This window comes from Arvicola amphibius, chromosome X (assembly GCF_903992535.2).
Source record: "Arvicola amphibius chromosome X, mArvAmp1.2, whole genome shotgun sequence".
NCBI lineage: Eukaryota > Metazoa > Chordata > Mammalia > Rodentia > Cricetidae > Arvicola > Arvicola amphibius.
The window spans coordinates 134358771-134935486 of NC_052065.1; the positions used below are offsets into that span (position 1 = coordinate 134358771).

The 576716-nt window shown below is 38.2% G+C and overlaps 3 protein-coding genes and 1 pseudogene across 6 annotated transcripts in view; 2 read left to right on the top strand and 2 right to left on the bottom strand.

The window, feature by feature from the left end:
- Positions 1-78811: 78811 nt before the first annotated feature.
- Positions 78812-79813, bottom strand: LOC119805329 (melanoma-associated antigen 10-like). The gene has a single exon (XM_038317283.1). The coding sequence runs from the start codon at positions 79811-79813 to the stop codon at positions 78812-78814; it is 1002 nt and encodes a 333-aa protein (XP_038173211.1).
- Positions 79814-121209: 41396 nt separating this feature from the next.
- Gabra3 (gamma-aminobutyric acid type A receptor subunit alpha3) lies at positions 121210-453626 on the bottom strand. 4 transcript variants are annotated; one of them, XM_038317280.1, is made up of 11 exons: positions 453581-453626; positions 425404-425474; positions 302909-303074; positions 288145-288266; positions 242453-242520; positions 227808-228028; positions 186317-186399; positions 170199-170342; positions 160051-160203; positions 151992-152203; positions 121210-123429 (listed from the first exon to the last, which is right to left on the bottom strand). In XM_038317280.1, exons 3-11 carry the CDS (start codon positions 303046-303048, stop codon positions 123094-123096), a joined length of 1479 nt encoding a protein of 492 aa, XP_038173208.1. In that variant the 5' UTR covers positions 303049-303074; positions 425404-425474; positions 453581-453626; the 3' UTR covers positions 121210-123093. The 4 variants fall into 4 exon arrangements, with proteins under 4 accessions (XP_038173208.1, XP_038173209.1, XP_038173207.1 ...); XM_038317281.1 differs by lacking the exon at positions 453581-453626 and adding an exon at positions 393496-393571 and having other exon boundaries at positions 425404-425470; XM_038317279.1 differs by lacking the exon at positions 453581-453626 and having other exon boundaries at positions 425404-425481.
- Positions 453627-538034: 84408 nt separating this feature from the next.
- On the top strand, positions 538035-538665 carry LOC119805504 (annotated as a pseudogene).
- Positions 538666-572085: 33420 nt separating this feature from the next.
- Gabrq (gamma-aminobutyric acid type A receptor subunit theta) overlaps positions 572086-576716 on the top strand; it is a 13847-nt gene continuing 9216 nt past the window's right edge. Inside the window, 2 exon segments of the mRNA XM_038317475.1 lie at positions 572086-572234; positions 574231-574319. Of these exon segments, the coding sequence (XP_038173403.1) occupies positions 572086-572234; positions 574231-574319 (238 nt within the window).

The window sequence follows — 576716 nt, forward strand, 5'->3', positions numbered from 1 at the left end:
GGAAAAGCAAAGAACCAAATGTGGTAGAAGTAGAGTGAAGTAGGTCAAGAATATCCAAAGTCAATGTCAAGGAGGTTAGTGTAGGAAAAAGGCAAAAGATCATCAGGAATGTTTAGGCCTAGGAAAGATTTTAACTTTTTATGAGGGAAAACAACAAACCATTGTCAGATAGGACAATATCATGATCTAGCCAAGTGGTTTTTAAGTCTGCTTCATTGAAGTAATTTTATACACAAAGAAATGGACCCAGTTTAACTTTTCCTGCAGCTGCACAAATCATGTTGTAGACACGTAGTTTGAATGTTCATGATGAATAATGTTGAGTAAGTTTTAAAAATTCTATTGGAAATTCATAAATATTTATGATGTATGTGTGCAGTGTGTGTGTATGTGTGCGTGTGTACTAGGAACCAAACTCACAGCCTCCCACAGTTTAACCATATGTCCTACCACTGAACTGTATCTCTTAGCCTTATCTATATGCATTCTCTTTTGTGAAATATGTACTCAAGTTTTTGTCCATTTCTAAACTTGGGGTACATTTTTAAAAATTGCTTTTACAGATTAAAAGGTTCATTATATATTATAAACATAAGTTCTTTATCAGAGTTATATAATGAGAATATTTTATTTTAGTAGTTTACTTCCTCCCTCCCCCCGATTTGCTTACTTTTTGGTTTTTGGATTCTTGGCAGCTTCCTGTGACCCAAGCAGACATCAAACTCACAATATAGCTAAGCATGACTTTGAACTCCTGATCCTCCTGACTTTCCCTGCCACACACTGGGTTTATAGGTATGTAATGCCATACCTGGTGTTCTTCATTTTCTTAATGGTATCTTTGTAGCACAACACTTTATTATCTAACATAGTATGAAAATATTCAAACATAATAATTCAAAACAAGCACTTATATATGACTATCTGAACCCTACCACTGCTTTTTATTGCATTTAGTATATTAAATCTGTCCATCCTTCTACCAATCCATTATTTTATTTTATTTTTCTGTGCATTTCAAAGCAGAGCCTAGAGTTATTTCTCTCATAAATACTTTATTGGCTATTTCATTAACTAGAATTCAGTATTTCTTCAAATTTAAAACCTCCATACCATGAATTGTACAAATACAAAAGGTATATCCTTTGAGTTTTAATAAATGTCAAACCTAAGTAAGCCATACATATTCTTACAAAGATGCTCTGATGCTTCTCCTGATTTATAACTTTTTTGCTTAAAACCTTCATATAGACTTTATATACTATGTAGTTTTAATTTATTTTTCAAGAATGTCATATATAAGTACTGTTTACATTATTTCAGGATTCTCTCCTAAACTCCTCCTGTGCACCTCTACTCCCTCTCAGATTATGATCTCTACTTTTTAGTTTTTACTGCTTTATACATACACACATATGCATGTGTACATGCACATGAACATGGTCATACACACATATACACAACATATGCACATACACACACACATGCACATACACACAACCTGTTTAATCCATTTACTGTTGCTCAAATATATCTGCATTTAGAGTTGGCTACTTGGTGTCAATAGTATTGCTGTCAAAATAAGACATGAATAATGGCAACACAAGGAGACATGGCAATGTGGATGAGAAAACTCTCAGAAGACCCCTTCCATAATAGATAAAGAGCTATGGAAATCAATGGCTTCTGAGACAGGGAGGATTAGTCTTCTCTAAGGACATAGTTTTATTTTAAGGGAAGAGTAGTACTGGGGATTCAACCTAGGGCCTCACATGAACTAGCCAATGTTGTACCACTAAGCTATAAATTTTAGCCTTCTTCACTTTTAATTATGAGATAAGATTTCATGAAATTGTTCAGACTGGCCTTAAACTTGTTCTGAACTCCAAAAAGGCCTTAAGCTTGTCATTCTCCTTTCTTAGTCTCCCAAGGAGTTGGAATTATAGGCCTGTGTCAGCAGCCCTGGCACTTCTATTCAGCACAAAAATGCTTTTGTTGTTTTACCTTGAAAGATGTATTACCACTTTGTGTGTAGCAGTACTACTTGTTCTTATTGCCAGGTATGCTTCCATTGTATGGATAAAAGACATTTTGTTAATTCAGTCTCCTGCCAATGGAGAAAATATTCAAAACAAAAATAATTGACAAAAGAGAATATATATGTGATAAAAAGAAAAACAAATAGTTCAATATAAGTTATTAGGGAAATGCAGAAGTGAACTAAAAAGAAACAAATTCTACTAACTACACATCAGAATGCTTAAAGTAGCAATCATAGATGCAACCACATGACAGAATGGACAAAATACAAAATTATACATTGCATTTCTGCAATAACTAAAGATGTTGAAGAGTTTTATTGATCTTCCTTCTTTTCCTCACTCCCTCCCTTCCTCCTTTTCTCCTTCTTTCCTTCCTTCATGTTGTAGAAGACTGTATTTCATAGCTCTTCCTTCCTTCCTTCCTTCCTTCCTTCCTTCCTTCCTTCCTTCCTTCCTTCCTTCCTATTTGGTAGTTGTTTATGAGGGGGTATTGTGTTCATGATGGCCATGAACTTGCTGTTTAGCCAAGGATAACCTTGAATTTTTGACCCTTCTGCCTCCACCTTCTGTAGTTGGGATAAGAGGTATGCACTATTATATTTGTTTTATGCAAAATTGGGGATCAGATCCAAGGTTTCATGTATGGTAGATTAACACTCCACCAACTGAGTTATATCCATAACTAATATTGTCTTTTGTGAGTTGCTTTTTAATATAGCTTCAATTTAAAAATATAAAAAGAGGTTTTCTACTTTTAAAATGGGTTTAGGTGGCTGTTTTCATTTTTCTTATAGAGATGTGCAGTTAAAAACCAGTATGGGCTGCCTTTTCTGAATGGAAAGCAGGAGGAGTGGATCTGGAGGAAATGGGAGGTTGAGAGGGGGGACTGGGAGGAGAGAGGAGAAAGGAAAGTTTAGGAAATACATTTCTTCAAATCTATATCATATACATTTTATTAATGGTGTTTTATTTATAAACAGAAAATTAAATTTAAATTAATTTTTGCAATATTTAAATGATTTTATCTAAATAGAATTATATTACCTCCTCCATTTCTTACCTCCAGCTTATCCCAGGTACTCTCCCATGTCTCCTCCCATGACCTCCACTCTCAAGTTGATTTATAGTCTCTTTTTCTTTGATTATTACTATTACAAATATATGTATTTAGGTGTATGCACATACAGAAATACAACCTGTTGAGTCTGTTTTTGTTGTTTGTATATATATGGACAGGGCTCACCCCACATATTGGATCCCCAGTAAGGGACTCATTCCTCATTCTCCATTCCCCAGCAGTCGCTAGTTGATAGTTCTTTGTCTACAGGTAGAATCTCATGAAAATTTCCTCTTTCCACATTGGCATAATTGTTGATGTTGCCATTGTTCCAGTTTTGTATATGCAGCCATTTCTAGGAAAGACTGTTTTATAGCTGACTTACTGGTATTGTGGACCTTACAATCTTTCTGTTGCCTCTTCTGACATGTTTCCAGAGCTATAGATACAGTGGCTGTGATACAGATATATCTATTGGGTCTGGGCTCCCAAATATCTGTTGACTTTTACATTGTGTTCACTTGTGGTTTTCTGTTATGTTTCCCATTTGCTGTAAAGAGAGCCTTCTTTCACCAGGGGTGGTAGCTACACATCTCTTTGAGTATAAAGGTAAGATTTAGAACATAGTGCTTCTCTCTATCCATGTAAACCTTTTCTTTGTCTGAGTTATTAAAATTTAATTTTTACCAGCTACATACATGTATAGAGTGCATTGTTTTCATAGTTACCTCCCATTGCTATCTCTTATCACCATCAACCTCTGGCTATAGTAAAAGTCAGAAAATATAGGCCCCAAAGCTACAGAGAAACCCTATCTTGAAAAACCAAAAGAAAGAAAGAGAGAGAGAGAGAAAGAGAGAGAGAGAGAGAGAGAGAGAGAGAGAGAGAGAGAGAGAGAGAGGGAGGAAGGAAGACAGAAAGGAAGAAAGAAAGTGGGGAAGAGTGCTATGAAATACAGTCTTTCAGACACATTGGTCTGGTTTGCAGGGTCTTGACACATAGGCCAGGCAAGGCCAAAGCTTATAACAACCCTCCTGCCTCAGCTCCCAAAGTGTTTAGATAGATTACAGGCATACACTAATATACCTGGTCATTTATACAACCTTAAACTTCTCTCAGTAGTATTTTAAGTGTGGACATTTACTATTTCTAGAGGTATTGTACTTCTATGTTCTTGTTAAAAGAATATTTATTTCTAATTGCTTGTATCTAGCATAAACAAATACAATTTCTATTTATACATTGACTTTACATCATGCCATCTTATTAAATTCATTTATAAATTCTAATAGATTTTGTAGTATGTATGAGTGATAGACCTTAGAATTTTCTTTGTATAAAGTTGTCTATGAATAAAGACAATTTTCCATTTTTCTTGCAAAAATCTATTTTTTGTAGTATTTTTTGTTCCGTTTACCTGTATAATACAGACCCATATGCTGTATAAGTCAATATACTTATCTCGTTCCTGAGGTTAGGGAGGAAAGCATTCTTGTATTTTCTTAAATTGAGGATGTTACTGTCTAGCCATTACTTTCTGAAAGTTTTTATAGCAAATGAGTGCCAACTTCTTGAAAAATATTTTTTAAAGAAAGCTGTATGTCTCTCTGTTTGTATGACACATGTTTATGAGAACCCTTGGAGGCCAGAAGAAGGCATCAGATCCCCTAGAGCTAGAGCCACAGGTGATAGTGAGCCACCTGAGCTGGGAACCAAACTGTGGTCCAATAAAATAACAGCAAGCATTCTTAACTGCCTAGCTATATCTTTTGCCCCTGAAGTGCTGACTTTTGTCTATAATTATATTGAGATAGTAATGATTTTTCTTATTAATGTTTTAGTGTAGTCATACATAATGACCAATGAATTACTGGAGGCAATGGTTCCTATCTCCCAGATCTATCATCAATACCCAATAGTTCATTATCTTGCGACTATTGCACAGATGGGCACATTTTGCCCAGCAGGTAGGTTTTTGGATCATAGGACTCACAGGTAGGTAAGACCATTGATGCCACTTCCCCCAAGCAGCCTGCACAGCAATTTCCAGCACTTTGAAAGCTAGACACCAGGGATGGAGTTTAGAGCTAAGTTACAGCTTGCAACAGAGGTATGGGATATCATCAATAATGGTATAATCTTCCAGTTGTGGTAAATAACCAAGAATACTTAGAAGAGCCTTTGTAGTTTGGGGGAGATTCTAGGTGTTAACCCTGACCACCTCCTCTGGGGGAATTCTGAACCCAAGCCTTGAAGTAACTTCCTTCAATTCTTCTTTTGTATTTTTGTTTGGTCTACAAGTTCTAAGGAGACACTTCCATTGATTTGTTTTACTTTATTTTAAAACATCTTGTTAAACTGGAAACATGAATCATTGTTTTTAAAATAATTTTGCTTTGTTATAGTTTTTAAATCTGTAAATTTGTTTCTAAGTATCTGTGTATCACAAATTTGATAGTGTTCCATTATCATTTGATGTATAGTGTTATTTAGGTAACTTTTAAAAATTAGAATACAAAGTAACATGTCTGCTTAAGGCACTTGTTTTGGTTGATCCTTTCCTGGTTTGGTTGATCTAACTCCTTATTTGTTACTTTTCTATTGCTCTTATAAAACAAGGTAACTAAAACAACTTATAGAAGAAATAATTAATTTGGAGTTATGTTCCATAGGGATAAAAGTCCATCATGATAGGAGATATAACACCAGCAGCAAGCATGGAAGCAAGTGGAGGAAGCTGAGAGCTCATATATCAACCACAAACATGAAGCAGAGACTGTTGGGGGAGTCTGCTTGTTTGGCCTGGCTGCCCAGAACCAAAATTACCACAGAGAACTGTATTAATTAAAAGACTACTTGGCCCATTAGCTCTAGTTTCTTATTGACTAACTCATATTAATTTAACTCATTTCTCTTAATCTGTATATTGCCACATGGCAGTGACTTACTGGCACAAAGATTCGGCATGTCTGATTCTGGCGGCTCCATGGTGTCAGCCTCTTCTTCCCAGCATTCCGTTTAGTTTGACCCACCTAGTTTTGTTCCCCTATAGCTCTGCTATAGGCCCAAAGCAGTTCCTTTATTAACCAATGAAAGCAACACATAGACAGAAGGACCTTCTACACCAAGAGACTAAAAATGGCTTGAAGCCCATTGGTGCAGTTCCTCCGGCAAGGCTGTACAGCTTAAACCTCTAAACAGTGTTGCCAACTGGGGACCAAATGTTAAAATGTTTAAAACTCTGGGGGACATTTTTCATTCAAACCACCCCACCCCTCTTGCCCATCTTTTTGAACCTACTCCCCACTTGTTCAGGTTTGCCCCAGCATTTCTATTTCCATTTTTGGAATGGAATTTTCTAGTTCCATTTTCATATGTTCTATTGTACTTTCCACTAACTCACTAAATGACTCTCTCCTTCCCCCACCAGCTCCTTTCTAATTTACTGAGCTCTACCACACTCATTCAAATACAATTAGAATCTAGGCTGCATATATGAGATAGAACATGTGCTATTATCTTTTTTAAGACCCCAAGTCAAAAGTCATGTGCTACTATCTTTTGTGAAACTTAGTTATCTCCTCAAGTATAATATTTTCTAATTCTATCACTGTTCTTGAACATTTTATAACTTCACATTTTATGGATGAATGAAATTTATGTGTGTGTGTGCCTAAATGCCCATCAACAGATGAATGCAAGATATATACAGCATTTTAAAACTCCCTTTACAATTTACTTTTTGATTATTTAGCAACATGTTAATTTTCAAATATTTTCCAATTTGCTAAATATTTTATTACAGGTTTTAAGTTTATGAATTGCTGTTTGGGGGATATTTGTGTATGAGTTTAATATACAGGTCTTGTTTGCACAAGGTAGGCAAAATCCCAGCAAGGGTAGGGTAGGTGGGCACAAAGTACTACCACTGACTATGGGGTTATGGGCAATGAACAGCTGCTGGAAGTGGGAGAGACACAGTTCTTTAAAGATATGGCCCCTAATAGGTTAACCACACCCCAGTGGAATGCCACACATCAAAGAGTAAATGGGCAGCACAAATCACACTTGATAAGCTACTTTTCTTTTTTAAAAAAAAGGAAGACACAAAGTAGGAAAGTGGAAGTGGCTTTGGGAGGAATTGGGAAAGGAATAAATATGGTTGAAACACATTGTACAAAATTATCAAAAACTAATAAAATTGCAAAAAGAATAAAAATAATTTACTGTCTAATAAGTTGTCTTCTGATGGAACTCCACTCATACCTGTGTTTTCTTAATATCCATGTGCCTCCTTTTCTTTGATACGTTTATTCAAGTTTTTCTTTACATTGAATAATTTCTATTGATGTGTTTTCATAATGACTTTTGTTACATTTTATGTTTGATATTATAATTCCAATATTTCTTCCTTCCCTTTTTTTTCTCCATATCTTTCCATATAGCCCTCCTTGTTCTCTTTCAAATTCATGGCCTCATTTTCCCTAATTGTTTATATATATATATATATATATATATATATATATATATATATATACATATATATATATAACATGCTTAATCTTTCAGTCTGTATAATGTTACTTATATGTATGTATTGAAGGCTGACCATTTGATATTGGATGTCTGATTGCTGTGCCCTTCCCTAGAGAAAATTATTTCTTCTGCTCTCAGTATTCCATGATTGCCTGTAGTTCTTTGTGTAGGGTTGAGGCCTGGGTTTTTCCTCATCCATATTAGCATGTCTACTGCTGTCTTTGTTCAGTTCATTTTTGGGTATTCATGTTGATGAGACGTCATGGGTGTAGCTTCTAATGTTCTTAGGAGACACAATCTTACAGCAAACTCCCTGATCCTCTGGCTCTTATAATCTTTCCTCCTTTTCTTCTAAAATGATCCTTGAGTCTTAGGTACATGAGTTGTGTTGTAGATGTATTCACTGTAACTGGGCTCTACAACTCTATTTTAATTGGTTGTGGTTTTCTGTAATGGCTCCTGTCTGTTACAAAGAGAAGTTTTCTAGATGAAGGATGCTTTAGTTACTTTTCTATTGATGTGAAGAGACATGACCAAGATAACTTACAAAACAAAATATTTAACTGGGGAGCTTGTTTACAGTTTGAGATGGTAAGTCCATGGTTGCCAGAGGTTTCTGTCCAGCCTGGTCCCACAGTCCTAGAGAAACACACAGAGGTCTACATTAATTATAAACTGGTTGGCCTATTAGCTCAGGCTTCTTATTAACTCTTACATCTTAAATTAGCCCATAATTTTTGTCTGTGTTAGCCATGTGACTTGGTATCTTTTATTAGCGAGGCATTCTCATCCTGCTTCCTCTGTGTCTGAATGATGACTGCAGACTGAGTCTTTCCTCTTTCCAGAGTTCTCTTGTTCTTGTGCTCTGCCTCTCCTTCCTGCCTGGTTGCCCTACCTATACTTCCTGCCTAGCTCCTGGCCAATCAGTATTTTATTAAAACAATACAAGTGACAGGGTATAAGATCAATGTCCCATAGCAAGTCCATGGCTATCATGGTGAGGAGTTTGACAATAAGCACACAGACACAGCACTGGAGCAGTAGCTGAGAGCTTACAAACCAATCTCTAAGTTAGAGAGAGAGAGAGAGAGAGAGAGAGAGAGAGAGAGAGAGAGAGAGAGAGAGAGAGAGAGACTGGGTTTTGAAATACCAAGGCCCACCCCCAGTGATACACCTCTTCCAACTAGACAACACTTCCTAATCCTTCTTTATCAGTCGACCTAATGGTACCAAAACATATATGGGTCTAGGAGAGCAATTTTAATTCAAACTTTTAAAAGGTATGAAAATTACTCTTATCTGTCGGTATAAAGACAAATGCTTGATGTGGGAGTTTTGGTAAGATAGTCTGTGGCCCTTTGAGGGAACATTGTCAGCCCAAATGGAATGCTTTCATTTAGGCTCTATATGGATATTTATATACTGACTTAGGTGTATTATAGTTTTTTTAAAGGTAGATTATTAATAGTATCATTCCTTATGGCTTTTTCAGATAGTCTTATTGTTATTTTACCCTCCTATCTCCTTCCTTTTCATTTGTTTCCTTCTCCCATTTCCCCATCATATCACTTGTACTGTGATATTCCTCTCCTTATTGCTCCTCTGTCTCCCTAGTTCTTCAATGGCCCTTTTTACTTTCCTGATTCTTGCAGTTACTCCAAGATGTAGACTCATATCTGAAGATTTGGAGCTACCACTTAGCTTTTTTTATCTGGTTCTTGGGGCTCAAATTCAGAGTTTCGAGCTTGCACAGCAAGCATTTACCAACTAAGCTATCTTTGCAGGCGCATGTTTCTCTTCTTTGTGGACGGGATCTCTAGTGTCCCATAGAATTGCTCAGATTATGATGTCATTCTGACCTCCAGTCACTTTTTTTGTTAATCTCAGCAAACTGTTCTACTTTCTTTCAGTCTAGCCTTTAGGTAAGGACTTATGAGGGGTCTCCATGTGGGTTTCTGGTCTATCAGAATTCTTGTCAGTCTCTGTTTTCCAGTGCCCTATTGCAAGACCCCAATATCTTCATGAACCTTACCTCCATATTCTGCATTCTCAACCTATAGGAGGATGATATTCTGTTTTCATTTTAGTTTACTGTGTGTAGTGAAGAATCGTCTCTAGGCAGAGAGTTAAGTGGACCCTGAGGCTTATCTTGTGCCCTTTTCATGTCTGTTACTTGTCATGTACTTCCTGTTTTCCTAATGTCTGAACAATTTTGTCTCAAGTTTTGTCCTGTGCTATGGTTGTTAATAACTGAATTGCTGGTTATACCAGTAATTCCATAACAACTGCTTTTTGTTTTAAATGACCACTCTGACTACTATGGTAAGTGCTGACAGTGCATGAGTACAGGCAAGAGATATCTTGGACTAGGGAAACTGCAATGTAGAAATTCATCAAACTCTAGTTACATTTTAAAATTGTGAACAACTCAATTTTTTATTTTTTAAATTAGCATAGCAAGTTAACTGATTTTCTTATAGTGTTTTAATACATAGATTTTGTTTGTCCTCTCCTCTACTGACTTCTCTCCTTATCATCTCCTTGCCCATCATTTGTAGCCCTCCACCCCCAATAGTCCACTGCCACTTTCACAACATGTGCATTTTATCACCTTCTACTTCTCATTTGACGATTTATCAATGAATTATCAAGTGTAAAACTCAAGGAATAGACAAGTATAAATTTGGGGATTTTGGGTTGAGTGACTTGGACTCTGAAAGTCCCAACTGAGTGAAATCAGGAAGCTTCTGTATGGGAAATGCCATAGGAGGCAGCCACGTCTTAGCTTGTATACATTTTGAGTTTAAAATGTATACAAAACGTCCTGGTATATATGTCGAATAGGCATTTGTGTTTGTATAGAGATACAGTTTGTCAGAAAAGAATTAACTTTACTATATAGTATCTAAAACTTCACTAGCTGGGAGTTGGTCATATATAGGTGGTATTTATGTCAGGCGGCAGGAAATGAGTGTAGACACTGGAAATCAGTGCAGACACAAGAAGTGGTTCAATGACCACTTCTTGAATTCCTCCAACATCAGATGTTCAGGCTGGAAAGTAAGAAAAAATAAAAGAGCCAGAACCACTATTGAAGGAGTAGGAAAACTAAGGCTACATGGTAACCCAGAAACTGAGTAAGAAATGGATTAAACTGACATTAATAGTGATGAATATTGCCAATAAGCAACATAAAGTAAATATTGAAACTTCATTAATAGATTCAGTGATCTAGATATCATTTTTGACTGTCAAGAAGAGTTCCTATGGAGTAAAGGGACTATAAGGGTGGAGAGGGAGCAAGGAGACTTCAGTAGATTTTAAAAGGTGATGAAGTTTTAGGTAGTGGATTCCAGGAACATAGGAAACACTGTTGACATTGTAGAGATGAGGCAGCACCTGTCAGAAGTGGATCAAGAAAGGGTGGAAAATAAACATTTTTGTCTTCCAATGGAAAGAAACAAATATCAAGTGGAGAGTTAACTATAGTTCAGAGCGAGACATCTGGTTTGTGAGTAGAAAGATATACTTTAGATGAAATTATTGCAATAGGCACAGACAGAGTGTATGCACACAGCTAGTTATATGAAAAAGATATTGTGAAGGTGACATCTAGATGTTCTCTTCTGACCACTTATGTTTTCCTAAGTGAACTAGGAAGAGCAGTTGTTGGCTGGAAATGAAGCTCTAGATATATGATCACGAGTGACCTGAATCTCTGAGTGGCCTTCTGAGCACCCTAAATTTGCTTACATAATATTAACTCTTCCAGAAGGCCAAAGAAGGAAAAGAGGTGGGCCAGAGCATCAAGGGTCACACTAGCATCTGAGAATCTCCCTTCTCCAGCTGCAGGACCCTATAAGTTGCTTAGCACACCCTCAGAATGTAGTTGGTGAGCAGGTGACATCATATAAGTGATAAAGTATGTTCCTCCTTTGTTGATAGAGCTCCACAGAATATGCAGTACAATAGTCTAGCCTTGTAGAAGCTTGTTTAGATGGCTGACCGAAGATTGCTTAGATGGTAAGAGAGCTTGGCCTGGATGCAGATGGCACCTGATTTTCATGTTTCCAGTAGCCATGAACTCTGTTTAATTGTGCACCCATGGGAGCTTCACAAAAGGCAAAGAAAGAGCAGTCATGTGCACTCACAAGACCTTCATGGGCCTCTATAAACCTATGTAAAAACACAGGTCTGATAAGCTCCACAGATCTGAGAAAAGGGATCAAAATCATATATCCAATCTGAAGGGGATGAGAGCCTGCTGAAGTTCATTTTGTTATCATCTTAACAGTAAGGCAGAAGCTTTTATTTATTTTTAAGTTTTCGTTTCTTTGCTCAAAATGTGTGCTTACTGTATGAAATTTGTACCTTATCAGAAGTGTAAAGAAAAAATCAATGACATCTTCACAATCTTGTCACTCGTAGGAATACACTGCTAGCTTTTGAACTTTTTTTCATCTACACATTTTCTTCTGTTTGTGTGCAGGTGTTTATGCAAAAGCGGAAGTAGAATGAATGCATTAGGCTGTAGCCAAAGTTTTCCATTCATCAAATGTTGACTAGAAAATCAGCACATGACAATTTTGTAGCTTTTTAAAAAGTGTGAAAATATAAAAAGTGAAGATAACTACGTTAATCTCCTCATTCAAGAATAACCACTGTGGGTGGCCAATTTTAAGTGGCTGAATCTGACTGTGTGTGGTTTATTCTTAGATAATCGAATTTAGTACTGTTCAGATCTCTTGCTGTCCTTCAATATGAAGGGACCAGAAAGCAGCCTCAAATATGGCTTAAACGGTCTCCTTTCTAATTTAGTACTATTTAGTACTATTTTACAATCACTAAACCTAGAAAAGTCTACTTCCTGTCTATGAAGAAGCCCACCACTCAAGTCTTCCAATCCTTGAACTATAACACACATCACTAAATCTAGCTATTTTCTCCTTTGAATACTAAAAATTCTTTATTTCTACCTACCATTGAACTCCCATCACCTGGCTGGCTCTAATGGCTGTGTGACCAGAACAGCATTTAAGGAAGGGAAATTAACCTAAAGTGGCAGAATGAAGGGCCACTCCTAGGGGACATGGGAGGTAACAGCATGAAGTTGCTTATCCCATTGGCAAGGAGGCCCTGAGGTCTTTCGGCAGGGAGGGAAGATGGCTCATTATTAGATAATTAGATAATTATTCGTTTGTTCATTTATGGTTAAAGGAAAATAATTGTCATTTTAAGAGCTGACTGCAGACTGAGCATGTTGGCCCTAGAGGAAAGTTGAATTTTATTAGCAAAAAGAGATCACTGTTTATAAAACATCTTATTAGTGCCACATGGCCATGAATAACAGAACCACTGGGCACAGAAGAGGTGGAAGAGGTAAGATTAACAAAAATACAATTTCTTGGTAGAATAAAATAACAGTTGTTTCCCCCCTTTTTTAGGCAATCAAAAGAGAATGAAGTCTTGGAATTCTAGAACTGATGTAGATTTAGAGAAACATGGAAGAATTTTAGACAAGAAAAGAACAGAGAAAATATAGGACCAGACAGTAAATGTGACAATGGTATGTGCATTCCCGGGGGCCAGAGAATATACTTAATTCTCCATTGCTACTATCTTGGGCTATAATTTACTGCAGTATCCACTCCAATTCAAAATAATCATAATCATTATCACCCTATTTGTTGAACACATAAAATCACTTTGCTGTTTAACGTGCATGGCATCTTTTAATCCTCATAATAACTCCACAGGGAAGAAGATATTTTCAGATGAAGGATAAATACAGACTGACTAACTTACTTAGAGTTACAGAGGTAGCAGAGGTTGACAGAAGGACCTACGTTTAAATTTGCATGGTAAACAATGCTATTCACACTCTTGTTGTTACTCATGCCATCGGTTAAACACTTCAAATGATCTGTCCCAAATACTTGAATATTTATTTATATACTGCCTGATACTCTCCATGTTATTAGTATATTATGCAGCATATTTGAAGCATGAATTCTAAAGAGAACTTCAGCAAAACTTACAAATAATTTAAAACTCTAATAGTCTTACCGAGAAATTTCTTAGTTCCTTTAGGTGTAATACACATTTATGCAAGGTTCATGACTAACAACATTGATGAAATACCACATTTCATATTTCCTTCAGGATTTCAATTTTCTGTCATATCTGACTACCTCATCAGATTAGCTGAGATGTCAATATCCACACTTTCTTGTTATTCATATTTATTTGAATAGCTAATGCTATCTTCAATATGCTGTTTCTTTGTAGGAATTTTTTCAGCCACTTAAGATTTGTTAGCATGACATGAGTTAACATAGAATATGGTTTGTAGTCATTATAATAGGTGTACTGTGTCATCAAGGCTGTGATTTCCATTTCTCCCCCAACTATTGATACCGAGCATAATATCTTTTTATATGTTTTCTGAATGATCTCAATATGACCTTTAGTGAAACTTCCACAGGGTTATTTCAATTATTTAAGCTAGATAATTTGTTTTATATTTTAATTTCTATGAGTTTATTTTACTTTTTAGTCCCCAGCTTCTTAAACTGTAGGTCACAACCTCATATGAGGTCATATAATGGAGGAAATGTGGGAGTTAGGAATCATTTGTCAACAGTAAAATTTTTCTGAATGTGCAACAAACAAAATTTAATTTTAAGTCAAATGCTAACAAATCCCAGTTGTTTCTGGCAGCATTAGCCTATGCTGCTTGCATTCTACAACTTCACTGTACTGTTCTGAACACACAGCATGCACACTGCACTATGAATGCAACTATACCACACAAGGCCAATGAACACCGCTTGAATGAAAGAGATGCAGACTGAGACCACTGTTATGAATTACAGTATTTACAAACTGTACATATGAACTTTTCTCCTCTTACAGAAACATGGTGGTTTAATTATGGAAAGCCAGATTTATTATACTATTGACATTCCTCATTGTATAAAATCAAATGAGTGTTGTTCTTTCTGGCTGGTGTGCACCGCTGAGTCGGAGGAAAGAGGCCCTGGACGTGCGACCACGTGTGTGGGAGGGTTGTTTATTAAGGGAAGGGAGTGCTCCACAGTGCGGAAGGGGTGGGCGGAGGGAGGAAGGAAAAAAGGGGAGAAAGAGAAAGAGAGAAGAGAGAGCACGTGGCGGGGTTTTTAACTTTTAAAGGGGCGCGGTGTTCCTGGGAAATGTAGTTTTCCGGTTCGGCGGGGTGAAACTGATCCTTCTGGGAGGTGTGGTCCTCATCCCATGAGAATCACAAGTGTATTTTTAGTTTTCACTGTATTAAAATGTTTACTTTTTTCAAAAAAAGCTGTTTGGGTTGTTGATTGAATTTCATAGAAAAAAATTATTAAACTCACTGAGTCCACTTAGTACTGCCTATATGTGCATGGGTGTGAGAGCCATCTACTGGAAAATGAATAACCTTTCAGGGGTCACATGCCTGAAGAAAAACAACTCCCTCCAGAGCAGCTGTCCATTGCCAATAGCTCCTCATCTAGGGTAGACCTTCACAAGTGGCTGGCTGGCTTGATCTCATAAGGTCTTCTGCATCCCGTGACAGATGCTGTGAGTTCATGTGTGTGGCAGCCTTGTGTTCAACAAATAGCGTTTTGTTGCAGGTGGCCATTAATTCTGGTTCTTACATTTTTCTATTCCTTTTTCTGAGAAGAGAGCACATGAAGAGTGAGGAAAAGTGATGACAAAAAGGGGAGAAATCAGAGCGGAGGGAATAAGGTAGAATTTTATCAAAGGACATTATATGTGTTATGAAATACAAAATAATGACAAATTAATGAATTAAAAATAAAGAAATAGATTAAGATTGAGTGGAGAAGAAGACTCACACACCATCTCAGGGCACGAGTATGGTTAGCAAACTTGTTATGGAAGAGAGGGAGACAGAATGGCTCATGTCCTGTGGAGAGAGGCAGATCTGAAGAGGTGAAGGCGAGGAGGAGCATGCTAAGCTGGGTAGTCCAATTACTATGCAGGAATGCAGGGCCATGGTAATCTCTAGGCTTGGGCTGCTGTCAAGTGTCATATCTGGGCCACAGTCTGTGTTGATGTCCACGGTTGCTGGTTACCAACAACAGCCAAGAGGATAGGGCTGCACAGAATTGGCCACAGCACCCATTGGCTGCAACACTATAAAGAACTGGCCTGCCCCTGATCTGCTGCAGCACTCCAGAGAGCTAGTAGGTCCTAAACCTACACAGGGAAGCACGGTAGATATGATCCTGTTGATGGGAGGATGCACGGGTGAGCCACCACTGAGAGTGTTAACATGGGAGAGATGGTCCTACCCCTCTAGTCTGCGTTATGGTGGCATGGGCAAGGGAGAGATGCCCTCTCCCAAATCATGCCCCTAGCTGCTTGTGGCTTGTGGTAGAGCTGTTCCTGTCCCTCACTTCCTGCAGCACTCAGGAGACTGGGCCCAGAACCTCTATGGGGTAACACAGTAGAGCTGGCTTTGGATGAGTAGGTATGAGTGAGCTGGCCCTAAGGGTGTCAGAGCACAAGAACCTGTCCTGCCGCTTGCTACTTACTGCACAATGTGAGCTAGCCAGGGTGGTGCTGGAGAGTTTACCCAGGTGGTGAGGATTGGAGGGAGTTGGCAAGCTAACCAACTCAGCAAACACCCATGCCCAAAACCAGGGTTATGGGTTGGCCCACCCCAACATCCTCTCCATCTATGATTTGCTGGAGAACACGAAGGGATTGGTCCTGCAGACCCAAAGCTGCAGGATCTCCAAGACTCGGGACAATATCAGAATATACAAAGGAGTACCAGTAAGGACCCAGTATGAATAATGTACCAGAAGTCAGATGTCTCGAACCAGACCAATGACTCATTGCAATGAACACTTGCAAGTAAAGATGCATGGACTAAAGGGTATACTGTGTGACACACTTGGCTATGCTATGGCTTTCATGATGTGATTTTTCTTTTTTTCTTTTCTTTTAAATTTCATTTTGTTTTATCGGGAAGGGGAGTTGTAAGGATGGAGAGTAGATGCGAATGGACAGGGAGATGAGTGGGACTGAGATGCATGATGTGAAAGCCACAAAGAATCAATAAAAAGTTAAATTAAAAGGAAAATAAAACAAACAAACCCCATTCAAAATCTTATCTTCCTACTAAGATTTAGTTCTCTGTGTAAAGAAAAATAAGAAGTCTATCTTATTAGCACGTAAATTGTTTCAGCTTTAATAAATGATGAAACTATATGACTATCAAAGAATTGATTTAAAATAGATTTCATTGTGATTTGTCTTAGTTATGTTTTTATGGCTGTGATAGAACATCATGGCATAAATCAATTTGGGGAGGAAAGGGTTTATTTTAGGTTACAATTCTCAGATCACTTTCTATCAATGAGGGAAATCAGGGTGGAACCTGGAGGCAGGAGCTGACACAGAAGTCAAGGAGGGGTGATCCTTAATGCCTTGCTCAGCTTCCTTTCTTTTTTAATCTATCTATCTATCTATCTATCTATCTATCTGGGGGTTTTTTTGAGATAGGGTTTATGTGTAACAGACCTTGCTATTCTGGAACTAGCTCTTATAGACCAGGCTGGCCTCGAACTCACAGAGATCCGCCTGCCTCTGCCTCCTGAGTACTGAGATTAAAGGCGTGCACCACCACTACCTAGCCCAGCCTGATTCTTATAGGACTCAGGAGCACCAGCCCAGGGACAGCACCACCCACAATCGGATGGGCCCTCCCACATTGATCACTAATTAAGAAAATGATTAACAGGCTTGCCTATGGCCCAATCTTATGGAAACATTTTCTTATTTAAGAGTCCTTCTTTCCAAATAACCCTAGCTTGGGTCAAATAAACAACAACAACAAAAACTAACTAGCACAATTTATTAGTAGTAAATGTTTGATTTATAGTACTGCTTTATATACCTATATGCTTGGGGTCACATAAAATTTCTAAGGTAAAAAGAGGTTGTGAGTGGAACATGTTTAAGAAGTTGTGTTTAAGATACATATCTTTTATAGGACATAAAAATGTGTAAATATTTTTTCATGCTATGTGTTGGCAAGGAAGCAAAGAAATTAGGTTGTAAGAAGGATTATAAAATATTCAAGTTGCTTTGAAATATGACAGTTAAAGAGCTAAATCGTAATTTACCATTTGTCTAGCAATTCTACTCTTAAGTCTGTACCCAAGAGAAAGGCAAGCATATGCCCATACAAATATTTGTTCATGAATGTTCATAAAATTAATACTCATAATGACCCAAAATGTAAGCAATACAAATGTCCATTAATAGATAAATGTATAAGCTTGATTTGATACATCCATTCAACCTACAAAATAATATAGTACCAAACTATGGATGAGCATGAAAACATGATGTTAAGAGAAACATGACAACTATGGATGAGCATGAAAACATGATGTTAAGAGAAACCTGACACATACATGACTACATATCTATGAAACTCCCCAAATAGCTGTATCCATACAAATATAGTTCCGTGGTTGATTAGGGCCAAAGGTACAGTTGAGGGAAACTGCAAACTGAGAGCAAAAGGGGGAAATATCTACATTTAGAGAGAGGAAAATGTTCTGGGATTAAGCGGTGTTGGCATAAGCACAATTTGGGGAATATAATAAAATATTCTAAATGGTGTACTTTAAGAAATTAATTTCATATTTGGTGAACTATATTTAAATAATGCTGTAATGGAAAAAGAATTGATCTATAAATTTAACTCAGTACTTGAATATTCTTTCTCATTCCTTAAATCTGTATCATGTGTCTCACATTAAAGACCACTGAATTTGTTCTCAATCAAAGCCCTTGTTCAAAATATCCTGTCCAATCATAGGAGGTTTAGCTACATCACCACTACAACTCCAGACAATAAGTAACAGTTACACACAAAAATGGATGGGGTAATTGATAAGGTAAATAAGGTAAGCCTGTGATTAAACTGGGGCCAAGTGCAATACAAAGCAAGGTGGGAGGGATTCAACAAGGTTCTTTAACGTCAATCAAAGGAACAAGTAAAGCTGGGTGCTAGCCTAGGCAGTTTTATACGTTTAATAGGCAAAGCATATAGACAATTTCTTCTCATATATTTTATTTTGTACACATGTGTGTAGTTGGAAGTGAGGTACCACGTTGAGTGTAAAGGAAGATTAGGCAAGGGAGCTAGAAGTTTGAGGATGGCAGATAAGGTTTAGCATAGTTATGGATCAATGGAAGGGATTGTTGATCAGAGGCGATTTTTAGAATTTTCACATAGCATTACATGACCGAAGATGGTATTCCTGCATTTAGAATGAAATCAGCTTCCTTTCAGTGTAATTTTCTCCAGAATTATTCAAATGCTGAGTCTCAGGCACAGGCAGAGCAGATTTTCAGCTTATTCAGAGCAGAAGTGATGAACAACAGAGAGCCAAGAGAATTCTTGACTGAATTGACATTCTTGACTGGCATTGACAAGGGGCTACCTGAAGAATGAGTTATCCAACCCAAGCACAGTAGGGTAGAGGAACAAGAGAGCTGCCATGCTGAGAGAAACAGTTTGCAAGTCCCAATTTGGTGAAGAATAATCATGGTGAAGAACACAGCAGAAATCCTGAAGGAGAAGAGTTGGTTGTCTGGGGGTAAATTAAAGGCAACACTGGATCTGGAGGCAATAGGAGGGCGTGGCAATCTACAGAGTGAAAGCAATTGTGGATGCTTGAGATAAAATGAAAAGAAAATCTTTTTAAAGATTTTAGAATATAGAAATTAGCTTTAGGTTTTAGCCACATGGGTGGCAGAGCTTAGGGAACATAAAAACACTCTGATCCAGGTGCCAAGTACCCAATAAACAGTTATAGTATTAAAAAGAGATTATAAAGAGATTTGGAGACTAGAAAGTCAAGGAAAGACTGTATATACCTAAGTGGCGTGGCAAATGGATATTTCTTTGTCCTTGTATTTTACTTTATAAGACATAGGAATCATCATGTGGTGTAAGAAGTTTGTCAAGGCAATTTCTAAATGCCAAGATATAATGCATGTAAGGAAAATAACCTCAAGGAGTATTTAGGAGTTCTGTAAGGAAGCCATCTATTCAAAGCAAGGATGAGAGGTAGGCTTGCAAGCTTTGGAGAGAAAGCAAGCAAGAGGCAGGGGAACAATAACGTTAGTCATGAGAATGTAAACAGCATAGTAAATTTGAGCATTTTGAGTAGAAAAGTATCACAATTTCAGAGCCTCTGTATTGCATTCATAGATATCATATTCTGATCCACACACTGAAGTTATATTTGCTGCTCTAAATATATCCTAAGTATCACTACCACTACAGAGATGAAGTAGTAAAGGCCAGAGAGAAGTGTACTTACCCAACGTTCCTCAGAGGTATGTCCTTACATCCCCTGCAAATGGGCCACCTCCACCTACCTTTTAATGTTTTAACGTTTTAACGTTTCTGACTGCCAGAAAATAAGGTGTGGGACTATATAGAAAGGTTGGGGAGCATGGAGCAGTTACGCCTAGAGACTCCTTTAGACCTTTCTGTGGCTGGTTGACTCTGATGAGATAAGTGTATAAATTTTATCTTGATTGATTGATTGGTTGGTTGGTTGGTCGGTTTATTGATTATCTATTGAAGTTAGAGCTTCATGTTTTTTCAACACTAAACCACAAAATGATTCTGTTATCCTGAGGCTGAGACACAAAAGAAAAGCTCTTTAGAGCCCTAAGCTTTCACGTAGGACTGGTTGAGCCCAGTCTCCAGCCAGTACTGCAGAAGACTTGTACCATGCTGTGGCAGACCTTCTAAATCAGTTCGCCAGCCAGTGGAATAATGCTGGGGGATCTATAATGATGAAAGGAAACACCCAGCTGAGCCCCACCTGAATTCTTATATCAAATATATGTGGACTATAACATAATTAAAAGCTCAGTGTGTTTTTCAATTTATTTCAGTTTATATGTATGAGTATTTTGCCTATGTGTATTTCTGTGTACCATGTGAGTACCTGGTGTCTATGGAGGCCAGGAGAAGATGTCAGAGCTCCCAAAAACCAGAGTTACAATTATTTGTAAGCTGCCATTTGACTACTGGGAATCAAACCTGGGTCCTTTGCAAGAGTAAAACATGTTCTTAACCACTGAGCCAAATCTTCAATGAAAAGACCACTTATTTCATCAAGTATGTTTTCGGCTAATTTGTGATACAGTAATGGCTAATTAGAACACAGGCCTAGAATAGCAAATATAGCCCCAATCCTCCTATTATTCTGACACTCTGCTATATTCTAATTCCCAGTATATATAGTGTATCCTGTAGTGCTGATAAGAAAGGCTGTTCTCTGAGTACAATCTTTACTCTCCCACTTTCTTTGCCCTTGGTGGTCCATCCATTTGAACTACTTTTCTCATCTCCCCGGCTCAACTGTCACTTACCACTGGAACACCAACATCAAGTTGAGATTCGTACCCTCCTTTAGTGATCATTCTGGAATGATTAAGTCCTTTTGTCTTGTTACCACAAGCATTTAGCTTGCTTCTTTCATCTAGAAGATTTTTTCAGGGGTGTGATCTGTTGTGATCTACCTATCTCTGTTCATAGATGAAAAGATCTTTGAGGAAAAATACTAGGTATTTTCCTTACTATTGCTCAAGTAATTTTCCTTAATATATTGGTGCAGGAAAGATGCCTTGTAGTGATATTTCATTTGTAGTTTAAAAAATAAAGCTTTCCTGAAGGTCAGAGAGTAAAACAACCACACTGGTAAGCCTTACAGACCAGGCAGCGGTAACCTTTAATCCTAGCAGACACACTAGTTGACATGGAAACCGGGTGATGCATGGCTTTAATCACACACCTATAATCCCAGCCCTAGAGAGGATTATAAGAAGGGAGGAGACAGCTCTCAAACACAGTCTCATTCTGAGATTCCTGGAGACAGGATCACCATTTCAGACAGTGGGAAAGCTGTGTATAAACTTACATTCAAGTGGACAATGAACATAAAGAACCTTTGCTAAATATTTGGTGCAGAGTACGAACCAGGGAGACTCTGAGAGAAGTGGACTGTTTAGACTTGAGGTCTATGAGAACTTACTATATTTTTCCATGTAGGTTGCAAAACTTTAATTGGTAGAGAATTGACTACTCTGACCTAGTAGGTCACAGAAAGTGGGCAGTGGGAGGAATGTGTCAATATGTACCACCGGGTTGTTGGGCACTTTAAATAGCTCTTTGCATATGTTCCCACTCAGTGAGTTTGAAATGCTCCCTTCAGTATTGCTACGTGAGTCTAGACATCTTAGCTTTAAGATTCTAGGTTTAAAGAGGAGTGAAACTCATTTAGATAAAGCAAGAAATAGAATGCATGCCTTCATTTGCCCTGCAAGATTTGCTTAAATAGTCTCTGCTCCAACCCTCACCATTAGCCTGGGGACCTGGGCTATGTATGGTTTGGTATGGGTTCTACCTCCTCCAATATTTCCCTATATCCTACCCACAGAAAAGTACCCTCTGTCTGACTTCTAGAAAGTAACAGTCTACCAATGCAATACTCCAAATAAGTTATTCCCTTGTCAGGATCTCAGTTTTTCATTTATGAAATATCAGATCATGGCTGTTTGACATCCGAGGGCCCCTCCAGCTCATCCTCCATGAGTAAGATTGAAACTGAGATCGTATCTGTAGCCTCCAATTTTGATGAGGTCCTGGCTCCTGGCCATCCCATGGAATTAGTCATTGACAAGTTTCCAAGAATAGGTTGGGACTTCTGTACTTGGCCAGTCTAGGGGCCTAATTAACAGTGGATTAATCACAGCCTAAGATGCCCAATCTACTCATTTACTGAGTCATTATTAGATCAGACCAATTAATAGTTTTGGGATGGATTTTTAATCCCCGTGAAGCCCATGATATGAAGTTGGCAATGTGCAATTAGCAAGACAACAAGAATTAAATGTCAAGGCTCTTACAAGTAAAAGAGAGTCCTGTCCTCAGAACTCTTGGTTCCATAAACAGAAAAAAACAGATGGGAAGGTCAGAAGTAGAGGTGGGAGTGTACCAAGAGAAAGAAACATCGTGAAAGCCCCATTGTGACCCACACAAGTCCAAAATGCACCAATGCTTATCCTTACAGAATTACTAAAAATTGAGCATCTAAACAAGAGACAGGCAGGAGTACCTTTTAATGTAGGTACTAATTGGACTCAGTTGTCCTTTCTCTCCTTCAGAAAGATTTAGACATCAACCCATGCCTGTGCTATTAGAGTAGAGTTCAAAAGGCAGGAATCTGCCTTACTAAAAAGAGGGTTAGAGCACTTGAGTGAATGAATCTTATGAGGAAAGTATTTATAACACAGTTTGGGTGACATTCTACAGCATTCTGGCTGTAGAATTCTGGGGGTGTCCTTTGGAAAGTACCCTTCTCTGCATGAAGAACCTGGCAGGGAATAACCAGTACTGTGGCCCAGTAAGAAGAGAGTAAGATCTTTATTTGAACTAATTCTGTGTTTAGTCCTACTCTCTCACCAGTCGAGATACTTTGAGCTGACTCCTTAGCCTCTCTAAGCTTATCACATCTCTTTGGAATAATGGCTGCCACAATAACCATTAGCTCACATGGATTTGTGCCTAGGTGGTCTCAGCACCAGGAAGCCATCAAAGAGACAAGAAAAGGAATCATTGGAAAGGTCACCAGATCATGTCTTAGATTTCCAAACCCCTCAAGGTTCCACTAAAGGTAGTGTGTGCTGATGGCTCTGGTGACTACAGTCTAGATGATGTGTTCACTGCAAATTGAGAGAATAATGTGAGAGATAGCATCTGTCAATTCACCCTCCAGAAGCAGGGGAATGTTTAGGTTCAGGTTTCACCCCAGCCCCTGGCATCCATATATCCCGAGGGTCTGGAATGTTCAGGTGGAAGTTCCATCCCAAGCCCCCTCCCCTGGGAGTTGCCTCAGTCCAGACTCCACCCTTGAGAAAGCCTGCCAAACAGTGACCCCTTCCCAGAGATGCTCAAGACCACTCCCACAGGGTATCATCCCAGAGAATGAACATATGCTTTCCCAGTCTTCCTTTCCTGTCTTCTTTCTGGGGAGCTAGAAATGTTTCTGGGAGTGTTGGTATCCATTGAACCTGAGCTTTTTCTAATTCGGTTTGATTTGGTCTCATTTGGGTTATTGCATCGATGGAGGGACTTATTGGGGTGCAGAAACTTTTCAGGGAGTTGAGGAGGCATCACACAGACAGGCAGTTATCTAGACATGGCGCCATGATGCCATTCACTTGGAGGAGAGGCAGCTTACTCTTGTCAACAACCATGCATCTTTGTCTTAGTCCACCACAGCACAACAGCCCCTAAGTTTTCCCAACAGGCAGATGATTGCACACCTGCCTCAGGCTGAATCTCAGGTGGGAATCTCTGCTGCTTTAGGCATTTGTCCTCCCCAGCAATTTTCTCCTAAACATTAATGTCTATGTTATTTCAGAATTTCCGAAATGGGAAGCTTACTATGACAAATTCTTGATAGGCAAATACTGAAGGGCTTATGAATCCAGGAAACTGTTGACATGCAGATTCTGACAGACTCTTCCGAGTTCTCATTCTAGATAAGGAGACTGGTGCTGGATTCTGGGCCACAGCTGAAGTAGAAACTAAGACCTAAGAAAGGCTTAAGCAAAATCTTAAATGAGCCCCGGTGACAATTCTGTGCCTAAAGGGGATATGTCCAGTGGTCCCCAGTAGGCCCCCAGTAAATAAATGTTACTGATCACAGCACTAGCTCAGAGTTAGAATTCCAGGAGACAGATATACAGTACCTTTAGAGATGGTAAGAAAGGTGGGCCAGAGTAAGAAGGGTAGAGTTATCAGTGCCTCCTTTACTGATAAAACCTGGCCAGGGATCAGTGCTGCTGGCCAATCCTTAGCGGAATAACTATTTCTCAAGGAGCAAGAGCCCTTTCTGCTTGTTTCACTACAGACTGTAAGTTTCCATGTCATGGGCAGACAAGAAGTCTCTTAGGACTGAGAAGGGGGAGGGTCTGTGCCAGGGGGCTCAGTTCTTCTCCAGCCCTCTACTCTTGGGACAGGGAAAGGAACAAAGGGAGGAAAGGTCAGTGGGTGTGTTCAGGAAGCTGGAGATGCAGCAGCCTAGTCTCCCGTTGCTCTTTGCAGTCTCATAACATTGAGTGTCCTTGTTAAAAAGAATCAGATCCTATCCCACCTCTCCTCCAGAACTTCCAGAGGCTCCCAAGCACAAGCATCCTGACACTGCCCTCTTCACTGAGAATAGGGCACAGAGGTCTCTGTGGTTACAGACATGCACTAGGAAAATCTGGAATGTTAAGCACACAAGGTTCTTCCTTTAAGGGAAGGAATGCAAAACCTACTTTTCACCCAAAAGACTGGAGCAGGCATGCTTTCTAGCCTTGTGACCTTTGCACAATCTGTGTGGTCAAAGACTTTCAGCCACTGAACCTGCCTTCAGATCCTTCTCGTAGACTTGTTTTTCTCAGTCGATCTACAGAACAGTCTTTATGGAAGGTGTCACATGTACCATTCAAAAAGCTTCAATGCAGTCATTCCTGACCTGTATTTAGCTTACTTTGTTCCTCAAAATGATTAAGATATGCTTTGTATTTATTTGCTTTGTTCCTCACAGTGATTTAGGTATGCTCTGTTGTTCATGTGGGACTATGATAATTGTCACAAGAATAGTTTTCAGCAGATTGCACTGTGCTTGAATATACCTAAATTAACTACTCAGGGTCAGACTCCTGAAGTTTGAACCATCACTGGATACTGAGTCGTGTTGTACCAAACTCCCTTCTAGAATCTCATGACTCATTTTTCTATTGCCTGTGAAGATTGCAGAGAAACCAAGGTCTCTAAAGTCTGTGTAGTCTGGCCTTCCTAACTATATTTCAGTCATGTGGCCTTCACTTACCTTCATTCTCTCTCCCACTATTTTTCTTTCTTTGAAAATTTCATACAGTTACACAATGTACTTTGATCTCATTAATGCACCATTTCCTCCCTCCAACTCCTAGTGTCCCTCATGTCATCTTCTTCCCAGCTTCATATTCCTTTTTATTGTTGTGGATATTTGTTCTGATAGATGCCACTTTGCATGATTTAGAAGTATTTTTGTCTATGTCTTTTTTTTTACTTTCAACATTCTTTTTTTCATTTTTTTTAATTAAAAATTTCCATCTCCTCTCCTCCTCCCACTTCCCTCCCCTCCCTTCCACCCATACCCCCACTCCCTCCCTCTCCAGGCCAAAGAGCCATCAGGGTTCCCTACACTATGTTAAGTCCAAGGTCCTCCCAACTCCCCCCAGGTCCAGGAAGGTGAGCATCCAAACTGACAAGGCTCACACAGAGCCCGTCCATGCCGTAGAATCAAAACCCATTGCCATTGTCCTTGGCTTCTCAGTCAGCCTCCACCATCAGCCACATTCAAAGAGTCCGGTTTGATTGCATGTTCCATCAGTCCCATTCCAACTGGTCTTGGTGATCTCCCGTTAGTTCTGTCCCACCGTCTCAGTGGGTGAATGTACCCCTCAGGGTCCTGACTTTCTTGCTCATGTTCTCCCTCCTTCTGCTCTTCATCTGGACCTTGGGAGCTCAGTCCAGTGCTCCAATGTGGGTCTCTGTCTCTATCTCCATCCATCACCAGATGAAGGTTCTATGGTAATATGTTTATATCTTACAAACTAATTTTGAAAGTTCATTCATTTTATCTCTGACTTTAATCTAGAGAGTTTTCCAACACATCTCCAGATTATTCTTTCTTTAACCATGTCTAATCTTGTGCTAAACTCATCCTTATAGTTGTCAAAATTTTAATTGTCTTTTTAAATTTTTATATTTTTTATATGTGTAGGTGTTTTACCTTTATGTACATCTGTTTGGTGCCTCATGACTGTGAAGGTAGAAGAGGACATTGGATCTCCTGGACATGGAATTTTAGATGTAGTGAGCTACGTGGGCGCTGGGAGTCCAATTCTTCTGCTGAAATGTCAGTATTCTTAACTACTGAGTCATCTCTCCTGTCCCTGTCTTTTAATTTTTAATAACAAGCACAAGTTTTGAGTATTGTGAGTCATCAAACTTAAATGTTTGGGTTTTCTGAGTTACTTTTCTTTTGTTTTGTATTATTGTCATATATTTGTTGCACAAATTTCTGGCTTTAGTAAAAACAACTTCTTTCAAGTATATGATGTACTCTGACCATATTCATCTCCCATTTCTTCTCCTTTCTCCCCATGCCCTTTCTTTCTCCCACACTTCTTGCATTCCCATTATCTCTTCTTTTCCCCCAGGCTTCCGATTGCTTTCAGGTTTTATATACACAAAACACTGCCTTTCCTTATTATGTATAGATAATGTAGATTTGTTATAAATCCATTTTGAGTGAAATAAATTCCTATTAAATCTTTTTGTAAACTTTTACTTATTGATTTATTTTTGTTAGCATATAACTATGATGCACAAAATAATGACTTTTAGTATTATATATTCATACACACATCTAACACACTTGGATGATATTTTTCCTATCATTATTCTAATTATATTATTCCTCTTTCTCTTCATCTTCCTGCTTTGGAATAATCCTTCTGTACATTGTGAAAATGTGTTCCTATCATTGTTATTAACAATCTGATTGATCAATAGCTAGGTAGGATTTTCAGGGCAGAGAAAGTGCTGGGAAGAAGGGCAGAGTTGTATGAGACACAGAGAGAAGCAAGATAAATGTGCCATGTTGAAAGAATGTACTGCTATGTGGTAGAGGATAGATAAGAAATACAGGTTAGTTTAAAATTTAAAGTTAGCTAGTAACAAACCTGGGCTATGGGTCAAGCATTTATAATTAATAATGATTGTCTTTGTGTTTATTGGGGATCTGGTGGTCCCAACAAATTTCCACCCACAAATGGTATTCTAACAGGGTCTCACCTACATCCACATAAGTCCTGAGAAAGCTTTAAAAAGGTTCTAAATACACAAAACAGAGTCAAATGGAGCTTCATTGTCTCATATCTCTCATGCTGGCCACAATAGAGACACATTTCCCAACAGCTGTCTGCAGGATGGAGCCAACTGACAACTTCCATGCACTGGTCCCATTCATTAAGCTGAGTAGTGCTGGCATCTGACATAGAAATTTAAGATTCATCTCATGCAATCAGAAAACAATACAGATGCTCAATAAAGACAGGTCCAAATAATCACACAAAGCTTATATTAATTGCAGAATGTTTGGCATATAGCTCAGTTTTATTATTAACCAGCTCTTGCATTTAAATCAACCAATTTCTATTGATCTATGTTTTGCTGTGTGGCCATGGCTTTACTGGTCCTCTGTAATCTTACTTTTTGGGCAGCTGGCTCATGTCTCCCTGACTCCACCCTTCTTCATTCCAGTCCTCAGATTGATTAACCTGCCTAACCTCCTGCCTGGATACTGGCCAATCTGCAATTTATTAGCAAATGAGAGCAGTACATATTCATAGTGTAGAGAAAGATTACCCCAAAGCAAAAAAAAAAAAAAAAACTCCAAATGGGCTAATATATATATATATATATATTTGCTAAACTATATGTATATTTCTACTCTTGCTTGGGGTATTGTGTTTACACAACTCATGTAAAAATGTAATGTATAATAAAAAGTACAGGTTAATTGTTATTCATCTATAATAGTCAAAGTTATTGTTATGTTAGGTATGTTTTCAAGGTCATAACAGATATATTTAGATAAATAAATGGTCTTCAAGAACTTCCAAAACCTACAAAATGTGGCATTTAATATGTTTAATAACCTATGGCTTTTTATGATGGTGAGACACATTTGCTCCTGACAGCATCAATTTGCTTCAAATGAAGACAATGGACATCAAAGATCCTCCCTATGGAATTTGCTTTCTTAATGACAAAAGCTAGTTACTAGGGCAAAGAAACTGCCCTTGCCTCAATTGCTGACAGAATACTGTCCAACCTAGACCAGCAGGATGCAAAAGAAAATGACTACCATATTTATCAAGACAAGGTAGGACAGTCCTTCAAGATTTGCTGCTTCTCAAAAATGTCTGTCATATATACTAAGCCTATAAGCCAAAGTCAGATGCCACAACATTACCAAAGAACAACTCTGGGTGACTGTCCAGGCAGCTAGGTATTCCTGACATTAGGTAGCATTTCACCCTTCTTGGGTCTTTGATGGAGTTGAAGACTAAATAATTAAACTTATAATTTTCCTTAGTTATGATAATATGGTAAAGTAGGCATAAAACAGACTCACAAAGATAAGATAAATAATATTTTCTCTAAATTTGCCAAACACAAATGGTCTTGATATATTGTAACTGTAATTCTTACCTAATAACTGTTTTTGTATTAATTAATTAATTAATTAGCATTATATGTTGAAACCTCCCTTTTTATTTAGGCAAAAAGGGAGAAATGCTGTGGAATAATTCTTCTGTATTCTGCAAAAATGTGTTGCTTTCATTGTTAATGAAAATCTGATAGGCCTATAGCTAGACAGCATTTTGGGGGCAGAAAGAATGCTAAGAAGGGCAGAGTTGGAGGAGTAGTGAGTAGACACAGAGAGAAGCAAGATGAATGTGCTATGTTGAAAGAATGTACTGCCATGTGATAGGGGGTAGATAAGAAATGTAGATTAATTTAAAATGCAAATGTTAGCTAGTAAAAGGCCTGAGTTATGGGTTGAGGATTTATAATTAATATTAAATATCTTGGCATTTATTGGGGAGCTGGCAGTCCTGATGAAAAACCCCATCTGTATCTTCTCGTTCTATGATGGAGGAGAGTTATCTGTCTATGTTTCTTTCATTGGTTAATTAATAAAGAAAACTGCCTTGGCCCTTTAAGAACAGAAAATTAGGTAGGTGGAGTAGACAGAACAGAATTGTGGGAACAAGGAAGTAGAGTTAGGGGGAGACGCTTCAGGCAGTCGCCATAGGAGGCTCCATGCTGCTCCTCTCCGAGATGGACGCAGGTTAAGATCTCTCCTGGTAAGCCACAACTCGTGGTGCTACCCAAATTACTAAATATGGGTTAAAGGAAGATGTGAGAATTAACCAATAAGAGGCTGAAACTATGGGCCAGGTAGTGATTTAAAAGAATACAGTTTCCGTGTAATTATTTCGGGTGTAAAGCTAGCCGGCGGCGGGTGGCGGGACGCAGCCCCGCCGCTTCCCACTACAGATTGGCGCGCCAACGTGGTGACCAAATCCACGTAAAAACCTGAAAAAGCTTTAAATAAAGGAGAGAGAGAGTTTAACATGGCTTTTTGCTGTTTGCCTGGACATGCTGTAGAGAGATCTCCTGTTTCCGCAATAGCGGCACAAAAAAAAAAAAAAAAGCTGAGTCATTTTAAAACGCAGCTTCCTGTGCTGTGCTGCCAGTGCGAACTCTGGCTTTAAAGCATTTCAGTGGCTTTTATGGACTGTTTGTTTGTGTGCCCGCTGGGGATCGGAAAGAAGGTTCTCTGAGACCATGCTCTGAGGCAGGAGTGGCTTTGGCTCTGCTCCGCCATGCTGAACTGTACTGAGCTCAGGCAGGATCTATCGTAATTACCATGATAACAGCGCAGTTAAGGTTTAGACTTGGCTGTAAACACGCGGTACCATATTACCCCTACCTGGCACAACTTAAGTTTTTAAGAAGTGGTTAACCTTTTAAGAAGTGCTCCTGGATATTAAAAAATTGCAGATTCACAACAGGACAGATTCAGACATAAAAGACTTTTAAATGAGTCACAGTGTTGGATGAATGTATGTAGGCTTGAGAGAGAGAGAAGAAAATATAAAAAATAAAGTTAATGCTTGAAAAAAGGGGTAAAGTCTTTAAAGAGACAGAATAAAGTAAAGTGATAGAGTGAAAATAAGCCACGTAAAAATGGAAAATTCACAGAGAGTCTGGATTATGTATTTTGTTGTGTTTTCTTTGATTTTTTTGACTGTAAAGGAGCTAAGTACAGAGAGACATTTCATTATATGGGCTGCCAGGCTAGACCAGAATGGACATCTTAACGGTATGACTTCAGGATTTGGATCTAAGAACATGATGCTTTGGAAAAGAGTTTCTTCTTTTGTTTTCACAGAGGACGAGACTCTGTGGATTGCTTCTATCCCAATATGGTATGATAGACCACGCCCTCCTGAAAGGTTGCTGTGAACACCCTCAAAAAATTACTTCGCTCAACTGCCGACTGGGATGAACCTAGCAGACAGGTTATACCATGAAAGACCTAAATAACAACGCCCCCATTCAGCAGGAAGCAGTTTGGAGAGAAAAAACTGCGCCCATTTTCCCAAATATTGTTTATAAATGTTCTTTTACATTTAAAGGGGGATATGATATAGATATGAATAATTTGCATTGGTATGGATTTTAAGGTCAATTTGTTATATGTATATGTATTTCTGATTTTGATTAAGCTATTGTGATTGTAGTTCATTTTAAAGAATGTAATGTATAATTAGGAAATATAGGTTGTTAATGGATAATCATCGATTAATAGTCAAGCTTGTAGTCATGTTAGTCATTTTCTAGATGTGCATAGATATATTTCAGATAGGCATTCTTCATATCTTTCAAAGACTGCAGAATATGGCATTTAATGTTTTAATAACTTAGGGTTTTTCATGACAATGAGACACGTCTGCTCCTGGCAGCACCAATCTACTTCGAGAGGAAGATGGGCATCAAAGAGGCTACTTATGGAGTTTGTTAGCCATTTGGGCAAGAAACTGCTCTTGCCTGGACTGTTGCATAAACTGGACACAAGGAACCCACAGAAAGAGGACTGCTGAACTTGCCTAAAGGTGAGATGGTCTTTCGGGGTTCCTGATTCATGAAAGAGTCTGCGAGACGTTCTGCAGGACACAGTAGAAAGTGACTGAACTGTCTTTGGAATTTCCTGCTTCATGAAAAAGTCTGCTGGACACTATGGGCCTGTAGGCTGAAGATGGATGCCCCAACCGTACAGAGGAACTTTGGGTGACTGTCCAGGCAGCGAGTTGTCTCTGTCATTTCTAGAGTTTGAAAGTTACTTACTTCTTGTTTACTTAGGTAGTCTTATATCCTTCTGGAGTCTTTGATGGAGTTGAAGAATGGTTCAATAGTTATAGCTTTCCTTAGTTATGATAAAAGATAAAATAGATTTAAATATTGTAACTGTGATACTTGCTTGATAACTGTTTTGCTATATGTAATTTTGCTATGTTAAAGTTGAAGCCTTTCTTTTTTGTTTAAACAGAAAAAGGGGAAATGATGGAGGAGAGTTATCTGTCTATGTTTCTTTCATTGGTTAATTAATAAAGAAAACTGCCTTGGCCCTTTAAGAACAGAAAATTAGGTAGGTGGAGTAGACAGAACAGAATTGTGGGAACAAGGAAGTAGAGTTAGGGGGAGACGCTTCAGGCAGTCGCCATAGGAGGCTCCATGCTGCTCCTCTCCGAGATGGACGCAGGTTAAGATCTCTCCTGGTAAGCCACAACTCGTGGTGCTACCCAAATTACTAAATATGGGTTAAAGGAAGATGTGAGAATTAACTAATAAGAGGCTACAGATAATGGGCCAGGCAGTGTTTAAAAGAATACAGTTTCCGTGTAATTATTTCGGATAAAGTTAGCCGGTTGCTGGGAACTGGGCGGCGGGACGCAGCCCCGCCGCTTCACACTACAGTTCTATATCCTTAATTTTTTTTCTTTTGTGCCCATTTTGCTCCTAAATTCAACATACAAGAGAAAACATGGCATACATCTTTCTGAATAAGTTGATATTGCTTAAAATAATCATGTCTACTTCCTTTCATTAAACATAATGTGTCTCTTCTTTGTATCTATGTTTTTAATTTTTTTTTTTTGCTGATGAGACCCTAGGTCAGTTGTCTAACTATTCTACTGTAAATTGGCACTGTAAACATAGGATTGCAGGTATCTCCATTGTAAGCAGACTTTGATTACTTCAGGTCTATACTTAGTAGTTATGTAAATGGATAATATGGTAGTTCTAGTTTTAGTTTCTGTTGCATTAATTTATGTTCCCATTGTGGCAATGCATTATGATAAAAATACCTCTTACACTCTAAGAGACAGGGGACAGGGACTTTTGCTAGAACATACAGCCAGAGTTAATACTACACTTTGAGGTAACTTAAAACTTAAGACTGCTGTCCTACTGTATATTCAGCCTGTTTGTTTAACCTACCTTTAAGAGAACAGTGTAACAATCAGCTTTTCTTGCCTTGGATTTCCCATGTAACCAACTTTACAACCTAAGCTAATGAATAGCTGTAATATTAAATTACATACTCTTTCATGTCCTTGACCCCAAACAATGCACATGTAGCATGTAGATGGAGCGGCGGGGCTGTGTCCCGCCACCCAGCTAGCTTTACACCTGAATAATTACATGGAAACTGTATTCTTTTAAACACTGCCTGGCCCATTAGTTTCAGCTTCTTATTGCCTAATTCTCACATCTTGCTTTAACCCATATTTAGTAATCTGTGTAGCACCACAAGGTGGTCACTTATCAGGAGACATCTTAACCTGCGTCTGTCTTGGAGAGGAGAAGCATGGCGACTAACTATGGCGACTGCCTGAAGCATCTGCCTTCTCTCTCCCAGAATTCTGTTCTGTCTACTCCGCCTACTTAATTTTTTGTCCTATTAAAGGGCCAATGCAGTTTTTTTATTAACCAATGAAAGTAACACATAGACAGATGACTCTCCTCCATCAGTGGCATTTGCTGAAAGCAGCAAATACCAAGGTTGAAACCAACCTTCTAAAATCCACCAGAAAAGGTTAAATTTATGAATATCGGTTGATAAAAGTGATGTTTGTAGTACTGCTTGTTGCCTGGGTCCGTTGGAAAAAGTTACAGGCAATGACTAAATCCCTCGTAAAACTCTATTAAATATTCTTGTAAAAGAACGCTCACTCTTTCCTCATATGATTCTTTCTATGCTATTCATGAAAAAGCAGAAATTTTAGTCCCTTTGTTAGTGACAGAACACACAGAAGACACAGACAAGGGCAGTCAAACACACGCACACATACACACAGACAGACACACAGTCACACATAGACATAGACCGAGGGACAGATTCATACAATAGCCTTCAATCAGACATAGATTAGACTCATGCAACATACACACAGAGGACAGACAACATAAGCAGCATGAAATAGAGAATTCAAATCTGGACTCATTCTTGGTTAAATGATTCCAAGGGAAAGAGCTTTTACTTCTTGTCTTTGTGAGACACTCATACTTTATTGGTGACTCAGAATTAATCATTAACATGTTATCCTTGCACCCACCAATAACGTAAAAGAGTTCAGCTTGTACCCTCTAGGTCCTCATCACTATTAGTAACAGGATGTTAGCAATTCACATGTCATTTTCTCTTGATTATGATGAGATGCTTGTTGACACACATGTTTTGCTATACCAACAGCTAATTGAGTGTAACTATAAAGGTCATAGGGTTATAAAAATTCTCCTGATTGCAGTGGTACTTGCACAGAATGAAAATGGCAAGTTAGGTCTATGAACTTTTTGTTCTAATCAGTCCAGGAGGTTGCTATGATGGCCCTAAAATAATTTATTTCTTACAGTAATGGGTCCAATTATTGTTAAAAATAAAGCACTGCATTTTAAACAGTTGTGCCTTGCTTTAATGGTCTCCATCTGCTGCAAAAAAGAAACTTCTTTGATGAGGGGTGAGTGCCACACTCATACGTGTCTATAAGGATAAGCATTTAGAATGCAGTTAGAAAATGTACTGGTTTAGGGAAGTGGCAATAATAGGTTCTCCTCTAGGGTCTATAGCCTCACCAGTCATGGATAGTTGGATAGGGTTACAGAACTATGCATGAATTTCCTTCTATTGAGTAGGGTTTGAGGTTTGAGTTCAATTAGACAACTGTTTGTTACCACCAAGATAAAAGTGACACTGTTTCAGCTTTGGGGATATTTGATCACGCTAGTCATTGTTGTAGCTTACAGGCATCATGGTTGAGTAGGACTACTGATTACTTATATCCCTTGGCAGTTTGCATATATCTTTCAGTACTATGAAGCTAGTCCTCAAGAAGGAGGCTTCTATGTAAGTTCTAGCTTAATTCCTTCATGCCCTGCATCCAAAGTGCATAGTGTTGTCAGTACCTTTAAGTTCTCTGAGGCAACCAAAAGCAAAGGCAATATGGTTGTAAAAAAAGACCTGAATAATGACAACAGTAATGACATGCCAATGTGAATGGAAGAAATTTATCAAGTCCCACCTCTAGAACAGAGCTATTGGCAATCAATGACTGCTGAGAGAGAGTGAATCAATTTTCCCCAAGATAAACACTCTAATTGGTTATTCAGTACTAAGTGGTCAGCCCTAAGCACACACACATACAAGCAACAGTGAATGTAGATAGCATGTTGTATTTTATAGGTAGAGATTATTTGGAGAAAGGAGGCATTGGGTACTTAAGAGCATTTTTCTTGGCAATTTACTGTCTCTCTTTCAGTTTCCTGTTACAACAAGGTATAAAGTCCTGCTGTATTGCAACTTTCTACTACAAAGTACTGTTTTATCAAAAGTACAAAAACAATTAATGCTGAGACCACGGACTGAATCTTCTGAAACAATAAACTAAAATAAAAATTTCCTCCTCTAATTGTATTCCTCTCAGATATTTTTCGTGAAAAATATAACATAATGTGGTGATCAGGCACATCACTGTCTATAAAATAGCCAGTCATAAAGTTGGGTAAGGAAAGGCAGAAATTTTTGATCAAGTAGAAATTCTGCATAACATGAAAAGCTCATGAGGGGCTAATAGAAAGGCAGTTTTCCTAAGCAGATGGTGAAGACTGCTGTCTGTTTTACTGAATCCTATCATTTTATACATATTATGATACTGGGATTAAGAAAAAAACAAAAATATGGTGGCTTGGATGAGAATGGTCCCCATAGGTTCAAATATTTGAATGCTTGGCTGCAAGTTGGTGAGACTATTTGGGAAAGATTAGGGAGTGTGACTTTGTTGGAGGCATATCACTGGGGATGGGCTTTGAGGTTTTAGAAGCCCATTCCATTCCCAATTAGCTCTCTCTGCCTCCTACCTGTGGAGCAAGATGTGAGCTTTCAGCTACCATACCTGCTATCATGTTCCCTATCATAATGGCCATGGAATCACTCTCTGAAACTGTATGCCACAAATAAAGGCTTTATTTCATAAGCTGCCTTGGTCATTGATTTTCATCACATCAAAAGAAACCCTAACTAAGACAAAAATCATGGGGTTCTGTGTGGCCTAATGTATATATTTGCTTTGAACAAAAGACTGGTTGTCTTAATATTCTCAGTTTGCCTTAATAAAATACCACAGACTAGAAATTTAATATATGTTTATTTACTCAAAATTATGGCTACTACAATACCCAATATCAATATTTTGGCTATGCTAAGTTTTTTATGGTGGACTATTTCTTAGCTTGTCACTATTTCATAGCTTCTCACTGAGTTCAGCCGGGGAAAAGAAAAATGTTCTAATGTTTATTTCTGTCTTTAAAAGGCTTCACTTTTATTATCTGAAACTCTTACTTTGAGATCTGATTCTCCCTTAATCATCTCTTTCAAGGTCTATCTTTCAAAAAGAGTTAGAGCTTTGGCACATGAATTTTAGGGTAACATAATTTAGTCCATAGCATGAATGTGTAGCATTACAGATTGGCGCGCCAACGTGGTGACTAAATCCACGTAAAAACCTGAAAAAGCTTTAAATAAAGGAGAGAGAGAGTTTAACACAGCTTTTTGCTGTTTGCATGGACATGCTGTAGAGAGATTTCCTGTTTCGGCAATAGCGGCAGAGAAAAAGCTGAGTCAAAAGGCTTCCTGGTGCTGTGCCGCCAGTGCAAACTCTGGCTATAAAGCATTTCAATGGCTTTTATGGACTGGATGTTTGTGTTCGGGATCGGAAGGAGAGTGCACTGAGACTATGCCAATGGCTCCCTGCTCCCTGCCTGCACCTGAGCAGATGGCAGAATCAGGCTTAGGCGAGCGGGAGAACATGGCGGATTTCTGCCGCCATACAAAGAGATGTTTCCAAGCTGCATGGTGCTCTGCGCTTCAGATTTGGCTGTAACTTGGATGAAAAGAGTTTCTGTGCTGCACGCTCAGTCTCAGAATTAAACTGCTGAGTGCGGCTCCAATGTCGACTGCTGTGTGCCTGGAACTGTGTGCGACTCAGGGGCACCAAATGACTGAGGCAGGAGCGGCTCTGGCTCTGCTCCACCATGCTGAACTGTGCTGACCTCAGGCAGGAACTATCTATTGTAATTACCATGATAACAGCTCAGTTAAGGTTTAGATTTGGCTGGAAACAGGCGGTACCATATTACCTCTACGTGGCACAACTTAAGTTTTTAAGAAGTGGTTAACATTTTAAGAAATGCTCCTGGATAGTAAAAAATTACAGATTCACAATAGGACAGATTCAGACATAGAAGACCCCCATATGGGTCACAATGTTGGATGACTGTACGTAGGCTTGAGAGAGAGAAAAAATAAATATATAGAGAATAAAGTTAACGCCTTAAAAAAGGGTAAAGTCTTTATTTATTTATTTTATTTTTTTTTTTTTTTTGGTTTTTCGAGACAGGGTTTCCCTGTAGTTTCTAGAGCCTGTCCTGGAACTAGCTCTTGTAGACCAGGCTGGCCTCGAACTCAGAGATCCTCCTGCCTCTGCCTCTCGAGTGCTGGGATTAAAGGCGTGTGCCACCGCCGCCCGGCTAGGGTAAAGTCTTTAAAGAGACAGAGTACAGATAGTTATAGATTAAAAGAAGTAAAGTGATAGAGTAAAAATAAGCCACGTAAAAATGGAAAATTCACAGAGAGTCTGGATTATGTAATTTATTGTGTTTTCTTTGAAATTTTTGACTGTAAAGGAGCTAAATACAGAGAGACATTTCATTATATGGGCTGCCAGTCTAGACCAGAATGGACATCTTAATGGTATGACTTCAGGATTTGGATCTAAGAACATGATGCTTTGGAAAAGAGTTTCTTCTTTTGTTTTCACAGAGGATGAGACTCTGTGGATTGCTTCTATTCCAATATGGTATGATAGACCACGCCCTCCTGAAAGGTTGCTGTGAACACCCTCAAAAAATTACTTCGCTCAACTGCCGACTGAGATGAACCTGGCAGACAGGTTATACCATGAAAGACCTAAATAACAACGCCCCCATTCAGCAGGAAGCAGTTTGGAGAGAAAAAACTGCGCCCATTTTCCCAAATATTGTTTATAAATGTTCTTTTACATTTAAAGGGGGATATGATATAGATATGAATAATTTGCATTGGTATGGATTTTAAGGTTAATTTGTTATATGTATATGTATTTCTGATCTTGATTAAGGTATTGTAATTGTGTAGTTCATTTAAAAATGTAATGTATAATTAGGAAATATAGGTTGTTAATGGATAATCATTGATAATAGTTAAGCTTGTAGTCATGTTATTAGATTTTCTAGATATGTAGAGATATATTTCAGTTAGATAGACATTCTTCATATCTTTCAAAGACTGCAGAATATGGCATTTAATGTTTTGATAACTTAGGGTTTTTCATAATAATGAGACACGTCTGCTCCTGGCAGCACCAATCTACTTCGAGAGGAAGATAGGCATCGAAGAGGCTACTTATGGAGTTTGTTAGCCATTTGGGCAAGAAACTGTTCTTGCCTGGACTGTTGCATAAACTGCACACAAAGAACCTACAGAGAGAGGACTGCTGAACTTGCCTAAAGGTGAGATGGTCTTTTGGGGTTCCTGATTCGTGAAAGAGTCTGCAAGACGTTCTGCAGGACATAGCAGAAAGTGACTGAACTGTCTTTGGAATTTCCTGCTTCATGGAAATGTCTGCTGGACAGTATGGGCCTGAAGGCCGAAGATGGATGCCCCAACGGTACAGAGGAACTTTGGGTGACTGTCCAGGCAGCGAGTTGTCTCTGTCATTTCTAGAGTTTGAAAGTTGCATATTTCTTGTTTACTTAGGTAGTCTTATATCCTTCTGGAGTCTTTGATGGAGTTAAAGAATGGTTCAATAGTTATAGCTTTCCTTAGTTATGATAAAAGATAAAATAGATTTAAATATTGTAACTGTAATACTTGCTTGATAACTGTTTTGTTATATGTAATTTTGCTATGTTAAAGTTGAAGCCTTTCTTTTTTGTTTAAACAGAAAAAGGGGAAATGATGGAGAAGAGTTATCTGTCTATGTTACTTTCATTGGTTAATTAATAAAGAAAACTGCCTTGGCCCTTTAAGAGACAGAAAATTAGGTAGGTGGAGTAGACAGAACAGAATTCTGGGAAAAAGTGGGGAGACACTTCAGGAGTCGCCATAGTGAGTCACCATGATTCTCCTCTCTGAGATGGACACAGGTTAAGATCTCTCCTGGTAAGCCACACCTCGTGGTGCTACACGGATTGGATTACTAAATATGGGTTAAAGGAAGATGTGAGAATTAACCAATAAGAGGCTACAGATAATGGGCCAGGCAGTGTTTAAAAGAATACAGTTTCCGTGTAATTACTTTGGGCAAAGCTAGCCGGGTGGCAGGACACAGCCCGCCGTTTCCCACTACACACAGATTATCATAAAGGTAGTATGTATAAGTGATTGCATAAATAAATAAAAGTGCTGGTGTCTCCTGAAACTATTGTTCCCCTCTTGAAGACACTTGGAATTCTTTTTATTGATCTCTACAAGTCAATCAAAGCATTGCTGGTCTTAGTTCCCCCTATAAGAATTCTTCAACAATGCAATGCTGCAAGGAGGAAGAGGAAGAGGAGAAGGAAGTCATCAATGGCACCATTGGATTGTAAATTGAAACAAATACCCCCTTTGGGCTTTTTATTCTACAGGAAATAAAGTTTATGGAAAGCTACAACAACAAAAAATAAAACAAGACCCAAGTCAGATATATAGTATGAACCAAAGGATTGCAAATAGTTGAAGTCATAAATGGATAACAGAGAAATATGGAATAAGAAGTGTGGGAAATAAATGAAGATGGATGGAATTCTAGAGTTTGGTATAGAGAAGCAGAAGGATCACACAAACAAGCCTAGGACAGAGAGCACCGCATAACAGGACTGTATCTGAGTCTCCTGATGAGGTACAAAGCACAGATTATAGTAATTATTCTTTCTTTTTCTATTCTCCTTCCTCATATTATTTCACATAAATTTAATGTAAATTAACTTTGAAATTAAAACTTTATCTAAAATACTTAATACTGCTGAGACAGTTTGCCTGAGCTAATGGGAGTTCACCAACTCCAACTGGACTGGGAATAAACGAGCATAGGATCATACTGGTCCCTCTGAATGTGTTTGACAGTTGGGGAAGACTGAGGGGCCACTGACAATCTTACTGGGATTTGTCTCTATTGCATGTATTGGCTTTTTGGGATCCTATTCTCTTTGGATGCATACCTTCCTAAGCCTGGATGTAGGGAGAGGGCCTTGGACTTCCCACAGGGCAGGGTACCTTGCCCTTTCTTAGGACTGGAGAGGGGTAAGAGGGAGGGGATGGGGGGAGCTGGAGGGAAGTGAGAAAAGGGAAGGGAGTGGGAATTTGGATTGGTATTTTTTAAAGTAATAAAATAATAAAAAAAGAAAAGTGGACCATGCGATTGTTTCACATTAAGAGATCATGTAGTTTTATACCCTTTTTTATGCCCAATTTGGGGGAAAACATAGAATTTTCATCTGTTGTATAAAGGCTAGTTTTATCTTATCAAGCAAGCACAGCTTACTTTTTGTGTTTTGTTTTATTTTTGTTGTTCTTTTCGTGTTTTTTTTTTCCAACAAAAGTTTAGGGAAATGGAGTCATGGGGTATTATCGACAGTGACCAGCCAAAAGAGTAAAGGAAGATCTTAAGTAATTATCTCCTAACTTGAAAATTACACATCTACATTTCTGCTGTATGATGCTGGGCCTGTGACACTGCAAATCACATTTCTATGTTGCCAATAAGAGGTTCTAAATGAAGCTCATAAGCCTGAAAGAGGGAGATTGGGACTTTCTTGCTTGTTTCCAAAGGATTTCTGTTCTTCCTCCCATGAGCGTCACCTTGGCAACACTGATTCACTTAGCTGTAGCACTTTCTTTCGATAGCAGTACTTGAATCCAGATTGTATTGTTTCCAGCAATTTTAGAACCAGCCTTATCCTGACCTCTTAAAGGCACTATGATCATCTTCCTGGTGCTTTTCTTTGAGCAGCTTAGGTTCTGTGCCCAACAAGCCCCTCTTCTGAGCTCAGACAAACTGAAGCCTGATGCTGATTCACCTTCATGAAGGTCTGGCTCCCAGTCTCAGGGCTTTTCTCTGAGTTTAGAGACAAGAGAACCAGCCAGATGTAGCTTTCCTTTCAGAAGTGTGAGTTTCAGAAACAAGGAGACACTTCTGCAAGCTTCCAAGTTTTCAAAATTTCAGCCTCTTCCTTTTGTTTTACTACTCTACTTTCTCCCACCTGGGATTCCTTAAGTTGAAAGAAGATACATGAACTGATGAGTACTCGTAGAAGGAGCGGTGGGCTGTATCCTGCCACGCGGATCCTGCACTGCTAGCTTTACACTCGAAATAATTACATGGAAACTGTATTCATTTAAATACTGCCTGGCCCATTAGTTTCAGCCTCTTTTTGGCTAATTCTCATATCTTGTTTTAACCCATATTTAGTAATCTGTGTAGCACCATGAGGTGGTGGCTTACCAGGAAGGATCTTAGCCTGTGTCCATCTCGGAGAGGAGAGCTATGGCATCTGCCTGAGGCATCTGCCTCACTGCCTTCTTTCCAGCATTCTGTTCTGTCTTCTCCACCCACCAAATTTTCTGTCCTATCAAAGGGCCAAGGCAGTTTCTTTATTAACCAATGAAAGTAACACATAGACAGATGACCCTCCCCATCAAGTACTTGTGAATTCTCATGGCATGGTGTGAGTGTATGTGTATTGTGTGTGTGTTGTGTGTGGTGTTTGTGTGTGTGTGTTGTGTGTGTGTTGTCTCTTCAATTGTAACAAAATAAAATAGCATGATTTCTGAGAGAAAGATTAGTTAGGTGTGTATGTTTAAATAGTGATACTAGTGGCAAAGGGGTGAACCATAGTGGATACTTAATTTTGCTCTCCAGCCTCTATCAGCAAGCCTAGAGATAAGAAGAAGCAACAATCATACAGAGTGATTTCAGACTGAAGTAGTGGCAGCAGAGCTACCATAGCTGCTCTTAAGGAGTTGTAGCTAATTCCATTCTTCCTTATATAAGGATAGTATATAGTAGATACTTCTGTTCTTTGCCATTTTAGTCTCTAGTTCCACTTGTTCAGCAGGTCACAGGTACAGGCTAGAGAGTTAAATCCTAACAGAAGAACTAATAAGCCTTTTAGTTATACCTGGAAATGTGAGTTCTACTTCCCTACTGCAACCTCCATAGTCACATGTCTAAGTGGTTCTTATCTGGAGCTCACTTTTCCTCCTAAATCCCATTAGAGGTTTCTTTTTTTTCATTTTTCTTCTTCTTCTTCTTCTTCTTCTTCTTCTTCTTCTTCTTCTTCTTCTTCTTCTTCATCATCATCATCATTATTATTATTATTACAAATTTTCACCTCCTCCCCTCCTCCCATTTCCCTCCCCTCCTCTATTCCCCTCTCCCCCTCCCTCTCCAGTCCAAAGAGCAGTCAGGGTTCCCTGCCCTGTGGGAAGTCCAAGGTCCTCCCCCCTCCATCCAGGTCTAGGAAGGTGAGCATCCAAACAGACTAGGTTCCCACAAAGCCAGTACATGCAGTAGAATCAAAACCCAGTGCCATTGTTCTTGTCTTCTCAGTCAGCCCTCCATGTAAGCCACCTTCAGAGGTTTCTTAAAGATAGTTTTTCTCAGCTTTGTAATCCGATCAAAGGTCTAGGGTAAGTCTTGAAGCTTATGTACACTATAGTGGAGACCAGAAGTTGAAAACATTGTGCTAAATAACTGTAGGGTGTAGAAGAGAGAGCCACAAAATGCAATGGCTTGGAATATATGGCTGAGGCTGGGGAAGGGGATCTAGTGCTGGTCTAACACTGTTATCCACTTTAACTCTGTGATCATTGTTGGGTTATTTGTTTAATTTGTACCTCCTATTTATGATTTATTTTGCTATTGATTTGACTTGGAAATATCTGAATCTAATCTAACATTAGCCCAGTGTCATACACACCTGTCTTGGTGGCTAGGGAAGGCTGATGTAAAAGGATCATGAGTTAGACACTACCTATGTAGAAAAATGTTTTCTCTAAAAATAAAAAGAAAACAAAAGCTGTGGAAGAAAAGAGTCAGAAAGCATTTCCTTTAGAGATGAAAAGCTCCTACAGCTTTTATTTGTCTAAGGAGCTTCCATATTTTTGCACTCCTGCTGAAGATAGGATTGATGACTATATGTTCTCCTGGGAGTTCTCTACTGCTCAAATCTCAGCAAGCTGTCTTAATAATTGATCAAAAGAAAGTGTTCATCCTTCATGACAAAAGAAGAAAAGAATGGAACTCTGTAGAAAAGCTCATCCCTTCAGGAAGGATCAAAGTTGATTTTGACCAACAGTGTTGGAAACTAGAAACAAATCTTACAAAGATGAAACTTAGATTTGTGCAATAGTTGTCCTCACAAAGCTGGAGTATGGCATCAAGTGACCTTACCGGAACAAAAATGGTGCATGGAGTCTTTGAGAATGCCATGCTTCTCATTGGAAAAGCAGAAGTAGGCATTTAGTATTTCCTGGAGCCTGGCCTCTGAGTGGGATGAATTTGAGTTGTGTTTCCTATATGCAAATATGCATGTTCATATACACATGCATACATATATGTACATATAAACATATGCAGGCACACACAGATGCATCAAACACAAACTAGCAAAACAAGGTGCATACTGAGGAAGTAAGAACAGGAACAGTAGGATTGATTGTGTCTGGGTTTACCATATTGTCTGGATTGTCAAAACAGCTAAGCACCAAATTCTGGATCTTCCAATAACCCCATGTATCCCTCATAGCAGAGCCAGCCAAGCACAGCAAGTATTACCTTTCCTACCCATCCTGGGAAGCTCTCACCTTTGTGAACTACTGAAGAAAAGTTAAGAAGATGGCTTTTGCAATATAGGAATTTCACCTAGTACAGAAAAAATACAATGAGGATGAAAGTTAGCATGATATAGGAATTAGCAAATCCAAAAACAGGGTAAGTATAGCAAGAGAAGCTAGATAAGAATATGAAGAAATTTGCCATTTGAAGTATACAAAAGCCAAAGAAAACGCAAATGATATTTTCTCAAATTATCATACATTGTGAAATAGAGAAACATCCAGGAGAAATCAGTCCAACAAAGAATTCTAAATTGGGCAATTTACAGTCATCAGCTTCATTCTTAAGCATTAATCCATGCATGTGCCTCTTCTTTTTCCTCATTATCCTTTATATTTTTGTCCTCTGTAGAAGTCCTTGAAAATATGGTATACATCAAGGTATAGCCAAAGATAAGGGATTTTTAAAAGGGACTCCAGTAGCATAGAACATAATTACAAAATTGACAATCTCAAATAAGGGGTATTGGGAGATGGGAGTTTGCTTTCTTCAGTCATATAAGCTACTGTTAAGCTGCCTATGTTCCACTAAATAACCACCTACTTATGCTCATGCAGAAGACATCACTATAGGAGTAACTTGTTGGAAATAAGAACCATTTTAGGAGACAGAGATGAGAGGTAATAAGGGAAGTCAAATGACCAAATCTCTCTCTCTCTCTCTCTCTCTCTCTCTCTCTCTCTCTCTCTCTCTCTCTCTCTCTCTCTCTCTCTCTCTCTCTCTCTTTCTCTGTCCCTCCCTCTTTCCCTCTCTCCCTCTTTCCACCCTCTTTGTGTGTGTATATATATATGTGTGTGTGTGCATGTGTGTGTGTGTGTGTGTGTGTGTGTGTGTGTGTGTGTGTGAGAGAGAGAGAGAGAGAGAGAGAGAGAGAGAGAGAGAGAGAGAGAGAGAGAAATTGTCAAAAATGAATATATGAGCAGGACTGGGTAAGTTTATAAACTTTTTCACAGGAAAAATAACATTGATGAAATAGTCTAAGAAATGGAGAAAAACCTTACCTGTACATCTGATAAAGGATTAGTATCTTACTACATAAATAACTCAAATATATTAGACACCAAAACAAAACAAACCATACAATTAATATGTGAGAAATGAATTGAGAATATTGTTCTTAAAGAGAAAAGTAAAAAAAAAATGCCTATTAACACATGGAAAGATATTCAACATCCTTAGCCACCAGATAAGTAAATTAAAATTGCATTGATAGGCATCAGTAGATGGTTCAGTGGATAAAGTGCTTGTCAAGAAAACATGAGAACCTGAGGTCAGACATTAGCATGCATGAAAAATGTTATATCCAGTGACACATGTCTATAATCCCAGCATTGGCAAAGCATAGAGAGAATAATTTCTGGAGCTTGATGGCCAGTCAGTCCACATGAATAGGTGAGTTCCAGGTTCAGTAAGCCACTCTGACTTAAAAAATTAGGTTGAGCGGGATTAAAGAAAACATCTGAGTTCAACTTCTGGCTTCAATAATATGTGCCTGCACATACATGTGCATGCACAAACATGTATTCAAACTAGAATTATACACACACACACACACATACACACACACACACACACACACACACATATATACTGACATTAAAATTTCACATCAGCTGGCCTTGGTAAGCTCCGATTAGATCAGCCCCACCATCTTGGTGGGTGGGTGCACCCCTCGTGGTCCTGACTTCCTTGCTCATGATCTCCCTCCTTTTGCTTCTTATTTGGACCTTGGGAGCTCAGTCCGGTGCTGCAATGTGGGGCTCTGTCTCTATCTCCATCCATCGCCAGATGAAGGTTCTATGGTGATATGCAAGATATTCATCAGTATGGCTATAGGATCTGGCCATTTCTAGCTCCCTCTCCTCAGCTGCCCAAAGAACTAGCTTGGGGTATCTCCCTGGACACCTGGGAACCCCTCTAGAGTCAAGTCTCTGCCAACCCTAAAATGTCTTCCTTAATTAAGATATATACTTCCCTGTTCCCATATCTACCCTTCCTATATCCCAACCATCCCATTCCCCCAAGCTCTCCCCATCCTCCCCTTCACACTTTTCTCTCCCCCATCTCCCCTTACCCCCATCCCACCCCACCCCAAGTTCCCAATTTTTGCCCGGCAGTCTTGTCTACTTCCAATATCCAGGAGGATAACTATATGTTTTTCTTTGGGTTCACCTTCTTATTTAGCTTCTCTAGGATCATGAAGTACAGGCTCGCTGGACTGGGATGGAAAAAGCAGGGGATAAAACCGTACTCCCTGAACATGGCGGACAATGAGGGCGGCTGAGAAGCCAAGGACAATAGCACTGGATTTTGATCCTACTACATATACTGGCTTTGGGGGGGGGGGGCTAGCCTGTTTGGATGCTCACCTTCCTAGACCTGGATGGAGGGGGGAGGACCTTGAACTTCCCACAGGGCAAGGAACCCTTACGGCTCTTCGGACAGGAGAGGGAAGGGGAATGGAGGGGGAAGGATGAGGTAAATGGGAGGCAGGGAGGAGGCAGAAATTTTTAATTAAAAAAAAGAAAAGAACCAAAAAGAAACACTCAGAAAAAAAATTTCACCTCAACAGAGATAATGGGTATCATAGAAAAATGAATAAAGTTTGATATAGTGTTGGTTGCAAGAAACATACATTAGTGAGGTAACTAAAAAAAGAAGTAAGTGTGCATATCATAAAACTAAAGCTGCACTACTATATGAATCAGTTATAGTATTCCAAGGAATATACCCAAAGGACTCTAAGACAGCATTCTGAAAAGACAACTGAGCATATATCTTTATTGGTACACTATTCATAATAGTCAAGGTATAGAGTCTGCCAAGGTATCCTCCAGCAGACTGATGATAAAGAAATGTGACCAATACATAAAATGGAGTTTTATTCCACCATAATAACAACAGAATAATTTTCAGGAGAATACATGAAGTTGAAGATCATCATATTAAACAAAAAAAGCAGGTTCAGAAAGATAGATATTGTGTTTTCTCTCATATGCAAAGTGCAGCTCTACATGCACATGTGCATATATTTCTATATGACACAAACAGAAGACTACTTGTCAGGAGGAAAGATACTATGGGAGATGGGACAGGGGTCAGAGACAAAAAGTACAGCAGAGTAGGTGAATAAGAATGAAGTACATGATTGTAAAGACATCATAAAAATTCTTTAATTTTATATGGTGACTTTAAAAAATATCAAAAGCATAGAAAATGTATTCTTTTCATTAACTGATATCATACTCAATATTGGAAAAAAGACAAAGATCCCAGTTCTTTTTTGTTTGTTTGTTTGTTTGTTTGTTTGTTTGCATAAGCTGTTTTCTATGACACAGGCTCCTGGACACTGCCCAGGAATGTGGATTTTTTTCCTCATTTTTTATTAAAAATTTCCATCTCCTCCCCTCCTCCTCCCCCTTCCCTCCCCTCCCTTCCACCCATACCCCGACTCCCTCCCTCTCCAAGCCAAAGAGCCATCAGGGTTCCCTTCACTATGTTAAGTCCAAGGTCCTCTCAACTCCCCCTAAGTCCAGGAAGGTGAGCAACCAAACTGACAAGGCTCACAGTGAGCCCGTCCATGCTGTAGAGTTCAAGTTCATCACCGTTGTCCTTGGTTTCTCAGTCCTCCTCCACCATCAGCCACATTCAGAGAGTCCGGTTTGGTCCCCTGTTCCATCAGTCCCATTCCAATTGGACTTGGTGGTCTCCCGTTAGATCTGTCCCACCGTCTCAATGGATGAATGCACCCCTCACGGTCCTGACTTCCTTGCTCATGATCTCCCTGTTTTGCTCCTCATCAGGACCTTGGGAGCTCAGTCCAGTGCTCCTATGTGGGGCTCTGTCATTTTCTCCATCCAACGCCAGGTGAAGGTTCTATGGTACAAAGATCCCAGTTCTTATCACTTGTATTTAGCATAATACTGAGCACCCTATACAAATACTGTAATGCAAAAAAGAAAGAAAATTAAATGGCATACAAACTGGAAAGAAGAAACAAAACTATCTTTCTTCATAGATTATATGATTGTATATTAATCTGAAAGAATAAGTTAAAATTATGCTTAAACCAATAAATGATCATTGTAAGATTGTGGTATATGAGGCTCGTACATAAAGCTTTATTGCTTTCTTATATATCATCCACTAACAGAGTTTGAAGTACAAAATCAATCACTGTTCTCATCAGAACAAAAAAATGCTAAGGATCATATAAAGAAAACTAAACAACACTCAAAAAAGAGATTTGTGACTTTGATAGTTTGCCTAATGGGGTTGATTATAAGTTGTTACATAAAGTTTCACAAAGTTTTTAAGATCATTATATCACTGTGCACTGCAAAAGATAGAAAGAATAGAAATCCAGCAGACAGGAAGCAGCTTGAGAAGACTAAGCTGCAAAATTAGGCTGTTTTTTATTAGAAAGAATGACTCAGAAACTCAAGAAAGAGCAAAGATGGCAGAGTAAAGAAGAAATAACAATCATTTCTAAAGAGCAGCAATTGGTCATGGTCAAAATATGCAAGCATATGTCTGTTTTGTGGACTGTGATGGAGCTGTAAAATGTATATTCCTCTCTTTCAGCTTCCCCCAGTTTTTAGATGCTTTATAAAAATAATTTTACTTTGTTTGATAACTTCATACATAAGCACTCCCACCCCTTTTAAATCCCCCTCCAACTCTTTCTACGCTACCCTGTCCCCAGTTCATGATCTGTTCTTAATTATTTACATTTACACATACATATGGTATACAATATATGCTCATGTATATATAAACTACTGACTTCCACACAGATAATTCAATACCAAGTTGTCAGTCATGGACACATGTACATGTGAGTAAAGCATCTCCCTTTCAAACTGTGGTATCTATTGAAGGTTGTCTTCTTCTACCATTGGTTTATAAGACAAAGTGGCTTCTTGCTTCACTGTACAGAACTTCATATCAAAAAGAACTGTACTCAAGAAATTAACAGTTTCATTGACATCTGGATTCTATTCAGATGACAAGGACCTGAATTTGATTCCATAATGTAGAGGAGCTTTGGGTAGACTGTAGGACCATGTTGGAAGAAATGAAGTATATTGCCTATGGAGGAGTGTAAATACTGTTTGCTAAAAAAAAGAATGGACTGTGGTGTTGGAAAAAAAAATGTCAGGAAATATTTGACATTCCTCCCTGTAAGGGCGTGATCGATCGGCAGTTAGAATTAACCAGACTAGCTCTAATATAAAATATTCAGCTTTAATAAAGGGACGAAAGGGAACATACAAAACCAGGCTTCCAGTGATTCAGGAGCGCAGGAAAACAAAGAGGAAACAAATGCACATGGGTGTTTTATATGTATCTTTTGGCCCAAGGGGAACACGCCCAAAACTGAATGTGATTGGCAGAGGTTCCCCATCACCTCCCAGTAATAGAAACTAAATTCTCTCTTCACAAATCTAAGTAGGCTTGAAATTGCTTTGACCAGTCAAGTTAACATAAAAGTGACACTATATCCCTTCAATATTAGGTAATAAAAGGTAATGGATATTCTGCTGTCTGCTGATGGAATATACGCATTTAATACCAATGATAATATTTAAACACTCTAACATTCCCAAGGCAGTTTTGTGAGGAAGTAAAAAAAAAAAAAACACACAAAATGGCATGTGCAGTTCTTTAGCTAATAGGATAAGTTAATGGTGTAGGAAGTCACTCTGTCTTTGTGTTGCTTTCATTGGTTAATGAATAAATAAACTGTGTTGGCCTGATAGGGTAGAACTTAGGTAGGCAGAGAAGACAGAACTGAATTCTGGGAGGAAGAAAGCAGAGTGAGAGAGCTGCCATGGAGTCACCAGAAACATATGCTGGGAATTTTACCCAGTAAGCCACTGCCACATGGTGCTACACAGATTAATAAAAATGGGTTAAATTAATATAAGAGTTAGCCAACAAGAAACTAGAGCTAATGGGCCAAGCAGTGATTTAATTAATACAGTTTCTATGTGGTTATTTTGGGGCTAAGCTAGCCAGATGACTGGGATGAACAAGCAGGCCCTCCTCCAACAAGTTAAATCAATATCCTTCAACTAAAGATAAAGTCATCCTATATCTTTTAAGGTAGAAATGCAATAAAGAAGACTTCCAATGATTCTATACATTCAAGACACCCCTAGTCACTGACATATTCCCAACAGAGTTCAGCTGTTTGGTGATAGAGTTAAATTGTCATTTGGGGCCTGTCTGCAAAGTTCTGTAATACACAAACATTGACCATATTAGATTAGATTTTGTTTTAACTTCATATGTTTGGTTTGGCTTATAATGCAGCCAATACAAAGAACATTCTTCTTGTCTCAAATACATAAATAAAAAATTAACTACCAAAATAAACAGAAACTTTTAGGAAAAAGTAAATATGAAAATTCAAACCAGCACTACTCAAAGAATATCAAAATAGTAGCCAACACATGAAAAGGTGCTCAACCATATTAGTCATCAGGAAAATGCAAATTAAACCACTATGAGATACAACTTCATACCCACCAAGAGAGCTACAAATAAAATACAGAGAAATGTATGGATAGGTAAAAAAGTGCTTATAAACTTCTGGTAGCAACTTCAAACGTTTTAGAGAAATCATTTTTGCAACAATCCCTATAGTTAAAAACATGCATACTTGAGTAACAGTGTTAGCACTGAGATATCCATTAAATAGATACCTAAATGAAGTGTGCTAAAAAGTGAGGGATCAAAGAAATTCTAGTTACCATAGTTATCAAGGGCTGACTGGAGCCAACCCACACATCAATCAAGAACAAATTGAATGAATTTAACTGGAGGTGTAATCAGATATCGTACTTTGCAGCAATTAACATGAATGATTGTAGAAGGAAACGGCGGGCTATGTCTCACCACCCGGATAGCTTTACCCAAAATAATTACACGGAAACTGTATTCTTTTAAAACACTGCTTGGCCCATAGTTTCAGCCTCTTATTGGCTAATTCTCACATCTTCCTTTAACCCATATTTAGTAATCTGTGTAGCACCACAAGATGTGGCTTACCAGGAGAGATCTTAACCTGCATCCATCTCGGAGAGGAGAAGCATGGAGACTGCGTGAAGCGTCTCCCCTCTCTTTCCCAGAATTCTGTTCTGTCTACTCTGCCTACCTAATTTTCTGTCTCTTAAAGGGCCAAGGCAGTTTTCTTTATTAATTAACCAATGAAAGTAACATAGACAGATAACTCTCCTCCATCAAATGATCCTTAGCAATTCCCAACAACATAGAAAGATTTGAGAAGATAGACCTGAGAAAGAAAAGCCAACTAAAAATGGTACATATTATATGGTTACATTTGTGTATAGTTTAAAACTAGGGAAGATTAAAAAGTAATGTTATAAGACATACTTGGAGTTTCTTTTGTTAAAAAAACTAGAAAATAATGAAAAAAAGCAAGCTAAAGTTCTCAGATCTTATAAATGCCATCTCATAATCCAAGAGGTTGTTATACTGGTATGTACCCTATAATAACCCACTGAAAAATAGGCATCAAAGCTGTATAACTATATTATGCCTCCCTAAACAAAACTTAAAGAAAAGGAAAAGAAGAGCAATGGAGATTGTATGTTGACAGATGAAGTGAGGTGCAGAATGAGTTTGTAAACCCTGTCTTCACACTGAGAAGACTATTGCGAGTGGTTGTATTGAATGAGCCCTCTCATCACATAGAAAGTTCTGTGTGAGAGCTTTCCAGCAAGAAGATGGGAAAGTGAAACCACTGGTCAAGCAAGCACTAATAAACATAAACAAAAATGAACATATGACATTATTTAACCATCTATTTAGGTAATAAGTTTGTTTCTGCTGAAGAAAGAGTGCTGAAAAAGGCAGGCAGAGATACAATAAAATAGAATGTGTCTTATAGGAATCAGTATCTTCTAAAGTAAAAGGTGTGGCAAGAACTGCTTATCATAATGTTCCAGGGCTAGAAGCAGAGCAAACAAAGGCCCAGGATTCCCAAATTCTAGAAGATCAAAAATGGATCTTAAAGGTCTATTGACATTTGGCTCATTCACATGCATGACTCATACCATCTAACATTAATTAAGGCAAGATATGTAACAGAACTTCACAATCTTTCTTTATCTGTTGAACAAATAATTGGTGTCTTTTTGATAGATACTAGGAACTCTTATAGGCCCTATGAAGAAAGACACTAGTATGTCCAATCCTAATTCATTACCATGAAGATCACGCTGACCTCCTTTCCCTGTTTTCTATAACTTATATCTCACTCAGTGAAAAGTACTCCTCTTCACCTCTCCACACTCCCGCTTCTTTCCACCCCTTCCCTCTCCCTCTTCCTCCCTCCCTCCCTCTGCTCCTTCTGTTTTGAGGACGAGGACCTTGGATTTGCTTAAGTGCTCAATTCTAGCATACTTGTGTAGCAGTATTGCAAAACACAGAGGAAATAACTCTACCAGCGAAGGTACAAGTACAGGTTAATTTCGTTTTTGTTCTCATAGATGTCACTCATTTCCAAGTTACCTTGACCACTCCAACTCTTTCACTAAGATTTTTTCATATAGTTATAACACAGTAAGAGTCTTTCCACCATGGTTTATAACTATATGAAAAACTTTCAAAATGTGAGTTTCAATTTTTCTTCTATAAATATCTATCAGCTTGAGGCATAACTCAGTCATTAAACTAGGCTCACAAGCAAATAGATCTACGGACTTTCACAAATGTATTTTCATACATTTACCATGAAGATACTAAACAGAACATGCTTTCCCTTACAATAAAGCCATTCATCCAACCCTTACTCCATCCACCAAAGCTCTGGCAACTATTTTTAGTTTTCTTGCCTTTTCTAGATTTTCATGTAATTGAAATCATTCTTTTGTTTTTGATGTTTTCATAGTGGCTCTGTCATCAAAAATCTATATTTAATATACAAACAGGCCTCCTTATAGCTTAATAGGAAATTTTCTTTTTGTAATTAAATTCCTATATACTGATGTAATGCAGCTTGCTTATCTGTTATTATTCACTGAAAAGTATCATCACTCTTTTCAATTTCTGAGCATTGGGAATAATGCTATTATTCACATTCATGTGAATGATGTAAATATTTAGGAGTATGGTAATGGAGCCATATATGCTGATATTTGTAAAATTGTATCAGCTCCTAAGACACTCTCAAATTATCTTCAAAGCTGTCTTAGTTTACATTTTTATGATTGATAAATGAAATTACTACTTTGTTCTTTACTTAGTAGATCTTAGATTTTAATTGTTTTAATTATTTATTGTTATAATTTGCAGTTTTCTAAAGACAAATTTTGGAATTTTTTTTCATATCCTTATTTCACATCTATATAGCTTTCCCGGTGTAATGACTGTTCAGATCCTTTTGATTGGGTTGTATGTTTTCCAAAATAGTGTTTTAGACATTTTGGGTACAATTTCTTTATCATATATACATTTGTAAATGTTTTCTTCCAGTGTGTGACTTGTGGCTTCATTCTCTCAACTATGTATTTCTTACAGCAGAATGTTTTAATTGTAATTAACTTCAAATCACAGATCATGCTTTTGGTGTTGAATCTAAAAGTCACCTCAAGTATCCTGAACTTGAGAGGCATTAAGGAAAACATGAAAGGATGGGGAAGGGTTTGGAGTGGAAATGATGTAAAGACAGTACTCATGCATGAAATTATCAAATAACGATAAAATACGTGTTAAATAGTGTTATGTTGTTTCAAGTAAAATCAACCAAAAGACTCTAATTGAAAGTCTGGAATAATTGTGTGTGTGTGTGCATGCATGCATGTGTGTGTGTGTGTGTTTATATGTTTTATGACAAGGGTGTCTTTGCTTGGAGTGGCGAATGGATGATTCATTCAACAAATCCTACTGGGGTAAATGAAAAGCCATACAAAAAAAGGAATTTGACCTTTATCACAGCCTACACAAAAATCAATTCTTATATGGGTCATAAATCTAAATGAGATAACCAAATCGATAAAAATTCTAGGTGATAATAAACATGAATATTTTTGTGGTTGTAGAATAGTAGATTCTAAACAAAACAAACACTAAAGCACTAATAATAAATGAAAATATTGGTGGATAATACTGAATTAAAACTGAGACCTTTGGTTATAATTTTAAAGTAATGAAAAGAGAAGTCATATTGTGATAGTAGGTGCTTGTAATGCCTCAAAGAAACCAGAGATCCCATCCATAATTTATAAATAACCCATACAAATCAATAATAAAATGAGAGAAATTATATAAAAGTGTGCAGGCAAATGAAGCAGACACTTCATTAAAAAGATTCATAAATGACCAATAAGCATATAAATTAGCAAAATACATACTTTATGCATAGGAATATAAATGTATAACAATAGAAGTTTCTATGACACAACAGAATTGCTGATAAAATTAAAATAATTGCCCGAATCAATTGCTGGTAAGAATGTGAAGTATTATGGTTGTTCAATATTTACATAACACTGGTGGGAGTGTAATCTCCATTGCCACCTGGGAAAATAATATTATTCATTGTATTTGAATAAATAATTATAATATATGCCAGAAATTGCTGTAGGACATTCACATGAATGTTTATGATACAATTATTCATAATAGCCCTGTCTTGGTCTGCTTTGTGCTATTAAAAAAGAATACTGGATATAGGAAAGGGCCATTGCAGGTTCCCTCTCCTCAGCTGCCCAAGGAACTAGCTGGGGACATCTCCATGGATACCTGGGAACCCCTCTGGAGTCAACTCTCTTGCCAACCCTAAAATGGCTCCCTTAATTAAGATATCTTCTTCCCTGCTCCCCTATCTACCCTTCCTCCATCTCAACCATCCCATTCCTCCAGGGTCTCCCCATCCTCCCCTCCTCAATTTTCTCTCCCCAATTCCCCATCTCTCTCCCCTTACACCCACCCCACCCCCATCTCCAAGATCCCAATTTTTGCCTGGCAATCTTGTCTACTTCCAATATACAAGAGGATAACTGTATGGGTTTTTTGGGGGTTCACCTTCTTATTTAGCTTCTCTAGGATCACAAATTATAGGCTCACTGACCTTTATTTATGTCTAGAATCCACTTACGAGTGAGTATATACCAAATTCATCTTTTTGGGTCTGGGTTACCTCACTCAGAATAATGTTTTCTATTTCCATCCATTTTCATGCAAAGTTCAAGACGTCATTGTTTTTAACCGCTGAGTAGTACTCTAATGTGTATATATTCCACACTTTCTTTATCCATTCTTCCATTGAAGGGCATCTAGGTTGTTTCCAGGTTCTGGCTATTACAAATAATGCTGCTATGAACATAGTTGAACAAATGCTCTTGTAGTGTGATAGGGCATCTCTTGGGTATATTCCCAAGAGTGGTATTGCTGGATCCTGGGGTAGGTTGATCCCGAATTTCCTGAGAAACTGCCACACTGATTTCCAGTGGTAGCACAAGTTTGCATTCCCACCAGCAATGGGTGAGTGTACCCCTTACTCCACATCCTCTCCAGCAAAGGCTATCATTAGTGTTTTTTATTTTAGCCATTCTGACAGGTGTAAGATGGTATCTCAAAGTTGTTTTCATTTGCATTTCCCTGATTGCTAAGGCGGTTGAGCATGTCCTTAAGTGTCTTTTAGCCATTTGAACTTCTTCTGTTGAGAATTCTCTGTTCAGTTCAGTGCTCCATTTTTTAATTGGGTTAATTAGCATTTTAAAGTCTAGTTTCTTGAGTTCTTTATATATTTTGGAGATCAGACCTTTGTCCGTTGCGGGGTTGGAAAAATCTTCTCCCAGTCAGTAGGTAGCCTTTTGTCTTAATGACAGTGTCCTTTGCTTTACAGAAGCTTTTCAGTTTCAGGAGGTCCCATTTATTCAATGTTGCCCTTAATGTCTGTTTTGCTGGGGTTATATGTAAGAAGTGGTCTCCTGTGCCCATGTGTTGTAGAGTACTTAGCACTACTGATGAATATCTTGCATATCACCATAGAAGCTTCATCTGGCGATGAATGGAGATAGAGACAGAGACCCACATTGGAGCGCTGGACTGAGCTCCCAAGACCCAAATGAGGAGCAGAAGGAGGGAGAACATCAGCAAGGAAGTCAGGACTGCAAGGGGTGCGCCCACCCACTGAGACGGTGGGGCTGATCTAATGGGAGCTCACCAAGGCCAGCTCAACTGGGACTGAAAAAGCATGGGATCAAACCAGACTCTCTGAACGTGGCTTACATGGAGGGCTGACTGAGAAGCCAAGGACAATGGCACTGGGTTCTGATCCTACTGCATGTACTGGCTTTAAGGAAGCCTAGTCTGTTTAGATGCGCACCTTCATGGAACTGGATGGAGCGGGAGGATCTTGGACTTCCCACAGGGCAGAGAATCCTGACTGCTCTTTGGACTGGAGAGGGATGGGAAGGGGAGTGGGAGGAGGGAGGAGAAATGGGAGATGGGGAGGAGGCAGAAACTTTTTAATAATAAAAAATTTAAAAAAACAAAAAAAATCATAAATAAAACCCCTGGTCCAAACATGAAAAAAAAAAGAATACTGGACACTGGGTTATTTCCAAGGAGAAGAAATTTGCTTCTCACAGACTTGGAGGCTCAGAACACCAGTAATAAATAGTACTGGCAACCAGTAAGGGTTTGGGTTTTTTTTTCTATGGCAGTAAAAATGAAAGGGTAAAAGAAAGAGTAATTTAACATAAGGAAAGCACTTCGAGATATAGACTTAGGCAAGAAAAAGGAACACACTAGCACAGGAAAGGATGCACAGCAAGGGAAAGTATCAGAACAGTGGAGAGATAGAATAGAGACTAGAAGAAAATCTTTGCCACACGTACCCAGACAGGGGGCTCATACCTCCATAATGTAAATTACTGAAAAAATGGAAACATCAAAATACCCCCAAATTATCCAACATAACAACAACAATGCCCCTGTTAGATGCCACAGGGTAGCAAGTGAAAATGCCCAGTACTAGAAATTGGTTCCCTCTTTTGGAGTTGTTGACCAGGTAAGTAAGTTCCAAAGACCTCTAAGCATAGCAGGCCATTGTCAACGCTGTTGGTCTCCCTCCAGAACTAGACAGTAAGATCCTATTGCTGAAAACACTACACAGTTGAGTCAAAGAACATGGAGAAATAAAACTGGCACAACCTAGAAACTTCATGTCTAGGGGCTTGCTTTCATAATACTGGAGGGTGCTATGCATACCCACCTGAGAAGAAAGGTAATCAAAAATCCTATTCAGCTGTGAACCCTGACTGTCCTGGCAAGACATGGCCCCTGGCACAAAACTGGTATGAATATGATGGGAGTAACCAACCATTTTCAGATTGGATTAAGGTCTTTCCACAATGTAAAACCAATGCTTAGCACAGTCTAAGAACATTTGGCTGGACAGGTTCTAAGTCTTAGGGAAGAAACTATTACTATTATGCTTTGAAATGGGCATAGCATGGAGCCCATTCCAAATGATTTATCACTGTACCCGTAGGTTACTACTACATAGTTTAACCCTCATCAGAGAAGCTTTTATTAGTAGCTGACAGTAATTAGCACAGAGACTCACAACCTGTCAAGGTGCAGAGATGAAGAGATAGTAGAATGCTCAGCCCTTAAATGGGGCATCTATAATCACCTCTTCCTCCTATGTCTCAGGGAACAAGGCACTCACACAAATCTACACAAATAAAATCTATACCAATAAAAAACATTTAAAGGCAAAATAAAAGTGACTAATACATACTTGTGATGTAGGTGTGTCTTCTGTCTATCTGATGATTTCGTTGGTTAATTAATAAAGAAACTGCTTGGCCTGATAGGTTAGAACATAGGTGGGTGGAGTAGACAGAACAGAATGCTGGGAGTGAGGCAGATGCCTCGGGCAATCGCCATGCCTATCTTCTCTGTTTCAGATGCGATGGAGCCAGCTGCCAGGTCAGACATGTTGACTCTTTCCCGGTAAGACACCACTTCTGGTGTTACACAGATTATTAGATATGGGTTAGTCAAGATGTGAATAAGAGGCTGAAACTAATGATTCAGGCAATGTTTAAATGAATACAATTTGTGTGTTGTAATTTCGGGTGTAAAGCTAACCATGTGGGAGCCGGATGGGATGAAAAGCAGGCCTGCTGGCCACATCACTATATACTTAGAAAAATTCTATATCCTCATTTATCAGGGAAATGTAAATTGAAACTATGCTGAGGGCTGACTTGATGGTTCACTGGGTAAAGGCACTTTTTGTACAATACTGCTGACCTGAGTTCCATGCCTAGAACTCACCTAAATGTGGAAGAGAATCAATTCCAGAAAAATCTGTCTTCTAACCTCCAAATGTGTATCATTACACATGCCTCCTAATCATGTACACGCATGGCACATACACATGCACTCACATAGTCATAATAAAAAATAAAAGTGTTCAAACCTTTCTGAGATTCCATGCACCCACTCAAAATTAGTAAAAATAAATCAAATGACAACAAATGCTGGTGGAGATGTAGGGAATTGGGGAACACTTAAGTTTGACCACTGTTCATGGGCGTGAAAATCAGTATGGTCATTCTGGAAGTCAGTATGGAAGTTTATCAATAAAATAAAAATAGGGATTGGAGAGATGGCTCAGAGGTTATGAGCACTTGTTGTTCTCCCAGAGGATTAGAATTTAATTTCCAGTACCCACATCAGATGGTTCATGGCAACTTGTAACTCCAACTCTCAGAAATCTGATGCCCTCTCTTGGCATCAACAAGCACCTGTGTACATAAGAGACACATATCTACAAGAACACGCACACACATACGTAAAATAAGAATAATTCTTTAAACAAACCTTAAAGCTAGATCTAGCATATGAACCCATCATACTAATCCTGAGCATATGTCCAAAGGATTTACAATATACCACAACATGGGCACACATGTTTATTGCAGCTTTATTCATACAGTGAAAGAATAGTTGTGATATGTCTAGAAGCTTATCTGTTATATATTAAAATTCATATATATATATGTACAGAAATTACTCTGAAATTTTTCTGTTTAAATAACATCACAAAGCTTACATTTACCTTTTTATAAAAAGTTGAAATATTTTATTTTGCTTCTTAGATTTAACTACTTTAAAACAAAACTTTTTAAAAGTTTAGAAAAAGGACCAACACAAAGGAGAGGTATATGAAAACATGTTTGCAAGCCTAATATCTTACACACATCGAAAACAAATATTTTATTTAAAATTGTCAGATTTACAAAATAGTTATGAAGATAATAAAGCTCTCACAGCAAACACCAATTTTCTTATAGTAGTTTGTATAACACCCTTATCACAAATACTCTTTCTTATTTCCATGGAAGCTCTAAATCAAGATGCAGCTCCTCCCCTTAACCCACTGAATACCAAACATTTTCTTTACGTGGTACCCTTTGTTTAGAATCTGTGAACTTGAAGTAGAACAAAAGGCTTTTTTACCTCTCCCCTATAGATCAAAAGCTTTTTGCTTCTGGCCCTCTGCCAGAAGTCTAGAAACAAGCAAACAAACAAACAAACAAAAAATAATAGTTGCTGCCCCTCCAAGTTGTTTTTTCCTGATCTGCCATCTGGCCACTTATTTTCATTGATGTATGTACAGTAAGAATGACTATCTCTTTGAGTCTCCACATTAGCTTAAACTGGTCTTGAGCTTTTAATTTACAAATGTTTAGCTGTTTTCTTCTTGAGTGCTTCTATGCTATGGCTACAGTATTTTACCAAAACCAAAAATGGCCTGCATTTTGAAGGAATTACCCTCCTTTGGAATTTCAGTCCTTTGTCTTGAAAAATCTATTTCTTTGAATGGCTTAAGAAAAGTAATCAGTTTTTAGAATTAAAAAGATGAGTTTGGTGTTATCTTTATCTTTACCTTTTCAACAGAAGCAGGGTCTAAAATTTGAACTTCATGTCAATGAAATCCTAAAGTAGGAATATTTTAGAGGGTTGCCATAGTTATTTCTATATTAAATATTATATACATTCATCTTACTGTGGCTGTAATTATTTTGAGTTCGGAATTATTCCAAAAAATATTTTAAGCATCCTCAATTTATGTATTTTTAAATATGTACAGAACTGTAATATAATTGTATCTATGCATAAATATATCATAAATTGTTAATGACAAGAATATGCTATTTGGGGCACATCATAGAATTTACTTATATAAACTGAAGCATGTACAATTTCACTAGGCAATATATTTTCTGCCATCATTACCAGGGGTGTCCTCAACAAGGCAGCAAAGCCCATTAGTCTGTGCCCTTTACCGACTCAAATAATATGGTTTCTGTGTGATTATTTCGGGGTTGAGCATTTGGGAAACAAACAAGCAGCCTTCATAATACAAAGCCTAGCTACTCTCTTTTTGAAAGGACTTTATCCTTTTTCTTTTCTCTCCGAAGCCTATGTATATTTTTAAACACACTAAACCATTTAGAAGTTTTTGTTTTTTTATCTGAATCTGTTTTTTACTGTATTTTTTTCTGACCACATGTGTCTTCTTTAGTCTGCTAAATAGCACGACTACAATTAAAGCTGCACTTTGGTGACTGGCTCCACCCCATTCCTTAACCTTTTAAGAGTCCAGCTTCATGGTGGAGGTACTGGCAGGAGCCTTTTTTTTTGCCACAGCTCTGTGGAGTTTCCAGGTCCATGCCACCACCAAGAAGCCTGATGCCAGCTGCTCATAAATACCATTTAAGTGTTTGGTACTATGGCCTCTTAAAAGAGTTGCAAGGTTTTTGTTGCTAACACTGAGTCAGGAAGCCTCTCTTAAAAGAGCCACACCTCTGCTTATCTCCAGCAAACAGAGCCTATCTGAAAAAAATGCCACTACCAAGAAGCTGCAATTGACACCTGTTTTTGTGAGTCTAGAAGCTTGTCTTTTAAGCTTTCTTAGGCTTTATGTGGATGTACTTTTAATTTCAGTAGCCACACTAGTTTGTCATAGAAACCAGTAGTGCATGCCTTTAATCCCGGTTCTAGAGGGGATTCTAAGATGGGAGGAGACAGTTCTCCCTCACAGTCTCATTCTGAGATTCCTGGAGACAGGATCGCCATTTTTGGACTGAGGTTGAGGTAAGAGCCAGTGGCTGGTTGTTCTGTTTTTCTGACCTTCAGGTTGAATCCTAATTTCTGTCTCTGGGCTTTTACTAAATGTGCTATAGGCTCTTCCAGAGGGCCTGAGTTTGATTCCCAGCAACCACATGGCGGTTCGCAATCACCTCTAACTCAGCTCCAGGAGGATCTAGTGCCTCTGGCCACTACTCACCTACACAAAGAAACTCACCTACACGTAGAAATTCACACATGCAAACAATTAAAAGAACAAAAATCATTGCTTGGAATTAAAGAATGAAAAGAATTTTTACATAAAATAATTTTTAATGTGGGTTTTCACAGTAGACATATAAACAAGCTTTTGACAAGAGACATATAAAGATTTCCCCCAAAGATGGCAAGATAACCTCTCCTTACAATATTGCTGATACACAATATTTCTAAGACATTTGAATAAAATCATGTCAAGGAAAACATAGCTTAAACATGAAACTAATAAAATATGTTTTTACCTGTCCTAGAGGGTGATTTTTTTGTTTTCTGAATATATTCATAGTGATGTAGCATGGTATTTGAAAGTCTGAGACAAAGAAGATGACTATATATAGCTGACTAACTTGATCTCAAAATAAATTGGATATTGTATACTTACAGATACATAAAAGTGCTGGAGGGTGAATAGAATCCAGCAAGAAATTGAACAAGATTGTTACAAACCATGTAGAATATATGTTTTTTATTTATGGTAGTTTGTTTTGTACTTAAAATAGCTATAATTTTTGTACTTATATTTATAATTCAACTATACTTCTAAAATGTTAAGGATACTGAAAGCAGAAACAAAAGGATCAAAACTACTTATATTTCCAATAGCAGGAAAAATCATTGTTGTTGTTTTGCTGTATATATTCTCTACTCCATTAACTTTCTAGAAACATATTTGTGTCCCACTGTCTTTCAGTCTGATTTTAATTTGTGTAAATTGAAGTAATGGGACATTTTTCATGAAAGAATAGTTCAGCTATCCATTTCAGAGCACAGATTTCTTATTTTAACTAAGATGTAAGTATACTTGAAACAAAAATCAATAAATAATAATATATAAAACTGATTTTTTTCAGTTGATGATAGTTGAAGCTTAAGATCTAGAGACACAATACAGAGTACAGTGAACATACATGGGATATTACTGTCTCTTTGAATCATAACACTGTCTTGAAATGACAGAAAAGGAAGATATAGCTTGCAGGACAAAATTTCAGAGAAGAGAGATCCCTAGAGGTTATCCAAGTTTGGGTATAATTTCTGATTGCAGGAGTCAGAATGGAAAACCTTGTACTACAAGAGGCACTGATTAGACGACACAGAACATAAGAAGCAGAGGATCAGGAAGTCTTCTGTGAGACTGTGTCTCCTTGTAATGAAGGTCAAGCTATATTCCTGTTACCTAAACACTGTGACTCCTTAAACAATACCTCAACAAGGACAGCACCAATAGATACATGCAAACATGAAGCAGGGAAATCTCGCAGGGCTTTACCCTACATGTACTATAGGCAACTAAAGACTGTTGAAATCAGGAGAAATAGTCTTCCTCATGTATGAGCCCTTTAACTGGTTATACAACACTAATCAGACATCCCTGAAATCATATACACACAAGTAACACTAAACAAATCCAGCAAGTTATATTTATAAATTTATGCATGTATGTGTAACAATAATAAAGAACCCATGAATTTGAAAGAGTGAGAGAGTGGAAGGCATAGGAGGCATGAGAGGTAGGAAAGGGAATGGAAGAAAATGATGTAGTTATATTTTAATTTTAAAATTAAAAAAATAAATAAAACTAATATGTAGAATGGTTTTGCTTTAGGAGTAAGGAAATATTATCCATACACTAAACACTGTTTTTATCGCATGTAACAGAGTTTGAAAGAAATACCAAATGTTATCACACTTCTTTCAAGTAATTTAACTGTACCTTATGATGAAGCTCAGGCATATTATATATTTAGAGAAACAAAACAAAGTTGAATTTATAGCGTTTGATATTCAATGCCAAATTACCAGACATTCAAAGAAGCAGGGGAGTATGATAATTAAGGAAGAGAGCAATTAAATAAAACTAACTTAGAAATGAAACATAATAGCACTTGTAGAAAAGGACATTAAAGTATTACTATATAGTCCCCTTGAGTTTCAGTGATCTATGCAGAAGAGGAGACAGAAAGATGATAAAAAGCTAAAGGTGATGGATGATTGCAAGGAAGCTGTATCTTCCAAACACAACAATGATGATGCATAAATTGACTTCAAGAGACTGTGGCAGCATGCACAAGACTTTCACAAGCTCAATCCAGACCTGTGAAGCTTAGGGTCCTGGCACTAAGAGGAAGTAGACACAGGCTCTCATCCCTTACCAAGAAGATATCTTCAATTGATACCCATTTGTGAAAGAAAAATTTAGTTTTCTTCAATGGAGTCTCACTGGGTTTATTAACCACACTCCAGGGTAGACCTCATGTCCAGGTATCCTGCCAACACACACACACACACACACACACACACACACACACACACACACACACACATCATCATCATCATCATCATCATCTGTCTGTTATTTATTTATTTTGTGTGTGTACACTTGTTTTGTTTGGGGCTTGTTTGTTGTGACTTGTTTCTAGTTCTTTTGCCTTATTTATTTTTGAGAGAGAGAGAGAGAGAGAGAGAGAGAGAGAGAGAGAGAGAACAGAAAGTTGGGTGGGTAGAGAAGTTGAGAGAATCTGGGAGAAATTGAGGGAAGGGAAATAATATGATCATCATATTATATAATGTATATAAACTTTTTTTTAAATCTTACTATATAGAACTGTATTCTATAGGTTCAAAAATAAAAACACAGATAGGTTAAACATATTCAACAGAGACAGTTTTTCCCAAAAATATATATTAAGCTTTAAAATCTGGAAATTTCAATGCTAGAGTTGTAAAATTGCACTTATTTGGATTAACAGCAGATCAGACATCTATAAAAAATTATTAATGAACTTGAAAGCAGCAATAAAACTTTCTATAATTAAACATTCCCAGAGAAAAGAAAACGTGAATGGTGAAGGGTGAGGCAAGTATAGGTGGCATAGTGTAAATATATTTGAAGATTCAGAAAGTAAATAAAATGGGAATATAGGCCGAGTTTTGAAAAAAATGTTGCATTAAAAATCTACGATATTGAAGAAAAACAGATACCTACAAAACAAAAAATAGACAATTCCCAAGATAAGAGAACAAACAAACTGGAGAGATGAAATGACTCAGTGGCCAAGAGCATTGGCTGCTTTCAGCGTGCACATGGTGATTCATTTACAGCCTGTGACTCCAGTTTCAGGGGATCCTACACCCTTTTATGGCCCCATGGGTACTGCATGCACATGATACACAGATATGCATTCAGACAAAATACCCATACACATAAAATAATAAGATAAAATATTTTTAAATAAAAAAACAAGGCAATGTCTGTGAAAATTAAATTGCTCAAAATAGGTAATGTAAAGAGAAAACCTGAAATATACCTAAAGAGAAAGTTCCTTTATTTATTGAGGATCAGATATAAGGTAATTATGGGTTAAAGGCTGACTGGATATGAGACTTTGCTAAGTACTAGAAAGAGCATTGGGGAGATGCGTCCCAGAATTAAAGAAGGGGGCAAGAACACAATCGCCACAATATGTATACATACATGAAACATCACAATGTATCACTCTATACTTCTCTGTTGCAATTTCTAATAATAAAAATAATGAAAATGAGAAAAAATGAGGTACTATCTCTAAACTTCTGAAACCATATAAAAATTTCCAGCTAGACCTTTACACTTTGAAAATACATTCAAAATATGAGTAAAATACTTTTTATAAAAATAAACAATATCAAAGAATTAAATCATTAATGGACACTTATTACAAGAAATATTAACATATGCTTGAAAGAGATGTTAGAAAAACTCCTTCAGGCAGAAAAAAAATCATACTAGAAAGAAGTCTTGTTTTCCACCAAAATGAGTAAGTACAATTCCCTCACCATATAAATAACTTTAGAAGACAACTGCCTAAAGTGTTAAAAAAAAATGTGACCTAGGCATGGACTTTAGACCTCATTGTAGAATGCTTGACATATGCGAGACCCTCAACTGTGCAAAAACTAAATCATGGTGATATATATTACACACAAGAGAAATGTGGATGAAAACGAGGGATGAAAAGCCAAGACAGAAGACACAGTTTTCATGTGCTTGATTATATTTGGTTACAAATGGTTAGGAAAAGTGAAAAGGTGTGCCCATGTATTCTAGATATTTAAGTGCCATTCATCATCTGAAGTGTGAATGCGGCATGAGTTTTAAATCCCGAAACATTATTTTCTTTTCTGTATGAAATGATTCTTACAGGACTCAATTATGACACTTTTAAAGAATTATGCTACACATGTTTAAAGATTTTATTTGAAATTACATTATTAACAGCAGTCTAAGGAATTGTGTGACATGCTGGGGAAACAGAAACAATACACAGTGATAACTTGACTATTAAAATTTTATAATTGAGACTACTCAGTATCAACAATTTAAAAGAAAGAATGTTTGATTTTGGCTCACAGTTTTAGAGGTTTCATGTTGTGGGATAATGCTCTTGTATCCTGTAAAGAATTGTCACTAATATTGGTTTAATAAAATGCTGACTGTTAAGTATATGTGGGGCAACCAGACTAGGAGAATTCTGGGAAGAAGAAAGGCTCAGTCTGCAGTCACCAGTCAGATGCAGAGGAAGCAAGATGTGAATGCCTCACTTAGTAAGGTAACAAGCCATGTGGCTACACATAGATAAGAATTATCAGTCAAATTGGGCGGTGGTGGCGCACGCCTTTAATCCCAGCACTCGGGAGGCAGAGGCAGGCGGATCTCTGAGTTCGAGGCCAGCCTGGTCTACAAGAGCTAGCTCCAGGACAGGCTCTAGAAGCTACAGGGAAACCCTGTCTCGAAAAAAAAAAAAAAAGAATTATCGGTCAATTTAAGTTGTAAGAGCTAGTTAATAATAAGCTTGAGCTAATAGGCCAAACAGTTTATAATTAATATAAGCCTCTGTGTGTTTGTTGGAACTGAACGGCTGCAGGACCAGGCAGAAAGAAACTTCCATCTATAGTTTCTGTTCCTGACTGGCTAGCTCTGGGGCTCTGGACCAGCGATGAAACAGGACATCATGACAGAAGAACATGTGACAGAAGAGCCTGCTCATTTCATGGTGGTTAGAAAAAAAAGGCCAGACCATAGAGACACATCATTTGCACACTCAAGAATCCCATTAAAACACTAAACCAGAAGTTATAATATATGTGCAGATGACCTGTAGGGTTAACACACACACACATACACACACACACACACAGTGGGGGAGGGAAGGAGGGAAGAAAAGTAAAAGTAAAGAAATGATGAAAAGATAAAACTCAAAAGAGAAAAAAGACAAAAGAGAAAGAGAAAGGAAGGAAGGAAGGAAGGAAGGAAGGAAGGAAGGAAGGAAGGAAGGAAGGAAGGAAGGAAGAGACCAAATGTGACATTCTGAGACAAGGAACTGCCAAAGGTGCAGTTGAGTTCATTTGTTCATTTTGTGTTGGTCATCTACTGCTGGTACTGCTGGGAATACAGCTTACCCTTATGAGTAGTTTGCTTTAAATGGAAGCTCACACACAAAAAAAGACCCTCACCATCGCCACACCTGACAGAGGGCTGATTTCTAAAATATATAAAGGACTCAAGAAAGTAGACATCAAAAAACAAATAATCCAATTTAAAAATGGGATACAGATTTAAATAGAGAATTCTCAATAGAAAAAAATCTTAAATGTTGAGAATCAATTTTTAAAAATAGATTCATTTCTTTATTTTACATACCAGCCACAGTTTCCCCTCCCTCCTTTCCTCCAAGTCCCTCCCCCTACTCCCTCTGTTCCACCTCCCCCATCTACTCCTGTGATTCTGTTTAGAAAAAGGAACATATCCTATGAGTATCAACAAAACATGAACTATCAAGTTGCAGTAAGACTAAGCACCTCCCCATATAGTGATGGAGGACCCTCATTGGTTAATAAAGAAACTGCCTTGGCTTTTTGATAGGGAAGGATTTAGATAGGTGGAGTAGACAGAACAGAATGTTGGGAAGAAGGGAAGTTAGACAGATGCCGTGCCTCTCCTCTCTGAGACAGATGCCATGGAGCCAGCCGCCAGGTCATACATGCTGAATCTTTCCCGGTAAGCCACCACCTTGTGGTGCTACACACATTACTAAATATGGGTTAAAGCAAGATGTGAGAATTAGCTAATAAGAGGCTGAAACTAATGGGCCAGGCAGTGTTTAAATGAATATAATTTGTGTGCTGTTATTTCGGGTAAAGCTAGCCAGGTGGCAGGAAGCAGCCCGCTGCTCCTTCCTATCACAATGTAGTAAGGCTGGGCAAGGCCACCTGGAATGAGGATTAGGGTCCTGAAAGCCAGCAAAAGAATCAAGGATAGCCCCTGTTCCCACTGTTAGGAATCTCACAGGAGGTCCAAGCTACACAACTGTTACATATTTGCAGAGGACCTATGTCAGTCCCATGCAGGCTCTCTGGTTGAAGAAAAAATTGTTCAACATTCTTAGCCATCAGGGAAATGTAAATCAAAACAACTCTGTGATTTTACCTCATACATGTCATAATGGATTAAAAGCACAGGTGACAGCTCATGCTGGAGAGAATGTGGAGCAAAGGGAATACTCCTCCAATGCTGGTGCAAGTACCAACTTATACAGCTACTTTGAAAATCAATATGGATTTTCCTCAGAAAATTGGGAAAATTGGGAAACCATCTACCTCAAGACCCAGCTATACCACTCTTGGGAATATACCTAAAAGATGCTCAATCATGCCATAAGGACACTTGCTCAAGTATATTCATAGCAATTTTATTCATAATAGCCAGAACCTGGAAACAACCAAGATATCCCTCAACTGAAGAATGGATAACCATGCTACAAACCATAGAACCAGAGAGATTAGATAACAATAAGGGTTTAAGGGTCACATGGATCCAAGACACATGAATATCATGAATATCCCTAGGAAGGGGAAATAGAAAAGACTTTGTGGATGGAGTAGGAATGGGTAGGGATGGGAACATGAGGGATCAGGCGATGGTGGGATGTGGGGGAGGGAAGAACTAAGAGTCTACTAGAAAGGGAGTCACTTCAGGGTCAGAGAGAAACCTTGTGCAAGGGAAACTCCCAGAAATCTACAAGGATCATGCCAGCTAAGCATCCTTGCAAAAGAGGTTATATAGCCTGAAGTAGCCTTCTCCTGTGATCAGGCCTAACTACCAGTAGAGAGATAGGGAAACCAACTCAGTCACATAACCTTCGATCTATAGTCTGTCCAGCCTATGGAATGTGCTGGGACAAAGGTGACATAGAGATAGTAGGGGTGGCCAACCAATGACTGGTCCATCTGAGACCTATGCCTTGAGAGCAAGCCTATCCCCAACACTGCCTAGAGTACCAGGATGTAGAAACTGGACTGCTCAGAGACCTAAAATAGAACCAAACACAACTGAAACAAAATTACATCAATGTAATGATGCCAAATCTATTCTTCTATACTCATAGATTGGTGTCTAGCCCAATAATATCTAGCCTAATAGTCATCAGAGGGGTTTCATCCAGCAACTGACAGAAACAGATGCAAAGACCCACAGTCAAGCATTAGGTCAAGCTCAAGATATCCTGTGGAAGAGAAAGAAGAAAGATTGTAGGAGCCAGAAGGGTCAAGGACACCCTGGGAAGGTTCACACAAACAACTAACCTAGGCTCTTAGGGGCCCATAGAGACCGAACCATCAACCAGGAAGCCTGCATGGGACTGACCTAGGCCTTCTACATATATGTTACAGCTGTGTAACTTGGTCCTCTTGTAGGACCCCTAACAGTGGGAGCAGGGCCTGTCTCTTACTCTTTTACAGGCTTTTGTGACCCTACTCCTCTTATTGGGTCACCTTGCCCAGCCTTAGTACATGGGGAGGTGTTGAAGGAGCGGCGGGCTGTGTCCTGCCACCTGGCTAGCTTTGCCCAAAATAATTACACGGAAACTGTATTCTTTTAAAACATTGCCTGGCCCATAGTTTCAGCCTCTTATTGGCTAATTAACCATATTTATTAATCCGTGTAGCACCATGAGGTGTGGCTTACCAGGAGAGATCTTAACCTGCGTCCATCTCGAAGAGGAGAAGCATGGAGACTCATTATGGCGACTGCCTGAAGTGTCTCCCCAACTCTTTCCCAGAATTCTGTTCTGTCTACTCCGCCTACCTAATTTTCTGTTCTCTTGAAGGGCCAAGGCAGTATCTTTATTAATAATGAAAGTAACATATAGACACTCCTCCATCATTTCCCCTTTTTCTGTTTAAACAAAAAAGAAAGGCTTTAACTTTAACATAGTAAAATTACATGTAACAAAAGAGTTATCAAGCAAGAATTACAGTTACAATATTTAAATCTATTTTATGTTTTATCATAACTAAGGAAAGCTATAACTATCTATTTATTCTTCAACTCCATCAAAGACTCCAGAAGGATATAATATTACCTAAGTAAACAAGAAATATGCAACTTTCAAACTCTAGAAATGACAGAGACAATTCGCTGCCTGGACAGTCACCCAAAGTTTCTCTGTACCGTTGGGGCATCCATCTTCAGCCTTCAGTCTCATAGTGTCCAGCAGACATTTCCATGAAGCAGGAAATTCCAAAGACAGTTCAGTCACTTTCTGCTGTGTCCTGCAGAACGTCTCGCAGACTCTTTAATGAATCAGGAACCCCAAAAGACTGTCTCACCCTTAGGCAAGTTCAGCAGTCCTCTCTCTGCGGATTCTTTGTGTCCAGTTTATGCAACAGTCCAGACAAGAGCAGTTTCTTGCCCAAATGGCTATCAAACTCCATAAGGAGCCTCTTCGATGCCCATCTTCCTCTTGAAGTAGATTGGTACTGCCAGGAGCAGACATGTCTCATTGTCATGAAAAACCCTAAGTTATTAAAACATTAAATGTCATATTCTGTAGCCTTTGAAAGATATGAAGAATGCCTATTTAACTAAAATATATATCTAGAAAATCTAACTAACATAACTATAAGCTTTACTATTATCAATGATTATCCAGTAACAACCTATATTTCCTAATTATACATTACAGTTTTTAAAGTGAACTACACAATCACAATAGCTTAATCAAGATCAGAAATACATATACATATAACAAAATTGACCTTAATATCCATACCAACGCAAATTATTCATATCTATATCATATCCCCCTTTAAATGTAAAAGAACATTTATAAACAATATTTGGGAAAATGGGCGCAGTTATTTCTCTCCAAACTGCTTCCTGCTGAATGGGGGCACTGTAATTTAGGTCTTTCATGGTATAACCTGTGTGCCAGGGTCATCTCAGTCAGCAGTTGAGTGAAGTAATTTTCTGAAGGTGTTCACAGCAACTTTTCAGGAGGGCATGGTCTATCATACCATATTGGGATAGAAGCAATCCACAGGGTGTCATCCTCTGTGAAAACAAAAGAAGACCCTCTTTTCCAAAGCATCATGTTCTTAGATCCAAATTCTGAAGTCATACCATTAAGATGTCCATTCTGGTCTAGACTGGCAGCCCATATAATGAAATGTCTCTCTGTGTATTTAGCTCCTTTACAGTCAAAAATTTCAAAGAAAACACAATAAATTACATAATCCAGACTCTCTGTGAATTTTCCATTTTTACATGGCTCATTTTTACTCTATCACTTTATTCTGTCTCTTTAAAGCTTTAAAGACTTTTTACCCTTTTTTTAAAGGCATTAACTTTATTTTCTATATATTTATTTTTTTCTCTCTCTCAAGCCTACGTATATTTATCCAACATTGTGAGCCATTTAAAGGCCTTCTATGTCTGAATCTTTCCTATTGTGAATCTGTAATTTATTTTACTATCCAGGAGCACTTCTTAAAAGGTTGAGCCTTCTTAAAAACTTAAGTTGCGCCACGTAGAGGTATTACGGGCCTGTTTCCAGCCAAGTCTAAACCTTAACTGCGCTGTTATCATGGTAATTACAATAGATAGTTCCTGCCTGAGGTCAGCATAGTTCAGCATGGTGGAGCAGAGCCAGAGCCGCTCCTGCCTCAGTCATTTGGTGCCCCTGAGTCGCACACAGTTCCAGGTACACAGCAGTCCACATTGGAGCTGCACTCAGCAGTTTAATTCTGAGACTGAGTGTGCAGCATAGAAACTCTTTTCATCCATGTTACAGCCAAATCTGATGCACAGAGCACTGCGCAGTCTGAAAACATCTCTCTGTATGGCAGCAGAAATCCGCCACGTTCTCCTGCTCGCCTAAGCCTGATTCCGCCATCTGCTCAGGTGCAGGCAGGGAGCAGGGAGCAGGGAGCAGGGAGCAGGGAGCCATCGGCCCAGTCTCAGTCCCATAAAAGCCATTGAAATGCTTTAAAGCCAGAGTTCGCGCTGGTGGCACAGCACCAGGAAGCCGCGTTTTAAAATGACTCAGCTTTGTCTCTGCCGCTATTGCCGAAACAGGAAATCTCTCTACGGCATGTCCAGGCAAACAGCAAAAAGCTGTGTTAAACTCTCTCTCTCCTTTATTTAAAGCCCTCTCAGGTTTTTAAGTGGATTTAGTCACCACGTTGGAGCGCCAATCTGTTGAAGGAGCTGCAGGCCGTGTCCTGCCACCCGGCTAGCTTTGCCCAAAATAATTACACGGAAACTGTATTCTTTTAAAACATTGCCTGGCCCATAGTTTCAGCCTCTTATTGGCTAATTCTCACATCTTTCTTTAACCCATATTTAGTAATCTGTTTAGCACCACGAGGTGTGGCTTACCAGGAGAGATCTTAACCTGCGTCCATCTCGAAGAGGAGAAGCATGGAGACTCATTATGGCGACTGCCTGAAGTGTCTCCCCAACTCTTTCCCAGAATTCTTTTCTGTCTACTCCGCCTACCTAATTTTCTGTTCTCTTAAAGGGCCAAGGCAGTATCTTTATTAATAATGAAAGTAACATATAGACACTCCTCCATCAGGGAGGTGCTTAGTCTTATACAACTTGATATTCTGTATTTGTTGGGGTTTCTATTGCTGTGAAGAGACACCAAGGCCATGGCAGCTCTTATAAAGGAAGGCATTTAATTGAGGTTATGATTTACAGTTTCAGAGGTTTAGTCCATTATCATTATGGTGGAACTTGGTAGTGTGCAGCAGCTGGAGAAATAGCTGAGAGTTCTACATCTTACAGGTAATAGGAGACAGTCTGAGACACAGGGTAGTATATTGAGGATATATGAGACCTCAAAGACAGCCTCCACAGTGACACACTTCCTCCAACAAGTCCACATCTACTCCACAAGGCCATACCTCCTAATAATGCCACTCCCTTTGGGGAACATTTTCTTTCAAACTACCATATATACCATATTTTGTCAATATCCATGGAAGACATTCCCTTTTCTGAATAAAAACAGAGGAGGGATTTTAGCCAATCTGACAGGTGTAAGATGATATCTCAAAGTTGTTTTGATTTGCATTTCCCTGATAGCTAGGGAGGTTGAGCATGACCTTAAGTGTCTTTTGGCCATTTGAGAATTCTCTGTTCAGTTCAGCGCCCCATTTTTTTAATTGGGTTAATTAGCATTTTACAGTCTAGTCTCTTGAGTTCCTTATATATTTTAGAGATCAGACCTTTGTCAGTTGCAGGGTTGGTGAAGATCTTTTCCCAGTCAGTAGGCTGCCTTTGTGTCTTAGTGACAATGTCCTTTGCTTTACAGAAGCTGCTCAGCTTCAGGAGGTCCCATTTATTCAATGTTGCCCTTAATGTCTGTGCAGCTGGGGTTATGCGTAGGAAATGGTTCCCTGTGCTCATTTGTTGTAGAGTACTTCCCACTTTCTCCTCTATCAAGCTCAGTGTGTTCAGATTAATATTGAGGTCTTTAATCCATTTGGACTTGAGTTTTGTGCATGGTGATAGATATGGATCTACTTTCATTCTTCTACAGGCTGACATCAAGTTATGCCAGCACCATTTGTTGAAGATGCCCTCTTTCTTCCATTGTGTACTTTTGGCTCCTTTATCAAAAATCAGGTGTTCATAGGTTTGTGGTTTAAGATCCGGGTCTTCTATACAATTCCATTGGTCAACTTCGAAGATAATAAGAAGGTAAACCCCCCAAAAAAGATATAGTAATCCTCCTGGATATTGGAAGTAGACACGATCGCCAGGCAAAAATTAGGAACTTGAGGGTTGGGCGAGACGCGGCCAAGGGAAGATGGGGAGAGAAAAGTGTGAAGGGGAGAATGGGGGGAGCTCGGAGGAATGGGATGCTTGGGATACAGGAAGGGTGGATATGGGAGCAGGGAAGCATATATCTTAATTTAGGGAGCCACCTGAGGGTTGTCAAGAGACTTGACCCTAGAGGGGTTCCCAGGTTTCCAGGGAGAAGCCCCCAGTTAGTTCCTTGGGCAGCTGAGGAGAGGGAGCCTGAAAAGGCCAGTTCCTATAGCCATACTAATGAATTTCTTGCATATCACCATAGAACCTCCACCTGGTGATAGATGAAGAAAATGACAGAGCCCCACATTGGAGCACCGGACTGAGCTCCCAAGGTCCTGATGAGGAGCAGAAGGAGAGAGAACATGAGAAAGAAAGTCAGGACCCTGAGGGGTGTGTTCACCCATGGAGACGGTGGGACAGAACTAACGGGAGATCACCAACTCTAGTTGGATTGGGACTGATGGAACATGAGACCAAACCAGACTCTCTGAATGTGGCCGCCGGTGGAGGCTGAACGAGAAGCCAAGGACAAAGGCGCTGATCTTTGACTATTCTGCATGGACAGGCTCTGTGGGAGCCTTCTCAGCTTGGTTGATCACCTTCCTGGACCAGGGGGGGAGTTGGGAGGACCTTGGTCTTAACATAGAGTAGGGACCCTGATGGCTCCTTGGCCTGAAAAGGGAGGGAGGGAGGGTATGGGCGGAGGGAAGGGGAGGGAAGGGGGAGGAAGAGGGAAGGAGATGGAAATTTTTAAAATAAAAAAAATCAGAGATAATAAAAAAAACAGAGGAGGGGTAGATGGAGGTGCAAATGGGGAGGTATGAGGGAGGAACTGGGAGGAGAGGATGAAGAGAAAACAGCAGTTAGGTTATAAAAAAGAAAAGAAAAGAAAGTAATTTGTTTCCCAAGTGAGATTCCCATGGAAAAAACAAAATTTTTATTTGCAAATGCCTATCAGTTGCAGATAGCTTCTGTGTTTCTTGTGCCCTTTCTTAGGCTCCTTTCCTTTTGTTTGCTTTGTCCTATTCTGATGTGTGCATTTTTGTTTTATCATACTATATTAGATTATATTTTATTGTTATCCCTTAGAAGTCTATTTGTTTTCTAATGAGAAACAAAAAGGGGTTGGAACTGAGTAGGAGAGAAGAAATGTGAGGGGTAGAAGGATGGGAAACCACAAATTAGGATATATAATATGAAGGGAATCTATTTTCCGTAAAAGAAAAAAGTAATAATAAAGGGAAGGGAGAAGTGTTATAACCTCAAAAATGAGAAAATTATGCATCACCTATCAAAAGTTTGTTCAAAATTTAAAGCCATCAATGTATTCAATAATTGGTTAAGTCAGAATCTTCGTGACCTAATCATCTCTGAAAATGCCATCACAAACAAACGTTGGTGTATATTTTACTAATCTTAAAGGTATCTTTTAAACAAATTAAGTTGTCAATCAAAATTTAACCATCACAACTCATATCCATGGGAAATTAGTTTTCAGGGCTTCCACAGATACCAAAATCCATGAGTACTCAAGATCCTCACATAAAATAGAGTAGTAGTTGCATTGAATCTTAAGGCATAGTTATAGTTATTCCTATCTCTAGATTAATTATAACACATGTTAATGTCATGTATAATATATACATGTGTGTGTGTGTGTGTGTGTGTGTGTGTGTGTGTGTGTGTGTGTGTGTGGAATTGGCAAAGAAAATACCTGTACTATCCAATTCAGGCACATTATTTTTCTGAAGATTTTCAAGCACAGGGCATGGCTTTCAGATACCACAACGATGACAGTTCAGCAAATTAGCTTCCTGCTGGAGGTCACACTAGTGATGACAAGAAAGGTCTTATGCTGGTTGCTGAGGTACACACTGGTAGGATTTGCTGAAGGAGGTGGAGGCAAGAGGATCATGAGTTCAAGGCCAGCCTGGGCCGCACATTAAAAAAAGAAAGAAAGAAAGGTCTTATACTGTTAGAAAGTTCAGGGTCTGGACACAAATGCTAACTACAGATAAAAGACAACTCTTTTTTTAATTAATTAATTTATTTTTTAAAAATAAAACAATCATTTTGCATTTTACATACCAATCCCAGTTCCCACTCCTGCCCCTCCTCCCCTTACCGCGACCTAACCTCCCACCCCATACCTCATCCACTCCCCAGAGAGGGTAAGGCACATTGCTTTGGGGAAGGTTCAAGACTCCCCAGAGAGGGTAAGGCACATTGCTTTGGGGAAAGTTCAAGGCTATATCTAGGCTGGGCAAGGTATCAAGGAACAAAGAGAAGGAAACAGGGGTATTGCAGATTTATAATGTCTACAGACAACCCAAAAGTATATGTACTTCTTACTTGCATTGTCTTTTCATCTTGTATGAGCATTTTCAGCAAATCCTTTGTATCACCTAATACCCATTACGTAGAGCCAAAGGAGCCCTGTCCTTAAGAGTCATCGGGCCTAGTAATCTGTAAAGACCTTACCTTAGTTCACCCTCCTTCCTAATGCCATTCCTTTCTACCCACATTGTTCACTGCTTTTAAAGCAATTGTATCCAGAGAACATTGAAGCTCAGTGCTGATGATATTTATGTGGGTAATTGTTGTATTTATGGTGCCTCTCCAAGTGTCTTGTATAGTTCATGCTCAGTGAATTTTTAAAAATAACAACCAATGACTCCAAGATTAAAACCATTGTACTTTGTTAAAGTGAGTCAATGTGTCAAACCTAAGGTACACATATAGATACTATGTAGAGAATGAAACCTAAGGCACACATATAGATACTGTGTAGAGAATGAAACCTAAGGCACACATATAGATACTGTGTAGAGAATGAAACCTAAGGCACACATATAGATACTATGTAGAGAATCCTAAGGTACACATATAGACACTATGTAGAGAATGAGGTAAATTGAAAAACTTTTATGTTCTCCTTCAAAAAAAAGTCCAAGGGTTACCTGATTTAGGTGTGTCTTCTATCTATCTGTTGATTTCATTCATTAATAAAGAAACTGCCTTGGCCAGCCCTTAGGTGGGTGGAGTAGACAGAACAGGAAGAAGGAAGTGAGGTAGATGGCTCAGACAATTGCCCCACCTCTCCTCTCAGAGACAATCGCCATGCCTCACCTCTCTGGGGCAGATGCCATGCCTCTCCTCTCTGAGACAGATGTGACGAAGCTCTGGCCCAAGATGGACGTACGCTAGAATCTTCCCGGTAAAGCACCACTTTGTGGTGCTACACAGATTATTATATATGGGTTAATCAAGATGTGAGTAGGAGGCTGAAACTAATGGGCCAGGCAGTGTTTAAATGAATACAGTTTGTGTGTTGTTATTTTGGGTGTAAAGCTAGCCATGTGGGATCCGGGCGGGATGAAAAGCAGGCCTGCTTGCAGCTCATCACTACAGTTACCAATGAGCCAGAAGCAAGAGAACAGCCTGGGCTCCTCCCAGTATCTTCACTTACTAGACCAGGGCAGGGGGGATTCCTAATGCCAGGAGCTTCAGGGCTGTCACCTTGGAAGTAGGTTTGACAAAGCTTGCCATCAGGACTGCTGGAATATGGGTCCTGCATTGAAGAGGCCCCTGGTGCGGTGCCTTGTGTGAAAAGTGAGTGACTATTAGTTACTTTAGTATTTGTGTTGCTAGTTTTTTTTTAATTTATTTTTATTGAAAATATGTTTTTTCATAAAATATATTCTGGGTATTCTGGGTTGCCCTTCTCATCTTATAATTCTTTGGAACATAGAGAAAATGTAGCTCAGCAAGACAGGGAATAATTAACCAGCCACAGTGAAATTTCATGAATAAAATTAAATGAATCACCTCTCATGTGAAAATCTTGGTGTGGATTAATTTCTACCACAAAGAAACCTTTGAGTATGAATCAAGTACCAGCTTCCTCCTCCCTTCTATCTTCTTTCTACCCAAATTACTGTGTTCATGATGGGGAAGCTCAGCCAATCACCTTGTCTGTGGGGTGTGTCCTCCCCACCCGCCCGGGGCCCCAAATAGCCTATAAACCATCGTTGTGCGCTTGTTTTTTGCTCTTTGGTTTCCTGCTCTCCTGAATTGCTAAAACCTTGGCTTTTGTAAGTTCCCCTTTCTTCCCTTTATTAAAGCTGAATATTTTATATTAAAGCCAGTCTGGTTAATTCTAACTGCTGATTGACCACGCCCCAACATGTTCAATCATTTACCAACTTCACAAACCCTAATGCCCCTTACAGTTGGCCAAATTACACTGGCAATAATTTAATTAAAATGTTATTTCAGTAGTGGGCCAAAAGGTCAAGAGTTCTAGACCTTGCTTTTCCATGCTTCCTCCTTATGTGTCAGGTATCCCTTGCCGAGGGAGGGGTAAACCATGTAGCACACATGGTGTAATCAGCTGTCACTCCCATCCCTGCCCCAGGGCAGAACCCCTCTCTGTGTATTTTGGGTCTGTGTTTTAAGATGATTGCATGTGCTAGTCGAGTGTTCTATGAGATGCTCCCAGTCTGATTCCCCACTGCAGTGTCCACCTCCACAAAAGAATATTGAGATCAATGTTTCCTTCTCCCAGCCTGAAAAGAGTCACACCTCCCAAGAGCCCATCCTTAGCTCTTCTGCAGTTTCATCAAATCAGCTCCCCAGACTCCTGAGCTGTGTTAGTTTATAGCATCAAACTGTACTGCTCAGCTCAGGAGACCCCTCTGCAGCCCTCCTCCTATACTAGTGTTTGTGGTCTGGAAGGACTGTTCACGGTCTTCTTCACAGGGCTGCAGCTCCTGCCCCCATTCCATCTACATGCAAGCATGGGTCTGGCTCTCATATGACACCCTGCTAACAATAGGCCTTGCAAAGGCCATATGCTTACTGAAAGTTTGGGAGAACTGGAGCCTGCTGATTACATTTTGGGTTAGAATTTAATTAGTTAACCAGGAGAAGAGATTAACAATCATAAGGTGATTAAAATTAACAATTTTATTCTATTCTCCAAGTTCTTTTCCATAGTCTAAGAAATACCAATTCCAACACCGTAGTGTCTTGTGACAAATTACAGATCAGATGGAAGGTATCCCAACTTGTTTTACAAAATAGCAACATTTTTCAACATGGCTAAACAGCAGTAAATGCATGACTAATACAACCTGGAAGCTTAAATTTTCACCCTGATGAGCTTTCTAGAAAATGTAGCAACATTTTAGAATACTAAGAGGCAAGATCCCTAAATCAACCAAACAGAACAGTAAGAGTGGGATAGTTTACACTGTACACCCATCTGCTCTAGAGTGAGGGCCCACTGCTTAGATCACTAACTCTACCTGACTTTATCTGATTTGGAAACTGCCATAGCACTAGAATGTGTGATGGTGAAAGCAATACTATCATGTGCCAGGCTTTTTTAGCCTAGGCCCTCTCTTCCTCCTCTCTTAAAGCTTCGGCATATGACACGGGATATGATCTGGGATCACTCCCATTGATGCTGGCCAAAAACATTAAGATTTTCATCTTGGTTGTTTCAGCATAGGCTCTTGGGCCCCAGAGGAATTCATAGGAAGGAGGATGGCTGCCAAACACTTGCCTGTACTCCAGGTACCCTTCTTGTACAAAATCATCAGTGATGAGCTTCCTGGGTTCACCATATATGAAGTGATCATTGCCGGCATACAAGCCTATGTTACTTAACACAGCCCATATCATGTCCTCACTGATACAGTTGCCTTTCATAAATATTATGCTCAGTACCATTATCAGGAGGCCTGTCTTGGGTATGCCCTGGACATCAGTCATCATCCCATCATAGGTGAGCTCGAGGGCTATGACAAGAATGTAAGTGTGGCCATCAGGCTCTACTTCTTTCATGTCAATGCCAAAGATTAGTTGCATGCACTCTAAGGCTTCTCTAAATATCACAGGGAAGTGGTCCTGATAATTTCTAATGATATTATTCAGCATTTCTGCCTTGGTGACTGGCTCTTTCATTAGATACTTAAATAGCAGATATTTCACCAGCTCATCTACTTTTGCATCTCTCTCACCTTTAGACAGTGAGGCAGCACATGGCAGGACCTCTGAGGAGCCCGGACTCTCCTCGGGTTCTGAGTCTGCACTGAACTGGCTACATGGAGAGGAGATCATGGCAGTGCAAGAGGAGTCAGCTCCTGGAGGACTATGTGAAGGACCTGATGTCCTGGAGTCAACAAATGCCTCCTCTGAGGCGCTTGCTGTTGAACCACTGTAAGAAGAGGAAGAAGAGAATGAAGAGGGGAAAGAGGAGGAGCAAGTAGAAGAGGATGAGGAATTTACTTCCCCTATTGAAACAGGAGCACTCATTAGATCCTGTGTCTCACTTTGGGCCTCAGGCTCTCCCTCAACCATACATCGCCTACGCTTGCAAGGTCTAGGCATGATGTCTTTAGTCTTGAACACCAGACAGGAGCAGGATGATGTAGACCCAAAGACCTAGGGGAAGTAGAGGAGAGTGTAAGTATTCATTATTGAGAGTCACCCCACTGGAAATGCTCACAAAGGCCAATAATGGGATTTCTCTTGTGTGATGCTCTAAAGTCACAAGGATTCCTGCCTTCCCATCAGGTCTGTCTCTTAAGAGACTGAAGGAAGTAGCAACAAATTTCTTCAGAATGCAACTGGGCCAGAGAAGAGGCTTCTGGGTTGCCAGAAGCTTGTATGGGGCTTAGCAGAGTGGGTCTGCTATGTTTGGGAAATATGTGGCACTTTCACAGTGAGTGCCTCAGCTTTGTCCCAGACACCCCCCCCCCACCTGGGTGTTCTTCAGTGTCTGACCTGAGGAAACCATTTCCGACCAAGACCTTCATCTCTTAGTTTCTGTGAGAGAGGACGTGGCACCCCATAGCCACAGACTGCAGGGACAGTACTGGAATCTCCATTCCTGACAGTAGCCTGAATTACACTGTGAAGAGCTGTCCCACTCTAAAGTTCTCCCTGTGAACACTCTGGGTTCTCCCTTACCTCCTGTCAGGGACTGGACACCACCCATGTGCTGGCCCGAAGCAAACACCTGGACCCTTCTCATCTGCTGGCCTGGGGCAAATTCCTGAACTGCACCCATCTGCTGGTCTGGGGCAAAATCCTGGATCCCTCCCATCTGCTGGTCTGAGGCAAACTCCTGGACCCTTCTCATCTGCTGGTCTGGGGCAAATTCCTGGACCCCACCCACCTGCTGGCCCGAAGCAAGCTACTGGAGCAATCCTCTCTGAAGCAGAACAAAGGACAGTGAACATGCCTTCATCTGGTAACAACTATTCAAGGGTGACGACGAAAGGTATCCCAGTTTAAAAATTTAGTCCATGAGTTCGGGATGAGGGACCTGCCCAATCCTTACCTTGATGGCTTTACTTCCTCTGATAGCCTGAGGCTACCTGCCTTAAACCAAAGGCCCATTTCAATGAGATAAATGAAAGAAGAGGAGGAAATACATCCATAATTCCTAGGGTCCCTCCAGCTAACAGGATAGTAGGTAGGTACCGGGTTCCATCTGTATAAATGATTTCACTCATTCAGTTCTTACCTTGAGTCCTGGCACCTCTGAGAGCCTCCCTTGGATGACCTCAGTCACAATTCCTTTGACCAGGGTCTTCAGGTTCCTGAGACCAATGTCCTAGAAACAAGACAAAGGGATCAAACTGACAATCCTACCCAGGAATATGGGGCCACAGGAGATAGGTTTCTGTGGTCCCAGGGATGTGTCCTGCACTGGGGTTAGTTCCAACCATCTTCAAGGTTCCCATCTAGTCATATAAGAAATCATGGAACCCCTGCAAATAACCAAGGTCACACACTCAAGTACCTCAACTCCAAGAGATCCTGAAAACAATCCAAGAAGGTGTGAGCAGATGCCACACTGCTTCTCTGCTGAGTGGGATCCCCAGGGAAGCCTATACGACCCAGCCTAATCTCTGCTGTGTTCCTTTAGTGTAGAGCATTCATCTGGCTTGTCCTCTCTGACAGGTTACCTTTACACTAGAACTCCTCTTCCCTAAGACTGGCCCAACCTTTCTGCCGGATGTAGTTCACGTAACTTTGCCATTTAGTTCCCCACAGGGCTAGTCCCAGGCACAGCCAGACAGCATAGTTCCTTATTTCTGGGCTGCGGACACATGCCATCATCATGAGGGGTTCCTGTTCCTGTCTGGAACCCTTCCCTTTGCTCACCCTCTGAAGACCTTACTACCAGGGTTGTTACATCCCTGAGATCTCCTGTCCCCAGCCCTGAGGCAGAAAGGAGATCCAGCCACAACAACCACCCTTCCAGGGCTGCCAGGCAATCAGAACAAGGACAGAGCTTGTACTGGGGACAATGGGTACTTTCACATGTTCACTTCTTACCATGGCTGCTCACCTTGATTGCTGGCAGATGCTAGACACCTCCCCTGATAATCAGGTGTGACTCTCTCTGCTTCTCTAGTGATACCCCTCTCTCAGCCTCACCTTCCTGAAAGACACAGAAATTAGTATGTAGCCCATTTGAATACCCCTGGGGGTATTTCTCAAGACTGGCAGAAGGAACAGAGTGCACTCTTGCCTTGGGATTCTGAAAAACTCCTATTTACTTCTCACAAGGCCCCTGCTGACCCTCGGATCCATCATTCAGGATCAGGCAGGCCATCTCTGATCCCCACCTTATGCCTGAACATTATCCATGGTCTTCTGGTATTAACTGACAACAGAGGCAGCTTTTATATGTATAGTATCAGGGGTCTCCTAGCTCCTTCAACTATCGGAGGATATCACCTCAGAACAAGGCCTGATCCTCTGTTATACCCTACAAGTTGAAGCAAAGAAGCCCTCCATCAGGTTCCTTTGCTCAGATCTGGAGGGAGTGTGGAGGTCTGTCTATGATCTGAGGTGCAAGGGGCTCAGTCTTACAAGTGGACTGCATTAATTGAGGATCCTCTTTCTAGAAAGTGTCTCCACAATCCACCTTCAGCAAGTGCAATGGTTATCTCCCCTCCAGGACCCTTACAAATATCTTTAAATTCCCAAGTCCACAGATGTGAAAGTAGAAGGCCTACCTGGCGCCATACTAACCAAACCAGAAAGTGAATAATCCATGCAAATCTCTGAAAAAACACAAAAGTCCTTACATGGCTTTCTTCTAGAAACCTTATAAAAAGGATCCAAGTCCCCCAGTCACAGAAGTGGACATGGAAGTATGGTAGGGCTTATTCTTTCAAGTGACTACTGAACCATCCTCAAAGCAAAGATGCACTTCACCAGGTTACTCTGAACTCACAAAATGGACCTAATCACCCCAGTTCCCTGCATGTGGATGCTTAAGGAGGCAGAACCCATTTCTGCAATTCAGCCAGTTTTTTTAGGACTATATAAAGGACACGGTGCAGTTAATAGTCCCCACCATTCGATCTGGGGTGGGGCTTCTGCAAGTTCCCATCCAGTCCCTACAATGACTGAAAGAGGCCAGTGTTCCTCCTTTATCTCAAATTCCGAAATGGCTCCTAGGTGCCAAGTACTGTGAGAGCCAGGGGCATTCCTTCTAGTGGACCCTAATGGAATTATCATTTCGATATCCCTCTGGAAGAACTGAAGCTTTTGCATTCCACTGATGGCTTCCAAATACACCCTGAAAGGAAAACTGTCCTCTATGCTAAAGACCTCTAAACATCATTCCTCCATATGGCCCACAGTGACCGATGGCAAAAGGTTTAATAACACCCCTGAGCCACTGTTTAAAACAGTGCTCATCACAGGGGTGCAGCTACAATTTGAGGTTCCCTGTACTAAGTGCACTTCCTCAGGCTACTCTCCATTGGGTTCAGTCAGACTTTAATCCCAGGCAACCTCCAAGTGAGCCTCACTTGGTGCCATGCTATGAAGTTTCATAATCTGTGATCCCTCTTCCTGAAAAGGTCCCTTTCCACCCACCCTAAGCATTCAGTTCAACTCCGAAAGTGCAGCAAGTCTGCCTCCCTTACACAAACCTCACAATCAATGCCTAGTTCCCCAATTTTTAAACTCAAGGAGCCTCACAAAATGGCTCCCATACCCTCGCCCATACTTGGTTACCTGGAATGTGGACGCTTTAGGAGGGGCTCTTTCCCACTAATCAAAGCACTAAATCGTCCCTTAAACTCAAGGAACCACACATACTGGCTTTGAACCCCCTTATTCCCCGGAGGCAGTCAACGGACTAGATGTTCCCTGTTTGCTCATGTGGGCCCTGCTTGTGTCTAGGCTGTCCACAGGCAAGGGCTGCCTCAGTAGGGTTCTGCTTCTCCTCAAAGGACCCATTTCTTGCCTCCTGAAGTGCTCGCCTCAACCCTGAAAGCGATGTGCTGCCATCTTCCTTCTGGGAACCGCACAAAATGGCGCTGAGTCCCCAAAGTCCCCGGATGTGTCAGGCCGGCTGGGGAGGGGCTTTTCCCCCTAATCAGCACTGATGTGCCCTTTAAACTCAAAGAACCTTACAAAATGGCTTTGAAATCCCCTGGTCTCCGGATTCGGAAACTTGGGGAGGAGCTCATTCCCACATGGTCATCTAAGTTTGATGCAGGGCCCTCAAAGGGACACGATGTATCTCAGGTCTGTGTATGTAGAGCAGTTTCTGAGACACACTCAGCTTCGACGTGGACTCCCATCACATGGTTCACTCCTCCCTGGGAATCTCCAAAATCACTCCTACGACGACGTTTTCCCCTAGAGAGAAGAAAGGGGACTCATTTACACAACTGAGCCCCTATTTGGTATAGCCTACCACACTGGGAGAGCTATATTATATTATGTTCTTATACCCAGCTCCCACAGCCCATACTCTCAGTCTGAGGGTTCCTGGAGACTTTACTTTACCCTTGGGGGACCCACTAACTATAGCTTTACTTTCACTCCACAAGCAGCACTTTCTTCTTTCTCACTGGAATGTCCAAAAATAGCACCCCAGAAATGGAGGGGCTAGAGTCCTCCTTACAACAGTTAGGAGGGCCACCTTATGTCAAGCTAACCTGGGGAGTGAATTTACGCCATTTGGAGACCCTCTGTGCCTGGGATGTTGCCTTTAACAGCCCCTCCACACTCTCAGCTCAACCCCAAAACAGCATAACTGTCTCCTGTCCAGAATAGCAGAAAAAGACTTCGAGTACCTCAAGTCTTTGATGAGAATGCAGAAGCTTCAGGACGAACTCCCTTCTCACAAGTCAGTCTAAGTTTGGTGGCAGAGCCCTCAAACAGATACTGACGAAACACTGTCCAAGAAGGGAGTTGTGTGGTAAAAATTCTAAGCGTTTGCAAGAAAACAAGAGTCTTTTGATCTCAGTTTCTTCAGAACATGAGATTGTTCTTGGAATGTGTTTTGTGCTTCTCCGGGTGTAGCAGCGAGGAGTGAGTTTACCTCAGGTATTTTATTCATATGCCTTTATGGAAAAACAAATCTTTTTGCCATGAGTGGAATGTCCTTGTGATTGAACAACTTGCTCATGTGATTCCTTCTTAACCCTCATAATATAAATTGCCTGATGATCTGAACAAAGTTGGCTATTGTATGAGAACTTTAATATGCCTTAGTTTTAGGTGCCATTCTCCCAGATTCACACTGCCAACTAGAGCAATAAACAGACACAATGTATCTTGATTATCTGGACCTTAGATAAATGCTCCTCTTCTCTTCACCCTGTGAGGCTCAATTCAGTGGCTGTCACATCTGTAAAACATGCCCGAGCCGTCCTGTCCCCTGGTGGCAGTGGTGGAACAGGATGTTCTGGGGTGTACTCTGTGTTCTGTCCTTGTCCCACCACTTTGGTCCCAGTTAAATCTAGGACCCCGTGCTCATGACCTTTTGTCTACCTCCCAGCATTTGTTCTGCTGACAGTGGGAGGGCCTCATTCCTACTTGCCTGTCCCCTCTGCAGGGCTGACAACAGAAGCAGACTGTGTTCTGGGGATCCTCTCTATCTGTGCATGAGCTTCCTCAATCTACCCTCTGCTAACGGGTCCTGAGCCTTCTCATTTTTTTTTCTCTTGCTGAACTCTCCCAGGCTCTATTCCAAAGTCTGTTAGTCTACTCCAATGCTCTTTAAGGACTCCCTATGCACCTGCAGTTCCAAATGTCTATCTCTGGGTATGGTCTCTTCAGCTTCCTGCTTCCTAAAATCTTCTTAGGTTCCTTTACACTTGCCACCCACATTCCTATGAAATTAGTCTGAATGCCTAGGAGGTCTCAAAGAACAAGGCTTGCCATTGATTTATGCAGTCCACTTAGAACAAGTAGTATAAACGTAATACCTACGTAACAGTTCTTGGCTGATCCAGTTTCCCATGTGGCTACCCTGGTAAATCAGAGATGACAGACTCATAGACAAAGGGAACTGTGACAAGGCTGCACAAACAGGGGACCCAAAGTAAAAGCAGAATACTTCCATTCTAAATATTTGTATAAAATTAAAAATATATTTTGTTCATACAAGATATTCTGATTTTCCACTCCCTCTATTTCTCTCAGTTCCTTTGTGCCTCCCTCCCCATCCAGATCTATCCTTTTTCTGCCTCTCATTAGAAAACAATCAGGCATCTGAAGCTTAATATAATTAACATTAAAAACTAACATATTGGAATAGTACAAAACAAACAGAAGGAAAAGAGACTAAGAAAAGGCACAAGAAACAAATATAGATACAAAGACCCATTCAAATTCTAAATCTCATTTGGTCCATTACCATTATTACACTGTTGCTTCCACACTGCTAAAAGAGAACCTCAGGTCATCTACAGAGAGGGGCTCTAAGGCTGTGAGTAGCAGTAGCCTAGGTTCTGAAATCTATGATGTAGATTCCAATCCTTGCCATTCAGTTGTTTCTTTATATAGACATTGTTTTTAATGTGTGCACGTGTGTGTGTGTGTGTGTGTGTGTGAGAGAGAGAGAGAGAGAGAGAGAGATCTAGAGAGAGAGAGAGCAAGAGAGAGATGGACGTATATTAGAGAGAGAGGGAGGAGAGAGAGAGAGAGAGGAGAGAGAGTAGAGGAGAGAGGTGAAGGGAGGTACCCATAGCTGTTCAGGATGTATGTAGCTGGTCCAGACAGGACACAATAACAGCTGTAGAGCTGTAAAAAATGTCTCTCAGTGAAGAAGACAACGCATAGTTCTCGGCAAAGACCTTATACAAGGCATTGTTTATACCTCAATGCCCAGATTTCTCACATATAAAAATAGTCATGGAGAAAAACTCCAAGTAATTCCATTCAAGTCAGGAATGAAATAGGGCTGTCCACTAGTCCAATTTCTTTCAGTATAGTCTCTTTTAAGGCCTGACTATAATAATTAGATAAGAGAACAAAGTTAAAGAGGGACAAACAGGAAAAGTACTCAAATGAGGATGGAAATATATGACATCCAAAAAAATTCCACCAGAAATCTTCTTGAAATGATCAACACTTTCATCATTCTTATATTTCATTTTTAAGAATTTTAAATATCATTCAATGTGTATAAGAGATCCAACTGTCCTTACCAACATTTGGCATGGTCTGTTTTTTCAGTTTGTATTATTCTAATAGATGGGTATTGCTCATGGTTGCTTTCATTTGTACCATCCTAACAACAAACGATACCATGATCTTTCTGTCCAGATGATCATTTGCCATCAGTATGTATTCTACTTGACCACAATGGAATAAAACTTGAAATCATCAAAGAAAGAGCTTTAGAAATTTCACAAACTCATGGAAATGAAAAAACACATTACTGAATGCTGAATAAGTAAAAGAAGAAAATTAAGATGGGAATCAACTTGTATTCTCCTGTCAGTTTGCTTTCTCTTTTACTCGGGAAATTATTGAATTGATTTAAAAAGCTTTTTGGGTGCCATCAACATGATCAAGTTTTTTTGTTTTAATCATCCAATTTGTATGCAAGGAATTTAAATTAAAAGCATTTTCTAACATTAAATCCTATTTTATCCTTTGAAACTGGCTTGTTTGTTCATTTCATTTATAGCAATGCTGAATATGTTATCAAGTTATTTAGAATATTTGAATATTTGCTTTTATGTGAGAGCTCCTGGCTCAAAGTTATTTACATGTGGTTTCTCATCTGGTATTGGAATCAAGATGTACTGGCCTAGCAAAATGAATTGAACAACTCTGTATACATAATTCTGTATGCTTTTGCATAGTTTTGTATGATGATAATATGTTTCTCCTAGACCATTTTGTAGAACTGTACTCAAAAACTACCTAGAGTTTCAATGTATATTCTTGCATCAAATCTTTAAATGATCAATTTTACTTATAATTGCAAGTTTAATAAAAGATATAATGTATTTAAAATATAATTTACATATATATTATATAATGCATGTGATTATAGATTGCAAGCTCACAATTTAATATATAGGAGAAAAATATTTATAACAAATACTTAGAAGACTTTATTATTAGAAAAATTCTCACCTACTTTCATTTCTTGCTTCTGGAATAATTTGAAGTAAATTCAAGCTATGAGATTTTATTTCTAAGCTGGGGTCATCCTTATAGATTCCTGGGAATTTCTCTAGTGCCAGGTTTCTTGCTAGCCCCATAATGGCTCCCTCAATCAAGATATCTCTTTCCTTGCTCTCATCTCTGTCCTTTCCCCCATCTCAACTACCAGGTTCCCTTAAGTTCTCCTCCCCACCTTCTTTCTTCCCTTCTCCTCTCCTTCCATCTTCCCTCCTCCCCAACCCCTACACTTGCAATTTTCTCAGGATATCCTGTCTATTTTCCCTTCCCAGAGGGATCTATGTATGTTTCTCTTAGGGTTCTCTTTGTTACTAAACAATAGTGAAGTGGGTGCCTGAATTGGCTTTGCCCTGTAGTCAGATTGATGATTATCTTAAATGTCATTACAGAGCCTAAATCCAGCAACTGATGGAGACAGAGGCAGAGACCTGCACTGGAGCACTGGACTGACCTCCCAAAGTCCAGTTGAAGAGTGGGAGGAGTGAGAATACTAGCAAAAAGGTCAATACCATGATGGGGACACCCACTGAAACAGCTTATCTGAGCTAATGGGAGCCTTTGAACAATGGCTTGACAGCAAGGAAACTACCTTAGGACCAAACTAGGCCCTCTGAATGTGGATGACAGTTGTATGACCGGGGCAGACTGTGGGGCCACTGGCAGTGAGACCAGGATTTATTCTTATTTCTTGTTCTGTTTTTTTAGAACCCATTCTTTCTGGAAGGATACCTTGCTCGACCTAGATATAGTAGGGAGGGCCTTGGTCCTGCCTCAAAGCAATGTGCTAGACTTTGTTGACTCCCCATGGGTAGCCTTACCTTCTCTGAGGAGTGAATAGGAGTGGGATGGGGGTAAGGTGGAGGGATCAGAGGGAAGGGAGGGAGTGGGAACTGTATTTGGCATGTAAAATGAGAAAAAGATAGTGTTTTTAAAATAAAATTAAAAAAGAAAAGAGGTGGGAAAATTTTTTTAAAAATATTTTATTTCTAAGTTTTCCTATACTTTGCGTAAATAATAAGACTTCTATAAAACATAAATCCAGTGTAATTATACTTCTTAAAAAATAAGTAGTCATTGGTGGGTGAGTGTAGTATCTCAGCATGTAAACTGGACTGTTGCCAAGCCTGAGGATGTTCGACCTCTTGAAAGCACATATCAGAAAGAGAAAATTGATTCCACAAAGTTGTCCTCTGACTGCTGTGTCCAGTATGCCTTGCTTCTGGATACCTGGGGCGACAAGAAAATGAAGACAGGACAGACACAGGTACAGAAAAGCTGGGATAAGGCGAGCCATGCTTGCTCTGATGGAGGTGCCACCAAGTGTGCAATATCCCAGAACCTCAGAGCATTTATTATTGCTGCACAAGAAGGAGGTATTAACTGGTCTCCGTGGGAAGACCCTTTAGGGGAGCAGCCTCAAACTGTAAACACGCAGGATTAGGAAGCTGCAATTAGTAAATACTCTCTGTAAACTCTGTCAACATTTGCACACAGGTCAGGGGAAGGCTTTGATGATTTCCTGAACCTGGCTAAAGAAAGGTTTGTCAGTTTCTATGGCTCTGAAGCTTTGGTTCTTGTCAATAGTACAGATTCACTCAGAACTTCTCCTGATTATTGCATATTCACTCAAGGCTTCTTTGTTCTTCATATGCATGTTTGTGTGTATACAATAAATAAATGAAATAAGTAATCATCAAATGCACGTGTGTTCTTCTTGTTTATCCCTTAGATATGCATTTTATTATATTTTTAAGAGTATAATATAATTAAATAATTTCCCTTTACCTTTCCTCCCTCCAAAGCCTCCTTTATACATCTTCTGGCTTAATTTCAGATTAATGACTTTTTCATTTTATTGTTACAGTCATATGTGTATATGTATATATTCCTAAATACATAATGGAACCTTCTCAATCTATATAATGTATGTTTTGGGAGCTGACCATATGGTAATGGATAACCAATTGGTGTGTTCTTCCCTAGAGAAGATTATTTCTCCCACCTTCTGTGTTCTTTAGTGTCCTGTAGTTCTTTGTGTAGTATTCAGGCCTCCTGGGATTTTCCCCATGTATGTTAACATGGCTAGTGTTGTCGTCCTTGTTCTGCTCATGTTTGGGCAGCCATGTTGGTGAGACTTTGTGGGTGTAACTTCTAACATCCCTGGGAGACACTGTCTCAAAGCAAACTCCCTGATCCTCTGGCTCTTGCAATATTTCTGACTCATCTTATGCAATGTACCTGAATCTTAGGTGCACAAGCTGTTTTGTAGATAGTATATCTGATTCAATGTCAAAATATGCTGCAATCATAACCATTATTTGCTATGTTCCCTAATTTTATAATTCTCTAATTCCTCATTTCATTTCTTCTTTTTCCTGGCTAGTAAGTAAAATAAGCACTAATAAACTTGAGTCATGTCCAGTTTCCCATAATGTGGGCTCTGCTGGATTAAACACTTAGGATGTTTCCTAAGTTCTCACACTACAAGATACTGCAGGCTCATTATGTAGAATCAACCTTTTATCCAAGGCACCCTACTTCCTTTTATTGGGTAATTAATTCAGAAACCTAGATCTCAGTGCTAGGGTTGTTACTTGGAGGATCTCTCAGTTTACAGAATAAAACAATTATATGTGTTTTATGTAAAATATTTTATACTTTAAATTATGCACATATACATATTTAAAATATTTATATGCTAGTTGCCTATATCTATGGTAAACTGGACATCAGTATATATTGATTATATAAGCTCTAATTCATTGCCTCAAAAAATAATTCCAGGATCCTCCATTTTCTTTCTTGTCATAATCCATTCCAAGATTAAGGGGTTTGCTTCACAGCATTCACCCATCTATTTATTTAACTGGCCAACCCCTGTGTACTTACGCTAGTTTCCATATCTGTCAACTTGTTCTCCTGTGGGAGGAAATAGGAACTTTACTACTAGTGGCTATCACATCTGTACATACCTACATACATGTATATGTGTGTATATATAGATGGTTTTTGAATATGTATTTTTACTTAAAAACCACTCATAAATTAACCTACAAAAATGTACAAACACATGAGTGAATAATGACGACGATTTTTGTGAAAAGTGTTTTCAAAATATTTTTTGATTTCAGTGCAAAAAAAGACCTTCTGGCACCTTTTGAAACAGAGAGCAAAAACAAAACTAATGCTGGAATAAGCTAAGCGCATCAATGCCTTGTCAGTGGTGGTCTAGTCAGTGTACGCCCCGCTGCTCTGCTACTGGCCTCTGAGGAAGGGAAGCACTCCCAAGAGTCCCTCTTTTAGCAACATCAAAGCTGTGCAAAACCTCTTTCCCTCTAAAGAAACCCTGTGTGAAGGGGAACCATTCACACACAAGACTGTAAAGGACAAGGTCGGTTTAAGGGTCACTCATCTGTAGCATTGAATAATCTCAGCTGCCAAAATACACCAAGGTCATACTCGCTTCTTGTCATTTTTTTAAGCATTCCGTGGCCAAACATGTGGCCTGGAAGTATGGTTTTGGATGTGACATTTCCCACTCAGTATGTGACTTGGTGGACAATGATTGACAGAGACCACTAAGAGTCCACACCAAAACCAATCTTGGACATGATTGCAAAAGAATATAAGCCTACTTTGAACAGTAAGACCTTTTCCTTTGTCCCCAAATCAGTAAATTCTTTTTAATATCTTTTAGAGAAGCTGTTGTGCCTCTTGCATTCTTCCATAATTAGAATATTTCCCCTATATTCTGCATTCCATCTTGGAATATTTTTTTCAAAATTTAATGCAAGAGGTATCATATGAAAGATCCCTATATCATTCCCTTAAACAGAGAGGAAGAAGTTCAATCTTTGTGTTGTAACTTTTGTGGCTTTTGAAAAGTGTATACTATGTCTGCATCATTAAAGCATCATAACAAAGCTTCACCGTTTTAACAGGTCTCCTAGGATTAACCAGTTTTCACTTCTCTAAGCTGTCCCAATAATTCTTCCCTTACCAAAATTCTATGTGAGTAGAGGCATACATAGTCCAAAAATTCTCAATTGACTACATTAACAGAATAATATGTATTTAAGCATTACTTATATCTTGGCATGCATGTCTTACAGATGCATAGACTGAGTGGATTCTGTCCCAAACCAGTTGGCATTAACTGTGTTTGTGCTTGCTCACCATTTTCTATTTTAGAGAGGCAGTTTTCCATGTAATACCTCTCTTACATTAAGAAAGTCATCAATTTTCATCTTTTTCAGTCTTTTCCTTGTAATTATGGGAGTGAAATACCTCATTTTAAATAAAATTCAAATTTTGTTTTTAAAATCAGGTGTGCAAAAATAAAATAACAAAAACCTGTGCAGTCACTATCAGGTTTTTATTTTGAAAATATTCTGATAATTTGAGGGAATGAAACTTAAGTCTCAGGACAGTCAAGGGTCTACTAAAAATATTTAGGTATGCTCTGGGGAAGACCCAACGTGCTCAGGGGAAGTGAAGTTATGGTCTCAGTTGGGCATTTGGTTTTTTGTATTCTTTTTATTACTAAGGTATGACTCAACACCAGAACCTCATACAGGCTAAGGGGATGCATATGTTCATACGAAAACAGACTAATGAATGTTATAGTTCAATATCAATGAGGTGTTTCAAATATAGTTAGTGAATTTGGCTTTGACATACATTCTGATTGTGTGATGGTCATATTGTCCTTGTTGCTTTGTTTTGACTTTTTTCACTAATATTTTTGAGACAGGGTCTCACTCTGGAACACAGGCCTGTCTGGAACTCACTTGTACTCAGGGCAATCCGTTGTCCTCAGCCTCTTAGTTCTGAGATTACAAATTTGACTTCATGAATGTTTCCCATTAATTTATTTTCCTGATTTTTGTGGCCAATGTATTTTAACAATGTCATATGTTATAGCTAAAGTCTTAATGTCTCCTAAAGGCTCACATAGTGAAGGCTTTGTTGCCAGACTTTGGGATATATAAAAGATTTTGGAGGTAAATCTAAGTGGAATGGAATTCAATTGTTATAGATATACTCTTGAAGGTATCAATGGGATCACCGACCATTTCCTCTTATTCATTCATTCTGTTTATTTTAACTCTCAGCATTCTTAATATGCATATGACCTAGACAACTTTTGCCCCATAATGAGGTGAGCATATTGTTCCATGACACACTTTCTATCCTGCTCTCCTGCCTCACCACAGACCTAAAAGCAACAGAGCTAGACGATACTCTGAAACTATGACACAAAATAAATCTGTCCTCCTTTAAATTGTTTATCTTAGTTATTATTTGGCAATGACAAAAAAACACATACCATGAAAAATGAAGAAATCTATATTTCTTTCTTAAATGAATCTATTGGTTTCTTTTAAGGCTGTATGTTCAATTAGTTTATATATTTAAAATACATTGACAAATTTTGTGTGAATCTACTGAGGTATGATATCTTACAATTCACTCAACATTCAATACATCCATTTGAATTATATAATTCTATTTTTTTAACATATCCACAAATTTGTGCAATTATCAGCCTAAGTAATTTTAGAACATTTCTATCATCTTCAAACAATGCCTTAGACTTTAGTTATTATCCTTTGACCTATCAAATCCCTGCCAGACTTAGAAGATCATTAATGTACATTTTTCTATCTTAATTTGCCTACTCTGAACATTTTGCCTAAGTGGAATAATCGCATTTGATCTTCTGCAATAGGGTTCTTTCACAAAGCATAACATTTCTAAGGTTCACTTCTGCTCTGGAGCACATCAGTATGATGTTACTATTTCTAGCTAACTAATGCTCTAGTTGCATCCTACTCTCCTTTATTTGTCAGAATCTCCTTTGAATTTCTGGTAACATAATTATAGCGATAGAATCATTTGTCTTTTTAATATTTATATGTATATATTTTACTTCAATGTGGGAAGTACATATGGGTATGAGGTGTATGGGTGTATGGTTTATGAATGCCTGTGTGTGCAGAGAGGCCAGAGCAGGTCATCAAACAGCCTTCTGTATCATGTTCCACCTATTTACTTTGAGACAGGGTCTCTTGTTGAATCTGGACCAAGTTTTTCAGGTAAGCTAGCAGCCATTATGTCCCACTGATCTTCCTGTCAACACTGGATACTGCCTTCGTTCTGGACTTGCAAGTGTCTATAGAATAAAGACCAGTTTGTATGTACATGGATGCTGGGATCTGAACTCTAGTCAACAAGGACTCTTAAATCAGTGCGTCTCTAGCCCTATAAAACATCACTTCTATATAGTTTATTCTCATTTTCCTTATTTACCACATTTAATTCTTCAGATTTGTTTCTGAGCATCTGTTATCCTCTTAACCCAGTATAGCACTACTTTCACTGATTTCTTCTATGCTATTACAAGAAAAATACTTCTCCATGCTGCAGACCCAACAAAATAACTAGATGCATACTGTCTTTCCAATTATTTCCTAATTATTTAAGAGACTAAACAGGAATAAAATCATTATTATTAACATTTATAATTATTTAATTATTTTTCCTACTTTAAATTTTGGCATGGGTTTGAATTATTGTTTGGGATCACTTGCTTGCATTCTTAGAACTTCCCTTAATATTTTTGAAAGATAGTATGTTAGTAGCAATGAAATCAATCTATCACTACACAAGAATAATACTATTAATTTTTTCACTGAAGCCAGGCAGTGGTGGCACATGCCTTTAACCCTAGCACTCGGGAGGCAGAGGCAGGAGGATCTCTGTGAGTTTGAGTCCAACCTATCTACAAGAGCTAGTTCCAGGTCAGGCTCCAAAGCTACAGAGAAACCCCATATCAAAAAAACCAAAAAAAAATTCATTCACTTGATTTTTGACAGAAACCTTTCATGAATATGTAATTCTTAGTTGATCATTTCATTCTTTAAGTATTTATAATACATTGTATGACTGTCATATGACCTATATTATTTCTGTTACAAAATCACTTAATATTTTTAATTTTGTAAATGAGAGATCATTTTCATCTAGCTTTCAAGATTTTCTCATTTTCTTTGCCTATCAGATTTTTTTACTATGATATGTCTATTATATATTTCATTGTAACTATCTTATTTGGAGATCATGGAGTTTCTGAGGTATCTAAATCAAAATTGTCATCAATAGGGAATGTTTATAGATAATTGAACATTTTCTTTCTTTTCATCTCTCTTCCCTATACCTAGTATTCTAATTATGTTTATTCCAATGTGCCTTATCATAGTTCAACATTCTCCAAGGCTCTATTCATTTTTAATTTATTTTCTTTGTTTCCCAGACAGCATGATATCCACTGGTCCTCTTTTCAGTTTGCTAATGCATTTTATTTTTTATTAATGTTTGAATATTTCAGACAATATACTTGATCATATTGTCTCCTCCCCAAATCCTCTCAAATTTTCTCCTTCTCCCTACTCAGCAAATTTTGTGTCCCCATTTTTTAAAATCCCTTTTGAGTTCACTTTCTGCCACACATATGCTACTGGGTGTGTGAGCATGCAGAGAAGCACGGTCAGCCTACTAGCCCAAGCTACTTAAAAACTAACTCCCCAGAAGCTAGAGATACTTTTTTTTTTGTATTGCTGATGCATTTTTTATCATTTGAAGTGTGTTGTTGAGAATCTCTAGTATAATTCTCATTTGACTTTGTTTTTCAACTCTAGAATTTCTATATGGCTCATCATATTAACACTTTTATATTTTTATTAAAAATTTTTTTTGTTTTGTTTTGTTTTTTTTGATTTTTTTTTCTTTTCTTTATTTCTTTTTTTTTTTTATGGTTTATTTTTTTTATATTTAAAAAATTTTCCATCTCCTTCCCTCCTCCTCCCCCTTCCCGCCCCTCCTTCTCCCCCTTCCCTCCCCTTCCCTCCACCCATACCTCCCCTCCCTCCCTCTCAAGGCCAAGGAGCCATCAGGGTTCCCCACTCTATGCTAAGATCAGGGTCCTCCCAACTCCCCCCTGGTCCAGGAAGGTGATCGACCAAGCTGAGAAGGCTCCCACAGAGCCCGTCCATGCAGAAGACTCAGAGCCCAGAGCCATTGTCCTTTGCTTCTCAGTCAGCCCCCGCTGTTGGCCACATTCAGAGAGACGGGTTTGGTCGCATGATCCATCAGTCCCATTCCAACTGGAGTTGGTGATCTCCCATTAGTTCTGTCCCACCGTCTCCATGAGTGAACGCACCCCTCTCGTTCCTGACTTTCTCCCTCATGTTCTCGCTCCTTCTGCTCCTCATCAGGACCTTGAGATATTTTGTATCTTCTTTTACAATAAAAAATAGAGGCACATTTAGTTTGCATTCTGGTTATTGTGGTTGGTAGGCTTTAGATCTGGGTGCAATTATTGCTTTACTCCCTTGGCATCTTATGTATTACCTTCTGGTACTATGAAAGGTAGTCCTCAGGGAGAAGATTTAGGACCAGTATCAGAAATCTCTGATCTTACACCTTGCTTCTCCCATTGTCTTGCCAGGAGCTACTTTAAGAGTCAGGTGCCTTTTCTTCGGGGAAGAGAAAATACAGAGTGTCAGTAATCTCAGATCTGTTTGGAAAGGGACTCTGCCTTATGAACTTAGATAAAGATCATCTATCCTCAGTATTCTCAGTGTTTTATGACCAGGAGAGAGTGTGTATCCTAAGTGTGGGCTGAGGGAAAAAGAGAACTTCCACTCCCCTGCAAGCGAGCCTCTGCAATAACTATCATTGATTAAAATGAGACCTTCTGATGTTCTGGCATTTTGGAGGAGATACCCTAGCCTTCAATAGGGAACTCAATATTCCTGGATACACCTACCTGGAATGGAGTTAGGAGGGAGAGAAATGATAGGGTGTAGACGATAGTTAAAATATGCCAGTCTTTAACACTTGTAGCTAGACACCAGTAAAAATTTGCATAATTTATTCATTTTCTATATGTCTATAGGGCCATTTTTGGAGATCATTTTTAAAGTGTTTTGACCTCTTTCTCTGGGACGCTTGTCATGTTGTCAGTGAAAGAATTACAACTAGTTTATTGTCATTTGTGACTTAGTTTTAATTTTAATGTTTATCTTATTTTCCATGTCATGCCTTTCTATATATTTATTATGATCTGAATGTCTACCAAATTCACATGCTAAAATATGTCAAATATGATAATAATGATAATAATAAGTGGAGTCTTGCCTTTGAAAAGTGATTTGCCACTTAATCTACTAAACAAATAACATTATATATCTCTCCTGTACTAGAACCCACTGTTCTACTATTTACTCCATTCTGCAGTTTATTTTTCAAAACTTGTAGAAAATATGCTTATACTTATGATCTCCTATATAAAAAGAATATTTTATAAAATGTAGCTTATCCATCATAGACATTTAGTAAACATTGTTTTTATTTCTGTCTTTCCCACCTTAACTGCATATTGATGTCCACTTGTCCTTTATTTCAAGCTATTGTTTTCAACAGTGGGATATTTTTATTTTATGAAACACTCCATAAAAATCTACTCTCACTATGATCTAAAAGTCTACATTCAAATTAAAATTCTCAGACCATAAACTGGGAGTTGAACTCGGAGTGCGTACTTTGCATGCTTAACATTCTGAGGTTTGCCTTTGTTAAGACTTGTTTTGATTCCCAGCAGTAGACCATGCATGATTCCCTGAGAGAGGTGATTAAAGATTACTCCTTCTGTACATGGTTAACCTTTTACTCTGAGAGTGTGTTCCCTGCTGTACTGTGTTGTAGGAAACCACTTGTTCATTCCCAGCTGCTCAGCCCTAAAATAACCATACAAAAACTGTATTAATTAAATCACTGCTTGGACCATTAGCTCTAGCTTCTTATTGGCTAACCCTTACATCTTAATATAATCAAGTTCTATTAATGTGTGTATTGCCATGAGGCTGTAGCTTACTGGCAAGGTTCTGGCATATCTGTTCCAGGCAGCAGCTACATGGTGTTTTCTGACTCCGCCTTTTTTCTCCCAGCATTCAGTTTGCCTTTGTTGAGACATACACAATTTTTGTGGGTGCTTGAGGTTTGAACTCATATCCACATGTTTGCAGAACAAGCACTTTTACTAGTATTGACCCCGTGAGTATGAGGTCTGTGAAGAATTTTGCTGGGATTTTGATGGGCATTGCATTGAATCTGTAGATTGCTTTTGGGCTCTTTTGCTGAGGTTGCTGCCTTGGGTCTGCAGTTTCTGGCTTAGGCCTGCTCCTGTGGCAGTCACTGGATCAGGCCTGTTCCTGTGGATATCGCTGGCTAGAGCCTGCTTCCTTAGATAGCTGATTCATGTCCCATCTGACAGAGGTCTCTGGTTGGGGCCTGCTCCCTCAGCGGTGGCTTCCTTGTACTTACTCCTGTGACATTTGCTGTCTGATGACTGTTTGAGCTTAGGTCGCTGGCTCAGTCCTGTTTGTGTAAATGTCCCTAGCCTGGTTCCACTCCTGTGGAGGTTCCTGGATTGGGCTTGGTCCTGCAGAGCTCTCTGATTCCTGCCTAGCCCCTGGGAGGTCCCAGACTTGCACCCAGAAAATTTAATTTTTATAGTGTTTTTCTATTACACAAATACTTTACTAACTCTCTTCAATCAATTAACACTAACAGTAGTAATTAACAGTGTGACTAATCAAATATACATACATATATACATACATAAAGTAAATACATGTATACTATTGCTGGAATTTTAGTTATTTAGATGTATAGGAAGACTTTAGAAAATGTAATCATAGCATTTGCAATGGTAATAACGAAATTCACTCTGTCAATACAGTACTGATGTGGGATTCTCTTTTGTATAGGTGGTGCTTTTATTGCTTAATGAATAAAGAAACTGCCTTGGCCTGTGGTAGGGTAGAGTAGAGCTCAGAACTTTAAATCTTTGAAGAAAGAAATTGAAAAAGACACCAGTAAATGGAAAGATCTCCCATGCTCTTGGGTAATCAGAATTAACATAGAAAAATGGCAACCTTACCAAAAGCAAAAATCAATGCAATGCCCATCAAAATCCCAGCAAAATTCTTCACAGACCTCAAAAGAATAGTAATAGTTAAAATTCCCTGTTTTGTCCCACTTTACTCAAAATTTTAAATCTTGTTAGGCACATTTCTTCACTCTATTGTAAAATCCAGCTTTAGCCAGAACTCTTGTTTAATTTAAACAAGCACCTCCATACTCAGTATCTGATCTTTCTTTATATCTGTTCAGGATTTTATCTTGTAGCATCCTTTGGGTTATATCTGATTGCCCTGACCTATCTTCAACAAAAATTTTCTTAGGTCAGGTTAGCCAGACTCCTTCATACATATGATTGAGTCTCTAATTAATTCTATCTACTGATTTCCATCCTGCTCCTTAGCTATAAATTGCAACTTGCTCATGCTGTAAGCAGTACTGAGTATACTCTCTTTCGTGTATTTAATGATTCTGTTTCTGCGGTCCCTGTATGTTGCAGGAGCTCCTTCTGCTCCTCCAGCCAATAGCTGCTGAGATACCAGCCATTGGGGCATGGTCTCTTTCTTTAAAAAAAAAAAAAAAACCAAGCAACTGCCCTCGCTTGCTCTTTAGCTTCCAGCTCCGCTTCTGGTGACTAGGCTCCCTTCCTGATTGCGCAGAGGGCTGTTGTCTGGGACAGTGATCTGTAAGTTTTCCCCCCTTAAATAAATAACCATTCTATTAATCATAATTCCAAACTGGTGTGGGATTGTTTGTGATTTATGCCTTCACCTGTATCTGTAGCATGGTCTTAAAATCTTTCATATTTAATAGCCTTAAAAAGCATATTTGAAGAACTTTCTATTGAACAATATTTTGCATTCTCTCCACTTAGATGCTATTTTCCCTTTGACAAAGTATATCTCAGAATCTCAGAATAATTGTTTAATTCGTGATGAACAAGTTGTTAATTTCCTGGGTCCAACTGTGTCTGGAATAGACTAATTTTTTTTCTTTCATAGCTAGTTGACATTTTTTTGGCTAAAGTATTCTAGTTTGAAACATGTTTCATCTGACCAAATTGTAAATATAGTGCATTAATTTTGATATTTTGCCTTTGACACAAGAAGCAAATATGAGCCATATGCCTATTTTAGGCAGTCATTTTTGTAGATATTTTTAGTGTCTGACTTATACACACAATTTGATAAATAATCTTGGATATGTGTATAATTGTCCTAGAAAATTATTGCTGTTTTGCAGATGCTTCCTGCTCTCCTCTTAGACACAGGGTAGATTTGCTTCCCATCCCCCTGGAGTTACATGTGATATGCATTGGTTAATATGACTTGCTAGGTGATGACAGTATGCCCATCAAGAAGCTCTAAGAAGAGAGTTTAATTTGTCACATTACTTCCCCCTTGCAATATTGACTTCAGAAGCTCACATTGATCTGAAACCTCTGTAAATTTGCTATCTGGAGAACTAAGTACTGTGATAAACAGAGCTTTCTCTGCTGTCTAGCGGCTGAATGGTCTGTATGGACAAGACATAAATATTTGTTGTGTTAAGCCACTGGTAAGTTTTGTCTTTTCTAATTTTATGGTATAGTCTAGTCTATCCGGACTGAAACAAGAATATCACCAGAAGTAGTATATTATGTAATAAAACAAGCAACAGTAATAACAATAACAGCACTAATAACAGTACATATGTAGCACTGGCTGAGGTACTGGATGGGGGATTACTGAGTAAACTTCCATCCAGGGCTGGAAAGAATTCGTGTCGTGTAGTGTATAAACGTTTGCCGAAGCTGTTGCATTAACTGAAGACAAGATGTATCGCCCAGAAGAGAGCCAAATAGAGAATAGCAGCACCAAGAGTTAAATACTGTTGGCCACCTCTTTTAAATTATTGCCGGAAAAAGCTGAGATCAAGAAAAGAATCATCTTGGTTTTACAAACAATGATGGAAATGAACACAGACTCCAGAAATGTGAGGATCTGCAGAATGAAAAGAGATTAGTGCTTCTCAGCACCAGTGGGTGAAGGGAACAAAAGAGATATTTTTGGTGACCAAATTTTTTGGAACTCAGACTACAGGAAAGATTAAATCATGTGGATATCCAGTTAACCACTGGAGAAAACTTATAATAAACTATTGAGTCAAAAGAAGAGCAAAATTAAAGCTATTGTCACAAGTAAGTCCTTTCATTGAACAAAATATTTTACAGGAAATGAGCTTCATTTGCAATTCTCCCTTAAAAAACATTTTATAGGCTCAAGATCCCCATAATTTAACTGTGGGAGATAAAAGAAAAATAAAGCAAATGTAAGAAATCTAACAAGCATATTTAGAAATGAGCTGTCAATGTAGTGATTGATATTTGAAACTGAGTGAATCCTGGACAAAGTTAACTATGACCATTTTGTACGGAAATGATTCTTTAACTGTGATCATTTTTGTTAAGTATTTTTCTTAAATGCCCAACCTCTCCGCTGATACAAATAATCCCAATCAGACCAAATGAGACCAAATTAGAAGATGCCCATGTTTAATGGCTGCCAGCATCCCCGGGTGGCCTGGAGAAACAGGGAGAGGGAAAGAGAAAAAAAGGGGAGACCACAGGAACCCGGAGACCACGTGTTCATTCTGGGGGGGGGGGGCAGTTTAAATAGCCTGTGGGAGTGGTCTTGACCTTTCCTGATAAGGGGGGGTCACCATTTGGAGGGCTTTCTCGGAGGTGGGGTTTGGACTGAGGCAAGTCCCAGGGGAGGGAGCTTGAAATGGAGATTTCTGCCCTGCATGCTAAAAATGGATGCCAGGGGGTTGGGGTGAAGCCCCCAGCTAAACAATCCTGAAAGCAAAAGGAAAACCGTGGAGATTTTTAGCCTCCAAGTATGATAAATGGGAGATACATGGAAATGTTTCATTCAAATGTGGTCAGCTGGGTGGGGAAAATGAAGGAAACCTTCCCATGGCAGAGATAAGGTATATAGAACACTCAAGAAACATTCCCACCTCCTGAGCATGAGGTTCTGGATCTGCCTAGTGGGCTTTCAGAACTGCTTTTAAGAAATTCCTGAGCCGGGCGGTGGTGGCGCACGCCTTTAATCCCAGCACTCAGGAGGCAGAGGCAGGCGGATCTCTGAGTTCGAGGCCAGCCTGGTCTACAAGAGCTAGTTCCAGGACAGGCTCTAGAAACTACAGGGAAACCCTGTCTCGAAAAAAAAAATAAAACAACAACAACAAAAAAGAAATTCCTGAAATGGATCTTGTAATTATACAGCCACAGATAAGGCTGCACTTCTGGGTAGACAGTAAAATGTTTTGTGGGCTTCTGTTTCCCTGCTCCATCACTACACACTGCATAAGCAACTATTCAGTTTATAATCTAACTTTAAAGACAGAAAACATCCAGAAGAGACATTAAAATTTCAAATACCCTCAGAGATCTTAGATTATTTTTAAAGCAAATGAGATCGAGAATAAAACTTTTCTAATATTCTGTCACAGGGCATGGCCAATATGCTCGCCATGAAGAAAACAAAATATTTTGTGCCTAAATGAAGATTTAGCTCTCTTTTTAAAAACTTCTTTTAAAAATAGCCTTTTTATTTTACATACCAATCCCAGTTCACACTCCCTCCCCTCCTCCACCTTCCCCCAACTCTACCCCCATCCACTTCTCAGAGAGGGTAGGGCCTCCCATGAGGAGTCAACAAAGTCTGTCACATCACATTGAGGAAGGACCAAGGCCCTCCCCTTATATGTAGGTTGAGCAAGATATCCCTCTCTAGGTGATGGGCTCTAAAGAGCCAGTTCATGCACTAGGGGTAAATACTGGTTCCACTGCTAGTGGCCCCACAAACTGCTAACCCCATAACATCTCTCTGTGTCAAGATATTTCTTCCTTTGTTCTCCCTCTCTGTCCTTCCTCCAACTGGATCAACATTGTTATGGTTTTGGTTCCTGGTCCCTTTAAGAGACAAGCCATGCCCACTCCCTCCCTCATCCACTGAGGCAGACTAATCTTCAGCTTCCAGCCTGAGCTGGCTCTTTTTTCCATCTTCCTCTCGGAGAGGCAGCTTCGCTTCTGCCTCTCTCCCCACTTCTCCGCTCCTCCCTCCTCTCTCTTCTTCTCCTCTCCCCCCACCTGCTTCTCCCTTCCCCCTTCATAACCCCTTGAATAAATATTCAACCTCACTCTGCATGTCGTGTCTATCCATGTCTCTGTCTCCTGCCCACCCGCCATGTGTCTCCCTGCCTGGGACCAGCCACTGCTTGCAGACCGGCAGTCATCGTCTCTGCCTGAGACTGGCTGCTCCCAGAGCCTGCTGCCTGCCACCACATGGGCCGCCACCACGGCTTGGGCCACCACTCTGGGACCGGCAGCCATCTCTGCCTGGGACTGGCTGCTCCCAGGGCCCACTATCACCATTTGGGACCTACAGCATTTCTGCTGCCTACTGCTGCCTGGGACCCATTTTTTTAAAAAGAACAACAAACATGTTCCCTCATGTTCTCCTTACTCCTTTTCTTCTCCCCTCCCCATTCCCTTGAATCTTTGGGGGTTTCACATTATGAACCCTAATTCTGTTCTCCTGGTCCCCTTATATTTCTCCCTCATCCCTGTTGCATTCACCCCCTACAAAAGAAAACAAAACAAAGCAAGCAAGCAAACAAAAGCAAGAACAAAAAAAGAAAGAAAAAACCATCAAACTAAAATAAAACAAACAAAAAAATCCAAAACATCTTTGCTTCTCTCCTTCCTCTCCATCACTTCTTCATCTATCATGACGGCATTGGAGGCTTTGGTGTATCATCAGCTTGACTGGCAACTGTCCATTGCAATGAGTCATTTCTCTGTTTCAAAGTCTCTGGTTTTGGGTACACCATCCTCACTGGATCTTCACCGGAGCTCTTCTGGAGTATCCTGTGTCTTGGATACCTTGCAGGTATAGTTCCACAGGACCAGTTCCTTCACAAGCTCCAGCAGGACCTAGATGGGTAATCTCACAGCTTTTTCTTAAGAATATGGCAAGACTGCTCTTCTTACTCTCTGAATTTAGGGGTAGTGACACGATATACATTGCCTAAGAAATTTAATCCAAAGTTACATATTTTACCCAAAGATAGAAGATCATGAATAAGCCTGAGATTTCTGTGCTTTTGTCCCAATTTGCATTTATGGAAGCATGTATTGTATGAAATGCTCATCATCGTGGTTACTTGAAAGATTACAGAGTAATCAAGGGTTTCTCTGTTTATTTTCAGTGAACACACAGAGAAAACAACCCTTTGACAGGTTAAGGTCTGCCATTTAAAGTATGCTAGCATTATACATTATACATTATACATTATACCCAAACCTACCTGAGCTGATGCTCATTGGCATTATCACAGGCCAGGCAGATTCGTTGTTGTGGGACCTCATTATCTTTTTTGAGACTTCAGAGATTACTGTTAGGAAATTTATCGTTCACTTGTGGAAAACTTGATTATTATTAATATCAAGACAGAAAGTTTAAATTTTAAGGTAGAGATATATCTAAAGAGTCAAAAATAAGTATGAGGGGAAAGAAAATTGTAACAGTAGTCCTTAGATTATGGTTTTCTTCTGCCCTACACCAGATGACTCTTCCGATATGAGACAAAGACTCTGAATTTTTCTTTTAACAACCTTCTTGGATTTAGAGAAGGAAGGAGCCACGCTCCAACTCTAAAGCTAGCTTTTCTAATTGAGTCAGGACTTCAATCTTTTTGAAAAACAAAGAGATACTAATTTTTAGGCAGTAAGAATTTACCCTGTAGAGAATATTGGTACTACCAGTGCATTCTTCACCAAAGTTTCAGTTGGAAATGGTCATATTTCATTATATAACATATACAAAATATCAAATAATAAAACTTAAAAGTTCTAGAGATCTCATAAACAATGGCTTCAACACTTAACTAATACTACTCCATTTTCAATTTTCCATTTCTGTGTTTGTTTCACTTTTACTAGAAGATTGTAGTTGACCTTCAGTTGTATTTTGTCTTCTCTTATCCACAGAAATAAGGGAACATTCAGTTTAACATAGCTCAGTTTTATTGACTAAACCTTTCTCATTTCTTTCCTTCAATTAACTTATTGTTTCAGGATTTATACTCTATTTTGACAGGCACTTGCATTTTAAAAATAGTTATTTATTAATTTTATTTTATTTACTCTATTCCCATGTAAAAGTTAGAGAAAAACTTGTGGGGATTGGTCCCAGAGATAGGACTCAGGTCTTCAGGAATGGTGTTAAGTACCCTTTCTTTAACCACTTAGCCAACTCACAAGCTCTTTCTCCTTTTTTTTTTCATTAGCAAAGTTTATTCATTCACTTGGACATTTGTTGAATATTATAATGTGTCTTCAAGTAGAAAACATGCAAATGTACAGTTGAGATATCAGCAATAACACCCTTTGCCATGGCTTCTCTTTGTTTCTTAGATCTTAGATCTTACAAGTGTCATGTTGGCCCAGCCGTGGAAAATGTGAATTCTAGCAGATGTGAAAATTTCTCTGATTCCGATGACTTCCAGCACAGCTCCTATCACCCCACTCTGATAACTTGATGTTATTCCATTCTGAAACATTTTTCAATTTGGGGGATGGAAATTATGTAATTATATCATAATCTGTTTTACTTTTAAAGTGCTTCCCATTTTAAATCTAAAGTCTGCTTGTAAGAGACATTTAGCTCACCGGTTCCATTCTCTCTGTTGCTTCCTTCTTTTTTTGACTACATAAGCATTTTCTCCCTTAGGTCTGCTGTCAAATTCTCCTTACTTTTCTACCTTGATTTTCCTAAGCTATTTTAGCACCACATTGGGAAGTACTAATGCCCATTAATCCCCCAAATCACTAATTTATACTACATAAATTACCTTTCTGCAATTTAGCCATTCTACTGAGACTTTTTATAAACATTTTCTAGTTCTAAATAACTAATTTCTCTGAAATGCTGACTGCTTTTAGTGGATTTACTACATTATATTTTTTGAGAATAATGATGACGTTTATTTTAAATCTGCTTGCTTTTGAGATTATTTCTTCAGAGGTTTGTTCTTTTTAATCATGTGGTGTCTTGAATTCATGGTATTTGTTTTCTTTAAGTATTTAGCAATCCTTGATTACTCATTGATATGAGTGAGGACCTAACTGTTGTTTAAAATCTTGTAAGTCATTAGAATTACCTCAGGAATTTAATAAAACTCTGATGTGCTGAAAATTTCACTGATCAAATATACATATTCAGATATATCTTCTGAGCACTTGAATTTCTTTCTTTGTATTAACTTGTTATTTTTTATTTTATTTTATTTTTGTTGGCTTTGTTTTATTTTTCAAAATAAACACTGATCCTGTGCCAAAGAATGTAAGACTAGTTGGCCATATACCTGGAGGAAAAGCAAAAACTATTATACTAAAGGAGTATAGCAATAAAATGACTCCTGATGACATTCTGCTAAACTCATAGATCAGTGTCTTGCTCATCCACCAACAGAAAAGCTTCCTCCTGCAGTCCATGCAAGAAATACAGAGACCCACACCTGGACAATGTGCAGAGAGCAAGAGATCTTGGAATGATCAGTCATAAATGGAGTGCTTCCATCAAAGCCCTCCCCTCACGGCTCAGGGAACTCTGTGAAAGAGGAGACAGAAAGACTGCGGGAGACTGGCAGCATGCACACACAAGGCATGCACAGGGCTAAGCTAGATGGGTCCTAGTGCTGAGAGAGGAAGTAGATACAATCTCCTAGCCTTAATCCAGAAGCCATCTACAATTGATAACTGCTCACAAATGAAAATTTACTTTTTTCCAATGAACTCTCACTAGGTATACAAACTACGCTTAAGGGCAGGCCCTATGCACAGCAGTAGAAGTAGAATCTTCAGAGTTTTTTTTTGGTTTTTTTTTTTTTTTTTTGTCTCACAATGCTTGGTCTGGGAATGTTTTTAATCTAACAGATATGTATGTTCATGTCTGTGTCCCACAATATCCGATCAAACTAGGTGGTATGTCCAATTTAGCCCTTGAGCTGTATTTTACTGACTATACATAGGACCCCAGACAACTTGCTTTTGCCTTTCCCCTCTAAAGGGCGATCATTCTTTAGTGTCAGTATTTTAATTTAGTTTAAATAAAATATAATAAGATAAAACACAAACACCTCAGAAACTGAAAAAAAACAAACAAACAAGGAAAACAGCCCAAGAGGAAAGCAAAAAAAAAAAAAAAAAAAAAAAGACCTACTCATTCGCACACTCAGAAATTCCATAAGAACCCTGCACTTGGAAGGCATATATCTTATAGAGAGGGCCTTGTGCAGAGTCCTGCAGGCCCTGGGTGCACGCATCAGTGTCCATAGTTCATATGAGATTTGATCATCTTAATTTGGAGGACCTTATTCTCTCGGTGCACTCATCCCCTCTGGCTCTTACATTCTTTTCTGCCTCCTTTCAGCAGGGTTCCCTGACCCTGCGGTAGGGATTTAATGGAGATATCTGTTTAGGACCGAATGTGACTGGGTTGTTATTCTGTTTCTCTTTTGAGTAGAGTGCAGAATACCTTCTGTACCAAAGGTTCCAGAATAAAGGGTGAAGGCCCTATGCAAGCATTCATCTCAACTTCTCCATGTTCAATGAGGTGAGTAGATGATGTCTTCAGCAATGGCCCTTGCTGTCAGTTTGTGGAGAATAACAAATGGCCTCAGAAGCACCCTAGGTTGTTTGAGGATTCAAATGAGACCCCTTTGGTTAATAGCTCAATTAGAGGTCATCAAATCCCAGTACTGGGAATTTCATTTGCTGACAAGAGATGGCCAGTTGGACAGAGACAACTAAAATTAAGGGCCATTTGAGGGATAGTATGGAAATATAATACAGTAGAAGCTTCCTAAAACATAACATATATGAAGGCAATCCAAATGAAGTCACCATATATTAGTGTCCATATTTTAAGTCTATCTTAGGGATTGTTATACATAGCTAAGATAGAGAATTACAGATACAGACCAGCTAGTTTTCATAGCTGTGTATATCATGACAGTATAAGCAAAATGCTCCATTTTGAACACTGGCCACTCTAGACTCAATGTCTTTTGTGAGAATTTCTCACAGTAGATTCACAGCTTTACCCAGAGAAAGTGACCCCATCAGGTACTTTGAGAACGGACTAGCCAGCACTCTAATTGCTATACAGATTTCTATGGCCTTTTCCTTAGCATCCAGTTCTAGCTGTCTCTGTCTTTTAGTGTTTCCTCCTCCCCTCTCTCCTTCTCATGAGTGGAGAGGACTGTAAAGGAGAAACTAATAGCACTCCTTCCTCTGTCACAAGGGCCTTCATATCTGCCCACAGAGCACAGAGAATCTTAATGTCTTTGGTGGGACAAGTAGAAAGGGCCCTGGCCTCTGAGAAAAAGCCACTCCACTAAGGATTGGCCAGCCATAATGTGATTTACCAGTAAAAAGATCTGGAGCTGCCATCTCTACTTTCCTGACTTCTACTTCTGGGCTTGCATTCTCTAAAGGTATTTACAATGTCTGAGCCCTGGAATTTCAACTTTGAGTTAGTGCTATGATCAGTGTTATGACTATTATTTACGAGGAGCCCAGTGATGGGACACCCACTGAAGTATTTCCCACTAGGCACTGGACTGCTACTCTGGCCTGGACCATTTAGGATTTAGCATGAACTATGTTTACATCCTAGTTGTTACTCCAGGGTCAATACCTGTCCCATCCCCCAAGAGGTCTTGGAAATGGGGAAGACTTCCCCGAATCAGAGTCTGCATTTCAACAAGTTCCTGAATTCACAAGCCCTTCAGTGTGTGATGCACTGACTTCTTGCTTTCAATATGTACAAGACAATGGCAATTTGAGTGGGAAGCAAGGTTTGCACTATTATGACTCAGTTTCTGCTTTGCCTAGTCCTCATGCCTGCCTGTAATTTTGTGTTTATTATCTCTGCATTCCACAATTACCCTAGCAGAAAAAAATTATATAGCCAACTATTATCATTTCCACCCACAAATGGAATTATTTTTGTTTGCTTTGTGTTTTCAGTTCATAGCCATAACATTTGCTTGATAATTCCATTCCAATTACTTCTGTTTGTAGCTCTTACAAACAGGGATGTCAGAATAATAAGAAGTCAGCAAGCAGATGGCTGTACTGTGAAATACAACCCTTTTGTCTCATATTTGGAGTGTCCAGGGCATTAATAACAAAGATTTGCTATATGTAAAAGTAATACTGCTCTGGAAAATGAGACGTATGGAGTGGTCAAGGGTTATGAAATATAATTCCGTGTCAGGAGATTAATGTTGTAAACCTCCCATATTAGTCAGAATTCTCTAGGGTCACAGAACTTAGAGAATTTCATAAATATTTCTTCTGTTTTTCTTTGGCTAAGCTCTTAAGGAGGCTAGACTTTCCGTCTTCAGTATCTTTGTCTAGAAAGCTCAATGACTCTACTAGTATGCTAGATGACCTTCCTACTTCCATTCTTATTCCATATGATTCTGTTCTAGTGACAGCAAAGAAAGTTTTCTAAATCTTGTGTGACCACAGTGTTCTAGATAATGTTTTTGATGGTAATTTTCAGATAAAATCCAGACTCTTGACTCTGCCACATTAAGTCAGTCTTACTTTACTCCTCAGAACTCTAGCTTGTGACCGTCCATCTGCTTGCTACTCCAAAAAGTCTCATTTGAAGCCACACGTGACTCCTCACTTGTTCAATCGTGACTTAGCTTTGTATTACGCATATTTTTTTAAAGAATGACTACTTTCTCCTCTTATAGACTGTCACAGAGTATTACAGAGTGGGAACACAGGTGCACTTGGGGAAGTGAGAAACATTTTGAGGAATTTAGTTCAACTTTTACTTTAAACTTTGCAACCAGAATAAAAATGGATATATTTAAGTAGCCTTGAAAAAGGAGAGAGGAGAAAGGGTCATCTCCTTTTGATCTTTTGCTTCTCTACTGTCAGCCCCCAAACTTCCCCTTCCATTTTAATTTCCACTGTCCTGTCAGATGATTGACAGCTAAATGAAATTCACATGAAGGATGGCTTCAGTGGGCAGTCTGGGAGGAAGCTAGTGACTGGGACATTGCTATGAAATGAACACGTTTCTCCAGAGTTCCCAGAGGAGGCTGTATGATGCATCTTCCTTGGTTTCAAATTGCATCTATTATTGTTGTTATTCCTGGCTTCAAGCCTCTGTGGAACAAAGTGAAACTTCTGAGAGCCTGAGGTATGAGTTCTACCAAGCAAAGGGGCACAAAAATGACAGGAAGTAGATGGATGACTCAGTGCCTTTTTGCTGTTGTTCTTGCTGTTTTCATTTGCTGATGACAGAGAATAATTAATGCAGCAGCTTTGGTCTGATTCTCTGATTGAATCATTCTGTGAGAGACAATTTAAAAGCTCATTCTATGCATCAATTCAGTTTATGTTTACATCAGATGAAAGTTTTACTATAAAAATATTCATATATGGCTAATAGTAATAAGTTAAGTGGGTGTCATAAAATGAAGCAGTTATTGATTCCGATTTCAAGTTTCCTCAGAAGTCACAAACAGCAAAAAACTAGTTCTGTCTTCCTTCAGATATTATTTTCTTCTATTTAAAAATTGTTCTTGACCTCTTTGACTGATAAAATCCTAGTGGTTGGCCAACTTAGCAGCCCTGTACCAAGACTACAGGGGGATTGCGGAGGTGCTGGAGATACTGTTCCCCAGCCCATTTGTTCTTGTTTCTTGATTCTATTTTAAAGTAAAAATCTGGGGTCCTAAGTGACTAGGGAAGCAGTAAGTATCCTGTCTAGCTAGAATCTAGAGCTCAGAGGCTTCCTCTAGGACCTCTATGCCGCTGATTCTGTTTGTTCACTCTTTGTTGTTGGGATTCCTCCCTCTCCCAGACTGCTCCTTGATAGTATCTTTCAAGTGAGATTCATTTAGTTGTCAATCCCACTAGGAGGTGGGTTAGAAAAAGAGAAAAATGTATAGTTCAATAAAATCAATAGAAAAAAGAAAAGGAAACAATGAATAATGGAGGAAGCAAAAGATCAAAAAGAATGACTTTGTCTTCCTAGCTCTCTCTCACCCACATCCCCTCCCATCACCTTCTTCTTCTTATATTGTGGCTTCTAATTTCTGTGTGTCTCTTAGAAATGGGAACATTGACTAATCTCACATAAAAGGACATGAGAAATGCAAAAATAAAACCCCTCCCTTCAAAGAACCTAGTTTGTACGAAGTAGTCAGGAAAACCAATGTTTAATATATAACTGTCCTTGTAGCATACGTGGTAGAAGTAGGACAGGAACAGCATATCCAGAGGTCAGGTAAATACTCAGGTATTCTACTGCCTGTCAGGCAGCCGCCTCCGGGGCTTTGACTCATTTCTTACATGCGTTGGCACTTTATCCTTTAGTTCTGACATTTAAAAGATCCAAACTTGTGTTGTTTTTCCCTGTGACATCTTAAAGTTGTTTTTTGTTCTTCTATGTGTCCAGCATCATTGCTGTTAAAAATCATTGATCTATGAAGGATTTTTCTAAAGATAAAAAGCTGTAGGTAACATTTTTGTTGAATGTTACTAGGAATCTCCTCTGTAACATTGCTGTTCAGCCTTGTTTGTTTTCTTCTCTGCTTTATTGCTAATACCCTGCATAAGGCTGTATATGTATAGGTATTTGTAAATTTAACATCCTGTGATACAAGAGGTTGTAACTTAATTTGCATGAAAGGTTTAGAATCTGGGAACTTTAAAACATTTTCCCCTGCTGATGAAGTAGCAGTGGAGTCTGGGTTATTTCCTAATAACTAGAATAAAGGTAAGAGGAGGTCCACTGGTTTCCTAGGGCTAGTTTAACAAATAACTGTACACATAAATGTTTGAAACACGAATGCATTACCTTCCAGTTCTGGAGGTCACAAGTTGGAAGTGAGTCTCATTCTGGAGGTTCTATGTGAAATCTGTTTCCATATCCATTTTAGCTTTTACCATTTACCAGTATTCTCTCTCTGGCTCCAGACTCCCTTTCACTACCTTCAAAGTCAGCAATATACTGTATTTGGAAAGCTGAGGCAGTAAGATCTTGATCTAGAGACCAGTCTGGTTTATGTAGTGAGTTTGAGGTCAATCTGGGATATATACTATGACCCTGTCATATAATAAACCAAAGCAGTGCCATCTCAGAATGCAGTCATCCTGTCTTTTCTTCTGCCTCTATATTTCACTCAGAATAGCTGGCCCTGTCTTACGCCTCTCCTCATGGAGTTAGGTCAACTTCTAAGAAGCACCAATGATTTTCCTAACCTCAAATGCTAGTTTAATGGGATGGAACTTTGTCCAATCTATGGGGCTTGATGGAGATCACATGACATCCTCAAGCCTCAGTTTCTTAGTTCATAACATAATAATAGCATGCTATTCATTCCAGAGGACAATTAGAAATACTTAATATAGCAACTGGTTCCTAGTAAGCATCAGGTAGATGGCAGTTCTCTGTGTGCAATTGTTATCATACTTATCTCTTAAAGCCCATCACTTTTATTTTAAACTGGACCCAGTATTTATCCATAATTCTTTCATTCTCTCCCAACTTATTCTGGGTTAAGATTTTAGGAAAAGCACATTCATTTGTTTACTCAAGAGTCATTCCCTTGGCCTTTTGCACTATACTAGTGTCTATGGATATTCAGAGATTAGTAGAAGAGTGAAGACGAGACTCAAATCCCTACCACACATGAGGTGTTTAATATATATCATCTGTTTGGTTCTTATTCTGACAGTCCACCTTCTCTGAATGGCGATTTTTCTTTTTCCAGAAAGAGATTTTGTTCCCAGAAACAACAGAAGAAGTTCAAATGGCCAAAAGACACTTAAGGTCATGCTCAACCTCCCTAGCTATCAGGGAAATGCAAATCAAAACAACTTTGAAATATCATCTTACACCTGTCAGATTGGCTAAAATCCAAAACACCAATAATAACCTTTGCTGGAGAGGTTGTGGGGTAAGGGGTACACTCATCCATTGCTGGTGGGAATGCACACTTGTGCAACCACTTTGGAAAGCAGTGTGGCGGTTTCTCAGGAAATTCGGGATCAACCTACCCCAGGACCCAGCAATTCCACTATTGGGAATCTACCCAAGAGATGCCCAATCATACTACAAAAGCATTTGTTCATCTATGTTCATAGCAGCATTATTTGTAATAGCCAGATCCTGGAAACAACCTAGATGCCCTTCAGTGGAAGAATGGATGAAGAAACTGTGGAATATATACATGCTAGAATACTACTCAGCGGTAAAAAACAATGACATCTTGAATTTTGCAGGCAAATGGATGGAAATAGAAAACACTATTCTGAGTGAGGTAACCCAGACCCAAAAAGATGAACATGGGATGTACTCACTCATAATCGGTTTCTAGCCATAATTAAAGGACATCGAGCCTATAAATTTGGGATCCTTGAGAAGATAATAAGAAGGTGAACTCCCAAAAAAAGATATAGTAATCCTCCTGGATATTGGAAGTAGACACGATCGCCAGGCAAAATTGGGAACTTGAGGGTTGGGCAAGACTGGGCCAAGGGAAGATGGGGAGAGAAAAGTGTGAAGGGGAGAATGGGGGGAGCTCGGAGGAATGGGGTGCTTGGGATATAGGAAGGGTGGATATGGGAGCAGGGAAGCATATATCTTAATTTAAGGAGCTACCTGAGGGTTGTCAAGAGACTTGACCCTAGAGGGGTTCCCAGGTTTCCAGGGAGACGCCCCCAGTTAGTTCCTTGGGCAGCTGAGGAGAGGGAGCCTGAAAAGGCCAGTTCCTATAGCCATACTGATGAATTTCTTGCATATCACCATAGAATCTCCACCTGACTATAGATGAAGAAAATGACAGAGCCCTACATTGGAGCCCCGGACTGAGCTCTCAAGGTCCTGATGAGGAGCAGAAGGAGAGAGAACATGAGAAAGAAAGTCAGGACCGTGAGCGAACCTCCAGCTGGCGACAGATGGGGAAGGTGACTGAGCCCCACATTGGAGCACTGGACTGAGCTCCCAAGGTCCTGATGAGGAGCAGAAGGAGCGAGAACATGAGGGAGAAAGTCAGGAACGAGAGGGGTGCGTTCACTCATGGAGACAGTGGGACAGAACTAATGGGAGATCACCAACTCCAGTTGGAATGGGACTGATGGATCATGCGACCAACCCGTCTCTCTGAATGTGGCCAACAGCGGGGGCTGACTGAGAAGCAAAGGACAATGGCTCTGGGCTCTGATTCTTCTGCATGGACGGGCTCTGTGGGAGCCTTCTCAGCTTGGTCGATCACCTTCCTGGACCTGGGGGGAGTTGGGAGGACCTTGGTCTTAGCATAGAGTGGGGAACCCTGATGGCTCCTTGGCCTTGAGAGGGAGGGAGGGGAGGTATGGGTGGAGAGGAGGGGAGGGAAGGGGGAGAAGGAGGGGAGGGAAGGGGGAGGAGGAGGGGAGGGAGGGGGGAGGAGGAGGGAAGGAGATGGAAATTTTTCAATATAAAAAAAATAAACCATGAGAAGAAAAAAAAAGATAATTTTTAAAAATCAAACTAAAGAAAGCCATAAATTACCAACTCATATTTGGAAGCATATAATTGTGTTGAGAATTGTGATAATATCTTACACTTTGCTCAGATCTGATTACAGCTCAAGGGATAAACACAAGCATGGCAGTGAGTATTTACCCTGCTAGGCACTGGGACTCTGGGATTTAAAAAGCATTGGCTTTCCCTCCTCCCAATGCCTAGTTTGCTGCTGTTTGCACCCAAAATGCACACTACACATTTTCTTTATACAAACAATAAAAAAGATTCCAGATTGCCTTGGGCTAAAATACAACTGACTTCAACTCTGATAAATTTGGCAAGATGCCTGCACCATCAGTCCTAGTACAAAACTTAAAGGTCATGTAGTTCAAGGATCCTCATTATACAGATGCATATTTGATACCTAGAGATGGAGAACACCTATTCCAAGTCAGGAACAGTATTGAAATTAGACAAATTATTTCTCGAATATGGAGTAGCAATTAGAAGTTCCAATAATCTTTTCATTGAAACCTTTTAATTATTGTTAGAAATGTTTTCTTGCTGTATTTATGTTACAGAAGTTAAATGAGTTTCCAAAAAAACATAAGTCTGTGCAAAACACTTGCTGTGCAAGCCTCATGACCCGAGTTCAGATCTCTGGAGTCCATGTAAAAGCTGCAATCCTAACACCTCTGCAGGAGCATGAGAGTCAGCGACAAGGGAATCTATCTGGAAGTTCATGGGTCATCTCATCTGGCATATGAAGTGGTGACCTACAAGAGAGATATTGTCTTAAGGTAGAAGGTGAGGACAAACATCTGAGGTTGTCCTCTGACCTCCACATGTGCTCTTCTGGCACATCCATGTTTGCACTCACATATATATTCATTGTACACACACACAACATGCACACATATCAGACAGACACACATATATATGCACACCAACAATGCTTTTCAGTGGTCTCATATTACTATTAATGAAAGGAAATAATAATAACTTGCCCCAAAGTTCTTGCCAAGCTACCTCTATCACTGTAAATTTTTCAAGAGAATTATACTATGACTATGAACCAAAGTCCTGAGTCTATAACTCATTTCCAGTTGAAGCAACCACTGGGTACCAGCCTTGGACATCATCTCCTACTTAACTTAACCTAGAGATGCCCTACCAGCACCACATAAACCTAAAAAAGCTGACTATAACTCCTCACCGTGTGGGGGTCTTCTTTCCCTCTCAGCCTGTTGGCCATCAGTCGAAGAGGGCAAAGGGGCAGAAGTAGTGACAGAAAGCATTGCACAAGGCCCATGAGCATTAACAGAGGCAGCCCTCTAGGAGACTGCTTTTGGTAAAATAGCTCAACTTTATGCCAGAGTGTAAAGAATATATAGGATTGCAGAGCCTGGAGAGAAACACTAATTTGCATTAAGTGGTGTGCTTCTATTACAAGGCTTAGCATATGGCAGTGGGGTGTTGACCAAAGTTTTCTGTCCCACTAAATCCTACAGCCATTAAGTCCCAAAGAATCACACAGAGGTCTACATTAGTTCTAAACTGATTGGCCCATTAGCTTGGGCCTCTTATTCACTAATTCTTATAACTTACATTAGCCCATAATTTTTATCTGAGTTAGCCATGTGGCTTGGTACCTTTTTGGTGAGGCAGTCACATCTTGCTTCCTCTGAGGCTGGGTCACAACTGCAGGCTGAAACCTCCCTCTTCCTTCTTCTTCATTGCCCTACCTCTACTTCTTGCCTGGTTGCCCCACCTTACTTCCTGCCTGGCTACTGGTCAATCAGCGTTTACTTAAAGTACAGTGACAGGCTAAAAGACCATTGTCCCGCAGCAGTAGGGTTCTTCAATAGCATAGCCCCTAGCACAAGTCTTCTTAGCAGAAATCTTTGCCAGGGTTCAAGCTAAAGATAAGTCAGGTATCTGGTTTAGAGACAGGAATCTAGTTTAGAGACATCCTTTAGATAAGGTCAGTCCTTCAGGCCCAGGGACATTCTCCAGATAATGGCAGATAGAGAGCAGGAAGCTTTGCTGGAAAGAAGGAGTTTCCAAGTTGCCAACCTACTGAGAGAAGCTGCCAGGCCATGGGAGACTGCAAATTCTGACCAGCCAGCGAAAACCTTCACTCCTCACAGGACACAAGCTGAGCATGAATCTCGTGTAAACAGACTGGACAGTCTCAGTGTCAGTAGGAAATATTTCTGATATCAACATGTAGTGGTTGAAACCTGATTTCATTGGCTGATACTATTTCAACCAGGAGGTCATTAGTTCTATAATTTCAACAACATTCATTAAATTTCTTCAAGTCTCCTCCATCAAAAGGTAGGAAAGAGACTAGTATGATCTGAAGCTGTATTTTAGGTAGTGGATCAAACATGATACTTCATTTGCTGAAATGCAGAGTCCCAGTCTAGTGTAGCTTTCAGAATCATTTTGAGACTATGATTAAAAAGCAATCTTGAGGGGAAACTGTTCAGTGTTGTTAATCCATTTCATGTAATGCTGCTCATTTCATTTGAAGTCTATTTATGTCAAAAGGGCCCATGAATGAGTCAATTTATTGAACAGTGAAGTTGGAGAGAGTATGAAAGGATAAGAAACTAAGATACTGGTTCTGAAGGAAGTTGACTTGGACTAGTGACATTACTTCCTATTTTCCTCAAAGCATCTTATGTGTGCTGCTGTTATCTTTGTGAGCTAACCTTCTAGGATCTCACATCAACCTGATGGTGGCACGTGGCCACATTAGCAGATAGATGACAGCCTGTCCTCATACCACTTTGTTAGGTCCTGAGCTACTGTATTCATCAGCCATCCTAATAGTCAGTCTGGGCAGTTTTGACAAATAATTCTTGTCTCCCAAACCTTTGGGCCCTTGTGCATCCTGTTGTCAACATTCTTCCCTGCCTGAGGAATGTGGCATCATCCTTTAAAGGCCAGCTCACAATTTATTATATTCAGTAGGCTTTCTCTTTTTTCCTTTTTATTTTGTCTTGTATGCATGTGCACACGCACTTGTGCTTGAGCTCTCCTGTGTGTGTGTAGACAGAAGTAAAATCTGTGAAACTCCTTTACCATTTTCAACATTTCTTTTCTTGAGACAAGGTCACTTACTGAACCTGGCGAATGGCTAACTATCAAATTCACAGGATCCATCTGTCTCCTCTCCCTACTATGGGTACAAATATACACCTCAATGCCTGACTTTTACATGTATGATGAGGAACCAGATTTAATCCTCATGCATGTGCAGCAATCTCTTTAACTACTAAGCTATCTATACAGCCCTCTTTTGAGTGTTGACTATATCTCTGATTATACCCTGTGATATACGTTAACAACTCCCCACTAAACTGCTTAGACTGGTGGGAAACTGAAATAAAATATGGGAAGTATTATGTTACAGTAGAGTGGAAGTGCATGGCATGGCTAAACATGTAGTGTAGAAAATGAGAACTGAGGGATGAGCACAAGTCAACCAGATGAACCTGGAAAGGGAAGGAACATTCTGCACCAAGGCAACACCTTGTATACAAATCCCAAGTGAACCACTGATGTGTGGTCCACATAGCTGGTGCACTGTGAGAAACAGCAATTTTGGAAACAGGATACTGAGAAGTAAACAATATACTACTCAAGACTTTTAAGGCTAGGGATACATTTTGGAGTTTATCCTATGCTGAGCAAGATGCCATCAAAGAGCATTTTATAGGCAAGTGATATAATAAATTTTATAGTTTTAAGAGGCATGCTTGTAGAAATTAAGGTGACACATCATGATGAAAGTTTAGATAATGAAAGTGGGAAAGAGAGGGTGCAATATAGGATTTAAGCTGGAGGCTGAATATAAGACTTTCAAATTAACTAGGTGTTAAGTTGCAAGACAGATTTATGGAGAATATCATCTTTAGGTTTATTTTATAATGGAGCATCTGGTTAAATAATTCTATTAATTGATAAAAGAACAATCAAGAGAAGGTGTGTGTGTGTGTGTGTGTGTGTGTGTGTGTTTAATGGGGGTTCCTTTGAACATATAAAAGAACTCATTGAAAGAACTAGACTAAAGGTATCAGTTTTGCAGTTATCAACATAAAAGAGGTGTGTGGTTTACATACATACTTAAAACATCCCTGATATTTTTGTGTCCCTTTTTCCCACTTGCTTTTGGTCTTCTGTGTGTTTCCCAACATAGGGCAGTAAAAAAAAATCAATAGCTTCTGCTGATTTCCTTTGAGACATTTGTTCTCCAGAGGCTCCTTCTAGGAGACATTCCCTTTCAGAAAGAACACAGATGCCATGCTTTGCAAAGTCACACAATGTTCAGGTGAACAGTCCTAGAGGAGGTTTCCTTAACTCTTCATGGAACATCTGCTAGGGAGGTGACATAAGTTCCTGACCCCTTCAGCAGGCATCTAGAATCTCTTTGATCTTCTTGGTTTAGGATCCAACTATTGTCCTTCTGAACAGATCTGGAGTTTGGCAACGAATATGTCTATATCTCAGTTTATACAGTTCAAGGAATTTAAAAGAAGATTTCTCTCTCAGATAATCTGGTTAATAAAGTCCCTCCCTGCTTGTTTGAGTCAACTTGTCTGTGGCTCCAGAAACTGTGGAGTAGAGACAAGCTATGCCTGGTGTGCTCTTTTGACTTTCTTTCTTTCTTTCTTTCCTTCCTTCTTTCTTTCTTTCTTTCTTTCTTTCTTTCTTTCTTTCTTTCTTTCTTTCTCTTTCTTTCTTTCTTTCTTTCTCTCTCTTTCTTTCCTTCTTTCTTTTTTTTCTTCCTCCCTTTCTTTCTTGTGAGCCAAAGTTAACCCTCCCTTAAGTTGCTTTTGTAAGAGCATTTTGTCATTGTATCACAAAAGAAACAAAGACAAAAACTCAGCCCAAGCATAAAGCCCCAAATGCAGGCTTGATAATGATAATCATTTCACTATGTATGTTTATCACAACATTATATTTTATACTTTAACCACTTACGATTTAAGGGACAATACTAGGCAGAAGGCCCAGAAAGCAGTTTTCTCAAGAAGCGCAGACATCTTTAGCCTCACTGTAGTATATGGGTACATCATCGACTAGCTGGGTAAAAGAAATTATGTAACTAGAAGCCACTGAAGCTGGAGAGATGCATGCCTCGAGTTCTGGGACCTTACTGATAGAATGTCCCCAGATTATTTCTTTCTGTACCCTTCCTGTTACTTTTACTTCTTGCTGGACATTTATCAAGGAGTCTGTGTTCTAGGGTGTCTGCTATACAAGCCCAGACTCTGAAGGAGTCAGCAGGTATGCCTGTGGTTTCAGAGGGTTCTGCTACTTAGTCATGCCTTCTTACCTGTCTGTAGGTCTCTAGGAAGAGGAACTAATGGATTATTAATGAGACCTCCACATTTAAAATCAGGAACGGACAAACAATGATTTAATTAGAAAAAAGCTGTTTAAAGTGGATTGAAGCAGTGCATGTTTATCGGCACTGGAATGTTCTCAGCGTTGCTTCGGAAGGCTGCACATTATAATTGTTTGTTTCCGTTGGCATCCACTGATCATGGAGAAAGCATCTACTTTACCCAACTCTACCATGTAGTTCTGATCTAGATTACTATTTGCTTATTCAGTAAACATTTATTGTGTGCCTACCACGTGCTAGAAGGTACTTTTACCCTGGTACACTCAGTGCTCTGGGGATATCCTTCTCTCTTTCATTTTCTTTTTATTCTCTTTCTATTTTTCTGTCTTTCTCCCTTTTTGGTTCTTTTTCCTCACCCCCAACACACACACACACACACACACACACACACACACACACACACACACTGGATTTTTTGTAGCATAAAACCATAAAATATTCAAACATAGGTTTACTCGTCCCAGAAACCAGGAGTGTAACAGCTGGTGATTCCCCCTATGACTAAGTAAATATTTTTCCGAGGCAAGGTGATTTCAGATTTTTAATGAAACAATAAGACTTAAATATTGTGTGAGAATTTTATAAACATGGCTGCTTCTGGCATTTCTGCATATTACTATGAGGTGATTGAAATGCATGGACCTGGACCAGGGGATTAGTGTAGCAATAGCTTCTATCACAGGACCATACAGCTGAATGAGTATCTGTGGTCAGACCACTCAAGCCCTTTTTTCATTTGGAGAATAATGTGTGTATGTGTGTGTGTGTGTATGTGTCTCTGTGTGTAACACTCTCTTAAGAATATTTTTCCCATTCCCAGGGACCAGGTAAATTTCTCAAGTACATCTCTTGAGATTACCTCTAAGATTTTTGAGAACACTATGCAAAACAAAGGCAGCATTAATTACCTAAAATATGGCTTAACCAATCAGATGCTCTCTATCACTTTGCTTGTACTATTGTCAAATGAAAACAGACTCACTGGAAAGGGAAACATATCCAGAACTGTAATGAAAATACATTTTCTTCTCTTTCATGTTGGGTAAGGGGTCATTCAAAGCTATGTTTTAATACAGGATCCATTCTAGATCACTATAACTGATCTCATGCGCCGGAGATACTAATATTTTCTAGTGGTGTTAAGAAGTGGAAAGTTTAGGGTACCAGAGTGGGTATCAAAGTCAAGAATGTAGTAAATACTATGTATAAGACTAATAAATGAAATTATTCCAGCACAAGTACAATTCATAAAGAGTTTAATAAACAGCCACTAAACATTGCACCAAAGCATTTAGAAACACGATTTCTACAGAGAGGCAAAGGTCAAGCTTCCATTCTAAATTCCTTAAGACAATTATTAACAGCCCCCCACCCACCTCCCATCCCTACACATCCACAAGACAATACTCTTCTAGTCACAAATGTACCTACAGACACAGTCTTAAGCATAATGGGACTGGCATGCATCATCCCAGCAATGGCGAGGAAGCAGGGGATAAGGGAAATATGGCTGAAAAGGCAACCAGCAGCTAATGATACACCCCTTAGGAGCTTTGTTCAGTGGGTGCGGAGATTCTACTTGTGGCTTTACCTTGGACCTTCTGGATACTGTGGACTAGTTGAGCTATTCAGATTCAAATTAGCTGGGGCTGTTGTATTAAACAGTCTCATTCTTTCAAGTCATTACTTCTAGAAGTCATCTTCTTGGGTAATGCATTGTTACCTTCCTGAAGACCTTATAATGTCAAACTGTCTTCATGACCCAGAGGGCTTACTGTAACTGTGCTCATTCTAAGGTAAGAATGAACCTGGCTTCTCAGTTATTCCTTCATTTTGGCCTTTGGGAATGGGTGTAGGATATTTATTTATTAAAGACATTTATAAGAAGTCCAGGCAAATTATTCAAACTTCTGGGACTACCTTATAAAAATTGTGTTTATTTCTGTCCTTTTTGCTTATGTTTAAGAACAAAATGAGATCAAATGGCCTCTAATACATTATAAAATTGGTAATAAAGTTAATGATTTAACTGACTCAAAATAAGTAGAGATATTTGTGTGAATCTGCAATTCACCCCTCATTGCAATTGGCATCCAAAGTAGGTAAGAAGTCCTGGACATAATGGAAGCAGAGTACCTGTGTCTGGAAGAGGAGCTTGATATGTACAATACAAAAGTAAGAGTTTGGCTTTCCCCTGCTTGTGGTCATTTCTTTTGAGGCAGATTTCCATGTTCAACCACTACCAGCCATCGCATTCCATCTATTGTTTGACTAATTGCCTTGGCAAGGACTTGAGTTTCTTAGGTTCCCCATCTTTGACCAATTTTTATATAGGCATTCAATCTTGATCATCTTGTGTGTATGTGTACATTTTTAATTTAACTTCAAAGTGTCTATTCTTTTTTTCCAGAAGAGTTTTCAGGCAGTCATTGATCCAAAGTAAGCAATACTCCGCTGACTATAATGAGCTCGGTATTACTGAGGCAAGGGAACATTCCTGAAGGAGACTTATATTAAGGTGTTACTTTCCTGAAGGACTGGTTGGAACTGGAGTAGAGCCCACTTTTAATGCTTGAATGATCCAACTAGTTCTCTTTTTTTATTATACATGTTTGACAGAGGTGATCCTCAATTGTCTCCACTAATCACTAATTTAGGGGTCATATCAGAAGTTTGATAGGATTCTTTCTTCCCATTCTACCAGTTCATATGTCTAGTAGGCCCTGCTGGGGGCATAAAAGGGGCCAGATTGATAAAATTAAATGAGATATTTGGGCCTAACACCATAGTGAGTCAGAATCATCCTATGCAGCCCAGTTAATATGTTCCAGGATCTCAAAACCTTGGACCTCACAAAGCCAAGATTTCCACTAGAAGAAGTAAGAATCTCCTGTTCCTTTATTGTTGGGCAGAGTAAAATTAAACACATGCAGTGCCCTCAGCTGGGGAAAACTGGCATACTAAAATGAGCAACTGGACAAATGGCAGTGTTTGGCTCAATTCAAGCAATGTTCAAGGGACAAGTCATTTTTCTGTTGTTACATTTTCATTGAGGCTCATAATATGAACTGAGAAAGCAATTACACTCAGCTTGGAACAGGGTTAAAAAGAAGAATCATGAAACACATGAAGGGAGCCCTAGGTTTTGGGTGTTTGGATGCTTCATGGGGTATACAGTGCTCTGGTTGCTGTGCCACCACTATTATCTACTGTTTGCGGATCATGCCCTTGATAGCTGATTCCCGGTTCACATATGTGGCCCAATAGACAAGATTGAATATGGCAAAGAGCACAGGAAAGATGATGCGGGAAATTTTGTCAACCTTGCTGACACTGTTGTAGGTCTTGGTCTCAGCAGGGCTATCCTGCACATAAGTGGCCTTGGGCGAAGCAATGACTGTTGGAGTTGAACAAGCACTTGCAGCAGCACCCTTGGAGATGGTGGGGAACTCAGCATCCTTGGTCAGGTTCATAGGATAGGTGGTTCCCACGATGTTGAAAGTGGTGCTTGTTTTCTTTGTCGGGGCTGCTGGTGTTTTCTTCTAGAACCATAAAAGAGAGGGGAGGGGGAGAACAAAGCAAACAGTAGATGATGAATTCATTACACAAAGTATATTTGGGAACTGCAGGGAGGAAGAGCCATGAGGACATTAATGAACCTGCTAAGTAGTAGGTTTGTACGTAGGGATACTATTTTGAAAACAGAAAACCAAAATGCACCATTTTAACTATCCTAGTCAGTCCCAATTGTCACCTTGGCAGTCTTAAGTCACCTGAGAATGGAGCCTTAATCGAAGGATTGCCGGCATCAGGGTTGGTTTTTAGGGCATGTCTGTGGGGACCTGTCTTGATTGTTCATTGATGTAGATAGGTCTAGATCACTGTGGGCATCACTATTCTTTAGGAAGGTGGTAATAGACTATATAAGAATGTTATCTAAGCATGGGCCTTCAGATTGGCCAGCAAGCAGCATTCCTCCATAGTTTCTGCTTCAAGTTCTTGCTTGAGTTCCTGCCCCAGCTCCCCTCAATGATGGACTGTGACCTGGTAGTATAAACCAAATCAACCCTTTCCTCAGTTGTTTATAGCCAGTGTTTTATCACAGCAACAGAAAGAAAACTGAAAAATTCTGGCTATGTGTCTTTGGATAAATCATTCCTCCTTTGTGAGCTTCAGTTTCTTCATTTGTAAACTGAAGGTAAAAATAGCTGGCAGATTATTGAGAGGATCAGAAGAGAGAATGCAGTGGGAATTGCAAGGAAGTGTGAGATTTTCTATATTGCACGATTTCATCCTTCACAATAAACCTATGAAGTAGGTGACATTATTCACACTTAATATGTTAGTAAGCCTCAGATTAAGTGGCAGAACACATACTACCAATCTGAGTTCCTGACTTTTGTCCATAAATACACCGTGCTGCTTTCTCTAGCACAAGGTACTCCTGGTTACCGGAGGGAAAAACTCCAAAAAGGCTGCGGCCATCAAGGGGCACACTTCCTGTGAAGAAGAGAGCTTGGTGAATCTGCAAAGTCATTCCATCTTAAAGATGATAATAAACACTATGTAATATTTCCATGCATGATCACAACAGCATGCTGCCCTCATGCACTATAAAGGTGCTTAGCAAAGGAGGAGGTGTACAAAGGTTTTCCACTCTTACCAGGCAGCTAGTAGGAGCCACACTCTCCCCACAGAGCTGAAGAAATGATCTCTTCACATCCAGTGAAAGTAAAGACGGTGGCAAGTTTGCTATGACATTGCCATTTGGAAGCTTCCCCCCACAACATAAGCTATCCCCAACACAGTCTCCCTCCCTCCCCTCCTTCCTCTCTCTCTCTCTCTCTCTCTCTCTCTCTCTCTCTCTCTCTCTCTCTCTCTCTCTCTCTCTCTCTCTCTCTCTCTCTCTCTCTCTCTCTCTCTCTCTCTGTCTCTGTCTGTCTGTCTCTCTCTCCCTCTGGTGCTACATTGAGGTTACCAGTGTTTAGGTCCCGACTGGAAAAGAGCGGCTGCATGGCACAGTGAGCAAAGGAGTTTGCTAGCTCATAACTGCAGCCCAAGGCAGTGGCCTAGTCCAGGATGCAAAAACTCTTCTAATGTCTTCCCTCCAGCTCTTCTTCAAACAGCTCAGTCTCTCTCGCGATGCTTCTCAGAAGCTGGAATTAACTTCCTCACTCTCCCAGTGCCTTACCTGTTTCCTTACTAGGTTTCTCCGTTCCTACCCTCTTCTGTTGCTTCTTTCTCCTCATTTCCTTTTTCTTCTCCAGAATTCTCATCATTTTTATCTTTCTGTCATTAGATCATAGCACCATTTATCTTCCTGATCCAAATAATTGCCTTTGTACATTTATTGAAAATAAACAGTGCCAAATCATAAATAGATATTTAGAATGGAGTAGGAAGGTTAGAAGTTATACTTCATTCTCTTTCTCCTAGGTACTCATAGCCTATTGTCAAAGAGAGCCCTGCGAACACATGATTGTCATAATGTGTAACCTGGGTCCTAACTGTTTTGAGCAAAGTGTTATCACTGTACCTGCAAGTGTGGAAAAGGCAACTCAAGGAAGGCTGTGAGGTTTCCAGTATGAGTATTAACAATTGAACAGGAAAAAGAACAATTTAAAAACGGTCCTCTTGTGGGACTTCTAACAGTGGGAACAGGGGTTGTCTCCAACTCTTTTACTGGTTTTTGGGACCCTACTCCTCACACTGGGTCACCTTAGCCAACTTTAGTATATGGGGAAGTGCTTAGTCTTACTGCAATTTGATATGCCATGTTTCGTGGATATCCATGGGAAGTAGTCCCTCTCCTGAACAGAAACAGAGGAGGAGTAGATTTGAAGGTGAAAACAAAGGGGGGAGGGACTTGGAGGAGAGGAGGAAGGGGAAATTGTGGCCAGTATGTAAAATACAGTTTTTAAAAAGTTGAACAGGAGTCAGCAAATGCCAGTGCACAGGCACAGAACTCTGTTGGGGCATGACAAGTGTTAACTGAATCACAGCGAGCACAACAAACACGGTATAAGAACTGAAGGTGCAGAAAGAAAAGGCCAGGTCTTTGGGCTATCCTGTGACTACCCTGTTGTAGGCAAAGAGCCTTCATCCCAGTGAAGGGTAAGAATCATGGCCAAGCATTGTGCTCAGAGGAATCCAGCTGAGGACATGGAGGAGAGAGATTGTAGGAGTCAGGGGGTTCAGGGACATCAGAGCAAAATCCACACAGAAGACTAGCCTGACTCGTGGGAATGGATTCCTCATGCTGGATTGCCTTGCCCAGTCTGAATACAGGGGGATGTACTTGGTCTTATGGTAGCTTGATATGCCACACTTTGCTGATGCTCATGAGAGACCCACCCCTTTCTGAGAGAATAAGGAGGAGGATTGGTGGGCAGAGGGAGTGAGAGGATATAAGGGAGGGGAGGCTTTGTTCAGGATTAAAATAAATATAAATTAATTAAATGAAAAAAGAAAATGCCAAAATCTTGAAAGACCTTGTATACCACACTCTGCCTGCCTATGCTGACACCAGCATTCTTAGTCCGGGGCAGGGAGTGTTAGAAATGATGGTTGGGAGAGTGTGCAAGATAAGGGGGTGTTCATTTAAGTTAATAAACAGTCTGACTAATAGAACATTTGAAAAGCAATACTTTTCTTCTTTGTTGGAAGATTATAGCCGCATTGTGACAAGCAGAACTCAATGCCTTCTAAGAACCTTCTAAATACTTTAAATACTACACCAGGCTCACTTATAATTAGCAAAGTCATTGTGTGAATAGAGTCCCACTGCTAAATGCCTTTGCCATTAAATAAAATAGTGCTTTATTTGTTTGGCTGCTTATTAACTTGCTTAGCCATTTTTCCCCATGGATAGAAAAAAGAAAAAACAAACAGGCAAAGCAAAACAAAAAGCTAGAAAGAAAGTGAAGAAAACTTTACCCTGACTTTGCTAAAAAGCTTTTGGATGTCATTTTATAAGCTGGTTATGACTAGGTCTTTGAAACAATCACTTGGAACAACCAAAACTTTCTTTGCATCCACAGCCACCTTATGTTCTGTGGGTGAAGAAAAGCAGCAGGTGATTTAATCACAGATTATTTAAGTAGTAAAGTAAAATTACCTTTTAGTTTCTCTCATCATTTTCAACATAACATATTTTAATCACTACTACATTTCTACCTGCATTGCCCCAAAATGAAATGAAATTGAATGTTTCAGCCTAGAGCAGGATGCAGAGAAGTTGCTTTTTAATGAGAGAATTCTAAGTCTTGGAGATGAAAAGTATTCTGGAGATTAACTGTGATTGTGCTGATCATTCTTCAATTACACACTTAATTGTTTAAAAAATCTAGACGGTAAGGAGATAGGAAAGAGTAGGGTGACAGTAATCAGAATGCATTGTATACATATATGAAATTATCAAAAAATTTTCATTACTAAAAAAATACAAAACTTTACCATATTTTAAATTTCATTTATCTGTTTGTGACAGTTAGTTTCAATTGTCAACTTGGCACAATCTGGCTTGGGAAGACACTCTTAAGTGAGAGATTTTCTACACCAGGTTACTCCATAGGCCATCTGTGGGTGACTGTCTTGGTTGAATTAGTTGATATGGTAATACTCACACTAAAAGTGGGTGGATACCATTCTCTGAGCTTGGGTTCTAAATGAACTGAGCAGTAGGTATGCATGCATTCATTTGTCTCTGTTCTTAACTGTGGGTGGGATATGACTGGCAGCTTCAAGATTTTGTCCCCCTACTGTCTTTCAGTGCTGGGCTGCAACCTAAACTAGGACATACATCTGCATTATCTACATAATTAAAATGAATCATATTGCTGCAGTTTGGACTACGTAATTTTAACTATACATATTAGGTTGCTTATGATAGTTACTTTACATAATACATTTGTAAATGTATATGAAAAATTATAAAATGAATGAAAGACCTTAGTCTCAGAAAAGTCAGAAAAAAGAAAGAGATTAATTACAACAAAAGACAATTTGGGGATGGGGCAATAGTTCAGGGAGACCAGAGTTAACCCTGCTAACATCCATGTGAAAACTAGGTATTCACAAACGAGATTGAAATCCTAGTGCTGGGAGGGCAGGCAGGGCAGTCCCTAGGGCTTGCTGGCCAGACAGTCCAGTAGAATTGGTAATGCCGAGGACCAGTAAGAGATTCTGTCTCATAAAATGAGGTAAGGCAATCTATAGATTTAATGCAATCCCCTTAAAGATCCCATCAAAATTCTTCACAGATCTTGAGAGGACAATAATCAATTTTATATGGAAGAACAAGAAACCCAGGATAGCCAAAAAAATCTTATACAATAAAGGAACTTCTGGAGGCATTACCATCCCTGACTTCAAACTCTATTACAGAGCTACAGTAATGAAAACAGCTTGGTACTGGCATAAAAATAGAGAAGTCGACCAATGGAATCGAATAGAAGACTCAGATAGTAACCCACAAACCTATGAACACCTGATTTTTGATAAAGGAGCTAAAAGCACACAATGGAAGAAAGAAAGCATCTTCAACAAATGGTGCTGGCATAACTGGATGTCAACCTGTAGAAGAATGAAAGTAGATCCGTGTCTATCACCATGCACAAAACTCAAGTCCAAATGTATTAAAGACCTCAATATCAATCTGAACACACTGAACCTGTTAGAGGAGAAAGTGGGAAGTACTCTACAACATTTGGGCACAGGAGACCGCTTCCTATGTATAGCCCCAGCAGCACAGACATTAAGGGCAACATGGAATAAATGGGACCTCCTGAAGCTGAGCAGCTTCTGTAAAGCAAAGGACACTGTCATTAAGACAAAAAGGAAGCCTACTGACTGGGAAAAGATCTTCACCAACCCCGCAACAGACAAAGGACTGATCTCCAAAATATATAAGGAACTCAAGAGACTAGACTTTAAAATGCTAATTACCCAATTAAAAAATGGGGCACTGAACTGAACAGAGAATTCTCAACAGAAGAAGTTCGAATGGCCAAAGACACTTAAGGGCATGCTCAACCTCCTTAGCAATCAGGGAAATGCAAATCAAAACAACATTGAGATACCATCTAACACCTGTCAGATTGGCTAAAATCAAAAACACCAATGATAGCCATTGCTGGAGAGGATGTGGAGTAAGGGGTACACTCATCCATTGCTGGTGGGAATGCAAACTTGTACAACCGCTTTGGAATGCAGTGTGGAGGTTTCTCAGGAAATTTGGGATCAACCTACCCCAGGACCCAGCAATCCCACTGTTGAGAATTTACCCAAGAGATGCCCAATCATATTACAAAAGCATTTGTTCAACTATGTTCATAGCAGCATTATTTCAAATAGCCAGAACCTGGAAACAACCTAGATGCCCTTCAGTGGAAGAATGGATGAAGAAAGTGTGGAATATATACATATTAGAGTACTACTCGGCGGTAAAAACAATGACATCTTGAATTTTGCGTGCAAATGGATGGAAATAGAAAACACCATCCTGAGTGAGGTAACCCAGGCCCAAAAAGATGAACATGGGATGTACTCACTCATAATTGGTTTCTAGCTATAAATAAAGGACATCGAGCCTATAATTCGTAAAAAAAAATCCTAGAGAAGATACATAAAAAGGTAAATCCAAAGACAAACATATAGTTATCCTCCTGGATATTGGAAGTAGACAAGATTGCTGGACAAAAAATGGGAACTTGGGGGTGGGGTGGGATGGGGGGATGGGGGGATGGGGAGAGAAAAGTGTGAAGTGGAGGATGGGAAGAGCTTGGGGGAATAGGATGGTTGGGATATAGGAAGGGTGGATATGGGAACAAGGAACTATATATCTTAATTAAGGGAGCCATTCTAGGGTTGGCAGAGACTTGACTCTAGAGGGGTTCCCAGGTGTCCAGGAAGACGCCCCCAGCTAGTTCCTTGGGCAGCTGAGGAGAGGGTGCCAGAAATGTCCAGATCCTATTGCCATACTCATGAATATCTTGCATATCACCATAGAACCTTCACCTGGCATTGGATGGAGAAAATGACAGAGCCCCACATAGAAGCACTGGATTGAGCTCCCAAGGTCCTGATGAGGAGCAAAAGGAGGGAGATCATGAGCAAGGAAGTCAGGACTGTGAGGAGTGCGTTTACCCATTGAGACGGTGGGACAGATCTAACAGGAGACCACCAAGTCCAGTTGGAATGGGACTGATGGAACAGGAGACCAAACTGACTCTCTGAATATGGCTGACGGTGGAGGAGGACTGAGAAACCAAGGACAACAGCGATGATCATGAACTCTACAGCATGGACGTGCTCACTGTGAGCCTTGTCAGTTTGGTTGCTCACCTTCCTGGACTTAGGGGGAGCTGGGAGGACCTTGGACTTAACATAGTGAAGGGAACCCTGATGGCTCTTTGTCTTGGAGAGGGGTGGAGTGGGGGTATGGGTGGAAGGGAGGGGAGGGAAGGGGGGAGGAGGAGGGGAGGAGATGGAAATTTTTAATAAAAAAAGAAAAAAAAATGTAAGAGAAAGGCAGATCAACTTATAGGGATCAGTTAAGCCTATAGAAAGGAAAGAAAATGCAGATGGAAGGCCAGCTTCCTCAAAGAATGGGAGTTATCTAAACTAAACATAGAGCATTATCCAGGTTCAAGTTCCAGCTTAGAAGGAAAAATGGAAGAAATTCAGATACTACTAGTATTTTGAGGAGAAGAAAGAAAGATAAATATTGAGGTAAACTTTATATGAAGGTTTCCATACTCCCTGGAATGACAGCAAAAGAAAGAATCAACAGAAGAAAATAAAATGGCCAAAAAACATTTAAGGAATTGCTGAGCACCTTTAGCCACCAGGAAAATGTAAATCAAACCAACTCTGAGGTACCATCTTATACCCGTCAGAATGGCTAAAATCAAAAACACTGATGACAGCTTATGCTGGAGAGGAGGTGGAGTAAGGGGGAACACTCCTGCACTGCTGGTGGGAGTGCAAACTTGGACAGCCACTTTGAAAATCAGTATAGCAGTTTCTCAGAAAACTGGAAATCAACCTACCTCAAGACTCAGCAATACCACTTGGGCATATTCCCAAAGGATACACAATCCTACCACAAGGACATGTGCTCACTATGTTCATAGCAGCATTATTTGTAATAGTCAGAACCTGGAAACAGCCTAAATGCCCCTCGACTGAAGAATGGATAAAAAAAATGTGGTAAATTTACACAGTGGAGTATTACTCAGTGGAAAAAAATGATATATAAAAAACCAAAAAACCCAGGATAGCCAAAACAACCTATACAATAAAGGAACTTCTGGAGGCATTACCATCCCTGACTTCAAACTCTATTACAGAGCTACAGTACTGAAAACAGCTTGGTATTGGCATAAGAACAGAAAAGTCGACCAATGGAATTGAATAGAAGACCCAGATAGTAACCCACAAACCTATGAACACCTGATTTTTGACAAAGGAGCTAAAAGTATACAATGGAAGAAAGAAAGCTTCTTCAACAAATGGTGCTGGCATAACTGGATGTCAACCTGTAGAAAAATGAAAATAGATCCATATCTATCACCATGCACAAAACTCAAGTCCAAATGGATTAAAGACCTCAATATTAATCTGAACACACTGAACCTGATAGAAGAGAAAGTGGGAAGTATTCTACAACACATGGGCACAGGAGACCACTTCCTATGTAGAACCCCAGCAGCACAGACAATAAGGGCAACATTGAATAATGAGACCTCCTAAAACTGAGAAGCTTCTAAAAAGCAAAGGACACTGTCATTAAGACAAAAAGACAACCTACTGATTGGGAGAAGATCTTCACCAACCCTGCCTCTGACAAAGCTCTTATCTCCAAAATATATAAAGAACTCAAGAAACTTGACTATAAAATGCTAATTACCCAATTTAAAAAAATAAGACACCAAACTGAACAGAGAATTCTCAACAGAAGAAGTTCAAATGGCCAAAAGACACTTAAGGGCATGCTCAACCTCCTTAGCAGTCAGGGAAATGCAAATCAAAACAACTTTGAGATACAATCTTACACCTGTCAGAATAGCTAAAATCAAAAACACCAATGATAGCCTTTGCTGGAGAGGATGTGGAGTAAGGGGAACACTCATCCATTGCTGGTGGGAATGCACACCTGTGCAACCACTTTGGAAGGCAGTGTGGCAGTTTCTCAGGAAATTCGGGATCAACCTACCCCAGGATCCAGCAAAACCACTCTTGGGAATATACCCAAGAGATGCCCTATCATACTACAAAAGCATTTGTTCAACTATGTTCATAGCAGCATTATTTGTAATAGCCAGAACCTGGAAACAACCTAGATGCCCCTCAATGGAAGAATGGATAAAGAAAGTGTGGAATATATATACATTAGAGTACTACTCAGTGGTAAAAACAATGACATCTTGAATCTTGCATGCAAATGGATGGAAATAGAAAACACTATTCTGAGTGAGGTAACCCAGACCCAAAAAGATGAATATGGTATGTACTCACTCATAAGTGGATTCTAGCCATAAATAAAGGACATTGAGCCTATTAATTTGTGATCATATAGAAACTAAATAAGAAGGCAAACCCAAAGGAAAACATGTAGTTATCCTCCTGGATATTGGAAGTAGACAAGATTGCCAGGCAAAATTTGGGAGGTTGGGCATGGGGGTGGGGTGGGAGTAAGGGTAGATGGGGAGAGAGAAGGGAGAAGGGGAGGATGGGGAGAGCTTTGGGAAATGGGACAGTTGGGATGGAGGAAGGATGGATATGGGAGCAGGGAAGTATATATCTTAAGTAAGGGAGCCATTTTAGGGTTGGCAAGAGACTTGTCTCTAGATGTGTTCCCAGGTGTCCATGGAGATATCCCCAGCTAGTTCCTTGGGCAGCTGAGGCGAGGAAGCCTGAAATGACCCTATCCTATAGCCATACTGATGAATATCTTGCATATTACCATAGAACCGTCATCTGGCGATGGATGGAAATAGAGACAGAGCCCCACATTGGAGCACTGGACTGAGATACCAAGGTCCAAATGAGGAGCAGAAGGAGGGAGAACATGAGCAAGGAAGTCAGGACCACGAGAGGTATGCCCACCCACTGAGATGGTGGAACTGATCTAATGGGAGCTCAACAAGGCCAGCTGAACTGGGTCTCATGGAGCATGTGATCAAAGAAGACTCTCTGAACATGGAGGACAATGAGGGCTGAATGAGAAGCCAAGGACAATGGCACTGGGTTTTGATTCTACTGCATGTACTGGCTTTGTGGGAGCCTAGTCTGTTTTGATGCTCACCTTCCTAGACCTGGATGGAGAGGGGGGACCTTGGACTTCTCACAGGGCAGGGAACCCTGGCTGCTCTTTGGACTAGAGAAAGAGGGAGGGGGAAGGGGAGGGGGAGGGGGAAGGAAATGGGAGGAGGGGAGGGGGTGGAAATTTTTAATAAAAAAAACAATGACATCATGAAATTTGCAGACAAATAGATGGAACTAGAAAAAAATTATCCTGAGTGAGGTAAACCAGACCCAGAAAGACAAACACGGTATGTACTCACTCATAATTGAATAGATATAAAGCAAAGGATAACCAGGGTACAATCCACAACCCCAGAGAAGCTAGGGTAAAAAGGAGGACTCTAAGAGGGACATACTTTGAAGGTACTGGGAAGCAGAAATATTTAAGATCTCATGGGTAAGCTGGGAGGGGATAGAAGAGAGAGGATGGAAACATGAGGGATCAAGATGACTGAGTTGGGGGAGGGACAGAGAGAGAGAGAGAGAGCAATGAAAAAGATGTCTTAATAGAGAGAGCCATTATAGGGTTAAAGAGAATCCAGGTGCTAGGGAAAGTCCCAGGAATCCATAAGGATGCCCAGCTAAGGCTCCCAACAATAGTGGAGAGGGTGCCTGAACTGGCCTTCCTCTATAATCAGATTAGTACCCTAATTGTCACCATAGAACCTACACCAGTAACTGATGGAAGAAAGCAAATTCAGTGATACACAGCCAAGCACTGGGCTGAGCTCCTGGAGTTCAGTAGTAAAGAGGGAGGAGGAATCATATGAACATGGGCGGATGTCAAGATCATGATGGGGAAAACCACAGAGACAGCTGACCTGAGCTAATGGGAGTCAAGGACTCTGAACTGAGAGCTGGGGGAACCTGCATAGGACCAAACTAGGCCCTCTGAATGTGAGTGACAGTTATGTGGTTTGATCTCTTGGGGGAATCCCTGGCAGTGGGACCAGGACTTATTTTGCATACATGAACTGGCTCTTTGGATTCCATTCCCTATAGTGGGATACCATGCTCAGCCTTGATACGGGGGTGAAGGGGTTTGGTCCTACCTCAACTTGGTATGCCAGACATTTTTGACTCCCCAAGGGAAGCCTTACACCCTCTGAGGAGTGGATGGGGGGAGGCGGGAAGCAGGAGAAGGGAGGAAGGAAGAACTGCTGTTGGTATGTGAAATAAAAAATTAAATAAAAATAAAACCTTCTCATATATATATATATATATATATATATATATATATATATATATATATTTCAAATTAAGAAGCTAAAGGTATGACTCAGTGGTTAAGAAGGCTAACTATGCATGCAAAAGACAAAAGTTCAGTGCCCAGAACTCACATCAAGCAGCTTCAGGGGAACCAACACCCTCTGCAAAGCAGGCCTTCACCACAAGTGAAGACATATGTGTATAAACACAAACACACATGATCAAAAATAAAATAAATCTTTAAAAATATTTAAATTCAATCACACAAGAAATAAAACTGAATATTAAAACAGAGAAGGCCTGCATACTGTTTGAAGGACCAACAGAATTATATAAGGACCAACAGAAGTATATAAGCTCATAACCTTCACCAACCTGTCAAAAGCTACATTTTTTTCAGCAAAAACAAAAACTATCCTGGATAAAGAAACAAAAATAGAGATATCAGATTTTGAAAGACTTCATGTTATTGAATTACTAAATATTTCAAAATTGTCTGTTACAAGGCAAGTTCTCTGGTGCATGCTAGGGATGCTGCAGTGAACATTAAAACATGTCTATGTCCTCAAATTCCCATTCTACTGAAAGGAACATGTAGTAGGAATGTAATCAAACAGACACAACTAGAGTTGAAGCACATAAGGTGGATCAGTGCAGAGTACCTAGAAAAAAAGGATCTTTAAAAAGGTAATCAAAAAGCTAAATAAGAGAAAACAAACTCTGAAAAGATCTGAACAACCTAGTTCAGGGAAGAATTGTGATCACAAAGGGTCAATGAAGGTATAACTATGGGCTGAGAGGACTTAATGGAAAATTTAAAGGGAGATTGTAAAACTGAATTAATGATACATGCCAGAAATTCTACCGACTTTGGAGATTTGGGTAAGTAGTTTAATGTCAGCCTGGGCAACACAGCAATATTCCAGTCCTGGAAAAAGTCAAGGAACATGGTGTGTGTGTGTGTGTGTGTGTGTGTGTGTGTGTGTGTGTGTGTGTGCATTATTAACTCAGAACCAATTTTTTAAACTTCCATGTGCTAGAACTAATTCTTAGAATTGAATTTACCTTTGCTCTTAGTCTCTTAATTTTAGCCTGACCTTTCAAACTTCATACATTCCTCTGATTATTTAAAAAATTAACCATCTCTTAACAACCATATATATTTGAATCTCCTACATTGTATGTCTTCATTTGAGTTTTGATGGGCAACATATTGAGAGATTAGAGTTAAAAGAATCCTGTGGTTTATCCCCAGGAGTCTCTGTTTAGGTTAGATCAATATCAGTTCATTGATGAATTCTATTTGACTTCAGTCGGTCAACCAGCTATATCAGTTAAAAGGTACTACTTTTAAGTGTTTTCTAGAATGTAATAAAAAGTTAATCAATGAAGCTGAAGCAATGGCTCAGTAGTTCAGACAACTTGCTTTTCTTGAAGAGGACATATGTTCAAGACTCAGCACCCAAAATGTAGCTCACAATTCTAATCACAGGGGATGTGATCACGGGGGATCTCTCCTGGTCTCTGGGAAGTACTGCATGCATTAGTATACTTACATACATGAAAGCAAAACAGTTACACACATAAGATAAAAATAAAATTACTTTTAAATTTAATAAGGTATCTTGATAAACTTTACACCATTTCCTGTTCTATCAGTTCATTAAACATTTATTAGAGGTCAATTTTGTATAATTTGTCCTTAGTGAACTTAAACTATATCAGTTCCTGAATTGAATTTCTCTGAAAATATCTATTTAACAGTACATTCTGGAAATTTTTGATTATCAGACTTGGAACCAATCAAAAATAATAAAGCCTTTTTGAGATTTGTTTCGTTTTATTTTCTATTTTTGTAGGGCTGAACTTCAAACTTAGGACCTTGATGTTCAAGATGAGCAAACATTCCACCACAGAGTTATAATCATGAGCTTCATCTATTATAAAACTGGAATTTTATAACCTTGATGCCAAAACACCCTGAAAATCATACCAGGGAGATGAAGACATTTAAAATATCTGTTGCTTTAGGGTTCTGGCCAAAAATAGAATTTCAACAAATGGCTATTATAGCCCATGAGGAAAAACAAGTTACCCCTATCTTTTTTATACAATCAGTATTATATTGGTAGTAATAACATTCTAGGATTAAGGTTTTTTGAGACAGGGTTTCTCTGTAGTTTTGGAGCCTGTCCTGGAACTAGGCTGGCCTAGAACTCACAGAGATCCTCCTGCCTCTGCCTCATGAGTGCTGGGATTAAAGGAGTGCACCACCACCGCCCAGCCTAGGATTAAGTTTGATCACTACATAATCACAAAGAATGGAAAATTAAGGGTATAGTCCCAAATGGGCACATATATATATGTGTGTGTGTGTGTGTGTGTGTGTGTGTGTGTGTGTGTGTGTATGTATATATGTATATATACATACATATACATACTTATATATACATACTTATAAGTATATACTTATATATACTTATATATACTTATATATACATATAAGTATATATACTTATATATATACATATTTAGTTTTATGTGTAAAAGTCCCTGAAGACTCCAAAAGAAAACTCCTACGGCTGATAAAAAATTCAGCAAAATAGTTGGATACAAAATTAGCAAACATTTTCTTGAGCAGCGGTAAATTCTTGGCCTTTAATGTGTAAGGATAACTTTATTATATATATATATATTTATATATGTATATATAAGTATATATACTTATACATATATATATACATATATATGTATGTATATATATATATATATATATATATAGAGAGAGAGAGAGAGAGAGAGAGAGAACTTTTCAGTGAGCAAGAGGAAAATTGCTACTTAGCAGAATCATTACAAGTAGTACTATCTAGGAGAATTTATATAGACAGAAAATGATGCACAAATTATAATGACTATAATTAACTTTCAAGTGCTCACCCTTGTCCTAATCATCCTCTGAGTCACTTCCTAAAAGGATGTTTCCACACATAATAGGTAGTAAAGAATTGCTCTGTTGCAACTTAAAGTAATAACTGATTCAAGATGTGCTGCAAGACGGAGGAATATGAGCAATAAAGATTGTTGGAGAATACACAAGAGAAACATGGAAGGCATGAAAACAAGTTATAAACAATCGTGAAATAAATGTAAAACGATTTAGGCTGGGGGATGGCTCAATTAGTGAACGAGGTGCTATGCAAACATGAAGACCTGAGTTTTATCTCCAAAATCCATGTAAAAAGCCAGAGAGAGAATCAAGTGCCAGTAATCCCAGCACTGAAGAGATAGAGAAAGGAGATTATTAGGGCTTACTGGCCAGTAAATATAGCCAAATTGGTAAACCCCTCATTCAGTAGAGACCCTGTCTCCAAATGTAAGGTATATAAGTGATTGAAAAAGATACCACAAAAAGTGAAACTGAATAGGAATTGTTGAAAATGATGAGAGACACAGAAAATATGCTTGAGAAAATGGCAATAAAATTAAATTAAAAATAATAAAGAGTTAAAAATTATTAGAGAATAAATGGTAGATATAGAAGATAACAGAAATCTCTATAGTATACATAATTACTACTTCTAGGGAAAGAACAGAACAAATCTATGATATTAAAGCTATCCTTACACATTAAAGGCCAAGAATTTACAGCTGCTCAAGAAAATGTTTGCTAATTTTGTATCCAACTATTTTTTATCAGCTGTAGGAGTTTTCTTTTGGAGTCTTCAGGGACGTATACACATAAAACTAAATCATCTGGAAATAAAGATACATTGAATTTCCCATTTTAATTTCTTATTTTCCCTTGATCTCCTTCACTTGTCTTATTGCTCTAGCAATGTTGAACAGGAGTAAGGAATGTGAGCACTCTTGTTTTAGTGGAAATTATTTGATGTTTTCTCCCATTATGATGATGTTGGGTGAGGGCTTCCTGTATGTCTATACTGTGTTGAGATACGTCTGCTGTATCTATAGTCTCTTTAGGACTTTTATCATGATGGATGTTGGATTTTTGTCAAAGGCTTTTTCTAAATCTAATAATATGATCATATTGTTTCTGTCCTTTAGTTTATTTAAGTGGTAGATTACATTTCTTGAGTTACATATGTTGAACTATCTCTTCATCACTGGAATGATGCTCACCTAAACATAGTATACATCTTCTGGAATTAATTAAATTAAGTATATAAGTGTTGTGGGATGATCTTTGTATACACTGTGAAGATGTGTCTGTGTTTTATATCACCTGCATAAGGCACCTTCTGATTGGTTTAATAAAGAGATGAATGGCCAATAGATAGGCAGGAGAAGAGAGGTGGGACTTCTAGAGCGGGGACGTGGGGGAGGGAATCTGAGAGACAGGGGTTTTACCAGTAAGAGGCAGAGGAAGTAGGATGTTTGGTTCTAAGGAGAGGTAATAAGCCACGTAGCCAAATGTAGATTAATATAACAGGTTAATTTAATTTATAAGAACTAGTTGGGAATAAGCCTATGCTAAAGTCAAGCTTTCATAGTTAATAAGAGGTCTCTGTGTCATTATTTGGGAACTTGCAGACCAAACAAAGTCCAACTACAACTGACATTCAACATAGAGGTATGTATATCCAAGTGTAGGACTGTAGATGGAGCGGCGGGCTGTGTCCCACCAGCCGGCTAGCTTTATCAAAAATAATTACACGGAAACTGTATTCTTTTAAACACTGCCTGGCCCATTAGTTTTAGCCTCTTATTGGCTAATTAACCCATATTTAATAATCCGTGTAGCACCACAAGGTGGTCGCTTACCAGGAGAGATCTTAACCTGCATCCATCTCGGAAAGGAGAGGCATGGCAACTGCATATGGTGACTGCCCTGAAGCGTCTCCCCAACTCTGCTCCCTTTCCCCCACAATTCTGTTCTATCTACTCCGCCTACCTAATTTTCTGTCCTCTTAAAGGGCCAAGGAAGTTTCTTTATTAATCAATGAAAGTAACACATAGACACTTCTCCATCAGTAGGACCTGTGAATAGCTGGCATGCTACCCAGCAGAAGACTAGATGGAAGCACCTGCTGCAGTGCAGGCTAAGCAACTTCCCAGAGCTGGGATGGGTAAATGTGGCCCAGATAGTGCCTGTAGGCATAAGGCTCTGTTCTCATGGACCCAAGGGGGTTGGAACCAGCAATCAGTGCCAATTGCTAAGCAGAGCCACAAAACGAGATTACAGTTACACAGAATGGCTTTGCAACACCTTTGCTAAGATTTCCTAGATCCATGGCATGCAGAAAGCCAAGTCCAGACTGACAAAACTTAACAGGTACAGTATGCTTGAAAATGTACTTAGGTGATGAAGAAAGAAAAGAAAATGGATATAGAGAGTCATAGAAAAATTATTTAAAAATAAGGACAATGGCGATGGGCTTGGACTCTACGGCATAGACAGTCTCTGTGTGAGCCTTGTCAGTTTGGTTGATCACCTTCCTGGACATGGGGGGAGTTGGGAGGACCTTGGACTTAACATAGAGTAGGGAACCCTGAGGGCTCTTTGGCCTGGAGAGGGAGGGAGTGGGGGTATGGGTGGAAGGGAGGGGAGGGAAGGGGGAAGAGGAGGGAAGGAGATGGAAAATTTTAAAATATTAAATAAAAAAATAATAAAGTCTTTTAAGAGAGAGTAAAGTAATATAAAACAACAAGCCACATAAAGATGAGAAATATAACACAGAATATTTGGAACCTATATAATGCTTTATTAACTTTAATTTTTAAATGCTAAGGAACAAAACACAACAGTCACGGAGAGACATTGGATTATGGAAAAAAACTGCTTAATTAAACAAGCCTTTATATTTTAAGAATGGAAGTCAGAAAATGTGTTGTCTTAGAAAAGGGGTTGTGCCTTTGTTTCCACAGGGAACTAAAAGTTATGGATTCCTTCAAAATTAGTAAAGATCAGATGTGACTGGGAGAGACCTCCTGAAAATCTTGGCTACAGACATAAAAAAGAAACCAAGGAAAACTACAAGACAGATGACATATTGCTGATCCCTTGACATGGAACAGCTCTGAGAATGGATGAGACATGATAAATCTTGTTGGCTACAGAGTCCTCATTGATGTGGGATTCCCCTCTGTATGCTGTGAATACCATTGGTTAATAAAGAAACTGTCTTAGGCCCGTGATAAGGTAGAGTAAAGTGATGTGGAGAAAACAAAACTGAAGCTGGGAGAATGGAAGCAGAGTCACAGAGAAGCCATGGAACCACTGTCAAAGACAGATGCTGGAACCTTGCTTGTAGGCCATGGGCCTCATGGTAAAATATAAAATAATGGAGATGGGTTAATTCTAGATATAAGAGCTAGTTAGCAAAATACTTAAGTAATTGGCCAAGTAGTGATTTAATTAATAGAGTTTCTGTGTGGTTATTTCAGGAGACAACTACACCCAAATTCCCAAATATTGTTTATAAATTTTGTTTACATTTAAAGGGAAATATGATAATAAAGAGTAATACTTGACATTGGTATGGATCTTGGCTTACGAATACAAATTTAAATTCAATTCTATTATACTATGAATATGTATTTCTGATCTTGATTAAGATATTGTTTGTACAGCTCATTTAAAAATGTAATGTGTAGAAATATAGGTTAATAGAGAATCATCTACAATAGTCAAGCTTGTAGTCATGTTATTTAGATTTTCTAGATGTACAGAGATATATTTCAGATGGATAGGCATTTTTCAAACCTTTCAAAGACTACAGAATTTGGCATTTAAAATGTTTTAAGAAGTTAGGACTTTCCATATTAATAAGACTTATCTGTTCCTGGCAGCAGCAATTACTTCAAGAGGAAGATGGGCATCGGAGAGTTTCCTCATGGAGTTTGTTAGCCATTTGGGCAAGAAACTGCTCTTGCCTGAACTGCCTGGACTACTTCATGGTATGCTGTAAAAACTGGATAAAAGAGAAATGACTGCTGAACTTCCCTAAAGGGAAGATAATCTTTTGGGGTTCCTGCTTCATGAAAGTGTCTGCCAGACATTCTGTAGGCCACAGAAGAAAGTTACTGACAAACTGCCATTATAGGCAGACCTGTCTTTGAAATTTCCTGCTTCGTGGAAAAGTCTGCTAGATACTATGGGCCTGATGGCTGAAGACTTCATGCCCCAACAATAGAGAAGAACTTTGCGTGACTATCCAAGCAGCAAGATGTCTCTGTCAATTCTATAGTTTTGGAAGTTGCTTTACAATGCACTTGCTGTTTACTTAGGTAATATTGTATCTTTCTGGAGTCTTTGATGGAGTTGAAGAATTTATGGTTATAGTTTTCTTTAGTTATGATAAACATAAACTAGATATAAATATTGTAACTGTAATTCTTGCTTGATACCTGTTTTGTTATATGTAATTTTACTATGTTAAAGTTAAAGCCTTCCTTTTTATTTAAACAGAAAAGGGGAGGTGATGTGGGATTCCCCTCTGTATGCTGTGAATACCATTGGTTAATTAAGAAAATGTCTTAGGCCAGTTACAGGGTAGAGTAAAGGTAGGTGGGGAAAACTAAACTGAATGCTGGGAGAAATGAGGCAGAGTCAGCAAGAAGCCAAGGAGCTGTCGCCAGAGAAAGACACGTTGAATCCTTGCTGGTAGGCCACAAGCCTTGTGGTAAAATATAAAATAATGGAAATGGGTTAATTCTAGATGTAAGAGCTAGCTAGCAATATGCTTAAGTAATTGGCCAAGCAGTGATTTAATTGATACAGATTCTGTATGGTTACTTCGAGAGTATGGGCAGACAGGAAATGAACAAACGGCCTCCATACTACAGCTTATGATTGATTATTACATGCCATCTTTTCATATGACATGGATGGAGATTTATATTACAGTTTGATTATGCAGTCCAAATGAACTTATAAAGTTGACAGATAATTTTTACCTGTTCAAACATAGAACAGAAAGCTGATTTGTAATACCCTGTATTTTATACTTGTGTTAATACAGATATATATATATATATATATATATATATATGTGTGTGTGTGTGTGTGTGTGTGTGTGTGATACATTTAAAAGTTCACATGTTTTCAGAAACAAAGGACAAGACACCAATGAAGATAATGAGAAGCTAGCATTTCAGCTGATAACTGGCATGTTCTAGCTTCACGGACTACTCTAGTCAGGACTTCAGATAATCCCTATACTTTCCCATCACATAGAGACTAGACAACAAATGATATAGCTGGCTCTCCCAGGACTTGACCATTATCCCAATTTTCTCAGGTCCCCTAGATGCTATCACCCACAGAAAACAGGGAGTAATTTTAGAAACATGATGGCCATATTCCCAAGAGGTGGAGTAGGTGGTTCAGTGGGTTATAGATGTTTGTCATTATTTAAATAATTAAACATTATTTAATGTTTGTCGTTAGTAGTAAGTTGTTATTGGTCATGGTCAGGGAGGAAACTAAACAAAGGAATTTTGATTAAGTTATTTCTTTCCTCTATGCTTCTTTCTCTCCTTTCTAGTGAAAAGGGGGGGATATAGAAATGATAGGATAAAAGGGTAATTTATTGAACCTACTTTTAAACTAAAAAGTTACTACTAGTCTCGAATATTTTATATTGGTATGGATTTTTTATATTGATAAAGATTCAAGGTTGTTTTTGTTACAACATACTGTAAGTATTGTACCTATGCAATTCATTTAAAATTGTAGTATAAAGTTCTAGTCCTTGAAAGTTACTATTATAAACACTTTAGGATAAGCAATATAATAATCAAACTTGTAGTGAGGGTTTAGATGTAGACATAAATAAGCTTTATTTAGCCTCATGTATTTTAGATAGATACATAGTCTTTAAACACTTCAGAGTTACCAAATACAAATGGACTGGACATTGTAATTCCTACCTAATAACTGTTCTTATTGTATATAATTTTACTATGTTAGAGTTAAAACCTTTCCTTCTTCTTTAGATGAAAGGGGGGAAATTTTGTGGGATAATTAATCTTTTTTACACTGTGAAGATGTGTCTGTTTTACCTTACCCATCTAAGGTACCTTGTAATTGGTTTAATAAAGAATTAAATGGCTAATAGTCACACTGGAGAGTATAGGTGGGACTTCTGGGAAGAGAGATAAACTTGGGGGAAGAATCTAAGATGTGAAAAATTTGCCAGCAAGACATCATACATGCAGTACTGAGGAGAGGTAATGAGCCACATGGCAGAACACATATTAATATAAATGGGGTAATTTAAGTTTTAAGAGCTAGTTAAGAATAAGCCTAAGCTAAAGCCAAGCTTTCATATTATTTGGGAGCTGACTAAACAATGAAAGTCCATCTACACTGAAGTATTTTATCAAGTTTTTTCCTTGTATTAGTGTCCACCAGAGTTTTTGGTCTAAAATTTTCTCCTTTTTTGATTGAATCTTTGGTTTTGGTATCAGGGTAATAGTGGCTTCATAAAAAGAAGTTGAAAATGTTCCTTCCTTTTTTATTTTGAAGAAGACCACACATCTGAGAGTATTTGGCAGTACAAATTGGTCTTAAAGGGTTTAAAAACAACAGGATACAAAAATATTGGGTGGATGGGTAAGGGAAGGTGGATTTGGGAAGAACTAACAGGGGGACTGAAAATGTTCAAAACATACTGAATGAACCTCTCAGAGCACTAATGAAATTTGTTATGAGACCATGTCGTGTAAAGCAAGTAGATTCCACAAATGAAGCATATATTTACATGGAAACCTATACCATAAAACCAAGTAGTGATGGAGGAGAGTTATCTGTCTATGTTACTTTCATTGGTTAATTAATAAAGAAAACTGCCTTGGCCCTTTAAGAGAACAGAAAATTAGGTAGGCGGAGTAGACAGAACAGAATGCTGGGTAGCAGGAGTGGGGAGATGCTTCAGGCAGTCGCTATAGTGAGTCTCCATGCTTCTCCTCTCCAAGATGGACGCAGGTTAAGATCTCTCCTGGTAAGCCACACCTCATGGTGCTACACAGATTACTAAATATGGGTTAAAGGAAGATGTGAGAATTAGCCCATAAGAAGCTGAAACTATGGGCCAGGCAGTGTTTTAAAAGAATACAGTTTCCATGTAATTATTTTGGGTAAAGCTAGCCGGGTGGCGGGACACAGCCTGCCGTTCCCTTCTACAGATTGGCGCTCCAATGTGATGGACTAAATCCACTTAAAAACCTGAGAGGGCTTTAAATAAAGGAGAGAGAGAGTTTAACACAGCTTTTTGCTGTTTGCATGGACATGCTGTAGAGAGATTTCCTGTTTCGGCAATAGTGGCAGAGAAAAAGCTGAGTCATTTTAAAACGCGGCTTCCTGGTGCTGTGCTGCCAGTGCAAACTCTGGCTATAAAGCATTTCAGTGGCTTTTATGGACTGGGTGTTTGTGTGCCCACTCGGGATCGGAAAGAAAGTACTCTGAGACCATGCCGATGGCTCCCTGCTCCCTGCCTGCACCTGGGCAGATGGCGGAATCAGGCTTAGGCAAGGGGGAGAGCATGGCGGATTTCTGCCGCCATACAGAGAGATGTTTCCAGGCTGCGAGGTGCTCTGTGCATCAGATTTGGCTGTAACTTGGATGAAAAGAGTTTCTGTGCTGCATGCTCAGTCTCAGAATAAAATTGCTGAGTGTGGCTCCAATGTGGACTGCTGTGTGCCTGGAACTGTGTGCGGCTCAGGGGCACCAAATGACTGAGGCAGGAGCGGCTCTGCCTCTGCTCTGTCATGCTGAACTGTGCTGATCTCAGGCAGGATCTATTGTAATTACCATGATAACAGCGCAGTTAAGGTTTAGACTTGGCTGGAAACAGGCAGTACTGTATTACCTCTACGTGGCGCAACTTAAGTTTTTAAGAAGTGCTTAACCTTTTAAGAAGTGCTCCCTGATAGTAAAAAAATTACAGATTCACAATAGGAAAGATTCAGACATAGAAGGCCTTTAAATGGCTCACAATGTTGGATGAATATACGTAGGCTTGAGAGAGAGAAGAAAAAATATAGAGGATAAAGTTAATGCCTTTAAAAAAAAGGGTAAAGTCTTTAAAGAGACAGAATAAAGTAAAGTGATAGAGTAAAAATAAGCCATGTAAAAATGGAAAATTCACAGAGAGTCTGGATTATGTATTTTATTGTGTTTTCTTTGAAATTTTTGACTGTAAAGGAGCTAAGTACAGAGAGACATTTCATTATATGGGCTGCCAGGCTAGACCAGAATGGACATCTTAACGGTATGACTTCAGGATTTGGATCTAAGAACATGATGCTTTGGAAAAGAGTTTCTTCTTTTGTTTTCACAGAGGATGAGACTCTGTGGATTGCTTCTATTCCAATATGGTATGATAGACCACGCCCTCCTGAAAGGTTGCTGTGAACACCCTCAAAAAATTACTTCGCTTAACTGCCGACTGAGATGAACCTAGCAGACAGTTTATACCATAAAAGACCCAAATAACAACGCCCCCATTCAGCGGGAAGCAGTTTGGAGAGAAAAAACTGCACCCATTTTCCCAAATATTGTTTATAAATGTTCTTTTACATTTAAAGGGGGAGATGATATAGATATGAATAATTTGCATTGGTATGGATTTTAAGGTCAATTTGTTATATGTATATGTATTTCTGATCTTGATTAAGGTATTGTAATTGTGTAGTTCATTTAAAAATGTAATGTATAATTAGGAAATATAGGTTGTTAATGTATAATCATTGATAATAGTTAAGCTTGTAGTCATGTTAGATTTTCTAGATATGTAGAGATATATTTCAGTTAGATAGACATTCTTCATATCTTTCAAAGACTGCAGAATATGGCATTTAATGTTTTAATAACTTAGGGTTTTTCATAATAATGAGACACGTCTGCTCCTGGCAGCACCAATCTACTTTAAGAGGAAGATGGGCATCAAAGAGGCTACTTATGGAGTTTGTTAGCCATTTGGGCAAGAAACTGCTCTTGCCTGGAATGTTGCATAAACTGGACACAAGGAACCCACAGAAAGAGGACTGCTGAACTTGCCTAAAGGTGAGATGGTCTTTTGGGGTTCCTGATTCATTAAAGAGTCTGCGAGATGTTCTGCAGGACACAGCAGAAAGTGACTGAACTGTCTTTGGAATTTCCTGCTTCATGGAAATATCTGCTGGATACTTATGGGCCTGTAGACTGAAGATGGATGCCCCTACTGTACAGAGGAACTTTGGGTGACTGTCCAGGCAGCGAGTTGTCTCTTTCATTTCTAGAGTTTGAAAGTTGCATATGACTTGTTTACTTAGGTAATATTATATCCTTCTGGAGTCTTTGATGGAGTTGAAGAATAAATAGATAGTTATAGCTTTCCTTAGTTATGATAAAAGATAAAATAGATCTAAATATTGTAACTGTAATACTTGCTTGATAACTGTTTTGTTATATGTAATTTTGCTATGTTAAAGTTGAAGCCTTTCTTTTTTGTTTAAACAGAAAAAGGGGAAATGATGGAGGAGAGTTATCTGTCTATGTTACTTTCATTGGTTAATTAATAAAGAAAACTGCCTTGGCCCTTTAAGAGAACAGAAAATTAGGTAGGCGGAGTAGACAGAACAGAATGCTGGGTAGCAGGAGTGGGGAGACGCTTCAGGCAGTCGCCATAGTGAGTCTCCATGCTTCTCCTCTCCAAGATGGACGCAGGTTAAGATCTCTCCTGGTAAGCCACACCTCATGGTGCTACACGGATTACTAAATATGGGTTAAAGGAAGATGTGAGAATTATCCCATAAGAAGCTGAAACTATGGGCCAGGAAGTTTTTTAAAAGAATACAGTTTCCGTATAATTATTTTGGGTAAAGCTAAGTAATCTATGATATGAGAAATTTGCAAGTTAGCTCTATTGCTGGATAATATTTAGTGCCAGCACCGAGAATAGCAATTGATTCCTATAGAGTCTTAGAGAAAGAGGATATGAACTACAAACTTAACAACACCACAAGAATAATACAAAGACATTTGATGGGTATTTTGCACATGCAAGAAAGTAGCCGGGCGGTGGTGGCGCACGCCTTTAATCCCAGCACTCGGGAGGCAGAGGCAGGCGGATCTCTGTGAGTTCGAGACCAGCCTGGTCTACAAGAGCTAGTTCCAGGACAGGCTCCAAAGCCACAGAGAAACCCTGTCTCGAAAAACCAAAAAAAAAAAAAAAAAAAAAAAAAAGAAAGTAGGAAATATGGTTCCAATGAGACTTTTAAATATTTTTATACAATAGCTTTGAGATAACTAAGAAATTAAAGGAAAATATGTATATTTATATTTAAGAAAATATCACATTTAAATGTAAAAACTACGACTAAATACTAACAGGAACTATGGTTGCATAAACTGATGTTAATATTCTAAAATCTGACAAGGCTTCAATATCTGTAGGGCCAGGGTCAGACCTCTATGAGTTCAAGGCCAGCCTGGTCTACAGAGTGAGTTCCTGGAACAGCTAGAGGCAGGATGCATAGTGACATCCACTTCTCCCTAAAATACTCCTATCTTTGTTATTAAAAAAAGTCTGGTAAATGGAGGTTATTGTAAGATCTTAGAACAATAAATGATTATGGACATTCTGCAGGGGAATCCAAACCCAACCTTCATAAAAGCTTGCCTCTGCTCATATTCATTATATCGACTATAGTCAGTCATTGCTATTGATAATTTTTCCCTCTCAGCATAGTCCTACTGGAGTTTTTTTGGCAACAAGGACCCATCTTATGGGTACATGATCTCGTACCCATCAGCTATGTTACGTGTTATTCAGAAAGGGTATAAACTTAGTTTACAAACCTTTGGACCTGACCATATACCCAGGCAGAAATAACTTGGTTGCAAAATTTTGCTAAAGATTGGACCTTGTTTTTATTCACTAATCCCTACAAGTTTGATAATCATTATCCTTCTGATAAGTTGGTCACCTTTTTCAAAAATCATCCGGTATGTTTCCCTAAAGTTATTTCTTTACAGCCTCTGGCAGGGACTCGGAATATGTTTATTTTGATATTCAGCCTGTTGATACTAAATCTGCTCAGGTGGCTAAATTGACTGCCGTACAAATGGCCTTAAAAATATGCTGATATTCCATTTAACCTTTTTACTGACAGTGAATATATAAACAAAATTCTTACACCTTTGGAAACTACAGCTTATATTGCCTCTGTATCTTGAGACCAGATACAGTTATTGGCTATTCAAACTTTGCTTTGGGCCCGATCTGTTCCCATTTACGTAAGACATTTATGGGCTCATACTGACCTCCCTGGTCCCTTGAGCAAGGGAAATACACTGGCTGATCAGTTTACCCGCCAAATTTGTGCGGTTAGTCTAAAATCTACAAAAGTCTAAAAGCCACAATAAAAGCTCATAATTGTTTTCATCTCAATGCTGAGTCGTTAAAATTTCATTTTAAGATATCTCGAGAGCAAGCCACTGATATTGTTAAAAATGTTCTCTGTGTACAGAACTTTTAACTGTTCTCCATTTAAAAATTAATCCTCGTGGGCTTGCTCCTAATCATTTATGACAAATGGATGTCACCCATGTTCCTTCTTTTGGACGTTCACAATATGTTCACATAATCGTGGATACATATTCTCATCTTATTTTTGCCTCAACTCATACAGGAAAAAAATTACGGGATGTTAAAAGTCACTGTCTCTAGGCTTTTGCCTACATGCGAGTTCCAAAAACTATAAAAACTGATAATGGGCCAGCCTACACCAACACTGGCTTTACTAAATTTTGCTCTAAATTTTCCATTTCTCATAAAATGGAAATACCTTATAATCCTCAAGGACAAGCTATAATAAAATGAGCACATGGTACGCTCAAAGCCTATTTACATAAAACAAAAAAGGGGGAATATGGTTCCACCCCCAGAGACCATTTGTCTTTTATTTTATACATTTTAAATTTTTTGACTGTTGATGCTCAATCTCATACCACTGCTGACCGACATTGGTGGCCAGATTTTTCCGGGATGCCTCATGTTAAATGGAAGAATCTAGCAGATGGCACCTGGTATGGCCCAGATCCTGTATTGGTGTGGGGAAGAGGGGCTGTTTGTGTTTTTCCACAGGATGCTGACAATCCAATATGGGTACCTGAGCGTCTGGTGCAGGCTGTGGATTTTCCCGTCCAGAAGCCTGAAGACAGGACAGAGCCAAGAGATCAAGTAGACACTGGCTTGTCAACTGAAGAGTTGCTGGGATCCTGAGGAGCTGGCTGTCGTGGTCCGAGTGCTAAGGACCTATCTACCCATCCCATGATAATGCAGCCATTGCTGTGGCTGCCAGAGCGGCTAGAGCTGCTGGATTTTCCATTAGTCAGTCAGTTGCTTCTGCTTGCACAATGGATACCCTCTCAGGACAGGTTACAAATGCCTTGGCCATTCAAATTGAGCTAAATTTACAAATAAATATTAAAGTTAATTTTGCTGTTGGTTGTGGTTAAAAGTCCACTGCTAGGTTACAGTAAAAGCTTATTGCTGTTATTCATGGACCCTGGAATATACAATTTACAAATTGGCTCTTGAGATTATTCTAGTTTACTATACCAGGGTTCCTTTCACCAGCGCTGAGACCTTACTTAAAGGACTCCAATTTGGACAGACTTATTAAGGATTGAGCAGACACAGTCTCCTAAGGAGTGCTTATATGTGCTGGAGCATTATCTTCATGGTTTCATGGTGCCAGAGCCAAAGGCAAGCTCAGGTCAATGTTGCCACATGGCAAGTCCTCTTAGCAATTGCCCCAGAAAATCTTTCAGCACAAATCTGGCTGAACTCTATGATGGGTGACTAGTGAGCCAATGACGGGAAAGGTTTTTGGGGGGCTGCCCCAACCTAAGACAGAAAATGTGTTTTGACCTGGACGCTTTCCCATGACGGGTAAGGGGTATTGCCTAAAGTCCAATGCCACCCAAGACAGGCCTAGTCATATAATTTATATAAAAGGGGGACATGTAGGGCCCGGGTCTACCCTGTTCCTGGGGTGCATCTTGAGGACAGTTTCTGGTCAGCTAACTAAGCATCCTGTTTGTTCCTGTGCTCCCTCTGCCCCGCCTGGTGATTAGCTATAGGGCATTGTTGACTCCTTCATTGGTATGGTAATTTCCCACCTGCCTGGGTGGAAATCCTTGCGCAGCAGCAGTGAGGTATATAAGGATTTCCCCAAAATTAAATAAACGGCATTTGGCTGATCTCCTTTCAAATGACCCAGGTCTCTTTGTGTGTTTTTTCAATCTCCAGGCCCTTGCCGGACTCATGTACTGTACAATGGCGTGTAAACTGTACCGAGGGGTAAACACAAAATCGGATGTTACAAATATCACTATTACAAATTTGAACAATGAATAGAGAAAAGAGCGTGTGAAGTAGGATAAGTACACCAATTTTCTTATGTCTGTAGATGAAGTTAACATTCTTAGATAATAAATGACAAATCAATATATAGAAGAGTCAGTGTATGGCAAGGATAAAGATAAAAAAAAACTAGAGACACTATAACAATAAAATAAGCAAAAATCTTATGGTAGAGTAGATGGAGGAAATATAGATAGTTTTTCTTCATTTACAACAAAGTTAATAAGTTCTGTTTCAGTAAGTAATTATAGTCTACTTCAAAGATTGCTAACTCGACATTCTGTTTTATGAAATACTTCTTTTACCCCAGATTGAAAAAGTTTCAACACCATTTCTCTTTTGTGTGATTCTTTGAAGGGTGATTCTTAGATTATATTTCCAATTCTTTTAAGAATACTATATAATGTAATTTAGGTCTAGATACCTAAACTCTTCAAAATATTGAGTGACGATATATTTGATCTCAATCATGGGCAATTCCTATTGATCCAGTGAGTTTATCTTATCTATATATCTACCTATCTAGCCAACATTTCTTCAGCTTTCATTCTTATTCAGTTGCTTTGCCAAGATGAAGACAAGCCCCTAATAGTCATGATGTTTATAACCTAGCAAGGAGGCAAATAATTACTTTTAATACAACTAAACTATTTTAATATCAAGAAACAAATATCACACACAAGAAAGCCAAATCTGTCTTCATGGTTCCTAATAGGTTCTACAGAGAAAGTAATGTTTTAGTTGGGTTTGGAAGAATGAGTAGGTTTTTACCAAAAAGAAAAAAAAAACACTTCAGGTAGAGAATAAAAAATACACAAAGACTTAGAATTAATGATGAGCATTTCATTTTGACTGGAATGTGAATCTGAGAGTGAGGGGTAGAAGTGGTATTGGAGACTATTCTTCAGATGTAGATAAGACTCCAAGCTTTTGGGTAGCTCTCTATCAATGTCCCCCAGAGCCTAGCACACCACATTTACATTTGACTCAGCACAACAAGACATAAACCCTACATGCTATTAGCCTTCTTTTCATAGTTCCTATTTGAACTCCAGGTTGCCAAGAAACACTCCTGTTGAAAATTGGATTGATGACCCCAGTGAGTAGCACATAGCCCTGCTCAGTTCCTGCAAGCTACAGGCTGTTCACTTCTGGTCCCAATCCAGATCTCACAGGAAGTGCTTCTCAGCCCTTCCTTTACTGCAACTCACCTTCGTCTCCAGGGCTTCTGGTACCTTCTTGCCTTCCCAAGCCCAACTCCGCTTGGTGAAGTAGTTGACAGTAGCAAATTCAATCAGTGCAGAAAACACAAAGGCATAACAGACGGCTATGAACCAGTCCATGGCCGTCGCATATGCCACTTTAGGTAAAGAGTTTCTGGCACTGATACTCAAGGTGGTCATAGTGAGAACAGTGGTGACACCTGAGGAGAGAAAAGTCAAGAGCCAGTTGCAACTGAAAGACACTGGCAGTGTACTTAATGGGGTAACCAATTTCCCACCTGAAAGGAAGTGTTTCACCACACTCAGTAGACCCCTTAACTTGTGTTGTCTGTGGAGTAGCCTGATGTATTTTTCTGTAATAAAATATACTTCCCCTTTGCTTCAAGTAATAGCCTGTTTTTAAAGTAAATTGTACAGAATGTCAAGGCTGGATAGATCAACCTAGGAACCACTTTATTCCAACTGCCATTAGAATTAGATTCTTCATTGTGGTACCTCTATTGCTGTAAACATCTTCAAAAAATTACTTCACTCAACTGCCAACTGAGAGGAACCTAGCACACAGGTTACACCATGAAAGACCTAAATAACAGCGCCCCCATTCAGCAGGAAGCAGTTTGGAGAGAAAAAACTGCGCCCATTTTCCCAAATATTGTTTATAAATGTTCTTTTACATTTAAAGGGGGATGTGATATAGAGATAAATAATTTACAATGGTATGGATTTTAAGGTCAATTTTGTTATATGTATATGTATTTCTGATCTTGATTAAGCTATTGTGATTGTAGTTCATTTTAAAAAACTGTAATGTATAATTAGAAAATATAGGTTAATGGATAATCATTGATAATAGTTAAGCTTGTAGTCATGTTATTAGATTTTCTAGATATGTAAAAATATATTTCAGTTAGATAGACATTCTTCATATCTTTCAAAGACTGCAAAATATGGCATTTAATGTTTTAATAACTTAGGGTTTTTCATGACAATGAGACACGTCTGCTCCTGGCAGCACCAATCTACTTCGAGAAAAAGATGGGCATCAAAGAGGCTACTTATGGAGTTTGTTAGCCATTTGGACAAGAAACTGCTCTTGGCTGGACTGTTCCATAATCTGGACACAAAAAACCCACAGAGAGAGGACTGCTAAACTTGCCTAAAGGTGAGATGGTCTTTCGGGGTTCCTGATTCATAAAAGAGTCTGCGAGACGTTCTGCAGGACACAGCAGAAAGTGACTAAACTGTCTTTAAAATTTTTCTGCTTCATGAAAATGTCTGCTGGATACTGTGGGCCTGAAGCCCGAAGATGGATGCCCCAACAGTACAGAGAAACTTTGGGTGACTGTCTAGACAGCGAGTTGTCTCTGTCATTTCTAGAGTTTTATAAGTTACTTATTTCTTGTTTACTTAGGTAACATTATATCCTTCTGGAGTCTTTGATGGAGTTAAAAAATAAATAGATAGTTATAGCTTTCCTTAGTTATGATAAAAGATAAAATAGATTTAAATATTGTAACTGTAATACTTGCTTGATAACTGTTTTGTTATATATAATTTTGCTATGTTAAAGTTAAAGCCTTTTTTTTTGTTTAAACAGAAAAAGGGGAAATGATGGAGGAGAGTTATCTGTCTATGTTTCTTTCATTGGTTAATTAATAAAGAAAACTGCCTTGGCCCTTTAAGAGACAGACAGAACAGAATTGTGGGAACAAGGAAGTAGAGTTGGAGAGACGCTTCAGGCAGTCGCCATTGGAGTCTCCATGCTGCTCCTCTCCGAGATGGACGCAGGTTAAGATCTCTCCTGGTAAGCCACACCTCGTGGTGCTACCCAGATTACTAAATATGGGTTAAAGAAAGATGTGAGAATTAGCCAATAAGAGGCTACAGATAATGGGCCAGGCAGTGTTTAAAAGAATACAGTTTCCGTGTAATTATTTTGGGTAAAGCTAGCTGGTTGCTGGGAACTGGGCGGCGGGAACGCAGCCCGCCGCTTCCTTCTACAGACCTATTTTTGAGCTAAATTAGCTTCCTATAATGATCAGCCTACTGATGAATCTCAGTGTTCTTTCTGTGACCCAACAAGAAGGAAAAATGCATTCCCTCATCTCCAGGATAGGCCTGTGGGGACCCAAGAAAAGTTTTCTCATCTCCAGAGTGATGGAGATCAATGTTTGCCTCATGTCCTACTTTTGCTCACCTTTCTCTCAGCCCTCGTAGTTTTCGTTTGACAAGCCTGAAACTGAGGCCATAATTCAGAGCATAGGTCAGAGTTCAGTCTGGTTTCTACTTCTTGTTATTGTGATGTTCTTCTGATAAGGAAACAAACTACTATGGGACATGTTTCTGTAGCTGCATCCAGGTCTAGGTCTCAACTGAGCTATATCTTGTAAGCTTTGGTAGAACTAGAACTTTTTTGGCTGACACTCACTTTGTACCTTGGTAATTCGTTTAATCCCTCTGTGCCTTATTTCTCCCATCTGTGAGTATCAGATGATCTGGGACTTTCAAATTCCCAAACTCAATCAGATTTGAAGGAGAAATGATCACAATCTCATTCTGCTTGTTGAAAAGCTGAGGAGGATGAGAAATATGTGCATGGATCAAGTGGGGCACAGAATGAAATGCTGATGGGGTGAGATGCTAAAGAGTAAGGCAACAAAAGGAGTCTCTGGCTCTCTTAGTTCTTCTCTGGTCTGGATCCCTTGAATTCCTTACTTGCACATATGCTGTATACATGAAAATCCAGACTGGAGAAGAATTTGCAATAAAGACCCTAAAGGTTAACCTTTGCAGAAACTTAGCATCAGAGCTGAGTTGCAGAAACACAGCTTAAACAATGTGAGGATAAGCTATAATGTCAGTACTTATAAACAACAACAAAAAAACTGATAATAGACTCGAACCTCACCAACCCTAATATACCAAGAAAGGAGTGTATGAGTGATGTACACTTGGTACTTATATATGAAGTTCTCAGAAAAATTAAATTGAGAAAAAGGAAGTAGAGCCTTATGTGTGAAATAAACTATTTCATTCATGGCTATGAACAAGTGCATGGTCTGCCTAAGAATGTCTATAGCAAATGTACTGTAGCACAAATGCTCTGTATCTTATCTCAATGGAGAGTTTTTGAACTTTAGCCTTTGAGACTTAATTAGACCCATCACATTATGGAGAGTTCTTAGGTGATCAGAGTTGTGGGGGCTCTCAATTAAGCATTCTGTATACTTCATAGAGTGTTTTGGCTTTTAAAAAGAGAGCCAGTCTTACAGTGATTCTATTTTAAGACTGTTTCAGAAAGCTCTTATTTAAGGACTAAGGTAGAACTGGTTGACCTCCTCACTTCCTATCACTTCTTCTAGTAAGTGCTTCTAGTACACTTACTTGTTAAGATGTGTCTGTTCTACTGAACTGCACAATGAGGGGAACCGACATGACCTCTCAGATTCGTTTATGTCCCTTACACTCCCTTCTTGCTATCAGCCCCACACCCAGTTTCATGGCATTATCATCCAGTATGAGCTCATTTTTGTCTGGATACATTCATTTGGTGTAATAGTTTGGGTTTATTCATGTTTCATATAGCTTGAGAGTAATTTTCTTGATTTCAGGATGAGTCCATAGTTTTAGTGTAACCTAATTTGTTCATCTATTAATTTATAAATGGGCATCTGAATGTTTCCAATGTTCAACACATAATAAGAATGTCTAAACAAATTGTGTTAAGTATTTATGTAAGTATCCTTACATTTCTCTTCATAAATACCTAAAGATGGAACTGCAAGGTTATATGGTATGAATATGTTTAAGTTTATGTGACATTGCCAAGTTTATTAAAAATAGTTGTACATTCACCAGTTCTTAGAGATTTAAACAATTATTAGTCACTATGTACCTTCAATGTATGAAAATTTTATGCTAGTTGATATTTTTCAATAATAATGAAAATATATAGAATATTTTTTCTTTTTCCATATCAACTTACATAGATTACATTAGACCACAGTATTTTCCTTATAAGTCATTACAATTATTTATAATTTAATACACTTACCATGACTCATTTATTTATTATTTTTATTAATAATTTCAACATTACTACTAGGATTTTTTTCTTTCATTTAGTGAACAGGCATCAGTATTTTTCTTTTCTTTTCTCTTTCTCTTTCTTTTTTGGTTTCTCAAGTCAGGATTACTCTGTGTAGCCCCGGCTATCCTGGAATTCTCTATGTAGATCAGGTTAGTTTCATACTCAGAGATCCACCTACTTCTGCCTCCTGAGTTCGGGGATTAAAGGCATGCACCACTACTGGGCATTGGTGGACATGGGAAAGTCTAATAATAACAATCACAAATTTGCATTCTTTCAGCTCATCTTGCTAGGGCTTATAGATTTCCTTCTAATTGTAACTTTCTATCCTTCTTTAGATAGAGCCAGCTTTAGCCTAGCTATTATCTGTAATTTTTTCACTTCTGTCATTCTACTGTATTATGCCTTTTCAGTGAATCTCATGTCATTTCTCTCTGTGCATTTCATTTTTGTCTTTTTAGGTGTTTTCTTTTTAATCTATCTTTCTTATTTTATTTTATTTAGATAATGCTTTTTTCATTTATTTTACATACTGAGCACAGTTTCCTCAAAAGCCAGCTAAATGTCAGCGCAAGTCTTGATCTCACTGCTAGGAGTCTTACACACAGACCAAGCTGCACAACTGTCACATACATGCAGAGGGCCTAGCTTGCTCCCATGAGGTTCCTTAACTGTTATTCCAGAGTTGATGAGCTCGCACCATTCAGAGGTAACTTAACTATGCTTAAATAAATGATTATTTATTTATATTTTCAAGTTCCTCGATAACCAATATGCTTCCTCCCACAGTCTTTCTCCTACATTTTTCCTCATTGATGTCTTTTATTTATAAACATTCATCATGGCTATTTGAAAGTCTCCAATTACTCCAACATGTATAGTCTTACAGTTTTGTATTCCTGTGACATAATTCATTTACAACAAGACAAAATATCTTTCACATCTGAGCTCTTTGGAGAAATGTATACGATTATATCACTGTGTGGCTAGCCATCAATGCATATTTGTGAATTAAATATATGAACATTCTTGTGGAGCTGCTTTTATTTAATGCATTTTATTACATTATTCATTTCAATTGGTTATATATGCAAGAGAAGAACATCCATATTAGGGGGTTTGTGTAAAATGATACAACTATTTTGAAAAATGCTTGACCAATTCTTACAAAGTTAAAGTACATATTCCACAAGATACATGGACATTGTATATTTTTTCTGTTTTATTCCAAGAGCATCATATTTTTATTTTTATATCTAAGTCTATGAATAACTTTCAATTATTTCTCTCCAATGATATCTTTGTGGTAAATCAGGTTTCCATATACTAGAGAATACTTCCAAGCTCATTGTAGTGTTTAATTTACTTTTTTCTTTATACCAAAACAATGTTACCTTAATGACTATTGTGTTTTAATCATTTTGAAACCCTATGGGGCCTGTCTCTCCACTCTGTTCTTATTCAAGAAGATATTGACTATCCTTGGATCTTTGTATTTAATTTTTAAATTAGCATTTCAAGTTGGAGGTTTTCTCATAATTCAGTTACTGCAAATAAGAATTCTGAATTAGTATCAGTCCAGTTTAAACTATAAAAAGAATAAATTCTCACGGAAGCCTGTATTTTACACATAGCTCAGGCCAAAGTCAAAATGCTTTCACATTATCTCTCTATTCTATGTGTAGTTTCTTAATGTTCTCTTATATTGAGGTCACAACCATTCAATGGTATTGGACTTGTGGGAATGATATTTTGTCTTAATTTCTTCTGGTTGATATAACAAGTTATCACATATTTAATGCCTTAAAACGCCACAAACCTGTAATTACAGATTATACAATAAGCCTGAAACTACTTTTAATGAGTTAAGGTCAATCTTGACCAGGGCCCCACTTCCTCTGAAGGTTCTGGTATAACAATAATAATCTACTGCCTTTTGCAGTTTTTAAAGTTACATCAATTGCATTTCTTCACTAGTGAGCCTTTTCCTCTTCCTATAAGGCAACAACAGAACATCTTCCAATCTGGCCTGCCTCCTTTATCACAACGCTTTTCTTCTGTAGTTAAATACCTGACCAGTGCAGAATAATATCTCCAGCTGGAAGTCTTTAACTGCACCACATCTGGAGATTCATTTTCACCATATATCGCCATATTTCCATATCTCAGACACTTGGAGATGAATTTTTGGAGGATATTACTTAGTATACTACAGATTTAGTTATAATTCTTACCAGTTGAAGCTCAGTACCCTCTTTTATATTTTAAAATTCAGATACTTCTTTACCAAAACTAGTAACTCAGCTAAATAGCCACTTGTTATTGAAAATAATTTTTATACAATATATTTTATCATGTCTTTTTCCCTCTAATAATGGCAACTTCTAACCACACCTATAAAACTTATGTTTCCTCTATTTCAGTTAACATCAAAGTATACCACAGAACTAACAGATAGATTCCACCCATGTTTTACAAAAATTTGCAGTGGACCTTTAGCCCACGTGACTATTTTCTGCCATGTAATACTTCCCTCTTGACTTCCATTAATGTTGTACCTTTCTATTATTTATCACTTTCTCTCTCTTTCTGCTGCTTTCTCCTGTTACAGCTGGCCCAATCAGCTATTTCTCTCTGAAACATCATCTACTATTGATGTAACACTATACAGCTTCACGATATTGGCAGAAATGCCTTCTGTATGGGTATCTAGTATATCTTACTGTATGCTTCACACTCTGTTTCCCCAGTGGTTCAATAGCCTGAAAGGTTTAATTTTTTTCCTCCGAAAACCTGCTGTGGAAAAAACAGACATAAAATGTTTTGTATGCTTTAAGTCTCTGAGGAAAGAGAGGCCAATGACATGCAAACTTCTTCCTAGACATAAGTAGCCTCAAATTGAAGTAAATTTCTCTGATTGTACATACTGTTCAAGAAACAATTGAAAGTGTATATGTAGCCTTTACTGAATATCAGTGTGGTATGGGAGGTTCTTCTGTCTATGTGATGCTTTTATTAATTAATGAATAAAGAAACTGCCTTAGCCTGTTGATAGGGCAGAACTTAGGCAGGCGGAGAAAACTGGACTGAATGCGGGGAGAAGGAAGGCAGAGAGAGATGGCATGGAGCTGCCACCAGAGTCAGACATGCTGAAACTTTGCCGGTAAGTCACTGCCATGTGGCGATACACAGAGTAATGGAGATGGGTTAAATTAATATGTAAGAGTTAGCTAATAAGAAGCTAGAGTTACTGAATCAAGCAGTGACTTAAACAATACAGTTTCTGTGTGATTATTTCATGGCTGGGCGGCCAGGAGCAACAAGCAGCCCCCTCCCTCTACATTAGTGAATTCATGCTCTCAAAAGGCTGGAGCAGATACAAGTCATAAATGTAAACAGAAAGTTGTTCCTAGGGGTTGTAAAAATAACTCAGCATTTGAAAACATCTATTCCTCTTAGAGAGGACTTGGATTCAGCTCCCATCACCCACATGGTAGCTCACAGCCATCTATAGCTCTAGTACTAAGTGGATCTGGTACCCTCTTCTGATCTTATAGGCATGAGGCATGCACACAGTGCACATACAAACATACACACAGGTAAAACACTTATAAACATAAAATAAATTTTAAAATGAAAAAATTACCTTTAAAACCCAATCTAATTCCCTGTCTTCAGGCTGATTTTCTACCCTTAATTTTTTTCTACTCTCTGCACTAAATTCACATATTTTTCACTAAAGAGTAAATTTCTTCCTACTCGGATTTCAAGCAACCAAATTCTGCACGAAGGAGTAGGGATATGAATGATGCATCTGACAATGCCATTACTGCTATTGGGCTTGGACACCATCCTGTGTCTGTAGCAGGGGTTCATTCCTCCACTTTTCTTACCTCTACTCTGACTAGGAAAGTGCTTCTACTCCCCCACCCCCATTATCCATAAGGCAACACTTACCAAAGACTGTGCGGGCAGGGACAGATTCTCTATTAAGCCAGAAAGACACTTGTGACAAAATGACAGTCATGATACATGGCAAGTAGGTCTGGATGACAAAGTAGCCAATTTTTCTCTTCAGATGAAAGTGAGTTGTCATGACGACGTATTCTCCTGGACAGAGAATAAAATCAGGCAGCATGGAGTCACAAAAACATTGTTAAAGTAACTTGGGTCTCAGTTCTGTTCCCAGAGATCCTCAATCTTATAATCATGTTAAGACATCCTAATGCCTTCCAAACTCTTGAGCTCCTTAATAATCAAAATTATGCAATAGTATTTTGGTGTGAAGGATACACTAACAATATGCCATAACAATTTCCTCAGTGAAAGTCTGACAAGTTTATCCAAATTATGTTTTTATTTAAGTATTGAGAAATAATGATGTTTTTATAAAGAAGGCACTTACTAATTCTCATGTAAAACTTTATTCAAATAATTAATCTTCACAATGGCCTTCTGAAGTGTGAACTTCTGTAGTCCCCATTTTACAAATTAAGAAACTCAAACAAGGATCGAACACCATGCACAGGTACATAGTTAGTAACTAGTGGTTCCCAAAAATTAAGCCCATATAGGTTGTATCCATAGTTTGTTCTTTTTGACACCATTTTTTTTTGTATTCTCAGGTATTGTTTGATTAGAAACAAAAGATCACATGAGGTCTGGAGAGAAGGATCAATGATAATTAGCATGTATAGTTTCCTGCAGAGGACCTGGGTTCAGATTTAAGCATCTACCATTAGGCAACATAAGACATCCTGAAATTCCAGCTCCAGAAGTGCATACATACACTCTCCTCTGGCCTTGTGAACCCTGCATGTATGTAATATACATACAGACAAGCACACACATACACAAATATGAATATATAAATTGTTTTAAAGTTCACATAGCAGAATGTGAACTGACTCTTATTACCCCATTCCCTTCAACAGATCTGTGATGGGTGGTAAACAAAAGTTAATAGCAATTATTACTCTGTTAACATCAATCAGTAATTCTCAGGCTTCTATATTTTTAACAACATTTGACACAGGTGAATCCCATTTTCCATGAATAGCTGAGTCAGAGAATAGCATGATGTATACTCAATACAAGCGCCACTAAACAACTAAAAATGGCTGGCCATCAGTAGAAGTTAAAAAACAGGCAAAGGACAGATTCTTCCTCACCATCTCTATATAGAAGTAATCTTGACAATGTTTTGATTTCAGATTCCCAAACTCCAAATCTGAGAGACAAGGAATTTAGTCTGTTTTAAGCCCCTAATGTGGTAATAACTTGTTATAGGGGCATTGGGGTTCCCAACTGTAGTTAGATCTGTATTTGGCACAACTATTTGGACATTTTTACTTTCTCTATCCTCTATTCTGTTCCAAACTGATCCTATTAACAGATTATCCCATCTCAAAAACTAGTAGCTCTCGCATGTCTGAACCTAAATTAAAATATTTAAAATGCTTGGCATCATATTCTCTGTCTCTATCTTTGTTTCCATATATCTGATTTCCTTTTCCCTTTCTTCCCTTCTCCTTCCAATACCTTTATTCTCCTCTTCCATTGCCTTTCCTTTACCCTTTCCTATTGATAAAGAGTTGAGGACTTAATTTTCTCAAGAGTTGAACTTTGATTATCTTGACAATTTTACCCATAAATTATCAACCATGCTCCTGATTCATGTGAAATACCTAATATATAGAATATAATTGATATATTAGTGTTACTATATGCTATTTAATATTCACAGCTGCACTCTATGAATCTAAAAAGGAAGACAAATGTGCTTGTGAAATGTTTATCAAATCAACCATTTGTGTTAAATAACCCAAAATATTTTCTTCAAGCTTTTCTCCCTTTTTTTCACTATTGACCTTGTTTTCTGTTTTCCAAGTAGCAAAGGCCATCTTATTATTGAGAACTAAAACCTTGTACTGGTTGAAGAGCCATCATTTCTTTCTGCCTTTTAATTTTTTTGCAGATTATCTGTATTCGCTGGAAAAAGGAAAGGAGAAAATGGAAGGCCACTTTAGCAATTCACAGATATTTTGCAAATTAATCTATTGTACTAGTTCACTGACAAGTTCTTTTCAAACACATTGCCAACATTTCCTATCATCTCTTCGTAATTTGTCTGTCAAAGTGAGAACTCAGCCTTTCATAAGATTGGAAGATTTTTCCATCTTCTCTTATCCTGTTTTCACTGATGAGCTCCAGCTGGTTAAGCTTATTAAGTACCATCTCTGTTGTATGTGAAATAGTAAATATACTAATGTTTACAAATTAATTATTATCTATTATTGAAGGCAGAAATGTACAACAGCTTACAAATTAATGTTGAGGTAAACTAATGTTCCCTTCCTTTTTGTCTTTATTGATGCTTCTCTGTTTTTATGAAGATAACTATATAAGTGGTTTGGGATATTTTTCCCCGCTTTTGCTCTCCAGCCTGTTAAACTCCATCTGAGTTATGTGTGAAATATTTGAAGCTTTATTTTAAACAACTTAGCTATTGAGAGTTATGAAATACACAGAGGAATTTTTTTAAAAAATATATCTTGACAAATTAACTCAATAAACAAAAAATAGTTTTTCCTGCCTTAAATCCATAATGGTATCTTTTTTATCTCTCTACATCCCTTCCTTATGCTTTATCTTGCCTTCTGTAGCCTTTTAATTTCCATGTCTCTATGTTTCTTTTATGTCTCTTTCTTTCAGTCTCCTGTTTTTGGTCTGTCTACATATAAAGACATCATAAAGTTGTAATTATAATAAACTGATGCAGCAAAAGGTTAAACATCTAAAAAAGATTGGGAAAAATCATGAATCCTAACTATCCTCCTAAGTAATTGACATAATAATTTTCAAAGTAGGAGGAAATTGAGTCAGTATTGAAATAGAAACTGGTGTCAATACCTAGTCACCAAGTTTGAAGAATGTCATTCATTTATTTTACAGACATTTGAGTCTGGAGCCAAGAGACGAAAGCCTATGAAATTATATCACAGTGAAGTGGAGACTAATGTTAGGAGAGAAATTCAACCATACCAAACAGAACACCTGTGGATTGCAGGTCTCTTCTCTGCACAGGTCCCTAGTCACATAATGTAACTTCCATGGAGGGGCATATTCAAAATTTAGAAGGGAAATCCTGCCACATTTATGTGACGTCATAATATGTACATAGTTTTTAAATCAATAGGTATGAAAGAAAACACATCAATGGTATGGAAGAATTGTCTGTATTCTGTCAATCATGTTTTAAATAAACGCTGATTGGCCAGGCAGGAAGTATAGGTAGGTCAACCAGAAAGGAAGTAGAGGCGGGGCGATGAGAACAGGAGAATTCTAGGAAGGAGGAAGCCCATTCCTCCACTCCTGCCCAGATCACTGAAGAAGCAGGATGTGACCTGTCCCACTGAAAAAGGTACTGAGCCACATAGCTAACATAGATCAGAATAATGGGTTAATATAAGTGGTAAGATTTAATAAGAAGCCTGAGCTAGTGGGCCAATCAATTTATAAGTAATGCAGACTCTCTTTGTGATTTTTTCTGGGACTAAATGGCTGGGGGACCAAGCGGGACAGAAACACCAATGAGCCCGGCCCTCATGTTATGTTCCCCACTCACCCATCTTACTTCTCCTTGCTACCAGTAACCATGGTTAACTTTTGCTTGTCTATTTCCCTAGAATTATTAATTACACACACACACACACACACAGAGAGAGAGAGAGAGAGAGAGAGAGAGAGAGAGAGAGAGAGAGAGAGAGAGAGAGAGAGAGGAGAGAGAGAGAGGGAGGGAGAGTATGAAAGCTAAAACTAGGTGGAAAATATACAAAATGTATATCCATTCTTATTAAATAATTTGACTCAGAAACAGAATACAGAGAACATACAAAAGAGAAAAAATCAACATGAACCTAAGTTAATATAAATGTGTATTTAGGACACAACAAATGCAGTCAATAAATGATACAAAGCAAGTATGAGCCCCTAAGAAAGACAACAGGTCAAGAATCAATAAATAGAGGAGCATAGGACAGTCACAGTGAGCTACTGAGATATTTACTTTCTCTGCCCAAACAGAGCAAGCCAGAATACCTTCCCCGACTAAGCCTTTGCAGGCTCTTTCTACAGAGAAATGACTACATTGAAATGGATGGTGCCAGCAGAGAAAAAAAATGCAACCCCAACAAAAAACATTACTTAATATTTTCTCTGTGTGTATGTATGCATGTCTGTGTGTTTCTTGCTCTGTTTCAATTTTTAAAACCAATTTTTAAAATCTTAATTATTAACAGAGAGCTATATTTGTTTCTTATCAGTCCTTAAACAATTTTATGCTTTCATACTTCTGGAGGTCATAAATCTCAAATAGGATTTAAAAATCTCCATGCTTTCTTTAAATACATTTGAAAACATATAACATTTGATACTCATATACACCACTGTCTAAGCTGCATTCTATCTGATGATTCTGGAGAAGCAAATATTAGCATTTCTTGGTTGATAACCCTGATTTTATTTTCTCTGACTGGTTTTCTTTCCCACCTGTTCCTTATGAATAAACTTTTGTAATTATGTTGGTCCTACATGTATAATCCAGGATTATATCTTTATTTAAATACCATATAAGAAACCTTAAATTTACCTTCATAACCACCCTGTTCATAACCTAACAGACTCTGGGATTAGGATCTTTAGTGTGAATTTGCACCAACAAAATAACTAAATGTAGTTGTTAATCTTTGAGAAAAAAAGACGACAAGGAAACAAAAACAAAAAGAATGATAGCACATGAAACATAGCCAACAAGACATACTGAATCTTCTAGTGGGATGGGATGGTATTAGGTGAGTGAAGTGCACTGTGCATTCATATACTTGAAACAAAAGAATCCATGTTATATCTCTAAAAGTAAAAATATATAGCAGTAAAAGCACAATATAAGCGTGAAAGGAACTAAACCATAAGAGCTTAATGCAATGATATTTTTCTGATCCATGATTTCTTTATCTAGACACCTGACCAATATTGCTTACTTCACAGTGTTGTTCAATGTTAAAATGAGTTAATATGTGTCCTTGGTGCTGTGTCTAGCACATATTACAATCTCAACAATCAATCATTTTTAATTTCATCAATACACATGTGTTAATTTCTTCATTGTTAAGAAAAATTAAACAAGAGTTTCCTTATGCATTAATTTGCTGGCACTGCCTCAACAAAGGTTCAGATACTGGATTTGTTAAAGCAAGACAATTTTATCACCTCAGAAGTTTGAAATGAATGTTCCAGTAGGGCCAGGCTCTGTTTAAAACCTATAAGGGTTATTTTACATTTTGATGTCTAGTTTCTTGAGTTCTTTATATATTTTGGAGATCAGCCCTCTGTCAGAAGTGGGGCTAGTGAAGATCTTCTCCCATTCTGTAAGTTGCTGTTTTGTTTTATTGACCATGTCCTTTGCTTTACAGAAGCTTCTCAGTTTCAAGAAGTCAATTTATTGATTATTGCTCTCAGTGTCTGTGCTGGTATTATATTTAGGAAGTAATCTCCTGTGCTCATACATTAAAGGCCAATTCCTACTTTCTCTTCTATCAGGTTCAGTGTGGTCAGATTTATATTGAGGTCTTTAATCCACATGGACTTGAGTTTTACACATGAGGATAGGTATAGAGCTATTTGCATTCTTCTACAGGTTGACATCCAGTTATGCCAGCACCATTTGTTGAAAATGTTTTCCTTCTTCCATGGTACCATTTTGGCTTCTTTGTCAAAAGTTAGGTGTTCATAGGTGTGTACTGTATTGCCAGAGTGTTTGATTTGATTACATTGGTCCACATGTCTACTTTTATGTCAATACCAAGCTGTTTTTATTACTATAGCTTGAAGTCAGGAATGGTGATGACTATAGAATTTTCATTTATTGTTTTAACAGGATTGTTTTAGCTATTCTGTTTCTTTTTATTTTATCATATGAAGATGAATATTGTTCTTTCAAGGTCTTTTAAGAAATGTGTTGGGAATTTGATGGGCATTGCATTGAATCTGTAGGTTGTTTTTGGTAAGATTACCATTTTTATTGTGTTGATACTACCTATCCAAGAGCATGGAGATTTTTGATGTGGAATTTCCCTTTGTATGCTGTGATTACCATTGATAAATAAAGGAATTGCTTTGGACCTATAGCAGGGCAGAACTTGGGTAGGTAGGAAAGATGGAACTGAATGCTGGGAGAAAGGAGGCAGAATCAGAGAGAAGCCATGGAGCCACAGCAGGAGACAGATGTGCTGAAACTTTGCTGGTGGGCCACGGCCTCATGGTGATGCACAGATTAATGGAGATGGGGTTAAATTAAAATGTAAGAGTTAGCCAATAAGAAACTAGAGCTAATGGGCCAAGCAGTGATTTAAATAATACAGTTTCTGTGTGGTTATTTTCGGGTTAAGCAGCTGGGAATCAACAAGCAGCCTCCTTACTACAGATCTTCCCATTTTCTGATATCTTCTTCAATTTCTTTCTTCAGAGACTTAAAGTTCTTGTCATACAGGTCTTTCACTTGTTTTGTTAGAGTTACTTTAAGATAGATGGAACTAGAAAAAAACCATCCTGACTGAGAAAGACAAACACTGTATTACTCACTCATAAGTGGATATTAGATATGAAGCAAAGGATAACCAGACTAAAATCCACAGCTCCAGAGAACCTAGAACCTTCATCCAGTAACTGATAGAAGGAGATACAGAGATTCACAATCAAGAACCAGGCTGAGCTCTGGGAATCCAATCAAAGACAGGGGGTAGGTGGAAATATATGATCAAGGGAGGTGAAGATCATGGGGGAGAACTCTACAGAGACAGCTGAACCAACCTTGTGGAAACTCATGAACTCTAGACTGACAGCTGTGGAGTCTCCATAGGACCAAACTAGGCCCTCTGAATGCGGAAGACAGTGGTGAAGCTTGGACTATTTGAGAGGTCCCTGGACCAGGGTCTATCCTTGGTGTATGAGCTAGCTTGTTGGAGCCCACTCCCTATGGTGAGTGAGATGCCATGCTCAGCCTTAATGCAGGGGGGAGGGGCTTGGTCCTGTCCCAACTTAATGTGACAGACTTTGTTGACTCCCCATGGGAGCCCTTAACCACTAGGAGTAAGGAATGGGGGATGGGCTGGTGGGAGAAATGGGTTGGGGGGAGGATGATAAGGAAGAGGGTTGGAAAGGAGAACTGTGGTTGGAATGTAAAAATAAAGAAAAAAACTGTAAGGGGTTCTTTCCTTGTCTCTTACTAATCTCAACTTGTTTGCAGACAAACTTTGACAGTTCTTTGCTTATGGAAACATTCACCTGATCACAGCCTATGTGTTCATATAGTCTCTCATGTTCACTCCACTCTGTCCAAAATTATATTGCATTAGTGCAATATGACTTCATCTTCAGTGATAACATTTATAATGACAGTAGTCCCAAATAATGTCACATTATAAGGTGACAAGGTTAACACTTTGACATAGCTTTCAGGGTAGAGGGGATAATTGAATTCATAATACTTGTATTGCTAAGGAAAAAGGAAAACTAGCACGCTCATACAGGGACAGTGGGAAAGGGAACTGGTTAAACTTTTAGAGCGGCAGTTTTTCAGCATGTATTATTTTCAAAAATGTTCTGTCTGGATCATAGACAGATAATTATACTGTAGCAAAATGCTGTCTGGAAAAGGAGGGTCTACACAAATATTGTTTATAGAATTAAACACAGGGCACAATGGTAGATAATTGGTTAAGTAGGCTAGCAGCACTGCACAATGCCATTACAAATGAAACTATTCTTTTGCTGGGTTTCAGCAATGAAAGGCTACATTTTCCACAGAAAAACACAAATAACTGTCAAGAATTCTCTGGCCTTGAAAGAGAGAACATTATTATTTTATTTTTATTCAAAGTAAACAAAACAAGAATTAATGCCTTTATTACCACTTTTAATATATTGTTATTAAATCATATGTGCATTTCGCTTGGCTCCTGTACATCTAATGAAAAAAACTTTATAAAATCTCTAATATTAAAAGTAGATAAAACTATAAAACAGAATAAATGGCAGGGGCCCTTTAAAACTGAAACATTTCAGTGTTCCAAATTGCCATTTAATTAAACTTTAGAATTACTGAAAAATGCTAAGGAAATTCTCCTATATATCAACATATACATATGTAATTAACATATTAAATCTTTTAAGGAAAAATTTCTATTTTAGATTTTTCTATTTTTTATTTTTATTTCCGTTTGTGTCTATCTGCTTATCTATCTCCCTCTCCCCATACCCACCACACACATCTTTCAGGTATGTGTGTGGACACATGCTTGGGGATGCCTGTGTAGGTCAGAAGATGGTGTCAGATTACCTGAAACAGGCATAGTAAGCTACCATATATGTATTGGCAATTGAACCCAGGCCCTTTGTAAGAATAGCCAGAACTACTGAGGCATGTCTCTTGCTAAATTTTTTTCCAGGTAGTGCAATTAAAGAGTTAAACTGTAATTCTGTAACTTTGATAGACTGTTTTCAGGAACCCCTATTAATACAAAATCCCCAAATTTTCTAGTCTTTTGCATAAAATTGCATAATATGTGTATAAAACCTATGTTCAAGCTGGGTCGTGGTGGCACATGCCTTTAATCCCAGCACTTGGGAGGCAGAGGCAGGTGGATCTCTGTGAGTTTGAGGCCAGCCTGGACTACAAGAACTAGCTACAGGACAGGCTCCAAAGTTACAGAGAAACCCTGTCTTGAAAACAAAAAACAAAAACAAAACAAAACAAAAAATCCACCTATGTTCAGCTATACTATTCTTTAAAATTAAAATACCACATATAATACAAATAATTTTTATACCAATTCCTATACTATATTGTATAGATAATGACAAAAAAAACTTCTACACATGTTTAGTACACAATTAAAACATTTTCATTCTTTACTTGGTTGAATCTGCAGATACAGAGACCAAGAACACACTGGGTTGGTTATATCCAAATTTCCTCTATTGGCTTTCCCTTGCATTTTTAATATTCCTATTATGAACATATATTTTCCATGTGATAAAACTGAACCAGTGTTTTAAACCATGAAATGAGATCTTGGACTGCTTGGATAACTAGTAAGATTGATTTTCAAATTTGATGCCAAGTAGGTATTTCAGAAGAGGTCCAAGACAGGGAGCACAATTAATTTGTACAGAATATACTCCTGGGGATAGGAAATCCACAGCCCTGCGCCAAGGCATTTCTAATATTCTATACTCTCCCCTGGTCCTGAAGTGAAGGACACACAAGATGACATGCTATAACATCATGAAGTCATAGCCGAATAATGTCCAAATAATGAAAGAATGGCTGGGTATCCAACTTCATCAGTGATTGTGGACTCAACAGAGACTAATGTTTAAAAAGTAATGCTGAACACCTCCACACTATAATAGCACAAAGGATTGTTATGTGACATATGGGATCTAGCATCTATTCCATTTTTCCAATTATTCTGTTTTCCTTTTGATGTATTATTTTATTTCAAGTAAATCTTCATTTTTATTGTACCTCTACAATCAGGTAGTATACAAATGGACTACAGAACACGTCTCTCAAAAAGTATTTGTTTATCCAAAAATAAGCTATTGTGAAGATGTCACAGGTTTTGTTAAAACACATTTTCTTTGAGGTGGGTAATCTAGTGAAGAAACTAATTTTCTGACCACTCTCTTGTACCTCTAGAAGGGCAAATACTTTCTGCCTCAGCACTAATGAACCTTTTCTGACCTAAGCTCAGTGGCCTTATCACTATGCCCTCTTTGATTTCTATCACACTTCCTTTACTTGTGCCACACGCCTTAACAGGAATCAGGGTACTGGGCTTCAAAGGGACTTAAGAGCTTATTGCCTGGGCTCACAGTTTGATTCTGACACTGAATTCCAACATGGGATAAATTATTAAATTCCTTTAATTTCATCATTGTAGTAGTGTTCAAAACTGTTTTAAAGATTAAATAAGTTATACATATAATGTTGGCATATGGTAGAGATTACATAGAAGTTTAATAAATAAATAAGCCAATACCTGTACTAGACCGGATTATCTCTGTCCCAACAACATGGCCAAGCAAGTCATACTGATTCAGGCGAGAGCCATCCTGTGCTACTTCCACAGACTTGTTCTTCCCAAGAGTCCAAGAATAAATCACTTCAGCTTTGGTATAGGCATCTATAGCAGAATTGAGTAAAAAAGAAGTTTAAGAGAATGAAAAATGATTTCCTATTATACTAAACATGGATGTGATTTAATAACATTTAATTCAATACATCTTTCATTGACAAAGCTATCTAGATATGTGCATATTGTTCATGTAAATCCACCCTTCTATTATTTATATAACTCCTCTAATAACTGCTCAGTAAATATTTATTATATTTATAACATATATGAAATAAAACCATATATTTTATACCTCTAAGGACTGACAGTGTTCTAGACTCACACCTTTCCTTTTCTTGGGGGAAGAATGTGTGGAGATGTGGAATAACTAAAATATCTCCTCATTCACAAATGTCAAATTCAAAGGAGACAAGAGCTAGCAACATACCTGAAATGAGTGATTCAGGCTGGTAATAAAAAATAAACTGCCAGAAATAAAATAAAAATTTCTTCAAGTAATGATAAAATGAGCCTATGAGATTAGGATAAAAAATTCAAACTAATGATATTTTGAGTTAAAAATCAAAATTCAAATAGCAACAATTAATTATTACAATTTTCTTTCATAACTTATTTATTACCACTTTAATATGCATACCAGAAATCCCACATTTTCCTTTATATCAGGCTGTCAATGTTTTCTCTTTGATTTGAACTTAAAATGTTAAATACAGAATTTTTTAGAGATTAAAAAAGGCGTGAGATGGCATAAAGATACAGACTTTTTGTCAATATCTGAAATTAATGAGTTGATTCCTTCTTAGGGAATTCCTACACCAAATTTTATGTTTAGAGTGAGCACCTTACCCTAACTCAGAAAGGGAAGCTAACCACCATACAGTTTGCCCCTTCCCTCTGAGTTTTAAGCTGTCTGTTGTTAAAGTCAAAGAGGTAAAGTGTCTCCATCTCATGATGGCAGCTACTGTATTTTTTTAAAAGAAGGAACAGCTTATGTTTAATATTAAAAGAGGGAAACAGATTTTTTCAAAATATGAAATGAATGTTAGTGAGATGGCTCTCAATGGATCCTCTGTTTTATCCCCACAATATTTATGTAGCATTGGAAAAAAAGGAGCAGGTAGAATACAATAGCTAGAGAGGACAGGCGATGTGTAGCAAACAGATGTCTCTTGAGCATGATAGAGCCTTTGTACTCATCAATTATTGCAGGTATGGTTATTTTCAAGAGACCCACACAGAGCTGGACCCATCCATATTCCGTCATAGATGGGCAGGTTCCCATGAGGCACCACCACTCCTCCAATAAGGGCTATTGACAGTTAATGATTTATGGGGATGGATATTATATCCTTTAGTGCTGTACCCACTGGTAAGTTGCCTATATTGCAGTAATTAATCTCCTACCCTCACTTGTACAAGCAAAACTAATGAAACTCAGAGTAGTACAAACAAAAGGAAGATGTGAGAGGAGTAAAGGGTCTTATTCAGAAGAAGGGCTTCAGCAAAACAATGAGGAAAGTAAAAGAATAGAATGGATTAAATTCTTAGAATTCATTATATCCATGCATGATACCAGCAAAAAATAAAAAAGTAACACTCTGACCTCTGCAATGCATACAAACATTCACAGACACATGACAATGTTCATGGACACACACTCAGAAATTGAACACATTGCAACATAGTACAATTATCTAATACAGCTTTGCTATTTGAAAACAATTAGTGCATTGGAGAAAATAAAGAAAAACATATCTCAATAAACGCAGAATAATTATTTGTGTGTATTCTTCTACCATTTGTTTGGGGATAAAGGTGTTCACTTCTATACTTAAAACTAATATTTCAAACATATATAGGTCTAAGTTTTACTTTTATTTTGTCCCACTGGTTTAGAGCTCCTTCTGTTTATGATTTGCTTTCATTGGTTAATCAATAAAGAAACTGCTTGGCCTGACAGGGCAGAACTTAGCTAGGCAGAGAAGACAGAACTGAATTCTTGGAGGAAGAAAGCAGAGAGAGAGAGAGAGAGAGAGAGAGAGAGAGAGAGAGAGAGAGAGAGAGAGAGAGAGAGAGAGAGAGAGAGAGAGAGAGAGAGAGAGAGAGACAGCCACCATGGAGCCACCAGGTCAGACAGGCTGAATCTTTCCTGGTAAGCCATGACCTTGTGGTGATATATAGATTATTAGAAATGGGTTTAATCAAGATGTGAGAGTTAGCCAATAAGAAGCTAGATATAATGGCCAGGCAGTGGTTTAAATGAATACAGTTTCTGTATTTCTGGTGTAAGCTAACCAGGTGGCCTGAACAAGGGCCGTTACTCCCTGTAACATTCCACTGATCTATTTAGATCTCTTTGAGAACATATTATTGAATATGATAACATTGAAGAATGTGCTAAAGTTGAAAACTAATAATTGACTTATTCACTGAGTCAAATGCGGATCCTGGAGAAATCCTCTAACACTGGCAAATGTGTATAACCTTGAGCTCTCACTATCTCTGCAGAGAATGGTTCCCGAGAACCCACACATTCCAATTGGTGCCATCTGCACTTCTATATAAAGAACCTCTCATTCCAACTATATTATAGGCATCTTGTATGCCTATATGAGTCTATAGGTCAATTGCAAAGCACTTGCTAAACATATAGCTCTGCAAGGGAATCATAAGGTCAGGTCATAAAGAATATCAAACTTTATATATTGTAATTGCATACGTATATTCATTAGTTTATAATGCTGATATCTAATGTCAGCTACTGTATTTTTAAAATGCTCTAGATAAATAGTTTACCACAAAAATAATTTCTGGCAAACCTTTTAGTAAACCAATGCAACCTCTGGGTCTCTGAAATATTTTGTAATACTAAATATACTAACAATAAGCAAATCTAATACTTACTCATGTATATTGTGACTTGCATACGTTTTATTTAGGACTTTTTTCAAATAAGTAAGCTATTCTATGATTTACTTGTAATGAACAACATGCCAAGAACTCATTGACATCAAAATTCTCATTGGTATCACATATAATTCTATGGCAGTTTCATATCTGCATTGTCATATATATCTAAGAAAATTTTGTAAGAGGGGAATGGATCAGTTGGTAGAGCACTTGCCACATAAGCATGAGGGTCCGAGTTCAGAGCCCACATCCGCCATATAAAAATCTAGGTGCATGCCTTTAGTTCCAGTGTTGTTATGGTAGAGACAGAAGGATACATGGAGCGTGAGCTCAATAACTAGTTCATCTAGCCAGGAAGAGCCACATTCACTAAGAGACTGTCTCAAATGAGAGGTGTATAATTATTAAAGAAGACACCCAATGCCAAGCTCTGTCTTCCATACATATGCATGTATACACACACAATTTTTAAAAAGAAAATTGTACAAGATTTAACTTTTCCACATAAATTGCCCATACAAATTGTCTCAATCATTTCTTAAACATAGTTATAACAATACTTCACATTGACACACAATTAGTTCCACAATTAGTAGATACTTTCTCTTTAAAAAAAAAAGATTTTACATTTGTGTATATGTGTGTGCATACAAGCACGCATGTGCACACGCACCCCATAGTGTGCATGTAGGCGTCAGAGGACACCTCTTTGGCAGGGAGTCAGTTCTCTCCTTCCAAAGTCCTGGGAATCATACTCAGGTTGTCATATTTGAGGGCAAGTGCCTTTGACCACTGAGCCATCTAACCAGCCTCAGTAGATACTTTTATAGATTGATAATATATAGGGTTGAGACCTTGTGGGCTTTTCCCTGCCCACTTTTTTTATGTTCATTGGTGTTGGCCTTGTTCATATTTAGGTAGAGTTGTGGAGCCCACTCCCATTGGATGATACTTCTATAAAACAACTTCTGTACCTAAGGTTCAGGGAACATTGTGGAAGAAGGGGCAAAAAGACTGTTGGAGCCACAGGATTGGGGAGTTTTTTGTGAGACTGTATCTCCTCATACTTCAGAAGCTACACTCTTTTGACACATTTAGAAAATCCTCTCATTGCTTTCAGGCAGGAGTCCTGGAAGCAAGGCTCTCAGAAGAAACTTCCAACAATTGTTTTTGTCAGCGGTGACATTTGAGGTTGCAATAACCACACACAATGATTTAAGAGTGTGCACCACTCACTCCTTATTGATGTGCTCAATTTTCCTTCCAGAATAATGTTCCTTAATTTCACCTGCTATATCCTTAGCATTTATTGGTAGTCAAGAGTTTTCTCGCCGGGCGGTGGTGGCACACGCCTTTAGTCCTAGCACTTGGGAGGCAGAGGCAGTCGGATCTCTGTGAGTTCGAGGCCAGCCTGGTCTACAGGAAGTAGTGCCAGGACAGGCTCCAAAGCCACAGAGAAACCCTATCTTGAAAAAAAAAAAACAAAAAAGAGTTTTCTCTATGATCTCTAGTCCTTGATCTTATTCTTGTCTGTATTTACAGTAATTTCTTTATTAATCCTACCATACCATCTGGACAGATGGCAACTAAATTGAACACCCACTCTGGATCTTTCAGAGCAATTAGAAATGAGAAAAGTTATAAATGTATTATTCCTATTAGAATTAAATCTTAGTAATAGACACACAGATACTGTTAATTTGAAGAAACCAATGGTGTAAAAATCAAAAGGAAGAGGAAAGAAGCTGACACATTGAGTCAAAAGTTTTGAATTTTTTAGGAATATTTAAGACTTAAGTGGTCACAATCTGTCTTGGTTAGGGTTTTTATTGCTACAATGAAACACCATGACCAAAAATCAAGTTGGGGAGGAAAGTGTGTATTTATCTTACACTTCCACCTAGTTATTCACACAGGAATTCAGGGCAGGAACTCAAACACAGGGCTGGATCCTGGAGGCAGGAGCTGACACAGAGACCATAGAGGGATATTGCTTACTGCCTTGCTCCCCATGGAGCAAGTGGCCCTCACCCACTGATTACTAATTAAGAAAATGCCTTATAGCCAGATCTTATGGAGAAATTTCTCAATTGGGGTTCCTTCCTTTCAGGTAACTCTAACTTGTATCAAGTTGACATAAGACTGGCCAGCATCACTGACCTCTTGTCAACTTGACACACAAGCAGATCACCGTTAAGCCACAAACCTTCCTTTCTTATTCCGTCCCAAAGATCTTACATTAAAAATCATAAAAAACTTTAAAAGTCCCACAGTCATTACAAATTCAAACATTAAAATTTTAATCCCTTTAAAATAGTCAATCTCTTTTCAAATCCCAAGTCTTTTAAAAGTTCAGTCTCTTAACTATGGGCTCCAGTAAATTAAAAAAATAAATATTTTCTTACTTCAAGAGGGAAGAACCAGGGTATAGTCACAATAAAACCAAAGCAAATTTGAAATCCAAAACTGTAAATAACTCAGTGTCTAATATCTGGATTCCCTCATGATTTTCTCTGTTTCTCCAAGGGGCGTGGCTCACTTCTCAAGCTCCATCCTCTGCAGCACACACAGCTTGTCCACTGCTGTCGCTGTTTTGGTTGTCATGGTTCTGGCATATCGAAAAGGCTGGGATCTCTGCTACAACTGGGCTGCACTTTCACCAGTAGCCTCTCATGGTGCTGAGCCTCAACTTCTCTGTCTGATCCCTTCAGTCCTGGGCCTTCAACTGCCACTGAAGCCAATTGCCTCTCCTGGCCTCTCACGCTGCCAAGTCTTGACTGCTCCCCATGACCCCTTCATGCCTTCAAAACTAATACCACCTGGATGACTTTTGCCCATTACAAAGTCTTGCTGTCAGCGTGAGGTACAACCTTGGCTGTTTCTGGAATACAGCTTCTGTGTGTTTACAGGGGACACTACTCAGAAGATTTCACCTCAGTGCTGCTGGTCTAATTTCTTAGCTCCAGTCAACCAGCATCAAGTATCTCAGCAAAGCAAATTTCTATTTAATAGTTCTGCTGTCTTATTAATGGCACCTGATTCTTCAGCCCCAGCCAAGCAGGACTACAGGATCTTAACTCAAAATAACAAATGACCTCAATAGAGTCTTTAAACTTCGATCTGAAACTTCCCAAGCCAGACTTCCATCTTCTGCACTGCTCTCAACATTCTTACCTTCCAAGCGCCCACAGAACAAATAGAGCTCTTAGCACTCAATGGTTCTTCTAGCACAATATTCCAAAATGCTTCTACAATCATCCCCCAAAGCAACATGGTCACATCTGTCACATAAATACCCCACTCCTGGTATCAATTTGTATTAGGGTTTCTATTATTGCAATAAAACACTAAGACCCAAAAGCAAGTTGGGGAGAATAGGGTTTATTCATCTTATACTTTCACATTTCTGTTCATTCCCAAAGGAAATCAGGGCATGAACTCAAACAGGGCAGGATCCTAGAGGCAGGAGTGATGTGGAATGTCCCTTTGTATGCTGTGAATATGTTTTATTACCACTGGTTAATAAAGAAGCTGATTTGGCCTATGAAAGGGCAGAATATAGATAGGCAGAAAATCCAAGCAGAGGAGACAGGGAGAAAGAAGGCAGAGACAGGGAGACAGCAGCAGTTGCCAGAGGAATAAGATGCCAGAGCATTACCGGTAAATCACAGAGAACATGGTGATACACAGATTGTTAGAAATGGGTTAATTTATATGTAGAGATAGCCTGAACCAACTGGAAGGTGGTGGCCTATGCCTTTAATCCCAGCAGTTGGGAGGCAGAGGCAGGCAGGTCTCTGTGAATTCGAGGTCAGACTAGTCTACAGAGTAAGTTCCAGGGCAGACTCCAAAGCTACACAGAGAAACCCTGTCTTGAAAAACCAAAAAAAAAAAAAAAAATCTGAGCCTTCAGTCAAACAATTATAATTAATATTAAGCAGCCAAATGATTATTTCATAAGTGACTTTGAAGACCAGTGGGTGGAAGAGAAACAAGTCCACAGGATCCAGCGGCACAGAGAAAAGTCTCCAGCTACACAGGAGCTGATGCAGAGGCCATGGAGGGGTACCGCTTATTGGTTTACTTCCCCATGACTTGTTCAGCCTGCTTTCCTATATCCAGGAGCTATAGGGATGGTGCCACCCACAATGGGCTGGCCTCTCCCCCAAAAATCACTAATTAAGAAAATTCCCTAAAGTTGGATCTTATTTTAAAAAAATATAAATTGAGATTCTCTCCTTTCAGATAACTCTAACTTGTGTCAAGTTGACATAAGACTAGCTAGCACACAATCTAATCATTTGACTTTATTTAATATTAGTGTGTGCTGTGTCTTTACTACTACATATTGCTAGTGGCAAATTATCCTTCAAAATTATATATGTTTGCGTGTGTATATATAGTTGTGATGGTTACCTTAAAATGTCAACTTCATACAACCTAAAATCATGTTTACCTTGGGCTGGTCTGTGGGCATATGTGTTGATTTATTTTCTGTCAGCTTGATATAAGCTAGAGTTATTTGAAAAGAGGAAATCACAAATGAGAAAATAACTCTATTGTATTGGCCTGAGACAAGTTCATTGAGGATTTTCTTGATTATGATTAATGTAGGAGGGCCCAGCCCACTATGGATGGTGCCACCCCAGGCAAGTGGCCCTCAATTGTATAAGAAAGAACTGAGTAAGCCAGGAGGAACAAGCCAGTAAGAAGTATTCCTCCACGATCTCGCCTTCATTCAATTCCTACCTCTAGGTTTCTGCTTGAGATCCTATGTTAATATCCCCCAATAATAGATTGTGATCAGTAATATAAGTCAAATAAACACTTTCCTCCCCAAGTTGCTTTGGTTCAGAATGTTTATCACAGCAGTAGAAAGCGAACTAGGAAAGCATGTCTGTGGGGGATTGTTTTAATTGATGTGAGAATATCTACCCCATTGTGGGTGGCACCATTCTCCAGGCAGGGTTTGTGGGACTGTAAAATGGAGGAACTGAGCTTGGAACAAGCAGATAAGCCATCATACATGCAATAATTTCTCTGTGCTCATGACTGAAATTCCTGACTTTACCCTCTCACAAAGATACACTCTAACATGGAATTGTGAGCTGAAATGAACATGGAACACTAGTAAAGTATATGCAAATGTTGAGGGTATTCTCACAAGAGATAACACATGTTGAAAGTAAAACTGGGAATTTTGATCTGTGACTCTAGTTCTATTTAAAATTCATATCATCTGCAACATCTAGCATATAAATTCTATGCTATATTAATCCTAATTAATAAGACTAATCTTAACCCTACATTAATGTCAGAAATTTGGAAATGGTATCAAGAGCAATTATACATCAGTTACTGAGAACTTCTACTACAGATTAATGTTCTTTGTTTTTGCATATAACAGAAACAGAGCCACACTGAAGATGTTACTCAGATATCTGACTTTTCTCAGAAAGCTATCTGTTCTGTTTTTCAACTTGTTGAACATAATTGACATAATATTATTGTATTTTGATATGGGTATACCCCACATGTCTAATCCATCCTGACGGACCTTAAGATATGTTTTTAGTGTGAGCCTATTACAACTAGTTCTGCTATAGCTGTCACTTACCTGAATATTGATAAACATTTATATACTGTTGGCAAGAAATGCAAATATTTCATATGTATATGTTCAGTACTATGAGGTATGACCAAACAATTTTCCCCAAAATTTCTACAAGTCTATATTCAGGAGAGTACAGAGTTGCTCTAAAACCTCATCCATATGTGGTGAATGTACACTTTGAATTTAAATTTTCGTTTCTTGGATAATACAGTCATCAGCCACTCAGTAAGTCCAAATGTGAGAGAGAAACAGAGAAATCCTAAAGTTTTTGCTTCCTAGAGATTTGTCGGGAGTCTTATGTATTTGAATATTTTGTCATAATACAAATTGTACGTAACACAAATAATTTTCTCATCCTATGAAAAGATTTCTTGGTGTCTTTTTTGTATTTTTTGTTTTTTATTTTTGTTTGTTTTTTTTTTTTTTTGTCTATACAGAATCTTAGTTTGTAACCTAGGCATCCTTGAACTCACTCTGTATCACAGACTGGCCTCAAACTCACATTAGTCCTTCTGCCTCAGATTCCTAAGTGCTACAGTTATATAAGCTTGCACCACCACATTCTGCCCTTCCCACCCTGTCTTATTCTCTTAATGATATTTTGATAAATAGAAATTCTTATTGTTTAAGGTATCTCAGGTGTCTTCTCAGTTTCAATCTATGCCTTGTTCAATTGATCTCTACCTTCTTCAATTTATGAAGATATTCTCTTACATTTTCATCTAAAGGTTCTGGTTTTTAAGCATGTTTTTAGTTGAAATAAAATTACATTACTTTCCTCCTCTAGCCCCACCACTCTTTCTTGAGCCCCTCTCAAACACTCAAATACCCACCTTCAAACCCCTTATATATATATGGCCCTCCTCAAATTGATAGCCTCTTTTTCTTTACTGAGATTTCCAATCCATCTGGAATTTACTTTTACATATATTTGATATAAAATTATATCCAAGACTTCTCTCAATGTCTTGTTAATTGGTGCTATTCATCTTTCTTTGAAAGAGTAACATCTTGTCTAAATTGCTGTAGCTTCAAGTAAATTTGATTTCATTGTGAGTTTTGAGGATTTATTCTTATTCAAAAATCTTAAGAATTCTTAGCATCTTAATGTTTTCATACAAAGTTTAAAATCAGCATTGTTTTCTTTATATTTATCTGTGTGCATCTTGAGACTTCGGATTAATAATTTTTATCAGTTTTAAAAGTTCATTTTCCTTGTGCAAAATACACATGTATGAAATTCTTATTGACATTTTTAATTGCACATAATTTTTTCACCATGCTTAACATGTTTCTTACTTTTTCTGTATTTTTTTCTTTACGTTCTGTGTGTGTGTGTGTGTGTGTGTGTGTGTGTGTGTGTTTATGTGGATGTGCATATGAGTGATACGGAGTTCAGAGGCTGACACTGTATCTCTCCATTAGATCATGGGCCTGTCACTTTAAGATGCTTGGGACCTTAAGAGATTATTAGATGCTCAGCCTAGAGCAATCTAGCCATTCACATCCTGCTCTAGTTTCCAGTCCCACAGAAGTAACAGACAAACAAGTGTTCTTTCTTATCTCTGCTGCTCTTGTCTCAGGAAACAACTTTGACACTTTCCCAAAGCTGTCTTTGATTTATGGTGGGGCTGCCTAATTACTTCCTGGCTGTTTTATTTCTCTCCGCCTCTTCTGCCTGTAGGCCCTTCACATGCCTGCCATTCTGTCCATGGTGTCTATCTCTCTTACTCTGTCAACTTTAAGATATCTCTTATTCGCTTTTTATTTTAAGCTTAATGGAGTTCCTTTCCAAGTTTTCAAGGGGTTTCTCTTTCCTTTCTGGGCCCTGTCATGTTGCCTATGCTGTATACTCTTCTCATTCTAATTGCTCTCTATCTCAAATCTTGATCATGTCTCTCTCACTAGTGAATGCTCTCTCATAATAAAGATCATTTCTGAAGGGTAATTTCAAATCAGCTCCTTTCTCAAACCTGCTGCTCTAATTTCTAACACTCCTTGTCTCATTTGACAGCAAGTTCATTAATATGACTGTCTCTTAGTTACTCTTGAGTTTTCCCTCTACCACATAACTAACTCATCAGGGGATCTTGTTGTAGGTATTTTCATAGCATAGCCACTTCTCATCACCTTTTACTATCACAGGGAAGCTGAAGTATCATCACTTTAATAACCTCCATCACCATATCTCACCTTAAAACTGAAATATAAACTTCAATGGATTACCTAATTATATTTTCTGTATTAACAAGTTTTAAAATACCTAATACATTCTTCTTTCTAACTAAGTAAAACAACACCAATCTTTAATTCAAAATATTCCACTCATTCTGTTTACCTACAGAATATAATCTAAGGCTCTTCAATGTTCTAGAAGATTCTGGAGGGTCTACATTAATTTACATTCTCATCTATACCTAGTATTTTCATTCTTATGCCCACTGGGAAGCCACATGGCTGCTATGATGTTTATTAGACAAGCCAAACACTTTTCGTCCTTCAAATATTTTTCCTGAGATGCATCTATATTACCTAGAACATTATTTCCTCAGATGTCTACATCATTTGCCCCATTTCATCATAAAAATGTCTGATCTTACAAAACTTTTTGCAATATTTTAATTTATACATAATATGAATATGGATAATGAGTTGTTCCTGCCTGGATGATATATTTGGTTGTCAATTAAACTGAAAACAGACTAGTCAGGATTGCCTTATTTAACAAAATGTACAGGTAGATAAAATTAAGGATATAGATACCTAACAGCTATCACAATGCAGTTGGGCAGGAGGAATACTGACGTGGGATTCCCCTCTGTATGCTGTGAATACCATTGCTTAATAAAGAAACTGTCTTGGCCTGTTGATAGGGCAGAACTTAGGTAGGCAAGGAAAACTAAGCTGAATGCTGGGAGAAAGAAGGGCAGAGTCAAGGAGAAACCATGTAGCCCCACCGGAGACAGATGCCAGAACTTCACCCAGTAAGTCACAGCCACGTGGAGATACACAGATGAATAGAAATGGGTTAAATTAATATGTAAGAGTTAGTCAATAAGAAGCTAGAGCTAATGGGCCAAGCAGTGATTTAATTAATACAGTTTCTGCATGGTTATTTCAGGGCTAAGCAGCTGGGAACTAACAGCCTCCTAACAACAGAATACTATACTGCTCTATAGCACAGCAGAGAGACTATAGTTTGCGAGCATTCCACCTGTACATTTCAAAGTACCTAATGAAAGATGTTGACTTCTCTTGGCATTAAGAAATGAAAAATACTGGAAATGATGGAAATGTTAGTTACTTTAAGTTAATCATCATATTACATTATATTATATATGTGTTTGAAATGTCATACTACATCCTACACATGTGTATAATTACCAAGTGTTCAAAGCTTTTCCATGGTTCTCCTTACTTTATACCTACTTTCACTTTTATTCAATGTTTATTTTATATTTCACTGACATATTATTCTCAATAATATGAGTTCCATAAGTTTAAGGATTTTGTTTTATTAAGGAATGCAATCCAAGCTCATAGAATAGAGGCTGTTACACAAGGGATGATCTGTAAATATTTGACAAACTAATAATTGATAAAATATGTCACATATAATTACTTGAGACTTTTCAAATGCAATTTCTATTTCAGTATCATTCAGATGTAATCAACACAGATCTTGATATATTACTCTAACTTATTCAGATAATCTTATGTTCAAAACTGCTCTCAAGTATATTCAATTTTGACATCTGCAATTCATTTGAAAATGCACTGTAATGTTTTCTTTGTAAGAGTTACAGCAAATGGGAAAGGCAGTACTCTTAAAACATGAGCAAATCTCTACAGCTGCCCCTACTATTTACCACCTATTGTTGGGGACTGGATGGTAATAAATGGAGGTGCAGGGAGAATAGCCATTAAAAATTATGTATTCTTTTGTCCTTAAGAAGCTCATATTCTTTATTGTCTCCATCTTCTAAAAAAGGACAAATGTTGATGCTTCCACCTAATTGTAGTAATTAGCTGTGGGCTGGCTTCCCGCTGCCCTGTGCCCCAAAATAATTACACGGAAGCTGTATTCTTTTAAATACTGCCTGGCCCATTACTTCCAGCCTCTTACTCACATCTTGACTAACCCATATCTAATAATCTGTATAGCACCACAAAGTGGTGCCTTACCAGGTAGATTCTAGCGTACGTCCATCTTGGGCTGGAGCTTCATCGCGTCTGGCTTCTCTCTCTGAGGAGAGGCACGGCGGTCTGACTAACTTAGGAGAGGCGTAGCATCTAACTGATCCTTCTACCTCACTTCCTCTTCCTGTTCTGTCTACTCCACCCACCTAAGGGGCGGTCTATCAAATGGGCCAGGCAGTTTCTTTATTAGCCAATGAAATCAACTCAAACAGAAGACTCTCCCACATCATTTCCCCTTTTTCTGTTTAAACAATAAAAGAAAGGCTTTAACTTTAACATAGTAAAATTACATATGACAAAATAGTTATCAAGTAAGAATTAGTTACAATACTTATATCCATTTTATCTTTTATCATAACAAAGGAAAACTTTAACTATCTATCTATTCTTCAACTCCATCAAAGACTCCAGAAGGATATAATATTACCTAAGTAAATAAGAAGTAAGCAACTTACAAAACTCTAGAAATGACAGAGACATCTCACTGCCTGGACAGTCACCCAAAGTTCCTCTGTACCGTTGGGGCATCCATCTTCGGCCTTCAGGCCCATAGTTTCCAGCAGACATTTCCATAAAGCAAGAAATTTCAAAGACAGTTCAGTCACTTTCTGCTGTGTCCTGCAGAATGTCTTGCAGACTCTTTCATGAATCAGGAATCCCGAAAGATCATCTCACTTTTAGGCAAGTTCAGCAGTCCTCTCTCTGAGGGTTCTCTATGTCCAGTTTATGCAATAGTCCAGGCAAGAGCAGTTTCTTGCCCAAATGGCTATCAAACTCCATAAGGATCCTCTTCGATGCCCATCATCTTTTTGAAGTAGCTGGTGCTGCCAGAGGCAGACGTGTCTCATTGTCATGAAAAACCCTAAGTTATTAAAACATTTAAGTGGAATATTCTGTAGTCTTTGAAAGATATAGGAATGCCTATCTAACTGAAATATCTCTATATATCTAGAAAATTTAACTAACATGACTACAAGCTTTACTATTATTGATGACTATCCATTAACAACCTATATTTCTTAATTATACATTATATTTTTAAAATGAACTGCACAATCATAATACCTTAATCAGTATCAGAAATACATATACATATAACAAAATTGACCTTAAAATCCATACCAATGCAAATTATTCATATCTATATCATATCCCCCTTTAAATGTAAAAGAACATTTATAAACAATATTTGGAAACATGGGCGCAGTTATTTCTCTCCAAACTGCTTCCTGCTGAATGGGGACGCTGTTAATCAGATCTTTCATGGTGTAACCTGTGTGCCAGGTTCATCTCAGTCATCAGTTGGGTGAAGTAATTTTCTGAAGGTGTTCACAGCAACCTTTCAGGAGGCCGTGGTCTGTCATACCATATTGGGATAGAAGCAATCCACAGGGTTTCATTTTCTGTAAAAACAAAAGAAACTTCTTCCCAAAGCATCATGTCCTTAGATCCAAATCCTGAAGTCAAGGTATTTTCAAAATATCTATGTTGAATTAGTTCAGCAGTATTTATAAACAAATATCTTTTAGCAGCTGTTGCTTCTTCCCCAGCATTCAAACAATTCAAAGAGAGAATAATAGCATACAGTATCAAGATTTTCTGTGTATTTTCCATCTTTATGTGGCTTTACTTTAACTTCTGGTTCTTTTATTTTTACTTTTTGAGACAGGTTCTTTTTATATCTTTGTCCTGGGATAACTCTGTAGACCAGGCTGTCCTTGAACTCTCAGAGATCCATTTGCCTCTGCTTCCCAAGTGCTGGGATTAAAGGTGTGCTCTACAACACCTTGAACTCACAGAGATCTGTCTGTCTCTGCCTCCCAGGCATTCGGATTAAAGGTGTGTGCTACCACACCTTGAAGTCACAGAGGTCAATCTACCTCTGCCTCCCAAGTGTTGGGATTAAAGGTGTGTACCACCACAACAAACTACTTCCTTTTTCTTTCTTTCTTTCTTTCTTTCTCTTTTTTTAAACTGTAAGAACTTTAACTTTTAGCCTGCATGTATTTTTAACTCACTGTAAACCATTTAGAGGTTTTCTTTGTCTTTGAATCTCTCTTTACTGTATATCTCTCTTTTTCTGACCACACGAGTCTTTAATTTACCAAGCAATATAGGTAGGATTAAAGCCATGACTTTGGCGGCTGGATCCAGCCCATTCCTTAGCTTTCCAGCCTCTGGCAGAAGTACCAGCTGTAGCCATGTTTATCACCACAACTCTGTGGCAGTTCAAGGTCCCTGCCAGCAAGCAAGCTGCAACAATGTCAAACAATAATCAAAAGCTCCATAGTCAAGACTTGAAAGAGTCAGAGTTTGCCCTGGCAGGACGGCCCAGAAAGCTGGCATTTTAAAACAGCACAACTTTTTTCCTGCTACAGCTGAAAGCAAACAAGCATGCAGTCAGCTTTTATCAACAGCATTTAAGTTTCATGGCAGGACCTCTTAAAAGAGCTGCAATGTTTTGCAGCTAAAGCTGAGTCAGGAAGCCTCTCTTAGATGAGAGCGCTTGCTAACCTCTAGCAATCAGAGCAGACCCGAGAAATTGCTGCTATCAAGAGAACATGCTTTACTCTATTCTTTCCCAAGCTTTCTCAGGCTTTCTGTGGATTCAGCCATCCACGTGGGCGCCATTCTGTAGTAATTAGCTGTGGGCTGGCTTCCCGCTGCCCTGTGCCCCAAAATAATTACACGGAAGCTGTATTCTTTTAAATACTGCCTGGCCCATTACTTCCAGCCTCTTACTCACATCTTGACTAACCCATATCTAATAATCTGTATAGCACCACAAAGTGGTGCCTTACCAGGTAGATTCTAGCGTACGTCCATCTTGGGCTGGAGCTTCATCGCGTCTGGCTTCTCTCTCTGAGGAGAGGCACGGCGGTCTGACTAACTTAGGAGAGGCGTAGCATCTAACAGATCCTTCTACCTCACTTCCTCTTCCTGTTCTGTCTACTCCACCCACCTAAGGGGCGGTCTATCAAATGGGCCAGGCAGTTTCTTTATTAGCCAATGAAATCAACTCAAACAGAAGACTCTCCCACATCACCTAATGACAGAAATTATTCTGAAATAATGGAATAAAGTTTGTTTTTTTAAAAGAAAAAACTGCTCAAAGTCGAGTCTACTACTCTTGATCAGTTAGTACTACTTGACCCCACTCTCCTGACTCACTCATTCCATATCAGCACGGATTAAAGTCTGATGTAAATTCAGTATTAGGAACTTCCCAGGAAAAAGTAGAATATATTATATTTCATTTGGAAGCAGATTCGATAAACAAAACTCAGAAAATACATACAGCTTCCAAACTTCAGTGGGCAGGCATGCACATCCATGGGGAAATCTTCCAAATGCATAGGACATTCAGCATGTATTGTTAACCTAAAAGAAGAGAGAACAGAACATGAAATACAGCAAAGACAAATATTATTAAATATAAACTGTAGTTCCCCTGAACAGCTGTAGAGTACTCCTAAGAAAACCACGGGGTTCTGTTCGCTTATTTTCACTGAGTGTGAAATCAGTATGCTAACAAAGAGTGGATTAAGTGATCTGGGGAGTTTCTCAAAGCAGCAGTCAATCAATATTGCTTGTTTTTAGTTACAGCTGATGTGAATCCCACCTTACCAACTTTAGAAAAAAAAATATATGGCCTAATGGTACTTCCTTAACTATCCTTCAAGAAGCATAGAAACAGCAGGTCCTGACTCATTCACTCCTAATCACGGCTTCATTATTTCTGAAAGAATTCTTCCCAGCAGGCTTGTATATGAGCTAACCAATTTAAAGACTGCATCATAGGGTAGAGAGATGTAGAAAGAGTGTATTTGTTAAAGCTAACAGACAGAGAAAAAACCTTTTGCTGTAGAACACACATGTACACATATACACACATAGGCGTGCGCTACTCCAAAACAAAGATAATGGAAGGAATCAGAAAACTCAAAGGTCGAATCTGGAGAAATTTCAACAGAAACATAAATGGGAAGGATCATGCTTAAATTCCTCAGTGGAAGTATTGATTGGGTATGAGATATATATGTGTGTGTGTGTGTGTGTGTGTGTGTGTGTGTGTGTGTGTGTTTATTTCTTTGCATTAGTCTGTTAAAACAACTCATTTCAATCCTTCCTTATGAATTCTTGTCGATCTTTTAAGGCTGAGCTGCCATTGGCCCCAGCAGTATTCTCAATATATATACATATATGGAAATAATGCCCACACAGTAAATATTTAGAGTTGCTTGGCACCTTGTATCAATAGATTATTTTATCTAGTTTTTATACCTCCTGTGTATATGGGAGACAGTTTCTGTCATGCTCAGGATATTTTAATAAGCAGAGAAGCTGCTCATCAAGTAGAATTTTGTTCATTCTCCCAATACCTTCCTTCTTTACAGAGGCATTTTTGATCATGACTTTATAGCATCCAGATTTTCCTTGGGACAATAATTTCTGTTTAATAGACTATCAACATGTCACATAGAGGAACTTGTTTTGTTTCTTGTCAAGGCAATAGAGAGGTGTGTAAGAAATCCAATATACAGCCTTCATTACTGTTTCTAACCACAGTGCTGCTGTAACAGTGACAGCCAGCAAAATCTCAGCAAGTGCTAATTGACAGGACACTGTTGCTCAATACTGCTCCAGTTTGGTTGTAATGAGTGAGGTACCAGGAAGCATTCATATTTACAGTCAAATTAAAGATATCCATACATCTAGTAAGGCATGGGAGGTTCAATGTGTAATTATTCTCATTAAACGGATCATTGCTAATAACTTGAGCTATTCACAGCATTTTATAATTTCTAAAACACATTCACAATGGCATTCAAGTCTGCTCCTAACACTTATGTAATAGGGATCCTGGTTGTTCAGAACAAAAGAGCATGTTCACTCTATTTGACCCCTGTGGCAGCCCTGTAAGGAATATCCTGGGAACATCATTATCATCTCTGTTTTGGAGAGACAAATAGAAAGATTTTGTGTGATTTGATCAGAAACACAACAAAGAAGACTGGAGCAAGTCTAAAGGTCTTGCTACATTAGCTACCTTCTATATATTAGAGGGTAAATGGCTCCTCAGCTCCTGGGGAATGTATTAGTCAAGCAAGAGAAGCTTTAATTACCCGTGGTTACCTTTCAATAAACATTTTCTATGTATAAAGAAGTTTTAGGAAAACATGAAGAAAATATGAAAGAATAAGACAGGTATAGGACATAATTATTGCTCTCATAGGGATTAACAACATAGGAGCAGAAAAATAATACCTATTTGACCAACCCATTAATACAGAGCAGTAGTTGTGAACATTAGACTGGTACAGTAATACCCCTTTCTTTTGCAGAAAAATCTTGAAGAGGCTATAATAGCATTAGTCTAAGAACACACACACACACACACAGAGAGAGAGAGAGAGAGAGAGAGAGAGAGAGAGAGAGAGAGAGAGAGAGAGAGAGAGAGAGAGAGAGAGAGAGAGAGGAGAGAGAAGAGAGAGAGAGAGAGAGAGAGAGAGAGAGAGAGAGAGAGGGAGAGAGGGAGGGAGGGAGAGAGGGAGGGAGGGAGGGAGAGGGAGATAGCTTAAGCTAACACAGGCTTTTTTTCTTCTTTGGTTAGGTGGGATGTGCAAGGAATGAATAGAAAGAAAGATAAGAAAGTTATTATAGATCAGTTCTGTTCCTAATCAGAAATCACTACCTTTGCATCTTGCCTTTGTAATCTATTTGTTGTGGTCTTATTCTCTACATCCCAAAGGCTGCTGGGTAGACATAAAATAATTTCCGCTTGACATTACTCATAAGAGGCAGTATCTTGAAAATGATAATGTAAGTGGAAAGAAGGAACACAATTTTCTTTATTAAATCCTTATGGAAACTTTTCAGTATCCAACATGAGGAGGAGGTTGCTCTGAGAAATATATTTCTCTTGTGACTTCTGTGAATTGTGAAGTCTCCATTCATGCCTTTAAAAAGTCAGATTGGTGGGATATTACAGGCTGGCTTAAAAATTGAGGTTTACTTCAAGACACATGAAATTTTTTTAATTATCCAAGTGTAGCAGGCTTTCTTGGACTGCCATCCCCCAAATCATGACATAGAGACTTATTATTAATTAAGCTTAAGCTTGTTTCTAGCTAGCTTTTCTTTAACTTAAATTAACCCATTTCTATTCATCTATGTGATGTCCTAAGGCTTGTTTACCTTATCTGTGTACTGTCCATCCTGCCTTCCTGCTCCCTCTATGATCTGGCTGGCTGGCCTCCAGCTGGCTGCCTGGCTCCTGACTAGCTAGCTGGCTCCCCTTTTCTCTCTGCCTACCAGCCCTACCTATAACTCCTCTGCCTAGCTACTGCCCATTCAGCTTTAATTAGACCAGCTGAGTGTCTTAGACAAGGTAAATCAGCAACACATCTTTACAAAATTAAATTGATGGAGGCGGGTCTTCTATCAATCTGTTGATTTCATTGGTTAATTAATAAAGAAACTGCCTGGCCCATTTGATTGGCCAGCCCTTAGGTGGGCAGAGTAGACAGAACAGGAAGTAGGAAGTGAGGTAGATGGCTCAGTCAGATGCTACGCCTCTCCTAAGTTAGACAGACTACCGTGCCTCTCCTCAGGGAGACAGACACGATGAAGCTCCAGCCCAAGATGGACATACGCTAGAATCTTTCCGGTAGGACACCACTTCGTGGTGCTACACAGATTATTAGAAATGATGTGAGTAAGAGGCTGAAAATAATGGGCCAGGCAGTAATTAAAAGAATACAGTTTCTGTGTAATTATTTTGGGGCATAAGCTAGCCGGTGGCCGGGAGCAGGGCGGCAGGAAGCCGGCCCGCAGCTCCATACTATAGAATGGCGCCCACATGGATAACTGAATCCACAGAAAGCCTGAGAAAGCTTGGGAAAGAATAGAGTAAAGCATGTTTTCGGGTCTGGCAAGCAAGCGCTCTCATCTAAGAGAGGCTTCCTGACTCAGGTTTAGCTGCAAAACCCTGCAGCTCTTTTAAGAGGTCCTGCTATGAAACACTTAAACTTAAACTGTTGATGAAAAGCCGACCACATGCTTTTCGGTTTTCAGCTGTAGCAGGAAAAAAGTTGCACTGTTTTAAAATGCCAGCTTTTTGGGCCATCCTGCCAGGGCAAACTCTGACTCTTTCAAGCAGGCGGTCCTGACTATGGAGCTTTTGATTGTTGCTTAACACTGTTGCAGCTTGCTTGCTGGCAGGGACCTTGAAACACTGTAGAGTTGTGGCAGTGAACATGGCTCTGGCCGGTATCTCAGCCACAAGGCTGTGATCGCAGAAAGCTAAGGAATGGGCTGGATCCAACCGCCAAACTCACGGCTTTAGTCCTACCGATATTGCTCAGTAAATTAAAGACTTATGTGGTCAGAAAAACAGAGATATACAATAAAGAGAGATTCAAAGATGAAGAAAACCTCTAAATGTTTTCCAGTGTGTTAAAAATACACACAAGCTAAAGGTTAAAAGTTCTTAAAAGTAAAAAAGAAAAAAGAAAAAGGAAGTAGCTAGGGTGTGGTGGTACACACCTTTAATCCCAACACTTAGGAGGCAAGATATATTGACCTCTGTGACTTCAAGGGGCAGAGGTGGATTGACCTCTGTGACTTCAAGGTGTGGTAGCACACCTTTAATATGAATGCCTGGGAGGCAGAGACAGACAGATCTCTGTGAGTTCAAGGTGTGGTAGCACACACCTTTAATCCCAGCACTTGGGAAGCAAAGGCAAGTGCATTTCTGAGAGTTCAAGGACAGCCTGGTCTACTGAGTTATTCCAGGTCAAAGATATACAGAGAACCTGTCTCAAAAAGTAAAAGTAAAAATAAACGAAATAGAGGCTAAAACAAAGCTGCACAAAGATGGAAAATATATGGAGAACCTTGATACTGTATGCTATTATGCTCTCTTTGGATTGTTTGAATGCTGAGGAAGGAGCAACAGATGCTAAAAGATATTTGTTTATAAATGCTGCTGAACTAATCCAAGAAAGATATCTTGAAAATGCCTTGACTTTAAAATTTGGATCTAAGGACATAATGCTTTGGAAAGGAGTTTCTTTTGTTTTTACAGAAAATGAAACCCTGCGGATTGCTTCTATCCCAATGTGGTATGATAGACCACGCCCTCCTGAAAGGTTGCTGTGAACAACTTCAGAAAATTACTTCACCCAACTGATGACTGAGATGAACCTGGCACATAGGTTACACCATGAAAGATCTGATTAACAGCGTCCCCATTCAGCAGGAAGCAGTTTGGAGAGAAATAACTGTGCCCATGTTCCCAAATATAGTTTATAAATGTTCTTTTACATTTAAAGGGGGATATGATATAGATATGAATAATTTGCATTGATATGGATTTTGCTTTAGTGATACAATTTTGTTATATGTATATGTATTTCTGATACTGATTAAGGTATTGTGATTATGTAGTTCATTTAAAAAATGTAATGTATAGAGGTTGTTAATGGATAGTCATCAATAATAGTAAAACTTGTAGTTATGTTAGTTAGATTTTCTAGATATATAGAGATATATTTAAGTTAAATAGGCATTCTTCATATCTTTCAAAGACTACAGAATATCACATTTTAGATGTTTTAATAACTTAGGGCTTTTCATGACAATGAGACACGTCAGCTCCTGGCAGCACCAATCTACTTCAAGAGGAAGATGGGCATCGAAGAGGCTACTTATGGAGTTTGATAGCCATTTGGGCAAGAAACTGCTCTTGCCTGGACTGTTGTAGAAACTGGACACAAAGAACCCACAGAGAGAGGACTGCTGAACTTGCCTAAATGTGAGATGATCTTTCGGGGTTCCTGATTTAAGAAAGAGTCTGCGAGACATTCTGAAGGACACAGCAGATAGTGACTGAACTGCCTTCGAAATTTCCTGCTGCATAGAAATGTCTGCTGGATACTTATGGGCCTGTAGGCCGAAGATGGATGCCCCAACAGTACAAAAGAACTTTGGGTGACAATCCAGGCAGCGAGATGTCTCTGTCATTTCTAGAGTTTGGAAGTTGCTTATTTCTTGTTTACTTAGGTAATATTGTGTCCTTCTGGAGTCTTTGATGGAATTGAAGAATAGATAGATAGTTATAGTTTTCCTTAGTTATGATAAAAGATAAAGTAGATATAAATATTGTAACTGTAATTCTTACTTGATAACTGTTTTGTTATATGTAATTTTACTATGTTAAAGTTAAAGCCTTTCCTTTTTGTTTAAACAGAAAAAGGGGAAATGATGGAGGCGGGTCTTCTATCAATCTGTTGATTTCATTGGTTAATTAATAAAGAAACTGCCTGGCCCATTTGATTGGCCAGCCCTTAGGTGGGCAGAGTAGACAGAACAGGAAGAAGGAAGTGAGGTAGATGGCTCAGTCAGATGCTACGCCTCTCCTAAGTTAGACAGACTACCGTGCCTCTCCTCAGGGAGACAGACACGATGAAGCTCCAGCCCAAGATGGACATACACTAGAATCTTTCCGGTAGGACACCACTTCGTGGTGCTACACAGATTATTAGAAATGGGTTAAAGCAAGATGTGAGTAAGAGGCTGAAAATAATGGGCCAGGCAGTATTTAAAAGAATACAGTTTCTGTGTAATTATTTTGGGGCATAAGCTAGCCGGTGGCCGGGAGCAGGGCGGCAGGAAGCCGGCCCGCAGCTCCATACTACATTAAATAAATGCAGCATAAACAAAAGTAAAAAATCATTACATAGTAAAACAAATGCATCATAAACAAATGTAACACATCTTTACATAATTAAATAATTATTTGGCAACACAAACAAATGTAACACATTTTACGTAGTCAAACAAATAGTCTATTACACAACATTCAAGGGATTAGTTAGAACTGCAAGGATCCTTGTCATCATCAAGTTCCAACCTTTTTTTTTGGCTTACATGGCACATTGAAAATAACAGTCACGCTCTCCCAAGCCTTCCCTAGTGTTCTCAGGTGTCCTGCTCCTGTTCTAAGGCCATCCACCCAAAGGGGTCAGACTCTGGCCTCCAGGCAGGCCTGAGGATTCCTGCGGACGGGTGCGGGCTCCTTCAGATTGTGCTGCCAGGTTCGCTGTGTGATATTCCATCCCGCCCTGTCCCCCCCTTGGCCCTTTCGTCCGGGCGGCGTCCCTGGGCTGCCTGGAATCCCTGATCCTGTGCCCTGACATTCCATCTGAACTGGTGAGTGAATGCAGACCCTGGGGCAACCTGCCCTGGAAGAGAGCACAGAGCCCCTCCCCCCAGCTCCCTCTGCAGGCTTGTCTCTGTTTCTCCCGTCCCTGCCTCTCCCAAGCCTTCCCTACTGTTCTCAGGTGTTCTGCTCCTGTTCTAAGGCCATCCACACAAAGGGGTCAGACTCTGGCCTCCAGGCAGGTCTGAGGATTCCTGCAAGGGAGTGCGGGCTTCTTCAGATTGTGACTCAAGGAATAGGTCCTCCTCTGGCACTGGGGAGATCCAACCAGTTTCAGTCACAGCAAAGATTGGTCTAGGACACCAAGCGCCTCCAGGCTCCTTTTGAAGGAAGAGATGGGCAGGCGCCAATGCAGGAGCTCCTCCAACAACATGAAAGGCAACATGACATCACCACAATCCAGACATCCCGAAACAACAAGAATTAAACACCCTACCCCAGAAGATATAGAAGAAACTGACCTTAAACAGTACTTTATGAAAATAATAGAGGACCTTAAACAGGAGGTAAAAATCTGCCATAAAGAAATGGAGATGACAAACAAAAAGGTAGACGAAATAAATAAATCTCTCAAAGATACCCAAGAAAAACAAGAAAAAGGAATCAAACAGGTAACGGAAACAATACAAGACCTGATAAATGAAATGGAGGTATTGAAGAAAACACAATCTGAGGGAAGACTGGAAATGGAAACTCTGAGTAAACGAACAGAAACTTCAGAGACAAGTATTTCCAACCAAATACAAGAGATGGAAGAAAGAATCTCGGACTCTGAAGATACTATAGAGGAAATAAATTCACAGATTAAAGAACTAAACAAATCTAACAAATTCTTAACACAAAACATTCAGGAAATCTGGGACACCATGAAAAGACCAAACCTAAGAATACTTGCGGTAGAAGGAGAAGAATTACAACTCAAAGGCCCAGAAAACATATTCAACAAAATTATAGAAGAAAACTTCCCCAACCTAAAGAAGGATGTTCCTATGAAGGTACAAGAAGCCTACAGAACACCAAATAGACTGGATCAAAAGAAAGCATCCGCACGCCATATAATAATCAAAACACAAAACATACAGAATAAAGAACAGATATTAAGAGCTGCAAAGGAAAAAGGTCAAGTAACATATAAAGGGAAATCTATCAGAATCACACCTGATTTCTCAATGGAAACCATGAAAGCCAGAAGAGCTTGGATAGATGTGCTACAGACACTAAGGGAACATGGATGCAAGCCTAGACTACTATACCCAGCAAAGCTTGCATTCACCATTGATGGAGAAAACAAGATATTCCAGGACAAAAACAGATTTAAACAATACGTAGCCACAAATCCAGCCTTGCAGAAAGTAATAGAAGGAAAATCACAAACCAAGGAGTCCAACAACACCCACAATAACTCAGGCATCTAGCGACCCTTCACCAGCACAACTAGAAGAAGGGAAACACACAAACTCTACTACAAAAAATGACCGAAGTTAACAACCACTGGTCATTAATATCACTTAATATCAATGGACTCAATTCACCTATAAAAAGGCACAGGCTAAGAGACTGGATACAAAAACAGGATCCAACATTTTGCTGTTTACAAGAAACACACCTCAACCACAAAGACAGACACCTACTCAGAGTAAAGGGTTGGGAAAAGGTTTATCAAGCAAATGGCCCTAAGAAACAAGCGGGTGTGGCCATACTAATTTCCAACAAAGTTGACTTCAAACTAAAATCAATCAGAAGAGATGGAAAGGGACACTTTATACTCATAACAGGAAAAATCCATCAGAATGAAGTCTCAATCCTGAATATCTATGCCCCTAATATAAAAGCTCCCACTTATGTAAAAGAAACACTTCTAGAACTCAAGGCAGCCATCAAACCACACACACTAATAGTTGGAGACTTCAACACTCCTCTCTCACCAATGGACAGGTCAATCAGACAGAAACCTAACAGAGAATTGAAAGACTTAATGGAGGTAATGAACCAAATGGACTTAACAGACATCTATAGAACATTCCACCCAAATAGGAAAGAATATACCTTCTTCTCTGCGGCTCATGGAACCTTTTCGAAAATTGACCATATACTTGGTAACAAAGCAAACTTCCACAGTTACAAAAAAATATTAGTAACCACCTGTGTCTTATCGGATCACCATGGATTAAAATTAGAATTCAACAACAATGCTACCCCCAGAAAGCCTACAAACTCATGGAAACTGAACAGTCAACTACTGAACCACACCTGGGTCAAGGAAGAAATAAAGAAAGAAATTAAAGTCTTTCTTGAATTTAATGAAAACAAAGACACAACATACTCAAACCTATGGGACACAATGAAAGCAGTGCTAAGAGGAAAGTTCATAGCTCGAAGTGCCCACTTAAAGAAAACGGAGAAAGCACTCATTGGTGACTTAACAGCACACCTGAAAGCTCTGGAAAAAAAAGAAGCAGACTCACCTAGGAGAAGTTGAAGACCGGAAATAATCAAACTGAGGGCAGAAATCAACAAAATAGAAACACAGAAAACAATCCAAAGAATCAATGAAACAAGTAGCTGGTTCTTGGAGAAAATCAACAAGATTGACAAACCCTTAGCCAAACTAATCAAACGGCAGAGGGAGAACACACAAATTAATAAGATCAGAAATGAAAAGGGGGACATAACCACAGACACAGTGGAAATTCAGAGAATCGTCACATCTTATTCCAAAGCCTGTATGCCACAAAATTGGAAAATGTAAAAGAAATGGACAGTTTTTTAGATAAATACCATATACCAAAGTTAAACCAGGACCAGGTAAATGCTCTAAATCGTCCTGTTACTCACAAAGAATTAGAAACTGTTATCAGAAACCTCCCTACCAAAAAGAGCCCAGGACCAGATGGTTTCAATGCGGAATTCTACCAGAACTTCCAAGAACACATTAGAAAAATTATCCACTACGATCAAGTAGGCTTCATCCCAGAGATGTAGGGCTGGTTCAACATATGAAAATCTATCAATGTAATCCATCATATAAATAAACTGAAGGAAAAAACCATATAGTCATCTCATTAGATGCAGAAAAAGCATTTGACAAAATTCAGCACTCTTTTATGATAAAGGTCTTGGAGAGATTAGGGATACAAGGGTCATTCCTAAATATAATAAAAGCTATTTACAGCAAGCCGACAGCTAACATCAAATTAAACAGAGAGGAACTCAAAGCTATCCCACTAAATTCAGGAACACGACAAGGCTGTCCACTCTCTCCTTATCTCTTCAATATAGTGCTTGAAGTTCTAGCAATAGCAATAAGACAACATAAGGGAATCAAGGGGATTCGATTTGGAAAGGAAGAAGTTAAACTTTCATTATTTGCAGATGATATGATAGTGTACATAAGCGACCCAAAAACTCCACCAAAGAACTCCTACAGCTGATAAACTCCTTCAGTAACGTGGCAGGTTACAAGATCAACTCCAAAAAATCAGTCGCCCTCCTTTACACAAAGGATAAGGAAGCAGAGAGGGAAATCAGAGAAGTATCACCTTTCACAATAGCCACAAATAGCATAAGATATCTGGGAGTATCTCTAACCAAGGAAGTGAAGAATTTATTTGACAAGAACTTTAAGTCTTTGAAGAAAGAAATTGAAGAGGATACCAGAAAATGGAAGGATCTCCCCTGCTCATGGATTGGGAGGATCAACATAGTAAAAATGGCAATTCTACCAAAACCAATCTATAGATTCAATGCAATCCCAATCAAGGTCCCATTAAAATTCTTCACAGAGATTGAGAGGGCAATAATCAACTTTATATGGAAAAACAAGAAACCCAGGATAGCCAAAAAAATCTTATACAATAAAGGTACTTCTGGAGGCATTACCATCCCTGACTTCAAACTCTATTACAGAGCTACAGTATTGAAAACAGTTTGGTATTGGCATAAAAACAGAGAAGTTGACCAATGGAATCGTATAGAAGACCCGGATCTTAAACCACAAACCTACAAACACCTGATTTTTGATAAAGGAGCCAAAAGTACACAATGGAAGAAAGAGGGCATCTTCAACAAATGGTGCTGGCATAAGTGGATGTCAACCTGTAGAAGAATGAAAGTAGATCCATATCTATCACCATGCACAAAACTCAAGTCCAAATGTATTAAAGACCTCAATATTAATCTGAACACATTGAGCTTGATAGAGGAGAAAATGGGAAGTACTCTACAACAAATGGGCACAGGGAACCGTTTCCTACGCATAACCCCAGCAGCACAGACATTAAGGGCAACATTGAATAAATGGGACCTCCTGAAGCTGAGCAGCTTCTGTAAAGCAAAGGACACTGTCACTAAGACACAAAGGCAGCCTACTGACTGGGAAAAGATCTTCACCAACCCTGCAACTGACAAAGGTCTGATCTCTAAAATATATAAGGAACTCAAGAGACTAGACGGTAAAACGCCAATTAACCCAATTAAAAAATGGGGCACTGAACTGAACAGAGAATTCTCAACAGAAGAAGTTCAAATGGCCAAAAGACACTTAAGGTCATGCTCAACCTCCCTAGCTATCAGGGAAATGCAAATCAAAACAACTTTGAGATATCATCTTACACCTGTCAGATTGGCTAAAATCAAAAACACCAATGATAACCTTTGCTGGAGAGGTTGTGGGGTCAGGCGTACACTCATCCATTGCTGGTGAGAATGCACACCTGTGCAACCACTTTGGAAAGCAGTGTGGCGGTTTCTCAGGAAATTCGGGATCAACCTACCCCAGGACCCAGCAATTCCACTATTGGGAATCTACCCAAGAGATGCCCAATCATACTACAAAAGCATTTGCTCATCTATGTTCATAGCAGCATTATTTGTAATAGCCAGATCCTGGAAACAACCTAGATGCCCTTCAGTGGAAGAATGGATGAAGAAACTGTGGAATATATACATGCTAGAATACTACTCAGCGGTAAAAAACAATGAGATCTTGAATTTTGCATGCAAATGGATGGAAATAGAAAACACTATTCTGAGTGAGGTAACCCAGACCCCAAAAGATGAACATGGGATGTACTCACTCATAATAGGTTTCTAGCCATAATTAAAGGACATCGAGCCTATAATTTGGGATCCTTGAGAAGATAATAAGAAGGTGAACTCCCAAAGAAAGATATAGTAATCCTCCTGGATATTGGAAGTAGACACGATCGCCAGGCAAAAATTGGGAACTTGAGGGTTGGGCGAGATGCGGCCAAGGGAAGATGGGGAGAGAAAAGCGTGAAGGGGAGAATGGGGGGAGCTCGGAGGAATGGGATGCTTGGGATACAGGAAGGGTGGATATGGGAGCAGGGAAGCATATATCTTAATTTAGGGAGCCACATGAGGGTTGTCAAGAGACTTGACCCTAGAGGGGTTCCCAGGTTTCCAGGGAGAAGCCCCCAGTTAGTTCTTTGGGCAGCTGAGGAGAGGGAGCCTGAAAAGGCCAGTTCCTATAGCCATACTGATGAATTTCTTGCATATCACCATAGAACCTCCACCTGGCGATAGATGAAGAAAATGACAGAGCCCCACATTGGAGCACCGGACTGAGCTCCCAAGGTCCTGATGAGGAGCAGAAGGAGAGAGAACATGAGAAAGAAATTCAGGACCGTGAGGGAACCTCAACCTGGTGATAGATGAAGAAAATGACTGAGCCCCACATTGGAGCACTGGACTGAGCTCCCAAGGTCCTGATGAGGAGCAGAAGGAGAGAGAAATGAGAAAGTCAGGAACATGAGGGGTGCGTTCACTCATAGAGACGGTGGGACAGAACTAATGGGAGATCATCAACTCCAGTTGGAATGGGACTGATGGATCATGCGACCAAACCCGTCTCTCTGAATGTGGCCAACAGTGGGTTTGACTGAGAAGCAAAGGACAATGGCGCTGGGCTCTGATTCTTCTGCATGGACGTGCTCTGTGGGAGCCTTCTCAGCTTGGTCGATCACCTTCCTGGACCTGGGGGGAGTTGGGAGGACCTTGGTCTTAGCATAGAGTGGGGAACCCTGATGGCTCCTTGGCCTTGAGAGGGAGGGAGGGGAGGTATGGGTGGAGGGGAGGGGAGGGAAGGGGGAGAAGGAGGGGAGGGAAGGGGGAGGAGGAGGGGAGGAGATGGAAATTTTTAAATGTAAAAAAATAAACCATGAAAAAAAATATTTCCAATGGCTTATAAAGCAGCTATTATTGTTCCTTTTTATAGAGTAGAGAATTTGAGGTTCATAAAAGTAAAATAGGTTGTCCAAACACATACATTAAGTAAGAGGTAAAAATGGAATTTAAACCTGGAACTATTATCAGGCCATATCTCTATCCATCTATCTATCTATCTATCTATCTATCTATCTATCTATCTATCTATCTATCTATCTATCGTGTCCCCTTTCCTCCTTTCTCTCCCTCTTCCTTTTCCCTCCCTTCCTCTCTATCTTCCTTCCTTTACTTACAAAGAAAATACTGGTAATACTGAAAATAAATTATGAAACAGTCAACTATTGCCAGATCTCAGTTTAAAAAAATTAGAATGCCTGTGACATAATATGGGTATTTGAAAGAGAATATGCCCCCCATAGGCTCATGTATTTGCATCTCCAGTTAACAGTAGGTTTAGGAGGTGTGGGCTAGCAGGATGAAGTTTATCACTACCTGTGGTTTGTTTTCTCTGCTTTGTCATTGCATCTGAAGATATGAGCTCTCTGCTTCTATTCCTGACACCTGCTACCACCATGAGGGACCCTTATCACTCGAAAAACGTAAAGTCATTTAAGCCCTTCCTTCTATAAGCTGCCTTGGTCACAGTGTTTTTGTTTGCAGGGAGCTCTATGCAGGGTCAAACTTCCAAATAAGGTCAGGCATTTGATTTTAGAGACACTCTCCAAATAAGGTTAGACAGAGAAGATGGAGACCCGCTGAGAAAGGAAGTCCTTCATTTTGCTCTGAGCTCAGAGAATTATCCAAACATAATGGACTACAACCTTAATATCAAGATTCTCCAACATGTTTTATCTCAACAGAAAGGTAACTAAGGCATAATAAACATAATTTCCAAGCTATTATTCATATTACTATTATTTTGGTTCTGTGCCTCAAACAATTTCCTTTCAGTTCCATTTTTTATAAACTTCATTTAAAAATTTATTTCTGAAAGTTTATCAATGGATGAATGGGTCAAGAAAATGTGAAATATAACCATATATACTACTACATATAATAGAATATAGAATACACTATTCTGTCATTTTTAAAAAATCAAGTTCTATCATCTGCAACAACATGGATAACTTAGAACTTTGCTTTAAGAGCCATAACCCCAAATTCTGCATAATCTCAAGTCATAATCTGGCTCTTTGTAGATGGCAGAACTTGTGAGTAGAGTGGTGACTAGTAGAGGCTGAGGAGGGAAAAGGAGGAGAGAAGAACAAAAGAGATTGAGAAGCAAACACTAATCAACAGATAGGCGAGAGTGAGTTCTATCTTCCTGCTGTACAGGAGGATAGCCATAGTACAAAACAAAAATTTGTATTTCCAAACAGTTAAAGAGAGGATTAACGTGGAAAATAATAAAAATGCTAACTCCTTGAGCTGATCATTGCTCAATACAGACATGTTTCTAACACTGCATATTACTCCACAAACCTGGACAAGGATTATGTCAATTAAAAATAATTTATAGAACAAAATACTGCCTCCATGTGAAAATATTAATAAAATAAATAAAAATAGAAAATAACAGTCACGTAGGAATTTGGTAAAGGGCACACAGCTAGATATGCTTACTGTCTAGGAGGAATTTTTTAAAATGTATACATCCAGTCTCAGAACAATCCATAAAGTTCTCTGAAAGGAGCAGAGAAAATGAATTATTTTTAAGGTCATCATAGAAGACCTTATGAGAACAGGATCAATCAGGATGAAGCTGAAATGGTAAGATGAAGTAAAGGATGACATTCTGAAGAATAATACCAATACTAAGACACCAACCACTACTCTTGGATTTCTGTTCAACGTTATGGTATTTTGCTGCATATTTTTTTCAGTTTTCATGTAAATTTCTTCCTTAAATATTTTATGTTCTTTAAGGAATTTCATACATGTGTACTGTATTTACCTTATTTCTACCCCTACTTCTAGCCCTTTAATCCCTCCTGTGTCTCCCCAACTCCCTCTAAAATTCATGATCTCTTCTTTACTTTTTATTATACACACATTTTACTTTAGTTATTATTATTATACACACATACATATAAGCATGGTCTTCTCTAGGGATGATTGTCTAGTCCTAAGATGTCAGCCCTAAACACATATACATATAAGCAACATTGAATAATTCAGCAGGTTAAATCATCTACAGATTTTTATGTGCCCTTCAAAAAGAAAGATCAGAGACTCTTCAAAGTACAATACCAATATCATAGAATTTCAGTCACAATCTAGGATTTTGGCTGCTTTGATTTCTATGTAAGTACCAAGTAGTAAAGAAGAGATAATCCAGGAGACTCTTTCCTATACTAGAGGCAGATACAGATAAAAATCCAAAGCCTCCATTTTACTTGCATTGTGGCAGTCTGATTTCTTTGTCACCCAATCCTTTACTTTTAGCAGAATCAAAGTCTATGTCTACTCAGAGTCTATAGCGATCCTAGCTTATATTCCCCTCTTGTTTATTTTCTTGGGTCACTAGGCTCTGGCTCTTTCTAGACTCTCTGATACCTGGGAAGTTGAATCTGAGTGCTATCTAACCAGAGTATTCCTCTTTCCAATATCTAGATGACCCATTTTATTTTTTTTCTTTTGCCATCTTGACTTTATTTGGTATAGGCTATATTTTAACCTAGATTTTAGCCATTCAACTAAGAAAACAGTCCAACTGTTTCCTGTTAAAACTAACCTGATATAGAGTTTGTTTGTCAGTACTCAGAAATCTTTCTTTGAATTTCCATTAACCTAGGCGAATTACTAGTTTCTAAAGAAGGCCTGCACTAAATGAACTCTGCTCAGTTTCCTATTCTTCACCCCATAGAAAATGAACTTTACCATACTCTTTATTTTCTCATATCACCTAAGATACACTATACCATAGATGCTATTTTTCTATATATTTTCTATTTATTTTTTTTTTACTAAAGGTTAGGAATTCTTGTCCTTTTTATGAATGCCAAGAGCCTAGTTCTGTGAATTACTAGACTTTTTCATTCATTAAGGTATATATTTCTATTAAATATTTGGACTTGAGGATTATGGATTAGATAATACAGAGCTTAAATATTTCTGACATTCTAGAAAACTGTGATTTATTTTATTTTTACTTTCTTTTTTCCACACATAATATATCCTGATTACAGTTTCCGTATCCTCTACTCATCCCACTTCCTCCCCAGATTCCCTTCCATTTGAATCTACACCATTTCTGTCTCTCATTAGAAAATAAACAGGTTTCCAGGGGATAATAATAAAATATAATTATGGTAGTTTGAAAGAAAATGGCTCCCATAAAGAGTGGCACTATTAGATGGTGTGGCTTCGTTGGAGTAAATGTGGCCTTGTTGGAGGAAGTATGTCACTGTGGAGGTAGGATTTGAGATCTCCTATGCCCAAGCTACATCCAGTGTAGAATACAGTTTACTTCCTGTTGCCTGTGGATCAAGATGTAAAACCCTAACCTCTTTCTCCAGCAGCATGTCTGCTTGCACACCACCATGCCCCACAATGATGATAGTGGACTAAACCTAGGAAACTGTAAGCTATCCTCAATTAAATGTTTTCTTTGATGAGTTGCCATGGTGTCTCTTTACAGCAATAGAAACCCTAACACAAAATATAATAATAAAATATAAGAAAACAAACACATCAGAATTGGAAAAAAAACAAATAGAAGGAAAAGAGCACAAAAGAAGGTGCAAGAAATGGAGACCCACTTGTTCACATATTCAGAAATCGTGTAAAAACACTAAACTGAGTTAGGTGATGGTGATGCATGTCTTTAATCCTAGCACTTGGGTGGCAGAAGCAGGTGGATCTCTGAGTTTGTGGCCAGCCTTATCTATACAGTGAGTTCCAGGACAGCCAGGGCTATTACACAGAGAACCTGTTGTAGAATATTATTCTGAGGTAGGTTACTTTATGCTCTGGAACATTTGCTTAATGATGCAAAGAAGTGTTTGATTAAATAAAATTCACCTGAGGCTGAGTCAGCAACTAGCTGACTGGAGCATTGTAGGGAGGAGCCAGGTGGAGAAGGGTTTTTGAGGAGGGTTGAAGAGAAGCACAAGAACTTCTCAGGAGACAGGAGTATGTGAGCTATGTGAGCTCCTTGCTATCCAGCCTCTCTGGGGTGCAGAATTCTACCTCAACCTTTGAATCTTGAGTTCTTTAGAGAGACAGATTTAGATAAGTTCCTTCTGTAGCTTTGAAAGAGTCAGTGACTGAGGGAAGAGATTTTCCACAGGCTCTTGAGGCCTAACTGTTGCTGGTAGCAGCAGAGTTGCAGTTGCTGACTAGGATAGTCACTGCTCAAAAGGCAGCAACAATTAAAAAAGAAATCAACAGAAACCCTGGCTCAAAACAACAAAAATCCAACCAAACAAAACCCACTAAACCTTTCACTCTTTTTACCTAGATCTGCAGAGCTCCCAGAGCCATGAAGGGAGGGATTTGATCGAAACATTCTATTTAGGGATGAGTGTTCCAAAGTCTCTCATTCTCTGCATAATATCTGGCTGTGGGTCTCTGTATTTGTTCCTATCTGCTTCTTTGATGATTGCTGAATAAGGCACGTGTCTATGAGTATAGCAGAATGTCGTTAGGAACCGTTTTATTGCTCCTTTTACATTTTTCATTTTATCAAAGTAGAAATTATATATATTTATATATTTAGAACAGTAGTATTTGGTTTCACTCTAGATCCTTGGATTATCCAGTCTCAGGTTCTTCTTCACCTGAGTGGCAGGTTGTGGGTTTAATCTTATAGAGTGGACCTTAAACCAGATATTAGTACAAGCTTAAACCAGATATTAGTTGGTTACTCCTACAAGCTTTGTGTTACCATTACACTAGCATACCTTGCAGACAAGACATCATTGTCAATAAAAATGCTGGTGGCTTTATTGGTGTTCATGTTTTTTTTTTCTTTTGGTAATGTGCAGATAACTTCCTGTACCAAAGATGCTAGTACACAGAGATGAAGGCTCTATGTAGGCACCAGCTGGACTTCTCCAAGTTCAATCAGTCCTGTATGGATTGGCTTAAGCAAAGGACATTATTGTAATTTGGGGGGAACAGCCTGATTTGTTATGGTTTCCCATGGGACCCCTCTGGCCAACATCTCAATCAGATGCAATTCAACCCCAGTACTAGAAGCTTCATTTGGAGACAAGAGATGTCCAATTCAGGCTCTGCCTCCTCCATTATTTGTCAATTTCTTTTAGATTGCCTTCATATATGTATGTATTTTAGAAAGTTTTGACTGTATTAGGTTTCAAAACTACCCCTCAAATGGACCTTAAGTTTAGTTGTCTCTCCCCATATTCCTTCTCTCATCCCTCTCTCCTCTCCCCCTTCCCTCTTGATACTTCCACTTAAGGACCCCCACATCTTTCCTAGGGAGATCTATCTGTAACCCCCATCCCTAATTCTATGCCTAACCTCTATGGTTCTATGGACTGCAGCTTGCTTTTCATTGACTTAAAAGCTAATATCCATCTATAAGTGAATACATATCATACTTGTCTTTTGGTGTCTAAGTTACCTCACTCAGGATATTTTCTCCTGTGAATGTCATTCATTTTAATGGGTGGGTAATACTCTATTGTATAAATGTGACAAATTTTTATTATCCATTCAGGTGTTGATGGACATCTAGGTTGGTTCCAATTTTTGGCTATTGTGAATAGAGCAGCAATGAACATAGTTGAGCAAGTATCTCAGTTAGAGAATGAAGCAAAATTTGGGTATGTGCCCCCAAGAGTGGTATTGCTTAATCTTAAAGTAGATTGATTCCCATCTTCCTGAGGAACCACTACACTCATTTCCATAGCAAACAAGTTTTCAGTCCCACCAGCAATAAAGGAGTGTTCCTTTTATTTCACATCCTGTTGTAGAGAGGCTGCTTGTTTGTTCCTAGCTGCTCAGCCCTGAAATAATCGCACAGAAACCATATTATTTACAATACTCTTTGGCCAATAGCTTAAGCATATTTCTGGTTAACTTATATCTTAAATTATCCCGTCTACATTAATCTGTGTGTTGCCACGAGGCTGTGACTTACTGGGTAAAGTTCTAGCATTTGTCTCCTGCGGGACAACATGGCTTCTCACTGACTCCACCTTCTTTCTCTCAGCATTCAGTTTAGTTTTCCCTGCCTAGCGAAGTTTCTTTATTCATTAACCAAGAAAAGCAACACATAGACAGAAGGACCTCCCACACCATTTCCTCTTTTCTGTCTAAATGAAAAGGAAGGTTTTAATTTTAACATACTAAAATTACATACACAAAACAGGCATCAAGCAAGAATTACAGTTTTACAATATTTACATCTATTTTATCTTTTATAATAAGTAAGAAAAAATATAACTATAACTATCTATACTTCAACTCCATCAAAGACCCCAGAAGGATATAATAGTTCCTAAGTAAACAGGAAATGCGTTGTAAGCCACTTCCAAAACTCTAGAATTGACAGGGACATCTTGCTGCCTGGACAGTCACCCAAAGTTCTTCTGTACCATTGGGACATCCATCTTCAGCCTACAGACCGATAGTATTTCACAAACTTTTCCATGGAGCAGGAAATTTTAAAGACAGTTTCACCTTTATTGTCAGTTTGTCAGTAACTTTCTTCTGTATCCTGCAGAATATCTGACAGGCAGACTCTTTCATGAAGCAGGAACCCTGAAGGACACTCTCACCTTTAGGTAAGTTCAGCAGTCATTTCTCCGTGGGTCTGCATGTCCAGCTCACACAGCAAGCAGTACAGGCAAGAGCAGTTTCTTGCCCAAATGGCTAACCAATGCCATAAGGAGCTGCTTCAGTGCCTATCATCCTCTTGAAGTAATTGGTGCTGCCAGAAGCAGATGTATCTCACTGTCATGAAAAGTCCTAAGTTCTTAAAACATTTAAATGTCATATTCTGAAGGTCTCTGAAAGATTTGAAGAATACTTATCTAACTGAAATATATCTCTATATATCCAGAAACCTAACTAACATGACTACAAGCTTGAATATTATAGATGATTATCTATTAAATTATATTTCTTAATTATATATTACATTTTTAAATAAGCTGTACAAACACAATACCTTAATCAAGAGCAAAAATAAACATATAACAAAATTGATCTTAAATTTGTATCAATAAAACAAGATCCATACCAATGCAAATCTCTATAACATATCCCCCTTTAAATGTAAACAGACATTTATAAACAATATTTGAGAATATGGGAATAGTTCTCTCCAAACTGTTTCCTGCTTTTTGTTGGTCAAAGTATTTTTAGGGTGTACACAGCAACCTTTCAGGGAGTCTTGGTCCATCAAACCACATTAGTCTGGAAGAAATCCATAGGTTCTCATCTTCTGTGGAAATAAAAGAACCTCTTTTCCAAAGTAACATATCCTTAGACTCAAATTTTGAAGTCAAGCTACTTTTATCTTGGTTTAACTTAGCAGTCCATACAATGAAATGTCTCTCATTACATAGTTCTTTAACAGTAAAAAAAATTCAAAGAAAATACAATAATATACATAAGCTAGACTCTGTGTATATTTCATCTTTATGTGGCTTATTATTCTTACTCTATTACTTTTTCTACAAGTTTATTCTCTCTTTAAAGATGTGTTTTATCTTTCGAAAATGATTTACTTCTTTTTATAACTCTATATACTCCTTTTCTTCTCTCTCCCAAGCCTATGTACATATTTTAAACTCACTGTGTCTCATTTAGAGGTCTTTTATGTTTGAATCTGTCTTTATCATGTATCTGTAATTATTTTCTGACCAGAAGCACTTCTTAAAATGCTAAGTACTTCTTAAAAAGCTGAGCAGCACTTGACTAGGATCAAGGCTCCTTTGCCTTTTGGCTCCGCCCAGTTCAGCATGGTAGTTATGTTTATTGTCTCTACAAGCCGTGCACACCTCTCCAGTGCCAAGTATGCAGAGGGTCTATGTCGAGCCATTAAACAGTTTGTAATACACTACTTACATTTAAATGTTCCTTGGCCAGACTTCCTGAAAGTGTCAGAGCCTGTTATGCTGGTGAACCAGGAGGCCAAAGTTTTTGAAACCATGCAGTTTTGTTTTGTATGTTTCTTTGTTTTTGTTTGTTTGTTTGCTACCAATGAATCAGGAAAACCTCTCTTAAAGGAGCCATGGCATTAAGCCATGCTTAACTCTGTTCTTTTGTGTCTATAATTCTTTTTTAAGCTTTGTCAGGTTTTATGTGGATATAGTCAACCATGTTGGAGTGCCAATTTGTTGTAGGGAGGCCGCTTGTTTGTTCCCTGTTGCTCAGCCCTGAAATAATCACACAGGAACCATATTTTCTGCAATACTGTTTGGCCAATAGCTTAAGCGTATTTCTGGCTAGTTCATATCTTAAATTAACCCATCTCCATTAATGTGTGTATTGCCATGAGGCTGTAGCTTACTGGGTAAAGTTTCAACATCTGTCACTGGCAGGGATAATGGCTTCTCACAGACTCCACCTTCTTTTTCTCAGCATTCAGTTTAATTTTCCCCACATAAATAAGTTCTGCCTTGCTCTAGGCCAAAGCAGTTTCTTTATTCATTAACCAATAAAAGCAACACATAGACAGAAGGACCTCCCACACAAACATCTTCCAAAGCATGAACTGTCACTTATTTATTTATCTTACCTATTCTGGCAGGTATAAATTGAAATCTCAAAGTACTTCTGATTTGCATTTCCCTGATGACTAAAGATATTGAATATTCCTTTAAGTGTTTCTTGGCCATCTGAGTTTTCTTTTGAGCGTTCTCTGTTTAGGTCTGTACCCCACATCTAAATTTATTTATTTATTTATTTATTTATTTATTTATTTATTTATTTAACATCTAGACCACAGTTTTCTCTCCCTCATCTCCTTCCAGACCATCCCACTACTTCCACTCTCCCCACATCCACTCTTCCTCTATTTCTATTAAGAAAAGGGCAGGCCTTCCATGGATAGCAACAAAACACAGTGTATCAAATCTCAGTAAGAATAACTACCACTCCTTGTATTACGGCTGGGCAAGGTGACCCCAGTGTGAGACATATGATCCCAAAAGCCAGCAAAAGAGTCAGAGACAGTCCCTGTTTCCACTTTTAGAATTCTCACAAGAAGACCATTTTTAAATTGGGTTATTTGTTTTCTTGATATCTAGTTTTTCAGTTCTTTATATATTTTGGATATTAGCCCTCTATTGGATGAGTAGTGGGTAAAAATCTTTTCCAGTTCTGTAGGCTAACACTTTGTCCAAATGATGATGTCCTCTGGCATGTAGATGCTTTTTATTTTCATGAAATACCAAATATTAGTTCAGAAAGCTATCTCCTATACAAAGGACTTTAAGGCTATTCCTCACTTTCTCTCTATCAGGTTCAATGTATCTGCTTTAACATTAAAGGTCGTTTTTCATCATTTAAAGTTGAGTTTTGTGCTGGGTGATAAGTACGGATTTATTTGGATTCCTCTACATGAAGCTGTTCAGTTTGGTCAGTGCCATTTGTTGAAGATACTGTCTTTTCTCCAGTGTGCAATTCTGGCTTCTTGATAAAAATTCAGTGTCCATAGGTGTGTGCATTTATGTCTGGGTCTTCATTTTGATTCCATTGATAAATGGGCTTTTTTTGCCAAATACCATGTTTGCATTGCTATAGCTCTGTAATATGACTTGAAATTGGGGATGGTGTTACCTACAGTAGTTCTTTTATTATCCAAGACTGTTGGATTGTTTTAGCTCTCCTAGTTTTTTTTTGTGTGTGTGTTTCCATATGAAGCTGAAAATTGTCTTTTCAATATCTGTGAAGAATTATGTTTGAATATAGATAGGGGTTGCATTGAATCTGTAGATTGCTTTTGCTTATAGCTGTTTCTACCATATTAATGCTACAGACAATCCACAAGCATAGGAGATCCTTTCATTTCTAAAATCTTCTTCAATTTCTTCAAGTAACATATTATCTTAATCTACCTCCATTATCAATCAGAATCTCTTTTGCAGAGACAGAAAAGCCTTAAAGAAAGCATTTAGTTTAATTCCCTCACTGATTTCATATGTGAGTTAAACAAAAAGGAAGAAATTTATCCAAAATTACCTAACATTAGATTTCTGTCTCAGTGCTGCATTCAGAGCATTATTGTTAATCATCTATCATTTAAACAGTGAAGATACATTAGGGGCTTGTTATTATGCTGCCCACTTAGAGTTTACATTTGACTATGGGAAGAAAATGAATAAAATAGTAAGTTATTATATTGTATACTAAAAGATGTTATACACTAGAAAGAAAAAAAACTTAGATACAAAGTTTGGGACATAAATTAAAATTCCCATAGGGTATTTGGGGAAGAGAAATATTGAGTAGGTTGCATGTGAGTAAGAAATGGAGGAAATAAACAGTGAAAGTAGGAAGAGAGCAAATGCAGCAGCTCTCAGGCAGAACTGTGTTTGCTTCCAGGAATAGCAAGAAGGCTTCTACAGATATATTGGAGAGATTGAAGGGAGAGATTAATAGAATATAAGTTCTGAGAGGAAAGTGTGGGGCATGGGCTGGATCATGTACTGCCTTCTAGGACATTTGGTTTTCACCAGGTGAAATATGAATGCATTTTAAGAGGTTCAGTGTGAATGTGACTCAATTTCACTAATGGTTTAGGATCATTCTGGTAGCTGTGCAAGAATAAATTAAACTAAGACAAGGGCAAAAGCAAGGGGATGAAATCCAACACCCATCATTATATTTAAAACTCTCAAAATCTGGGAATAAAAAGGCAATTTTCTCAAGTGATAAATGACACGTACAAAAAAAGCTAGCATTGCACTTAATAGCAAAAGACTAAATTGCTCAGCCTGAAGCTCAGAAAAACTGTCTGCTCATTTTTGTTCGGTCTTTATTAGAGATCTTAGCAATTCCAAGAAGGAAAGAGCTGGGGTGTGGGGTTTCCAGTGTTGATATTCAACTGTAAATATATTAAAATACTACTTAATCATGCACTTTAAGAGAATGAATTGAATGACATATAAATTGTGTTTTAAGAATCTATCTAAAAATTAGGCAATGTAAACAGCTGGAGATAAAAATCAGAAAATAAAAATCAAAACTGACTTCATTTGAGGTGACAAGCACATACATTCTGTGTATGTCATTAAGATGTCACTCTTACCAAACTGCTCTACAAATTCAAGACAAAAACTGAAATAGTAAAATGATAATGCTGGTGAGGAGCTAGAAAAATGGGGTTCTGACTTTCTCCCTCATGTTCTCGCTCCTTCTGCTCCTCATCAGGACCTTGGGAGCTCAGTCCAGTGCTCCAATGTGGGGCTCAGTCACCTTCCCCATCTGTCGCCAGATGGAGGTTCCCTCACAGTCCTGACTTTCTTTCTCATGTTCTCTCTCCTTCTGCTCCTCATCAGGACCTTGGGAGCTCAGTCCGGTGCTCCAATGTGGGGCTCTGTCATTTTCTTCATCTATTGTCAGGTGGAGGTTCTATGGTGATGTGCAAGAAATTCATCAGTATGGCTATAGGAACTGGCCTTTTCAGGCTCCCTCTCCTCAGCTGCCCAAGGAACTAACTGGGGGCGTCTCCCTGGAAACCTGGGAACCCCTCTAGGGTCAAGTCTCTTGACAACCCTCATGTGGCTCCCTAAATTAAGATATATGCTTCCCTGCTCCCATATCCACCCTTCCTATATCCCAAGCACCCCATTCCTCCGAGCTCCCCCCGTTCTCCCCTTCACACTTTTCTCTCCCCATCTTCCCTTGGCCCAGTCTTGCCCAAGAGGGGTGCGTTCACTCATGGAGACGGTGGGACAGAACTAATGGGAGATCACCAACTCCAGTTGGAATGGGACTGATGGATCATGCGACCAAACCCGTCTCTCTGAATGTGGCCAACAGCGGGGGCTGACTGAGAAGCAAAGGACAATGGCTCTGGGCTCTGATTCTTCTGCATGGACGGGCTCTGTGGGAGCCTTCTCAGCTTGGTCGATCACCTTCCTGGACCTGGGGGGAGTTGGGAGGACCTTGGTCTTAGCATGGAGTGGGGAACCCTGATGGCTCCTTGGCCTTGAGAGGGAGGGAGGGGAGGTATGGGTGGAGGGGAGGGGAGGGAAGGGGGAGAAGGAGGGGAGGGAAGGGGGAAGAGGAGGGGAGGGAGGGGGGGAGGAGGAGGGAAGGAGATGGAAATTTTTAAATATAAAAAAATAAACCATGAGAAAAAAAATGGGGTTCTGATTCTCTGTTGCAAGAACAGAAATTGGCACAACCATTATCATAAACAGTGTAAAGGTTCTTCAAAAATTAAAAATATAGCTAATATATGAGTCATTATACCTGTTCTGAACATTCAGCATTAAAAATGAAAGCAGCACACCAAAGAGGTATCTGCATACACATTTTGGGCAATATCATGACACTAGTCCCAATATCCAAGTTACATAATCAGTCTGTGTCCATAAATGGAGAAAATGAGAAGGAAAACTGCTTTAAACACACAATAGAGTGTTCAAAGACAAAAGAAGAATTAAATCCTGTCTTTTTCAGAAAAAAAAAATGGGTAGAACTAGAGAACATCCAGTTAGGAAAAGTAAGTCAAACACAGAAAGATTAGTAATGCATATTCTTTAATGTATGGGAATAAGTAATTTACATAAAAGTAGAAGAGGATTAGCGGAGACTGAGGAGAGTGTGAGGGGTTGGGTTGATTAACGTGTATGCATAGGTGTGTTGAAATAACACATTGAGCCGGGCAATGGTGGTGCACGCCTTTAATCCCAGCAGAGGCAGGCAGATCTCTGTGAGTTCAAGGTCAGCATGGTCTACAAGAGTTAGTTCCAGGATAGGCTCCAAAGCTAGAGAAACCCTGTCTCAAAAAACCAAAAACCAAAAAAAAAAGAAAAAAAGAAGGAAGGAAAGAGAGAGAGAGAGAGAGAGAGAGAGAGAGAGAGAGAGAGAGAGAGAGAGAGGAAGGAAGGAAGGAAGGAAGGAAGAAAGAAAGAAAGAAAGAAAGAAAGAAAGAAAGAAAGAAAGAAAGAAAGAAAGAAAGAAAGAACGAACACATTGGATAATACTAACATGTACAATTAACAGATTTTTAAAAAGAACTTTAGGGCCAGGCAGTGGTGGGGCATGCCTTTAATCCCAGTAATCAGAAGGCAGAGTCAGGAGAATGTCTGTGAGATTGAGGCCAGCCTGGTCTACAGAGTGCTAGGGTAGCTACGGCTGTTACACAGAGAAACGTTGTCTAGAAAAAAAAAGAATGAATGAAAAGAATTTTAAGAAATAAACATAATCTCTTATCTCAGGCTGTGAGCAAAAACCACCTGTCGCTTCTATTGTAAGACATAACCAGACCCATTTGGCAAAAGAAAAACATAAAATGCATCCAAATATGAAAGAAAGAAATCACATTATCTCTATTTTCAGACAGGCTATTATATACAGAAAATCTTCAAGACTCCACTAATCAACTACTAAAATTAGCAAACCACTTCATTAAATTTGTAGGGTGCAAAATAAATGTACAAAAGCAGTATTTTCATGCCTTAGCAATCAACTCTTTATAACTGAAAAAAATATGCTTCATCACAATTGTTACAATGTAATAAAATGTGTAGGAATCTTCACATTCTCAAGGAGATGAATGATATACACAGTGTGATAGATATTCTTGGTTGTCAATTAGACAACATCTGGAATTAACAAACCCCCCCCCCAAAAAAAATGTCTGGGCATACTTGTGAGGGACTTTTTGCTTAATTGCATCATCTGAAGTGAGAAGACCCATTTGTAATCCAGACCTTTGAGATGACACACTTTTAGTAAAAATCTTTTGAGGTAGAAAGACCCACCTCTAATCTGAGAGCCATGGCTTCTGCCGGAAGCCTATATAGGAACATCAAAAAAATGAAATTTTTGTACTTTGCCTGCTTTCTCAAACCTCACTAGAAATTCCATTCCTTTATTAGCATTAGAACCTACTTCTTAGGGATTCCAGTGTATACTAAGAACCATCTGAGGCATCCAGCCTTGTGGGCTTAACAAGGATCCTTGGTCCTTCCAAACATAGGCAACCATTGTTGAATTAGCTGAACCACAGCCTATAAGTCATTCTAATAATTCATATATATGTATATATATATACATATGTGTGTGTGTATAGAGACAGACAGACAGACAGAGACACAGAAAACAGAGAGAGACTTATTCATTTTGTAAGTTCTGATACTCTAGAGAACCCTGACTAATACACACACTAAAACTATAGAATAACAATGAAAGAGATTGAAAACAGTAAAGATAATTGAAAATATATCCCCTGTTCATACACCGAAAGAATTAATATGGCTAAAATTACTACTCAAAATAGTTAATACTGCAAAAATGCTACCCAAAATGACCTCTATATTCAAGCAAAAGTGCTCTCAAAACACCAATAATATTTTTTTCAAAAACAGCCTTAAAATTCAAATTAGTATTATTGTCTTGAGTAGTACAAACAGCAGAACTAGAGGCATTATGCTACCTGGCTTCAAATATACCACAAACATTTGCTAATAAAAGAGCATGGCACTCACTTAAAAATAGATGCATAGACAAATGGGACAAAATAGAGAGCACAGAAATAAATTCATATATTCACAGTCAATTGGTTTTCAACAAAGATGCCAAGAACACACAAAGGATAAATGGCATTCTCCTCAGCAAATGGTATTATGAAAACTGCACATTCATACACAGAAAAATTAAGTGAGATTCTTAGTCATGCAACTTACAAACATAAAGTCAAATCTTATTAAAACCTTAATTAAGCATAGTACCTAAGACTCTTGGCTGCTGGAAGAAAACACTGAGGAAAGTTTCATGGCACTATTCTGTACAGTGAATATTTGGACATGGCTTCAAAAGCATAGGTAAAAAACACAAAAAGATTAATTGGCTTACAATAAATTAAAAAGCTACTTAACAGTAAAAGAAACAATCACAATAAAGAGATAGCATATAGAATGGAGGAAAGTCTCTAGAAACATACATCTCACAATGGATTGAGATCCAAGAATAAAATGAACCATGCCAACTCAATAGCAAGAAAATATGATGTACTAAAGATCAATTGATCCAAATACACGTTTATAAAAAAAAAGCCAACATATGTAAGAGAAGCTGTTCCAAATCATTAATCAAGGGCATGCAAATTAATATCACAATAGGAATCGAGGGATAGCTTTAACATAAGACAGGCAACCTGAGTTCAATCACTGGAATGCATGGGTTTGGAGGAGAGAACCAACTGAGAGTTGTCCTCTGAATTCCACATGCAAGCTGTGGCACATCTGCTTCTCTTGTACACTCTTCTCCACATGTGCATATGCATTTGCACACACACACACTTTAGATAGTAAAGAAAACATTAAGATTAACGAGTTAATAATACAAAATTGAAAGTTGCCAAGTAGAATCAGTGCTATCACAATAAAATAAGAGAGGTAAGGCATTTGTTAATTATCTTGATTTAACCAATTCTCACTGTATGCATACATTAAAAACATGATTATATATGGCACAGATGCAAAAAGTTGTATTTGTCAATTTACAAAATTAGACCTCCAGACTTAAAACCCAGTTCTGCCAGCTAGAAGGCTAGAAGGTCCCCTTTTCACTAGCGTATTTACATATACTAGTTAAAGCTCTAAGACTGGATTTTATTAGGAAGAAAAACCATAGATTCAGAAGAATTTGAATTTAAAGATGAAGATTCACTCCACCAGCTTATTGCATTTCTACAAACTCAATATATGAGTGATATTAAACACTTCAACCATTTCATCCAGCCTGAGGAAGCTTACACATCAGACAGAAGATATATGTATTAGAATCTCAAAGTGAAAAGGAGAATAGAGTTGGGGAATAAGGAATAGACACAATGCGGCAATTTTAGTTATTATTCTAGTAGTAATACTAGGGCATATCACTGAGCTAAGAGTCCCTGCTCTTGACTTAACATCACCAAGTAACTATTTCTTTTCAATCTCTTATGAACTAAGATGAATTAATAACTTGTTTATTTAGTATCCTGATTGCATCCTCCCTAGAAATACAGTTTCAAAATGAATACAACTATAAAATATTATTCTTATTATGGCATTTGCTGGATTTTTCTTTTTACTATACCATTCATGCAAAAACCATGTATTTCCCTTGGATTTATCATACTGTGCTTTGCATTCTCTTAGTATTTGAGGGTAGATGCATATATCTTGTCTCTTGGACTAGATTGAATACCATGGGTAAAGCATTTGATTTTCAATTGAAATATACTCAAAAGTTTGAACACAGTGAGAAAATAGCCAAGTCCCAAAGTTATAGAATCTAGTTTCAGAATTCATTATGGTCTCTTCTTTTCCTCTTGAAATTCATATATTTAAACTTCTCAAGGAGATAATGTTTGGTGGTGGGAACTTTCAGGAGTGACTAGGTCATAGGGACTCTACCCCTCATGGAATTAGTCTTTATAAAAAAGTACTGAATGAACTCTTTCAATAACCAAAGTTAGATAGGGACAAAGTAAGAAGACATTATCTTATAAGTGGATACTTAGGCCAGACAATGAATCTGGTGAAACCTTGATCTGGATTTCTACTTCTTCAGAACACTGAACAATAAATTTGGCTGCCTATAAATTACCCACAACAACATTTTTGTTCTAGCTGAGCTAATTAAGACTGCTCATTAGCCCTTAGCACAAGTACAGGGATCCTCTGGAAAATGAGGTTCTGGTCCTCATGTCTTGATAATAACTCTTGCCTTCCTAAGCCATTTGCCATTTTCAGTATATCCCTTATACTACAACATGTAGTATTCGTTATATAGAATGCCTTAGAACTAACCATAGCATTTTTATATCTTAAACTTTGTATGATGACCTAATTTACATACTCTTTATTTAAACTATAGAATTAATTTGCTGCTACAGGAAAAACATTAAATGATTCCTAGAATTTTGCTAAGTGGAGACACAAACTAGGGGAAACCCTAGAGAAAATTCAAGTGTAAAATGTTTGGGGATGACTAGTGTTCCAAAGACTAAAGAGTATTGGATGCATTTGTGTGTTCTGGCTGTTTGACCAGGAGACAGCCCTGCTAAGGGCTGGGAACATAAGAGTTCCCAGTTTAAACTCCATAGGTTAACAGAGTCTTTGGAGTTCAGTGTGAGCCCCACTGTAGACAATCTGTCAACTAGGCCTTTTGGAAGTGGAGCAATGTGTTCTGTGCTCAGAGGGATGTTATTTCTAAAAGCTAAAGGATGGACAACACTATCTAGAAAGAGATGCCAGGCAGACTATTTCTGTAATCATGGAGTAAAGGATCTGGAATTTATGGTGCAAAAGAAAGGATAGTAAATCACTAATAGCCATTATCTGTACAGGATGAGTCACTTGAAATATGCCCTCCCAAACACCCAAACCAAGCTGTGCATTAGTCACCAGAATTCCAGTTGTCTGCAGAGTAACCATTAAATCCTCAAGCTAGAGACAGGAGACTCAGTGCACAGGAAGGAAGGCCATCACCTTATCACTGTTTGTAGCCTTCAGAAGGAACAAGTGAGCTTAACAATTACCTCAGAGGTATAACTCCATCCTCATTTTTTGACGATCCTACTTTCCCTCACTCTCCGTTCATCGACAAATACTTGAGATTTCACAGAAGAATCTGCATCCATCTTTGTTCCTTGCCTGAATGCTGTTCTTTCTATGTATAACACATCTTCTTCTAATCTGTGCTTGGAAACTACCTATGCCAGGATGCTTTGTTAATATAATATAGACATGATTTTCTCCAGTTCCAAGAAGCCCTAGAGCACTTTGTACAAATATTACAATCCTTGACATATAGGTTTTAAGTGTCTGTGTGCCTGACTTCTGAAGAGGATTTCTGTTTGTTATGATAACCTATGCCTAGGCTACTGGTTAACACATAGCAAATCATTGATTTGTGCTTCTTGATGTATGGGTGCACTCAGCACACAGCATCATTTGTGACTGACTAAAGAATTCTACTAGTTATTCTTTCTTGCCTCATTCTAAGCCTCCCCAGATGCCCAAATGAGACACTCTATCTCTTCTATGTTCTGTTCTTGCTGCTGTTTAAACTCTCTAAATGTGCTTCAGAGCATAAGGAACTGCAGGTAGAATCCACTAGAGCAAAAGCTATCACAAAAAGAACTGTGTGAAAGAAAGCTATCAAGACTGGGTTGCCCTGATTACATTAAATCCTATACTATTAAAATTCTTACCCAAATGCCTTCCCTGGTTCCTGGTTATTTAAGGTTATATAATGAAAATTCAAGTGTGATGTATTAGCATCTAAACTAGGAAGAGAGGAGCATTGCTTTAAAGTTTAAGGTAGAAAGTTCCTTGCATCAAACAGTTTTTAACATTCAAACAATCTATCTTTAACACATTCCAAGTACATGAGCAAGACTGACCCAATCATACAATTAAAGTATGAAAGAAGAAATCATAATCTCAGCATGACAGATATCATCTCTCAGTTGGTTCAGAACATCACTTTTCTCTTGATGACTCAACGTGGAGATAGCCGTGACTATTTCCTTTGTTTTTCAGCTAAATATAGGACACTATTATGGCATAGCACAACACGTAAAGGACACTTTGTACAATGCATTCTGTTTTACAAACCCTCACTGTGTGAAAGTTCTATTGGTTTCCAGAGCTGCACTTCCCAATGCATCTCATCATGTCCAGTTCATATTCATTACTTTAAAATGGTCCCCAAGCGTTATTGTATTTCAAGAAGTGCTGCATCGTAGTGTGAGCAAGAAAATCACCTTTAACTGTGAGCTAAGTTTCTGTATAGCTCTTCTTTTAGGTTTGTAACTTTGGTCCACTGAAATTCCAGTTTCTTAAAACCTCTAGAGAGAGCAGCCACATGCCAGGGTGTATCACATAGATCTCACACATTATCACATTTACTGTTGGCAATGGCTTTGAAGGCCAGATAACACTATACTTCATATTGTTTAACAGAGAATGGCCTAGGAATCACCTTACCGCACAATCCATTTCCTTAATCATAACCATAATGCTGCACTATGACTCAGCACTAATTGTCCATGGTAATTGATATGAAGATTGAGTGATACAAATATGTATAAAGCACCTCGTGCAGTATCTGCCACATTGAAAATCCTCAAGAAGTATAAATTTATAGCCTTCTGCTCTTGTTAGCTAAATATTGAATTTTTCTCTAAAATGTAGAGAGTTTGTTTTTTTTTAATCTTATTAGTAGAACTGCAATCTATTCAGTGTCCAGGAAAATATATCCTATACATTTTAAATGTTCCCTTTCAAACTGTACTTGGCCTCTAAGTTCTAAAGAAAATCTCTCTTATTCTTGTTTGCTTTACTACTCTGAATCTCTCATACTTTTGTCCAGGACTTTGTCATTCTGAGGACCATCAATGCTCCACTAACTAGTATCCCCATTGTCAACTGATCCTTCAAGAATACAACCAGATGTTTTAATTTCAAAACAAATCTGGAATCCTTTTTGTACACAGCAGTATTTATTTTCCCAGCTTGGCTTGCTAGTAAAGCATATACAAATAACCCATTCCATAAAAGCAGGCTACTAGAAATGACTGTGCTCTCAAAGCCTAACTAACTCACAGTCACCTCCCACATACCAATCTCTGTCCTTACTCTGACTCACTTCACACAAACAAGCCGCTGCTGTTAGAAATTATGTGTTTAATATGGTAGAGCCACAAGATGAGTGAACTTTGGGTCCTTGAACCCATCACTTCTAAATGAGCCTGCTGTCAATGAAGAATATCTGCTTTAAACTTGAAAAAAAAACAAGAAATACATTTCTATCCCATTGATCACATTTGAACTTTCATACATTTTAGGGGTTAGCTGTTTGTGTTAGCACAAAGGATCTCAACATGCCGCTCACATTTGCTTCCCTTTTATTTTTTATTTTTATTTTATGTGTATTGGTGTTTTGCTGGCATATATGTTATGTTCCACATGTATGTCTGGTGTCCAAAGAGGCCAGAAGAGTGTATTGGATCCCATGGGACTGGAGTTACAGATAGTTTTGAGCAGCATGTGATTGCTGGAAATTGAATTTAGGCCTTCTGGAAGAGCAGCAAGTGCTCTTAGCTTCTGAGCCAGCTCTCTAGCACATTGTTAAAAAACAAAACAAAATAAACAATACTTTCACTATGCCACCAGGCTGCCCTTGAAGTTTTAATACCCAAGTGCTGGAATTATAGTGTGTGGCTATGTCTAGCACATCTTTTACAATAATATTTCCCTATAATTATAGGACAAAGGTACTCTGTATCTCATTAAAAAATGAAACCTTCCAAATAGTAACATAATTTGGCTATATTCCCTTTGCCCTTTCTGTTTATTTATCTTTTATTTTTGAAATTAAAATGTAATTACATTGTTTTCTCAATTCCCTTTCTTTTTTCCTAACCTCTACCCTTTCCTATTACTGTTATTATCCAAAAGCACATTTCTCTTTGGCACTCAATGGGAATTTTAACAATTGGATCACTTGTCACTTATGTTTTTTTTTTCTTTTTTTAACTCAATTTCTTTTTTTCTCTCTCATGGTTTATTTTTTTATATTTAAAAATTTCCATCTCCTCCCCTCCTCCTCCCCCTTCCCTCCCCTCCTTCTCCCCCTTCCTTCCCCTCCCCTCCACCCATACCTCCCCTCCCTCCCTCTCAAGGCCAAGGAGCCATCAGGGTTCCCCACTCTAACTCAATTTCTTCATTTATTTTATATACCAACCACAGTTTTCTTCCCCACCTTTCTTTTTGTTCCCTGCCCCCTCCTCCCATCTATCTCCCCATCCACTCCTCCTCCACTATTCAGAAAGTGGCAGGCCTCCCATGGGAGTCAACAAAGCATGTCATATCATGATGAGGCAGGACCAACCTCCTCCTCCTGCATCAAGGCTGGGGGAGGCATCCCTGCATCTAGAATAGGTTCCAAAAAGCTAGCTCAAACATAAGGGACAGGCTCTGGTCCCACTGCTAGGGGACCCACAAGCACACCAAACTATAAAACTGTTGGTCCCATGTAGGCTTCCTAGCTGTAAATATTTGCGTTTTCCCAGAAGTCTTCTTTGGTTATAAATCCATACAACCCTCTGGGCAGAGTCAGGGAGATGCCACGTAGTTGCCAAAGGGGGAAGATGCCAGAAATTTACCCAGTAAGCCACAGCTTCATGGCAATACACAGTTTAATAGAAATGGATTAATTCAAGATGTAAGAGCTAGCTAGGAATACACTTGAGTCATTGGTCAGGCCTTGTTGTAATTGATACAGTTTCTGTGTCATCATTCAGGTTTGGGTGGTGGGAAAACAAAAGAGCACCTTCTGTCTACATTACCAAATAATGGCAAACAATCATGGGAAATTCATTTGTATATTTTAGGCTTAATCATATATACATATATCATAATAAATATATAGGCATATATATTGAAGAGTTACTGCTAAGATTTAAAATAATATAAGTAAGTGCCTGGCACATAGTAGACATTCAGTGATGGAGGAGAGTTATCTGTCTATGTTTCTTTCATTGGTTAATTAATAAAGAAAACTGCCTTGGCCCTTTAAGAACAGAAAATTAGGTAGGTGGAGTAGACAGAACAGAATTGTGGGAACAAGGAAGTAGAGTTAGAGAGACGCTTCAGGCATTCGCCATAGTGAGTCTCCATGCTGCTCCTCTCCGAGATGGACGCAGGTTAAGATCTCTCCTGGTAAGCCACAACTCGTGGTGCTACCCAGATTACTAAATATGGGTTAAAGAAAGATGTGAGAATTAACCAATAAGAGGCTGAAACTATGGGCCAAGCAGTGTTTTAAAAGAATACAGTTTCCGTGTAATTATTTCGGGTGTAAAGCTAGCCGGTGGCCGGGTGGTGGGACGCAGCCCTGCCGCCTTCACACTACAATTCAGTACTCGACAATTCTCAGAAATTATCTGTTATTAGAAAAGTACTACAGTAGCTTCCTTATTAAGCACCTTCTTCATCATCTTTCCCTCATTTCAATCTGCCTTGTTCATGTTCTCAGAGTGTTCTATCTAAAGTGTAAATCTGTTTGATTTCTTCCTCTGCAATATGCTTTTCCATGAATCACCATCTTCGTTCTGTCAACATATCTTGTAGGTGCCTTTCCCCAAGACAGACCACTTACCTAACTGTTCTCTGGTCCTATTATACTGATCTTCAGTGTGTTCTCACTACCTCACTCCCTTATATTACAGGTCTATAGACTACTATACCATTTCTTTACTACTTTTTTTCCTTGTCTCTGAATATAGTTTACTATTACCCATCTCTTAGAACTGAGTTTAAAAGTAGGTTCTTACAGTGATGCATGTCTTTAATTTAAGCACTGGGAGGGCAGAGGTCAGTGTATCAGTTGGAGTTAAAAACCAGTTTGGTCTACATAGTGAGCTACAGACCATCTAGTGCGATATAGTGAAATTTTATCTCAAAATAAAATGCAGTTTCTCATGGGATTTATGGTAGATGTGTCAAGTGGGTAATTTTGTTGTAACTGCTAGATTCTTATTATGCTGGGTAGTTTTATATTGTCTTGACACATGCTAGAGTCTTTTGGGAATAGGGAACTCAGTTGAAAAAATAGCCCCACCAGATTAGTCTGTAGTCAAGCCTGTGATATATTTTCTTAATTAGTGATTGATGTCAGAGGGTCTAGCCCATTGTGGCTGGTGCCACACCTGGGCAGGTGGCCTGAGCATGTATAAGAAAGAAATCAGGCTACCCAAGTCTTGAAGATCAAAGCAGTAAGCAGTATTCTTCAATGGCCTCTGCATCACATTTTTGTTTAGTTTGCTTTTTGATGCTTGGGTATTATTTTATTTTCTTCTTATTCCATGATTCCATGATATTTTGTACATCTCCCTGTGAAGGGATTTTGTATTACTGTACATACCTCCTTAACTACAATGCTATAAAGCCTTTTTTAAAGAATTTATGTGCATTGATGATTTTCTGGCATGTATGTCTGTATGAGGTTATTGGGCACCCTGCAACTGGAGCTACATACATTTGTGAGCTGCCATGTGGGTGCTAAGAATTGAATCAGCATCCTTTGGAAGGGCAACCAGTGCTCTTAACCACTAAGCCATCTTTCCAGCCCATACAATATTTATGAAGTCTTTAAGAGGTAAGTGGTTCCTTACTTATCTCTGTAGTGTGCTACATCTCAGAGTCTTACACATACTAAGTTCTTATAAATATGTTGTTATGCAGATGATTCAATGGAATAAAATCTAGTTAAATTTTATGGGTATTTTCCAACCTATTCAGAAGTTCAATAGGATTCTTACTATATTATTGGTATCAGTTAATATTAACATTACATATTTATCCTTTTTTCATCATTAATAATATATTATTATATCAATAAATATTATTATATCATTAATAAAGAAAGGGTTCACTACTCTATCTTGGGCAGTTTAGAATAGTTCATAAATGCGTATATCATGTTGAGCTAGTTCTGTGAAATTTCTGTGTTGTTCCAATTTTAGTATGTGTGCTGCTGAGGGTAATAGGGTTCAGCCTTCATTTCCTGGTCATCCTGAAGTTCCAAGATGAGGTACGACAAAGTTCCCCAACTGTCCCAGTTATATACTCATAAAAGACCTCGTTCAATTTTTCCAAGGAGCTATCTATCCTCTGAAGTTTACTCATGGAGTCCAAAATAAAGAAAATAAACATTATATGCCACTATTACTTGTCTACAGAGTTCAGACTGGTTTTAATTGCCTTGGGCACACACATGCCTTGAATGATTTAGTTACCAGAAAAGATAACCCTGGCAGGATGCCAGGTCACCACAGGGGGTTGTAATAACAACAGTGCTACAGAATAATAAATAAATAAATAAATAAATAAATAAATAAATAAATAAATAAATAAGAGTGCTACAGAATGAGTCTTTGAGAAATTCTAGATGATTTGCAGGCCTTTTTCAATTTCTATTTTCTGTGTTGTTGCAAGGCAGGCAGCAGCTAGTATTATTAAACGAAGAACTGAAGAAAGGAAACAGCTTGTGACTTGTGAAGGTCACTAGATGACTCACTTGTGGAGCCATAAAAAGAGACAAGATTTTATCTCAGAGTTTTGAGTCTCTGCCCACCTTTCCACCCACGTTCTGGGATCTAAGGTGTACTCTCTGCTGTGCTAGGAAAATAATGGTTTAATCAACCTTCTGTCCTTCTGTTCTGTTTGGATACCATACTTCAAAATAAGCATAAAGGCATTCTGCCTATACACAGAACTCATAAATCCTTACTTTCTCATCTGATTCAGAGCACAGAGACCTCAATAGAAATCTTCTTCTTTCTGGTGACTAATCATTTGCTTTGCTTCACCTTTGGCACATCTCAAGATACAGACTCATGTTCTTGCTTCATAGTTCAGTTTTTATGTTCTCCCTTTTCTTTTTTGCCTCCCTCTCCTCTAAAGCTAAAATATGTATTATCTAATTTATCTAATATTTCTTTTTATAAGATTTATTTTTATTTGTGTATGAGAGAGGGGGGGAGAGGAGAGGAGAGGAGAGGAGAGGAGAGGAGAGGAGAGGAGAGGAGAGGAGAGGAGAGGAGAGGAGAGGAGAGAAGAGGAGAGGAGAGAGAATGGGAGAGAGGAACATTTGAGTGCAGTACTGGTAGAGGCCAGAAGAGGGTGTCAGATGTTCTGGAGCTATAGGCAACTGCAGGCTGCCAGAAGGGTCCTAGAAACTGAACTAGAATCCTCTACAAGAGCAGAAAGCACTCTTAACAACTGAAACATCTCTCTAGATCCCACCCCCTTTTTTCTTTCACTGCTCATATTCTCCTTTGCTATTTTCATCATTCTCTTCTCCTTTTAAATTCTCTTATTATTCACGTTTTTAACAACGTACATACCCAGTTTAGCATTCTTTCTACCTCATTTCATTATCTTGTCTTCTGCTCACATATAGTCTACTCTGGACGTAAATACAATGTACTGCCAAACTCTTTTCCTTTCTCCACTTTAATAGAGTTGTGACTTTCTTCTATCTATTCCTATTCTGATGTTCTAATTATGTCCAAATTCTTCTTTTACATCATGTGCATTCATTTATCCCACCTGTCTTATTTGCCCTATATTTCACATATAGTGAAAAACCTAACTGTAGTTTTAATGCAAACCCATGTGCTTTTCTCTGTCATAAAAAAGTTATTTCTAGAGTGTCCTCAGTGTTTACCTATCTGCTCTTTTCTGCTATCTGACAAATATGTGCTAGACTCTCCATGTATAGCAAATAGAACCTGACCTTTATAACTACTGGGTAGGCATTATACGTCCCCATTTTTCTCCAGTTTCTCAGTTTCCTCATCTCTAAGGTAGAGATAATAGTCTCTAGACCTTAAGGTAGTTATAAACGTTCAGTGACTAGAACACTGGCAAGCACCATGTTCATATGATATTGATGTTGATGACTGTAAAGGACACCACTGATACTATTAAAAGCAATCCAATCCTTTAACGTATCTATCAACATTTATAGTACCAAGGTTTTTCATAATACCAATCATTGTATGGATTGGTGAAACCAATATCTGCCTTAGTTCTTTTTTTTTTCTTTTTGAGAATACTCAGCCTGTACAGAGAGGTGTGCTTTACTGCTCTCCTACTCCCTCCTCAATTTCAACCAAGATACCCATCAAGATTATTCATCACAAGTCCTTGCCTTGTTAACTTTAACACCCAAATACATCTCCTCAAATCATATCTAGCCTGCAAAGAAAAATATGGCAAGATCATAATTCCACCTAACACTATACATCTCTCTTCCATCCAAACCACATCCATTGTTTCCCTTCAGTTTGACCACCTCTGAAAGAGACCAAACTCTTAACTTTGACCTCCTGTGAGATATTTTTAAAAAGCTTTCAATGTACAATGAAACATATAAAGCATTGCCATTTCAAAACAGGAGGAATGGAGTTGAGAAAGGAGGAATTTGGCAAACGAAAAGACCAAAACTCGGCACGTTAAATTCTATACCTCTATGTTTAGAATCTCAGGAACAGAAAGGACTTAGGCAGCCTTGAATCTTACTAACTTCCCAGTTACAGTATATAAGGTTACTTCCTTGGTCTGGATCTAGTAACTTCCAGCAATTTTGCTCAGCAGACATTGCATTTTCCTGGCATGCCTAAGTTCCTGTATTTTCAGCTTTACTCCCACAGCTACACATTCCTCCTTCTCAGGGATTCCCAGGGAATTTGACCTTGCTATATATCTCTTGGTCTCCCTGTCTTTCCTTTGAAAGGTCTGATGATCTCATGACCTCTGCACTCTTCATACCTACAAAGTAGCATTAAATATAAACTATAAAGGTCTGTTGCCAGCTTGTATGGTAGCAGAACCTGTAGCAGAATTAATAAAAACCCAGAGACTGAAACTGAGATCCAACCTGAAGGCCAGAAAAGTAAAACAGCCAGCTACTGGCTCTTATCTCAACCTCAGTCCAAAATGGCGATCCTGCCTACAGGAATCTCAGAATGAGACTGTGTCTGTGAGCTGTCTCCTCCCATTTTATAATCCTCTCTAGGGCTGGGATTAAAGGTGTGCACCACTGGGATTAAAGGCATGCACTGCCCGGTTTCTATGACAAACTAGTGAGACTACTGGAATTGAAGGTGTGTGTCACCTGGTCTGTAAGGCTGAGCACTGGGGCTGTTTTACTCTCTGATCTTCAGACAATCTTTATTTATTAAAATGCAAATAAAATGCCACTACAAGAACCCACTTAGACTACTTACTGCAATAGCAGGTCTAGAGTGTTTGATGAATCTACATTGAAAGTTTACATCTACCTGTTAGATACAGGTTATCTCAATAACTCAAAATTGACAGTCATTAATATGGGCACAGGGTTCAGGAATTAAAAACTGATAACAGTGAAGCTATTAAAAATACAAACAGAAAGCATAAGGACCGAGAAAGTGTTTCTTTGTTGGAGCAAAGAATATTATTATATTGCAAATGCTTCCAAAATTAATCTTCTTGACATCAAAATGCTATGACATCTGTCTTAGTCACTGTTCTATTGCTATGCTGTGCAGAGACACCATGACCAAGGCAGCTCTTATGAAAGAAAGCATTTAATTGGGGGCTTGCTCAAATTTTTAGAATTAGTCCATTATCATGCTGGGGACCATGTCAGGATGCATAGCACTAGAGCAGTAGTTGAGAGCTACATGCTGATTCATAGACAGCAGACAGAGAATGGACCTGACATGGGCTTTTCAAACCCAAAGCCCATCCCTAGCGACACATTTCCTCCAACAAGGTGATACCTACTCCAACAAGGCCACACCTCCTAATCCTTCTAATCCTTCCAAAGACTTGTACTCCCTGGTGACTAAGTATTCAACAATATAAGCATATGGGGGCCATTCTTATTCTACCTACCATAACATTCAGTCACTCAAATGATAATGACAAGCATAAAACATAAAGCTATGTGGTTTTTATGCATTGGGATGAAGGTATAAAGGTATACATTTTATATTTCAATGATATGTGTACTATAAACTTATTTGGAAAATTTACTCATATCAAACTTCTATACCCCAGGCAATGAGACATAACAATTTTTTTATTTTAAATGTTCTAGAGAATATCTATCAACATCTCTTTTGCTTTTTATAACTCAATCACGGGGCTGCTTTGCTACTGCATTTAAAACTACTATGTTCTAACGAGCATAGTACTTATGACTCTTCAATTATTTTGTAAGTTTATGCAGTTAGGTGTTCTTGAACACATATGTGCCTCTGTTCATACATATAAGTCTCTGAAGATGTATGTATTTATACACTAAAAATTACATTTCTTTGTGTCTCAGGATGTTTGTATGTGTAACTATATGGAATATAGAATATGCATGCTTGTTTGTATACATATAAATGTGTTAAAAGTGTCCTTATGCATCAATATGTATGTACAATACATAGCACATATGCTTTTCAAAATACATATGATACAGTTCTATAAACTGGAAAGAATACTATGTATATAAAACTATTGAATTCATATATATGTATATTTTACTGAGTATATATTAAAATATAAGTTACTTGTGTCTGTTGATAAACCAAAGGAATTTTCAGTATATAACTTAAAACTTTCTACTTTCAAAAAAAGTCCTAGGTCCAAAATATTCTGACTGGGGGTTACCACTCTCTTACCTCATTGTATAGAGGAGGGTACCATTGTCTACCAGTCTGAGCAGCTTGTTGGGTGTGGTCATATTGTGAGCCACTGATTTCTTGCCATTGTGGAAGAAGGTGTCCGGAGTCCATATCTTACTAGCCAGAAGGTTGTTCAGTGGAAGAATCTTCATAGGTCCATCAAATTTCAGTCTTTCATCATGCCATGTCTGTCTAAAAAATACATCAATAGTATATTCCTAGAACAGAAAAAGCAAGAGAGAAGTAATGTTTCAGTAGGGTTCTGATGAGGATCAACAATGCCACTGGCAAATATTAATCAAAATATTTTCTATGATATAGAGGAGTCTACTAGAAGTACTTACTAGTGAGTATGACAAATGATAATAACTGAAAATTATTGCCATGCTAACCAATAGGTATACAATTAATAATGATACATATATCTAATCATATATCTAACATATTTTACTAGAAAAGCCATTTCCAACACTGGCCTATGTACAATACAGGCTGAGCACAAGACTTTCCTTCTCTGTGCTATTATAGCTCTAGAAAAAAAAAACGTTCTTTGTCTTTATTGATGAATGATCTCATACGAACATTAAAGGTCATTACAACAATAACCATAAAATAAAACCATATACTTTAATACAACTTTTATCTGAGTCCCAGCTTTTTACATGTGTTCAAGGGATTAAAAGAGGTCCTCATACTTATGGAGTGAACTCTTTACTAAGTGAGAAATTTCCCCAGCTTGTTTGCTTTGCTTTTCCTTTCTTTTCTTTTCTCTCTCTCCCTCACCCCACCTCTATTTCTTATACACAGTCTCCAAATCTAGAATTCTCTTGGCATACACAACATTACTGGCCAAGTTAGCAGGAAATCTACAATATTGGGTGTGAATACTGCTGGAAGGAAGAGTGCCACAGAAGGAATGGACCCCAAACTATGAGTATATTTCTACTTTAAATAGTGGCAGACTGTTGGACTACCCATAAATTTATGTTTCAGTAAAAAGCAGGTTTTAAAAAATAGAGCAGTCCTCCACCAGCTCAAACATGCTGGGTGATATTTGTGAGGTGGCTGCTGTTTAAATGAACCAAATCTTTCAATTTAATTGGCAAAACGGTAAAATCTTATTAGATTAATGTGTCACAACAAAAGTTCAAACCAAGAACATGACCTACAACTGCTGGTCACTTTCTTAAAGCAAGAAACCCACTGAGAATGTAAATCCCTACTTCTGATTACAGGATCCAACCAAATCCTTGACTAGTCATTAAAGAGGACATCCTTCCTTCAGAGCTCATGGAACTTAACAGAAGGGAGATATAAAGATTGTAAGAGCCAGAGGGGATGTAGGTCACCAAAAGAACAAGGCCCTCTAAATCAACGTGAGAAAAGCTCATGTGAACTCACAGAGATTGAGGTGGCAAGCACAGGACCTGTATTTGGGGTGCTTTTCCTTTTTTTTGGCTTGTCCAACTTCAATGTAATAGTTTTTGTTGTATCTTATGGGTGTAGGAGGTCCTTCTGTCTATGTGTTGCCTTCATTGGTTAATAAAGGAACTGCTTTGGGCCTATAGCAGAGCTGTAGGGGAACAAACAGAGCTAGGTGGGGCAAATTAATGGCATGTTTGGAGGAAGAAGGCAGAGTCAGAGAGATGCCATGGGTCCGCTGCCAGAGAAAAACGTGCTGAAACTTTGCTGGTAGGACGACCTCGTGGTGATATACAGATTAATAGAAACGGGTTAAATTAAAATGCAAGAGTTAGCCCATAGGAAGTTGGAGCTAATGGCCAAGCAGTGATTTAAATAATATAGTTTCTGTGTGGTTATTTAAGTGCTGGGCGGCCAGGATGAATAAGTGGGCCCTCCTACAACATCTTATTATATTTTATTTTGTAAAAAAAAATCTTTCTACAAAATTGAAATATTTTTTAAAGAAAAATCACTAGGGTTAAAAATGGAAAAATTATTCAAATACAATGAGAATGTCAATATGAATACATATATCCATAATATATAAGAATAAAAAGTTTCAATAAATTTAAGCATTGAAAAGCTATTTGAATGCACAAAAATCATTTTGACTTTTAAAATATATTTTATAGACTTTATGCTCTTTGTATTAAATTTTAGTCAAACTTTAAAGTTCTTTTTTCTATTATTATTATTATTACAAATTTTCACCTCCTCACCTCCTCCCATTTCCCTCCCCCTCCCCTCTCCCCCTTCCCTTCCCTCTCCAGTCCAAAGAACAGTCAGGGTTCCCTGCCCTGTGGGAAGTCCAAGGTCCTCCCCCCTCCATCCAGGTCTAGGAAGGTGAGCATCCAAACAGACTAGGTTCCCACAAAGCCAGTCCATGGAGTAGAATCAAAACCCAGTGCCAATGTCCTTGGCTTCTCAGTCAGCCCTCCATGTAAGCCACGTTCAGAGAGTCCAGTTTGATCACATGCTCCATCAGTCCCAGTCCAGCTGGCCTTGGTGAGTTCCCATTAGATCGGCCCTACAGTCACAGTGGGTGGGAGCACCCCTCGTGGCCCTGACTTCCTTGCTCATGTTCTCTCTCCTTCTCCTCCTCATTTGGACCTTGGGAGATCAGTCCAGTGCTCCAATGTGGGTCTCTCTCTATCTCCATCCATCACTATCCTGAGTGAGGTAACCCAGACCCAAAAAGATGAATATGGTATATACTCACTCATTAGTGGATTCTAGCCATAAATGAAGGACATTGAGTCTATAATTCATGATCCTAGAGAAGCTAAATAAGAAGGTGAACCCCCCCCCCCAAAAAAACCATGAAGTTATCCTCCTGGATATCGGAAGTAGACAAGATTTCCAGGCAAAAAATGGAGAGCTTGGGGGTGGGGGTGGGATAGGGGTAAGGGGAGATGCGGAGAGAGAAGTGAGAAGGGGAGGATGGGAAGAACTTGGGGGAATGGGACAGTTGGGATGGAGGAGGAGTGGATATGGGAGCAGGGAAGTATATATCTTAATTAAGGGAGCCATTTGAGGGTTGGCAAGAGACCGGACTCTAGAGGGGTTCCCAGGTGTCCAGGGAGATGTCCCCAGCTTGTTCCTTGAGGAGCTGAGGAGAGGGCACCTGAACTGGCCCTATACTATAGCCACTCTGATGAATATCTTGTATACCACCATAGAAAGTTCTGCTTTTTAAAATTATTAAATTATTTATATTTGATTAGTGACTGACAGCTAGAATGCTACATGTAGTTTTGCCAAATACTTTTGAATTTGATTTTTGATATTATTTTGAATTATAAATAAGAGCAAAATTAAACTTTTTAAAAAGGACAAAAGGCACAAAGATATCTTTCCACTAGCCAGGTTAAAAAAAATGAAATAGCAGCTAGAAGTATATGAAAATCCAATCCACTAACTACTTCTGATAATACTTTGAATAAACTCTTCCCTGACATACATTGTTGCCTGTTGCCTTCATGTTTGAGATCTCTTCTGTCAATTAAACAGTATGGTTCTTTTCTTCCTCCAGGATCCCATTAATATCCCTGCCTACGAATAGGAAGCTCCTACAATTTGTTGCCTGAACTGGGATACTTTGAGAGAGACCAAAAGCTTTATAAAGAATTAGGACAACGGGTATAAACTGGGACTCTGCCAGCCTATAAACTAGAACCAGACTCCCAGAATCCTGAAAAGCTCCAACCTCAGCAAAATGGGTAAATTAGATAAGATTTGTAAGGCAGAATAAGATCATAGCACAAAAGTTCTAGAAGGAAGTGGGTAGAAGGAAAGGAAATATATTTCTATTGAAATTAAGCCTTATCTAATCTTGGATTTATGTTCAAATGAATATACATTGTCTGCTTAATTTAAAACTTTCAAATTGAGAAATTAACATAAAAATTGACCTCAGATGCCAAAGGAGGAGATGTCACAAAAACACTCTGGAAGGACAACACTGTAAATGGTGAAAAGAATATTGTAATCCACAACAAAACACCTAAGGAAATGGTCAATTATCTAATACAGCATAAAACCAAATTAGACTCACTCCACAGACGTCATACAATATAATATTCAGAAGAGAGAGAAATAAAATCAGGTTTTTAAAAGGACCTATTTCAAGTGATACACTGTAGAAGAAAATGAGTTATCAGGAAAAAATTAAGCAAAGTAGAGTTGATATTACTGAAGAGAGATTAATATACATGAGGAAAAACTGTTGAGCTTGCATTTCAGACAGATAAACAGTGGAAAACATGAGGATAAAGTTTTCCTACCATTGTAACATGAATAAAGGAGAAGGGTTCACGATAGGTTCTTGAAAATTCTAAACATAAGAGAATAGAGAAAGTGAGGGAGGTACAATTTTCAATATACTAATGGATGAACTTTCCCAGAACTGCTGAAAAAGAGGCATCCTTAGGTTCAAGAACCATAATGAGATGCAAAGTCAATAAATTAAAATAGAGAGCAAAGCAGACCCAAAGAATACCAAAAAGGAGATAAACAAAGAGCTATGAATTTGATTGACATCAGACATCTTAAAGGTAACAAGTCAAGTAAAAAACAACAGTGAAAATTTATCTTGGAAATGCCAAAGGGAAAAAGAAATAACCGTTTCTCCAGAATTTTATAGCAGCTAGAGCTAGGTCAGAATAAAGCTAATTTTACATAAGTAAAGTAAGGCAGAGTACTTAGTACTCAAGGACCATTCTCACTCTGGGTTTTCTAATGGCTGACTTCCTCACAGCCTTCAGTCTCATTTGACTGTACAGCAAAAAAAAATTCTTTGATCATCTTACAATGATCAAATATGAATCCTTCTTCTCTGACTCTTAGTTTTTTTTCTTCACAGCACTGACAAAATATGTCTTTGTTTACTATTTCACTCCATGAGGCTGGAAATTCCACTATAGTAGAGACTTTTTTCTGTTCAGTATCTAACTCTACCTAACATGAAGTATATTCTCTATGCACAAATATAAGTAAGTAAGTAGGCCCTCTCAAAAGGACTTCTAAAAGAATATCTTCCTGTAGTTGAAGGCGAAACTCTTATGAATATGTAAAAGGGAATGAACGGCAAGCACAAGTACTGGCACATGCATCCAAAAGCTTTAAAAGTGGAAAGTAAAGACTAGAAGAATGAGTTAGAAAAACTAATTAGAACAAGTTACATGGAAGGAGGAAGTAAAACATGTGAATTAACACATTCTTAGAAGATTTGGGAATAGAGTGGAGATTATCAAATATATATGGTAACATTTAAGGTAATCACTCATGAACGTAAATGAAAGGATATAGAATACAAAAAAAATAGAAAACAAATGGATACATTTAAAGTGTTTCAATTGTATGAAAATAAGAGAATAAAGAATAAAACAGAAGAGATTAGGGCAAAGTTCAGAAGACATCAAACAGGACCAGAATGATTCGGCTGTGTTTGAGGATGGCCAAGAGCTAATTATACAATACAGAACAGATAGACATCCCGATAAACAGTTTCACCTTGTAATAAAGTATCATTCCAAGTGGAAAATACAAGTCCTTTGAAAGTTACTACATCAGAGTCATTACTTGATCATTCCGTTGGAAATAATAGCGCTTGAAATCTGGAACGTTAATACTTTCAGCATTGTTCATTTTGTTTGACATTGATTTGAATCTCCTGGGGTCTTTTGTGTTTCAGTATGAATTTTAGGATTTTTTTTTCTTCTATTTATGTGAAGAATGTCTAGCAACTTTGATCAGGAGAGTACTGGATCTGTAAAATACTTTAGGTATAACTGTCATTTGCACAATATTAATTCTGCTTACCCATGAGTATAGGAGAAATTTACATTTTCTAGTGTCATCTTCAAATGTTATTCAGGGATGAGCCGCCTAATGGGTTATCCCATCTCAAGTGGTCAGCACTAAACACACATACACACAAAAACACTCACACACACTTGAACAACACTATATAAATTCAGTATGTTATATGTGTGTATATGTGTATGTGTATAAAGTTAAGGAAAAATAAGTCAAGTCATGGATTTAAAAGAGAGTGAGGAGCTAAAGGGGGAAAGATAGGATAGAAATTACATAAATGTAGTATTCATATATAAAATTCTTAAAAATAAATTAAAATTTAAAAATTCTCATTTATTATTTTTCTTCACAACATTAACAAAATATATTTCTATTCTACATGAATTAACAATATATAAACAATAAATGCATAAGTCAAAAATTGGAAATTGATACAAAAGATTTGAAGACAATGACAAGAAAAGAAATCCTCAAGATTCCAGAACCATAGAGCACAGACAAAGAATGCAAAAAAAAAAGACAACCCATACACAAGCAAAAACTAAAACACAAAGTACATATATACAGCCCAAGGTGGATTTGAAAATATTACCAATTTCAAAACTTTCAAAACTTATCACAAATTTAATGAAGAAAAAGAAACAAGTATGGAATCATTGTGGAAAGAGAACACCAAAGAATTATAAAGAAATCAGGAGTAAGGAATTAATTTTAACTTAATTTTGAACTTATTTTGATCATTGCACATCATATGTATTGTTGAATTATCTCACTCTAACTTATATGTACATTAAATAATAAAATAAAAAAATAGAAACAAAGAAGTCAGTCAAGAACTTCTTTCACCTAGACATGCTAACAATGATGGTGGGCTGGACAAGTGTGGTAGCAGGAGAAAGCAGTGATCATAGGCTACAGATAAAATAGTATAACAAACTAAGAAATGAATAATAATAACATCAGATCAAAGAAATGTAAAAATAGTCTAACACTGGATTATCTATTAATGCAAGCAAACACAAAGATTAGCAGAGAAAAAATAATCTTAATAAAGGTCAAAGGGAAGGTGCACATTTTCAATTATGCCTATAAATAAGCACACGAAAGTCAAAATGGAGTATAGAGTTGATGTTTGTCGTGTTCTCTACTCAGAGTTATCTGACCTTCCAAAGAAATCTCATGATTACAAATCTTACCTTTTAAAATAAAGAATCAACCCCAAATTTTTATCATTTCTTGAAACTAGAATCAGACTAATAACTTAGAAATCATCAGTTGTGTGGATGGTGGTGGCGCACACCTTTAATCCCAGCACTCGGGAAGCAGAGGCAGGAGGATCTCTTGAGTTTGAGGCCAGCCTGGTCTACAGAGTGGATTCCAGGACAGCCAGGGCTACACAGAGTAATGCTTTCTCAAAAATAAACAAATAAAATCAGTTAGCTGAATGTGCATGTGGACACACACAGGACACAATGAAAAGTGACAAAAATAAGGGAACCTGCATTTGGGATGTATTCTGTGAGAGGAGAATCTATTTTTAATAAAAATAAATTCATTTAAAAAAAAAAGTGGTGAAATGGGCGCTGGCCACATGGCTCAGAGGAGAAAAGAATTTGCCATGAAGCCTAATGACTTCAATTTGCTCCATGTAACCCACATGGCAAAGGACGAGAACTGAGTCGAGGCTGTTCTCGGGCTTCCACATGCACGCACACGCACATGAATAAATGCAATAAATACTTTTCTAAAGTGACAACACAAGAAAACAGGGTTTGGATGAAATTTGATTACAGGGATAGTAGCACATTTTGAAAACATACTTTTGTTTCCTTTATTTTATTTTATATACCAACCACAGTTTCCCCTCCCACCCCTCCTCCTACTCCCTCCCCCACCTCCCTTCTACCCATCCCTGGCCACTCCTTCTCCATCTCCAGTCAGGTGGGGTAAGGCTTCCCTTGGGAATCAAGAAAACATTGCATATCAAGTTGAGGCAGGATCAAGCTCCTCCCCCTCCCCCTGCATCAAGGCTAAGCAAGACATCCCACCCTTGGGAATATGTTCCAAAGAACCAGCTCATGCTTCAGGAACAGGTCCTGGTCCCATTGCTAGGGGCCCCACAAATGACCAAGCTACACAACTGTCACCCACATGTAGAAGGCCTAAGTCAGTCCTATGCTGGTTCCCTAGCTGTCCATCCAGAGTCTATGAGCTCCCACAAACTCAAACAATGACATCATGAAATATGTAGGCAAATGGTTGGAACTAGAAAAAAACATCCTGAGTAAACTAAACCAGACCCAGAAAGACAGTATATACTCACTCATAAGTGGATATTAGACATAAAGCAAAGGATAGCAGGCTCCAATCCTCAGCCCCAGAGAAGCTAGGTTACAAGGAGGACCCTAAGAGGGTCCTGGGAAGAGGAAATAGATGATATGTCCTAGGTAAACTGGGGGGGGTGGGGGAGTAGAGAAGAAGGGATGGGGAATGGGAGATGAAGAAGAAGAATGAGAGAGATATCTTGACAGAGGGGGTCATTATGGGGTTAGGGAGTAACCTGGTACCAGGGAAACTCCCAGGAACTCACAAGGATGACCTCAGCTAAGACTCCTAGCAAGAATGGAGAGGGTGCATGAACTGGCCTTCCCCTGTAATCAGATTGGTGACCACCCTAATTGTCATCATAGAGCCTTCATCTAGTACCAGATGGAAGCAGATAGAGAGATCTATAGCCAAGCACTAGATCGATCTCCAGGAGTCTGGTTGAAGAAGAGAGTAGAGGGATTATATGAGTCGGGGGGGGGGGGGTCAAGAGCATTGAAAACATTCTTAACCTCTATGTGAATTAGAAAATGGTGAATATAGGGGCTGGAGAGGTGGCTCAGAGGTTAGAGCACTGACTGCTCTTCCAGAGGTCCTGAGTTCAATTCCCAGCAACCACATGGTGGCTCACAGCCATCTCTAATGAGATCTGGTGCCCTCTTCTGGCCAGCAAACATACAGACAGAACACTGTATACTAATAAATAAATTAATAAATCTAAAAAAAAGAAAATAGTGAATATAATCAATTAGGTATTATTTCCTACCCATAAAAGTATCAAATATAAAGTGTGACAATTTGAAACAGTAATAGAAGTTTATAGAAATGGAGCCACTGTACACAGATAATGGGATTGTAAATTGACACATCACAAAAGTACTTAATCTCATGTGAAAACTGTAAAATATGCATATGTCATATGAATCTCAGAGCTTATGTATAAGCACATACCCTACAGAAATGCAAACATGATCACTAGAAGTTTGAACAATTTTACTACATCATTATTTTTACTGCTGAAAAATAAGAGCAGCCTAAGTATACACAAACAAGAGCATGGATGACTGGATTCAAAGTGGCTCCTATGTAATAACTGATAGTAGTTACCTTAATTAGAATTAAATGTATCAAAAAGAATAGCTTTCAACATTTGATAGAGAGGACTTTTAACCTGTATCTATAATGGCTATTTTCAAAAATATGATGTATTTTAAGAATATTCCTACTAATCCACTTAATAATTTTAAGGTTAGGCTACATAAATCTATTTTTATAGATTTTTCTCCAGAGTCAAAACTTCTGGGAGAAAAATCAGATAGTAACTTTTGCCTCTTTAGTATCCCACAACCTTTGGCCAAAAACAATCTAGAAATACAATCAATTACTTCCTCACCAAGCCCTTGCATATTCTCTAAGGATAATTGCCTCTAGATCGCCAAATGAATTCTGTTGTTTTGGGAGGAATTTCAATCAAATCTTCTAGGGAATAAGCCTAAGTTTGCTTCCTGGGAAAGGCACTTAATATTTTTCTACATGGGGCAACTCTCCAACCATGCCACATCAAAGCAAGCACCAGAAAAATCTTTCAAGGCTCGTGCCTATTTAGTAGACTATGGGGTTCAACATACATGACATGAATTAGTAAAGATCTTGTCGTTTTTCCAATTTTGAGGCACCTTCTCCCTTTCCTTTCTCTCTGTCATTCTCCATGTAGAGAAGCTAATCCACAGCATTATTTAGTGGTACATGGCTCTTAAATGTTCTTCCAAGCATTGCACATGGCCTGGATAACCATGTTCCACAAATCCCAGTAGATAGCTGACATGAACTCCTAAGAAGAAAACTCGTGAATAGAGACCCATTCGTGATTGCATCTGGAAATACTACTAGACAAAGAAATGACAGGAAATTGACTTCCTAAAAGGCATTCAAAATAGGCCAATCCACTGTGTACCCCGGTCTGTAGTAAAGAAGGACCCCAAGTGGACATAATCTTTTTCTCATGCTAGAAAGAAACAGGTTTCAAGTTTACCAATAACAGTAAAGTCACCCTTCCCTGAACTATTATTTCTTTTTTAATGGTTGCCTTTTTCTCTGTGATATTTAGATTTTTTGATAACTTTGCACAATTTCCTTAATATTTGTCACAACAAAATATGTTACCTGAATATATTATCAAGAGTTATGACAATAACGTTCATTATGGATTTTCAGTCATTTTTGGTATTTTTTCTTTTTCCCTTTAAGATAGATGATCAGTTCTATGACTGTATTATTTTACTTGCATCATTACTTGGCTGCCTATTGTACTTCCTAGGAAGTTTCTCAGTTGAAGATTTACAGCTGGCACTTGTTACATTTCAGCAGTCAAAGTATCATTCAGGAAAGGATAATACGTAGAACCGACATGTAAACTTTCCTACTTAACAATTCCTCAACCTCCATGATATACATTGCAATTCAAAGGATGTTAACAATAATAATTGGGGAATGAGAGGCTACCAATTTAGGGGGAGTGCATGGAAGGCGTTGGAAGGGATTAGGAGGGGCGAGGGTAGGAAAGAAAAGGGAACAGTGATGAAGCTATATTTTATTAAAATGTATAAAAATTAATAAAGAAAACGTTACACAAACCACCACCAACAACAACTTTAAACAAAAGATCTTGCAATAGCATAGGGAATTTTTCCATATGCAAAGGTATAGCTTTCATTATTAAGGGATGGACATCTCAGTCTGAAAGTACATTTTCACTAAATCTTTTTTAACCATCCTGTCTGTTACTGCCACTTCTCTACCACCTTTCTTTATATCTAATCAAGAAAATGGCCTAAACACTCCTAAAAGTAGAGAGTTACAGAAAGGCACGGGGCCTCATTTCACTCAAATTGCGACAAGGTCTCTTTTTGACTCATAGTGTTGATATTATTATTGAAGGGATGTGCATTATTTCACTCCATTTATTGCAGAGTTATCATGACCTGTTCAATCATGGTATCTATAAAATCCCTATTATATCCACTTTCCAACTCATTTATTGTACTCCACGTTAAATTTCATTGACCTTTTCATGTACTCTATTGTCAGGCATGCTTTTGTTGCAACTCATCACCAAAGTCAGACTGTTTGGTGTAGTGAGGAGTTGAGCAGGCCTGCTTTTCATCCTGCCTGGCTCCCAGCCACAAGCTAGCTTATGCCCTGAAATAACATCACACGAATTGTATTCTTTTAAACACTGCCTGGCCCATTATTTTCAGCCTCTTACTCACATCTTGACTAACCCATATCAAATAATCTGTGTAACACCATGAGTGGTGTCTTACCTGGAAAGATTCAGCATGTCTGACCTGGTGGCTGGCTTCATCGTAACTGGTTGTAGAGGCAGGGCAATTGTCTGAGCCATCTACCTCACTTCCTTCTTCCTGTTCTGTCTACTCCACCCACCTATTTTCTAACCTATTAGGCCAAGCAGTTTATTAATTAACCAATGAAATCAACAGATTGATAGAAGACCCGCCTCCATCAGTTTGGAATCAACTGTTGCACACTCCCAAGAACACTGAGAGGAAAACTTTCAAAAGCAAGAGCAGTGTGTTTCTCACTCAGATGAACTGCAGTCTTAAGAAGGAATGGGAGTACTGCTCAAAGAACATGGAATGCATTTGACCCAGTATTCCCTCCTGACCAGGAAAGATTCACTCATTCTATTGCTTTAACTTAATCCCATAGAAGAAATATAAACAAACAAGTGAAATAATCAAACTTTGAAAAGAGAAAGAGACAACATCTAGATTCTCAGAGATGTCTCCATAGCCCCTGCATACACACTGGTGGGGAAGCCAGGTGAAGAGACTATGTGTATGCTTCATTGGTATCTCTGGATTCGAATACCTGTTTGCATGTGTCATGTATTAGACTATTTTTAAGATAGAGCTTCAGCTATATGCATTCTATGTATGTTTGGTGTTATGTGTACATTTTTCTGAATGTATTTATGGGTGATGATGAATGAGTGGCACTGAGAAAATGTGGAGTGTGTGCGAGTGTGTGTGCATGGTGTGTTAAGAAAAAAGAATGTGTTACATTTCCATTTTAATGTTAATTTTTCTTGAGGCTGAGAGATAGAAAGTTTAGTAAAGTGAGTGTGTAAAGCAGGGAGACATGGGTTCAGATCCTCAGCACCCACATAAAAAGCTGGCCATGACCCACTAAGAACAGACGTATATAAGTGTCGATAGTCATATCAGAGGAGCAGATAGCAGTTAACTAGAGATAAGCAAGACTCCAAGACCACAGACATCAGAATGTCTTTTGTTTCTCCTGTTCCTTTCCATGTTTGCTGCTGCCATCTTTCTCTGGTATCTGGAGTGGTGTGAATGGGTGTGGGGAGACCCCACTGCCTGTAATATAGTGTGTTTATGTCATAGAAATATCCCATTTTACTGGGAAGTTTTACGGGTAGATTATTATGAAGATGATTTCCTCCTAAGCTGTACTGTTTAACTGAAGTAATGATTTTGTACAATAATAGTGTTAGTTTAAATAAGATTTTTATGATTGTAGTTTTTAACAAATATAGTAAAGGATTATGAAAGAGGTTAGTTTAGTGGGAAAATTAACATAGGTAAAGGTAGGATAAAATGTTGCCCCTGTCTCTGATTAAGCAGAGGCTGCAGACGCTAAAAAATAAAACAAGGAAGTGTCACCCAGCTAGAACACAGGAGTTTCTATTGAGGATCCACAATAGAATGGGGGATGTGTTCACAGGTTTTGGATGGCATCATAGATGAAACAGAGCCTTAAAATAACTCCAACTTAAATTAGATGTTTTGATAATAGCTTTAATATGAAAAAATCCTTGAAAACAATTGAAAGTTCACAAGACACATAGCTGAATTATTAGGTTAGGGCCAAAAATATAAAGCAGACCAATTGTTAGTAAATGATATACTTTCCTTGCTGGTATTGGTCTCAGTGATCAAAAATTATGATTAAATCCTTGTGCCTATTTCTGCCCTCAATCTTCTGATATAAAAAAAACTACTCATAAGTGGGTATGTACCCAAAAGATTTAAAGTAAAGCTGATTGGTTTTCATGTATAAAAGTCTAGGTTTGAGAATCCTTTAAGATTCCCTTTCAAGATAAATAATAAAATGATTGATTCTTTCTTTGTAAATGCAGTATGCAGCCTGCCAGCAAAAGAAATGACTGAGAAAAAAATACCTTGCTTGCTCACATCTTGTTAATCTATAACAAGTTACTTAGATGTAAATGTATGTGTGTCCTTGGGATCACTTTGTTTTAATCATGTAAGGAAGATGAAAAACATGTTTTACCTGGATTTATTATAATCATTGACTTGAAAAATAGATGTAACCACATTGTAATTTTTATATTACCTGAAAGATTTTGCTGGGATATATAAGCTATAAGGGAAAGAATGAAGATAGAGTTAGAAGGAAAAAAATCAAGAATGAGAGATGGAAATCACCAGGAAAATAAGTAATATAGAATACAGAAAAAGAATTAAAAAAGAAAGTCATCAAGAGAGTGTGTGTCTTTTACCTTATACCCTCAGATAAAAATTATAGTATGCTGACTCTGTAGATTTCTCTTTGAACCCTCTGTTGATGGAGGCTGGTCCCCTCCCCCGCAGCAGCAAAACAAAAGATATCAAGATAGTGCATAAAGAACACTGATTTAAACATATTTTATGAAATATTAAGATTTTTATTCCTTGTCTGTTGTAGTAGTGCTTAACTGTCATTCAACATTCATGAAGCAGAAAAATGAGAATTATTATGAGTTCAAGGTCAGCCTGATCTACATGTTGAGTTCTGGTCCATCCAGAGATATAAAGAAGTATGCAGTCTCAAAAATCAACTCAACAATTTATTCTCAGTATAAAACAATGGCTTCTTTTTTCTCTATATGAAAAATATAACCCAATATCTGGTATTTAAACATTTATTAGAGGAGGAGAGGCAATCTTTGCACGTAGCTCCTTAGTACCAGTTATGCTGCCTCTGTCCTATTGCTAGTACTTGTATCTCCCCCAGCTTCCCACATCTATAAAAGGATCAGCATTTAAAAGTGATTTAGATACAAGCACTGAAATATTTGGTTCAGCCATGACGTCAGTTAATGGAGACCAATCACAAGGAACAACCTTCAAAGATAGCATTACTGGATATTTGAGCAATAGTAGTAATTGCTACACCACTCTCTTCAAATGACCTATTTGAACAAATAGGTAAAGTTCAAGAAAAGTGTGCAGGGGCAGGTAACTGCAGATACAAAGCTAAGCCAAAATTTAAAGATGTGGACTAGAAGAGACAGGTGTGGCTATGTACACATTATGGAAACAGGTAAAGGGGGCACGGAAAAGATAAATGTGTCCAAAAATATGATAGTAAGGTTTTCATGAGAAAAGATATCTCCTTAGAACAAAAATCAGCACTCTACTATGGAAAATGACTATTTTTCACTTGTTGAACTATTTTTTTTCTTTTCCTTTTTCAGGAACTATACTTACCATGTCAGTGTCTGACACAGGGCCAAAACTGGTCACATAGATATCTGTCTTCACTTCAGTCACTGCATCTGAGTGAAATAAAGTAGGAAAAAAAGTGTCATGAACCAGTGCTTCCTTAAGTCAGAAAGTGCAATGCAGATGTGCTCTGAACTGTACCCAGCTTGGTATTTCTGAGAAGGAACATCTAACATTGTCACAAACCCTACCCTCAAAAATAAAACCCTACTTCACATATGCTCTTCCTTCACAGAATACAAGTACCCTTTTAGATAACGCTGAAAAATGACAGTGGAATCCTATAGCCATACTGATGAATTTCTTGCATATCACCAGAGAACCTCCACCTGGCAATAGATGAAGAAAATGACTGAGCCCCACATTGGAGCACTGGACTGAGCTCCCAAGGTCCTGATGAGGAGCAGAAGGAGGGAGAACATGAGAAAGAAAGTCAGGACCGTGAGAGGTGCGTTCACTCATGGAGATGGTGGGACAGAACTAATGGGAGATCACCAACTCCAGTTGGAATAGGACTGATGGAACATGCGACCAAACCGGACTCTTTGAATCTCTGAATGTGGCCGACGGTGGCAGCTGACTGAGAAGCCAAGTACAATAGCGCTGGGCTTTGATTCTTCTGCATGGATGGGTTCTGTGGGAGCCTTGTCAGCTTGGTTGACCACCTTCCTGGACCTGGGGGGAGTTGGGAGGACCTTAGTCTTAACATAGAGTAGGGAACCCTGATGGCTCCTTGGCCTGGAGAGGGAGGGGGTATAGGTGGAGGGGAGGGGAAGGAAGGGGGAGGAGGAGGGGAGGAGATGGAAGTTTTTAAATAAAAAAATAAACCATGGGGAAAAAAACTTAGAGGAAGCTGTTAAAGACACCTGATATCTATACCTGCTGACCTCTATCAAAGGCTTACCCTTACCCATGGTAGCTTAAACTAGCAAAACCTAATGCTCTTCTATAGGATGGCTGGATCCCAACTTCCCTAAAAGCTGAAGCAGGGAGGAGCATAGTAAATGTTCCCAGAAATAGTAAGTTGTTGGAGCAAATAATATCTAATATTAGACCCTCTATGCCATGGTGAGCATAGAGACAAATACATATTGGTGTGCTGCTGCCACCAGACTAGGATGAACAGTCTAGGATGTTGAGCCCAAGGAGGACAACTGACAAGCCATCAAAGTCTATCCACAATGGACTTTGTTAATAACAGAGAAACTTTTGTTTGGATTTAGCTGATATATTACACACACACACACACACACACACACACACACATATTCGGTTTTCCTATAATATCTGGTTCCTTGTCTGCATTCCCATCTAAATCCAGACCTTCTAGTGGGCACCAATTATAGTGATATTTTGTTTGTGTTGTAATAAGTAAAGCTTGCCTGGAGATCAGAGTGCAGAGTCAAATCACTAGTTAGCTACAGAGACCAGGCAATGGTGGCATACACCTTTAATCCTAGCACTCGGGAGACAGAGGTAGATGGAGATGGAGCTCTGTGAATTCAAGGTTACCCTGGGCTACACAAGATCAAACCTGTCTAAAGGAGAAACAGAGCTCATACAAAGGTAATCCCAGCACTTAGGATCCTATACCTTTAATCCCAGCACTAGGCAGGTGGAGACAGGAGTGATATGGCTGGGCAGAGAAAGGAATAAGACAGCAGGAGACAGGAGCACAGATGCAGTCTGGGACAGCATTCAGTCTGAGTATTCATAGAGACAGGATCTTCCTTGTTCCGTCTGAGCATTGGTAAGGTAAGAATTTCCTAGTGATTGACTCTTGCTTCTTTGATCTTTTGGCTTTCACCCCTGATAGCCGACTCCAGGTTATTATTAAGACCAATTAGAATTCATGCTACAATCACCCATATGTCATTTTTTAATTTATAATTTATTTTCTTTGTTTTTGTTTGTTTGTTTGTTTGTTTGTTTGAAACACGTATTCTCTGCATAGACCTGGCTGTCCTGGAACTCACTCTGTAGACCAGGCTGGCCTTAATTCACAGAGATCCACCTGCCTCTGCCTTCTGAGTGCTAAGATTAAAGGAGTTTGCCACTATCACCCCATAATGTGCTTTGGGCTATTTGTTTTATTTTTATTTTTGAGACAGAGTTTCTCTGTGCAGCACTAGCTATTCTGGAACTACCTCTGTAAACAAGGCTAGCCTCAAACACAGAGATCCACCTGCCTCTGCCTCTCAAGTGCTGAGATTGATGTGATACCATGAATGGCTGACTACAATTGATGTCTTATTCCTGTATCCGCATTGTATAGAATAGGGGACTATTACTGAATTTTTTCATATTAATGGATAAATCTCATCACATATTTGACAAGTTAGTAATAATACAATTGTATATGCAGCCACAGAAAAGAATCGTGAACCAGGTAATTTATAAACAGTTCAAGTATATGACTCATTATTCTGAAGGCTAAGAAGTCCAACGTCAAAGTTCCAGCATATTTATTTGATATCTGGTGAGAGTTTATACTACATAGATAATACCTTTTGTATACTTACATAATACAAGGAATTAGAGAACTGGCTGAAAATACTTTTATAGAATCACTATTCCCATTGAAGGTCTACTTAATCAGCTCCAAATTCTCTACATCCTGATGTTGTCCCATTGGTGATTGAATATCAACACACAAATTTTAGAGACACACAAACATTCAAAGCACAACAAATGACCAAAAAGTGATGTTTCAAGCTTACTGAATTTCTCTTCTATCTCTGTCAGCTCTGTTCATGTTATTGAAGCCCAATCAGACAATTGATGTGGGATTCCCTTCTGCATGCTGTGATTACCATTAATGAATAAAGAAACTGTTTTGGACCTATAGCATGGTAGAACAGAGGTAGGTGGGGAAAACTAAAGTGAATGCTGAGAGGAAGAAGGCAGAGTCAGAGAGATGCCATGTAGCCCTGCTGGAGACAGATGTCAGAACTTTACCTGGTAAGCCACAACCATGTGGCAATACATAGATTAATGGAAATGGGTTAAATTAAGATGTAAGAGTTAGCCAATAAGAACCTAGAGCTAATGAGCCAAGCAGTGATTTAATTAATACAGTTGCTGTGTGATTGTTTCAGGGCTAAGCCGCCAGGACCAACAAGAGGCCCCCTCCTTTAACAGACAATCCATACTAGCTTGTCTCAAACACAAAGAACAAACCAGTATAACCTACTGCAGCTTAGTCAAACCCATTCAACCTACTAAAATCCTCTGAATTGAAGTAACTAAAGTCCCTCCCAAGTTCAAGGTACCTGACACTGTAGAGGGAACAAGGGCCTTGTACTTACAAAAAAGAACTAAGAGAATCAGGAAAGTTAATCACACAGGGGTGTCTCTTTAGTGGAGGAGAAAAAATCAAATACCTGCATTTCATCCAAAAAGCTGAGAATGGAGGTTGTTAATGACTTTTTTCCTATCTGAAGGAACAGACCTCACCAAAATTCCCCATAAAGGTTGTCCAGGACTCTTCCTTCCCTAGACCATTAGTCATCATTAGGGAGGTTGTCACAAGTGCTTTATGGCTTTCTGACCTCTATGCTATCAGTTAGAGACAACACTAGTTTCTCAGACTCTTAGATATAAAACCCAGCCTCATGTTCATATGTTCTATCATGAATTCTAATTGGTCTTAATAATAAAAACTGAGGGTCAGATATTAAGGGTGGAAGTTGAGGGATCAAAGAAAGAGCAGTTAGCAACTAGTTCTTACCTTTATGAAATCCTCAAACTAAATGGGGTATCTTGTCTGTACAACTTCTCAGACTGAATGTCATGAGCTCCTGTCTCCTCCTGCCTTATATTCCTTTCTCCATCCAGGTATCACCCTTCCTGTCTCCACCTTCCTAGTGCTGGGATTAAAGGCATGTGTATCCCAAGTACTGGGATTAAAGGTGTAAGCCACTACTAGTCTGGCTCTGTTCCTCTTTTAGACAGGCTCAATCTCGTGTAGCCCAGGGTGGCAATGAACTCACAGAGATCCATCTGCCTCCATCTTCTGAGTTCTGAGAGTAAAGGTGTGTACCAACATTGCCTGGCCTCTAGTGGCTTAGCTGTGCACTCTGATCTTCAGGCAGTCTTTATTAAATCACAAAGAAAACATCACATTCCCCCTTTTTTCTCTAAAATAAAAAAGGTTATAACTAATATGAGAAAATATATACAATAAGTACAATAACTATATACAATGTACAGGCAATCAATACATCAGCAATGCCTAGTTCATTTGCATTTGACAAATTCAGAGAAAATACCACATATCTATTCTACCTTGGTGAGTCCAAAGACTTATATCTAATTCACTTTCTATCCTAACTTGAATTATACATCCAAAACTATCTTCTGATGTCTCTCAACCTTGTACACTTTATAACTCTTTAGTGAGTTTCTTTTGAGTCTGGTAAACAAGGAAAACTTTCTCAGAGCCTAGAAAAGAAAATATTAACTGAGTAAGCAGGAAGTGCAAGCAAGCAACTTCCAAAAAATGTGAGAACTGACAGAAACAGCTTTTTTCTAGTTTTTGAAGGTCTGTCCCTCCTTATCTTAGATAGGTTTATAGTCACTCTTTTTTGTGTCCTGCATGTCCAATTAGGACAGCATACTGTCAGTAGTCAAGGCAAGAGCACTTTTTTGCCCAGTGGATTCCTTTTGCCACAAAAAAATAAACCTCATGTGGAGATTCCTTGAGGCCCATCATCTTCTCTGAAGTATATTGGTGCTGCCAGGAGCAGATATGTCTCATTGTCATAAAAAGAACCTTTGTTATTAAAATATCTTAAATGTCATATTCTGTAGATCTCTTAAGTATATGAAGATGGCCTATCTATCTAAAGTGTAAAACAAACCTAATATGATTACAAGTTTAATTGTAATTCTTGACTAATTATTAACCTGCATTTCATTACTATCCTAAACAGTTGGTGATGTAGGTGTGTCTTCTATCTATCTGATGATTTCATTGGTTAATTAATAAAGAAACTGCTTGGCCTATAGGTTAGAACATAGGTGGGTGGAGTAGACAGAACAGAAAGCTGGGAAGACAGGAAATTAGTCAAACATCATGCCTCTCCTCTCTGGGTCAGACGCGATGGAGCCAGCTGCCAGGTCAGACATGCTGAATCTTCCCGGTAAGACACCACTCGTGGTGCTATACAGATTATTAGATATGGGTTAGTCAAGATGTGAGTAAGAGGCTGAAACTAATGGGCCAGGCAGTGTTTAAATGAATACAGTTTGTGTGTTGTTATTTCGGAGCATAAGCTAGCCAGGCGGCCAGGAGCCGGGCAGGAAGAAAAGCGGGCCTGCTTGTCACATCACTACAAGTTGGTAATAATAACTTTCAAGAAGTAGAAATTTGCATTACCTTGTTAAATGAGCTATATAGGTACAATAACTTGAAGAAGATTAAAATATATGTACACTATGTTTTAACAAAATTAATCTCAAATTTGTACTAATATACAAAATTTGAATATAATATACAAAATTCAATACAATGTAAAATATTTGAAACTAATAGTTGCTTTTTAAAAGTAGATTTAATAATCTACCTTTCTATCTTATCATGTCTATATCTTTTCTTTTTTCTTTTCAGAGTAGATTCAATAATCTACCCTTTCATCCTATCATAATCTGTATCCCCCTTTTTTCTTTTGAAAACAAGAACTTTGAATCTAATTTCCTTTGTTTCACCTTTTTTCCTGACCATTACCAATTACAACCTTACCGTTGTAACCAATCCTGCTAAACAATGACAAATATCGAGAACCCATTTCAATGACCAAAAACCACCCACCCCTACCACTTGGAAATATGGGCATCATGTTCTTAAATTTACTTTCTGCTGCCTGAGGGCAGCAGGACCTTTAGGAGACCTTAAAAAGAAAAATTTGGGTTCATTGTCAAGTCCTGGAAGAGGTAGCTGTATCATTTGTTGCCCAGCCTCTGTGTAATAGGAAAGTTCAGGGCTTGTCTCAAGTCCTAGCTAGAATAGTCTGTGAGGCTGGACCATCTCAGCTAGTTACCTCAAAATTGTTCTGAGCAGTTTGTAATCCAAAAGCAATAATTAGGTCATGTTTTTTCAGCTTAGTGGTGTTATCATAGTCCTGGAGGAATCATCATTGTGGGATCCCATCACTTTTTTGGAAACTTCCGAGATCACATTAGGTCAGATTATTCTTTTTATTGGGGTAGATCTCCCTTCTTCTTTGGATACTTATTTGTCCAAAGGTCTTAAATTCCTTAAGATGATTGTTTTATTTAACTGGAAAGACAAAAACAAGACCCTGCCCCAACCCTAACTTTGGGGAGTTTCCAAATCTAATCTTTATCAGTTTTGATTTATGGTTTCTACTGAAATTTTTATTCCCTCTTATATAGTTGTTCTATCATCCTGAACAGTATAGTTTCTTACAATAGGCATTCTGGGAAGGATTATCCTCTATAATGACAGGAAATGACTGCACCGAATTTGGCCTGGGGACCTGTGAGAGACTCCTCGAAGCATTTCCTGATGGTCAAAAGTTACCTTTCCTATGCCTTGTTGATCTAGATTAATTAGTCCAATGCCTGCCTTTGCCACACCTTCTACATAATCCAGAAGGGAGGGTGATCTGTTTGGGTTATGCTTAGAAAAAAAACATTGTTTCTAGGAAAGCCCTACTTACAATCCCTTTTTAAGTGATCTTGTTACCACAACTGAAACATTTGACATTTCAATTTTTCTTCAAACCTCTGGAAATCAGCTTTCCTATCTAAGCATCATCATGGTTATGAGATTCAATACTGATTGTCTCTCAGATGCATTCCTCCAAGGGTGCTGATCTTGTCTATAAAGGTATAATTACCATTTTGCTTTGTAAATTAGCATTTTCAAAAGCCAGATATTCAATTATCATTTGTCTAGCTTCTGAATTTGGTATCATTCTATTTACTGCTGAAGTTAATCTTTGTAAGAAACCAGTGAAGGTTTCTTTTGTGCCTTGCATGATTTTAGTAAATAACTTAATTTTCTTTTCTTCAGCTCTGGCCCAAGCATTCAAAGCCTGTTGCATGACAATAAAGATAGGGTGTGGTAATAAAATAGAGATTGCCTTTCTACATTAGCGTAATCTCCTTATCGAAGAAGTTTATCTTGAGAGATTTCCATACCTCTGGTCCTACTTCATTGTTCAATAGTCTTAGCCTCATCTTTCTACCAGGTCCTCCTTTGTAATTGTAGACCAGGCTCTAAGAATTCTATAACTAAGTCTTGAGAGATAATTCCATTACAAGTTAACCACAAGTTTAACACCTGCTTTACAAAAGGTGAATGTATGCCATATGAGACCATCACTTACTTGAATCTCCTTAAATCTAACATTTCCACAGGATTCCAGTGAGTATTTAAACAGCCTTGGGGATATCTGTCATTTGGCAGCTCTTTTAAGGTGACTGGATATATTAAGGTTGGTTGTTTGAAAATCTCAGGCTGTTCTTCTCTAACCTTATAATGCAATGCTGAAACTAGTTCTCCTTTAAATTCCTCTGGCTGGATTTGAATATCTCTATGATCTGTTTTAATAAGTTTTTCTAAGGCCTGTATCTTGGCATTCATATCAACCAACTTTTATAGACATAAACCAAGAATTATCAAGATGATAATTAGCATTATGTCAATCCCAGATAAGCTGATTATCCCTTCATTTAATTGATTCAATTGTTCCAATTTTAAATCATAAATTGCATAATGATACAGAGACCTGACTCTCTCCTTTGTAATAGTGTTTCCCATTTTTTGATGTGGGAAAAACTCTCTCTTTTAGCTAATTTCTCCCTTTAAGAATTCCCAGTTGTCTCATCAAATCTGAGGCCAAAGATGATTCAGATGACGATGAAGTGTGAGGCTCACTGCTGCTGCCTAGAACAGTAGAAGCCCAAGCAGGTTTCAAGGCAGCCACCTAGTTTGGTAGCAGCCCAGTAAGGGGGTCCAGGGAAGGCCCACAACCCATCAGGAGAAAATAAGCCAAAGAGACAGTCATCTGAACATGGGAAACATGTGAAAGCAGCCAACTCCTGCAGTGCTTAGAAGCCAAATGCCAATGGAGTTTGCTGCAGAGAGGCTGTAACAAAAATTCCAAACTCACTCACTTGTTTTCCCAAAGAGAGGCTTGGGGAAAAAAGGGAGAAAAACCTAGCCAGTGAGGTAGTGACTCCAACTGCGTGCAGCTCTGTCCAGCCTGTGCTGGTAGCTGCAAAGCCACAGGCAAGAGGCTATTTTGTGAATTCATGCCCCCAAATGTTGGATGTCAGATGTACCACAAATTCTAAGTGGTCTTAATGATAAAAATTCAGTCAAATATTAGGGAGTAAAAGCTGAAGGATCAGAGACAACTCCTCAAACTAAATGTCATGGATTCCTATTTCCTTCCACCTTATATTCCTCACTCCACCCAGCCATATCCCTTCCTGTCATTACCTCCCTAGTGCTAGGATTAAGGGCTTGTGACTCCCAAATACTGGGATTAAAGGTGTGAGCCACCATTTCAAGGTGCTGTTTCTCTTTTAGACTGGATCAGTCTTGTGTAGCTCAGGGTGGCCTTGAATTCATAGAGATCAGTCTGCCTTTGCCTCCCAAGTGCCGGGGTTAAAGGTATATGCTACCACTGCCCAGCCTCCATGACTAACTAGTGGCTTAGTTCACATTCTAATTTTCAGGCCAGCTTTATTTGTTAGATCACAAGCAAAATATCACCACAACATGCTTTATTGTGCACCTTGAATAGGTGTGAGTTTTGCTTGGAAACATTTTTCCCAAACTGTACCGACAATGAATTACTGGGCATTAAATACCTCAGGATTTCATTCTTATCTCTTTGTGTGGTTCCCTTCTATGCCTAACACCTGCAGGGACCACCTTGTGACACCAGTTGACATACTACAACACAGATAACAGTAAAAAAAAATCTACACAAGAGTTGACATATATAATTGGTTCAGTTTTTTCAATCTTTGTTAGTATTTCTTTATTTCTCATATGTAACTATGAAATGCACTCTTATATCTGTGCCATATTCATTCTATTGATACAGTCATGGATTATGACCCAAATCTAATTTATATTTTCATTTCTTACTGGTAAGTTGATTTCTCAATTTCCCAAGCCATCTCTAAAGCTTAATATATTAGAGCTCTCTGCAGTGGTGTTCCATGTACTCAAGGCCACTGCACTCATCCAAAATCATTCTATTTTCAGAAGAGTCTATAAATTATCATTTAATAATAATCAATACTACTATCAATTGACCAACAGACACAATTTACTCCCAAGATTAATCAACGAATATGACTCTGAGACTAGAACTCTGTTTTGAACAGTTGGGCTTTCATATTGAGCAGAGTCTTCTTTTAAATCTATTTCTATACTTGGCTAAGCAAAGACCATACTTAAGAACCAATGATATGATTCCTGAAAGTGTGTCCTGAGAAATTCATTGGCTGTGAACAAAAATAAGTATACATCCATGATAGAGCACAATAATCTCTAATTTCCTTAGACCTAACTATATTAAACAAAATAGATCAATTAACAAAATACAGTACAGTTCCATTTGAATCCAACATTGGGCAGGCCATTTACAGAAACTGAAGAAAATTTTGCAATATGAAAAAGAAATAGGAAACTCCCAAACTGACTTTATGGTAGGCCTGGATATTTAATATGAAGTGACCAAGGAAGTTTCCCATTAGCATCCCCTACTTCTACTGCTCCCCAAACCAACCCAGTTCCCAATAACACAGCAGAAAGGTGAAGTGACAGGAAGGTACTCTAATTCTAAGGGACTACGGAATCATTGTGGTTCTGACAGAGTCTGGGTTACATTGAAAGACTTGGGTTCTATAAGTGAAAAGAGGAAATAATACTACATAGAGAATTCAAGAACGAAGGATAATAAGAACAAGAGTGGAAGAAAGTAAGAAAGCAAGGACAATATTTCTGTGTGACCAACAGAGAGGTTATAGTGTTTTGAACAGAGAAGCCAGAATTTTCTCATGCAGTGGGCTATGGAGCCAGGATATTTGCTTACATCATGTAAGTGCAAGTGAAGAGAATAATTTGAATTTATACTATCATCCTTAGGCCTTTAGCCTTATACAACCCAGCATGGATAAACACAAAGATATTTTCTCTAGGGCCCACCATACTTCAACAGTATATCTCATTTTCTGGCTAAGAAATCAAGCAGCCTTGAAGTATGGTACCTAAAAGTACACAGAACCTGTAGATGGGCAATATAGTGACTAGCTGAGTTGGAACTTAGGTCCTATTAGTTCTTTTGGTAGGGTTTTTCTTACTGAATGCCTATGTGCCTACTTCGATGTCTAGAAAATTGAAATGCTAGCATCTAACTCAGCATGGCTCTAAGGTTTTAAAGAGATTGTATGTAAACCACTGGTAGACGGACTCAATGTTCACTGCATATTATTTTGCTGCATCTTATGTTATTTCAGAAGCTAGACAACAGGGGTCACACTCATCAGACCAGATAGCCAGAATCACACAAAAGTCTGAAGTCTATGGCTCCAGGTTGAGAGGACAGTATCCACCTGGCAAGCTAGGAAATTGTGTGAAGGAACAATAGTAAAGATTTTACAATTTCATTTGAATGAATATAAAGAATAGTTAATTGCACTAAAATTGATAATGGCCAAAGACCACAGAATGTAGTCCCTTTTGTGATCTTTTCAATAGATACAAATGCAAAATGTTCATTAATAAAAGATAAGAGAGGCTTTTCGGATGACTTCCAGATGCTTTTGGCTCATTTTCATTTGTTCTGGGAACTTAATTTCTTTCCAATATAACTCTGAAACAAAAGGTAATTGATTGCTTTTTTCCTTTTGCAAATTTGTGGCAGTATTGGAAGTGATTTAATGGCATGAAGTGACCAAAACATAGATAAATCAGTGTATGCACACACACACACACACACACACACACACACACACACACATATTCATTAATGTTCATTGGCACTCTAATTGGTAGAGAATACAGTGAACCAAATCCTGCATTTCTTCTTAGTACTTACCTGAAAGAACGAAGGTTAGCTAATTAACAAATGATTACTGTGTTTATGATGAGTACTTTGTTCATAATAACCTTTATTTTCTAGTTTAATTTCAAGCACAAGCCCAAAAAACCTTTCATTTTCTCCTTGAAACCCTTGAATTATGCCAGAAACAGTTTCTACAGGCTTACCAGTTCTCCCCCAATCCACCAGCATGTGCAAACACTTGATTCTGTCCTTCACACACAGAAGAAAAATAAGTTTCCTACTTCTTTTGACATTTAAAGATCTTCAGAGGTGCAAAGAATGTGAGCATTGTAGCCTGAAATCTACCTTTGTTCTTTTTCATACTGTGTCCCAACTTCTTTAAACTCCTCTTTTGAGGGGATTCTGAGTCCCTTCACTTTATTTCATTCACTTTGCCATAGTTCAAGTCTTACTGATCCTCTGAAATATGTTTTGTGATCTATATGTCACACTTTCATTATACAAGTGATGGTGATGAAAAGAATTATGAACAGAAGCAAACAACCCTTGTTTATCCCATTATTGATCCTGATGAACTCTTCCTCTTGTACTTCTTGTACTACTAGTCTTCTCAGTAAGCAAAGAGAAATAGAGCATTAGATAAACCAACTTTGCTGTTTAGTTTCAGATTATTAGAAATCTGGAGGAACAAGTGCTCATTTTTGCATGCATTTTTCAACTTGATGATTCAATGAAGTATGTGGAAATGACTACCTAAGTCTACTAGCCACGTGGACTCATGCAAAAGGCTTCAGTGATTTTTGAGACAAGCTCTTACGAAATTGGAAACTGGCATTCTATTGTCAAGTCAATGTCCCTTCCATTCCTCCTTGACAATGTCTATAGGAAGACAGATAATGTAAGTATTCATTCATGCCCTACTCCCAGTGCATTCAACTCAGATAAAAAGATAGCTAAGAAAAACAGATTAGAAAAGAGTATAGGAGCACCACCAAACTCTACTGTAAGCTCTGCAACTAACTCATACCCCCCTGAACAGGCTGTCTCTGTTCACACCACACCGTTGACGTTTTGCAGGCTTAAAGTCTATCTTTTCTTGTCTATGCTACTCCATCTAGTGTCTTGTATCCAGTGTTCAGTAAAGCTCTAACCTTTCTGTTGACTTTAAGTGAAAATTGGAATGATGTATATATTCATAACATAAAGCCCAGGATATATAGCACATTTAAAGGACTACGGTACATAATACCTTAATTTAGGAACTATACTATTGTTCTACTAGAATAAAGGAGCATCTTGACTCTCATAAAGATAATATAGAATAAAATTAAGTTAACATTAGCAGTACACATATCTAATCCCAGCAGAAACACCATATCTTTAAGAATAGTATGAACTACAATGTGAAACCTTGTGGTAAATGAGTAAAAAGAATTTATGAACTTTTTCTCCATTTTTTCAGTTATCTTGGTCTTGATGAAACCTCAAAATTAACTGTTGAAGCACCATTCAGCCACTCTCAATTTTTTCACTGGTTCAACAACAAACAAAACAAAAGCTGTGACTCCTGTGCCATCAGCTTCCACATTACCCATCCTTCTTTGCTATGATGTGGGAGGTCCTTCGATGTGTGTTGCTTTTATTGTTTAATGAATAAATCTGTTTTGGCCAGGGGCTCAGCATAATAGAACAAGGTGGAAATTCTAAGCAGATAGAGAAGGAACGAGGGTGGAGTCAGGGAGATGCCATGTACTCACAGAAGGAGAAAGATGCCCACTGGAGCCCACCAGAAGTTGGGGGAATGTTGCCGGTAGGCCACAACCTTATAGTGATGCACAGATTAATAGGAATGGGTTAATTTAAAGTATAAGAGTTAGCTAGCAATATGCCTAAACTATTGTCCAAGAAGTGTTATAGTTAACACAGTTTCTGTGTAATTATTTCAGGTCTGGGCAACCATGAACAAACAAGCAGCCTTTGACTACATTACCACATTCCTCAATTTGATATTTAATGCTCAATTGTAAAGCATCAACATGTATTTCAACTCTGGATTCAAATGATTCCATTTGTCTTTTACAAATTCTTCTTCTCTAACACTTTCTTCTACTTTTCTACTAAATCTACAATAATTTGCCACATAATACAGTACTTCCGCAGGATATAATGAAAAATCACTGACAAAGATGGGAAGTGCTGCTGCTCTGGGGTTGAGAGACAGTGAATGAGCTTTCCCTCTGAAGCAGGCAGTGTTCTTTGCCTCATCTGACCTTGACTGCTGTACTCTTAAGCCTTAATTTACCTACCTAGAAGACAAATTATTTCACCATTTCAGTGATCTGTAAATACTTTTACAATAAATCTATGAATTTATACTCTCCTGATTTTTTCACACCAGAGTTTTAAGTCAGAAGTTTTATGTAAAAACTAAGGAGACAGACTAATTGGCAGAAATGAAAAATCAGCACTGATATGCTAATGGAGTAGGTAGGAAAAAATAAGACTTCCTTGCATGAGGAGGTAATAATTGACATCTATGACGGTTCTCAGAAATTTTTGATGTATTTTATGCCCTCAGTGACATTTTCATGAGTCTACAGAAGCACCTTTCGGGAATATTTTGTACCCCAGACCTTTCTAGTGACATTTCTTCCTTCTGGAAATTTTTTGAGTTGCAACTTTAAAGAAAAATGCAGAATATGTGGAACTGATAGTGGTGAGTGTGAAAATACAAAAACATCAAAGAGCAACATTATAATAATATTTTTAAAATCAGAGACTGAAGTTAAAGTAGTGCTGAGATGATAATCAATATGTCTTTCAGGGTCATCAAACAATGTCTCCTCTCTCGAGCTAATTTCTAGCCAGAACATTCCAAGAAGAGGGAAAATGGTAAGAAAAGACTTCAAAACAGCTAAAATATTTTCAAGTGTTAAAAGGATATGTTTCTATTTTTCCTTGATCACCAGATTTCTTTTACTTAATATCAAATTAAATAGTGGAAAGATTACTGGTGTGTAAATATAAAGAATGAGTTAACCCTGATATTTCAAGCTAGCAATGCTTTACTTTTCTTTATGTGTGTATTATAATTTCAATTTTAACACATACCTCAAAACACATTTTTAAAGTTCAAATAAGAGTTCTGTGTGTGAAAATTAAAAATAGAACCCACACACACAAAAAAGATGACACCAACAGACATCCTACCATGGAAGGGTGAAATCTCATGGGACCCTATCCTTTCTGAAATCAAATACATAGAAGTAACTTTACATGAACTTGAGCAGGTTGCATCTATTTATTTAGGAATGTGGTACGGGAGAATTGTCTATATTCTGTCAATCATGTATTTTAATAAAACGCTGATTGGCCAGGCAGGAAGTATAGGCAGGTCAACCAGACAGGAAGTAGAGTTGGGGAGATGAGAACAGAAGAATGCTGGAAAGGAGGAAGCCCATTCCTCCCATTCCAGCCCAGATCACAGAGAAGCTAAATGCTACCGAGCCACATGGCTAACATAGATAAGAATAATGGGTTAATATAAGCTACAAGAGCTAATAAGAAGACTGAGCTAATGGGCCAATCAGTTTTATAACTTATGAAGATCTTTGTGTGATTTTCTTTGGGGCTTGCCAGCTGTGGGGTACTGGGCAGGACAGAAACCCCAACAAGCCGGCCCTCATTGTTACAGGAATGTGTGTGAGAGTGTGTGTGTGTGTGTGTGTGTGTGTGTGTGTGTGTGTGTGTTCATATGTGTGTTTAAAGGGCCAGAGTTCATGAATTTGAAGGAGAAAGTGGAGGTTTATGATGGAAATCAATTGGGAGAAAAGGAAAGGGAAAATAATGGAATCATTTTAATTTCAAAAAGTAAAAGTCAAATAAAACAGCTAAAATTTCTAAATACAGAAAAAAAATACTGAGCCAAGTGGTGGTGGCATACACCTTTAATCTCAGAACTCAGTAGGCAGAGGCAGGTTGATCTCTGTGAGTTCATGTCCAGCTTGGTCTACCAGAACAGTCAGGGCTACACAGAGAAACCCTGTCTTGAGAAATAAAGAAAGAAAAGAGAGAGAGAGAGAGAGAGAGAGAGAGAGAGAGAGAGAGAGAGAGAGAGAGAGAGGGAGGGAGAGAGGGAGGAAGGAAAGAAGGAAGGAAGGGAGATAAAAGGAGATTGGAGGTAGTATAAGTGATTATGTGATGTGGGATTCTCCTCTGCATGTTGTGAATACTTAATAAAGAAACTGTCTTGGGCCTGTGCAGGGAATAGATGTAGGTGGAAAATACTAAACTGAATGCTGGGAGAAAGGAGGCAGTGTCAGGGAAAAGCCATGTAGCCCCACCAGAGACAGACTCTGGGAACTTTACCCAGTAAGCTACAGCCACATGGTGATACACAGATTAACAGAAATGGTTTAAATTAAGATGTAAGTCTTAGACAATAATTAGCTAGAGCTAATGGGCTAATCGGTGTTTTAAATAATATAGTTCTGTGTGATTATTTCAAGTCTAAGCTGTTGGGTGGCTGAGAAATAAACAAGCAGCCCTCATGCAACAAATTGGCATCAACAAGGTTGACTAAAATCCACTTAAAAACTGAGAGAGCATGAAAAGGAATTCTAGACACAATAATACAGAGTTTAACACAGTTTCTTGTTGCTTGCTGGTGGCATGCTGCAGCTCCTTTAAGAGAGGTTTTCCTAATTCAGAGGTAGCAGAAAAAAAAGCTATGCCATATAGAAATGCCAACATTCTGAGCCACGCTGCTGGCTCTTTCAGGAGGTTTTTGAGAAACATGCTACAACTTGCTTAATAGCAACATAGACCTGCTGTGTGTCTAAAAATGGGGCAGTGAACAGCTCTGCCATGCTGAACTGGGCAGGGCAAGCAGGAAGTGCCATATATATCCTAGCAATGCCACAGCTTAGATTCTTAAGAAGAGCTTAGCATTTTAAGAAGTGCTTCTGGTCAAAAATAATTACAGATAATGCAATAAAGACAAATCCAGATGGAAAAGACCTCTAAATGGGTCACAGTGATGGATAAATGTACGTAGGCTTGGGAGAAAAAAGTAAAAAACAAAAAAAGTACAGTTAAATAAAACCAAGTCTTTAAAGAGAGTACACACAGTCATAGATTAAAGGAGTAAAGACAATAAAATGAATATTAAAAAGTAATAAAGAAAAAATAATAAGCCACATAAATATGAAAAATACACAGAGTCTAGATTATATACATTAATGTGTTTTCTTTATAATTTTTCACTGTAAAGGAACTAAGTACAGAGAGACATTTCATTGTATAAGCTGCTAAGCTAAACCAGCATATATGTTTTTAAGGTATCTTGAATTCAAAATATGGGTCTAAGAATAAGTTGCTTTGGAAAAGAGGCTCTTCTTTTGTTTTCACAGAGGATGAGAACCTGTGGATTCCTCCCAGACTAATGTGGTTTGATGGACCAAGATCCCCCAATAGGTCACCATGAACACCTCTCAAAAATTTACTTCACCCAATAAATAGCAGGAAGCAGTTTAGAGAGAACTATGCCTATATTCCCAAATACTGTTTATAAATGTTTGTTTACATTTAAATGGGGATATGCTATAGAGATTTGCATTTATTTGGATCTTGGTTTATTGAAAATGTATAATTAAGAAATATAGCTTAGTAAATAATGATCTATAATAGTCAAGTTTGTAGTCATATTAGGTTTTCTAGATGTATAGAGATATATTTCAGATGGATAGGGATTCTCCAAATCTTCAAAGTCTTTCATAATATGGCATTTAAATGATTTAAGAATGTAGGACTTTTCATGACATGAGACACATCTGCTCCTGGGAGAACCAGTCTACTTCAACAAGAAGATGGGAATCAAAAAGGTTCCTTATGGAGTTGGTTAGCAATTTGGGCAAGAAACTGCTCTTGCCTGGACTGCTTGATGGTATGCTATGTGAAATGGATATGCAGGATTCACAGAGAAATGACCGCTGGACTTGCCTAAAGGTGAGATGGTCCTTCAGGGTTCCTGCTTCATGAAAGAGTCTGCTAGAAATGCTGCAGGACACAGAAGTATGTGACTGACAAACTGCCAATACAAGGCAGAACAGAACTTCAAATTTCCTGCTTTGTGGAAAAGTCTGCTGGGTACTAAGGGCCTGTAGGCTGAAGATGGATGCTCCAATAATACATAAGAACATTGGGTAACTGTCTAGGTAGCAAGTTGTCTCTGTCAATTCTAGAATTTCAGAAGTTGCTTCCAATTTACTTCCTGTTTGCTTAGGTAATATTATATACTTATGGAGTCTTTGATGGAGTTGAGAATTTATAGTTATAGTTTTCCTTAGTTATGATAAAAGATAAAGTAAATATAAATGTTGTAACTGTAATTCTTGCTTGATACCTGTTTTGTTATATGTAATTTCTCTGTGTTAAAGTTAAAACCTTCCTTTTATTTAAACAGAAAAGGGGAGGTGGTTTGGGATTCCCCCTGTATGCTGTAAATACCATTGGTTAATAAAGAAACAGTATTGGACCTGTGCATGGAATAAAGGTACGTGAGGAAAACTAAACTGAATGCTGTGGGAAAGGAGGCAGAGTCAGGGAGAACATGCAGTACTTATGAATGGAAGACATATCTGGTCCTCAAAGAAGACTGAAAAATTATGATATTGAACTGATTCATGAGGTAGGATATGATATTTGAGGCTATATATGGGTACAATATGGACAACAAGACAGAAAGATAGAGAATTATCAGCAAAGTCACAATGAAAGAAAACACTTCAAAATGCTTTTACACATTGACTTTGGAATAAAGTAAGGAAAGGGATAACCAAGAAACTGCTTAATGGAGAGAATAATGGCAATAAAAAACCCTAAAATCAAAACAGAACTAACTAGGTTTGGTAGTGCTTACCTGAAATGCTACCACTTCAGAGGCTGAAGCAGAAAAATGTAGTTTGGTTGGCAACGGGGTTAGGAAGGGGTATAGGCTAAATAAACCACATAATGGCATCAGTCTCAAGAACAGTAACAAGTAATAAGGCAAATAATACATGGCCTTCTTTTACCAACTATTAATAAAATCTCTGAGAACATGTTAAGTACTTACCATGGCTAGAAGATATAAGGGAACTTTGATAGCAAAAATTTGAAGAACGGTTCATGCAGGCATAATTTTCCTAATTTTTCTCACTTTCTTTTAAAAGCTTTCTCCAAAGGAGAAACTTAAAGATGTGGGTATGGCACAAGTGTAGAACAGACCCATAACTACATAGCAGGCTTTGAGAATTTAGAGTGAACTTGAATTTCAATCAAGACCCTAGACTATCTCCTGAGTGGTACATGTGTCAGATAAACTAATGCAGCAGAACAAAGTCATAAAACTTTAAGCAACAAAGACTATTAGACATAGAGGATAAGGTAGAAGCTGAGTTACTAACATTTTTTTTAGTTTTTGGAGACAGGGTTTCTCTGTAGCTTTGGAGCCCATCCTGGAACTAACTCTTGTACCAGGATAGCCACAAACTCACAGAGATCCATATGTCTCTGCCTCCCGAGTGCTGGGATTAAAGTTGTGTGCCACCATGGGCCAATTAAGTTACATATCTTCTAAAACAAATGAGAGAAAAAACTTCTTCAGAGGACTATAAGAAGACCAAGACTCCAGAATAAAGTATTTTAACTGCCCAATTTAACAAGAACCAGGGAAATTTTACCAACTATTCAGGGAAAAGACATAATCAAAACTTTCAACTATATGACCCTAATTTTGGAGGGATCAAAACTTTAAAGTAACTGTTATAACTATATTCCATGATTTAAATGGAAAGATAAAAAAACTAAAAACAAATGGGTAGAAGTTCTTAGATGAGAAAACAGAAAATAACAAAATTGAAGTATAAAAGAATGAAATGTTTCTCTGATGATGGGACTCCTGGAGAGCTTGGCCCTGATGGCTCAGAGGAGAAGAGCTGGGATGGAGACCAGGAGCGACATCAGAGCCACGGAATTGAGAGGGAACATCACCAGGACCAAGACCACGATAGGGATCAAGAGCACAAATGGGGAAAGTGGGGCAGTGAGCAGGGCAGGGATGAAGCTTGGGGTGGGAGTGGCAGTGGTCAGGACAATGGGCTAGAAGGGCTAGGTAGTGATGGTCGAGACATGTACATGGAGGCAGAGGGTGGTGATGGGTACATGGCCCCAGAAAATGGATATCTGGTGGAGGCAGCTCTTGAATAAAAAGGATTCCTGTGTTGTGGACATGCTTCTATTTTGCTGTCTGCCTTCCTAGCCTTTCCACCATGGCTTGTCTTCTGAGGTAGAAGTTTTTTGTTGTTGTTTTTTGTTCTGATCCCTTGGATTTGAAAAATAAAATTAATTTCATGATTGAAAAAAAATGAAATGTTTCTCTCATGTTCTTAGATACATAGGATCAACATAATAAAAATGGCAATTGTACCAAAATCAATCTATAGATTCAATGCAATCCCCATCAAAATCACAACACAATTCTTCAAAGACCTTGAAAGAACAATAATCAACTTCATATGGAAAAACAAAGAAACCAAGATAGCCAAAACAATCCTGTAAAATAAAGGAATTTCCAGAGGCATCACCATCCCTGACACCAAGCTCTATTTCAGAGCTATAGTAACAAAAACAGCTTGGTATTGACATAAAAAACAGAGAGGTTGACCAGTGGAATTGAATCGAAGACCCAGATATTAATCCACACACCTATAAACACCTGATTTTTTTACAAAGAAGCTAAAATTATACAATGGTAAAAGAAAACATCTTCAACAAATGGTGCTGGCATAACTGGATGTCAACATGAAGAAGAATGAAAATAGATCCATATCTATCCCCATGCACAAAACTCAAGTCTGAATGGATGAAAGACCACAATATAAATCTGACCACACTGAATCTGATAGAAGAGAAATTCAGAAGTAGCCTTCAATACATGGGCACAGGAGACCACTTCCTAAATAGAACCTAGTAGCACAGACACTGAGAGAAACAATAAATAAATGGGACCTCCTGAAACTGAGAAGCTTCTGTAAAGCAAAGGACACAGACAATAAGACAAAAAGGCAGCCTACTGAATGGGAAAAGATCTTCACCAACTCCACATCAAAGGACTGATCTCCAAAATATGTACAGAACTCAACAAATTAGACATCAAAATTCTAAATAACCCAATTACAAAATGAGGTACAGAACTAAACAGAGAATTCTCATCAGAAGAATCTCAAATGGCTGAAAGACACTTAAGGAAATGTTCAACATCTTTAGCCATCAGGGAAATGCAAACCAAAACAACTCTGAGAAACCATCTTAAACGTGTTAGAGTGGCTATGATCAAAAACACAAATTATGACTTCTGTTAGAGAGGATGTGGAGTAAGGGGACCACTCATCCATTGCCAGTGGGAATGCAAACTTGTACAACCACTTTGGAAATCAGTATGGCAGTTTCTCAGAAAATTGGGAATCAACTTACCTCAGGATCCAGTAATATCACTCCTGAGTATAACCCAAAAGATGCTCAATCATACTACAAAGACATTTGTTCAACTATGTTCATAGCAGCATTATTTGTAATAGTCAGAACCTGAAAAAAACCTAGATGTTCTTCAAATGAAGAATGGATAAAGAAAATGTGGCACATTTACACATTAGAGTACTACTCAGTAATAAAAAAAATGACATATTGAAATCTCCATGCAAATGGATGGAACTAGAAAACACCATCCTGAGTGAGGAAACCCAAAAAGATGAATGTGGTATGTACTCACTCACAAGTGGATACTAGCTATAAACAAAGGACAATGAGCCCATAGTTCATGATCCTAGAGAAGCTAAGTAACAATGTGAACCCTAAGAAAAACATATATAGATCCACCTGGAAAATTGAAATAGACAAGATTGCCTGACAAAATTGGGAACATGTGGGTGGAGAGAGAAGGAAGGGTGAAAGGGGAAGAGAAGGGGAGAAAACGAGGGGTGAAGGAAGAGAGCTTGAGGGAATGAGATAGTCGAGATGGAGGAAAGATAAGGATGAGATCACAGAAAGGGATATCTTGATTGAGTGAGTCATTGTGGGGATAGTAAGTAAGCTTGCTCTAGAGAAATTTCCAAGATCCACAAGGATGACCCCAGCTAAGACCCTTAGCAGTAGAGGAGAGAGTGCCTGAACTGGCCTTGCCCTATAGTCAGACTGATGAATATCTTAAATATCACCATAGAACATTCATTCAGCAACTGATGGAGACAGGGGTACAGACCCACATAGGAGCACTGGACTGAGCTCCTAAAGTCCAGTTGAAGAGTGGGAAGAATAAGAATATGAACAAAGTGGCCAAGACCATGATGGGGACACCCACTGAAGACCTTACCTGACTCCAGTATGACAGGGAAGGAACCAGCATAGAACCAAACTAGTCGCTCTGAATGTGGTTGACAATTGTATGACTGGGGCAATACACTGGGAGTGGCACCAGGATTTATCCCTACTGCATGTACTGGCTTTTTGGGAACCTATTCTCTTTGATGGATACCTTGCTCAGCCTAGATATAGTAGGGAGGGCCTTGGACTTTCCCCAAAGCAATATGCCTTACCCTCTCTGAGGAGTGTATGGGGGTGGAGTAGGAGTAGTAAGTGGAGGGAATGGGAGAAGGGGAGGGAGTGGGAACTTGGATTAATATGTATAATAAAAAGATTGTTTTCTTTTTAAAAAATAAAAACAAAAAAGAAAGCAAGAAACCACAGATGCATTCACATGGGCCATATTCATATGGCAAATAAAGGCTTCAACTAAGAATGCACAGTAAACTTTCTTATGATAGAAAAATGTTGACTAACTTATTTTTTTACACATAACTTCAGTCATTTAAATTTTATTATTATTATTATTAAAAATTTCCGCCTCCTCCCCACCTCCCATTTCCCTCCCCCTCCCTCCACTCCCCTCCCCCTCCCTTTCCAGTCCAAGGAGCAGTCAGGGTTCCCTGCCCTTCGGGAAGTCCAAGGTCCTCCCCCCTCCATCCAGGTCCAGGAAGGTGCACATCTAAACAGACTAGGCTCCCCCAAAGCCAGTACATGCGGTAGGATCAAAGCCCAGTGCCATTATTCTTGGCTTCTCAGTCAGCCCTCATTGTCCGCCACATTCAGAGAGTCCGGTTTGATCCCATGCTTTTTCAGTCCCAGTCGAGCTGGCCTTGGTGAGTTCCCATTAGACCAGCCCCACCGTCTCAGTGGAAACCTGAGTACTTCAAAGCAGCTCAACTAAGAGGGGCCAGAATGGAGAACAACCAGACAAGGACTAGGACAATAGGTATCCTCAAAGGCATATGTGACCTCCTGCCTCCAGCTGGACCTTACCTCTTAATTGTCCCTTCAGCTACAAACCCATTCATGAACTTAGCATTGGCAAATTTAGTGTCCTTGTCAACCAGTCACCTCTCAACACCACCATCAGCAGGGGACCAAGCCTTCCAGAGCCTTCCTGTGGAATCTTCATTGTCACACAGTAACAGAATATTTGGGAATGGGAAGATTGTGGTATTTGAGTTATATAATATTTTAGGGATAGTTAGGACTTGCTCTTACCTATTGCCAGTGTTGAATGAATGAGTGTATGCATGAATGGTGTAGAAGTAGGAATAAGTCTTCAGGCTCATTGTGGGAATTTGGACATGTCATTTACCTCACCTATTCCCAGGCTGCCTACTATATTATATCCATAGCATATATAAAATAAAGCATGAGAGCATGGCAAAAAAAAAACTATTATAAAAAAGAAAGTACCATTAAAAGTAAATTATATAAAATTATCAATGAACTAATAAAAAATAAAGATAAAACAGAAAGTCTATACTTCTACAAGTTCTTTGGGCTCATGGAAAATTATTTCAGGGGAACAGTGAAACAAACTTAAAACTGTGTCCAGAGTGACCAAAGATTGATAGATAATGATATGTACGAACATGAGGAAAAATATAGGAGTGGTGTGCCCCAAACTGGAAAAATAGGAAATTTCAAGTCTCTAGTTCACCACAAAAGAAAAATTCAAACCTGTCAAAATTAACTTTTACAGGTCTCAAGTATATGCTGTAATGCTTACTGCAATCAAGGTCAGATGAGGCAAAGAACACTGCCCACTGCAGAGAGAAAGCTCACAGTCCCTAACCCCCAGAGCAGCGCACTTCTCATCTTTGTACTCTGGGTACAGGTTGGTAGTAACACAAAGAGCTATTCAAATCTTATTCTCAAATGATTTGGTTGTGTGATTCAGCCAGAATGGTGGATTCCTAAATATTGACAATCGCCTTTGTTTCACCTAATTTGGAAAACTCCCAGTTACTGGGGCAGATGTCTTGCACTCATTCATCAAAAGCAAAGATATAAACATTCTTGGCAGCCTCCTGGGCTATGGACACCAGTAAGGATCAGAGATTAAAAGTCTTGAGGAAAAAATGATAGGGAATAAAGATATTTGAGTGAACTTATGTTTTATAAAGACTTCAAATATACTAGATTATACGCATGTTAATGTCTAGACATATGATCAGGAAAGGATTTCACCACTCATTGCTGTTCAGACTTCATACAAAGAGAAAGTTAAACGAAGGTATACTCAATTTTCCATAAACAAAACAATAGAACCTCCAATAAAATCTAAGTTGATTTATATAGTGCTTTGTTTGTATTGTTTTTAATTTTTTAGTAGAAATTTACAAATTGATTCTAAAGTGTATACAGAAAAAGGATAGGACAAAAATGCCAAATGAATTTTCTAAATATGTTCTTAATTTGGAAGACTCCAATATAAGGTATAAATTTCAAGGTGAGCCATAAAAGTATATCAATAAAAAGAGTGTGATATTGGTTATAGAGTGGAAAGTTGAAGAGACTGGTTGACTAATTGATTTTTTTACCCATGATGACACTGCAAAATAAACTACATAATCTTTGTAATAAATTTTGCTAGATAGACATAGGCCAAAACAGGAAGTTCAATCTGGTTTTCACAATTTACATGACAACTAAATGGAAATACAAAATAGGCCCCAATGGAAAAAATATAATATAGTCAATAAAACTTGCTGAAGGAAACATAGCTGAAAGTTTTTAAATATTTTATTACATTTGTATTTATTTATGTGCACCTGTGTACACATGTTCATGAATGTATGTGTGTGTGTATGCACACACACATGAATGCCGTGATGTTTGTTTTGAGGCCACAGCATGACTTATAAAGATCAGTTCTTTCCTTCTACCATGTGGGTCTCAGAGAACAAAATCAGATTGTCTGCTTAGTGACAATATTTTGTCCCCACTGAGTCATGTTGTGGGCCCCATAGATGTAAGTTTCATACATTTGAGTTAAACAAAACCAGAAATACAGAAAAATCAATTATTGAGTTAGATTTTATCAAAACTGAAAACCTCTTCTTTAACTAGATAAGTTAAAATATGAAATAAATTCTTGTGAAAAAAGACTTATATCAAGAATATAAATACAAATTAATATTAAAGCTAAATAAGAAAACCAAATAACCTAGTTCAAAATTTTCTAATCTATTCAGAGAGTTAATAAAACAAAATGCCTAGAGAGAAATTAAGTGTGTAAAATATGCAAGCTAAATAAATAAACAGCCTCTTCACAGGCCTAGGCTCACTTATTTGGCTAGGCTGACTGGACAGTGAGTCCTACTGTGTCCACCTCCACAGCACTGGGATTTCAATTGTCACACTTAGATTTTGACATGGGTTTGAATTCAGGTTTTTATTCTTGTATGGCAAGTATTTTATTCACTAAGCCATATCCCCAATTCTCATCATCATCATCATCATCATCATCATCATCATCATCATCATCATCATCAAGACTCCTTTTTGTTTCAGATATGTGTATTGTTCTGGCTAATGTTTTTTCAACTTGACACAACAAGCTACAGTCATTTGGGAAGCGGAACCTTAACTGAGAAAAGTGCTCCACTACATAGGCCTATATTTAAGCCTGTAGGGTATTTTCTTGATGAATAACTATATTTGTGTGTCCAGTTCACTGCAGGTGGTGCCACCCATTGGGCAGGTAGTCCTGAGTTATATACAATCAGCTTGAGCAAGTCATGAAGAACGAGCCAGTGGGCAGTGTTACTCCATGGCTTCTGCTTCAGTACTTGCCCTCCCCAGAGTTCCTTCCATGACTTACTTAGAGGAAGTAACTAAATGTTGAAATAAATCCTTTTGTTCCCTCCAAAATATAAGCAAGCTAAATATGTCAATTTTAACCTGAATCTGACATCATTTTGAAACAACTGGAAGATAAACAATGAAACTTCATGTATATATAGATTGGGGTAGAGATTATATGTAGTACCAACTATTTGCAAGGCTGTGGATAAACAAACCTCACACACTACTAGTAAGAATGCAAAACTGTATATTTATCTTGAAAACCATTTTTAAAATGTTTTATAAAATGAAACACCCCTTTGTCCATATTAATGAGCAATGCTAGTCTTATATATTTACCCCCAAATGAGTGAAAATTATGTCACAAATAAACAGTACATGAATATTTACTTTTTTCTTATTCAAAATAACCAGAAAGTATAAATGATCCTAATGCCCTTCAACTGGCACATCGATAAAGTATAATATACACATTCTGTGGAGTACCAATCAATAAATAATTGCTGGTAGATCCAAGAACATGGGTGAATTTCAAATGCATAATACAAATTCAAAGAAGAGAGAAAGAAAAGACTTTATACTGTATGATTCTATTATTACAGTATTTGGGATTGCCAGCTTCTAAGAGATGATGTGGTATGGACTGAATAGCAGCAAAGAAGCAAGAGAACATTTTTCTGTTGATAGAATTATTCTGCATCTTCATTGTCTTAGCAACTATAGGGTTGTATGTGAAAAAGTAAGTCATGCTATATACATTCTTTTTTCAAAAACACACAATTTTTGTATTAGATTAAAAAAATCTACCATTCAAGTGAAAGGATGGTAAACATCACAACTAGTAAATAGAATGGTGCACTCTAAAACTGTTCCAGACATATATGGAAACCTAACATGTAAAAAGTATAGACATTATAAATGAGTGATTAAAAGCATATTAAAAAGAGGGAGGAGTATTTGGCAGGGTTTGGAGGGGGAAAAGGAAGGAGAAATGTTGTAATTAAAATACAATCTCAAAAATAAAAGAATATGCTAGGACCCCAAATGAATTCGCACCTCATGCTGCATTTAAATATTGATTGAGGAATAAAGACACTTCATATTAGAAGAAATATAAAGCAAGGTATAGTGGCTCAAAATATCTCAGCTCTGTCTGATGAGTTTGTTTCAAATCCCTTTGCCTTACAACCAGTTTATGCCTTTAGATTGTTGTGAGAGGCTGCTAGTTAGTTCCCGGCTGCATAGTCCCAAAATAACCACACAGAAACCACATTATTTGCAATACTGTTTGGCCAAAAGCTTAAGCATATTTCTGACTAACTCTTATATCCTAAACTAACCCATCTCTATTAATCTGTGTATTGCCATGTGGCTGTGGCTTACCAGGTAAAGTTTTGTCCTAAACGTCTGTCTCCAGTGGGGCTACATGGTGTCTCTCTGACTCTGCCTTCTTTCTCTCAGCATTCAATTTAGTTTTCTCTGCCTAACTAAGTTCTGCCTTGCTATAGGCCAAAGCAGTTTCTTTATTCATTAACCAATAAAAGCAACACATAGACAGAAGAACCTCCCACACCATTAGATCCAGCTCTTTCCTACTAAAATGCACCCCTATGCACTTAAATAAGAGAAGAGAAGCCTAAAGACAGTTCTTCACCTAGGTTATCTTCAAAAGACATATGCTCACTACAACCTGTAATACAATTCAGTGCAGGTGGCCATGTCAGAGTAGGAGCAGGTGGCAATTGAGCTTTGGGAGACTGGCCCACCAGGAAGCAAATCTCCAATAGGCAAGGCCCTGAGGCTTTAGATCCAGAATGTTCTTTGCTACTGCTATACCTTTACATGCTTGCCATTGCCATTTTTCTCTGGAATCTGGCATAGTGTGATTGTATGTATGGTGTAGTGTGTATGGCAAGATCCCCACTGCCTTTCCTGTAGTATGATTATCTCATGGAAATATCCCATTCAACTGTGCTTTTTTTAACTTATGGATTATAATGAAGATGATTTCCTCTTAAGCTGCACTGTTTAACTAAAGTAATTATTTTATTTTATACAATAATATTGTTAGTTTATATAAAATTTTAATGATTAAGGGATTTTAATGAATATAGTAAGAGATTATGATACAGGTTGGTTTCGTGGGAAAATTAATATAGCTTAAAGGCAGAACATGGTGTTGCCCCCAACCCTGATAGAGCAGAGGATAGAAAATAAGAACAAGGAAGCATCACACAGCTAAGACTTATAAGTTTGTTTTGTTTTTTTTTTTAAGAAGAAATACAGACTGTGGCTTAGGTTAATAATTAAGGAAAACAATTGTGTCCCGCAAGGTAGGTGAGCTCAAGTTCTTTAAATCTTAATGTCGGGAGATGTTTATCATAGCTAAAAAAAGCTTTAAATAATGACTTAAGGTTAGGTTACGATATTTTTGTTAATGGCTTTGAGGCAGAAAATCTTGGGGAACAATTTAAAGTATAAAAAGACACACTTTTAATAGTTGGGCATGGGACTCTTTGAGGTCAGGGAACAAAACAACAACAGCCTGAATATTGCTGGCTGATGTACCTGTCTTGCTAAGATGACTTGGTGATCAGAGTGATGATTACATATTCCTTGTACCCTTTTCTGCCCTCAGCTTCCTGAAGTAAAAAAAAAAAACTGCTGATGGACAGGCTCCACCTACACCTATTGGAGGAAGAGGTGAGCTATTGGCCTTCTGGATGGACAGCCCCAGTCTCTAGGCCCTAGACTCCAGGGCACATCATGTGCCCCTCCTCTACCCATTGCAGCCCCAGAAACTGGTCAGCAGGTAAGACTCCTGCAGGCAGACTCATTCTACTACCACCCCATTCTCCTGTCAACCAACCCCCAAGGCATCAGAGGTTTCCAAGGCACAGACTCTACCTGCACCAATTATAGGAAGAGGTGAGTAACTGGTTTCCTAGATGGACAGGCATGGTCTCTAGGCCTGGAGCCCTGGGCACATCCCTTGCTCCTCCCAGACCCAATAAAACCCCAGCAGCTGTTCAGCAGGTAAGACTCCTGCAGGAAAATCCCTTCACCACCCTGCTACCCATTCCCTTGTCCAAACAAGCCTCAAGCCCTCAGAAGTCACCAGAGGTACAGGCTCCATCTATACTGGAAGAAGAGCCACAGCAGCCAGTCAGCAGAGAGGCCCTGAGATAGATACCATCTGCACTGACTGGAGGAAGAATCAACACCTGAACCTACACTTACCCCAAACCCAGAAGGGTAGATGACAGTATAAGAATATACTCAACAACATAAAGAGCAATATAGCACGGCCAGAATCTAGTGATTCTACAACAGCAAAACCTGAGCATCCCAATACAGATGAAGCAATCTTCAAAATAACTTTATGAGCCAGGTGGTGGTGGTGCACACCTTTAATCCCAGCACTCGGGAGGCAGAGGCAGGCGGATCTCTGAGTTTGAGGTTGGCCTGGTCTACAGGAGCTAGTTCCAGGACAGGTTCCAAAGCTACAGAAAAACCCTGTCTCATAAAAACCAAAATAATAATAATAATAACAATAACTTTATGATAGAGGCCCTTAAAGAAGAAGTGAAAAGTTCCCTTAAAGAAATGGAGAAAAAATGGAGGAAATCAATAAGTCCCTTTTTTAAAAAGCCAAGAAAAAACATTCAAAGAGGGGAAAGAAACAGTTCAAGACTTGAAAACTGAAATAGAGGCAATAAAGAAAACACAAATGGAGAGAAACCTGAAAATGGAAAATCTGGGTAAATGAACAGGAACTACAAATGGAAGCATAATCAACAGAATGCAAGAGATGGAAGAGAGAATATCAAGCATTGAAGATACAATAGAGGAAATAGATTCAATGGTCAATGAAAATACTAAATCTAACAAAGTCTTAACACAAAACACCAGGAAATCTGGGACACCAAAAGACCAAACCTAAGAATAATAAGGGTAGAAGAAGGAGAAGAATACCATCTCAACGCCACAGAAAATATATTCAAGAAAATCATATAAAAAATTTCCAAGCTAAAGAAGGACATGTCTATGACAGAACCAAATTTAAACAATACCTATCCACAAATACAACCCTACAGAAAGTACAAGAAAACAAATTCCAATACAAGGAAGTTAGCTGTGCCCACAAACACACAGGCAATAGATAATCTGTCACCAGCAAATCCCAGAGTTAGAAAACACTACCAAGATCACCAATGAAACCAAAATATAACAGGAATTAGCAATAACTGGTCATTAACATCCCTTAATATGAATAATGAACTCAATTTGCCTATTAAAAAAGACACAAACTAAGAGAATAGATAAAAAAAAAACTGGATCTGTTCTGCTGCATACAAGAACAACACCTAAACTTCAAAGACAGACATTACCTCAGAGTAAAGGGTTGGGAAAATATTTTTTAATCAAATGGACCTAAGAAACAAGCTGGTATAGATATCCTAATATCTAATAAAATAGACTTCTAACTGAAATTAATCAAAAGAGATGGAGAGGGATATTTCATATTCATCAAAGGAAAATATTTATCAAGATGAAGTCTCATTTCTGAACATTTATGCCCCAAATACAAGGGTACCCACATTTGTAAAAGAACATTACTAAAGCTTAAATCACACATCAAACTCATACACTAATAGTGGGAGACTTCAACACCCTACTCTTTCCAATGGGCAGGGCTGCCAGACAGAAACTTAACAGAGAAATAGGAGAACTAACAGATGTCATGACTCAAATGGACTTAACAGACATCTATAGAACATTCTTCCCAAATACAAAAGAATATACCTTCTTCTCAGCACCTCTTAGAACCTTCTCTAAAACTGACCAGATACTTGGTCACAAAGCAAATCTCAATATATACAACCATTTTCTTAATTAATGATTGATGGCGGGGACCAAGCCCATTGTAGGTGGGACCATCTCTGGGCTGGTGATCATGTTTTCTGTAAAAGAACAGACTGAGTGATCAATTGAAAACAAATCAGTAAGCAATAATCCTTCGTAGCCTTTGCATCAGCTCCTACCTCCAGGCTCTCACTCTTTTTGACTTCCTGCCCTTCAGTGACGGTCTATGGAAGTGGAAGCCAAATAAACCTTTTCCTTCTCAACTTGCTTTTGGTCATGGTGCTTCATGATAGCAATAGTAACCATAACTAAGACAGGAGCTTAAGGATAATGTCCTTATATTCAAAAAGTTTACTCTGGAGTATGCCTTGAGTGATTTCTATTATATCTTTCTTTCATATTTCCAGAGACATTGGTGACCATCTGGGGATTCTAAATTATCACCAGGGTATGGAAACATTGTTCTGATTCTCTGAAAGAGAATTATAAGTTTTATTCTGTAGTGCTGCTACCCCCAAAAATGTTTTGCTCATGTGATGAATGTATAAATTGGTATATTATAAGAAAAGCACCTATTTTAGCCTATATAATAATGTGGTGCTAAATTTGGAAGTATTATTAAATTTCTTCAGTCTTAACTTTGAATATATTCCAGTTATCTAGATCTGTGCCTTCTTTAACAATGGCTGATAGTGCTTTCCTACTCCTCGGTAATTAGTTCCCACAAAAGAAATTATTTAAAAAAAAGGGTTATAACCATCACTAACAAATTGGTAATAATAGGTAAGTCTTTGATATTTTAAAAAAGAATTATTTAGAGATAACTTGTTTATAGAAAAAATCAGAAATTCACATACAAACTAGTGGAAGACTAAGTTAAAAATGAATTTTTGTTCATGTTCTAAATGGAGAAAGACTAAGATATCTAAATATTGATGAGCCACAATTCAAGGGCATACAAATGCATGACAATATAGAAGATGGAGTATGATGTTAAATATACCTGATAAAGTAAGTCATGCAGTCCAACAGGAGGATGACTACTCATATCTTAGCTTCATGAGAGGAGTTTTATGTTTCAGTTTTTATTGTGTCCACTACATTTAGCATCTCAACAGCAGGAATCATGTATTACTCATTTGTGTATAGTAAGAACCCAGCAAAAATAATTGTTGGATTAAATAAAGAAATGAAACTGTCAAGCTGTTCATTCTCTAGAATGATGTTTTATTTCATCAATCACTAAGGTCTTATCATTAACCTGGCTTAAAGCACTTGGATGCCTATTTTGAATGTAACTCAAGACTACCTTAAAACCTTTGTATCACATTCACTCAAGCCACTCTGAACCGCACTTCACTCCCACCTCACAGAGTGTATTTTCCTGCTCTTTAGAATGTGTCCAGACAGTTATCACCTCATATCTGTTGTACATGCTGTCCTGCCCATACTGGGAAATATCCTAAAGTTAGTTCAGTTCCAGGAGTAGAGTCAGCCCCCTTAAATTAGATAGCTCAATGTTCACTGCTCTCCTGCTGCTAAGTGTGTTGGAGTTGAAACTCAAAGATTTCAAAAGAGAAACAGAAAATTGAGATTAACAAACTAAACACTGCTAGAACAAAGATGAGAGAAATGCTGACTCACATGCCACTCTAAACTACTTGGTAGTGGTTTGTGACTACAGAGATGACACTTTTTTAGATAACACATTGTGATGCAATCCATATAGCATAAATTACTCTATTCACTCCAGCCACATATAGTGTATTCACAATGTCGTGTAAGTATCACCTCCATTTCTTTCCCAAATATTTCACCTTTCCAAAGTGAACCCCTGTTTAGCATTAGGCAGTTTTCCCCATTACCCTTACACATTGAATAGAAATAATCAATCTATATTTTCTCTTTGCATTAAATATCAATCTGACTTTGTTAAGGTACCAAATGCTTGACAGAATAAAAACTTGTTTTTATACAGGATCACATCAGCTTCAGTAGAACACAATTTGAGAATGCTGTAGGAAAGGGATAGTGATCAGGATTCTGAAATACCTTGAAACCAAATAATATAAAAAATACTTGAAGACACTGAAAATAGAATTTGCAGTACAAGAGAATGAATCAAGTACTTCATAATTATGACCAAATGCATGCAGAATGTTTTAAGGATGGTTATTAAAGTGGGAACATTGCCTTTCTTACTAGATTTATTCACAGTGAAGCTGAATAGCTAACTCTCAGAGATGATAAATAGGCAGTTATTGTCCTTCTAGAATGAAAGTTACTTTAGAAAAGTTAAAAGTTCCTTCATGAGTTAATGTTCTGTGCCTCACTTACCAGCTGACTGATATTTTATACAGATTTATTAAATCTTTCAAGTGGAACTACACTGTAACATTGATGTGGGATTCCCCTCTTATCCTGTGAATATGTTTTTATTATCATTGGTTAATGAATAAAGTTGTTTCAGCCAAAGGCTAAGCAGAGAAAAGCTTGGAGGGAAATCTGAACAGAGATATATAGAGAGAGAATAGGCAGAATCAAGGAGACGCCACGTAGCTGCCAAAGGAGACAGACACCCTGGTCTGTCTTACCAGTAAACCACGAGCCTCATGGTAAAATACAAAATAATAGGAATGGGTTAATTTAATAAATAAGAGTCAACAAGAAAACAGCTAATAGGCCAAGCAGTGTTTTAATTAATATAGTTTCTGTGTGATTATTTTGGGTCAGGGCAGCTGGGAACGAGCAACCAGTCTCCACCTATATAACATAGACTAGCAGAGACACGAACTGATCATGTTTATTAAAATATCTCTTAAAAGTCCACTCCTAGGTGAAAGAAACTGCAAGGGCCATACTTAACTTTCAGACCAGTTAGCTATTCCATACTAAGATCCCAGGTGTAACAAAACTATAATGGATTGGACACTTTGAAATTTTGAACTTTAGACTGATTGACAGATCATAAAGACAGATCAAAAAGAGTGGCCAAAATTAAGACAGAAAACTCAAAAGACTTTCTATGGAATTTGAAAGAAAAAAAGCAGAGCTGCTTTGAAGATATACTCTAATTAAAGTTGGTGTGACTCTGTATTTAAAACCTCTAAAAGAAAATGATAAACTAATACAAATTTCTAAATGTCCCCAAAATGAAAAAAATACATTAATATCACAAAAAGTAATCAAGACTTTCAAAACTGATAACACTGAAATATTATTGAAAGAAGTGAAAGAACAAAACAGATGTAGGAATATTGCATATCAATGAACTTTAGAAAGATACAAAGAAAATTTTCCAGTATGGCCTATATACTCAAAGAAATGTCAATCACTGTAGAAGGTTTTTCAGGATATTATTATAAGTTGTTTCTAAAATTTATCTAGAAGTGCAAAGGGCTATTAATAACTAAACAACTCTGAAAATAAGAAAAAAACTGAAGGACTTATACCACCACAAATTAACCCTACCATACATTGTAGAATTATTTATCATGAAAAGGAAGATTGACTTAAACATTTGAAAGCAACTAATGTGCTTCAGCTCATCAATACACTAACAAGAAAAAATGTATGAATTACACATAAAAAGGAATTTGAAAAACTATAACATTCACATTAAAATATTTTTGTTTGGTTTTCTTTTTGTTTGTTTGGTTTTTTTTTTTTTTTTTTTTTTTTTTTGGTTTTTCGAGACAGGGTTTCTCTGTAGCTTTGGAGCCTGTCCTGGAACTAGCTCTTGTAGACCAGGCTGGTCTCGAACTCACAGAGATCCGCCTGCCTCTGCCTCCCGAGTGCTGGGATTAAAGGCGTGCGCCACCACCGCCCGGCTACATTAAAATATTTTAAGGCTAAGAGTAGAGAAGAAGATGCTGCTGGGTGGTGCTGGCATACAGTTTTAATCCCAACACTCAGAGGCAGAGGCAGGTGGATCTCTGAGTTCAAGATCAGCCTGGTCTACAAAGCAAGTCATAAAAAAGCTAGGGCTAAACAGAGAAACCCTGTCTCACCAAAATAATTGTGGAAATTACCTTGATGTGATGCATGATATATTCTAGAATTAGAGATGAGGTACAGACTTGTTGGGTTATTCTATACATGGTTTAATGATTTAGCATTTTAAATCATCTCTCAGCAGTCCAGTTTTTAGATTGATTGTCCTAGCAGATGTTGAGATACCCAAGGAGTCAACTGAGGGATGAGAGAAAAATCATTCCCTTTTTTGATTTTTATTGAGCTATACATTTTTCTCTGCTCCCCTCTCTGCCTCTCCCCTCCCCACTTCAACCCTGCCCCAAGGTCCCCTTGCTCCCAATTTACTCAGGAGATCATGTCTTTTTCTACTTCCCATGTAGATTGATCTATGCATGAAAAATCATTCCTTAAAAAGCATAATAGAAGCCAGGCATAGGGATGCATGCCTGTAATCCTAGAACTCAGGGCAGAGGCAGGTAGACCTCAGTGAGTGCAAAGCCAGCCTGGTCTACAGATGAGCTTCAGGACAGCCAGGGATATTGCACACAGCTGTTACAAAGGGCTGTAGCTATAAGCAAAAAAAAAAAAAATTAACAAATGATTGGGGGGTAAAGGGAAACAAGATTTAAGATGTTATGAAATTGAAACTAGTAAATACCTTCACTGAATACCATAGTAAAGGTAAAAGACCAGAAGTTCTTTCCACAAGAACAGCAACTAGACAATGGAATCTCATCTTATTTGCTAACTTCTGTACTATTTACCATTGTATATAAAATCTAGGCAGTAATGATGAAACAAGAAAACGAGAATCCAAGCCCAGGAAGCATGGAAATTGCCTTTTCACAGGACATAATCATCTATATGTGTAATCTGATGAGATCTATGAAAAACTACTCAAATTTGACTTCTGGTGCAAGAGCACTAGTGGCTTTACAAAGCTACTGCCAGGGAAATGCATATTTATTTTTAAATACCACTTGAAGTTTCTGGAAACGGTCCTAATGGCATACAGAAATGAGAAAAAAATTACGTGTTTTAGACAGGAAAGCAAGAACCCATAATGCTTAAAACAAGAGCTATTCCTGCCTACTCTCCTCCTAGCTCAGCGAGACAAAGACCATTCCAGACTTGTGGTAACAGGAACTTGTCTAACTCCATGTTTCATTTCACAGGCTATTTTCCACACAAGGACAGGATAGCAGCATTTTTCACACTAGCCAGTGCTACCTCTTGCTGAAACTGAAACTGACTTGGAGATGGGTGTCCCCTTTGTCCTCCCAGCCTTCACTCATGGGATAGAGACTCCAGTACACATGTAAATCTGTAGCTCCAAATGGCTTTTATTCTGACCAAAACCCAAAGCTGATAACATCTGGCCTACACTAACACTGCTAAAATCAAGACCTCATAACTAGAATAATGAAGACGCCTCTCAGACAATAATGTGCTACTGTTTAACACTCAGCTGTGGAAAAGGCTTCAATAATGTTCTCAGGACCAAAAACAGAAAATAGTAAATTGCTCCCCCAAAAGAATTTACTTATCTTGCACTAAAGTATGGAAAAATTTGAGTATATTCACAAAACACTGAAGATCTTGCTGAAAGACAACGTGACAGAAATGAAAAGGTTTCTAGGAAATTAGGCTACACTCTAGACCAGCTAGAGAAACCAGGAAAGGGATAATTAGGAGAAATATTGTAGCCAGAACATGTACTTGCATGAGAAGGCCAAAAGTCAACATCAAATGTCTTCCTAAGTGAACCCCACACTTGCCAGTTCAGCCAGGGTTTCTCTTGTCTCTGCCCCATCAGCACTGGAATACATAACTGCACTGTGTATCCGGATTTATATGTGGGTTCTAAAGGATCAAACTTAGTTCCTCATGCTAGTACAGCAAGCACTTTATCCACTGAGTCATCTTTCCCAGACCCTCAACAATTTTTGAAAAGTATTTTCTTACTTAAGTACTGTCTGTCATCAGGGGAGAGGGGAAGCTGTTGGCCCGCAAAAAGGGTAACTGATGAAATCTGTATTAAACAAGCTTGTTGTAATATACTAACATATGCCTTTAATTCTTTACATTACATTATTTGTTTAGTCTTTTGCTCCTAGCAATGATACTTACAGTTAAGATTAAGTGATGAAGGAGTGTATTTTGTCCAAATTAGGTGTTGCATAATTCATTGAATAAAGAAAGTACCTTTTTAACCAATCAGAGAATCATATTCAATACTAGTGGTGAGTTTTGCATAACAATCGCCACCCATCCCAGGAGTTCAGCAATATAATATGTCAGTGGGAAATGCTTTCCTTAAATATCATACAAATCTAGGAATACTTGGATCTTTCATGTAAGTGTTGTGAATGTCTCACATCAAAGAAATTTCAGTGGGAGCAGGAACCCAATAAGACCAGTGAAGTTAAAATTTTCAAAAACAGCTAATTAAATTTTTTTTTAAAAGCAGTGAACTGAACTCCTAGAAACATCCAGGTTTTTAATTCAGTCTCTCCAGGGGACACTGTATTATAATTTCCAGAAACTAGTTTCAAGAAGGTTTTTTTTTTAATATTATACAGAAGATTCATTTTAGGAGCCAGAGAATAATATGTCTCTAAGGAATCCCAATTGTTTCTCCAATTCCCTAGCAAACACTTTCAATAAGGGATCTGTTTGTTACAGAGAAAACTCCAAGCCACAGATGCACTCTAATTCTTCTTCCAGATGGATGCAGCTTTGTAAAATACCCTCATTAAAAAGCTGCAAAGAGAAACTTCAGATTAGAGTAGCAGAGTGATGTTCTTTTGTAGACACAACAACATAAGAACTCATGGAGTCTAGAAGAAAACACTACTTAAAAGATTGGCCAAGCATGATGGCACGTACCCTTAATCTTAGCACACAGGAAGCAAAAGTAGGTAGATCCTTATGAGTTCAAGGCCAATCTGGACTACATAGTGAGTTCCAAGACTGGTAGAGACACATAGTGGCATCTTGTCTGAAAATCAATGATCTTGATAGATACAGAACATGTGTTTGATTAAATTTACCATATCTAATTTTAAAAACTGTGAAAAATGGGCATAGTATGAAATGAATTCAACATAATAAAGTCTGTTTTTAAAAAGAAAGCCTGCTTTCACCATGATGCTGAATTATGGGAAACTGAAAGCTTCCTCCTTAATATCTGGAATAAGCTAAAGATTGCTACTTCTATCAATTTTATTTAATATACTTCTGAAAGTCTTTGGCAGAGCAATTAGGGAAAAAAAGAAATGAGGGACAACCAATTGGAAATGAGAAATTCAAATTGTCACAGCTTGTGACATGTTCTTATATGAAGAAAAAGCAAAAATGCAACTATAGTCAGCATGACAGCAAAAGCATTGCTATAAGCCAATAGTGGCTTACAAGTGACTGAACAAGTAATAGAGAAATTCCATTTTTAACAGCTACAAAATTCAGATGCCTATCAATAAATTAAACCAAAGAGGCAAAGAATTACTACAGTGAAAACCTACAAAAATTGATGGAAGAAATTGAAAAGAACACAAAAGTAGAAATAATCCAATTTTCATAGATTGAAAGAATCATATATGCCCAAAATCTTCTGCAAGGTGAATGCACACCTTATGAAAATATCAATTAAATGTTGGAAAGAGCTATAATAACCCTAAAATCCATTTGATGTCTCATAACATCCTAGGAAGTACGCAAGCAATTCCATGTAAAATGAACAAAGCAAGAAGTATTGTACTACCAAATTCTAAAGTATACTACAAAGCTATGCTATCAAACAGCATAAAACCACTGCAAAACAACAAACAAAACAAAACAAAAAACATGCACTGGCATAAAATAAACACAGACAGAAGACAAAGTGTTGTATTAAACACATGCAAGTTTAGCCAAATGATTTGACATACAAGTGCTGTGATCCCACACTGGAACAAAGGCAGGATTTTCATTAAATGGTGCTGGGAAAATTAGATACCAGGAATGAAATTACATCAATAATTATCAGTAATTATAAAATACAACTCAAAATCTTTAAGAAGACTTGAAAGTACAAAATTACTAGGAAAACTGCAAGGTAAACATTTATAGGATATAGAAAGAGGCAGGATAGAGAAAAGGAGAAAATCTTTGGTACATATACCTTATAAAGGAACCTAATACCCAGACTACACAAATAATCAAAACAATTGAAACACCAAAATACTCCCAAAGCACCCAATTATAATGGATCAACAGTGCCCCAACTAGTCATGGCAGGCTAACAGATAAGGAGCCCAGTTCCACAAATGGGCTCCCTGTTTTATTCTTGTTAACCAGTGAGATTCCACAGCTCTCCAAACATTAAAAGCTATTATCAATGCTCTTGGTTACCCTGCTGAACTTGACACTAATACCCTATTGCTAAAGACATCACATAGGAGTCATAGAACATAAGAACAATCAAGCTGATACTCAGTTGAAAGCTTCATCCCTACCTTTAGCTTCCAGTCACAGTGCTGCAAGGTGCTATGCACACTACTGGAGGAGAGAAGTAACCATTGGTCTTACCTAGCTGTGAACCTTGTAAGCTACAATAATGACTAGCCTAGGAAAAGACACGCCCACTGTGAAATAGTGGTGCAAATGTCATGGAAGAAAGAAACCATGTTATGAATGGATTTTTAAGTCCTAATGTACAAAATGAATTCCATACCTGGCATCATTATTGGGCAAAGAACATATGGCTAGACAGGTCACAGTCCCTATTCTGCTAAATGGATATAGTATTAAGCCAACTCTAATGATTTATCATTATACTAACAGATAAAAAATGTATCAACTCTCATCAGAGAGGCTCCTATTTACATTAGATAGTAATTAACATAGCGATCCCACAACTGGACTAGGTGCAGAAAATAAGAGGGTTCAGAATGATCAGCCTTAAATGGAACATCTATAAAACATCACCACTTCCTAAGATTCAGGGACAACCGTGGAAGGGGGAAGACAAAGAGTGTAAGGGCCAGATGTGCTGGACAAAATAGTATTTTCTGGACACAGCAGGACAGCTACGCACATACACTCACAGTGATTGGGACAGCCTGCACAAGACCTGTGTAACCTCAATCCAGACAAAGTCCCAGCACAGAGAGGAGAGCTAGGCATAAAGTTCTACCCTAACTGAGGAACTGTTGGCAACTAACAGCTGGTGGAAGAGGCAGAGTTGAGTTTCTTCAAGGATGTAATCCCTGGTATGTTAATCATACTCCAGTTGAAGGATACACATCTAAGAACATATGGATACCCAAATTGGATGTGGTGTGCATAGAAACAAAGGACACAGAGTTGGGTGGTTGTGGAAGGAGGTTGTATCCAGGAGGATTTGGTGGAGGAGGTAAATACAATAAAAACACATTGTAGAAAATTCTCAAAGAACTGAAAAAATATTTTAAATGTATATACTACTTTGTATGTTTAGTATTTTTGTTAATATTTAATAATTCAGCACTTATTTGCTCTACCTACTAAAGGTGAAGGGTTGAAACATTGATTTCAAATAATTTTCTAATGCATGTATCCTCTTAGTACTGTTTTATATTATTTTTTATTTCTTTCAATGGAATATGTTTAAATTTGTCTTTTCAGCTCTTTTAGTGACTCAAGTTGATTATATAGAATGCTGTTTAGTTCCTATCTAGTAACAGATTATGCTAATACATTCATACCATTGTATTCTGATTCAGTTACATTTGGCTAAAGACTAAGCATTGTACATTGTGAATTTCCCTTCTGCAGTGATAGTCAACCTGGACTAAAAGAGACTAGGTTTTGTATAGTGCACTTCAATTGTATTTGAACAAATAAGGACTGCCTGAAGATCCGAGAGTAAAACAGTCCCACTGGTCATCCTTACAGACCAGATTATAACACGCACCTTTAATCTCAGTAGCCATAATGACAGACACTTTTAATCCCAGTAGGAACACTAGTTGACACAGAAACTGGGCTATGTATGCCTTTAATGATGGTGGTTACACCTTTAATCCCAGCCCTAAAGAAGATTATAAAATGGGAAGAAACAGTTCTCAACAGACAGTTTCATTCTGAGATTCCAGGAGGCAGATTCACCATATCAGACTGACGTCGAGGTATGAGCCAGTGAAAGGCTGTTTTGCTTTTCAGATATTCAAGTTGAACCTTAATTTCTGACTCTGAGTTTTTATTACTTGTGCTTCAGTCTTGGAATTAGGGAGAGATTTGTCAAGAAAACACTTGTCAACACTTGTCTCCCAAGCATGAGGGCCTGAATTCAAGCCCCATGATCCAGGTAAAAATTGCTGCACAATTGGGGTGAGCTTGTAATTTCTATGCTGGGAATACAGAGACAGTTCCCTGGGTCTCTCTGATCAGTCAGTCGTTCTAATCTAATTAGTGAGCTCCAGGCCAGCAAAAGATGTATGATATGAGAGAGAGAGAGAGAGAGAGAGAGAGAGAGAGAGAGAGAGAGAGAGAGAGAGAATATGTGTGTTTTATGTGTTTTATTTTAGGATGTATCCTAGGTTGGTTTCAAGCTTTCTATGTATCTTAAAGTAGTCCCAAAGTTAACATTGTACCTCAAGGTGGTCTTGAGCTCACTATCCTCTTGTATCAGCTTCCTAAGTGCTGGAATTATAAGCACAAAATAAATCATCAGATCAACATTCTTTTCATTTTATAAACCAGAATATTATATGTCTTGGTAAATATTACCAGGAAACTTGCAAAGGCTATCATTCTGTTGTTGCTGATTAGAAGGGCATTTAAGTCAAATTGGTTGTTAATATGTGAACATTTTCTTGGGCTTATATTTATTTTCTGTGTTTTGTTCGAGAAAACAGTGTTGAAATTTGAATTGTAGTTCTTTCTCCTTTCTTTCTTAGTTTTTCTTCGTTTATTCCCAAGCTCGGATATTGGCTCATGAATCTTTTACATTATCATATTTCTTGATGAATGAACCCCTTTAGCATTATGAAATATCTACTCACATCAGTGTTCTTTGCTCTTTACTTGTATTTCTGATACTAAAATAATATGTCCAGTCTTCTTTTGATTTGTGTTAAAATAGTACATCTTGTCCCATCATTTTAATTTTAATCTACTGATACTTTTAACTTTAAAATGCTTTTCTCTTAGCTAGAAATATTGTTTTGCTTTTTGTTAAATTATTATTATTTATTTTAATGTATGAAGATTGCATCAATATCATTCCCACTCCTCCATCCTCACCACTACCTTCTTTCCCATCTGAAACATGACCTCTTCCACCTTGACTCTGACTTTCAGTGTTAGTATTTTCAATGTGTGCTAGCTATTTGTTACTTTAACAAATATGTGCAATTAAGCAATATTAAGCTTGTCACACAGATTTGGAGGTTTCAGTCTATGATCATTTGGTCAAACTTTGGCTTTGGGTTTGTGACAAAATATTTCTTTTTAAGGTTTTCTCTGTCACTGGCTCTAAGCAATTTGTTCACATTTTTTGGTGAAATTTTCTTTGAATTTCATTGTCTTTAGAATTTGTTAAGATTTTTCTCACTATGTTAGACTATAATTTCAACTAATTCAAAATGTTTAAACCAGTTTTTCTTTAAATTCATTTTATGTCTCCTTCAGAGAATCCTATTATACTTCCATTGGAATATCTAAAGCAATTCCACAGTACACTGATGCTCTATTTTGTTTGTTTAGGGGTATCTTCACTCCCACTATGTTTCAAATTTGGTAGTTACTATTTCTGTCTCAAATATTATTATTCTACTCTTCATATCTGATCTTCTGTTAGCATTTTTCTATTATATGTGTTGTATTTATATATCTAGATGTGTAATTTGTTACTTGAGTATTCAACCTACTGTTTTCTGCCTCTATTTGAATGTATTCAATGCAAATATAAGAAGTGTTTTAGTACTCTTCACCTACTATTTCTTTCACCAGTTACATTTACATAAATATTTACATGATGTGCACTGTTTTTTCTTTTTTGATTATGTAATCATTTTCCATACTCAACAATTTTTGACTGGACATTAGCCATTGTTAAGTCTTCTTTATTGGCTATTACATTTTTTGTTATAAACACAGATACTCTTGACATTTGTTATGGTATCATGTTAAGTAATGTGGAAACAGTTTGACCTTTTTTATTCTTTTGAAGCTTAACTTTAAGCTTTGGCATGTATGATTAGATCAGCTTTTAGTCTTAGAATATCAATGAGTCTCACTGAGACTCTATCCTTCAGAAAAATCCTACCTCATACTTCATGTAGTAAAAACCTTTTCTGCTGTGGTTAGTAAAAACGCGCTGTTGTTCCACCATGTTTTTAAGCTGGCTTTCATCTGACACTAGAATATTACCTTGTATGAATGAGGTGAAAATACTTGTCTGAAAACTGACAGTGAGTACTCTGCAGATTTCCCGGCCTCTCTCTAGTTCTCTGTCTCACTATTTCTCTTCCTCTTCCTCTCCTTCCCTGCCTTCCTCACTCTCTTCATGCTGCTTCATTCTGTCCTCGGTACTAAGGATTAACTCCCCTAAAGTGATGAGGCTAGTATTCTCAGTTTCTCCAGTCTTTCCACTTTCTCTTGTCATTATTAGGGTTGCCAGGCAGTCAGCAGCTACAGTTGGGAAGTTCACTTTGTTTCCTGCATTTTAATGATTGCTGTCACATGCTCCCTTTTTTTTTCAGTTTCTGAAGAACATTACTTGGTGTGTTTGTTCACTTCCCAATCACTGTGTAAGATGAGTAAATTAATATGGTCCCTATATTTTCAATTTAGTCAGAGTAAATGTCTCATATCATAGTTTTGACATTTAATTTCAACGTGCAGCTATATATTTTGTGAGTGGAAGCACACATTATACAGTATGTGTTTGAAGGCCAGGGGACAATTCTGTGATTTAAGGTATCTCCTTCCACCATGCATCTTCTTCCTCCTCTTCCTACTACCTTCTCTTTTCAACAATTCCAAAAGAACAAAAGTAGTATTTCCCCTCCAGTGTTTGTTCCTGGATCACATAAACCTATAGCATAAATAATAAAAACTCAGAGATATTGGGGTCCAACCTGAAGATCATAAAAGCAAAGTAGCAAAGCTACTAGATAGCTGTTACCTCTAAGAAATACTCAGAGTGAAAGAACAATCCTGCCTCCAGGAAGCTCTGAATGAGACTGTGTCTGAAAGCCATCTCCTCCCATTTTATCTTCCTCCCTAGTGCTGGGATTAAAGGTGTGTGCTACCACTGCCTGGTTTGTAAGAATGAACAGTGTCGTCGTTTTGTTCTCTGATCTTCAGGAAAGCTGTATTTATTAAAATACAAATGAAATATCACTACATAAACCATAACTAAAAGGTATTCTGTTCTTTCCCCAATGTCCTACTTCTCTAACTCTATAAACTAGTTTGTCAGCAACTTTGTTCTTTCCCATAATCACCCATCCAGGATAAATACAATTAATGTATGATAGGTCTCTTCTCCTAGTACTGTCCTATACCAATGCATTATTTGTATCACATAACTATCATAAAAACTTATTCTAAAAACAACAAAAACCCTGCAAATATATCTTTTAATTTATATAATAAATGTATATTTCAATTGAAGAGGTATAATAAATCCAAAAATTGCTTGAAAATTCAATGAAAGTTTGAGGAAATATAACAAGGAAAACTACTGTGCTAAGCTGGGATTAGTATTATCAATATAAATGTACTACACATAAACATCTGCATTGATATAGACATATATATATACACCTATGTACTTATGTGTATACAGGTATTTATAACTAAATAGTGTCAAAGCACATGTGTGTGCATGCACACATGTATGTCTACCATTTTCTAAGCTCTGTTCACAGAAACAGAAGCAATGATGCTGCTATAGCAAGAACCTAGCACTCAGAATTTAGATTCTAAATATAACTCCTTACAAAATATCTATTTCAGAAAAGTGATTGATTGGTAGGCTGATTGAGGCAACACACAAGACAAGACTAAAATGAATGATTCATGACTTCTACTAAGCAATTGTTCAAAACATGGAGTAAACATATCAAAATAACACAGAAGCCAAACTGAAATGATTAGAGTCCGCAAATATGGCAAATTGAGGGAAAAATTCTTCACCAAAATGAATAGTATTGTTTTTGAATGTATCAAGTAAGATAAGAAAATTCATACAGGTTATTAGCTAATTAACTAAAGGAAAATACACATGATGCCTTTTAATAACGCCCTCTTAAAATATATAGGTATAATGGATTTGTAGCCATCAATATCACTATTGATGCAAAGTAATTAATAGTTCTTAAAACTATTGGATGCAAGTTGGAAAAAGAACAGAATAGTCTCAATCTTAACACTTCTCCATATGTTACCTATTAAGTATAAGATGAAACATGGTAATTCTAGGGTGCATAACCTGGTATACATTAACATTTAAATATTGAAAACACACACACCACACAGTGTTTCCTTCTTGACTAATTCCCCCCAAAAAGATCCAATTAGCTCTTGTCCTTTTATTTCCAGAAAATGAATAAAGAACACCTTAGCAGCACCCTAAAGATGTAACTATCAGATTATAGGTTAAAAAGTCATGATGATTTTCAAGCCTGGAATGGATCCAAATCAAGGGAGATTGCTATAAGGAACATTTAGTTATAATTAGAAATTTTGAATATGGAACACTAAATTAGAAATGAATATTAGGTTAAGTTATATGTGTATTGTTTATAAAATAATTCCTTTGTTCTATGGAATTATATAATGAAGTATTTAACAATAAAAGAGCATAATATACTGAGTTCCCAAGGTCCTGATGAGGAGCAGAAGGAGGGAGAACATGAGCAAGAAAGTCAGGACCGTGAGGGGTGCATTCACCCACTGAGATGGTGGGACAGATCCAATGGGAGAACACCAAGGCCAGTTGGAATGGGACTGATGGAACATGCGATCAAACCGGACTCTTTAAATGTGGCTGACGGTGGAGGCTGACTGAGAAGCCAAGGACAATGGTGATGGGCTTTGATTCTACGGCATGGACGGGCTCTGTGTGAGCCTTGTCAGTTTGGATGCCCACCTTCCTGGACCTGGGGGGAGTTGGGAGGACCTTGGACTTAACATAGAGTAGGGAACCCTGATGGCTCTTTGGCCTGGAGAGGGAGGGAGTGGGGGTGTGGGTGGAGGGAAAGGGAGGGAAGTGGGAGGAGGGGAAGAGATGGAAATTTTTAATAAAAAAATGAGAAAAAGGTATAATATATATGACTATCAAATTGTTTGGGAAGAATTAAACACGTACACCTGTATATTTGCCATTCAACATAGCCCATAGTATAATGTATTTGTCTCATTTAATGAAATCCTACAAAATTGGATGTGAGGTCACTTGCTGAAGTGGAGGATTGGAATGAAAGTTTACTGTTCAGAGGGAAGAAACTGTACACTAATTCCCTTGGTCAACAGAAGGCCTTATTACCCTTTTAAGGGGCAATATCTTAGCAGAGGGCTTTTAAAATAACTGACCTCCAAGCCCAGGTCGCAGCCGGTTATCATAGCCATCCAGAAGTCGATCCAAGATTCTGGTGAAAATAGTGATGTTATCAGTGCTGTCGTCAGGAATATCTGGAGCATGCTTGGGAGAGAGTCTGCGAAGAAAAATAAGAGTTCTTAATAGGCAACAATTACATGACTAACCATATGAGTTCTACAAGATTTTCTAAGTAGATAAGGCAAATTTAATAGCTGTACATCTTGACCCATAAAGCAAGCAATTTCTATTTGTTACAAAAATTGCTTGTGTGGGAAGAGAACAGAACTCAGTACTTACTCCCTTCCTTCTACATTTGCATGAATTTTGCCAAATACATGTTCCAGCCTCATCTCAGCAGCAGACAAACAAACTGAAATCCTGGACACAGTGTTACTGAGAACAGTACCTGGTAGGCATCTGATTGCTTCAACTAAAGAAAGAAAATGTTATTATTGAGAACTTAACCTTCAACCTAGTCCAGAGAGATGCAAGATCACAGAAGAACAGAGTCAGATAAAACCTTGAACTACTCTCAGGCCCTCCCTTACGGAGACAGAAATCAAAGCCAGTAGTAGTTTAGAGAATGCAGAGTATCTCTTCTCTGTTATTTTATACGTGCAGAAACAAGCTGAGAGAAGAAACCAAATTTACTCACACTCATCACTAACAGAGGCAGAGATAGGACAACAATCAAAACCTCTTTGATTTTCTACTTCATCCTACTTCTTTTGATTTGGATGCCTTCTGAAAGCCTTTCTGAGTAGCATGTGCTTTTCTAAACACAAATCATACCCAGACACTATGATAGATGTTACTCTCTACAAGAGGAGCTTGGTGTTATTACACAGAACCAGGATTTTTGTTTTGTTTGTTTGTTGTTATGGTTGTTTTTAATCACTAAATAATATTCCATTGTGTAAATGTACCACATTTTCATTAATCATTCTTCAGATTAGGCTTTTCCTAATATTTGGCTGTTGTAAATAGAGAAGAAATAAACATGGAAGAGCAATATGCATCTTTATAATATGAAATGGAGTCCTAATGCGCGAAACAATCCCACACCAGTTTGGATTTAAAGGGTTATTTATTTAAGGGGAAAAACTTACAAAACATTGTCCTACCCGACAGCCAGAAAAGGAGTCTAGTCACTGGAGCAAGAGAGCAAGCAGAGGGCTGCCACTGCTTTTTTAAAAAGAAAGAGATCACGCCCCAGTGGGCTGGTATCTCAGTGGCTATTGGCTGAAGGAGCAGAAGGCACTCCCGCAGCAGAGTCCTTTGGATATACATCCAAGATTGGTTTATATGGGTCATGTGTGATCTACTTCTAGCTTTGTGAGGAGCCTTCATAGCAATTTCCACATTATTTCCATAGTGGCTTCACCAGTCTTCATGCCCACAGACAGTGAATAAGTGTTCCTCTTTGCCTATATTCAGGTAAGTATCTGCTTTCATTTAAGTTTTCTGAAATTGGCCATGCTGACTGGGGTAAGATGAAATCACAAAGTGGTTTTAACTTACATATTCCTTATAACTAAGGATACTAATATTTTTAAAATTTCATTTATTTGTAGTTCATCTTTTGTTTAGTTTTATAACATATTTGAACTGGGTTTATTTTCTTAATGCAACCTGTAACCCTCAGCAGAGAAGCTTCTATTTTCTATAGATAGCTATTAATACAGAGACATACAACTATGCAATGTACAGAAAATAAAAGACTGTAGAATTCCTATCCCTAATTGGGACATCTATACAACATCCTCTCCTCCCAAGACTCCAAGATTATTGTAGAAGAGAGGGTGAAAGAGTATAAGAGTTAGAGGTAGGGGATAACCAGGAAAGTGTTATCTGGACTCACAGGATGCATACCTGTGAAAGCTCAAGACAGACCAAATCCCAACATGTAGACAGAAGGTTAGTTAGCAAGGAATTCTACCCCTGCACAAGGAGCTATTGGCAATTAAAAGAGGGAGAGTCAATTTTCTTTAAGAATGAGACCCCTGATAGGTCGATAATGCTCAAGTAGAAGACCACATATTCAAGAATAAATGAGCATTATAGATTGGATTCAATGTTTGTAAAAATAAAAAAGGAAGGAGGAGCACAAAAGATTAGATGTGTACAGAAATGAAGAATGGATCTGGAAAGAGCTGGAATAGGGAGTGAGTATAATCAAGACACATTGCCCAAGGTTCTCAGCAAACTAAATATTTTTTTAAAAAAACTCAGTGCTAAATACAGCCTCAAAATATTCTTAGTAAACTTCTCAACAATTGGTTGTAGAAGGAGCAGAGGGCTGCGTACTGCCACCCAGCTAGCTTTACACCCGAAATAAATACATGGAAACTGTATTCTTTTAAACACTGCCTGGCCCATTAGTTTCAGCCTCTTATTGGCTAATTCTTTCATCTTGCTTTAACCCATATTTAGTAATCTATGTAGCACCACGAGGGGTGGCTTACCAGGAAAGATCTTAACCTGCATCTGTCTGGGAGAGGAGAGCATCTGCCTGAGGCGTCTGCCTGACTCAGCTTTCTTTCTCCCAGCATTCTGTTCTGTTTACTCCACCTACCTAATTTTCTGTTCTATCAAAGGGTCAAGGCAGTTTTCTTTATTAACCAATGAAAGTAACACATAGACAGATGACCCTCCCCCATCAATTGGTAAAATGTCAATGCCAAATACAAGTCAAAATGTTTTTAGTTAATTTCTTTATGATTTTTATACTTGATTACTGATACATTTTTCTCTTGAATAGATAGGCAAATGCTTGTTTATAGTAGAATGTTAATTAGAACCTTCTTTTCAATAATTGAAGTAGAAAAAATTGTTGTAGCTTTTGCTTATCCAAAGGTACTTTAGAAAAATAGCCATGGTACATCATGATAATTAAGGACCTTAGAAGTCACCTAATTCTTTTCCTTTTACTTGGGAAACATCTCAGACATTAGTACCAATAAAAGAAAGAAACTGTACAAAGACATATGTGTATTAAATTGATGAGATGGATCCCATAGTCATTATTATTATTATTCATATCTATCACTGTTGGTTAGATTAAGAAAGATAAAGATCATTTTCTATAAAGAATAAGATTAGGCTGCCAACACACCATCTGTAGGTCAAACAAATTTAATAATTTCTTAGTCTCAAAAACATATTCTTAGCATTTTCAGAGGATTAGAATCAAATAAAGTGTCAGTTCTGTCACCACCACTGGATATAAATGGCTTATTTCTGTTTTTTAGATGTAGGGTCTCACAAAGACTGAAGAGGCCACCATGGAGCCTATACCAGGCCCTCTGTATACATGCTGTGGTTCTTTAGTTTGTAGGTTTTGTTGGGTTCCTGACAATGGGAGTAGGGGTGTCTCTGACTCTTTTGCCTATTTGCAGAACCCAATTCCTCACACTGGGTTGCCTTGTCCTGCCTTGATATGAGGTTATATGGCCTATTCTTATTAAATTCTGTTATGCTGTGTTTGGTTCACATCCCTGAGAGGTCTGCTCTTTTCTGAAGAGAAATGGAAGAGCAGTGGGTCTGGGGGAGAAGGGAGGTGGGGGTTGGGAGGAGAAAAAAAGGAGAGGCTGAAGTCGGGATGAATTGTATGAGAGAAGAATAAATAAAACAGAATAAAATATTTATTTTGAGAATTTCATGAATGGGTACTGCAAGTGAAAACTGTTTCTTAGTTTCTACCCACAAAACTTCTAATAATAAAATGAGAAGCCTTTAAAAGTAGTCTACTTTTACCTATGAGGAAAAGTTCATGGACCATGTACAGATTAACTACTGGATGCCAGTACCACCAGTATTAGTTCAGCCTCATCAAGGATCACAGTTTACCTTCAGGGAAAGCAAAAGGAGCACAGCTGCAGAGCTGCTGATGCAGTTTACCCAACAATCCAAAGAAAAAAGAAGAGCACTTCAATAAAAGAATGGTAATTTCCCTAATTCTGCATATCTCCTAGAAAAAAAAATAGACTTCTTTAAAATTCTAGAATACTGGGAAGATATCTCTCCACTGCTCTTAAAGTTTCCATAAACCTCGAAGACTAACCAAATAGAAACCCAGTTCCTTAATCTGACACTTAATCTGACATATTAAGCTTTCTATAATATGTTCTGAATATATATTTACAGTTGTAAATTTCACTACTTCACTTTTGGATCAGAAATTATAGGCAAATTATTTAATTTATTTATTTCATTTCTCAGGGTTCTCAAGGCATTCATTCTCCAAGAGAAGTCTTTCCCATACATGTGAAGTAAAACTAAAGATTCAACCCTAAGAATATTGATTATATATTATTCAAGCAGTAATCAGAAACATCTGAAATCCAATTGCACACATTGTACTATCTTTACAAAAGGTATTTGATAAAGAAAGAATGGGTTTGGGCTAGAATATGTCTATATAACCCATTATGGTTCAGATATAAACTGTCCTCCCAAATGCTCATATTTTGCAGTTTTTGTCCTTAGCTGATAATCATACTGAGAAGTGATTGTACAGTGGGGGGGGGGGTCGTCTAACTTTCTCAAGTGAACCAAGTTTATGTCATGTATTATTAGGAATTTGGAAATAGTTGAATACGTAAGAAGAGTATGCCCTTGAAGGGTGTGTGTGTGTGTGTGTGTGTGTGTGTGTGTGTGTGTGTGTGTGTGTGTGTGTTCTCTCTCTTTCTGTGTCTTTCTCCAACTCTATCTCTCTCATCTCTGTCTGACTGTCTCTCACTCTACCTCCCTGTCTCTGTCTATGTGTGTGTCCCACCTTTCTTTTTTCCTAGAAACTGTGAAATGAGTGTTTTTTTTTTTCCATCACTGCCTGCTGCCATAATGTTCTGATTCACGATTTGCAGGTCCAGAAGCAATGAACTCAAGTGACCACAAACTGCAATATCTGAAACTCTGAGCCAAAATCAATCATTCTGCTCTTAACTTGTTTCCTTTGGAGTTTTTTCCTAGAGAAAAAAAAAGTGACACACGATTTATCTCAAGAAGACAGCTGTTGTTTTCGGGAATAGCTTACACAGACTGGTAAACTAGAAAACTCTCAGCTTGAGATACACCCATTCAACATGTGCCCCAGCTGTTCACATTAACTTGTTTTTCCAAGTTTATTTAAAATAAAGACCAACTCCTTCATGCTTTCTTAGGCACTTCAAAGAAACTGCTGTATAAAATCACAAAGTCTGACAAAAATCAATATAAGTTATTCATTATTAAAGCAGTTTCATGAGTCAGCTTCAAAGAAAATAAACAAGAATTCAGCTCAAAAATATGACACCTCATATGAATCTACTGTTATAATTTGGGTTCACCTTCATTTAAATTACTTTACTTTGCATTAGTTTGAAATACACACAGAAAACTGGTCTACTTTTTCTCCTTGCTTTTGAACTCTAGAAACATGGGCATTTGAACTGAATCTCAATTTGTGCTTTAGGATTCTGAAAAGGCCCAACTGGTATCTCCAGTACTGAGAAGTAGTCAGAAAAGGACAATGCCCTTGGAAAACTTAACCACACTATGTTACAGATGATGAAACAGTGAAGTGACAGACCATGGACACATGATTCTGCAAAGGAACACTTGCAATCCAAAGCTTTCAAGGAAGTCAGTGTTTACTTACTTTAAAACATTGCCACGGGTGGTGTATAATTTTCCAAGTCGGCTTCTCATATTTTGAACTATTGTAACAATGTACTAATATACAAGACAACATTCTGATAAGAGGACTTTCATAAACCAATCTATAAACAATTTATAATACAAGTTCTGTAGAGAGAAAAATAATATAAAATAGGAAAGCTACAGTTCTCAAAGCGTTTTCTAGCTGACAACTATTTGCTCCTTAACGGATAGCCACAACTCTGATTAAAGCAATAAGCTGGATACTAGTTCAAAGCTTCTCAGTCCAATCTAGTGGCTAAAATCCTCATACTGGAGATTCCTGAGTCATTGCCTTATCCAAATGACCAAATGTGACATCACCAAAACTGGCATTATACAATAAAAAGTCAAGGCATCATCTAAGGAGTTTGCCTCATCATTTCCTCACATACCCTGTGTCACAAATTTCTTGTTCTGAATCACAAATGCTACATTTCCACTTTAAAATGGAAAATGATCAAATGGTATTTCCTAGTTCTCCAGGTGCTAGAAGAAAACTGCAGGCTACCTGTCATGTGGCCAAGACAATATGTAGGCAAGTTTGAAAGACTACTAAGTATAAGCTTATTTTTATTGTGAAAAACAGCACACTGTAAGTGACTGATAGAACAGGGACCATTACCAGGTTCTGTGGGTTTCATTCTCTAACTCTTTAGCTATGTCAACTTTGACAAATCACTTAACCCCTGTCTCCATATTTTACCTGTAAAATGGGCTAACACAATCATCAAACTAATCACCCTGGAAAGGAAAATTAGATGAAATCTCTTGGATAAACTAGGGACAAGGGAGCGTGGTAAAGGGGAGGGGAGGGGAGATGAGAACATGAGGGAAAGGGAAGGTCAAGGGGTGAGAGGGATGGAGTGAGAGAGTAATGAAAGAGATTTTTTTAAAAAAATTTTTACTCAGAAGATCTTGTCTTTTTCTACTTTCCATGTAGATTAGATCCATGTGTGTCTCTCTTGGGGTCCTCATTGTTGTCTAGGTTCTATAAAGAGAGCCACTACAGGGTTAGGAAGAAATCTGGTACTAGGGAAATGCCCACGATTCCACAAGGATGACCCCAGCTAAGTTCCCTAGCAATAGTGGAGAAGGTGCCAGAATTGGCCTTCCCCTATAGTCATATTGGTGAATATCCTATCATCATAGAGCCTTCAGCCAGTTACTGAAAGAATCAGATGCTGAGATTCACAACCAAGCAACAGGCCAAGCTCCAGGAATCCAGTCAAAGAAAGGTAGGATGAAATATATGAACAAGGGAGGTCAAGACCATGAGGGAGAAATCTACAGAGACAGCTGAACCAAGCTAGTGGAAACTCATGGACTCTACACCGACAGCTGTGGAGCCTCCATGGGATCAAACTAGGCTTTTCATATGTGGCAGACAGTGGTGAAGTCTGAACTAACTGTGAGGCCCCTGGCAGTAGGATCAGGATCTATCCCTGGTGCAGGAGCTAGCTTGTTGGAACCTATTCCCTATGGTGGGATGCTATGTTCAGCCTTAATGCAGGGGTGAGTAATCTGGTTCTGCCCAACTTGTGCCAGACTTTGCTGACTCCCCCATGAGGGTCCTTACCACTGGGAAGAGTAGATAGTGTGGTTTAGGAGGTCCTTCTGTTTATGTGTTGTTTTCATTGGTTAATGAATAAAAAAACTGCTTGGCCTAATATGGCAGAACTTAGGTAGGCTGGGAAGACAGAACTGAATTCTGGAAGGAAGAAAGCAGAGCGAGAGAGCTGACATGGAGCCGCCAGGTCAGACATGCTAAATCTTTCCCGGTAAGCCACAACTTCAAGGTGATACACAGAAAATAGAAATGGGTTAAATCAAGAAGTGAGAGTTAGCCAATAAGAGGATATAGATAATGGCCAGTGTTTAAATGAATACAGTTTCTGTGTGGTTATTTTGGGTGTAAGCTAGTTTGGTGGCCAGGACAAAAAGAAGGCCTTCCCTCCATCAACAATGGTATATGGGCTGTGGGGGAGGCAAGAGGGGCATGAAAGGGGAGGTGGGAGAGAAAACTGCAGTTAGAATGTAAAATGAAATTAAATAATTAAATAAAACATTTTAAAAAGTCTAAGTCAGGAAATCAATCCAATATTGAGGTGAGCCTACACTGTATAGCAAGAATAAAGGTAACATGGGCTATATGTCAAATCACATGAGTGTTTTGTTTTATTTTTGTTTCTTTTTTCAAAAAAGCCAGGTATGGTAGCACACATACCTAAAGACTCAGCACTAGGGAGCCTAAGTAAAAGAACTGCAAATTGAAAGCCACCCTGGGATACATCATAAAACCCTGTCTCAAAACCAGCCCCCTCAATTCTAATTGAGTAACAAAAATATTAAGCAGTAACCAGATGGATGTAGTATCTGATAAACCATATTATATCAGGAGGAGACCTGAAAGAAATGAGAGTTACTAAATGCAGCTTAGAAAGCAAGGAGGAAATTTAAGAGCTATTATATAGGAATATAAGGAAATGGTATAGGGTCCTGTAATTGGTAGACATTGTAAGAAAGCAGCCATGATATTAGTATAGGAAACACTTCCACACCACTTAAGGTATGTTCTGTACTAGCAATGTAGTTTATTGTTGATTGGAGCATAATGCTGAGGTATTCCTGCACAGGCTAGTTTGCTAAGCATTGACAGCATCTTAGGTCTCACGTTTGGTTCTGAAATTTTAAGATTTGACAAATTAGTGCTAAAAGTATTAATGTATTGATTCTGTGACTGTGCTTGCATGGAAATGGAAGGGATTGTTCTTTTCATCCTTATACTTGAAATCATAATTAGTACATTTGTGTCTACAGGTGTCAGTTTATGCCAAGACTAAAAGAACTGAGAAATATGTTTTTTATTATTTTTCAATTATATGTATTAATGTGTACCTGTATGCAATTATATGCATATGAGTATAGGATACCACTAAGGCTAAATGAGTCAGATCCTCTAGAGATGAAATTACAGGTGATTTCAGGCCTCTAGATGTGGGTGCTGGGACCTAAACTCAGGTCTTTGTAAGAAAAATATACAGTTTTAACCACTACGATCTCTCTCTGGCCATGAGAATATGTTTCAAAATGAATACCCTTATATCTTCTGTATAATGACACATATCTTTTATATAATGACACCAAGCTATGATATGTTATGTAACAAGAAATAATGAACTCACCCACCATCTTCTCTTTAACTTAAAATATCAATCACCATTATCAGTACCATAAAATCAATTTGTTTGTTTGCTTTTTGAGACAGGGCTTCTCTGTGTAACAACCCTGGTTGTCCTGAAACTAGCAGTGTAGACCAGGCTGGACCTGAACTCACAGAGATCCGCCTATCTCTGCCTCCAGAATGCTGGGACTAAAGGCACATGCTACCTCTACCCGGCGCTACCATATAGTCTTGATACAAAAGAAAAATGTATACATATATAGTGTCACAACTCTTTAGGTCACAGTTTCTAATGTATATTGAACGGTGCATCTATGAGGCTTAGTGTTTTTCATTTACCCTCCTGGATACAGTTTTTGAGAAAGGGTCTTATATATCCCAAGCCATATATACAACTTCTGATCTTCCTGCTCCTACCTCCTATGTGCTGAGATTACAGGCTTGTGCCACCATACCCAGGGACAAATACATTTTCTTTTTGTTGTTGTTTTTCTCAAGAATTCTGGCTTGTGATAACTATATTAATAAGGTTTCTTCATACCCTGAATTCAACTTATATGTCCACCATGGCTAAAAAGTTCCAAAGGAAAGGTAAATTTAGGCTTAGAATTACTGGGCTTTCGAATTACCTTTGGTTCTTTCTTTTCCTGAACTAAAGATCTGCATACCACATAAGAAAACGTACTTTACATGGTCTGCCATCTATTTATTTTGAGCGATTTCCCAAAACCTACACCACAATCAGTCATTTTGCAAATTCACCTGTTTAAATAGTCTCCAATGAAATGCCTCATGTGCATCATTTAGAAACTATACTGACTCAGAAAACTGGAAAACCTCAACATAACACTCATTTGGTATTCACTCATTAGTTGGGAATGTGTCTGTTGAACCTTTAGTGAACTACTGATAGTTGATCATTTTTACCCAGAAAAGTATACTTACAAGATGGAAAAGTATACTTATAAGATGGTTAAACTTAACATTTTGTAATATATAGTTCTAATTTGTTAATGACCAAAATATTAAATCAGAAAATAGAAATATTTGTTACTTGAATTTGAACTTTTTTCTGTAGCTTTGCCTCATAAATATAGCAGTAGGGATATTATGTGAGACATGAATAAACATCTATTGACTTCACATAGGGAACTGACACCAGACCGACAAAAGTATGGATATCAAGTCTAACTTGGTGAAATAATGAGCTTTATGGGAATTAATTACACAGTGACATCACCAAAAGCCTATCCAAGCAAGTGTGACAGCTTACAAAAGCTGGAAACTTGGAGTGTACTACTCAACCTGCAGGTAATTCAACAGGTTGGAAAGTGTCGTTTCCAGGTACCTTAGTTGGCCTGTGCTTCTTACAGACATCTCAATTTGTCTGAGTGTCTCTAAGCAGTCCTTAGAGTTTACATACACTAAGAGATGGAGGGCCCAGTGAATATAGTCAGTTTCAGGAGCTGCCTGAAGGTATTACATTGTTACATCTTGACTTTAATGAACTATCCTACAGTATGAAAGGTTTTACCTCTCTTAAGAATATCCTCTTGTTTTGCCTTCCTTTTGATATTGTCTTTCATAACAAGCTTCCCTCAAAGATGAAAGGTTTTACCTCAGAAGAAATTGCTATACAACAAAGTATCAGAGAACTATGCTCTAGACCTGAATTTTCTATTAACTTAGTATAAACTCTTAGGAAAACAAATGTTCTTTCTTGTCCTCAGTTAATTTAAGTATAAAATGGAAGAGTGAATTAGATTTTGTATGTGGGTTTTTCAACAACTGCCCTACTAAAGCTCCAGGATCTGGTATTCCTGACTATTCTGTTAGTTCCTTGAAAACATTAGCTGTCTTTCCCAAAGTATTTCTTACATTAGAATGATCAGGAGCATCTGCTCAAATACAAATTGCTTGGCACTGTCCTCCAAGTTTCCATATTAAAAACTTCTGTAAAGCCTATATTATGGCTTTCAAACACCAAACACTGAGAATTATTGATACTAGCATATGATTTAAATGAAGTACTAGCCAATAGAACATTGTTGACTGTCAAAGCTGCTAGAACAGGAGATTTAATGAAATAAATGACAAAGTGATACAGCAAATATATTTTTTCAAACACATAATTAAGAAGCTAAAAGAAGAAACAAAAGGAAACAATAGCTCCTTTAAGTATGACAACTGTTAATATACACCATATATTTTAAGTTCAGTTGGTTCATTTATTTCTAGTAAATACGAAGAGTGTCAAATTTAATATCCAGAGCCAAGTCTTTAGTAGTCTCATCTGTACAAAGCATGGACTATTTTTAACTTGAAAGAGAATAAACAAGAAAAGGTCTCTAATTCAAGAGATATGCAGTCATTTTGCCCTTGCTGTAAAACCAAACACTTTTCTCTGCTGTTTCAGGAAGGATTTTTTTCCTCCTATTTAACATAATTGCTAAAATGCTTGAATATCTGTTTTTCTAAGCTAAAGCAGGATGTTAGAAAACAATATAAACAGGAAAGGTGACAACACTAACGATAAAAATAAAAAGCAGCTGTGAGGGAAATAAAAGAAATGCTCTCTCTGAGAACAAAAGTTACCAAGAAAAGGAACTATTCTGGTTAAAGTCTTTAAGATGATAGGAAACTATGCAATGCATTTTTAAAGACTTGATCCTCCGAGCGAAAGTATAAAAGCTTCAAGACTCAAAGAGGTGAACTTTATTCATTTAAAATCGCTACCTTATTTAGAACACCTGTCTTAGCCCAGGGAAACCAGACTCAAAGAATTAATAAGACAGAATTTGATGTGGGAGAGTCTTTTGTTTGTGTTGATTTCATTTGTTAATAAAGAAACTGCCTTGGCCCATTTAATAGGCCAGCCCTTAGGTGGGTGGAGTAGACAGAACAGGAAGAAGGAAGTGAGGTAGATGGCTCAGACAATCGCCATTCCTCTTCTCTCTGAGCCAGATGCGATGAAGCTACGGCCCAAGATGGACATATGCTAGAATCTTCCCGGTAAGGCACCACTTCGTGGTGTTACACAGATTATTAGAAATGGGTTAATCAAGATGTGAGAATTAGACAACAAGAGGCTGGAACTAATGGGCCAGGCAGTGTTTAAATGAATACAGTTTGTGTGTTGTTATTTCGGGGCATAAGCGAGCCAGGTGGCCGGGAGCCGGACGGGATGAAAAGCAGACCTGCCCGCAGCTCATCACTACAAGAATTGGTTTAATTTTCCATATTGGAAAAGAATACGCCAAAATTCTAAGAATACAAGTCCAGTTCTGTGTCCCTCAACCCAGAGATTACTGGAAAACACTGGAAAAAGGTAGAAAGAGACAGAATATATTAAAATAATCAACATCACAAAAGTCATGAGTAACAAATTCTATTTCCAAGAATATTGGATGAATAGTCAAATGTAAAAAAAAAATGTATAGGGGAAATACCAAGGAATTAAATAGCTATAACTCAGAATCAGAAAGGTAAGTATTAGTTATTTTCTTCTATATATGGGATCAAGATTTTTTTAAAAAGATACATGAAAGCAAAAGAGATTTCATTTGTGAATAGGAAAGGAATTGGTAAGAAAAGATTGAAAGGGGCACGAGTGGGAAATAAACAAAATATATATATTAATAAAAATGTTATAAATAACTCCTTTAAATATATCTTAATAAATATGTAAAGTAAAAAATTAAGAGAAAGTTATTTAAGTAATTATTTGTAATAAAATAATATGATTATAAAACTAAAGTATTCCAAGCCTAAAGATTCATTTCTAACAGTTATAGTCGACAGATAAGAGTTTAGTATGCCTCATCAAGAAAAAGGGACAATAAGATTGTAAGATCCCAAATACTAGTATTGTGAAACAGTTTATCCTAGAAATGGCTATATAAACAAGATCAAATAGCAATATCAATGCACATGATAATGAAGGAGGAGAGGGGAATCTCAGGAGGTCCTATTCCTGGACAAGGAACTACAGGCAACTGAAGATTGTTAAGAGAGGGAAAGTTAGTCTCTCCCAGGGATGACCCCTCTAATTGGTTGTCCAACACAAAGTGGTAAGCCTTTAAACCATATACAAACAAACACTAAAAATGGACTAAACAGATTGTATTTATATACTTGTGCGCACACAAATGTAAAAAATAATAGGGAAGAATTTGAGAGGAGGGATGTGGAAGGAGTTGAAGTGAAGGTGCTTGGGAGAGACTGGAAAGGAGAAAGGGTTGTAATATTTTCAAATTAAAATAAAACAAACGTGTTTTAGATCACTAAGAAAAATTAATAAACCTGAAAAAGAGAAGATAAAGAATGTTGAAGAAGAATTTGCTGGAAGAACTAAGATATACAGTTATCAAGGTGAGTAGAGCCTTACAACACCATATTTATGAGTTTTGATTTTACTCTCAAGAGAAGAAGAAAGCATTAAATTCTTTAAATATATAACTCAATATACATTATAGAAGAAAATAGTGACAGAATAGAGATGAATGGAAGTAAAATTTTAAGAAGTCAGCTAACTAAAAGCTCTCACTGAATTCCAAGTGGAAAACAACATTGAACTAAACTGAGTTAATAGATGAAAAATAAAGCAATCCAAGCAATATGAAGGGTAAAAATGGCAGATTTTAGTCATTGCATCAATTTGGAGAAGAAAGGTAGAAAATTGGCAAAGATGACAATAATTTTATGACTCTAACAACTGGGTACATGGTAGTATTATGAACTCAAATATGAAAAAGAGAAAAGGAGTGTTTCGTTGTGTTTGCTCTTATGGAAAGAGTGAGAGGTAGAAGGGATACTCTAGACATGCTTAGTTTGAGGTATTTGTGGAAAACCTAAATGAAGGTGTCAAACAGAAAGGTGGATATAGATGCAAAAGAAACCAGAAATGGAAAGTAAAATGTAACACTTTGGCATTTATGTTAGGAGCTTCACTATATCCCTTTTAATTTACCCCTTTTTGTAGCTTGTTGCACTTACCCTCCTTAGTTTCCTCTTGAGAACATTCCTCCTACAAATCATTTGCTCCTGAGACTTTGGGTAGTGCTCCTACTTTAGAGAACCTATCCCAAACATCCAGGAAGTCTGTCAAAGATAATTCAAATAAAGAATTATATTTATCCTATGGGCATATTTATATGATTATATGTGCATGTTTTATTGCATGGTAGAAAGAAGTTAAGGACGGAAACTGCATTGAATATTGATACTTATTCTTAAAGAAATTGAGTAACATGAGGATTTGATTGCTCATTTGCCCATTGCTCATTTGATGCGCATTATAGAAGAAAAGAGCTATAGAATAGAAAAAGATGAATGGAAGAAAAATTTTAGAAAGTAAGCTAAGTAAAAGCTCTTGCTGGAGTTAACATTACCCATCTTAGTTATATAAGTTGCCTCAGAGGCCAGTTGTCAGAATTCTGACATCAAGTGGTATAAAAATGGATGAGAAAAAAATGTATCAATGATAAGCATATCATTCCTTCAAGAAGTATGGTTGTTAAAGTAATAAGAGACTTGAGGAATTTTCTATAAGAAAGTAATTTAAGATGGGAGAGTCAATGTTTCAATCCTAAGTAGATATGATCCCCAAAAGGGGTCAGGTTGAGACGCTGAGAGTTAATAAAATTAATAACAAAAGACTGGAGAAATTTGTTTACAAAATCACAATATGATCTTTAGAGAGGCGTGGAGTGTTGTCAAGAAGATCTTCAAAATTTCTTTCAATGGTAACAATAACAGTCTAATCTGATGATTTGTTTTCCAAATTCAATGTAATATTTAAGTACCAGAGATCAGAACATTTTAGACCCTCTGGAGAGAAATTGGGAGGTAAACATTCATAGTATTCATATTTTCTTCCAAAGAATAGCTTTTCTTACCCTCCAATATCATGCTTCACAAAGTCTCCAGGTTCTTGTCGTCTTGTTTCCCCTTGGCCAGTGGTTTCAGGGAGAAAACAAATCAGGAAAAGAACTCCAATTCTGGTCACATAGAAATGCCACATTTGTTTGTTTATCATCTTCTTAGACAGCAACTTAGAGAGACCTGTGAGAGCCATAGTACAGGGGAAGAGGAGCAACAAAAGGATAGAAAACAAAGGGAAAGAACAGGTTTAGAACGATTTAAAATTACTTAGTTTCTCTTGTATCCAGCCAGTTACTTTACACTCCCAAGCTGATCAAGGTAAAAAAAGATTCATTCCCAATATATGTTTCTTCTTAACATACCAGAATCCTTGCAAGAAAGGGCAAAAGGCAAAACACTGCTCCTTTAGGTCGGTCACCAGGAAACTGGAGTTATTGCTGCATCTCTCTCCTTGACTTCCTGCATAACTGGGTGAGTTATAAGCCTTCCCAAAGTCTCAGTTGCCTCTTGTAATATAAAAGCTAAAAATAGTTTCCCAGGGGGCTAGAGAGACGGCTTGGTGCTTAAGGTTCCCTACCAGAGGACCTGTGTTCAAGGCCCAGCACCCACAGGGTGGCTCACAACTATCAATAACTCCAGTTCAAGGATATCTGATATCTTCTTCAGACTTCTGCAGGCACCAGGCATATACACAGTACAAAGACATACATGTAGGCAAAATGCCTATACCCATAAAATAAATAAAAATAACTTTTAAAGATAGTCTCTCATGTCTCTTTTCTATTTCCCTGAATCACTTGTTTGATCTTTCACGTCATAGGGGGCTTTGGTTTAGTTAACTATATAACGCTGCAGAAATATGTAACATTAAGACCTGAGGTTTCTTTATAGCATTATGAAGATTGTGTCTCATCTTGCTTGAGTTAAACAATTTTTTAAAAATATTGAAAGGTTTGAATAGACAGTGAATTCCCGAGACTGAAAAGAATGCTGAGTGACATAATGTGATGGATCTTGAATAAGAAGTATTTCCCCATAAAGAGTTGGTCAAGGATAAGACATACTCCTTTAAGAAGCTTATCACAACATAAAAGAAAAATCTAAGCCTAGCTGTACAGTATAGATATTCTTAATTTATCAAGTTATACCAATGGTAAAATTAGTGATTTAGATTATAAACAGAAGAAAAGCATTGTTTCATGAACTCTAATACTATAGAAGATTTACTTAAGATGTGAGTGTAGGAAAATAGTCATTAAAATTGTACTTTCTTATTATCATGAAGCTCTATGGGTTTTTAAATTTGAAACATTAAGCATTCCAGAGCAAATCTAATCTTTTTAAGTCATATCATCACATCAGTAATTTGATTTTTAGAGACAGTGGAGGTACATAAAACATTTTTCAAGGAAGGTTTAAGTAAATGACAGATCCATAAAATATATCCCATATGTAGAAGTATTGTGATTGATTAAATAAATAAGGCCCCTTTTAAATGTACTCTATTCCTACAAATAGAGCCATTAGGTTCTATTCTAGGCTGTCTTTAAGGATCTAGTACAGGTATATGAAGAATCATAATGTTGGATAATATGGACTTCAGATATGATTCAATGTCTACATCAGTGATGAGGATGATTGTGGTATTAGATATTAGCATGACATTGATAAATTCAACAATCATCATTTCACAAAATACATTTTTTTGAGTTAAGCTAATATAGTTGGCATAAGATTGATGATTCATTAACTGTACAAAGAGTTATTGGACAATTTATATGAATGATCAAGAATAATACAGTTCAGAAAACTGTATCGCATAAGTAATGAAATATATTTACATGGTTAGGCAACACTGGGCATAAACAACATCCATGATATATTCTCAAATATCCATCAGACCTGATTTGTGATCATATGACAAGGGCTAATGTTTGTGTAATCATGGTATATGACTTGTCCACCAATCCACAGGAACAGATATCATTGATAACAGAATATAAAGCCCAGAATGTATAAATAAACCAGAGAACAAAATACATAAATATACAACCATGATGCATGTTCAGGATACATTAGTAATAATCTTGGTTAAAAGAGAAGATAGACATTCTACAAAAATAAAAATGTCATCAATGAATATTTAAATATACTATTCTTGTATGTAACTATAGGATATGTATAAATGATCTTAAATAAGCAACAAACCATCATACTAAAATAAATGACACAGACATAACTACTCATGATTTATAGAATTATGATATGGTATGTGATACATAAGAAGGCAATAATATCATGTGAAATCATAACTAGCAAACATGTTCAAATAACCATTTTATATATATATATATGTATATATATATATATGGGGTTGAGCATAATATGTGCCCTTCAAGAACCATATCATTTTGTTAGCAAATATTGTTATTGTAGTACATGAAAAGGGATTTATGAAACAAAACCATTTGGTTAGCATATATGTCAGAAAATCATAGTCTACAAGTTGTATAACAAAACAAGAGAAGATATGATTTGAGCATGTTCTCTTTCAAGCAATAATGCATACAGCCCCCCCAAAAAGTAAATACATATAAATAAAAAACTTCTAGACAGCTAAGAAATGTCAACAGAATTAAGAGACAACTACAGAATGAGAAAAATATTTGATAATAAGGAACTGGCATACAGTGTATGTAAGGAACTCAAAAAAGTGGGCTTTAAACTAAACAGACATACACTGAGCCAGAAAATAAAATAAAATTGGCCAATTTCAGTGACCGCCAGAGAAAATTGAATCAGAACCACAATTAAGTATTATTTAACCCCAGAATGACTATCATCAAAAAGAAAAATATATTATGCTCACTGTGTGAAAATCAGAGAAACTTTGTATACTGTTGGTATGATTGTAAATTAATATAATCACTGTGGAAAACAATATAGAAATTCCTCCAAAATGAAAAGAGATATTGTATATGATCAACCAATCATAGTACTGGGTATATACTCAAAGGAAATGAAAGTTTTGTACCAGATACCTGTACTCTTCCATTTACTGAAGTATATTTATAAAAGTTAAAATGGTAGATCATCCTACTTCAGTGAATGAATGAATGAATAAAATAGTAATATATAGTGTGGACTACTATATAGCCACTAGGTAAGAAATCCTGGCTTTTGCAGGAGCAAGGATAGAATGGGAAGTAATTATGCTAAATAAAATAAGCCAAACACAGAAAAACAAATACATGTGCATTCCAGTTCTGAAAAACAGCAAGTCAGCATTGTAGAAGAAAGAGATGAACAAATGCAGACCCACATCCAAACAGTAGGCAGAGCTCTGGGAATTTCACAGAAAAGAGGGAGGAAGGATTGTAGAAGCCAGAGAGGTCAAGGAAATTACAAGAAAACCCAAAGAATCAATGAACCTGGGTTCATAGAAGTTCACCGTGACTGAACCAACAACCAGGAGCCTGCATGGGACTGACCTAGGCATTCTACACATACGCTGCCATTTGTAGCTTGGTCTTGTTGGACTCCTAACAGTGGGAGCAGGGGCTGTCTCTTACTCTTTTTTTGGCTTTTGTGACCCTATTTCTCACACTGGGTCACCTTGTCCAGCCTCAATACTTGGGGAAGTGCTTAGTCTTACTGCAACTTGATCTGCCCCACTTTGTTGATACTCAAGAGAGACCTGCCCTTTCCTGAACAGAAATAAATGAGGAGTGGATTGGGGGTGTGGGGACAGAGGGAGTATGGAAGGGGGGCTGGGAGGAGAGGAAGGTGGGAAACTGTAGATCAGATATGTGTGTATGAGAGAGAGGCGGGGGAGAGGAGAGAGAGGAAAAAGATGGAACAGTGGTCTCTAGAGAATCGGAAGGGCAAGAGGAGTAGAGACAAGAAGATAATAAGAGACACCAAAACAGAGAGAAAAAGAAACTTCTTGTTTTCTATAGCACAGTAGGATAGTCATGCATTCAAACAATCTATAATACTTAGCCAAATGACTAGACAAGTATGAAATTTCCATTACACTAAAGTGATTAGTGGTTGATTATAAAGAAATGTTTATTATACTTGTTTGATTAGTATACATTGTAAGAGTAGATCAAATTAACATAATATACACACACAAAAATGTACAAACAAAAATTAGACACGCAGGGCACATGATGCATAATTAAAACACGCAATTGAATTACTGGCAACAATGTACATAAATTCAACATTGCTGAAGTATGTACTTAAAAATGTTTGAGATGATGCGATACATGGTGATACATGTCTTAAATCTCAGCACTTGTAGACAGAGGCAGGTAGATCTCTATGAGTTTGAGGACAGGATGATCTACATAGTGAGTTCCACGACAGTGGGCTACATAGATAAATACCTTGTCTCAAAAATAAGTCAATATACTATTTTTAAAAAATGATTAAGATGAATGTACAGCCAAGGTACATGGTCAGATAACTATCACATAGTCACAAAGAATGATTATGGGAAAATAAACAAAAATATTTATGATAAATATGGTGATTTTTTTTTCAAGTGAGCATAAGGAATAGACTGAGAACTTTGTGATCCATGAGCTATTTGGTATAGTTGTCCTCAAGCTGATACAGGAACACAGTGTGTGTGTGTGTGTGTGTGTGTGTGTGTGTGTGTGTGTGTGTGTGTATGGTAACAAAACTCGAGAGCTAGGCAACATGATACAGGAGCAGATAGCCATGATAATAGACCATTATGAGACAGAAACAAAACTTCAATGTCCATTAGTGGGCAGCCATGGTCAATTTTTTTTCACTAGAATAGACAGCCAAGATACACATTAAAACTAGCTAGATAAGCAAATGGTGTTCTTAGGGTAATAATGTCTATGGTGAATAATTTCCTGTAATGTATGAACATATAATTACTATGTAAGAACTCCACTGTTATTATATTCTAAATGAAAAATATACAGAATAAAACCAGTAATCATCACCTCCTCCAATACAATCTGATTCATTACTTCTTATCAAAATTATCTTGGATTTTTTCAGACTGCCCATGCTCACCTAAGCAGCTCTCTACATAGTAGGCAAGGTAAACTTTTAAGTTGCTGAGTTAGATCATGTCTTACTCTGTCTAAACATGGCAATTTCTTCTTATTTCAAAAGCCTTACTATCTATAATATTTCTTGTAGGTTTTCAGGACTGACTAAACACACACACACACACACACACACACACACACCCTACCACCACCACCAATAACAACAGTGAAGAAAATAGAGGGCATGAATTTGAAGGAAAGCAAGAGGTAATAACATTGGAGGGCTTGGAAAGAAGAAAGGGAAAACACACATGATGTAATTATACTGTAGTATCAAAAATAAAGGAAATAAAAATATATACATATACTTGTCCACATTTAAACAAATATGTTATTTTCAAGATCTTTAAAATATATATTAATTAATTAAAATACAAAGAGCCCCATGAAGGGGAAGAGTAAGGATAACAAAAAAATATTAAACAAATCATTTCATTATAATGGAGAATATGAAATTAGGAGGCAAATGAAATGGGGATCTGGGAAAAGTTGGAGGAGAGGAATGAGGTGGATATACTTAATATAAATTGTATACATTATGTTATTCTTAAAAGAATGAGTAAACATAAAACTTTAAAATATTTTTAGAGCATTCCTATGATAGCTTTATGTTTAGCCATTCTTTAAAATCTCATCCTGTTAGGCACTTCACTTTGGTCATTGTAGACTTCTTGCAACACATCACAATGTCAGGCATGTTCCTGACATGATGCATTTGCACTGCTATATATTACAGTGTGAACTAAGATTTTTATTTATTTTATTCAGAGATATATAATTCTTCTTTGATACCTATGAAGAGTTCATTCCAGGATTCCCAAATATCAAAAATTCTCAGACACTCAACATTAACCTAGATTCCATTCAGAGCCTCCTTAGTAGTTTAAATGGCCTCTCTAGATCACATATATTACAACATAAGTTTGACACAAGTCATTATACTTCTGAAGGAAGAATGAGAATAACATCTTAACATAATTAGCACAGACATAAACTTTTAAAATATTTTCAGACTGTGGTTGGTTCAATCTGTGGGAAATGCTGCACATATTCAGCACAGACGTGACTTTAAAAAATATTTTCAATCTGTGGTTGATTGAATCTGTGGATCCAGAACTTGCCAATACAGAGGGCTTATTGCATGAGTAATGCATAGCAGAGTGCCTGACAAATAATGGGTATTTTAGGAACAGCGACTGGAAAGATGAATGTTATCGTGATACAGGCAGAACACTAAATGAAGTAAGATGCTATAAAGGATGGGGTAGCAGGGTAGATCCAAATTTCACCTGTATTCCACTGAAACTTTTCTTATTGTTCTTTACTCAAAACTTATGAAGCATCATCCTATATGTCAGGCATCATTCCAAGGGAGTAAAACAGCCAAAAAATAGATTCAGTGAAGACACAAATAACATAACAAGGTCTTCTTTCTCCACCTACTGTCTAATTAACATGCATTCATCATTTTTTTCTTCTATTCTGTTAACAGCTTTGTTGCTTTTTTACAACTAAAACTCACACTGATGCTTGCACCACTAGGGTACTGGATGTGGGGCCCAGCAGGAGTTGTCTGAGTTTGAGAGGTAGATCTCTCATAAACAATTGAATAATGCTTTTCTTTCACAGGACTGGCTCAGCACCACAAGAGCATGCTGCTACAAAGCAAGCCCACTCTGGCAACTGCCTTCCTCTGTACGCAGCCCTTCTTTGTCTTGGGCTTTCTACCATGAGCTTAAAACATAGGAGGCCTTACTTCGAAACAGCAGATTTGGCATCAGGCTCCCAGATTTCTCAGGCTCCAGAACCTTATTAAAGTTTCCTTTCTAGGTCACTCCACCTCAGGCGTTCTAGTTTGTGTTAGCTAGCAGCAGAAACACTGTGGCAATGGCCTAATTTGTCCTTGTGCCTCCACTTTTGCCCCTTTGTAGGCCCATTGTCTGAAATGTGATCAGAGATTTGACTGTGCCCTTTCTTAAGCTTGTACGGTGTATTTGCATTAGCTCCACAGTACTTGCTATGACACAAACCATCTTCATGATCAGACCACAAGCTCCCACTGAAATCGACTCCAATTCTCTCACTCTGCTCCTTAACACCAGGCCACACTTGTTTTCCTGGTATTCCCTAAAAGTGCCCTTGTTCATTCTTCTGTCATAATGTTCTTCTTTCATGTATTACTTTGGATCACTCACTCACTTGCTTTAGAATTCTAGTCAGATTAGAAAACTTTATTATTATTATTATTATTATTATTATTATTATTATTATTATTATTACAAATTTCCACCTCCTCCCCTCCTCCCATTTTCCTTCCCTTCCCCCATCCTCATTCCCCTCCCTCTCCAGTCCAAAGAGCAGTCAGGATTCCCTGTCCTGTGGGAAATCCAAGGTCCTCCCCCCTCCATCCAGGTCTAGGAAGGTGAGTATCCAAACAGACTAGGCTCCCACAAAGCCAGTAAACAAAATCTGCCATCCTTTCAATGTCTTAAAGGAAAAAATTCTCCATAGTTTTGCCTCAAAAACTTCAGTTTTCGGCTGGAGAGATGGCTTAGTGGATAAGAGCACAGGTTGTTCTTCCAGATTACCTGGGTTCAATTCCCAGCACCCACGTGGCACCACAGAACTGTCTGTAACTCCAGTTCTAGGGGATCTGACACCCTCACACAGACATACATGTGGGCAGAACACTAATAGGCATAATATAAAAATAAATAAATCATTGAAAGTCACTTAAACTTTCTGTCAAAACAACTATTTTACCAGCTTTCCTCTGAGTTATGACATAAGTGTCTTCTCATATATATGTAATTGGGAGACATGATGGTAATTATATCAATGTAATTCCAAAGCTACTTCTCCTTTACATGCTCACATTGATTCAAAAACAGAGGTCAGCTCACAGTTTTCATCACTTTCACTACCTCACGTTTATCTGTGCAGGTAGTATACATAGAATAGCTGTTTTGATGTGTGATGTGGGAGTCCCTCTGTATGCTGTGATTAGCATTAATGAAGAAAGAAACTGCCTTGGCTTGTTGATAGAGCAGAACTTAGGTAGGCAGGGAAAACAGAACTGAATGCTGGGAGAAAGAAGGGCAGAGTTAGAAAGAAGCCATGTATCCTCCGCCTGAGACAGATGCCAGTTAAAATCTTGCCAGCAAGCTACAGCCACGTGGCAATATACAGATTAATGGAGATGGGTTAAATTAAGATGTAAGAGTTACCACAGTTTCTGTGTGGTTATTTCGGCTCTGGGTGGACGGGACAAGCAAGCGGTTCCTTGCAACAGATGTGGGAGTCTCCTCTGTGTGCTGTGATTACCATTAAAATGAATAAAGAAACTGCCTTGGCTTGTTGATAGGGCAGAACTTAGGTAGGAGGGGAAGACAGAACTGAATTCTAGGAAGAAGAAGGCAGAGTCAGTGAGAAGCCATGGAGCCACCAGAGTCAGACATGCCGAATCTCTGCCAGTAAGCCATTGATTCTCACATGGTGATATACAGACTAATAGAAATAGGTTAATTTAATATAAGAGTTAGCCAATAAGAAGTTAGAGCTAATGGGCCAGGCAGTATTTTAATTAATACAGTTTCTGTGTGATTATTTTGGTTCTGGGCAGCTGGGACAAATATGCGGCCCCCTCCTCCAACACTGCTTATATCCCCACAATACTTAATAATTATCTTCTCATTCTATATTAGCACTCTATATCTATACTTTGTGTATCTTATGTAAAATGTGTCACATGTCACAAATCTTAAACCCTTATTCTGTTATTCTTCTATATTGTAAACTCTTAGTCTTACCCTATTTTTACTTTAAAACTACCATTCTACTCTATTGATTACTCTAATGTTTTGCATTGGGCTGACATAGTATTGCATTTCAAGACAAGTTCCAATAGTAAATCATCTAAACTACTCTTTCGCCAACATTTTGTATAAACAACCTCCCACTATAGTCACTTAGAAAATGTTTCTTGGCTCGATTCATACAAAATTTGTGTTCTCTAAGGTTATGAATGTTGTTGAAGAAAATCCCACAATTATTTGAACAAGTTGCACATCATATTCACCATCTAGAAACCCAAAACAAGTCAATGATCTGAATTTCCATGAATGAATTTCTTTTCCTATTTTCTCTCAACTATTCTAAACTTTGTCATAGGGTCACTATCAGGCTGAAGAAACTTTTGTCTCTGAATGGTAATGATGAGAACTTTATAAAACCATCAAAACTCCCAACTACATTCAAAATGTGTCCTTATACTCACTGAAGTGTAGCTCTCACCTCACATCAAAGAAGCTTTGTTGTGATCCAGCTGGCCTCACTCCCCCAGACTAACAGCTGAACTTCCTTGCGGTCTGTAATTGACAAGGATGTTTGTGTTCTTTCTAGTGGTGGTCTTCCACAGAAATGGTAGCCTTTTTATAAGACTAGTCCTCTATTGCCCTATTCAATACAAAGTTGTCAGTCCTGAAATAATGTACATAATTCACACTAAATGGTAAAATAGGTTGCATTTGCACTTATGTATGTACATATGGAATAGTAATCAAAATTATGATCAAAAAGGCAAAAACTGATAACAAGTGATGGGGAAAAGAAGATGAAGGGAGGGACACGGAGGGTGTAGTGATTTAAATTTTTGAAGTAAAATGTAGCATCTGAACTTCATCAGTTTTAGAACGCTTGCCTAACATGCACAAGATTCTGCGTTCAAGCCCCATCACCACTACCAAATATATATAATAAATAAAGTGCTTCAGGTTTTGAACCCCAGTAGGTAAAACAGCCTTAAAGTAGGGCTGGCAAGGAGAAAGTTGTAAATATTTCTGTTCACTGCTAGTTATGACAACAGCTTGCTTTATGTTCCATTTTTACTGCACTTTCTCTACTCTAGTAGGGTTTTTCCAAAGAACACTTCATACAAACACAACTTCATATGAGTCATGCCATGTTCATTCAGTAACTTCTAAATATGAGACCCCTATCTGCTGAATTAGTGCAATTCAAAATATATTTCCTTTCTATTGCTCATTAAAAAGAAGCAGTAACATTAAAAGATAGTGGGAGAATGATGTTTGGTTCACAAAGATAATGTCAGAGAGGCCTAATTATAATGTCTAAAGGTAATTGTAGAATATACACTGGTATTAAGAGTGGACTCTTGGAATTTCCCTAACACCAGGTTTCTCCCTGGCCCACATGATTCTCTCTCTTCCAAGATCTCTCTTTCATTGCTCTCCTACTCTGTCCATCTCTCCCCACCACTGAACATCCTGAACCCTCATGTTTTAATCTACCCTCCCCTCCCCTATACCACCTACTCACCCCAGTTTTACCCAGGCAATCTCACCTAATTCCCCCTCCCCAGGGTGATCCGTGTGTCCCTCTTAGGATCCTACTTCTTACTAGCTTCTCTAGAGCTATGAATTATAGCCTTGTTACTCTTTACCTTATATCTAGTATCCACTTATGAGTGAGTACATACCGTGTTTGTCTTTCTGAGTCTGGGTTACCTCACTCATGATGCTTTTTCTAGTACCATCCATTTGTCTGTAAATTTCAAGATGTCATTTTTTTCTGCTGTGTAGTACTCTATTGTATAAATGTACCACACTTTCTTTATCCAATCTTCAGTTGAGGGGCATCTAGGTTGTTTCCAGGTTCTGGCTATTATGAATAATGGAGGTGAAGATCATGATGGAGAAATCTACAGAAACAGCTGAACCAAGCTCATGGAAACTCAAAAACTCTAGACTGACAGCTGTGAAGTCTCCATGGGCCCAAACTAGGCCCTCCATATGTGAGAGACAATGGTGAAGTTTGGACTATTTGAGAGGCCCCTGGCAGTAGGACCAGGATCTATCCCTGGTGCATGAGCTAGCTTGTTGGAGCCCATTATGGTGGGATGCCATGCTCAGCCTTAATGCAGGGGGAAGGGGCTTGGCTCTGTCCCAACTTAATGTGCCAGACTTTGATGACTCCCATGGGAGCCCTGTGGGACGGGTTGTGGGGCAGGCTGCAGCAGAGACAAAGGGGAATGGGAGGATCGGGGAGGAACTGTAGTTGGATCATAAAATTAAATAAGTGAGTAAAAATAAACAAATAAACAAACAAACAAATAAATAAATAGGGTGGACTCTGAGGACTGAAGAGATGTCTTGGTGATTAAGAGTGCTTATTGGTCTTCCAAAGGATTTGGGTTCAGTTCCCAGCACCCATATTGGGTGGCTCACAAACATCTGAAACTTCTGAAACTCTAGTTACAGAAATCTAACACCCTCTTCTTTCCTCCACAAGCATCTGCATACACACACACACACACACACACACACACACACACATGGGAGTGGAGGGGAGAGAGAGAGAGAGAGAGAGAGAGAGAGAGAGAGAGAGAGAGAGAGAGAGAGAGAAATCTGAACAAAACAATGGATTATTGATAGATAAATTCTCTTGGACTATGTAAGATATCTTTCCCCCTCTAAAACACCATATATAAGACCCGATGATTATAAAAACATATAAAACAATCTCATTTCCACACAAAGAGAAACTTAGAAAACTAGGGAGTGAACAAGTAAAAAATACTTGTGATCATTTTCTGATACAATATATTTTTATCTGCACTGCTCTTGGAAATACACACAGGTCCATTTGTTAGTCTCACTCATCATCAATATTAGTAGCAACTCATAAAACTTCCTGTTCTCATTGCCATTACTGGAAAACAAAAATAGAAATGCAGAAATAAAAATAAATGAAATAAATTGAGTTGTTAAGGTAAATTAATACAGCATTCTGTTTTAACAGATTAAGCTAGCAAAAATGAATAAATTCAAATATCACAATTAGCATAAGTGAATAAAGAGAAAACAGATATTACAATTGTTTTTTCAAAGACTACCCCTAGACAAATTATTAAGGCAGTTAAGCTATAAAGAAAAGCAAACTCTGTATTTCAAGTGAAAATAATCTCAATGTTACATGATATATGTATGTAATTTTGCATATATTCACAATTAAACTAGCATTATTCACTGCCTTTGTGACTAAGACCAATGGAGAAACCACCCAAGAAAAATTTAAAAAGAAAAGCAACAGTAAGTGGGAGAATAAGAGAAAACATATTTACAAAGCCAACTTTTGTTTCTGACAATCTTAGAGCAAGACAGGTAAAAAGCAGAAAGAGAAATTTTCCACTAGTGCTAATTTGACAATACACATGCATTCACACACTCACTTTCTAGCATACAGGTCAGATTCTCCAAGAGCTATAAATTCAGTTATGAGCAAATTTAGAAGCAAGTTTGTGCCTTCCTCCTCAGCACTTATATGGGGGAGAAAAAAGACATCAAACCACAAACAAGTCACTCTTGAAAGAATAGAACCCACCATCACCTTATTCACATCATTAGGTTAAAAAATCAAACTATGAATTTAATTTAAAATGACTACAAAATGTGTTCCAGGTGGCATGCAAGAGTAAACAGCAATCATCTCTGGAAGATGGCATCTTCAAACAGAGCTTTGAGGAATTCTAAGAAATACCTTCAGAGGCATTGATTTGTTCTCAAACACAAGCACACAGAAGGGATCTAGATACTATGAAAGAGAAGAAACAAAAAGTGCTAGAGCAGAAAATCAACAGCTCATATTTCAGAATTTGGATTTATTGTTATCCATAGTATAAAGGGTTTATGATCTCCACAAAAGTAGCATTATAAACAATAAACTACATGACTTAAAAGCACAACTTCTAGAAATAAAGACTTTGAAGAGTGAAGCATATTACTAAATGTGTACTAGATGAGAAGAAAAAAACAAACTGAAAAATATTAATCCAACTAAAGCAAAGAAAAAAAAGATTAATGAACCCTAAATGAAAGTCTGAAAGAGAAGATGGCATATTCAAACCTAGATTTATCAACAAAAAGTTCACATGTAAATAAACTGAATGTTCATTTAAAATAACAACGTTATCAGACTTGGTTAAAATTACCAAATAACAAGGGAAACAGAGCCCAAACTGGACATCTCTTGATGGAGGACTCCCATTGGCTAATAAAGAAACTGCCTGGCCCATTTGATTGGCCAGCCTTTAGGTGGGCAGAGTAGACAGAACAGGAAGAAGGAAGTGAAGTAGATGGCTCAGTCAGATGCTACGCCTCTCCTAAGTTAGACAGACCACCGTGCCTCTCCTCAGAGAGGAGACAGATGCAATGAAGCCAGCCACCAGGTCAGACATGCTGAATCTTTCCCGGTAAGACACCATTCGTGGTGTTACAAAGATTATTAGATATGGGTTAGTCAAGATGTGAGTAAGAGGCTGAAAATAATGGGCCAGGCAGTGTTTAAAAGAATACAATTTCTGTGATGTTATTTCGGGGTATAAGCTAGCCAGTGGCCAGGAGCTGGGCAGGATGAAAAGCAGGCCTGCCCGCAGCTCCTCACTACAATCTCTTGTCATCAAATGAAGTTCCCTGTACTGGGCTGGGTTACATCTAATTGAGCTGCTGGGTTACATGTAATTTGTCAATGGGTCCCCCATGGAAACCCCCAAACAATGCAGGCTATTACAAAGACTGTTGGTGGTGCCTCATAAACTAATAAGACCCTGTTGCTGAAGACAACACCTACAACTCAGTGAATACAGAGAAGTCGAGCTGGAGCTTACCTAGAGGCTTCATCAGTACTGAGTTTGTGGTACAGGAAGGGTACTCTTCACACTACCAGAGGAGAAGGGCAAACACCAACCCAGCTACAAACTCTTTGATCTACAGTGCTGACCTGCCTGTAACATATGCTGGTACAACAGTGACGCAAAGCTTCTGGCAGTAACCAATGAATATCTGATTGGATTTAAGGCCCACTCCATCAGATGGAATTCATCACTGACATTGCTCCTGTGCTGAAGAATACAAGACTAGTTAGGCCATATACCTGGGGGAAATCTGCAAGAGTGACCTGCCTGAAGGATACATTGGTACAACAGTGTCACAAATCTGTGGGAGTAACCAACCAATATCTGATTTGACTTAAGGTCCATTATGAGATGGAACCCATACCCAGTAGTACTGTTTGAATGGGCAAGAACCTGAAACGAGATAGGCCAGGTACTAGGGGAAAATTAAATACTGCTGTTATGACAAAGGGACGCAGCAATAAATGTATCCTAATGACATTCTGCTACACTCATAGGTCTGTGCCTTGCTCAGCCATCATCACAGAAGCTCCCCCTGTAGTAAAGGGAAACAAATGTAGGGATGCACAAACAGACAATATGCAGACAGTGAGATACCTTGGAACACTCAGCCCCAAAAGGAATATCTCCACTAAATTCAGCCCCTTAGGGCTCAGGGAACTCTACAGAAGAGGAGGAGGAAAGGGTATAAGAGCCAGAGGGCATGGAGAAGACCAAGGAATCCATGCCTTCTAGACAAACAAGGTCGACACACATATGAACTCACGGAGATTGTGGCAGCATGCACAGGGCCTGCATGGGTTTGCAACACATAAGGTCCGAGAGCTAAAAGAAGCAGACACACACCCTAACCCAGAATCTAACTTCAATTTATAGTCACAAATGAAAAACTAGTTTTCTACACTCACTGAGTAATCAAACCACTCTTAAGGGTAGGCTGCATGCCCAGCAGTAGATGGCCAACAATAAATAAACTCAGTGGCATCTCTGGAGGTTCTTTATCTCATAATGTTAAGTCATGAGTTATTTATTTTTTATTGTGTATTTACTTATTTAATTTACCTTACATGTTCCTTAAGTATATATTATGGCTTCCAATTTTGAGGTTTTATGAGATTCCTATGTGTGCAAATCCATGTGTCTCTGCATTTATATGCATTTCTTGTGCTTTTTCAATGACTCTTCTTGTTTGGTTGTTTTGTAATATTCTGATTTGTTTTTTATTTATTTTATTATTATTCTTTGATGCTCATTTGTTTTATAACAAGAGACAGAAAGGGTGTGGATCCAGATGGGAGAAAAGACTGTATCATATGAAAAATATCTATATTCAATAAAATAAAAAATAGCAAAAACTAAAGCAACTTCATACTATTTTAAAAGTCAAATCCAAAATTAAGAAAATAATTATTTTTTAAAGTTAGAAATATGTATAAATATGGACCGCATTATTCTAATATACCTATTTTACTAAAGAAAGAATAGAAAAATTAAAGAAATCTATGCAAATACAGAAGAGTTACTTGTGATTGATTAACACACCAGATCCAGTGATATCTATAACCACTGTATTCATTGATATTAAAACATATATATTCATTATTCACTATACATATTTGAAAACCGAAAGGCTATAATGCATTTTAGAACAAATGAAAACTGCCTTGAGATTCCATCTTACCCCACCAGTTTTCTGCTCTCAGAATGTTCTGCTGAAGCAGAAGAAGCAACCACAGGATGAAAACTTTGAAAAACTTTGAGTTAAAAATAAGTATTTCCTTCTTTAAATGATCCTTCCAGTTATTTGGCCACAGTGACACAAAAGTAACTAAAACAAATAGTATTAAAGATTGGATGCCTTTAAGTCAATGAACCATTTGGAGTTGACTTTTATACATAGTAAAAAATAAGAATCCACTGTCTTTCTTCTGGATGGAGGTATCCAGATTTGTGAATATTATGTATCAAAGGCACTGTCACTTGTTATCTTAGTTACCTTTCTATTGCTTTCATAGGCACTATGAGCAATACAACTTCTAGAAGAAAGAGTTGTTTTGGGGGTTGCAATTCAGAGTGTTAGAGTCCATGAGCATCATGTCAGAGAGCCTGGCAGCATGGTGCTGAAATAATAGCTGAAAATTTTGATCCAATAAATTGGTCAATCTATCAGTCAATTCACAATTGAACGTACAGTAATAACTTTTAGAAGAAGAAAGTCACACCTCTGAAAATAACTTATTGTCACAAATCCATTCATTTTTATTATAACTTGCTAGCTACCATATGGTAATAATTTTTGTATCATCTAGCCCTATTCACCACAATGTTTGGCTTCACTTCAGTACCACAAAAAAATGGAATGAGCCAATCATGAACTGAAATCTTGAAACTATGACCCAAAACAAAATTTTCCTCCCTTCTAATTGTTTATGGCAAAAAAAAAAAAACCATCTTGTCATATAGTAACAGATGGCTGGCTAACATATTACCTTTGTCAAAAATCAATGGACTATGCATGCACATTAAAGTTCTGCTTTGTGCCAATATAACTAATGTAAAACTTTCAATTTGGTTCTTCCTTCTCAAAATTGTTTCAGCTATTTGAAGTCTTTTGTGGTGGTCCCATGAAAATATAGGAATAATTTTTATATTACAATGATAAAAAGCTACATAGAAACACTATAAGAAAAGAAAATCAGGGGTCAATTTTTTTCTGATAAACAAATACAAAATCCTCAACTAGCCAAATTCAAACACATAAAAAATGTTATTCACCATGATCAAAGGATCTCTGGGATACAAAGATGTACACAGAATCTGCAGAGGCTCACAGGCCAGGTAGCCAGGCTTTCATGGTGGCAAACAGGAGAGACTGTCTCAAGTCAGCAAGACTTTACTCAGCAAGTAAAGGTGCTATTATGTGGTCCTGGCAATCTAAGATTAAGCCCTAGAACCCACTTAAAGGTAGGAGAAGAGAACCAATTAGATGAAGTTGTCCTCTGACCTCCACAGACTTAAGCCCTACAAACACACACACAAACACACACACTTACGCACACAAACACACAAATAAATTAATAACTAAATAAGAAGCTATGTATCATCTCAAACATCCACATGCATGCTATGCACATGCTCATACATGTACAAGCAAAAGAAACATGATTAATAAAAACTCGGACAGATATTGGGGTTCATCCTGAAGATCTGAAAAGCAAAGCAACCAGTCACTGGCACTCACCTCTGAAAATGGCAATCCTGCATCCAAAAATCTCAGAATGAGACTACGAGTGAGAGCTGTCTCCTCCCATTTTATAATCTCCCTAGTTTGGGGATTAAAGGCATGTGTCACTGGGATTAAAGACATGCACCACTATTACCCAGTTTCAGGAGCAAACTAGTGTGGCTAGTGGGAGTAAAGGTGTATGTCACCACTGCCTGGGCTGTAAAGCTGGCCAGTGCAACTGTTTTACTCTCTAAACTTCAGGCAAGCTTTATTTATGAAAATAAAATGAAATGCCACTACAAACAAACAAATACACACACATACTCATATACATACACACAAACGTACCGCTCATAAAGTTTATAAATTCAAAATTAGAAAAAACTAATGTACATTTGATCACAGATGTAATAAATTCTAATTTAAGAAAACACATAAAGCCTGTCCCCTGAACTTCCATCTGGACTGGTGAGTGATTGCAGACCCTGGGGCAACCTGCCCTGGAAGAGAGCACAGACCCCCTCCCCCCAGCTCCCTCTGCAGGCTTGTCTTTGTTTCTCATGTCCCTGCCTCTCCCAAGCCTTCCCTAGTGTTTTCAGGTGTCCCGCTTCTCTACTAAGGCCATCCACCCAAAGGGGTCAGACTCTGGCCTCCAGACAGGTCTGAGGATTCCTCCAAGGGAGTGCGGGCTCCTTCAGATTGTGCTGCCAGGTTCGCTGTGTGATATTCCATCCCGCCCTGCCCCCACATTGGCCCTTTTGTCCAGGCAGCATCCCTGGAATGCCTGGAATCCCTGATCCTGTCCCCTGAACTTCCCTCTGGACTGGTGAGTGATTGCAGACCCTGGGGCAACCTGCCCTGGAAGAGAGCACAGACCCCCTCCTCCCAGCTCCCTCTGCAGGCTTGTCTTTGTTTCTCATGTCCCTGCCTCTCCCAAGCCTTCCCTAGTGTTTTCAGGTGTCCTGCTTCTGTACTAAGGCCATCCACCCAAAGGGGTCAGACTCTGGCTTCCAGGCAGGTCTGAGGATTCCTGCAAGGGAGTGTGGGCTTTTTTAGATTGTGAAGCAAGGAATAGGTCCTCCTCTGGCACTGGGGAGATCCAGCCAGTTTCAGTCACAGCAAAGATTGGTCTAGGACACCAAGCGCCTCCAGGCTCCTTTTGAAGGAAGAGATGGGCAGGCGCCAATGCAGGAGCTCCTCCAACAACATGAAAGGCAACATGCCATCACCACAACCCAGACATCCTTAAACAACAAGAATTGAACACCCTACCCCAGAAGATATAGAAGAAACCGACTTTAAACAGTACTTTATGAAAATAATAGAGGACCTTAAACAGGAGGTAAAAAACTGCCATAAAGAAATGGAGATGTCAAACAAAAAGGTAGACGAAATAAATCTCTCAAAGATACCCAAGAAAAACAAGAAAAACAAGAAAAAGCAATCAAACAGGTAAGGGAAACAGTACAAGACCTGATAAATGAAATGGAGGTAATGAAGAAAACACAAGCTGAGGGAAGACTGGAAAAACATATTAGTAACCACCTGTGTCTTATCAGATCACCATGGATTAAAATTAGAAATCAACAACAATGCTACCCCCAGAAAGCCTACAAACTCATGGAAACTGAACAGTCAACTACTGAACCACACCTGGGTCAAGGAAGAAATAAAGAAAGAAATTAAAGTCTTTCTTGAATTTAATGAAAACAAAGACACAACATACTCAAACCTATGGGACACAATGAAAGCAGTGCTAAGAGGAAAGTTCATAGCACTAAGTGCCCACTTAAAGAAAACGGAGAAAGCACTCACTGGTGACTTAACAGCACACCTGAAAGCTCTGGAAAAAAAAGAAGCAGACTCACCTAGGAGAAGTAGAAGACTGGAAATAATCAAACTGAGGGCAGAAATCAACAAAATAGAAACACAGAAAACAATCCAAAGAATCAATGAAACAAAAAGCTGGTTCTTGGAGAAAATCAACAAGATTAACAAACCCCTAGCCAAACTAATCAAACGGCAGAGAGAGAACACGCAAATTAATAAGATTAGAAATGAAAAGCGGGACATAACCACAGACACAGAGGAAATTCAGAGAATCATTAGATCTTACTACAAAAGCCTGTATGCCACAAAATTGGAAAATGTAAAAGAAATGGACAGTTTTTTAGATAAATACCATATACCAAAGTTAAACCAGGACCAGGTAAATGCTCTAAATAGTCCTGTTAGTCGCGAAGAATTAGAAACTGTTATCAGAAACCTCCCTACCAAAAAGAGCCCAGGATCAGATGGTTTCAATGCGGAATTCTACCAGAACTTCCAAGAAGACCTAATACCTATACTCCTTAAGGTATTTCATAATATAGAAACACAAGAGTCACTGACAAATTCCTTCTATGAAGCTACAGTTACCCTGATACCTAAACCACACAAAGACTCAACCAAGAAAGAGAATTACAGGCCAATCTCACTCATGAACATTGATGCAAAAATTCTCAATAAAATACTGGCAAACCGAATCCAAGAACACATTAGAAAAATTATCCACTACGATCAAGTAGGCTTCATCCCAGAGATGCAGGGCTGGTTCAACATACGAAAATCTATCAATGTAATCCATCATATAAATAAACTAAAGGAAAAGAACCATATGGTCATCTCATTAGATGCTGAAAAAGCATTTGACAAAATTCAGCACCCTTTTATGATAAAGGTCCTGGAGAGATTAGGGATACAAGGGTCATTCCTAAATATAATAAAAGCTATTTACAGCAAGCCGACAGCTAACATCAAATTAAATGGAGAGAAACTCAAGGCCATCCCACTAAATTCAGGAACATGACAAGGCTGTCCACTCTCTCCTTATCTCTTCAATATAGTGCTTGAAGTTTTAGCAATAGCAATAAGACAACATAAGGGAATCAAGGGGATTCGATTTGGAAAGGAAGAAGTTAAACTTTCGTTATTTGCAGATGATATGATAGTGTATATAAGTGACCCCAAAAACTCCACCAAAGAACTCCTACAGCTGATAAACTCCTTCAGTAACGTGGCAGGCTACAAGATCAACTCCAAAAAATCAGTCGCCCTCCTATACACAAAGGATAAGGAAGCAGAGAGGGAAATCAGAGAAGTATCACCTTTCACAATAACCACAAATAGCATAAGATATCTGGGAGTAACTCTACCCAAGGAAGTGAAGGATTTATTTGACAAGAACTTTAAGTCTTTGAAGAAAGAAATTGAAGAGGATACCAGAAAATGGAAGGATCTCCCCTGCTTGTGGATTGGGAGGATCAACATAGTAAAAATGGCAATTCTACCAAAAGCAATCTATAGATTCAATGCAATCCCAATCAAGGTCCCATTAAAATTCTTCACAGAGATTGAGAGGACAATAATCAACTTTATATGGAAAAACAAGAAACCCAGGATAGCCAAAAAAAAAAAAAATCTTATACAATAAAGGTACTTCTGGAGGCATTACCATCCCTGACTTCAAACTCTATTACAGAGCTACAGTATTGAAAACAGCTTGGTATTGGCATAAAAACAGAGAAGTTGACCAATGGAATCGTATAGAAGACCCGGATCTTAAACCACAAACCTATGAACACCTGATTATTGATAAAGGAGCCAAAAGTACACAATGGAAGAAAGAGGGCATCTTCAACAAATGGTGCTGGCATAACTGGATGTCAACCTGTAGAAGAATGAAAGTAGATCCATATCTATCACCATGCACAAAACTCAAGTCCAAATGGATTAAAGACCTCAATATTAATCTGAACACATTGAGCTTGATAGAGGAGAAAGTGGGAAGTACTCTACAACAAATGGGCACAGGGAACCGTTTCCTACACATAACCCCATCTGCACAGACTTTAAGGGCAACATTGAATAAATGGGACCTCCTGAAGCTGAGCAGCTTCTGTAAAGCAAAGGACATTGTCACTAAGACACAAAGGCGGCCTACTGACTTGGAAAAGATCTTCACCAACCCTGCAACTGACAAAGGTCTGATCTCTAAAATATATAAGGAACTCAAGAGACTAGACTGTAAAATGCCAATTAACCCAATTAAAAAATGGGGCACTGAACTGAACAGAGAATTCTCAACAGAAGAAGTTCAAATGGCCAAAAGACACTTAAGGTCATGCTCAACTTCCTTAGCAGTCAGGGAAATGCAAATCAAAACAACTTTGAGATACCATCTTACACCTGTCAGAATGGCTAAAATCAAAAACACCAATGATAGCCTTTGCTGGAGAGGTTGTGGGGTAAGGGGTACACTCATCCATTGCTGGTGGGAATGCACACTTGTGCAACCACTTTGGAAAGCAGTGTGGCGGTTTCTCAGGAAATTCGGGATCAACCTACCCCAGGACCCAGCAATTCCACTATTGGGAATCTACCCAAGAGATGCCCAATCATACTACAAAAGCATTTGTTCATCTATGTTCATAGCAGCATTATTTGTAATAGCCAGATCCTGGAAACAACCTAGATGCCCTTCAGTGGAAGAATGGATGAAGAAACTGTGGAATATATACATGCTAGAATACTACTCAGTGGTAAAAGTCAATGACATCTTGAATTTTGCATGCAAATGGATGGAAATAGAAAACACTATTCTGAGTGAGGTAACCCAGACCCAAAAAGATGAACATGGGATGTACTCACTCATAATCGGTTTCTAGCCATAATTAAAGAACATCAAGCCTATAATTTGGGATCCTTGAGAAGATAATAAGAAGGTGAACACCCCAAAAAAGATATAGTAATCCTCCTGGATATTGGAAGTAGACACGATCGCCAGGCAAAAATTGGGAACTTGAGGTTTGGGCGAGACGCGGCCAAGGGAAGATGGGGAGAGAAAAGCGTCAAGGGGAGAATGGGGGGCGCTTGGAGGAATGGGATGCTTGGAATACAGGAAGGGTGGATATGGGAGCAGGGAAGCATATATCTTAATTTAGGGAGCCACATGAGGGTTGTCAAGAGACTTGACCCTAGAGGGGTTCCCAGGTTTCCAGGGAGAAGCCCCCAATTAGTTCCTTGGGCAGCTGAGGAGAGGGAGCCTGAAAAGGCCAGTTCCTATAGCCATACTGATGAATTTCTTGCATATCACCATAGAACCTCCACCTGACGATAGATGAAGAAAATGACAGAGCCCCACATTGGAGCATCGGACTGAGCTCCCAAGGTCCTGATGAGGAGCAGAAGGAGAGAGAACATGAGAAAGAAAGTCAGTACCGTGAGGGAACCTCCACCTGGCGATAGATGAAGAAAATGACTGAGCCCCACATTGGAGCACTGGAATGAGCTCCCAAGGTCCTGATGAGGAGCAGAAGGAGCGAGAACATGAGAAAGAAAGTCAGGAACGTGAGGGGTGTGTTCACTCATGGAGACAGTGGGACAGAACTAATGGGAGATCACCAACTCCAGTTGGAATGGGACTGATGGATCATGCGACCAAACCCGTCTCTCTGAATGTGGCCAACAGTGGGGGCTGACTGAGAAGCAAAGGACAATGGCGCTGGGCTCTGATTCTTCTGCATGGACGGGCTCTGTGGGAGCCTTCTCAGCTTGGTCGATCACCTTCCTGGACCTGGGGGGAGTTGGGAGGACCTTGGTCTTAACATAGAGTGGTGAACCCTGATGGCTCCTTGGCCTGGAGAGGGAGGGAGGGGAGGTATGCGTGGAGGGGAGGGGAGGGAAGGGGGAGGAGGAGGGGAGAGAAGGAGGAGGAGGAGGGGAGGAGATGGAAATTTTTAAATATAAAAAAATAAACCATGAAAAAAAAGAAAACACATAAAAGTCAGGATAATGGTTACTTCTAGCAATGAACTGAGATCAGAGAGGGGCTTATAAACTTCACAAATTTTTAGATCTTGACCTGTATGGTGGTTGAACAGATATACAATTCATCACTATTAAACAATGTGCATCTTTATATTACTGTAAATATGTGCTGCATTTTATATTTTAAAACTTAAAACACAGAAAAATAACCCCCATGATTACTGAGTGCTAAACATTGAAGATTGATTACACCAATGCATTTCTTTAAAAGACATTCTTAAGATTGAAAACTGCAATAAAAGCAATGAGACATCACTACAACTATTAAATGATGTAATTTTCTTTAGCACAAGCAAGACATATTTTCAGTGAAAGAAATTAAGAGACTTCACCAAAGTAACAATACCGGTAGAAACAGAGAATGGAATTAAACACCCAATTTCCCAAAGAGATGATTATAGTACAGGGACATCAAATCAACATGAGTGGCCACTTGTCCATGATGTTCCCAACAGGCTCATATACTTGAACACATGATCACCAAATGGAGGCACTGTGTGGGGAAAGTTTAAGATCTGACTGGTAGAAGTTAATCACTGGAGTTAGCCTGGGAGAGTTATATGTGGGCCCTGTTCCTGGTAGGTTCACTCTGCTTCTTGGTCTGCCAAAATGAGACTAAACTACTCTATAAATTCCCTCAACCACAGACTAGGCTGCTCCAGCTACCATCTTTTCCTCACCAAGATAAACTAACTGTACTTCAGAAACTAAAAGCCAAGCAAACCTCTGCTTGCTTAAGTTGCTTTTGTTTGGATATTTTGCCATAGTGACTAGAAAAGGAGCTAGTTCAGTCATAATACATGATCAAGAAATCATAATAGAATAATAATATACTGGTCCAGGAACAAAGGATATAGTGGGAAACACAATGACATATGACAGATGTCCATGTGCAAGAAAAACAGTATGAGTTACTGTTTTTTTATTACAAAACACACAAACATACCTTTAAACACATGATAGGTAAGAAATGGTCCTCAACTATGGTGCTCTTTCTGCTCAGAAAAGCATTATCAGTTATGAAAAACCCAATAAAGCAATGATTAGCTTTGTAAAAGAAATAGATAACACTCATATAAAATAAGAAACTAAGATATAACATTAATAGACCATATAGAACAAGATATGATACAAATAATACAACAATACCAGGAAGCATTTAACATCTGCTATGTGCTAGACACTAAGCTAAGCATATTACATTTAAGCTGTCTCCACAATGACCCTATAAGATAATATTGTTATCATTATTTTAAAATTGACAAAACAGAGACACTGGGAAGAAAAATATCTTTCTCAAGACCATCAAACTATTAAATGGCAAAACCAGTATTCGAATCCAAAAAGGCTGGCTTCAGAGTCTGCACTGAGTATCTACTCTGATGACGTTATGCTTCCTCAGATGAATGTGGTAAGATTAAAAACATATAAAACAGAAACAAATGGCTTTGATCCAGAAGTAGATGGCAATGTAGCAAAAGTAGACACTGTAGTGCATGCTCAAACATCCGTGGTGCCTGAGCAGCCACTACAGGAATCTGAGCATTTGACCACAATGCACACACTGAAGGTTCTGCAACATGAGTTGACATCCAGCATACAGTAGTAGATACTGAGGAGGGCAGAGGAGGCAAGAACATTGAAGTAAGAAATAATTAAGGTATGCAAAGTGATAGTCAAGATACAGAAATTTCCAGCTTTATTACAAAGCAGACAATGATGGTTGCATTTTGCTGCAATCATGAGGAGTGACCACAAGCTTATATTGAAACTTCAAACATAATAAAATGGAAGAATGTGCTATGCATAGCCAGCCATACAAGTACTGAAAATGAGTGCAGAAATAGATCAAAGAGGCAAGGTATAGTAGAAAATATCTATGAGTAGCTAATTCACAAGTGAATATGCTGTGAAACTGAAACAAAATCTCGATGCATGAACATGTATTTCAGAATCATTTGGCCAAGATATATAGAGAGATCCAATGGACATCCAGAAGTGATGAAAGTCATGAGCAGTGTGTGTCTATTTGATCAGAATCTGTACAAAACAATCGATACTATGACATAGTAGTCATGCCACAAGAACTAGATGCATAGATCCTAGATATGGTATGGATGAAGAAAGCCATGCTGTGACGCCCAGTCAGATGATTTTTACGCTTTATAAGTGAGCCATGACATAGGAGCAAAGAGCTTACTGCATGAGTAGATATCACATATGGCAAGGGAGACGCAGCAGCATATATTTAATGCTCAAATGGTCGTGTGACCATAATGCACAAACAGGTATCATTTGTACTAGAGCATTTGATCATGCTGCTGAGTTATACAATCTTGTGATGTAAATTTAAAATTATGTTGTAGAAGCATACATGCTATCATTTTGAAACTCATAAGTCATGGTTCCCTTTAGTCTAGGAGCAGATGAAACTGATCAAACAGCTTAAAAATCATTGTATGTGTTTAAGCAGTCATGGTGCATGGATGTATCTGAGCACTTGACTCTGATGTACAGGAAGTCTAGTGACATGGAAATGGTACAGGAAAATGCAGGTATGTTCTAGAAGCAGAGATCCATATACGAGGAAAAACAACCAGAAAACACAAACTGATATATAGACGATGCATAAAACACTGTTTTCCTATAGAGTGTTAGGCAGTTAAGATTCCTGCTCAGGAACCATGGGGTATGAGCAGACAAGCATGCCACGTGCTCAGACAACCATGGTGCATGAGCAAAAACCTATACAGTTACAGTAATTCAATGGTAGAAGGAGCAAATAACCAAATGAAGAATATGCCAAGATCAGCAAGATACAGGAACAAAGGTAACATCATTCATAAGGAGACTATTATTAGGCCAGTAAGACATGGCAATTATGCTAAAGGCATGACACATACTCATACAGTCATCTGATATTAGAGTATTTCACCATGGTGTCTTTCCAGACATTACAAGCAAATAAGCTTATGACTACAACCTAAAAGTAGATGTGCAAGAATATTAGGGGATAAATTGATGACAGAAGAACAGAAAATAATAGAGTTAGAACTAATAGAATACTCCAGATAACACTGACTCAAAGTGGGTCAGTCCTCCGCTGCATAAGCTCATACCATAGTCTTTTAAATACTATTACAAGTAACATTGTTTGGCCATAATGTAGTTGCATTTAGCTTCAGAACTAAAGGTGGCGGTCATGGTAAGAAATCAAGGAATACAGTTTCATCACCATTATTACCATTGTCACACACATATACCTCACATTATACTCAGTGTTTGAAATAGTTTGTGTGTAATCATGTATTAATCTGCACAGATTTATGAGATATTATCTTTGCAATTTTATAGAAACCAAAGAATAGAAATGCAAATTGAAATGTCTAAGATCCCACAGTTAGTAAGGCAACAATTTGCAATTCAAACCCATAATTCTGGTTTAACAACCTGTCCTTTTAAATATAATAACAAATGACAATATGCTGTGATTCTCCTGACAGACAGACATAATACATGGTTTAAAAACAGAGTAGAGAAGTGAATGACTTTGTTCCAGAAGCAGATGGCAATGTTGTAAAAGTAGATAGCACAGCACATGCTCAACCATCGATGGTGCGTAAGCAACTACCACAGGAGTCTCAGCATTTGACTACAAGGTACACTCAGAAAATCTTACAGCATATGTTAATGCCTTGTTACAAGGGTAGAAACCAATAACAAAGGAGAAAGAAACCTGTGTTATTGTCAAAATACACAGTATACACACAAATATTAACATTAAAAGGGCACAAAATATTAAGATTCTGAAAAAATACTAGACTGTCATGTATTTTCACAAATCTTGGTGTTTAAGTGAAAATACTTATGAAAACTTCAAACACAGTACCTGATCAAAAAAAAGTTTAGACATGTTACTATTAAGAATAATGGGTCAATTCACATATGAAAGATGAAATACATGTGATACCACAGAAATAAAGTAATAAAAAACCATTCAGCTTATTAAAAATAATGTATGCCATTGGTCTAAGAGCATATCTGAATGATATATAAGGTGCTTAGATGACAAAAATGTAAGAAAATGCCATTTGAATATGTATTTGTAATGCATAGTCACATACCTACAGAACACAGTAACCAATTATAATACTAGTACATATGGACATAGTGCAGAAATAAATTGTGGTATGATTATATTACTTGGGTAGATATAATATGCTAATAAGAAAAACATACAAGCAGTGGATGACTTTGGTTCAAGAGGATAACAACAAAACAAAAGAAGACTTACATGAACATGATCCCTAATTAAAAAAAAACTGGCCACAGCATATGTGGATTTGTGCATGCTTCTTGCATACACCAAAATTATCCTATCACATGAGGGAACAACTATTAAAACTTGTAATAGAAATGGTAGAGAAGCAGTCATCAGAAATGGCCTTATCCTTGCACAGGATCTAGTGGCCACAATAATAGAACTAATATTCACTTTAACATACTCATTCTGCATTTAGAAGTCTTACATACTCAGCATAGATGAGTAGTATCCATCATGTATGCACAGAGAGCAACAGTGGTTGATAATGTACATATATAAATGATAATCAGATAAACTACAGTAATGGGTCTAGGCAGAAAGATAAGCTCAATTGGCCATCCACAAACAAAATCAAGGATAAGAGGTCAATGGTACAAAATGAACCTTATGCCATATGTTCAGATGAATAGCAACCTCTCGGCCTTGAGTACTTAGTTATGATTCATATCTTTAATTGTTCAATTTCTAGAATCCACATGTTGGTTCACAACTGGCTATAATTCTATTTCCACAGAATCTGATACCCTTTTCTAGCATTTTAAATATGTAGCACAAAAAACATATATCCAGGCAAAATGCGCATATACATACAAATAAAAGATAATTAAATTAAAAATAAATGCCACAATCCAAAAGCATAGGTCTTCAATTACACATGCTGTTATAAATTGAATTATGTCCTCCCCAAAGAGATTTTGAAGTTATAATACTCAGTACCTGTGGTTGTGATCTTATATAAATGAGTCTCACGGTAATAAAGTAATATGAAGTCATACCATACTATATGAATATTGAATATGGCTTGCCCCTGAAACTCATGTTGAAATCTGAATGTCATTGTGAAGTGTTCAGATGTATAGCCTTTTAAGAGGCAGAAAGGGATTGGCTCCTTTCTTTAGAGAGTGGGTCATCTCATGGGAATGGGGTAGGTGTTACAAGACTAGTTGATAAACTAAAGCTGCTCTTGGAGCTTTGTCTCTTTTACATATTTCCATATCACTACTGCTTTCCCATCATGTTGCAATGCATCCTGAGGCTATCATCAGTTAAAGGTATCTTCACTTGGATTGCCACTCTCTAGAACTATAAGCTAAAGGAGCTTATCCTATTTATAAATAATTTAGTCACATGTATTCTCAACAGAACATGTAGCAAGATGTTTTCATGTACCACAAATCCAATCACTAGTATCTGTATAAAAAGAGTCAAAGTTGAACAACAACAAAAAAGAGACAACAGTATGTCCCAACAGAGGTAGACTTTCATGTGATGATGCCACAAGTCAAGAGAATCTTGAAGCTAACAAAAGCTATTGGATTGCTTCAAAGAAGCTTCACAGAGAGCATATCCCGGTCAACATTTTGATTTTGGATTTCTAGCCTCTGGCAGTATAAACAGATAAGGACAAAGTTGTGGTGTTTTGTTACCGTAGCCCTCAGAGACAATATTGAATGGTATTTTTCCAAAATACAAATTCCAGCACCTGTGAGGTGATTAAAAGCTTGATATGCATAATACACTACACTCACAATCATCTATTAGAATGAGAAGTTATTTATAAGCATTAAACTGCAGTTGTGCATAGGCTAATAATGCATTCAAGAGATACAGTAATAGAAGGCATTTAAGGGTGCTACCAGAATAACACAGCATGCTGATTTACAGGAAATATTTTTTAATGTAGAAAAAAATACTATCGGGGGCTGGAGCGATGGCTCAGAGGTTAAGAGCACTGGCTGCTCTTCCAAAGGTCCTGAGTTCAATTCCCAGCAACCACATGGTGGCTCACAACCATCTGTACTGAGATCTGGCGTGCGGGCATATATCGAGGCAGAATGTTGTATACACAATAAATAAATATTTATAAAAAAATACTATCATTCTAAATTAATGAAGGGTCAGAAAAGGGAAAGAGGTTGTTTGATGACTATCAAATTAGATAGAAACAAGAAGTTCTGATTTCTGTGCACATATCCTGTGCACATATTCTGTGCACATATCCTGTGCACATATTCTGTGCACATATTCTGGGCACATCAGGATGACTATAGATAATGATAATACAGTGTAGATTTCAAAACACTTGAATAAATTACTTTTATTTTTCATCATAATGTAACAATAAGTGTTTGAGTATATATGTATATATTTCTAACTTGATTAAAACAATACACAGAATTTATACACATATATGTGTGTGTGTATATATATGTATATATATATATATATAATACTAAGTTAAAGGGAGGTGGTGGAAGGGGAATGACTATTGTATGAGTACTAATATATTATATACTTGAAATAAATTGCCTATATGAAACTCTACAATGACTAAACACCAATAAAAAACAAAATTAAAAATTTAAATTAGTAAAAATAAATTTTAAAGTTAAGTACAAATAAAAAAATTTAAACTGCAATTTAATCCATAAAATGTAAAAAGTTATGTTTATATATCTATTGAAATAATTTTAAATTAAAAAATAAAATATTTAAGTAAACACTAAATTATTCACTAAAATATTAATATATATACTTACATGTATATACTTTTATGCTAGCAGCACAACAAGTTTGTTTACACTGATATCTCTACAAATATTTCAATGATGTGTTGTCATATGACTTGTGATGGCTATCACATCAAAAATAGAAATTATTGAATTCCATCAGAACCTTATGAGACCACCATTATATATACAGACCATCATTGAGTTAAATATCTTTATGCAATACATTATTATTAATCAACATAATATAAGAATATTATACAAAATATAATTGTGACTGCTAAAACACATAAAAATAACCATTTATAAATCCCAATTAAGTACACTTATTCTCTAGTACAGTTGTACACTGGCATGATGTATATTCAGGCAAACCATTAACAAGATAAGCTGTACATAAACATATAATTGTACATAGGCTCTGTCTCTACCTAAAAAATCCTCATATTAAAATGAGAAATAAATGAGTGATATAACTATAGATCAATAATTCAAGTTGACATTAAAAGAGTAATATAGATGCTTTGTGCCCAGTCCCAAAGATATATCTACAACATAACCCCTGAATGTAAGACTTAGGAATTATCTCTGAAGAGGAGTTGGAAAGACTGTAAGAATCAGAGGAACAGAAAGCTTTCCATAAAACCATGTCTACTGGAAATGTCAAAGAAGCTACACCCATGACATCTCACCAAAATGGATGCCTAAATATGACCTGAACAAGGGTTGCACAAGTAAGTAGGGAAAAATCTAATGAGGCCCCAATCCTACACAAAAAACCTATAGGCAACTAAGGAATGTTGAGAGTAGAAATAGTCTTCCCCAAGGAAGAGCACACCAGTTGGTATCTAACACCAAGTGGTCAGACCTGAAAACAAACATACAAGTAACATTATACAGACTAAGCAGGTTGTATTTATATATCTATGAATATATAGATATAGATATATACACATAAGTATATAGAGAAATTTTATATGTAGCAACAGGGTGCATAAATTTGAGAACAAGGAATTACATGGGAGAAGCTGGAAGGAGAAAAGAGATGGGAAAATTATGTAATTAGATTTTAATTTCAAGAAATAAAGTAATTATTTTAAAAATCAAAAATAGGAAAATCATATAATGAATAACTCTTGGTAACCTGAAATTGGTATGTAGTTAATACAACACACTATGGTCAAACTTTAGATCCTTGTTCCCTATAAAGAGTAAGATAAAGTTGTGTACTCCATTTAAATTAATTTTTATACAAATACACAAAAATAAATACATGGTCAGTTGCCTATGACTTGTGTCAGGATGACCACAGTTAAGTGCTCAGACTACTTCCTATTTAATCATATTCTGATCACTGTGACATGTAACATTTGTGCATGTTCATGAGGTCACTGTGCTGAAGTAGAGTCTGCCAAGATGACCACAGTATATCAGCAGCAGTTGAGACTGCGTGATCAGACCTAGCATCTATTTGCCTTTCTGTTTGTGGTGCAGTAACACTAGCATTACTAACAAAGATAAACTTGTTTAAAATAGCAAAAGACAAGCACACCTTAAAAAACACAGAGGTGTGGTCTTTTTTTCAGAATCAGAGAAATGTAATGAGACATGAGTACTAAGTGCACCATTATATATAGAAAGCCACAGTACTAAATAAGCAGGATACTAGGGCAGACAGGTAGAAGTAGAAAAGTATACAATTATAAAGAAAATTATAAAACAAGAAGAAGCAAAAAGTACATGAATAGATGACCTAAGTGCCTTAAAAGGCAATCATAGTACATTCTGTTGAGTGTTGTGTGGCATTAATTTATGTTTTATTAATATTATTTTAATTATATGTCTACAAACATAAATATTAAAATTGAACAAAAATGGTTCTTAGAATAATATTGAGATTTTATTTCCTATGGTCTTTAAACCCTAGTATTACACCTGTGAGTATGTTAACATCACACAGCCAAAGGGACTTTGCAGATGGAATTAAATAGCACTCTACTGTAACATATAGGGATTACCCTGAATTTTCCAAAAAGGTCCAGTATACCTACATAGATAATTAAAGGGAGGAGAACAATGCAGAATAAGAGCCAGAAGGTGATATGGTATTCCCTTCTGAAGCTGCTCTGGCCTGTGGCAGAGCAGAATAGAGAAAGGCGTCAAAATTAAAGTAAATGCTAAGAGAAAGAAGGTAGAGTCAGAGAGACACCATGTAGCTGCCAAAGAAAAGACACCAGCCAGAATCTTACCAGTAAACCATTTGACTCATGGTAAAATACAAAATAAAAGAAATGGGTTATTCTAAGATGTAAGAGTTGATTAATAAAAAACCTGAGCTAATGGTCAAGCAGTGTTTTAATTAACACAGTTTCTGTGTGATTATTTCAGGTCTGGGCAGTCAGGAAATGAACAAGCAGTCTCTGCCTACAAAAAGATATTCAAAGAGTGGTAAGAGCTAACTACTGCTTTGAAATTGAAGAGATACATAAGCCTGCAAATGTAGGTGGCCTCGAAAAGCTGACAAAATGTTCTTGCCAACATCCAGCAAGAAAATTGGAACCTGAGTTCAACAATCACATGAAACTGAAATCTATCAACAATCTGAGTTAGCTTGGAAACAGATTTATCACAAAAACTTCCAGAAACAACATACTGCTGACAGCATTTTGGCTTTACATATTTAAAAATGTTTATTATTTTAAAGTGCTCTGTTTGTGATAGATATTTTCTCCAACAGTAGAAAATTAATGCACTTCTTCTCTTCATTTCTGAGAGGAAGGTAATTTTCTGTTTCTTTTGGGTACAAGATGATTTAAGAGATGCATACAATATATATAATTTATTAGAGTATAACATACATGATAGGCATGTAATAGGTGTTTACAAATGACATTATTTTACTGATAATAATTTTGTATATTCATGTTTCAGCTCGGCATGTTATCATATTTTATCCTTATTACAATCTGATAGGTGAGCATGATAAGAATTTCTCAACCTAATAATATAAAGATCTAAAACATGAAGAGATTTCTGCTTGCTCAGAAACAAATACCAGAATGTAAAGACACTGAGCCCAAATAGGATAATTTCTGGTCATGTGTTATTTTCACAGTTCATTTAAAGTAGGAATACTCGTTGAAGGAGTTCATAGGATTGGGGAGAATTTGGTTATGCTTTTGAGAAGGAAAGAAATACTTGCTGGACAACCTAGTCTCTAGAAATAAATCCTAAGTATGTGCAAGAAATATAATTTCACAATGGGTCTGCTGGGAAACATTCTAGGAGAGCAGCAGAGATTGCAGGATAGAGAGATTTGGATAAGGCTATGTACAAACCAGCACTAAGGGATTTAAAAATCTGATATAGCTGTCTGAAGAACAAAACCATGTAGTTCTTAAACCCAGAGTGCTTTGGTTTCAGCCAAAGCCATTAATCCTCTTTTCTGCTTCTTGCCTCTTCAGCTCACTCACACACCCCTCCAAACAGCTCTACACTTTGGTTTATTTCAAAGTTCAAGAATCTCAGATATAAACCCAGTGTGATACTTGAAACTAGAAAGCAGCCGCGGGTAACAAAAACAAAGGTTTTCTAAGGTACTTTCATATATCCAAAAAGAGAAACTCAAGACTAAAAGTTCACCCGAAAGAATACTGTTTGCATCTAGATAAATGGTGAGTCAATGCAGAATTTGCTATCCCTGAAACTGATGCATACAACACACAAAATAAACGAACAAACAACAACAGCAAAACCTTTCCCTCCTCTCTGCATATTAATCAATGCTTTAAGCCAATGTTAATCGCTGCACCACCATTAACCCTATCTGCATACCCAGGTAGAAATTCATCACATAGCAAAAACGAATTTCTTTCTTTATCATGGTATCTCTTTTACTACAAAGATAAATTTATGAAGTAGTTTATATATTTACTCTGAGTTTAAGGAACTTCACTTCTTCAACTAGATCCCAGTATTCCTGTTTGAAGGATGAATGAGGCAGACTAGACTCATGTGGTTTAATAATACTTGGTCTTCAGTTCATAGACCTCTTTTGAGGTGGGGCTACAACCTTTGAGACTGTGATCCAGATGGAGAAGTGTGTTGCTGAAATTGGGTATCAAGGATGCTATTTTCTCCTGGTGCTTGCTAGAGAATTCCAGCTTCTGACCTGCTGAGACATGAGCAAGCCATAAAAACTCCCATCCTCCACATCACCATGCATTTCCTGCAGTGACAGGATTGTGACCTCTAATCCATGAGCCAGAATATCTTCTCTTCAGATACATTTGTCAGTAATTTGGTCACAGTAATAAGAAAACCAATTAATACAATGACTTAACTTCCAGGTCTAAAATTATATAAGTCAGAGGCACATCAATTGAGAATTCGACAAGAACATGACCACTCATTTGCTAGGTCTAAGCTATCCTTATGATCAGAAATCATCAACATGAACAACTATATGGTCATAATAAAAATAAAAATGTGGATAGTCAAAATAACAAATTGTAAATGAGATAGCCCATTACATAATTATTGACTATATTGCAAGTAACTGATTCTATGCCAAGAACAGAACTGGAGATACTGTTTTCAAAGAGGAAATCTCTCCCAGGGACAGAAAAAACAACTAACATTTGTTTCAATTTAAAATTAAATAACTCAAACAACTCTTTAAGCATTGTGCTGTTAGCCAGTTGTAGAATAAATCAGTCATGATTTGAAAGATCAAAACAGTGGGAAATTGGAGACAAGAGATTGTAGTCCAACAAGATAGCTCCATGGTTACACTTGCTACTAAGCTTGACCACCTGAGTTTGGCCCCCAGGACCCACATAGTGAAAGCAAAGAACTCCTACAGGTTGTCCTCTGATCTCTGTAAGTATCATGTGATACACATGCATACATAACTCACAAATAAATAAATAAATAGATATAGCAACTTTTTAAAAAATCTGTAAACTGTACATGCTGAAATACCCAACATAAAAAAATAATATTTGAAGAAAAAATTAACTAAAATCCTCCTTAATGTTAAAATAAAGAGTTATTTCCTGTTAAAGTCAGTGTCATAGTGTTTATTTTCAAAACTCTTACTCACCAGGCACTGGAATCTTCAGCAGTGGAAAGAAAGGAGTTAGAAAGGATGAAAGTAATGTAAAGTCAGATTCCTATATCCCACTAACAAAGAGAGTCACACTTCAAGGCACAGAGTCCAAAGAAATGAGATTACATATATGTAAAAATAGGTACACTGATATTCATACTAGCACTATTCTTTTTTCACTTTTACATATTTTATACATTTAGTTGTTAACAGAAATGTATGTATAAAATATGTACATTTAAAATATTTGAATATTTCTCTCACTATAGATGGTAACCTCTAGAGTTTTGAAGTTTTATATTATTTTAACAAAGATATGTTTACATTTTTGTGTATGTATGTAACATGCGGACAAATATGCATGCTTATTGGTGTGTAAATGAGGATATTTAATCACTTGCACATCTGTGTTTGGAAACTAGAAAGCAGTGTTAGGTGTCTTCCTTTAGCATCACTCTTAATGGTCTCCAAATTAGGAAAACACACAAAAAGATATTTCATTGGGGAACCAAATAAACAAATTTCACTATTCTCTTTCTTCAGAATAATACTCACCAGTAAAAAGAAAACATCTTGGTATTGGCATAAAACAGACACATGGACTAATGGAATTAAATCGAAGACCCTGACATTAGTCCACAAACCTATAAACCCCTGATTTTTACAAAGAAGCCAAAATGGTACAATGGAAAAAGGAAAGCATCTTTAACGAACGTTGCTGGTGTAAACTGGATGTCAATATGTAGAAGACTGTAAATAGATCCTTATCTATCACCATGCACAAACTCAAGTCCAAATGGATCAAAGACTTCAACATAAATCCAATTACACTGAACCTAATAGAAGAGAAAGTGGGAAGTAACATTGAACGCATAGGCACAAGAGATCACTTCCTAAATATAACACCAGTAGCATGAACACTGAGAGCAACAATTAATAAATAGCACCTCCTGAAACTGAAGAGTTTCTGTAAGGCAAGGGACACAGTAAATAAAACAAAATGACAGCCTACAGAATGGGAAAAGATCTTCACTAACCCCACATTGGACAGAGAGCTGATCTCCAAAATATATGAAGAACTCAAGAAACTAGATATCAAAATACAAATTAATCCAATTTGAAAATGGGGTACAGAGCTAAACAGAAGAATCTCCAATGGCCAAGACATTTAAGGAATTGCTCAACATCCTTAGCCATCAGGGAAATGTGAATCTAAACAACTCTGAGATACCATCTTACACCTGTCAGAATGCCTAAGATCAGAAACAGTGGTGACAGCTTATGTTGAAGAGGATGTGAAGTCAGGGAATTACTCCTCCACTGCTGATGGGAGTGCAAACTTGTACAGCCACTTTGGGAAACAGCATGGCAGCTTCTCAGAAAATTAGGAATCAATCTACATTGAGACCCAGCGATACCACTCCTGGGCATATACCCAAAGGATACTCAATCATATTACAAGGACATATGTTCAACTATGTTCATAGTAGCATTATTTGTAATAGCCAGAACCTGCAAATAACTTGGATGACCTTCAACTGAAGAATGGATAAAGAAAATGTAGTACATTTACACAATGGAGTATTACTCAGCAGTGAAAAACAATGACATCATGAAATTTGCAGGCAAATGGATAGAACTAGAACATTCTCAGTGGGGATAACCCACACTGAGAAAGACAAACACAGTGTGTACTCACTCATAAGTGGATATCAGATGTAAAGCAAAGGATAATCCATAGCTCCAGAGAAGTTAGGTTAACAAGGAAGACCCTAAGAGGCAGACATGGATCAACCTGGAAAAGGGAATTAGATGAGATCTCTTGGAACTGGGGGAAGGAGGTGGTAAAGGGGAGGGGATGGGAGATGAGAACATGAGGGAACAGGATGGTCTGGCATGGAGAGGGACAGAGTCGGAGAGCAATGAAAGAGAGATTTTGACAGAGAGAGCCACTATGGCATTAGGGAGAAACCTGCTGCTAGGGAAAATCCCAAGAATCCACAACAATGATGCCATCTAAGACTCTTAGCAGTAGTAGAGAAGGGTCTCAAACTGTCCTTCCCCTGTAATCAGATTGGTGAGTACCCCAACTATCATCATAGAGCCTTCATCCAGCAACCAGATGTAGAGTCTCACAACAAAGCACCAGGCCGAGTTCTGAGAATCTAATCGAAGACAGGCAGGAGGGACTACATGAGCAAGGGAGGTGAAGATCGTGATGGGGAAATCTACAGAGACAGCTGAAACAAACTTGTGGAAATTCAGGAATTCTAGGACAACAGCCGTGGCACCTCCATGGAACCAAACTAGGCCCTCCACATGTGGGAGACAGTGGTGAAGTTTGGACTATCTGTGAGGCACCTGGCAGTGGGACCAGGATCTCTCCATGGTGCTTGTTGGAACCCATTCCCTATGGTGGGATGCCATGCTCCGCCTTAATGCCCGAGGTACTGGATTGGTCCTGTCCCAATTTAGTGTGCCAGACTTTGTTGACTCCACCTGGGAGCCCTTACCCACTGGGAGGACTGAATGGAGAGTGGGTTGGGGGAGAAGTAGGAGGGGGAGAAGAGTTGGGGGAAGAACCGTGGATGGAATGTAAAATCAAATTTAAAAAATAAATTTAAATAAAAAAGAAAACCAACTACTAATACATGTACCAGTTTGCAGGGAACTCAAGGGGATCATGCATAAGACATCAATACCTTATCACAGAGAATAAATGATAAATACAAATAAGAAAATATTCATAGCAGCATGTGTCATTAGCAAATGCAGATTCAAACATCCACAGGTTAGTTCTTCCATTTGTAAGAATAATTGAAATACAAGACTCTGAAAACACCAAATGTTTATGGAAAGTATGGAGGAACAGCAGTACTCATTCATTACTGGGGAGAACAAAAGGTCAGAGAATAATTTTCAAAAACTGGCAGTTACTTATAAAAACAAACATACTCTTAAATACAATTAAGCAATTTCATTTTTTGATACTTACCCAAGTGAATTGAAAACCTATGTGTACATAAAAGTCTATACATAAATGTTGACATCAGCCTTAAACATAATGACTAAAAGTTGGAGGCAATCAATATGCAATTTTGCAGATGAATATCCTCTGGTATATTCATATAATGAAATATCATTTGTTACTAAAAATATAGGGATTGTGAAGCTACAGCGGAAACCCTGAAAGAGCCTTAAATGTATATTATTAAAGTCACGAAAGGCATCCAATTATATGACATTCCAGGAAAGACTATGTAAAGTTTAAAATGTCAGTCACTGCAAAGAATTGGAGGAGAAAAGAAGGGTGATGAGGAGAGGATACAGAATTTTATTAAGTGGAAATACTCTCCAATTGTAGAAATATGACATAATATATTGCAAGTATGGGCTCAAGAATACTGTATTAAACATTGGTTCATCAATACTAATAAATATACCATACTAATATTCTATAATAATATTAATAATAGAAAAAAGCATAGAAGATATACAGAAAACCTTGCAGTTTCTTGGGGTTTTTTGTAAACCTAGAACTGGTCTAAAACATAGTCTATTAAATTTTAAAGAGCCAATTTCAAATAGGTTACATGAAATTAAAATTTCATAGCATTATTAAACTGACAAAACTATAGAGATGAGAACATATTAGTGACTTGAAGAACAAAGATGGGATGGGTGCTACTAGAACTGATAACATGACAGTTTCAGCCCTATATTTTGATTGTAGTAATTGCTACATAAACATAAGTATTTGTGTATATGAATGACTAGACTGCATAGACGTATACCCACAGATACAAAACTGGATAAGTGTAAAATACTCTTACATAACTGCATATACTAATGTGAAATTGGTGTGGAGTTCATAAGGATATCTAATTGTTTATGCATTTTTCTATAAATCTATTATTTCAAAATTAGAAAGTCAAAAGATACCATCAGCCAGTACCTTTTCCATTTTCATTTAAAATACTTATTCAAACATAATGTATAAAGAATAATTTAAACCAATAAAAGTGTTATATACTAAAAACAAATCTCAGATGCAATCTAGGTACTATATTATTATGATGGCCTACAAAATAATGAGAATTTATAGGCTCAAGGAGTTATGTGGAAGAGGAGGCAGAAAGATCATAGAACCAAAGGGTTGGATGTCACCAAGAAGTGTCTTTCAAACACCATAAGACTGATATTGTACATATGAGCCTAGAGAGACTTATCTTCAACAGCATACATAGGGCTTGTATAGGTTCAAGTCAGGCAAACCCTACTGATGATTGATAGAAATGGACATGAACTCACATCCCTAACCAAAAAGCTATCTCCAATATAAAACTATTTGTAAAATATGATTGTAACCTGCTGTGGTAGCACACACCTATAACTCCAATGGCCAAGACATTTAAGGAATTGCTCAACAAGTTCAAAGCTATCCTACATTACACACAAGTTCTAAACTTGCTTGGGCTACAAAGAAAGATTTTGCATAAGAAAAAAACACAATTATAAAATCAGTTTGAATGAGAATTTATGCAATTAAAAAAATGAAAATGAAATCCAAAAATACCTAGTATGACATGAAAACAGATATATAGCAAATCAAAACTTCTGGAAAACAAGAGTCTTATTATGAGAGTGAAGTTTATTGCCATGGTTGCATATATTTGAAAAGTAAAAATAAAAATATGTTATTTAAGTATACCTAAATATAAAATTACATTCAAGCTAAAACCAAAGAAAACAAAGAGAATGCAATAAATATTAAATCAAAACTAATAAAATAAAGGTCATGCAATAAAAGAGAAAAGAACAAGTAAAAATAGCCACCTTTAGCTTATAGACAAACAAAACCCAATATTGTAAATGGGAAGAAGGCATCCTTGAAGAATCAACTGCTATAAAATGGACTTTATGCCAATAAACGTGAAATTTTAGAGTGGACATTTCAAAAAACTGTTAACACTGACAAAAGGAAAAATATAATCTGAATATTCTTTCAATTCTATAAAAAAATTTGCTATGTAACTAAATATATTCCCCAAGGAAAACTTGAAGCCCAGATGGCATTAACAGTGAGTTCCTCTAAACATTCAAAGAATAAATAGCCTCACTATTACATAATGTCTTCTAGAATGTACAATTAACTGATTTCATTCATTTTCGAAGCTAACATTATTTTAATTCTAAAACCTAACAAGATTTGACATAAAAGGAAAGAATGGGGCAAATTTTATTTATAAGAATGAACATAAAAATTCTACCACACTGAGAAGCAAAGGACAATGGCTCTGGGCTCTGATTCTTCTTCATGGACGGGCTCTGTGGGAGCCTTCTCAGCTTGGTCGATCACCTTCCTGGACCTGGGGGGAGTTGGGAGGACCTTGGTCTTAGCATAGAGTGGGGAACCCTGATGGCTCCTTGGCCTTGAGAGGGAGGGAGGGGAGGTATGGGTGGAGGGGAGGGGAGGGAAGGGGGAGAAGGAGGGGAGAGAAAGGGGAGAAGGAGGGGAGGGAGGGGGGAGGAGGAGGGAAGGAGATGGAAATTTTTAAATATAAAAAAAAATAAACCATGAGGGAAAAAAAAAAAAAATTCTACCACACACACACATACATACACCCCACATGTATAATCACATATTTCGCATTCTGTATTACAAAATATTATGAAAATCAAGGGTTAAGTTAAGGATATAAGGCTAGTTTAACACTTGAAAATCAATCAATGCGACGCATCCCACTAACAAATTAAGAAGCTGGAACCATACTCTGTCAGCAAAGTGTTTGCAATAAAAGCATAAGATCCTAAGTTTGGACCCTTGGTGACAATGAAAAATTCAGATATGGTGAAAGGCACCTGTAACCTCTGCACTGGGGAGGTAGAAACAGGAAAATTTCTGGGGTTCATTGGCAATACAGTCTATTTGAATTTAAGCTCCAGGCTCAGTGAGAGGAGCTGTCTCAAAACAATAATAATTAGAGAAAAATTAAGAAACACACTTGACATCAATGATCTCCACATGCACACTAATACCCCCCACACAGACACATCAATGTTATGCACACATGAACAAAAAGGCATATGATCAATTCAACCAATACATGAAAATATGAAGTTTATAGCCATTCATGTATTTTAAAAGTATTTCCAACAAAAATAGAAACTTGTGTAATGAAGATGAAAGAAAGTTATAACAAAATCCAGATTTAATAATGAAATAATGGAACATTTCCCTGACATCAGAAATTAATTATAAGATAACAATTATCTCCCCTTATCTTCAACATTGTACTGGAAGCGAAAGACAATATAGTACGACAGAAAAACAAAATAATATGAAATATAGAGACAATAATTTTAACGATTAATGAAACTATAGATGAATGAATGCTACTAGTAATTGAATTTTTTGCTATCTATAAGCATAAATTCAACTGCTCAAAATTGGTTATATTTCTATACAATTGTAAAAGTCCCTAGCTCAATCTATAAGCTGCATGTATAGGACTATCATAGTAAAACATTTATTTTGAACATTTAGCCAATAAACAAATTAATAATTGCAGTAAAAAGGTAAAAGTAAAGGTACAAAATAAAACTGTATATGACAAAAAGAGATTGAAAATAAGTTTTAAATGTATTTATAATATTATCTATAACATTATATATCTAGGAATATCTAAAGGAACTCAAAAACTAGATATCAAAAAAATAAATAACTTCAATTAAAAATGAGATATATGAGATGATTTATACAAAATAGAAAACTCAAATTCTGAGAAACGCTTAAGGAAATGTTTGACTCCTTAGTCATCATAGAAATGCAAATCAAAACTACTTTGATATTTCATCTAATCCCTCATCAGAATGATTAAGATCAATAAGACAAATAACAGCTCATATTGACAAGGATGTGGAGTAAGGAGAACACTCATCCATTGCTGGTTGGAGTGCAAACTTGTATAAGCATTATGGAAATCAGTGTGGTGTAGTGGTTCCTCAAGTAAGTAGGAATCAATTTACCCTAATATTCAGCTACACCACTCTTGGGCATACACACAAAGGATGCTTCAACCTACCACAGAAACATTTGCTCAACTGTGCTCATTGCTGCTCTATTCATAATAGGCAAAAACTGAAAAAAAAAAAACAGATAGTCTCTCAACAGAAGAATGGATAAATGAAATTGCCAAATAATGAGGAGATAAAGGCCCTAATGGCCATCTATTATCATCAAATTAGCCTCCCAGTACCTGAATTGGGTTACATCTAATTGAGTTGTTGGCCAAAGGGGTCCCATGGGAATCCCTCAAACAATTCAGGCTGTTGCCAAGACTATAGGTTGCTCTCCACAAGCTGACAGCAATGTCCCATTGCTGAAGACAATACCTACACAATTCACTGAACATATAGAACTTGAGCTTGTGCCTACATAAAGCCATCATACCTATATGTTAGTATATTTGGTACAAGAAGGTACTCTGCATGCTACCAAAGGAGAAACATAAACACTAACCTAGCTACAAACCCTTTGTAGGAGTAACCAACCAATATCTGATTTGACTTAATGCCCACTTCACAAGATGGAACGTATATCCAACACTGCATGAGTGATCAAGAGCCTGAGACTATATATCCCAGAGACCTAGGGTAAAACCAAATACTACTGTTCTAAGAACAACAAAAATGTAACAATAACGTGACTCCTAATAATGTTCTGTTATATTCATAAATCAGTGCCTTGCTAAGCAATCATTAGAGAAGCTTCCCTCTACAGCAGATGGGAACAAATGCAGAGACCCACTGCCAGACAATATATAGAGAGAGTGAAGAGACTTTGGAACACTCATCCCTGAGCAGATTGTCTCCATCAAATCCCTCCCCTCAGGTCTTAGGGAACCCTGTGGCAGAAAAGGCAGAAAGATTGTAAGAGCCAAAGGGAATGGAGAATACCAAGAACCAAGAGCCACTAAATAAACATGATCTACACACATATTAATGCACAGAGACTACAGCAGCATGCTCAGGTCCTACACTGTCTGCACCTGATGGGGTCCTAAAGCTGAAAGAAGTGGTTATGTGCCCCCATCCCTAACCCAGAAGCAATCCCCAATTGATAACCACTTGCAAATAAAAATCTGGTTTCTATCAAGTAGGTCCCTGCTTCTCATACCTTTTCTTGTGCTCTTTCCCTTCTGTTTATTTTGTCCAGTACTGATGTGATAATTTTTGTTTCATCTTATTATTTTTATTTCATTTTTAATTTTTTATTATCCCTTAGAAAAGTAATTGTTTTCTAAAGAGAAGCAGAATTAGAGTGGATCTGGATGTGAAAGGAGGTAAGAAGTAACTGGGAGAAGTAGAGGGAAAGGAAACCATAATCAGGACACATTAACGTGAGAAAAAAGAACTAATTTCAATTTTTTTAAAAGCATTAAATGATTACTATTTCTGGCAAACACAGAGTCAATCTGAACAAATAATTAGTAATTAGAGAATGAAACAAAATGCAAAATAAACAAAAAGGATATTACAAATGCATAACAAAAATATAGTTAACCACATTTTAAACTATATTTTTATACAACTCAATAACAACCAGAAATATTTTAACAAGACCAAGACATTTGAATTCTAAACCTGAAGAATAATGACTAATAAATTAACTTGGACATTAGCTAATTAGTTGAGTATGGTATGGGACAAAAGGATGTTATTCATGCATACTGTGATAGGAATAGCATTTCTGTTTGTATCTTTATTCGTTGAGGCAGCTAGCCTTGAACTTGTGATCTTCTAGCTTTAGCTTCCAGACTGGGAAATTACAGAAATGTGATACTGTGCCTAGCTTATCTTATTTTTCACTATACAAATGAATTTCTTCTGGGTCCCTATGTTTTTCTAAAACTACAAAGACTTTATTCCAGCATTCCCTACCTCAGTGATATACCCTACACCCTAACCAAGGTCAAGTTTAAAAATCTGATTTGTCATTAGTTTCCCTATTTAGCCTCTCAAACTACATGACTGTCTTTCCACATTCTACAATACACCAAGTCTTGCATACTGCACAAACATTGGACAACAATGACCACAATAGTCCTTTTTAAAGATGTTCAGAAAAGTAGAAAATATTCTGTAAAAATGAATATTTACAATGAAATATAAAAATAATTATACAATGACTAAATGCTCTGATTAAAGACAATTAGATTGACTTAAGGAAGCCTATATGGAGCATACAAGAAAATATATTTACATGAAGAAAAGTTGAAATGAAAAATATACAGACTTGAACAGGAACTTCAGCCTCACCAACAGTATACAAGAGGTAGAAGAGAGAATCTCAGGCATTGAAGACAAGATAGAAGAAATAGATACCTTAGTCAAAGACAATATTACATCTGAAAAAACAAATCCTGGCACATAACATACAGAAAATCTGGGACAATAAAAAAAAGACAAAATCTAGTAGTAAGAGGGACGAAGGAAGGAGAATAAACCTATGTCAAAGGCAATGAAAATATTTTCAACAAAATCGGGGAAAATCACTAACCTAAAGAAAGAAGTGCTTATCAAGGTATAAGAAGCATACAGAATACCACATAGACTGGACCAGAAAAGAAATTCCTCCACAAAATACTGATATCTTATTATAACAATAATAATGTAACAAAATGTAATAATAAAAACATTAAATATACAAAACAGAGTATTATAATCTGCAAGGTGAAAAGACTAAGTAACATATAAAGGCAGACCTATCAGAATTACAGCCGACTTCTCAATGGAGACTCTAAAAGACAGAAGGGCCTGGACAGATATGCCACAAACTCTCAGAGACCACAGTTGCCAGCCCAGACTACTAGACCCTTCAAAACTAGCTCCCAAGGTCCAGTTGAAGAGCAGAAGGAGGGAGAAGATGAGCAAGGAAGTCAGGACTGCGAGGGGATGGTCCACCCAGAGACAGTGTGCCTGACCTAATGGGAGCTCACCAAATCCAGCTGGAATGGGACTGAACTAGCATGTGATCAAACCGAACTCTGAATGTGGCTGACAATGGGGGCTGACTGAGAAGCCATTGATAAAGGCACTGGGACTTGTTTCTACTGCATGTACTGGCTTTTTGGGACCCTAGTCTATTAGGATGCATACCTTCCAAGGCCTGGATGAAGCAGGGAGGGCCTTGGACTTCCCACAGGGCAGGGTTCCCTGCCATCTCTTAAGACTGGAAGGGGAGGGAGGAGGGGGAGTGGGGGAGAGGGAGGGGAATGGGAGGAGGGGAGGAAGTGGAATTTTTTGAATGGAAAAAATATATATATATATATATATATATATATATATAAAACTTTCAAATATAATAGATGGAGAACGACATTCTATAATAAAATCAAATTTAATCAGTATCTATCTACAAATCCAGCCCTATGGAAGGCACTAGAGGGAAAACTCCAACCTAATGAGATTAACCGCACCCAAGAAAGCTCAAGTAATAAATAATGCCAGAACATAATATCAAAAGAGGGGAAAAACTTTACCACCACAATAAAATAACAGGAATCAATAAAACACTGCTCATTGATAAATCTCAACGTCAATGGTCTCAGTTTCCAATAAAAGACACATACTAACAGATTGGGTATAAAAACAGGATCCCTTCCTGTGTTCCATACAATAAACACATCTTAACCTCAAGGACAGAAATCACCTCAGAATAAAAGGACAGAAATAAATATTCCAATCAAATATACCTAAGAAACAAGTTGCTCTACTCATTTCATGTCTGACAAAATAAGACTTCAAACCAAAAGTAATCAGAAGAGATAGGAAAGGACACTGCTCATCAAAGGAAAAATCCACCAAGAGGATATAGCATCTACGCCCCAAACACAAGAACACCTACACTCATAAAAGAACACTACTAAAGCTAAATCCCATGTCCAGCAGTAGATGGCCAACCAAAACCAAACTCAGCAACATCTTTGAAAATTCTTTGTCTTATAATGTTACTGTATTTATCTATATAGCTAGCGTCATGTAAAATTTTCTCAGGCAAAGAGAGGTCATGACTGGGAAAACTCTAACAAGCTCTGCTTTGGTTGTATTTATATATTTTTGAATATGTGTGTGTGTGCGTGTGTGTACACTGCAAATTAATTTTTCCCTTTATTAAGATATATTCGTTTCTCACATAATCTATGTTATTTCCCCTCCTTCTACTCTTCCCAATTCCTTCCTTCCCTGCCCCCTCCAGATCCATTCCCTTTCTGTCTCTCATTAGAAAAAAAAAACAAGCTTCTAAGGGATAATAATAAAATATCACAAAATAAAGTATAATAAGATAAAAGTATCACATTGAAGCTGGACAAGACCAAACATTCAAAAGAAATGAGCCCAACAAAAAGAACAAAAATCAGAGACCTACTCAGTCACACACTTAAGAATCCCATAAAAACACTAAACTGAAAGCCATAATATATACACAGAAGACCTGATTCAGACTGTGTAAGCTCTGTGAGTTCATATGAGCATTGATCATGTTGATTCAGAGGGCCTTGTTCTGGTGTCCTCAGTCCCCTCTGGTTCTTACACTCTTTCTGTCTCCTCTTCTGAGGGATACCCTCAGTTCTGAGGGGAGGAATTTAATGGAGACATCCCACTTCGGGCTGAGAAACACATCATTAATTTGAAGGAGGTTACACAAGAAAGTTTTTGAGGAAGTAATAGGAAGGGAGAAATGAGGCAATTACAATATAATCTCCAAAAATTTAGTTTTTTTTAACCCTTTAGACTGTGTATTAGCATGTTTTTGTGAAGAAACAAAGAATAAATTTAGCAGAGAGAGATTTCATGTATTCTAGGCTGAATTTGAAATGAATATAAAACTAAGGATAATCTTGAACTTCTGATCTTCTTGCCTCCCGCTTCCAAGGGCTAAAATTGCAGGTGTGTGCCACCATGCCAGGTTTACTCAGTGCTAGGAAGCAAACCTGGTTGCAAGCAGCAGCCAGGCCACATCTCAATCCCCTCGCAATTTATTTTCAGAAACAAGATCTCAAACTAGAATCCGTACTGGCCTGGAGCGCATGACAATCCTCCTGCCTCAGCATCCCAAGAACCCAGATTACAAGTGTAAGCCACCATGCCTGACAGAAGTTAGCAATATTTTTTCATAAAGCAACATAAGGTAAACAATTCCTCATAACCTCTGTCACATTGTTTGTTTGTTTGTTTTTCAGCCACCCTTCAAACATCTAGGACCATTTCAACTTTACCTGCTATATTAAAAACACTTCATGAAGCATATTTGATCTATGGAAATAATTTCCTGTCTTCTATTCTAGACAATCAAACAATTCTCCATAAATTTCAGAGGACTGGCAATCTGTGGAGTCTACTCTCCGGCTATGAAGCAATTGAGCAAGAAATAAATAAGTGAATGACAATTAGGTTATAAAATCTCCATCTCATTGAAATTAAGAAATAAGTTTTAAAATAGCCCTGGGCAAAAAAGAAAATTACTTTGGGATTTGGGCATAACTGCATAATATTGAAAATAATTAATATCAAAATCTGTGAGATAAAACTCAAGTCATGGTTAAAGAGACATACCTGGCCTTAAAATGATTAAATATTAGCAAATATTTAATATTAAATATTAAATATTTTTATTAAATAATATTAATAATATTTATTAAATAATATTTAATATTTAATGTTAAAATATTAGCAAAGAAGAAAACTTGAAAATCAGTTACCTAAACTTTATCTAATGATTTAAGAAAGAGAAAATTATACCAAACTAAAGCAGAATTTTAAAAGATAAGAAACTGATAGGAAAACAAATGTATAGTCAAAATGGCCAACAAAACACATTTGTTCCTTAGAAAATATCAACAATATTGATAAACTACAAGACTGACCAATGGAAAAAATAATATATTAAGCAATAATAAAATATAAAATGAAAAGGGTTATATCTTATATATGTTTACATATATCATATATTATCATTCCACATATCATTATATGTTTTGCAACATATAGTTTTATATAAAACAGAGATCCTAGGATAGCATGGAAACAATAAACCATTAACTGTAAAATATTAAAATGTGAAAATCACTGAAAATGTAATTTATAAAAACTAACTCAAGTCAAAATGGAAAATCAGAATATTACCATTATATTAAGTGACTGAACCTATAACGTAAAACTCTTCAAGAAATTGAAAGCCTAGATCTGAAGACCAATTAATAAAAACTCAGAGCAAGAAGTTGGGGTTCAACCTGAGGATTGGAAAAGCAAAGCAGCCAACCACTGGCTCTTATCTTGACCTCAGTTCAAAATGGAAATCCTGCCTCCAGGAATATCAGAATGAGACTGACTGAGAGCTGTTTTCTTCCATTTTATAATCCTCTCAAATGCTGGGACTAAAGAGTGCACCACTACCACCCAGTTTCTATGGCAAACTAGTATGGCTACTGGGATAAAGGTGTGTGTCACCACTGCCTGATCATAAGGCTGACTAGCACATACACAAGACCATTAACACTACTCATCACCTACCTTCCATGGCACACTCCTTTTCATTCTTTAGAGTCAGCTTTAAGCAGGACTTGGTTTCCCTCTCTAAGTTAGGTTTCCTAAATGTTCCTTGACCCTATTAATCTGTGTATCACTACGAAGCTGTGGCCTGCCATTTGAGGTTCTGGCGTCTTTCTCCTTTGGCTGCTACGTGGCATCTCTCTGACTCTGCTTTCTTTCTCCCTGCATTCAGTTTAGTTTTTCTGCCTAGCTCGATTTTGCCCTGCTCTTTCTTTCCTTTCACTTCTCATACTTTACAAATTTTTATTTCTGTAACAAAAAAATTATAATCTGTCTTCTCCATCTTGACTATGAATTCCACAAGAGTAAGACAAGTAAGACCCTTTCTTTATGTTCCATTTCCTTCTGTACCTCAAGCTTCCTACACAGTGCCTGACAGATAAGCCTCATTGCATGAACGAGGAACTAGTTAGTGCCTTCTTCTTACTGTAAAAACTGGCAAGTAAGAGGAAGCATAACACAGGGGAGTGATGGCGAAACCACCCAGACTCACATTCAAATCAAAAATCACAGTAAGCATATTTGACTTCAAACTATAGGAGGTTAGATTGCCTTATATGAGAATAAGAGACACAATCCATCACATATCTTACTGGATTACTAGGATTAAATTCTTATAAAATGAACTAGGATAATGTTTAACACATAAAATAAGCTGCATAATTGATAGACAAGGTTAATCTTCTTTCTGGATTAAGAGATAGTCAGTCTTTATAAGAAGCACTCTTACAAACCATACTGCTTAGCTTGTTACTCATTCACAAATACAGGTGAATTAAGTCCCTCGAGAAATCAAGTCCCTTGGAGTCAACTCTTCACACTCAATTCTTCTATGAACTCAGCACTATTTCATGTCTAAAAGCTTCCTTAAATAAAAAATAGTGTCTCTAAATAGGTAAGTATACATCCTCATTCTCTGTCACTACTTTTCCCTGTACTTCCTTGTCATTCCTGCATTTTTTCCTGTCACCAAATTTTGACATATTAATAACAATAAAATAATGATAGCAGCAGCATGTCTACAGCACTATCATATTTCATCTACTTGGGTTCCTTCCAATTTATGATACACCAACATTTTATATAGCACCAGAAAAGCAAATTGCTGTCTAGTGAATAATTGATGTTATTGATAATTGAGACTTGTTATGATTTTGGAAATGTTAAAATATAAAAGTAAATGTTGCTTTGTAAAACTGATAAAACATGATCTGCATTTGACACTGTTCTAATCCTTTGCATTTAAGTTACTGAACCCTTGGAACATCTCCATTAGGTGGGTAGGCTAAAATATTCTTCAATATAAGTAGCTTCTTATTAACTCCCTCTTCTCTATCCACCCTAGCATTGCCATACACAGAAGTATCATTGTTAACTCTCATCAACTAATTCTTCCCCATTCCTACTTTTGACTTCCCTGACAACCAATTCATTCCCTGCTGCCATAATTACTTTCAAAAACTGCAAACTGGACTACGGCATTCCCCCTTTCAAGCCCTTCAATGGCTCTCCATGATTTTGGAATAGGGTCTAAATACTTCATGACATGATCTGCATGATATTGTATGCCTATGTTCTCATCTCTTACATCCTAAAATGTAATCTTACCCACAATTAATACCTATGAAGAACTTCTTCTCCCTGAAATACTTTTTACGCGCTTCCTTTTCCACCATTGCTGGAATTAGTAGAAGCTACAGATCCTTACAGTCTATGCTTCAGTATTACTTTATTAAGGACACAGTCCTGCCTCTTCTGTCCCCAGTTAGGCTTAGTCTGAATTTTTATTACTTTAGAACATCCTTTGTTACATCTCCAAAGCATTAAGTTCACCTGAAAATTACTTGTTCAAAATGTTCCTCCCATTTTAGATGATAAGATCCAGGGAACAGAAAAAAATGTGGGTTTATCTGATTTGCCCATTAATTCCTCAAAGTCTAACATAGTGAGCTGATATATTTCACATAATGAAGATAAGATGGAGGAAAAAATCTTTGAGTCTCAACCAAGAAAAATTTCAGTACTGTGGTTAGAACTTGAGATTTTTTTAAAATTATTCTCTCATCCATTACATCCAGAATGCAGTTTTCCCTCCTTCCCCTCCTCGCAGACCCTCCTCTCCCCCCAGATCTACTAGTCCTTCTTTTCCCTTCAGAGAGGAGCAGGCCTTCCAGGGATCTCACCGAACATGGCATAACACGATATAATAAGACTAGTAACAAACCCTTATATCAAGGCTGAAGGAGGCAACCCAGTAGGAGGAAAATGGTCCCAAAAGCATGGTAGCACATGCCTTTAATCCCAGCACTTAGGAGGCAGAGGCAGGCAAATCTCTGTGAGTTCAAAACTACCTTGGTCTGCAAAGCAAATTCCAGAATATTCAGGGCTACACAGAGAAATCTTGTCTCTAAAAACCAAAAACCAAAAAAGAATTTGAGAATTCTAAGAAGTTTTGTAGAGATCAATCACACAGAAATTCCAAAAGAAAAATGAACATTGAATTTGTCAGTTATGCCCATAATATTTACAGTCAAACCCTGACTGGGGGCAACATATCAAAAAAAAATATCATGACATCTATCACTCATACACATATGTTACATAGCATATCTTTATATAAGAATATAGTTAACAGCTAAAGTATTTGTACTTGGTAAAGCAAGAAAATAATCTATATACTCACAGCCCAGGAATTAGAAATAGTAATTCAAGAACTAAACCACCAAAGAAGGAGCAACACCCTGTGTCATTTGCACACTCTCCTAAGGCTGATGGCCTGATTTACCACTGGTGTCTTCCTAAGAGTGAACTGAGTGACTCATAGTCCATTGGAGTTTCGTGCCCAAGTCCCAACACATGTATACAACCTGCAGGCATTGATTCAGAGCTGAGGCTGCTATGTCTACACTATGGGTGGTGTCCTGTCTCCATTCCAAAAATATGCCTTCAATATAGCCCTAAATGGAGCTGCAGGAAGACAACAAAGTTGTAGACTAAATCACTATAGATTTGTAGTTTATCCCTAGGGTTCAAGTACCATAAACAGGAATGTGTAATGTATATAGTTCAGGAAACCTGCATTTATCTAAAACTGGGGAATCTGTAGACACAAAAGAGAGGAATGATTCATTCATATATATGAATTTCCAGCCTCCAGTGCCCACTAAGCGTATAAGCAGGAGCATTTTTGTAGCTTCTAGAGACTGCAGTAAGTAGCTTTAGAATTCTGTACAAGCACTCAGAAGACAGGAAGAAATCACTCCACAAGTAAAGATAAAAATGGGTTATAGAATTGAGTATTTAGTTCTTCCTGCCAGGGTGTTAAGGCAGCTGGAATGGCATTTGCACAATGAGATAGTTCTTGTAAACATTTGGTAAGCATACACCCACTTCCTAAGAGAAATAGAGTTAGTCTCAAGCTAGTTCCAGCTGGAAACTGAGAAAGATGGATTTAAAACAAACAAGAAGTTGGGAGATTTAAAAAAAAAAAACAAAAGACCACTGAAAATGAACAATGTTATTAATGGACCAATGTAGAAAGCCGAGTATGTTATTATGGGATCTTGGCACAAAATCACAACAGAGCCCTTGTGACAGTGGAAGAAAGCAAAAGGCTGATGTTGAAAGAAAAAAATCAAATTAAAAGACAGGAAAGAACAATAAATCTGTTGATAAGAGTACTAAAGACAGATCATAAGAACAGATAGGAAATCAACTTAGTAAAATAAAATGTAAGCAAAAGTGCAAATTCAGTTACACCAGACGTCCTAGTGTTTGCTAAATATTGCACCCAATATTGCCACCAACTTTCTAATATACCTTTCACACTCATCTTCTCTCTCCACAGGCCACCTTAGCCAAAACAGCCTCATTGGTCTTTTCATAGTCATTCTAACTCTCCTTCTGCTCATTAATCCATCCTTCACACAGCAACCAGAGGGGACAATTAAAATGCAAATCAGATTACTTTACTCCCTTGCTTAAAACAATTGGAAGGCTCCCTACTGTTCATGGAGGAAAGACTGAATCTGGCTCACAAAGTCCTTAAAGAATTATCAAAATCTTACATTTTCAACCTCAATTTTTATATTAGTATCTCATGCCAGCCTCCTTTAACTCTCTCTGCTGCAACAGCATGGTGTCTAGCCAATTTAGAAATTGCTTGAAACCATAGCAAAACTTTCCATTAGTTTCATTCCAAGCCAAGCAGAACAGTCACCTTTCGCCTACGGATTAGTCGCTTCAGATCTATTTCAGCTTAAAGCTCCCACCATGATTCTTCCTACACTTTTGTTGTTTCTCTTTGCTTCTACAAAAATAAAAATGTTTCCTGCCGAGATAGGAACTGCCACCAATCCAATCTCCAAAATTCCTTGCTATTAATTTGGGCTCAAGTTTTAGACAAGCTCAATATTCCTTCTCCCATAGTTAAAAAAAAAGACCTGCTTGCCATGCACAACTTCAGTGGACTTATGTCTTTGTTCCTTTATACCCTAGGACAATAAATTCTCAGATACACAACTGTTGATGTCAGATTCCCCTCTATATGCTGTGAATATATTTTATTATCATTGGTTAATAAAGAAGCACTTTGGCCTATGATAAGGCAGAATAGAGCTAAGCGGGAAAACTAACCTGAATGCAGAGAGTAAGAAGGCAAAATCAGTTAGGCACCATATAGCAGCCAAAGGAGAAAGCTGCCAGAACCTTACTCATAAGCCACAGCCTCATGGTGGACACATTAGAAATAATGTCACTATGCTCAACTATGTTCATAGCAGCACTGTTTGTTATAACCAGAACCTGGAAACAACCTAAATGCCCCTCGACCGAAGAATGGATAAGGAAAATGTGGTACATTTACACAATGAAGTACTACACAGCAGAAAAACACAATGACATCTTGAAATTTGCAGGCAAATGGATGGATCTAGAAAACATCATATTGAGTGAGGTAACCCAGATCCAGAAAGACAAACATCATATGTACTCACTCATAAGGGGCTTTTAGACAAAGAAAAGCAGCCTACAAACCACAATCCCAGAGAGCCTAGACAACAACGAGGACCCTAAAAGAGACATACATGGGTATAATTTACATGGGAAGTCGAAAAAGACAAGATCTCCTGAGTAAATTGAGAGCATGGGGATCATGGGAGAGGGTAGAAGGGGAAGGGAGAGAGGCATGGAGGGGAGCAGAGAAAAATGTATAGCTCATTAAAATCAATTAAAAAAGGAAAAAAAAGAAAAGAAAGGATGATATGTTAAAATGTACAATATAATTGATTATTATAAAGTATTCTGAAATTGTAAAAAAATAATGTCACACAATGCAGGAATAAGACAGGACTTCTCTTTGCCTATGACTAATTAATATTACATTGTATAGTTTATCCAAAAATGATAAGAAAAGAAATAATGCATCAAGATAAGAATTTTAAAGGACAGAATAATAGCCATCTGTAGGCTAAATGAAAACATGTAACTGACAAAAATCAAACTTCAAGCATGAATCCAAATCTTCAACACTACCAGACTAAACCAACTTAAATAAAAATCACCATTATTAGAAACGGAAGTAAATATGGCCGGGCAGTGGTGGCGCATGCCTTTAATCCCAGCACTTGGGAGGCAGAGGCAGGTGATCTCTGTGAGTTCAAGGACAGCCTGGTCTACAAGAGCTAGTTCCAGGACAGGCTCCAAAGCTATAGAGAAACCCTGTCTTGAAAAAACCTAGGGAAAAAAAAAGAAATGGAAGTAAGTGTAACATTCCACATTCCAAACATTACAAGGATGATGAGGAAATCCCATGAAGAAATTTCTAATAAATTGCCAACTCTCACTCCAGAAGAAATAAATAACTTGTACAGCACTTTAGTTATTAAAATAAAACAAACTTACACTTAACTCTGATGTTTAAACCCTTCAGCAAAGAATTTTGTGAAGCTTTGAAATAATACTAAGTCTTCACATTAAAACTTTTGTACAAAATCCAAACAGGATTATGAGGCCAGAATAACTCTGTATGATAAGTAAAAATTCAATACATAAAAAGTTGAACATACCTAATAAACATATGTAAAAATGCCCCTGACAAAATAGTAGTCAACAGATCCCAGAAATATATACCAAGCATTATATATCTTGACCGAGTAGAGTTTTGCCAGAGAATACAAGGATGATTCAGCACTTTAGAAATCACTGTTCCTTGTAGTAGAAGACCCAAGAAATACAGAAAGATCATCCACAAAACTTCAACACACTCATACCCAAACCCTCTAGCAAACAATGGCCAGAAGGCACCTTCCACAAATTCAGAAATTGCAAGTAAGTAAAAACTCCCAAGTTGGCATCACAGCTAATGAGAAAAAGCTAAGAGCTCCTGTAAGAAGATCAGGAACCAGGCAAGATTTGCTTTAGTCAACATCCTAATAGATATTCACTCCAGCTGCGATACAAGAGAGAAAAAGATGGATGGATGGATGGATGGATGGATGGATGGATGGATGGATGGTAGACAGACAAACGTATGGATTAATAGATTCAAGTAGAGAGATCAAGACAAAGTAAGATATTAAGAGGGATACAAACTAGAAAAAAATATAAAATAAAGCTATCTTTGTTGCCAGGCAGCTTAATCATCCATATAGAAATTAATAAGAACTTTAAAAGGCAGTAAAACCAGAAAAGTGAGCTTTATTAAATGCATAATCAGTTCAAAAGGTATAATTCCATTTCTACACTAATGATAAGCATTCATAAGTTGCAATCTTTAATGGCGCTTATGATGGCATCGGAAAGCATGCAGCACTTGAGAAGAGGCCGAGTAAGATGGTAGTCTAAACTATCTACTACTCCTTCCACAAAGCGGCATTTTCAACAACTATTGACACATAAAAATATTTTCATAAAAGCTGAATGCAATCAGGGGAGAGTACCTGTTAATAATATAGTATTAAGAAAAGGTGTACCAATGAGAATAAGAACCATTTCACACACTCAACCAACCCCAAGCAGCATAGACTGGACAGAGAGATCATTTACTTCAGATAAAAAATTAGCTAAACATAATCTCTAGTCATAATTCTCAACATTGGACATACCACAGGGGGAAAAAAAACATCTTTGAGCACCCCTTCACAGTTACTAAGACCACGTCAGTACAGACAGCCTGGGCCTCTAAACATATCCCAGTGTTACACAGGAACCTGTAGCTGATACAAGACAGACTTGAGATCCAACCCACACTCTTGCCAGGGAACTACATTGACCTTAGGCTCTGAAGAGCCCACAGCAGCCAGGCCTAAGCAGCTAAGAGCTAAGATCCCAACCTGGTACAACATGGGTCTCAGTGGTCCTGTACTTAGGGTGCCCCCTAGTGTTGCACAAGCTGCAGTAATTGTGGGTTTAAAGACCACAGGACAAACAACATGCCCAGAATTTGGTGAGATACGTTCTCAAACAATGCCAGAATAAAAAGACTGATATGAGTACCTAATTCTTCATCACACAGGCCTTAATACAGGAGAACAAAGTTCGGGTGCAATCAGGAGAACATGACATCACTAAATGGACAAAGCGAAGTGCCATGGAATAACTGTAAAGAGAACCCAAATTGTCTAAACAATCTTGAACCAAAAGAACAAAGCTGAAGCACCACATTATCCGACTTCAAGTTGCAATTTTGAGCCTTAGCAATCCGAACAACATGGTACTGACTTCAAACAGAAACATGCCCTGATGGAACATAATACATGAGCAGAAATCAATTCATGTATCTACAGATAACTGGGGTTTTTGACAAAGATGCCAAGAAGACACGATGAAGAAAGGTTAATGGCACTATTATGACCAAATGTAGAGATGTAGAATGAAGTTCAACTCCAATATGAGTCAGATTGTGTGCTAGAACAAAATACCTGAAGCTGAGTGTTCATACAAAAGAAAAAAAAGAGTCTTATGTAGCTCATAGGTTTGGAGGCTGAAAGCCCAATACTATGCAGCCCCCACTTATAGTCTCCGGTGAAATCCTCCTATAGGTTGGAGGAAATGTAGCGAAAGCTGAATAGGGAGACTGGAAGAAAATCAGAGAGATTCAGGTGCCAATCTTGCTCTTGTTAAAACAATTTGCTCTCACAGGAACTAGTTGGGCTCCTATGAGAAGTGTGCTAGTATTTTACCTGCAAGGGAAGAATTCCAAGTGCCTTATCACCTACTAGGCTCTTCAATCTCCGCACCTGCCATTGGGATGAGTTCAAAGGAGCTGACTAGCAGTGAAATTGAAGGAAGCCATTGGGCCTGGTCCTTGATATAATGCATGTAATACAAGGGGTGCCTCGTGATTTCTGAGGTGTCCTTCAGTCCACTGTCTTTGTGGACAGCACTTAACTTTTTCCCCAAGGTAACGTCTTTAGCAAGTAGTTTGTGAGCCACACACTTGAACACCTCTTCCCACACATTCCCTGCTCTTTATGCTCTGCTCCCTTTAGCTCGAAAACCGTGCTGAATGCTGTCTAAAACACCCATAAAAGTCTTTTGTATAGTTTGTTTAGACATTTCTCTTTCCATATAATAATCACTTTGAAATTCAGTCCTCTATAAAATTTAAAGGCAGGACCACAGCTCACTAAAGTTCTTTGCAATAGCTACAAAGGTAGCCTTTATTCCAAGTCTAATGAGATACTCATGGACTCAGCATCCTCTGAACCTCCATGAAAATTATGTGTAATACCGTTTACAGAATTCTACATTTTTGTTAAGCAGCTCCTTTGGACAAGTTCAATCACTGCTTATATACCCAATTGCAAAGGAGCTTGTATGTTTTCAGATAGTTATAGTAATTACTTGACTGTCAGTGCCAATTTTTTGTATTAATTTACATTTCTGTAACAAAATATCAATCCTGAAGCTTCAGAAGAAAATTTAATTAGATAAGCCTTAGAGGCTGAAAGTCGGAGATTAGGAAACCCAGCTAAATAGTCACTGGTGAGAGCTTCATAGTGATGGTATCACTGTAGCAGTATATTATTTGTATTTTGATAAATAAATCTTGCCTGAAGACCAGAGGCAAAGCTAAAGCCACTAGAGGTCAGGCTATAGTGACACACACTTTAATCCCAGGATTTGGGAGACAGAGTCAGATGGATCTCTGTGAGTTCAAGGCCACCATGAGCTACTCAAGACCAGTGCAGAAACAAATCCAGTTAGTGGTGGCCTACACCTTTAATCCCAGTACTAGGAGTTGTGCCTTCAGTCCCAGCACTAGAGGGACTATAAAATGAGAGGAGAGAGAAGCTTAGTCTGCTTAGTTTTTCAGTCACCCAGCCTTGGTAGAGGTAAGACTTCTTATCTAGTGGCTTGGTTTTTCTGGTTTTGTTTGTCTCTGGTTTTTTATTATTCATACTACATATCACCAAGGAAGGTGCAGAGGTAGAAGAGACCACATGGAGAAACAAGTGCTAACCAGACTTGTTCTTTCTGTAACAATACACTCTCATGTAACTAGCCAATGTCTCCAAGAAAAAAAAAAGGGCAGCATAATCCTCTCTAAGAGTGGTGCTTCTGATGATATAAGTGCTTGCCGCGAGGTCACACCACTATCAAACAGGCAGTCAGCACATCTAAAACACACACCTCTCACGAAGAAAAAAAAAGCAACTCCAAGGGCATTCAGCATGAAAATGTAAAAACTAGAGCTATAAAACCCTTACAGACATCACAGTGGAAGAATGTCATGGAGTTATTCTGTGCAATGAAAGAGTGAGCAACTTAGGTGAGAATAAACAAAGCAAGATTCCCTCAAAATAAAAGTTATACAACAAATCCATTAAGTGAAGAAATAGCTGGGAAAATGGAAAACAAAAAATATTCGCAAGATATACATATATATATATAATATGGTGTTAATACGCAAAATATATAAAGAACTCAACTCTAAAATCTATGAAAAACTCAATTAACTTGGGAAAATACCAAGAGCCTGATTAAAAGTTGACAAAGAATTTGACAAGACATCTGTGAATAATGGTCAAAAAATATGTAGCCAAGTATTCGCTATTGCTAAACCATGAAAAAGATTTCAGCGCTGCCCTCACATAACGAACGATGAGTGCTAACAGAGTGTTGGTGGGAAGGTAAATTGGTATAACTGCTATAGCTATTACAGAAAACAGCAGAGAGGTTTCTTAAAAGCTGAAAAACGGAATTGGCACATGATCCACCTAGACAACCACTAACATATACATATAAGTAAATGAAACTAGTATGTCAACACTTATACTGTGTCCATTGTAACAGCACTCACACTAACCCAAAATGAAATCAACCCATGTCCATCAACAGTTGAATGAATAATTTATCTAAACCTAAATCAATGACTTAAAAACCCATTCTACAGAATTCCACAACAAATTGAACAATCATTTTGAATTGAGTCAAAGACTTTTTATATTGAAGATAGCCAGAGTTCATTGTAAAGGAGAGGGAAATACACTCTTCAGGCCTGAGAGTAGGTAACAGTCAAGGGGATCATCATGTAAGGCCAAGAGTTCTTAGAACCCACAAGGTAACAGCCATAACACAAAAAAAAAACAATAAAATGAAAGCATAAACCACAGAAGGAAAAATAATTTTTAAAGCATGCAGTTTTTAAAGGGTTTTTCACATGAGTACACATCTGTGTGTGTATAGTAATAATGTAAATATTCCAAGCATTAACGTGTAAATTATTAAAAATGGGCATTTCTCCAAAGAAAGGATGCAGATGGCTGAGAAACACATGAACGGATATTCAATCATAAGGAAACAAGGAAATACAAGTTGAACCATGAGCTACAACAACACATTCTCTAGAAAGACTGACAAATCAACCTGTAGACGATTGCTTTCTAATACAGCAACAACAAAATTTTAAAATACAGTATTATTTATATTATTAATAAAATAAGAAAAACAATAAGCCAATGAGCTAGTTCAGTGGCACTTGCCAGTCTTAAGCCTGATAACCTGAGTTCAACCTCCAGAACACACATTGTTTAACAAGAGAACAAACTTCCACAAGTAGCCCTCTGACCTCTACATGTAGGCACTGCGGTATGTGCACATGCTTGTATACACACACAAACAATATAATACTTTTCGTGTGTGCAAAGGTAGTAGTAGATGGAATATAAAGTGAGGAGATTTTTTTCTGCTTTCTATTCTTCTCCCTTGTACTCTGTTACGTCATATTAAGAAGAAATCATTACAATATCATTACATGTATGCTATCATAGATATATTATTCTTTCTGTTTTATTTATTTTTATTTTTGAAATTATAATTTAATTACAACATTTCTCCTTTCCTCCCTCCAAACCCTCCCATATATCTTTTGCCACTCTCATTCAAATTCAGGCCTCTTTTTTCACTAATTGTTATTAAACATATATATGTTTTAAATAATATTTTAAAAATCTATACAAATTTATATCCACCATAAAGATTGGTTTAAAGTGGATCATAGACCAACATGCAAGACTGCAGAACTCCTAGTCCATGGTGTTGAGGGAAAGAAACCTGCTCTACAAAAGTAATAGTCTGTACCTCAAAGAAGTGCAAACTGCTACTATTGAGATAAAGAAAACACAAGTTACAGGTCCAAGATGGGACTTATATTCAAAACTTACCAACAAGTTCTTAAAATTCAAAAATCAGAATAAAGCAACTCAGTTTAAAATTACCAAAAGATTGCAAGATTAAAGTCAGTTTGAAGCCACTGAAAGATCCATATTAAGTTCAAGGCCAGCCTGGACTGCAAAGAGTTCTAAGAGTACATGGAGCGATCCTGTCATAACAGAGACAAAAGAACTAAATAAACACATCACTAAAACTATTACTAATGGCAAACATGATTATGAAAAGAAAGATGTTAGGCATTGTGTCATTAGTGACTTGCAAAGCAAAATATTCAAATGGTACTATCATAATGCCTGTAGTACTAGATGCTAATCAAATGCTAGCAAAGATAGAGAGCAACAATTGCTGCTGCTGAGATGCCATGTCAGCTAGACACCTTGGAAGACTGTCAGTCTTACCATGTAACCTAGCAGTTGAACTCCTTGCAATTCACCCAATGAATTCAAAACCTTAAACATAAATGTTAGTGACAGCCTGTTCTTTACTGTCAAAACGTGAAAACAACAAAATGTCCTTCCACAGGAGAATATACTGTAACATCCCAATTCAGTAAAATATTACTCTTTAATAAAGAGTAATAATAAGCTGTCAATTCATTAAAAGACACTAAAGACCCTTAAGCCCATACTGACAAGTGTAAAAAGCTACTCTGAAAAAGGCAAAAGTATACAGAAAATAAATGACAAATGCCTCATGTCGTATTTTGTCTTGTAATACAAAATAGAAAGCAACAACATGAAAGCAAAAGATGTGAAGTATTTGGGAAGGAAGAATTATCCAGTAGAAAGAGGGAAGAGAAGATAATATGTCAAAATGAAAGTCATTTTGTACAATGTAATAAATATTAATAAAAACAAAATGTACTCAAACACCTACATACAAGCAACAGTACACTGCCTGAGTAGGTTGTTTTGTTTTTAGTAATCAAAGTGTGTGTGTGTGTGTGTGTGTGTAAAACAAAAATTAATGAAAAAAGATCATACATTGGAAAGAGAAAAAAAGAAATGTGTAGGAAGTTTTGGAGGAGGAAAGAAAGGGGGAAATGATGGAATTAAATTATAATCTCAGAAATAAAAGAAATAAAAGCAAAAGATCAATATAAAGTATAGGCTCATATGGGTGAGATGAATGAATAGGTAAGTCACAGGGAACTTTTGTGGCTGTAGAAAATACAGTGGTGACAACATGGAATTATGCATGTTAAAACTTATATTTAACTGCATGAAATACTTACCCCAAATGTCAATTATGGATTTTAGTTAGTAATAACATATCAGTCCATCAATTGTAAGAAATGTACCACATCAATGCAATAACTTAGTATTACAGAAAACTAAGAAGGGGTCATTATTATAGTCACCTTCTGAAAATCTGATTATTTTTTCTTGTAAAACTAAAATTGAAACAAAGCTTAATAATTTTTAAGAGAAGTTAAACTTTGCAAAAAAATTATATTAAAACATCAAAAACAAAAATTTAGTACTGAGTGTAGTAGCACATGCCTTTAATCATAGCACTTAGGAAGCAGAGACAGGTGGATATCTGAGTTTCAGGCCATCCTGGTCTACAGAGTGAGTTCCAAGACAGCCAAAACTATAATAGAGAAATTTTTTCTCAAAAAAAATTAACAAAAAATTAAAAATGCTAACAATCTTTGAGTTTTTCTATATACTTTGCAGAAATAAGGTATAAAGGTATATTATACACACAACAAAAATAAACAAATTGATGCTCAGTTTTTCAACAGTTACAGTAAGTAGGAGAGCTGAGGTGATAGGAATTATTTAAAAGCTATGATAATATTTAAACTTTATAGCTAGGTCAAAAAGAGGCAGACCACAGGAATGGAAAGTAGACAAATTTCCTCAAAGAACACACTATATATAACAATTTAGATATATTACACAACAGTGGGAAAGAATGAATTATTCACTATTTGCTGCTATAAAACAACTGAAGAGGAAAACAATTTAGGAAATTACCTCACATCAGACAGCAACATAAATTTCAGAGGGATTAAGCATTATTAAATTTCGAATAAAGAACTGCAATACAATTCATGAAAAGAAATTACAAATTGAGAAATGGATATAATTATGTATAACTTAAGATTGCTGTATATAAAAGTTCTTTTGGAATGCAGACAGAAAAAATATTTTCACAGTTGTAAGAATGGTCTTATACCAAATACAGAAAAATGAGTAAAAATCATTTAAATTCTCAACAGAAACAATATACACAGAAAGGAAACAAAATAAATATTTAAAAAATACATCCACTAAGGGGAGATGGGGAGAAAAAAGTGAGAAGGGGAAGATGGGGAGATCTTGGGGGAATAGGACGGTTGGGATGGAGGAAGGGAGGATATGGGAGCAGGGAAGTATATATCTTAATCAAGGGAGCCATTTTAGAGTTGGCGAGACTCTTGACTCTAGAGGGGGTCCCAGGTGTCCATGGAGATGTCCCTAGCTAGATCCTTAGGCAACTGAGGAGAGGGAGCCTGAAATGGCCCTTTCCTATAGCCATACTGATGAATATCTTGCATATCACCATAGAACCTTCATCTGGCGATGGATGGAGATAGAGACAGAGACCCACATTGGAGCACTGGACTGAGCTCCCAAGGCCCAAATGAGGAGCAGAAGGAGAGAGAACATGAGCAAAGAAGTCAGGACTGCGAGGGGTGCACCCACCCACTGAGACGGTTGGGCTGATCTACTGGGAGCTCACCAAAGGCCAGCTGGACTGGGACTGATGGAGCATGTGATCAAAAGGGAATTTCTGAACGTGGTGGACAATGAGGGCTGACTGAGAGGCAAGGACAATGGCACTGGATTTTGATCCTACTACATATACTGGCTTTGGGGGAGCCTAGTCTGTTTGGATGCTCACCTTCCTGGACCTGGATGGAGGGGAAGGACCTTGGACTTCCCACCGGGCAGGGAACCCTGACTGCTCTTTGGACTGGAGAGGGAAGGGGATGGGGATGGGAGGAGGGGGAGGGAAATGGGAGGAGGGAAGGAGGTGGAAATTTTTAATTAAAAATAAATAAATGAATAACAATAAAAAAGAATTAAAAAATACATCCACTATAATAAAAAGAACAAACACTAAAGTGATGTTACTATTTTGCCTGTAAAGTTTGCAAAAATATAAAAGGGTGGTCCTGGTACAGCTATATGAACAGACACTGCTGTCTTACACAGCAAAACAATCTCAAATGAACATCAAGTGATTTTAAAAGTTAGGCCCATCAACACCTCTTAACCCATTTCAATAATTCGTTTAAAAGATATTTATTATGTACATTTAGACATTTTTAGCTACTATAGGATAAAATTGTCCACAAAATGGGGAAATCCTGTGCTTACTTTCTAAGGTATGTGCCTAGTATAGAATCTAGTTATGTGATGATGCAAAACTAAAGAAGAAGAAAAGGAAAAAGGAGGTTCATATTGGGGGAGATGAGTTTGCATTTTTAATAAGCTCAGAATAGAATTTCAATTGAAAACATTTTCAACAGTCAATATTGAGGCTGTCAGATAATGATGGTATAAAAATTATGCAACTGTCAAAAATTTTGGAAATTTGCTTAATGAGGTGAAAATTCTCAGAATGTAGTACTAATAAAAAATAGTTATGAAACACACACATATGTGCAGTCAAATGTGTATGCACACACACACACACACACACACATACACACACACCTAATTGTTGGGAGCTGCAGACCTTCAGACCCTGAACTTTCTATGACCCTTTGCCTGCTGGAGTAAACAACTTGTTTTCCTATGCTTGCAGCTGCTCTGAGCACAGGACCCTCATGAGTTCCTGAGAACAAGGAAGTGGTTTCTGGTGGGCTTGCAGTAGAAAATCTTGAGAATTAGGGTGTGGCCACTAATCAAGGAGAGCCCTATATAAGTTGCCTGGGAACATAATAAAATTGGCATTCTTGTTCCAAGAGTGACCCGCATCTCTGTGTGTTCTTTCCTCCCCAGACCCTTGCCTGACCACAGTTCCAGGTGGTGCAGGCACCAGACCTAATGATCTTAATGATCCTGTAAACACAGAAGCACCTGTTATTTCTGGAGTTGTCTCTTAGACAGTTTCCAAATTTTCTATAATGAGATTATTTTGTTCTTAAACCATGAAAAAGTATAAAGGTAGACTTTACAGTCTTGAAGTAAACTGAAAGTTGTCCAGTTTTTTAAAATTAAAGTTCTGGGAAGCTTTGCATAGGGGAATGGGTTCAGGCTTAGCTATCAGGAATCATGTTGATCTACTTACTTATCATATGACCTATGTGGACGACATCAGGAAAACGGTCTTCTGGATACAACAGGACAGTTGCACATGTGAAGTCATAGACATTGTAACAGCAGGCATAAGACTAATATAAACTTAAGCCAGACAAAATCCCAGCATGGAGGGTGACAGGTAGGCATGAAATTGCACCACTAACTGAGGAGTTATTGACATTCGATAGGTACTGGGAGACAGACAGTCAGCTATCTCTAATGAAACTACTCTGGTAAGGTGACCACACTTCTGTGTAGCCCTCACTCCCAACACAAACTGGACTTGACTTTTGGTGGGAAAAGAAGAAAACTCAAAGTTGTTTAGGTAGAGAGATGACAGTAGAGAGGTAGGATATAGGAAGAGTTGGGGTAAATATGATCAAAATGTTATATTAAATTCTCAATCAATAAAGGTATATTTTAAAAACAAAATGAGACATTCTGGAAGCAAAGGGCCTGATAGAGAAGGTATTCAAAAATATATAGCATATGATCTGAAGGACTGGGGGTGTATAGAGTAGAGGAAAGATGCAAAGAGAACTGAACCAAAGTATTATCATTCAGGCATCTGTCCTGGCCTGTCCTGGGGACATCCTCAGCTGCAGCCACTAAGAGCACCTCCTGTGCACATTTGCTACTTTCCCTCTTAAAAGTTCTCTGTTGTTCTCTCTCTGTCTCTGTCTCTCTGTGTCTGTCTCTCTGTGTCTCTCTCTGTGTCTCTCTCTGTGTGTATCTCTCTGTCTCTGTCTCTCTCTCTCTCTCTCTCTCTCTCTCTCTCTCTCTCTCTCTCTCTCTCTCTCTCTGTCTCTCCTTTCTCTCTCTGCCACCACCCTTGCCTCCATGGACCAGTCTCTGCCTTTCTCTTTGTCCCCTTCTCTGTCTTCTCTCTCTTCTTCCAATAAACCTCTCAAGAGAGCCCAGTTACATGCATGGCATAACTTCTTTTTACGGCATCTTTTAAATTATAACAACAAAGCCAATAGGTTAGATTTAGAAAAAGTGTTTCAGGTAAAAATGAAAACTAACCTGCTAACAATAATTGCTGCATACCATCGGGTAGTGACTAAATCATCAGATAGTAGACAGCCTTTCCTGGACCCATTTACACTGAAAACAGGTGTCCATATGCACTCAATGATAAGAGTGCTGGACATGATCACTGAGGATCATGCCATTTCTAAACTCTGTCTTGTACCATTTTTAAAAGTTATTTTATGTTATGATCACTTACATAATTCTGTCTGCAAGCACCTTCTTTCCTTTCAAGAAAGCATTTTCAAAGTGAAAATTGCCCCTCTAAATATACAGCCTGGAGATTTTTATTCTTCCTTCTGTGAATAGTGAGGAGACACACTGTGTACAGACATCAATAACTTTCAAATCATGTTTCAAGTACAAGTATAAAAATGTTTTCCTATTACCAACCAGCATTCCCCCCTAGGAAGAGAACACCTCGACCATTCTATTTCAGCATACGAGATAAACACTAGACTTCTGTTTCCCAGTGTCCTGTACCATTGTACACAGTTACTTTCACTGCTTTCAAAATGTCCTTAATGGAAATAGCACCTGATATCTAGCTTACTCCAGATCTTAGGAGAAAGTGCCTTCTTTAGCTCTCAGGACAGTAACAACTTCATCCATCTTAGGAATACAACAACAAAGAGGTCTCCCCATGGCGTCTTCCAAAGGTTCAGGATACTTTGTTAAAATGTTCAGTGTTGCATCAGTTGGTGGCTAAATTTGAAATTTGTGCACAACGTGATTAGAACATGATATTCTACAGAGTAGGACAGTAACTACAGAACCTTGCAGCTAAGAGAGTCTTTATAAATACGCCAACCCCCAAATTATATAGTGTTCAAAGCTGAAGCTCATACAAGATAAGTAAGTTGTCATCAGAAACTAACTCAGTATTCAGATCAGGAATAAATTATAAACTAGGCTGTGGAGAGAAAAAACTGCGCCCATTTTCCCAAATATTGCTTATAAATGTTCTTTTACATTTAAAGGGGGAGATGATATAGATATGAATTTGCATTGGTATAGATTTTAAGGTCAATTTTGTTATATGTATATGTATTTCTGATCTTGATTAAGCTATTGTGATTGTAGTTCATTTTAAAAACTGTAATGTATAATTAGGAAATATAGGTTGTTAATGGATAATCATTGATAATAGTTAAGCTTGTAGTCATTAGATTTTCTAGATATATAGAGATATATTTCAGTTAGATAGACATTCTTCATATCTTTCAAAGACTGCGGAATATGGCATTTAATGTTTTAATAACTTAGGGTTTTTCATGACAATGAGACACGTCTGCTCCTGGCAGCACCAATCTACTTCGAGAGGAAGATGGGCATCGAAGAGGCTACTTATGGAGTTTGTTAGCCATTTGGGCAAGAAAATGCTCTTGCCTGGACTGTTGCATAAACTGGACACAAGGAACCCACAGAAAGAGGACTGCTAAACTTGCCTAAAGGTGAGATGGTCTTTCGGGGTTCCTGATTCATAAAAGAGTCTGCGAGACGTTCTGCAGGACACAGCAGAAAGTGACTGAACTGTCTTTGGAATTTCCTGCTTCATAAAAAAGTCTGCTGGACACTATGGGCCTAAAGGCTAAAGATGGATGCCCCAACGGTACAGAGAAACTTTGGGTGACTGTCCAGGCAGCGAGTTGTCTCTGTCATTTCTAGAGTTTTATAAGTTACTTATTTCTTATTTACTTAGGTAACATTATATCCTTCTGGAGTCTTTGATGGAGTTGAAGAATAAATAGATAGTTATAGCTTTCCTTAGTTATGATAAAAGATAAAATAGATTTAAATATTGTAACTGTAATACTTGCTTGATAACTGTTTTGTTATATGTAATTTTGCTATGTTAAAGTTGAAGCCTTTTTTGTTTAAACAGAAAAAGGGGAAATGATGGAGGAGAGTTATCTGTCTATGTTTCTTTCATTGGTTAATTAATAAAGAAAACTGCCTTGGCCCTTTAAGAACAAAAAATTAGGTAGGTGGAGTAGACAGAACAAAATTGTGGGAACAAGGAAGTAGAGTTAGAGAGAGACGCTTCAGGCAGTCACATAGTGAGTCTCCATGCTGCTCCTCTCCGAGATGGACGCAGGTTAAGATCTCTCCTGGTAAGCCACACGTCGTGGTACTACCCAGATTACTAAATATGGGTTAAAGAAAGATGTGAGAATTAGCCAATAAGAGGCTAAAACTATGGGCCAGGCAGTGTTTTAAAAGAATACAGTTTCCGTGTAATTATTTCGGGTGTAAAGCTAGCCGGCGGCGGGTGGCAGCCCGCCGCTTCACACTACACTAGGCTATCAGAAATGCATGTTGGGAGAGATTTTTTTAAATATCTGATTCTTCACAAAAATGTTTTCTCTGTCATGTACCTTTTTCTACAAATTGGTGACTATGCAAAGTCAGTGATCTAAGGAGAGCACTGGCACAATGAGAGTATAAGTTAAACTAATACATATCATCATCTGATTTTAGGGGAAAGTTATGCTCCTGTGGACCTAAACCTAAAGGAAGGGACCTTTCCTTTTCCTACTATTGCAGTACTATTACCTGCCCAATATTTGCAAAATGATTATGTATCATCCAACTTAAATGTTAGTGAGCATGTGAGCTTCAGAGTGCAAAGGATTATTTCCACAAAATTAAATACTATTTGTCAGTACTCAATTCTTCTGCAAAATACAATAATGGTGATCACATCTTCCCTCTTAGAATAGTACATTCTCCTCCACACAAGAACCGTAATTTATGACCATGCCATTCCATAGCTTGTAAAACTAAGTCCTCCCTCACCGTCTAAACCAAGGTGGCAACAACAGCCATATTTTGTTCAAAACTGTATTCTCCACTGAGGAAAAAGGATATACATTCAATGAATATCAGCCCAAACAGCAAGTGGCTGAGGCCAAACCTCTCTTGCAACTTTACCCCCTTTTCCCTTTTCTAGCATTCATGTGGGTTTCTCTCCTTTGCTTATAACCTAAAGATAAACACTCACCAAAATATCACAGTTGGATCTCTTTTCCTAGTTCAAAAATCAAGAGACAACGACTGTCATACTGCTGTCTCCACATGACTTCTTTGCTGAGCTCCAAGCCCACATTTCAACTGTATTCACTAGCTCTTGTTGGGATTCAGCAATACATTCGTATCTGCATGAGTTCAGGCAGATCAAACGATTTAACCTGTAGAGATCAGATTGCCCACAAGTAGTGCCACCCATCTCTTTTGCATATAAATCTTTTTTCCAAGTTGCCCTTCGATATTGCTTGTAGTCAAGTTTTCCACCTATTTGCCAAACATTCCTCCCACGTTATTTCATCATGCACAACTGGGTACTTTCAAGCACTGTTGTTTAAAGTCTATCTAATCTTCAATGCACAGTTCACAGTCCACTTCCAGGAGTGGTCCTTGTTCCCTCTTGAAGCCCTTTGCCTCCCTTTTATGGACTTAGATCTTCCATTTCTAATACTGGCATTGCTTGCATTTTTCTTCTCCTTCCTACTTGACTCTGTCATCTCAGAGAGCAGAGACTAGGTCTAACCCATTCTGTCTCTCCCACATTTTCTTTGGACTATTGTAGACACTTAATAACCTTATACCATGTGGATCCAGTTTAGACTGTCAATAACCCTACTTAAAACACTTTTATCAGGAAACATGGTTCCTGACCAAAGATTTAAATCCCTTCAAAAGACTATATATCTCTCATCTCAAACCCCAATATACACTTTCCCTCTCTCTCTCTCTCCCTGCTCTCCCTCCTTACCCACTTCTGTGTCCGTCAACAAAAATGTTTCACCACTGCCATCCTGATTCATATGTCCCTCTAGGTAGCTTCAATACCTCCTCCTTATGCAAATGATAAGCTTGCTATATCCTTAATCTTTGCTTTAACCCCAAGTTCTCTATTATATAGTCTCATAACTCACCCCCATATTTATGCTTCATGGCATTCATCACTAAAATGACATAGTTGTGTGATTACATGAGCACCAGCCTCTTCCCCATCAATGATAAACTTCAAACAAGCAGAGAACATGTCTCTTTTGTTCACCTTTTTAGCCTCTGCACAATGCCTAACTATAAGCAAGTGCATTGAGAATGAGAAATATACCAGGTAGAAACAACTGAATTGATGAAGATAGTTTGACAACCACAATACTTGAACTACTTGAACTGTGATCGCTGAAACAGCAGTATATTGAAATGCTCTGCCTCCACCCTAAAACCCCAACTCAGAATTGGCATTTTAAAATCATCCCAGTGGGCATTATTGTGCATTATTATATGTTAAGGTCTGAGAAGCACTGGCCCTGGGTGACTTCTGAAGACCTTCACACCCACGAGATTTTATAAACTTCAGACCAAGACTTTTAAATGTGAAATACTCTGGGGGCTACTGTGCACCAAATCATTTTGTAAATGGAAAATCTGAGAGTCCTGGAGGGGAAGTCCAGTGTCTAAGGGAACTGACAGACCACCAGAGCCAGGAATAGAATCCAAGTTTGCTACCTGTGCTCTGTTCTAGCAGGGTTTACTCCTTTCCTTTCTGATTGTACTGAATCCCCTCAGTGATAGCTGCCATTCTTACAGTTTTTCTTTTGGCTTCCATATCAGGTATGAGTCTTGAAGTCACTATCATTTCAAATATCTCTCTACTAATATTTCCCCTTAATCTTTCACTCTGGAATCCTCTATGCCCCATACTTACTGTCTAGCTATTATGTTGATCTTCTGTAGTTTTAGAACCACTCGTACAAAGGGTCCTTGGTCTTTATAAATACAAAAGAGAATGCCGTTGCTTGCAGCAGTGCAGATGACAGCAGATAGTCTTCCAAGGACTAGACCTTACACTATCAGAGCTGCTTGACAAAGCTGTGAAATGTGAGTTTGAAGCTGTCAAGCACGAATAAAACGTCTAGTCTCCAGAAGACAGCCCTGATCCTTTCATTTGGAGTCTTTTCTGACTCAAGACTTGAGAAGTCTTCATCTTCAACTAGCTGAAGAAAAATTATTAAGAAGTAGCAAGTTTCTTCCAGACACTTCCAAAGAACCAATGAACAAAAGCCATGGGCAATTTTTACAAAAATTTTGACATACTTGCTCAAAAATACAAAGAACCACCTAAGGAGCTCTCTATCACTGCAGGGAATTTAAATAGACAGTAGTCAACAAATGGGGTGCTGAGAATGTACTCAAGAACTTGGTGCAAATCAGAGCTTAATGGCTTTTAGATGGAAAGTTCTATAATTCACAAATGTTTGGCCAAGCTCTCAGAAACAGCAGGATCCATTTCTAAAAGATATAATCTGAAGCTAGATGCAGAACGACTGTGACTCTAACCATGGAAGAGTAAAGTTTTTCTAGGCATTCTTTGCAAAACAGAAAGCAGGCTGGCCAAAAGCAGCCTTCTAGGGCCTTTGAGAAAGCCTAGGTCCCCACACCATTGCTCTACACAAGGTCACTAGTAGCTCCTCAAAGCCAAGAGCTGGCATTCCTGCTGCTCCTGCACGTGGCCAAAAGAGAAGCACTGGTAATCCAGGGCCCTGTGCTTTCATTTCCCACTGGAGTGGCTGTGCTGTCATTGAACAAGCCACTTAAGCTTGCTGTACCTCAGTTTCCTTGTCAGTCAACCAAAGATAATAGCAATTAAAAGCTTCACAGGTTTGATATAAAAAATCAAGGTAATACACATTAAACCATTAGCCCAGATCAGAAACATTAAACACTTAAAATGTTAGTAATTAGTACAATTTGTTCTGCAGTTATGACCAGGAGCATGACAGTGTCACTAACTACAGAGAGAAGCCTCTATCAAGCAACAAGATCCTGTCCTTTACAAGTTCAAAAGGTTACAATAGTTTCAGTCATCCCTCTCATAGCTTCAGACAAACCAAACCTGAGGAACCAACCCTAAATAACCCATACTATTCACAATGGAAATCCTAGCTACTCACACTCTCCTCTCCTGCCCAGCAGCCCCTCCCCCAGCCACAGTAGGGGGGCAGCCTGCTGGGAAGAAAGCTCTTCAAACCAGCAGGTGTTTCTGTCCTCCTCCCAAGGACACATCTAGACCTAAGAAGATGCCCACCAGTGGGGGTGGGTGGGGGGTGAAATCTGAACTCATGGTTTAGGCGCCAGCACAGCTGCCTGAGATCAGGGGTGGGATGCAAGTGGGGCTTCCCTCACTGAAGCCAGAAAAGCCTTCCAAGTTTGTAGAAGAACTCAGGTCCAACCCCACAGTGAACCTCTAAAAGGAAGGGGGAAGGGTTCCACCTGCTTGAAAGGAAGCAGTTATTTACAACTTTCTACTCACTTGCATCTGGGGACTGCAATAGGGAGAGAGGGAAAGGGGCTGCTCAGACTCCTCCCTCCTTCTCATTTCCAGCAGCCAAACACAGCTGCAGGGAAAGAGTTAAAGGAGGGAGCTCCAGCCATTACCCCATCCTTGATGCCTAGGGCTGTCTGGGGGGTCATGACAGTGCTGTCTGCTCTGGCTAGGGGTCACTCTATGGCTTTTTGCAGCAGCTGTCGGGCCCCCCAAGCAATTTGCAAGGTCAGTGCTGACCTGCTTCCAAAGAGGAACACAACAATTCACTGACAATGAAGCAAATCGCGTATACATCGACCACATCACAACCCCCCTTCCTCAAACCAGGTTTCACCCCAGCGCCTCCCAGCCCAAATGCCCCCTCTGGGCTTCCTCCAGCCCCACTGGGGAACCCAGGAAAGCATCACAGCTGCAGAGCATGTCTCGCCTCCCGACCAACCCAAGGAGACTCTCCTAACAGGGGAGAGATGCTATCAGGAAAGGAGACCTGAGCTTGGGGGAGGGGGGAAGAAGGGAACATCTCCGTCTCTTACCGAGTGCCACAGTCACTTCCCTCGAAGCAGAGAGGAAAAAAGGATGAATGAACTGAAACAAGTTGGAGGCTAAGCCCTGATAGAACGGGGCTTGTTCTCTTTCTCTAGGTCTCTGTCCTAGTCCCTATCTCAGTCTGTCTCTCTGCTTTGCTAGCTAGCTAGCTAGCTAGCTAGCGCGCGCTCACGCTCTTCCTCTCTTCTCTCCCTCCCTCCCTCTCTCTTCCTCTCTCTCTCTCTCTCTCTCTCTCTCTCTCTCTCTCTCTCTCTCTCTCTCTCCCTCCCTCCCTCCCTCTCTCTCCTCACTCTTCCCTTCTCTCCCTTCCTTTTCCCCTCCCTCAGTCCCTCCCTCTCTCTCTCTTTTCTCTCCCTCCCTCTTTCCTTCCCTCCCTCTCAGACTCCCTCCCAACCTTTCTCCACTTCTCCCCACCCCCTTAGCTAGCTTTACCACTGCCTAGTGCTGAGCACGCGGCTAAACTGGGGTTCTGAATCCAGAGCTGCAAAGGCTTTAGATCTGTGGTTGTTTTACGAAAGACTAAAGTAGTATTTCATTCTTTGAGGTTTCCAGCAGAGAAATCAAGGGAAACTCAGAGAGAAGGGGAGGAACGGGGCAAGCAAAGGGTAGAGAAAGAGCAAAAGGCTAAGAGCAAACAGACATAAAGGAAGTATGGATTACCAAACCGCTGTGAGATGCTTACTTCCCTCGCCAGGACCGAAGAGTGAGCTTCCTCTTCTCTCTTCTTTCTCTTCCATCCCTATGGGCGTGCCTTCTAACCCAGGCTCCGAATAAAGGTTTGACAACCTTGTCTGTTCAGATTCCATCTCTGAGGATAATAATGAACTCCAAACAAAGGTACATCAAAAAAGTTGTCATTCACACTCCACTAAGAAGAAAGAGTTCAGCCACACTGATCCCCTAATGACCTAACTTCAACCCCACCCTAAGGAAGAAAAATGTGGACCCAATTAAAAACAGTCAGCTTAAGCTTTCCTCAAGGGAAAACAGGGCAACAGCAGGTCCTCTAGTGCTGAAGAGAATATAGAAACCCAAGAGAAGAAAATTGACTAATCCAAAATATAAAGCAAAGGGTGGAATATCAGTCTGGGCAATGCAAAGCAGCTATAACAGAGTGGAAGGAGACTGAAAATATTAAACAAAGGATCTTAGGTTTGAGGACAGCCTATAAAAATTACTGTTCCCTTGGGCAAGTCATTGATAGCCTTCAGAAGCTTCAATGAGTAATTGAAAGGTGATGAAGTATATTGTCTTAAAAACCCTTCTAGATCTAGCAATCTAAGACCTCAAAACAGGAAACTCCTAGATGCAAGAGAGGTTGGTTCTTAAACAATAAAAAACTACCATATTTCAAAGACTCTCCAAAAGTAAAGTCTTCAATGACTTAGCATTCTACTGTTTTGTGTGTTTCAGAAGCAACATGCATATGCACATGTGTGTAAATAATTACTGCTATCAAAAAATTCACTCTCCACTAATTCAGGATGATTAGCCTAATTTTTTTTATTTTCTGTGGATGGTTGTTTTGCCTGCATGTATGGCTGTGTTCCACCTGTGTTCCTGATGCCCAGGGAGGCCAGAAGAGAGTGGCAGATCCCCTGCAACTAGAGTTACAGAAGTTTGTGTGCTGCCATGTGCTTCCTGGAAAGCAAACGTCACTTCTCTGCAAGAGCAACAAGTGCTTAACCACTGGACCATCTCTCCTGTTCCTTTAAACCTTTTAAAATTCAAACCTTTAAATAGTAATTTCTGGCCTATTCAGTCAAAGAAACTTAAGGGCATTTAACTGGAAATCAATTAGTCCTCAGTAGAAAAACAGTACCTGAAACCTGAGTAAGTATTTAAAACTTTCATAGTGTTCCATTTCTATTTAAACTATAGTGCTATTATCTTTTAATTAATTCCTAATACTCTCTAGTCCTACTCATCAAAGTGCATATGGCACAACTATACATTTATGACAAAGTATATATCATCAGATTGATTGTATAGGGAGGGGAAGACACATAAGTATGGAGCTGAAAGAAAACAAAGATAAGCAGTATTGTACAAAAGCAAACATGCCTGAAGGAAAAATAAATCACACACAATATCATGGTGCATCAATGGTAGACTCAGGACTAACATCTAGACTGCTGATTCCAGGTTTAGCATGTTTATCCACCCCCCCCAAAAAAAACATATAAGTTGTGCATAAAGCAAATGTATTTGTTGACAGATACCTTCCAATTTTCTTATGTGTAGATTTGTTTGTACAAATGTCCACTTAATGCAGTGGATTAGTAACCCAATAAAAAGGCATGTAACCATTAGAATGTGGTGTTAGTTTTCTAGAACTTACATAACAAATGGCAATCCTTTCAATAGTATAAATAAACAACAATTTATTCTGCCATTATTCTAAAACCAGAAGCCTAATTGAGCTGTTTGCCCAACAACACTCCCTCCACAGGCTCTGCCTTGTGTCTTCCAGCAACTGTTGGATCCTGCCATTTCCTGTCACACAGAAAAATCACTCCAAACATTGCCTGTCTTCAGTTCTCCTCTTGTAGCCCTGTGTGTGCAAATTTACAGTCACACTAAACCCAAGATGATTTCATCACTAACAACTTCCACAAAGACTTACCACTTAAATATGGTTACAACCTAAGGTTATGAACAGATACGAATTTTAGTAGGACACTACTCAATCCACTGCAGTTGTTAACTTTTTATTTTTGTCCAAGATACTGAACAAACAAATAAACAAACCGGATAATATCTTTATTTTGTTTTGCTTTGTTTTTTAAGACAGAGTTTTTCGTGTAACAGCTTTGGATGTCCTGGATCTTGCTCTGAATACCAGGTTGGCCTCAATTTCACAGAAATCTGACTGCCTCTGCCTCCCAAGTGCTGGGATTAAAGACATGCACTGGCCTCCCGACTTTGTAGATATCGTGATACAAATTATTTGGCTGAAGATGCCCTCAAAACATTCCTCCTTAAGTCGTATAATTCTATTATCATATGTTCATTACACAGAACAATAAACTTCTTCCTCTGTGGCTTTTTCATATATGTATACAATGTTTATTAATGTATTGACCATTACTCTCTGTTGTCTCATCGCTGATTCTATTCTTTGTCTCAGATATTCCTGGTTTTATGCCTTACCTGTTTTTTGAATCAAGATAATAATATATGGCAAACATGTGCCGCCTGTCTTTTTTAGTATGGTGAACACTTAAAGTGACAATCTCACTTTTTAAAAAAGACATGGAAACTAATGGAGAATATGAGATACAGAAACCACACTACTTTATCTCTGTAAAAAAATTAATACTATTTTTATAATTGTATTCATTTCCATGAAAATCAAGAAAAAATTTACTAAGGCCACCTTGGATAATATTTAAGAAGGTTCTTGCAGACAAACCATGATATAGGTCCCAAAGCACATAAATGTCAAGCAAGCATCAAGAAATAAGAAGGGAACTGATACATGGAAGTTTTGCCTGATGGCAGCCCCCAGGCCAAAACAGTAAATAAAGCTCCAGAGAAACTAGAATCACTATTGCATCTGTTAAACGTTTAGTGACTGTATCTTGAGGGAAAAAATATAAGTAAAAATAATGCCTAATTCATAGCATTTGCCAAATTCCATAGTGTAATTGTACCTGCCATGCACTACTCTCTGGATGGGGAGTTAAGATTATAAGCACACAATCCAGTGCTAGCTAACTCCCCCACACAAGTTTTCACAGCCCATGTGGCTTGAAAAGTCAGGAGACAGAATTCAGGATGAATACCACAGTTTGTAACTAATGTGAGAAAACCAAAAATAAAAAAAAATACGAAGTAGATATAAACTGGCCAAATTTGGTAAAATTCATGAAATATGCATCTGGGGACAGAGTCCAAAGGATGTAAATAAAGCTGGAAGGATTAAACAGAGTTTTCAATACAGTCTACCAAAAGAAACAATCGAGAGTTCCACTTCAGCCATCTTACTGTTTACTGAAACAAACAAAAATCAATTCTCTATAGAGAAATAAAGAAGGATAAAGGAATCATAAAGATTATGTCTTTAACAATGTTGAAGATATATTCCAAATTTATAAGAAAACAAAGACATATGAAAATACTATCCATACTCAAGAGAAGACACACTTTATAGAGCCCATCTTTGATTAAAACAAATGCTGAAATTAGCAGGAAGGGTTTTAAATAGTCTCTCGTTACTACATTAATAGAAACAAAAATGCACTTAAAATAAATGAACAAGCTAGAAATTGCAACAAGGTGAAGAAATTTTTAAAAAATGCAAATTCTATTACTAAAAATGCAAATTTCTCAACTTAATTTTGATGTGGGAATCCCCTCAGCACCCTGTGAACACTATTGGTTAATAAAGAAGTTGCTTTGGGCCTATTGCAGTGCAGAATAGGGCAAAGCTGGAATTTCAAGCAGATAAAGAGGAGAGATGCCATGTAGCCACAGCAGGAAACAGATGGCACCAGAACCCTGCCAGCAGGCCACAACCTCATGATAAAATAAAAAAAATAGAAATGGGTTAATTTAAGATATAAGACTTAGCTAGCTAGAAATATGCTTAAGCTATTGGCCAAACAGCATTGCAAATAATATAGTTTCTGTGTGATTATTTCAGGTTTGGGTGACTGGAAATGAACAAGCAGCCTCTGCCAACAAAAGTTTACAGGAAAGATGATTTTAAACAGTAGTAGAAAGGCTTAACAGGAATATCAACACATATTCTTCAATCTGAAGTATACAAAGAATATAATTTTTCTTTTTTATTGTTTTTATTGAGCTATTAATTTTTCTCCCCTCCCTTTCTCTCCCCTCTCCTTCTACCCACTCCCATAGTCCCCATGCTCCCAATTTACTCAGGAGATCTTGTCTTTTTCTACTTCCCATGTAGATTAGATCCATGTATGTCTCTCTTAGGGTCCTCATTGTTACCTAGGTTCTCTGGGATTGTGAATTGTAGGCTGGTTTTCTTTGCTTTATGTTTAAAAACCAACTTATGAATGAGTACATATATTTGTCTTTCTGGATCTGGGTTACCTCACTAAATATGATGTCTTCTAGATCCATTCATTTGCCTGAAAATTTCAAGACGTCATTATTTTTTCATTATCATTCTTCTGTTGAGGGGCATTTAGGTTGTTTCCAGGTTCTGGCTATGACAAACAATGCTGCTATGAACATAGTTGAGCACATGTCCTTTTGGTATGATTGAGCATCCTTTGGGTATATACCCAAAAGTAGTATTGCTGGGTCTTGAGGAAGGTTGTTTCCTAATTTTCTGAGAAATCACCATACTAATATCCAAAGCAGCTGTACCAGTTTGCACTCCCACCAGTAATGTAGGAGTGTTTCCTTTACCCCACAACCTCTCCAGCATAAGTTGTCATCTGTGTTTTTGATCTTGGTCATTCTTACAGGTGTAAGATGGAATCTCAGAGTTGTTTTGATTTGCATTTCTCTGATGACTAAGGATGTTGAAAATATACTTAAGTGTCTTTCAGTCATTTTAGATTCCTCTGTTGAGAGTTCTCTTTTTAGGTCTGTACTCCATTTTTTTTATTGGATTATGTGTTCTTTTGATGATCAATTTCTTGAGCTCTTTGTATATTTTGGAGATCAGTCCTCTGTCTGATATGGGGTTGGTGAAAATATTTCCCATTCTGTAGGCTCCCATTTTGTCTTGTTTACTGTGTCCTTTGCTTTAGAGAAGCTTCTAAAAAGTAAAAATATGAACATAAAGGAAAAAGATGAAGTATCAGTGGTATGTGAGACAATAACAAACTTATCACATATATGTAATTAAAGTTCCAGAAGACACACAAGAAATAAAAGTATTTGAAAAACAATGCCTAAGATGTTTTTAAATATAATGAAAATTCATGAAATTGAATATAGGAAATATGATGAAGCTATTGTATATTAATTCCAATTCTAACAAAGTTTTCTTTAAAAAAGGAATCACATATATTTTCATATTCAGTAGTCTCAATGATCTAATATATAAAAAACATTCAGGTATAGGATAAACTTTGGAAAACAAATACAAATGAAAATCTTGAAACTGTCCAGCAAAAAAAGTCTTAGAACAATACAGTTAAACACAGAATAAGGAAAAAACATTTTATAAAGTTGACATGGATTTGGAAGTTTAGGTCAGTAGTAGAATATTTATCTCTCATATGAAAAGCCCTTGACTCACCCAAGCATTGCAAAAGTCAATCAGTAAAACAATGAAATTTTAAAATTTGTAAATACGGAATTATGTAGTCACCAAAAGAAACTTTCATAAATAAATGCAAATGCTGCAAAATGCAGACAAATTAATGATAGGACAATTTGTCATCAATAAATTTACTAAAGGAAATTTTGTTTTTCTTTACCATGATGAGGATAATATCCAGGGCCTCACGCATTGTAGGCAAGTGATCTGCCACTAAGCCCTATATCTACAGCCCACACAGAAAATATTAACTCTTCTATGTGAAAAACATCAGAAAGAATAATATGTAAGGGGATGGGATAAGGAAACAGAAAATACCCAAGGCCAAAGAAATAGAATTAAAACCACAAACAACATAGTTTCAAAAATAATCACTTGGGTCTTTTTTAATATCTACAATGTCTGCCTCTATTAGTATCATTTATGAGGCAGAGACAGGAATACCACTGTTAAGGCCAGCAGAACTACGTATTATAGTCAGAACTTGTCTCAAAAAACAAAAATAAGTAAGAATAAAAAAGATATACATGCACAATTGGCAAAATATTTCTGGAAAAATCAAGGAAAATTACAAAAAGCTCAAATAAATAAAAAATAATAAATAAAAAAGAAACATTGCACGTAATGCTACATAAATTCAAAGAAAGATGTGAAAGATGGCTAGGGGTTTGTCAATCTTGTTGATTTTCCCCAAGAACCAGCTTTTTGTTTCATTGATTCTTTGGATTGTTTTCTGTGTTTCTATTTTGTTGATTTCTGCCCTCAGTTTGATAATTTCCAGTCTTCTACTCCTCCTAGGTGAGTCTGCTTCTTTCTTTTCTAAAGCTTTCAGGTGTGCTGGTAAGTCTCCAATGTGTGCTTTCTCCGTTTTTTTTAAGTGGGCACTTAGTGCTACGAATTTTCCTCTTAGCACTGCTTTCATAGTGTCCCATAAGTTTGAGTATGTTGTGTCTTTATTTTCATTAAATTCAAGAAAGACTTTAATTTCTTTCTTTATTTCTTCCTTGACCCAGCTGTGGTTCAGTAGTTGACTGTTCAGTTTCCATGAGTTTGTAGGCTTTCTGGGGGTAGCATTGTTGTTGAATTCTAATTTTAATCCATGGTGATCTGATAAGATGCAGGTGGTTACTAATATGTTTTTGTAGCTGTGGAAGTTTGCTTTGTTACCGAGTATGTGGTCAATTTTCGAAAAGGTTCCATGAGCCGCAGAGAAGAAGGTATATACTTTCCTGTTTTGGTGGAATGTTCTATAGATGTCTATTAAGTCCATTTGGTTCATTACCTCTATTAAGTCTCTTAATTCTCTGTTAGGTTTCTGTCGAATTGACCTGTCCATTGGTGAAAGAGGAGTGTTGAAGTCTCCCACTATCAGTGTGTTTGGTTTGATGGCTGTCTGGAGTTCTAGTAATATTTCTTTTATATAAGTGGGTGTTTTTGTATTAGGGGCATAGATATTCAGGATTGAGACTTCATTCTGATAGATTTTTCCTGTAATGAGTATAAAGTGTCCCTTTCCATCTCTTCTGATTGATTTTAGTTTGAAGTCAACTTTGTTAGAAATTAGTATGGCCACACCGGCTTGTTTCTTAGGTCCATTTGTTTGATAAACCTTTTCCCAACCCTTTACTCTGAGTAGATGTCTGTCTTTGTGGTTGAGGTGTGTTTCTTGTAAACAGCAGAATGTTGGATCCTGTTTTCGTATCCAATCTCTTAGCCTGTGCCTTTTTATAGGTGAATTGAGTCCATTGATATTAAGTGATATTAATGACCAGTGGATGTTAACTCCGGTTGTCATTTTTTATTTGGTAGTAGAGATTGTGTGTTTCCTTTCTTTGCGATGTGCTGGTGTAGGGTCACTAGATGTTTGAGTTATTTTGGGCAATGCTGGACTCCTTTGTTTGTGAATTTGACAAACCCCTAGCCAAACTAATCAAACGGCAGAGAGAGAACACACAAATTAATAAGATCAGAAATGAAAAAGGGGACATAACCACAGACACAGAGGAAATCCAAAGAATCATTAGATCTTACTACAACATCCTGTATGCCACAAAATTGGAAAATGTAAAAGAAATGGACACTTTTTTAGATAAGTACCATGTACCAAAGTTAAACCAGGACCAGGTAAATGCTCTAAATAGTCCTGTTAGTCGCGAAGAATTGGAAACTGTTATCAGAAACCTCCCTACCAAAAAGAGCCCAGGACCTGATAGGTTCAATGCAGAATTCTACCAGAACTTCCAAGAAGACATAATACCTATACTCCTTAAGGTATTTCATAATATAGAAACAGAACAGTCATTGCCAAATTCCTTTTATGAAGCTACAATTACCCTGATACCTAAACCACACAAAGACTTAGCCAAGAAAGAGAATTACAGGCCAATCTCACTCATGAACATCGATGCAAAAATTCTCAATAAAATACTGGCAAACAGAATCCAAGAACACATTAGAAAAATTATCCACTATGATCAAGTAGGCTTCATCCCAGAGATGCAGGGCTGGTTCAACATATGAAAATCTATCAATGTAATCCATCATATAAATAAACTGAAGGATAAAAAACATATGATCATCTCATTAGATGCAGAAAAAAGCATTTGGCAAAATTCAGCACCCCTTTATGATACAGGTCTTGGAGAGATTAGGGATACAGGGGTCATTCCTAAATATAATAAAGGCTATTTACAGCAAGCCGGCAGCTAACATCAAATTAAATGGAGAGAAACTCAAGGCCATCCCACTAAATTCAGGAACACGACAAGGCTGTCCACTCTCTCCTTATCTCTTCAATATAGTACTTGAAGTTCTAGCAATAGCAATAAGACAAAACAAGGGGATCAAGGGGATTCGAATTGGAAAGGAAGAAGTTAAACTTTCATTATTTGGAGATGATATGATAGTGTACATAAGCGACCCCAAAAACTCCACCAAAGAACTCCTACAGCTGATAAACTCCTTTAGTATCGTGGCAGGTTACAAGATCAACTCCAAAAAATCAGTCGCCCTCCTATATACAAAGGATAAGGAAGCAGAGAAAGAAATCAGAGAAGCTTCACCTTTCACGATAGCCACAAATAGCATAAAATATCTTGGGGTAACTCTAACCAAGGAAGTGAAAGACCTATTTGACAAGAACTTTAAGTCTTTGAAGAAAGAAATTGAAGAGGATACCAGAAAATGGAAGGATCTCCCTTGCTCTTGGATTGGGAGGATCAACATAGTAAAAATGGCAATACTACCAAAGGCAATCTATAGATTTAATGCAATCCCCTTAAAGATCCCATCAAAATTCCTCACAGATCTTGAGAGGACAATAATCAACTTTATATGGAAGAACAAGAAACCCAGGATAGCCAAAACAATCTTATACAATAAAGGAACTTCTGGAGGCATTACCATCCCTGACTTCAAACTCTATTACAGAGCTACAGTATTGAAAACAGCTTGGTATTGGCATAAAAATAGAGAAGTCGACCAATGGAATCGAATAGAAGACCCAGATCTTAACCCACAAACCTATGAACACCTGATTTTTGATAAAGGAGCTAAAAGCACACAATGGAAGAAAGAAAGCATCTTCAGCAAATGGTGCTGGCATAACTGGATGTCAACCTGTAGAAGAATGAAAGTAGATCCGTGTCTATCACCATGCACAAAACTCAAGTCCAAATGGATTAAAGACCTCAATATCAATCTGAACACACTGAACCTGTTAGAGGAGAAAGTGGGAAGTACTCTACAACATTTGGGCACAGGAGACCGCTTCCTACGTATAGCCCCAGCAGCACAGACATTAAGGGCAACATTGAATAAATGGGACCTCCTGAAGCTGAGCAGCTTCTGTAAAGCAAAGGACACTGTCACTAAGACAAAAAGGCAGCCTACTGACTGGGAAAAGATCTTCACCAACTCCACAACAAAGGCCTGATCTCCAAAATATATAAGGAACTCAAGAGACTAGACTTTAAAATGCTAATGAACCCAATTAAAAAATGGGGCACTGAACTGAACAGAGAATTCTCAACAGAAGAAGTTCGAATGGCCAAAAGACACTTAAGGGCATGCTCAACCTCCTTAGCAATCAGGGAAATGCAAATCAAAACAACGTTAAGATACCATCTTACACCTGTCAGAATGGCTAAAATCAAAAACACCAATGATAGCCTTTGCTGGAGAGGATGTGGAGTAAGGGGTACACTCATCCATTGCTGGTGGGAATGCAAACTTGTGCAACCGCTTTGGAAAGCAGTGTGGAGGTTTCTCAGGAAATTTGGGATCCACCTACCCCAGGACCCAGCAATCCCACTCTTGGGAATTTACCCAAGAGATGCCCAATCTTATTACAAAAGCATCTGTTCAACTATGTTTATAGCAGCATTATTTGTAATAGCCAAAACCTGGAAACAACCTAGATGCCCTTCAGTGGAAGAATGGTTGAAGAAAGTGTGGAATATATACATGCTAGAATACTACTCAGCGGTAAAAAACAATGACATCTTGAATTTTGCATGCAAATGGATGGAAATAGAAAACACTATTCTGAGTGAGGTAACCCAGACCCAAAAAGATGAACATGGGATGTACTCACTCATAATTGGGTTCTAGCCATAAATAAAGGACATCGAGCCTATAATTCGTAAAAATCCTAGAGAAGCTATATAAGAAGGTGAACCCAAAGAAAAACATATAGTTATCCTCCTGGATACTGGAAGTAGACAAGATTGCCGGACAAAAAATGGGAACATAGGGGTGGGGTGGGATGGGGGTAGGGAGGATGGGGCGAGAAAAGTGTGAAGTGGAGGATGGGAAGAGCTTGGGGGAATAGGATGGTTGGGATATAGGAAGGGTGGATATGGGAACAAGGAATTATATATCTTACTTAAGGGAGCCATTCTAGGGTTGGCAGAGGCTTGACTCTAGAGGGGTTCCCAGGTGTCCAGGAAGACGCCCCCAGCTAGGTCCTTGGGCAGCTGAGGAGAGGGTGCCAAAAATGGCCAGATCCTATTGCCATACTCATGAATATCTTGCATATCACCATAGAACCTTCACCTGGCATTGGATGGAGAAAATGACAGAGCCCCACATAGGAGCACCGGACTGAGCTCCCAAGGTCCCAATGAGGAGCAAAAGGAGGGAGATCATGAGCAAGGAAGTCAGGACCGTGAGGAGTGCGTTTACCCATTGAGACGGTGGGACAGATCTAACGGGAGACCACCAAGTCCAGTTGGAATGGGACTGATGGAACAGGGGACCAAACCGGGCTCTCTGAATGTGGCTGACGATGGAGGAAGACTGAGAAACCAAGGACAACGGCAATGAATGTGAACTCTACAGCATGGACGGGCTCACTGTGAGCCTTAACCTTCACCTGGCGATGGATGGAGATAGAGACAGAGCCCCACATTGGAGCACCGGACTGAGCTCCCAAAGTTCTGATGAGGAGCGGATGGAGAGAGATCATGAGAAAGTCAGAACCATGAGGGACGCGTTCACCCACTGAGACGGCAGGACAGAACTAATGGGAGACCACCAAGTCCACTTGGAATGGGACTGATGGAACATGCGACCAAATCGGACTCTCTGAGGGTGGCTGATGGTGGAGGCTGACCGAGGAGCCAAGGACAATGGCGATGGGCTTGGTCTCTACGACATGGACGGGCTCTGTATGAGCCTTGTCAGTTCGGTTGCTCACCTTCCTGGACCTGGGGGGAGTTGGGAGGACCTTGGTCTCAACATAGTGTAGAGAACCCTGATGGCTGTTTGGCCTCAAGAGGGAGGGAGTGGGGGTGTGGGTAGAGGGGAGGGGAGGGAAGGGGGAGGAGGAAGGGAGGAGATGGCAATTTTTAATAAAAAATAAATAAACTGGAAAAAAAGATGTGAAAGATGATATGCCAGTATTAGAAGAACAAAAACAAATCATTTTTCCTAAAGACGTACTACCTGCTAGATGAAATTATGAACACACATAAAATATGAACAAACTAAAATAACTAGAAAACTAGACTTCATTTGTAACAAAAAAAACTTATTAATGAAAAGCCAAAGGAATGGTGACTTCATTAATAAATTTTGCCTGAATTTATATCAATACTTGTAAAACTAAAAATATTTCAGTAGATTAAATACTTCTAAACTTATGTTTCAATGACAATAGTGTCTTAACAATAAAGCCAAACAATGACACTGTAAGAGCAGTAAAATTTTATTCAACATCTCTAATAAACACAAATGTAAAAATTTTGAACAAAATATCAGAAACTGACATCAGCAGCAATTATAAGGATCATGCACTATTACTGAGTTGCAGTTATTCCTGTAGTACAAAGATGCTTTGACATGCACAAATCATTGACCAAATGAAAGATAAAAATGTGATGCAGAACAAGCATTTGAAAAAGTTCAGCAGTATATTATGATTTATAGAAACAACTCAACTTGGAATATACTGGGTGCAGAAGGTACATACTCCAAAATAACTAAGGTTGCATCTGATACTCCAACAGCTAATATCATAGTAAATGTTAAAAACTAAAACCTACCCTGTAAAGAGAGAAAATTTGACTTCAATATTTCACACAAAAAACTTTGCAATAAACAAAGTCATGGCACAAAAATATATGCATATGTATACACTATCATGAACAAATTTTCATAAAACAAAATTAAAAAACAATCCTATATGTAATAACACCAAAATGTTAAATATTTAAAAACAAATAAGGGAAGACAAAGATTTATAGAATATAAAATATAAAATATAGATAAAATGAATTGACTAAAACACAAACATATATATAAAGGCATGCATCATGTGTCCATTATTTAGAATTAAAATTAATAAAATGTCCATACTACTCAAAACCAAATACAAATTAAATCTTACTCCTATTAAACCAATGGCATTTTTTCTAAAAATAGAAAATAGCAAACATATAACTTATAAGGAACAAAAATGACAACATAGAGTAAAAGAAATTTTGAGTAACAAGAACAGAACTAGATACATAATACTTTCAGTTCAAGCTGATTTATGAGCAAAGTGATACAAGTTGTTTAATGGTAATATACAAAGCTGGGGCAGTGATTGTGACTCACAGAGCTGGTGGTGAATATGCCTCCACCATGTTGGACTGGGTAGAGCCAAAAGGCAAAGCAGCTTTAGTCCTAGACATACCACTTAGCATTTTAAGAAGCAGTCCTGATCAAAAAAGGATTACAGATGCACAATAAAGACAGATTCAGACAGAAACAAACCTCTGAATGAGACACAGTGTATTTACAAATATATGTAGGCTTGGGAGAGAGATCTCTGTGAGTTCGAGACCAGCCTGGTCTACAAGAGCTAGTTCCAGGACAGGCTCCAAAGCTACAGAGAAACCCTGTCTCGAAAAACAAAAAAAAAAAAAAAAAAAAAGAAAAGAAAAAAAAAGAAAAAGAGTATAGACAGTTATTTAATAGTTATTAAATAGAAAAGAAATAGCTCTAAAAATAAAAGAAATTTTTTAAAGAAACAGTAAAAATAATATAAAAGAGTAGACCCAACTTGAAGTCTTATACGTGAAAAATAGCATAAGTACTTCAAAAGTTTTTAGCAACTTTTTATAAAATTTGATGCATACCTACAATTATGATGATATATAAGTATATAGCCAATAGAAAGGAAATCTCTGTTTACAGAAAGAACTATACAAGAAGTTTCCAAACAACTTTATGCACATAAGGTCAGGGAAAAGACAGAATGCTTAGCAACAGATTGACTAGGGATACAGTCAAACCAAGATTTTCCTGTGAAGAAAATTTAGGCCAAAACAATTTCGCTGCCATCTCAACCAATCGCTCAAGAAAAGAATTAAGATTTTTCAATAAAATTCATCCATAGCCTAAACCAAGATACAATATTCCCCAAATTATTTCATAACACTACTATAACCTTGATAACATTCTGACTCATGGATTAGAGTGGGAAAATCCTAAAAGATATTTAAAATCATATCTAACAGTATATAAACAACTTAATACATCATGACCTGGTTTTGTTTATCCCAGAAAGACAATTCTGGTTTAAAATCTTAAATGTAATGTACCACATTAATATTTTAGAAGGAAACAATATTTTGATTACATAAAGAGGCAATAAAAAGAAAGCATTGATAAAAATTTGATTTCTATCTTTTCCAAAACCAGCAAAAATGGGGAACAAGGTAACATCATAATATAAGATAATGTACATAAAAATACACACTGAAAATATTACATCTATCTCTATTTATTGCCATGTTTCTTTGACTCTGATGTTAAGAATCTGACAAAGTAGGGGCTCTGTCAGTAAATTGTTTGTCAACCAAACATAAGGAGCTGAGTTCAATCCCCAAGCGCCCATGGAAAATTTGAATGTGAACATAGTGAATGAATCTGGAACCCTAGAGGTAGGAAAGTAGATACTGGATGATCCTTCAAATTCATTGACTAGTCACTGTAGCCAAATTAACAAGTTCTGTCTCAAAAAACAAGGTGGACAGTGATGAAAGAAAGTACTTAGCATCAATCCCTGAACTCCATATGCACACCCCCTCATACGTACAGATATCTCACTCACATTCACTCACACATGAAACACAGAAAGACTCTAACAGAGTCTCTATGTGCTCATTCCTGCTTTTGAGCCTTTAAGTGAAGGTACAGTTTAGTGCATTGGGACTAGAAATAAAATAAAACCCTAATCACAAAAAAAACATATAAAATGCATGCTTCACATTATATTATCAAGAATACCCAAAAATAACAGATGATCTGTTGTTTTTACAAAAGATTGTAGTCAAATCATTAGATATAAAAATAATACATAAAAGTTCTATAGATAATTATGAAATTTTAAATCCCAAGTATAATAGCATCAGACTTTTCTACTTAAATCTTTTCTGAATGAGAGGAAAAATCTTCCAAAAGTAGAGAAATCTGGACATTTTGCTGTAATCATAACATTGTAAAGGTATCACATAATGATGGAAACAATGATCACATAAATTGAAACACCAAGGAACAGAAAAAATTCCAAGTTGAGTTAGTTAATAAAATCAAAGCTTTTTGTCCCCTGAAAAAATGTATCAACTCTGAAAGCTAGCTAAAATTCAAGCTTATTCAGGCAGAGTCTCTACTGGGAGAAAGAAAAAATAGCAAACCTTTTAGCAGTTTCATAGGGCTGGTATGACAAATTTTAAAAGTTGACAAGACTCAAATGCTCTGCATAAATTTTTCCTCACCAAACATTTTAATTCATCTGTCCCTGCACAAGGCACTGGTTTGCATTGTAACAAAAGAGGAAAAGTAGAGTTCTAGTTAGAATTTTCTGTCTGAAACTTCTTTTAGACATTATACACAGTATGCAATAAAAATTATTAGATACACAAAGAGGCAAGAAAACATGGCACATAAACCAAAAGATGAAAAGGTTTAGAGACACAGTCTGAATTTGGGAATAATGATAAAAATAACTATTACTGATATCCCATTACACCACTATGCATATGTTTTATATGTGACATGCATGCATGTGTAGAAATGTGTCCCTGTGTGGGGTACATGTATATGTACGTGTGCATGTATGTGTAGGTGCATATGGAAGCCAATGTTGGGTTTCTTTTTCAATTGCTCTCTACTGTACATTCAGAGACAGGGTCTCAAATGAACATGAGGGTCACTAATGTTTGGTTAGATTAACTATCCAGCAAGTCCTGGGGGCTCGCTTGTCTCTACTATCCCAGGACTGAAATTACAGGTTTTACTCCAGTCCTCATGCTTGTGTGACACTTTATTGATATTCTTAAAGAAACAGGAGAAAATTAACAGAAATTATAAAATGATCAAGAACTGAAATAGAAAGTTTGAATTAATAAATCCAACAACTGGATATTGTGCAATGAAAATTAAACATTAAATGTATGGGTTTAATAACATAGTGGATGTAAAAGAACAAGATTATATAACTAAAAATGACTTAAAACTTTGAAACTGAAGCATATATACAAATGGGGGCCCAAAAGGACAGAACACAATAGACACACAGAACACAGTGAAAAAAATCAACACACATACAATGAAAGAAAAGAAGAAATGAGACAGAGGCAACAATCAAGTAAAATCCAGAAAATTCACAAAACTAATAAAAGCCATAAATCCAAAGAATTGAGAATCCTCGTGTGTAATAAACCAGAGAAACAAAAACATATGTAAGTACATAACAGTCAATCTACTAGAAGACAGAACAGTGTGCAAAGAAAATCTTGAAACTAAAGAAATAAAAGTCTGTACATGCAAAATAATGATATAAAATTGAAGTTAAAGAGTCAAAAGGAAAAAATAGCAATGCAGAAAGGAATGTCATGATATTTTTAAATGGGTAAAGAGAAAATAAACTAACATAGAATTTTTTTACCCAAAGGAAATAATTCAATAAGATTGTTTAAATAGGAGACTTTTGGATGATCAAATATTGAAAATGTTTCATCATCTGACAAATATTAAAAGAAAATAACGACCAAAGCTAACAAAATTTTCCAGGCAAAAGAAAAATGCTACCATGTGTAAACATGTAAGTGCAAAGCAACATGAAAAACAACAGAAACTGGGTAGATCCACATATCAAAATAGTTATGGTATAAAATATGAATTTAAGTATTTTGTGGAGTTTAAATTGCATTATATGTAAATTCTTGATAAAAGTAATAAAGACAAGACAGTAATAATTGAATTTGAGGTTTCTAAAAACATCAAAGAAAATGTAAATAATTTATGTATATCAAGAGATCCTAAAATTTCTAAGATAAATACTAAAATATGTAAAGGTAAAAATAACAAATTAATAAATAGAAAATACATAAAATAAAATATTTACTAATTTTTCAAAAAGCAAAAAGGAAGTAAAAATGAATTTAAAATAAACTATTCCAATAGAAGTTGTATGATAAAGTTGTAGATAAATATAATAAAAACCAAACTATATTAGGAATTAAATTTTTAAATTCTTTACTATATGTGAGTTGCTATCTAGAATGTGGAAAGAACTCAAAAAGTTAAGCACCAAGCAAACAAAAATTATTAAAAACAAATATATAAAATTAAACTTTTTTATAATCTGAGAACTAGAGAGCTATTTCAGTAGTTAAGAGCACTTGTTGTTTTTACAGAGGTCAAAAGTTTGGTTCCCAGCACCCACATGGTGACTTACAACTTTGCTTGTAACTCTGGTTACATGATATTGAACACCTCTTTTGACTCTAAAAGCACTAGGCACATGAATGGTGTATATACATGTAGGCCATTCACTCAGAAACATAAAATATCCTTTAAAAGTATTCAACATCCTTAAAATACAAATTAAAATTGCTTTATTTATCACAATCAGAATGGCTAAGATCATAAAACAAATGAATATAAATGTTGGTATGGATATAGAGAAAAGGAAACTGCTGCAACCCTTGTGGAAACCTGTGTGTAGTTACCTTGGAAAGCAAGAAATAGAACAAATGTATGATTCAGGTTTATCCTTTCTGGGCATATTCCCAAATAGCTATATATTCTCTGACAGGGAAACTTTCTTATCCATGTTAATTGTTCCTCTTTTCACAACAGCTGAAATATGAATAAAAAAAATTTCATACATATGTACAATGGGATATTATTCAGCTGTAAATAAAAATCAAAATCATGAAATTTTCAGGTAAATGGATGGAGTTGGAAATAAACATTCTTAGTAACTGTTCTATTGCTGTGATAAAACAGTAAGGCCAGAGAAAATTATAAAAGAAAGCATTTAATTGGACTTATGGTTCCAGGGAGTTAAGAGTCCATAATGGTGGAGGAGAGGCACAGCAGCATGTAGCTGTAGTAGCAGCAGCTGAGAGCTCAGATCTCCATCCACATGCAGGAGGCAAAGAAGGCACATTAGGAATTCGCTAATCTTTTGAAACCTCAAAGCCCACCTCCCATGACATACCTCCAACAAAGCCACATTTGTTGTATGGTGCCAATTTGTTGTATAAGCCTTCTTATTTGTTTCCAACTTCTCACCCCTGAAATAATCACACAGATACTGTATTAATTAAATCACTGTTTGGCCCATTAGCTCTAACTTCTTCTTGGCTAACTCTTAAATCTTAATTTAACCCATTTCTATTAATCTTATTAATAGAATTAATTTACCTGGTATTGCCACATGGCTGTAGCTTACCAGGTAAAGTTCCAGCATCTGTCTCAGGCGGGGCTACATGACTTCTCCTTACTCTGCCTTCTTCCTCCCAGCATTCAGTTTAGTTTTCCCCCACCTAGGTATATTCTGCTAAGCCACTGGCCAAAACAGTTTTATTATTCATTAACCAATAAAAGCAACAGACATAGAATAGTATCAGGAGGAAGTTTCAGTGAATACTGAAATCACCCTTGTATAATTTTCAATTGCTTAAAATACCCCTGGCTCCAAAAGGTAGGAGTAACATGATACAAGGAAATGAACAGACCAGTTGAAGGTCATGGACTACATCCATAGTTAAACATTCTGTTGTTAGAACAAAACAAGTTACACTCACATCCTAGACCAAAACATCCTAGGCAAACCACTCCCTGGGTGGAACCCATAGTTATCTGTTTAAGGGAGTAGGAACTTAGTTGGATCCTTAGACTCTTGTTTGGGGTAGAAACATATCTACTTCTCTATTCCTGAAATACAAGGTTTGGCTATTAGCCACAGTTGTTGATAATAACCTTGAGAGAGCAGAACTCTCTGATCTAAATCTGTGTGGGACATTTGTTTGAGGTAGAAACACAATAATCTTGAAGGAATAGAGGTAAATTCCAACTTTCTGACCTAGTCTACTATCAGGTTTTGCCTCATATGCTAGCTTGAATCTTTAGATGTATGTGCATAAAAATGAAGTACCCATAGAAGGCAGGAAACTAGTAAGTAATCATGAAAGTGAGAGATTTCAAGGGGAAAAGAATAAAATGCAAGTGGGTATGAAAGAGTTCTGGAAAGGTAAGTAAAGGTTCATGAAAAGTTAAATGGGGTAGAGGATAGGAGAACAGAGTAGAGGGATGATTATATGGAGGGATAACCGATACTAGTATATAATTAGGGTCTAAAAGTCCAATTTACCTGAATCCACATCACCACGGCCAGCTCTACTGTATTAATCAGTTGAGATGTGGGGTCCACTATCTCAAGTGCTGCAGCTGATGTGGATCAGGGTCATTTATTTATCTCTCATGGTCCCTAGGCCAGTTCTACCACCTGCTACAGGTAGAGAGGGATTGTAGAGGCCCAAAAATGTGAGCCTATTTCCACCTTGACACTCTGAGCCTGTCTGAGAATGTGAGCATGGAAGAGCTAGTCCTGCCCTTCATCTGCTGTATGATGGTGTGGGCTAGGGAGAGATACCCTTCCTATCACCCCTTGCTGCCTTTGTCAGATGGAAGATCTTCCCCTGAGGCCATGGGAGCAGGAGAGTGGGCCCTTTGCCCCTCACCACTGGTGGCAGGCATGAGAGCTGGCCCCAGTGTCATAAGAGTGGGAGAGTTGGCCTGCCTCTCACCAGCTACAGCACTCAGGAGAGCAGGCAGTTCACCTCACCTGGGCAGCACTATTGGCAGGAGCATGAGAAAACTAGCCCTGACGGCATGAAAACAGGAGATCTGACCTTGCCTCACCTCATCTGCCATGTGATGGTGTGAGTGAAGGAAAGATACCCTCCTTCCTCATCCCTTGTTGGGGACCAGCCTCAACAAAAATACTAATCACCAGGGTAGAGGCACTGGGATTTAGAAATATTAGTAAAGAATACAAGGACACACAAAAAATAGATATTAAGACAGACAAGTAGTAGGGCCATCTGTCCCACACTCACATCCTTGAGGATGGTTCACCCTTGCCACTGCCAACAGGGCCAGCTATACTGTACTGCCAAGGTGATGTGCAGGGCCCACTCTCCTGCAAATGAGGGGTAGGACTAGCTCTTCCGTGCTCACATTCTCAGAATGGCTCAGAATGGACTTTTTTTTTTTTTATTGTGGTAGTAGTTTTATTCTTTTTTTTTCTTTCTCATGGTTTATTTTTTTTTATATTTAAAAATTTCCATCTCCTTCCCTCCTCCTCCCCCTCCCTCCGCTCCTCCTCCCCCTTCCCGTCCCTCCTTCTCCCCCTTCCCTCCCCTTCCCTCCACCCATACCTCCCCTCCCTCCCTCTCAAGGCCAAGGAGCCATCAGGGTTCCCCACTCTATGCTAAGTCCAAGGTCCTCCCAACTCCCCCCAGGTCCAGGAAGGTGATCGACCAAGCTGAGAAGGCTCCCACAGAGCCCGTCCATGCAGAAGAATCAGAGCCCAGCGCCAATGTCCTTTGCTTCTCAGTCAGCCCCCGCTGTTGGCCACATTCAGAGAGACGGGTTTGGTCGCATGATCCATCAGTCCCATTCCAACTGGAGTTGGTGATCTCCCTTTAGTTCTGTCCCACCGTCTCCATGAGTGAACGCACCCCTCACGTTCCTGACTTTCTCCCTCATGTTCTCGCTCCTTCTGCTCCTCATCAGGACCTTGGGAGCTCAGTCCAGTGCTCCAATGTGGGGCTCAGTCATCTTCCCCATCTGTCGCCAGCTGGAGGTTACCTCACGGTCCTGACTTTCTTTCTCATGTTCTCCCTCCTTCTGCTCCTCATCAGGACCTTGGGAGCTCAGTCCGGTGCTCCAATGTAGGGCTCTGTCATTTTCTTCATCTATCGTCAGGTGGAGGTTCTATGGTGATATGCAAGAAATTCATCAGTATGGCTATAGGAACTGGCCTTTTCAGGCTCCCTCTCCTCAGCTGCCCAAGGAACTAACTGGGGGCGTCTCCCTGGAAACCTGGGAACCCCTCTAGGGTCAATATTGGAAGTAGACACGATCGCCAGGCAAAATTGGGAACTTGAGGGTTGGGCGAGACTGGGCCAAGGGAAGATGGGGAGAGAAAAATGTGAAGGGGAGAATGGGGGTAGCTCGGAGGAATGGGATGCTCGGGATATAGGAAGGGTGGATATGGGAGCAGGGAAGCATATATCTTAATTTAAGGAGCTACCTGAGGGTTGTCAAGAATGGACTTTTAAAACCCTAATTATATACTAGTTTCTAAAGGTAAATTCTTAATGTTAATATGCAAAATGGTTTAATATAAAAAGACTAAAAGGTGAAATTCTCTCATATCTTTTTGCTTTTAAGTAAATCCAATTGCTTGAAAAAGAAATCATTCAGCAAAAAACGAATAGCAATGTAAAAATATCAAGAAAAAATAAGAATCCTTAAGAGATAAGGAGAACTACTTCATAATTATACAGGGTTCAAACAAACAGGAAGATTTCAGTCTTGTATGAAGCTTGTAAAGAATTTGTGAACATCTGTAATCTACCCCAAATTCCAATCAAGACAAGAACAGACATTTTTACAAAAATTGACAAGCTGATTCTTGAATTCATATGGAAATTTAAAAGAGCTAATGTAGCCAAAGGCAATTTTGAGAACACAAACACATCTGGAAGATTTATGGTAACAAGTTAACATATATCAAGGCATAGTAGTGAAAAATCTGTGATAATGGAATAAAATAAACAATTTAGGCATAGACAAGCACTTGAATTTCTTTTCTATTTTTCAGACACAAGTAATTGTATTGTACATTGATGCTTTCTAGGAGATACACTTAAAAAACATAGCACTAAAATGAATTTCTTTTCTAAAGGTGGTATTACAGTGCACAGGTAGAAGCATAGTCTTAGAAAGGTATTAGAAGGGAGAAATAACTATGACTTGTATTTAGAGGCTAGGCAGAGGAAATCTGTTATCATGGCATTGTCTAATTAAGCCTAATACATTTCTACTGGTGGGCATTTCTGAATTACCTACTAAGCAGATCAGGCCACACTTAGTCACCTCTACTAACAAATAAGATAGGCATACTGTCAGTCTGAGGAAGGGACAATGAAAGCCACCAGGAGAGTCATTTGTTCTAAGAGCAATAAATAGGATATCTATGTGTGCCAATCCCCTTGAAAATAGTAATGTAGGGCCTGACATAATCTTTTCCAGAGACCAGATAGTCAAGTCTATGGGGAACACAGTCTTGTTTCAAAATGTGGTAAATAAATATGCTTTCAAAAATCTAAAAGTGTGGTGTAGGAGGTCCTTCTGCCTTTGTGTTGCTTTCATTGATTAATAAAAAACTGCCGTGGGCCTGTTGATAGGGAAGAACTTAGGTAGGTGGGGAAAACTAAATGGCATGCTGAGAGTAAGGAGGCAGAGGCAGAGAGAGACGCCATGGACCCTCTGCCTGAGATGGATGCCCATTAGAATCTTGCCAGTAAGCCACTGCCACATGGAGATATACAAAGATTAATAGAAATGGGTTAAATCAAGATGTGAGAATTAGCCAATAAGACGGTAGAGTTAATGGGCCAAGCAGTGATTTAATTAATACAGTTTCTGTGTGGCTATTTTGAGGCTAAGCTAGTCGGGCAGCCAGGATGAACAAGCAGCCTGCTCCCCCCAACAAAAGTGTGTTCTCTTGAATATACCACAGAGAGGCCAAGCCAGTGCTATAATAAACATGACCTGAATGCAGTAAATTACTCAAGAGCAGAGTAATCACAGACCTTGAATCATATATTTTATATTTGAGTTTACTTTTACTTTCAAAAGATTTTTAGCATGAAATAGCTAAATATTTTGATCACCATTATATTTTAATCAATTTACAATATTTTTCATATATTTTCTTTTTATATTAAAACATCTTTCAATACCTCTTTTCAAAGTATAATGTTGTATCAAAGCAACATAGAATGCTCTCAGCAAAAATTGAGGAACTAAAGTGCATAAGTATCGTCAGTAAATTTAGTTAGACCCACATAACCTCAGAACTGTTACAATATTGTCATAAAGATGGATAATGATGATCTGGCACTAGAGCAGGAACCGTCAACACAGACAGCTAGAAGAACTTGGCATCCCCTGAATGGATCACCCCTCAAATTGTGCTGCCCATGACTGATCTGACAGTGAAGGCAGTTATGCAGTGGGCCAGCAACTTTTATAGTAGGATTAAGTTGGCTGATGCAAAATAAAACACAGATAAAAGTTTACTAGTAGAAAATGGAAGTTAAATTGAGGAGGGTGTCCCTTGATCGTGAAGAATTAATATACGCTACTTATTCAGCCTTCCTCAGTCAATTCAATTTGCCCAGGATGCAATGTTAACAATTTAGCCCGACAAACCTTTTTACTTTGTTTTACTCCAGCATAATCAATGCAAATTAGAAATGTCTTGACAATATTTTTATACATATTAATGGAGTAATAAAAAGGAAGCACAGAAAAAAACAAAACTAAGGAGATAGCTCAGTTTATATTGACTTACCCATCATATCTTCATCATGACTGAGAAGCATATCACTGTACCTTGCCTTGGTCCTTATGACTATTGCTTTATTTTTTTCTCTGTTGAGATTCCACACTTCAACATACTACCCTAGGCATACTTCCAGTGCAAAATGATACTATCCATGATATAAAAGGATGAGAGAGAAAGAGAGAGACTTCCCTTATATTGACCATCTATTTAAGATCCTCCTATTTAAATCTAACATCCTGTTTTCCCCCTAAAGAAAGACTACATTAATGATATTCTGTTCCTCAGGAAGACCCATTATTGTGATGTAGAGATATAATGTTGCCTGAATGCTATAAAACTACACATAATTACAGAGAATAGCAGAGGCAGGTTCAGAGGCAAGGAGCATTTTTCAATAATAATTAAAATTCAATTACATAATTTCTCCCATCTCTTTTATCCCTCTAACCCATCTCATGTTCCCCCTTACACCCTCTGAAGTTAATTCATGGCCCTTGTTTCTTTATTATTGTTACATATGTCATATTGTTACATAGGTATGATGCTTATGAAACACAAGAATGACCAGTGATGCAAGACATTCCTACAGGGACAAGAAGAACACTAATATTTTTACAGTAAACAGCAGCTCTCTAATTAGACTTAAGGACTGAGACCATCCTAACTACCTGAGGTTAGTGAAGTTATAGATCAGTAGAGGAGAGCCTACTAATGATACTTTTCTACACTAGCAGAATTACTAACTGTGTTCTAAATACTTATTCTTATACCCACACATAAGTGTTCTCAACACTCATCAAAGAGGCTTCACCTTGCAGTAAAGGGTATTCGTACACAGTGCTACTTACAGTGTTTTCCAAAATCATTAATAAGAGAATTTCTAGTATAATATCATTTTTTGTATCCCAGAAGAGCTATGAAAAATGAAATGATTTGGATATACCTGAAAGTTTGAGTGTCCATGAAACAAAAGCTGAGATAGATTATTAAATTTAAATTGTGTTAAGCCAGGGACCTCTGCAGGAACAGATCCAAACCAGGGACATTTACAGAAGCATGTCTGAGCCGACAAGCTAGGCTAGCACAAGCCTGAGACAACAAACTCCAAGGGAGCAGAGCAAAGCACAGGAGTGCTGAGTGACCTTCAGGAACACAGAGTGACCAACAGGGTAACTGGAACTGAACTGTGGCACTGACTGTACCACGAGCAAGAACCATCTGAGCCTTGGATTCCCTGGCACCTAGAAGATTAATCAAGAGAGTCACAGACAGCCGCAGCCACACCTATTAGAAGAAAAGATGAGTAGAAAAGGTAAGAACACATGCAACACCACAAAGAACAACACAAGACCAGTAAAACCTAAAGACTCCAGAAGGATATAGTATTACCTAAGTAAAAAAGAAGTCAGAAACTTCCAAAACTCTAGAAATGACAGTGACATCTCACTGCCTGGACAGTCATCCAAAGTTCTTCTGTGCTGTTGGGGCTTTTATCTTCGGCCTTCATGCCCATAGTATCCAGAAGACTCTTCCATGAAGCAGGAAATTTCAAAGGCAGTTCAGTCACTTTTTTCTGTGTCCTGCAGAATGTCTTGCAGACTCTTTCATGAATCAGGAACCCCGAAAGACCATCTCACCTTTAGGCAAGTTCAGCAGTCCTCCCTCTGTGGGTTCTTTGTGTCCAGTTTATGCAACAGTCCAGGCAAGAGCAGTTTCTTGCCCAAATGGCTAACCAACTCCATAAGGAGCCTCTTCAATGCCCATCTTCCTCTTGAAGTAGATTGGTGCTGCCAGCACTCCCCTCCTGCACCTGGGCAGATGGCGGGATCAGGCTTGGGCAAGTGGGAGAGCATGACGGATTCCTGCTGCCATACAGAGAGATGTTTCCAGGCTGCACCGTGCTCTGCATGACAGATTTGGCTGTAATTTGGATGAAAAGAGTTTCTGTGCTGCACGCTCAGTCTCAGAGTTAAACTGCTGAATGTGGCTCCTACCTGGCGGCCCCAGAGCTAGCAGAAATGGTACATCCACCATTTTAAAATTGAAGAGAGGTGGAGCTAACATCCAGGTCAGCCCGCTGCTCTGCAGCTCAGAGGCACAACTGATTAGAGGCACAAGCAGCTCCGCCAAGTTGGTCTGGGCGGGGCAAGCCCACAATACTTGTTTTTGACCTAGGAATGTCACAGCTTAGATTCTTAAGGGATTAGTGATTTAAAAGCACAAAGCAAAATGTTCCTGGACAGTAAAAAATTACAGACAATGCAATAGGACAGATTCAGACATAAAAGACCTCTAAATGGGTCATAGTGTTAGACATACATAGGCTTGGGAGAGAGAAGAAAAAGAATATAGAGAATAAAGTTAATGCATTAAAAAGGGGTAAAGTATTTAAAGAGACAGTACAGATAGTTATAGATTAAAAGAAATAAAGAAAAATAACCCACCTAAAAATGGAAACTTCACAGAGAGTATGAAAGCAACAAATAAATAGAAGACCCTCCTACATCAAAATCCCTTTAAAAAAAAAACAAGAAAAAGCAATGAAACATATGAAAGAAACTATTCAAGACTTGAAAACTGAAATAGAGACAATAAAGAAAACACAAGCCAAAGGAGTTATAGAAACAGAAATCATGAGAAAACCATCAGGAACCACAAGCACAAACATAAACAGCAGAATACAAGAGATGGAAGAAAGAATCTCAAGCACTGAAGATTCAATAGAGGAAATAGACTCATCAGTCAAAGAAAACATTAAATCTAACAAAATCTTAGCCCAAAATATCCAGGAAATATGGGACACCATGAAAAATCAAAACCTAAGAATAATAGGTATAGAAGGAGAAGTTCAACTCAAAAGCACAGAAAATATATTCAAGAAAATCATAGAAAAAAACCTTTCCCAACCTAAAGAAAGATATGCTTATGAAGCTTGATACAGACTGAATCAAAAATAAATTTCCCCTCACCACATAATAATCAAAACACTAAATATACAGAATAAAGAAAGAATATTAAGAGCTGCAAAGGAAAAAGGCCAAGTAACATATAAAGGCAGACCTATCAGAATTACACCTGACTTTTCACTGGAGACAATGAAAGCCAGAAGGTCGTGGTCAAGTGTTATGCAGACAGTAAGAGACCACGGATGCCAGCCCAGACTACTATACCCAACAAAATTTTCAATCACCATAGAAGGATATTCCATGACAAAATCAGATTTAATCAATACCTAGCCATAAACCCAGACCTGCAAAAATACTAGAAGGAAAACTCCAACCCAAGGAAGTTGGCTTCATCAACAAAAACATAGACAATTAATGGTCTCATAGTAGCAAATTCCAAAGAAGGGGAAAATGCACAAATTAACATCATCAACAATGAAAACTAAATGAACAGGAGATAGCAATCACTGGTCATCAACATCCCTTAATATACATGGACTCAACTCAACCATAAAAAGGCAAAGGCTAACAGATTGGATATGAAAACAGAATCCATTCTTCTTCTGCATACAAGAAGCACACCTCAACCTCAAAGACAGAAATTGCATCAGAGTAAAGGGTTGGGGTAAAATATTCTAATCCAATGGAGATAAGAAACAAGCTTGTGTAGCTATCCTAATATCTAACAAAATAGACTTCAAACTAAAATCAATCAAAAGAGACAAAGAAGGACATTTCATATTAATCACAAAAAAATCCATCAAGAGGAAATCTCAATACTGAATATTGATGCCCCAAATATAAGGGCACCCTCATATGTAAAAGAAACATTTCTAAAGCTTAAATCATACATTAAACCACACACACACTATTAGTGGGAGACTTCAACACTCCACCCTCATCACTGGACAGGTCAGTTAGACGAAAAAAAAATGAAAAGAAAAATAAGAAAACTAACTCATGTTATGACTCAAATGAAATTAACAGATATCAATGGAATATTCCATCTAGAATATACCTTCTTCTCAGCACTTCATGGAACCTTCTCAAAAATTGACCAAATATTTGGTAACAAAATAAACCACAACAAATACAAAAAATGGAATAATAGCATGTATCTTATGAGATTACCATGGCTTAAAACAAAAATTCAACAGCAATACTAATTCCAGAAAGCTCACAAACACATGGAAATTAAACACTGATCACCTGAATCATCAATGCCTCAAGAAAGAAATAAAGAAATAAAGGAAGAAATTAAAGACTTCCTAAAATTCAATGAAAATGACCACACAACATACCCAAACTTATGAAACACAATGAAAGCAATGTTAAGACAAAAGTTCATAGCAATGAATGACTACATAAAGAAGCTGGAAAAAAATCCCACTTTAGTGAATTAACAGGATATTTGAAAACTCTAGAACAAAAAGAAGCAAACTCACACAGGTGAACTAGAGGGCAGGAAATAATCAAATTGAAAGCTGAAATCAACAAAATAGAAACAAAGAAAACAATACAAAGAATCAATGAGACAAAGAATTGGTTCTTAGAGAAAATAAACAAAATAGACAACTTTCTCCAAACTAACCAAAAAGCAGAGAGAGAATATCCAAATTAACAAAATCAGAAATGAAAAAGTAGACATAAAAACAGAGATGAAGGAAATACCAAGAATCATCAGGTCATGTTTCAAAAACCTGTACTCCACAAAATTGGAAAACTTAAAGGAAATGAACAACTTTCTAGATAAATATCATTTAACAAAATTAAACCAAGACCAGATAAGCAAATTAAACAGATCTATAACTGCTGAAAAATAGAAGCAGTCATCAAAAGTTTCCCAACCAAAAAAAGCCCAGTACCAGATGGTATCAGCTCAGAATTCTACAAGATTTTCAAAGAAGAACTAATACCAATACTCCTCTAATTGTTCCACACAATAGAAACAAGTGACATTGCCAAACTCTTTTTATGAGGCTACAATTACCCTGATACCCAAACCACAGAAAGACATTGCTAAGGAAGAGAATTACAGACCAATCTCACTCATGATCAATGATACAAAAATACTAAATAAAATACTGGCAAATCAAATTCAAGAACACATCAGAACCATCATCCACCATGATCTAATTGGCTTCATCACAGAGATGCAGGGATGGTTAAACATATGAAAATCTGTCAACGTAATCCATCATATAAACAAACTGAAAAATAAAAGCCACATGATCATCTCAGTAGATGCCAAAAAAACCTTTTGACAACATACAACATCCCTTCATGATAAAGGCCTTGAAAGAGAGCAGGGATACAAGGAGCATACCTAAACACAATAAAGGCAGTATACAGCAAGCCAACAGCCAATATCAAACTAAATGGAGACAAACTCCCAGAGATTCCACTAAAATCAGGAATAAGACAAGGTTGTCCACTCTCTCCATATCTATTCAATATAGTTCTTGAGGTCCTAGCTAGAGCAATAAGACACCAAAAGGAGGTCAAAGAGATACAAATTGGAAAAAAGTCAAACACTTATTGTTTGCTGATGATAAGATAGTTTACAAAAGTGATCCCAAAAAATTTGACCAAAAAACTTCTACAAGTCATAAACACTTTCAGTAATGTAGCAGGATTCAAGATAAACTCAAAAAAATCAGTAGCCCTCCTGTACACAGATGATAAAAGGACTAGGGAAGAAATCAAAGAAACATCACCCTTCACAATAACCACAAATAGCATAAAATATCTCGGAGTTACTCTAACCAAACAAATGGAAGTCTTGTATGACAAGAATTTTAAATCATTGAAAAAAGAAACTGAAGAAGACACCAGAAAGTTGAAAGATTTCCCATGTTTTGGGGTAGGCAGAATTAACATATTAAAATGGCAATCTTACCAAAAGCAATCTACAGATTCAATACAATGCCCATCAAAATTCCAGCAAAATTCTTCACAGACCTTGAAAGAATGATACTCAACTTCATATGGAAAAGAAAAAAACCCAGGATAAACAAAACACTCCTGTACAATAAAAGAACTTCTGGAGGCATCACAATCCCTGACTTAAAACTATACTACAGAGCTACAGTACTGAAAACAGCCTGGTATTTGCGTAAGAACAGACAGGAGACCAATGAAACTGAATAGAAGACCTAGATATTAATCCACAAACCTTCAAACACCTGATTTTTGACAAAGAAGCAAAAAATATCAAATAGAAAAAAGAAAGCATATTTAAGAAGTGGTGCTAGCATAACTGAATATCAACATGTAGAAGAATGAAAATAGATCCATATCTATCACCATGCACAAAACTCAAGTCCAAATGGATCAAAGACCTCAACATAAAGCCAGCCACACTGAACCTTATTGAAGAGAAATTGGGAAGTACACTTGAGCACATTGGCACATGACACCCCTTCCTAAATAGAACCCCAGCAGCACAGACACTGAGGGAGACAATAAACAAATGGGATCTCCTGAAACAGAAAAAGCTTCTGTAAAGCAAAGGACATGGTCAACAAGACAAAATGACAGCCTACAGAATGGGAAAAGATCTTCACTAACCCCATATCAGACAGAGGTCTGATCTCCAAAATATATAAAGAACTCAAGAAATTGGACACCAAAAGAACAAATAGTCCAATAAAAAAAATGGAGTACAGACCTAAACAGACAACTCTCAACAGAGGAATCTAAAATGGCTTAAAGACACTTAAGGAAATGTTCAACATCCTTAGACATCAGAGAAATGCAAATCAAAACAACTCTGAGATTCCATCTTACACCTGTAAGAATGGCCAAGATCAAAAACACTGATGACAACTTATGCTGGAGACGTTGTGGGGAAAAGGGTAAACTTCTGCATTGCTGGTGAGAACGCAAGTTTGTACAGCCCCTTTGGATGTCAGTATGTCAGTTTCTCAGAAAATTAGGAAACAACCTTCCTCAAGACCCGGCAATACCACTTTTATATATATATCCAAAGGATACTCATACCTGCCACAAGGACATGTGCTCAACTATGTTCATAACAGCATTTTTTGTAATAACCAGAACCTGGAAATAACCTACATGCCCCTCGTCTGAAGAATGGATAAGGAAAATGTGGTACATTTACAAATTGGAGTACTACACAGCAGAAAAAAATACTGACATTTTGAAATTTGAAGGCAATTGAATGGATCTAGAAAATACCATTTTGAGTGAGGTAACCCAGACACAGAAAGACAATTATCACATGTACTTATTCATAAATGGGTTTTAAACATAAAGCAAAGAAAATCAGCCCACAAATCACAATCCCAGAGAACCTAGACAACAATGAGGACCCTAAGAGAGACTTGCATGGATCTAATATACATGGGAAGTAGGAAAAGACAAGATCTCCTGAGTAAATTGGGAGCATGGGGACCTTGGGAGAGGGTTGAAGGGGAGAGGAGAGGCAGGGAGGGGAGCAGAGAAAAATGTAGAGCTCAATAAAAATCAATTAAAAAATTAAATTGTGTTAGCATCAAGTACCATTTAACGCTATGAGTTATGCTATATGTTTTGACATAACTACCTATGAATCTCACACCAGCCTTGTCAAAAGGTTCCATTTTGCATTCAAAGAATCAGAAACACCTAAAAAAAAAAAAGAATCATAGCCACTAGCAGCAGAATTCGTAAACTATAATGTGATAGCCCCTAAAACAAATGTGTGAAGAGGAAGGTGGGAAAGTGAAAGTGATTAGATACATAGTCCTTGTACTGCTAATTGACTAACTTAGCAAGAAAAACAGAAATCTCAGTTTTATTACTTCATAAATCTGTTACCTTGAGAAACTTGTTGAATACCTCAGTGTTTCTCAACTATAAAGTGGGAAATCAAAACTTTATTTATAGGTTTACACTCACTAATGTAAATAAAGCACTTACAGTAGCCTTCAGCATGCAGTAAGCACTACTCAAACGAAGCTGCTCATATTCTTTTATGAATTTGTCTCTGTATTCATTAGCCTCAACTCTCCTTTGTCAAGACCTGAGAAATCCAAAGAGTGGTTCTCCTGTTACTCCACCTGAGAGACTTTCTGTTAATCCACACATCTTAGGGTCCCTGAAAATCCAGGGGAACCGGAAGAGCTCTCTTCTCACAGGTATATTACATTGGCTCCACTGTCTCCATTAGAACCGTTCTATTACCTTTACACATTGAGGACTGCCAGCAAACCAGAAGTGACCTGCTCGAGTTGATAGGTGACATATCAGCCTACTAAGCCCTCAAGGAACAGCCAACTAAAATGTAGTTAATAGAAAAGCCCCGCAGGAATTGAAAACCTAAGAGCACTGCGTAGCAGAGGTTGTCACAACATGACACTTAGGGAATCAGGAGCATCCATCCTCTCAGCATGTCTAACCTCCACGTATTTCCTGCCAGCTTCTCTACCATTAAAATGAGTTTCTTTATTAAATGGAGCAACAGACCTGGATGCTCTGCCTGTCAATACTTACTGTGCATTTTGTTTTGCTTTGCTTTGTTTTAGTCTTTTAGACAGAGTCTCATGTAGCTCAGGCTGGCTTCAAACACACTAATATAGCCAATGGTAGCTTTGAACCCTTGTCTTCACTTCTCAAATTCTGGAATTACAGACACATGCCACCATAGTCATCTGTAATACAGACTCTTTTCTTTTTAATTAGTATATAAAATAATTGGCTTCACTATGGCATTTTCATACATTGCTCATATTGGTTCCAATTCCTGATCCTCCTGTCCTACTCTTCATTTCATGTTAAAAATTTTACATTACATGTATGAATTATTTGCCTGCATGTATGTATGAGCACCATGTGCATGTTTTGTGCCTACAAAGTCCAGAAAACAGCATTGGATACCCCTGGAACTAGAGTTGCTGATGCTGTGATTTGTCATGTGAGTCATAGGCTATTTTTCAACTATCATTCCCTGCAAGAAATCTCATGATACTTAGGAAGTAAACAAAATTTAGACTTTAGGAAATTCCCTTCCCAGTGTTATAGAAGCAGTAAACATGCACTCAGGGAGGAGATTCACTATCCCATGATGGAAGCTATATCTCTACACTTCTTCCCAACGGCAGAGGCTGGGGAGAGAAAGTTGGTCAAAGAACACAATATCCACTGTTGTCTGCACAACCTTAATGTAATATCTATTTGCTATCCTTCATTAGGATAGTAGGCATTTTTTCCTCACTGTACTTCTAAAATAGTTCAATTAATATATAAGAACTGTACATATTTATGTGACATAATATAGAATCATAGTATTTGTGTTCTATCCTCTCATGGAATACAACTGCTTCTCTAAAAGCCTTCTCTAATATTTTGTAATAAGGGCATTATTTTCATCAAGGAGAGTGAGTCTCTAATAAAACTTTTAACACATCTGCCTTTTGCCCACTAAATTTCAATAGCACGCTCTTCTCTACTTACTGTGGAAGCAAAGAAGCTACATATCCAATATCAAGTGCTTCCAAAGGAAGTAGTTTCATCTTTTGTTTCCACTCTGATGAGACTTTGGACCACATGGACATTAATGAAAACGAAGTAGCTTTGTTTATTCCAAACTGAGTAGCAAGTAAAAGAAAACTTGAGGATAATTTTGGAAGCTGTAAATGGAGCTGGAGCTTTACTTTTCTCCCAACTGCCATGCACCATATAATCACACAAAGGCTTATATTAATTACATAATGCTTGGCCTATGGTTGAGGTTTATTACTAACTAGCTCTTACAACTTAAAGTAAGCCATTTCTTCTATTAATCTATATTTTGCCACATAGCTTACTGACTTTACTTGTCCTCTAGCACATCTTGTTCCTCTGACAGCTGGCTCCTATCTTTCCCTGACTCCATTCTTCTAGCTGTATTTTTAATTTAGCTTTCCTGCCTAACCTTATTCTGCTTTGCTATAGGCCAAAGAAGATTCTTTATTAACGAATATAAAACATATTCACAGCATACAGAAGGATTATCCCACAGCAGGAAGCATGAATGGAAGGTATATAGAGTGATAGATGTGACACTTAGGGATTTAAGCATGTAAACTAATGAGGGTGTAAAGAAAAAGTAATGGTCACTTAACAATACTTTTGTAAGATCCTCAGGTCTTTGTTCCAGGGAGAAGCCCTGAGACTCAATTAACCAGTCCAGCAGATGCAATGAGCAAGAGGATTTATTAACAATTGCACAACTGGGTGCTTCTGGTCTCTGAGGAGGCAGAGCACCCGAACAACAATTCCAACAAGCTTTTATAGGCAAAAAACATAATAACCACAATTTTAGCATATTAAAACCTGATTGGACATATTAAAAACACAACTTTAGCATATTATAACCTGATTGGACATGACTTTCACATTAACGTAAGGGTCAACCTTAGGACATAGTTGTTTGTTCCCACCAGTTCTTGGGAAGACCCCAAGATGTTGTTTTTCAGTCCAGGCATGGCATGTGTGGGTTGTTTTTCAAGCTAGGCAGGATATGCATAGGTGGGGGAATGAGGAACCTGGCCAGGTGCTTGGGGCTCAAGGGAAATTCTCCTTTTCCCAGTTTATTTCCTTCACTTTTAGTTCTGATTATGATCCAGGCTATTACAGTTATGGAAAAAAAATGGGAAACACCTTTTTATCCTTAAGGGATTTTATTATCATACAGGAAAGACTAGCAATATGCAAGCATACACATGATGGACTAAAATGGCCACAGGAGTACTCTAACAAGCTAGAGCAAGTAAAAGTTAGGAGTTTCTAATATTCCATATGAGAAATAAGGTGATGTGATCTTGATTAAAAGAAGGTAGGACTGTATAATTCCAAAGGAAATTGAAAAGAATTTCTAAAATAAGAGTATAAGAGAATTCAAGGAGAATATTATTGGGGTGTTGCATGGAGAGCGGGTCCTTGTTCTGTCCCAGCCGCCCAGCTAGCTTACACCAAAATAAGCACACAGAAACTGTATTAATTAAATCACTGCCTGGCCCATTATCTCTAGCCTCTTATTGGCTAACTCTTACATCTTGATTTAACCCATTTCTATTAATCTGTATATCACCATGAGGTCGTGGCTTACCAGAAAATATTCAGCATGTCTGATTCTGGTGACTCCATGGTGGTTCTCTCTCTCTTCTTTCTTTCTCCCAGAATTCAGTTCAGACTTCTCCACCTACCTAAGCTCTGTCCTATCAACTAGGCCAAGGCAGTTTCTTTACTCATTATCCAATGAAAGCAACACACAAACAGAAGGAACTCATACCCATTTCCCCTTTTCTGTTTAAATAAAAAGGAAGGCTTTAACTTTAACATAGTAAAATTACATATAACAAAACAGTTATCAAGCAAGAATTACAGCTAGAATATTTATATCTACTTTATCTTTTATCATAACTAAGGAAAACTATAACTATAAATTCTTCAACTCCATCAAAGACTCCAGAAGGATATAATATTACCTAAGTAAACAGGAAGTGCATTGTAAGCAACTTCCAAAACTCTAGAATTGACAGAGACATCTCACTGCCTGGACAGTCACCCAAAATTCTTCTGTACCATTGGCCATGCATCTTCAGCCTATAGGCCCATAGTATCCAGCATACTTTTCCATGAAGCAGGAAATTTCAAAGACAGTTTAGCCACTTTTTTCTGTGTTCTGAAGAATGTCTCACAGACGCTTTTATGAAGCAGAAACCCCGAAGGATCATCTCATCTTTAGGCAAATTCAGCAGTTATCTCTCTGTGGGTTTTGCATGTCCAGTGAAGCAGTCCAAGCAAGAGCAGTTTCTTGCCCAAATGGCTAGCAAACTCCATAAGGAGCCTCTTCAATACCCATCTTCCTCTTGAAGTAGCTGGTGCTACCAGGAGCAGATGCATTTCAGTATCATGAAAACTCTAAGTTATTAAAGCATTTTAAATGTTATATTCCATAGTCTTTGAAAGATATGAAGAATACTTATCTGAAATATATCCATGTAAATCTAGCAAATCTAACATGACTACAAACTTGATTATTATAGATGATTATCTATTAACCTATATTTCTTAATTATACATTACATTTTTAAATGATCTACCCAATCACAATACCTTAATCAAGATCAGAAATACATATACATATAACAAAATCAACCTTAAATTGGTATGAATAAATCAAGATTTATAACAATGTAAATTATTCATATCTATATCATATCCACCTTTAAATGTAAACAAACATTTATAAACAATATTTGGGAATATGGGCACAGTTTTTTCTCTCCAAACTGCTTCAAATGGTATAGGAGTTCCTTATGCTTGTGTGTTGCTTTCATTAGGTAATGAATAAAGAAACTGCCTTGGCCTAGTTGATAGGGCAGAACTTAGGTAGGTGGAGAAGACTGAACTGAATTCTGGGAGAAAGAAACCAGAGTGAGAGAACCTTCATGGAGCCAACAGAATCAGACATGCTGAATCTTTCCTGGTAAGCTACGACCTCGTGGTGATATACAGATTAATAGAAATGGGTTAAATCAAGATGTTAGAGTTAGCCAATAAGAGGCTAGAGATAATGGACCAGGCAGTGATTTAATTAATACAGTTTCTGTGTGCTTATTTCAGGTGTAAGCTAGATGGGCAGCCAGGGTGGAACAAAGGCCCACTCTCTATGCTACAGAATGGCACCAACATGTGGATGACTGAATCCACATAAAGCCTGAGAAAGCATGGGAAGTAATTCTAAAACAAAATAACAGCATTGCGCATGGTTTCTTAGTAGCAGCAATTTCTCAGATCTGCTCTGCTTGCTAGAGGCATGTGCTCTCATTTAAGAGAGGCTTCCTGACTCAGCTTTAGCTGCAAAAGTCTGCAGGTCTTTAAGAGGTCCTGCCACAAAATATTTAAATGGTGTTGATAAAAGCTGACTGCATGCTTTTTGGTTTTCAGAGATAGCAGAAAAAAAGCCACACTGTTTTAAAATGCCAGTGTTCTGAGCCAAACTCTGACTCAGGCAGGTGGTCTGACTACAGAGCATTTGAATGTGGTTTGTGAGCACACTGCTGCAGCTTTCTTGTTGGCAGGGACCTTGAAACATCATAGAGTTGTGGCAATAAACATGGCTCTGGCCGGTACCTCTGTCATGAGACTGGAATCTCAGAAAGCTAAGGAATGGGCTGGATCCAGCCATCAAAGCCATGGCTTTCATCTTCTCCATATTGCTTAGCAAATTAAAAACTCATGTGGTCAGAAAAAGAGAGATATACAGTAAAAGAAAGATTCAAAGATGAAGAAAACCTCTAAATGGTTTACAGTGTGTTAAAAATATATGCAGGCTAAAGGTTAAAGTCCTTAAAATAAAAAAGAAAGAGAGTGGTTGGGTGTGGTGCCACACACCTTTAATCCCAACACTTGGGAAACAGAGGCAGGCAGACCTCTGTGAGTTCAAGGTGTGGTAGCACACACCTTTAATCCCAGCACTTGGGAGGCAGAGGCAGGTGGATCTCTGTGAGTTTAAAGGCAGCCTGGTCTACAGAGGGAGTTCCAGGACAGACAAAGATATACAGAGAACCTGTCTCAAAAAGTAAAGGTAAAAATAAAAGAAATAGAGGTTAAAGTAAATGATGGAGGAGAGTTATCTGTCTATGTTTCTTTCATTGGTTAATTAATAAAGAAAACTGCCTTGGCCCTTTAAGAACAGAAAATTAGGTAGGTGGAGTAGACAGAACAGAATTGTGGGAACAAGGAAGTAGAGTTAGAGGGAGACGCTTCAGGCACTCGCCATGGTGAGTCTCCATGCTGCTCCTCTCCGAGATGGACGCAGGTTAAGATCTCTCCTGGTAAGCCACAACTCGTGGTGCTACCCAGATTACTAAATATGGGTTAAAGGAAGATGTGAGAATTAACTAATAAGAGGCTGAAACTATGGGCCAGGCAGTGTTTTAAAAGAATACAGTTTCCGTGTAATTATTTCGGGTGTAAAGCTAGCCGGCGGCTGGGTGGCGGGACGCAGTCCCGCCGATTCCCACTACAGATTGGCGCTCCAACGTGGTCACTAAATCCACTTAAAAACCTTGCCCGCTTGGTATCGGAAAGAAAGTACTCTGAGACCATGCCAATGGCTCACTGCTCCCTGCCTGCACCTGGGCAGATGGCGGAATCAGGCTTAGGCGAGCGGGACAGCGTTTGCGGATTCCTGCTGCCATAGAGAGAGAGGTGTTTTCAGACTGCGCAGTGCTCTGCATGTCAGATTTGGCTGTAACTTGGATGAAAAGAGTTTTTGTGCTGCACGCTCAGTCTCAGAGTTAAAGTGCTGAGTGCGGCTCCTACCTGGCGGCCCCAGAGCTAGTAGAAAATGGTACATCCTCCATTTTGAAATTGGAGAGAGGTGGAGCCAACATCCAGAGCAGCCCGCAGCTCTGCAGCTCAGAGCTGCAACCGATTCAGAGTCACAAGCGGCTCAGCTATGTTGGACTGGGCGTGGCAAGCTCACAGTACCTGTTTTTTGACCTAGGAATGTCACAGCTTAGAGTCTTAAGCGCTTAGCAATGTAAAGGCTCAAATCAAACAAGTTTCTCGACAGTAAAAAAATTACAGATTCACAATAGGACAGATTCAGAGATAAAAGACTTTTAAATGAGTCACAGTGTTGGATGAATGTATGTAGGCTTGAGAGAGAGAGAAGAAAATATAAAAAATAAAGTTAATGCCTTAAAAAAAAAGGTTAAAGTCTTTAAAGAGACAGAATATAGATAGTTATAGATTAAAAGAAGTAAAGTGATAGAGTAAAAATAAGCCACGTAAAAATGGAAAATTCACAGAGAGTCTGGATTATGTATTTTGTTGTGTTTTCTTTGATTTTTTTGACTGTAAAGGAGCTAAATACAGAGAGACATTTCATTATATGGGCTGCCAGGCTAGACCAGAATGGACATCTTAACGGTATGACTTCAGGATTTGGATCTAAGAACATGATGCTTTGGAAAAGAGTTTCTTCTTTTGTTTTCACAGAGGACGAGACTCTGTGGATTGCTTCTATCCCAATATGGTATGATAGACCACGCCCTCCTGAAAGGTTGCTGTGAACATCTTCAAAAAATTACTTCACTCAACTGCCAACTGAGAGGAACCTAGCACACAGGTTATACCATGAAAGAGCTAAATAACAACGCCCCCACTCAGCAGGAAGCAGTTTGGAGAGAAAAAAAAACTGCGCCCATTTTCCCAAATATTGCTTATAAATGTTCTTTTACATTTAAAGGGGGAGATGATATAGATATGAATTTGCATTGGTATAGATTTTAAGGTCAATTTTGTTATATGTATATGTATTTCTGATCTTGATTAAGCTATTGTGATTGTAGTTCATTTTAAAAATTGTAATGTATAATTAGGAAATATAGGTTGTTAATGGATAATCATTGATAATAGTTAAGCTTGTAGTCATGTTATTAGATTTTCTAGATATGTAGAGATATATTTCAGTTAGATAGACATTCTTCGTATCTTTCAAAGACTGCAGAATATGGCATTTAATGTTTTAATAACTTAGGGTTTTTCATGACAATGAGACATGTCTGCTCCTGGCAGCACCAATCTACTTCGAGAGGAAGATGGGCATCGAAGAGGCTACTTATGGAGTTTGTTAGCCATTTGGGCAAGAAAATGCTCTTGGCTGGACTGTTGCATAAACTGAACACAAGGAACCCACAGAAAGAGGACTGCTGAACTTGCCTAAAGGTGAGATGGCCTTTCGGGGTTCCTGATTCATGAAAGAGTCTGCGAGACGTTCTGCAGGACACAGCAGAAAGTGACTGAACTGTCTTTGGAATTTTTCTGCTTCATGGAAATGTCTGCTGGATACTGTGGGCCTGAAGCCCGAAGATGGATGCCCCAACGGTACAGAGGAACTTTGGGTGACTGTCCAGGCAGCGAGTTGTCTCTGTCATTTCTAGAGTTTTATAAGTTACTTATTTCTTGTTTACTTAGGTAGCATTATATCCTTCTGGAGTCTTTGATGGAGTTGAAGAATAAATAGATAGTTATAGCTTTCCTTAGTTATGATAAAAGATAAAATAGATTTAAATATTGTAACTGTAATACTTGCTTGATAACTGTTTTGTTATATGTAATTTTGCTATGTTAAAGTTGAAGCCTTTCTTTTTTGTTTAAACAGAAAAAGGGGAAATGATGGAGGAGAGTTATCTGTCTATGTTTCTTTCATTGGTTAATTAATAAAGAAAACTGCCTTGGCCCTTTAAGAACAGAAAATTAGGTAGGTGGAGTAGACAGAACAGAATTGTGGGAACAAGGAAGTAGAGTTAGAGGGAGACGCTTCAGGCACTCGCCATGGTGAGTCTCCATGCTGCTCCTCTCCGAGATGGACGCAGGTTAAGATCTCTCCTGGTAAGCCACAACTCGTGGTGCTACCCAGATTACTAAATATGGGTTAAAGGAAGATGTGAGAATTAACTAATAAGAGGCTGAAACTATGGGCCAGGCAGTGTTTTAAAAGAATACAGTTTCCGTGTAATTATTTCGGGTGTAAAGCTAGCCGGCGGCTGGGTGGCGGGACGCAGTCCCGCCGATTCCCACTACAAGTAAAGCCACATAAAGATATAAAACACACAGAGAATCTGGATACTGTATGCTATTATGCTCTTTTTGAATTGTTTGAATGCTGAGGAAGGAGCAACAGCTGCTAAAAGGTATTTGCTTATAAATGCTGCTGAATTAAACCAAAATACGTATTCTGAGAATACCTTGACTTCAAAACTGAAGTCAAAAAGTATGCTACTTTGGAGAAGAGATTTTGTTTTTGTTTCTACAGGAAATGAGAGGCTGTGGATTCATTCTGAGTTAAGAAACATTAGGTTTGATCAAGGAAGACCACCTGAGAAATCTCTGCTAAGGACAGATGGCCTAGATGTCTGAGTTCTGTATCTAGAACAGATTCGAGACTGCTGCCTGAGATGATCAAGCCTCACAGGATACTCCAGTCATGACTTGATCAGAATTCTAAATTTTCTTTAGGTCCCCATAAGACTATCAGCACCCCCAACCAGCAGGAAGTAGACTGGAATACTACACAGGCATTCCCAAAAAATAGACTATGGATGTTCTTGTTTTCTTAAAAAAAAAGGGGGGGGGGGGAATGGTGTGGGACAATTCTGTATTCTGTCAATTATATTTTAAATAAACTCTGATTGGCTAGTAGCCAGGCAGGAAGTATAGGTGGGACAACCAGACAGGAAGTAGAGGCAGTGCAATGAGAGCAGAAGTATTCTGGGAAGAAGGAAGCTCTCTCTGTAGTCCTGCTCAGATACCTAAGAAGAAAGATGTAACCTGCCCCTGCTGAAAAAGGTACCGAGCCATGTGGCTAACATATACTAGAATAATGGGTTAATATGTTATAAGAGTTAACAAGAAGCCTGAGCTAATGGGCCAATCAGTTTATAACTTATGTAGACCTCTGTGTGATCTTCTTTGGCATTTACCAGCTGTGGGAACTGGGCAGGACAGAAACCCCAACAAGCAGGCCCTCATGTTACATTGGGGGATTATTGCTGACCACTATAGGTCAGTCACAGAGTAGGCTTTCAGGTACCAGACTGCAGCAAAACTGGAGGAGAAGGTTTGGGACTTTATTTTGTCTCAAGATCTGGTGGTTTGAGTCATACACATGAATGGAAATGCTGAAATTTTAATTAAGAATTGTTCTTACAGTGGAAGACAGTTGAAACATGTTACCCTATAGGTCATAATTAAAATACTTACAGAAATCATCTAGGGTGACAGCAAATCAAGATAAGAGGACTTAGGGAAGAGTCGGAGGAAATACAGCAATTGAAAGGGAAGAAAAGCAATTTGTGAGAGAAATTTAGAATGGTCAATGATAGGAAAATAATTAAGAGATTATAATTATGGATAATTAAAAGACCATTAATGGAGTTTTCCTATATAATGGAGAGTTTCTAAAAGAAGAAAGCAGTATCACACACTACTGAAAAAGAAAATATGATGGGAATAATATTTAACCATTAGATTTGATGTGGTAGAAGAGAAGTTCCAGTGCCATGATGACATGGAGCACCTATCTGCAATGCATTCATGAGAGCCTGGGAAGAGAACAGGAAAACAACAGGTATAGGAAGATATTCCAAGAAATGTTGCTATAAAGAGAAATAGACACCCACTTAAGGAAGCAGAGGGGTATGGTATGTTGAAGAAGTTGTTTTGAGTGTTTTTAAGACAGACGGCAATATAGCATATTTGTAGACAGATGGAAATGACTCAGTAGAAAATGAAGGCTGGCATATCAGGAAAAAAAGGCAAGACTTTCTGGAGTCCTGCCCTTGGGTGGGATCCAAACTAGCAGAGGAAGGATTAGTTTAAGGTACAAGGAGCCTGCTCATTCATTTCCCAGACTCTCAGACCCAAATAATTACACAGAAACTATATTAATTACAATACTTTTTGGCCAATGATTCTAGCATATTCCCAGCTAGCTCTTACATATTAACTTAACCCATTTCTATCAGTCTGTGTATTACCACAAGGCTGTGGCCTATTGGTAACATTCCAGTGTATCCTTTTCCTTTAGCTGCTACATGTGTCTCTTTGATTCCATCCACTCTCTCTATCTCTCTGTTCAGATTTCCTGCCAGGCTTTGCTCTGCTAAGCCATTAGCTGAAACATCTTTTTTCATTAACCAATGGCAATAAAACATATTCACAGCATGCAGAGGACAATCCCACATCAAGTGCACCCAGTTCTGGGAACTAGAATGCAAGGCAGAGTTTATGAATACAGATAATGAGATAAAAATGTCTGTCCTTGTCTATATACTTTGAGAAATCCACACTACCAAAAATAGAACAAATCTTTAGAAAGCATCCTTCATCTCCAGTGTGGCCACTTCTCCAACCCTGTGGTTAAAACGCAAACTCATCAGAAACATATCCTTGAAGCCAGTTTTCTGTCAGCCATAGGCTCAGAAGTAGAAAAAAGCTCTGGAAAAGAACACAGGCAAATGGAACCTATCCCATGATCCACTCCATCTGTGCTCAGATTCTAACAGGGGAAATAAGCAGAAATATAAGAACAACCCATGATGTGGGAAGTCCTTTTGTATATGTATTGCTTTTATTGGTTAATGAATAAAGAAGCTGCTTTGGCCTGTGATAGGGAAGAATAGAGCTATGCAGAGGAGGGAACTAAACTGAATTCTGAGAGAAAGAAGGCAGAGTCAGGGAGAAGCCATGTAGCCGTTGTCAGAGATAGATGCCTCCACTGGAGCCTGCCAAAATTTGCCAGTAGGCCACGACCTCGTGGTGATGCACAGATTAATGGAGATGGGTTAGTTTAGGATATAAGAGGTTGCTAGGAATAAGCTAGAGCCATTGGTCAAGCAGTATTGTAATTAATACAGTTTCCGTGTGACTATTTCAGGTTAGGGGAGTCGGGAACAAACAGCCTCTGACTACAAACCCACTTAAAATGAAATGCATGACTTATATTCTAAAAGATTTATCACCAAATGTTTGCCTGAACATCTACCTAGAATGCTAAAACATTCACACTTGATAGTCAGGTATGATTAAAAAATGGGTGTAATTTTAAAAACAAAACATGATGAGAATCAAATTTGGTTTCACATATCAGTGTGTCTTGATACTTTCCGGTCCTTCAAAACTTAGTGAGTGTGCTCCAGTGTTTCCTCTAACCCAGTGAGTATCACCAAACAAAGTTTACAGTTCTGAAAGTGATATTTCACTCCAGCATTTAATTCCCAGGCTACACAGTTATACTATTGGACAGACTCCTCTTTAGGAACAACTGGGTCACCATTATCTGGTTCAAGAAAATATGTGTCTTTTCTTCAATGGTCTTCTGAGGTCTTCTACTCTGAGCACGTCACTGAATTAATATCTCCTCAGAGACATAATCCTCAAAAGAGAACTCTTTAAAACAATAAGAGGTTTGTGCAGAGTGAGAGAAAATGATCAAATTTCATTCATCTACGTGCAGCCATCGAGTTTGACTAGCACCTTTAATTAAAGATGCTGGCTTTTCTCTACTGTGTATTGCTGGTCTCTCATCAAAAATCAAATGACTAGAGGAGTGTGGGTTTATATGTAAATCCTCAAGTCTATCTCACTGATCAATGAATGTGTTTTTTGACAGCAACTTGATGGTTTAATAAAAATATTTATATAATAATTATAGCTCTGTAATATGACTTAAAACCTAGGATAATGATACCTCTAGCAGGTTTTTTATTATTATTCAGGATTGTTTTGGCTATTCCAAGTCATTTTTACTGCTGTATGAGTTTTTAATATTTTTTCAGTTTACATTAAGAATTGTATTAAAATTTTAATTAATTTTTTTCAGCCTGATCACACTTTCCCCTTTCTCCCTCCTCTTCTCCCCAGAATCTTCCCTCTCCTAACTCAATGCTTTTGATGGAGATTGCATTTGATAGGATAGCTATTGTTATGATATTAATCCTGTCAATTCATGAACACAGTAGGTCTTTCCACCTTCAGGTGTCTTTTTCAATTTCTTTTTTCAGTGTCCTGAAATTTTCATTATACAAGCCCTTCACTTCCTTTGTTAGATCTATTGCAAGATATTTTACTTCTGAGGCTATTATGAATGGTACTTTTTAAATGGTACTTTTTTCCTCTGTGTGTTTGCCATTTGTATAAAAGAAGGCTACTGATTTTGTATGTTAATTTTGTATCTTGTTACTTTATCAGTATTTATCAGTTGGAGTTTTCTGGTGAAATCTTTAGGATCATCTATGCATAGAATTGTATCATCTACAACAGATATGATGACTTTTCCTTTCCTACTTGCATCCCTATATTTCCTTCACTTGTCTTATTGCTCTATCAAAGACACCATGTATATGCCCTGTGCAAGCTTAAATCAGACTAAATCCCAGCATGTATTACCAAGTTTTACCACTAGCCAAGAAGATCTTGGCAATTAATAGCTGCTGGAAGAGAGAAAGTAAGGTTTCTTTAAGAGTATTGCTACTGGTAGGTTAACCATGCTCTGGTGGAAAGCCACACATCCATGACAATACAATTTGGAATTGCTGAGTATTAAAAAAGGACACAAAGTTGGATGTATAGGTAAGGGAGGATAGGTCTTGGAGTAGTTAGAGGAGGAATGATGTGGTTAAAACTCATTGTATAAAATTATCAAAAAACTAATAAAAATGATTACCCAAATAAATTTTTGTTCTAACAGCCAACCTCTTATTTATTTTCCCTTTCCAGCTTCCTATTTTTATGAGAATAATATTCACTTCTGTTCTAAAAACAGTGTTGTTGTATACCCCTATGTCACATTATGAATAAAGAATGTTGAAAAGCCTGAGTGAACTAACATATACTCTTGCTTTTGCCTCTATTTGTGAAAACTGGAACAATTCATTTAAGTTGTTTCATGCCACATATGTTTAGTAAGAGAGTTTAAGCTAATGGATTATAATTAATTAAAGGCTTATGTTACTCTGATATGATGTTATTCAAGAGTCTGACTGATTTGCCTTTGCAAAGATTATATATTAAATCAATTTATTTATAGGTACAGAGAAAAAGAAAATTAATGCAGGCCAGTATCAGAAAGATGATGTGAACTTATATTTTGAAACAGTGAAATATTAGTTCCATTATTTACATCCTTGAATGTTTACATTCCTATTGGAATGATAGAAAATATGAAGGAAATAATATACAATATGCAAAAATCAAAAAGGGGAAAACAGCCTAAAACCAAAACATCATAGAAATCCTACAAAATAAAAAAGTTATAACATTGATGGTGAAAATATTATACAGATTATGCACTGTAGCATAGAAAGGTGAAATAGCAACTGTTACAGAAGATACATAATTATCCAAAGGATAACATTAGAGGCAGTAAAGAAATATAAGCAATACATGGAGAAATCATTATAGTGACAAAATATTGGAGAGCAGGTAGTCTCAACACCATAGTGTATTAAAGTACCTGTTATTCTCCCAGGGAGCCTATAACTAAACCACCTTGGGTTTGGAACCTAGTGACAGGATGAATGCATGAAAAGTCATGAAGTCCCAACTCTAGCAGAGGAGCTATAGACAACTAACTTTTGCTTGGAGAAGGAGAGTTTTCTTCAAGGATATGACCGCTGATAGACTGCCTCTGTTCCAATAGATCATTCTATACCCACCATATATTACGTGGACTCCATGGGGTTTTTTGGTTGTTTGTTTGTCTTAAGGAACACTTGAAGCTGAGAATAAACACTTATTGGAAGGGGCTGCTTGTTCATCCTGGCTGCCCAGAACCAAAATAATCACAAAGAAACTGTATTAATTAAATCACTATGTGGCCCATTAGCTCTAGCTTCATATTGGCTAACTCTTACATCTTAATTTAACCCATTTCTATTAATTTGTATATCACCACGAGGTCATGGCCTACCAGCAAAGTTTCAGCATGTCTATCTTCAGGTAGAGGATCATGGCATCTCTTTGACTCTACCTTCTTCCTCTCAGCATTCTGTCCAGCTTTCCCCCACCAACCTAAGTTCTGCCCTATCAACAGGCCACTACAGTTTCTTTATTCATTAATGGTAATTACAACACACAGAAGGGACTCCCACATCACCTCCCATTTTCTGTTTAAATAAAAAGGAAGCTTTTTAACTTAAACATAGTAAAATTACATATAATAAAACAGGTATTAAACAAGATTTACAGTTACAATATTTATATCTACTTTATCTTTTATCATAACTAAGGAAAACTATAACTATCACTATAAATTCTTCAACTCTGTCAAAGACTCCAGAGGGATATGATATTACCTAAGTAAACAGGAAGTACATTGTAAGCAACTTACAAAACTCTAGAATTGACAGAGACCTCTCACTATCTAGACAGTCACTCAAAGTTCTTCTATACCATTGGGACATCCATCTTCAGCCTATAGGCCCATAGCATCCAGCAGACTTTTCCATGAAGCAGGAAATTTCAGACAGTTTCACCTATATTGGCAGTTTGCCAGTCACTTTCTTCTGTATCCTGCAGAATGCCTCACAGACTTTTTCATGAAGCAGGAACCCCAAAGGATCATTTCACCTTTAGGAGAGTTTAGCAGTTATTTCTCTGTGGAGTCTGCATGTCCAGTTAAGCAGTCCAGGGAAGAGAAGTTTCTTGCCCAAATGGTTAACCAACTCTAATAAGGAGCCTCTTCAATACCCATCATCTTTTGGAAGTAGCTTGGTGCTGCCATGAGCAAATGTGTCTCACCATCATGAAAAGTCTTAAGTTCTTAAACATTTTAAATGCCATATTCTGTAGTTTTTGAAAGGTTTGAAGAATGTTTATCCATTTGAAATATATTTTTACACATCTAGAAAATCTAACTAACATGACTACAATCTGGACTATTATAGATGATTATATTTTAATCTATATATCTTAAATGAATTATATAAGCATAACACCTTAATCAAGAGCAGAAATATACATATAAAAATTTGACTTTAAATTTGTATCAATAAACCAAGACCCATATCAATGCAAAGTATCCATTTCTATAACATATCTCCCTTTAAATGTAAAGAAACATTTACAAACAATACTTGGGAATATGGGCATAGTTATTTTTCTCCAAACTGCTTCTTGCAGTTTATTAGGCAAAGTATTTTCTTTTGGGGGCTATATTTTGAGGGGTGTTCAAGGCAACCTTTCAGAAGTCTTGGTCCATCAAACCATATTGGTCTGGAAGCAATCCATAGGTTCTCATCTTCTGTGAAAACAAAAGAAGAACTTCTTTTCCCAAGCAACATATCCTTAGACCCAAATTTGGAAATCATGATACCATTATAATATACATACTGGTTTAGTTTAGCAGCCCATACAATTAAATCTCTCTCTGTACTTAGCTCATTCACAGTCAAAAAATTCAAAGATAACACAGTAATATACATAATCCAAACTCTCTGTGAATTTTCCATTTTTACATGGCTTATTTTTCTTTACTCCTTTTAATCTATGACTATCTTACTCTGTCTTTTTAAAGACTTTACCCTTTTTATAAAGTATTGACTTTATTTTATGACTCTCTATACTTTTTTTCTTATCTCTTCCAAGCCTATGTACATTTATCCAACACTATAACTTGTCTGGATTTATCTTTATTGCATATCTGTAATTCTTTACTGTCCAGGAGCATTTTTTAAAATACTAAGTGCTTCTTAAAACTTAAGCTGCACCATTATTAGGGGAAATAGAGAAGTTTATTATTGCCTGCCCAGTCTAAAACTTAAATTGTACCATTATTAAGGTATATATGGTACTTCCTGCTGGCTCAGCACAGTCTATCATGGCAGAATTCCTCAGCTGCCTCTGAAAGACATGCACAGTGCCACACCTCTAGGCACACAGCTGGTCTATGAAGCCATTAAACAAGCTGCAGCAGTCTGCTCACAAACCACACTCAAATGTTCTGTCTCCCAAAAGAGCCAGAGGTCACACTGGAAGCATATCCCAGAAAGCTGGCATATCAAAACCACCACTTTTTGTCTTCTGCTGCTGAGTCAGGAAAATCTCTCTTAAAGGAGCTGTGGCAAGCCACCAGCAAAAAGCAAGAAGCTGTGTTAAACTCTGTAAAATTTTTTTTTGCCTAGAATTCCTTTTCAAGCCCTCTCAGGTTTTACATGGATGCAGTTACCCACATTAGCACTAATTGTTGGAGGGGACCACTTGTTTGTCCCAGCCACCCAGAAACAAAATAATCACACAGAAACTGTGGTGTGGGAGAATTATCTGCATTCTGTCAATCATATTTTAAATAAACGCTGATTGACTAGGCAGGAAGTATAGGCAGGTCAACCAGACAGGAAGTAGAGGCGGGGTGATGAGAACAGGAGTATTCTGGGGAGAAGGAAGCTCTTTCTGCAGTCCTGTCTCAACCACCTAAGAAGCAAGATATGACCTGCCCCACTGAAAAAGGTACCAAGCCATGTGGCTAACATAGATAAGAATAATGGGCTATATATAAGTTATAAGAGCTAATACAAAGCCTGAGCTAATGGGGCAATCAGTTTATATATAATGCAGACTCTCTGTGTGATTTCTTTGAGACTTGCCGGCTGTGGGAACTGGGCAAGACAGAAACCTCAACAAGCCCGGCCCTCATGTTACAAAACTGTATTAATTAAATCACTGCTTGGCCAATTAGCTCTAGCTTCTTATTGGCTAACTCATATCTTAATTTGACTTATTTCTATTAATCTGTGTATCACCACAAGGTTGAGGCCTACCAGCAAAGTTTCAGCATGTCTCTAGCAGTAGTGGCTCCATGATGTTCCCTGACTCTCTCCTTCTTTCTCGCAGCATTCAATTTAGTCCTGTCTGCCTAGCTCTGCTCTGCCCCGCCCTGCTCTGCTATAGGCTCAAAGCAGTTCTTTATTCACAGTAGTCACAGCATACAGAGGGAAATGCCACATCAAACTCTAGCAGAAGTGATAGGGAAAAATTGAAAGGGATGGGGAGTGAGATGGATCAAAACACATTATATGCATGTATGAAATTACCCAAAAAGTAATGAGTATCTCTATACATAGACAAAATTATATGTTCTCCTTCTGTTTTTTAGGAATTCTGTAGACACATGCTTTTGCTTTATAAAAATACCTGCCTCATGAATATTTCATTACAGCATATTAATTGTAAAAAGCAAGAAGTTTCATCATAATATTTCCATAAATGCATATAGTGTTCTTTGATCATACTCACCTCTCATTATTTTCTTTTTCCTTCTCCTGTCCCCTTTCCTCATCCTTATTTCAAATGAGTACACATGAAACATGTATGGAAAAATATACAAGAAACTTGTAAATTTGGCCATCTAACTGAAAAGGAATTGGAAGAATAGGGAATGGTGCAAGAAAGACTTCTTACTGTTTACTCTTTTGTACCTTTTAACATATTGAGTAATATAGACATATTCTTCAAATACAACAGACTCAAAATATCTAGAAATAAACCTAACCAAGGAAGTATGTGAAAGACTTCTATAAAGTAGTCATTTTTTAAAGAAAAAGAAGAGTGTGTATACAAATCTCTTATTCATGAACTTTCATTATTTTAAAAATACAAAGATTGTGTTGTAATGAACATATTTGTACAGATTGGGATTAGGGTAATAATCTAATAATAATTTTATTGAGATAATCACATCTCAATAAAAATGGAGTGCTGTTTGTCACATGATTATGATTTTTAATTTACAGCACAACCTCTACACTTAAGGCTCAGGAACCATCACAGAAGAGGGAACTGAAAGACTGTAAGAACCAGAGGATCAGGAGGTCTTCTGGGAGATAATAAATTCTATACATGATAGGGAAGCTGTACCATAAAATGTGAATAGTATGGATGCCTAAATAAGACAGTAAATACTTTGTCTCGTTCTGATTTTATAGTAAAATAGCTGGAAAAAAAGGTTATTTTTCAATAACATTTTGAGTGGCTTTACATTATCTGTCCTGTTGTTTCCAAAGAAGTACAGAAGCAAAACATCAGAGGAAGGGGCCCATCTCTCTGCATCTGGAAAAGAAACAAATAAACAGTAACTGTCCTATTATACCTTTCTAGGCCAAGATGACTTAACTTCCTCTTGCAAAAATTCATTTCTTAAAGTTTCTACATCTTCCAGCATCTACATCTACCTCTGGCCTCTGGTGTTTCTCACTCTGCCCTTCCTCCCAGCATTCAGTTCTGTCTTCTCTGCCTACCTAAGTTCTGCCCTATCAGGCCCAAAGCAGTTTCTTTATTCATTAACCAATGAAAGCGACACATGAACAGAAGAACCTCCTACACCACTTTATCATATGGACCTTCAGGGACTTTACAGCTCTAAATGATAGAAATTAATCCAAGTCTAATTGTGAAAAGCAGTAATGCAGAAAAACTCTTTTAAAGAAGTCAGAGTGAGGAGGACATATAAGACACAGAGGATAAATATGCCAGCATTATAGTAAATTCTAAGGGGAGCTGTTCAAGCAGAAAGGAAATTCAGACACAAATTTGAAAATAGAATAAAAATGAATAGAATTGGAAATATTACATTTGTATTTAAATATAAATTGCTTTGTATCTTTTTCTTCCATCTTTTTAAAAGATATTTGGTTTCTTTCAGAGTGAATAATGCTGCCTTATGAAACCAACTGCCAGGGATAAGTTGTAAGAGCACTGTTTGTTGATTAGGATATAAAATGACATGTCCACATTTTACTTGACAATATTAAAGAAAAGACTTTTGGAAAAAGGAAAATATAATTTGTAAATTCGGAAGCATTCATGTGTAATTTTTTTCCCATTTTGACACTGACTGATCAGACAAACTTACTGTATCAAATTAACAACCATTTGCAGCTCAAGATTAATGGCATTTGAATATATGTTACATGAGATATCTTAAGTTATATTTTTTTCTTATTTTCAGAGCTGCTTTTAATTTGGGGGCTTTTAATTTCTCTTAACTGAGACATAATTCATTAGTAGCCAAATTGTTTTGATGAGACATTTTACAACTATAGCAGGCTGTTTTTCTGTAGTATTTAAAAGGGCCATTTTACTTTTTTTTGCAGTTATATCTAAAGCCAAGTGGTGGTCATCAACTCTGGGAACTGTTTTTCATAAAAGTGTTAATTCAAATTAAAACCCAAGTTGATACAGCTTACTCTAGAAATGTTGAATGAATGAATGAATACCTTACCTGTAGTCCTACTAATACTTAGGAACTTAAAAGGTGATGAAACTATCTACATACACTCTCCCATTAGTTTCTGAACTCTTAAAGCTTGTATTGGGACATTACAACAATGTTTTATGTCAGTTTTATAAACTTTTACACATCAATATGTGTTACTTTTTTAGATAAACCAAAGGTATATTTCTCAAGGTTCTGCTGCCTTCTTCAGCAGCATTTGATGGAGGATCTTTTTTATATATTTGTAATTGATAAAAAAGTAAACAGAATTGTGGGGTTTTTTAATTATTATAAACCTTGTACCAAGTTTCCTGTCAAGATTATGTAGGAGAAATTAAACATAATTGCATTCTGTTAACCAATAAGAGTATATTTCTTATGCATAGCTACATCAACATAAAGTTCTAAAAGAAAACAAAAACAGAAAAAAAAATGAGATTCCTTTCCAAAAGCTTTCTTCTAGGCATGCCGTTGTATATTTTAGCTATAACCATTTGTTTTGCTACCCAGAAACTAGGTGTTTCTAGATATGAAAACATGGGAAGATGATAGAATAATGGACCTTCAAACCTGAAATATTCAGAATCTTTCTCTTGAAAAAAAATTGAAAAGACTTATAGCTCAGTCCTGTTTTATATTTCTAATTTACTTTTGATAATATATATATATATATATATATATATATATATATATAAATTCAATGTGCTGTGTAAGCTGTGTCCTAGTTACTAAATAGCTTACGAAGTGCTACTTTGCCAAATAGACAGAAATAAAAAGAGGGGGAAAGATGATTATATAAATGAAAAATAACAACATAATTGGGGGTTAAAACATGTGTAGGAGTAAAATATACCATAAAAATAGCACATAAGCTTAGGGAGAGAAGTAGAAGTACACAATTATAAAATGTTTTTACACTACATGTTAAGTCGTTTGATATTAATTGAAGGCATATTTCTTGGCAGTTTGGCTTATCTGACAGTGACTCTCAGAAGGCTTTACTGCTTATATATACTTGGGGGTTGGAGAGGCCTAGTGAATCTGGTCAATTTCAGAGACTTCCTGAAGCTGATTTGACTTGTTTACTTCTGGTCTGGTCTTAAGAAACTTCCTTGTAGGATAGACTGTTTCAATCTAGTAGGAAACTGATACATAACAAATTTCAAAGTGCACAGAAGGTAGACTTGAGCTCAACTTGGAAATATGCAGTTAAATCAGGTATATACAATAGAAAAAATAGATCATAATCTTTTTTCTTGGTTTTTCAAGACAGGGTTTCTCTGTATAGTTTTGGAGTTGTCCTGGAACTTGCTGTGTAGACCAGGCTGGCCTTGAACTCACAGAGATCTGCATGCTCGTGCCTCCCAAGTGCTGTGATTAAAGGTGTTGCCACCAACGCCTGGTGAACATAATCTTATGTATTAGAAGATATCATAATTTATGTTGAAAACCTTAAGGAATGCATAAATAAGCTACTGGAACTAATATGTCTGTTTTAAAAATTATATACAATACAGAAGTAGAGTTTGCAAAATTAATTTTCTGAGTACTCATAAAATTATCACTGAAGATAGTATTCATAAAATAAAACACATTCAAAAGTGTTCATATGAAATATTTAGTTTTAATAATACTAAGCTTTAAGAAATTATTTGATAAAGTATGTTTATGATATGAAAACAAAATAGAGATAAAAGGAAATCTCACAAATTAATAGATCATGTTCATGATCAGAACTATTGTTTTAATAGTAATTATCTGTAGAGACAATGTACTGCCAAAATAGTCTCGGCATGAAATTTTGTAATACTTGACAAGTTAGATCCAAAATGCATTTGGAAGTGCAAGAAATTTAAAGTAGTCAAAACAATTTTGAAAAACTAATATAATACTCATGGGATACATGTTACCAACTTAGATTTTCTATAGAACAACTGTAATCATGACAGCATAATATTGGTATAAATATAGACAACTGCTTGAAAAGCCATGAAAAGGTGTAAAATACATAGACATAAAGCCATATGTCTTTACGATTAACTAATATAGAGATAAAATGAAAAATCAGTTGTTAAAGGAGTAGCTGAATAAGAAATGGCTTGCTGCAAATCAAAAAAATTCTGAGATTCCATCCTACACCTGTAAGAATGGCCAAGATCAAAAACAGTGATGACAACTTATGAAGGAGAGGTTGTGGGGAAAAAGGGAACACTTCTGCATTGCTGGTGGGAATGCAAGCTGGTACAACCCCTTTGAATGTCAGTGTGGTGATTTCTCAGAAAATTAGGAAACAACCTTCCTCAAGGCCCAGTAATACCACTTTTGGGTATATATCAAAAGGATGCTCAATCGTGCCACAAGGACATGTGCTCAACTATGTTCATAGCAGCTTTGTTTGTCATAGCCAGAAACTGGAAATAACCTAAATGCCCCTTGACTGAAGAATGGATAAGGAAAATGTGGTACATTTATACAATGGAGTACTACACAGCAGAAAAAAATAACAACATCTTGAATTTTGCAGGAAAATGGATGGAGCTAGAAAACATGATTTTGAGTGAGGTAACCCAGACCCAGAAAGACAATTATCACATGTACTCACTCGTAGGTGGTTTTTAAACATAAAGCAAAGAAAACCAACCCACAAATCACAATCCCAGAGAATTTAGATAACAATGAGGACCCTAAGAGAGTCATACATGGATCTAATCTACATGGGAAGTAGAAAAAGACAAGATCTACTGAGTAAATTGGGAGCGCGGGACCGTAGGAGAGGGTTGAAGGGGAGGGGAGAGGCAGGGAGGAGAGCAGAGAAAAATGTAAAGCTCAATAAAAATCAATTTAAAACAGAAAAGAAATGGCTTGCATAGACGCAGGCATTTGAATACTTGCTCTCCAGGAAGTGGTGCTGTTTGGGGAAGTTGTCGAGAGAGGGGCAGCCTTGCTGGAGTGAATACTTCACAGGGGGCAGCCTTTAAGAGTTCATACTCAAGCTTCACTTTGAATTTGCTCTCTTTGATTCCTGCATATAAATGGAGATGTAATCTCTCAGCAGCTTTTTCCTGTTGCCATACCTGCTGCTTGCTACCATGCAGACCTACCATAATGGGCGCTTAGCCCTCTGGAACCGTATGTTTTAGTCATGCTTCTTATTACAGCAATAATAATTAACTAATACAGAGGTAAGTGTAGTGGTTTCAATAAATGATAATGTAACATTAAATGTCCATATGCAAAAGAGGCCTACAATTACTATTTCTCATGGTGTGAAAATATTGACTTGAAACTGATCAAAAGCCTAAATTGAAGACATTAAAAATTGTATCCCAGAAGAAAACATATGAGAAAATTTGAGTGACTGATTTTAGAATAGGAAAATATTTTTAAATTTTGTTATTATTGTGCCCATGTGTATATTCATGATATAAATGTGTAGACATGCAAGGCATAGTATGTGTGGATATCAGGTGACAACTTTTGTGAAATCAGTTCTCTTTCCATTTTTATTTGGATTCCAGGAATCAAAGTCAGATAGCAAGGCATACATGATATGCACCTTTAGCCACTGAACCATCTGACTGGCTTCTAGAAAAATATTTTTAAAAGAGGACACAAAATTATCAACATATAAAAGAAAAACTGATGAGGTTTTGTTACATAATTTGCTCTTCCAAAGACTCTGTTGAGGAAATAAAATGGTAAACTATAGGCCAAGATAAAATATTTATAAATGTGTATCTGACAAAGGATTTTACAGACTTACTATGTATCTGCAGCTCAGTAATAAAATGGAAAATAATCAAATTTTTAAAAAAGCAAAGTTGGGTTGCCACTTTCTCAAACAGAAATAAATCTTACAAGTATAATAAGTTAAAGTAAGAAAATCTAATAAAGTGAAATATTCATTATAATAATATATAATACTTTAAAACATGTAAGTGCCACAATATTTTATAAGCATGTTGTCATAGTCAGTGTTCTATTGCTGTGAAGAAACACTATGACCAAAGTAACTCTTATGAAAGAAAGAATTTAATTGGGGCTTACTTACATCTCAGAGGTTTAGTTCATTAATGTGACAGGGAGCATGGTGACATGCATGGCACTGGAACAGTAGCTGAGAGTTATATATATGATCCTCAGGCTGAGAGAGAGACAGAGATTGAGGGGGGAAGGGAGGGAGGGAAGGAAGGAGGGAGGGAGGAAGGGAAGGAGGGAGGGAGGGAGGGAGGGAGGGAGGGAGGGAGGGAGGGAGGGAGGGAGGGAAGCTGGGCCTTCTTAAGCTTTTGAAACTTTAAAGCTGACCGCCAATGACACACTTCTTACAGCAAGGTCACATCTCCTAATCCTTCTAATCCTGTCAAATACATAGTTCCACTCCTTGATAACTAAGCATTCAAATTTTGAGTCTATAGGGGGCATTCTTACTCAAAGCAGTACATGCTTATTCAAACCATTTATTTAACCATTAATGGCTGGTTAAACCATATTGAAACTTGGGGATTCTAATAAAATTTTTCAGAGTATCAGTCTCCTCTCAAGCAGAATTAGAGGGTACTGATTTCCAAGGCAAAGTGATGTATTTCTTTAGCAAATCATGTTTACACAGGTGCTTGCTTGATAAACACAGATGCTCCTTTCTTATAAAAGTGAGGAAAACGAAGGTTTTAAGAAACCACAAGTAGAGTAAAAATAGAATATAAAATTAGCAGCTCCTAGAAAATATAAAAAAGAAAAGGTTATTAAGCATATAAAATACAAAAAAATGAAGAAAAGAGAAATAAAAAGAAAAAAGAGCTGTCATGGACAGTGGCCGTGTAGAAAGAGCACAGACTCCATCTACTCACATTAAAAAAGAGGTAAATGGCCAAAATATCAGAATCAACCTTGCAGGAGTTTAGAAGCAGATCAAAATTGTAATAATCTAGAAAAAAATCTTATCTTCTCTTTTTTTAATTTATTAGATTTTTTTTAAAAATTCCAATCCCAAGTTCCCACTCCCTCCCCTCTTTCTATTCCCTTCATACCCCCTCCCACCCCACTCCCATCCAATCCTCAGAGAAGGTAAGGCACATTGCCTTGTGGAAGGTCCAAGACCCTCACTACTTTATCTAGGCTGAGAAAGGTATACATCCAAAGAGAATAGGATCCCAAAAATCAGTACATGCAGTAGGGATAAGTCCTGGTGCCACTGGCAGTGGCCCCTCAGTCTGCCCCATCCCTGTAACTGTCAACCACATTCAGATGGACTAGTTTGGTCCTATGCTTGTTCCTTCCCTGTCCAGCTGGAGTTGGTGAGCTCCCATTAGCTCAGATAGAATGTTTAAGTGGGTGAACCCATCATGGTTCACCTCCTTGCTCATATTCTCATTCCTTCCACTCTTCAACTGGACTTTGGGAGCTCAGTCTAGTGCTCCAATGTGGGTCTCTGCCTCTGCCTCCATCTGTTGCAGGATGAAGGTTCTGTGGTGATAGTTAAGATAATCATCAGTCTGACCACAGGACAAGACAAGATCGAGCCCCCTCTCCTCTATTGCCCTGAGTCCTGGGGGGGTCATCCTTTTGGATTTCTGGGAATTTCTCTAGGGTCAGGTTTTTGCTAACCCTATAATAGCTCCCTCAATCAAGATATCTCTCTCCTTGCTCTTATCTCTGTCCTTTCTCCATCTCGACCATCCCATTCCCTCAAGTTCTCCTCTACTCTCCTCCTCTAGCCTCCTCTTCTCCTCCTACCATACCCTCTCCCCTAACCCCCATGCTCTAAACCCTGCCAGTCAATCCTGTCCCTTTCCAATTTCCAGGTGGGTCAATATATTTTTTCCTTTGGATTCACCTTATTACTTAGCTTCTCTCGGATCATGAACTATAGGCTCAATATCCTTTATAGCTAGTATCCACTAATAAGTGAGTACATACCATATTCATCTTTTTGGGGTCTGTGTTACCTCACTCAGGATGGTGTTTTCTAATTCCATCCATTTGTATTCAAAATTCAAGATGTCATTTTTTTAACCACTGAGTAGTACCTTAATGCATATATATTCCAACTTTCTTTATCCATTCATATTCTATTGAGGGGCATCTAGATTGTTTCCATGTTTTGGCTGCTATACAAATAATGCTGCTATACACATAGTTGAACAAATGCATTTGTAGTATGATTGAACATCTTTTGGGTATATTTCTAAGAGTGGTATTGCTGGATCCTGAAGTAAGTTGATTCCCAATTTTCTGAGAAACTGCCATCCTGATTTCCAAAGTGGTTGTACAAGTTTGCATTCCCACCAGCAATGGATGAGTGTTCCCCTTACTCCACATCCTCTCCAGCATAAACTATCATTAGTGTTTTTTATATTAGCCATTCTGACAGGTGTATGATGGTATCTCAGAGTCATTTTGATTTGCTTTTCCCTGATAGCAAAGAATGTTGAACATTCCTTTAAGTATCTTTTGACCATTTAAGAATCTTCTGTTGAGAATTCTCTGTTTAGTTCAGTACCCCATTTTTAATTAGGTTATTTAGAATTTTAATGTCTAATTCCTTAAATTCTTTATATATTTTGGAGATCAGTCCTTTGTCTGATGTGGTGTTGGTAAAGATCTTTTCCTATTCAGTAAACTGCCTTTTTGTTCTCTTTTTAAAAAAAGTTTGGGAGGTTTTTTTTTGTCTGCTCTGTACTGTCAATGTCTGTCTCAGAAGGCCTCTGAGGTCTCTATAAGCCTGCTCTCTTGGTCTTATCTCCTGGTTTGCTCTCTTGGTGCTCTCTTTTAATTCCCTCAGTGTTATAACAAGCTCTTGGTCCCTCTTAAGTCCCCTCAGTATTGGAGCAAGCTATGTTTCAGAGTTCCAGTAAGATTGCAGGAGGATAGGCGGGTTTGGGGGCAGGGTGTGGCTAGTAGTTTGGATGGAAGCTGAATGGGTTTTGGTTTGGGGGGAGCCTAGCCACAGGAAACTCCCTGCTGACTGGCTAGAAAATCCAAGGGAGTTGGGGAATGGGCTGGGGGTTTTGTCCCACAGGGGAGGTCCTAGAGAGTAGGGCATCCTGCCATGTTGCTTTCACTCACCTCTTAATTCTCCTCAGTATTGGGGCAAGCTGTGTTTCAGAGTTCCAGCGAGGTTGCAGGAAAAAAAAATCTTAATGAAGAAATTGTTACATTCTGGTAAGGGAATGCTGTGGCCTTTTTAATCTCCTGCTTATCATCCTCCTTTCCTGAGGTTAGTAGTTACCATGAGGCTTATTGACAAAGGAAACATTCTCAATAAAGACAACATCTGAAAGTACTGTGGATGGATTTTAACTCATCTAACTGTATTCTGGAGTTAGTACAAGGACTTACATTTCTTTACCAAACTTTCAGCATTCTGAAAAGTAGGGGAAGCTTCTTATGTGGCATCTCCAAAATGTATTTAATGGCAAAATATGAAGAAATCTAGAGAATGCAAATAGTTTAGGTAATAGAAAAACTGGAACCCCAGAGATAATTCTGTTATTTTAATGCCTGCTGTTCTCTTTAGTGTATATTAAATAAACTTGTTTATTTAGAAAATAATGAAAATTATGAGAAGGAGAAAGATGGAAAAGGAGATATGTAGGAAGATTACAAATAGTTTTAAAGGTCAGATATATTGTGACAAAAGGTCTGGCACAATATGTTCATTGGTTCAACAGTGGCATGAATGGCACTATTCTGTTGAATTGCCACTTTCTGCTAACGTAAGATTAAAGTCCTGCTACACAAGAGGGAACACATGCCTGGCACTGAAAACCTGTCTAAGAACCTATGGCTTCAGGTGTTATAGGCCCTAAAAAATAACTGTTCCTCTGTCCATATAAAACAATGCAGTTGCGTTTTACTGAAGTGTACATTTGCTTTACTGGTTCTAACACCACACTAACATCTAGAATCCCCTGCCTTCCTTAACTTTGAAATCATTAAGAGTTTTATATCCTTTCATCTCAGTACATGGAACCCCATATTTCTTCTTTAAAATGAGACAAGCCCCAATACCAGGCATAAAAATCCCTCTTTTGAGTTGTTAGCCAGAGCTCTTCCAGAGACTCCCAAAACATACAGGCTATTGCTGTTGCCCTTGATTGCACCCTCCCACACACCTGTAGGTAGAAGGAACATCCCCATTGCTGAAGACAACATGCACTTCAGAAACAAGGACCAGGGACCCTGAAGTAGAACTGGCCTGAATGCCCCCTCCATGAGGACTAGCTTTCATGGTATCAGAAGGCACCATGCAAGTTTCTAAATGAGGAAGGCAACCAAAAGCCCTACCCAGTTTATGAAGCACATTAACAACCAGCATGACATTATAATCCTAAATATGTAGTGTTGACACATGTACCTTGACAATAATCAACTGGTATCAAATTGGACTTAAGATCTGCTCAGCAAGAGAGAGACTCTGTGTGGTACTGGAAACCTAGCTAACTACTCAGGTCTAGTGAAGTCATGGCTATTGGAGGAAAATCTAAAACTACTAATTTACTAAATCAGCATAATACCTAACAATAATATAACCTATAAACATTTGTTTTTATACTCACAAATATGTTTAGTCTTCACCACCCATCAAGAATCAAAATACAGAGTTGTGGATCCCAGCCACAATGGATACATTTACAAAACACTCCCACAGATAAAGTTGAGTGAACATTATAGAAGAGGGGCCATAAAAAACTGGTAAGGGCTAAAAGATAAAGGAAATTTCTGTAAGGTTTTATCTCACAGTAATATCAGAAGCTATATCCATAAATTCTCACCAACATGACTGTCCAAATATGAGCAGAACAAGGATAACACCAACAGACAATCCAAACTGGACAAGGAAAAGCCTATGAGGCCTCAACACTATACAAAGTATAGTATACTATACTATATACTATACTATATATACTATACTATATATAGGCAACTGAGGAAACTGGGAAACAGGAGAGGTGCCAAAATGCTCAGCACTGAAAACATACAAGCAGGTAACATTATGTGGACTGAGTAAGTTATATTTAGGAGTATAACTAAGTTGCATTATTGATACAACAGTGGCATGGATGTTATAGGGTTAATAAACCACTTTCTGCTAACATAGGATTTAAAAGCCAGCTCAACAGGGTAGAACACATGCCTGTCATTGAAAACTTTTCTAAGAACCTATAATCCTATAATCCAAGAGACCATGAATATGAAATAGAGTGGGAATAGATAAATGGGAGAGTTTGGAGGTAGGAAAGTGAAGGGGAAAATGTAATTCTACAAAAGTAAAATAATATAATAAAATGAAACAAGCAATGCAGGTACATAGTCTTGGGACATTTCAAAACAGTACCTACTTCATTTTTCTTTTATTCGTGCCTGTTCTTTTTCGTTTACTATCTTTGCACCAGTCAGCATTGCTAACCTGTATTCTATATAGAATACAGCTACAAATCATTAGTTTGAAATTTTAATCAATTGTTTTAACTTTCTTGTTCTTTTATTATCCACTGCTTAGATATAACATGAAGAATGCTAAAAAAAAATAGCTGCTGCAAATAGAAAGAAAATTCACAATATCATGGGTTACTATAAATACCAAGTGGCCTTTTGATAAATACAAATCTCTAATTAGGAACCTATGACATAAAGCCACAAAAAGGATAATATGACTCTATGCACACATTTGATTATATAAACTGCAAGATCAGAAACCTGAGTATAAAGATATATTGCAGACTAACTGTTCTTTAATCAGTTGCTATATTTGAACTTAGTTTCATCTCCTCTAGGGTTGTTAATCAACAAAGAAAAGTACTTCCCTAAAAACTGATATGCGCACAAGTAACCTGGAGGAATCTTATTTTTTTCTTTTCTTAATTTTTTTCAATTTATATACCAAGCACAGTTCCCCTTCCCTCACCTTCTCCCAACTCCACACCTCCCCTCTTTCCACACCCTCCATCTGCTCCTCAGAGTAGGTAAGGCCTCTGTTGAGGAGTCAACAAAGTCTGGCATACCAAGGTGATGCAGAACCAAGGTCCTGCCCTCTGTATATGAGATAAGGAAGGTATCCCACCATAGGAAATGGACTCCAAAAAACCAGTTCATGCTCTTGGGATAAGTATTGGTTCTACTGCCCAAGGAACTAGCTAGGGGCATCTCCCTGGATACCTGGGAACCCCTCTAGAGTCAAGTCTCTTGACAACCCTAAGATGGCTCCCTTAATTAAGATATCTGCTTCCCTGCTCCCATATCCACCCTTCCTATATCCCAAGCATCCCATTTCCCCAAGCTCTCTCCATCCTCCCCTTCCAAACCGGACTCTCTGAATGTGGCTGATGGTGGAGGATGACTGAGAAACCAAGGACAATGGCAATGGGCTTGGACTCTACAGCATGGATGGGCTCTGTGTGAGCCTTGTCAATTTGGTTGCTCACCTTCCTGGACCTGGAGGGAGTTGGGAGGACCTTGGACTTAACATAGTGAAGGGAACCCTGATGGCTCTTTGGCCTGGAGAGGGAGGGAGTGGGGGTATGGGTGGAAGGGAGGGGAGGGAAGGGGGAGGAGGAGGGGAGGAGATGAAAATTTTTAATAAAAAATGAGAAAAACAAACAAACAAAACAAAACAAAAAATTGGTTCTACTGCAAGTCCCTCACAACAGATCAAGCCACATAACTGTCACCCACATCCAGAAGACCTAGTTTGGTCCCATACAGGTTCCCCAGCTGTCAGTCCAGAGTTTCTGAGCTTGCACTAGCTCAGGTCAGCTGTTTCTGTGGTTTTCTCCATCATGATCTTGACCCCCCCCCCCGCTTGGTTATATGATCCTTCCTCCCTCTGTTCAAATGAACTCCAGGAGTTCAGTCCAGTTCTTGGCTGTGAATCACTGTATTTGCTGTCATCAATTACTAGATTAGGTTCTATGATGACAATTAGGGTACTCACTAAATATTTTTATAAAAACCAAACCCACTACAGCAACTCTAGTATGGAGACTTCTATCATTTGTAACAAGTGCACAAGAAATTTTTAAACTGTTGTTTCCCTGACCACAAAGTCATAGAGAGACTCCCTAACATGGGTTTAAGGGAATAACCAAAAACATGGGTAAATGAATAACCAATAAGCCCCATTTGTATTATTAGGAGGGTAGGATATAGAAAAAGAGGAAGTAGTATATTTAAAAAATAATAGATAATCTGTAAATTTTCATAAATATAGCATTATTCAGAGTCTCTTGTAAGTTCTAATAAAACAAAAAGAAAAAATTAAATCTTCCTAAAGATTTATGTTATGCACCATGTGAAAAACTCAACAGTAGTTGTGACAGTAACTACTAGCAAGAAGAAATCATCTGAACTCTGGAAGACCACCATTATATAGTAGGCCCTATCATCTACTAACTTCTTCGCTGCATATAATAGCTTTTTCTCTGTGAGCCTAATTTTCCTCAGGTTCAAAATAGGAATTACTATGTACTGAATGATCATAACTCCTTACCAATTCACATGTTGAAGTCCAAATCTATGTTACAGTATTTTCAGGTGGATATTTGGGGGAGATAATTAGGTCATGAGAACAAAGTTCTCATGGATGAAATTGGTGTTTTTATAAGAAAAGGAAATGACAGGAGAGTAAAAGAGGAGAGGAAGAGAGGGAAGGAGAAGAGAGGGGAAAAGAGGAGAGCAGAGGGGAGGGGAGGGGAGGGGAGTGTAGAGGAGAGGAATGGCCTCTCTCCATGTACAGAAACAACTAGAAAATGGCCATTTATAAACCTGAAGGAGGAGTATAATGATATTTTGTTTATGTTTTAACAAACAAAGCTTGCCTGAAGATCAGAGTGCAGAGCTAAGCCACTAGAGGTCAGGTAGTGGTGGCATACATTTTTAACCCCAGGATTTGGGAGACAGAGGGAAACAGACCTCTATTAGTTCAAGGCTACCTTGTGTTGGTGGAGACTGCTCATTTGTTTCCCAGCCACTCAGACCTGAAATAATCACTCAGAAACTGTACTAATCAAACCACTGCTTGATCTATTAGCATATATATATATATATATATATATATATATATTTCTAGCTAGCTTCTTACACCTTAAATTAGCCCATTTCTATTAATTTGTATATCACCACATGGCTGTGACTTACTGCCAAGGTTATGGCACATCTGTCTCCTGTGGCTGGCTATATGGCTTATCCATGACTCTACCTACTCTCTCTCTCTCTCTCTCTCTCTCTCTCTCTCTATATATATATATATATATATATATATATATATATATATATATCTTCCGGCCTGGCTATATTCTGTTAAACCACTGGCCAAAAGCAGCTTCTTTATTAATCACTAAAAGCAACATATATACAGAAGGACTTTCCGTACCATTTTCCCCTTTCTGTTTAAATGAAAAGAAAGGTTTTAATTTTGACATAGTAAAATTACATATAAAAACAGATATCAAAAATTATAGTTACAACATTTATATCTACTTTATCTTTTATCATAATTAAGGAAAACTATAACTATAACTATCTATTCTTCAAATCTATCAAAGACTCCAGAAGGATGTAATATCACCTAAGTAAACAGGAAGTGCATTGTAAGCAACTTACAAAACTCTAGAATTGACAGAGACATCTCACTCCCTAGACAGTTATCCAAAGTTCTTCTGTAATGTTGGGACATCTATTTTCAGCCTACAAGCCCATAGTATCCAGCAAACTTTCCCATGAATCAGGAAATTTCAAAGACAATTTCATCTATATTGGCAGTTTGTCAGTCACTTTCTTCTGTGTCCTGAAGAATGTATTGCAGACTCTTTCATGAAACAGGAACTCTGAAGGATCATCTTGCCTTTAGGCAAGTTCAGCAGTCGTTTCTCTGGGTCCTGTATGTCTAGTTTATACAGCATAACATCAAGCAGTTCAGGCAAGAGCAGTTTCTTGCCCAAATAGTGAACAAAATCCATAAGAAGACTCTTTATTACCCATCATCCTCTTGAAGTAGATTAGTGCTGCCAGGAGCAGATGTGTCTCATGTCATGAAAAGTCCTAAGTTCATAAAACATTTTAAATGCTATATTCAAAAGGTATCTGAAAGATTTGAAGAGTACCTATCTAACTGAAATATATCTCTATATATCTAGAAAACCTAACACGACTATAAACTTGACTATTATAGATTATTCTCTATTAACTTATATTTCTTAATTATATATTACATTTGTAAATGAGCTGCACAAACATAATACCTTAATCAAGTGTAGAAATATATGTAACAAAATTGATCTTAAATTTATATCAATAAACTAAGATCCATATCATTGAAAATCTCTATAGCATATTCCCATTTAAATATAAACAATCATTTATAAACAATATTTGGGGATTTGGGTATAGTTCTTTACAGACTGCTTCCTGCTTTTTGTTGGGCTAAGTCATTTTGAGGGTGTTCGCGGTGACCTTCTGAAGGGTCTTGGTCCATCAAACCACATTAGTCTGAAAAGAATCCACAGGTTCTCATCTTCTGTGGAAACAAAAGAACCTCTTTTCCAAAGCAACTTATTCTTAGACCCAATTTTGAAGTCAAGATACCTTTAAAGTATATGTGTTGGCTTAGCTTAGCAGCCCATACAATGAAATGTCTCTCTGTACTTAGGTCTTTCACAGTCAAAAGATTCAAAGAAAACACAATAATATACATAATCCAGACTCTCTGTGTATATTCCATCTTTAGGTGACTTATTTTTTTATTTCTTTAATCTATGACTGTCTGTACTGTTTCTTTAAAGACTTTGTTTTCTTTTTTAAATCTATTTATTTCCATTTATAACTATCTATACTCTTTTTCTTCTCTCTCCTAAGCCTACGTACATTATTTAAACACATTGTGACCCATTTAGAGGTCTTCCTTTTTTATCTGAATCTGTCTTTATTGAGTATCTGTAATTCTTTTCTGACCAGGAACATTTCTTAAAATGCTAAGTGGTATGGCTAGGACTAAGGCTGCTTTGCCTGTTGGCTCAGCCCAGTCCAATATTGTGGAGGTCCATTCATTGCCTCTGAGACTGCAGGGTGGGAGCAATGCTCACCACCTCAACTCTGATAACCAGTTGGCCCATGCTGTCACCAAACTTGCAGCATGCTGCCCACAAACTCCATTCAAGTGCTCAGCCTCCTGAAAGAGCCAGAGTTTGTACTGGGCTGGTAGTGCAGACCAGGAAGCTGCCATTTTGAAACGAGTGTTTTTTTCCCTGCTACTGCTAAATCAGGAAGACATCTCTTAAAGGAGACACAGCACTCCTACTTGCTGTAAGCAAATAGAGCCCATCCAAAAAAAAGTTCTCTCAGGTTTTATGGATGTAGTCACCCATGTTGGTGCCAATTTGTTGGGGGAGGCTGTTAGTTCATTTCCCAACTGTCCTGACTCGAAATAATCATACAGAAACTATATTATTTGCAATACTGTTTGGCCAATAGCTTATGCATAATTTTAGCTAGCTCTTATATTCTAAACTAACCCATTTCTATTAATCTGTACATCGCCATGTGGCTTTGGCTTTCCAGCAAGGTTCTGGTGTATCTGTTTCCAGCAGATGGCTACATGGCTTCTCCCTGACTCTGCCTATTCTCTATAAATCTCTTCCAGCCTAGCTATATTCTGTTAAGTCATTGGTCAAAAGCAGCTTCTTTATTAACCAATAAAAGCAACACATATAAAGGACTCCCCACACCATTGACTCTATCTAAAAGAGAAACAGAGCTTATACAAAGGTGATCCCAGCACTTGGGATCACATGCCTTTATTTCAGAACTAGGGAGGTGGAAAAAGGAGTCATATGGCTTGGCAGAGAGAGAAATATAAGGCAGGAGGACACAGAAGCTCAGTACAGTCTGAGGTTTGGTGGAGATAGTTGCAGTCTTGAGGTTTGGTAGAAACAGTTGCATTCTGAGGATTGTCCCTGTAGTCAGAGAACAAATTCTGAGGCGACAGTCTGAGGACAGGATTGCCCCTTTGGTCTGAGCATTGGTAGAGGTAAAAGATCTCTCTAGTGGCTGGCTGCACTGTTTCTCTTATCCTTCAGCATTAACCCCTTAATATCTGACTCTGGGTTTTTATTAAGACCAACTAGAATTTATGCTACAAAGAGGCCTTATTAAACATTGCATCTACCAGAACCTTGATCTTGGAACTCTGAGCATATAGAAGAGTTAAAAAAAATTACTTCTCTAATTTTTAGCAGCATAAGGTATATTTCATAAATTTCACAATGCAGTGATAGAGTTGCTTTGAGGATTATTCAGTCACCAGCTCAGTTGTTTTTGCCAACTGTCTTCCATATCCTCTGGCTGCTCCCTATCTTTTTGTCTGTGAAGCTTCTATTATCCTTCAATTATAGTCTTTAGTACTATTTCCTCTAAAAACTCCCCAAGACATTATTAGATATTTCCCTCCATTATATATTTGTATGTATATTGTCATGGAATTGGCCACTCAGCATTCCAAACAACTTTATATACATTTTTTTCCTCAAGAGCACCTAAGAACCTTAGGAGCAAAGGTTACATATTTTTTTCTGTATCCCGAGCACCTTACCAAAAAAAAAAAAAAAAAACCACAGACATTAAAAAGAAAAGCAAAAGCACTTTGCAAAATGTCTAAAAACAAGATTTAAAAATCTAGATAAAAAAGAACAAAACATGACTTCAAAATGTGCTATGAAGTTACAGCAATCAAAACAGCATGGTGCTAGTATATAAAAAAATAATAAAACCACGGGAGAGATTACATAGCCCATAAATAAATCCACATATATTCAGCAGACTGGGCGCCATTGTGGAAGGATGCTTAAAAGAAATCCCACACTAGCTCAGAATTGAAAAATAGATGGCTATTTATTTAGGGGTAAACTCACAAGTCAGAATCCTCTGCTTGAATGGAGAACAGAAACCGAATCCAGCAACTGGAAAGAGAACAGAAGCATGCTCTACCTCAGCTTATACAGTATAAGAGGCCATGCCTGTAACCACTGGCTATAAGACTTCCTACAGCAGACTAGTTTTCAACAAAGGAGCCAAGAACAAAGAATTGGGAAAGAACAATGTCTTCAAGAAAAAAAAAACTATTTATCTACATATAGAAAAATGAAACTAGAACTCTGTCTCTCATCAGTCAGAATAAGTAATCCAAAATGAACTGAAGATAAACAAAAACTAGTAGGTGAAAACATGGGAAAATATTTCATAAAATTCATCTGCTAAGGGATTTTTATTACCCCAAAGGCAAACATAGCTGTGGCAATGGGGCTAAATTATGTTTCTTTACACCAAAGGAAAAAAATCATTAATGGATTAAAGAAGCAACATAGCAGGAGAAAATATAATAACTGTGATATAATTAAACATCTGACAGAGTTAATATCCAGAATATAAAAGGAACTCAAAGAAACATCAAAAATAAAACAAAATCATTTAAAAATAAGAAGTTGGCAATAGCCTAAATATACATTTTCCAAAATAAAATATACACTTATGAGAAGGTGAATGGACCTGGAAGACATTATGCCAAGTGAATAAGAAAGGTGCATAAGGGCAATATCTTTGTGGTCTCACTTATAAAGAAAATCTAAAATAGCTGATCCTGTAGACCATACAGTAAAATATTAAATTAAATATTAAAGAGAGTAGAGGGATGTGGGCAAGTGATTAGTTAATCAAAATTGGCAGACATACAATATCCTAGAAGGAAAAATCCTGCTGTTCTATTACATGGTGTGGTGACTATATAGTTAGCCATTAAAGTATATATATCTAAAGTAGATATAAGAGAGCATTTAGGATATGCACAGCATAAGAGAAATGACAGATGTTAGAGATGACAGAGATGATAATTGCTCTGATTTGATCTTTTTACAAAGTAAACATATATCTAAATATCGTAATACGTATTGTGTCAATTAAATAAAACCCAAAAAAAGTATTATATGAAACAATTAGTTTTTCTTCTTTACCTGTGTATATATTTCATGTGTGGGCATATTTGTATTAATGTGTATGTGCACGCATGTACACATGTATGTAGAGACCAGAATGTCAATGCCGTCTTACTCAGTCCTTCCTCATCTTAAATTTTGAGACTGTATTTCTCATTGAACTTGGTGCACACAGATTCACCAGGCTTGCTAAGCATCAAGCCCTGGAGATTTTTTCTTCCTCCTCAAAACTGGGATTAAAGACAAGAGCAGCCATGCCATGCTTGTGCAATTGCAGGGGACTGAGCTCAGATCTTCATGCTTTTGCAGAAAACACATACTGGATGATTGAACTAATCCTAGAAAGTGAATATAGGAAGATTTCCCAACAGAAATTATATTTATTTTGAAGTATAGGAAGCAGACAAGAGAGAGGATTCATAACATAGTGAGAAAAAAAGAAAGCCACACATGAAATGAACCACATGAGTCTTTTCATTTGATCAAATGTTTTGGGTTTTTCTAAACCTCAATGATACTAAGAAATTAAAGAATTTTGAGATATTTCTTAAGAATTTGTGTATTAAGTATTGCTTCAAATAAAATAAATCTTGTTGGGTTTTGAATTGGAAGCAGTACCTAAGATGCATAGGGTTTAAGTACACCTGCAAGCATTTTTTTTTTACTGTCTGAGACATCTTCCCAGTCCCAAATGTTCAAAAATGGTAGATATTGTGACATTGTATGTAGTGTGGAGCTGCGGGCCACGTTCCCACCTGGCTCCCGGCCACCTGGCTAGCGTATGCCCCAAAATAACAACACAAAAACTATTCATTTAAACACTGCCCATTAGTTCCAGCCTCTTACTCACATCTTGACTAACCCATATCTAATAATCTGTGTAGCACCATGAAGTGGTGCCTTACCGGGAAGATTCTAGTGTACGTCCATCTTGGGCCGGAGCTTCATCGCGTCTAACATGGTGGCTGGCTTCATGGCGACTGTCCCAGAAAGGAGAGGTGGGGCAATTGTCTGAGCCATCTACCTCACTTCCTTCTTCCTGTTCTGTCTACTCCACCCACCTAAGGGCTGGCCTATTAAATGGGCCAGGCAGTTTCTTCATTAACCAATGAAATCAACTCAAACAGAAGACCCTCCCACATCAATTGTATATGTGTAAAACTGTATAATTTGAAAATTAATATAGACTGACAGAAAATCAGTGCTAATACAGGTATCATTGAGGAGAATTAGGTGGGAGGAAAAGGTTATTAATGAGAATAAAGATGCCTTTTGGAGTAATAGACATGTTCCTTATCTTGATAGACATCTTCATTAGTTTATGCCTAAATTAAAATATGTCTAATTGTAATGTATAAATATATGCAGGTCAATGTTTATAAGTTATACATTCTTTATACTGTTTTTTATTTCTTCTTTGCTAATAACACTTTTTGAGCACATTGAGGACTTCACTATCACAATATTTACCTAAGCCTGTGTGTTGATATTTCACCCAAAGCAATCCATTAATCCAAAGTGGTTTGGAAGTCCTTACTGGAGCACCTAAGTAATCCTAGAAAGTGAATCTAGGAATATTTCCCGATAGACATGACATTTGTTTTGAAATATAGGTCGCAAACAAGGGAAATCATAGCAGGGCAAGAAGAAAGTTAAGAAAGAGAACCACCCATGAAATGAACCGAACAACATAAGAAGTTTTTTTTATTTAATCAAATGCTTTTAAATTTCAAATCAATAATATTAAGAAACTAAAGAATTTCAAGATATTTCTTTAAAATTTGTATTTCTAATACTGACTCAAATAAAATTAATATTGTTTAAAGTCAAGTCACATTGGGTTGTATATTGTATACAATACCTAATAATCAGAGAGCTAAAAAACACCTGAGCAATGGTTCTTAACTGTAAGCTCAATTATTATCTCAGTATCAGGCCAAGTCTGGCATATTTGTAACAGTAATAGCTAATATAGGCTACTTTTCAAGATACAAAGGTATTATTGCATCTTCAACTTCTCCTTGGAAATATTTGTTCTCAATTTAATCTTTTATTTTATGAATGAGAAAAGCAAGGTTCCTGAGTCCCAAACCAGTGATGTTCTTTCAAAGTTAACCAATGAGAGAATAAAGTATAACACAAGATTGGATTAAGATCAATGGACTCTTGGTGTCCAATTTCTTGAGTTCTTTGTATATTTTGGAGATCAGACCTCTGTCTGATGTGGGGTTAGTGAGTATCTTTTTCCATTCTGTAGGCTGTCGTTTTGTCTTGTTCACATAATCCAATTTAAAAATGGAGTGCAGATCTAAACAGAGAACTCTCAACAAAGGAATCTAAAATGGCTGAAAGACACATAAGGAAATGTTCAACATCCTTAGTCATCAGGGAAATGCAAATCAAAACAACTCTGAGATTCCATCTTACACCTGTAAGAATGGCCAAGATCATAATAAACACTGATGACAACTTATGCTGGAGATGTTGTGGGGAAAAGGGAACACTTCTGCATTGCTGGTGGGAATGCAAGCTGGTACAACCCCTTTGAATGTCAGTGTGGTGATTTCTCAGAAAATTTTCATCTTTAGGAATAAATGCTTAATTTTTTAAAGAGTGCTAGAAACACTACCCAAAAACTGGCACCTAAAATGTTTAGCTTAGCTAGCTAGCATTAACATTAATAACATAGCAATAGTTATGTTATTCTTTACATAAATAATTCCACTGAGTTTCTTAAATCTGTTTATGTGTGGAAATATGACATAACTATTATGATTGACCATGTTATTACCCCTTGGTGGGCCCATATTTTCTAACCATAAAGAGTTTAGGTCCAAGGTTCTGATTTTAATTGTGGTCCATGAAGCTTGCAGTAAAGGACTGTGTTTCAATGAGTTCATCAGACCCCTTACTTTATATGCAAAATTTTCTAAGTGTGTGTGTGTGTGTGTGTGTGTGTGTGTGTGTGTGTGTGTAGGAAAGAAAACACACAATTACTATGAAAATAGAAGATCACACCAGTTTTAAGTTAAGGAAACAATTTCTTAGAGAGCAACTCCTTTTGTATGTTTGTTTAACTTTTCTCTGTGCTGAAAAAAGTGACAGACAGCATTATACTGCAAGGAGGTGTGCATACTCACAGTAGGGGCTGAGATTCTAAGCACAAAATGAATAAAAATAAAAACTTGCTATTTAGGGAAAACTTTAATGGGCTTTAGAAAAATGAAATGGGGGGTTGCCACAGCTGTCTAATAAAGTGTCATAATGATTCACATCTTGCCATACTTGGTAACTTATTGGAATCATGGAGAGAATGAAGAGGTCTGACAGCTTGTCATCTGTAATTAAGCCCACCTTATTAATTAACACAGAAACTAGCAAAGTCTAACCCTGAAAGCAGCCAATCTTTATTTTGTTTTGATTTGGTTTGTTTTGTTTTTCCTTTTTCTTCTTTTTTGGTTATTTTTGAGACAGGGTTTCTCTGTTTAAACAATCCTGGCTGTTCTGGAATTCACTCTGTAGGCCCAGCTAGTGCTGTGGGAAATGGTCTTTTATCCTGTTACTTGTATTATTTTTAATAAAATGCTGATTGGCCAGTAGCCAGGCTGGAAGTAGAGGTAGGGCAATGAGATTCTGGGAAGAGGGAAGTTTCAGTCTGCAGTTGTGACCCAGACACAGAGGAAGCAAGATATGACTGCCTCGCTGAAAAAGGTACCAAGCCACGTGGCTAACACAGACAAGAATTATGGGCTAATAAAAGTTGAAAAGTTAATAAGATGCCTGAGCTAATAGGCCAATCCATTTATATTTAATGTAGACCTCTGTTTGTTTCTTTGGGACTAAACAACTGCAGGACCAGGTGGGACAGAAAACTCTGTCAACAAATGGTGCCCATTCTCAGGCCTTTGATGGGATTGAAGATTAGATAGTCATAGTTACCAGCCTCTTATGATCTAGCCAAGCCATTTCCAATACAAGACTTAGACTCCTTAGGATAGAATGTTTATTTAAAAACATTTAGCATATGTTCCTTGCTTAATATTGTTTATGCTGATTATAATTCTAATTTTATTCTTATCTGTTCCTAGTATATATAGTTTTGTATCAGATTTGGAACTCTCTTATTTAAACAAAAGGGGGAGGTACTGTGAGAGCTCCTTTTGCTTCTTCAGCCAATAGCCTTTAAGATACAGTGCTGTGAGAGCTCCTTTTGCTCCTTCAGCCAATAGCCTTTAAGATACCAGCCCTCTTATACTATAAATACAGCTGTAAAGGGTGCACTTGTTCTCTTGCTTCCACCTCTCACTTCTGGCTGCTGGACTCTGTTCCTGTTCCCTGTTCATGCAGAAGACTGTTATTTAGGATAGTGATCTGTAAGTCTCCCCTAAATAAATAACCCCTTATTATTCATAATTCTGAACTAGTGTAGGATTATTTTGTGATTTCCATCATCATCTGGCACCCAGCATGGGGCTGTGGATTCATTCCAGGTTAAGAAAAATCAGGTTTGATCAAGGAAGACCCCCTGAGAAATCTCTGATAGGAGTAGATGGCCCAGATGTCTGAGTTCTACATCCAGAACAGATTCAAGACTGCTGCCTGAGATGATCAAGACTCACAGGATACTCCAGTCAGAACTTGACCCAAATTCTCTATTTTCTTTAGGTCCCTGTAAGATTATCAGCACCCCCAATCTACAGGAAGTAGCCTAGAAAAACTACACCCACATTCTCAAAAAAATGGATTATGGATATTTATCTTTGTTTAGAATGTTGGCTATAAGTTCTTATGGATAATGGTCAGGAGAAAAGCTAAACAAAGGATATTAGATTCAGAGTTCTTGTTTAAAAAAGGGGGGGTATGCTATGGAGCAATGATCTTTTATCCTGTTACTTGTATTATTTTTAATAAAATGCTGATTGTCCAGTTGCCAGGCAAGAAGTATAGGCGGGGCAAACAGGCAGGAAGTAGAGGTGAGGCAATGAGAATTCTGGGAAGAGGAAAGTTTCAGTCTGCAGTCATGACCCATGCACAGAAGAAGCAAGATTTGATTCCTTGCTGAAAAAGGTACCTAAGCCACATGTCTAACACAGACAAGAATTATGGGCTAATAAAAGTTGTAAGAATTAATAAGAAGCCTGAGCTACTAGGTCAATCAGTTTATAATTAATGTAGACATCTGTGTATTTCTTTAGGACTGAATGACTACAGGACCCAGCGGGACAGAAACCTCTGTCAACAGGCTGGCCTCAAACTCACAGATATCCACCTGTCTCTGTCTCCCAAGTACTGGAATTAAAGGAGCATTCCATCTTGCCAGGTAAAAGGGGCTAATCCTAAAGTACATGTCATTAACTCAGTTGTACTTGTAGAAAGAAGAGAATATAAGGTGAATATCTCTAAGGTCTTCAGGAAAACTCCATACAATGACCTTAATCTCAGGTGATGTCTCAAGGTCATCCTAGAGGATATCCTACTACTGACATTTTTTAAACCAGCATAATTTCTAACTGCATTCCAAATACTTATATATAGAGATAATTATGGCCCTTATCCCTCATCAAAGAAGCTTCTCTTTTCAGCATATGAGGACAATTACAGAAAGCAATAACTGATCAAAATGCAAAGATCATCTTACCATGGGTATCCAAACTTAGTTGACATATGTATAATACAACAGAACGATTGTAAGAGCCAGAGGATGAGGATTTCTTGTGTGATTGTGTGTCTTCTATCTAGGACAAGGGAAGTTACACCCATGAAATCTCAACAAATGCTTGCCTAAATAAGATGTGAACAATGACAATAGCAGATGACATGTCAACATGGATGTGAGAAATCTCACAAGGCTCCACCCATAGATGAAAAGATAAGAGCTACAGACAATCAATGGCTAATGAGAGAAGGGGGAGAATCAATCCTCCCCAGGGATTACATCCCCCATGACAGACTATCTAATCACAAGTGGTAAGCCCTAAACACAAACGACCTTAAATGGACTCATCAAGTGTGTATGTGTGTATGCATGTATATACATATGTGTGTGTGTGTGTGTGTGTGTGTGTGTGTGTGTGTGTGTGTGTGTATCAAACAATAATGATTAAAGAAGAGGTCATAAGTTTGAGAGTGGGGTTGGGAGCATGGGAAGAGTTGGAAATGGAGAGGAAGGGGTGGGGATGATGTAAATCTAGTAATTATGTAATAAATTTTAAAAAACTTAAAAATTAAGGTAAATGAAGTTAAACAAAATTTATTACATAAATATTCAGCATGAACTTACTTGTATCTCCCTGGAGATACAACAGGGAGAAAAAGTACTTGCTCTCAAAGAATTTACATTCTCATTAGAAAATAAACAATATGTAAGTATGTATACATATATCTATACACACATATGAGTTTATAGTCCTAGACTTTATATATGCATATGTGTTTATGTATATATAAGTCATATATTAATATCTGAAAGCTACTGATATGTTCTTTAATCTGTTTTTATTTCTGTATATACATATATGAGTGAGTATATTAATAAACATGTAAATGTGCTTATCAATGAAATATTAATAACTGAATAGAGGCATGCATAAAGATAGGAAATAAACTCATGCAATTATCTGAAGAGAGAATGACTCTAAAAAAGGGAAGAGGTAATGTGCAGGACCATTCTTGGCATATTTAAGGGACATGTAAGAAACATATGTGGCTATATACCAGCTGATTAATAAGGGCCATAGTATGATATTCGCAAAAGCACTATAGCTCACAGTAAGGAATGTGAGTTTTATTTTGAGTGAAACACAATTTACATTACAAAAATTGCTTCATTGTTGTTTTGGTTTACATTGGGGTGTTTTGTTATTGGTTTGTTTTGGTTGGTGATTAGTTGGTTGGTTAGGTGATTGGTTTAGTTTTGGCTTTTTGAGAAAGAACTTTGCTATGTAGTGATGGAGGAGTGTCTATGTGTTACTTTCATTGGTAAATAAAGAAACTGCCTCGGTCCTTTAATAGGACAGAAAATTAGGTAGGCGGAGTAGACAGAAAAGAATGCTGGGAAGAAGGGAAGTGAGGCAGACCCTTCAGGCAGTCACCATAGTGAGTCGCCATGCTTCTCCTCTCTGAGATGGACACAGATTAAGATCTCTCCTGGTAAGTGACCACCTCATGGTGCTACACAGATTACTAAATATGGGTTAAAGGAAGATGTGAGAATTAACCAATAAGAGGCTAAAACTAATGGGCCAGGCAGTGTTTAAAAGAATACAGTTTCTGTGTAATTATTTTGGGTAAAGCTAGCCAGGTGGTAGGACAAAGGCCGCCGTTCTATCTACAGTGTAGCCAAAGTCAGCCTCAAACACACAATCCTCCTGCCTTAGCCTCCTTAGTGCTAGGATTATAGGTGTATATCAACATTTCAGGTTCATTGAAGGATTTTGAAGAGAGGTATAAGTAACATGACTTAAATGATCACACTGTTGCAATCATAGTGAGTCTCAATAATATGACAAATATGTTCTTAAAATTACTGTGCTGGAGTTGGGTAGTGGTGGTGTATACCATTAATCCCAGCACTCAGGAGGCAGAAGTGGGTTAATCTCTGTGTTCAAAGCCAGCCTGGTTCTAGGACAGCCAGGGCTTCACAGACAAACCCTGTCTTGAAAAAAATAATAAATTAAAAATTAATGTGTTGGGGCTGAAGAACTAGCCCAACCTATAAACCCCTGCCATGAGTATGACAACCTGAGTTTGATCCTCAGTACCCACATGAAAGTTGTATTCCTAGAACTAGGACCTTGAGACTACAGGATCCCTAGGGCTTGCTGGCCAGCCAGTCTAGAAAAATCTGAACTGAAAAGCTCCAGTTTAATGAGAGTCCCCATCTCAAAAATAGGATGAAGAGCAATTAAAGAAAACACCTTATATGACCTCTGGCCTCCACACATACATAGCATATACATGCATGAATATCCATATACAGATATTCAAGCAAACACATGAACATACACAGACACATACAAATCAGTGCATCCTGAATCATTATATAACAAAAACCAAAGGTTTAGAGGGAAAATACAGTTTAAGCCCATAACATTCAAATATTTTATCATTGATACATAAAGGTTCAATAATCTTATTTTTAAGCAGTATGTTTTACATCTGCCAAATGGTAAAGAAATTTAAAAAATACTGCACAAAGATATGATACATTACCCTGAAAAATGTAAGACATTTACTCATAAAAATGAGAATTAATCAAAAGTTCTGGACACCTATAATTTCATATATTATTATAAAGTGTCATAATAATATATAAGGATTTCTTTTCCTTACATCTTCCAGACAGGCTGTCGCTACCCTAACAAAAGGTCAGGATGTTGTTTTGCTCCTTTCTCTGTAATTTTAAGAATGCCTGAATAGAGATGCTAATTTAAGCCTATGTGACTGAGAAAGCATACTGCCCTGACAGAGGAGACACATGTGGATCTGACTAAAAGCCATTCACCTGGTTACCTAGGAAACAGAATGTTAATGAATTTACCTCTCAGTTTATGTTTTGGTATAAAAGCTGTTTGGAGAATAAACGAGAAGGAATTCTGAGGATGTGAACTCAGGATTTCATGAGGGATCATGGAGAATCCCCCCCCCCAATAAAGCCATGTGAGTTGTGTTTTTGTTCCTGTGCCTCCACGCAGGTCAAGAGAGAGAGAGTTTATGTTGGGGTCTGGTTGAAAGAAATAATTTATGGTTCAGGCTAGCACCAAACCCCCAGCTCGCTCGCTCTCTCTCTCTCTCTCTCTCTCTCTCTCTCTCTCTCTCTTTCTCTCTTTCTCTCTCTCATCTCTCTCTCTCTTTCTCTGTGTGTGTGTGCATGCATGTGCTCATGTATGTTTGCCACAACATGTGAATAAAGAGTTCAGTTCTTGGGACTGAACTCCTGTTGTCAGGCTTGGTGGCAATTAGTTGATTCTTTCCTAATTTCATTTGTTTCTAGTAAGATTTATTTTTCCTACCTCTTGAACTTACATAAGTCTTTCCTTCTCTCTTGTATGTAATGGTACTTTAAATATCTCCTGCGATATCAGCTTAGTTATTTTTCAGTGACTTTTAAAATTTATTTTGGTTGAAGATTTTAAATAGATCAGCCCATGCCCTTGTGGCCTTTAATGTTTCTGCTAAAATGTCTCCTGTTTTTCTGATGCTTTGCCTTTGTAAGTGATTTGGCATTTCTGCCTTCACTTCAGTGTTCTTTCTTTGTTCTGTACTCTGAGTACTTTAATGACAATGTGTCATAAAGAGGTGCTTTTCTGACCATGTTCATTTGAGGTCCTAAAATGCCCCCTTGTACTTTGCCTATTTTCCCCTAGCTTTTGGAGACATTCTGCTACAATTTTATTGAATAGGTTTTCAGTACCTTCCTTTCATAGCTTGGTTTCTCCTGTACACCACAGATTCACAAGTTTTATCTCTAAATTATATCCTAGAAGTATTAAACCTTATTGTCACAATTTCAAATGTACTAATTACCCAACCTTGTCTTTAGGCTTTTCTTTATTATTTTTCTTTATTATTTCTTTCCCCAGGTGTCCATTGTTGATTATATCCATTTGTTTTTTCCCACTTAACTCATTCAGTTTTTTTTTGTTTTGTTTTGAAGATTTCAGATCTTTTTCTGTCTTTGCTGAATATTTTGTCCATGTTGTTGAGTTTCCCACCTAAGTCCTAAACTGGCTGACTTCGTTATTTTATTCATCTGCTTATTTGTAGTGAGAGCGGTGGGCTTCATTCCCACTGCCCTGGCTCCCGGCCGCCTGGCTAGCTTATGCCCTAAAATAACAACATACAAATTGTATTCTTTTAAACACTGCCTGGCCCATTAGTTTCAGCCTCTTATTAGCTAATTCTCACATCTTCCTTTAACCCATATTTAGTAATGTGTGTAGCATCATGAGGTGGTGGCTTACCAGGAAAGATTCAGCATGTATGACCTAGTGGCTGGCTCCATGGCATCTATCTTGGAGAGGAGAGGCATGGCGATTGCCTCACTTCCCTTCTTCCCAGCATTCTGTTCTTTCTACTCCACTGACCTATGTTCTGAACTATCAGGCCAAGCAGTTTTTTATTAATTAAACAATGAAACAACAGATAGATAGAAACACTCCTACATCATTTATTTGAATTTTTTTACTCCATTGGTTGTTTTTTTCCAAATTATACTTTTAAATTGTATATTTCAATCATTGTGATATTTTTTAATTTAGTTGTAAACTTTTGTAGAAAATGTTTTTTTTTTATTTCTTGTGTTTCTATGTTATGATTTATCCATCTATTGGACATCTCCTTTGGCTCTATATGAAAAACCTCCCATGGGTTTACTTAATCCCAATACTACTCAGAGAAAGAGAAAAGAAGAGACAGCTCCAACAGAAACAGCACCAGAACAAGCCAGATACAGAAATACAATTTTTAGAAAAAATAAATGTGTTAAAGTAATGCCAAATAAATTATAAAAGTAAAGATTAGAAAAGGTAAATGTAATAATAATAGAATAATAAAGGAAAAATCATGAAAAAGTATATAAAAGCAAGGTTAAATAAAAGACCCTGGGAAAAGAATTTTCAGCAAAGTACAAAAATTTAAAGCATTCCTTTCTTTAATTTTGTAATTCTTTACCGTGGAATAGCTTGGGATGTCAGTTCTGTTTTAAGTAGCAGAACTGATAACTAAGCAAGGAAACGTAATTTGGATTATAAAATTCTTGCTTTAATAAAAAATTCCTTAAACAGTGAAAAAAAAAGGTTAAATAAAAGAAAGAGAAGAAATGCAAAGAATTTAAGGAAAAAGAAAATTCAATTCACTAAAATTTTCTATAATAAAATATTAGAAGAAATCACAAAAGTGAAATAAATACATATGACAAAGAATAAATTTAAAACATGAATGTCATAAATAAATACAATTCTTGAAATATAGTAAAAATATCTTTTAAAAAACAAATAGAGAACAAAGAATGGAGAAAATTGTCTATTGTTGGAATCCGTGAGGTCTTGAAGGTAGAGTGGATCGTATCTTGAGCCTGTTGTAATTCTTCTCTGTTCACACTGTGCAGGTGACTGTTGCTTAGAAGTGGACTGCTGGCTTCTTGAAGGAAATGATGTTTGTCAGTATTAGGGCTTCCATTCATTTTATTTGCTTCTCTTCTTTTCACGCTAGGATCACTGCTGGCCATTAGGATCTTTATGGTTTAGGCACCGGAAAGATTTCTACTTGCTCCAAGCCCCTTCTAGTTTGTGTTGCCAGGGGTAACAAACCTCCAAGCCTTGGGCTGTGCCCCAGTGTGCCAGCGAACCAAAGCAAAGAGAGCACTTAGTTCTGCACTGGAGAATGAGCCTCCAGAAAACCCTAGACTCCATAGCAAGTCTCATTGCTTCCAGATCCTGTCAAACAGTAAGCAACTCAGCAAAATGAGGAAGCACTAGAAATTTAAGGAAGGATCCCTGCAAGACCTACAATCCCTGAAACCAGTGCATTTAGTCTCTGCAGGAAGGCACAAGGGTCAAGGCCCCTGATCACCATGACTTCTACAGCCTGAACTCCCTGCTGTTTTAACATTTCAATGCACCAGGGTCTGTCTCACTAGCATTATGCAGGGTAACCCCAGATTCCAGGCCTTGCAGTTGTTTCTTATTTATAGATCCTCCTAGGGCTCAGTTTCAAAGACTCCTTGGGGACAGTCTAGAGAAGAAATCTATTTTTTCATTCCTTTGTCTCAGGAATGTGATAGCCAGACCATCTTGAGAAAGAGTCTATTTGAGACTGATTCTCTGGTTTCTGAGAGATGAGGCTTTCTCTTGTGACTTGGACTTACATTTTGTTGTTACTGAAGATTACTTGTTTGTGACTTTAGCTTCTTTAGGGAAATGGAAAGCAAGACCTTTGAGGAAGAGGAACTAAATAGTTAAGACTCAAACCACTGTGAAGAGAATTTTAACAGTGAAAGGACTGTTAAAATAGTGAATCCAGCCCACACCTTTAATCCCAGCAGTGGGGTGGGGAGGCAGTAAACTGAAATCTGTGAGTTCAAGGCCCGCCTGGTCTACAAAGGACAGGCAGAACTATGACACAGAGAAGCTGTCTCCAAAAAAAAAAAAAAATCAAAGGAGAAAAGTGAATCCTAAAAAGCTAGAATTTTCCCACGGAATCCCACATTAGGAAAGATGTGCCAAAGGGGGACTCTCCAGATGGATCAACTTCTGCATAGCTCCTGACCTTTCATGTTTTCTATGAAATTGTAACATGGTTACAGGAAATGCACAGAGAATCTAAGAACACATCTGTCCTTACTTCTGGATAAACTGTAAAGAATTCTATTTCCCTTTACCAATTTATGTTTTCTATTTTCTTTTGAAATACAGGAAAACTGAGGTAGTGGGTTTATGAACCTAAGTAGCCAGTAACCAAAGGATCATCAAAAGTAAGAGCATATTTGTTCAAAAACTCCTAGAGACAGAATTGCTGGGTCAAAGTATATGTACACTTTTACTTTTCTTAGGTATTATGAAATTGCCCTCTGAAATTATATTAATTCACATGCCTAAATGTGACAATGCATTCTCCTCAAAGCCTTTGCCACTGCCTTATGTTATCAAATATTTTCATCTCCCTAAATCAGATATTTGAAAATGTATCTCAGTAAAGTTTTAATTTGCATTTTTCTTATTCAAATTAGACTGAACATCTTTTCTTACGGTGAATGACCAATGACTGCAGATATAACTAGATCCTTCCAGGAAGCTAGGACTTGGTAGACAGGCATTTTTTATTCTTCTTTCTCAATTTATTCAATCGGTTTGATTTATTTAGTACTTAATGTGAACAATGCACTGATATATTTGGTAAGGGATCTAGCAGTGAACAAAATCATGTCAAAATCTGAGAGGAAACCCTTATTACTCTGCTAGTTGAGGTATAAACTTTTACAGCCACTTTATAAAAGTCTAAAAATAGAACTGTCATATGACCCTTATCTATATCACTCCTGGATACTCACCTTAGGAATTCTAAGTCAACATATCACAGAGACATTATACAAAGAGGACTATAAATTAGCATAACAAGAAATTCTTGCAAGTACTATTTTTAATAGTCAAGTCATTGGACCATCCTAGATGCCCATCAACATGAGTAAAGAAAATAGGGTACATGTGCAGAACAGAATTTTATTCTACCATAAGGAACAGGATTATTCTGCTTAGGAGAATGAGTGGAACTAAGACCACCATATCAAGCAAAATGAGTTGGACTTAAAAACAAATGTCAAAGCTTATCTCTCATCTCATCTGATCTCTCTCTCTCTCTCTCTCTCTCTCTCTCTCTCTCTCTCTCTCTCTCCCCTGCTCTCTCACACACACAGTATGGAAATAAAGAGAACACTTTTATTTAGAAAGAAGAAAGAATATGAAGAGACAGTTCAGCATTTAAGAAAACTAGATGCTCTAGCAGAGGGTTTGGGTTTGGTTCCTTGTATGCACATGGCGGCTCACAACAACCTGTAGTTTCAAGGTATTCAATGTACTCTACTGGTTTCTATGGTCACTGCATGTGTGCATATGGTCCACAGACACATGCAAGCAAAACACCAATGCTCATAAAATTAAAAATAAATAAATACTTTTTAAAAAAGAAAAAGCAAAAAAAAAATGAGAAAGAAGAGAGCTAACAAGAAAGGGGAGAAAGGGACAAAACAGGTTACATTATAATATATATGAATGCAAATGCAACTATGAAAACCTATCATCACTTTGAGCAATAAATATATGCATGTAATCTTTAAAGATATAAAGAGAAACAATGTCTGTGAAGGTCAAAGAGAGAATAAGACAAGATGAATAGGGATTGCCTCATACTGTCTTGTAAATAAAACAACCCTGAAAGTACAGAAGAAGCAAGATTTGAAAAAGTAAACTTCAAAGGAATGTAGAAAGCTTAGAAACCCACTGAGAAACACTGAAGCAAAGTCTATCCACAAAAGCATCCCTCCCCTGACAAACAATGCTAAGAAAGCAGCAGCAATCATATGCCTATCTTTTTAACCCTTGATGCTAGTATACATGGCTCAATCATTGGCTAAAGGATACTTAGTGCATTGCTTCTCATCAAACACCAAAGCAGATTCCAAGGTTGCTAATCTAGAAGATAATGGCTCATGTCACTCACTTCTGGTGAATAGCAAGTTCATTCTTGAAAGAATCTCCAACGAGTGAACTGCCAAGGCTGCTAGACCTTGGGATCAGCTCTTAACTGTTTTAGTCAAATATGAAGGAAGTATTGAAAAGTAGAACTGAATAGAAGAACCTTAAATAAGTGGTAGTGTTAGAGAATAGATTGTAGGGTCAAGAAGATGGCTCAGCTGGTAAAAGTGCTAGCTGTGTAAACCTGAGAACCCAAGCTCAATCCCCAGAACCTACATAGGAATCTGGATGCATTGGCATGCAGCTATAATCTCAGTGATGATATTGCCAGGGATGGGAGGCAGAGATGGGAGAATTGCCCAAAAGCTCACAGACCAGATAATCTTGAGTGCACATACAGTAGAAACAAGAGGGACTCCTTTAGAACTATCAAAAACATGTCTATCATTTTAAGTCTTGATGTTAGCCAGAATAGTTTATAAAATTTAATCTAAGAAACTGTGCCATATGGTTTTTAATTTAAATTTTCATTGAGATAAATATGCATTGGCCTTAGTAGTTATAAGAAGTAATATATGATTTCTGTGTACAATTTTACCCAGTTTTCCAAAAACTATAACATCTTGCAAAATAGTAGCACAAGATCATAAAGGAAGGTACCAATATTTGTATAAACTATTCAGTTTATTGAGATTTCTCATTTATTTGGTGGGAGTGAGATTGTAATATCATAACGTCATGATAATCAATATTCTGAACTTGAATTTCTTTATCACCATAGAGATCCATCATTTTGCCATTTTATAAAGTCAACTACTCATCTATTATATTTCTATTCTCCCTAACTTACCTTGGCAACCACAAGTTTTGTTTTTCAACTAAAAAATTATCCTTTTAAAATGTTATTTTAATAAGTCATACATTATGCAGTCATTTCAGGTTGACTTTTCCACTGAGAATCGCTTTTGATATCCATTTTTTTTTTTTTTTGGTTTTTCAAGACAGGGTTTCTCTGTGGCTTTGGAGCCTGTCCTGGAATTAGATCTTGTAGACCAGGCTGGGATAAAGGCTTGTGCCACCACGGCCTGGCCCATCATACTTGTTTCATGTAGCAATAATAACAGACAAGATAGGATAGAAGCCCAGAGGTAGAACTATTGAGCTATGCTACAGTTGGTTACTTAGATATTTTTAATTGCCGAACTATTTTATATAGTAGTTGTACCATTTTACATTCCTCCAATATGGAAGTGATTCAGTTTCACCAGTACTTGATGTTTAATATATTTTAGAGCATTTTGGTAGGTGTGTAACATTTTAGTATGGCTTTGATTTGTCATTTCTCTGATGGTTTATGAGGTTAAATATCTTTTCATGTGGCCATTTGGGTTTGAACTATCTTCTCATTGGATTTCTGCTAATAATTAGCCAAGTTGGTTTTAAACAGAATGTGAGTCAACTAATCAATGACATTCTATGGAAGAAGAGAGCAAATGTGAAGCTGAAGTTTTAAAAATGCACATTGTTCATATGGTGATCGTGCCCCAACTTCCCTTTAGTTATCACATGTTTATTTCCTACTCATTAACATGCCAAGAAATAATACCCCGTGACCTCTGTATATACTCCATCCTTTATCTGGCTTGCTTCTTCACCCCCATTATCTGTTTGCTTATTTCTCCATCTCCAGATGTCCATAGTCCAAGGATAACCAAGTTTCACATCAGAAGTCACCTTCTCTAGTAAACCCCCCTTGATTGTAGCACCTAGAAAAAATGTTTGGTTCTTCTTAGCTTTGCCTTTAAGTAAATCACTCTAGTTCTTAGTCTTAGTTTCTAATATCAGTACCGAGCACACATGCACTTTTCTGAGGACAAGCTAGCATATATAAAGCATTTATAAAAGGACTAGCACATAGAACTGAAACATTGACATTATTACTCCACACTTACTCACCCTGCAATCATTTTCAAAATCAGGCTTCTCAGTCTTCCTTCTTAAAGTCATCCATATTCTTTTCTTTCTGACTTCTCTTTTTCTTACTTCTTCTGACTTATCCATCTTTTGATGGGTGTCCTTAATAAAGCTTTTTGTTGCAGGCCTTCTATTAACCTTTACACTAAAACCTTTATGATAGACCTCTTTGCAAAGCTGGCCCTCACTGGGGTGATAAAAGCCTCTGGCTACAGACTAACAATTGCCCTTTATCCTTTCCTGCACTTTATTCATTTTTTTCTTTCCAGAGAAGGGGAAATGTTGCAGGAAAGGGGGGCTGCTATGCCAGCAAACCTGTCTTTCAGCAGTGTGGTAATTGGGCCAGTGAGTGCCACTCTGGGGGAGCTCCCACATTAGCACTCTCTCGAGAGTTTGCTGAGGATAGACTGCAATAACAAATGCTGTTTACTTCAACTTTTGGGAAACTAAACAAAATAGATTATAAATTGCCATGTCTCTTTAATAAGCCATCTCTACACGTTTGAAAATATGTAGCTTTTAAATAAATCCAATCAGCAGACAAGGCACTTTCAGTTCTTCACATTGTCAATCTCTACTGACAGGATCCGCAGTTTCAGCTAAACACTAGAGAGGCCTGCAGGCCACTAACTCCCAGCTTCCCCTGTCAGTTACAAGCTGAGCTTTACTGTGACCTCTGAAAGCCTCTCTCACACACTCTCCCCTCCCTATCCACCAGTAAGCAGGTTCAAAGTAAAACTGTGTCTTTATCCACAACAACTTTGAACAGTCTCTCATGCTAGAAGCTGTGCTGCAAATTTTACTGGTAAGGAGTTAATTTATTCTGATGGTTGTCACTTTTCCTCCAGCTTCCCAGCCTCTTGGCTGGGAAAAGGAGAAAGACTTTAGAGGCTTTCATGGGCCCCAAAGTGGGAGAGGCCCTGTCTGGCCCAGACAATGTTCCCAAGTCCCACCCTCCTGGCTCAAAACAGATAAAACATCACCCAGGAATTGTGAACTTTAGCGCTGGACTTTTAATTTCTTGCCAGTGCTTGGAATCCATAAAGAACTTAAAGGAGTCCAATCAACTTACTAGCTGTGGGAAAGAATGGTGTAGGTATTTAATTATAAGTACTTCAAGTACATTTTAAGCCCAAGAAAATACGCCTTTGCAATTGCTTGTGTTGATTTTTCAACCCAAAAGGCCACAGACGTGTGCTAAAGCAACTTGTGAAAGTGCTAATGGGGGACGCATCACCTCAGAGTCAGACACTGCCAAATAAGGTGCCCTCGAGCAAGAAAGGAGGCACCCTCCTTGCTGTGTGAAACCCTCTGGGTTATGCAGCTCTGCAGGCTAGGTAGAATCAAAAGCTTAGGATCCATAGAACTGATGAGACTCTATATTAAGAATCACATGAGTCATTATAAATAATATGTGATATATGATCATAACATGGCAACGTTAAATGGAAGTTGTTCTATTAGCATTTGGACATCAGTGTCTTAATCTAGAAGAACCCAAATTTTGCTAAACATTCTAAGAAATATTTCCTAATTTCCATATGGTGTGACACCATATACCAATCATATGTGGAGCTGCCATTAGGAGCTAAATCAACTCACCACATAAAATCCCATCTTCTACTGCTCACTTGTTCCATCCCTACTATTTCCAAATGATCTTGAACTTAATGGGGGAAGTAGGGACCAGGTGCAACCATATAATGTCTTTATGACAAAGACTGTGAGGTACTGGTTTATAAACCTACCTAGTACTATTGCCACAGCCCCCAAACCAGCCAGCTTTCTACTAACCATTCCACTACTAACCATTGACCCGAGTCAATCAAACCACACCTTATCCTTCATTTCCCACTTTAGCTGCCTGTCTATGACCATCTTATCCTGCTCTCACTACTATAATACATTGAATCCTGCATCCAACTGTCCACTTATCTTCTATTGGCCAATGCGAATATACCATTTCCACCACAAAAGCTATCCCAGTCCACTCTCCATGCTCTCTTTGATTATGATTTAGTGAAGATAGTGTGGCATGTATGTCAATAGAACAACAGATCCTAACTCCAACAGGAATATACTCTTTTTGACTATTAGAACCTTGACAAATCTTTGTATCTCTGAACCTTCATTTCTTCATCTATAAGCTAAAAAAATTAAATAGAGATGTACTTATTAATCACAGTACAGTTTTAAGAACTCAAAAGACTTTAGTTGAACCTAAGTCTGTATTGTGATCAATTAATTTAGTAAAATCATTTTACTGTGTAAAGAATGGAGCTAAGTGTTCTGATAAAGTTAGAAGCAAATGCAAGACTTGAAACAAGAGGTCTTTTCATTTGGGACTCAATTTAATATACTACCAAAATCTATACAACACTTCAAATTGTAAATAGTAATGAGAAAATATCAATCTAAAACCATGTTAGGCTGGACGCAGTAGCTCAAACCTATAACTGAAGTGCTCAGAAGGTAGAAGCAGAAAAATCACTATGAGCGCTAGTCCATAAAGACCTACACAACGAAATCCAGGCTAGCTAGGGTGAGAAAGAGGCAAAGGAGATAGAGAGAAGGAAGATAGATATAGATAGATGATAGATAGATAGATAGATAGATGATAGATAGATAGATAGATGATAGATAGATAGATAGATAGATAGATAGGTTGTGCCTCAAAAGACTTAATAAATGTTCTAAATCATGTTATTTATTCTATTAGATATTAAAGTATCAAATTTTTACCAGAGATCTTTTAAATAGATAAACAACAATTATCTCTACACTAAAATATCCTACTTGTCATCCCAGACATGCAGGGCTGGTTCAACATACGGAAATCTATTAATGTAATCCATCATATAAACAAACTGAAGGGAAAAAACCATATGGTCATCTCATTAGATGCTGAAAAAGCATTTGACAAAATTCAGCACCCTTTTATGATAAAGGTCTTGGAGAGATTAGGGATACAAGGGTCATTCCTAAATATAATAAAAACTATTTACAGCAAGCCGACAGCTAACATCAAATTAAACGGAGAGAAACTCAAGGCTATCCCACTAAATTCAGGAACACGACAAGGCTGTCCACTCTCTCCTTATCTCTTCAATATAGTGCTTGAAGTTCTAGCAATAGCAATAAGACAACATAAGGGAATCAAGGGGATTCAACTTGGAAAGGAAGAAGTTAAACTTTCATTATTTGCAGATGATATGATAGTATACATAAGTGACCCCAAAAACTCCACCAAAGAACTCCTACAGCTGATAAACTCCTTCAGTAACGTGGCAGGATACAAGATCAACTCCAAAAAATCAGTCGCCCTTTTATACACAAAGGATAAGGAAGCAGAGAGGGAAATCAGAGAAGTATCACCTTTCACAATAGCCACAAATAGCATAAGATATCTGGGAGTATCGCTAACCAAGGAAGTGAAGGCTTTATTTGACAAGAACTTTAAGTCTTTGAAGAAAGAAATTGAAGAGGATACCAGAAAATGGAAGGATCTCCCCTGCTCGTGGATTGGGAGGATCAACATAGTAAAATGGCAATTCTACCAAAAGCAATCTATAGATTCAATGCAATCCCAATCAAGGTCCCAGTAAAATTCTTCACAGAGATTGAGAGGACAATAATCAACTTTATATGGAAAAACAAGAAACCCAGGATAGCCAAAAAAATCTTATACAATAAAGGTTCTTCTGGAGGCATTACCATCCCTGACTTCAAACTCTATTACAAAGCTACAGTATTGAAAACGGCTTGGTATTGGCATAAAAACAGAGAAGTTGACCAATGGAATCGTATAGAAGACCCGGATCTTAAACCACAAACCTATGAACACCTGATTTTTGATAAAGGAGCCAAAAGTACACAATGGAAGAAAGAGGGCATCTTCAACAAATGGTGCTGGCATAACTGGATGTCAACCTGTAGAAGAATGAAAGTAGATCCATATCTATCACCATGCACAAAACTCAAGTCCAAATGGATTAAAGACCTCAATATTAATTTGAACACATTGAGCTTGATAGAGGAGAAAGTGGGAAGTACTCTACAACAAATGGGCACAGGGAACCGTTTCCTATGCATAACCCCAGCTGCACAGACTTTAAGGGCAACATTGAATAAATGGGACCTCCTGAAGTTGAGCAGCTTCTGTAAAGCAAAGGACATTGTCACTAAGACACAAAGGCAGCCTACTGACTGGGAAAAGATCTTCACCAACCCTGCAACTGACAAAGGTCTGATCTCTAAAATATATAAGGAACTCAAGAGACTAGACGGTAAAATGCCAATTAACCCAATTAAAAAATGGGGCACTGAACTGAACAGAGAATTCTCAACAGAAGAAGTTCGAATGGCCAAAAGACACTTAAGGTCATGCTCAACCTCCCTAGCTATCAGGGAAATGCAAATCAAAACAACTTTGAGATATCATCTTACACCTGTCAGATTGGCTAAAATCCAAAACACCAATAATAACCTTTGCTGGAGAGGTTGTGGGGTAAGGGGCACACTCATCCATTGCTGGTGGGAATGCAAACTTGTGCAACCACTTTGGAAAGCAGTGTGGCGGTTTCTCAGGAAATTCGGGATCAACCTACCCCAGGACCCAGCAATTCCACTATTGGGAATCTACCCAAGAGATGCCCAATCATACAACAAAAGCATATGCTCATCTATGTTCATAGCAGCATTATTTGTAATAGCCAGATCCTGGAGACAGCCTAGATGCCCTTCAGTGGAAGAATGGATGAAGAAACTGTGGAATATATACATGCTAGAATACTACTCAGCGGTAAAAAACAATGACATCTTGAATTTTGCAGGCAAATGGATGGAAATAGAAAACACTATTCTGAGTGAGGTAACCCAGACCCATAAAGTTGAACATGGGATGTACTCACTCATATTCGGTTTCTAGCCATAATTAAAGGACATCGAGCCTATAAATTTGGGATCCTTGAGAAGATAATAAGAAGGTGAACTCCCAAAAAAAGATATAGTAATCCTCCTGGATATTGGAAGTAGACACGATCGCCAGGCAAAATTGGGAACTTGAGGGTTGGGCAAGACTGGGCCAAGGGAAGATGGGGAGAGAAAAGTGTGAAGGGGAGAACGGGGGGAGCTCGGAGGAATGGGGTGCTTGGGATATAGGAAGGGTGGATATGAGAGCAGGGAAGCATATATCTTAATTTAAGGAGCTACCTGAGGGTTGTCAAGAGACTTGACCCTAGAGGGGTTCCCAGGTTTCCAGGAAGACGCCCCCAGTTAGTTCCTTGGGCAGCTGAGGAGAGGGAGCCTGAAAAGGCCAGTTCCTATAGCCATACTGATGAATTTCTTGCATATCACCATAGAACCTCCACCTGACGATAGATGAAGAAAATGACAGAGCCCCACATTGGAGCACCGGACTGAGCTCCCAAGGTCCTGATGAGGAGCAGAAGGAGAGAGAACATGAGAAAGAAAGTCAGGACCGTGAGGGGTGCGTTCACCCATGGAGACGGTGGGATAGAACTAACGGGAGATCACCAACTCCAGTTGGAATGGGACCGATGGAACATGCGACCAAACCGGACTCTCTGAATGTGGCCGGTGGTGGAGGCTGACTGAGAAGCCAAGGACAATGTCAATGGGCTTAGATTCTATGGCATGGACAGGCTCTGTGTGGGCCTTGTCAGCTTGGTTGATCACCTTCCTGGACCTGGGGGGAGTTGGGAGGACCTTGGTCTTAGCATAGAGTGGGGAACCCTGATGGCTCCTTGGCCTTGAGAGGGAGGGAGGGGAGGTATGGGTGGAGGGGAGGGGAGGGAAGGGGGAGAAGGAGGGGAGGAAAGGGGGAGGAGGAGGGAAGGGAGGGGGGAGGAGGAGGGAAGGAGATGGAAATTTTTAAATATAAAAAAAATAAACCATGAGAGAAAAAAAAAGCTATTGATTTCTATGTGGAAATTAGCCATCTTTTAAAATTATATTTTTATTTTGGGGAATTGTGATTATATCATTTCCCCCTTCCCTCCTTCAAAACCCTCCTATGTACCCTCCTTGCTCTTTTTTCATTAACTATTACTATATAAATATATGTAACATATATATTCCTAAGTACATAAATACAGTCTGTTTCATCTATATAATGTTACTTGTATGCATGTTTTCAGGGCTGACCATTTGGTATTGAATAAACAATTGCTATTCTTTTCCTTGGGGAAGATTATTTTTCCCATTCTCAGCATTCCCTCGGTTCCTGTAGTTCTTTGTTGAGACCTTCTGAGCTCTCCCACCCCATCCATACTAGCAGGTCTATTGGTGTCTTCCTTGTTCCAATCATGTTTAGGCAGTCCTATTGGTAAGATTTTATGGGTATAGGATCTCTGACATTGCTATAAGACACAACTTCACAATAAACTCCCTGTTCCTCTGGCTCTTAAAATCTTTCAACCACCTCTTCTATAGTTTTCTCTGAGTCTTCAGTGTAGTCAAAGGCTGCTTGTTTGTTTCTGACTGCACAGCCTCAAAATAACCACACAGAAACTGTAGTAATTAAATCACTGCTTGGCCTATTAGCTCTAGCTTCTTATTGGCTAGCTCTTATATCTGAATTTAATTCATTTCTACTATTTCATATTTTACCACGAAGTTCATGGCCTACCAGTAAGGTTCTGTCTGGCGTCTGTCTCCGGCAGGGCTACAAGGCTTCTCCACGACTCTGCCTTATTTCTCCCAGCATTCAGTTTAGTTTTCCCTGCCTACCTCTATTCTGCCCCATGCAGGCCCAAGACAGTCCTTTATTAATCAATGGTATTCACAGCATACAGAGGGGAATCCCACATCACTTCAGTACAGGAGTATTTTGTTGATGGTACTGGGCTCCACAACTCTGAATTTTTATTAGTAGTGACTTTCTGTTATGATCTCTATCTGTTGCAGAGTCAGGTGTGCTTGATGAGGGCTGATGAACACACTCATCTGTGGATATAAGGACAGATATTTATAATGTAGTTAGAGATAGTGCTGGTTTAACGATGTGATAGTTGTAGGTTCTCCTTTAAGATCCATGACTTTATTAAACCTGGATAGTTAGCTAAGTTTCCAGTTCCAGGCATGACTTTCCTCTTGTTGAGTGGGTGTTACGTCCAATGAGAAAGCTGTTGGTAATTACTAAGGTATGCAAGCTACTACTTCACCCTTAGAGTTTTTCTACCATGCTAAATGTTGTTTTGGTTCATAAGCATCATAACATCTTAGCCAGGTAGGACTATTGGTTGCTTTCCTCCTTTAAAGCTTGAAGGGCACCTACTAGTACCATAAAAGAGTCTGCTCAAATCAGTTCCAACTCATGAGTCTGTGGGCCCTGTGTCTGAGCAACCAAGGGAAATAATAATAGCCTATAATGCTGTATGAGTCTCTTGGATAATCCCAATCAACAACTCAACAGAGGACTTCTCATAGAAAAAGTCACACTGAGTGAGGCAACCTAGATCCAGAAAGACAAAAGTTGAATGAATGTTTTCTCTCATCTGAGGCTCCTAGATCCAAATCGTCCATGTGAGTACATAATCTGGAGTAACTGCAGAAATCAGGAAAGCAAAAAGTAATTATTGTGGGTTTAGGTCAAATTGGAGCTATAGAAAAGGGACATTTGTTGGTTCCCAACAAGATATGAGTGTCAATGTCTAAATCCCTGAGAATATTATGTTATTCTAATCAGTATTGTGGTTCAAAGTTAAAATAATATATAATAATAGTTTCTGTTTACTTTGAGTATATACTTTTAGATTTTATTATCTTTTCTTAGTTCTAAGCAGTTTAAATTTCCAATGTGGTTCTTTATTTCACACACAGCTTATTTAGAAATATCCCCATTTAATTCCCAAGCATATCAAGAGATTCTGATCACCCAAATTATTGATTTCTAATGTAACTCCACTGTGATAAGATATCTACTGTAAAGGGAGGTTTCTCTGTCCCATAGTCACTTCTAAATAATCACTAAGAGGCTTAATATTAATATTAATTACAGAATGCTTGACCAAACATCTCAGGCTTATTACTAATGAGCTTCTACTTCTAAATTAACCTATTTTTATTAAACTGTGTTTTGCCATGTGTCTTGTGACTTACCTATGCACTAATACATTTTGCTCCTATGGAGGTTGGCATCTCCCCTGGCTCTGCCATTCTTTCTCCTTGTATCCAGTTTGGCTTTCCTGCCTAGCTATATTCTGCCTTGCTATAGGCCAAAGCAGCTCTTATTATCAACCAATGAGAGCAACACACATTCACAGCATACAGAAGAGTTATGGTACAGCATTTTTTCAGCCTTCTGAAAACCATTAGTAATTATTTTGTTGTTCAATATATTATTAAATTTGACAAATATTTTAAACACAGTTTAAATGAGTACTTTCTGTTGTCTGAGTTTTCTGTTCTGCCCAGTTCCCACAATTGTTAAGTCCCAAAGAAATCACACAGAGGTCTACATTAACTATAAACTGATTGGCCCATTAGCTCAGGCTTCTTATTAACTCTTATAACTTACATTAGCCCATTATTCTTATCTGTGCTAGCCACATGGCTCAGTACCTTTGTCAGCGGCATAGTCACATCTTGCTTCTTCTGTGGCTGCACAGGACTGCAGAAGGAGCTTCCCTCTTCCCAGAATTCTCCTGTCTCCTTGACCCGCCTCTACTTCCTGTCTGGTTGTCCCACCTATAATTTCTGCCTGATACTGGCCAATCAGCATTTATTTAAAACATAATTGAGAGAATATTGACAACTAACCTGCACTAACTTTTTGTCACTTGTTAAGTGCAATGTCTTACAAATGTCAAGTCAAATGTGCTAATCATGTTCTCTTATTCTGTTATTTTATAATTGCTGCATATGCTTACTTCTTTAGTGGCTAATCAGCAGATTCTAACTTACATGGTTAAATTCCAAAATGTTATGTAAATTGGTTCATTGATAAACAAGTACCTTAAAACAACCTTTCTTCTATTTTTCCTTGTCACAATTTGTGACATTTGTTTTTCCAATCTTATGGCACATATATGTATATATTATTAATATTTTTGTTAAAACATAATATTTTGTATAGTAATTTCCTCTGAGATAAAACCATCCACCTTGGAGAAAAGCTTGTATTTAAGACACATGATATACTAATGCAGTGGTTCTCAACCTGTAGGTTGTGACCCCTTTGTCTTCAAAAATATTTACATTATGATTCATAACAGAGGAAAATTACAGTTACAAAGTAAAAAGGAAAGTAAGTTTATGGTTAGAGGTCACCACAACATGAGGTTGCAACATTAGGAAGACTGAGAAGCACTGCTCTAAGCAGAGGTAAACACTCCATCTTTCTGTTAAGTTCAGGAATAAACAGCTTTAGGAAATCCCTAAAACTGACCAAATTCGCTAGGCCCCATCCATATATAAGCTGTAAGGACTGCTGAGAGACACCCTCAGACAAGCTGAACTGTTTAGAAGAGGCTCAGATCAGCTGAACTATCTGAAATAAGCAGAAACCAACTGAGCTGTCATGAAGAGGCTTAGATCAACCCAGACACCTGGAAAAGACACTCTAACATGCTGAGCCAAATTCAGGCTTCTCAGTGTGCTCCATGATTCAAGCTCTCATGAGCTGTCACCTATGTTAGGGTGAGCTTTTGGTGATGCAGCTGTCATTGGTTCATTTCTGATCCTGTCAGTAACTATATTCCTGTAACTAACTCCAATAAACTTATTGGTCCACCAAGTTAGACTTAGATGGTATCCTTACTTTAGTCAGGAGATGTTTCTCATTTGTCCCCATGAACAGTGTTTCATAAAAATTAATCTTTGTTTTTCTATAGGGATAATTACCTTTCTTGTTGCTTTTTTATTTCTTCTTGTATCTACATGGAATTATTTTCCTACTTCCTGAAGAACATCTTTTAGGATTTGTTTAATGTGGGTTCTTCAATGATGAATTCTCTCAATTATTTTCATTTGAAAATACCTTTGTTTTGCCACTGTTTTTTAAGAATAACTTAATGAATAAAAGAATTTCAGGCTGGCAGTTATTTAATTTCATTTTGAAGGTGTCATTTGTTTGCCTCTGGATTCTGTTATTTCTTTGTCAGCGAAATTTCCACTTAGTATAAACCTACTTTTTACTTTTGTCAGCTTTAATTTTTTCACTTTGTCTTTGGTATTTAGAAGGTTTGTATATGATGTGTATATAAGAGAAATCTGCTTTTGTTGTATAGGACTTTCTGAATCTCTGGTTCACTGTCTTTCATTGATTTTAGAAAAATCTTAATCAATTTTCTCCTTAAATGTTATTTCTTCTTACTTCTGTGTTTCTGATATTCCAATCCCATATATTTTAAACTTCTAACATGCCATATTCTCTTCTCTGCAATTGTTTCCCTTTCTTTTGTCTTTTGCTATTTCTGTATGGATCTTTTTCCTTCACAACAGTACCACTTCCAGACTCATCTCCGCGATTCCATCTTCATTGTGATCTAGATCTGAGAAGTGTCCCTGCTTTATCAATTCAGGTTAGTATGAAGCAACCTGTTCAACCTTTTCTAGATGTGGAATTTCTCTTGTAGCATTGAGCTTAGAAAGCTTTGAGCTAAGTCTAGCATGACAGAATGTATTCAGTGAATTTAAGCTTTTATGGCAGGGGAAATGAGTCAACAGTTCCTTTTTGTATCAACCTTGATTGTTTCTAGAATTATTATTCTTGTAAAACAGATATAATGGTATTTTTATTTCTCTACCTATAAAACTGTTAATATAACATAGAGATGACCTGTTTTTCCTCAAAGATTTCATTTAATAATGCTGTTTTCAGAGATATGTTTTCCTTTGGGGTTATTTCTTTGGCCTCTTCTATAACTATTAATTATTGGAAACTGGATCAGTAGTTGAGGAATCTCATGATCTGGTCTTCTATCTCTTCTTGAAAAAATTAATAGATGTAAAATATAATTTAATAAAATCCCTTTGGGATTTGTGCTGATATATTGTTTATCATTTACAATAGAATCTCTATTTTCTGGATTTTAAATTATACATAATCAAATTTGTTTTATTCAGTTTTTAGTATAAATTTTCTTGGTGTCATGGATCAAGTCTACTGTTTGTGGCTATTATTTTTATGAAAATTAACATGAATCATTTGGTGCTGAAATGGTGTAAATCTCTTTTTTTGCCTCAGGCTTAGTGTCAGAGGAGGATACATGTTCCAGATGGTATGAAATATAAGGAACCCAAATCACATCAGGCTTATGTAGACGAGAAGTGAACTTTTACTATATTCAGATATAAGATTTCAAGATCTGTTTGCCATTTCAGCACAATTGAGCCAATTCTAATTAGAGAAGCAGTTTAAAATATTTGGTATCTTAAAATGTAGTTGGTTTTTTTAAGTATTTGTAAGATACTTAGTGTTTTTTGTTTCAACTTATATGCCTTTTTAAAGTTTTTTGAAATTATTTAGTTTTTAAAAATCTTTCCAGCCAATTAAGGAACTCAGTGCAAGAAAGGACAAGTGTCTAATTTTGATCCCATCTTTACCATTTGTCTACTTAAAGTCAGAAAAAGTTTGCATTTGGTGACTGAAAATGTACATATTATTTTAAGAGTCCAGTTGGTAAAATTGTGTGTGATTTGTAAGTATAATTTCTCTGATGACAAGCCATTTCCTACTCACTGCCTTCAATTGTGCTTTAATATCTCAGGTAAACTTCAAGCATTTTGGTTGGCTTGCAAATTGAAAAACCATACTATGGATTGTTCAGTCAAAGGCAAATTTTAATTTCAGTGCCTTCCTTCCTTAGTAAGTGTCGTCAAGTCTTCTCCCAGAAAACCTTGTGATGAGAAAGAAAGTTTCTTCCTAAAAACTCCCTTCTGCTTCCCTGGATCTACATTCAGATGTGCAAACACTTCCTTAGAAAGATCTAGTCAGTGGTTCCATTGAGTTACCCAGCTATTATTTGATCACTTAAGGAAAAGGATTATGACAAGAAAGAATTTGTTTGGCATATTTTAGTTATATAAATCTAAAGGAAGCCCTTAAACAGATAAAGAAAATATGCTGTTTTGAAAGGCCATAATGATTAACACATACCTCTCCTTCATTTGAATATTGTATTACAGGGTTCTACAGAGGAACAGAACTAGTAGAACAAACATGTGTAACAAGTGACATTTATTATATTATCTCACCACAGCACAGGCCATGTTGTCTGTTGACTGAGTTTTCTGTCCCACCAGGTCCCACAGTCGTAAAGTCCCAAAGAAATACACAGAGGTCTACATTAATCATAAACTGATTGGACTATTAGCTCAGGATTCTTATTAATTAATTCTTACATCTTAACCCATAATTCTTGTCTGTGTTAGCCACATGGTTTGGTACCTTTCATCAGCAAGGCATTCTCATCTGCATCCTCTATGTCTGGGTGACAACTGCAGACTGAATCTTTCCTCTTCCCAGGATTCTCCTGTTCTTGCCACCTCGCCTATACTTCCTGCCTGATTGTCCCGCCTATAGTTCCTATCTGGCTACTGGCCAATCAGCGTTTTATTAAAATACAATTGACAGAGTACAGACCATTGTCTCACAGCACTAACCTGACATTAATAATTATTAGCCCATTGGTTAAGTACCTTGATATAAGTGTAAGAGACTGAAGAACAGATTCTGATATGGACAGAGTCCCACCTTTCTTTCAAAATCTTGACATTCTAGTAGCAGTCAACAAACTTGAAAATGACAGAGACGTTCATTTTGCTAACAGATACAAAAGAGATCCAACTAGGATTCAGCTACATAAAGGAACTAGATTATGTACTGATGTGGGATTTCCCTCTGTATGCTATGAGTATGCTTTATTACCATTGCTTATTAAAGAAGCTGTTTTGGCCAATGGCTTAGTGGAGTAAATCCAGGCAGGAAATCTAAACAGAGATATAAAGAGAAAGTAGGAAGAGTCCGGGAGATGCCATGTAGCTGCTGAAGGACAAAGATGCCAGGTACCAGTCAGAACCTTGCCAGTAGGCCATAACCTCTTGGTCATTCACAGAATAACAGAAATTGCTTAATTGATGGTATAAGAGCTAGCTAGAAAGGTATCTAAGCTATTGACCAGCATTGTAATTAATATAGTTTCTGTGTGACTGACTATTCATGTCTGAGCAGTCTAGAAAGAGAAGCAGTCTCCGCCTACAATGTACAATTTATTTCTCACAAGGAAAAACTAAATTGTATGTTACAAACAATCTTTAAAGGTTTTCAAAAGAAGATCAAAATGAAATATGTTAAGGATAAGGAGAGTAGACTTTAAGGGAGCAAGGACAGAGGGAGAGAAGCTGTTACCATTCTCCAAGCAACAGTCTGCTGACTTAAGACCAAGGAGATGTCACTGGATATGAAGAAAAATATATGAAAACATACTATACAGATATAACTTATATAATATAATCCACATTAGATATTGAGGATAATAAATGGCAGAAACACATAACTCAATGATGATTCCCAGGTTTAGAATTTAAATAATTGGATTGGTAGTGATTCCATTTGCTGAAAGACTTTTTTTAATCTGTTTATTATGTATACAATATTCTGTCTGTGTGTGTGTCTGCAGGCCAGAAGAGGGCACCAAACCTCATTACAGATGGTTGTGAGCCACCAGGTGGTTGCTGGGAATTGAACTCATGACCTTTGGAAGAACAGGCAAGGCTCTTAACCACTGAGCCATCTCTCCAGCCCCTGAAAGACTTTTCTTTAATACTGAAGATTAAGATAGTGATAGATGAATCAAAACTCCTATTTTGATAAGAGTAAATTTGAAAAATCAAAGAAATATTCAAGTAGAAAATCAGGTGGTCACTAGGAATTGGTGGACCAATTCTATAGTGTGCACAGATATAATACTTAACTCTGCAATACTATGTGAAATCCTACAGGATTAAAGAAAGAAACCTGTTGGGACCAATAATACACTGTGATATGTTTATAAAATCAAACATAATTACTGTAATTTCTAAGTCAGTAGCATTTGGCCACTACAGAAGAATATAGCTGGAATGTGGATGCTAGGCCAGAACCTTTTCACATGATGCACATGTGTAAAAGAAATAGTTAAGTAGTTTTCTTATTAAAATGGAAATTAAAACAAGTAAAAAATTAAAATATGTAACAAAGATTAAGAAGATGTCTAATTATACCCAGGTGTTCATAGTTCCCTAAATCTTCCTCTAAATTATATCCTATTTATATTTAATATTTATGCTAATACTTATGCATAGTTGATTTAGAAAAGTGTTTGCTCTCCATGGAAAAATGTAAATTAGTAGAAAATCATGATAATTCTCTTTAATTTTGTTTACCATGCCAAGGTGTTCATGACACAATATCATAACCAAAACACATCTTATATTTCTAAGCAGCTTATTCAAATTGCAGAAAAAACACAGACAAAGTAACAGTTTCTCAAACATTAGCCTTATATGAAGAATGGTACACAGAAATTGCAGATGCCAACATAGAGAAGTATAGCTAGACCAGAAACAATTAGTCACTTGAGGTAGAATCACTTTGCAAGCAATATGTGGGATTTTCCCGTATAACTACTGTACAGAATTGAAGAAATGACTTTCAACTGGATAACTTATGGCTTTATTATTAAATTAGAGTTATGACTTGTTTTAATGAAAAAAGTCATCTGTGTGCATCAAGAGATTGGGAGAAGGCTGGCGAGATGATTTAACAGTTAAGAGCACACACTGCTCTTCCAGGGGACAAGAGTTCAATTCCAGCACCTATATCAGAAGTTTCACAACTGCCTGTAACACCAGCTCTAAGAGTATCCAATACCTCTGGTCTCTATGGGCACCTGCACTCACAAACATGAACCTACACACATACATATACACAGATATATAATTAAAAACAATAAAGGTAAATTTTAAAAAAGAAATTGATAGAATCTGGATACACAATAATAGATATTTATAAACCAGTGTGGTAACTCTAATCTATAACATGTCTTTAATCCCAGCAGTTGAGAGGTAGATGCAGGAGGAAATTTATAAACTCTGTAAGTTTGATATCAGCCTTATCTATACAGTGAATGTCAGGCATTTGAGGGATACACTGGTGAAACCTTGTCTTTGAAAAGATTGATAGAATCTACATTCTATAGTACAAGTTCATATTGGTAGCCAGAGTAAAGACTGAGGTTCTGTACTTGTCTTCTCCCTGTGACTGATGTCACATCTCACTTGAATGTAATGTCATGCATTCCCCATCCCTTACACTCATGCACAAACACAAGCATGTTCTCTATGTGCAGTTAAAGTTGAATAGTTTAAATGCTTTTTCCACATAGCACCCATAAAAGAAAGAAAGGCAGAAAGAAAGAAAGAAAGAAAGAAAGAAAGAAAGAAAGAAAGAAAGAAAGAAAGAAAGAAAGAAAGAAAGAAAGGAAGGAAGGAAGGAAGGAAGGAAGGAAGGAAATGAAGGAAGGAAATGAAAGGTAAGAAAATGAAAACCAATAGAAATAGCACAAAAACTCAACACATGAAGAGCCTCCACAAGAAGATGGCAATGAGACTTAACAAAGACCCTTATAAATGCCTAGGGTTCTGGAAATGGTCAGTGTTTATTACAGACTGCATGTGTACCTCTGACAAAAATTATCACCCCTTGGCACTCATTTACTCATCTCTAAAGATGAATAAGACCCAGCCATGACAAACTCAATAGAGGCCTGAATCTGAATAGTTTACCCTGAGGCAATACCTGGTTCCCATAAAGAACCACAAACTGAGGTGGTACCCAGGCACTACCCAGGAACAGACCAAAGGAAATTCCTAACATTCTAACCATTGTAGACAGGATCACCTGCCAGCACACACCCATCACTTCTCACAAGGACACCCCTAGACAAATGTCAGCCAATCAAGGGTCCTAAACCTTAGAAACCCATTACTTCACACCCTGCTAATGTAAATTTTCTTGTTTTTGCCTTTAAATAATGCTATCTAGAAAGGCAGGGTACCTCCTCTTGCTGCTGCTGCACCAATTGCTTTGACAAGGTCCCTGCCGGCTTGTATTGTGCACAGAAAAAAAAACTTGCTTTTGCATTTCAGAGAGTCAGTCTCCCTGGGGGTGTTTTGGGGTCCCCATAGACTGGGCACAACATTTGGGGGTTCATATGGGATCCCCAGAGGTCACAATCAGAACCCCCAACCCCGAAGGTTGACCACTGTTAAGTCTATCTATGTTTGAAGTCTAGTCTGTCTTTTTTTGTTTTGGTTGGCACCAATCTCGGAATCTGAATCTGAACAGCTCAATTTGCCCTGGCAGACATGATCAAAAATCTGTTAAAATTAAAACTAGTCAAAAGTTAATTAGTAACACTGGGAATTGATAACTTAAAATCTATACATGGGTAATTTTAAAGAAACCATAAGGCATAATTCCATTTTGGATTTTAGATTGCCATTTTGCTAGAAAAAAAATGGATGCCACATGATTTCACTGCCATCTTGAGTAAAGGTGACCACGTGGAGTGGGACTAACAGATCTCCAAAATAGATTGAATTGGGATAGATTTTTGCATGATGACTCATTCCTCATTCTAAAAGCAAGTTTATATATATATATACATATATATATATATGATTTAAAGTATTAAAGCTGTACCTCAGTGTTTTTATAATCAAAAATGCACCTTGCTCTGCCAACTAGAGTTAAGAGTCACCCAGGTGATAATGGTTATAAAGACATAAAGGGATCACAGGAAACAGCTGAGGTTTACAAATGTATGCAAGGACTAGACTCCAAAAGAATGTGCAGTTGCAATAATGGACCTTAACAGTTTTAGAAATGCCAGTGCCAGGTGACAGTCACCAGAAGTACCAACTACAGAGAAATAGAGCAGGCTGAGATCTAAAAGATAGGCTATCTAAAGGATATGCCATTGAAGATAGAGCAAAAGAGGTCAAACCATTAAAAAGTTGAGAATCAATGGCTTAAAAAAATGTATCTCCTTGCTCAAGGTCTATTCAGGCTTAAAAAAATGTATGTTTAGGCTCCTTATCTTTGCTAACTTTGCTGGGTTTAAGCTATTTGAATAAACTGAGTCATAAACTTTTTTGTATTGATACTCAGGGGAACTTCAATTGAAAACTTGTTGTTTTCTAAGGCTCTTACTTAACAGGGATAAAACTACAAAAAGCCTTTTTCCCAGGGTCAGGCACTGGGTTAAAGCTCCCATTCCCTAAGGTTGCCTAGAGAAAGTTCTTGCTTCCTAAAAAGGGTGTCAAAATCTATGGCAAAAGGAAACTTGTGGCTCTTCCCTAAATCTTGGCTGTGGTGCCTTAGAACTTGTCCAGGGCAATGCTATCCCCTGGGCTCCCTCCTGTTCCCATTTTGCCCTGGGACCTTTTCCTTGCCTTTGCAGGAGACAGAACTAACAGCTGGATACAAACTTGTTCTGTTTTTATCCCCAGAATGATTCTTTATTAGCTTCAATTTAAAAATCATTATTTTTAAGGTGAAACCTGACAGAATGTAAAGTTTTAGTCTTATAAAAGCTTCTTATAAAAGGAAATACAAGTTAGTCAGTCATCCTTAAAGTACTGATATAATTAATTACTGGGATAAGCCTTATTTGGGACCCTGTATATGTTTTCAAAGTCAAACTTAAAACAAATAACTAGAAACAAAGTTTGTCCAAACAGATATGCCTAGGCAGCCCTCATACTTCAGAGATCTGCAGAATATGGCATTTAAAATAGTGATTTAAAAGCTTATTATATTAGACAGAGACTCTGAGACCCTAGCAGTGACCCACTGTAGAAGGAACGGCAGGCTGTGTCCCACCACCCGGCTAGCTTTACCCAAAATAATTACACAGAAACTGTATTCTTTTAAATACTGCCTGGCCCCTGGCCCGTTATCTGTAGCTTCTTATTGGTTGATTCTCATATCTTGCTTTAACCCATATTTAGTAATTTATATAGCACCACGAGGTGGATCGCTTACCAGGAGAGATCCTAACCTGCGTCTATCTCGGAGAGGAGAGGCATGGTGACTCACTATGGCGACTGCCTGAAGCGTCTCCCCAACTCTGCTTCCTTTCTCTCACAATTCTGTTCTGTCTACTCTACCTACCTAATTTTCTGTCTCTTAAAGGGCCAAGGCAGTTTCTTTATTAATAATGAAAGTAACACATAGACACTTCTCCATCAACCCACAGTCTCCAAAAATGATTACGGAACACTATGGTGTTTCCACCTGGATTATGACGACGCTGACCACTGGGCGAGATGCCCCAGTGCAACACCTGCTGCCAGGACCCAGTCCAGACTGTGGACAAACAGCAAGACATTGGAGAATTGATTACATCACTTTTTCCTAGATAAACTAAGGTCAGTCTTTTCCATGTCCCTCTTCCACAGGAAAAAATAATCACCTTATGGGCCTGGCTAAGACTGCAGTTCTGGATACTTCTGCCTCCAATGCTATGGAGACCTGGGTATGGCTAACTGTATGTGGACTCTGGTCATTTTTAATAGATTCAGGAAGCTGCTTGGTCTGTACTCAGGTATAATTTATTTATTTTTCTGGGATCTCTATTAGTATTGATGGCTAGGGAAGCTATAATGTTGTCAGTTTAGCAGTAACAGGTATCCAGATCCTTCCACAAAGCTATAGTTAGCTTGTTGGCTCATTTTATAGATAAAAAAATCAAGCCTAGCTTTAGCTTTTTCTAAAGCTACTAGGTCTCTTGATTAAAAAAGTGTTTTAAGATATAGAATGCTCTGTTTCAAGGGAGAAGGCTGCTTGTTCATCCCAGCTGCCCAGCTAGCTTAGCACCGAAATAACCACACAGAAACTGTATTCATTAAATCACTGCTTGGCCTATTAGCTCTAACATCTTATTGGCTAACTCTTACACCTTGATTTAGCCCATTTCTATTAATCTATGTATCGCCATATGGCAGTGGCTTACCAGGAAAGATTCTGGCAGCTCCATGGTGTCTCTCTCTTTCTCCACCTTTCTTCCTCCCAGCATTCAGTTCTGTCTTCCCCACCTACCTAAGTCCTGCCCTATCAACTAGGTCAAGGCAGTTTCTTTGTTTATTAACCAATGAAAGCAACACACAAACAGAAGGAACTCCTACACCAGTGGTCTGAGGATATAAAAACTCATAAGCTTTGAGGGTCTAAAAATTATTTAAGATGTAAATACAGGTTAATATGTGTAAAATGTTTCTGATTTCTTTCCCCTTCTATGGTATAGTTCTGATAAACTGATAGAACAATGACTACTTACTGCTTGGGTCACAAGCTCAAGATTTTAGATTTATTCTGGTTGCCATTTAAATATGAACTTAAAGGTTTTCTCATTAGGCCAAAGACATCTCTGTCCAGTCCATACCTGGCTCTCTGGACACCAGGAAAATATACATGCTTCTAACCAAAATCTGTAGTTTTTTCTAGAACTCAAAGGTATGAGTCTATGCCTGCTATATACAGATAGCCATTATCTGCTTTTATCTATGATATGGATTTTGATATGGGCCTGAAGGTTTCAAATGTATTATTTTTCTTTAAATATATAAATTTTAACTTCTGTTCCTAGATTAAACTTATCTCAATAGGTTTCCTCTTGGCTGTCAGATACATCTAAGCATCAGTTGCTGACTATAATCTGCTCTGAATGACAGTGAGCCCCGGATTTGCTGAAAGCTGATGTGGACCAATCCAGCTGAAGCAAATGTTCCCTGTCTCTTCAACAGAGTCTGCAAACCAGAGGCTTCTGATGGGTGCCTCATTGCCTGAATTCCCTCCTTACCTTTGGCTAGCCTTTCAGCCTTCTTGGGCCCTGAGAACAACACCCCAATGTCAGATTGAAGTAGTTACAGGAAAGAACACGTTGTCCCATGCTCCCTGCCCAGAATAGGTTGAAATGATGAGACAAAGGGGATCTCCCTGGCATGGGGGACAAAATGACTTCCTATGGTGCCCATTGATATTATCAGAAAAATAGGTCCAGAGTTGCTAATTAATAGATTTATTAACTAAAATGGTCCTACAATAAAAAGACACTTTGGTTTTTTATTTAGAACCACAGAACCAAAGAGGACATTTAGGATTATAATTACAATTTTATTGTACTCAAAAGATCAGAGCTACAGGGGCTGGTAGGTTGGTCACTGCCCTGGAAAAATCTGTTAGCTAATGGTTCTTAGGTCCCAATACTATCTCTTTAAACACATGGGCAAGCAGGATTCATAATGAAGTTATTCTTCTTTTCAATCCCCAAATTTTACTTATTGTCCATGTTGCCAGATAAAATAATATGATATAATGTAAACCTATAATGCCAACACTTGAGAGTTAGAGGCAAGAGAATCAGGAGTTTAAGATCAGTCTCGGCTACATAGTGATTAATGTAAGCCATATGAGACCCTATCTCATAAAAAGAAAGGCAACATGTAAAAAATATATTTTGCAAATCAAGTTGTACTAACAAGCCAGCAGGCAAACCTTCTGTAGGCAGGCTGCCCCAACATCCCTGCATCCAACCCTGTAATCTATAAATCCCACTCTGCCCCCAAACCCTTCCCCTGTGACCTTAGTGACTCTCTGGGACACAGACTGGGATGGCACAGAGCAGACCAAGAGGTGAGTGACCAGTGCCCTAGCTGGACAGCCCAGTCTCTAGGCTCTAGGATACAAGGCAAAAACCCAGGCCCCTCCCCCACCTGCCTCAATTGCCTAAGCCTGCCAGCATGCAAGCCTCCTGCAGGAAGGCTGCTTCAATACCCCCACATATGACCCTGTAATCTATGAGTCCCACTCTGTCCCCCAACCCACCCATCCCCAGGGACCTCAGTGGCCCTTTGGGACACAGACTGGGACTGCACAGAGCAGACCAAGAGGTGAGTGACCAGTCTCTCAGCTGGACAACCTAAGGCCCCTGGGGAAAAAAAATCCCTGGCCCCTCCCCCACCTGAGTCATCTGCCCTAGCTGGTCAGCAGATAAGACTCCTGCAGGCAGGCTGCTCCAACACCCCTGTATTGGACCCTATAATCTACAAGTCCCACTCTGCCCCTAAACCCATCCATTCCCAGAGACCTCAGGGGCTCCCAGAGACACAGACAGTGACTACACAGAGCAGACCAACAGCAATTCCCTGGACATAGCAATTGCAATGATAGGTTCAAGAGCGGATACCTGAGACACAGGCACCAACTGCAAGGATTGAAACAAGAGGCAAAGACACTGCCTGCACCATTGGAGGAAGTGATGGGTAGGCACCAATACAAGAATACATTAAAAAACCTAAAGAGCAATATGGCACATCAGAACCTAGAGGTCCTGCAACAAGAAGACCTGAAGTCCTATCGCAGAAGCAGGAAAAAAATGACCTTAAATATAACTTTATAAAGGTGATAGAGATCCTTAAAGAGGAAATGAAAAACTCCCTTAAAGAAATGGAGGAAAAGACAAAAAATGGAAATCAATAAATCTCTTAAAGAAAGCCAAGGAAAACAGCAATTACACAAGTGAAGCAAACAGTTCAAGACTTGAAAATTGAAATAGAGGCAATAAAGAAAACACCAACTGAGTGAATTCTGGAAATAGAAAAGATGGATAAACAAACAGGAATTAAATATGCAAACATAATGAACAGAATAGAAGAGATGTAAGAGAGAATATGAGGAGTTAAAGATATGAGAGAAGAAATAGATTCATTGGTCAAAGAAAACGTTCAATCCAACAAATTCTTAACACAAAACATTTAGGAAATCGGGGAAACCAGGAAAAGACCAAACCTAAGAATAATAGGCTAGAAGAAGGAGAAGAACTCCAGCTCAAAGGCACAGAAAATATATTTAGCAAAACCATAGAGGAAAAATTTTCCAACCTAAAGAAGGATATGCCTATGAAAGCACAAGAGGCTTACAGAACACCAAATAAACTGCACCCAAAAAAGTCCCCTTGCCATATAATAATCAAAACACTAAACATACAGAATAAAGAAAGAATATTAAGAACCATAAAGGAAAAAGGCCAAGTAACATATAAAGGAATGCTTATCAGAACTACACCTGACTTCTCAGTGGAAACCCTGAAAGCCAGAAGGTCCTGGGCATATATGCTGCAGACACTAAAAGACCACAGATGCAAGCCCAGACTACGATACCCAGAAAAGTTTTCAATCACCATCAATGGAGAAAATAAGATATTCCATGAAAAAAAACAAAACAGATTTAAACAATATCCACAAATCCAGCCTTACAGAAAATACTAGAAGGAAAATTGCAACCCAAGGGAATTAGCTGCACCCACAAAACATAGGCAACAGATAACCTCACACTAGTAAACTCCAAAAGAAAAGAAACACACAAACACTGCCACAGAAAAATAACAGGAATCAACGATCATTGGTATTTAATATCTCTTATTATCAATGCACTCAATTCACCTATTAAAAGACACAGGTTAACAGAATGAATATAAAAACAAGAATCATCCTTCTGCTTCATACAAGAAACACACCTCAACTTCAAAGATAGACATACCTCAGAGTAAAGGGTTGGGAAAAGATTTTCCAATCAAATGGACCTAAGAAACAGGCAAGTATAGCTATCCCGATATTTAATAAAATAGACTTCAAACTAAAATCAATCAGAAGAGATGGAGAAGCATCACAGAAACAATCCATCAAGATAAAAGTCTCAATTCTGAACATCTATGCCCCAAATACAAGAGCACCCACACACATAAAATAATTACTAAAACTTAAATCACACATCAAAGCCCACACACTAATAGTAGGAGACTTCAACACCCCACTCTCCCCAATGGACAGGACAGCTTTGAAAACTCACAGATGTAATGAATCAAATGGACTTAACAGACATCTATAGAACATTTCACCCAAACACAAAAGAATATACCTTCTTCTCAGTACCTCATGGAACCTTCTCTAAAATTAACCACATACTTGATAACGAAGCAAACCTCAAGAGAAACAAAAAAATTGGAATAAACCCTGTATCTTATCAAATCACCATGACTTAAAGTTAGCATTCAACAGCACTAATTGCCGAAAGCCTACAAAGTCATGTGATGTGGGATTCCCCTTTATATGCTGTGAATATGTTTTATTGCCATTGGTTAATAAAGAAGTTGTTTCGGCCAGTAACTTAGCAGCATAGAGCAAGGTGGGAATTCCAAGCAGATAAAGGAGGAAAGAAGTCAGAGTAGATGCCAGAGGAGACAGACACTGGAGCCTTGCTGGTAGGCCACAACCTCGTGGTGATGCACAGATTAATAAAGATGGGTTAATTTATGATGTAAGTGCTAGCTAGAAATGCATTTAAACTATTGGCCAAACAGTATTGCAATTAATATAGTTTCTGAGCCGGGCAGTGGTGGTGCACACCTTTAATCCTAGCACTCGGGAGGCAGAGGCAGGCGGATCTCTGAGTTCTAGGCCAGCCTGGTCTACAAGAGCTAGTTCCAGGACAGGCTCTAGAAACTACAGGGAAACCCTGTCTCGAAAAACAAAACAAAAAAATTAATATAGTTTCTGAATGATTATTTTGGGTCTGGGTGGCCAGGAACAATCAATCAATCAGTCTCTGCCAATACCCGTGGAAATTGAACTTGCTCAATTTAATCACCCCTGGTTCAAGGGAAGAAACAAAATAATGACTGCCTAGAATTCAACAAAAATAAATGCACAACATACCCAAAACCTATGGAACACTATGAAAGCAGCTAAGAGGAAAGCTTATAGCACTAAGTGCCTATATAAAGGAAGTGAAGAAATCTCACACTAGTGACTTAACAGCACACCTGGAAGCTCTAGAACAAAAAGAAGCCAACTCACCCAGAAGGAGTATATGACAGGAAATAATCAAATTAAGGGCTGAAATCAATAAAATAGAAACAAAGTAAACAATACAAAGAATTAATGAAACAAAGAGCTGGTATTTTGAAAACTCAACAAGATAGACAAACCTTTATCTAAACTAATCAAAAGGCAGAAAGAGAACATCCAAATTAACAAAATCAGAAATCAAAATGGGGCCATAACAACAGACACTGAGGAAATCCAAAGAATCATTAGATCATACTTCGAAACTTGCACTCCACAAAATTGGAAAATCTAAAAGAAATGAACAATTTTCTGGATACGTATCACATACCAAAATTAAAATCAATAACAGATAAACAACTTAAATAGACCTATAACCCCTAAGGAAATAGAAGCAGTCATCAAAAAAAAAATCCTCCCCCCAAAAAAACAAAGGCGCCCAGAGCCAGATGGTTTCACTGCATAATTCTACCAGAACTGCAAAGAAGAGCTAATACCTATACTCCTCAAATTGTTCCATACAATAGTGTTGTGTGTTGTTTTTGCTCTTTTGGCTTTTGGGGGGCCCACCACCCAGCTTCCAAATAACTCACATACAAAGGCTTATTCTTAGCTAATAAGTGCCTGGTCTTAACTTGGTTTGTTTCTAGCCAGCTTTTCTTTTCTTAAATTAACTCAACTACCTTTTGCCTTTGGACTTTTATCTTTCTTACATTTGTATGTCTTATTTTCCTTCTTACTCCATGGTTGGCTATGTGGCTGGCCCCTAGTTTTCTCCTCTCTTTCTCTTGTTCCTCTTTCTCACCTCCCAGATTTCTCTTTCTATTTATACTATTTGCCTATTAGCCCCACCTATCCTTGCTCCTGCATTGCTATTGGCTGGTCATCTCTTTATTAGGAGCATCAGGTGTTTTAGACAGGCACAATAATACAACTTCACAGAGTTAAACAAATGCAGCATAAACAAAAGTCACACACCTGAAAATAATATTCCCCAACACACTATAAATAGAAGGAACATTGCCAAATTCTTTTTATGGGGCAACAATTAACCTGATACCCAAACCACACAAAGACTCAACTAAGAAAGAGAATTACAGACCAATATTCCTCATGAACATTGATGCAAAAATACTCAATAAAGTACTGGTAAACCAAATCCAAGACTACATCAACAAAAAATCATCCACCATAGTCTAGTAGGCTACATCCCAGAGATGCAGAGATGGTTTACCATACAAAAATCTGTCAATGTAATCCACCATATAAATAAACTGAAAGAAAAAGCCACTTGACCATCTCATTAGGTACTGAAAAAGCCTTTGACAAAATCTAACACCCCTTAATAATAAAGGTCTTAGAGAGATCAGGGATACAAGGAATGTATCAAAACATACTAAACATTATATACAGCAAGCTAACAGCCAACATCAAATTAAATAGAGAGAAACTCCAAGCAGTTCCACTAAAATCAGGAACAAGACAAGGCTGGCCACTCTCTCCATATCAATTCAATACAGCACTCAAAGTTTTAAGTAGAAAAATAAAACAACAAAAGGAGATCATGGGGCTACAAATAGGAAAAGAAGTCAAACTTGATATTTGCAGATGATATTATAGTAGTATACATAAATGACCCCAAAAATTCTACCAGGGAAATCCTACAGTTGATAAACATCTTCAGTAATGTGGCAGGATACAAGATCAACTCAAAAAATATCAATAGCCTTCTTATATAAAAATGATAAAAGTGTTGATAAGCATCACCCTTTACAATAATCACAAATAACATAAAGTATATTGGAGTAACACCAGCCAAAGAAATGAAAGACCTGTATAACAAGAACTTTAAGTCTTTGAAGAAATTGAATGAGATAACAAAAATGGAAAGAGCTCCCTTGGGATCAACATAATAAAAATAAAAATGGCAATCCTTCCAAAGCAATCTGTAGATTCAATGCAATCCCCATCAAAATCCTAACACAATTCTTCACAGACCTTGAAAGAACAATACTCAACTTCATACGGGAAAGCAAACCAAACAAAACAGAAAAACAGGATAGCCAAAACTATCCTGTACAGTAAAGGAACTTCTGGAGACATCACCATTCCTGACATCAAGCTCTATTATAGAGCTACAGTAATGAAAACCACTTGGTTCTGGCATAAAAACAGACAGGTTGACCAATGGAATTGAACTGAAGACCCTGATGATAAAGCACACACCTATGAACAGCTGATTTTTGACAAAGAAGCAAAAAATATACAATGGAAAAAAGAAACCATCCTCAACAAATGGTGCTGTCATAACTGGATATCGACATGAAAAAGAATGAAAATAGATCCATATCTATCTTCATGCACAAAACTCAAGTTCAAATGGATCAAAGATCTCAACATAAATCCAGCCACATTAAACTTCATAGAAGAGAAAGTGGGAAGTAACTTTGAATGCATGGGCACAGGAGACCACTTCCTAAATATAACACCAGTAGCACAGACACTGAAACTATAAATAAATGAGACCTCCTGAAACAGAAGCTTCTGTAAAGCAAAGGACACAGTAAATAAGACAAAATAGCAGGCAACTGAATGGGGAAATATCTTCACCAACCCAATATTGAACAAAGGATTGATCTTCAAAATATACAAAGAACTCAAGAAACTAGACATCAAAATACCATACATTCCAATTCAACAATGGGGTACAGATATAAACAGAGAATTCTCAACAGAAGAATCTCAAATGTCCAAAAGACACTTAAGGAAATGCTCAACATCCTTAGTCATCATAGAAATACAAATCAAAATGAGTCTGAGATATCATCTTATACCATTCAAAATGGCTAAGATCAAAAACACTGATGATAGCTCATGCTGGAGAGGACGTGGAGTAAGAGGAACACTCATCCACTGCTGGAGGGAATGCAAACTTGTACAACCACTCTGGAAATCAGTATAGCAGTTTCTCAGAAAATTGGAAATCAACCTGCCTCAAGACCCAACAATACCACTCTTGCACCCAAAGGATGCACACTCACACCATAAGGACATTTGTTCAACTTGTATTCATAGCATCATTAGTCTTAATAGCTAGAATCTGGAAACAACCTAGATGCCCCTGAACAGAAGAATGGATAAAGATAATGTGGTACATTTGCACAATGGAGTACTACTCAGCAGAAAAAAAACCCAGTGACATCTTGAAATTTGAAGGAAAATGCATAGAACTAGAAAAAAACATTCTGAGTGAGGTAACCCAGAGCCAGAAAGACAAATACCGAATGTACTCACTCTTAAATAGATATTAGACATAAAGAAAAGTATAACCAGCCTATAGTCCATGACCCCAAAGAAGCTAGGTAACAATAAGAACCCTAAGAAAGACATACATGGATCCCCATGAAAGGGGAAATAGACAAGATCTCCTGAGAAAATTGGGACTGTGGGGGTGGAGGAGAAAGAAAGGTAGAGGGGGAAGGGGAGAAAGAAGGGGCAGAGGAGAACATGAGGGAATAGGATGGCCAAGATGGGGGGAAGAACAAAGAAGGAGACCAAAGAAAGAGATGTCTTGATTGTGTGAGCCATTACAGGGCTAGCACAAAACCTGACACCAGGGAAATTCTTAGGAATGCACAAGTATGACCCGAGCTAAGGCCCCAAGCAGTAGTGGAGCAGGTTCCAGAACTGGCCTTCCCCATAATCAGATTGATGACCACCTTAATTGTCATCACAGAACTTTCATCCAGCAATTGATGAAAACAGATGCAGAGATCCACAGCTAGCACTGGGCCAAGCTCCCAGAGTCCAGTCAAGGAAAGGGAGAAGCGATAATAATATGAGCAAAGAGGTCAAGACCATGTTGGGGAAACCCATAGAAAGAGCTGACCTGAGCTAGTGGGAGCTCACTGACTTTGGACTGACAGTAGGGGAACATGCATAGCCCCAAACTAGGTCCTCTGAATGTGGGTGACAGTTGTATGGCTGGGGCTGTCTGTGGGGCCACTGGCAGTGGAACCAGAACTTATCCCTAGTGCTTGAACTGGCTTTTTGGAGCCCATTCTCTTTGAAGGGATACCTTGCTCAGCCTAAATAGGGCGGTGGGGGCTTGGTCCTGTCTCAAAGTTATGTGACAGACTTTTTTAACTCCCCATGATAAGCCTTACCCTCTCTGAAGAGTGGATATGTGTGGGGTGGGGTGGGGGAAGGTGGGAGGAGCAGAAGGAGGCAATGGATAGGGACCTGGGATTAGTATGTATAATGAGAAAAGGTTGTATTTTTAAAAAATAAAGAAAATGCCCGGTTGTGGTGGTGCACACCTTTAATCCCAGCACTGGGGAGGCAGAGGCAGGAAGATCTCTGTGAGTTAGAGGTCACCCTGGTCTACAGAGCAAGTTCCAGGACAGGCTCCAAAACTACAGAGAAAACCTGTCGAGAAAGAGAGAGAGAGAGAGAGAGAGAGAGAGAGAGAGAGAGAGAGAGAGAGAGAGAGAGAGAGAGAGAGGCTATCACAATAAATAAATAAATAAATAAATAAATAAATAAATAAATAAATTAATTAATTAATTTACAAAAGAAAGAATATTTTGCAAATTATTAAGATATATGTATGGTATTAGTGATGGGAAGCTTAAAGAAGATCCACCAAAAATCAAAGCAAAAACAACAGTTAATTTGTCCTTCTCACATGCCTCTTAGTTTTTACATTTTTGATAATCCAGTATTTTTTGGAATGTGCCTACATGTGAGTCATCTAGTGTCTCCTGAAGCAGTTTCTGCTTCATATTGATCTTTATAGATAAATCAACTACAGGATGCCTCTTCAGGGAGAAAATACAAGAAGAATATGATGTGGATGTTTAGACTACTTCATGTTATATAGAATAAGGATGTATACAGGAAATAATCTTTACTGCATACAGTATGGGATTGGATAAACATACACAATAAAACACAAATGGAAATGTATACAGGCTCATACACAGGTCCCAATCCTCCTTTTCACTCCTAGCATGTCAAATACTAAAGAAATGACTGATGTGTGGGAAACAGTCTTGCAATTTACTTCCCAGTGTTAACTTGTTCACCTGGAGCTTATTTTATTAACTGACCTGCTCCACCGAGTCCTAGTTCTGTGCGGACTTCAATGTGAATTAAGGCAGAACTAAAGACTCTTACAACATCTGTCAACAAGAACCTCCCTGACCACTTACTTCTATGTTTTTTATAACCCAGTGATACCATTTGGAATCAATTTGTAATCCATTTATATGAAAAGCCCTTGTGTTTTCCTTATCTTTCTTTCTCTTTCTCCTCCATGCTAACCTTTGCAGGCAAATTGTGTCCTTATACTCACTGATTTCATCATAAAGCGAAGTGAAGACAGGAACCTAATAGATAATTTTGTGTCATGTCCATTTAGGGGAAAAATCTATATGACAATAAATTCCTCAAATTTATACAAAACACTTTGGAAACACTTCAGTGCTAGTTATGGGACCATGGATGTTATTCACTTCCCTCCATTTATTTCTTCTGTAAAATTGCAATTATCAGTGATTGTGGAATAACATGCTTTGAGAGTCAGCCATCAAACCAGTTAGAAATGGACATACCAGGCAGGACTTCCCTACTATTAAGTAGGCATTAATTCCAATTAGATTGCTCTTGGTTACCTCCAACATAGGAATGCCACTTGTTGCATCTTTATCTTGTCGTGTTGACCATTGTTCTGATTCATACGTGCCGCAGCTGGCTAGGACTATTAATTGTTTTCCTCTCTTGGCAGTTTACATAGTATTTTTATGCCATAGAAGCTAGACTACAGGAAGGAGGTTTTCAGGTCAGCTACAGTTTGAATCATCCAAGTTCTGTGTCCTAAATGTGAAGTGTATTCAGCAATAGGAGCATATACTCAAGCCCTGAAAGACAACCAAAGGCTACATCTGCAGCCTACATTGTTTTGGGAGTCACTTAGACAACCCTGGTCAACTATTCAAAAGGAGGTTTATTATGTCTGGTACTAGAGGGGTTTTTGTTACTCTATGGCTTTTGTGGAGAGCATTTTCAGCCCAAGTGACACAATTTTCTTTAAGATTATAAATCATGTATAATTTTGGTAAATATAAAATATTATAATTCCTTGAGGTTTTTATCAAATGACTTTGGTGTTACTTGTCCTTCCTCCTTCCTTCTCCTTCTGTGTCGACCTCCCTTCCTCCTCCTCCTCCTCAGTTGGAGTTCCCTTACCCAATTTTCAGTCTTTCGCTTCATATCACCTATATCCTGATAGTCTCCTCTTAAGTCCCCCAACACATACCTATGGTCCCTTTATATTTCCTGGTTTCTGCAGTTCCTCCATGCTGTACACTCACGTTTAAAGATTTGGAGCTAGGAACTGAAGATGAGAGAGTACATGTGGTATTTGTCTTTCTGGTTATGGGTTACCTCTCTGAGTGTAATCTTTCCTATGTCCATCCATTTTCCTGCAAACTTCACTATTTCTTTACAGCTAAATAGTTTATCAAGTTGTATATGTACCATGTTTTTATTATCCATTCACTGACTGAAGGACATTTAAGTTGTTTCCATCTCATGGCTTATGTTCATTGCTGGGCAAGTGTCTATGAGGTAAGATGTCAAGTCCTTTGACATATGCCAGGAAGTGATATCTCTAGGTCATATCATAGATTTATTTATTTTTAGGTTTTTTTTTATGATTCTACATTCTGATTTCCACAGTGGCTGCACAAATTTGCATTCCCATCAGCAGTGAATGAAGGTTCCTCTTTCTCCACAATAGCTCTAGCATTTGTTGCCAGTTAACATTAATCCTAGACATTCTGATTGGGCTACCCTCTAAGCCTTAGAGTCTAGGGGATAATTAGGTCATGTCCTTGGGTGGGTGGGGGGAATCTACTACCATCACATTGCTAGACCAGCATAATTCCTTACTACATCCTATATCATATTCTTATACCCACAGGTAAGTATAGTGACCACCATCCATCAAAAAAAACTTTCATTTGTAGCAATTGGAACCCATCACAGAAAACTACAGCTGATTACAGTGCTGAGAGATCAATGGTTATGGGAAGCCCAGCCCAATGGATACATCTATATCACAGCTCCTGCAACTATGGCTCAGGAAACATGCTTGACCACAGAATAGAAAGAATGTAAGAGCTAAAATACCAGGAAGCCTGATGTGAAACAGTCTCTACTAAAAAGGTCACATAAACAAGATATGAAAAATGGCAATATCAATAGAAATACTAATAGGTAAGGAGAAATTTCATAGGGTCCCACCCCTAGAAAGAACCATAGGTAACTAATGGCTCCATTATTGGTTGTCCAATGCAGAGTGGTCAGTCCTGAAATCATGTATACACAAACAACAAGAAGGAACTCAGCCGACTGTATTTATATATTTTTGTAAGCATGTACAACTATAACTACATGAATATAATTATATATACACAATAATAAAAAGAGGTTATCAAATTGAAAGTTGGGGGGACATGTGAGGGATTTAAGTGATGCTACCTAGGAGAGGCTGGAAGAAACAAAGTGATATAACTATTTTAACTTAAAATGTACTTTTAAAACATTTAAAATTATTAAAATAATTATTTAAAATATTAAAAAATAATTAAAATAATTATTTTCTCATTATCACTCTTCTATATTTCATGCCCATGAAGATATCATAAGGGACTTTGTAAATGCTTTGTTGAAATACAGAAACACTATACCCAACATTTCTTTGATCTATAGCAATAGTAAGGATCCCAATTAAAAATTGGAAAGAAGACTAGGGACTTGACTGTCAGTATAATGCTTGTCACATAAGTATAAGGATCTGTTCTTTAACCCCAACAATTCAACAGGACACACATATGAGGGAGGGAGAGAGAGAGATCTAAAAAACTAAAAGCAGAACTCTGCCCTTAACTCAGTCCTCCGATATCTGTGATAGCTTCCATTCTAGGTGGGGATAGAGCTTTTATTCTGTCAAAGCAAATTATCAGCATAGTGCAGGTACCATGCCTTTGAATGGGGAATAACATTTAAGTAGAGGGTATTTTTTTAGCAACTATGCTGATTATAATTTATTCTAAGCCATCAAAATGGATAATTAAGCCAATATAGTCATTCTTTTTTTATAGTTTTTGTTGAACTATACATTTTTCTCCACTCCCCTCTCTTCCTCCCCTCTCCCCTTCTACCTGTCCTGTGACCCCTATGCTCCCAACTTACTCAGGAGATCCTGCCTTTTTCTCCTTCCTATGTAGATCCATGGGTGTCTCTCTTAGGGTCCACTCTGTTGTCTAGGTTCTCTGGGGCCATGGAATTTAAAAAGCTAGTAACTACCACAAAATAGGAAATTTCAGCTCTTGAATACCTGTAAAAATAACTTGGGACACTTTTTGAACTTCTAGTGAACCTGTAATGGTTTCCTAATGATTCTAGAGGTTGACTCCAATGCTGGCAGCCACTGTTTTTGAAATCTACCCTAAATTCAATCTCATGTAAACTTATCCATTGAAAGAACTTGAAGCTGAGTATAATAAAATTAGAAATAAAATGAGAGAAGAGAAAGTCACATGGATTAGTGCATTTAACTTGGAAGGCATGGGAAGGGAAACAGAAAAGATGTGGAACGTTAATAAACTCAAGTATTTCTTTCTCATCTATATGTACCTAGTTGAGAGCAAGTGGCATAGTTGGATCACTGCACTCAATTCCCAAATTTCTATGCAAGGGGATTGGACCATTTGTCATATTTGAGGCAGGAACAAAAAATATTATCTTATCTGAGCTGACATTCTGTGGAAGGAAATCCAGTAACTTTCAGGGAAAAAAAACCCTAAAAGTTTTAACCATTACACAAAATAGAGTAATACTCCCATTTAGCAAGAATGGGTTTCCAAGCAAAGTGTTTATTGAAGCCTGAACATCATGACTCAGATTTTTATTTCAGGTTAAATTAAGTCCCAATTGGAGGCCCATATGTACTCCTATAGTTTGTTTGTTTTTTTCTAAACAATCACTGGGGCTGAAACTAAAGGCATTTTCTAAAAGACTTAAAAGGAACTATAAACACCATGATGCTGCACTAAACCTGGCTCCTTTTTGTTTGAATGAGAGCGCTAGCGTAACTTCCTTGGGCTGGAATAAGTAGGTCTGGGCCTGAGTATAGTTACCTCTGGGGCTGGCAGTGGGGTAAAAAGGGTATTCAAGTGCCTGGGCTGAAGAGATCTATGAGTAGGGTCAAGTGCCTATCCTCTGTGCCTGCATGTGCAACCCACTCAGGGCACTTGATACTATCTTGGCACTTCCACTTGAACTTAGCTAAAAGGTTAGGCATTTTATGTGATGCCGTTAAGTGTTTTGTTGTTACAGTACTGCCTCTGAACCATTTAGCTAGCCATGCTTTCATAATCGTAAGTTCAACCCTTAAAAGCAAAAGGTGCCCATGTGATGTTATCAAGTGATACTAAACATTAAGTGTGTTTTGATGTGAAAAGTGCCTCTCAGAATCCCAGTTGCAAGTTGATGTTCTTCAGGAGCAAGTTCCATCTAATGAGACTTAGCATATCATGGAGCAGGACTCCTCTAAAGAGGTTTTTTCTCTTATCGTCCTCTTTAACCGACAGATACTTATGTCCATGTAGAAGTCTGATGACTCCCTCTCCCCAGTTGTATGTCCTCCTTTTTCTTGCCACAGATGCTATTCTACAAACAACTTCTGGAGTTCCTAATTCCACTTCAGTGTCTATTTCTCAGAAAATCCAAATTAGCACTCACATTGTATTAAGGATCTGAGAAGATAATATCGATGAACCAAGACTCTACAAAAATCAACTGAAAAAAAGGTTAAAATGGTGAGGAAATTGGACGGATTAGGCTATTCTAAATTGGGCTCAAAGAAGAACTGAAGAGAACAGCATCCTGGGAATCAGTGTATTTGACCCATAGATTGGCCTCTCGCAGCGGCCCAGCTACTCAGCACCAGCACGCATATCAACCACTGTCTTACAGATGGTGAAGGGTCTAAACTAGATCATCCTGTAATGCAACAGAAGAGAAGCATCAGCTGAAGCAACACTAAAGGAGATTCAGATATTTTGTTGCACAATTAACAGCTATCCATATTCAGGGAGTCTCCTTGACCTAGCTCACAAATGAACACCAGAGCCCCAGGTTCCACACTAATAAAGAGAGACTCAAAAAGTAAGTTACTGAAGAATGAACCTCTATGCTCAAGGGCAACGTTCATTCATCTCTGAGATTCTGCGCACTACTGCTAATAAATGATGACAGAGGCAATTCGAATTAAAATGCCATTATATTTTCCCTTCTCCAACAAATCTGGTGGTTTAAACAGTTATGCACTGCTTGAAACACTACCATAATGATATGACTTTTAAAGAGACAAGAAAAAGAAAGGCGGCCTTGGAATACAAGTGATTATAGAAGCCACTTAAGGCGTTTCTTTTGTGGTTTACACTTGCTATTTGCTTGGGATGCTGTTGTTTTTGATTTTTAATTATATTTTATTCATTAGGAGAGGCACATATATGCCATCATGTATGTGTAGTAGTCAGAGGGCAATTTGCAGAGGTCAGTTATCTTTCTCCACCATGTGGGTGCCAACTCCTCTGCAGCTAAGTCAGCTGCAAAAGTGCCATTGTTGAGGTAAAGAAGCCTCCATGCCTACCTAACACCAGGTAGTTTTACATAGTGAGCCATCTAGGCAGCTGTTATTTTTGTTGTTGGGTTTTGGTTTTGTTTGGAGAGGTTGTTTTGCTTTGTTTTGTTCTTAGGATTAATTGTTGAGACATATCTCATTATAAAGCCCAGGCTAACCTAGAACTCACTATTGAGCCTATATTGATTTCAACATTGTGATCCTCCTGACTTAGTCTTCTGAGTACCAAGATTGCAAGCATGTGCCTCCATTCCCGGTCCATTTGTAGTTTTTACCTTCTTGCCCTTCACGTTGATGTCTACAAAACAAAATAAGGGTGCTTAATATGAAATTTGTTCTCACTGCCTTGTGTATGTTATATAGAGGAAATGAAATAATTTCAGATCAACACAACATATCACAAACTGGCAATGGGAGAACTGGAGAAGAGTGTCAAATCATGTGAAACAACACAAAGAGGAAGGTATGGCTCATGGTACAGACAGCCAATAGTGTCTCAGGAAATATCTCACTATCCTTTCTTCTCAGTTACTCTTGATTTCCACCTCCATTTAGTCCAAATGCTCACTCTGTCCCAAGGCAGTCATCGGCTCAAGCCAGAAATAATCTCTTTCTTCCTCTCTCTCTCTCTCTCTCTCTCTCTCTCTCTCTCTCTCTCTCTCTCTCTCTCTCTCTCTCTCTCTCTCTCTCTTGCACACGTGCACACACACACCAAAAGAGTGGATTTGGAGGTCTGGGTTTCTTCACCTGTACAATGGTACTTGTATGACCCACCTAGCTTCATGGAAAGTGCAGCTAAACTGTGCACCCAAGGAGAAACTCAGGTATTAGCTAACAGGCTTCGTTTACCATTCAACACCTCTTACTCTAGGAGTGCTCATCTTCATTTCCTAGATCTGACAATCTAGAGTTAAAAGATGATATAAAATGGTTCATAGTCAGTCTCTGTATCTCTATCTCTGTTTCTCTGTGTCCCTTTGACTCTCTGTATCTCTGTCTCTCTGTATGTCTTTGTGTTTGTCTCTGTGTCTCTCTGTCTTTGTGTGTATATCTCTGTCTGTCTGTGTGTCTCTCAGTCTCTCTTTTTTCTCTCTGTGTCTCTCTCCTCTCCCCTGTATCCCCTTCCCATCCATCCATTCCTTCATCTCTCACCCCTTCTCATTTTCTTTCTTATTCTATCCTCTCCCCCTTCTCTTTTATCTCTGGCAAATTAAAGAGATATAAGTAGGGGACTCGCAAAGGTCCTACTTACAGTGGAAACTACCTCTGATTCATCAAGACATAAAACAGTTCACCAGTCACCAGTATCAGTTTCAAGATAGCCACCAGTTCATTAAGCCACTGTACAGCAACTGCCATTAATCATTAATTGCCTTGGGATACAGAATCCTAACTCCCTTCAAAAGTTCCCAAATTGAGTTTCTCAAAGGTTCAAATGAGTTGACATTCTAAGCCCCAGTATTTGGAGACAGCATCTTTAAATAAGTACTGAGGCTGGGAGTAGTGCTGTTGCAATTGTTTGCCCCCTCATCTTCCTGTTTACCTTCACAGTGGGTATGCTGCAGGCTTTTCCTATAACTTCAGTTTTTCTAAAGTCTGAAGACTCAAATGATGAACCATGACTCTGTGTACTAAATTTGATAGGAACATCATGAGTGGACTAATCTGTGTAATCAAATGCAAGTCATGCCAAAATAGACAGAGAAGATCCAGCCAAGAACAGTCCCCAAGCAGCAATTGTAACACAAGTATAAGGGCAGCTAAATTAATACCAGAGAGGCTGGTTCATTTAGATTAGACAAGTAGCTTTTGCCATGACTTATTGCAAGCCCTTTTCCTATTGCAAGCACTCACGCTGACTCCTGGGTTCCTGAGTCACTGAATGTCAAGTGCGGTGAGATGCTGAGGTGGTGCTGCTAAAGTTAGAATGCTCAAAGTTGCCAATTAATTCTGTGCAAAAAGGTGTTTACATCAGCCTCCACTTTGGGCCCAGCCTGATGTTCTTAAGTTTCTGCCAAAGTGGAGCCTCCTCAGAAACATGCATTTGTTTCAAACCTGAAATAAAGCAATTGCTTATAGCAAAGTTACCAATCTTTTTGTTGGACATCAGCTGCTTCTATCCTCTATCCTCCTCATTCCTTATTACTTTTGTATTGCTGTGGAACAAATTGCCACATGTTTAGTAGCTGTAAACAAAACACTTTTCCTTTTTCTTCTTTTTTCATTTTGCATGGGTCAGGAGTCCGAGTGCAACATAGCTAGATCCTCAGCTCACAGTCTCACAGAGCTGCGGCAGAGAAGGTGGTTTTCAGGATCCATTTTCAGCTTCAAGCTCTCACAATCACTGGCAGAATGCCCTTCCTTTTGTTGGCTGTAGGCTCTGGCTTTTGGCTGGCTCTTGATTGCAGGCATGCGTTACTTAAGTCCCAAAAGCCAAAACAGACAACCTCTCCTGCCTGTTAGAGTCTTAAAAAATGTAAGCTCACCATTGGAGGGATGTCCTACCACCTTGAAAATATTTTACTGCTTAGAAGCTAGTTCAGAATAACACCTACATTCCAGAGGATTTTACATGGAGGTAACCTCTGGATATGTTACCCAATGCTACCCCATTCTCCAATAGCTCCCTTTCTAGAATAATAACAACTGACAGTTGCTGGCAGTTTATACTTATCATATCACCAGCTAAGCTTGGAAAGGGACTCAAAATGTCAGTTGTGGTTAATATCTTCATGAAATCATTCTATCAGCTGTATTCCTTTATGATCATCACTAGCTTGGATGGTAAGCCATGCATGATTATTACTGTGCACTAAGAATCAGAACCAAATATGTAACATCATTTGTGTAGTCACTGGACCCCACCATACATCTTGTGAGAGGTTGTTAAAATAGAGATTGAAGTCAGCAAAATGGCTCAGTGAGTACAGGCACCTGCCAGCAAGCCTAACAATCTGAGTTTGATCCCTTTGTCCCATATAGTCAAAGAAGAAAACAAACTACTACCATAAATTACCCTCTGATCTATACACACACACACATTATATATATATATATATATATATATATATATATATATATATATATATATACTAAGAGGTTCTCTGCTCTGTTCTTAATGTTGACCTGACCACTCAGAAACTCTGGGAAGAACATTCAACAACTTATTTTTTTATTGATTTTATTGAGCCATGTATTTTTTTGCACTCCCCTCCCTTCCTCTCCCTTCTCCTACCGTCCCCATGGTCCCCATGCTCCCAATTTACTCAGGACATCCTGTCTTTTTCTACTTCGTATGTAGATTAAATCTATGTATGTCTCTCTTAGGGTCCTCATTGTTGTCTAGGTTCTCTGGGATTGTGAATTGTAGGCTGCTTTTCTTTGCTTTATGTCTAAAAGCCACTTAGGAATGAGTACATATGATATTTGTCTTTCTGAGTCTGGGTTACCTCACTTGATATGATGTTTTATAGATCCATCCATTTGTCTAAAAATTTCAAGATGTCATTATTTTTTTCTGCTGTGTATTACTCCATTGTGTAAATGTATCACATTTTCCTTATCCATTCTTTGGTCGAGGGGCATTTAGGTTGTTTCCAGGTTCTGGCTATGACAAACAATACTGCTATAAACATAGTTGAGCACATGTCCTTGCTGTATGATTGAGAATATATACCCAAAAGTGGTATTGCTGGGTCTTGAGGAAGGTTGTTTCCTAATTTTCTGAGAAATCACCACACTGACATCCAAAGGGGATGTACCAGTTTGCATTCCCACCAGCAATGCAGGATTGTTTCCTTTACCCCACAACCTCTCCAGCATAAGTTGTCATCAGTGTTTTTTGATCTTGGCCATTCTTACAAGTATAAGATGGAATCTCAGAGTTGTTTTGATTTGCATTTCTCTGATGGCTAAGGATGTTGAGCATTTCCTTAAGTGTTTTTCAATCATTTTAGATTCTTTATTGAGAGTTCTCTGTATAGGTCTGTACCCCATTTTTATTGGATTATGTGATCTTTTGATGACCAATTTCTTGAGTTCTTTGTATATTTTGGAGATCAGACCTCTGTATGATATGGACTTAATGAGGACCATTTCCCATTCTGTAGGCTGCCATTTTGTTTTCTCAACTGTGTCCTTTGCTTTAGAGAAGATTTCAGTTTCAGGAGGTCCCATTTATTAATTGTTTTTCTCAGTGTCTGTGCTGCTGGGGTTATATTTAGGAAGTGGTCGCCAGTGCCAATGTGTTCAAGTGTACTTCTCACTTTCTCTTCTATGAGGTTTAGTGTAGTTGGCTTTATGTTGAGGTTTGATCCATTTGGACTTGAGTTTTGTGCATGGTGATAGATATGGGTCTATTTTCATTCTTCTACATGTTGATATCCAGTTATGCCAGCATCATTTGTTGAATTTGCTTTCTTTTTCCCATTTGATTTTTTTTTTGCTTCTTTGTCAAAAATCAGGTGTTTGTAGGTGTGTGGGTTAATATCTGGATCTTTGATTCAGTTCCATTGGTCCTTCTGTCTGTTTTATGTCAATACCAGGCTGTTTTCAGTACTGTAGCTCTGTAGTAGAGTTTTAAGTCAGGGATTGCGATGCCTCCAGAAGTTTCTTTATTGTACAGGATTGTTTTAGCTATCCCGGGTTTTTTTCTCTTCCATATGAAGTTGAGTATTGTTATTTTGAGGTCTGTAAAGAATTTTGATGGAATTTTGATGGACAATGCATTGAATCTGTATATTGCTTTTGGTAAGACAGCCATTTTTACTGTTAATTCTACCTGCTCAAGAGCATGGGAGATCTTTCCATTTTCTGGTGCCTTCTTCAATTTCTTTCTTCAAAGATTTATGGGTTTTTTTGTCATACAGGTCTTCCACTTGTGTGGTTAGAGTTATGCTATTTGTGGCTATTTTGAAGGGCGATGTTTCTGTGATTTCTTTCTCAGCCCATTTATCATCTTACAGTAGGGATACTGATTTTTCTGAGTTAATCTTGTATCTTGCTACATTACTGAATGTGTTTATGAGTTGGAGAAGTTCCTTGGTAGAATTCTTTTGGTCAGTTACTATCTCCTTAATCAAAATAACTTTTTCTCCCTGTTACATTGTCATCTCTCAACATATGCTACAATCAGTGAAATAATCATGTGATAAGAATATAGTTTTCTACCATAAATAAGGAGAAACTCAATAACCTCTTTGTTAATGGGATTCCCTGAATCTAATATCCTTTGTTTAGTTTTCTCCTGACCATTATCCATAACTAACATTCTAAACAAAGGAAAATATCTATAGTCCATTTTTTGGGGAATGTGGGCGTAGTATTCCAGGCTACTTCTGGCTGGTTGGGGGCACTGATAATCTTATGGGGACCTAAAGAAAATTTAGAATTGTGATCAAGTCCTGACTGGAGTATCCTATGAGTCTTGAATCTGTTCTGGATATAGAACTCAGGAATCTGGGCCATCTGTTCATACCAGAGATTTCTCAGGTGGTCTTCCTTGATCAAACCTGATTTTTCTTAACTCAGAATGAATCCACACCCTTTCATTTCCTGTGGAAACAAAAACAAATCCTCTTCTCCAAAGTAACATACCCTTTTACTTCAATTTTGAAGTCAAGGTATTTTCAAAATACCTACCTTGGATTAATTCAGCAGTATTTATAAACAAATATCTTTTAGCAGCTGTTGCTCCTTCCTCAGCATTCAAACAATTTAAAGAGAACATAATAATATACAGTATCAAGACTCTCAGTGTATTTTTCATCTTTACATGGCTTTACTTTAACCTCTATTTCTTTTATTTTTACTTTTAATTTTTGTCTTTGTGAGGCAAGGTTTCTCTGTGTATCTTTGGCTGTCCTGAAACTCCCTCTATAGACCAGGCTGTCCTTGAACTCACAGAGATCTGCCTATTTCTGCCTCCCAAGTTCTGGGGTTAAAGGTGTGTACCACCACACCTTGAACTCACAGAGCTCTGTCTGCCTCTGTCTCCCAAGTATTGGGATTAAAGGTGTGTTCTTTTCTTACTTATTTGTTTATTTATTTATTTGTTTGTTTTGTTCTATTTAAACATCTGCCACTTTTCTTCAGGCCTTGACTGCCTTGCAAATCTTTTGTACAAGTGAACTTTAAAGTATTAGTTCACAAGGTTTTGTCTGCTGCTCATATACTATATATAATCACACAAGAAGGAATAATGGAGATCAGGGTGTAATTATTGTCTTGTGAGATTTGGGATACACCAACATTTAAATTGACTATCTGTTTTTCATTAAATTTACAAGTATTTTGAATAAATTGTGAACAATTCTTAATCACCTTTCCTTAAAAGACTCATTAGTCTAAAAAAAGTGTAATAGCCTAAATAAATTTAAAGGGAAATTTTCCAGGGTTACTAAATTTACAGTGTGTTTGTGATACAAAATCACTAGCATTCTAACATGATGGTTTGGATTTGAAGAGAAAATGGACCAGGATACTTGCTGCTAGACAGTATCATGGTGGGGAAGCTGCACCCATAAAATCTCAACAATGTTTCCCTAAATAAGACCTGAACAATAACAACACCAGTTGACACACCAGTGTGGATGGGGGAAATCTCACAAGGCCCCATCCATACGTGAAGAGCTACAAGCAATTAATGGCTGCTAAGAAAGAAAGAATCTGTCTTCGCCAGGGATGAGGTTCCCTTAGTTGGTTATCTAATACTAAGTGGGTATATCTGAGCAGGTATACAAGTGAGCAACACTAAAGAGACTCAGTACTTTGTGTGCATGCATGTTTGTGTGTGTGTGTGTGTGTGTGTGTGTGTGTGTGTGTGTGTGTATGTAACACTAGATAAGAACAAGAGGCCATGAATCTGAGAAGTACTGGAGTGGCACAGGAAGAGTTGGAGAGAGGAAAAAGAGGGAGAAATGATATACAGTACTCACATATGGAATTCTAAATTTAATAATTAAGAATTCCTTGAGTAATACATCAGAGTTCCATGTCTTTAGAAGAAAGGTAAGAGATCTGTCTACAGGATACTCAGGGAATTTGGAGGTAACAATATCAACATAGCAGGACTTTCTGACAATCCCTAGTTACCTACAGAGGAAGTGCTTTAGTTGCTTCAATCTGATGAAAAAGAAACCAAAGTGGCATATCTTGAGATCGAAAGTTAATCACAATCACTGGGCCAAGCTCTGGGAAGGAGGAGAAATTATATGAGCAAATGGGTCAAGATCATGATGGAGAAACCCACAGAGACAGCTGACCTTAGCTTGTGAGAGCTCACGGACTCTGGACCGAAAGCTAGGGAGTTGGCATGGGACTGATCTAGGCCCTCAGCATGTAGGTGACAGTTGTGTAGCTTGGTCTTTCGTGGGACCCCTAGCAATGGAACCAGGACCTATCCCTGAGGCATGAGATGGCTCTTTGGAACTTATTCCCTATGATAGAATGCGTTATCCAGCCTTGATACAAGGGGGAAGAGCTTGGTCCTGCCTCAACTTGATATGCGACACTCTGTTGACTTCCATGGGCAGGCCTTACCCCTTCTGAATGGAGACAGAGGAGTGGATGGGGATAGGTAGAAGGGAGGTGGGGTAGGGAACAGGAGGGGAGGAATAAGAGGAAACTGTGGTTGGTCTGTAAAATAAACAAACAAATAAATAAATGGATGAATAAATAATGAGCCTAGATAGATAGATAGATAGATAGATAGATAGATAGATAGATAGATAGACAGACAGACAAGAAAGATAGTTAAGAAGAGATCCTTACTAGCTTGGAAAAGAGCAAAATTCAAGACTCTGTGTGATTTCTACTGAATTACTATTATTTCCTCACCACTGTAAAATTAAAAAAGCAAGCCGGGCGGTGGTGGCGCACGTCTTTAATCCCAGCACTCGGGAGGCAGAGGCAGGCGGATCTCTGTGAGTTCGAGACCAGTCTGGTCTACAAGAGCTAGCTCCAGGACAGGCTCTAAAAAAAGCTGCAGAGAAACCCTGTCTCGAAAAAAACAAAAAAAAAAAAACAAAAAAAAAGCACAGTTTAGTCATCATCACAAGCCAGTGACATCTGTATGACGTCCTTATACCATTCAGTAACAATGATGTGCCCTGAACTTGAGAGTGTGATCAATTTAATTGCATGTGCCTTGGGCCCTCAAGGGAGAAAATGAGGCTATACAAAGACTGAAAATCAAATGTAGTCAAATTACCCTTGAAATCTTTAATCCCAGGTTAATTTTTAGCAGATACTCATGTAGTCCCTGCTTTGTACTGGACATTGATAGAAGTTTGAGATCCAAGATTAAACAAAACAAAGATTCTTGTCTTGTGGAGTTCCCCTTCCTGCATGAGTGGGTAGTCAATAAGTAACAAATATAATTCAAGTGTTTAGCAGGGAGAAATATTAAAAATGATATGACAAAGAAAAAAAAGGCAGCTCTGGAGTATTGGGATTGGAGGCTACAACTCTGAGCCAGAAGGAATAGGTAAACTGCGTTGCAAAGTTGATACTGACCTTGAAGGTTTGAATGCCTGTATTGAGGATATCTGGCAGCAGAGCATTTTATGCACAGAGACCAGTCAGTGACAAAACCCCATGGCAGGAGCATGCCTAGAATGTTTGAAAAACAGCAAGGAGGCCAACTTGACTGGGGGAGTGAACCAAAGAAAGCAGAACAAGAGGAAAGGTCAGAGAGGAGATGATGCTGGGATAGAGCTTCTGGTTTAAAGTTCATTATCATGGCTCTAGTCTCAGAAAGAAAGCTCATACCTCTACTTGTAGTCATAAAAGTAAGTCCATGAATGATTTATAATTGGAAGAGGGTATTACCTAGTCATAACTTTTAAAGGAAACCCCCATAGGAGTCTATATGCTCATACAATCCACGGCATGATTATACTAGGTTAAGACCCTGTAGTACACAGTGTCATAGACTCCTTAAGACTCTATCTTTGAAGGACTCCTCTTTGACATAGCTGGTATTTGACTGTTTTCTTCAAAAGAACATTTCTCTGGTATTCTGATCACAGCAGGGTTGCATTGGTTTGGCCAATGGCCATTATAATACTTAGAGCAGATCAGATATGATGTCAGCTTTAAAATAAATTGGGAGGACTAAAATAGACCAAATGAGAGTTACTTTCTAAGAGGAAAAATGGGTCACTTCTTAAAAAGAGTTCATAAAAAGAGTCATCCAATTTATGCATTTCTTGCCATTTTATCTCTAGCAGTTTTCACTTACAGTTCCAGTATTATCATTGCAAAATAAAGGATATTACAGCGTATAGTAACATCCGTCCTGTACAGGAGTCCCCACTTGACTTTTTGCACGTTGTTCTATAGAAAAATTAAAAATTGTTCCCAAAACTTTCTTACATGAATCTAGGTTTACAGAGAAAAAGAGAAAAGGTTGGTGTAGAAGGTCCTTCTGTCTTTGTGCTGCTCTCATTGGTTAATAAAGAAACTGCCTTGGCCTAGTTGATAGGGCAGAAATTAGGTAGGTGGTGAAGACAGATTTGAATGCTGGGAGGAAGAAAGGCAGAGTAGGGGAGGAACGCCATGGAGCCACCAGAGACAGACATGCCAAATCTTTCCCGGTAAACCATTGCCACATGGCGATATACAGATGAATAGAAATGGGTTAAATTAATGTAAGAGTTAGCCAATAAGAAGTTAGAGCTAATGGGCCAAGCAATGTTTTAATTAATACAGTTTCTGTGTGATTATTTTGGTTCTGGGCAGCCAGGATGAACTATCGGCCTCTTCCTTTGCAACAAAAGGTAAGCATGACAGAATCTTGGAATGAGCATCAATCAGCAAAGCTGGGTATAAACTCACAGAAGTGTGGAAAAACTAAAGATAATATGAAGAATGGTATAAACATCTAAGTCTGTATTCCAAGTAGCAAGACTTTTGGAACTTGCTTTGGTTTTATGTTAACTAGTTTCAGTTACTGGGGTGTAACCAACATGCAGTCAAATGCACATAAAGTATACACTTTGAGCTGTATATATACCTTCCAAACTAGTAATACAAGTCAAGTGTGGTGGTGCATGCCTATAATCCCAGTTCTCAGAAGGCTGAACCAGGAGGATTAAGAATTCAAAGTCAAGAAAGCCAGAAGAGCTTGGATAAATGTGCTACAGACACTAAGGGAACATGGATGCAAGCCTAGACTACTATACCCAGCAAAGCTTGCATTCACCATTGATGGAGAAAACAAGATATTCCAGGACAAAAACAGATTTAAACAATATGTAGCCACAAATCCAGCCTTGCAGAAAGTAATAGAAGGAAAATCACAAACCAAGGAGTCCAACAACGCCCACAATAACTCAGGCATCCAGCGACCCTTCACCAGCACAACTAGAAGAAGAGAAACACACAAACTCTACTACAAAAAAATAACCAGAGTTAACAACCACTGGTCATTAATATCACTTAATATCAATGGACTCAATTCACCTATAAAAAGGCACAGGCTAAGAGATTGGATACGAAAACAGGATCCAACATTCTGCTGTTTACAAGAAACACACCTCAACCACAAAGACAGACACCTACTCAGAGTAAAGGGTTGGGAAAAGGTTTATCAAGCAAATGGACCTAAGAAACAAGCCGGTGTGGCCATACTAATTTCCAATAAAGTTGACTTCAAACTAAAATCAATCAGAAGAGATGGAAAGGGACACTTTATACTCATAACAGGAAAAATCCTTCAGAATGAAGTCTCAATCCTGAATATCGATGCCCCTAATATAAAAGCTCCCACTTATGTAAAAGAAACACTTCTAGAACTCAAGGCAGCCATCAAACCACACACATTAATAGTTGGAGACTTCAACACTCCTCTCTCACCAATGGACAGGTCAATCAGACAGAAACCTAACAGAGAATTGAAAGACTTAATGGAGGTAATGAACCAAATGGACTTAGCAGACATCTATAGAACACTCCACCCAAATAGGAAAGAATATACCTTCTTCTCTGCGGCTCATGGAACCTTTTCGAAAATTGACCATATACTTGGTAACAAAGCAAACTTCCACAGTTACAAAAAAATATTAGTAACCACCTGTGTCTTATCGGATCACCATGGATTGAAATTAGAAATCAACAACAATGCTACCCCCAGAAAGCCCACAAACTCATGGAAACTGAACAGTCAACTACTGAACCACACCTGGGTCAAGGAAGAAATAAAGAAAGAAATTAAAGTTTTTCTTGAATTTAATGAAAACAAAGACACAACATACTCAAACCTATGGGACACTATGAAAGCAGTGCTAAGAGGAAAGTTCATAGCACTAAGTGCCCACTTAAAGAAAACGGAGAAAGCACTCATTGGTGACTTAACAGCACACCTGAAAGCTCTGGAAAAAAAAGAAGCAGACTCACCTAGGAGGAGTAGAAGACTGGAAATAATCAAACTGAGGGCAGAAATCAACAAAATAGAAACACAGAAAACAATCCAAAGAATCAATGAAACAAAAAGCTGGTTCTTGGAGAAAGTCAACAAGATTGACAAACCCTTAGCCAAACTAATCAAACGGCAGAGAGAGAACACGCAAATTAATAAGATTAGAAATGAAAAGGGGGACATAACCACAGACACAGAGGAAATTCACAGAATCATTAGATCTTACTACAAAAGCCTGTATGCCACAAAATTGGAAAATGTAAAAGAAATGGGCAGTTTTTTTAGATAAATACCATATACCAAAGTTAACCCAGGACCAGGTAAATGCTCTAAATAGTCCTGTTAGTCGCGAAGAATTAGAAACTGTTATCAGAAACCTCCCTACCAAAAAGAGCCGAGGACCAGATGGTTTCAATGCGGAATTCTACCAGAACTTCCAAGAAGACCTAATACCTATACTCCTTAAGGTATTTCATAATATAGAAACACAAGAGTCACTGCCAAATTCCTTCTATGAAGCTACAGTTACCCTGATACCTAAACCACACAAAGACTCAACCAAGAAAGAGAATTACAGGCCAATCTCACTCATGAACATTGATGCAAAAATTCTCAATAAAATACTGGCAAACCAAATCCAAGAACACATTAGAAAAATTATCCACTACGATCAAGTAGGCTTCATCCCAGAGATGCAGGGCTGGTTCAACATACGAAAATCTATCAATGTAATCCATCATATAAATAAACTGAAGGAAAAAAACCATATGGTCATCTCATTAGATGCTGAAAAAGCATTTGACAAAATTCAGCACCCTCTTATGATAAAGGTCCTGGAGAGATTAGGGATACAAGGGTCATTCCTAAATATAATAAAAGCTATTTACAGAAAGCCGACAGCTAACATCAAATTAAACGGAGAGAAACTCAAGGCTATCCCACTAAATTCAGGAACACGACAAGGCTGTCCACTCTCTCCTTATCTCTTCAATATAGTGCTTGAAGTTTTAGCAATAGCAATAAGACAACATAAGGGAATCAAGGGGATTCGATTTGGAAAGGAAGAAGTTAAACTTTCGTTATTTGCAGATGATATGATAGTGTACATAAGCGACCCCAAAAACTCCACCAAAGAACTCCTACAGCTGATAAACTCCTTCAGTAACGTGGCACGCTACAAGATCAACTCCAAAAAATCAGTCGCCCTCCTATACACGAAGGATAAGGAAGCAGAGAGGGAAATCAGAGAAGTATCACCTTTCACAATAGCCACAAATAGCATAAGATATCTGGGAGTAACTCTACCCAAGGAAGTGAAGGATTTATTTGACAAGAACTTTAAGTCTTTGAAGAAAGAAATTGAAGAGGATACCAGAAAATGGAAGGATCTCCCCTGCTCATGGAGTGGGAGGATCAACATAGTAAAAATGGCAATTCTACCAAAAGCAATCTATAGATTCAATGCAATCCCAATCAAGGTCCCATTAAAATTCTTCACAGAGATTGAGAGGACAATAATCAACTTTATATGGAAAAACAAGAAACCCAGGATAGCCAAAAAAATCTTATACAATAAAGGTACTTCTGGAGGCATTACCATCCCTGACTTCAAACTCTATTACAGAGCTACAGTATTGAAAACAGCTTGGTATTGGCATAAAAACAGAGAAGTTGACCAATGGAATCATATAGAAGACCCGGATCTTAAACCACAAACCTATGAACACCTGATTATTGATAAAGGAGCCAAAAGTACACAATGGAAGAAAGAGGGCATCTTCAACAAATGGTGCTTGCATACCTGGATGTCAACCTGTAGAAGAATGAAAGTAGATCCATATCTATCACCATGCACAAAACTCAAGTCCAAATGGATTAAAGACCTCAATATTAATCTGAACACACTGAGCTTGATAGAGGAGAAAGTGGGAAGTACTCTACAACAAATGGGCACAGGGAACCGTTTCCTACGCATAACCCCAGCTGCACAGACTTTAAGGGCAACATTGAATAAATGGGACCTCCTGAAGCTGAGCAGCTTCTGTAAAGCAAAAGACATTGTCACTAAGACACAAAGGCAGCCTACTGACTGGGAAAAGATCTTCACCAACCCTGCAACTGACAAAGGTCTGATCTCTAAAATATATAAGGAACACAAGAGACTAGACTTTAAAATGCCAATTAACCCAATTAAAAAATGGGGCGCTGAACTGAACAGAGAATTCTCAACAGAAGAAGTTCAAATGGCCAAAAGACACTTAAGGTCATGCTCAACATCCCTAGCTATCAGGGAAATGCAAATCAAAACAACTTTGAGATATCATCTTACACCTGTCAGATTGGCTAAAATCCAAAACACCAATAATAACCTTTGCTGGAGAGGTTGTGGGGTAAGGGGTACACTCATCCATTGCTGGTGGGAATGCACACTTGTGCAACCACTTTGGAAAGCAGTGTGGCGGTTTCTCAGGAAATTCGGGATCAACCTACCCCAGGACCCAGCAATTCCACTATTGGGAATCTACCCAAGAGATGCCCAATCATACTACAAAAGCATTTGTTCATCTATGTTCATAGCAGCATTATTTGTAATAGCCAGATCCTGGAAACAACCTAGATGCCCTTCAGTGGAAGAATGGATGAAGAAACTGTGGAATATATACATGCTAGAATACTACTCAGCGGTAAAAATCAATGACATCTTGAATTTTGCATGCAAATGGATGGAAATAGAAAACACTATTCTGAGTGAGGTAACCCAGACCCAAAAAAATGAACATGGGATGTACTCACTCATAATCGGTTTCTAGCCATAATTAAAGAACATCAAGCCTATAATTTGGGATCCTTGAGAAGATAATAAGAAGGTGAACACCCCAAAAAAGATATAGTAATCCTCCTGGATATTGGAAGTAGACATGATCGCAGGCAAAAATTGGGAACTTGAGGGTTGGGCGAGTCGCGGCCAAGGGAAGATGGGGAGAGAAAAGCGTGAAGGGGAGAATGGGTGAGCTCGGAGGAATGGGATGCTTGGGATACAGGAAGGGTGGATATGGGAGCAGGGAAGCATATATCTTAATTTAGGGAGCCACCTGAGGGTTGTCAAGAGACTTGACCCTAGAGGGGTTCCCAGGTTTCCAGGGAGACGCCCCCAGTTAGTTCCTTGGGCAGCTGAGGAGAGGGAGCCTGAAAAGGCCAGTTCCTATAGCCATACTGATAAATTTCTTGCATATCACCATAGAACCTCCACCTGGCGATAGGTGAAGAAAATGACAGAGCCCCACATTGGAGCACCGGACTGAGCTCCCAAGGTCCTGATGAGGAGCAGAAGAGAGAACATGAGAAAGAAAGTCAGGACCGTGAGGGAACCTCCATCTGGCGATAGATGAAGAAAATGACTGAGCCCCACATTGGAGCACTGGACTGAGCTCCCAAGGTCCTGATGAGGAGCAGAAGGAGCGAGAACATGAGAAAGAAAGTCAGGAACGTGAGGGGTGCGTTCACTCATGGAGACAGTGGGACAGAACTAATGGGAGATCACCAACTCCAGTTGGAATGGGACTGATGGATCATGCGACCAAACCCGTCTCTCTGAATGTGACCAACAGTGGGGGCTGACTGAGAAGCAAAGGACAATGGCACTGGGCTCTGATTCTTCTGCATGGACGGGCTCTGTGGGAGCCTTCTCATCTTGGTCGATCACCTTCCTGGACCTGGGGGGAGTTGGGAGGACCTTGGTCTTAACATAGAGTAGGGAACCCTGATGGCTCCTTGGCCTGGAGAGGGAGGGAGGGGAGGTATGGGTGGAGGGGAGGGGAGAGAAGGGGGAGGAGTAGGGGAGGGAAGAGGGAGGAGGAGGGGAGGAGATGGAAATTTTTAAATATAAAAAAAATAAACCATGAAAAAAAAAGAAAAAAAGAATTCAAAGTCAAGCTTGCCCACACGGCACTAACTTTTCATACAAAACAAAGAGATGAGGCTAGAGCACTTGCCTAACTTGACCAAGGCCATGGATTTAATCCCTAACAAGGAGGGGAGGATATCAACATGAAGATGGCAAGCATATCCACTGAAAAATTTTCCATTTTCTTGTAAATATTTTTCCAAACTTCTGCACACCTAGGTCCCCAGGAACACACTGATTTGTTGGTTAGTTATAATAAAATGCTGTGTTAGCTTTATACCACTGTGATAACCTTTCTGAGAAAATAAATTAAGTGGGTAAAGAATTCTTTTGACCCCTTGTTTCAGAGGCTTAAATGTATGGTCAGTTGGCTCTGACGTTTCTGGTTCTAATGAAATAGAACATCATGGCATGGTAGAAATATCTTTCTCATGGTGGTAAGACATCAAAGAAAAATGGAAAGAAAATTGGGACAAATACAGTTTTAAAAGCTATGTTCCCCTTCCTCCAACTAATCTCCACCCCCTGAAATTCCTACCTCTTCAATGAATTCATTGATGAGGTCAAAGCCTTCATGATCCAATCACCTCTCAAAATCCCTACATAGATACATTGCTGCAATGGAAACCAAGTTTCAGATGGTACAGGAGTTCCTTCTGTTTGTGTTTTGCTTTCATTGCTTAATGAATAAAGAAACTGCCTTGGCCTAGCTGATAGGAACAGAATTTAGGTAGGTGGAGAAGACAGAACTGAATTCTTGGAGGAAGAAAGAAGAGTCAAGAGAAGCCATGGATCTTCCACCAGAGATGGATGCCAATTAGAATCTATAGTAAGCCACTGCCACGTGGCGATATACAGATTAATGGAGATGGGTTAAACTAATATGTAAGAGTTAGCCAATAAGAAGTTAGAGCTAATGCCCAACCAGTGTTTTAAATAATACAGTTTCTGTGTGGTTATTTCGGGTTTAAGCTAGCCAGTGGTTATTTCAGGTGTAAGCTAGCCTGGCGGCCGGGACAAACAAGGGGCCCAGCTCCTCCTACAACACTTGGCGCTCCAACATGGCCAACTAACTCCTCGTAAAACCTGAGAGAGCTTAAAAAGGAATTCTAGAAAAAAATAGAGAGTGTTTAACATAGCTTTTTGCTGTTTGCTGGAGGCATGTAGCAGAGATGTTTTCCTGACTCAGCAGCCACAGCAGGAAAAAAAGTGGCGGTTTTAAAATACCGGCTTTCTGGACCAGGCTGCCAGCACGACCTCTGACTCTCACTTTGATTATTTCCTGCCATCTGGTTCTCTTAGGTGAGTTTGCTTCTTTTTGTTCTAAAGTTTTCAAATGTTCTGTTAATTCACTAGTGTGGGATTTTTCCAGCTTCTTTATGTAGGCATTTAGTGCTATGACCTTTCCTCTTAACACTGCTTTCATTGTGTCCCATATGTTTGGGTATGTTGTATGGTCATTTTCATTGAATTTTAGGAAGTCTTTAATTTCTCCCTTTATTTCTTCCTTGACCCCTTGATTATTCAGGTGAGCATTGTTTAATTTCCATGTGTTTGTCGGTTTTCTGGAATTAGTGTTGCTGCTGACTTCTAGTTTTAAAGCATGGTGAGCTGATAAGGTACATTGGGTTATTCCATTTTTTTCCATTGTATTTGTTGAGGTTTGTTTTGTTGCTGAGTATATGGTCAATTTTTGGGAAGGTTCCATGAGGTGCTGAGAAGAAGGTATATTCTTTTATGTTTGGATGGAATATTCTATAGCTGTCTGTTAAGTCCATTTGAGTCATAACATCTGTTAGTTCTCTTATTTCTCTGTTCATTTTTTGTCTGATTGACCTGTCCAGTAGTGAAAGGGGAGTGTTGAAGTCTCCCATGATTAGTGTGTGTGGTTTAATGTATGATTTAAACTTTAGAAGTGTTTCTTTCACATATGAGGGTGCCCTTGTATTTGGGGCATAGATGTTCAGTATTGAAATTTCCTCTTGATGGGTTTTTTTTTCTGTGACTAATATGAAATGACCTTCTTTGTCTCTTTTGACTGATTTTAGCTTGAAGTCTATTTTGTTAGATATTAGGATAGCTACACCTACTTGTTTCTTAGGTCCATTTGATTGGTATATTTTTTCTATATTGGGAATCTTTTTATGTGTTTGTCCACCACTAACAAAGCCCCTTTGACAAAGTGTCTGTTCAAATCTGTTTCCCATATTATACATTGGTTGTTTGTCATTTCCTTACTATTAAATTATATTTATACTATATATTCTGAATATAAGTCTATTATCACAGATATCATTTGTGAATTTTTCCAAGATTATGGATTGCATTTTCAACTACATTTTTATTTTGTTCATTCTTTGACAGTTTCATATATGAATATAACAAATTTCAGTAATTTTTACCCCATTACCTTTTCTAACTCCTCTTCTTCCACTGAAAGTCTTCTTAACAAGTCCCCTCTACCTTAATGTATTTCTGTATGGCACTTACTGAATTTAATTTGAGTTTGCCTGATCACAGGTGGGAAGTTATTCACTGCAGCCTGGGTACATTTTGAAATAGTAAAGATTGCCAACTTATCAAATATTTGTTACAGATCTAACTTTATTAAGAATATTGACCACACATGTATAGGTTTTAATTTTAGACTCCCTGTTCTGTTTCAATTATCTATTTTTATGTCAGGATCACACCGTTTTGATTAATGTGGCTCTAGAATACTTAAATTCACCAAAGTATATCCTCCAAGTGTGTTGTTTTCCAAATTTCTTTAGGCTATTTGGATCATTGCATTTCTATGGGAATCCTTTTGGGTATTTGAGACAGGGATCACTCAGTACTCCTTGTTGACCTCAAACATGTGGCAGTCATCCTGTTTCAGCTTCTCGGGTGCTAGAATGACTGGTAAGTTTTAATTTTGCAATTATATTTTTCCATAAAAATTCCTCTTAGGATTCTAACTAAGAATTCACTCAACCTGTAGATAAATCTATCATGAACTGACAACATTCTGGTTTGGATATACAGAGTCCTCCAATAAAGCCTCATAAGTCATAGTTGGGCCCTCATCTGGTGGCATTACTGAGATGAGATTGAACCATGAAGGTGCTATTCTTTTCAAAGAATTGGACTATTGATGAAGTCATAGATAAATGGCATACTAGGATATGAGGCCTGCTTGGAGGAAACATTGGAGGTATATCTTTGGAGGGTGTGATCTTGTCCGTAGACTAGCTTCCTGTTTTCTGCTTGCACACTGCCATGAAGTAAACTAGTCTTCTCCATCTCACACTCAAGCACATTGTCACAACAAAAAGTGATCAACACAGACATGGTAAGAAGACTGACTTTCTTTACTTCTGAACATGACATGTAGTTTCAGTTGTCTTTAGTTTGTCTCAACAATATTATTGGTTTTAATTACACAGAATATCAATATCATTTGTTAAATTTCTCTGTATTTTATATAGCTAAATTTTTATTTCTAATTACTTTTTGCAAGTATATAGAGAAGTTAAGTAGATTCTATGTATTCTATATCTTATTATCTTATCACTTTGATAGATTCACTTATTAGTGCAACAAATTTTTACTCTAGAATGTTCTATAAAGATTAAAATGTTATCTTCAAAAAGTAACCACTTTGACTCTTTCTGTTATGTGTGCTTTTAATTTCTTGCTGCTTTGTAAGTGATTGCACTAACATTCACTAGAAATGGTGATGGCTGAGGTCCTGCTTTGTTATTGATCTTAGTCTTTCTCCTTTAAGGTTAATATTGGCTGAGAGCTTTTCATGAATTCCCCTTATTAAGTTGAAGCCAACTCTTTTTCATTTTTTAAAGTACTACAATGGAATACTCCTGGCAGTGTGACAGATTTGGTATTCTGACATACTTTCTCACTCCACAAACTAAGATACTGGATAAATTAAAATAATTTTTTTATAAATGCAAAGCTGACTTTGTAAGAAATGCAAGGAAGTTAATCTTTGAGAGCTAAAATGATAGTAGTCAAGTCAATACTGAAAGCAGAAGCCTGAGGTGAATTTCCAGTTCTAGAAACAATATAGCCTTGGGTTTAAACACTAACAGCCTCTCTAGCTAATCCACCTCAATCTCTTTCAAAAATGCTTATCCTAATCTAGCCTTTTTTGGCAGGGGGGTTTTATAATTGCTTTTTAAAAACGTGATTTCTTCATTGACTTCTTCAGAATTTCACATCATGCACCCCAATCTGGTTCATCTTCCAGTCCCTCCATATCTGCCCTTCACCCTTGCAGCACCCCCAAAAAAGAAAATTTTAAAAATTAAAAACAAAACAAACAAACAAAACCCTCTTTTGCTCCTCCATATTTCCCTCCTCTCCAACAGCCCTTCATTCATCTAGTGGCACTGGGATATGCGGTGTGACACACAGCATACCTTTTTTATCTGTCAGCTTTATTTGTAAATGTTCATTGCAATGAGTCACTGGTCCGGTTCAAGGCCTCTGGTCTCTGGTACATCATCACTGGAACCTCTCTGAAACTCTTCTCAAATATACCATAGCCACCAAAAGTCATGGAGATCCTGCAGAAATTGCTCCACAGGAACAATCCCTCACATGTTTCAGTAGGTTATAGATGGGGGTCAATGTTAGGGTGTACCAACCCAAGGCCTGCGATGTGGGCCTGGCTGATAGTTGACTTGGCCAGTCTGGGCTGCTGAGGCTGCAGTCCTCAGGAGCACAGCATAGTCAACTTTCCTAAGCCACAGGGGTGGAGCCATTTCTCCTGAGTGCAGGGCCTGGGTCATTGCGGTAAGCTCTCCTGTGAGGATAGGGACCAGCTCTCTTGCTGCAGTGTCCAATGAGGGACAGGGACAGATTTTTCAGAGCCAGCAAAGGCCAATCAAATCAGCATGGTACAGATGCACCATGGCTCTCAGACACCAACATGTCCTCAGGGCAAGCCAGACCCCAGGCATCCCATTGCCTTTGGTGGTAACGGGAGCCAAGGATGTCAACTCAGACCCTGGCTGCAGTAGGGCCATGAACACTGACATGTCCCTCAGCTGCAGCTTGGTCCTGGATGTCACCATGGCACGGGGTGGCAGCGCAGGCCACTGAGATCAGTAAGGCCCCCGCAGTGTCACAGCCTTCCAACACCTGCATAACCACAGGTGGCATCCCAAACTCCAGGCATCAATGTGGCCTTTGATGGCAACATGGACCATGGATGTCAACACAGACCCCAGCTGTGATAGGACCACGAACCCAGACAATGGCTGTTGGCAACAGCCTGGCCAAACATCACTATGGCTCCGGGGGCGGGGCAAGAAGGCTACCCATATCATCCTGCTCCTCACTGCCTCATTTCATCCATTGTCTCTTTCAACAGCTCATGAGCCATTCTGCTTCTCTCCCATTTCTCCACCGCGTATTTGCTCATTATAATGGCACCTTTCCACCTAGCACCTTATGGAACTGGGCAGGTCTGTGAATGTTTTCAGCTAGCCCAGGCCTGGAGGACCCAGACTGGCCAGTGGGTGGCTCCCACCCACCTGTGCCAAGTAGCATCAGGTAGGTCTGTAGCTAATCTATTCCTTGAAAATTAGTGTTTATCAAATCTCTTCTGTTGTAGGAGCTGCTTGTTCATTCCTGGCTGCCCAGAACTGAAATAATCACACAGAAACTATGTTATTTAAAACACAGCTTGGCCAATGACTCTAGCATATTCCTAGCAAGCTCTTATATAATAAATTAACCCAGTATTTTATGTTTTACCACGAGGCTCGTAGCCTACCGGCAAAGTTCCAGCTGACAGCTTGCGTCTTTCTCCTCTGGTTGTTCCATGGTGGTTCCTGACTCTGCCTTCTTTCTCCCAGAATTCAGTATAGTTTTCCCTGCCTAGCTCTATTCTGTCCTATCACAGGCCCAAGACAGCCTGTTATTAACGAGTGGTATTCACAGCAAACAGAGGGGATTCCCACATCACACTCTCACTGATTTCATATGTGACTTCTATGCCAACGGTCTCTAAATCCATACCTTCCACGCTATTTCCTCAACTCCTCTATCTCCTATTCTCTTTGGACTTTGGTGTGATGGAGCTCTTTCCAAACGTTATTCCTATTCCCTTTGCTTATACCCATTTTTCTTATTTCATTCTACATTATTAGCACCACTGTTTGAAATAATTGTGAATCTTTTCCTCTCTTATCCATCCATACTTAAGTGAGTCTTCTTAGTTCATCCTCATAAGTATCATTTGAACCCATTTCTTCATCCCCATATTTACTCGCACTACCCTTATTCAAGCATCATATTTCACCTAAACTGCTGTAATATCCTTCTACATGTTGCTCAGCAGTCATGCCAGCTTCTCATGGTCCATCCAATATAACACTACCAGTGTCATAAATCAAAAGCAGATCTCTTCAAACTCTCACATAATGTGCTACTCAGTCCCCATATCTCTTCTCCAAGTCTTACTCTGCAGTTATCTTAAATGACATGCAATTTCTGGAACCCTTCAATCCAGTGGTTCTCAATCCTGGATCACGACCCTGAATGGTCCTTTCACAGAAGTCACCTGATGCCATCAGAAAACACAGGTATTTACATTACAATTCATAACAGTGGCAAAATTACAGTTATGAAATATCAATGAAAATAATTTTATGGCTGGGGTCACCACAACATGAGGAACTGTATTAAAGGGCCACATATTAGGAAGGTTGGGAACCACTACTTTAAGTCTGATTTTGTAAATTTACACTTGTTGCTACTTCTGCTAATCCCACCCAGTCTTATTTGACTCATCTAACCAAATTCTTCACATTCTACACTGGTATCAAACATTACCTATAGTAAGTACTTACTGACACTATTTGCTTAGCTAGTTTCTGGGACAATTCCTGACAGTGATCTCACTGTGATAGCTTGCCTGCTTGACTTCCATTCTTTTTTTTTTCTTTTCTGGTTTGTTCAAGACAGGATTTCTCTATAGCTTTGGAGCCTGTCCTGGAACTAGCTCTTGTAGACCAGGCTGGCCTCAAACTCACAGAGATCCACCTGCCTCTGCCTCCCGAGTGCTGGGATTAAAGGCATGCACCACGACTGCCAGATCCAATCTTTTCTATGTACTTGATAAGACTAGAGCCAGTTGGAGCTTGAACATAAACAATTTTGTTAGCTTATTTAACAACTGATGAAAGTTGACCAGCTGGCAGATTCAAACAGAAATCCAGTAATGGGGCCATATTATTTGTTAAGCAATGTTTTGTTGATCCCTTGTTCCTATCTTAGAAAATAGCAAATAGTAAAGATCATATAGTCTTTGCCCTCAAGGACTACTTCAGTCCAGTAGAAATGAGAAGAAGGATGTGACGCTGACAGGACCATACCCTGATGCAGTGGAGAAGTACAAAGTGCTTAACAAGTACTAATAATTCTTAAATTGAGCAAAGGAGAATAGAACACTCCTGAACTGATTTTTTCCAACCTTTTATCCACTCTTCTAAAAATATCTCCTGACTACACATATTTGGAAAGAAAAATATCTCCTAAAAGCACTCACTACCAGGAAGCCAAAAGCAATTTGGAAAAGAATGTATTAACTACAAACAAGATTCATTGTTCAAAAGACAAGGCTTGAAATGGGGAGTTAGGAAAAAGGGAAAAGAGAGAAAAAACAAGATAAAGAAAATGAAGAGGCATTGAGTCTGAAGTTGACAGGATCTCATATTTGGTGTCATTTGGTTCCCTGAATACAAATTGCAGCTCCTTAATAATGGTTTGAAGGAAGTTGTTTTTCTACTGTGTCTAAATGCTCGTTCCAAGTTAAATAGTGCTTAGCCTTCAACTTGCTCATGCTCTCACAATGGCCGCCAACTCCAAGCCTCCATAATGGTGTGTAGTTCATTTGCAATAGCAAAGGATTAAATGAGAAAAATTTATATCTCTAAGCAAATAATAAGAATTTAGTGATTATTGAATACCATCATTAATATTAGCATAGATCGTAGTCTTTATATACCAAATAGAATGTGTTTTAAAAACTATGTTCTATCCCAGGCTATGAGAAATGAACCAGCATGCCTGTACAAATCACTACACCTTAGAAACACAGGAATTTAATTGATGATACTAGTTTAGTTATGGGTACGAGCTATGCCTAGAAGTTTCCTTGGAAGAACTTTGCTCTATGTATTATAGAGTCAGGCAACAGAACCAAAGTTTCTCAGAGGCAAAGATATGACCTTCTATGGAACCACAATAATTTGAATATGGCTCTTAGAGGAGTTCTAGAGTCTCAAAGCCTCAATACAAAATGGACTAGAAGATAGTTAACATAAAAGCCTCTATTGAAATTTTATATTAATGTGCACCTGAATGATCAGAAAGAAAGAATCTATATTGACTGTTTGGTATCTCTTGCACAGTTGTGCAAATGACAAATTTCTATAACAGACATGTTTCTCTGACCATAGGAGATTTGAAAGGGGTCATCATCTCTGGATCTGACATATTCCCAAAATAGAGTATTCTTCCCAAGGATATGACAGAGAAAGAGGAGAAAAAAGTTGAGAGTTTCACTCTATTGCAATGCATAGCCTGGAACTCATAGTAATTCTCCTGTATCTGCCTTCAAAGTAGTACAATTATAGGTGTGCTCCACCATACTCAACATCCAAAGATATTTTAAATCCTACATTCATCTCTGTTTTCAAGACCCTTGGACAAGGTCATTCTTTTGAGAAACTCCTACTCAGCACACAGTACCCCAGCTTCCAAGTAAAGCATTTTCACACACAGAGACTCCAATGCATATAATTCATGCAATGCAATGACCACAGGATCAAATATTATAAAATAAATGCAAAGACAGAATACAAGAACCAATAGCACTTTTCCTTTTTAAAAGTGAGACTGAACTTCCCAGGTAGGCCAAAAATAATGCCTTGCAAAGAAAAGAGTGGCCATTTCTGACCAACACAGGATTCCTTTAATGGGAAACACTTGCTCCAGGGCTCAATTTTAGCATGCCTAAGAGTTTAACAGACACATTGAGTAGGAGATGCTCCCTGGCAATTTCTGTTCCTTTTATTCTTCACAGATAGATGTTCCCCATAAAATTTCTTGCACTCCTACATCTCTATAGCCTAGTACCTGATCCTTGGAGTCCCCAAGTGATTCAATCATGTATTTTCTCTTTTTTCAATAATTTATTTTCAATGTAACCAAATTCACAAGAAACTGGTGTCTTCATTGACCTTGCCCCTATACCTACCTCCACCTCTAAATGAGCCCATCACCAGCCAAGGTGACTATACCAGAAAAATAGCAAAAGCATCAAAAATTTATTTCTGTACTAATGATTATACTCAGCCAATTTGTGTTTTAAAAGTATTTTTAAAACTCCATTATTTAGGCATTGTTGATAGGCCAGGTGGTTAACAAAGTGAAATCTCCAGGGAGTCTAAAATTGAGGATGGCTTCAGAAAGAGTAATAAGTAGAAGGCAACACTAAGATGGGTATTCTACATACAAAACTGTGCCTTTTATCATGTATAATATCATATCAATTCCAACATATTTTCAGGATCCAGCTCAGCATTGTGTGCTAGAACAGGATCTTAGTCTAGGGGACTATTATCAGATTCACTCTCGACAACAGTGTCTATAGATTGAATGGCCAATTCTATATAAAAACAAACAATAAAATGAAAATGTAAAATGTGCAATTAATGTAAAAAATGTGATATACCCAGATCTCATGATGTCTGCTGGATCCAAAGCTGTAGTGTGGAGCAGCGGGCTCCTGGTCACCGGGCTAGCTTTACCCCGAAATAATTACACGGAAACTGTCTGACCTGGTGGCTGGCTCCATCGCGTCTGTCCCAGAGAGGAGAGGCGGGGCAATTGTCTGAGCCATCTACCTCACTTCCTTCTTCCTGTTCTGTCTACTCCGCCCACCTAAGGTCTGGCCAATCAAATGGGCCAGGCAGTTTCTTTATTAGCCAATGAGAGTCCTCCATCACAAAGCCCTTCCAAAAATATCTTCAGCGATAAAAGGATCCCTCCAGAGCAAATTTCTTTTCTAACCTCCCTGTTTGTTTACTGCTTACAGTCTTACTCTAAAAGAAACTTTTAGTTCAGGGATGTGTGAGCAACCTGGCTCTCATATCTGTTACCTTATTGACCATCAGGATTGATTTAGTTGATCCAGGTTGACCTAGCTCCCTCGACACTCCATATGCATCCCTCCAGAAGCTGCACACTTGGTGAAAAGAATAACCTACTAGGAGGGGGAACATTAATACTGTTATTATTATTAATTTGTTAATGAGATGCACTCCCATGCTAAAATATCCAAACAAGCTCTCAAGAAGCTCATAGATAAGGTAAAATAAGGAGAGCTTCTAGGACTAAATAAACCTAATTGTTCAAGTCATCTGTAGCCAACATAATACAGCGATGACAAGATAGGTATTTAGGGATATTAACCTGCAAATCCTGTGTTTCAGTGTATTTTACTTAAGACCCTCTTCTACCTCCTATGGAAGATGCTAGACATGAGTCATCCATAGCTTCAGGGGAAGTTGTCAAAACATAACTGGAGAATAAAGGTGTCAAAATCTTGGCAATTGAGTGTTTCATAAACCAGGGGTTCAGGTGTAAGACAGAGAAGATTTTGAAGCATTTGTAACCTAGTTTTCTTTTTCTGTCCCAGATTCTGCAGAGTGAAGAAAAAAATGGAGAAAGACTAAAGACTGTGGAGAAAAGAGTGACATCGGAGAGAGTAAGAAACAAGCTTCACTAAAGAGAATTCCACCAAAGCCTGTGCGATGGCTAGGTGGGTAGACTCACACCAAACGTGATGACCAAAGTTGGGTCCTTGGAGCCCACATGTTAGAATGAGAGAACTAACTCCTCCAAGTTGTCATCTGACCTCTACATACACACTTGTGTATATGGTAGCACACACTTATACACAGCACGCACGTGTGCGCGCACACACACACAACTTTAAAAATACCTATGTTATCCAGCAACAGACAGTTATGTGCCCTGAAGCCAATTGATCAAGTATGCAACAGGAACAATGCCTGACCTTAACAGTTCAGTACTCTAGGTTCCTCTTAAACTCCTGGATGCCTGGACATAGTTAAATGGGAAAGAAATGCCTTAATAATGCCATAAATCAAGAATGATGAAATGTACATTGCTACAAATTCATTTTAAATCTCAGTTGGCCATTGTTGTGGATGTAACTACCCAATCTCAATCTATTGGAATTATTATATCATGTTTCTTCCATTCTCAGTAGTAATTCTGGTAGGACAACATGAAGTCATCTGTTACAGGCTTTGTCCGTTAAAACTTGGTTTTGAAAATGACCACGTCTATTCAAATACTTAATACTTGCCTTTTCTAGGTAAAGTTCAAGCTGATATTTCTTGTGTCCACTCTTAAATTTATTGTGGTCAGGATTTAAGAAAACCAATAAGGTTTCCTGGGAATGGTAACTTATTATCCTTATGTCTGCAGGGGCAGAAGGAAGCAGCAGTCAACCAGAACACAGAAGATGATAGAGTGAGGAAAGACCACACCGGATCTGTGTTATGAAGCTCAACAGATTCATGGTAAGCTAGCACGGAACAAGCCAGAGAAAGAGACCAAATGGACCAAGTGAAGCAACCTCTGCAGATTACAGAAGGTGAAAGACCTACAGAACCAGCAGAAAGCACTCAGGACAGAAAACTTGGGATGAGTTATAAATACTTCCTGGAACTTCCTAAAGAGTCCACCAATTGATTTTCCAATACTAGGTGGCCAGCCCTGAAATCATACACATATAACAATACTATGGGCTAAGCAGCTTGTATTTATATATTAAGGAGTGTGTGTCTGTGTGTGTCTCTGTGTGTCTCTGTGTGTGTGACAACAATTAAAGAAAAAGTTGAAATGAAATTGAGAGGAAATGAGGATTACGTGTGAGAGATTAGAGGGAAGAAAAGGAAGAAGGGAAAGATGTAATTATATTTTAATTTCAAAAACAAAAAACTTACAAAGAAATAAAAGAATTATATACCTATAAACTTTCATAACAAATAGAAGTTACAAGTAGGTATAATTTGATTTTGCACATTTCAAGGAGTTCCACAACTCTGGTGAGTACTTTAGAGTGTATTTGGAAATTACATTGATTCAAACTTAAGCCCTCAGTTCTAGTGAGCTGTTTATAAGAATACACACCATATTTTGTGATTCCCAGTTCCCTTAACTGTTTTCCTGTCACATTTCCAGTAACGTAGAGATCCCAGGGCAAAGCTGACACCTTTACTTAACTAGAAACGAGCCAATTGTGCTCGTTCTTTACTAGGGTCTGCTCAATCTGAGCTACAGTTCAGTCTGAGTAGCAGAGATGTGAAGGAGAAGCAAGCATAAAATGTAAGGCCGGCCATGTGATAGTGGGTTGCCTAGCAACGCTTGCTAGGAGGCTTTTCTTCCAGAGCCTCTCAACAGAGAAGCAGGGAGACATGAAGAGGAGGGGGAAAAGGAGAAACAGAGAGACAGAGTGTAATGTGGAGTCAAACAAAGACAAGCAGAGAGTTTCATAAGCAAGAAAAGAAGGGAGAATGAAAAAAATTTAAGGAAGGAGAAATGGGGAGAGGATTGGAGACTGAGCAGTGAGATGAGCTCAGACGAAGGGAAAATGAAGAGAAGCAAAGGCTAAACAGAGAGACATCCAGAGGAGAGAGTGCTGATGGAGGAGGGGAAGTGATGGAAGGAGTGACCTCTCCTCCATCACCCCTCACTGATGGCTGCCACACAAAGAAAGTTGCCCAATTTCTTCTCATAATTGTCAGTTTGTCTCAGACATCAAATCATCAGTGGTAGCAGCACCACTAGGAATTCTTTATAGAGCGATACTGGGTTCACAGCACTGCTTAGCCCAGGAAAGATCCACTTGTATAATAACTACAGCGATGACTCAGCCCTGGAACACAGCTCTTTACAGCTGACATCTCTTGGGACCCTTACTGCAGCTCTGTGAGAGGTAGGCAATGCAGGAATCACAACCACTTTAATTCCACACATGAAGAAACTGGGGCTTTGAAAGCAGAAGTGGCTGCACAGGAGACCTTTTGGTGAGGAGAGGTCCAGTACCTGGGGCTCTGAGGGCACATCACACAGGGCTGTGGCTCAGGTGCCTGGACTTGACAGTGGCATACTAAGTGTGGTGGAGCTGATGATAGGAAAGACAATCTCAGCCACCTACTGAAGTAGAGGCTGAAGAGCTATTACAAAGTCTTAAGCCAGCAGGAGGCCTCTTCTCTCACCTTATTTCCCCCCATAATGTGCAAATGTGTACAGCTGTGCCTCCTTGAGCAGAGTTTAATTGACCTGGGTGTGCAGCCAGCTTCTAGAAACTGCATGAGACATTGTTGGCACCCATCATAAAGAAAATCTTGCCTCTCTAATTTCAGAAGAATCACCAGTGCTTTAAAAAAGACCGCTTTGACAAGATAAAGGATATTCAAAAGGTGGAAACAATTCCTTTTGAGGACCATAGGGGCTGCAGAGAAGAGCTGACAGCTGAGTACCAGGGAAGAGTTGAACAGTTCCTCTTCCTTCTCATGCATCTCCAGTGCATGAAGGGTGAGGTGGAGCAGAAATGAGCTTGGGTACTATGTGTAGCACCAATCTTCTCCTCTGCTAGTATCCCTCCATGCCTCTGTCTGGTCCACCGTGTACTTGCTGACAGAATAAATTCCCAAAAATGCAATTCACCTGCTCAGCAACCCGAAATGATTTCTCTGTTCATTATAGGATTTGTTTTATCTCCCTGGCATAAAAAAGTCACCTAATGTTGCCTAAACTTCCTTTTAAGCTTCATATCTGCACATATATTTAATTAAGCCCAAGCATCCAACAAGCTGAGCTACTTGCTAACTCTCAAATAGCCCCATTCTCATTTATGTCTTTTCTCTAAATATGCCATCTCTCCCAACTTCCAATCAAAGGGTATTTTCCACTCATGTCTCCACAGGGCATTTGGTCAACATGGCTATACTACTATATTTCCCAAAATTCCTTTCCCTTATGTAATCATTTTAAATTTTTTATTGATTTTTATTGAGCTCTACATTTTTCTCTGCTCCCCTTCCTGCCTCTTGCCTCCCCGCTTCAATCCTCTCCCAAGGTCCCCATGCTCCCAATTTACTCAGGAGATCTTGTCTTTTTCTACTTCACACGTAGATTAGATCTATATAAGTCTCTCTTAGTGTCCTCATTGTTATCTAAGTTCTCTGGTATTGTGGTTTGTAGGCTGGTTTTCTTTGCTTTATGTTTAAAAGCCACCTATAAGTGAGTACATGTGATAATTGTCTTTCTGGGTCTGGGTTACCTCACTCAAAATAATGTTTTCTAGCTCCATCCATTTACCTGAAAAATTCAAGCTGTCGTTATTTTTTTTTTCTGTATAGTACTCCATTGTGTAAATGTGCCACATTTTCCTCATCAATTCTTCAGTCGAGGGGCATTTATGTTGTTTCAAGATTCTGGCTATGACAAACAAAGCTGCTATGAACATAGTTGAGCACATGTCCTTGTGGCACGATTGAGCATCCTTTGAATATATACCCAAAAGTGGTATTACTGGGTCTTGAGGAAGGTTGTTTCCTAATTTTCTGAGAAACTGACATACTGACATCCAAAGGGGCTGTACAAGCTTGCGTTCTCACCAGCAATGCAGAAGTTTACCCTTTTCCCCACAACGTCTCCAGCTGTCATCAGTGTTTTTGATCTTGGCCATTCTTACAATGGAATGTAAGAAAGGAATCTCAGAGTTGTTTTGATTTGCATTTCTCTGAAGGCTAAAGATGTTGAACATTTCCTTAAGTGTCTTTCAGCCATTTTAGATTCCACTATTGAGAGTTCTCTGTTTAGGTCTGTACTCCATTTCTTATTGGGTTATGTGTTCTTTTGATGACCAGTTTCTTGAGTTCTTTGTATATTTTGGAGATCAGACCTCTGTCTGATATGGGGTTAGTGAAGATTTTTTCCCATTCTGTAGGCTGTCATTTTGTCTTGTTGACCATATCCTTTGCTTTACAGAAGCTTTTAAGTTTCAGGAGGTCCCATTTGTTTATTGTTTCTCTCAGTGTCTGTGCTACTGGGGTTCTATTTAGGAAGTAGTTCCCTGTGCCAATGCGCTCAAGTGTACTTCCCACTTTCTCTTCTAAAAGGTTCAGTGTGGCTAACTTTATGTTGAGGTCTTTGATCCATTTGAACTTGAGTTTTGTGCATGATGATAGATATGGATCTACTTTCATTCTTCTACATGTTGATATCCAGTTATGCCAGCACCACTTGTTAAATATGCTTTCTTTTTGCATTTGATATTTTTTGCTTCCTTGTCAAAAATCAAGTGTTCGAAGATGTATGGATTGATATCCGGGTCTTCTATTCGGTTCCATTGCTTCTTCTGTCTGTTCTTATGCCAATACCAGGCTGTTTTCAGTACTGTAGCTCTGTAGTAGTGTTTGAAGTCAGGAATTGTGATGCCTCTAGAAGTTCTTTTATTGTATAGGATTGTTTTGGTTATCCTGGGTTTTCTGCTTTTCCATATGAAGTTGACTACCATTCTTTCGAGGTCTTTGAAGAATTTTGCTGGGATTTTTGAGGGCATTGTGTTGAACCTGTATATTGCTTTTGGTAAAATTGCCATATTTACTTTGTTAATTCTGCCCACCCAAGAGCATGGGAGATCTTTGCACTTTCTGGTGTCTTCTTCAATTTCTTTCTTCAGAGATTTAAAGTTCTTGTCATACAGGTCTTCCACTTGTTTGGTGAGAGTTACTCCTAGATATTTTATGCTATTTGTGGCTATTGTGAAGGGCGATGTTTCTCTGATTTCTTGCCCATCCCTTTTATCATCTGTGTACAGGAGGGCTACTGATTTTTTTGAGTTAATCTTGTATCCTGCCACATTACTGAAAGTGTTTATGAGTTGTAGAAGTTCCTTGGTAGAATTTTTGGGGTCACTTATGTAAACTATCATATCATCAGCAAACAGTGAGAGTTTGACTTCTTTTCCAATTTGTATCCCCTTGATCTCTTTTTGGTGTCTTATTGCTCTAGCTAGGACCTCAAGAACTATATTTAATAGATACGGAGAGAGTGGACAACCTTGTCTTGTTCCTGATTTCAGTGGAATCTCTGGGAGTTTGTCTCCATTTAGTTTGATGTTGGCTGTTGGCATGCAGTATATTGCCTTTACTGTGTTTTCCTTGTATCCCTGCTCTGTCCAAGACCTTTATCATGAAGGGATGTTGTATTTTGTCAAAAGCTTTTTGGCATCTAATGGTAGTTTTTATTTTTTAGTTTGTTTATATGGTGGATTACGTTGACAGATTTTCATATGTTGAACCATTGCTGCATCTCTGGGATGAAGCCGAATTGATCATGGTGGATGATGGTTCTGATGTGTTCTTGGATTTGATTTGCCAGTATTTTATTTAGTATTTTTGCATCAATGTTCATGAGTGAGATTAGTCTGTAATTCTCTTTTTTAGTGATGTCTTTCTGTAGTTTGGGTATCAGTTTAATTGTAGCCTCATAAAAGAGTTTGGCAATGTTCATTCTGTTTCTATTGTGTGCAATAATTTGAGGAGTATTGGTATTAGTACTTCATTGAAAGTCTTGTAGAATTCTGAGCTGACACCATCTGGTACTGGGTTTTTTTTGTTGGGAGACTTTTGATGACTGTTTCTATTTATTCAGCAGTCATAGGTCTGTTTAATTTGCTTATCTGGTCTTGATTTAATTTTAGTAAGTGATATTTATCGAGAAAGTTGTCCATTTCCTTTAAGTTTTCCAATTTTGTGGTGTACAGGTTTTTGAAATATAATCTGATGGTCCTCTGTATTTCCTCCATGTCTGTTGTTATGTCCCCCTTTTCATTTCTGATTTTGTTAATCTGGATATTCTCTCTCTGCCTTTTGGTTAGTTTGGATAAAGGTTTGTCTATTTTGTTGATGTTTTCGAAGCACCAACTCTTTAGCTCATTGATTCTTTGTATTGTTTTCTTTGTTTCTATTTTGTTGATTTCAGCTCTCACTTTGATTATTTCCTGTCATCTAGTTCTCTTAGGTGAGTTTGCTTTCTTTTGTTCTAAAGTTTTCAAATGTTCTGTTAATTCACTAGTGTGGGATTTTTCCAGCTTCTTTATATAGGCATTTAGTGCTGTGAACTTTTAACACTGCTTTCATTGTGTCCCATATGTTTGGGTATGTTGTATGGTCATTTTCATTGAATTTTAGGAAGTCTTTAATTTCTCCCTTTATTTCTTCCTTTATCCCTTGATGATTCAGGTGAGCATTGTTTAATTTCCATGTGTTTGTCGGTTTTCTGGAATTAGTGTTGCTGCTGACTTCTAGTTTTAAAGCATGGTGAGCTGATAAGGTACATTGGGTTATTCCATTTTTTCCATTGTACTTGTCGAGGTTTGTTTTGTTGCCAAGTATGTGGTCAATTTTTGAGAAGGTTCTATGAGGTACTAAGAAGAAGGTGTATTCTTTTATGTTTGGATGGAATATTCTATAGCTGTCTGTTAAGTCCATTTGAATCATAACATCTGTTAGTTCTCTTATTTCTCTGTTCATTTTTTGTCTGATTGACCTGTCCAGTAGTGAAAGGGGAGTGTTGAAGTCTCCTATGATTAGTGTGTGGGGTTTAATGTAGGATTTAAACTTTAGAAGTGTTTCTTTCACATATGAGGGTGCCCTTGTATTTGGGGCATAGATGTTCAATATTGAAATTTCCTCTTGATGGATTTTTTTTTCTGTGACTAATATGAAATGACCTTCTTTGTCTCTTTTGACTGATTTTAGCTTGAAGTCTATTTTGTTAGATATTAGGATAGCTACACCCACCCCTTATGTCATCTTAAGTCACATGAAAGATTCTTGTGGAAGATTTAGAAGTCAAGACAAAAGTAATGACCAATGTCACCTGTCTGCTAACTCAACATTCACCAATACCTACCCTATAGATATATGCTTCTAATATCATCTCTCTATTTGGTTTCTTTTCAAAGTATATACATCTTCCACCTTATAAAGTGTATCACCAGCATAAAGAACATTTTTTTCTGATTCCCAGACCCTAAGATTGTGTCAAGTTCTAACATCCACATAGCAAGATGAATGATTTTGTGTGGGAACCCTAAGCTCTGGAAGGGTGAAGGTCTTGAGTTAAAAGGATGTGGTCTGGACTTTAACTGCAACTAGAGGAATTGGACGAAGAAGCATCCTCTTTCTGAGACCCTGAGAGAAGATGTTTCTATAGAAATGGAGGTAGGATAAAAGAGTATAGTCAAATATATGTGACATGAAAGCAAAATGGGAGAAAGTACCTATGGAGCGGGAGAGTTGGGGAAGAGGAATGAGGAAAAAGTTTCCCCTTTGTTTTTTGTTTCTTTTTAATTTAGAATGCACTAAATGGATTTTAATGGGGGCACTTTCATACCTGAATTCATTATGTTTTGTGTTTCTTCATCTCTCTTCCCTAACTTCTAGAAAATTTCTATTTTCACACTTAGAAATTATGTTCTCAGTGAGAATTTCAATACTTCCTCATACATCTTTGTTGCAATAGGCTGCTAGTTTATTTCTGGCTGTTTGGCAGCTCAGCCCTGAGAGAATCACACAGAAACTGGATTAATTAAATCACTGCTTGGCCCGTTAGCTCTAGCTTCTTATTGCCTAACTGTTACATCTAATTTAACCCATTTCTATTAATCTATGCATCACCATGAGGCTGTGGTTTACCAGATAAAGTTCCGGCATCTGTCTCCAGCAGGGCTACATGGCGTCTCTCTTACTCTACCTCCTTTCTCCTAGCATTCAGTTTAGTTTTCCCTGCCTACCTATGTTTTGCCCTATCAACAGGCCAGAGCAGTTTCTTTATTCACCAATGGTATTCACAGCATATAGAGGGGAATCCCACATCACCTCCCCTTTTCTGTTTAAATGAAAGTGAAAGTTTTAACTTTAACATAGTAAAATTATATATAACAAAACAGGTATCAAGCAATAAATATAGTTACAATAATTATATCTACTTTATCTTTCATCATAACTAAGGAAAACTATAACTATCAATTCTTCAACTCCATCAAAGACTCCAGAAGGATATAATATTGCCTAAGTAAACAATAACTTTATTGTCCAAAACTCTGGAAATGACAGAAACATCTTACTGCCTGGACAGTCACCCAAAGTTATTCTGTATTGTTGGGACATCCATCTTCAGCCTACAGGCCCATAGTGTCTGGAAGACTTTTCCATGAAGCAGGAAATTTCAAAAACAGTTCCGCCTATATTGGCAGTTTGTCAGCCACTTTCTTCTGTGTCCTGCAGAATATCTGACAAACTCTTTCATGAAGAAGGCACCCTGAAGGACTGTCTCACCTTTAAGCAAGTCCAGCAGTCATCTTTCTTTGGGTCCTGCATATACAGTTTATCAAGCAGTCCAGGCAAGAGCAGTTTCTTGCCCAAATATCTAACCAACTCCATAAGAAGCCTCTTCAATGCCCATCTTCCTCTTGAAGTAGATTAGTGCTGCTGGGAGCAGATGTGTCTCACTGTAATGAAAAGTCTTAAATTCTTAAAAACACTTTAAATGCCATATTCTGTACTCTTTGAAAGATTTGAAGAATCCCTATCCATCTTAAATACATTTCTGTACATTGAGAAAATCTAACTAAAATGACTGCAAGCTTGACTATTATAGATGACTATCTATTAACCTATACTTCTTAATTACACATTACATTTTTAAATGATTTAAAAGATCAGAAATACACACACAGTATAACAAAATTAACCTTAAATTTGTATCAATTAACCAAGATCCATACCAATGCAAATCTCTATAGCATATCCCCATTTAAATGTAAAGAAACATTTGAAAACAATATTTGGGAATATGGGCATAGTTCTGTCCAAACTTCTTTCTGATGTTTATTGGGAAAAGTAATTTTTGTGGGGATGTTCAAAGCAACCTTTCAGGGGATCTTGGTCCATCAAACCATATTAATCTGGAAGTAATCTACAGGTCCTCATCTTCTGTGGAAACAAAAAAAAAAGAACCTCTTTTCCAAAGCAACATATCCTTAGACCCATATTTTGAATTCAAGAAACCTTTAAAATATATATGTTGGTTTAGCTTAGCAGCCCATACAATGAAATTGCTCTCTGTTCCTAGCTCCTTCATAGTCAAAAAATTTAAAAAAAAACACAATAATATACATAATACAGACTCTCTGTGTATTTTCCATTTTTACATGGCTTATTTTACTTTCCTGTCTCTTTAAAGACTTTACCATTTTTTACTTCTTTTTATAACAGTCTATATTCTTTTCCTTCTCTGTTCCAAGCCTACCTACATTTTTTAAACACACTGTGACCCATTTAGAGGTCATTTATTTCTGAATTCATCCTCTTCTGTATCTGTAATTTTTTACTGTTCATGAACAGTTCTTAAAATGCTAAGTGCTTCTTAAAAATTTAATCTGCAGCATTACTAAGGTATATACAGCACTTTCCACTTGCCCCTCCCAGTCCAGCATGCTGAGTTGTCCACGGCCTCTGAGAGCCCTGCCCATTGCCCCAGTTCCAAGTATGCAGTGTGCTTATGATGAGCCATTAAGCAGTTTGTAACATGCTGTTTACAAACCCCATTTAAATGCTCAGCCTCCTGAAAGAGCCAGAGGTCACACTGGTAGCACAGCCCAGAAAACTGACATTTCAAAGCCACACAGCTTTTCTTTTCTGCTACCGCTGAGTCAGGAAAACCTCTCTTAAAGGAGCTGTGGCACTCCACCAGCAAACAGCTGTGTTAAACTCTGTATTTTTTGTGTATGAAATTCCTTTTCAAGCCCTCTCAGGTTTTAAGTGGATTTTAGTTGGCCACATGGGCACCAATTTGTTGGAGGAGGCCACTTGTTTTGTTCCTGGCTGCTTGGCCCCAAAATAATCACACAGAAACTATGTTATTTAGATCATTGCTTGGTCCATGAGCTCTAGCTTCTTATTGACTAACTCTTACATCTTAATATAACCTATCTCCATTAATCTGTGTATTGCCATGTGGTAGTTGCTTACCAGCAAAGTTTTGGCATGTCTGACTCTGGCCATGGCTCCATGGCTTCTCCTTGACTCTGTCTCCTCCTTTCTCCCAGCATTCAGCTTACTTTTCCCCACCTACCTCTATTCCCTGTACAGGTCCAAGACAGTTTCTTTATTAACCAATGGTATTCACAGCATACAGAGGGGAATCCCACATCACATATTCTAGGGAAAGGTTGGTTTCCCTACACAGCCAGGAATGGTTAAGGTTTTCTGAAGTTCTGTAGGACCATGATTCAATCTTTTCAAGGAATTTGGTTGAAAACTTGCCTTTAATTCCTCTGCCCTTAGAGTAAGCACTGGGAGAACAGAAGGGAGGAAAGGTAGTGGCATAGTCAAAAGCAGCTTTTCATGGGAGTAAAAAAATCAAATGACAATACTAAAGTTAGACACGAAGAATCACTTTTATTATAAATCAACTATTTTCAGGTATTTTCAATTTCAAAGAATGAAACTAAGCAGATATTTTAGAAATCGATGAGGTCAGACTTCTCATACAACAAAGTGTTTTTAAGTATGCACATACCATACCATTCTTGCACAGAAGATATAGTCAAATGCTATTACTCATTTATCTTATAGTGATATTGATTTTGAGATATGAACTTTAGCTTTTTATGATGAGAGGGTCTTAGTGTGAAACCTAGGCTGCCTCAGCTTCCCAAGTAATGGGTTACAGTCTTCCATCACATTGGTTCATTTTATATTTTCTCTGTCCTACTTGTTCTTTCTTTTTCATTAATATAGTGTGTGTGTGGAACTTTAGCTTTTTAAATATAAGTCATGGACCATGTCTATTTATTTATTAGATAATATGGAGCCACTGAACTCCTTTCCAAAGTTGTTACAGGTTTAAGCTGAAATTTGTTGGACAGGGGACACTTGTTGGTTCCTGGCTGCCCAGCTAGCTTAGACCCAAAATAATAACACAGAAACTGTATTAATTAAATCACTGCTTGGCCAATTAGCTCTAGCTTCTTATTGGCTAACTCTTACATATGAATTTATCCCATTTCTATTAATCTGTGTACTGCCATGTGACAGTGGTTTACCAACTAAAGTTCCAGTATGTCTGACTCTGGCAGCGGCTTCATGGCTTCTCTCTGACTCCGCCCTTCTTTCTCCCAGCATTCTCTTTAGTATTCCCTACCTACCTCTATTACCCTATAGCTCTGCTATAGGCCCAAAGCATTTCTTTCATTACCAATGATATTCACAGCATACATAGGGGAATCCCATATAACCTCCCCTTTTCTGTTCAAATAAAAAGGAAGGATTTAACATAGTAAAATTATATATAACAAAATAGGTATCAAACAAGAATTACAGTTATAATATTTATATCTTTTTATCTTTTATCATAACTAAGAAAAACTATAACTATGATTATAAATTCTTCAACTCCATCAAAGACTCCAGAAGGATATAATATTATCTAAGTAAACAGGAAGTGCATTGTAAACAACTTCCCAATCTCTAGAAATGACAGAGACATCTTGCTGCCTAGACAGTCACCCAAAGTTCTTCTGTACCGTTGGGGCATCCATCTTCAGCCTACAGGCCCATAGTATCTAGCAGAATATTTCCTGAAACAGGAAATTTCAAAGGCAGTTTTGCCTATATTGGCAGTTTATCAGTCACTTTCTTCTGTGTCCTGCAGAATGTATGGCAGACTCTTTCATTAAGCAGGAACCCTGAAGGACTGTCTCACCTTTAGGCAAGTTCAACAGTCATTTTCTGTGGGTTTTGCATGTCCAGTTAAGCAATCCAGGCAAGAGCAGTTTCTTGCCCAAAATGGATAGCAAACTTCATACAAAGCCTCTTCAATGCGCCCATCATCTTTTTTTTTTTTTTTTTTTTTGGTTTTTTCAAGACAGGGTTTCCCTGTAGTTTCTAGAGCCTATCCTGGAACTAGCTCTTGTAGACCAAGCTGGCCTCGAACTCAGAGATCTTCCTGCCTCTGCCTCCCAAGTGCTGGGATTAAAGGTGTGCGCCACCACCGCCCGGCCCCCATCATCCTTTTGAAGTAGCTTGGTGCTACTTTTTTTTTTTTACTGTCATGAAAAATCTTAAGTTCTTAAACATTTTAAATGCCATATTCTGAAGGTCTCTGCAAGATTTGAAGACTACCTAACTGAAATATATCTATATATCTAGAAAACCTAACTAACATTATTGCAATCCTGACTATTATAGATGACTCTCCATTTACCTATATTTCTTAATTATACATTACATTTTTAAATGAACTTCACAAACATAATACCTTAATCAAGAACAGAAATATACATATACAATATAACAAAATTTACCTTAAATTGTTTCAATAAACCAAGATTCATACCAAAGCAAATTATTCATATCTATAGCATATCACCTTTAAATGTAAAGAAACATTTAAAAACAATATTTGGGAATATAGGGATAGTTATATCCAAACTTCTTCCTGCTGTTTATTGGGTAAAATAATTTTTGAGGGGTCTTCAAGGCGACCTTTTAGGGGTTTTGGTTCATCAAAACATATTAGTCTAGAAGCAATCCACAGGTTTTCATCCTCTATGGAAACAAAAGAAGAACCTCTTTTCCAAAGCAACATATCCTTAGACTCATATTTTTGAAATCAAGATACCTTTAAAATATATATGTTCATTTAGCTTAGCAATCCATACAATGAAATGTCTCTCTGTACTTAGCTCCTTCATAGTCAAAAATTTCAAAGAAAACACAATAATATACATAATCGAGACGTTCTGTGTATAGTCCATCATTACATGGCTTATTTTTCTTTACTCCTTTTAATCTATAACTGTCTGTACTCTTGTCTCTTTAAAGACTTTTTTTAAAAAAAAGATTTACTTTTCTTCCAACTCTCTATATATTCTTTTTCTTCTTTCTCCCAAGCCTATGTGCATTTATCCAACATTGTGACTCATTTAGAGGTCTTTTATGTCTGAATCTGTCCTGTTATGTATCTGTAATTCTTTACTGTCCAGAAGTGCTTCTTAAAATGCTAAGTGCTTTTTAAAAACTTAAGTGGCACCATTGATAGGGTATATACAGTACTTCATGCTTGTTCCACACAGTCCAATATGGTGGAAGTCCATTAGTATCTGAGACTGCAGGGTGGGAGCGATCCTTACCACCTCAACTCTGATAACCAGTTAGTCCATATTGCCACCAAGTAACTTGCAGTATGCTGTCCTCAAACCCCATTTAAATGCTTGATAGCCAAACCTCCCAAAAGAGCCAGAGCTGTTTTTGCTGAAGAACCAGGAAGCTGCTGCTTTTTTAAAAAAGAATCTGCAGTTTTTACTGTGCCCCAAGGTGCCTTGCTCATCACATGCCCATCTAGGAAAAAAAATTGTGGTTACCAAAGAACTGTATTAAACTCTGTTCTTTTGTGTCTAGAATTCCTTTTCAAGATATCTCAGGTTTTTAAGGGGATTTTAGTTGGCCACGTGGGCGTCAATTTGTTGGAGAAGGACTGCTTATTGATTTCTGGCCACGTGGCTAGCTTAGACCCAAAATAATAACCCATAAAAATTGGTTCCTCTCTTGTCCTTATCCAACATCTAATTTATTGATTTTGGTGCCCACCAGTCTCAAAACCTAAACTTAAATGTGATCATTGTCTTACAAATTGTAAAATACAGAGAAAACATAGAGGGGATTAGAGACACCAGAGCATTCCTGAATCTTCTTGAATCTTATACAGGGCTACAGAGTGAGGTAGATGACACAGAATGTCACAGGTCTATAACAAGTAAAATTCAGAATTACCAAAATTTAGATTTCTAAAAGAAATAAAGGATCCTAACACTAGATACTATGAAATATAGTAGAAAAAGAGGAAAATCCCCCTCAGTAGAATTGGAAGTAAAGGTAGAAAGGAAAGCCTCAGTAAATTTCAGGGATGTAGATTCTGCCAATCTGTAAAATTACTGTTTAAAGTGAGAGATGTGCTGCCCATACTCCCAAGTAAACTGTAAAATGAGACATCTAGAGAAGGCAAAATATTCCATCCTCCATTGTTTCAGCAAGGACAAAGTATTGACTGGTGTTTGTTGCACTGTATTTGCTTTATTTTTATTTCCTATACTATTGTCTTTCATTCCTTCATCCTTTAATCCTTTGCTTCTCTTATCTTCAAAGAGATATCTATCCAACATATGCACAAATAAGAGTAAAAACACTCAGAAACATGACAAATTAAGGCAATGTGATTCCTTCAAATAGTTTAATGCTTCAATAGCAAACTCAAATCATACGAAAATAGGGGCTGGGGAGGTAGAACAATGTGCTTGCTTCACAGGTCTGAGGATCTGAGTTTGGATATCCATAATCCAAATAAAAGTTGAACATGGAAGTGGGTGCCTGTAACTCCAGCACTGGAAGGCAGTGACAAGAGGACCCTGGAGACTTAAAGCTAGCCAATATAGCCTAACAAGAACTTCAGTTTAGTGAGAGACTCCATATAAAATGATAAGATAGAGCTAAGTGATTGAGGAAAGATATTAACATTGTCTTATCTCCACACACATTCATATATTCCAGTGCACCTGCACACATGTGTGTATCATATACACACATATATATAACACACACAACTTTTAAAAGATCAAAATAATTGAAATGCCAGACAAAAATTCCAAAAGCCAATTTAAAAACACACATTAAAGTGGATAAACAAAAGAATAAATTGAAATCAAAACAAGACTTTGATAAGAAATTCATCAAAGAACTAGAGACTCTGAAATTTTGAAATCTTAGAAACTAAAAACTCAACAAATAAATTTTAAAGACTAAGTGATAATCACCAGTAAAATAGATCGATCAGAAGAAATAATATCATATATTTAAGGCCAAGTTTAGGGACTGCTACATTCAGATAAAAACAAACAAAAATAGGCAATTATATCTAACAGATGTTATAAACCAAGTGGATCTAATAGATATTTACAGAACATGCCACTCAAACACAAAAGAATATACATTCTTCTTTGCACCTCATGGAATTTTCTCCACAACTGACCACATACTGGTACACAAAGCAAGTCTGAACAGATAAAAGAAAATTGAAATAACTCTCTTCATCCTATCATACCACCTCAGGTTAAGACAGGATTTCAAAAACAACAGTAAGCTTACAAACTCATAGAAGCTGAACAACTCTCTACTGAATGAAAAAATGGGTGAAGACAGAAATAAAGAAATTAAAGACTTTCTAGAATTCAATGAAAATGAAGACAAAGCATACCCAAACTAATGGAACATGAAGAAAGCAGTGCTAAGAGGAAAGTTCATAGCACTAATTGCCTTCATTAAAAAAAAAAAAACCACTGGAACGATCTCATACTAGCAATGTAATAGCACACCTGACAAGTTCTAGAACAAAAAAAAATCACACCCAGAAGAAGCAGATGGCAAGAAATAAGCTCAAGAATGAAATTAAAAAATAGAAACAAACAAAAAATAATACAAAGAATCAATGAAACAAAGAGTTTGTTCTTTCAGAAAGTCAATAAAAGCAACAAATTCTTATCCAAACTAACTGAAAGGTAGAGAGAAAATATCCAAATTAACAAAATCAGAAATGAAAAGGGAGACATAAAAATAGACACTAAGGGGACTGGAGAGATGGCTCAGAGGTTAAGAGCACAGGCTGCTCTTCCAGAGCTCCTGAGTTCAATTCCTAGTACCCACATGGTGGCTCACAACCATCTGTAATGAGATCTGGTGCCCTCCATGCCAGAACACTGTATAATAAATAAATAAATAAATAAATCTTTAAAAAATAGACACTAAGGAAATCCAAAGAATCATAAGAACATACTTTAAAAACCTGTAGTCCACTTATATATTTGTCTTTCTGGGTCTTGGTTACCTCACTCGGGATATTTTTTTTCTAGTTACATCATCTCAGAGATGTGGGGATGGTTAAATATACAAAAATCAGTAAATGTAATTTACCATGTAAGCAAACTGAAAAAAAGAAAATCACATGATCATCTCATTATAAGATGTAGAAAAGGTCTTTGATAAAACCCAGCACCCTTTCATGATAAAAAGTCTTGGAGAGATCAGGGATACAAGGAACGTACCTTAATATAATAAAGGCAATTCACATCAGCCTTTAGCCAATATCAAATTAAATGGAGAGAAACTCAAAACAATTCCGTTTAAGGAACAAAACAAGGCTATCCACTTTCTCTATATCTACTCAATATAGTACTTGAAATTTTAGCTATAGCAATAATAAGACAACTTAATAAAACAGTATCCCTCCTATATACAAAAGATAAATGGACTGAGAAAGAAATCAAGGAAACAACCACTTTCACAAAAGTTCCAAATAATATGAAACATCTTGATATAACTCTAACCAAACAAGTAAAAGACCTCTATGATAAAAACAAGTCTTTGAAGAAAAAAAATGAAGAAGATATTAGAAGATGGAAAAATCTCCCATTCTCATGCATTGGCAGGATTAACATAGTAAAAATGGCCATTCTGCTAAGCAGTGATGGCACATGCCTTTAATCCCAGCCTACAGAGACTGAAGCAGCAAGCACAAGAAAGAAATGGGTCTGCGCCAGGCCCTCTGAGGAAATATTATAGCTATTAGTATGTTTATGGAACTCCTGACAATGAGAACAAGTGGGCTCTGACTCTTTTGCCTTCTCTTGGTTTGCCATGTCCAACTTCAATATGATAGCTTTTGCTTTGTCTTATTATATTTTATTTTGCCATGTTTAGCTGCTATCACTTAGAAGCCCATTCTTTTCTAATAAGAGACAGAAAACGAGTGGATCTGCAAAGAGGAGAAGGTGGGGAGGAATTAGGAGTAGCAGGAACTATAACCAGGATATAATGTATGAGAAAGTGATCTATTCTCAGTAAAAGGAAAAAAATAAATTTACTATAAAAAATAAAATTCCATCACACTCAAAATATTAAAAAAGAATATGAAAATTAATACAACAAATGAGACTGAAATATAGACTATCATTATGAAATATTTTGAAAAAATATAATTTACTAAATTATAAGATATATAAGAAATTGGGTTTTTAGAAACTGGACTGTGAAGCTTTGCGCTTTCTCTTTCCTTCCAGCACCAAGCAATGGGCATCTCTTGGGACAACTGGCACAAGGGCCGCAAGACCGGGGGTAAGAGAAAGCCCTACCACAAGAAGCAGAAGTATGAGCTGGGACAGCCTGCTACCAACACTAAGATTGGCCCTCGTCATATACACATGGTCAGAGTGTGAGGAGACAATAATAAGTGCCGTGCCCAAAGATTGGATGTGGGGAACTTTTCCTGGGGGTCTAAGTGTTGTATTCGCAAAATAAGGATCATTGATGTAGTCTATAATGCATCCAACAACAGGCAGAGCTGGTCTGCACCAAGATCCTGATGAAGAACTGCACTGAGCTTATTGACAGTACACCATACCTACAGTGGTATGAGTCCCACCGTGCACTGCCCCTGGGCCACAAGAAGGGGGCCAAGCTGACTCCTGATGACAAAAAAATATTAAACAAAAAACAATCAAGAAAATTCAGAATAAATATGATGAAAGGAAAAAGAACGCCAAAATCAGCAGTCTTCTGGAGGAGCAGTTCCAGCAGGGCAAGCTTCTGGCCTGTACCGCCTCAAGACCAGGCCAGTGTGGCAGAGCAGATAGCTATGTGCTAGAAGGCAAGGAGCTGGAGTTCTATCTGAGGAAGATCAAAGCCCAGAAAGGCAAATAAACTATCATTCAAAGCTCGTGTAATAAAGGTGTTTATTATTCTTAAAAAAGAAAGAAATTGGATACATACAACTTACAAAAACTAAAGCATTAATAAGGAGTTTCTCATCAAATCAAAGCCAGAACTGGACAGATTTACAAGCTCTATTGGATCTTTAAAGAAGAATTAACACCAGTGTTTATCAAGCTATTCTAGAAAGTACTCATTACCCTGATATCATAACCATAGCTGAGTATTTATTTCTATTTTATGTACATGAGTGCTTTGCTTGCATATATGTATGTGTACCATGATGTGGGTGCTGGGAATCAAACCCCAGTCCTCTAAGAAGGCAGCGGGTGCTCTTAACCACTGAATCACCTCTTTAGCCCTATAACCATATTTGGACACAGCAAAAAACTATAGACAAATTTCCTTGATGAACACAAGTTGAAATCATACATGATGATGAGGCTAGTTCAACATATATAAATAAGTAAATATAATCCCATGTAAACAGAATCAAAGACAAAACTTGTAGTGTGACTGCATGAGTATCAAAATATATGAAAATTTAATTTCTGACAATATCACTAATGATAAATACCTGAAAAAAACTAGGAGTAAAGAGAACATGCTTCAGTATAATTAAGGCCATTTTTTTAAACCTAAAACCAAGAGCAAAAATTACTCTGAGTCAGGGGAAGTAAACACATCTTCTAAAGTCAGAAATGAAAGAAAAATGCACTCTGTCATCACCCCTATCCAGTACAGTACTTGAAATCTTAGCCAAAATAATAAGGCAAGAGAAAGAAATAAAAGGAATATGAATGTGAGAAAGTAAATCATTCGTTTTTGTATATTATATGCTATTATACTTAAAAGATAATAAATGCTCAGCCACAAGACTAGTTTGATATGATAAACAATTGACAAAATGAACATTAAAAGGTAGTTTTTCTATACACTATGAACTCATTGAAAAAGAGATCAGATAAGAAATCTCACAACAGCCTCAAAATATAAATAAAACACTTATACATAAACTTAGCTAAAGATGCTAAAGATATTTAAAACAACTGCAAAGTACTGAAGAAAGCAATTGGAGAAAACAGAAAAATAGTATGTGTTCAAGAATTTGCAAAATGAATATTGTTAAAATATTCATAATGAAGGCTGGGAAGATATGAGGGATATCTCAGTGGTTAAGAGCACTTGCTTCTTTTGCAGAAGACCTGGGCTTGTGCTGTGGAACAATGGTTTTACCCTGTAAACATTTGTTTCTTGTACTTGTTTAATAAAATGCTGATTGGCTGGTAGCCAGGCAGGAAGTATAGGCGAGGAGCCCATGTAGAAAGTAGAGGCAGGGCAATGAGAACAGGAGAATTCTGGAAAGGAGGAAGCACATTCCTCTGCAGTCCTGACCCAACCACAGAAGAAGCAAGATGTGACTGCCTTGATGAAAAAGGTACTGAGCCATGTGGCTAACACAGACAAGAATTATGCGCTAATGTAAGTTATAAGAATTAGTAAATAAGAAGCCTGAGCTAATGGGTCAATTGGTTTATAACTAATGTAAACCTCTGTGTGATTCTTTAGGACTTAACGGCTGCAGGACCGGGCAGGACAGAAAACCTCAGTCAACAGAGGTTTGGTTCTCAGAATCTGCATGCAGAACCTCAAAACTGTAACACCAGCTCTAAGGGCCACCTTCTTCTGTTCTCCATAGGCATTGCACACACACAGTACACATACAGATGAGCAAACAAGTAAACACATGCATATATACATACATAGATACAAATTTTAAATGGCTATTTTACAAAAAGCAATTTATGTATTTAATTCTTTTATATGACAAGACTTTTCTTGGGGAGGTACAACACACAAATCTTCTATGCCAGATAGGGATCCTACAACAGATCAAAGTATAGACACCACCAAAGTCCAACTTGATGAACCAATGAGTTTTACTGGAGTTGCTTACAGGAATATGGTTAAGGGTTACTTAGAGGAGCAGAAGTGACTCAAAAGACAGCTGCATCACCAAAGCTCACCCTAGAACAGGTGACAGCTCAAAAATGCTGGAAACTTGGAGCATATGGCACAGCCTACAGACAGCTCAACAGGATGAAGAATGTCCTTTCCAAGTGACTCAGTTGGTCTAAACCTCTTCCAGGCAACTCTGCTGGTTTAAGTCTTCTTTGCTTGTCTGAGAATGACCCTTAGCTATCTTAAATACTTACTCTGGAAGGGAGGGGCTGATGGAGGAGGGTCATCTGTCTATGTGTTACTCTCATTGGTTAATAAAGAGATTGCCTTGGCCTTTGATAGGACAGCAGCTTAGATAGGTAGAGTAGACAGAACAGAATGCTGGGAAGAAGGCAATGAGGCAGACGCCTCAGACAGATGCCATGCCTCTCTTCTCTGAGATGGATGCAGGTTAAGGTCTTTCCCAGTAAGCCACCACCTCATGGTGCTACACAGATTACTAAATATGGGTTAAAGCAAGATGTGAGAATTAGCCAATAAGAGGCTAGAGCTAATGGGCCAAGCAGTGTTTAAATGAATACAATTTATGTGTTGTTATTTCTGGGGCTAAGCTAGCCATGCAGGAGCAGGGCAGGACAAAAAGCAGGCCTGCCCGCAGCTCCTTTCTACAAGGGGCCTAGAGAATCTGGTTGGTTTCCACGACTTCCTGGAGTTATTTTGGGGTGTTTGCCTTCTTCTGCTTTAAGAAGCTTCCCTGGGAGATAGAATGTTTCAATCTCAGAGGAAACGGCTGAACAATAAATGCAATTCTCATCAAAATTCCAAAGATATTCTTCACAGAAGTAAGAAAATATTCCATATTTTACATGGTCTCAGAAAAGACCCCAAATAGCTAAAACTATCCTGAGGAGAAACAGTAATGAAGGTACCACAATACCTAAATTCCAACTACACTTCAGAGCCATGGTAACAAAAAGCAGCTCAGCACAGACAAAAACAAAGACATATAGAATGATATACTGTAATAATAGACCTATAAATTAACCCACACATCTACAGTCATCTAATTATTAAAAAACCCTCTGTAACATACCTTAGAGAAAAGACAGACTCTTTTTTAAAATTGTTTTTATTGAGCTATATATTTTTCTCCACTCCTCTCCCTTCTCCCGGCTCCTTCTACCCTCTCCCAAGCTTCCCATGCTCCCAATTCACTCAGGAGATCTTGTCATTGTTTACTTCCCATGTAGATTAGATACATGTATGAGAGAAAAGACAGAAAAGACAGAGAAAAGACAATAGAGTGGGGCAAGGAGAATTAGATATCCACAAGAAAAGAAATTAGACCTGATCCCTATTTCCCACCTTGTACAGAAAACAACTTAAAATGAATCAAAGACCTTAATTTAAGACTGAAAACTTTTAGATACTATTAGAGGAAAACATTTATGAAAATAGACACAGGCAGTAAATATCTAGGGCTTAAATAGGCAAAAAAAGGAAAAATGAGAGAAGTTATTGCATCGAATCAAAAAGCTTCTTTGGAGCAAAAGAAGTAATTAACAAAGTGAAGAGATAGTCCACAGAATGGAAGAAAAGTATTTTTCAACTATTCACCTGATAGAGATTAATTTCCATAAAATTTTTAAATGAGAAAATTAAATATTCAAAGAATAAATAATATGGCCAAAATGTGCATGAAGTGAAATGACACTTTTAAGATGGTCAATAAATATATGAAAGGAATGTTTCACATCTTCAGCCAACAGGGAAATACTACATTGAGATTCAGAATGGTTATCCCCAGAAAACAAAAACATCACACTTTTTTTGAAAACATGAGATTTGGAGGGTAAGGGACCCTTATACTTTTGGTAGGATATAAATTAGTGATGTTACTATGGAAACAACTATTAGAGGTTCCCAAAAATCTATAAATAGTTAGAATACCGAATATAATCCCAGACCTCACATAGCTGGGGCAGGATCATTGCTATGAATTTGAGTACCTTGGGCTCGAGTACAAGGCTAGGGGAGGATATATAGCAAGGTCCTGTCTCAAAAACTTTTTAAAAGAAAATAAAAGTAGAATACAATATGCCTCAGATATAACACTCATGGGTTGTTGATTAGATTATGAGAAAGCTTGTTTTGGCCATTCAGTCTGTTAATATATACAGAGTTTAACAAGCACTCACTATATCCCAAACCCCATTCTGGATGCTACAGATGTAGAAATAAGAAGGACAACCAAGACAACTGGCAAATTGAGAAATATAAGGCAAGAAAACAGAACAGAAAATGTGTACTCAACAGTCTCATCTCTGTCCCCATTTGGGGCTGTGGAAGGATCTAGAACTCTAATTAGGGAATCTCCCTGCAGAGTTTAATATAAACTGAGAAGACAAAAGACTTTCCAGATGCTGTTTTATTTCAAACAGTTCCTTGCAACCACAAGAACAAAACTGCAGAAAGGACTGAGAGAAAATTTAGAAAGTGAGATCTGTGACCAGTTACTATCCTGAATTTCCCTGTTCTATGCTTTGGATCTGTGAGAGTCAGCAATTCTCCTGTTTCGTTTTGGTTTTGCCCTCTCCAATAATGAAATGAGTAGGATTTTATTTACATGGGAGGAGCAATTTAAACCACACAAGAGTGACAACCCAAACAAGATATATGGCCCAAATTCCTCATGACAGGGGAAAACCATCTGAAAGGTTGTAGCAAGTATTAAAGCTCTAGATTCCCAGTAGGCCTCATGATGCCAACCAAGAACAATTCTTCCTGGAATGAGTCCACAAATAGCAGATCTCAGAATCAGTCGATATCAGAGGACAGGCACAGTAGCCAGTTCCTGAAGCAACACTTTATTCTCTGCAGAGTTTTACAGGCCAAGATGGGAACAAGTACTCATGCCAGCACAGCCAGAGTCCAGATGGCAGGTGTCAAAGCAGACACAATCTTCCTTCTCTTCTTTGTGTTGAAGCCTTCCCAATTGCTTCAGTACAGATAATAATAGCCTTTAAATGAGGCAGGACTTCAGAGCCCAGTTTGTACCTAAGTAAAGTCAATGACATTAATGCTACTGTGTTTATACATTATTTGCTGGGCCCTAAACCATTATGGAGTTTGCCTGCTCATGCCAAAACCTGGATAGTTTTCCTTGAAATCATGTATCCTAATCACTTGAACTTCCAAGAGTCATATTAACTTTAGATCAGTTTATTGTTCTCTTAAAACTCACCGATAAACTCAAGGATTCCTTTTGGGAATACTGCCTGCAAGCAATATATAGAAGACAGGTCTCTGAAGAGCCTTTATACCAATCTAGTTGGCTTACAGATACTTTGAGAAACAAAAGGAGGTTTCCATCTTTTTAAAAAATTTATTAGATTTTTAAAAATATACCAATCCAAATTCCCACTTCCTCCCCTCCTCCTATTCCCTCCACACACCCTCCCACCCCACCCCCATCTAATCCTAAGAGAGGGTAAAGCAATTTGCTTTGTGGAAGATCCAAGGTCTATCCTACTATATCTGGGCTGAGCAAGGTATACATCCAAAGAGAATAGGATCCCAAAAAGCCAGTACATGCAGTAGAGATAAATCCTGGTGCCATTGCCAGTGGCCCCTCAGTCTGCCTGAGCCATGCAACTGTCACCCACATTCAGAGGGACTAGTTTGGTCCTATGCTTGTTCCTTCCCAGTCCAGCTGGAGTTGGTGAGCTCCCATTAGCTCAGGTAAAATGTTTCAGTGGATGAACCCTTCATGGTCTTGACCTCTTTGCTCATATTCTCATTCCTTCCACTCTTCAACTGGATCACTCAGTCCAGTGCTCCAATATTGGTAGAGGGAGCTGCTTGTTGGTTCCCGGCTGTCCGGGTAGCTTAGATCTGAAATAATCACAGAAACTGTATTAATTAAATGACTGCTTGGCCCATTAGCTCTAGCTTCTTATTGGCTAATTCTTACATATGAATTTAACCCATTTCTATTAATCTGTTTATTGCCACGTGACAGTGGCTTACCAACTAAAGTTCTGGCATGTCTGACTCTGGCAGCAGCTCCATGGCTTCTCTCTGACTCTGCCTCCTTTCTTCCAGCATGTCGTTTAGTTTTCCCTACCTACCTAAGTTCTATTCTACCATATCAGGCCAAGCCAGTTTTTTTATTCATTAATCAATGAAAGCAACACATAGACAGAAGGACCTCCCACACCATTTCCCCTTTTCTGTTTAAACAAAAAGGATGGCTTTAACTTTAACATAGTAAAATTACACATAACAAAACAGGTACCAAACAAGAATTATAGTTACAGTATTTATATCTACTTTATCTTTTATCATCACTAAGAAAGACTATAATAACTATTAATTTTTTAACTTCATCACAGATTCCAGAAGGATATAATATTACCTAAATAAACAGGAAATACAGTGTAAGTAACTTCCAAAACTCTAGAATTGACAGAGATATCTCTCTGCCTGGACAGTCACCCAAATTTCTTCTGTACCATTGGGGCATCCATCCTCAACCTACAGGTCTATCTATAGTATCCAGCAGACTTTGCAATGAAGCAGGAAATTTCAAAGATAGTTCCATTTATATTGGCAGTTTGTCAGTCACATTTTTTGTGTGTCCTGCAGAATGTCCAGCAGACTCTTTTATGAAGCAGTAACCCTAAAGGACAGTCTCACCTTCTTTAGGCATGTTCAGCAGTCATTTCTCTGTGGGTCCTGCATGTCCAGTTCACATAGCATGCCATCAAGCAGTCCAGGCAAGAGCAGTTTCTTGCCAAAATGGTTAACCAACTCCATAAAGAGCCTCTTTGATGCCCATCTTCCTCTTGAAGTAAATGGTGCTTCCAGGAGCAGATGTGTCTCATTGTGATGAAAAGTCCTAAGTTCTTAAAATATTTTAAATGCCATATTCGGAAGGTCTCTGAAAGATTTGAAGAATACCTATCTATCTGAAATACATCTTTATACTTCTAGAAAATTTAACTAACATGACTACAATATTGACTTTTATAGATGACTCTCTATTAAGCTCTATTTCTTAATTATACATTACATTTTTAAAGGAATTGTACAAACACAATACCCTAATCAAGAGCACAATTATACATATAACAAAATTGGCCTTTTTGTATCAATAAACCAAGATCCATACCAATAAAAATTATTCATGTCTATATCATACCCCCTTTAAATGTAAAGAAACATTTATAGACAATATTTGGGAATATGGGCATAGTTCTGTCCAGACTTTTTCCTGTTGTTTATTGGGTGAAGTAATTTTTGAGGGGTATTCATGGCAACTTCTCATGGGGTCATGATCTATCAAACCATATCAGTCTGGAATAAATCCACAGGTTCTCATCCTCTGTGGAAACAAGAGAAGAACATCTTTTCCAAAGCAACATATCCTTAAGACCCAAATTTGGAAGTCATGATACCTTTACAATATACATGCTGGTTTAGCTAGCAGCCCATACAATGAAATGGTTCTCTGTATTTAGTTCATTCACAGTCAAAATAATTCAAAAATAACACAATAATATACATAATTTAGACTTTTTGTGTAAGGTCCATCTTTATGTGGCTTTTTTTACTCATTTTAATCTATGGCTATCTGTACTCTGGCTCTTTAAAGACTACATTTTTTTAAAAGCATTAACTTTATTTTATGACTCTCTATACTCTTTTTTTTCTCTCCCAATCCTACATACATTTATCCAACACTGTGACCTATTTAGAGGTCCTTTATGTCTGAATCTGTCCAATTATGAATCTGTAATTGTTCACTGTCTTGAAGAGCTTTTAAAATGGTAAGCAGTTTGGTTGCAGCTGTTTTGGATGCTGGCTCCACCTCTCTCCACTTTTAAAAGGGTGTAGGTAAAATAACTGCCAGCTCTGGGGCCCCCAGGTAGGAGCCATGCTCAGTGCTTTAACTCTGAGAATGAGCTTGCATTCTTTTTATATGAGTAATAGCTAAATCTGCCATGCAGACCACTGTGTAGTCTGAAAATATCTCTGTGTGTGGCAGTGGTGATTTTCCATGCTCTCCTGCCTGTGCAAGCTTAGTAGACCTGATTCCATCACCTGCCCAGGTGGGGAGCACTGAGCTGTAGGCATGGTCAAGGAGTTTTCATTTTTTTAATTTATTAGATTTAAAAAAAAAAACAATCCAAATTCCCACTTCGTCCCCTCCTCCTATTTCCTCCACACACCCTCCCACCTCACCACATCTAATCCTAAGAGAGGGTGAGGCACAGTGATTTATGGAAGATCCAAGGCCCTCCCTACTATATCTAGACTGAGCAAGGTATACATCCAAAGAGAATAGGATCTCGAAAAGCCAGTACATGCACTAGAGATAACTTCCGGTGCCACTGCCAGTGGCCCCTCAATCTTCCCCAGCCATGCAACTGTCAACCACATTCAGAGGGACTAGTTTGGTCCTATGCTTGTTCCTTCCCACTCTGGTGTTAGTGAGATCTCATTAGCTCAGGTAGACTGTTTCATTGGGTGAACCCATCCTGGTCTTGACCTCCTTGCTCATATTCTCACTCCTCCCATTCTTCAACTGGACTTTGAGAGCTTAGTCCAGTGCTCCAGTGTGGGTCTCTGCCTCTGTCTCCATCAGTTGCTGAATGAATGGCGATATTTAAGATATTCATCAATCTGACTACAGGGTAAGGCCAGTTTGGCCACCCTCTCCTCTATTGCTTAGGGTCTTAGGCAGGGTCATCCTTGTGGATTCCTGTGAATTTCTCTAGTGCCAGGTTTCTTGCTTACCCACAATGGCTCCTTCAATCAAGATATCTCTTTCCTTGCTCTCATCTCTGTCCTTCCTCCATCTCGACTATCCCATTCTTTCAAGTTCTCCTCACCCCTTCCCTTCTCCCCTCCTCTTTTCCTTCCACCCTCACTTTCCCCCTCACCCCCATGCTCCCAATTTTGTCAGGTGATCTTGTCTATTTTGACTTTCTAGGTGAATCTATATATGTTTTTATTAGGGTTCACCTTGTTACTTAGCTTCTTTAGGATCATGTTCAATGTCCTTTGTTTAAAGCTAGTATCCACCAATGAGTGAGTACATATTATATTCATCTTTTGGGGTCTGGGTTACCTCACTCAGGATAGTGCTTTCTAATTCCAACCATTTGCATGCAAAATTCAAGAAGTCGCTTTTTACCACTGAGTAGTATTCTAATGTGTAAATGTGTCACATTTTATTTATCAGTTCTTCGGTTGAGGGGCATCTAGGTTGTTTCCAGGTTCTGACTATTACAAATAATGCTGCTATGAACATGGTTGAACAAATGCTTTTGTAGTATGATCAAAAAAATCAGTAGCCCTCCTATATACAAATGATAAAGAAGCTGAGAAAGAAATCAGAGAAACATCACCTTTCACAATAGCCACAAATAACATAAAATATCTTGGGGTAACACTAAACAAAGAAGTGAAAGACCTATTTGACAAGAACTTTAAGTCTTTGAAGAAAGGAATGAAGAAGATACCAGAAAATGGAAAGATCTCCCTTGCTCTTGGATAGGAAGGATCAGCATAGTAAAAATGGCAATCCTACCAAAAGCAATCTATAGATTCAAAGCAGTCCCCATCAAAATCCCAACACAATTCTTTACAAACCCTGAAAGAACAATAATCAACTTCATATGGAAAAACAAAATATCCAGGATAGCCAAAACAATCCCGCACAATAAAGGAACTTCCGGAGGCATCACCATCCCTGACATCAAGCTCTATTACAGAGCTACAGTAATGAAAACAGCTTGGTATTGTCATAAAAACAGAGACATTGACCAATGGAATCAAATGGATGACCCAGATATTAATCCACACACCTATGAACACCTGATTTTTGACAAAGAAGCTAAAATTATACAATGGAAAAAAGAAAGCATCTTCAAAAATGGTGCTTTTTGTGTGGTCGTTTTATTGAGATAAATGGAGTTGGGGAGGAAAGAGAGAAAGAGAAATACAGAGAGAACAAGGAAGAAGAAGAAGAGGCCAGAACAAGCCTGCCTCTTCAGAAGAGCAGTGGGAAAGAGCAGAGGTTTCATTCTTTTTTTTTTTTTTTTTTTTTTTTTGGTTTTTCGAGACAGGGTTTCCCTGTAGTTTCTAGAGCCTGTCCTGGAACTAGCTCTTGTAGACCAGGCTGGCCTCGAACTCAGAGATCCGCCTGCCTCTGCCTCCCGAGTGCTGGGATTAAAGGCGTGCGCCACCACTGCCCCGCTCAGAGGTTTCATTCTTATTATGAGCTTTTCATTTAGCTCTACCTGGTTCTGGGGGAAAAAACTTAAATCCTGGAAAACCATTTTATTAGTTAAAATAGCCATTAAGAGGACCTCATTGAAGTCCAAGGAAGAAAATCATACTCATCCACCCAACCAGTAAATAACTTATTTTTTTTTTTTTTTTTTTGGTTTTTCGAGACAGGGTTTCTCTGCAGCTTTAGAGCCTGTCCTGGAGCTAGCTCTTGTAGACCAGGCTGGTCTCGAACTCACAGAGATCCGCCTGCCTCTGCCTCCCGCGTGCTGGGATTAAAGGCGTGCGCCACCACTGCCCGGCTAAATAACTTATTTTTAAAAAAGCACCTTCCATGTAACTTGTGTAGAGGTTCTAAAAGCAAGACATAGACATTAAGCGAAAAGTCACTCAAGAGTGTACCACAAAAAAGTCTAGTGTCCCAAATCGCTGAACCAGCAGAGGAATGAACACAGTTCATTTGGTCTGGTGTCATACAGTGAAGAGCAAGCACAAACAATTGTCTAGTAATCTTTGAACTCACAGAAAATCCTCCTGCTTCAGCCTCTTGCAGTCTGGAATTACATCCATATGCCACATTGCCCAATTTCCTATGTTATTTTAAATGCACTTTCTTTGAAAGCATGTACGGGTTTCTCTAGTTGGTAGTTTGTTTTTTCTCACTAAATTATACTGATTTGACTTAAGGCCTTCACCATAAGATGGAACTCATACACAACACTGCTTGGGTGATGAAGAACCTGAGACTAGATAGCTCAGGGACCTAGGGTAAAACCAAATAACATTCCACTATACTTAGAGATTAGTGCCTTACTCAGCCATTATAAGAGAAGCTCCCTCCTGTAGCACCCTGGAACAAATACAGAGACCCATAGCCAGACATCATTATATAGAGAATGAGACCTTGGAAAACTCAGCCCTAAATGGGATGTCTCCATCCAATCCCTCCTCTCGGGGCTCAGGGAACCTTGAGGAAGAGGAGGCAAAAAAGAGTGTAGGAGCCAGAGGGGATGGGACACCAAGGAAACAGGGCCTTCTAAATACAGCATGACCAAGGCACAATTGAACTCACAGAGACTGATGCAGCATGTACAGGGCCTTCACTGAGCTGTAACAGATAGGGCCCTAAGGCTGAAAGGAGAAGTGGACATGCCCCCATCTCTAACCCAGAAGCTATATTTGCAAATGAAAATTTTGTTTCCTCTAAAGAGTCTCACTGGGACAGCAAATTCCTCTTAAGGTTAGGCTGCTTGTTGTTTCCTAAGAGACAGCAAAGGAGTGGATCTGGGTGGGAGTAGAGATGGGAAAGAACTGGAAAGAGTATAGGGAAGGGAAACTATAGTCAGGATATATATGTGAGGGAAAAGGTCTATTTTCAATAAAAGGAGAAAAAAGCAGACTGAGCAAGCCAGGAGAAGCAAGTCAGTAAGCAGCACTGGACTGTGGCCTGTGAATCAGCTTTTGTCTCCAGGTTCCTGCCCAGTTTGAGTTCCTGCCTAGGTTTCCCTCAATAGACTGTTACTCTAGATATATAAGCCAAATAAACCTTTTTCTACCAAGTTGGATTTGGTCATGGTGTCTCATCACAGCAAAGGTATCCCTAACTAGGACAGATAGATTAGCTAATATACAGATGGATGTATGGGTGGACAGACACACAAATAGAATCTAACACAGTCATATATGAGATAGAGATAGCTACCTAACTCATGTGTCTTCACATAAAATTTGTTCATCATTTTTATAGCTCCTGAATACATAGCTGCTCATTGTTCTTGCTTGTTAGCTGCTAAGAAAGGCATGTTTTTTTAAAAAAAAAATCTATTTGGGTTATTATTGCTTATTTATCCTTATAATTATGACAGTTTTTTTCTCTTCTTTCAGACTCATTAGATAACAACAAAAATTTAAAACTGTCAAAAGAAATTAATCAGATCTAGTAATTTTAACTTACCACCCTTGGAAACTAAAAACTCAGCTAAACAAAAGTCTTCAGTGATTTCAAAGACACAATGAAAAACTTGAGCCACTAGATAATACATCATTGTATATTGAACAAAAAGAAAATACCTGATCTTTAGGAATATTTATACTGTCAATCTAAACCCCAAAGGGCATTTCAGTGTAGCAGAAACCAGAGGCCTTGAGCCAGGCCGACGACTCATGGCAATGAACACTTCTGAGTAAAGGTGAATGGACACAAAGGCAAACCGTGTGTCTTAACTAGCCACACTACAGCTCCCACACGATTCTACTTCTTTTTTCTTTTGTTGTCGTTTTGTTTCTTTGTTTGGTATTTGGATTTTTTAAATTTGGTTTTGATATAGGAGGGAGGCGGGGAGATAAGTAGGATTGGAATACATGATGTGAAATCAACAAAATATCAATAAAAATAAAAACAAAAATCACAACTCCAAGGAATTCATATCATTAAAACTAAGTTCCCTGGCCATAATGCTTATATAGAAGTTAATAGTATAAAGACAGCACTAGAAAACCAAATTATCTCAAAACAAAATTATATATTACTGACTCTCCTTTACATTAAACAAAATTAATAGATGCTAGGAAATACATGCTGTCTTAGTTCATCTTTCAATTCCTGTGATAAAGCATTGTGAGCAAAAACATGGGAGGAAAGGGTTTATTTAATCTTACAACTTGTAGTGCATTATCCTGAGAAATCAGGGAAGGAACTCAAGGCAGAAACCTGGAGGCAGTAATTGATGCAGAGGGTTGTGGAGGAGTGCTGCTTACTGGCTTGCTCCTCATGCCTTGCTCATTCTGCCTTCCTATAGCAAGCAAGACCACCTGTTCAAGAGTGTCACTGCCCATAGTATGCTAGACTTTCTCATATAAATTATTAATCAAGAAAATATCCCCAGACTTGCCAATAGGCTAATCTGATGGAGGCATTTTTATTAATATTCCCTCTTCTCAAATGAATCAAGCTTGTGTCATGTTATCAAAAAATACAAACATTCTATGTTGTTTACTCTGAGCACTAATAACACAGCTAAGTACTTAGAGAATTACATGTATAAAAAACATTATGAGACATGACACACAGTCCAAAAATGCCAAAGTTACACTGATTATAAGAGACATGATATATAGAGTGTACAATAGATAGAATATAATAAAAATAAAAACGAACACATTCAATTAAATGCAGCAAACTCGGTGGAATATTGAATTAACCATCCAGACACACAAGTATATACACTGCATAGGGCCACAAAACACATTCAAAAGCTATATAAAAAGTAGTGGGGGGGGGGGGTAGCCCAGTGGTCTAGTTACAACTTTAACATGCTCAAAGTACCCAGTTCCATCTTCAATACCAAAATCTGAAATTACCTATATATAAAGCACATAGTACTGTATGCCTGTCATACTGAACTATGAGTTTGAGAGGCTGGTCCGAATTGCATATATATAAACATATACACATATGTATGTGTGTACAAGGTAATCAAAGAAATTAACATTGTAAAATAAAATAAAAGCAAGAGGAAGGGGCTTCTGGAAGATTGATCATAGTTTTTTACTTGAGAAGTGGTTATATGAATGTTCACCTTAGTTATAGTTCTGTATTTTTATATAGATATGTTGTATTTCACAAGAGTGGCTCAAGTATTATGTGATTCTATGATATACTTACAGCCTAAACCCTTTACAGTATTGGAGTTGGAGATTAGCCTGTCCGTCCATCAGAATAGAGTATTTGATTAGACTCTGGATATATATCTTTGTATAGATGGTCAACAGACCTTTTAAATTTTCAATAAAAAAATGATCTAAGACGATTCCTCTTGGTTTGCCTTTTGCCCTAACTAAAAATAATTAACCCACATTTATAATGTAAGCAACTCTACCTTTATTTATGATAAAAGATACATTCCAGCAGTTTTTTATTGAAGAAACTTTCTGTCAAAATTAAAGCCTCTCCACAGATGGGGCATCATTATCACGTTCCCTCCAGTCAAGACTTGGAGACTGTTGAAGAAAAGGGAATAGAAGGATGGGTACAGCCAGAAGTTGAGGAAGACTTGAGCAAAACAGTGTCCTCTGGATATTACAAGAGTCACCATGCATATCTGAGGCTACAAAGACAATTGATGCCTGCTGGAGGAGGGAAAGTCAGCTTAGGGCTTTTGGGAGGGGGCAGGTTAACTGTAAGGCTTCCTTCTGGTAGGTGGCTCACACTCTGCAATATGTGGGCAGTACTAACTGGACTGGGTCCATTATTTTTTTAAAAGAGGACATGGAGTTAAGAATGGATAGAGATTGTAAGCTGAATCTGGAAGGAGTTTTTGAGAAAATTATAGGGTAAATATGATCAAAATACTTTGTATGTATATATGATATTATCAAAGAACTAATTTAAAATATTTTCAAAGTAATAATTATTATACTATCACTTCTTCAAATGAGTGTAAAATGTATGCTAGGAAGCATACAAGCAACAACTGATGTATAAAGAAAAAGAAGTAGCTATTATATGATAACAAAAGCATAACAGAGTGTGAAATACGTAGTAGTTTTCAAAATACTATGCAAAGGGGCTGAAGAGATGGCTCAGCAATTAAGAGCACTGGCTGCTCTTCCAGATGACTGAAATTCAATCTCTAGCACCCATATGGTGGCTCACCACAGTCTGTAACTCCAGTCTCTGAGGAACTGATGCCTTCTTCTGGTCTCCTCAGACATTCCATTCACATTGTGCACAGACATACATGCAGGCCTGGAACTCATACATTCATAAAATAAAATAAATAAATATCCTTTAAAAACATTATACATTTAATATGTAGTATAGGAGAGACAGAAAGAAAACGCCTTCATTTTACATAAGTTTTACCTGGAGATACTAATGCAGGAAGGCAGAGAATTGAAACTCTACCTGCCATTTCCTTCAGTCCTGGCTGGACAGATAAACTAATTCTGATCATGTGTGCAGAAATACCAAGGCAGTAGACTATCACACAGTTATATGACCAAGCTACAGACAATCAGTAACACCCCTCTCCCAGCAGTGTCAAACTCTTTCTGAAATAGAAGAGATTAAAGTTTGGTGACAAGATTGGGTGCATTTCCAGTTGGAATTGGTGGCCTTTATTGTCTCCTTGAAGTAGTAGAGTAAGGTAATATGCTGTTGAGAGATGCTTAAGATGTATAAGATGAGAAAACATGGGAGTTGGAGAGAAGGCTCAGTGCTTAGAGAGTATTGCTCTTATGGAGTACCAAAATTCAGTTCCCAGCATCTATATGGTGTTCCTTACTATTGCCTGTACCTACAGCTCCAGGAAATTCAATGCCTTCTTCTGGCATCTACGGGTGCTGCATAGGGGTGCATCCCCCCCCCATACACACACACACATACACATACACATACCTATGCACATAATTGAAATTGAAAATATAAAAGAAAATCTTATTGTGGGTCAAGATAGAGCTGAAGAAATACAACAGAAACATTAAGCAGTTCTAAAGTCCAGATAAAACCAGTGATTATGAATTTATACAGCCATAGTGACTGCTACAGTGGCCATTCCATTGGCATCCATGCACTCTATGGCCTATCTGTCGGTATCTGGACTTGGAGAAGTTTGATGTCAAATTCTGTCTTTGCTCTAAAGCCTTTAAAAGTCTCCTGTTCCCTGGTGTTTTGGTATCTGATTCTCTCTCTCTCTCAGGGTCATTCGCTGGGCAGAACACTCACATAATTCCTATAGGCCTATTCTTCCACAGTCAGCCCTCTGATCCTCATTGGATAGCATCTATCTACCCTCTTCTCCAGGTAGGCTCTGTGTCTTTTCTTTTTTACTTCTATCACAGAATTTCTGGTGGTGGACTGAATACACATCAGGATCCTCCACTGTGATTATTTGCAGTTGCATATATAAAGCCCATAAGACTGTTTTACTATACTCTAGATATACAGACTGAAGGAAGCCGTGGTATTATAGGAAAAAAATCCCACCTGAGCTGCACAGCAGGTCATGAATGAGCCTTCTAATTGGATGACGGTGATGTAATGGCAATCCTAGCAAACACAAGTCTGGCTGTTTTTCACACAGTTTGCATATGTAATTTCTGTTTCACAATTGCAAGAATATTCTTCAGAAATGGCGTCTTTCTCAGGTGATTTGAGTTTTCAGTCTTTGGATCTTTGCCTCCTAACACTCCCTAAATACTCCACCATTACTCAAAAATGTCCAGTCTTCCTATTTCTTATTTCTCTTGAATTTCTATATAATTTCTCTATGCGTGTGGATCACATCGTTTCCTAGAATATACTGAAAAGGTCACACAAGGTGTCTATACTTCTGTAACTTATTTCACAGTGAGAGAAGCGAATCCAGAATTCTACCCGATTTAAGATGAAAAAACAAATTCTTTGCTTAAATTTATTGAATCAGAACAGACTTTAGGTTAAATTTCCAAGGCTGTTTCTCAAGACAACATTAGATTATTGGCACTGTTGGTACATCAAGAAACCAGTGCCCCAACATCTGCTAAATCATCACAAATATGGCCCTAAAACTGCACTATCTCTTTCTCGATCTACATAAGAAAAGTAGATGCCCCATGTCTTATCTTTTATGTCCATTAAACTAGGAGCTGCAGGTTAGGATCTCTTTTATTGCTAATTCAAAAGAAGAAAAGCTTGAATGTCATGCTCAATAACACCACACACACACACACACACACACACACACACACACACACACGCATACACACTTTTAAAAATATAGAAAAGCAGAAGTCTGGCACTGATTCAATTCCCTTCCAAACTACATTCAGGTTTGTCTGCTTAGCAGGGGTTAATTTATACATGGATTCCAGAATGTAAGGGAGTTTGGAAAGTGTAGTTTTTAGCTTCCCAACTGCTATCATTTAGTTAGACATATAATATTGAGGTTGAACTTGATTCAAGCAAGCTGATCTATGGTATTTGCTACAGGACAGAAGACTAGAAAAAGGAAAGACAGCTAGAAGGTATTATAAATGGTCCATTCACCTTAGAGGTAATGATGACTGGAATGAAGTGAAAACGTGGAACGGGCTTAAAGTAGTGGTATTTAAGATAGTACTTACTTGCCGATTAGGGCAGGGTTGGCTGATAAAAGATATTAAAGAAGGAAAACTAAAACTAACAACCACCCCTTCCCCAACCTCTTGAACTCTCATGCCTGGCTTAGGATACCCTCCTATTTTGATAATATCATCAACCTGCATTTTGGGCAAATCTTTTTTTGTCTTTTGTCTTCTTTATCTCTATTAAACTTTCATCTCTTTGGAAGTAAGATAAGTGATTAGCTGTGTGCTGCATAGTTTGATTTGCTTCTAGGTATTTTATTCTTTTGCTTCTGTAAATATTTTTAAATTTGCTACTGGTGTATAGCAATATTTTTTGTATTTTATATCCTGCAATGCTGCTTCACTCATTTATATGTTCTAACAATTTGGGGTGGGATTTACAGGGTTTTCTATGTATAAACTCATGTCTAAAATAAGCTCACAGAACAAATAGAATGATGGTTGTCAGAGACTGACTAGAGCATAAAACAGATTTCCTGCTCAATGGGTGTAAAGTTTCTATTATGTAAGATGAATGAGTTCTAGAGATAGGAAGTATGACCATGTGCCTTTAGCTAACAACATTGTTCTGTACACTAAAAATTTTGTTGTGTGTATATTCAATGTTCTTAGAACAACAAAGAGACACATGGAAACTTTTGAAGATGATATACATGTCTATTGCTTTGATTGTGCTGATGGATTATATTTACTTTGAAATTGTCAACTAATATATCATATATGGGTGCTGTTATATGTTGATCATTCCTCAGTGATGCTATTTTTTTAATAACTACTATTTCACTGGCCAAGGTGACTGTTTTAGATAGTTTTTTTTGCTCTGACAAATGCCTTAAAAAAAACTCTTAAAGGAGGAAATATTTATGTTGGTCCGCAGTTCAGAATGTTCAGTGCATGGCTGGCTGGCTCCATTGCTTCCATAACTGTGGGAAGGCAAAAACATAATGATAGAAAGGTATGGTGGAATAAATCTCTTCACCTTATAGCAGTTACGAAGCAGAGAAAATGGATGCCTACAATAGCTGGCTTTTGCTTTTCTCTCCTTTTATCCCATCTAGATTCCTACCTTATTGGATACCCATACCCATATTAAGAGCAAGCCTTCCCTCCTTTGCTAATCCTTTCTGGAAATGTCCTCAGACCCCCAATAGGAAGAATTCTTTTTTATTTTTTTATTTCATTTCACATTCCAACAGTTCTCCCTCCCACCCCTCTTCCTGCCCTCCTCACCTCCCCCCACCAGCCCACCTCCCATCAACTCCTCCCAACAGGTAAGTCTGGCACATTAAGTTGGGGCAGGACCAAGCCCCTCCTCCCTGCATTAAGTCTGAGCATGGCATCCCAACGAAGGTACTATAACAAGCTAGATCATGCACCAGGAATGTGTGATCCTGGTCCTACAGTCAGGAGCCCCCTCAGATAGTCCAAGCTTCACCTGTCTCCCACATTCAGAGGACCTAGTTCAGTACCATGGAGGCTCCACAGCTGTCAGTCTAGAGTTCATGAGTTTACATGAGCTTGATTCAGCTGTCTCTGTAGATTTCTCCCTCTTGATCAGGGCCTTGCTCATGTATTCCCTCCTCCCTCTCTTCAACTGGATTACAGGAGCCTGGCCTGGTGCTTAGCTGTGGATCTCTGCATCTGGTTCCATCAGTTACTGAATGGAGGCTTGGTGATGGTAGTTGGGATATTCACCAACCTGATGACAGGAGAAGGCCAGTTCAGACACCCTCTCCACTGTTGCTAGGAGTCGTAGCTGGGGTCATCCTTGTGGGTTCTTGGGAATTTCCCTAGCACCAGATTGATCACTAACCCCATTCTCTCTCTCTCTCTCTCTCTCTCTCTCTCTCTCTCTCTCTCTCTCTCTCTCTCTCTCTCCCTCCCTCCCTCCCCCCCCCCTCTCTCTCTCTCTCTCTCTCTCTCCTCTTTATTTTATGATTATCATTGTCATTCACAATCCACATTAGCTAACCCAATGTCTATAATTCTTAAAATTGGAAACTATAAGTATTGGTGAGGTTGTACAAAAATTTGACCTTCAAATATATACATGTATGTGTGTATTTATTATTTGTGGGAATATAAAATCATGCATTCTCTATGGAAAGCAGCTTGGTGTTTCTAAATAAGTTGGATATGAAATTCCTATGCAAGCCAGAAATATATAGCCAAAAGAATTAAAAATATATGTTTCATGAGATGAGTAAAAAATAAAGAATACTGTATAGTTGTTCATATATGTGATACTTTATTTACCCATTCATCATCTGAGCACATGGGTACTTTACATTTTTATGTCATTGTGAAAAAGATGAAGCTATGGAAATTCATGAAGAATAGGTGTTTAATGTATACATGTTCTCACATAATAAAAATATTTTTTTGGTTTTTTCAAGACAGGGTTTCCCTGTAGTTTCTAGAGCCTGTCCTGGAACTAGCTCTTGTAGACCAGGCTGGCCTCGAACTCAGAGATCCGCCTGCCTCTGCCTCCTGAGTGCTGGGATTAAAGGCGTGCGCCACCACCGCCTGGCTAATAAAAATATTTTTAATATAGGTAAAGGTGATGGTTATATAACTCCATACATACATACTAAAATATATTAGATTACACACTTAGAGTGATTTGGTTTTTCTGGGGGTTTTTTGTTTTGTTTTGTTTTTCATCACTAACTTAGTTTTTATTTTTTATTGTTTTTATTGAACTATATACTTCTCTCCAATTCCTTCCCTTCTTCTCCTGTCCCCTTTCACCCTCTCCCATGTTCCCCATGTCCCCAATTTACTCATAAGATCTTGTCTTTTTCTACTTCCCATATAGATTGTAAACTGTAGGCTGGTTTTCTTTGCTTTATGTCTAAAAGCACTTATGAGTGAGTACATGTATTTGTCTTTCTGGGTCTGGGTTAGCTCACTCAACATGATGTTTTCTAGTTCCATCCATTTTCCTGCAAATTTCAATATATCATTATTTTTTTCCATTCTGTAGTACTCCATTGTGTAAATGTGCCACATTTTCTTTATCCATTATTCAGTTGAGGGGCATTTAGGTTGTCTCCAGGTTCTGACTGACAAACAATGCTGCTATAAACATAGTTGAACACATGTCCTTGTGGTATGATTGAGCATCCTTTGGGTATATACCCAAAAGTGGTATTGCTGGATCTTGAGGAAGGTTGTTTCCTAATTTTCTGAGAAATCACCATAATGACATCTAAAGGAGCTGTACCAGCTTGCACTCCCACCAGCAATGGGGGAGTGTTACCTTTGCCCCACAACCTCTCCATAAGTTGTCATCTGTGTTTTTGATCTTGGCCATTCTTTTTTGTTTGTCTGTTTGTTTGTTTGTTTTGGTTGTTTTTTTGTTTTTGTTTTTCGAGACAGGGTTTCTCTGTAGCTTTGGAGCCTGTCCTGGAACTAGCTCTTGTAGACCAGGCTGGTCTCGAACTCACAGAGATCCACCTGCCTCTGCCTCCCGAGTGCTGGGATTAAAGGCGTGAGCCACTACCGCCAGGTCGATCTTTGCCATTCTTATAGGTGTAAGATGGAATCTCAGAGTTGTTTTGATTTCCATTTCTTTGATGGCTAAGAATGTTAAGTATTTCCTTAAGTATTTTCCAGTCCTTTTAGATTCTTCATTGAGAGTTCTCTGTTTAGGTCTGTACCCCATTTTTTATTGGATTATTTGTTCTTTTGATGACCAGTTTCTTGAGTTCTTTGTATATTTTGGAGATCAGCCCTCTGTCTGATATGGGGTTAGTGAGGATCTTTTCCCATTCTGCAGGCTGCCGTTTTGTCCTTTGCTTTACAGAAACTTCTTAGAGTGATTTGTATGGCAGGCCAATTATAGGAGGGAAGTGGCCGCGTTTTTAAAGAGAGACCATGCCCCAATGGGCAGGTATCTCAACGGCTATTGGCTGAAGGAGAGGAAGGAGCTCCCGCAACAAGCATTCACCATGATAGCTTTGTTTTATGTGGGTCCTAGAGATGTGAATTTAGGGCCTCGTGCTTACATAAAAGCACTCTTACCTACTGAGCCACCTCTCTAGCACTAAGCTGCGATTTTTAAAGGAGAAAGAAAAAGAATGGAGGAAGGAATACCATATCATGTTGACTCCCTTTATTTAGTGACTTGATTAATTTCTATGCACTTATGACTTCTTATTCATACAGGATGCATCTTTCAGAAAATATTATGAACCCTTCAGATAATCACGATCTATAACGCAACACCAACTGATGATACCTTGCCTTACTTAAACCAAGAAACACTATATTGAATTGAATTTCTCCTTTGTACTTCAGAAGAAGTGGTCTTTAAAAACATACATCTCATTATACCAAACCAGAAATGTAAAAACAAACAAACAAAAATCCTGTATTCTTCTCTGTGCTTTCAATGGGACTCAGTTTCTACATCAACATCTGAAACATAACTACTGACAGCAGGGTAGAAAGCTGCTGCTATAGAAACTGCCCTGAAGTTATGGCTTGAAAGAAAACAGAGCTATCAATTAATACAACATGGACTTGGAGCTTTGAACACAACTCTGAAACATTTATGATGTTCAGTGATAAAACAAACAAACAAACAAATACCCTGGCTGGATCCTGCCCCCAAACTCACCTATCTTCCTACAACCTAAGTGAAACTCTGAAACACAGCTTGCTACAATACTGAGGGGACCAAGGGGTGAGTGAGCACCTGCCACACAGCAGGACACCTACTCTCTAGGAGCTCCATAGTGGGACAAAACCTCAGGCCCCTCCCCCAACTCCTTTGGCTTCTCTAGCCAGCCAGCAGGAGAATTTCCTGCAGGTAGGTTGCCCCAATACCCACCCCCATCCACGAGACCCTGCAAGCTACTAGCCTCATCCTGCCCTCAATCTTGTCTATCTTCCTGCATCCTCAGTGGAACTCTGAAACACAGTTTGCTACATTACTGAGGAAACCAAGAGCTTGCTACATCACTGAGGGGGGCCAAGAGAGAGGACCAAGAGAGCAAACCAGAAGAGAAGTCCAAAAGAGCAGGCTTAGAGAGACCTCAGTGGCTCCCTGAGACACAGACATTGACAGTACAGAGCAGACCAAAAACAGTTTCCAAAGACTCAGACAGATACTACAAGGATAGGACCAAGATGCACAAACACTGCCAGCCTCACTGTGTGAGCCTTGTCAGTTTGGATGCTCACCTTCCTGGACCTGGGGGGAGTTGGGAGGACCTTGGTCTTAACATAGAGTAGGGAACCCTGATGGCTCTTTGGCCTGGAGAGGGAGGGAGTGGGGTATGGGTGGAGGGGAGGGGAGGGAAGGGGGAGGAGGGGAGGAGATGAAAATTTTTAATAAAAAAATGAGAAAAAAAAGAAAGAGATGGGTAGGCGCCAATGCAAGAATCCATCCAACAACCTAAAAAGCAACGTGGTAACACCAGAACAGGAAGACTTAGCTATACTAACCCATAAGAAGCAAAAGAAAATGACTTGAAATGTAACTTTATGAAAATGATGGAGACCTTTAAAGAGGAAATAAAAAACTCCCTTAAAGAAATGGAGGAAAAGCCGGGCGGTGGTGGCGCACGCCTTTAATCCCAGCACTCGGGAGGCAGAGGCAGGCGGATCTCTGTGAGTTTGAGGCCAGCCTGGTCTACAAGAGCTAGGTCCAGGACAGGCTCTAAAAAAAAAGCTGCAGAGAAACCCTGTCTCGAAAAACCAAAAAAAAAAAAAAAAAAAAAAAAAAGAAACCTGGCACTAGAGAAATTCACAGGAATCCACAAGGATGACCCTGCCTAAGACCCTAAGCAATAGAGGAGAGGGTGGCCAAACTGGCCTTACCCTGTAATCAGATTGATGAATATCTTAAATATCGCCATTCATTCAGCAACTGATGGAGACAGAGGCAGAGACCCGCACTGGAGCACTGGACTGAGTTCCCAAAGTCCAGTTGAAGAATGGGAGGAGTGAGAATATGAGCAAGGAGGTCAAGACCAGGATGGGTTCACCCACTGAAACAGTCTATCTGAGCTAATGGGAGCTCACCAACCCCAGCCAGAGTGGGAAGGAATAAGCATAGGACCAAACTAGTCCCTCTGAATGTGGTTGACAGTTGCATGGCTGGGGAAGATTGAGGGGCCACTGGCAGTGGCACCAGGATTTATCCCTACTGCATGTTCTGGTTTTTTTTAAAACCTATTCTGCTTGGATGTATACCTTGCTCAGCCTAGATATAGTAGTGAGGGTCTTGGGCCTTCCTCATAGCAATGTGCCTTGCCCTCTCAGAAGAGTGGATGAGGGTGGGGGGGGTGTTATGTGGAGGAAATGGGAGGAGAGGAGGGAGTAGGAACTTGGATTGGTATGTATAATGAAAAAAAAAGATAGTTTGTTTTCTTTTTAAAAATAAATAAATAAATAAGTTAATTTAAAAAAAAAAAAAAAAAAAAAACTACCATGGCTGCCAAGACACAGAGAAATTCGACTAAGGCTGGGCCAGAAGCTTCCTCCTTCCTGGTTAGCCTTAATAGTGCCCAAACATGCCATGCAGGCAGCTAGGAGAGAATTGTCAACAACAGTCTTACTCAGTTGTGTACCTTGTATGCAACAACACGAACTGGGTTGTCAAGATGAACCTAGTGATGTAAAGTTGGCAAATCCATTGTAGGAGGAATCAGTCACTTTCTGATTAAATCTGATGCCTGCTTCAGAGGAGGAAATGTATGTCTACTATTAGGAAACCCTAGCAAAGGACTGTGGCTGGGAGAACAAGTCCCCATTGGGAAAGTTACTGTTGTCTTGCTAAATGGATGTGATATACCTGTCAAGTAACCTTCTAAATAAGTATATTTATGCACATAGATTAGTACTGCTGTCAGCTTTGTTCAGAAAAGCTCCTTTTTTCAGTGCTCAATGGTAATAGCGGAAACTCAAAACTGGTCAAAGTACTAAGAATAAATGACCGTTGAATGGCCAGTCATAAATGGCATATCTATATCACCCCCTCCATAGTGGGAAGGGAGACAGAAAGAATGTAAGAACCAAAGGAAAGATTAGAAAAATGAAACATTAAGTTCCACGCATGATATGGCCGGTGTTCTCTTGCATTCACAGTAGCTCTGATTATGTGCACGGTATCTTCACAATACTGGGCCTGTCAGCACACTGTCATGAAAAGAGGATGGGCTCATAGGGCCATGACTGATGGTTTACACACAGTTAATGGTTGATGGGAGAGGAAGATACATTTTCATCAGACATGTAGCCACTGGCAAGGTGTCCATTCTCCTGCAAACACTCACTCATGCTCCTGCAAACACCCACTCATGCTCCTGCAAACACCCCAAATGAAACCCATTAGATCACAAAGCAAGAAGATATGAAAGTAAAATCAGGGTTAGCTGGGAAGAGATTTGGGAGTGGGCAGTGGACAAAAGAAGGCAATGGATGATAAATATGTTCAAAATATATTATGTGTATATATAAAATAGCTTCAGATATCTCAGTGATAACCTTTAAGGAGTGGTCAACTATTTTCTAAATTGCTATAACTAAATTAAGAAAAAAATTAGTAGTTGAAATATAAGTTAAGATTGTAGTTTGTGTGTTAGAGGACATCAACAGCTCTTCCTGGAGTCTATCTGTTGCTTTGTTTTGTTTTGCTTTGCTTTGCTTTGCTTTGCTTTGCTTTGTTTTTAACACCTAATCTTTTCACACCTAATGGGTTTTAAGAGCTTATGACTGGGGTTACCACAATTAGGGCACATCTCAGGCACTAACTCCTCCAGGCCTGCATTCTTCAGTCTTCTTACATGTCTATTCCTACCACTATCCACAACCAAATAGATCATCTTAGGAACCATAGATGAGATTTATCTATTCTGGTAGCCCATATTTTACTTCTTTTCATTCTACTACTCACAGGAAATTGACCACCTAACTCCATAAGAAGAGAAAGATTTTCCACCATTTGAACACTGGCCATGTATTCATCAGTTAAGATATTTTACATATATTAATTTACTTTATAATGAAATTCTACAGTGTTTATCATTTTAGAGATGAGACCATTATCATTGTATTGAGCAATTTCCCTAAAAACAAACTCGGGGAGATGGAAACTGTCAAAACAACTGAGATGGGCTTCTGTAGTTGCATTTTCTAGAAATTCAAGGTGTAAATGTCATGTTCACATTTGGCTTCCATGCCAGCGTACTCTGTAAATTAAAGAGATTAAATGCAAGCAACATGCCCACATCCTAAGGAATGAACTAGAGAATGACTCCGTTCTTAAAAATCCCATAATCCCCAAGAATAAACCAAAGGCTTAACCTAGTCAAGATCAGAAGCTAAGAAATGAATTGAATAAATACTTTAAGGAAACTTTCCCTTGGGCTTGGCATTTTTATAGGACAATAAGGGGCACTTGGGGAGCAAATGGGGTTCCTTGTTGATTAATCAAGAACACTGAGGCAGTGCTCAGAGGAATCAATCATTTCTAAACTGAGTTTTTTTTTCCACTCAGATTTCTACACTGTCAATTAGTGCCTGAAATGACTTAACTAATTTGTATTTTTAGCATGTCAGGTGTTAAAATTGTTTTGCACTACAACCTACACAAGCCCTGGTTGGGTTTACTTGTTTATTTTGACAAATGAAGTAGGGATTTCAAAAAGAAAATAAGATGGATGCAAGGGTTTGTTTTTAAATTAAGAAGAGAAATGCAGAGAATGTAGCTGCTGACAAGAGAGACACATAATAAAATTTAAATGGAATGAAACATGCGTACAGAAAAGGTATCAGTGAGTAGGCCATAGAACCGCATAGCCAAAACCCTTGCAGCTGGCTTTGGGGAAATGGGCATCTGCTCTACTCTAGGCCCAAATCAGCTGCCTATACAGGGGACTTGACTCAAGAAAAGGGAAGTAGCCCCTTTGGGTTTGGTGTGGGGTAAGTGAGATAGGAGAGGACAAAGTGACATAGAAGAAGAGGCTGTAATGGGACAGTAAATGGCTTGAATTAAGACAGGATTTAAGAGGAAGAGATCATCCAAAGTGAAAACCAATTACAGGGATATTGTAGGGCTCAGGCATAGAGACAAAGGCCTGAGTTGGCATGTTGGCAGCACTGGGAGGGTACACTGGGAGAAGCGACAGAGAGACACTCCACAAGGCCAAATCAATAGATAAGGTAGCAAGCAGCACAGACGAGGCAAGGTATCCAACAGATATTCTTTCTGTACCACTTCCTGAAATCTTCTCCCCAAACTGGACTCAATTAAGACAAAACTACCAAAGAATAAATGAGAGGTGAGTATAGAAAAGCCCTGCTGACTGAATCAAGAGTAAAATGAGTATGTAATCATTTTGGGAGCTTATTTAATTGCTGGAAAGAAAATCAGCTGCCGGGAAGTGGTAGGGCACACCTTTAATCCCAGCAGTTGGGAGGGAGACACAGGAAGATCTCTGAGTTTGAGGCCAGCCTGGTCTACAGAGTGAGTTCCTGGACAGCCAAGGCTATGCAAATAAACTCTGTCTCAAAAAATAAAAAAAAAATGTAGCTAAATGATCCCATATGAGCACTAATGCTCCATTTTAAGCAGAGTGGTTTCAGTAACAACCTTTGCGTTTACATTTGGGTTGTTTGCGATTATTAGAAGCATAAAACTCATGACTGCACAAGACCTAAATTAAATTGTCAGAAGAAACTGTGAGAATCCTCTCCGTACCATTTCCTCAAAGTGATGATATCCTTGAACATGATATGGTATGGAGGTCATTTCCCCTTTGGAATACTGTTTCTCTATTATCTATTCATCTTTGATAATTACTTGTCAGTAAGTTTTCTAGGTCTTTACCAGCTCAAAATTTTCTTTTCTCTTCATTTCTGGAATAGTTTTTTTTTAACAGTTATCTAGAGTACCCATTATAAGCCAAATTCTAGACTGGACTCTAAGCAGACACAGATGGACAAGAGACAGTTGTTGAACCAAATGGATTATTAGTCTATGGTGGAAGAAAGATAAAATGAAGTCAAGGCAATACAGGAACCAAACCCTATTTTGAAGCATAGCTAAAGGCAGTGGGAGGGATGGGAGCAGCCCCTAGTCCCCATCTCTTCACTCTTGCCCTGGCTCAGGACCTCTCTGTTTCTCATACCTTTGACAGGAGGGGTGAGTTCTAGTCTCTATAGCACAATAACATGACTAGCATTAGTAACTGAGTGTATATTTAAAAATAGCTAGAAGAGAGGATTTTAAGTATACATGACACAGAGAAAAATGTTTGAAATGATAGGTATCCTAATTTCTCTGTTCTGAACACCACATATTACATACATGTATTGAATTATCACATTGTACCCTGCAAGTATATATAATTATATGACAATTAGAACAAAATAAATTCATAGAGACTGTGGCAGCATGCACAAAGCCAGCACAGCTCTAAGAATTGCAGCCCTGAGAGAGGAGGTCGATACAAGTCCCCAGCCCTAACCTAGAAGCTGGCTCCAATTGACAACCATTCAAAAAGAAAAAAATTACTTTTCTCCAACAGAGTCTCACTAGGGCTACACACCGTACTTAAGGGCAGACCCCATGCCCAGCAGTAGATGGCTAATACGAAATGAACTCAGTGGCATTTTTGGAGGGATTATTGTTGTTGCTTCATGTGCTTTGTTGGGCATTTTTGAGACCCGAAAGGTCTTTTGCTTATTTGTTATGGTTTCCTATTCTGTGTTTTTATGGGATTTCTGGGTGTTCGAATATATGTAGCTCTACATCTGCATGTGCCCTTGATGCTTTTTCTTTGGCTCCTTTCTTTCTGTATGTTTCTTTTGTCCTATTCTGGTTTGCTGGTTTTTTTTTTTTTTGTTTTTTTTTTTTGTTTTTTTGTTTTGTTTTGTTTTTTTTTAGCTGCCCGTTTGTTTTCTAACGGAAGAAAAAGAAAGGACATAGATTTGGGTGGGTGTGGAGATGGGGAGGATCTGGGTAGAGTTGGGGGAAGGAAAATGGTGATTAGAATATATTGTAGGGGGAAAAACCCTACTTTCACTAAAAACGAATTGAAAATAAAATAAAATGGACCCAATCTTAACAGTACACAGCACAAAAGAAAGAAATAGAAGCCTGTCCATTCACTGGTTAATGTTCACTCCCTAAAAAGGATGTTTTATCCCTGTGTTTATCTCCATCTGTTTCACTGAGCTTTTGAGGGTGTTCTTTTCCTAAATATCAGCCTGGCTTTGGATTTAGGAAAACAATTAGATAAACAGAAAGGCTCACTCTGCTGTCAAACCAGGAGCGCTCTTGCCCCCTGGTGGCTAGATGTGGTAGTCACCTTAACCGGTCACGAGAAAGCATAAAAGAGATGGTTCTCCGGAGCTAAAAGTTAGCACAGGGATTCCCTTCTGTCTGGGTTGTCCCATTGATGAGTAGATTACATCCTCATACTTCAGGTGAGAGGCTGAGACCCACATCTTTGAATTAGTGCCAGAGTTCTAATATATACCTCCAGGTTTGTGGTAAAATGCACTTTTAGTGCACATATTATATATAGCCTGTTCCCCAGAGAAAACCCAGAACATCCTCTATACTACCGCACTTCACTGTAAGAAAAGGAGGTACCCCCACATTGGAACACCAGACTGAGCTCCCAAGGTCCAAATGAGGAGCAGAAGGAGGGAAAACATGAGCAAGGAAGTCAGGACCGAGAGGGGTGCGTCCACCCACTGAGATGATGGGGCCGATCTAATGGGAGCTCACCAAGGCCAGCTGGACTGGGACTGATGGAGCATGGGATAAAACCGGACTCCCTGAACATGGCGGACAATGAGGGCTGCTGAGAAGCCAAGGACAATGACACTGGGTTTTGATCCTACTGCATGTACTGGCTTTTTTTTGGGGGGGGGGGCTAGCCTGTTTGGATGCTCACCTTCCTAGACCTGGATGGAGGGGGGAGGACCTTGAACTTCCCACAGGGCACGGAACCCTTACTGCTCTTCCGACTGGAGAGGGAGGAGAAGGGGATTGGGGGGAGGGGAGGGGGAGAGAAATGGGAGGCAGGGAGGAGGCGGAAATTTTTAATAAAAATAATAATAATAAAAAGAAAAGAAAAGAAAAGAAAAAAAAGAAAAGAAAAGAAAAGAAAAGGAGGTACCATTAGGATATGCTAAAGAAGGACATAAACAATCAAGGCCCAGAAAAATGAAGATGAAATGTGGACACGCAAAAACAGAAATTCAAACCCTCTTCCTTTGTAAAACTTGGTGAGAAATGTTGACCACTTACTACTTGCTACAATGAAGGTAAGTTTACATCTTCAGACAGCATTCTTATTGCCTGATGTTACAATATCCAACTCTTGCAGAGAGGGTTTTCTGTGGGAGTATATGAGAGCATCTGTCAAACCAAAGCAATACATGAAATATTTTTGAGCCAAATACAGACATTCACGTGAGAATTTCCATATCAAAGAGAATTTTACCTTCTATCCATCAGTAACAACAGGGCATTTTTTTCCAGTCAACCTGTATTAGCAAATCTAGTGATGAGAAAGGGGCTCATTCTCCCAACACATACACTGAAGCTGGCCAGTGGTGGCGCACACCTTTAATCCCAGCACTTGGGGGGCAGAGACAGGTGTATCTCTGTGAGTTCCAGGCCAGCCTGGTCTACAGAGCAAGTTCCAGGACAGGTTCCAAACCAACACACAGAAACTCTCTCTCTCTCTCTCTCTCTCTCTCTCTCTCTCTCTCTCTCTCTCTCTCTCTCTCTTCTTCCCTCCTCCCTCTCTCTCTCAAAAAACGCACACATTGAATTAATTTAATACTGAAATGAACATATTTAAAAATAATCATCCATGAACTAATTAAGTAAACTCCTTCAAAAGTATGGGGTCCCACTCTCGAGCCCTAGGTCAGGATTTCTCTGTTTCTCAGGAGACTACTCTAATTGGATTCCCTTGCTTCTGGTTTTCAGCATATATGATATGATGTGTGTGTGAGCAGATTTCCTATGTCCTGCCTGCCTGGAATTAGTTGAGCTCTTTGAGCCCATGAATTTGAATTTTCTTCTTCACGTTTCTCTCCCTTCTTGCTATTGTATCTATTGTATCTATTGTATGGCCACCCTTCTCACTCTACACATCACATCTCTCATGCTCATTTTCAAAGTTTCCATGGAATTTGTTTCTCCAGGCAGAACTTTGAACTATTATTTGTAGCATGTCTTCTGACTTAATAATTATTTTTTCAGTTGCATTTGGCTTTCTCCTTAGGCCAGCCATTTAATTCTCAAGTTTTATTGTTAGTGGTCTGAGTTGTAAGCCTTCTCTTCAGTTCTTTTTCCAATTTTCTATAATACTTTTGGTGATTTTGTGTTCCCTGTAGATGTTTCCAGGCTTCTTTTAGAATATAGTAAACCACAGTTCTCACACTCTATAGAGCTGAAGTTATAGACAGTTCTAAGCCTTCTGGCTACTAGGAATCGAACTTGAGTCCTCTGCGAGACAGATAAATGCTCCCAACCACTGAGCCATCTTTCCAGCCACAGTTCATCAGTTCTTGTCTTACTACCAAACTCTACCCTTCACTCTGGTGTGGATGCAGCTAGGAGAAAGTCCAGGATAGCACTGCTACCCTGGGCCATGATCCCACATCCAACCTGGATTTTTCAAGAGTATTTTATACATTCGCTTTATTTTAGTATGTATATATGGTGGGTGCACAATATGGTGTATAAGTGAAGGCCAGAAGACAGTTTGTGGGAGTTAGGGCTCTTTCTCTGCCTTACCTTATAAATTTCAAGGATCAAATTTAGGTCATCAGGTATGGTGGCAAGTCTCCTTACCCACTGAGCCATCTCTCCAGTCTCACTCAGAGGCCAGACCAATTAATTGGAGCAATCTCCCAAACAAATCTACTCCCACCTGCTGGCAGTTGTCTGAATTTCCAGTCAGAACACTGAGCAAAGTTTATGGGTATACTAATACATTGAGGCAATATTTCATTCAATACACATTATGGTAATCTGTATATAATTCAGCTACATTTGAAGCATTAGTTGGCCTTATGACTCAGAAATTTCAAAGAAACATTACCTCTAAGGAAAGCAGAAGTGGGTCCATTGGGAGTTTAAAGTCCAGAAATAAGTAATTGACATCAAATTTTTGGCAGCATCCATAGCCACAGAGATAACTAAGAACAAAATTTCAATTCTAAAAGTCTCCATAACAAATGAGGCCAGCCCAATTAATTGCCTGCAGAAATTGAGTCTGTGTTGTAAGAATCTCCCAAATAGATCTACTCCCACCTGCTGGCAATTGTCGGAATTTCCAGTGAGCACAGAATGCAAGCTGTTCCACAAGCACGAAAACCTACTCAGAGGGTTTCTAACTTGAATCTCGGCTACTGTGTGACAATGGGTCAATTTCTCTTTTTTTTTTTTTTTTTGGACCTCAGTTTTCCCATATTACAAACCAGTTAGTTAGCCAAAAGGATCTAGATTAGCCCCACCTTTTCGGTGAGAAACAGAGAGAATCTCTGAAAGGAAGTCTGGGTGATCGGGAATGATGTGACAGACTCACAAAAGGAGAGCAGGTAGGGCTGAGTCCTTCGAATATGTCTTCAGTGGCATGTGAATCTCATCATTCCTTTTTTCTTTCATGTCCATTTCCTGAAACAGCTGAGGAAGAAGGGAGAGTAAAGAGTTAAATTTGCTAGTATGCAAAACATTGAGCAAGCCATGAGAGGAAAGCTTTCCTGGGCTCAAGCAATCTAAAACTGTCACCGGGGACTGAAGGAGAGCAGAAAGGGTGTGTTTCTACGGGTGTTATTTTGGAAGTGCAGTTCTAGTGAACATGACTGCGCCCCTTGTGTTATCACTTGGCACGGGGCTCTTGTGATGCCTCTTTTTGAACTAGCTCTGTCATGGCTCCAAGCTGAGATACAGCCGATAGTGTGAAGCCATTCCATAGCCTCCGAGACCCTACCATTCCAGGTAGGGTAAACAATAAAAACCCCCTAACAAAATCCCAGACTCTTCTATGTGATGGCGTTTTGAACTCAGGTGCATCGGTATCTTCTGGTGCACATCTAAAACACTGATTTTTGCCTTCTTTTCCCCTTTAATAGTGTCAGCCTGGATCTAACTTCAACTCTGTATTTCCTGTCTGTGTCAATGAATCACACCTTAGGAAGCCTCCAGCTGGTGAATACTTTCAGCTCCCTGAATTTGTTTTCCCTGAGAACCCAAAATCGAGAAGAATAACTCTCTGGGAAATTAGGCTCCAAGAAAACAATTTCCATCCTCTGTGGTCAAAGTTCTGTCATAAGACCCCTTGGTAAGAGATTCCATCAACCCAGTCAAAGACCAAACACATTGGGTTAATTAAGCACATTGAGTTACTGGAGTGTCAATGATCTGTGAACAACCTCCTGATTCCCCAGAGGTGCAAGTGTTTCAGAGGTGTATATCTAGCCGTGACAGTTAATGGCCGCACTTCTTTTACTGCAAGATACTTACTCTTGGATACAAAATTTTCTAAGAGAAACATATTTCCCTTCTGCGAAGAGGCCTAGAGCCAGATGCCCCTGAGTCCAGTCTACGCAGTAAGCCCCTCCTTCTCACATGGTTGAACCTGGTGGCTGGTGCTGGTCCGGGGACGACCGCAGAGGCCTGAAGGGGCAGGAAGGGGGGCGAACGCGCGCGTTTTTGTGTGGCTTCTGGCACCCGCGAGATTGGCTCCGCTGGTGCTGCCGTCGGAGTGGGCGGAGCCAGCAGCGCGCCCGCCCCACTCGGCACCCAGTCTCAGCCCTGAGCGGTAGCAGACGGAGCGCACCTCGCAGCAGCCGGATGCACCCTGTGGACCGCTGAGAGGCTGTTCTTTCCAGCTCTGGGCTCCAGACCCCGCACTCCCTGCTCCCTTCAGGTCTCTCCTTGGGTCGCAATTCTGCGAAAGGGCTAGCGATCCCGCCCCCTTTGCCCTTTACTGACTCATTCCCACCCTAACCCTGTCCGCTTTTCCAGCTGTCCGCTGCGGTTCCCAGAGCACCGCAGCCATGGGCATCCGTGGCTTGCTGCGAGCTGCCGTGCTCCTGCTGCTCATCAGGACTTGGCTCGCAGAGAGCCACGACCCCAGTCCTACCCCGAAATTCCACTTCGAGCTATCCTCCAGCATGCCCGAAGTCGTCCTGGATCTCTTCAACTGGTAAGCGGCCCACCCTAGCTGAACATGGAAGGGACAGGGACAAGCAGAAGGTTTCGGGCTGGGTGCAGGGAACTCGGATTGGACTTGCCTAGGGGGGGTGAAGCAGGTATGGGGACAACCGTGAAATAATACTCATGGCTTCAACCCACCTGTTACTGCTGCACCTTCCCAAGCCGTGAGGCCAGGAGCACCCTCACCCCAGAGTCTACCTGATTGATCATCCTCAAGGACTGAGGTCCCAGGCAGCTTTTCCCAGCTGTATTCTTTGAAGCCCATGGGACTGGGGGTTGTATATGCGTAATTCGCAAAACAGACAGGAAAGACACCTGTTTGAGTAAAGATTTTTAGTCCATTTGCTGAGGCAGTCTCTCTCTCTCTCTTTCTCTCTCTCTCTCTCTCTCTCTCTCTCTCTCTCACACACACACACACACACACACACACACACACACACACGGCAGATTGAAACGATTAATTCTGTGAAATTAGTAGCTGTAAATGATATAACCTTCCGGCTTAAGAGGGGTAAGCTTTTGTGCTTACTCCTATGAAAACATTTGAAGATTTCAGTTATTCTCTGTGTTTGATTTAAAGTTTGTTTAGGTCTGCAAGTATCTGAAGAGGGGATAAACCGTCATCCTTGACATGTAGATCTCTTTCTCTCTCTCTCTCTCTCTCTCTCTCTCTCTCTCTCTCTCTCTCTCTCTCTCAGACACACACACACACACACACACACACACAAACGCGTATTTGCTGTGGCTACAGATCTGGAGTGCTAACACATGGGAAATTCTGTGGATGGAATGTATTTCTTTAATTTGTAAATAATTCATGTGCATACTTTGAAATGTTACAAAATTAAATTTTATGATTGAGGGAAATGAGGAAATAATTTAAGTGACAAAATAGAAATAAACATGTATTCATAAAGGGGGAGTGGTTAAGCTGGGCAAGGAAGGTTCCAGCAAGCAGCCCTGCAGTGCTCTCAACCCAACTGCGTCATTGAACACATACGGGGGTGGGGAGAAGTGAAGGAGAGATGGAGGGACACACACACACACACACACACACACACAGAGACAGAGATTGCAGGGACAATGCGTCAAAGATCCAAACAGTCATAGTGATAGTGATGCCTGGGGCCTGTCGTCATTTAAAAGCCCTTTGGGGATTGAAAGTCTGGATGAATTCAATGAGCATCTCAGAGACCTGTGGAAAGGCCAGCTTTATACAGCTGAGCCGCTGGTTTCTCTTCCATGTGCTCACCTAAGAAACATCCAGGCTGAAAGCACATGCGTAGTGAGTAAGATCCCTGCTCCCAGGATGGATCTTTTCGAAGACAGCTCTAAACCCCAGGAATTTGAAATGGTTTAGTTCCATGAGGGCCATAAATCTATGCTACATGAGCAAGACACTTTCTCTCTCCCTGCCCCCACCTCTCTCTGTGTCATATGTCATATGCCAGTTCTCAGGCACAAGAATGACATAAATGGGGGTGGGGATCGCTCAGACCAGGTAAAATAGAAAACATGAGCTCAGCTGGGGGTGGGGGGAACACGTGCCAGTGGGAACTGACTTCCTGGGGCAATGAGGTAGCCCTGGAAGAGGATTGTCAGCATCCAGGGGTCACTTCAAGGTATAGTTTCTCAGAGAACTAAAATGGTGCAGTTTTCTGAGGGTCTCATGTGCCCACTTCCCTCCTCTCCGATAGTACGGTTTTCTCCCGCCCACACCTTCTGCGTGGTAACAGGGATCCATTCCTTGGGCCCCAGCCTCTGGATTAAAGCTATGAAGGGGGAGGGGAAGGAAAAGAGTCTGCGTCACTGCTGTGCTTCTGGCTGACTCACTGTGGAAGGGGAAGAAGGGAGGGGGAGAGCACAGACACATATGACTAGACATGTTTGCATATGTACAGGAGCAGGGATGGCTCCTGGGGAACGAGCCACTGGCAAGTGGGCCACTAGTCAACCAGCATTTACTCAAGGCTTCTCTGTTTCAGCAAAAATTGTGCAAATGAAGCTGTGGTTCAAAAGATTTTGAACAGGGTGCTGTCAACATACGATGTCCGACTGAGACCAAATTTTGGAGGTAAGCAAATCCAGACACCAAAGGCTTTTGTGTTAGATACAATAGGGTCAGTTCCACCCTGTAAGCTAAGCAGGCTCTATACCTCTGCCCCCCAGATCCTACCTTCTTGAGTCTGCCAAGCCCTACAAGGGAGCACCCAGAGACTCCCAACCTCAGGCCTTCTGGAATGTACCTTACATCTAGGGACCAGCCTTTTTATGCCAGAGACTTTCTTTCCCTCCTTACTCCTTGCCAAAGGTGTTGCCACCCTTAAGTAATTCAGAGGATTCAGAATTGAGGCCATGGTTTTCTCTGCCTCTGTCTCCTAACCCACCTAGGCCTGGGACCCTTCCATAATACCCTGCTTTCCTAAGTCTTCAGCTCCTACCAAATTCAGGCCAGCTAGTATACTGTACTACATGTGTTCTTCATAAAACTCAGATTGATGGCCACTAACAATAAAGTTCCAACAATACAGAGGTGAGCAGTGACAAGGAGAAGCTGGCTCACATGTCTCCAAGAAGCCAGATTCTGCTCATCCTGGACCACACCCAGAACCTACCACAATAGGAGTATCATTCGGGGACAAAGGGGACACCTAAGAAGCCCAAACCAAGGACAGACAAAAGAAAAAGTGCTTTAAATTGGTGGGTTAATTTCAGCTCAAAGATAGCGGAAGGAGCTATAATGCAGGACAGCTTCCTGTAGGATGAAATGCAGTCATGAGTAATCACCCACTAATGATTCCCATTTGTGCTCATACGCAGCTGTTTTCTAAAATACCTGTGCCCACCTTGAAAACCAAGGCAATGGTTTCCCTTGGCCCTAAATTTAAGAAGTGAGACTATTAGCTTGTGCTTCCCTTTCCTCAACTCCGCAAGGGCAGAAGACACAGCCAAGGGCTCCAAAGTGAGGCTGCATGGGAAACAGATTGGCAAAAAGCAGAAGCACATAATACTTTATGCTACTGCAGGCCACAGTGGTGGTATCTTTTCCATGCGGATCCTCGAGGGAAGGGGGAATATAGAAATTCAGGTGGTGAAGCACAGTTAAACCCCTTACATGGTACTAGCTTTGAATAATTTGTGCCAAGCTTTCAGAGGATAGCAGGAAAAATTGATGTTTGTTTGTTTGTTTGTTTGTTGCCTCTTTCTTCTTTTCTAATGTTTGTCAGCAAAAGCCAAACACTATTCATCTGCATGCAATGAGACACACACTCCCCACTGTTCAGGCTCAGGCTGCCCTCCCTGCAGTATCCTACACTAAAAGAGGGGAACAGAGGCAAGAGTGCAATCTGGGTATTTGCCAGCGCACTTGGTCCACAGTAGGCCTGATGCCCCTTGCCACTATCACTCATGTTACATCAAGTATTATGATCATGCCAGGCTGTAGCATCTGATAAAATGTGGGCTCCTACATTGCTTTTGCCAAACAGGTGGAGGCCGTAGAGAGAGGGGACAAAGATAACTTAGGACTACCTGCCATTTAAACAGAAGGGAACACTATAGGCTGTAAGGCTGGGACTATTACTTGGCAGAAATATGGTAGAAGACCCATTGCCAGGCTGAAGCACTCAGGGTTTAGGGAACCCGGGCTCCCTGTATAGTCTCCCAATAGACAGAGTCCCCTCTATATTTACATTTTAGTTTATATATTATAGTTTTAGGACTTAATCTTCACACATAAGAATGGTCCTGACTCCCTCTCTCACAAGTACAGGAACATGTCACAGACATCCAACATTGTACAGTAAAGGAAGGCATGGGCAGTTTTGGCCATGAGATACCTCAGCTAGTTTGTGAGGTGGCCCCTTTTTAGGTAGAGAAATCAGAACAATGTCCCTTTCCTCTGGTTGTGTCCCTGTGCCAGATCATGGCTTGGCAAGGAGAGTATAAACTGCATTTCAGTCCCTACCTCCCCTTAAACTAAGAGCCTTTGGCAGGCTTCTGTCTGTCCCTCTAGCTCCACAGCATTTCACATAAGAACAGACATCACTAGCTTGGTCTAGAGAAGCCAGACTTGGAGGAAGGGGCTGGCAAACATGTCTTGGAGAAAGAGGCTGGAATGTAGGCTTCTCTGGGACTTTCTGGGGCTTGTCGCCTACTAACATAGCTGCCATCTGCAAAAAGTATAGGGAGAGCAGCCTGAAAGGCAGCAATCAAACATGGTCGTTTGGAGGGAGCTCTGTCACTACGTTGCATTTTCCTGGGGCTTTTCACAATAGCCCTGAGTGCTGGAGATCTGGGCTGTGCCCTAACAGAGCCCCATTTGCTTCTCAGCTGCCATTCACACCACTTATCCCCCCAGAACCCTTTTCCCTTTGAAGCACTGGATTTGAGATAACACGTTTTCCTCTCTTCAGCTCAGCTTCTAGGCAATCAGCCTGCAGTGAAACCAGCAGGCCTGGATTGCTAGCAT

Coding starts and splice junctions, on each gene's coding strand:
- LOC119805329 (XM_038317283.1), bottom strand. CDS start 79,813: ATGCCTAGACCTTGCAAGCGTAGGCGATGTATGGTTGAGGGAGAGCCT.
- Gabra3 (XM_038317280.1), bottom strand. CDS start 303,048: ATGATAAACAAACAAATGTGGCATTTCTATGTGACCAGAATTGGAGTT. Junction 228,029..242,452: donor CTGTGTCAGACACTGACATG/GTAAGTATAGTT, acceptor TTTCTGTTCTAG/GAATATACTATTGATGTATT. Junction 123,430..151,991: donor CAGAAGCCCTGGAGACGAAG/GTGAGTTGCAGT, acceptor TTATGGTTCTAG/AAGAAAACACCAGCAGCCCC.